General features: G+C 37.3%; 15 protein-coding genes, 3 long non-coding RNA genes and 1 other non-coding gene across 70 annotated transcripts in view; 3 read left to right on the forward strand and 16 right to left on the reverse strand.

Annotated features, from left to right (window-relative positions):
• Window positions 1-6,596: 6,596 nt before the first annotated feature.
• mgat1b (alpha-1,3-mannosyl-glycoprotein 2-beta-N-acetylglucosaminyltransferase b) lies at window positions 6,597-33,914 on the reverse strand. 4 transcript variants are annotated; one of them, XM_087294533.1, is made up of 4 exons: window positions 33,533-33,896; window positions 29,450-29,525; window positions 19,056-19,969; window positions 6,795-10,596 (listed from the first exon to the last, which is right to left on the reverse strand). In XM_087294533.1, the coding sequence occupies exons 2-4, from the start codon at window positions 29,451-29,453 to the stop codon at window positions 9,895-9,897; spliced, it is 1,620 nt and encodes a 539-aa protein (XP_087150659.1). In that variant the 5' UTR covers window positions 29,454-29,525; window positions 33,533-33,896; the 3' UTR covers window positions 6,795-9,894. The 4 variants fall into 4 exon arrangements, with proteins under 4 accessions (NP_001073440.2, XP_087150659.1, XP_087150658.1 ...); XM_087294532.1 differs by lacking the exon at window positions 33,533-33,896 and adding an exon at window positions 29,839-29,886; NM_001079971.2 differs by lacking the exon at window positions 29,450-29,525 and having other exon boundaries at window positions 6,597-10,596; window positions 33,533-33,914.
• A 3,544-nt stretch (window positions 33,915-37,458) lies between these two features.
• On the reverse strand, window positions 37,459-86,941 carry vars2 (valyl-tRNA synthetase 2, mitochondrial). 3 transcript variants are annotated; one of them, XM_087293827.1, is made up of 30 exons: window positions 85,876-86,941; window positions 83,642-85,077; window positions 83,486-83,567; window positions 83,032-83,132; window positions 79,364-79,485; window positions 79,173-79,239; window positions 78,977-79,074; window positions 77,641-77,722; window positions 76,218-76,337; window positions 76,025-76,133; window positions 75,858-75,946; window positions 75,360-75,450; window positions 75,080-75,207; window positions 71,197-71,300; window positions 70,893-70,974; window positions 69,191-69,267; window positions 68,719-68,806; window positions 66,444-66,537; window positions 62,993-63,063; window positions 62,774-62,899; window positions 62,452-62,556; window positions 60,659-60,727; window positions 60,504-60,582; window positions 60,287-60,414; window positions 53,529-53,681; window positions 53,202-53,429; window positions 49,863-49,974; window positions 39,962-40,149; window positions 39,714-39,863; window positions 37,459-37,685 (listed from the first exon to the last, which is right to left on the reverse strand). In XM_087293827.1, exons 2-30 carry the CDS (start codon window positions 83,801-83,803, stop codon window positions 37,617-37,619), a joined length of 3,174 nt encoding a protein of 1,057 aa, XP_087149953.1. In that variant the 5' UTR covers window positions 83,804-85,077; window positions 85,876-86,941; the 3' UTR covers window positions 37,459-37,616.
• An 18-nt stretch (window positions 86,942-86,959) lies between these two features.
• ppp1r11 (protein phosphatase 1, regulatory (inhibitor) subunit 11) lies at window positions 86,960-91,967 on the forward strand. The gene is given in 3 exon segments (NM_001017627.1): window positions 86,960-87,398; window positions 90,907-91,015; window positions 91,234-91,967. Coding segments are annotated over 3 exon segments (369 nt in total). The 5' UTR covers window positions 86,960-87,320; the 3' UTR covers window positions 91,416-91,967.
• Window positions 91,968-95,291: 3,324 nt separating this feature from the next.
• si:ch73-25f10.6 lies at window positions 95,292-101,340 on the reverse strand. The gene is made up of 2 exons (NM_001423403.2): window positions 99,373-101,340; window positions 95,292-96,718 (listed from the first exon to the last, which is right to left on the reverse strand). Exon 1 carries the CDS (start codon window positions 100,342-100,344, stop codon window positions 99,397-99,399), a length of 948 nt encoding a protein of 315 aa, NP_001410332.1. The 5' UTR covers window positions 100,345-101,340; the 3' UTR covers window positions 95,292-96,718; window positions 99,373-99,396.
• A 918-nt stretch (window positions 101,341-102,258) lies between these two features.
• si:ch211-152p11.8 lies at window positions 102,259-107,591 on the reverse strand. The gene is made up of 11 exons (NR_186829.1): window positions 107,214-107,591; window positions 106,905-106,947; window positions 106,659-106,713; window positions 106,401-106,455; window positions 104,019-104,077; window positions 103,787-103,845; window positions 103,540-103,594; window positions 103,316-103,365; window positions 102,849-102,909; window positions 102,623-102,674; window positions 102,259-102,445 (listed from the first exon to the last, which is right to left on the reverse strand). It is a non-coding gene; the product is annotated as a si:ch211-152p11.8 (long non-coding RNA).
• LOC137488569 (small nucleolar RNA SNORD52) lies at window positions 102,745-102,811 on the reverse strand. Its single transcript, XR_015517366.1, has one exon. It is a non-coding gene; the product is annotated as a small nucleolar RNA SNORD52 (small nucleolar RNA).
• Window positions 107,592-117,961: 10,370 nt separating the features above from the next.
• Window positions 117,962-157,488, forward strand: atat1 (alpha tubulin acetyltransferase 1). 21 transcript variants are annotated; one of them, XM_087294255.1, is made up of 14 exons: window positions 117,962-118,498; window positions 122,398-122,458; window positions 122,562-122,653; window positions 122,837-122,894; window positions 122,992-123,105; window positions 131,806-131,907; window positions 134,036-134,081; window positions 137,820-137,865; window positions 139,105-139,179; window positions 143,420-143,639; window positions 149,335-149,429; window positions 149,542-149,625; window positions 153,389-156,453; window positions 156,986-157,488. In XM_087294255.1, exons 1-13 carry the CDS (start codon window positions 118,407-118,409, stop codon window positions 153,663-153,665), a joined length of 1,362 nt encoding a protein of 453 aa, XP_087150381.1. In that variant the 5' UTR covers window positions 117,962-118,406; the 3' UTR covers window positions 153,666-156,453; window positions 156,986-157,488. The 21 variants fall into 21 exon arrangements, with proteins under 21 accessions (XP_087150381.1, XP_087150394.1, XP_087150395.1 ...); XM_087294268.1 differs by having other exon boundaries at window positions 149,562-149,625; XM_087294269.1 differs by having other exon boundaries at window positions 149,562-149,625; window positions 153,389-154,615; window positions 157,002-157,488.
• Window positions 157,489-161,370: 3,882 nt separating this feature from the next.
• Window positions 161,371-180,748, reverse strand: si:ch211-152p11.4. 2 transcript variants are annotated; one of them, XM_087295836.1, is made up of 7 exons: window positions 180,563-180,748; window positions 180,268-180,334; window positions 178,884-179,373; window positions 176,674-176,729; window positions 176,359-176,489; window positions 167,515-167,681; window positions 161,371-161,678 (listed from the first exon to the last, which is right to left on the reverse strand). In XM_087295836.1, exons 3-7 carry the CDS (start codon window positions 179,325-179,327, stop codon window positions 161,508-161,510), a joined length of 969 nt encoding a protein of 322 aa, XP_087151962.1. In that variant the 5' UTR covers window positions 179,328-179,373; window positions 180,268-180,334; window positions 180,563-180,748; the 3' UTR covers window positions 161,371-161,507. The 2 variants fall into 2 exon arrangements, with proteins under 2 accessions (XP_087151962.1, XP_087151961.1); XM_087295835.1 differs by lacking the exon at window positions 180,268-180,334.
• A 6,134-nt stretch (window positions 180,749-186,882) lies between these two features.
• si:dkeyp-46h3.8 lies at window positions 186,883-189,216 on the reverse strand. 2 transcript variants are annotated; one of them, NM_001423372.1, is made up of 9 exons: window positions 189,165-189,216; window positions 188,841-188,918; window positions 188,618-188,662; window positions 188,402-188,528; window positions 188,068-188,183; window positions 187,714-187,758; window positions 187,450-187,588; window positions 187,258-187,367; window positions 186,916-187,180 (listed from the first exon to the last, which is right to left on the reverse strand). In NM_001423372.1, exons 1-9 carry the CDS (start codon window positions 189,190-189,192, stop codon window positions 187,167-187,169), a joined length of 702 nt encoding a protein of 233 aa, NP_001410301.1. In that variant the 5' UTR covers window positions 189,193-189,216; the 3' UTR covers window positions 186,916-187,166. The 2 variants fall into 2 exon arrangements, with proteins under 2 accessions (XP_087149972.1, NP_001410301.1); XM_087293846.1 differs by lacking the exon at window positions 188,068-188,183 and having other exon boundaries at window positions 186,883-187,180.
• Window positions 189,217-200,113: 10,897 nt separating this feature from the next.
• On the reverse strand, window positions 200,114-202,900 carry si:dkeyp-46h3.6. Its single transcript, XM_087295838.1, has 9 exons — window positions 202,849-202,900; window positions 202,557-202,634; window positions 201,748-201,792; window positions 201,530-201,659; window positions 201,239-201,354; window positions 200,922-200,966; window positions 200,657-200,795; window positions 200,436-200,545; window positions 200,114-200,361 (listed from the first exon to the last, which is right to left on the reverse strand). The coding sequence occupies exons 1-9, from the start codon at window positions 202,874-202,876 to the stop codon at window positions 200,348-200,350; spliced, it is 705 nt and encodes a 234-aa protein (XP_087151964.1). The 5' UTR covers window positions 202,877-202,900; the 3' UTR covers window positions 200,114-200,347.
• Window positions 202,901-206,678: 3,778 nt separating this feature from the next.
• LOC137487327 (uncharacterized) lies at window positions 206,679-208,778 on the reverse strand. The gene is made up of 8 exons (XM_087295839.1): window positions 208,727-208,778; window positions 208,240-208,284; window positions 208,036-208,156; window positions 207,740-207,855; window positions 207,424-207,468; window positions 207,188-207,326; window positions 207,002-207,111; window positions 206,679-206,927 (listed from the first exon to the last, which is right to left on the reverse strand). The coding sequence occupies exons 3-8, from the start codon at window positions 208,130-208,132 to the stop codon at window positions 206,907-206,909; spliced, it is 528 nt and encodes a 175-aa protein (XP_087151965.1). The 5' UTR covers window positions 208,133-208,156; window positions 208,240-208,284; window positions 208,727-208,778; the 3' UTR covers window positions 206,679-206,906.
• A 495-nt stretch (window positions 208,779-209,273) lies between these two features.
• On the reverse strand, window positions 209,274-213,190 carry LOC147839601 (uncharacterized). 2 transcript variants are annotated; one of them, XR_015516843.1, is made up of 4 exons: window positions 213,111-213,190; window positions 212,246-212,333; window positions 211,894-212,019; window positions 209,274-211,058 (listed from the first exon to the last, which is right to left on the reverse strand). It is a non-coding gene; the product is annotated as an uncharacterized LOC147839601 (long non-coding RNA). The 2 variants fall into 2 exon arrangements; XR_015516844.1 differs by having other exon boundaries at window positions 212,246-212,559; window positions 213,022-213,190.
• A 2,649-nt stretch (window positions 213,191-215,839) lies between these two features.
• Window positions 215,840-218,274, reverse strand: si:dkeyp-46h3.3. Of its 2 annotated transcripts, none has more exons than NM_001423348.1 (9): window positions 218,223-218,274; window positions 217,701-217,778; window positions 217,432-217,476; window positions 217,214-217,343; window positions 216,938-217,053; window positions 216,623-216,667; window positions 216,392-216,530; window positions 216,169-216,278; window positions 215,840-216,089 (listed from the first exon to the last, which is right to left on the reverse strand). In NM_001423348.1, the coding sequence occupies exons 1-9, from the start codon at window positions 218,248-218,250 to the stop codon at window positions 216,076-216,078; spliced, it is 705 nt and encodes a 234-aa protein (NP_001410277.1). In that variant the 5' UTR covers window positions 218,251-218,274; the 3' UTR covers window positions 215,840-216,075. The 2 variants fall into 2 exon arrangements, with proteins under 2 accessions (NP_001410277.1, NP_001410278.1); NM_001423349.1 differs by lacking the exon at window positions 217,701-217,778 and adding an exon at window positions 217,814-217,854.
• A 6,996-nt stretch (window positions 218,275-225,270) lies between these two features.
• Window positions 225,271-227,284, reverse strand: si:dkeyp-46h3.2. The gene is made up of 9 exons (NM_001114887.2): window positions 227,233-227,284; window positions 226,960-227,037; window positions 226,739-226,783; window positions 226,521-226,650; window positions 226,294-226,409; window positions 225,946-225,990; window positions 225,717-225,855; window positions 225,533-225,642; window positions 225,271-225,425 (listed from the first exon to the last, which is right to left on the reverse strand). Exons 1-9 carry the CDS (start codon window positions 227,258-227,260, stop codon window positions 225,412-225,414), a joined length of 705 nt encoding a protein of 234 aa, NP_001108359.2. The 5' UTR covers window positions 227,261-227,284; the 3' UTR covers window positions 225,271-225,411.
• Window positions 227,285-227,311: 27 nt separating this feature from the next.
• Window positions 227,312-246,194, forward strand: cfap90 (cilia and flagella associated protein 90). 3 transcript variants are annotated; one of them, XM_087295841.1, is made up of 3 exons: window positions 227,312-227,953; window positions 228,356-228,472; window positions 244,059-246,194. In XM_087295841.1, exons 1-3 carry the CDS (start codon window positions 227,837-227,839, stop codon window positions 244,233-244,235), a joined length of 411 nt encoding a protein of 136 aa, XP_087151967.1. In that variant the 5' UTR covers window positions 227,312-227,836; the 3' UTR covers window positions 244,236-246,194. The 3 variants fall into 3 exon arrangements, with proteins under 3 accessions (XP_087151967.1, XP_087151969.1, XP_087151968.1); XM_087295843.1 differs by having other exon boundaries at window positions 227,334-227,953; window positions 244,000-246,194; XM_087295842.1 differs by having other exon boundaries at window positions 227,726-227,953; window positions 243,884-244,382.
• Window positions 246,195-248,247: 2,053 nt separating this feature from the next.
• Window positions 248,248-415,979, reverse strand: adcy2b (adenylate cyclase 2b (brain)). 3 transcript variants are annotated; one of them, XR_015515971.1, is made up of 25 exons: window positions 415,589-415,979; window positions 378,726-378,923; window positions 358,688-358,849; window positions 335,861-336,010; window positions 326,613-326,761; window positions 322,534-322,645; window positions 322,246-322,373; window positions 315,103-315,261; window positions 314,639-314,771; window positions 298,754-298,930; window positions 297,788-297,831; window positions 297,569-297,649; window positions 287,731-287,800; window positions 287,518-287,615; window positions 282,255-282,339; window positions 276,088-276,225; window positions 273,879-273,995; window positions 272,397-272,581; window positions 264,733-264,817; window positions 262,175-262,316; window positions 259,706-259,852; window positions 254,954-255,061; window positions 254,656-254,770; window positions 248,805-248,929; window positions 248,248-248,704 (listed from the first exon to the last, which is right to left on the reverse strand). XR_015515971.1 is itself a non-coding variant. In XM_087294514.1 (25 exons), the coding sequence occupies exons 1-25, from the start codon at window positions 415,937-415,939 to the stop codon at window positions 248,552-248,554; spliced, it is 3,429 nt and encodes a 1,142-aa protein (XP_087150640.1). In that variant the 5' UTR covers window positions 415,940-415,979; the 3' UTR covers window positions 248,248-248,551. The 3 variants fall into 3 exon arrangements, 2 of the variants coding, with proteins under 2 accessions (XP_087150640.1, NP_001093457.1); XM_087294514.1 differs by having other exon boundaries at window positions 262,175-262,333; NM_001099987.1 differs by having other exon boundaries at window positions 248,552-248,704; window positions 262,175-262,333; window positions 297,797-297,831; window positions 415,589-415,939.
• A 15,661-nt stretch (window positions 415,980-431,640) lies between these two features.
• On the reverse strand, window positions 431,641-442,164 carry LOC141379112 (uncharacterized). 6 transcript variants are annotated; one of them, XR_015516840.1, is made up of 5 exons: window positions 442,040-442,163; window positions 441,841-441,901; window positions 440,339-440,760; window positions 440,140-440,250; window positions 431,641-431,846 (listed from the first exon to the last, which is right to left on the reverse strand). It is a non-coding gene; the product is annotated as an uncharacterized LOC141379112 (long non-coding RNA). The 6 variants fall into 6 exon arrangements; XR_015516838.1 differs by lacking the exon at window positions 440,339-440,760 and adding an exon at window positions 434,364-434,436 and having other exon boundaries at window positions 431,705-431,846; window positions 442,040-442,164; XR_015516839.1 differs by lacking the exon at window positions 431,641-431,846 and adding an exon at window positions 434,364-434,436.
• A 2,654-nt stretch (window positions 442,165-444,818) lies between these two features.
• On the reverse strand, window positions 444,819-471,235 carry tent4a (terminal nucleotidyltransferase 4A). Of its 2 annotated transcripts, none has more exons than XM_087295833.1 (13): window positions 470,294-471,235; window positions 467,279-467,402; window positions 467,140-467,186; window positions 464,976-465,096; window positions 464,714-464,821; window positions 458,522-458,650; window positions 456,634-456,847; window positions 454,501-454,627; window positions 454,300-454,406; window positions 453,662-453,843; window positions 450,933-451,073; window positions 450,781-450,834; window positions 444,819-447,187 (listed from the first exon to the last, which is right to left on the reverse strand). In XM_087295833.1, the coding sequence occupies exons 1-13, from the start codon at window positions 470,977-470,979 to the stop codon at window positions 447,041-447,043; spliced, it is 2,187 nt and encodes a 728-aa protein (XP_087151959.1). In that variant the 5' UTR covers window positions 470,980-471,235; the 3' UTR covers window positions 444,819-447,040. The 2 variants fall into 2 exon arrangements, with proteins under 2 accessions (XP_087151959.1, XP_087151958.1); XM_087295832.1 differs by having other exon boundaries at window positions 450,679-450,834.
• Window positions 471,236-473,448: 2,213 nt separating this feature from the next.
• The window catches only part of srd5a1 (steroid-5-alpha-reductase, alpha polypeptide 1 (3-oxo-5 alpha-steroid delta 4-dehydrogenase alpha 1)), a 24,975-nt gene continuing 16,464 nt past the window's right edge, over window positions 473,449-481,959 (reverse strand). For 4 of the 13 annotated variants that reach the window (XM_087294992.1, XM_087294993.1, XM_087294989.1 and 1 more), the window contains one exon: window positions 475,049-477,423. The gene's annotated coding sequence lies outside the window, so the exon portion shown is untranslated. 13 annotated transcript variants of the gene reach the window in all.

Raw genomic sequence — 481,959 nt, forward strand, 5'->3', positions numbered from 1 at the left:
AATTAAGTAAACCTCTTCATATATCACCTTTTTACTGTTAAGAGATTGTTGCAATTTTATTGGCCACACAATAAATGGAAACGCATTGAAGAGATGTAGTACTATAGTCCAACTCTGCATTAAATATGCTTATTGATTGAACATTTGTGAAGAGATGTCATGCTTCCATGTAAAAGTATTTTGTCGTATTTTCAAAATACATAATACAGTGTTATATTTTGACACATTTGTCGGTGCTGTATTTTGTAGTTTATTTTGATACATGTAAAAGTGAGGTTTTTTATTTTAAAATACATTTCAGTGTATTTTTGCCCATCCCTGGGAACACCTCAATAGTTATAGGACCATCGATAGTTATAGGAACTATAAAGTCATTCTGTTAATGCATAGACCCTGTTCTTATAATTACTGGGGCAATTGCCTGGTTCCTGGGATGTCTACAATTGTTAAAGGAATTATGAAAACATCCCTTAAGTGCAAAAACCCTTGTTCTTTTAATTATTGGCTTGGCAACTTAGGAATTAGGAATGATTTTAGTGATAACAGCATTTCAGTTTACTGTACTAAGCTCTATTTCAGGGTAAGGTCTAACCTAAAACAGATTACAGATACATTTAGTTTATACATAAATACAGTGTTGTATCATGTAACTAGTTCTCACTCTCATGAGGTTTTATAACCTGGTGAATATCCCTGATGAAAAAGTCTGTAGTAAATTGTGTGCAGGCATAAATAAGCCTTTATTTTGCTGTGTAAAGATAAAAACATGGATCACTTCCCCCTGACGCTGATTTTCATGCTTGGTCTGAGGCAACAGTTCATACAGATGATGTCTTCTTTTACATCAGGGGTGTCCAAACTCAGTCCTGCAGGGCCGGTGTCCAGAAGAGTTTAGCACCAACCCTAATCAAACACACCTGAACCAGCTAATTAAGCTCTTACTAGATATACTAGAAACTTCCTGGCAGGTGTGTTGAGGCAGTTGGAGATAAACTCTCCAGGACACTGGCCCTCCAGTTTTACGTGGACCGAGAAGAAAAAGTGGTTAGGTTACACATACATTTAAAACTTTTAAAGCTTTATTTGGTGTAATAAGGCGTCCTAACTGTGTTTCCAGTAATCTTGCCAGATAGAATTGCTGTTGTTTGGGACCTGCAGCTTATATTAGAGCCAATTTTCTGTTCCAGAACCACTTTTTCTGAGGTAGAGCTGCTAAAATTCATTGTAGGGTTGTAATGGTACACATATATCATGGTTCTGTGTGTACCGTGGTTTTAGGGTCAGTTTAATACTGTTTGGTAAAACAGGAATAAGCAGCAAATCTCCAGTGCTTCCGTTCTTGCTTATTTTTAACAGGCAGAAGTGTTTGGTCTTATCAGCTGTATAGAGAAGAGATCAGCCTGGCTTATGTGTGCATGAGATCGAAATATAAAACACAGTTCCTTGTTTTTCTATATAAACGAGCTCAAATTGAAATGAAATTTTATATGATGGCAACACAGCAAATCATGTCACATGTACCATTACACCCCTACTAGATTGGAATTTTAAGACTGGAAAGAGGTCTAACGTCAACATACCTGAAGTGCACCAACAAAGTGGACGGAGATCCCTAAAACAATCTGGCGCTGGTGGAAATGCCAAGAATTCATGTGACAATAGCTGTTTCAACCCAAAGAGGTAATTAGATGTATGCACAAAATTAGAATGTTGCATAAAACATTTGCGAATAAAGCAGTTTTTCTGAACTATATGCTAATTTAGTTACCACAAAAGGTGTCCCTATATCTGAGAACATTCCCAGTTTCTGTAGTGAGGGCACACAAAAATGTGAGTACCTCTGTCAATGGTTTAAAGAACTATGAAAACATTCTGTAAGTGCAAAAGTTCCTGTTCTTATAATCACTGGTGCAAATACCCTGGCATGTTTACAATAGTTATAAGAACTATAAAAACCTGCATTATGTGAAAAAGCCGCTGTTATTCTTATAATTATTGACCTGAGAACTCAGGAATTGGGGATGATTTTAGTGGTAACAGCATTTGAAGTTTACTGAACAAGGTTCTACTTCAGGGTAAGATCTAACCTAAAACTAAGAACTACCTAAAAGATCGCAGTTACATTTACTTTAAAAATAAGATGCTAATTAGGTTTACGCACAAAATTAGATTGTTGCATAAAACATTTGCAAAAAAAGACGTTTTTCTTAACTAGAAGCTTATTTAGTTACCACAACAAGGTGTTCCTATATCTAAAAATGTTCCCAGTTTCTGTAGTAAGAACACTCCAAAAAGTGGGTACCTCCATCAAATAGGAACTATGAAAACATTCTGTAAGTGCAAAAGACCCTGTTCATATAATTACTGTTGCAAATACCTGGTTCCCGGCATGTTTACAATAGTTATAGGAACTATGAAAACGTCTCTTAAGTGCAAAAGCCCGTTGTTATAATTTTTGGCCTTGCAACTCAGGAATTGGGAATGACTTTAGTGATAACAGCATCTAAACTTTATTGAACTAGGTTCTACTTCAGGGTAAGATCCAACCTAAAACTAGGAACTATCTAACAGAGGGCAGTTACATTTAATACGTAATTTAATTAATGCTAATTAGGTTTATGCACTAAAATAGAATTTTGCATAACACATTTGCGAATATAGCACAGCTTTTCTGAACTAGAAGCTAATTTAGTTAACTATATCTAAGAATGTTCTCAGTTTCTGTAGTGAGAACACGCCAAAAAGTAGTTACTTCCGTCAATAATTATAGGAACTATGAAAGCATTTTGTACGGGCAAAATACCCTTTTATAATTACTGGTGCAAACACCTGGTTCCTTTCATGTTTAAAGGAACTATGAAAACATCCCTTAAGTGCAAACGCCTGTTGTTATTGGTTTTGCAACTAAGGAATTGGGATTGATTGTAGTTATAACAGCATCTAAAGTTTATTCAACTAGGTTCTACTTCAGGGTAGGATCTAACCCAGGGGTGGGCAAACTCGGTTCTGGAGGGCCAGTGTCCTGCATAGTTTAGCTCCAACTCTAATCAAAAACACTTGAACATGTCAATCAGTGTCTTCAAGATCACTAGAAATCTATAAGCAGGTGTATTTGATTAGAGTTGGAGCTAAACTGTGCAGGACACCGGCCCTCCAGGACTGAGTTTGCCCACCCCTGATCTAACCAAAAACTAGGAACTACCTAAAAGATCAGTTATATTTAGTTTAAAAATCAGATGCAAATTAGATTTATGCTTTTAAAGCTTTATTTGGTGTAATAAGGCGACCTAATTGAGTTTCCATGAATCTTGCCAGATAGAATTGCTGTAGTTTTGGGACCTGCAGCTTATATTGGAGCCAGCTTACAGTTCCAGAACCACATGAGTTAGAGCTGCTAAAATGTATTTTTTAATTGTAGGGCCTTAATGGTTCTGTTCGCACCTTGGTTTTAGGGTCAGTTTAATACTGTTTGTTAAAACAGGAATAAGCAGCAAATCTCCAGTGCTTCCATTCTTGTTTGTTTTCAACAGGCAGAAGTGTTTGGTCTTATCAGCTGTACAGAGAAGAGATCAGCTTGGCTTATGTGTGCATGAGATAGAAATATAGAACACAGTTCCATTGTTTTTCTGTGTAAATGTTGTCGTTATGTTTTACATGATTGCAATATGGTGAACCATGGCGCATGTACTGTCAGAATGGTTCAGAACAAATACATTTACACCTCTACTAGATTGGAATTTCTGAGACTGGTCAGAGGTCTGACATCAAAATACCTGCTGTGCACCAAACAAGTGGACGGAGACCGCTGAAACAATCTCTGACACTGCTGGAAACATGAACAGCATGGAACAGAAACATCTAAACAAACAAAAAATAAATAAACAAGTAAAATCCAAGAACTTAGGTGACTTATGTTCCCACTCAAAGATGTAAATTAAATTTAAGCACAAAATTAGAATATTGCATAAAACCTTTGCAAATAAAGCAGTTTCCTTCCAATGAGTCAGATTATAAAGTCATCACCTCCTGATCAAAAGCCAAATATCCATGAAAAATGGAATTTTCTGTGGTAGGAGACACATTTTTTTATATAAATGACCTCAACAGATGAAGATAAAGTGCAATAAACATAAGGTGGCTTTAGGAAGCATGAGACCACTTATTTGGTGAGCGTTCATTTTGAGAGGTAACAATACTAAACTATTTTTTTTATGACGAACTTTGGGATTTTTAGAATGACCAAAACAACATTTGGGATATTTTACAATGTTGTCAATCCACTCGGTTGTCAATTAAGCTACACTACCTGACAAAAGTCATATTGCCTAGTAAAGTTTTAGGAACAACAAGTAATAACTTGACTTCTAGTTGATCATTTGGTATCAGAAGTGGCTTAAATTTAAGTAGAGGCCTCTACTTAAGAGAGAGAATAAAGTATGATCATGTCTTGATTTTTAATGATTAAATTAGGACAGTAAAGTCTGACTTAGCTTAGACAAAAGTCTTGTCACTTAACAGAAAAAAATTACAGTATAGAATATAAAGTCATGGTGCAGTGGAAAATGAATTAATATTGTATGACTCCCATGAGCTTGGAGGACTGCAGCCATACATCTCTGCAATGACTTAAATCACTTATTAATAAAGTCATCTGCAATGGCAAATAACGCGTTCTTGCAGGACTCCCAGAGTTCATCAAGATTCTTTGGATTCATCTTCAATGTCTCCTCCATCTCACCCAAGAGATGCTTAATAATGTACATGTCTGGTGACTGGGCTGGACAATCCTGCTATCCTGGCGTGCGTTTACCAAACAATGACGTAACTCGCGGCTAAACTATCATAGTAAAGTGCATCATTTGGGAAAACAATGAAGTAGTGACGAGTGTTTTCCAAAACCCCTAGTTTCTCTGTCACAGATCCATCGCTTGAACCACGTTAGTTATAATGTAATGTATAATTATTTCTTTGTGCAAAATATATTGTTTTACACACACACGTTTAAAATAAAATCCAATATTAGATTTGGTAAATTCGCTTTCCATATTAAATGAAATATATGTAAATGGCACATATGGGCCTATGTTTGCTTTACTAATATTATTGAGAAGTTGAACATTATAAATTCTATTCTAAAACATTTCACTTACCAAAGCTAATGCGTATTCTAATATATTAATCATATAAATAAATAAATAAATAATGAGGCTATTTATTATAAAATGAAATGTATATTTATTATTTATTAGAAATGGAAAAATAATGATGATGAGGATTATTATTATTATTAAGTATGATATTGTTTATTTATTGTCTGAAAAGTCTACTTTTACAATTTGACACATGTAAACCACTGCAGAAAGTTCTAACCACCAGGCCCATGTCAAATACAGTACAGATATTTAATAAATATCCCACTTGAAATTAAAATAATTCACGTTTGCTTTTTTGTTTTCACAAGCTTTAGCTTTGGAGACGTAACATTAATTCCGCTTTTAAATAATAGGTCACCTAAAGCTTTGGCCATGAGGCTGTGTTCAAAATGACATCAATGTGCGAAGAGAGCACAATTGTAAACATGAAGATTGTTAAAACTGAACTGATTTTCAGTTTGAAAGCAAATTACACCTAAGAGAGATGACCTTAATGCTTTTTTATTTTGAACAGGGCATGGAGATAAGTGGGAATAGAACACAGCCAGGAAACTGTTTCCAACTAATACTCCAGAGCTGTAATTTCGAGTGCTCAAGTTTGCGACGCAGTTTGCGAATATTCATTGGAGCGACAGATTTGGGAAATGGCAAATCAAGAAACTATGTTTGTAACGACGAAACTTGCAACCTTAGTTGGCTAACGGTGGTTTTGGGAAACGCACCCTTGCTAAAGAATTTGCCCTCTCCTGTGGTTGTAATGTAATGGGCAGCAAATGTATTGATACCTCAGGCTGTTGATGTTGCCATCCACTCTGCAGATCTCTTGCACGCCCCCATACTGAATGTAACCCCAAACCATGACTGTTCCTTCACCAAACTTGACTGATTTCTATGAGAATCTTGGGTCCATGTGGGTTCCAATAGGTCCTCTGCAGTATTGATGATGATTGGGATGCAGTTTAACAGATGATTCATCTACCTTCTGCCACTTTTCCATAAGATCAACTAGAAGTCAACTTAATATTTTGTTGCTCTTTCATATGGGATCAACAAGACTTTTGTCAGGTAGTGTACAAAATAATTTTTTAAAGCACATTCTGTAAATTATTCAGCAAATGTGTTTTCATTGTAGTGTAAGTGCAAATTTTAGTATCAGATAAAAAATGTATTCTGCTCAGTTGTGCGCATTTTCAAAATTTATGCACATCTTTCCATTTCCAAAAATATTTTCATGCTATATTCTAAAATACGCACACAAAAAAATATTGTTTAATTCATCTAATCAGTAACACACATCCACTGGCTTTTCTAAAGTTGCTGGCGGTTGAAAATGAACAGGAAAAGAACATGGTAAAGTCAACATTAGAGCCATGAAACAGGAAGTCAACAGGACACAAAAGGAGTAAAAAGGAAACCTGGAGCGACAAAACAGACATCAAGGTGTCACAATGGCGCCTGCATCACTGCTGATGTGGGGGTTTTAATAAAAGATCTCTGAAAGGAAGTCGCCAGATAAGATTTCAGTTTAACAAACCAACATGACACAAAAGGAAGTGCCCAGATAAGGTTTCAGTTTAACAACGACGTGACATAAAAAGGACACATTTACAAACCTAAAAAAAGACAGGAAAAAGTAGCATATATTGTCAAATATCAAAATAGTCTGTTTTATTCTCAAAGTATTAAAGTTATAAACATGTCAGGCAGTGGTTTCACACTTCTTCATACTGCATTTGCATTAATATCAGATCATCTCTCTTTCTCGAACACTTCAGATACAGTATACTTCATCTCTGGCCCACTGCAATCCATTCATTTCATCCGTAAAAACATTAAAAGCAATTTCTATGACCTCTGGTTTTGCAACAAACCTATACAAAAAGCAAATGACATCTCTCCCGGGCCAGGAAGAGCAGTTCAAATAAAAGGTTCAAGTACAGTACTTCAACAGAATGGCACAGAAGAAATGTCGTCCAGAGTTTTGGTATGTCAGTTACATGAGCCTCGGATCATTTCTGGCACAAGCTTGAACTTCATTGATTCAAGTGCTACATAAAAAAAGTCAAACAAACAAGTCTGCGCTTTCATGGGTGCGTTGATCAAATCAGACACCAATTATACACAATCTTCATTTATAATGATGTCAGGAACTAATAAAACCTGCAAAAAGGGCTTCAGTAGGGCCTTTAACACTCTTTAAAGGCTGAATCTCATGAAACTTAATAATATAGTATTATTATTATTTTGTATATATCATGGTGATAATAAACAATAATTCCAGTTATAACCACTGAGAAAAACAATATTTTACGGTGTCCTTCTTATACGTTTTACGTACTTACTATGGTAAAAACAATAAATTATGAGTAATAATTAGTGGTGTAACGGATCACACATCACAAACCTATAGATGAATTACTGGTTTGTAAACATTCTGGATGGGTGCGCAGTGAGGTTGCAGAAAAAAAAAACAGGAGCGCTAGCATTTGCAGCGAAGGAATGACATCCGATGCGGTACAGAGTTTGTTGTTGTCTCAGAAATGTTATATTGATTACCTATTATATGTATATTATTTACATAATGCTTTCAGTGTATTATAACAGCTCGTCACCCAGTGGTATGCACAGTGATTTGGCAAAATTAAAGTTAAAGTGAGCGGCGTTCGTCTGACAGGTCCATTTGCGATAGCACCCTCCCAATGGATATTGGATAAGACAAAACGGCCAAGCATCCAGCCCAAAATATATAACTATCTTATTGAAACGCCAAGTGATTTTACAAGAGAAGTTGAAGGCCTACAAGTCTTTGGATGCCAACAGTTTTGTTCTGTGTTGTCATGTGTAAGAAATAATGTTCAATAAACCGAGGTTCTGCCAAGCCAAAGACCAGGAAAAAAGGCGGAGCTATACAAGGCCTGGGTAATCATCAACAAGCAAAACTACTGCATTCTGACAGCGAAGGATATGTGAACTTATATCTTTACATTTCATTCTAAGCATTCAGTGTCTGCAGTTAAATTCACCATATGTAAATGTTTTTGCTGAATGTTTTGCTACTGCAACCGGTCTTTTTTTGCAAAAGGGAACCTGTGTGACGTAGGTTGGTAATTCCTCTATTCAGTGTCATAATTTTAGGTTGTTTGTCGCCACCCATTGGTAACAAAATGTAATGTACAACATTCACCAGCGTCAAGTTCCATAAAACTGTGATTTAAACTTTACCATAAACATCAGTGTTTGCATCTGATCTATAAACTGTTCTCCCAGTGCTTCTGGGTTATTTAACTGTTTGTAACTAACTAAAAAAGTGTAAAAACTTGAGGCCTATTCACACCGGGACGCATTCTGCTCACGTATTCAGTTTTCAGCTGCTTATTGCACTGGTGAACAATAATCATTTCTTCATCGCTAGAGCTGGAGCTGCTAGAACCATCCATGCTTGTTCGAATCACCAGTAACTTTAACAACAAGCATGTTAACTTTCTGTCTTATTCTTCGATGTTACAAGCAGGTATCAGAAGTTAAAAGTTGTGTAGCGCCACCTAACGTCAAGAAGTGATTTTGCATACTCTTCTGCTCGACACCAGTGAAAAATTGCTTGGGTTTGAATGCGGAAAAACAGCCCCAAAATGCTAATAATAAACAAAAACAAAAAGCATCTCGGTGTGTACGAGCCTTGAATCTCTCTTGATCAAACGCAGATTTAAATGTGGGTTTGAATTGAGATCATGATCTTTTAATGTTTAATCGTTCAGCTTTTTACTGAATGCATTAATGCAGGCTACACAAGCAGTGACAGAAAACCCCTTTAATTAATAACCTACTGTAAGTAAGCATTAAGGTCCCACCACAACTTTTTCCGTCATCATTATGTTTTACAGGGAAGCCAAAATGCTTTCATACACATGATTTGATTGACACGAGAGATCTTTCTGCAATCGTTATAAATGTTGGATTAACCTACAAGTTTTAAAAGTTATTAATCCGCGGGTCATGTGCGTTCCGAACTGTTGGTTGTGATCAACCGTGATCCGTTACACCCCGAGTAATTACATACAACTATCCTTCAACCCAACCCTTAATCAAACCCTAACCATTAAGTACATGTAGTTAATTAATATTACTCAGTATTTAAGTGTATAGTTACACTGTAAGAAGGACGCTGTAATAGGGCATAAACAAACAAAACAGAAACAAAAATGAATTCAAAATCGAGTAAAATTGCGCATATTAAAATAATATCATTAAAAATAGTCCCAAAAATCAAGCTTGATTTGAAATTCTGCAGCATATGGTCCCCATTTCTCTTACATATTTTTTACATTTTCTGTCTTTAAAACATCTTTTCGTGAGATTCCTCCAGGATTAAATAAAATGTCTTTTGCATTGATGTTGATCCCGCACAACGCTCAGTAAGCTCAAATAATAATAATAATAATAAGAGGAATCTGATTATTCATCTCCATATCAGAATATGTGATTCTGCATAGGAGTTGTTTGCAGCTTAACTACCACTTTCACTGAGGGAAGATTGTTGCATGATTGCTGCGCAAAATACGACGCACTTCCTTTTGTGCAGTTCCCAGAATGCCTGGGTGTTCCTCCTTCACAAAACAGCTGTTATTTCATACTCCCTTTCACACCCTGTCTCTTGTTTTCTTTGGTTTGAGAGGGCGTCTCTCTCCTTCGTTACTTGTAATAATAGTTGTACGTTTTCTCCTTCGGGTCTTTTGTGATCTCCTCAGCTCCAGCTAACGTCATATTTAGTCCAGCCCTCAGGGGGAGCCAGATAAATTCGTCGTCCACGAGAAATAAAGCTGACTACGCCCCTGTATCCAGCACGGGGAACCCCTGACTTCAAGTCATCCATAACTCCTAAATTGCGGGCCAGCACTTTAAAACTGTCTCTGCTGGAATATTGAACTCGAAACGGTCCCGAGCCTTTCAAGCTTCCACCGTGCTGTAGTTCCTCCACCTTCACCAAGGGGGCGCTATAAACGTCTTTTTCAAAGGATACGTCGTACTTCTCCCTGACCAAGTAGGACAAGTCATGTTTCGTGAAAGGCACAAATTCAGTATTGAGTTTGATGTAGCGCAGATACTGGTCAAAAAACTGACCCAAACTGACGCCTTTCCGGCCGAAGGTTATAGTCCTGGAGATCTCAGGGCGAATGCATGAGCGGTTTTTCCGCTGCTCTGGGTGTCGCATCCAGTCATCCCAGAACGCCTTGGGCCACTTGGGCTCCAACTCTGCCCAGACTTCCTTCAAAAGCATCCATCCAAGACCGGGAAAGAAATCTGTCCGGTAAAGGAGTTCAGCCTTGCCTGGGTCAACCAGACCGTCCCGTCCATTATCGTTCCAAGCGGATATGCACCACAGAGTTGGGTCCGATCGCAAGATGGGGTACAGCGCACGGAAATACTCAAAAAAGTCAGGGGCAACCTATAACATAAAATGAAAGCAGTTTTAGGAAATGGTGATGAAGACAGAAATGGCTGGATTAGTCAAGGTCTTGGCAGTCTAGATGTTTTCAGTAAGGTGAACATTTGTTCAGCCAGCTGGCTGTTTTGTAACAATGTACCAACAAAAAAAAGCATGTTTAAGCCTTGGGGAATCTTAATGGTGCTTAGCTGTGATGCTCAGTAGAGCTTAACCAATGGTACCATCACAGCTAATCCCCTGACCAGTTAAATGTGCTAATCTGTGGAAGAAAATCAGTACTAGAGTAACACACTCAAACCTAAGAGCTGTCACTTGTCCAGTTAAATTAGACTCAACTGTTTAAATTGTAACAGTCAGTACATTCCCAAGCACCTCCTGAGAAACTACTGGTTGATTTTCAAACAATCTAGTCATAATTTGTAAAGTCACACACATATTGTTTTTATTTTAATTAGGGCTGGGCGATACAGCAAAAACAATTATCCTGATATCATGTTTCATATCATTCGTTATCTATAATTATTGAAGATTTTTTTAACAATCAATTTAGGAATATTAGGATTTTTTATTTACCACTTTATTTTAACAGTCAAAAACTCAAATATCTCATCTCTTTATATTAACATGAACATAAGTGTTAAAGAGACTCTTAATTGAAGAGTATAATTGCTGAACAATCAAAGCAAACTTTAAGGTGCGAATAATAAAGATACAGTAAACTTCAAACTCTGTAAACAAACCAATTATGATAATCAAATCTGAGCTTACAAGTAAAGGAACCGACCATCATTATTCAAATACATACTGCAACCTTACAAATTGTGATGTTGGATGATTACATTACTCCATATGTTAAAAAAACCCTTTTAGATGGGGAGCTAGTGGCTGAGATGCACAAGAAAACCAAAAAGCCACTCTGGCGGCATTCTTACATCCTTTTTTATTTAGCATCTCCTCACTGCTGCTATATGGCACTCATTTTCACGTGTGTTGTTTTTATGACAGGAAGTGGCAATGATGCTCCCCTGCCGACTTTCTGCAACTAGGCAACCATCAACCGTTTTCTCAGAAGATGACAAACGGATAGACCATTGCTGCAGTTTTGACAAAAGTTTATGGAAAAAAGTAAAAAGCACTGCAGTGATTGGGTATGCTGTGTTTGGGCTTAAACAACGAGGGCTTAAATTAGAGGATCTGGTGAAAAACATAAGTTTATTTCATAACACAATCGTAATGGAATTTAAATAAGTGAAGCATGATTCAGTTGGGTTTACAGTTAGTAAAACTTTACTATGAGACATTTTCCAGATCATGGTGATGTTTTAACTGACTGAAATTACTATAACTTACTAGCAGACTACATTATGTTGAGTCCTAACATCCGCGTTAGAAATCTGAATTTCCCATAACCAGGCCCGGATTAATAATTCAGAGGCCACTGGGCACAATGTCTTGCAGGCCCCCTATAGCTGCACCCCATAGTTGAATTAAAAAAATAAGATTAATATAATATTTCTTAAATAAAATTAATCTATAATGTACTACCCACATTTTTTAAATAAATGATATAAAGGACACATATTTCTAGTCTACAAAGATTTAACTTATTTTTAAAGCATTTAAAGCACACTTTGAAAAAAAAATACTAATACAAGTAGGGGAAATTAATGGATTTTAATATACGTGTTCAAGTTCACTAAAGCAGTACTAAAATTTATTTTAAGGGTATTTTTAATGTATAATTTCTACAAACTTATAATGCACATGATTTGGATAACAACTCTCCAATCCAGTTCTAGGAATCTGAGTCCTTACACACACTTATTAATGATTCCTACTTGTCTTCCGTGAGATGAAGAGTAGGCAAAATCTGTGCGGATGGGCCACTGGGCCTATGCCCATAATGCCCATTGGTCAATCCGGCCCTGCCCATCACTACTGTGTGTCTAACCCATAGACTGTAAAATATATGGACGTAGTATCCGTGACGTCACCCATAGGTTTCTAAAGAGCGCAAAAGAAGCCACAAGTAGGCGCGGCCAACCGTCGCCATTTTGTTTGCACGTCATCACACCCACGGCAGGATACCAAACAGGGGCAAAGAGGCGGAGAGTGAGCGGAGCTACAGACACCTGCAGACAGTTTGCTTGGACCTGATTCAGACACACTTTACTTTGGGAGAACGCTTGATACTTTATCACCTGCGACTCGTTTGTGTTCTGACCACTTGTGCTTGGTTGTATACCATATCAATAAAGTGTTTAGACTTTTAAAAACACTGCTGTAACACATTGAGCCACTAAACATTGTTCTTATGACGTTTTTCAACAGGAGGAAAACGCGAATTACTTCCAAACACTTCAGATATAGTCTGTGTTAGTTAATGTAAGACTATTGATGAACTCCAGCATAACACTGTATGACAACGCTTCAGACGACTGTTCTAGAGCCTACAGCTAATCAATCTGTCAGATTCTGGAGTGCATTACAGCTCTAAATATAAATAAAAACGATAAATGATCTTAAATAAAACAAATACACGTATAGAGATGGTATATAAGTATATAACTTTACTCACATGGGAAACGGAGGCCACGTGAATGGTTTGTGAGCACAATTAAGTGCACTCAGCATGCTAAGCCATCTGATAATTGTAGGAAACAAGTCCAAAAGGCAGTTAACTGTGTAAAGCCACATAAAACAACACAGAAATACGATAAATATGCCGAGTTCAGTGGCTAATCTGCAGGATTCAGCTGAGGTGACGTGACGGCGACCAACGAGACCTAGCTGTCACTCAAGTGGCCACGCCCTTAATTATGCAGAATTAATATAACTTAATATAAAGGAAACGGATGAGTTATAAAAAAATAATTCACCCCCCTCACAGTTGTCATGAAGGGTAATATTAGCTGTATTAACCAAAATCTTTTTTTGTACCAGGCTGTAAACACCTTTTTTCTGCTGTAAAGTTGGCCATTCTAACAGTGGGCTCAATTGAAATTTGCTCTGTTTTGGAGCCAGGAGCGGCCAAGACTAGCGGAATTTCGGATGAATAGCAGTTTTAGTTACTTCCGTATTGGCTTCCTGAGAGAGAGCGGGAGGTTGCCGCTTGGTCTAACCTCACAAGCAGCCTTGTACACATATTGTACTTAGGGCTGCTATCTTGTGGGCTGCTGTATTTGAATTTGAGGATGATTAGATGCTTGTGGTGTTCGTGTGTCCTCTGAATACATGTTTAAAAAAATGTATGACTGAGTTTTTATTATACAATATTTATCCTGTTGATTTTGAATCTTGTACCTAACAAATGTCCTTATTTAGAAAAAAACTGAAACTAATACTGAAACTAATAAAAACTAAACTAAAACGAAGACATTTTTAAATATAGAAACTAATAAAAACTAGGAAATCTGCCTCTAAAACAAAATAAAACTAACTATATTTGAAAACAAGTCAAAACGAAATAGAAACTAAAACCAATGAAAAATCCAAAACTGTTATAAGCTTGCTTCCAAGGAACGCACTCAGCAGCCTAATTTTAATAAAACTATAGTACGCCATATAAAACTTTTTTTAGCGTTTTTGACATTCAGTCAATAAATATCAATACCGTTTTTATCACTCAGCCCTTATTTTAATATTTCAAAATGTATCTGCGGGTTGAAACCTCTAGTTTTATACATCTTCAACCAATCAGTGTCGATTCATAGATCTGTCTTTTACTCTGTGCTGTTTCAGTTAATGCCCCATGAATAGTTTGTATTTTTGTTCCTTTAAAAAAAGTCCCATCTTTTCCTTTTTGTCAGGAAATTAAATCAATAATGATGTGGCGTGAAAATAAAGAATGACTGCATATGACTATTCCTTCATTTACTACTATTTATAGCACAAAATGAACATAAAATAACAAAAAAGCTTTTTTTTTTTGTTTTGTTTTTTTTGTTTTTTCAGTTTTAGCTGCAGAAAGATGCCAATAAGACAGCCTGTAAACATCATTACATAGAATTACAGTTATATCATGCTTGTTATATAGAGGAATCCTACAGTTCACAGCATTAGCGTACAATTGGTTTTTGTCCTTAAAAAACATGTAATTCTAAAATCTCAGGTTCTGACTTTCTGGTCATTATGTCACATACAATGAAATGACATCCTGTCACAGGCATGATTTCGCAACCGCTTCAAGAATAACGCAGTTAACTCTGTGGAAGGAAACTGAATTTATATATAGAAGCACTCAGAAAGTCACTGTTTAATACATTTTAAGTTTAGTTTTGGGGAATACTTTTGCATGCCATTAAAATTCAAGAACAATCACAAGTATTGAACATGTCAAAAGAGTTGTAATATTTTTCTCTTTATTCATCTTTTCTTGTTTAAATATTCATCTAAAATAAATTGTGATAAATGTACAAACTCCTTTGAAATTCAAAACAAAAACAAAAGAGTAAACTGTACTAGATTTTTTTTTGGAGAGATTTCTCCATGTCTTATTTATGGTCACTCTTATTTTTCACTGACTCAGACATGTGAAGGTAACTCGTTTCTCCTTGAATAAGAAGTTTGCTACGGCACCTTTTAAAAGCACCGCCACGACAGCCATCAAAGCCATCACTAAAGAGTAAGCAAAAAAAAAATGTTTGTCTGGATCGCAAAGTTAAACAAGGACCTTGATCCCTTAGAGAACTCGCAACAACTGGAAAGAAACTTTACGGCTGTCCTATTAATGGGCTTTTTGGGTGCATATTATACTTTGTAATCAGTTCACCTGCGAGAATTTCAAAGGAAAGGATTGAGAAATGTGCAAATGAAAATATTCCCTCTGAGCGAGAGGCGAGCTCTTATCAAAATTCTTCTCCATGAATTATAAAAGAGCTAAAAACGTGGCTTCCTTTCTGGAAATTGGGGCTCTCACTATGCAGTCCTAATTAACCTATCCACCTTATGTTTCATGTAAATGCATGCATGGCCAGCTGTAAATGTAATATGTTGCTTCATTCGCTTCCATATATTACGGTTAGTTTTGCTACTTCATATTGCCAACTGGTATTCAGCGTGGATGTAATAAGTACATTTTGGCCGATAAGATCTTTACCCAGTGGACATCAAAACATTACTTAAATTTCAAGGTTAGCGCTTAGCCCTATTATGCTAACAGTAGTAAACAAGCAGATTTTGAAGCGTCCTTTATGAGTTACACATAGTGTTGTTACAATATGTGCTCAACAGAAATGACTGTTCTGATTGGTCAATCAAAACATTCGAAGGTATGTTACCCCAAGATAACAACCGCTAAATAACAAAGGCTCATCTGGGAACTGGAATAAAAACAAGTAGGCTAAATGTGGAATTTCATTGAATTTCATGCTTGTTTTCTATATTTTACGAAGGCATAGCATTTTGTTTTTATTGAGAATAAATACAAATGAAACACATTTTGTAGTTTTGAATTAATAGTACGTTACAGTGTGTATCGGTAAATGTGCCACTCGACTTCTACTGCCTGAAACACATTTGTATATATTGTTTTCAATGTTGAGTTGGGATTTTATTAACCAGACACCATAGTTCAGAAGATATGTTTTGTAAATTATCGCAAACTTTAACTATAATATTTTAATAATAAGATTAATAAGATTTTCATAAAATATTTTTATTTGGATGGGGTTTTAAGACCCATGACTATGTAAGATTGCAAGCGAATTTAAACCAAGGAATTATAACGTTTGTAGTTTAAACATAGAATAATGGTCTATAATTTTAAATACAATAAAGACAATGCAGTGTTACTTTATATATATTTGATTATTCAATTGCTGGTTATTCCATAACACTGGTTATTTTACTTTTATCTTTGTTGTATTGTATTTTATTAATCCATGCTTTTAATTTGTTTATTTTATTTTATGCTCATGTACTCCCCTACAAAATAATCCCAATCAAATCTTTTCAAACAGAGTTAAATTTATCTTGTGAAATTAAATCCGCATCACATTTAGGGCTTGACCTTAGCTTTTTTGATCACAAGTCAACTGTGGCTAGTAGTTTTCCAATGTTACTAGCCACTTGGCATTTTCACTAGCCAGTTTTGTTGTTTGGAAATATGTTTTATATGCATAAACTTGACTTTGGCATGCTAAAATTACTTGATTTACATTTCGTGTTATGTCCTCGTGCCTCCTCTTTTATTTCACTTTTTTTTGTGTGTTGTGTATGAGCTTGCTCAATGAGCATGAGAAAATGGATTGTGGTATACTATTGTTGCATTGCAATTAGTTTTATTTCACATGACTTTTTAGCTCTTAACACTAAGGATTTACCAAATTTCCATCTAGCCATACCAGACTGATTATTTTCTTGCCAGAAATGTGTCAAAGCAAGCAAAGTATAGCTGCATACATACACTTTTTATTCAACAAAAAATTATTTAAAAAAAAAAAAATGATTGTCATGCATCAAAGACTACCGTCCAGGCTAAAGGTCCCAGATCACCGGTTAACTAAATGGAGAGTTAATCTTCTTTTAAAGCAATGTTTTAGTAAAGGATGATAATTTAACCATATTAAAAATAAATGAAAGCAAGAAAGCAGGTAAAAAAAACATACTGTGTCCGATAATGAAAGGATTATCACAGGCATGATCCCAGTTAACGTTAGGCCTTTTAATAATCTGTTCAAAGAATGGTTAAAGTGAAAGCGGCAACCGTTGCTGCTTACAAAACATCTTGAGGTCTTGAAAGCAGCGGGATAATGGTTGCAAGAGCATTGCTTCGTGTAAGGTAACCATGCAGGTAACCATGCTCTCATTCGGTATTTACCTGCTTTCTTTTGCTCATGCGAGCAGTTATTTTAACAGTTAGTCATGCTGCTTCTTGATTCTAAGATCACATTTGTATGCATATTGACAAACAAATATAAAATATAATTCTAAACTTTAGTGACTACCCAGCACTGGCAATATAAAAATTATTTTCAACTAGCCAAAGTGGCTAGTAGGTGTGACTGTCTAACCCGCCACAACTAAAATCCACACACATTTGGCGGGTGTTAATAGCCCCTTTCACACATACAGACCTTTTTGTTGTATGTGTGAACAGGTCCTTTTTGAAAATACCGGTAAATTCGTTCTAGCTATTTTCCGGAAAGAAAAGTTGTAAGATTACCGGCAATTTGCCGGAATGCTGCGCTGTGTGAATGCAAAAGGAAAATTGCCGGAATAAGGGCGTGCACGTCTAGAACGTGCTGACGTGAGACGTCTGTTTTAGCCAATCACAACAGTCAGACGCATTTACGTCCGCGCGGTTTATGAGAATAAAAGCCTTTGAATATTTTTCCAGACACATTTAGCTGCAAGAAGTTAGTCAGATCACATTTATATGTTCTTCTTAATGCCAACTGTGTAAATAATCATCGATGAGATGCTTATGATAAGCCGTTGTTTGTTTACCTTCAAGCTTTGCGTGTGCCTGTGAAACAGCCTGTGAGCGCCTGCACACGCACATATTATGAACATCTCGACATGTGAAAGTGATCCTGCGAAAGTTGTTCACAATATTGATCATCCACAGAGTTTGTAATTTAGTCAAATGTTTACAAATACAAGCGCAGCCGTTTAAAGCTCATTTGTGGTGAATAATGTCAGAATTTACCGGTATTTTGGAATGGATGTGTGAATGCTCTTTTCCGGAAAATTTCCGTCACGTCCTCGCCTGTGTGAACAGCGCTATTGTCAAGCCCCGATCTCACACACACACACACACACATACATATATATATATATATATATATATATATATATATATATATATATATATATATATATATATATATAAACACACACACACACACACATATATACTGCAAAAAAATTTTTCAAAAAAAATCAATATTGTCCTGCCATATCTTGTTGTATTGCTAACTTGTGTTAAATGTGAAATTTAGCACTGTGCATTCATACTCTGTCTGCATCTCATGTGAACATAAAAACTTTTTTTGCATTACATAGGTCTTTTTGCAAAATTGCAAAGGCATATTTTGAATTAATGTTAATTAATTGAATTAATTAATCTTGACTAACCAAGATCTCTGAAGTGGCTGAAACCCTCCGAAAGCAGCTTGGCTAAAGTGATGACCCTTTCAGACATAGCAAGACAATCTTATGGTGAAAATCTGTGATTTCTGGAATAGGCATCTAGTTTCACTCATTTTAGTCTCACAAAAAGGGAGTTTTTTTACCACAAACAAATAGTGGGAGATGATAGGATAGCCACAAACACTGTTTTGTAGTTTCAATAGTTTTTCTGCTTACTGCACTGTTATTATATTCTTAATATTCCCCTAATTTGGACGGACGTCTTGCACATTTGCATAAAACACTTGACTTCCATGTTTAAAAATAAGGTGGCTAATGTTGCTCAAATTTAGATCTCATCTTACATGAAAACATATTCATCTTACCTCCAGGTCATCCTCCACAATAACCACTGTGGAGTAGGCAAAGACATTGAACACTTGGTTCAGGGCCCAACGGTAGTGCCTGGCGATCTTGTAGTAACCCTGGAACTTCCTGTGATCGGGTCTTACTGGAATGTCCGCAAGATCCGGTTGGCTAATGTGGGTTATTTGACTGCCATAGGAGCCAATCACCCTGGCCGTATCAGCGTGACCACAGTCCTGACTGACAATAATTGGGTAAAGTTCAGCAGAAGGACGATACTGTATCAACCTATCTAAACTCCTCTTCACAGTTACTCTATCACAGGCAATGACCAGAATTGGGATAATGATTTGAGGGCTTGGTGTAGTAAGGCCTAGTTGATCTTCCATCATTTGCTTGTTCTTTTGGTCTGTTTCCTGCTCCTTCATGACCAGCTGAGGCGGCGTGACCATTAAAGTCTGCGTTTTTTTCGTAACAGTTTGTGCATATTCTACCACTTTATGACTTAGATGTACTGCAGGAATCTGCCTAGGCTTTTTAGGCTCTACGTCGATCTTTTCATCCTTCGTGTCCTCCGATTCTCTCTTTTCCAGTTCCTTCCGCTGTTCCCATAGTTCTCTGTGGCTTTGAATTTGTTTGAGGAGCTTCTTTTGAGTCTCCAGTTCCGATTCTACTTCTTCAGCCAATCTGATCACTTCACCGGCCAATCCGTTAGCTCCACCCACTTTTGACTTTCCTGCTCCCCACTCTTCTCCGGCCCCTGGTTCGGCTCCACCTCCCTCCCCAAGTCGACCAATGGGAGGCCTCCCCCATAAGAAGAGGAGGAGCAAGGCGTTCCAGGCGACAAACAAAAAAGCTCCGCACAAAATAAGAGATCCTTTCTTGCGAACCATGGCCCAGTGACACCACACGAGGGACCGCAGCGAGGACAACGCTACAGATAGAAGAAAGGAAAATATTAAAGTTAAGGATTTTAAAGTTAAGGAAAATATATTATCACAAAAAAACTGATGTAGAGCACCAACAGGAATAAACCGTTTAATGTACATGCTAGGAAGTAGGACAGCACAATATCGGAAAAATCTGACATTTTGATATTTTGTTTTGCTGCGATATATATTGTGATATGAATATTATTTCACCAGATGATTTTAATAGCTCTATTTGTAAAGATTTCATTCGTGTAGATCGACTAGGATGATCAAGTCTTTTATATGCAGTGTATCTGCATAAATTTTAATAAATTTTAAGCAAAAATGGCTTTACAGTTTTCTAGGGAGCCTAAAAGTATTCAAGTAGAGAAATTAAAACATCAAATGTAAAATACCATGGTCATTGTTGTATAAATAATTAAAAATATTAATATTTATTTAATAATATCCCTTATCTTTTACTCTTTAATAAATGATCTAATCCTATTGACTATTGTGGATACACACGTTGCGATATTGATGTTCAAAAAATATATTGTTCAGCTCTACTAGAAAGTATTTAACCATTTAGATTGGTGGTTCTCAAACTTTCTTGTACAAATGAAGAACCACCTCAGAAAACAAATAGTCTCTCCAAGTACCATCATAATGACCGGTATTGAAATACAGTAGCGTAGTAGGCTTAATTACGCAGATACAGCTCTGAACAATTCAAAAATTGTTCATTATAAAATAGTTTGATTAAATTATAAATAGTTTGATTAACACTGTAAGAAATCAGAGTCAGAATTATTAAACCCCCTGAATTATTAGGCCCCCCGGTTTATTTTTTTCCCCAATTTTTATGGCAAGCTTAAGCAATGTTCACTATTAATAGTAGTATTAATTATAATTAATAATTACTATTTTAATAGTAGTAATTATACTTGCCACAAAACATATAAGTATTATTATTATTATTAACATGGAAAGGACATTATTTGTACTGTTATAAAAGTATTATAATTATTATAATAACATGGGAAGCAAATTACTTTTCTTCTTTTTTAAAAAAATGAAAGCTGCATTTATTTTAGCTGAAATAAAACAAATAAGACTTTCTCCAGAACAAAAGACATACTGTGAAAATGTCCTTGCTCTGTTAAACATCATTAGGGAAATATTTAAAAAAGAAAAAAAATCATATTTATTTAATTAATTTCATTAATATTTCAGATTTTACCATTGTTTTTATCATTATTAATCAAAAAACAAAAGGAAAAAATCACTCACTGCTCTAGACTATAGGACTTTTGTACCTATAATTATTTTTTTTTAAAGTTTGTTTCATATTTTTATTCTATTGTATTTATTTCCCTTTCCTTATTTACAGGGAGGAAAATAAGTGTGTGTGTGTATATATATATATATTAAATATATAAATTAAATATATTCTATATATATATATATATATATATATATATATATATATATATATATATATATATATATATATATATATATATATATATATATATATACAGTTGAAGTCAGAATTATTAGCAGCCCTTTATATTTTTTTTTATTTTTTATATTTATTTAGCACATTTCTAAACATAATAGATTTAATAACTCATTTCTAATAACTGATTACTTTTATCTTTGCTATGATGACAGAACATAATATTTTATTAGATATTTTCCTAGTATTTAGCTTAAAGTGACATTTAAAGGCTTAATTGGGGTAACTGGGCAAGTCATTTTATAACAGTAGTTTCCTCAGTAGAAAATCCAAAAAAAAATATTGCTTAAGGGGGCTAATAATATTAATATAGAAATATTTTTGAAATATTTAAAACTGCTTTTATTCTAGTCAAAATAACACAAATGGCCTTTCTACAGAAGAAAAAAAATATTATAAGAATTACTGCGAAAAAAAATTCCTTGCTCTGTTAAACATCATTTAGGAAATATTTATTAAAAAATATATATATATATAAAAAAATAAACAAATAAAAATCAAAGGAGGGCAAATCATTTTGACTTCAACTGTATATCGTTTTGAATAATCGTGATTACTATGACTAAAATAATCGTAATTATGAATTTTTCCATAATCTAGCAGCTCTAACACAAACTATAATTTGCTATTATACTCCATAGAACTCCACATAAAAGCCAGAAACTTCTTTTGCACAGTCCTATCTAAAGGAATAATTGTGCCAACTGATGATCAACAGCAAAAATGGCAAAAACCACCAACAATCAAGAAAGCCTAATTATATAGTGGCATGCTTTGTGGTCAAAAATTGTTGTTATAATGGAAGTCAATAATGTAAAAACAATCAAAAACATAACGAAAAGGTAGTCAATTTGAACAATGCACAAGGGTTAAATAAACTACCATCTGATATGTTAAACATGCAAAGACACCTTTTTATCTAAAGATTTAACATACAGTTTGAAAATATCTCTTTGAAATATATAATCCCACTGTCGTACACAACAAAAAGTGTAAGTAACGTATAAGTAAGCCTTTCTGTCATTTGAACCGAAGTCAACAGTTTGTCTAAAAAAGTGCTTACTGCAGATATGATAAATCTCCCATTGAATCCAGTCACCCACAGTCTCTTGTGTAGGCTCCAAACACATTCATCACAACGTATCTCGTCTTTACATTCAGACTCAGACTTGTTGTGGTTTGGATAGGAAATACTGAGCCACGTAAGGAAGTTTATCGCAGTATGAGAACCCTTAAATTTTTCATTTACCAACCGTCTCGCCTATATTTCATCTGTACTACAGCTGCCTTCATCTCGAACACAAATTAGAGTATTTCATTCACCCCACTCCACAGGAGGGCTTTAGGAAGTACACACTTCCCAGCATGCTTTGAAAACTATGCAAACCCAGCTCTTGGCAGGCTGAGGGCACTCCAGAGTAATTAAAACTGACAGTTTGATCAGACCGCCGAGCGCCATCATTGCGAGAGAGCACTCTGTAATTACAGTCACAGTCAATGGTGATTTTTTTTTTTTTTAGACAGTCGGAATAACTGAACCAAAAATCGCAGCTAAGATTATATCTAAACCATCCAACTCAGGATCCCAATTATCTGAAGCGTTTCATGACCCCAGATGGCTACTAACAAGGGCTAGCCTATTTTTTTCTAAGTGGGCCAGACTGACAGAATTTGTATAGCAGACAGGAATTTCCTTCTAAATGAGGCCTTACAATCCCAGAGAGTGAAATACTGAAAGATTTGGTCTACTTGATGTCAGGTTTCTCTGTAGTGCCAAGCGTGGTTTTATGTTACTAAGAACAGTGTCACTAAAAAAAAAAGAAGAAAAAAAAAGGGAAAGTCTCATTATGCTGACAGCTATGCAGAACTGAACATCCTTCCAGACGAAAACAGAAACGTGGCATTGCCCAATGGTTCCTGTTTAGATTTACGAGGTCATAATGTTTCTTTGAGTAAGCACTTTTTCATTAGACACAAAGCCAGTGGCTCTCATGAAAGATGGAGAAAATTACGCAGGCCCTATATATCTGTGTAGGAAAAAAAATAATCATCCAGGTGGACTTCAGCACAAGAAACAACAACACTGCTGCTGAGACTGTAGAAACAGACTGTCAGTATTGATTGAAATACAAGTGCAAAGGTCACATGGGGTCTGATAATCTAATGTCATTTCTACTAGTGAATGTTTTTTTTTTTGTTGGCTGAAACATCATAATGGTCAACGGCTGATTCATACTACTATTAAATTATTATTTTTTAAATATTAAATCAAAAACAGTGCAATACTGCAATATAAAGAAAAGAAACTGTAGTTAATATACAAAAAATGCATTTTGGTTAGGGGTGTGATGAGATCTCGTGTTACAAGATCTCATAAGATTAAATAATGACGGGATTTCTTGTCGAAGTTAAAATTTGTCTTGTGAGTTGTGACTTTAGCATGCCATTTACTGCATAGAATTAATTAAAATAGAGGTAAAATAGCATTCATAACAAGTTACAAGTGTAGTAAGCATCTCGTCACACGCCTAATTTTTATCTGTTTAAATATATTTAAAAATATTGATTTGCTGGCCAAAAACATTTATTTATTTTCTATTATTTTTAAATGATTGTTTTGTTTGTTATAAATGTGAAAACATGCTGCTATATTTTTTACATAAAAAAAACATTTTTTTCACATCACATCAATCACATCATGATTCTTTGATGAATAGATAGTTCGATGAACAACACTTCTGTTTTTACACAAAACATTTTTCAACATTGTAATCATCTTTACTTTCACATTTGAAAAACTTATTGCATCATAATTGAATTAAAACAATATAATCTAAAGTGTAGTCTAAATGCAATTATATTATATTATATTATGTTATATTACATATTACATTACATTACATTATATTATATTATATTATATTATTTTATATTATATTATATTATGTTATATTACATTACATTACATTACATTATATTATATTATATTATATTATATTATATTATATTATATTGTATTATATTATATATATTTCTGAATTTTGTTAGTCTGGCCAAGAATTAGTTGAAACTAATATGACCACAATGTACCAACTAATCATATATCAATAGTTTCCATCATTTAAAAATGTTCTACATTAATGCCATCATTAGGTAAATTAAGACTAACATCTTTTTAGCATAATGATTAGATAATAACTGATAGAAACTACTAATATGACATGGGTAGTGCTTGTTTTTGGGCTGCAAAATTTCGATAGCCAACATTGGAATATTGCAACATTGCCAACTTTAGCCTACATTTCGATATCTTTTGTTTTGCCACGATATCTAACTTCACCATATAATTTAAATAGCTCTATTTGAGAAGATTTCATTTATTTAGATCGACTGGAATCTAGATCATTTATTTAGATGGACTTGTGGCTGACGAATCACCCAAGGACAGTGATAATGCCACGCAGCCAAAACACCCAATGTTGATAGAGACACTATCAGTTGCCCTCTGCTCAACACAGGCAGACTGTGACTCATCAGAACAGCATCAAGTCTCGTCACTCAAAAATGATCCTCAGGAAAACATATTTCTGCAGACAGAATCTCAAGATGCACAGCCTCTGTCACCGGACACGTTCTCATTGTCACAATGTTCACCACTCTTGGGTTTTTCAAAAAAGATGGAGGAACTGGTGTATGCTGGAACTAAACTTTCACACTCCATTGCCGCAAGCCCCCAGTTACCAACCAAAAAGCGGCCTGCTCCACAACCACCTATGAGCCCACCTGGAAGAGCCCTCCGATCACACCGCCAGGGCCCAAACAACAACGCCCCATCTTCAGCTGGTGAACACAAGAGCTGTCACTGATGTGTGTCGGGGACCTGCTTAGATAACAGTGTCTTTATCAAATGTTTTCAGAACAAGCAGGAACCCAGTGTGTCTGTAGCTTTCTCTAAGCAGATATGTGTTGTGTTAAGTGACAGAAAATCAAAGACTTCATCAGGCCGTAAAGCAAATCATTCAAATCTGGTGTCTATTAAATGTAGATCTGAGACTACTATAGAAAAAACAGCTAAAACTGTTAAGTTAGCGCTTTTAAACATCAGATCACTCAACAATAAGTCTCTTTTAGTCAATGATTTTATCAACACAAATAGCCTTGATTTTATGCTTTTAACTGAAACTTGGCTAGATGACAGTTGTAGCGCAGCAGTTCTGAATGAAGCAGCTCCTTTAAACTTTGACTTTTTGAGTGTTTGCAGAGTTAATAGGAGAGGTGGAGGCATCGCTGCCCTGTTTAAAGATGTGTATGAATGTAAACAAGTGTCATTTGGTGACTATCTGTCTTTTGAATATCTGAGTATAGCACTAAAAGGGTCTCCACGCATCTTACTGATCATTATCTACAGACCTCCAAAATATTCTCCAGCTTTTATTGAGGATTTTACAGAGCTGTTATCAATAGTAACCTCTGAATTTGATTATTTTAGTATTGCTGGGGATTTTAATATTCACATTGATAATCCAGAAATCAATGCTGTAAAAGAACTGATGACTGTTTTTAACACTTTTGATCTGACTCAGCATGTTCAAGGACCCACACACAATCGTGGACACACTCTTGATCTACTTATAACTAAGAGTTTACACATTTCATCGACTGTTGTTAAGGATGTGGCACTATCTGATCATTTCTGTATCTTTTTTGATATATTGATCACTCCAGCTATTAAAGACAGATCTGTCTCTGTCAGAAAGAGATGCATAAATGAGAACACCAGTGAGCAGTTTATGAAAGCCATATCGCAAGCACCAAGTATATCTGCAGATTCTGTTGATTCTCTCCTTGATTTGTTCAATTCTAAAATTGAGAATGTCATAAATGACATCGCTCCTGTTAAAGTCAAGAAGATGACTGGCAGGCAAAAGGGATCTTGGACAAGGTCACCGAAAGTACAAATGATGAAAAGACAGTGCAGAAAAGCTGAGCGTATGTGGAGAAAGACGAAACTAGTAGTCCATTATAACATCTATAAAGACAGTCTTCATGCCTTTAATATGGAACTTAACACTGCTAGACAGACTTTCTTTTCAAGCCTTATAAACAGCAACTTAAATAATGCTCGTACACTCTTTGCAACGATAGAGAGACTCACAAACCCCCCCAGTCAGATTCCAAGTGAGCTCCTCTCTGAAAGCAAATGTAATGAATTTGCTCATTTCTTCACTGATAAGATCAATAATATCAGAAAGGCAATAAGCTCATCCAATCAGTCAAGTTGTGTCGATATCAAACAAGCTCAACCACAACTTAAGAAATCAGACATTATGTCTGATTTCATGGCAATTAACGGTGAAATCTTAGAAGAGACTGTGCAAGTTATGAAAACATCAACCTGCAGTCTTGACACGCTCCCCACATCATTCTTCAAAACGGTGTTTACCTGTTTAGAAATGGATCTTCTAAAAGTGGTAAATGCTTCACTTCTATCAGGGATTTTTCCAACCTCACTTAAAACTGCAGTTGTTAAACCCCTCTTGAAGAAGAGCACCCTGGATAACACCCTATTGAGCAATTACAGGCCAATCTCAAATCTCCCTTTCATTGGCAAAATCATTGAAAAAGTTGTTTTTAACCAGGTTAACAAGTTCTTAAACTTCAGGGGGTGTTTAGACAATTTTCAATCGGGGTTCAGAGCTCATCACAGTACAGAGAGCGCTCTTATAAAGATAATCAATGATATACGCCTAAATACAGATTCAGGTAAAATAACAGTGCTGGTATTGTTGGATCTCAGTGCTGCATTTGACACTGTCGATCACAGCATACTTTTGGATAGGCTGGAAAACTGGGTTGGGCTGTCTGGCACGGTCCTCAAATGGTTTAGATCTTACCTAGAAGGTAGAGGTTACCATGTCAGTATAGGTGACCATAGGTCGAGGTGGACACCCATGACGTGTGGAGTCCCACAAGGCTCGATTCTGGCACCTCTCCTGTTCAACCTTTACATGCTCCCTCTAAGCCAAATAATGAGAAAGAACCAAATCTCCTACCACAGCTATGCTGATGACACTCAGATCTACCTAGCCTTACAGCCTAATGACTACAGCCCCATTGACACCCTCTGCCAATGCATTGATGAAATGAGCAATTGGATGTGCCAAAACTTTCTTCAGTTAAACAAAGAGAAAACTGAAATTATTGTGTTTGGAAAAAAAGATGAGGTTCTCAAGGTAAATGCGTACCTTGGCACTAAAGGTCAAACGACAAAAAATAAGGTCAAGAATCTTGGTGTGACTCTGGAGTCAGATCTGAGTTTCAACAGTCATGTCAAAGCAGTCAGTAAATCAGCATACTATCATCTCAAAAACATAGCAAGAATCAGATGCTTTGTTTCTAGTGAAGATTTAGAAAAACTTGTTCATGCTTTTATCAGCAGCAGGGTGGATTACTGTAATGGACTCCTCACTGGTCTTCCTAAAAAGACAGTCAGACAGTTGCAGCTCATCCAGAACGCTGCAGCCAGAATTCTAACCAGAACCAGAAAATCAGAGCACATCACACCTGTCCTCAGGTCTTTACATTGGCTGCCAGTTACATTCAGAATAGATTTTAAAGTATTATTACTGGTCTATAAATCACTAAATGGCCTAGGACCTAAATACATTACAGATATGCTCACTGAATACAAACCCAACAGATCACTCAGATCTTTAGGATCATATAAACTAGAAGTTCCAAGAGTTCAGTCAAAGCAGGGTGAATCGGCTTTTAGCCACTACGCTCCTCGCTGCTGGAATCAGCTTCCAGAAATGATCAGATGTGCTCCAACATTAGGCACATTCAAATCAAGACTGAAAACACATCTGTTTAGCTGTGCCTTTACTGAATGAGCACTGTGCTGCGTCCGACAGATTGCACTATCATGTTTTTCTCTTCTTCTTCATTCTTTCATATCACATTTTACCTGTTTTTATGTTTTGTTTTGTTTTTATGCATTTTTATTATTTGTTTTTACTTTTATTTTACTTGTTTCTTTTATTCTTGTTTATGTAAAGCACTTTGAATTGCCATTGTGTATGAAATGTGCTATATAAATAAACTTGCCTTGCCTTGCCTTGGAATGATCAAGACTTTTTCTATGCTGTGCATCAGCATAAATTATTTAAAAAAACTACAAGCTCTAGGGAGCCTAACACACTTTAAAATATGGCTTTTGTTGCTTCTTCAATCTACTTATTTTAAATTAGTTGAAACACAATTTTTAAGTTTTCTGGAAGAGAGTTTTATGTCCAATCCACTTATATTTGTTAAAATGATGAAGCTAACTTAATAGGTTTGTGCTAGGACAACATGAAGGATTTGTGTGGAACCCTCAAATTTTTACAGTGCAGTATTCAAGTACAGAATTTGAACAATCAAATGTAAAATAAGGTTACCATCATTGTATAATAGACACATTGCAATATTGATTCTTAAAATATATATTGTTTAGCCCTAGCTTGCTTTATTATCTACTTTCGGTGAGCTAAAGAAAATAAATTAAAGATTTTTCAAGGTTTTGAAAAATAAAAATGTCAATCTTTCTACATTGAAAAAAATACTGTCCAGCAAGTGAAAAAAACCAACAACTTTGCAATGACAAAGTCCATTCATTGTTTGTGACTGACACTGAGCCGCACACAAAAGTCAATACTGGGTCATAAGACTCGTCATCCTATACAGACACACGTTAACACTTCAAACATCCTTTCAAAACGCAAACACTATTTTAGGTACTAATCCTGTTCATCTAAAGGGTTAACCAATACTATTAAACAGCCTGAGGGTGACAACAACATCAAGCAAACACCTCATAAAGTGCTTTGCACAGGAAAGGTGTCTCCTGTGCCATTAATAACCCTCACTAATCTTCCATCTGCAACCAAGTAACTAATCTCCACTTAACCCTGTTAGTGAAGACCAACTTCTCTTTACTCACTCATCAAACGACAATCAGCAGGACAGACGGAACCATTTAGACCTTGATGGGTTTGAAACTCATCATCAGGCTTTTCCTGAGGAATAAACAAGACAGAGAAACACAACCAGTTCTCAGTTTCGCCTCAACACATGCTTCATCAAAAACAGATGGAATCAAACATGCCCTCTACCAAAGACTTTTTAAAAAGACTCAAAAACGAAAAAAAGAAAGTCCATGCTAAATAATTAATGGGCTAGTGAAACGTTGTATATACAAAAAGAAGCCCAGATAGCATGACAATCCCAGAACACAGTCCAAGAACACATAAGTAAAACAAGACGCCCGAAAGTTGGTAATTTGGTAGTGGATCGTGTGGAGAAGATAAGAGTGATTTTTTTAAGCATTACCTGGTTACAGAGCAGACTATGCTTCCACTTCTGTTCCCCAAACTATTCACAAGAAGCTGGTCAGCAAGAAACATTTGAGCGGATGAGGAGGGAGGAGAGAGTGAGAGAAAGAGAGAGAGAGGAAAGGGGAGGGAAATACTGTACCCTTGTGAAGAGCCAACACTGCCAGTTAACACTTCTAAAGTACCCTTAACAGCCTTCTTCACGCGCATTAACACATGTGACACCCTGAGAGCTTCATTCACTTCCTTCTAAAGACTGAAGTTTGGTTGTTTTAAAGCTCAGAATGTTAAGAAAACAGAATTTAAAGACAATTACAATTCAATTTTTCCACAAAATACATGGCAACCATAATTACTGTTATAGTACTGCTAAAATTAAGATAGTAAAAATAAAACAGTGGGAACTTGACCTTTTAGCCAATAACGCATTTTAAATAAAAATAAAATGATTGGGGTGTTTTCAAGAATTAAATTTGTAACAGTTTGATTCTACACACTGATGGAGTTGGTTATGATTCTGTTTTTCGGTATTACACTAAAAACATGCTTATTGTTGCTTGTTCAAACTACTTATTTCAAATTAACTCAAACAACACAGTTCTTGACATTTTGTTGGGACAGTTTAATTGTTTTATGTTCAATCCACTTAAATTTGTAAAAACGAATGAGCTGACTTAATTCCTTCATGTTGTCCCAACACAAATTGATTCTGTAAACCCACACCACAAAAAGTAAAAACAAATTACTTCAACTTGTTAAATTAAAGGAATTAAGTTTGACAAACTTAATTTATGACAGTTTTCAGTAATAAATTACGTTAGTTCTTTTAGGTGTAACAGGTTTTAGTCATTTATTTATGGCTAGCATATGTTTACTATTAATAGTGAACAATACTTGTACTTGCCACAAAACATAAAAGTATTATTATTTTAATATTAACATGGGAAGGAAATCATTTGTACTTTAATAAAAGTATTATTATTATATTAACATGGGAAGGAAATCATTTGCACTGTAATAAAATTATTATATTATTATTATCATTATTATAGGAAGGAGATGATTTGTACTGTACTGTTGTAATGTACTGTTCTTCCATTCTTGTTCTCTTAAATTAATGACAAAAAACTTATAAAACCAAGAAGAGCTAACTTAATCTATTACTGAAAACCGTCATACATTAAGTTTGTCAAACCTAATTCATTTAATTGTAACAAGAGGAAGTAATTTGTTCACGTTTTCACTTTTTACAGTGCAGTGTTTTTTACAGTGTACAGTCAAAAATGACGTTTGCTGTTTGTTCAAAGTAAGTACATTAAATGAGTTGAAACAACATAATTCTTTGTTTTTTGCGACAACTTAATTGTTTATGTTTAATCCACTTAAATCTGTAAATTTAATACATTAACTTAATTCCTTCATGCTGTCCCAGCACATTTTTATTTGATTACATTGTATTTATATACTAAATTGGGATGTAATATTAATATCTTCTGATTAGCTTTTTTTCAGTTTACATAAAAATATGTTAATATTCTGATATAGTTTAAGTGAAATAAAAAAAAAACAGGTTTCATTTTAAATAAAATCAGACTGAAATATAGTTATTTGGGGTTTGTTGGAGTTCATAACAGTCTACAAAAGTAAACTTTCTGGAAAAGTTTGTTTTGGCAGGTAAACACACCTTCTGTGACCTTTGAATTTCTGTGAAATTGTCTAAAGTTTGATTCCTCTGTTCAGTTCATCAAGGTCTGTATAGTTATGTAGTAAAACAGAAACATAAAGCTGCTTTATGATGAAGATGTCATTGAAAAATTAGATTTTTCGAATATTTATTTTTGAGCTCTTTTTGAATATTTTCTATCACCACTGTTATTTTATCATTTCACTTTTGAGAGACAAAGATGCAACTCTGTAGCTCACTGTCGCCTCACAGCAAGAAGGTTGCTGGTTCAAGTACTGATTGGCCTGTTGGCATTTCTGTGTGGAGTTTGCATGTTCTCCCCATGTTGGCGTGGGTTTCCTCCAGATGCACCGGTTTCCCCCACAGTCTTAAGACATGCGGTATAGGTGAATTGGATGAAATAAATTGGCTGTAGTGTACATGTGTGAATGTGAAAGTGTATGGGTTTTTCCCAGTACTGGATTGCAGCTGGAAGGGCATCTGCTGTGTAAAACATATGCTGAATAAGTTGGCGTTTTTTTCCACTGTGGCAACCCCTGATAAGATGCAGCACATATTTATATAAAAATCTAAATATATGTAAATTAATGTTTGCTTGCTGCTATGGTTTTTCAAACTTCATTTCGCCCCTAAACAAACAACTACAATTAGCAGCCTGCTTTACAGCCTTTAGTATTCAATTTGTTTTAACTCATTGTATTACTTCAGAGTAAAGTTGCTGCAATTAAAAGTGAACAAAACATGGTCACACTTTAGTTTGGGTCACACTTCACAGTACTTACAAATTACTACTAATCTAAATACTAATCTACTAATTAACGGTTTATTAGTAGTTAGTAGAGTAGATGTTTTGGGTTTAGGTTTTGAGTAGGATTAGTAATGCAGACTTAGCTCATACTTTCTAACTTCTAATGAACAGTTAATATCTTAATAACAGGCAGGTAATAAACCAGTAGTTAATACAGTGAATTGTGACCTAAAATAAAGTGTTACCAACTAGTTTAATATAGGGTAAAATGTAATAAAGTATGCAATAGTAATAAATATTTTTTAAAAATAAGTGTTTCATCAGCAGTCAGACAATTGAATTAAAGTGCCAAGTTGCAGAATTAACACTGTTTTTGATAAACCTATTAAAAATAGCTTTGGTAACACTTGAGTTTTATTGAGATGGATTATTGGTGATTGTATGGGTGATAATGCCAGATTGGTAGCTATACATGAACAAATAAAAATTAACACCTGTTACAAAAAGGTTTAGGAACTACAACACAACATTTTAGAAGATTTAAGAGTTTTTAGGACCCCGCTGATATGCTGTTCCTCTTAAAACTTAATTTTTGATTAGTAATGTGCATGGCTAAAAAATTTTTGATGCCCTCAGTTTACATATTTTGGAATAGTTATGTCTCAGACAGATTTTGTCCTATCCTAATATACCATGCATCAATGGCTTATAAATTCAGCTTTCAGATTTTCAAAAGTAGACCTTTATGACTGGTTTTGTAGTCCAGGGTCACACCTTTCTTTGACAACCACACCATAACCACGACTGGTCCTCGTGTTTTGCCTGAATGGTAAAGTACTGTGTTAAGTTTTAGTGTAAGATGACGTGGCATCACGATTTAACTTGAACATGTTTGACCGGTGAATGCGAGTCCCGCAGCTGAAGTCTGTCATCGCGAACACCGACACAACCTTCTCAACACACTTTCCTGAGATGACATGATCTTAAACCCTCACACACACCGTTTAACCGGACTCGCTTCCCCTTTTAATCCACAGAAAGAAATCATACACTGCACTAAACCCGCCTGAAGCTACAACTCGTGCCCGAATCTGGGGGTCATACAGAGAAGAATGTACCCCAGATGCATTGTGGGCTTTAATATTAACAGTTTCGCTTTCAGACAAGGGAAATCAAAGCGACAGTTAATACAATAGTGGCTAACACTTATACAAACACACACACACACCGCAAACCACAACCCCTTTCGCCTCTTCTCACCTTTCATCATCTCTGGACAGGATGGGGTTAAACAGCGAGATGGCCGTGACTGAAGAGATGCAGACCGTCAGAATGAGACCTTCACTTCTCACTCTTCATCATCATCATCATCATCTTCATCATCATCGGTCGCCTGTCAATATTCGGCTCTCTCCATTCCTGCAGCTGTCGCCCATTTCTATCTCTCTTTCTCCCCGTGTATGTGCGTGCGCTCAGTCCCGCTCCGTGTTTCACATCCGGTAAGGTCTGCGGCTGGTTGAGCTGCTGAGGTGAGGACGTGCGTTACGGATGCTTATTCTAACGGCGGAGTGTGCAGGAATGTCCTGACAGAGGTCTTCATTTGACGCCGCCGCTCTCGCTCTGTGTGTATGTGTGTGTGTGTGTGTACAGTCAAAGCGATTCTCCACTTCCGGATTGACTCATTAGGTAGGATCCACCCACTTCGCGCTTCCCTCCCCTTCGCCATTTCCCTAGCAACAAGATGCCTTAGCAACCGTCGCGAGGCGGTGATGATGGGTAACCGAATGATGGATCTGTAATACATTCATAACGAGTGAATCGTATCATATGAACAACAAGGATTTGGTAATGCTAGACCAAACTTTATTTATTTTAATAAATAGCGGACATCTGTTTACAGCATTATGGGCAATGTAGTTTTTCAGCATGGATTCCATTATCAAACATGTTTTTTTTATTTGTTTAAATATGTTTGTGAACAGATCCAGGTTCAACAAAAGCTTATACAATTAATTACAGAAATAGTTCACCTGAAATTGAACACTTCAGACCTGTAGCCAGCCTGGCGAAAGGGGTGGTTCTTTTTTCTCAAAAAGTGGACCTTTTTGCAGTTATTCGCCTCATTTTCTATTTAACTCTGAGGTTTAAATACTGATTTTTTAGCTGGATTAGCTTGTCGTTTGGTCATCCTAACCACATTTCTTTGATGTACAAAAATATTTCCTAAAGATTTAGAATAGAGAAATAAAATGTAAATTTATTACATTGGGACTAAGCCGAAAAGAAAACGATGAAATGAAATGTATTATATCATATATTATTATAAAAAATAGGAATCTGTTTAAATAATAAAAAAGCAAATAACAAACTGGCTATTTGAATAAAAAATAATTAAAACATAATAATGATAATGTAGAGCTTCATGATTTTCTAGCCTCTCTTGTAAAAAAAAAGTATGTTTGAAAATTCATGAATAACAACAATAGTCAAAATAGTATTTAAATGAATTTTAATATGGGTCAAATTTTAATATTGGTGCTTCACACCTTTTTATTGGTCATTTTTTGTTTTAAGAATAAGTCAAAATTTAAAATAAAAGTTACCTGTAAAATATTTAAAACAATAAAGTAGCAAAAGATGACTTCTCTTATGTCAGACTGTGTTTATTTGCACAGCTGGATGTTGGAAAAAATATTGGTTAGCGTTGGCTAAAACTGATTGTCTGAATTCACACCAAAGCAACACCCAACAGAGGATTCCAATTGATCTTAAAACCTTTTTGATAGATTATTTTCACTATTTATGATATGTCAAATATCAAAATAAGACAAATGAGCTTATGTATGGGACAAATTCTAGACCTTTGTCAGTTAGTCGTGGGTCTACTGTATCACCCAAACCCCCTGGCTACAGGCCTGACTTATCTTTTACTTCTTATGTTAAACATAAAAGACTTTTTTTAACGTTGGAAGCTGTAACCACTGACATCCTTAGTATGAAAAACAAATACTATGAAAGTCTATGGTTACCGGATTTTAAAATTCTTAAACATATGAATTGTTTAGATGCAAAAACCTCTAAATACCATTTGATATTTTCTTCAAAAATTAGCATTTTTCTCCAACTCTCCACTGTGTGTACCGTAGGCCCAATAATTTTACTGTTCAAGTGAAGAATAACTTCTTTTCGTTGCCTTAAACCCTTTAACTGCCCCACCAAGAAATTTTTATTTGCATTGCATTTCTTAACTCCTAATTTTGTTAGTTAACACACTCGATGCATTTTTTTCCAACACATCCCATTTAAATGTCAACCTCTAAATGGTTGATATATCGGTTCATTATAAAAGTACCAGAATTAATACATATTTAGTATGAAAAATCGGAAAACATAATGTAAGACCTATTAAAAAAAATCAAAACAAAAAAATTGAATACAAAATCATCTTTAGTATTCAAAAATTGTCAAACTGACGACATCAGAGAAGGATTGCCATTTCAAAGCAAAAGCAAATGCTCAGAATTTATTTAAATACCACCGAAGAATCACCAAAAAAATCAACATTTATTTTCAGATGATTAACTTGAATGGATTAATTGTTCACTTTAAGACTAACAATGTGCCCTAGCAAAATAAACAGTACATTTTGATTTCATGCAAACCTTGTGATGCTTTTGATAAAACAAGTTCTGTTATTATTAATAAATAATATTTGCATCTTTTTAACTACATATGAACGATTGAACTCTTCCCCGTGGACATAGTTTTAGATGTAGCGAGACAACAGGTTCTCTAAATTTGACATAAAAATGACAAAGCTCCTTTTATTTTGTCCCAATTCTCAAAAATCAACAACTGCCAAACCATGCGAGTCTATTCCCTTACAATGTGTCTCATGTTATTGTAATGATGCTCTTGGACCTCGCTGATATTTCACATTTCAGTAAGAGCACAATGAAAAACTAGTTTTCTTGATCATTTACTCCTAAATTGTCCTGACTCCAGTGATAAAACTGTAAACAAGGGAGATTATAGAGGGAATCATGAAATTGAGGACAGCACACAGGGTGTCCTAGATGAGTATGCAAAGTAACTGATGGGGAAGATATGAATGAAGAAGAGCTTCCTACTGAGACTGAATATTCATCCAGAGACTGTCAGCAATGAGGACACCTACAGTATAGATGCAGAAATGACTTGTTTTGACGTGGTTGTGTTTTAAAAAATATCAAGAAGTATTTTTATAAATGTGTACATGTACAAATTTAGGCTGTATAATTGGGTAATAAAAAAGAATTGGGCGTTCGGTGGGGGTTTTATAAAATAATAGAACAAAATAAAAAAAATACAATTAAGACTGTTTTGACAAAATATTTTCTGATAATTGCTTAAGTGAAAACAACATTATTTGTATGTATTTTACAATTAATTGTTATGTAATGTAATAATAATAATTTATTAAATGTTATGAATTATAACATATAACACACAAATATACACTCACTGGCCACTTTATTAGGTACTAGTATCTGAGATGATTCGTGCTTTATGACATGATGTGGTATCCTGCTAAAAGTAGCTAAGATGATAGGTACACTGTGGCTATAAAGGGATGGACATAGTCTGCAACAATGCTCAGGTAGGCTTTGGCATTGACACAATGCTCAATTGGTACTAATGAGCCCAAAGTGTGGCAGAAAAATATCCCCCACCCTATTTTACCACCACCACCAGCCTGAACCGTTAATACAAGGCAGCATGCTTTCAAGTTTTTGACGCCAAATTCTGACCCTACCATCCAAATGTCACGCAGAAATCGAGACTCATCAGACCAGGCAACGTTTTTTTTCCAATCTTCAACTGTCCAATTTTGGTGAACCTGTTCTTTGGTTTCCTGTTCTTGGCTGACAGGAGTGACACCCGGTGTGGTCTTTTGCTGCTGTAGTCTATCCGCCTTAAGGTTGGACGTGTTGTGCGTACAGAGATGCTCTTCTGCATACAGATTGTCTTGACCATGCATTGAGTTGCTGCAATGTGATTGGCTGATTAGAAATTTGCGTAAACGAGCAGTTGGACAGGTGTACCTAATAAAGTGGTCGGTAGGTGTACAATAAAAAAAAAAAAAAAAACAGAAATATGTTTTTATAAAAAATAAAATACATGTAAAAAAAGAGAGAGAATGGCACTAAAATTGGTCAATAATTTATTTACATTTATGTTACATCCAAAAAAAACATAATACATGTGCACCTTCCATTTACTGTATGTTTTGCCATATATCTATGTAGAGACATATTTCTCATTTAAAAAATTATTATTGGAAGACTTTAGTGTTTGGATCTTCTTATTTTGCATCCTTCAAAGCCAAAAGTTGGTCCTCGATGTTCTTCATTTCCTGCTCCATGGCTGTGATCTGGTTATTTTTGAGCACAAACAAATGAATGTATGCAAGATCTGTCATCAGCTCAAATATATTATTCAATTGACAAGAATGAAGCTTTCTCGTGGGATACGCTGAATGAAGAATAAACAGAGCATGCATAAATATTGCAATCCATATAAATGCATGTGGATGATCTCATATGAATTTTAATAACACAAAAGAAATAATAATGTTTTCTTTTGAAAATAGATTTGCAACAGTGAATAAAAACACTGGGCATTGAGGCTTGCAAGTAAAGCATCAGGCACTTTGAGTTACATGGAAATCTGGCAAGTTGTTACATTTGATTTTCAGATTTCCTTCTCATGGATATGTGAAATATATATATATACTATATTACATTTGTTTGTGCATTTTGAAATGAAAATGTTGCCCTAAAATTTTTAATTGAATTTAATTTAATAAGGACGGCAAGAAGGTTGCTGGAAGGTTGCTGGTTCGAGCCTCATCTGGGTCAGTTGGCATTTCTGTGTGGAGTTTGCATGTTCTATCTGTGTTCGCTTGGGTTTCCTCCGGGTGCTCGGTTCCCCCACAGTCCAAAGACATGCAGTACAGGTGAATTGGGTAAGCTAAATTGGCCATAGTGTATGTGTGTAAATGAGAGTGTATGGATGTTTCCCAGTGATGGGTTGCAACTGGAAAAGCATCCGCTGCGTAAAACATATGCTGGATAAGTTGGCAACCCCAGATTAATAAAGGGATTAATAATAATTAAGGGATTAATAAAGCCGAAAGAAAATAAAAAAATGAATGAATCAATCAAATTAAATTGTATAAAGATTGTATAATATGTTTATACAATATAAAACTTGATTAATTGATTAATATAATATAAAATAAATAAAAAATAAGTAATATATTATAAAATAAAAAATATATAAAATAAAAAACTTATTTAAGTTGATTGTACAATATGTATATATAATATCAAATGAATAAATAAAATATAAAAGAAAAATATAAAAACAATTTAATTTAATATTTGATTGTATAATATCAAATAAATAAAATATAAAATAAAATATAAATTTAATGCGTGATTGTATTATATATATATATATATATATATATATATATATATATATATATATATATATATATATATATATATATATATATATATGAATAGAAAAAAATAGCAATTAATAAAAAGACTATATAAATAATTAAAGCAATGAAAAAAAATTAAGAGGTCATTTAAATATTGCTACTTTCTCTGGATTTATGGCTGAGTTTTATCATTCATTTCTGTTTTATTCCAATTGTTATCCGATCTTCAAAAAAAAAAACGTAAAACGTGAAAGTTTTTTTAGAAACATTATTATACATTTGTAGACAACCTAAAACTAATGTTTGACTTCAGAAAAATATTTATCAATTAGAAAATTTGTTATTCTGATGCATTTTAATTTTCTAGATGAAACAAAATGCTCAAAATAACCCTAATTTAAATTTTAAAAGACTTTTAAATAAATGCAATTAAACAAACAATAAACCATAATATATAAATCAAGAGACATTTACAATGAGGAAAACTGAATTTATAAAACTACCCAAAATGAATCATACCCCTAGCAAATTCTGACAGCCCCTTTTTGTTCAAATGTAAATAATAGCTGAGAACTACTTTATTTCCCACAATGATGCCTTATGTCTTATTATGTTTTAGAAGTAACTTTAAGCCAGAATTTGCCAGGGGTATTAATAATTTTGAGCGGTTCATTCTGCTGTGGCGACCCCCTGATTAATAAAGGTTCTTTGCTGAAAAGAAAATGAATAAATGAATTAATAATTTGGGCTTGACTTTATATTTTTAAGTGCCATTTACAATTTAAATAACATGACAGTCAAAATGCAAACAAAAATCAAATATATGTAAAAAAAAAAATTATGGTAAACAAAAATTTGCTTTATTTGTGCAAAAAAAGTTTTAAACATGTTGTGACTGATGATCTGTACCCTTCTAGTGAAGTCTAATTTGTTGCACTCTGCACTCACCTTATTCTCCATCTCTTGTCTGACTTTCTGAGGTACTTTTTCGATGTAGCTGTGCGTCTGTGTGCGAGCGAGGGCTTGTTTTAATTTGAACGCCAGCTTTTCTCTGCGCTGACATAGAATCGCTCTCTGTTTGTCAGCATTAACACCGTTCTGAAGGTTGACAGAGAGAAAGCCATCAGCAGTGTTTATATATAGACGCCTTGTTGGGTTGCTTTAATTTGGAAAGGGTAAGCCTTACTCTGCATTACCTGAGCACTAAGATGTAAGCAGAGGGAATGATCCACCACCCCTACAGCGCTGGCTTTAGCTGGAGGACAGTCGCTGAATCCTGCCTCTGGACAGTGCAGATGAAGAGTCGAGATTCGACCCAGAGTGCAAATCGCAGATCTGAAGCACAGGAGAATCTCCATCTGATCTGGAGCACACACTGCGTACACTAGAAGAGATGGTGGAGAAAACAATCTTTCTATATAGAGTTGAAGTCAGAATTATTAGCCCTCTTGAATTATTAGCCCCCTGTTTGTTTTTTCCCCATTTTTTGTTTAACAGAGAGATTTCTTCAACACATATTGATAACTCATTTGTAATAACTGATTTAATTTATCTTTGCCATGATGACAGTAAATAATATTTGACTAGATATTTTTCAAGAAATTAGTATTTAGCTTAAGGTGACATTTAAAGACATAACTGGGTTAATAAGGCAAGTTATTGTATAACGATGGTTTGTTTTGTAGACAAATGAAAACATTTAAAGCTTAAAGGGGCTAATAATACTGACCTTAAAATGTTTTTATAAAAATTAAAAACTGCTTTCATTCTCGCCGAAATAAAAAAGACTTTCTCCAGAAGAATAAATATTATCAGAAATACTGTGAATAAAGATTTGCTCTGTTAAACATAAGTTGGGATTTTTTTTTTAAAAGAAAAGGAAATTCACAAAAGGGTGAATAATTTTGACTTTAACTGTATGTAAAAACTAAAACGCTTTTTAATATATTTTTTTACCGCGATGGTCTTTATGAGAGACTACCTGTGCAGCGATGCAGTGGATCTTAATCTTTGAGCTGTTGTGCACACAATTATATGTGGATACAAGATTTCTTTATTTTTTTAAATATGCAGTATCCTTTAAATTTAGGTTAAAATAAGGCCGCAGATATTGCCGCAAATTTTAAGAAAAGCCTGGAGGGACTAATTTTTTTGCCCCATGTATATAAATTTCTTTTCTCCAACTTCTCTTTAACAGAAATAATTTTTTTTTCAACACATTTCAAAATGTAATAGTTTTAATAACTCATTTCTAATAACTTATTTATTTTATTTTTGCCATGATGACAGTAAATAATATTTTACTAGAAGTTTTAAAGACACTTCTATACAGCTTAAACTGACATTTAAAGACTTAACTTGGTTAACTAGGCAGGTTATGGTAATTAGGCAAGTTATTGTATAATTTATTTTGTTCTGTAGAAAATTGCTAAATAAAATATTTTTTAAGGGGGCTAATAATATTGACCTTAAATTAAAAAAACAAACTAAAACTGCTTTTAATCCAGTCAAAATAAAACAAATACAACATAACTATTACACTCCCAGCATGTTTAAAGTCCCCAAGAAATCAAAAGTTACCATTTTATTAGCTCACATTGCTAGTTTTGTGGTGAACAACTCATCCGTGCATGTCATTAATGAAAAAAGTGCCCTTCTTTTCTTTTATGAAAATCTGAAAATGCACTTCCTTCATTTAAATTGTCAGATTAGGTACATCTTAGGAAATGGGCATGGTTAACACATTAACCAGCTGCTTTATCTGTTTTGACACTAAACTGAAATGGTGAGCTGTTACACTGTAATGACTCTCCCCCAAACCCCTTTCCCGATCTTTCTGACAGAAATGCCTACTTTACTACATCCAATCAGCTTGCAGTAAAAAAAAAAAAAAACAAGCCACACCCACTACTTTCTCATTCAACATTCTCTAGAAACTGCGTCAAGATACGGAAAATAAAATGGTTGCAGCTTCTGGTACATGTGGACTTTAAGATTTGACTAGCATTAAAAAGCAAGTGGTTAGATAGATTAAAGGCTTAAATTAGAATACAACACATAAAATGACTACAATTTACAATTTTATTATAAACCTAAAAAGTGTCATTTTTCTGTAAAACTATATTCAAAACTTCAGTCTTTTCTTGAATAAAAACATTTTGCAACAAAAAGGCTACACTTGGATACAAATAGGTGCAAGAGTGCTAAAGGACAACATCTACTTCCCCATCTATCATCCATCAGTGTGTTCCACTGCAATCAACCTAAATGACACACACACTCACACACACACACATCACACAGTCACAACAATCCACTGCTCACGGACACAATCTGGCTGTGCCCTGAACACCGAGCTCATGACTGACAGGCTGTGACGTATTAGACCTGCTCCCAGATTCGACACGCAGTGACGACCTGCTGGAAAACAGCCAGGGAAGCCAAGACAACATATGTGAGCATCTTCAGATAACACAAGAGAGTCCACAATCTATTGATAAAAGCCCCCAAATAGCGTCTCAAAATCAGTGAGCCTCATAACTAGGCAACCAAATCCTCCATCAGCTGCAGGTGAACAAAAAAAACAACTGATAACAGCTCTTGAAATGTCTTGGGTCCCTGCGATGATTACAAAGAAAAAGCAGAAAGCCAGTTGAAGAACCCTGTGGTTTTCTCTGTATCATATTATTGTGACAAAACAACAAATCGAATTACAACACCATCTAATCTGCTTCCAATCTGAAAAGAATTTTGGGACAAAATTTAGTAAAGTTGGCACTTTTAAACATAAGAACAGACTGCGGGAGAACATGCAAACTCCAGACAGAAACGCCAACTCACCCAGCCCAGGCTCGAACCAGCGACCTTCTTGCTGTGAGGTGAACGTGCTACCCTGCGCCACCATGTAGCCCTGTTTTAGGCAATATTTTCAGCTCATTTTAAGCCAAATGTGCAACGCAGTGGCGCAGTAGGTAGTGCTGTTGCCTCATAGCAAGAAGGTTGCTAGTTCGAGCCTCGGCTGGGTCAGTTGGCGTTTCTGTGTGGAGTTTGCATGTTCTCCTTGCGTTCGCATGAGTTTCCTCCGGGTGCTCCGGTTTCCCCCACAGTCTAAAGACATGGTGAATTGGGTAAGCTAAAATTTTCCCTAGTGTATGAGTGTGAATGAATGTGTATGGATGTTTCCCAGTGATGGGTTGCGGCTGGAAGGGCACCTGCTGCCTAAAACGTGCTAGATAAGTTGGCGGTTCATTCCGCTGTGGCGACCCCAGATTAATAAAGGGACTAAGCCGAAAATTAATGAATGAATGAGGCCAAATGCTTCAGAAGTCATTGGATGGTGCTTTACGGTGCAGATGGAAAATTACCCAAAGCATCCTGCAAAAGCAACCAAAGAGTTTTTGAAGGGAAAGAAGTGGAATGTTATGCATTGGCCAAGTCAGTCACCTAACCTGAATCTGATTGAGCATGAATTTCAATTGCTAAAGACAAAACTGAAGGGAAAATGCCCCAAGAACAAGCAGGAACCGAAGACAGTTGCTGTAGAGGCCTGACAGTACACCATCAGGAATGAAACGCAGCATCTGGTGATGTCTATGCATTCCAGACTTCATGCTGTAATTGACTGCAAAGGATTTTCAACCGAGTATTAAAAAGTGAAATTATAATTTATGATTATTATTCTGTCCAATTACTTTAGGACCCTTAAAAAGTTGAAGAAACTGTTGTAATTCCTACACCGTTCACCTGATTTGAATGTAAATGCTGTTAAATTAAAGCTGACAGTCTGCAGTTGAAACACATCTTGGTCGTTTCATTTCAAATTCCTTGTGTTAGTGTATAGAGCCAAAAATGTTAGAATGTGTCAATGTCCAAATATTTATGGACCTAACTGTATATTGCGATTTGAATACAATTTTGTCAGATGATTTAATATCTCTTAATATACATTATAAAAAAATTATAATGTTAGATTGATTGGGATTATTCTGCAGTGGGAGTGCATCTCTATAAAGTCTAATATATATATATATATATATATATATATATATATATATATATATATATATATGAAAAAACTTATTTTAAATATATACATAAAAAAAAATATTGTTATAAAAAATAGTATGCATAATCTAATACATTGATTACAGCATTAACATAATATTGCTCTCTACAAACTTTCCATCATTAAATCTCCAACAGAGACTTTCACCATCAGCCAATCCCGGTGTGCATAGTTAGTAATCATGTTGACATCATCCATAGCAACAGAGTGAACTCCACCCTTACTTTTAGCTTAAGACTTCTTTATTACTTAGTAAAAGTTTGCCTCAGCAGCTTGGTGAATAGCTTTTTTCTGCTATTTAGAAGAAATCTAAAATGTTTTTTGAATACCGGCCTGGCTCACTTAAAAATAATTACATTCTATCCAATAGCTATGTTTATTTACATGCATACAAAAAATCCACTAGTAATTGGACTGATGGCTCAATGAAAAATCCAGCATGTAAACAGGCTTATCAATCTGACTGAGCTTGATATGAATTCAATTTTGATTGGATTTGAGGGAGTAGTTTCAATCTTTTTCTAATCTGCTCCTAATCCTAGTACATGTAAATACCTGATCATACTTGAAAATTATAAAACTACTGGAAATGACATAGAACTGGTAAAATGACCCATGAGCTGGTCTTATATGTGACCTAGGAAAACAAAACCAGTTATACTTTGCATGTGTATATTGTTTGCTAATAGCTAAAATGTATATGTGGGTTATAAAGTTATATATATATATTTTTTATGCCAAATATCATTAGAATACCTGAAGTACAGATCATGCTCCATGAAGATATTTTGTACATTTCCTACAGTAAATACAATTGAAGTCAGAATTTTAAGCCCCTGTTTATTAATTTCTCCAATATTTATTTCCACATTTCTAAACTTTTAATAACTTATTTCTAATGACCCCATAATCATGATGACAGTACATACATAATATTTTGCTACATATTTTCAAGACACTTCTATAAAGCTTAAAGTCATATTTAAAGGCTTAACTAGGTTAATTATGTTAACTAGGCAGGTTATGGTAATTAGGCAAGTTATTATATAATGATGGTTTGTTCTGTAGACTATTGAAAAAAAAATATAGCTTAAAAGGACTAATAACTTTGTCCTTACAATGTTTTTAAGAAAAATTTAAACCTGCTTTTATTCTATCCAAAATAAAACAAATATTTGACTAGATAATTTTTCAGGACACTTCTATACAGCTTAAAGTCACATTTAAAGGCGTAACTAGTTTAATTAGGTTAACTAGGCAGGATAGGGTAATTAGGTATGTTGTTATACCATCTGCGATGGTTTGTTCTGTTGACTATTAAAAAAATACAGCTTAAAGGGGCTAATAATTTTGTCTTAAAATGTTTTTTTTTTAAATTGAAAAAGCGCTTTTATTATAGCTGAAATAAAACAAATAAGAGTTTCTCCAGAAAAAAATATATATATTATCAGACATACTATGAACATTTTCTTGCTCTGTTAAACTTGATTTGGGATATATTTAAAAAAGAAAAAAATCAAAGGGGGGCTAATAATTCTGACTTCAACTGTATGTCAAAACCTATGTTTTTTAATAGTAATGTGCATTGCTAAGAACTCGACTTGAACAACTTTTTTTGAAACCTCAAATTCCAAATATTAAACATTTTGTATCTCGGCTAAATATTTTCTTACCATAATAAAACCACATTAATTAATGGGAAGCTTATTTAATCAACTTTTGGATGACGCATTAATCTCAATTCCAATTGGTACTTATGACCGGTTTTGTGCTTAAATGTCACATATAATTTTGTTTAGGAATTTTTACCGATTTTTATATACTGTAACTATAGACAGTGAAGCACAAAGCTTTATATGCCCGTCATCTCCCAAAATAGATAAATATGAATCCCGCCTTTTAAAATTGGAGAACTGGCTAATATTAAGTGTATTCGAAGAGTATTCATTAGGCTTCACTTTTTCTCCATTTTTTATGTTACAATCTTATTGCAAAATGGATTTAATTCATTTATTTCCTCAAAATTAATGAAATAAAAGAATTTAACCCATTTTGGAATAAGGCTGTAACAATATGTGAAAAATAAGAGTTTGTTTTGCTTGTTTTACGGAAATTATCTGCCAGTAGGGTAAGTAAAATAATCTTGTTTTTGCTTTGAAATATAGATATTTGGACTACAAACAGGACAAAAATTCTAAGTAAGAATTTTTTTTGTATAAACCATATAAATTCCATATGAATACAGTAATTAAATACAATTATGTAGCTTCTGGTCAACTAGAATTCAGACTGGACATTGCATATCCTTACGATGTGACTATTGCAGATGCACACATTGTGATATCAATGCTGAAATGATATATTGTGCAGCCTAGTTACTAAATAACTTAAAAACACTCTGGAGCACTTATCCGTAAAGAGCTAAAAGTATTATGCATTGTTGTTAGGGATGCAGTGTTTCTATCTATCTGGTAATTTCTGTATTTTCTTTAATGTGTTGAACTTTCCTACCATTGAAGCTGGATCTGTCTTTGTCAGAAAAAGAAACATATATTAGAACACTAGTGTATGATTTATGAACGCTGCATCTTTGAAACCAAGCATATCTGCAGACTTTTCTCTCCTTGATTCAAGTCAAACGTAAAGCATGCTATTGATGACACAGCTCCAGTTAAAGACAGAAAGAATACTGGCAGACCTAAAGCACCTTGAAGAAAAACAACAGCAGTTGTAAATAAAAAATGAAGAATAGTTAAGTGCGGACGATGGAAATTAGCCCAGTATAACATATATAAATACAGTTTTCTTGCTTTCAATATAGAACCAGACACCAAAGTACATAAGTTCACTTAAATATGCCATGTAAGTTTTGTTATTTTGTAAAGTTGCATTAAATAAATAAAAAAATTAAAAACACAGGTCAAGGTATTGTAGTTTTTTGGGTCACACTTTATTTTAATGTACAATTCTCACAATTAGCAAGCCATTAAATAAAATGTTTAGCTCAATAAACTTCTAATTTGCTGCTTAGTAATAGTTAGTAAAGTAGTATTTGGGTATCATACTATATACTATATGTGCTAATAAACAGTTAATATCTTAATAATAAGTATGTAATATGCTAGAAGTGAATGGTGTGAATTGTTACTTAACCAAAGTGATTTTATAGGAATATGTAAAAAAAAAAAAAAAAAAACATTGTTGAGAAAATATGAAAAGCTGATTAATTTCTTTAGATTTATGTTTTCTCCAATGCACTGTCCAGAATTGTGACAGTCTGTTCAGAGCTAAAAGCCAATTAGTGCCACAATATTACATAATAGAGCTTTAAACATCCCTACTGTACTACTGTATAGAACACTACTGTATATAACAGAAATGCCCAAAGTAGGGCCTGCGGGCCAAAGTTGGCCCATGGTAACCTTTGATTTGGCCCACCATCCCATCTGAAAAGAGAGTGAGAATGATGGGGAGGTGTTTGGGGCGAATGCCTTTGACCGAGATCCTCATTTCCAGTTTAATGTGACCTTTTGTTTCTTTGTTTTATTGTTGAGCTACAAAAAGCTGACTGAAATCAAATGATTCAATTAAATGTTGTAGATAAATCAGAATTTTAAAATGTCAATACTGTCAGATATAGGACAATGCATGCGACATCTGCAAGGAAATCAAGGTAAAGGCAGGAGCATGAACATGTTAATAAGTAAATTATTAAATGATACTGCATTGAGTTCATATGATTTAAAGCATAATCTTCTAGTTATTTTTAAATATTACCCAATAAATTAGCATATTACCCATGACACACTTAATATTTACGATTTGGTATATACATTTGGCCCACAACCCTCAATCAAGTTTGCTGTTTGGCCCTTTATAAAAAAAAGTTTGGACACCCCTGATATAGAGACTAACAACCAAGTCAGACTCCCAGTGAACTTGTCTCTGAAAGCTAATGCAATGGGTTTGCTTTCTTTTTTACAGAGGAGATCAATAATATCAGAAAGGCGATTAGCACATCCTTGCGCTTTGCTGAGGTCAGACAGTCTCAACCACAACTTCAGAAATAAGTCATTACATCTTTCAAGTCAAGTGATGGTAGAAGAAACTCTAAACCATCTTAAAACATTAACCTGTGATCTTTGCCCACATCATTAAGAAGTGGTAAATACCACAATTCGTTCAAAGTCAATAGGATTTATCCAAAGTCCTTGAAATTCACAGTTGTGACAAAGAGCGACCTGGATAATACCATACTGAGCATCTATAGAACTATCTGAAATCTTGCATTCATGGGCAAAATTATTTAAGTTTGTTTTTAATCAAAGAAAAAACTGGGCAGGGCTCTTTGGGACCGTCTTCAGATGTTTTTTTTTTCTTTTCCTTTTAATAAATTTGTTAAGTGTTATGCGAGTACAAGCAGTGCTTTATTTGTAAATAAATAATTTACAGAACAAAACTGGGAAATAAAAGTTACTGTGACCGACGTTCACCAGACACTTTCAGTTTTCCCGGAACATGATGTCCTTAAACGGCAAAAAAGCATCAATTTCTGAACGATTTTTTATTATTTTGTGCCGTATAACGTTATGGGTCAATCATGGATAAAAACGTGTAACCACAAACATAAATCTTATGAAACATCACTATTCTGTATACTAACACCACTGATCTTCAGTTCACCTTCAAGTGAAACGGAGATAATTAAATGACTATGTCTAATCTTCCAGAAGAGCCCACAGTTACCTCTTTTGTCATGTTTTCTGGCTGTCTTACTTGCTTCTGTCTCCCGCTATGCTGATTTAGGTGTGCAGTTCCATCTTCTTGATATCTCTTGATCGGGGCTCATTATTAGATTTACTCATGGTTTAAAAAAATAATAAAAATAAGCTTGACTGCCTCATTGTCATTTTGAAAATACAAATAATGTTTAGGTAGGCCATTATGCCATTATTTTTTTTTCGCTTCTCACTGTGAAAAGATGACTGCCTAAAAATATTGTTAAGGGTCACACACACACACACACACACACACACACACACACACACACACACACACACACACACACACACACACACACACACACACACACACACACACACACACACACACACACACACACACACAAACACAAACACAAACACAAACACAAACATGCAGGTATTCACCATGCACACTGGATCAATTAAATAAATACCGGAACGCAAAACACGAATATCTGACATATTCCGAACAGGATTTGACTCAAAACAAGCACTGAGTACAGGTGACCATGACTTGTGGAGACCTCCAATGCTCAGTATTTGCACTGCTACTGTTCAACCTGTATATGCTCCCACTGAGTCAACTGAGAAAAAACCAAATTGCTTACCACACCTACACTGTAAAAAAAAGTGCTGGGTTTCACACAGTTCCTTCATGTCATCGCAACACAAATCAATTAAGTTAACTCAATCATTTTTACAAATTGATGTGAACTAAAACAGTTACACATGTGAACTAAAACAGTTACCCCAAAAAAAATTACACATTTTTTGCAATGACACTAAAAACTACTTAGTAATGTCCACTAAAGGGATAGTTCACCCAAAAAAAAAAAACATCTCATTATTTACCCACCCTTGAGTGGTTCCAAACTTTAATATATTGATATTCTGGGAATTGTTGGGCAAAAAACAGCCATTGACATCCATATTAGGAACAAAAAATACTGTGCATGTCAATATTTTCCAACATTCTTCAGTGTATTTTCCTTTGTGAAAGGAACAGAAGATAGAAGCCCAAAATGGAGAATGACAGAATTTAAATTTTTTGGTGAACTATCCCTTTAATGACTACAGCCACATTGACTCGCCCTGCCAATGCAGTAATGAAATGAACACTTGGATGTGCCAAAAGTTAATCAAAAGACAATACATTTGAAAACAAAGACCATGTTCTCAAGGTGAGATGCACATCTTAACTCTACAGTTAAAAGAACTAAAATGTTATCTAAGAACCAAACCATTAATGTCAAGTCCACAAAAACTCACAGTCTGGTTTTTCCTTCGTCATCTGGCACTGGGCTCTCAGTAACCTCGTCACTCTGACCACTTCCTGTACCAGAGAGAAGTCTGCTTCCTCCTTGGGAAAATACCAGTGCTCCTGTGGCAAAAAAGGAGATGAAAAAAGGTTGTTTAGTGACTTAATAAGATTTGCATGCAGGGCTGGGTGTCATTTGGTTATTTTTACAATATCAGTGGCAAATCAACACCACGGCACGGCATAAGCAGTGACTGTGCACATACTTTAAAAAGGAGCTAAAAAGAAAATACAACTTTAAATTAAATAACATATTAAAACATTCAAATATACATGAATATAAAATTACAAATGAACGCAAAACACATTTATGCAACCTATTCACAATAAAGCCTAAGCTGAATAGCCCAACTTCAATAATTCATTCATTTTCTTATCGCTTAGTCCCTTTATTAATCCGGGGTCACCACAGTGGAATGAACCGCCAACTTATCCAGCAAGTTTTTATGCAGCGGATGCCCATCCAGCCGCAACCCCCTTCTCTGGGAAACATCCACACACATTTACACACACTCATACACAACGGACAATTTAGCTTACTCGCACCCGGAGGAAACCAACGCGAAGGCAGGGAGAACATGCAAACTCCACACAGAAACGCCAACTGAGCCGAGGTTCAAACCAGCGACCCAGCAACCTTCTTGCTGTAAGGTGACAGCACTACCTACTGCGCCACTGCCTCGCCAAACTTCAATAATTTAACACTAAATAAAAGTAATAGTTCTTACAATAGGTATTCGACAAACCAGCTTTAATTTCATTAATTCTATTGAAATGAGTGAAATCTGTGTTCTGAACCCATCAGCCATATGGGGTGTTAGTACCCACACTGTAAAAAAATGCTGGATTCCACAAAATCCATTTATGTTGGGGCAACATGAAGGAATTAAGTTAACTTATTAGTATTTATAAATTTAAACGGATTGAACATATAAAATTAAGTTGTCCCAAAAAGAAAGTCCCTTAGAAATTGTGTTGTTTCAACTCATTTTAAATAGGTAGTTTGAACAAGCAGCAAACATCAATTTTTTGAGTGCAACCCTATCTGCACATTATCAGGAGTCTGTTGAAATGAATCTGTTGAGATGAGAAAGGAATCTGTTGAAATGTTTAGACCAGTGAGGTCCAACTCTGTGCTGGAGTCTGCCATTAGCAACCAACTTGCCTCACCAAATCTGCTTAGAAATTTCAAATCGGCAATTGTTAGATACATGCCCATAGCCAGAGGAGGTTTAGGTGGATCAAATGACTCCCCCCAACTGACAACGGTCTAGAATTTGTCCCATACATGACCTCATTTGTCCTATTTTGACTGCTCTGCCATAATAAATTGTAAAAAAAAAATAGCCATGAAAATAGCCCATCGAAGAAGGCCTTAAGACCAAGTGTAATCCTGTGTCAGCTGTTGCTTTTGTGTGACTTCCTTTTTTAAAGTGCCAAATTCGGCACTTGTATATTACAAGTGTGTATATTACATGAAAAAAGCTAATTGTCCAGTTATATTTAAAAATAATTATTATTGCCATCTCCATAGATATCCACATGTATTTTACAAACCTTCAATGTTATGTTTTGCTAGTAGTTAAAGGTGCAGTAGGTGATTGTCTTCAGAAACATGTTTTGTTGTGCTGGTGGAAAGTCTCTTCTTATTCCAATAGTAATGATTACAATGCAGGGGGGAATGTTGGAGTGTCTAATTAGGCTAAATGCAAATAGCGCATAAGGAATAAGCTAATTAAGTGATTCCTGCCCATCACCGTTTGATTAACAGAGACAACACAAGAGCGCGAAACACAGCAGTGTGAGGGCGTACTCACACTATTTACAGTTGCCTTGAACCAGGCCAAAGCACGCTTGTCCTCCCTCCCGTCTCCCCTAACGGCCCGCACTCACATTACTTTCGGGCCTGGGCACATTTATGTCATCGATGATGCGCTATTCAAAAAGCGCTCTTGCTCAGCACAGTGCAGATTTCTTCAGTTATATTTTTTGTTTGGGATGCGTGACACGAAGTCAAATATTTCACCGAGCAGATAAGCCACTTTTGACGCTGTTAAACAATCATAAAGTCCTTGTGCTACAGGTGCAGCTGTCATGCAGTGAGGGGTTTGCATCTTTGAACAGAAAGAATGATTACTCAATCAATCCATATGAAACAGTCCCTTAAAAGTCACGTCTCGCTTTCAGTTTCGGGCTTAGGCGCGTTTTGGACTCACACACAAGCATACCGCTCCAAAGCCAAAGTGAACCGTGCTCTGGGCCACCTCTGCCAACCGACCAAGTAAACCGTGCCTGAGCACTCACACTTCTCAAATGATCCGGGAAACAGGCCTGTACACAGTTCGGATAGCATAGTGTGAGTAGGCCCTTTATCTGGGCCTGGAACAATGTTATATTTTATAGTCATTGGCTGATTATATGATTTCAAAATTTAGAATTTGCAAACAATACTTTTCTGAAATTATATTATCAAAGAGAAAGTCTGAATGTTTGGATATAAAACCAACTTTACCTCAATGCCAGTTTTCTAACTGGTGAATGACATGATCTAGTGTTATACAAGGTAAAGGTCTGCATTCCTAAATCTCAGAATAAAGCTTGGGAGCAGTCGGTAACTGATGTAATTTGAACGGGAGGGGGCGGTGAACAATATCGCTCCCGACTCCCGAGCGAGCGAGCACGCGTATGTATGTGTGTGAATGAGAGAGAGTGATACTGTGTTTGGCTTGTTTGTTGCGGTCTATGTGTGTGTGTATGTGTGAATGAGAGAGAGAGCTTGGTGCTGCCTATGTGTGTGTGTGTGTGTGTGTGTGTGTGTGTGTGTGTGTGTGTGTGTGTGTGTGTGAATGGCAAAGAGCGTGATGCTCTCGTGACGCCATCAGATTGTCATCTATTCCTTTATGACTTAAAGAGGCATGACTTTGGACGGCAAGGGAGGGATGTAAATTTTATGCTAATGCTAGCATTTTGCATCACCCACTGCACCTTTAAATAAACAAAAAAATATTCAAATAAAAGAGTGAACCAACCCTTTAAAATTATTCTATAGTGGCTGAATATTTAAATCTGGTGGGTTTGGTGTATCAATACATACATTCTAATTGACATGTAGTGATGTTTCTCTATGGCCAACTAGTATCTGCATTTTAGACATCATATTTTAGTATTGTCATGACTCACTTGGAACCTCAATTGAGTTTAACAGCGCTTATAAAACCCACCAAAAGTGACCCATTCGGTGGACATGGAAAAGTGCCAATTGTGAGTGTTTGTTTGTTAGACAGACTCACCAGCTGTGAGGTCTTTGGGTAGGGATGAACACACAAACTGCAGGATGTCTTGTCAAAGTGACCATACGGCAGGAGTCTCTGCCACAGCTCCTCTGTGAGGAACGGCATAAAGGGCGAGAGGAGAGCCAGAGATACAGACACGCTGTGATACAACACAGATGTGGCCACCTGCCTCTCTCCGACTCTCTCTTCACAGCCTTCAGGCTTCAGCAGTGGCTTGATGCTTTCCTGAGGATGAGAAACATCAGTTTAGAGATGGAAACTCATCAGTCAATGATTGCAAGATCCATCAAATCACGACAGCACTGCAGTGAAGATCATCCTCACCAGGTAGACGTCACACAGACAGTGGAGCCAGAAAGAGTGCAGCGCGGACGTGACCGTGTGTAGCTCATAGCTCTCAAAACCCTGCTCACACTCCTTAACCGTGCTGTAAAGACGGGAACATATCCACTTGTCCATACTGGATAGAGGATATGTCTGAAAGACAAAATGAGAAAAAGGTTAGTTCACTCAAAATGTTTTATTCTGTTAATTATCACCCAATCCCCTGAGACCTTCGCTCATCTTCAGAGTCCAAATTAAGATATTTTAAATGAGTTTAGATCTTTCAGGAGTTTAGATCGACAAGACGGTGAGTATTTAATTAATTTAGCTGAAATAACCCTTTAAAGATTATTGTTATGTGTTTTTCAGTGTTGATATTTGAGAGTAAAGCCTAGTTTACACTACAGGATTTTAAGCCTAATTTGAGCCTGATTTTAAAGATAAGCAGCTCGCCAACAGATCAAGCTGTGATCGGGGAAAACTGCGGAAGCTCGGCGCTCATCGGTCATTATGTGTGAACTACTGAACAGCACATCAAAGAGGCTCGCTGATGTGTCGCTGACACCTCGCAGATGAAAATTCAATATCTAGCATGCTGAATATTCCAGACCAGTCGGCCAACTCGACCCCACAGATGTCGGGATTAGCTGCAGCCAATGAGAGAGCATATCAGCATGAGCTGAATCACCGTTGTGCTTAGAAGCTCAACAGAAATGTCTGTGATTGGCCAGAATGGGCATCAATGCACTCGTTTCACTCTGTATGTTCACAGGGACACCAGAATAAAAGTTTCATTGGCTGTGGTTTGGTAGCTTGACAGAGCTGTTGGGGAACCGGTTGTTGTCAGATCATGTAGTGTGTGACCCCCGCTTGAGGATCATTTACGTAGTGTCGCGTAATGTTGACACCACAGCGATTTAAAGACACAAAATCAAGTCATGTAGTGTGAACAGTATAGCGATCTGCTGATGTTTAAAGTCACGTAGTGTGAACTAGGCTTTACTGTGACTAATGGTCAGTATATAGGCTAGGGCTGTGCGATTAATTGAAATCGAATCAATTTGAAATGTTGCGATTAGCTAATCACTAGCGGCTGCGATTTGAAAGATATACGTATTATTCAATTTCTTCCACCCAGAGCAAACGCGTGACTGCCGTCTGTGTGTGACAGTCGTACTGGCCAATTGAGTGAGGACACATTCGTTCTGCTCAATCAGAATTGCGCAACGGGACAAAGTGGAATACCCACAATAGCACAAACAAACAGGAGAGCGCGGACGAGTGGGATAATGGCGTCTGCTGCTTCAGAAGCATTAACAGACAAATTAATATCAAAGAAAAACTGCACGTCAGTAATATGGGATAATGTGAATAGCTTCAAGTAATTTTACTAGTTTTGTGTTGTAGAATATTTATATGGTTTAATTAATTTGAATTAGATTTTAAATATTTTGTGTAAACATTCATTTACTCATTCATTCATTTTCCTTCAGTTTAGTCTCTATTTCAGAGGTCGCCACTGCAGAATGAACTGGCAACTATTCCAGCATATGTTTTACGCAGCAACCCAGTACTGGAAAACATCCATACACACTCATTCACTATGGCCAATTTAGTTCATCCAATTAACCTATAGCGCTTGTCTTTGGACTATGAGGGAACCAGAGCTCCACAAAGAAATGCCAACCGGGCCAGCTGGGACCAGCAGCTCAAGCTGTGAGGTGACAGTGCAAACTACTGAGCCACCGTGCAGCCCACAGTAAACATATAATAACTAAAATATTAATGCTAATTCAACAATTAATTAATCCCGATTAATTGAAAATTTTAACTCGATTACAATTAATAAACGATTTTTTTATTGATTTATTTTATGTTTTTGCCCTCACAGTTTACTGACAAGTTTTGTACAGTAATTATGCTCACATATTACAAGTGAGAGATTTTTGAATGAAGGGTGCATTACTTGACATTAAAATAATTGAAGGAAACACGCACTATATCTATGATTCTTTATTGAACATCAACACTGAACAACTGAAATTAAACACACATTGCCTAAAACATGGCTCTCCGCGCCATCCACCCTTGTAACCACCACCAAACCGACCAATTCCAAAGCTTGCGATACGAGTTGTTGTGACCTGTGTGCAATGGTGCGTGCGCTTGGCAGAAGTATAATATCTGAATAGTATAATAAGTATAAATCATAATATAATAAAAATAAATTAGACTTAACAGAGTGGGGTCACGTGACTCATTGAATTGAATTGAATTGAATTGAATTGAATAAATTGACCTGGAAAAATCAGATAGATTATAGATTCTGAATGTCTACTATATTAGATTTTGCTTTTTTTTTTGGATAGCTAGCCTACATTTTTTTAAAAGGGACACATTTCTGATAACTATATTCACACTGTATGCTTGCTGAATCAACACCAGGAAAATGTACTGATTCAGAAAAGATGGATGCATCTTCCCATTTCACCTCATATTTCTTCAAATATGCCTTCATTTCCCAAAAAAAACCCTGCATTTTGCCTGCACAAAATACAATGGTCACTTAAATTGCACCAGCACATGAACATATACAAATCACATCCATTTTATCCTTACATTTAAATGAAGCCTGTTCAAAAAGTATCTCAGTAAATCAGAATTCTTATTTAAATGTTTATGCTTCATATCTGATCTGTGTCACATAGGAAGAACAGTACGTACTTGACTAATGCAATGTAAGCGTGGCCTTAGTCCTGGTCATATTTATGACTGAACCTAAAAATAGAAACTACACAAAAGAAATAAACAAATAGATGTGTAAATAACCTGTTTAAGCTTAACCAAACCTGTTTACGTTTCTTTCTTCTGTTGAAAAAATTTGATAGAAGTCAATGGTTACCAGTTTCCAACATTCTTTAAAATATCTCTTTTGTATTTTGCAGTAGAAAGAAACTCCAATAAGTTTGGAACAAGCGGAGAGTGAGTTAATGATGACAGAATGTTCATTTTGGGGTGAATTATCCCTATAATGTGCACTATTATAGTCTGCCAGCAGATTCTGTGATTGACACGAGCACACTGTGAAATGAAGGGAGCTTCAACACGAAGAGAATAATCTCAGTGAAGAACTCTGACTTCACCCTTCAGATTGATTTTCTGCCATTTGCTGCTACAGAAAGAGTCATTCTGCACTGGCCTTGTTCTTCTTCTATTGTAATTTAGTCCCATTAAACTGAATAGCCAATGTGAGACAACACAAGCGCAGGTGCAGGACAAAATACAGGACAAGATAAAGTGTGTGTTTCGTTGCAAATGATGATGAACTGTTAGTGTAGAATGTGGGTCAAAGATAAAATGGGGGTTTCAAGCACCAATACAATAAAAGTGTAATACAGCTTTTCTGTTCTTTTATTATTTCCCACATGCATTAGATGAATGTGTCTAAACATATAATAATGATAATAATAATGACTTTGATTTATGATTCAGTTTTACAAAGACTCACATAAGATAACAACTAAATTGCCATTCAGTATGACAGTATGACATTGCTGTTTCAGTTTATATAAGAGCAATATGACATCAAACATCATTTGATGACATATTTACATGTTCCACACACAATGAGAAATACTGATTAGTGAAAGCCATTTTCCTTCTAACCATTATGCCTGTTTCACATCGCGAGTGCAAGCAGAGGGTAAGCAGAGCATGAGCAGCGTGCACAGGAGAGCAGAAGCAGTGCGCAGGCGTTTGCCTTTCACACCGACCATGTCTGCAGCGGGCAGCTCATCGGCAGCTGCTGCACAGATCAAACTATCTCTGTCTGTTCTATCTAGTAACCTATCTATCTACAAATACACTTTTTTTCCTTTTCATCTGCGCCAAAGCCCGCAGAAACTTCCACCTATGCTTTTTCCTTATCCTGCAAGTCTTTACTTCACAAATAATATATATCATAAAGAACCGTATGCTTCTCACGCTCTGAGGAGTGTCATTTGTGTCTTTTCAGGTGCACTCGGAAGACAATCGCCTGTGATATCATGTCATTAAAATATTTATACATGATATTTATACATGATCAAAGTAGTGTGCAACGTACTAAGCAAAACTAATACTAAAATTGTTTTAAATTTGGTTTTGTAGTTCGAGCCCAAATAAATATTTGTTGCTGTTTTTAATCATTTAAGTTCATTTGATTGACTATATAAAAATCTGTGGATATTATTAATACATTTATTGGGTAAAATTGCTACTTTTACTGTCATTCAATGTGTTTTGGTCATTATCAATGCACTGTCACTTTAATTGAGTGTGAGCAGTGCAGCAAAAATAGACCCAGCGCCGAAACTATCGCGGCACTGCTGCTTTAGCCTCGTGCTGACAAGCTGCTTTTGCGTGCAGTATGGAAGCTCTAATCTGTAAACATGGATGCCAAAAAAACGTGCGCTGCTCATGCTCTGCTCAAGCTTGTGGTGTGAAACAGGCTTTAGATTTTACACATTTGTAAGAAATTTTAAAAAATTAAAATATAACATATATAAAATAAACACTGTTTATTAAGCGTATGAATAAAATATGCATGTAAATATTACAATTTATATTATGTGTATTAAGAAGTACAAATCAGATTCAAGTTTGTTGTTTGATTTTTACAGTAATACATCGGTTATGCTGAACGATGAAACATTTTTTCACTTATTTTGATCATTTATTTTTTTAAACAATAATTTGACATTTTAAAGAAGACACTTGTATATAATATGTTTTTATTAGGGAAAAATACTTTTGTATATTCAATTTGATACAGACACCATCTCATAATAATTATAATAAATAAATAAATTATACTCAATATATGTGTGTGTGTATGTGTATATATTTACAGGGCTTATTTTGTGCCAGAGCACGCCGGATTCAGATTCAGCACCTCTGAAATCTGATCCGGCACCTCATTTTGCCGATCTCCCTCCTCAACCTCCCTTTTCCCCCCATCCGCTGTTCACTTTCGCTTTCTTCCGCGACTCCCCAACCCTCTTCACTGTCGTCCGCAACACCCCCACTCACTTTCGTCTGTGACACCCCTCCGCTATCCACCTTACCAACATAACAATATATATATATATATATATATATATATATATATATATATATATATATATATATATATATATATATATATATAAATATATTTATACAACTGTTTTGTCTGGTTCTTGAATCTGATTGGCTGATAGCCGTGTAATATTCTGCAATATCAGAACTTGTACAGCCTCTTCAATCTTGTGTATTACTCCACCCACATAGAGTGACAGCAGATCAATAAACTCACTACAGTTTGACAAATATTGCAGCTGTTGGACAACAATGTACTTTTGTGGCTTTTTAGGCAAGAATGTTTAGATTGTTGTTTAGATCGCAACTCTGCAGTTTATTTATAAGGATGTGCCTATTTTAAATATTTACAATTTCGGAGATACAGTATGTCAGCAGCTATCAGCTTGTCATTGACCAGAGCAAAGACTGTTGGCGTTGTTCATCCAAAAGATGGTAACAAAGACCAAATAAAAAGCCCTTAGAGGAGAAAAACTACAGCTGATCAAATCATTATAAAACTGGTATGTGACATTTTAAGTCGATCTCTTTCTTTTTTATGTTGTAGTGCTGTATTTATACCCTAGAAATTGTAGTGTATTGAGTGTGAGATAGGACTCACATATCTGGAACGTATGTATTTTGTGTTGGCCACTCTTTGTATAACCCTGAGTTTTCTTTTTGGTTGGCCATCTGTTTCCTGTTTTTGTTACTGCAAACTAGTTCAGTAAACAGAAAGAAAGAAGAAATGCCCGCATGTGTTAGCGTTTTACCCTAACTCAAATACAACAGTAATCTGGCAGTTATTGTGCTGTTTTGGCTTTTTCTGAGATAATTATTGTGATTTCCATACTGCAACAAAGAAATCTCAACAAAGAAAACTCTGTAGACTGATGGCATTTTTATGATCTTAAAATGTCAGCAAAATCACCTGTTTTGTCATCCCTTTTAACATTACACTAGAGAATCATTCTAATACTAGTTCTAAAGTGACGTTGGTGACGTCATCTACAAATGAGAAGAAATGGCGAAAGAAAGTAGTTGCTCATACAAAAGGATTTTTAGACTCTGTATTTGATTTTCTTTTTTATATACATGATTATGCCGTCAAACTGTTGTAAAAACGCAATTTCACAGCCACATCGCGCTGCTACTTGTGTGATTTTGCTCATATATACGTGCATGTACATTCATTTATTTATTTTTAATCCTTTGTTTATTTATTTTTACAGAGCACTTTTATTTAAGACATTAGTCAACTCAGTTCAATAAAAGTCAATTTCCCCCAAACTGTAACAATTTACTATAATTAAAATAATAAATAATAATTTATTAAACAAATCCACTGTTAAAAGTTGGCAAAGGATTAAATAACTGATAATGAAATATTTTTATTACGTTTTTTAAGTCCAAAAATAATAAAAGTCCAAAATAAACAGTTTAAATGCCACAGCTAAATCCTCAACAGCATAAAAAAGGATACTCATTTTGAGATTATTCTTTAACGGTGCTGATTTTCTTTAACAGATAGAGAATGAAGATTACTATATCATGTTGGCATTATGCAGATTAGCCCTATTACTGCACCTCCCAGTGAGCAGGAATCTGAATCTCAACAGGCTTGTTTTATTGCTTTAACAAATACATACTTGCTACCTCACCTCAGCTAATGGTGTTGGTAAACTTGCATCATTCAGTGTGGCGAGGGTGAAGCGAACCGTCTGCCACATCTTATTACAGAAATGTCTGCAGCTCAGCACATGGGACATGGACAGACTGATGTCCTCTCCTGACACAAAACAGCAGCAGACGGAGTGAAGAATTCTGGCTCGTCTGATCCTGAGGTTTGATTACGGGACAGTAATGAAGGCGACTTACCTTGAGCTCTATAAGAGCAAAGCGCAAACCTCAAAGCGTCTGTACCGCACTCGGGGATCCCTTTGGGGAAATCTTTCTTCTGCAGGAAGGACACAGAGAATGAGCTGAGTTTGTTCATTTGGGAATGACTGGAAGAGTGAAAAACTTGTACTGACCTGTGCTTCAATGGCAACAATGCTCTCTCTCGGGTCCAAGTTTCCTTCTTTAACTTTCTCTTGAAGTCTCTACAGGGATCAAATCAGAACATGACTGACAAGAAGACAGAGTTTCCTGTTTTAAATATAAAATTTTTTTTTCTAAATGAGAGGAGTCTGTTCTGGCCTGGGGCCTGATTAAAAGGACATCTGACTGATACTCTCTGCCAGCTGGGAAATTCTTGTTATAATCATTACTGAGTTTGAGTTATTACATTTATTAATAAACTGAGGATTTAGCGTTTGTAACTTAGGAACAAAGTAAAAAAAAATGTACAAGTGTTAAAGACAAAGCAGTGAAAATAAATGTTATCTGAAACCTTATTAATTATAAGTGTTATATTTCAGCATCATTTCAATTAAACTAAATATTTTTTTAAAAATATATAACAAATAGAACAGCATGTAGGATTTTAACAACATCTAAAAACAGAAATTCATGAAATATAATGAACTTTTTTTGCCAAACAAATTGGAGGTTTAGGGCTTTTAGCATTTGTCTTTTAGCTAGAGGGATTTTATGTACACTCACTGCTGGCCACTTTATTAGGTACACCTTACTAGTACCGGGTTGGACCCCTTTTTTGCCTTCAGCACTGCCTTAATCCTTAGTGGCAAAAATTCAACAAGGTACTGGAAATATTCCTTAGACATTTTGGTCAATATTGACATGATAGCATCACGCAGTTGCTGCAGTTTGATTAGCTGCACATCCATGATGTTAATACTCAGATAGGCTGTGTTACTAATGGGCCCAAAGAGAGCCAAGAAAATATCCCCCACACCATAACACCACCACCACCACCCTGAACCATTACAAGAAGGGATGGATCCATGCTTTCATGTTGTTGACACCAAATTCTGACTGACCATCTAAATGTTGCAGTGGAAATAGAGACTCATCAGACCAGGCAACATTTCTTGAATCTTCTATTGTCCAATTTTTTGAGCCTGTGTGAATCGTAGCCTCAGTTTTCTGTTCTTAGCTGACAGGAGTGGCACCCCGTGTGGTGTTCTGCTGCTGTAGTCAACTTGCCTCAAGGTTCGACATGTTGTGCATTCAGAAATGCTCTTCTGCATACCTCAGTTTTAACAAGTGGTTATTTGAGTTACTGTTGCCTTTCTATCAGTCTGGTCATTCTTCTCTGACCTCTGGCATCAACAAGGCATTTGTGCCCACAGAACTGCCACTCAATGGACATGTTCTCTTTTTTTAACCATTAAACCCTAGAGATAGTGGTGCATGAAAATTCCAGTTGATTAGCAGTTTCTGAAATACTCAGACCAGCCCGTCTGGCATCAATAATCATGCCACGTTTAAAGACATTTAAATCACCTTTCTTCGCCATTCTGATGTCCGGTTTGAACTGCAGCAGATTGTCTTGACATGCCTTAATGCATTGAGAAATTTGCGTTAATGAGCAGTTGAATAGGTGTACCTAATAAAGTGGCCAGTGAATGTATATTGCACATATTTTTTGCCTAGTCAAGTGTTTTGTTTATTGTTGTCTTCATGCTTTATGCTTTCTGCAATGCGTTTAGTTAGACATGAGACATGCATTACAAAAATACGGTGAAATATGAGGACATAAAAAAAGGCATAAAATTTCAGAAAAGTAAAACTGTACACAGTTTCCAGTATGGGGTGCGGTAATAATAAAAAAAAAACTTTGTACATTCTAAAAACAATAGAAAACTATTGAATGTCCCCACAATTCACAAAAACCAACCTCTCTATGTGTGTGTGTGTTTACCTCCAAAGACACCCCTGAGATGACATCAAGAGGATCGATGACATTTCCTAAAGATTTACTCATCTTCCGCCCGTATTTATCCCTCACCAGAGAGTGAAAGAGCACCTGTTTGACACAGTGATGAGGGGGAGAGAGGAAAAGAGCAATAAAAGAGTCAGAGCTGCAAATAACACAGGCAAAAAAAAAAGACGGTAACATTTCTCGGTGACATTTTGGATACTTTTGGTATATGACGCACATTGCAATAAAAAATTTCAATTCCTGCCAACCTTCTAATATGGCATTTAGAGTTATGAGCTGGGCAATAAGCCACCAACGCAACCTGTTTAAAGGGCAGCTGTCCTGTCAACTCTGTGCCCAGCATCACCATCCTGGCCACCCAGAAAAAGATGAGGTCGCTGCCTGTTTCCAGGATGGAATTGGGGTAGAATTGTGTCAGGTCTTTAGTCTGAGTAGAAAGAGAGATCAAAGCATGTTCATCTCGACGTATTTGATACACATATATGAGTTCATGGTGTTGAAAAAAAAATGATTGAAGAACCTGCTGAGGCCAGCCGAGCATGGCAAATGGGAAGAGACCAGAAGAGAACCAAGTGTCCAGCACATCTGGGTCTAAAATAAACAGACATCTATATTATTTCTGAGCATGTGATCAGTTTGATCACTGTTGGCAGTCCTGTGTGACTTAAATCATATAATGAATGACTATGGTATTTTACTTTCAGAAATATCTTTCTGATATTTAATGAGGGCGACACGGTGACTCAGTGGTTAGCACTGTCACATCACAGCAACAAGGTTGCTGGTTTGAATTCCTTCGAGTTGAGTCAGTTGGCAATTCTGTATGGAGTTTGCATGTTCTCCCTGTGTTGGTTTGGGTGTCTACCAGGTGGTCCGGTTTTCTCCACAGTCCAAAGACATGTGGTATAGGTGAATTGAATAAACTAAATTGGCTGTAGCGAATGAGTGTGAATAAATGTTGAATAGAACGCTGGAAGGGCATCCACTGCATTAAACATTCGCCAGGTGAGTTGACGGTTCATTCCGCTGTGGCGAATAAAGGGACTAAGCTGAAGAAAAAAGAATAAATTAATATTTAAAGATATTACATGGGATTTCTTAGTGCTGGAAAGTGACTACTGTAAGTATTTTACTTTGCTTTTTAAGTATTTTTACTCAGTTTTGGGATTAAATAAAAAATGAAATAAATTAATTACTAAGTGCAAATTAAAATTGCTTTGAAATTGCTAAGATTGTATTTAACTGCATGTTGGAGAAATAATTTAGCTACTCAATAAGGAATTTGATCTCCTGAATTAAAACTATTTAAATCCCTGTAAACCTCAAGCATTGACAACAGATTTCACTCAAACATGGCTTTTGAGCTTTATTAAAAAGTCAAACTTAAACATTTTAAATAACAAACGTAACATTCTTTAGTTAATAAATATAGTTACTCTGCCAAAAAAAGGAAAATATTATACTACAGGAATCAAAACCTGTAAAGTAATGACATCATATTTAACATATAACATTCATTCATTCATTTTCTTTTCGGCTTAGCCCCTTTATTAATATGAGGTCGCCACAGCGGAATGAACCGCCAACTTATCCAGTACATATTTTACGCAGTGGATGCCCTTCCAGCCGCAACCCATTACTGGGAAACACTCATACACTCTCATTCACACATATACACTACGGACAATTTAGCTTACCCAATTCATCTATAGCGCATGTCTTTGGACTGTGGGGGAAAACTGAGCACCTGGAGGAAACCCACGCAAACGCGGGGAGAACGTGCAAACTCCACACAGAAATGCAAACTAACCCAGCCGAGGTTCGAATCAGCGACCTTCTTGCTATGAGGCGACAGCACTACCTACTGCGCCACGGCGTTGCCCTTTGACTCAAACTATCTAAAAATATAAATTAAATTAAATACAGCATAAATATAAATACTTATATACAAACTCATTTATGATTTTATTTCGTTATTTCTTAAACAGTCAACTGTCTTAATGATTAACTTACTTTAGTTTAAAAATAGAATTAGTCTATTTTTTATGCATTTGTTTTAAATATATTTGCATATCTGTATTGATTTATATAGAAAATTTGAATTTATTAACAGTATTTAAAGGTGTAGTCCAGATTGTATTTTTAAGGTTTGGTTGTGTTTAAGATGCAAAGCAATGTGTGCTCATGCTTCATTTGTAGAAAATCACATTATTTTTCATATACCTTACTTGAATTATATACTGCTACTCTCCTAAAAAGAACACGACTATCATATTTCCTAGTTCCTCTGTAAAGCCCGCCCTCAAGAGATTGATCAGCTAACATAGGAAAAGCATCACACCCCTACAAGCATGTGCTTTTGCGCTGTGTAAACACTGTCAGTCAGAGTAGCTGTTAGCCATATCAGTTTGTGCCTGAATCAGACAGAAAATGAAGAGGACACAGCTAAACCTCATACTTGCTCTCTAAAATAAAACCTGACAAGTGTCTTTCATATATATTCGGAATAAGCATGTGTATGTAATATGAAACCTTTTGTGAGTTCGTAACTTGAGATGTAGAACACATGGAAAGTGACTGCATAGAGAAACACTGCAGCCCTGGTGAAGATTGTGAGTGTTTACAGCGATTTGACAGATAAATATGAATTTGTAGCTAAATTTTAAACTGTGCCAAACAGCATTTTCTGTTGTTTACATTCTTGTTTACGCCCTTGCTACTACATACTGTTAACGCTAGAAACTTACTTACAGACAAATACTTACAGATTGTGGCTCACAATCCACAGCTTCAGCTATTATTGTTTGAGAAGATTTTAGCCGAATCAAGCACTGAACTGGAAGAGATTCTGGAAGTTCTCCTTTGTCAAATGCTAGAGCTATATATTTTTTTTATAATTCTAACAAAATTAAAATTAAACTGTAAGCACATCCTACTTTGTGTCACGTCCTTTGGAAACCCAAAAACAGAAACAGAACAAGCTCTGTGAAAATAGCAGCGTTTGGAGGGCATTTAAGCTTTATTTGCTATAACATTACAGTGCCTCTGGCCACGACCCTTTGCTGCACGGGGTGTATGCGTGTGGTGAATCTGTATAACCTGAAGTGTTTGTGATGTCACTAGTCCAGATGTTTTTTTTTGTAGTCCCCAAACTTCATTCGCGGTATGCTTTGCTAAGCTCTGTAAAAGCCAATGTACCTCTATGAATTGTATTTTGAGCCTATTACATTTAGAGATGTTGTTAATGTCCAAACAGCAACATTACACATCAACTAAAGTTTAAAATATGATATCGTAGTGGACCACCCCTTTAAGGCAAGCATAGTATAAGTAACAGTGAATAAAAATGAATAATAATCCACTACCTAACTTTTTAAATGGAAAAGTAATTTAATTACAGTAAACTAATTACTTTGTGATTAATTACTCCCAACACTGTCTGTACTTTATGTCAGCATTTTAATGTGAGTAACATTTACATCACTACAGCTAAAATAATGTATTATTGAGGTTCAAAATAGTTATTATAGTATTTTTTTATATTTGTATATTGTATTATACAATATACTTATATATTTGTGCATTATATATTGTATTTTTTATATATTTGTATTATAATTATTAATGTAATCTTTACTGTGAATTGTTTGTGAAATAAACCTGCTGTAAAAGGTGTTTACGCTCACTGTATGTTTCAATGTGGACATGTTTTTACATGTGTATAACCAAACGCAGAGAGTAGGTTTATTTATAAAACAAAAATAATTTTTAACTACACAAATTAATGCAATTTTCCTACTGCTACAGCGCATAAAAGATATAAAGCCAGAGCAGTTATTTAACTTCTTCTTAATAAAATCTAAACACAGTTTGCCTAGCTACATTTATCATTGTATGTTTATATTCTTCAGCACACATAATAATAATCATAAAGACAAAAGTGTAGATTAAGTGAACTCAATGATGCTCACCCTGTGTGAGTGTGATGGCCTCAGGATTCACTCCAAACTTTATAGTGGCACGCTGTTGAGCCTCTGCAGCACTTCTGCCCCAAACCCAATGCTCCTGCTCATGACACAGTGAAGAACAGTCATAAAAAACAGGTAGAGGGCAGATCAAATCAGGGCAGATGTCAGATTATATTTTCACAAAGATTTCTATATAAAATTTAAAATGATATCATCATCATAGGTATGCACAAAAGGCCTTCATATCGGTATTGGACAACAAACGCAGATTTTTGAAGTTGTCAGCATTATGCAACAAGAAAATAAACAGCTGATAAAAAAAAATCATGGATTATTTCCACTTTACATGTGCTGCTTGGGGTTTTCATTTGTGCCTTTGGAAGAGTTTATTCTAAAAATAAGACAAAATATCAGCAGTATGGGAGTTTTCATTGAGCAAAAAACAAAAAGTGGATGTCATAAATACAATCTGTAAACGATTTTAAGAAAATGCAGCTGTCCACTGTATTTATTTACCTTTTTTAGTAAAATTCTCAGAAAAATCTATTTCAAGATTTGTATTTGTTGGCCTACACATCGGTTATCCAGATATCAGTTATCGTTATTGACCTAAGATTCAATATATTCAAGTTTTAATTCACTTTTATGTTGTAGAAAATACAATAAATGTCATTATCATATAGTGATGCACAATATATCGGCCACTATATCAATATGGGCCAATAAATGCAGACTTTTTTAATTTTGTCAGTATTGGGTCATGAAACTGATAAATTATGAATTATTTACACTTCTGAAGTGTGATGCTGGGTTTCTTTACAGGTGCCTTTGAAAGGCTTTATGCTAGAAATAAGACAAAATATCGGCAGTATGGGAGTATTTCATTGAGGGAAAAAAAACCCAGGATGTCATTAAATACAATCTGTAAAGGATTAAGAAATTGCAGGTTATTTATTTAGCCTTTTTAGTAAACAGGCTCGGAAAAATTTATTTCAAGATTTGTATTTTTTGGCCTTTATATCGGCCTAAAGATATAAGGAGTTATCGGTTATCGTTATTGACCTAAGATTCAATATAATCAAGTTTTGATTCACTCACTTTTATGTTGGTAGAAAATACAATTAATGTCATCATCATAGTAATGCACAATGTATCAGCCACAAGATTTGTATTTGTCTGCCTAGATATCAGTTATCGGCTACGATATATAAGGAATTATCGGTTATCAATATCGACCAAAGATTCAGTATGATAAAGTTTTAAAGTTCGCTAACACTCATATTATAGAAAATACAATAAATGTCATTATCATATAGTGATGCGCAATATATCGGCCACTATATCAATATGGGCCAATAAATGCAGACGTTTAATTTTGTCAGTATTGGGTCATGAAACAAAAATTATGGGCTGATAAATTATAAACTATTAACACTTCTGATGTGTGATGCTGGGTTTCTTTACAGGTGCCTTTGAAATGCTTTATGCATGAAATACGACAAAATATCGGTAGTATGGGAGTATTTTATTGAGGAAAAAAAAAAACAGGATGTCATAAATACAATCTGAAGAGGATTTTAAGAAATTGCAGGTTATTTATTTAGCCTTTTTAGTAAACAGGCTCAGAAAAATTTATTTCAAGATTTGTATTTGTTGGCCTTTATATCGGCTATCGGCTTCCAGATATAAGGAGTTATCGGTTATCGTTATTGACCTAAGATTCAATATGATCAAGTTTTGATTCGCTCCCTTTTATGTTGGTAGAAAATACAATTGATGTCATCATCATAGTGATGCACAATATATTGGCCACTATATCAGTATTGGGCGATAAATGCAGACTTTTAATGTTGCCAGTAAAGGGTCATAAGATAAAAAAATAAAAATGTAGCTGATAAATTATTGATTATTTACACAATAAATGTGCTCTTTATACTGGTGCCTTTGGAAAAATGTATGCTTCAAGTAATATCGTCAGAGTTTTTCATTGACCATAAAAGAGGACTTCATAAATGTAGTATGGAAATGATTATAAGAAAATGTATATTCACACTGTGTGTTTTTTTACTCTTTTTGTAATCAGGTTTAGAAAAATGTCAAGATTTCTATTTGTCAGCCTATATATCTGTTAGTGCCTTCTAGATATTAGGAGTTATTATCAGTCCTTGCTATTGACTAACATGATAACTTCTATGTGATTAAGTCTCAATTCCCAAAAAAAATATGTTGTGGAAAGTACATTAAATGTCATCTTTGGGTAATAGATTTTATACCCCACCTCTTCTGTGTTCATCGAGTTTTGCAGTGTCACTCTATAGGCTGGTATCTGATGACCCCACCAAAGCTGTCTGGAAACACACCAGTCACTGCAAGGTGAAGATAAACATGTCACAGAAACTTAATAAAGCATGAACCCGAAAGAATATTAACAGAAAAGATGAAGGGACAGGCATGGGCATAACACTTATTATACAGTGCTTCTTTTGCTTTAAATAGATAGCACACCCAAAATTGAAAACCTATTTGAGATTCTTATTCTGCTGAACACAAAATCATTTTTTTTTAACAATTCTGGTAGCTGGTACCCACTGACTTCCATAGTCATTTTATTTTTCTACTATGGAGATTGATAGGTGCAAGCAACCAGCATTCTTTAAAATATCTTCTTTTGTGTTCAACAGAACAAAGAAACTCACAAAACCACATGAGGGAGAATACATGAGTTAATTATTGTAAATTAATAGGCTAACCTGATGTTGGACAACCAGCTCTTCCACATTTTTGAATAAAACTGAGGAATAATCTGCAGATCTCCTTCTTCCACTGCCTAAACAGAGCATTTGCATGACATGTCAACGATGTTTGAGCTAACCAAATCTTTAAAAAGAAATGTCTAATTTCCTAAGCAAATTAGAAGGGTCACAGTATTACTGACTAGTTACAGGAATTTGTTTTCCAGTAAAGCTCTTGATGAGCCACACATTTGATCGCTTGAGGGAATATTGACAGGAAGAGTTAATAACCTACAAGTACGTCAATACAACAAGGACATGTAAACAAATCTAACATTATGCAAACTGAACTGGTTACAGGAAATGTACTTGACTGTGTGATATAAACTTTCATTTATTAGGTTAATAAATTAATTATTTTATGCTCATCAGGCCTGCATTTATTTAATACAACAGTTAATTACACATTAGATTTTGATTAATAATTTGCTGCTCATAAATATTTAAAATTATTATTATTTCAAACTAATTATACATACATACACTCACATATAATAAAAATAATATATAATAATAACAATAATAAATTATATATATATTTGTGTGTGTGTGTGTGTGTGTGTGTGTGTGTGTGTGTGTGTGTGTGTGTATATACTGTTGAAGTCAGAATTATTAGCCCCTTGTTTATTTTTTTCCCCCCAATTTCTGTTTAACGGAGAGAAGATTTTCTCAACACATTTCTAAACATAAAAGTTTTGATAACTCATTTCTAATATCTGATTTATTTTATCTTTGCCAAGACTACAGTAAATAATATTTTACTAGATATTTTTCAAGACACATACATGTGCCATATATGCCAGAACACACAAAGAGGCAGTTTTAAATATTTAATACATGGAAAGAATTACTTGAATATAAAAAGTAATAACTATGCCTGTCTATGCAATACAGTGGAATACTGCTACCACCCAGTTGTATTAGTTTTCTACCATCTGAATTTCGCAGAATGAATCAACACTCATCAGACCAGGCAATGTTTTTCCAAGCCTCTACTGTCCAATTTTGGTGATCCTGTGCGTATTGTAGCCTCAGTTTTTTGTTCTTAGATTTCAGGGCTGGAACCCGATGTGAACTTCTGCTGTCTCAAGGTTCGATGTGTTGTGCATTCAGAGATGCTCTTCTGCATAGTTCGGTTGTATTTAGTGGTTATTTGAGTTACTGTTGCCTTTCTATCAGCTTGAACCAGTCTGGCCATTCTCCTCTGACCTCTGGCATCAACAAAGCATTTGCGTTCACATTACTGTCGCTCACTGGATATTTTCCCCTTTCCTGACCATTCAAGAGATGCTTGAGTGTAAAAAATCACAGTAAATCGCTAGTTTCTGAAATACTCAGACCAGCCAGTCTGGCACCAACAATCATAAAGTCACTTAATTCATCTTTTTCCCCCATTCTGATGCTTGGTTTGAACTGCAGCAAATCGTCTGGACCATATCTACATACCTAAATGCAATGAGTTGCTGCTATGTGATTGGCTGATTAGATATTTGCGTTAACGAGCAGTCGGACAGGTATATGTATATAATTTCTTTTTCATCTTACTGACCCCAAAGCATCATGCATATTTTTAACTTTTAATTAAAAAGATCTTGCGTCGTTTAGTTCATCAGTGCAATTTAATCTGACGCAACTGCACATATAAATCCCACTCGCTCACCTGAACTGCTTTTTTGGCCATTTCCTGACAGCGCACAAACCACTGTTTCTTCAGCAAGGGTTCGATGACATCTCCAGAACGGCTATGTGGGAGGAATACAATCAAGACAGGACACAAGGTCAAATACTTCTGCTGTTTTTTTTTTTTTTGCCAAACCTGACAAAAATATTTTAAATGAACGGCCTGTCAAAATAGTACACAAAAATGTGGTGAAACATAGCCAGATAATTCAGTAGCCAGAAAAACTTTCAGAAATGGGAGGATGAGGTAAGATTTACAGGTTGTGGGCTCATGTGTGGCTTACCTGCAGATTGGTAATGACATTGGATGATCCTTCTTTCCTCTGAAAAGCTTCCTCTCCATCAGAGCAGAGATTACTCGTTCTCTGGCATCAAAACGCTTAACACCCTGAAAAACAGAAACAGACATTAAATACATTTGCATTCATAGAAACAGCACTGTAAATATGGAGATACAGCAAGTCTAGAGCTGTCATGATCATTCACTAAAATTAAAGATGACTTGAATAACCCTTAAAGACATTTTTTTCCAATCACACTGTCCCATTTTTAAACCCAGTTCATTGCAATATGCTTCATATTGTTATGGAATTAGTCAATTAAAAGTGGGTTAAACTACAGTTATGTTGTATGCTTTAATTTAAGTTAAGCATTGACCAATCAGATGCTGTTATACATGGCATTAGATCTGTGTTGTTTATGTTTTAGTTAGTATGCCTACAGGCTCTATTTTGGATGTTCCAGCCAAATTCAACAGTATATTATATTATATTATATTATATTATATTATATTATATTATATTATATTATATTATATTATATTATATTATATTATTACTTTTATGCAACATTTTAAGCCACAGAGACCTAAACATGGACATTAATAATAGATTCTCTCTTTTTTTGCATTTTGAGCATTTAAAAGTCATTGGGAAGACTTTTGTTAACAAAGACATTCAGACCAGGAGAGTATTAAATATACTTTAACTTGTGATCTGGATGCATTGATTTTAGAGCCATTTTGTTCTCTCAATTTTATTTATACCCGTCTGATATTCCTACAGCTCACTGCCTGTAAACCTGCTCCATACTGCTAATGCATATTTAGAGGCCTATAATACAGATCTTTGACCTTTATAAAAGGCAACAGACCTTCGATATGTTCATCTCTGAGTCCTCTGACACCCTGTAAAGTTTGACGACCCTGACATATTCCTACGCCTCACTGACCCCTGTAAAATGTACTGAAAACACACATTCAGATGCCTGCAGCTACTTTGACCTTTAAAAAAGCAATCTAGAAGACTGAAATAAATGTTCCTCTCATAGCCTTTAAGCTGAATGGATTTCACAGTGTAAATATTTCAGATCAATGTTGAGCAATAAAGGACCATTCACAATAAAGATTAATATAACTGTAAAGATTTATAAATCATTCAGATTCTGTGAGAATGAGGAGGTGTATAATAATATGACTATAAGAATAACCACAAAGAGAAAATGTATAGTTGTAATAATTAGTGGTGTAACAGATCACCAATCTCACGGTTCGGATCACACTACGGTTTTTGATTCATGGATGGGACCATTTTTCGGATCAGCAAAAAAGGGAGGAGACAAATGTCATTTGCTTTTCTATTTAAACTAAAGTATTACTGCAAAAATTATTGGTTTTAACAAACAGAACTTAGAACCTGTAATTTTAATGAAAAATAAAAATGAAGAAAGAAGCAGCTAATAAAAGGAAAATATTCAATATGAAAAATGATCTTTGCTACTGTTCCGGTTATTGCTGAATATAGAAATCTACATCTTATACAACATATCATATTTATTTTCAATTAGCGATTCACAAATTCACACATAAAACTTCATGTTTGATTATAGGTGCATCATTTTTGAAAACTTATTTAGAGACATAATTTTGATATTTGTTCACGCCACCCATTGTGAGTCACCAGCATCATGTTCCATTAAACAGTGATTTTAATCTTTACCATAAACATCGGTGTTTAGATCTGAATTATAAACTGTTCTCCCAGTACTTCTGTGTTATTTAATTGTTAGTAACTAACTGAAGGTTTAAATGCAATGCTCTGAAGGATTAATAAACATTTGCAAACCATTATCATTTATCAATCATGGGTTTAAACTGAGATCACGATATTTTATTGTTTAATAGTTCAGCTTTTCACTGAGTGTATTAATGCAGGCTAAACAAGCAGTGACAGAAAACACCTTTTATTAGCAGCCTACGAAAACATTTAGGTAAGTCCCACCACAGCGTTTTCTGCCATCATTATATTTTACAGGGAAGCCAAAATGCTTTTATATACGATTTGAATGACGCGGGAGGTGATCTCTCTGCGATCGTTATAAGTGTTAGATTGACCCACAAATTCACAAAAAGTTATTAATCCGCAGGTCACGTGCGTTTCGAACTGTGCGTTATGATCCGTAGGGATCACAGATCAAGTGTGATCCGTTACACAACTAGTAATAATCAATTTAAGAATTTTAGTTTTCAGCCATTGGACAAAAAAAACATTTTTCAACAACTAATTAATCTGATGAAAGAGAGTGATTAGACAGACAGACAGACGGACAGACAGACAGACAGACATACGGATGGATGGACGGACGGACAGACAGACTTTGGGACAGACTTTTAATAAAAAAAGTTTAAGAAAAATGGCTAATTCCCTTCAAAACCCAGGTGAGCAAAATAAGTATATTTTCTACACCACTAAAGACTTATTTCTCATTATCTAGTTAATAACAAAATATATACTACGTGTCCTCGTGTTGTTTCCAAGTCACTTCTCGCGTGTGTTTAGTTGTGAGACAAAGTTTACGGACCGAGACAAAGTTGTCTGGGATTCTTCCAATAGTAAGGTCAAGCAGTATGTGTAAACAACATCAACTAAACGCTACCCCAGATAGTCATGCAGTGATGCAGTGTGAAAACATCCGTGACGTGACTACTTTGAAAATCATGGACTCTGAACTTGGCATAAGAGGCATTTTAAAATATGATGCACAAATTAGGGTTCATACACATTTTTACTACAAAAATTCCAAGACTTTTAAAGGACTTTCGAGTCAATTTTCATGACATAATGTTTCATGTACTGTCTATATATATGTGGTAAATCATTAAAAAAAACAATGAACGTATACATTTATTACAGCATATCATAAAACATGCAACAATCGCATTAGTTTTAATTTATTTTTCTATCTATGTAAAATAGATGAGTACACAGCACTAATTATGTGAGAGCATATTTTTGACCAAGAAAAGAAGTAAAAACAATTAACCTCCATTGCAGTATACAGATATTTGTTAAACTAATTTTAGATGATAACAGTTTGTTAAACCAGTAATAGTAGGTAAAACTTCTCACACTGCACAAAGCGATCACACTGCACTTTTTGCTCCATAGACTTCCGTTCATAGGCATGCAAATGCGGTAGACCAAAAACGCAAGCATGTGCGACAAGTTTCGCATTTCACTGCATTTAAAAATTTAAGCTTGGTGAATTCTTACCTACGAAATCACATCAGGTAATTGCGTGAGACCAATAAAAGATAATTTAAAATAAGACATTTCAAATTTGTAGCAATCGCTCACTTTTATTAATGTCTAATCATATTGTTTAACCTCACCCCTTTTTGCAGCACCGTACAACAGAATTTCACAAGCTCAAGCTGGAGTGTGACCGCAGCTTAAGTCGCTTTGGACAAAAAACGTCAGCTAAATGACTAATATAAATGTAATTTACAGTGTTGTCTCCATACATTTTCAGTTTTTCCCAGAGATAGTATTAGTACTATTTTGAATCTGCTGCTATGCTGTTGCATAGAAGTTTGTAGCTCCGACCTCTTTGACAGTCACCAAAACGGCACAATTTAGATCAAAACCTAAAAGGTGCAGTTTCAAAGAGTTATAAAAAAATATCTGTAGGGCATTTTGAGCTGAAACTTCACATACACACTCTAGGGACATCGGAAACGTATTTTAGATCTTGTAAAAAGGCCATAATAGGTCCCCTTTAAAAGTGTATTTTAGCCATTACAAAAAAATGCCTCTGTACTCAAATTGTGGGGAATTGAATACTTTTTCAATCACTAAACTAAACTCAAATGTCAATCAATCTCTGTACCTCTAGCCATTGGCCACAAACTGATGTCATGGTTCCGTTTCCTCCAATCACAGTGAGGCGAGGGAGCGAATGCTTCTGAGAGAGTAGGAAGTCAGTGTGGTCATGAGCTGGAGTCAGTTTAACAGCACCTGTAAAGGTAAGGGTGAAAGTCTGGAGATTAATAAATAAGCTGTCAAATTAATAAAACATTGCTTACATTGTGTGGCCAACTTTGATCCAACTCATATATGGTCCCTACAATTTTAATCCAAAGTGAAACGTCCTTAAATTGGGAAGCTACCTGTGCCAAATGTCATATCCACCGTAGTGTCAGTCACAATGGGTAATAACCGCTCAGTGAAAGGATGCCTGCAGCGTTTGCCATGAAGATGCTGACAAGAAGTGAATAAATAGAATGGCAAAAAATGTTGAAGCGATGATGAGAAACTAAAAAATTCACATTAGCAGAGAAAATTAGCATACTATAGACCACGAGTTCTCAAACTTGGTCCTGGAGGGCTGGTGTCCTGCAAATGTTCGCTCCAACTTGCCTCAACATACCTGCAAGGATGTTAGAAAGCCTAGTAAGAGTAAATTTGCTAGCCCAGGTGTCTCTGATAGGGTTTGGAACTAAACTTTGCTGGACACCGGCCCTCTAGGACCAAGTTTGGAAACCCCTGCTATTGACATAATGCAGACTAAAATTAATCAAGTGTGACATGAGGAGCAAACAATGTCCCATTCAAACACAAAATAGACAACAAACACTCTATTTTAAAAACCAAAATAAGCATTTTACTTTATATCGAGGGTCATCAGGATGAACAGCAATGGCCACATCTCCCAGCATTGTCTCTGGACGAGTGGTTGAAACTGCAACTTCTCCCTCTAGAACAAAAATAAATCCCACATTTGAATCGAAGGAGTACAATAATAGCCTATGAGACGGAGCAAACCTCCACGCACCCTGTCCCTCCAAAGGATATGCAAATGTAACCATTGTCCCGAATTCCACTTTCTGCTCATAGCCGGGAACAGACAGAAGAGTCCTGCCGGGAAGCTCCTTTGAGTCCACCTTTACGTGTTAAATGGTGCGTTAGTTTATGAGACATGTGAGGTGTTGCTAGTGTTGATAAAATAAAGTTGTTCAGCGATGCACCTCTATATCTGAGATAGCAGACTCTAATGTACAGCTCCAGTTGATCAGACCTTCAGCACGATAGATGAGTCCAGAATCACACAGCCTGACAAACGCCTCCGTCACAGCACTGCTGAAAGCCTACAAAGAAAACAAAATATTGACATAAAAACTTATTTAACTTAACTCTTTGCACATTTTAATTGTTTTTTAATGACTTCAGAGTCAAGAAAGAAATGTTGAAAAATAAAGTTGATTCTGGTTTATTCGTCACAATAAAAATACTTTCAAAAGATAATTTCACTAAATGTTGACTTGAGGTGCACTTAAAATATTATGGGCTCTATTTTGACGGTCCATGTGCAAAGTGCAAAGCGCAGGGCGCAAACGCTTTCAGAGCGTGTCAGAATCCACTTTTGCTAATTTAAGGACGGGAAAATCCGCTTTGCGCCGTGGCGCATGATCTAAAAGGGTTGAGATTATTTTCTTAATGGGTTATAGGTGTGTTTTGAGAATAAACCATCAGAGTCTCATCTCCCATTCCCTTTAAGAGCCAGTTGCGCCGAACCATAAACACATTTGCTATTTACATGACAACTTTGTAAATGGAAAAACTGAGCATTTCACTAGCAAGAAAACAGTTAAACAGAGCATCTGCAGCGCGAGAATGAGAGATAAGGCATCTCATAATCTACTTTCACTTTTCGCTCTCGTGGATAGGGAAATCTTGTTCGCACAGACATCACTTGGTCTATAAATAATTAATTTTGTTTATTAAGCGCAAAGATTTCTTTTAAAACTATTTCAAAATTCAGTTCTAATTTCCAGCAAACAAATAAATGAACAATAATAACGAAGTGTGGTCAAAAACCTGATTTATTTCCTAAAACACATGCTGTGGCCCATATGGTCTAAAACCTGCAGGTGGGCAAATCTAAGTTTGTTTTTAATAAAACAAATATAAATATGGATATAATAAATAATACTGCAAATAATAATAACATTATACAAAAACAAATTGTTATGAATTAACTGAAAAAGCCTCCCGAGATGAAGAAGGCATGAAGGCAGTGGTTTTTCATATTTATGTAGGCTACAAAATAATGTTTTGTAATATTTATATCCTTTATATTTATATCCTTTATATTTATATCCTATATATATATATATATATATATATATATATATATATATATATATATATATATATATATATATATATCCTTAATATTGTAATTATTTTTTATATGTAAAGATATTTGCGTATTGCTCTACATCTTGTGTGTATTAAGCAGTGTATAAGCGAGGCGCATACTCCGCGCTGGACAATAGACCGGCTTTGTGCTGGTCTATTGAAAAATCTTTCCATTTTTCACTGGCTCTCGCTTCCCAACTAAGCTACCTAAGAGTAGCAAACTCTTGTTCACGGAGTCCTGGGACTTACCGGGTCCATGGTAAAACAGGCTCTGCTCCAGTCAAGAGATGCACCCAGTTTTCTCAGCTGGTGATAAATCTCATCCCCTTTTCTAAAAATAGACAAGTTAATATAAAAACAAAACCAGCTGTGATAGACTTTCTTTCCAATTGTGACACATTTTATTTTGATAAAAAAAATTAGAAGGGAACTGAAAAAAAAAAGTTAATAATGATGATGACATAAATTAATTACAATTCAATAACAGCCACTTCCTAAAATACTTCATAATGCAACATCATTTTAACTAAATAATGAGTCGTTCGGCAACGTGAGACATTCAAAGTCCAGAAAAAAATATTTATCGTCAAAACATTCCATGCCACATACGAAGCTCAAAGAAGTTTTGTGAGCAAAAAAAAAAACTTTTGATTACCAATGTTTGCCACATCAGATCAGGCTGTGCATTTACTACAATGTTAGTACAAAACTTATGTGTTGTGCTGCTGACTCTAAAAGCCAATATGTTGTATAGCCTGTAGTAAATGTGCGCCTTGACCAGACACTGAAATTTTTTGTGCACAAAAATGTTCTTGGAGCTTCATAGGTTTGATGATGTTTATTTCTTTCTTTTCTGGACTTTGAATGTCTCACATCCCTGGCTATGAAGGGTCAAAGTAATTTCACTTAAAAACTTTTTAACTTGTGTTCTGAAGATGAACAAAGGTTTGGGGTATTGGAATGACATAGGAGTAAGAAATTAACAGGATTTTGGGGTGAACTAATCCTTTAACTCCTTCCACGCCATTGATGAGATCACCCATGAATTATGAGAAAACGCTTCCCTGCCATTGTCGAGTACTTATGATAATCTGTGTTTTAGGTATATGATGGTAGGAGAAGCATTAATGCATGTTCTGAGGGAGAAACAGGGCTTCTCTCTCCAAAGATAAAAATAAAAGACACTCAATGAAAGAGAAAATAAGATCGTGTTTGTGTGGGTATGAACTATATACTACATATAGTAAACAATACACTACTTTTAGAAAAATCAATTTTCTCAGTTTTTTTTTTTTTTTTTTTGGTCAAAGATTTGATAAAAAATTTTAATAATGAAATCTACGTGTAGTTGGGATAAAACATGAACACAAGAAGATAGAATAAAATGCTTTTTGTCTGAAAGCGGAGGATTTTTAAAAATATATACTATGCTCATACGCTCCTAGCAGAAAAACATTCTGAAGGTTGTCAATTTTAGGAGAAAATGGAAAGGGAAAGAGCTAAACAGGTATCAACTGGAATATATGTTATTTAGAAATGCAATAACATTTTTGGCCATAGTAAAGAAAGAGAGAAAGATACTCACTCATTTTTCCACATCCAGACCTGTTTGAGAAACTCCTCTCTGCTGAAATCCTGTCTGCTTTTCCCTTGTTCCCTCAACAGTTTCCTTTCCACCACCGACTATCACACACAGAACCATTAGGGTCAGCAAATTTACATAGAAAATGACACCTCAGCAAGCATCCTCTTTTAGCATTTAACATATGGAGAGATGATACCTGTGTTGCAATCCCAGCATGGTCACAGCCTGGAACCCATAGCACCTTATAGCCCTGCATACGTCGCCTGAACAGAACAAATATTGTGTTATCTTTTTGGACTAAGTCTACATTTACAGACATCCTTATGCATGAAATATAGATGCATTTTATCTTATTAAGTATTAATTAAAGTGTATTTTAAATGGTACCAGCGAGCCAAAGCATCTTCTATTGCCACGGTCAGCGCATGTCCGAGATGTAAAGTCCCAGTCACATTGGGTGGAGGAATACACAAGGAAAAGTGTTTATTAACTGCATGGGGTTGTTTACTCTGAGGAAGAATAATAAAAAACAAATTGTTCAACAATTCTGCAATGCATAAAAACTTTAGAATTCCACCAATTGGATGTTGAAAACAATTGTATCATTCATATGTATAGTTAAAAATAATATAGTTGCTCAACTAAATTAGCTAACTAGTGATGCACGGATGTTTTGGCCACCAGTATATATTGCAGGGATGCACGATATATCGGAGGCCATATGGTTATCGGCTGATAAATGCCATTTTTATGGCCGATTGAGTGCCATTGTGTATTTTGCTTCAAATCGCCTCAGGATAAAAATATTACATATGAAAGCCTTTCCTGCTCTGTCTCTTTGTTGTGTTAGAGATAACAGGGAGATTTACTTATTACTCCAGGGCCGAATAATATTAGTTTCGGTGTGAACTCTTTTAGTTTCAGCCGGGGAATGAACGAGAACCTGTGTATCTTGGTCTCATTGCGAAAAAAGTGCTCCTCATTTCTGTCTCTCCCTCTTCGCTTCACACACACACACACACACACACATACACACACACCAAACTGACAGCACACGTGACGCGCTAAACAAAAACTTTACAGTTTTTTTTTAAAACTTTTTTTTTTTAATCTAATATAATTGTTTGTTATTATCAACGCGTTGGTTCCCATGTGTTGTTGATGTAAGATTGTATTCAATTTGATCGGAATATTCATATGGATTATACCAAGCACGAGTGAGAGCTTTTCACCGCGCGTGCACACACACACATAGATCTGACAGCCTTCACACACACTCTTGAGCCTTCACAGATCAACAGGGGAGAGCCTGGGTGCACCGGTCACTGAATCCAGCATACGGGCCACACGTTCTGTCTTTATATTCTGTTCTGTGTTTGTCATAAAGTCATTTGAGCTCAATGATCTGGTTTGTATCAAAATCCGAGGGCAAATCTGTGCCCTCACAGCGGTTTATCATAAACCTTTCATCTATCATTTTCCCCGCGATTGACAGCAAGAACGAACAACAGAAGCGTTGATGCTACGTGTTCAAAAGAATCTAAAACGCCAAATATGATGAATTTATGTCGCATTTTCTAAAATAATGCATTCTGTATCTAGCTTTTCACTTGTACTGTGGCTCTGAACTGTCAAAACACCTCTAAAAGAGGCTTTTTCAGACAAGACATATTTTTACACATGTACATTACTGTAACACGTTTTATTCAAGAACATATGAGCTGGTTTTAGTCCTTAGCTCTTTTATTTTAATTTCATTTAAAATATATTTAACTTGCTTGTTGATTAAATCCCATTTTGTTATTTAACCTTTTTAATTTTATGCAACAGTCAATTTGCATGTTAATTTGCTATGAAGGAAAGGAAATAATGTATTTTTTGCATGCTGATTTGTGTGAAATCGTGAATATAGGTCTATAATCACCTTGCAATTTTAAAAAATCATAGCTTTTTTGCTTTGAGTATAGGCTATTCAGTTCAAAAGAGCGGAGATTCAGCTTTTATGAAGTTTGCTGTATAAAAATAAAACATTTTGAATTATTTATAATTATCGGCCTATATATATCGGCTATCGGCCTCCAAGTCTGAAGAATTATCGGTATCTGCCAAAAAATCTATATCGATGCATCCCTAATATATTGGCTAATATTAGATTTCATTAAAGCTATCTGCATATCGGCAATAACAACATGAAAAAGGCAGATACTGATAGTTTATTATTTGTATAGAGAAATTGGGTTGCATTTCTTCTGAATAATCAAATGCTTTTCTCAGAGCAAAATATTCAATACTAAAAACTATATTTAATCTGGTCAAAATATCTATTATGAACAAAATGTAAGACTTGTATCAGGAAAGCAACTGGTGTGCACCATGACTCAAGCACTGGCCCAAAACCATTGTTTAGTTTGGGCAAAAATGTCTTGGACAATAAAAGAAAGTGACTGCAATTTTAAGTTTATTAAATATATACAGGGCGAGGCAGTGGCGCAGTAGGTAGTGCTGCCGCCTCACATCAAGAAGGTCGCTGGTTCGAACCTCGGCTCAGTTGGTGTTTCTGTGTGGAGTTTGCATGTTCTCCCTGCCTTCGCGTGGGTGTCCTCCGGGTGCTCCGGTTTCCCCCACAATCCAAAGACATGCAGTACAGGTGAATTGGGTAGGCTAAATTGTCCGTACTGTATGAGTGTGTGTGTGAATGTGTGTGTGGATGTTTCCCAGAGATTGGTTGCGCTGTGGTGACCCCGGATTAATAAAGGGACTAAGCCGACAAGAAAATGAATGAATGAATGAATGAATAAAATATATACAGTATGTTCTATTATATGCAAAATAGAAGTTAATGTTTATTAAAAGAAATACTGAACAGCAAAAATCACAGACTGTCATTTGTTAATTTTTGTATCTTAACTTTTACCTCTCTTAAAATGCTGGAATGCTAAATAAATCATGGTCAATAAAACTAATAGTACTGTACTGTGTGCAACTGACCAATATCGGTATTGCAATCGGCTAATTTATTTTGTTAAAATTGGTATTGTATGAGCCAAAAAATGCTATAGGTGCATCCCGAAAACTACCAATGAAAATAATGCAAATTAAAGATCTGCACAGTTTGGCTAAAATTTAGTCTTATCTTTAAAGAAATTCTGCTCAATAAAATTCAAATAAATAAAAATATTAATAACTAATTAAAATATTATAACATTGTTTAACTGTTATTTTAAAGCTGAAAATTATTCTGAACCATTAGAAAATTCAAAATAGCTGTTTTTTATTTTATTTTAATATACTATGGATTACAAATTATTCTTCATATGCAAAGCTGAATTTTCTGCATCATGTACATTCAAAAATGTATTAAACAGAATTGTAAAAAACATTTATTCTTAATATTACAATTATTATTATTTTCACTATTATAATAATAATTACTATTATTACTATTATTATTACTACTAGTAGTATTATTACTATCATTTTTATTATTTCTATTATTTATAAAGCTGAAAGTTTTAAAATATTAAGTTGAGCTTCTTAATATTTTTATGAAAATATTTTTGGTTTCGGGCGGCACGGTGGCTCAGTGGTTAGCACTGTCGCCTCACAGGAAGAAGGTCACTGGTTTGGCATTTCTGTGTGGAGTTGTTCTCCAAATGTTTGCTTGGGTTTCCTCCAGTTCCTCCGATTTTACCCACAGTCCAAAGACATGCACTATTGGTAAAATAGGTAAACAAAAATTGGCCGTAGTTTATGATTGTGTGTGTGAATGTGAGTGTGTATGGGTGTTTCCCAGTACGGAGTTGCTACTGGAAGAGCATTCACTGCGTAAAACATTTGCTGGAATAAAACATATGCTGGCGACCCCTGATAAATAAGGGACTAAGCCAAAGAAAAATGAATAACTCAATAAGATTTCAATGAGGGCTTCTAATAAACAGTAATAAAAAAAGGGTTTTCATCTTTGACCCTTTTGCATAGTTAAGCCTTCAATTTCATAACAAAATGGAAGTAGTACCTTTTTTAGATTTTAAAATAATTAAAGTAGACTCTCTTACATGCTGCTCGGGACTGAAGAATTCCTGTTTCTCCCACCACTGATACCAGCCAAAATCCACATACTCTGGGCTGTAGGATTGTGGGAAGGGCAGAGTGGTGTCTAAAACAGAGGATATATAAAGGGATTATAGCCATCTCTAATAACTGCATTAGTGACATCAAACTCAAACGCCATCCAAAACATTCGGTCAAATTCATTTACTACCTTCTAATTTCTAATCTACCTTCTGTTGAACACAAAAATTATATTTTTAAGAATGTTGGAAATCTGCAGCCATTAACATCCATACTAGGAAAAATAATAGCTGACGGTTTTCAACATTTTTTAAAATATCTTCAATAGTGGAAATAAATATTAAGTGGATGGTGACTAAATGACAGAATGTTTTTTTTTTTTTTTTTTTTTTGCACAAAAAAAAAACACAAAAAGGAAGAGACAAAAAAAAACATCACCTTTCTTCTCTCCAGGTGAGAGTTTAGCTGTGTACTTTATTTTTTCTTTATCTGACCAGCTCAGTCCATCATCATTCACGTCCTGTAAAAAGTTCAGGTTATGTAAGGCTTTAAAGTAAACATAAATGTGTACTATTGCGATGATGATCAACTCACACTACTGAGAATGGCCTTTTCCCGGGCTTGTCTGCGTTTGGCTTTTTCTGCTTGTGTCCGGGAATGACTTAAAGACTGTGTGTTGGATGAGTTTTCAGAGCAGAGTCTGCATCCAAACTTGCTCCAGATCCTGGGTGACGCCACATGCACGGGCTTCCACATGTCCTGAAATCAGAAATCATAATCTGTAAAGAAACATTTCATTTCACATGAAGAATGAATTGTGGCAAACTTGAGAGTAAATCAATTAATGTTTGTTTTTTATTTGTGTATCATATTTAAAACACAAGTAAAAAACAAAACAATATACTTTGATATTTTGTAGATATGGCACCATGTTTTTTAAAGGACCTTGTTGCTCTGTGTGTGTTTTTTTTTAATTGAATGATTTTTTTTTTTTCTAAAAGTAAAACTAAATGTGTTCGGTAATTGCACTAAAGCTGAAACAAAAAAGAATTAGATAAAAACAAAAAAATTACAAAAAGGTTTTGAAAATGTGAAGGTATGAAAATTGTGTTATTCTGGATGATGGCTTGAGCTGTGACAAACAGATAAATGCAGTGGTCAAATTCTTTCAGCTTCAACTTTTTAAAAACAGTCAGATCTATTTCATCTAGAACAAATTTAGAATAAATAATGCATGCTTTTAGTACCACTAGATTGGACTATTGTAACTCATTATACTTTGGGATTAATCAGAAAACCTTATCCTGTCTACAATTAGCTCAAAATGCTGCTGCAAGGCTTTTAACAGGTACCAAGAAACATGACCACATTACACCAGTTTTAAATTCTTTGCACTGGCTGCCTGTGCACTAACGAGTCACTTTAAAAATTCTTCTCTTGGTTTTTAAATCTTTAAATGGCCTGGCACCATCTTATCTGTCAGACACGGTAATTGAGCATCAGCCTAGTCGGTCTCTTCCGACAAACAACCAGAGACTGTTATGCATCCCTAAGTCGAGGATGAAATGCAGGCGTGACCGTGCATCGCAGTAGCTGGTCCTTGGTTGTGGAATGCTCTGCCTCTCTGTAGTAGATCCGTTTCATCCTTGTCTGTTTTTAAATCTAGGTTAAAAACTTATCTCTTTGTTTTGACATTTTATCAATAAAAAATGTTTTAGCCATAGTTTTATATTTTTTCTCTGTTGTGATTTGTACTGTGTAGCACATTGGTCAACCTCTGGTTGTGTTAAATAGTGCTATACAAATAAAACTGACATTGACAAAAGTTTTTTGTTGTAAATTGGCAATAATAAAGAATAAACACTAAAAATCATTCTAGTTATAAACTAACATTTTGTACAGTTTTCTTTTTAAAGATTGTAATTCATTACAGCATCTTTGAACAAATCGGTGTAGACAATAATGCTAACTAAGATGAATAAATGCTTTAGAACAGTGGTCTCAATCTCAATTCCTGGAGGGCCGCAGCTCTGCATACTTTAGCTCCAACCACCTCCAACTCACACCTGCTTAATAGCCTCTAGAGCTGTTTATTAATATGCATTCTTCAGTGATCTTGCGTGCAGAGAACGGAGGATGTGTGAAGGTTCCCAGATGTGTTCTTGGTATCGAGGGCACATCAATGGAGACTTGAGTGTAAAACTCGTTTGAGAAGTCCCAGACGTCATTGAAGCTGAATAAAGGAGGCGGGAAGTACAGCATTTAATATAGATTTATGATTAAAGTTCAGAGATATAACTTATTTGTCTCAGGAGTTTGCCTAAATTCACGGAGATGGTGAAAGTAAACATAAACATGAAAATCTTTATAAAGGCATAAACACATTAAGGGTGTTTAATTGCTGAAATTCATATTAAAGTCTATTTTTTGTATTGTGTAGAGTATATTTAAGTTTGTAAGGTTTTTGTGCATGTTTTTATACATTGAAAATGCGAGAGAGAAAAAATCAGTGGATATATACTGTTATGTTTAAATAATTTCCCGTTAAAAATGAGTGAAGGTCATGTGACTATTGGGAAGAGCGCATGCATCTCACTTCTCAGAGGACGCGTTCTGTGTCCTCACGACCTCCCTAGTTTGTTCTACGGAGGTGACCTGGCAAGACTGGTCTTCACAAGAACACAGGGCCATTCTCTGCCTTTTTGCAATTTAGAAAAAGCCTACTAGTCTTAAACACCTTGATTAGTTGGATCATCTGTGTTTGATTAAGGTTGGAGCAAAACTGTGAAGAGCTGCGGCCCACCAGGAGTCCAGTTTGAGACCTATGCTTTAGTTTAGAACATAAATTTTTCATGCTAACCAGAATAACTAACTTATGTTAACAAAACATAAATAGAAAATACCTGTAAGGTTGTAAATAAATCAAAGAGTATTAATATCATTTTATCAGTATATATAATCACATGCTCAACTGTAGTTTTCAATCAGTTGAATGGTTGGAATGTGCCAGTTGCAGGAATATTGTGCTGACAAAGAGTTGAGTATATGATCAATGAGATTCTACTAAACAAACTGTTTAAACCAATGATTAAAGACAATGCTTCATCATCTGTTTGTATGCCTGTAAAAAAAAGGCCTCCAAGGACTGCCATTTGAGCAACCAGAATTGATCATCTTGTGTTTTTCTTCTTTATTGTTCCCTTTCTGCAAGAACATTACATCTTTGAAAATGAATCTTCCTGGGTCTTTTAGGGGACATTACCTATAATGTGTTTTCTACACAGTATTTCAATGCATTGACATTAATGTAGGTTGAAGCACTAAAGAGAAATGAAATAAATATTTTGAATAAAAAGCAATAAAAATGGCAAAACTACCAATTCAAAAAATAACAATTGCATATTAATAATATAAATTAGTACGATGCCGGTGCAATGTGACATGAATATGACCACCATCATTCAATAGTCTGAAATAATGATATGCAGGGTCAAACGTGTGGAAGTGATTTAGGAAATCGATGAAAGCTCGTGTTTGTGAAAATAATGTAAATAAATACGTCCTGCAACACAATTGCTGGCATAGTTTATAGTACAATACATTTTACAATTGAATGCTGCATACAGAAAATGATAAACAGAAAGTAATGTACCTCCACTCAGTGTGTGCTGTCACAGGGCGCAGACATATTGCGAACACGGCACTGAATTGTCCCTGTGATATTTGAGGTCTAAAATTCCACACGACTTAAACTATTTTGATTAATACACAGCTAAATGTCAAATCCAAAAGCTGTAAGCAACGAAAGCCACATTACAGTCGATATTTCTTCCTTATCACCATACAAGTTCTCGAAGCGTCCTCTGTTTCCGACCGGAGCGTTTTTAGGTGAACACTTAGAGACTGCGTCTCAAATGCTCATACGCTGTCCGCGTAGACAACAGAAATTAGCTAGTGGCGCTTCGCTTTCCAAAACCACAACTACGACTTCTCACAATCATATCTAGCTAGTCAGCTGACTAGTTTTTGAAGCACAGCCAACCTCTCGAACTGGTCCGTCCGCAAACACGTCCTTCCTTAGGAGTGATTAGACTGCTGCAAATTCATCTCATGCATTCATCAGAGATTCATAAAGCGACCACCTCGACATTTTGACACCACCAGCCGACGGCCGAAGTTGTTATTTCCTAAAATCCCAAAACCGAAACCAGGCATTTGTCTATTAAAGGCTATCGAGCGCCGCTGAAAGGTTTTTTCGGGCTTCATCAGTGCGATGGCGGAGGTTCCAGGTACATCGAGTGAGACGATAACGGAGACCGTTCAGACGGGCACACCGCCTCCACCCCAGCAGGTACTGTGTGCCCTAGTTACGGTAGACACCATCACTAAGCAGACGCATAGCAAGTCATTCAGGCCACAGGACTCAGACTAGCAGTCCTAAGCTCTTGTGGTTGATATAATTTACGTTGGTTGTTTAAAATGGACTGTCTAGATACCAGCCATAAGGCCTGTTTTGTAATCAGCGTATTCAGCAGGGTTTATGTGTGCTGACTGGTTTGGAAGTGTGTTGTGATTACAGGTTGACCCACAACATGACAAAAATACAACCGGGTAAATGTATCCTTATTGACATTTACTGTATATGCCATGGTAGTTTTGGTTGCACGATTTTTATGGTTTTGCTTTAAAATGAATTAAAATAGTGGAAAGATTAAATAATGAATAATATTTTTCCACATTTTTATTTAGTTTAATGATATATGAAAACATGACATAAACGGTATACATATTAAAACCTAAATAAAAAAATACAAATATTACTTGATCTAAAATGAAAATTAATATAAAATATAGAGCTGGGAGATATGGCAAAAAGGTATTTTTATTTTTCATATTAATCGATATCGATAATTATTATGATAAATGTTAAATCTTTATATCTATCAATATTAAAGGACTTTCAGCATGCCAATCCCTTTGTGCAGCTGATTTAACATATTTTGTGAAATGTTTTTGCTGTCTGACAATATAAATAAAAATAATAATAAAGAAAAGAACAAACTAACTACTTTTCAACATTTACTGTTCAAGTTTCAGCAACCAAAGACATTACCTACAAGTTACTGTATATTATTGTTCAACATCAGGAAAAAGTAATACCCGTTTGGAACAAGTAAAAGGTGATTTAAGGGTGATAGAATTTACAGTTTTGGATGACCTGTCTTTTTAATGGTGAGGATGGTGAATTTAGAGTGAAATATCCTTTAATTTATGTTATTTAGGGATGCTAACGATTACTTGATGATCTATTGATTGTCAATAACCCTTTAGTCGATAGACCTTATTGATGACTGATTAAGCATGGACAACATTTAATTTCTTTTTTTTGTACTCCTCCATGTGCAGCTAACACTGTAAGGCTGTAAAGTTGTACTATGTGTGGCATCCGGATGTGCAGGCTGCAAAATGCTTGCGCAGTGTTATACATAGTGTATAAACATTATCAAACACTTATCGAACTGTCATTATCGTTTTATCAAAAAAAAAAAAAAAAAAAAAAAAAAAATATATATATATATATATATATATATATATATATATATATATATATATATATATATATATATATATTGTGATAATTATCGTTATCAAATTATTGCCCAGCTCTAATATAATATATAATTTATAGTATAATTATATATTTATAAATGTATATAGTTTTATATATAAATCCCAGATTTTTAAATAAAATTTGACCATTTAAACACATGAAAATAGTTACTGGTAAGGCTGCACACAATATCATTTCAGCATCGATATTGCAATGTGCAAGTCCGCAGGAGTCACATCACAGGGATTTGCAATGTAATGGGGATTATAGTTGACCAGATTTTACAGTTAACTTCATAGCAGAGTAATTTCATATTTTGACCTTAGTGGAAGTTTATTATTTGCATGTATTTTTAAGAACTGACTAAATCTGAAGCAATCTTAAGCTACTTGGGCACAACAAATGGAACATTTGTAGCTTAAAGTTTAGTTGTACATCATTTACCCAATTTAAAAAAAACAGTGTTATTAATATTAATATTCGGTTATTATTATTATTACACAATGATTATTTAATTTCTGCTTCTAAATATTGTTTCACTTCCCAGAAAATCATAAATCATTATTTATTTGCTACTTTTCTCTGCTGTATTTAATATTGCTTGTTTTTTTTTTTATATTTTAAGCAGAGTCATCCCAGTCAATCTAAAATGATCAATTGTTTACAAGCTATTCAAGTCATCTTCTGAAACCGCATTTATATTGCAATATATATCACAGTCAATAAAAAAAAGCCAGTTTTTTCCATGCTGCCCTAGTTACTGTTTCTTTTTACATGGGATTATAAGGATTTTGTTGTGGTTATTTATAACTATTACTATATTTGTATTTATTTCTTCCTTATTTAATTATTTAGTTAAAATAAATTTCAGAAATAAAATATCATGAAATAAACTGCTACAATATGGTTATGGTTTTACTGTAATTTAAGCTAGGGCTGGGCAATTAATCAAGAAGTAATCGACTTTTAAAGCCTATAATCGTTAAAATTTTTTTAGGTAAATTTTTACAGTTACGTACCATGATCTGTTAGGTTGATTTATACTTCTGCGTCGAACGCACAGGTATGTCTTGGCGCAGCCTTCGAGCAGTTGCATACCTGCGCACCACTTGAAAAATTTAACTACACACATCGCACCTTTGCATTACATTGTTGATGATTGGAAGCTGCGCCAGAGATGCCTTCAGACGGCATATTCTCTATTACAGTAAAATTATTATTTACAATAAAATATTTGTTTACAGAAGATTCAGGAAATGCACAGTTTAAAATATTATTTACAGGATATACAAGTTATTTTATTGAGAAGAGATCCTGCTTATTTTCTACTTTTAATATAAAAAGAACACTGAGAATAAATTATTTTGTTTCCAAAAGTTATTTATTTTCACTGTTTTATAAGACAAAACTGACTGTTGGTTTTAGGCAATGTGTGTTTTAATTTCAGTTGTTCATCGTTGATGTTCAGTAAATAGTAGACTGTATTTCCTTCAATTATTTTAAAATCAAAAAATGCATCCTTCTTTAAAAAATCTATCACTTGTAATATGTGAGAATATTTACTGTACATAACCTGTTTGTGAACTATGAGGGCAAAATAAATAAATAAACCAATAAAATGATCATTCATTATTTGTAACTGAGAAAAAATTATCAAATTATTGAGGTTTTGATTTTAGGCCAAATCGCCCAGCCATAGTTTATGTAGAAAATAGTATTTTCATGTTATGTGTCTAACACAAATGTGCACCTTTTTAACCACCAAGCTTGTCGACACTATTATAACGACACAGATCACTCTGCCTATTCATGCCAGAGTCCCACTAAAAAAGTGATTGACAGGTGGTAATTAGTGTAACTTATCTTTATTTATTCATGATTTGGTTATGGGTAAAACAATAAATATGTGGGTCAGGTAATTGAAACAGTAGGCTACAAAAAATTAATTCTTACATAATTAATTCACCGCTGACTACGATGATGATGCCATCGTCCATCGCAGTGTTTTACATTAGTCATTGTACAATGCCAAATTGATCGATATCGCTCAACTCTAATACGGGTTAATATGAATGCAGGTAAATTTGTTTTACAGTGACACAGTAGTTATGTAGTTGTTTTTAGGCCGAACTCTTGTTTGCTATGAAAAAAAGTAGCTATTATATCTATTTATATCTTAAAAAATATCTATTATAATTTACTATTGTCATCATAACGTTTCTCCATGTAATGGTCTGTTTGGTTTTAGGAGGGCAGAAGCCTGACCATCAAGCTCAGGAAAAGGAAGACGGAGAAGAAAGTAGAGTGGTCCAGTGACACGGTGGACAATGAGCATCTCGGCCGGCGGTCCTCAAAGTGTGAGTCTCAGTTTAACACTCAACGTCTGATATTAAAAATAAATAAATCAGTTTCATATTTGGAAACATAACACGGGACAGGCTGATCTGGGCCAGCTTTAAAATAGCTGCCCTTGAAAATCAGATTAAAACAACCCTGCACCTTTTCAAAGCGAATGTCTCATTTCTTGAAATAGAACATGCTCAGTGCTTATTTGGCAACTCTTTGATATGTTCAGGTTGCTGCATTTATGAGAAGCCTCGACAGTTTGGCGAATCTTCCTCGGAAAGCGAGGGTGATGACGAGGAGGGTTGCGGGAGCGCGCATTGCATTCTGGGACATGGGAGAAGAGGCCATGGACAAAGAGAGGGCGGAGGGACCACAGTGCCACCTAGTTCTGGGGGAACAAACCCTCACTAGATGTAAACGCCAGTGGGAGAGCTGTTTTGGAGGGAAGGGAAAAGGGCGGCGTGGGCACTACATTCATAATCCCTCATCCTCACTCACACTCCATTACATCACATCATCACTGGGTGTCAAAAGCTTCTTTTTTTGATGAATGAAAGCTTGAAGAGCAATGCAATGTGATTTGTTTTCTTCACAGTCATTAACGGGATGACTTGGAGAAGACTTTGCGATCTGAATGCTGCCGGAAAATTCACGTTTGTTGTACATAGGCATTGGCTTTTATTTCTTTTTGTAAAAATCTATATTTATTTCTTTATGTTAACAACACGATCTTACCGGTTCTGTGTCCACAACCGTTTTAATGAATCGAAAAACCTTCAAATCTAAGGTTACACCGACTTTAGTCGAATTTAAAAGGAATAAAAAAGGAATTTTATATCAAATAAAAAATTGCCTTGCGGTGTCACAATTCTAGCAGCAGTATTTCTTCATATCACTTGAGGAAATTGAAGCGTTATATGTGTTGTGTGCTATAGTGAATTTCAATAAATGAATAAATACAAATTTCAGGAACTCAACCTTTTGAATATTTTTATGATCAAAACATCTCCATTAGTTTTGAGTGAGTTAGTGAGTCTCCCTTCAGACAATCAGACTAGTCCGCACGAACATACAAAGAAATTGATGTGTTTTTTCTTAGTAGACTGAGAAACATCTGTTATGCTCGAGTTCAGAGCATTAGCTGGATCATTAATCCAAATTAAACAGCAGAGGGTCGCTTAAGGGATAGATTACCTAAAAATGAACATTTGCTGTCAATTCACTCACCCTCAGGTCATCCTGACTTTTAATTTTGTTGACAATATGGAATATTAGCTTAAACTGTGGTCCTTGGTGATTCATATAATGCAAGTCTGACATTTTGAGAGTAAATAAAAGCACTCGAAATAAATATGTGTGACTCTAAAACATGAAACAAAATCTGTTGAAGAAAAAGTCCTCTTGGACTACCGGAGCATGAGTAAATTAACAGCATATTGTCATTTAAACAACAGGATTGATCTATAACGTGTATAATTGGTTTATCATCCCTTCGTTCTTATGCCTTACATGAAATGAGCGATGGAGAATATCAGTCATCATGCGATGTAAGGTACATCATCTCATCCTGGGCTCCATGGCTGCATTTATTTAGCAGAAATTGGCATAAAATCCAGCTAATTATTGGGAACGAAGCATGCCGTCTGGCTTTACGGTGTAAACTGATTATGTTTGGTATAAAGGGTGCATGGCTGAATCCTGGCCAGTGGCCAAGACCAAATGCACATCATCTTTCCACTGATGTCAGATACAGTTGATTCCCATCAGGACCGTCACTGCAGTCATCTGTATCCCAGCATTCACATCAGTCTGTCCTCCCTTTACTCTGAATGCACCTGTATGTACATAGCAAAGGTCATAGAGTGGATTTAACACGAATAAACAGATGTTAAATTATGTTGTTTATATCTATTAAATGCTTAATGACAAAGTGTTTGCTTGTCTTTTTTCTTAGCCCTGTTTTGGTAATTAAAAATATACATTTATGTAAAAATTGTTCATGCATTATTGGTAATAATTATTGAGCGGCCATGTGGAAAATGACAATCATTTCAAAGAGAACTGATTTTGAAATGATTTTGAAAATAATTTTCATTAACCTCAACACATTTATGATCATTTTAGCTCAATAAAAGTGTCTAAATTACAAGTCAAGTGGTTTTAAGTAGGGCTGGGCGTTTTGGCCTAAAATCAAAATCTCGATTAATTAAACATTTTAACTCGATTACGATTTAATGAATCATTGTTTTATTGATTTATTTTAGTTTTTGCTCTCATAGTTCACTGTTTTGTACAGTAAATATGCTCACATATTACAAGTGAGAGATGTTTAAAAGAAGGGTGCATTAATTGATTTTAAAATAATTAAAGGAAACACTATAATAATGATTATTTATTGAACACCAGTGTTAAACAACTGAAATTAAAACACACATTGCCTAAAACCAACAGTCACTTTTGTCTAATAAAAAAGTGAAAATAACTAACTTGCCCTTTTGGAAACAAAATAATTTATTTTCAGTGTTTTCATATTAAAAGTAGAAATAAGCAGTATCTCTCCTACATAACTCTTGTATATCCTGTTAATAATATTTTAAACATTTCTTGAATCTTCTGTAAACAAATTTTATTGTAAACAATAATTTTATTGTAATAAAAAATACGCCATATCAAAGCATCTCTGGCGCAGTTTCCAATCATTGTCGATGTAGTGCAAACGTGCAATGTTTAGTTACATTTTTTGAGAGGTCCGCAGGTATGTGATCGCATGAAGGCTGCGCCGGATCGTAATGTGGGTTCCACGCAGAAGTATAAAAGAGCCTTAACAGAGTGGGGTCACGTGACTTCATACTTGGTAAGGAAAGTAATTAAAAAAATTCACCTGGAAAAATAAGATAGATTATAGGCTCTGATTGTCGATTCCGATTAATTATCGATTAATCGCCCAGCCCTTGTTTTAAGTATACATTAATCATTTGTTTTTTAAAAAATATTTTAAAGATATGACCAATAGCAATTTGAAAAAATATAGCCAAAAATTTTTAGTTTTGCTTAATGAGTCATTTTGGACCCATTCGTTTGTATATAGCACCTTTTGGTGTTAAATAATCTATGATGTTATATCAGTGACGGAAAAATTTTTTTTGTAAAATACACAGTCGTTTCCTGTATCTTACATTTACAAACTGTGTAGAATTAATGCTACTAAAAGTTTATCTCAAAGGTTCCAATAACTTCAAACTTGCATCAAAATTTGGATGACCATTTTCGCAGCCATGACTTGTTTGGCTATTATTTCTTATACTTGACAGGAAATGTTGAGGATAAACATGAATGTCATAATTCTTGAAATAGAAATCCTGGTTCAGTTTGACTAACTATAAGCACATTTTGTTCCTCAGACAGGCTCCTAACTCTCTCTTCTGATTTATTTGTTTCTTTAGGCAATCTATAGTGCTGTACATGTTTGTTTTTATAATCGGTTGGATTAGTACATCCAAAAACATGACAACTATTGATCAATTTCAGCAGCGATAATCAACTAAATATATCAGTTTCATTAAAAGTGGCATTGATTACATTCTGTACCTCCAATATGGCTAATGGGCTACATGCACACAGACTTTAAATTTCAGTCGGCCAGCCCCAGGGATTCTGGTTAATTGTCACCCCATACAAAATTGCCGCGTTTAAGTGGTTTCTTTAAAAAAAAACTGTGATCTTCAGTGCCTGGCTAAGACAAGATATAAAGTGGGTATCAGACCAAACTAGAAGCACTGCATTAAAGTATATTTGTAATTTTTCTAAATAATAGAAATGAATTTAACTACAGTATTTTCAAAGGAATTTCTGCACTAGCCTAATGATGATAATGGTGTCTGCGTTTAAATGGTCTTTTGACTCTTTTAACGCTTTAACAACCAAATGGATGCCTAAATCTATTTAACTTATTATTTTTGAATTACAACATCAGTGCTGTAAAAGGAGCCTTATGAAATTGAAAATAGTCACATACATCTTTCAGCAGATGTTCATCATTGGTTGACAAACACCAGCTTTGCATATTCCCCATTAATTCCACAATGTGAATGCTCGATTCATCTTTTTGAATAACCACAGTTGCCATCTCTATTATAGCACAACTTTTAGTTGGAACTGATATAGAGAATTTGGTGGACAAAACCATCGAGAAAAAAAAAAAAAATTCTCATAACCGATACAATCCATGTCCACATTTGTCCATGTCAGTTTATATAAGAAAGTCATCACACAGACAGACTCCAGACATGAAATGTGGAGAAAGGAATTTATTTTAAACTGTAAAGACTATTAAAGACTCAGTGTTTAGCACTTAAGAACTGTAGATGTAGGTCTCTCCATCTGTGTCCCACAATCTTTAATACATCAATCTCTGAGCTGCAATCGACATCACCCTACAGCAGATTTCATTTCTCTTCACAGCCTTCAGGGCTTCAGCAGTGGTCCACACATTGGTGGACTCAAGACTTACAAAAATGAAAAACATTTTAAAGACCCTTTAAATGGTTACATGTTTTCTTGCATTGCTCAAATTTGAAGTAAACGACGATTCTAGAGCTACTTTAAGTTTAATGCTTAAATAACAAACGTGAACAACGTTCGAGCCAGTACCCTAAAATAAACAAAGTCATTCACAATGTAAGAGTTTTCCGCAGTTCTATCTTAACATGCATAGATAAAAAGCTATTTGTTGAACACATTCGGGAAGAGAAAGCTATTCTTGCAAGCGCTAAACACATTTGTGCAACAAAGCATTGGATATAATGCAGCTGTGCAAAATTACTAAACTTCGTTACCCATAATTCCCTGTGAACTGGCCAAATAACCAGACATTATGAGGCACAAAAGATATAATCGATTGAAATAAAGAATGGCAATACATTTGAAATCAATCATAAACATGCTGTTATGAAGCTTACATTAACATTTGTCAAACAGAGTGGTTTTAATGCCATGTTTACCGGGTTAAAAGATTGGAAAATATAATCAATAAAGTAGTGTGCAGATTTGCTGCTTTTGAAAAGTGGTTTAAGTACAAGTAGCATCCAGATCCTTTACAACTGCTCTATAAAAGTTCATTGAGATAGTTTAGAAGTGAACAAGTGGGTTGAATGAAGGATGGAAGATATAATGGACTCAATCCATTAAACGGACGAGCACACATTAGATATGAACAATTCAGAGACGCTGTTTGAGGCAACACCCAGCTATGATTAAAGTGACACATGCAGATGTGCAGTACATACAGCGTGGACATTAAATCAACTTATCGTTTTATTTGGTTAAGCCTTTAAAATCATGTGGCATTCCATTCAAAGTCTCTGTAATATCCCTGACAATCAATCAGTCATTCAATGCTGGTTCTTCAGTTTAGTAGGTGACTTTTTCCTCCATTCTTTGCAGTGTCACTGTTGCTTTTCAATATTTATATTTCTACTTATCCATGTGTTGTGCTGGTATGATATGCAAATCTTTTTTTGGGGGGGGGGGGGTGGGGGGGGGGGTTATTAGATCTATATTTTAAGGTCAGGAAAAAAAAGTTCATCAATGGAGAGAAGAAGATGTGCTGGTGCGTTTAGGGTGCTTTTCTCTTGCTGATAAGAATCTTGTTGGTCGGTGTTGATGAAAGAGGAAATCTTCAATGAAATATCTTGGGTTTTCAGTTTGTCAGCAACCTGTGATGGAAACAGATCAATCATATAAGATCATGCCATATTTATGCATTATGCAACAATAAAAAACCTCATATTTGAACAGTTCATCTACACATGACAATTCTGCCATAATTTACTCACCCTGATATTATGCACAATAACTAAAGGTAACTACTACACAGAGGCACACATTGCAGTTCGTCATCTGCTATTTTGAACCCACAACTGATTATTACATCATAGCCATGGACCAATCCGCTTGTTAAGTCATGATGTATCGGTGACGTATAAAATACTGTTTCCGGGTCCAAGCCGCTACTCATTTGAATTAAGTAAATATTAGTTTATGAGCACTTTTTAGTCATATCACAAAAAGTTTTATAGAAAATGGTTGTACATATCAGTCTCTGGACTTGCTGCATCATAGACACCAATATTTTAACAATTAAAAAAAATCCTCACTTTCTGTCTATGATAATAGGCATGGATATAATATATATATTGCGATTGTGATTTTTGAAAGAAGCTGAAGTGAACCTTTCCAAAAACATTTCTTTTTTTTGAAAGGTGGTTTTAAGACAAGCTTTGTTGTGGTCTAACTTTGTTCAGACAAACAAAACAAGAGTTAGGTTATCGAATTTGCTTTGTATATTAAAAAACCATAAAAGGTTATTATTGTTGTTTTTGTTATATCTGTGGTATGATCTTTGCCACTGTGTTAAATTTATGATGAAATTTATAATTATGGTGGCTTGAGAAAGCCCACATACTGTTATACTACATAAACATATTACTCTTCCGTCTTCTTCTTCTTAGACTTTATTAAGAATAAATCTCCTCCTAGACCATTCACTACAACCACCAAACCTCCAAACTATACTGAATTAAGTCGCTGTATCTTTTCCAGCTGATCAGATTTTCGGTTTTCTGTAAACTGACGCAGAAAATTCTGAAAAGTCCCATCGACCTAACACTGGACCAAAGTTTGTAACCTCATAACTTTGCACCAGACTGTCATACAGACTTAAGGTTGGGCTCATTTAACTCAGACTACCAGACTGCTAATCACTGATGACCTTTCAACTTACTAGCCACAACCTAGCAACCACTTATGGCACCCTACTGTCATATAGACTTCCATTGTAAAAAAAAAAAAAAACTGCCATTGAAGTTTTATTGGACATACTAATGATGATGACATACCAATTCATACTAACAATATACAAATCTAGAAACATAACAAACATACCAATCATACTAGCAGCATGCTAATTCATACTAAATCAATGCTAACAACATGCTAATTCATAATAGAACCATGCTAATTTATGTTAGCAACTGCCTAGCAACAACTTAGAACATCTTAGCAACACCTTAGCAACCGCCTAGTAACACCCATGCAACCACCTAGCAAGATATATGCCAATCCATACTAGAAACATGCTAACCTATATGTAGATATCTATGCCAACTGTTTCAAACTTTTTAAAAATTATTTAAACTTTGAAACTACTTCAAACTCGGCTTTCTCAACCCCCTATAAAATTTGTCTACGAAATTTACTTTTCTAGATTTAAAAAATATTTTTATATTTATTGTTATTAAAAAAAAAACATTTCTGCTATGAACAAAACAACTTTTATTGTTTGTCACAAACACATACCTGTTTTTTTTTATCACATAACATTAGCAACATAATAGTAGCACTTCCATAAACAGGCACTCTGGCAAGTACAACAATCTCTGAAAATGCATCCCAGAGAAACAGAGATTATCATATAATCTTGGAAATGGAAATCATGTGTGGTTTAAAAATCACAAGCTGGTTTCACAGCTCTCCGATAATGTCACACTTGTTTTTCTATGGCTGAAGATTTAAGCCACAAGCCCTGCAGCAAAATTTAAGAGTCTTATAAGAAAACAAGAGACCGAGGAACAGCTTAACAAAAATCAAATGGTAATTTATAACTGATTGTTTAGTGGAAAATATGGTGAGGTGGGTCATGCCAAGCAATTTTTTTTTCATTCCACATTGCTATGTGGTTACTTACTACAGTGAAAGTAAAAAATGTGACTTGTTTCCATAATGACTTGTGGAACAATTTGTACAGTTTTGGAAAACTTCAACCTGTACCACCTAATTATTTGCCATTGATGGCGTAGATAGTGATACAGGTTAGTGGCGTACATTTTAATGTGTATTTATGGATGTAGCATGTGCTGAAAGTGTTGCAAATGCAAATTTTGGAAAACATGTTTCAAAGAGTTCGTTTTTGAGAATGATACAGGAATCACCTCCATGTAAACGACAAAAATCCTATTTTTTGAAAATGGTGGCATCATCTGTATTTAATCTAGGCAAAAGTACTTGACGAACGAAACAACGATGGACTACAGATCTGTGTGTGTGCCCGGTGCATAATGTTTCTTTACAGTAACATCAGCTACTGTTTTTGTCATCTGTGTTTTCATATAAACAAATCTTACGGACAATGTTGACTATTCAAAAATCTTTTCCATTTTTTAAACATTGTTGTCAATTAAAATGTGTAACTAGAGTTAGAAGTTTGTTTAAATCAACCCCAGGTATGACTAGAAATAAACCTTGACTTCAGTGTATTTCTTGCATAAATAATATTATAAAAACCATTTAGTTTCCAGAAAGAACTACTTACCCAAAATACACTTCTCCAAAGACTTCAACTCCTTTTTTTAACTCCTTTGTTGCTTTCATCAGCAGTCTGCTGTGGTTCATTCTGCTCCCATATGTCGGCCTGTTCTTCCTCACCCTCTGTGACCTCTTCGTCACCTTTCCCATCATCCCCTTCTGCCAGAGCTTCACTCTGACGAACACTGACAGAGATGACCATTGCTTGAATTATGCCATAAATCAAAGCAAATGGCAGCAGGTACTCCTGTACCACCCACAGCAGTCCAGCCATTCCAACAGCTGACACTATAAACATGGCCATGCCATGGAGCCACAGCTTCAGTGCCCCCTGCACCCCCAGCACGTCCAAAATGACCTTGGTTGGAGGGGATACAGTACTCAGGAAGCCTACTACGAATAAGTCAAAAAGATGTCGGAGGAAATTAAAACAAATGTCGTAATGTTCAGGCATGATGTTCCCCGTCCACGAGCGAGAGAAAAAGCGGAATGCTGACTTTTGGGACAGCGGCATTGGAGACGGCGGAGGTGTCCCGTAGTCTGATTCTCCATCAACCTCATCACTGTCCCATGTGCCTTCATTCCACCCAGCACATTTCTGCTGACGAAGTTTGGTGGATGATGATGATGATGACCACCGGGGCCAAAAAAAGTATCTGGATGGAAGCATTCGCCTCCACCAGCTTGGGGAGCTTTTGACCACAACCTTCTCAGTCTCAAGATCAGGCCTCAAAGCCCGAAGCTCCTCTACTTCCAAAGGCTTGAAATGCTCCTCAGTTTCCCAGAATTCCTCAGTAATTGTCTTTTGGTCCTTTTTGGCATTCTCACCCCTCCAAACCCAGGAAGTCAGTCCCCATAAGCCACTTTTAGTCTCATGTTTAATGGTGGCGGGTGTCTCTGGTTTGGTCGTACTGCCCCAAGACGAGTAAAGATTTGCTGGACTGACCCACCCCCAAACTCGCCCTACAACTGCTGTCATGTTGAAGCCTAAATATTGTTAAGGAATTCAATTTTCAGCTGGTGAATTTCACAAATAACTGACAAGAAGCAAGAAGAGTTTTAAGTTTATAAGTAAAATACTGAAATAGTAGTTTCTTTTAAAATGTATAAGTGTTTGTCCAACTACGAATAAAGTCCATTTACAATTTACAAAGGGAGTTAATTAAAACCCTAGGACATCTATAAAGTGTCAGTAAGTTACAAAGTTATTGATAAACAACTGTAATTAACCCAGTTATAGCAGTAAAGCACTAATATCGACTGGTAGCACAAATTAATATGGCTATTAAAGGTTTTAAATATATAAGGTTTTTAGTGTTCCCTAAAGTTTTATACTGACACAGGCGTTAGCAATGACACCTCAACAGACCTGTATTACAGCGTGTTTGTATTAGCACAAATGAAGTGTAAACTACACAAAGGCCACACCCGTGCCAAACTCAAAGCCAGGTAACGTTAGAGAATGTAATAAGAACATAAATTAGAAACATGCTAAAAATCACCGTGGTAGCATTGCTTGGTCTCAAGCAGCATTTTCCTCAGGCGAAACGGCGTCTGTTAGCATGTCTGAGCAAGCTTCACATCCAGGATCGTCTCCACAACTTGAAATGCTAAACTGTATTGATGTCAAACGGCGAATCGCTTTTGACAAGATAAATCAAACATACCTACGACGAGAAATCTTTAGTTTTGTTGGTTCTAAATGCAGGCAGGTACATCTTCCAGAGATTACAGCCCATCTGCTATAGGTGAAAAACAGTTGTATACACTTATCGAAGCCAGCTTCACATACCCGTTCATTAACACCCGGTATAGACGTGATCAAACTTTAACAGCTTAGCAAATAAACAGCTCGACGACAGCCAAATAACACAAACCAACGAAATTCATAAGGTTCTTTTAAACACGAAACGCAAACTGCCGTCGTGTCGTCTTAACTCGTGCGGGAGCCAGTTTAACTTACTTGACTAGGAATAAGCAGACTGACTCGTTTCAAAGAATCGACTCTTTCAAACGGCGTATTTTAATGAATTGGTTTAGTTTACCAATTCAATAGGGATTCCTTTACGTTGAAATCACAGGCCACTTACAGGCAGTCATTGCTTGAACATCCGAATAAAATCTTACGCTTGCGGCCAGTGCTGGGATTTTTTACGTTTTTAGTGAGGATTTAGTAGACGTTTTTATATAATTTTTTTTCAACTACAGGGATAAATGATACTTTTTAAGAAAGGCAACTAAACTCATATTTAAGCATTTTGTCATTTCAATTTATATCAATTATAACTTTAATTCATACTTTAAACCTTTTTTTTAATGTATGGCGGAGACTTTTGTTGAACCAAACAAAGCCCGTAACCCCCTTCAACTGGTTCACTCAAACGATCCGACTCGTTAGAACAATTCATTCACTAATCGGGCGTTGCTACGCAGTACTTACGTGCACAACCCGGTAACATTAAGTCATCGCAACAAAACGACCTTCACCATAAGATTTGTGACGTTACATCTGGACAAATAAAGTCCTTTTTTATGGATGTACGCACTTAATAGACTGCTAGTCGCAGACATGAATATGTAACGGCGTCTTTAGTTTACGCTACGTGAAGTCATGTAAAATAAGAGATGTAAACCTGAAAGCACGTTTCTATAATAAAAGTCCTTCGCGAACCAACAAATGGGTGGAATTACATGTTGAATCAATCAAATTCACATAGACGTGAATACAAAAATGCTAATACAAAGTGATTATATTATAAATAAATACATACATTTTATGAATAACCCAGTTCATACATTGCATAAATAATTTCTGCCTAGGAATGTTATATTGACTAAAAGTTAAAACCATACGCAATATTTTTATTTCATGCAAAAAACAAACATGGACAACTTTTCACTTTAGTTCTGATGTTTATTAAAAGCAATACTCTGTTGAAAAAGCAGTTTATAAAACTGAAAATGAGAAAATTAACTCAAACAGTCTATTGAATGCCACTAAACAAGCATTTAAATTGATGTATATCATTTTAATTCACCATTGTGCAGCAAACCAGTCACAGCTCCTCTTCGGTCACATCCTTGAAAGAAAACAAAATTGTATTAGACAACAAGACATGAAATAAAAGTTCATGCATTGTCTGTCAGTGTTTCAGTGCGCCGCGAGAAAGTTACTTCATTGACTTTCAGTGGAACCGAACAAACGCAGTCATCATTAACACAAGAAAAAGAGCTAGGTTTACTGAACCAGTATTTACACGGCTCCGCATTCATGTGTATGCAGCACCCCTTCACTGGCATCTCGTCAACCTAAAAACAAAATAAAATCCAATAATCAAAAGTTCTTAGTAACAAATACATGCTCATAATAAAAAAGCTGTGCTCAGAGAAATGTGTAGATCTTCATGTTGTTATCAGAGACTCTAGTCTATGGAATCATCACTGCACAATAGAGAATCAGCTCAGTTAGGTCAAAACGCCAACCTTTAAGCAGATTCATGAATCCAAGACATCCATGTTGGCTTCGAACCCTGTAGTTGAAAACCTTGAAAAGAAAGAAACTCTAGTTTTATGAATACTCATTACCTGCAACTGACCATTAATGGACAAATGCTTTTGAAAATGAATAAAAATATTTTTGTTCATTTACATGTGACTTGGGGCCTGAAAATTCACATACGTTTCTATTCAAGAGATCAATTTATTGGAAATAATGGTTACGATGAGTGTAAGCTTGAAAAAAAAAATTCACGTGCAACATTTAAACCAACTACCAGTCTGAAATGCTCAATTTCAGCTTTTTTCACTGAATTGTGAATGAGGATCTTTTTGACAGTGTTGACTTTTACAAGTGAAACTTTTCAGAAGCGCAAACTACAAAAAATATATAAAAAAAATTGCTGTGTAAATTTATCCTAATTTGTGAAGCTTTCATTGACGATCCTTCTTACCCATTGGATGTCAACTTAGAATCAGCCAGCAGGCTTTTGTTCCATTCAACCTATAAAAGTTATTACATTTTAGAAACATTCAAGCCACTTCAAATTAGTCTTAAGCAGTACTGCATGTGTTCAGTGCACTGTGAAGAGCTTCATGGAGAAATCAGAGACTCTAGTCTAAAGATTCATCATAACATGGCATTTCTTTAAAAGATTTTGCTTAAACTCATTCTCACCTATTGGCTGTGTATTGTTGGCATCAGCTATCTAGCAGCTTCAGTTTGATCCAAACTGTGAAAGTTATTTAAGCATTCAGGATCATTCAAGTAACAACAAACCACTCATTATTTTGTATTGCATGTGTACAGTGCACTGTGAACAGCTTCATAAGTAAATCAGAGACTCTAGTCTAAAGATTCATCATAACATGGCATAAATGAAAAAATGCTATCTTTGAAAGATTTATCGAAAACCCATTCTTACCCATTGGTCGCCTATTGTTGGCATCAGCTACCTGGCAGCCTCTGTTTTTCTCATCCAAACTGTGAAAGTTAAGCATTCAGGGTCATTTAAGCCACAGCAAACCACTCATTTTTTTTGTAGAGCATGTGTTCAGTGCACTGTGAAGAGCTTCATGGGTAAATCAGAGACTCTAGTCAAATGGTTCATCATGACATGCAATAATGTACAAAAGGCTTTCATTTTATGTAATTACCTCTTTTTTTTGCTGAAAGATGGCATCTGCTACAAGGCAACTGATTTCACTCATCTAACCTGTGAAGGTATTTTAACATTTAGGAATATTTAAGCCAAAAATAAATCCACCATAAGCAGTACCGCATGCGTTCAGTGCACTGTGAAGAGCTTCATGGGAAAATCAGAGACTCTAGTCAAATGATTCATCATTATATGCAATAATTGGCTAAAGCAGGGTTTCTCAACCACCTTCCTGGAGGACCACCAGCCCTGCACATTTTACATGTTTCCTTAACCAAACACAACGTATTCAGATCATCAGCTTATTAGCAGTGACTGAAAAACCGGTGATGGATGTGACAGACAAAGAGGTCATTCAAACAATGCAGTGTTAGTGGTCCTCCAGGAACATAGATGAGAAACTCTGGGACAACGTGCTTTCTTTGAATTGATTTTTTTTTTCCATTGGAAAAGCAATTCTTACCATTTTATTGTCAACTGTTGACATCGACTACCAGCCTCAGTTTCTTTGATCCAACCTGGGGCCTGTTTCAGTAAGGAGGTTCAAACAACTCAGAGTTTAAACTTGAACTCTGAGTTGATTAACCGAGAGATTAAAAACTCAGAGTTTTCGGTTTCAGAATAGCTGATCTGAGTTGGGTCAATCAACTTCGAGTAGACCAACTCAGAGTTAAGCACATACACCATGACTTTAAAAAGGCATTATCAATGGAGCGCAGACATTACGAGTGACTATGGCAATATCTTATAAAAGAGATCACCATTTCTTTCTCCAGCTGAACTTGATTTGCTCATGCAAAGTTATAGCAAATATGAGCGTATATATTTGAAAAGAAGCAACCATCAGTGAAGAAAAGACAGTTAGCGTGGGAAAACAGCTGCTCAAGTTAATGCCTAATTTCACTTTTTAAGTATTTAAATATTTAAGTATAATAAAATAAGTAATGTAATTTGTGACGTTTATTTTTTTTTCAAAACTTTTTTACACATTTATTAGTTTTAAATGATTTAACAGTGCACTTGTGTGTCTGCCTTTTTTATTGATCAAGTGATAGAGGTTAATATAACATTTAGAAGGTAAGCAGTACTAAAAATAATTTTTAGAAAGAATAATAATCCCATTAATCTAGTTACAGTGCATGTCGAAGGTGAATTTAATTTAATTATTTATTAAAAAAGGACAAGCCATTCTCGTACAGTTCTTCTGTGTGTGACTAAAATGTAGGCAATAGCTATGTTTCCATCCAAATATATTACATAAATGTATGTGCAAAACTGGAATATTGCATAAAAGATGCGAATAAAATTCCATCCAACGAGTCAAAGAGAAAAAAATCGTCACTTCCTGATTAAACTGGCACCAAATATCAAACAGAATTTACTGTGGTAGAAGAAGCTGCGTCAATTAATTCTTTATTTAGCCTAATTAATGTACTTGCGCCTCAATGTCAGAAGACAATGCTGAAACACAATGAACACGTGGGGGCGTCTGAAGCCATGAGACGCGGAGACTCTTGACACGCACCAGACGTTCGGAGGTAATTAATAATATACACAAATACTGAAACAGTTAAGGCATTTTAGAATGACTAACACAATAAGACATGTTACAGTGTGCTCAGCCTGCTGGTTTGTTCATTTACACACATTTTCATTATCATATGATCATGATCTTTTTTTTAATGTACATACTGTAATTTGTTCAGTAAAAGTGTTTCCATCGTAGTTTATGCGCACATTTTCTATCGAATAAAAGTTTATCCTACTCAGTTATGCACGTTTTTTATGCATATTTTAAAAAGTTATGTGCATCTTGACGTTTCTATCAATCATTTTTATGCACATATCCAAAATGAGCATTAAAATAGGTGGGTAGAAACGTAAGGCTAAGACGAGAAATACCGCTTCATCTTTAAAAAAGGGGAGGAGACAGACAGAAACTCTGAGTTTAGAGAATAAAACCTGCTTTTGACCAGGTTAGATTCACAGAGTAAGTTACCACAGTAACTGACTCTGAGTTAAAGTTACCTTTCTTTCAGAAACAGGCTTGACTTACCCTGCTTTCTCGAGTTTAACAAACCTGCCATTTTGAAACGGAAAACCCAGAGTTTCTCTCATTTCAGGGTTAAAATACTCTGAGTTTTCAGTTAACCTCCTTTCTGAAACAGGCCCCTGAGAAGGTATTTTAACATTTAGGAATATTCAAGCCAAGAACAAGATCCATCATAAACAGTACTGCATGTGTTCAGTGCACTGTGAAGAACTTCATTCTTAAATCAGAGACTCTAGTCAAATGATTCATCATTACAGGCAGTAATTGGCTAAAGGACAATGTGCTTTCTTTGAATTTTTTTTTTTCTATTGGAAAGGTAATTCTTACCAACTGATCGTCAACTGTTGGCATCATCTACTGGCCTCAATTTCTTCCATCCAACCTGTAAAGGTAACTTATTTAGGAATATTCAAGCCAAAAACTGAATCCATTGTAAGCAATGCAGCATGAGTTCAGTGCACTGTGAAGAACTTCATAGTTAAATCAGAGACTCTAGTCAAATGATTCATCATTACATGCAATAATTGGCTAAAAGATAATTTGCCGTCTTGGAATGAAACTTTTGGTTGAAAAATTAATTCTTACCAATTGGTCGTCAACTGTTGGCATCGTCTACCAGCCTCAATTTCTCTCATCCAACCTGTGAAAAATTACAATTAGGAACATTCGAGCCAAAACAAATCCATCATAAGCAGTACTGCATGTGTTCAGTGCACTGTGAAGAGCTTCATGGAGAAATCAGAGACTCTAGTCAAATGATTCATCTTTACATGCAATAAGGGCAAAATGCTGTCTTCGAAAAAAGGTTTTCATTGGAAAAGTAATACTTACATAATGGTTGTCAACAGTTGGCGTCAACGGCCTGCCATCCAACCTGTAAAGGTTATTTGAACATTTAGGTACATTCAAGCCACAACAAAAATCAAAAATGACTAGAACTGCATGCATTCAGTGCACTGTGAAGAGCTTCATGATTAAATCAGAGACTCTAAAGATTCATCATAACAGGCAGTAAAACAACATTTAAATCATATATTTTTATTAAAAAATCTCCAGTCATTTAGCATGTTTATATATATTTTAACATCAATCTAAAATCCTCTTTAAAAAAAAAAAAAAAAAAAGTGTTCTTGTACTTACAAGAAATCTGCGTTTGCCCTTTCGCACCGTTTCTTGGACTTTGGTTCTCTACACAACAATATTTATAAGCAGCAAGCATTTTCAAAAGCTTACTAAAAAATTATCAAGTCATATTCGATAAAAATGCTTAACTAAATAAAATTACGACCACGAGGGAGAGGCCGTGAGCAGCCAACGTCAGTTATTTTACAGATACTGCTTTCAGGTAAACGCACAGACTATCGACATTTTCAAAGTAAACGTGTATATATAATATAAAACCAAAAAGATATTTTAACTAATACGAAAGAAGCAAATTTGTCACTGTCTCCTAGCCCACAAACATCCGCATAATGAAGGATCATGGCAGCGTGCACGCAGGAACATTTAAAAGGGTCCTAATGCTGCAGAAGGGCAGGGTAGCGGAATATCTGCCTGAATGTAAATACAAGATTACATGAATGTAAGTCATTTTTATGATTTTTATTCTTAGTTTATGTCTTTTTATTTGAACCTTATGCAATTTATTTTAAAATCAATATCAACACACACAACGTATACTCAAATAATTATTAATTATGATCAAAAACAACAATAATTTATATGATAAAAATCCCCAAAACTGCCAACCTATTCTGGTTGGCAACTGCATTTCTTTTATTGTCAAAAACAAAATAAATAAATGTAATGTTAAGTTGCGAAAAGCTAACCGTTAACGTATATAGCGGCGAAAAAATCAGGTCTAACAGTTATTTTAAACACCTAGTAATATAATAGCTTCAGAAATGGTTTGTACTTGTTAAATATTTATAAATCAGTTACTGTTGAATTTTTCAACCTAGTTTTCAAACATAGGCACGTGGTGGCGCAGTGGGTGGAGCTGTCGTCTCACAGCAAGAAGGTTGCTGGTTTGAGCCTCAGCTGGGTCAGTTGCCAAATCTGTGTGGAGTTTGCATGTTCTCCCCATGTTCGTGAGGGTTTCCTCCTGGTGCTCCGGTTTCCCCCACAGTCGGGTAATTTGTCTGTGGTGTATGTGTGTGAATGAGAGTGGGGCCAGTGATGGGTAAAACATATGCTGGATAAATTAGCGGTTCATTCCACTGTGGCGACCCCTGATTAATAAAGGGACTAAGCTGAAAAGTTTAGAAATGTTCAAGAACAGGATTATTAGTTGTGTATGTCTGTATGTGGTGTGGAAATATGGAACATCTGGAACAGACTCTCAAACAATGTCAGGATATTAATCAATAAAAAAGTTGTATAAATATATATTATTAAAGGAATATTTAATAGAGGTCATTGAAAAAAAGGATAAAATGAGAAAGGTATGATGAAATTTCAATTAATGCCTGTTTACAATACTATGTATTTTTTTGGGTCTCTGTTACAAAATGTAAATGGAATCAAACATAATATGTCAAAGATGTCAGAAGGAAAAAATATGTCTCATGCAAAGCTCATATGTCTCATGTGAAAAGAACAGATAAGCAAAAGAAGAAATATGTTTACGTGATAGAAGAATGATGTGTAATAATGGGGTGGGAAAATAATAAGTTTGTGCTTCATCCCGCTCCATTTTTGACCATGCATGGTAAAATGTTTTTTTTTTTGTCAAATAATTTTTAATGTACGATATTTCTGTTGGAAAATAAATAAATCAAATCAAAATTATAATTTTATCGCTAATATATTTTTGAAAACTCGATTGTATCCAAATAAAACATTTTAGAAAATTACCAAGCATTTTTATATTGTATATACACACAATTATATATATATATATATATATATATATATATATATATATATATATATATATATATATACACACACATATAAGCACACACACACACACACACACACACACAGTTGAAGTCAACATTATTAGCCCCCCTTATTAGCCCTCGATCTTGTTTATTTTTTTCTCTGTTTAATGGAGAGAAGATTTTTCCAACATATTTCAATAGTTTTAATACCTCATTTTTAATAACTGATTTATTTTATTTTTGCCATGATAACCGTAAATAATAATTTACTAGATGTTTTTCAAGACACTTCTATACAGTTTAGAGTGACATTTAAATGCTTAATTAGGTTAATTAGGGTAACTAGGCAGGTTAGGTTAATTAGTTAGGTTAATAAGTTATTGTGTAACGATGGTTTGTTCTATAGACTACCGAAAGAAATATAGCTTAAAGGGGCTAATAATTGACCTTAAAATGGTTTTAAAAATTCAAAACCGCTGAAGAAAAAATATTATCTTACTGTGAAAACTCCGTTGCTCTGTTAATCATCATTTGGAAAATATTGACAAAAGAAAAAAAATTCAAAGGGGGGCTAATAATTCTGACTTCAACTATATATATATATATATATATATATATATATATATATATATATATATATATATATATATATATATATATATATATATATAAACCTCTATATCTCGTGACACTCTTAAAATATATAATTAATAGTCAGTGTAACGTTAATCACTTTTGCTTAAATATGTTTGGTTGTGTGACCGGTCCTCGCTTTACTCTGCGTTGTGTTGTGATTAGGCGAAAGGAACCAGTCATATGGGAATTAACAGGCTTTTATTCTGTATGAATAAAGCAAACAAATGGCAAAGCTGAGTATATGTGCCTTCCTTAGGAGCTCACCAACCTCTCCTCAATCGCGTTTGCCGCGAACTGACATAAATAAAGTTGAAGTGTGTTTAACATACACCAAAAAAAGAAACATTATACATAAATTCAAAAACATAACAGAAGCATAAACACATATGTAAACACATACCTGTATGAATAAAGCAAACAAATGGCAAAGCTGAGTATATGTGCCTTCCTTAGGAGCTCACCAACCTATTAGTGAAAGGGATAATTCTCACTACAAAGCTTGCACATTCATGCTTATAAACTTTACCCACAATACATGCCTCATATACATTCAACCCCTCATACATGTTTAAACATCAATGTAATGCAATTTAGAACACCATTACATGTGTTATTATGATAAACAACACTTATATGTTATATTTTAACCGGAGCTTCAGTAAAACTCACCTCTCCTCAATCGCGTTTGCCGCGAACTGAGTGAGAGCAGGCGGAACCGGAAAACGACACTTAAAGGGGCCACGCGCAATTTTCCAAAATACACCAACACATTGAAAACAAACACAACTATGATTTCATTAACTCTGAAATATAAGATATATAAAGAACAACTTTGAAAATACACAATTAAATAAAAATAATTGATGAGTAACAAGGAGAATTTTGAGTGAAATTAATAAAAATAATATAACACCTGTTACATTCACCTCCCCTAATTTCATCAAAATTTCTGCACATCTATGAAGAGGAGTTTTCAAGAAATCCCATTACATGAACATCATAATTACAGCACTGAAAGCTATCTGTCCTGACAGATACAGAGGAATTTGAGGTTGATCAGGCCTCAAAACCTCTTAGTAAAGTATGTTGCCAAATACACCATACCACATGTAATCATTTGTGTGAAATCCTCACTCACATAAAGTGTCTTATATGCAATTTAACAGCATCGATTATCTGCCAAAATGACCAAAAAAAAAGTAGACTTGTCAAAATATAGTGTCATCAAAACAAACTTAAAACTGACTGAGACTTTTTTAGAAAACTGTTCGACAAGTTTGGCATTTTGAATGGCTTTTGGGCCATGGTCTCTATAAGACGGTTGACTCTCTTTACGACTCTACCAGCTCGTGTTGTAATTTTGCCTTGTTCGTGATCTGACGACAACACATCTACAATCACTGAATCACCAACGTCTGGATTGGACATAACAGAATTAGCAGATGGACTGTCACTGTTAAAATCACATGGACCTGAAGCCTCATCAGAAAGGATTTGGATTTGACTCCCTGAATTGGAATCACCATGGTAAGTGTCACTACTATCAACATCTTGTTGTATTGGTTCGTCAACAGACAGTGAATTTGGTGAATGTTCTCTGTTTAATGCCCCTGAATATGTTTTGTTTGTAGAAGTCTCATCCTCCAGACAATCAGTGGAATTGGATAATAGGCTCTCACACTCTGAGTCATCTGAGCACTCCTCAGTTGCTGATTCGTCTGATGTCTCCTCTGGAAGTGTTACAGGTAAGAAACTAATATCCAAGAGCATGTTCCGATGAACCACTTTGGTTAGTCCTTTATCATCCTCCACCTTGTATATGTGTGTTTTAGGGTCACTATCCACGATGGTATATACGGTAGGTTCCCATTTATCTGCTAACTTCCGTTTGCCTCTTTCGCTTTTGTTGGCAATCAGCACTCTGTCTCCACAGTGTAGATGTACCCCTTTTATCCTGCGGTTATACATCTCAGCCTGTTTATTTTGTTCTTGTGTGGCATGTTTTTGGGCAATTTCAGCTGCTTCTGAAAGGTGAGACATCAATGCAGCAGCATAGTTGCTATAATCAACAGTTACAGGATCATTCAAAACTTGTTTAAACATTACATCCACAGGCAACCGTGGTATGCGCCCAAACATAAGCTGAAAAGGGGCATAACCAGTTGTTTCATGTACTGTTGAATTATAGGCGAACGTCAGAGTCTGTATCTGTTGTGGCCACTTGTCCTTAGATCTCAAGGGCAATGAACGTATCATGGTCCCCAATGTTCGGTTAAACCGTTCTGTGATGCCATTGCCCATAGGATGATAGGCAGTCGTGCGAGACTTGGAGACACCAGAAAGCGCCAGAAGTTCAGCGATAAGCTCGCTCTCGAAATTTGTGCCTTGATCTGTATGGATTCGCTCAGGGAAACCATAGACACAGAACACATGATCCCATAACTTCCGAGCGACTTGCTTAGCTGTTTGGTTAATGCAAGGAAAAGCATGTGCGAGCTTAGTGAAATGATCTGTCAAGACCAACACATCCACTGAACGTTGCTTATTATCCTCTGCACTCCAAAAGTCAAGACAAACCAACTCCATTGGCGCAGAAGTTTTTATGCTTTCCAGTGGGGCTCTAGCAGCTGGCTCAGGTGTTTTAGCCAGAATACACCTCCTGCAACACTTGACATACTCCTTAATCTCATGGTCCATCTTGGGCCAGAAAAATCGCTGTCTTGCTAAATGAATTGTTCTAGCCTGTCCTTGGTGACCAGCAAGATCATGGAGACCACTCAAAGCTTTTTCCTTCATACATTGAGGGAGAACATACTGGTGGCGTTTCTGTCTGCTTACTGGGTCCTTTGTCACTCTATACAAGATCCCGTCCTGGATTCTCAGACGATCCCACTGCTTTATGAGTGTTAGAGCTCTGATATCCAACTGGTCTCTTTCTCGTCGAGAAGGGCGTCTTTTCCGAATTACTAAAGGGAGAACTTTCGAAATAGTACTGTCAAGCTCTTGACTCCTTTGCAACTCATCATGAGAAAATCCAAGTAAAGAGATTTGGTTAGCAGCTGCAACCTGACAGACAGATTGTGCCAACTGGACTGCACGAGTAAATGTAGCAGTTTCCCACTCATCATGGACTTGGCAAAGTAACTTGATGACTACTGAGTCACATGGTTGCTCATATCTGGATAGACATTCCACACGATCATTACACTTGTGGCACTCAACCTTTAATCGAAATGCATCTTGTATACCATCTTCCTTAACGGCATCAGCTTCAGTCAGGAGATGGTTGTAGCTTTCATTCATGAGTCTGTGACTAACTGTTCTCGCAAACGGGTCTCTACTTAAAGTGTCAGCCACCACATTCTTTGTTCCTGCGATATGCTTAATGTCAAAAGAGTAAGGGGCTAGTTTTGAGACCCACCTTTGTTCACAGGCATCAAGTTTTGGCTTTGACATTATGTAAGTAAGCGGATTGTTGTCAGTCCAAACTGTAAAGGTGTGCCCTTTGAGCCAATGGCTGAACTTTTCGCACACGCTCCACTTCAAAGCCAGAAACTCAAGCCTGTGAGCAGGATACTTTTTCTGTGACACACTCAAGGTCTTGCTGGCGAAAGCAATAGGTCTGGCTATTTCTTCCCCTGCTGGAACTTGGGAAAGCACGGCGCCAAGCCCATCCAAAGATGCATCGATAGAGAGAATGAGTGGTTTTGAGAAATCAGGATGTGCTAGAACAGCACATTTCAACAACTTCTCCTTAAGCATGCTGAAAGCAACATCGCACTCATCTACCCAGTCACTGGGATTCAGCTTCCGAAATGTGCCAACATGCTTCCCAGATCTCCCTTTACCTCGTCTCTTTTGACCTGCAGTTAGAGCAAAGAGGGGCTTAGCAATCGCAGAACAATTAGGAATGAAATGTTGATAGTAAAAAATCATTCCTAAAAACGACTTAATTCTTTTTGGTGATGGAGTGCAACCATCCTCCTCCATGAGCTGTGACTTGGACATTTTAGATATAACATCTACCTTAGCAGAATCCACAGAAATGCCGCTTCCAGAAATAATATGGCCTAAAAATTTTACTGAATCACGCAAGAACTGGCACTTCTTGGGACTCAACTTTAGGCGATGCATCCTAAGCCGGTGGAAAACTATTTCCAGCCTGTTCAAAGCTTCTTCCTCAGTAGATGCAAATACAAGTAAATCATCCAAGTAGCAGAGTAAGCTGCTAAAGTTCATGTCTCCAAAAATGCTAAGCATCATCCGCATGAATGAAGCTGGGCTGTTGCACAAACCCTGGGGCATGCGGTTGTACTCATGTAGCCCCATAGGAGTAACGAAAGCGGTGTACTTCTTGTCCTGTTCCCTCATAGGCAAATTATAAAATCCTGAGGTTAGGTCCATCGTACTGAAGTAATTATTACCTCCTAAAGCAGCCAAGCAGTCCGACTGATGGGGGAGTGGGTGAGCATCTTTGAGCGTTCTTGCATTAAGCCACCGAAAGTCTGTACAAATGCGAAGACTTCCATCTTTTTTCCATACAAGCACTAACGGTGATGCATATTCGCTGACAGATTTTCTAATAATCCCTTGCTCCTCCATTTCAGTTAGCGCTTGCCGCAGTTTTTGGTAATGGGCAGGAGGAATCCGACGATATGGTAATCGGAAAGGCCTCTCATCTGTAAGTCGTATACAGTGTTCAAATTCCTTGGCTTCGCCACAATCTAACGGATGTTTAGAAAAGACATCATTGTACTTGATCAATAACTGAACAAGTTTCTCCTTAGATGCATCCGTGACTTTGCAGAGATCGATGTCAATTTCATCCAATCCAACATCATTTAGTTTTGAATTTGAAGTACAACTTGTATTCGGTTGTGTCTCTGAATTAACCATCTGTATCTTTCCAGTGCCCTGCAAGATGGGGAAATCCTCGACAGCCAGACAAGGTGAAACATCTGCCAGTATACGATTTTTTCTCAGTGTGACAGGTAGGTCAGATAAGTTGGTTATTTTCATAGGAACCCACCTATCACCCCACATAGATGTTATCACCCGTGCAACCATGATGTTTCTTGGCATAGTCTTGGAAGTTGTTGGTTCAACCAAAATAGTGCTCCCTAGGGACAATGGAGTCTTACTAGGCAGTCGACCCCACACTAAATGTTCTTGTCTAGCAGCAAGAGTAACAGCACGCTGGAGTTTTACTGTTCCAATCTTGTGAGGGATCTCATCATGTCGCCAGCGTGTGATATTTGACATCACATCCAAAAAGTGTTCCCCTTCCTGTGATAGCTGTGTGGGACTCTGTGATATGAAATCCCAGTACTCATCAGTGTTCTTCATTTTGCTCACGATGTGTTTTATCAAGTTAGTACCAAGAATCAAATCATCGTGCTGACCTGGGACCACAAGAATTGGAACTCGACAGCAAATGCCATAAACTTTCATGTTAACTTCGTACAAACATTTTGGTTGCGCCGTCCTACCTCCAACACCCACAAGAACAATATTCTCCGGGAGTGCTCTCTTATCCAAAACAGCGTTTTCAGACAGCAACTTTTGTTCGGCTGCTTCACTTAGTGTACAGGACATAGAGCCGGTGTCAAGCATTCCGTTCAAGTGGAAGTGATCATTCAAAATCACAGAGGTATAGAATAAATCGTCAAAAGGCCTTATTTTCTGTATATTTTGTGTGTATATAACATGAGTACCATCAGAAACTGCATTACATGCATTCTCATACTGTCGTTCCAGATCCATCATGAGGGTTTCATCATCACCCACACATCCCCTCACCGAATGTGGGTCTAATGGTTTAACGGACCAGTTCCTTGTGAGGAGTAGTTTACGTCTGGACTGTGTCGACTACTCCAGTTTGGGCACTCTCTCTTTCTGTGTCCATATTCAAAGCAAGACAGGCACAAACCTTCTCTTCTGCAATGCGCTACTGTAGAATGATTAGTAGCTCTGCACACTTTGCAAAACATCCGTCTCGCATTCGCATGTCTATAATCTTCAGGTACAGATGGAGTCTGTGCATTTTGTTTCAGCACACGATCAAGCAGATTGATAAGAGACTGTGTGCAACTGTCGCTTGACTGAACTGATGGTGGTAACGGTGACACATTTTGACCTGCTGATACATCTGGTTCATTCCCAGACAATTCACCATCCAAAGTCGGTGCTTGAGCATAAGTGGCAACAGGCTTCATAAAGGCAGAACGATTAGACTGTGCCTTCATCTGCGCTCTTTTCTCAGCTTGAAATTCATCAAGGCGTTCTTGTATTTCAGCTGCAGTCCATTTATCAGCAGTCTTAAATTTTAAGATGGCAGAAAGAGAATGATCAGGGCAGTATTTAACAAACATCATCGTCACTTCACGGTTGGGATCTTCAATACTTCGTCCCTGTCTCCTCAAACACTCATCTGCTATATCAACAGCTTTATTAAGCCGAATCCAATACTCCATAGCAGTTTCTCCTGGAACAGGTAAGGTACCATAAAAATCAGCTAGCGGCATCGAAGAATATGTCAAGTCACTGAAATGTTGCTTTAGTATGTCTGTGACAACTCTTGGGTCTTTTTGTGGCTGCAATAATGGGTTGCTACGAAGAGTAATCTTTATTATATCTTTGGCTCTGCCTGTTAAGTTCGACATAATTTCATCAGCTTGTTCAGGTAGAGGGATGCCTTTCTTTCTCAGATAAACGTTCATGAGTTCTTCCCACTCATGTACTGTCAATTTGTCAGATCCATCCCCTCTGAAGCAGGGGGGTGCCTTAACATCAGGCTTCATAACCAGCTTCATACCAGTTAAATTGAGAGACGGTGACTCAGTGAGAACCTGGCTTGTTCTTATGCTCTGTGGTTGATTATCAATAGTTTCGTTCTTTTCGCTACCTTTTTTCAGCTGATCAGATATTGACTGACCTATTTGTTGAGCCAGCTGTGTGATCAAATTACTCAGGTCAGTGTTACTGCACTTATTATCATGTGACTCAGCATTTACACACTGTTCAGTATTGTGCACCCTATCAGAAGTACGGGTAGAGCAAAAATTGGGACTACCAAAATTAACAGCTCTTCTTAGTGGGGTATGTCCAAGTTCACCAAAGATACGCCCCCTAGCAAAACCCAATTCAAACCCATTACTAGCTGAAAGATCTGTCTTCTCACCCTCTTGTGACATCTTAATTAATAATGATCACCAAAAATAAACAGTTGATAAAACAAAAAAAATAGTCAGATCATTAACGTAAAATTAATTCACAAGTAATTGTTTTTTTTTTTCTTTCTTTTTTTTTTTTTTTTTTTTTGTCCTTTATATTTTTTCTACTGTCTTTGGTAAGATTAATTTCAAACTTTCAGCCTTCTTTTTTTTCTGTATGCACGGGTTAATGTCCAACCTCTTCCCTTTTGACACAGATACCAGCAGAAATCAGATGTCCAACGATGCAGTATACCCCGGCGACCAAACTGGCGTTGATCAAGCAGAATCCATGATGACACATCAGTTGAAAGTCACGGCACCAATGTGACCGGTCCTCGCTTTACTCTGCGTTGTGTTGTGATTAGGCGAAAGGAACCAGTCATATGGGAATTAACAGGCTTTTATTCTGTATGAATAAAGCAAACAAATGGCAAAGCTGAGTATATGTGCCTTCCTTAGGAGCTCACCAACCTCTCCTCAATCGCGTTTGCCGCGAACTGACATAAATAAAGTTGAAGTGTGTTTAACATACACCAAAAAAAGAAACATTATACATAAATTCAAAAACATAACAGAAGCATAAACACATATGTAAACACATACCTGTATGAATAAAGCAAACAAATGGCAAAGCTGAGTATATGTGCCTTCCTTAGGAGCTCACCAACCTATTAGTGAAAGGGATAATTCTCACTACAAAGCTTGCACATTCATGCTTATAAACTTTACCCACAATACATGCCTCATATACATTCAACCCCTCATACATGTTTAAACATCAATGTAATGCAATTTAGAACACCATTACATGTGTTATTATGATAAACAACACTTATATGTTATATTTTAACCGGAGCTTCAGTAAAACTCACCTCTCCTCAATCGCGTTTGCCGCGAACTGAGTGAGAGCAGGCGGAACCGGAAAACGACACTTAAAGGGGCCACGCGCAATTTTCCAAAATACACCAACACATTGAAAACAAACACAACTATGATTTCATTAACTCTGAAATATAAGATATATAAAGAACAACTTTGAAAATACACAATTAAATAAAAATAATTGATGAGTAACAAGGAGAATTTTGAGTGAAATTAATAAAAATAATATAACACCTGTTACAGTTGCTATGCAGCAGGACCACGCGTCGTTGCCAAGAGGAAACGGAAATAAATCAAAAGCAGCAAATTTTTCCTACTCCTATTATTATACTTATTATTATCCTCATCATCTCGATTTCAGAGCTATAATATTAACCCTTAAACATTTGTATCTACTATTGTGAGACTTTAGCGGTATTTTGGCGTTTTGAATCCAGCAGGCGTGTGTTTTAACAGCACTACGGCGCATCACTAGCCCTCGTCCCGCACCAGGGAGTGACACACAAACACAATGGAAGGACAGAGGCAGCATTGATAAGACCGCTACTACATCTGTGCCTTTAACCAACCTGCTAATGAAGCGGCACTAATGTGAATCTGCTATATTTGAAGTGCAGGCCGGTGATGCATTGAGAATCGATATCCGCTGTGATAAATGCATCCGAATCTGCAGCAGGGGCATTAGGAGTTTATTATCTTTAGATTTCAGATCTGCAATGGATTTCCCTTACGACCTGAATGCGCTTTTCCCCGAGAGGATTTCAGTGTTGGATAGTAACTTGAGTGCAGGTCGGAAAGCGCATGGGAGGTAATGTATGCTCTAATGTCAGCCACTATGAGAAATGGGTGGAATCTGGTTCGCTACATGCACTGCTTTTGTCTTGTAAATGTGGTTGACAGCACTGTTGTGCTTTGTACATACATTGCTGCCAGTAGGGGGGTTAGGAAGATGTTTTATTAGGATAAATGTAGTATTTTGTTTAAATCATCTTTGTAATCTCTTTGTTGTGGGCTAATAATAAGCATATTGCTTTATAATAGAGCTTGACGTCAGATAATGCCAATGCCAATGCATCCCTAAATAAGAAAATGTTTAAATAAGAAATGTGATATTAGTCTGTTATAATCTGCCATTGGTGTAATCTGAACATTGCTGATTCAGCAAGACAGCCATGGACTATAAGAAATATTCAACGCTATAAGCAACCACACCATGACAGATAGACAGTTAAATATATAATTAAATTATGTATTGGATTCGTAATGATTGAGGTAAAGTTGGTTTAATATTCACACAGTCAGATTTTTTCTTTAATAAGATAATTTCAGAAAAGTAAGCAAAATCTAAATAGTGTAATCATATTAGCAGCCACTGACTATCAAAGTACAACATTGTTTACAGTAATAGTTTTATATTTGCACATTTGTTCATGTTTAACCAATGACAAAAGTACAACATTGTTCAGTCAAATAAATAGTTCTAATGTTGTTTTCAAGTCATACTTGCATGCAATCATGCACCGAGTATTCAAAGTATCCTGGTAAACAATGCAGGGAGCGTGTCACAAGATGTCACTGAACGAATGGGAGAATATAAAACCAACTTTACCTCAATCTACATATTCACAGTTTACCAGACATGCTTTCATACACGGTAAAGTTGATTTTATATTCGTACATTCGTTCAGTGACAACTTGTGACAAGCTTTATATATTGTTTTCATGGTACTTTGAATATTTTGGTGTGAAATTGCATGTAAATATGACTTTAAAACAACATAGCACTTTTTAATTTACATTATGACTTCCCTAAATAGAATTTACATAGAACACTTTTCTAAAACTATATTTTTAAGGAGAAAGTGAGAATGTGGAGATTTAAAACCAACTTTATCTCAACTTCGTAATGCACTAAATTGATCCTTATTACACTTAACTTTTTATGCTGAAAGTACATTTGAATCTAAATTAAACAAACATGTTGATAAAGAAATATTAGAGGTTTATTAAAAAGGCGTGTTTGTTGCAGTTTTGATAAAAAAAAAAAGATAATTTCTGATGGGTTATTGAGGTCATGAATTCAATAACCTCTGAGCAATCCAAGAAAGCTAATAACATTTTAAGTAAAACTTTTTAATTATAGAAATAGTAAACGCTGGAATTTGTGGTATTTTGTCAGCTTAGCAAACAATGCATTATAAGCTGCATTTAACAATTTTAAATGTGTGTGTGTGTGTGTGTGTGTGTGTGTGTGTGTGTGTGTGTGTGTGTGTGTGTGTGTGTGTGTATGTGTGTATGTGTGTATGTGTGTATGTGTGTATGTGTATATGTGTGTATGTATGTATGTATGTATGTATGTATGTATGTGTGTGTGTGTGTGTGTGTGTGTGTGTGTATATATATATATATATATATATATATATATATATATATTTATTTTTAATTAACCAAATATTAATTTCCAACTCTAAAATAAAAATCGTAATTGAATCGCAGCAAGACATTTTCCTGTAAATTCATTAGCAAAAAACACTTTTAGCAGTTTTTAAAGGGAAAGTTCATACAAAAAATAAAATATATATAATTACTCACCCTCATGTCGTTCATCTTTGTTTATCTCCGGAAAACAAATTAAAAGAGCTCTCTGACTCTACATAAACAACAAGTTTAAAGTTACGAGACGTTTAAAGTCGAGAAATGTACTAAACATATCCTCAAAACAGTCCATGTTTCTTAAGTGATTCAATTGTAATGTTATAGCTGCAAGAATATGTTTTTTTGTACATACTTTTGTCTTTTTATTTTGTTCAATGGCTGTTCACTAATTAGGGGTATACACAGGCTAAACAAAATTAATACATGTGGCCCTTGAACATACGTTAAGACAGGGCTGGGCCAATAAACAATATTATATCGAATCGCAATGAAATTAATGTTACTCTGAACTTTTTTGCTCTATATTGTTCTTAGAACCAATCACAAAGCAGAAATTTACAACAATGGGAATCTAGAAGTGTGTTTATATTGTGTGCTCTGTGATGCTCTGAATTTTCGGCCACCAAATATTTATCAGCCGTTTAATGAACCCTCTAAGTTTTGTATTTTCAGTCATTGTTAGGGTACTCTTTTTAAATCTGGAAGCATTAACAACTGATATTAAAATATATATTATAGATGTTATCGTTCAATGTGGAAAATAAATATCGAGATTGCATTTTAGCCACATCACCCACCCCTACATTAAGGTCTTTTTATTAATATAAATTGTATTTTTTAACACCTACCCTCACTCTAACCCTAAACCCAACCGGTCACAGCACTGTAAAAATATTATCGTTATACGGTTTCATAAAAAAAATGCTGCTATATTGATGTGTGTATCACACTTCTGGTCATTCATTCATTTTCATCCGCTATTCCATGGCCGGGTCACGGGAGCAGCAGTCTTAGGAGAAAACCCCAGACTTCTCACTCCCCAGACACTTTCTCCAGTGTGTTCTGGGTCTTCCCCAAGGCCTCCTCCTGGTGGAATATGCCTGGAACACCTCCCTAGGTAGGCGTCCAGAAGGCATCTGAAACAGATGCCAGAGCCACCTCAGCTGACTTTTCTCAATGTGGAGGAGCAGCGATTCCACTCCAAGCTCCTCCAGGGTAACAGAGCTCCTCACCCTATCTATCAGGGTGCGCCCTACCACTCGGCGAAGGAAACTCATTTCGGCCACATGTATCCAAGATCTTGTCCTTTCGGTCATGATCCAACATGGTGAGAGTAGGAACGTAGATTGACCGGTAAATTGACAGCTTTGCCTTTCGCCTCAGCTCTTTCTGTACCACAATGGACCAGTACATCAACCACATTTCTGCTGCAACAATCCGTACGTTTAATCCTTCCCTCACTCGTGAACAAAAACCCCAATATACTTGAGGTCCTCCATCTGGGTCAGGGTCTTTCCTCCAACCTGGAGATGGCAAGCCACCTTTTTTCTGGTTGAGCACCATGGCCTCGGACTTGGAGGTCCTGATTCTCATCCCAGACAGCAAACAGCCCCAGTGCATGCTGAAGCTCCATGCTTGATGAACAACATCAGAACAACATTGTCTGCGAATAACAGAGAAAAAAAACATACCAATTATTTAACTTAATAGGAACTTGAATAAGATTTATTTTTAATAATATTTAATAATTTTATTTTGCTTGAATTAATTTTTTTAGCACCAGCAGCCATTGACTTGCATTTTATGAATAACCAAAGATAATGTTTTCAGCTTAAGAAAGGCGTAATCTACATCTTAGATTGCTAGAAGGTAGTAAGTTAACAGAAAACTTAAATCATTCAGAGAAATGTCTCTTTTAAAAATACACTGGAATGAGCATGTCCCTTCTCTTAGAACATATCAGCAAATCATGATTCATTAATATGATAGAACAAAGATCTATTGGCTTATTAGGAAAGTAGGACAAGCCATTTAATATGTTCCAAGCCCAATTCATTATGCAATATGTCAACACAGCAGAGAAATAAAAGAAAAGTTACCTTTTTTTCCATTCGATGACGTCAATATTTGCTAATGGAAAATTGCTCAAATATATTGCAAATCTTAATATAGTGTACACTGTGACCTACATAAATGTTATCTTAAGCACGCATTGTCATTTTAATCCTTCTGCCTGTGAAATTCCTAACATATCTGCTTTTTGTTCTCCAGACCAGATCCTCTTCCACAGGTCACCACAGTTATAGACGAGCTAGGCAAAGCTTCCTCGAAGGTAATAATGGCTGTCTTTTGTCTCTTCTTGAGCTTGCAGATGTCAGTCAGTGTCAGTTCAGTTTATCATCATGTTGTGTGTGTGTGTGTGTTTATCTTCTCAGGCCCAGCAGCTGCCTGCGCCTATTACCAGTGCTGCAAAGCTCCAGGCCAACAGACATCATCTCTACCTCCTGAAAGATGGAGAACAGAACGGGTAAAATAGCTTTCTCTTTCTCCCCCACCCCATGCTTCAGATTTAATCTATTTATAAGTCAATACAACTGACCTCTCTCCTTCCTGTTTTTCCGTTTCCATTACACATAAACACATCCACTTCTGCTAATAACAATCTTCGACTCCCTGTTCCTGTTTTTTGGTTTGTTGTTGTTTTTACCAGCGGGAGGGGTGTTATAGTTGGATTTCTGAAGGTTGGCTACAAGAAGCTCTTTTTACTTGTAAGTGTTCCCTCATTATCGACTTGGTAATTACATCTCACTTGATGCCTGACTCCACACTTTTTAAAGCTGCTCTGTATGTTGTAATTGCTGATAGGACCAACGGGGGGCGCATTTGGAGACCGAGCCATTGTGTGTGCTGGATTTCTATGTGACAGAGACCCTACAAAGACATGGCTATGGCTCAGAGCTCTTCGACTTCATGCTAAAAGTGAGTCGTACGCATGATTTGTTGAATTACATGTGATTTTTACACAATGTAGGTTTTAAAGATTGCCCACATTGCTCTATTAGAACCATACACCAACCTGATTTCACCAGTTAAAGTAGGACATGCTCCTGGATTAACCTCTGTGTTGATCCTGGAACAACATTCCAATCAGCCAATCAGAATTAAGGAATATACTTATAGTTTATGTTCAGTTTAGGCTTACGGTTAGGTTTATGCACTTCTACATGATTGTTTACCAACTATTAATCCTTTCTGATTATGCAAATAATTTACAGTTATGGTTGGGTGTAGGGGTAGGGAATGTGTATGGATTTTGGATAGTATGGATGGACATTTCACATCAAAAATGATGTATAGGATCAACATAAATGGTAATCCAGGATCGCATATTACTTTGCAAAATCATGGCTAAAACCAGACTAGCATCAACATGCAGCATAAATTGCTATTGACCTTATTCTGCAATGCAGAAATGCGCTAGCTTTTGCGATTGTTTTAGTATTTCCGATTCAGTTGCCTATGGGAGAAATGACTATGAATAATAAAGAGTGGAAGTGTGTTCATGACTTAAGAAAAAGAGCTTAGAATCACCAAGAGGTGAGACTATAGAACGTATCATTGCATCTACAGCACCCAGCAACAGCCCTACGATTTCACCATTTTGGAGTGAAAGCAATCGGCCGTCCATTGGATCAAAGACTATATAATACACAAGACATGTCACTCGTATAGTTTTAAATGGGAAAAAGTGTAACGTTAAACATGGCGAATGAAAATCCGCTTACTAGAACAGGAGCCAATCATTAATTGTTATAGACTGACGGAGAAGCTCGTACTAGGCGTCTGCTTTTGGACAGTTTGGTGGTCAACAAACACACTGGAATCTCAGCAAATACTTGCTTCACAGACATAAGAAATATATCCACATAAAGATTGAAATCTGTGTTTTTAAATGGACCAAGTGCACTTGAAAACAACAGTTTTTTAGATTTGTAATCTGCATGAAACGAACATTAGGTACAGTCCATCCTGTCAAACATGCATCACATGACAGTGATTACTCAAACGCCCACAGACTTATACACAGAGTCGCTTTCATTTCTGGAGGAGATTCGCCATCAAGACCAAGTTATGGATTACTTCAAAAGAGCAGTGTGATCCGACAATCATTATCTAGAGGATAGTGGAGGATAATATGTAGAATGGCCATAAATGAAGTCGGTATCGTGATCTCGTTCCTTTTGAGTGCTCATGCACATTAGCTTGGGCAACCTAAAAATATGACCTTATCGTTTGATTTGGAGGTTTAGATATGAAACTAATGAGACAAATGTTGTTTTTATTTTTATTTGTGGTTCCAAATATGTAATGTAATCATAAGCTTGGCGAACAGTTTTGGAGAATTTGATGTTTCTCCATTAAGACAGAATGCCCGAGCAGACTGCCCGAGAGGCATTTCAAAGATGGACACCGAGTGAAATGTCTTGCCTCAAAGGGACTTTATTTAATCCTATTGCTGTCGTGATGGCAAGAAGCTGCTTTGTTTTTTATTTATTTATTTAAAAAGCGCATAAAAGCTGAAATACAACCTGAAAGACAACAATACAACACTAACAATCACAAGACTGGTGACTGGTGACTTACTGTTTAATATATTACCCATACCCATATATGTTATAATAACATATGGTATTTTTTCTAATGTTGTCTGTTAAAGAAAGACTAATAAAGCTCTTCTGTTAAATATTTTAAAATATAACAGTATTATAAATATGTCTCCTGATCTCCATTTAAATTAAACACATGTGGGTAATTAATAAGTTGAGCATCTCTTTGAGCAACTCTAAAAGAGTTTTTTTTTGTTGAATGGAAAAGATAGATGTTGCAAAATGTAGCCAACATGTTCATTCCATGCCTAGAAGTCTTGCTGCTGTCATTAAAAATCATCGAGGCCATGCAAATAGTAGATAAAGTAGTTTTTGATTTGGGGTATACTCAGTATACTCATTTTTGCATCACCCTAATTTGAGTAAAACAAAAACAACAAAAAATAGCAAACAAAAGTATTTTGTTAACCTTATAAGTTAAACAGATGTTATTAGGCTTAGTCTTGTCAACATTTTGGCACTTGTTTTTGTTTTCATTGAGATATTGTTTAAAATGATTGTTTAAATAAAAAAAAATCATATTTAAGTCCAATATTTTTTTATTATTTCTGTCTAAGGTTAGTAATTCGTGCTGTTGTCCAATTGGAATTTTTATTCTAAAATGGCCGCCACATGACACTCGCAGCATCTACTGGCTGTTTTCCAAATAGCAACAGAGTGTCGCCTCTTGGTGATTCTATGCTCTTTGCTATAGATAAAAAGTAGAATAATATAATTAGAAAAGAGCAGTTTCCAACATGAAGCAGCACAACAATCTCTTTTTAACATGCTCAATGGAAGTGAAAAAGACCGGAAGTTTTGAACCAAAAATATTCCAATGTCTGCGCCCGCTCGTACGTCAGAAATAAGGTCAATAAAAGAACAATGAAATTGGTTAATGGGATTCATCCATTATGTCTGAAGGGCCGCCTTAATGCCTATGTGAAATGTTATCTTCATTTCCAGAGTCTAAATAGCCAGTCAAATCATTGTGCTGAAAAAACATTTTGTCCATCAAGCTTTTATGTCCATTAGGGTTTACTGATCTATTGGACCTAGTGATACACACACACAGATACACACACACAGCTGTTTCTAAGGGTTACTACTATATTTAAGCTGGCTAAAGCCCTGATCACACTGTGCGATTTCAGGCACAATGATTTGGTCGTCTGAAGGCCAGCCCACACTGTGTGGTTTTATTTTATTTTTATTTTATTTTTAATTATCCTAAACAATTGTGTCGTGTCAGACTGCATGAACATGGCTCCCATGTCACACTGTAAGATCTCAGCTGTCATAATGTCAAAAAAATTGACAATGAAGACACACTAAACATGAAAGAAAACTCCCCCAGAGTTTGACTTCATCCATTCGTGACACTTTCACTATCCCGCGTTCTGAAATGATTCCTCACAGCAAGCATAAACAATCGTTAGCAGCAATTTTGCACACAGTGTGTCTCAGTAATAAAACCAGGAAGAAAAAAAAAACCCATCTGATTCTGCGCTCCTATCGGTTGTTGGATTGACGCTCATCCCAGCTGCTGTCACACTGCGGGATGGTGTCTGAAATCTCCTGACACTGCCAGAACTTCATCGAAGGAAAAATCTGATCGCAACGTGCATTAAGCGGCTGTCTGTGAACATGTCAAATTAACGGTCAAAGATTACAGATTTTAGCCTAGGATTTTTTAAGGAATCTTTTAGGATTTCCCAAACTTGTCTCAGATGACACAATCATGGCTGAAATGTCACAATGTGAGCAGTATTGCAGTAATCCTAGGCTAAAATCTGTAATCATTGATCATTAGACTGACATAGAAACCGACAGCTGCTTAATGGCCGTTGTGATTCGTTTTTTCCTTCGATGAAGTTCTGGCAGTGTCAGAAGTTTTCCCTGCAGTCTGACTTCAGCTACAATGAGCATCAAACCAAGAACAAATGGGAGCACAGAATTTGACGACGCAATCAGTGCGACACATTTTTCTGGCTTTATTATTGAGGCATGCTGTGAGCAAAATTGCAGCTACAATATGTTTGCCGTGAGGTAAAAAATGCGGTATAGTGAAAGTGTCACATCTTCAAACTTTGGGTGAGTTTTCTTTTGTGTCTGTGTCTGTTTTTGGTGCATCTTGATTGTCGTTCAGTCAGTACATTTACATAGACACCAATACAATTAAGACAATACTCTGATTAACAGTCCAGCATGTAAACAGCCGTTTGGAGTATGCATATTTTAGCCACATTATTAAAGTGCAGACATGTAAACACCCTAATCAAACTATTACCATCATGTAGTACTTTTCACTACATTTTGCAGCAAAATATTCCATACACACACGGCTGTTTGACACTATTCTCTGTACCTACCGAGTCAGTACAGGACCACGGACACACACAGTTTTTTTCTTTTCATTTGGCTTGCAGTATCAAATTTCATTAAAGCAACTCTTCCACCAGTCCTTACTTAATACTTCATGAATTAAATGTTTCTGAATGAACTGCCAAACTACAGTTAAAGTCAAATTTAAAATGAGAAACACTGGAGGAAACGTTGACTTGCATGGTGATCATGTTCATGCAGTCTGACATGTTACAGTCGCACAATTTGAGCCGGGCTTAACATATTGGAGTGGTCGAAGTCAGTCTCCAAACCAGCTTGAATTTATTATTATTTTTTGTTATGTTGAACAAAATGTTTTGAAGAATGTTAGAAACCGGTAACCATCGACATCCATAGTAGGATGAACAAATACTGTGAAAATCAATGGTTACTGGTTTCCAACACTCTTTAATATGTCTTCTTTTGTGTTCAATGCAACATTACAAAATAAAATGAGTCACGGTGACTTAGGTGAACCATCCCTTTAATACTCATGTATGAAGTGCTGAAGGTGGCACGTCAGGATTTTGCCAAGTACAATCTAATTCTGGATTAACATTTATGTTGTTCCCGAAACATCATTTTTGTTTAAAAATGTATTCCATACCTATTCCTTACCCCTAATCCCAACCATAACTGTAAATTATTCACATAATCAGCGGGGGATTATAGTTGGACTTGGATAACAATCATGTAGAGCAGCATAAACCTAACCATAAGCCTAACTGAACTTAAAGGGTATCCCTATATTCTGATCTACTGTGTTACGTGTTTAAAATGTTTAAGTGGGATGCTGTAACATTTAGGTGAGACAGGTCTAATGTGTGCGACAGTTCAAGTATGAGGCAGGAATCAATTCACAAAGCTTTTTTACTTAATAGTTGAAACAATATGTAACAATAATACATGGAAAAAAGGGAATAAACATGTGTAATTATTATCTTTAAACAAAAACAATGAGTGAAAGCCAAATCAAAGAAATTAAAACAAAACAATCCTTAAATCTAAAGTCTAAACTAGGCGACAAAAATAAATAATACAACCAAAAACCGAGATCTTCAGTGTACACGACTCCCGAACTAAACTAATTAAACTATGAAACTCAAAATTACACAGGTGGCAAAACACTCAAACTAATGTAACAAAACATCCATCTAAACTCAAACAAACTGGATAAGACGGTCAAAGGCTCAGTTCAGAATCACTCAACAACCATCACATTATGTTACTTAAAGCCAACAAAGTTCCTAAGGTAAACTCGAGTTACCACAGTAAACTGAGATAATAAATCATTAAACAGCCGAAGCATAGCACAAACAAATTGCGTGGAGCACAAATGGTACGCCGAGGCAGAGTGCACACCACACACTGGTCTGTTGTGCCTTTCAATCCTTGCGGCTCGTCCGGGGATTGGTGGAACCGACACCGTCATAGTGATGATGGTAAATGACAGATGGTAAACCAATAAGAAACCTAAGGGTTGAGTAAGTGGAGAGGAGGGTGAAAAAAGTACAAAACACAAAGAAAGAAAACTAGCAACATAACAGCTCACTCATAACATAACTCAAACAGAACAGCTGATTGTGAATGTTAACCCAGGAACATGTCCTACGTGGTTAAATCAGGTTAGGGGAAGTGGGTGACGTCGAAAAACTGACTAATCTCTTGCTGGTTTATATGGTTAACTTGACGTTATAATGTAAAGTAACTACACCCATACCAGAAAAGTGGATTTCCAAGCTGCTTAATCTCTAGATTTCAACAGTTTTTGATATGTAATAAATAATATAACATGATCAAATTTACATTATGTATGTTGCAAAAAAAAACAAACAAAAACAAGTTATATTATAAGTTAAAGAATAGACTGGTTGTTATTTGAGGCATCATAAACGGCATTTTCAGTCATTTATTCTGAAGCTGTTGCTTTCTGTGATGAACATACAGTCAAGCATGAAATTATTCATACCTATTTACAGTTGAAGTCAGAATTATTAGCCACTCTGTTTATTTTTTCCCCCAATTTCTGTTTATCAGAGAAGATTTTTTTCAACACATTTCTAAACTTAATAGTTTTAATAACTAATCTCTAATAACTGATTTATTTTATGTTTGCTGTGATGACAGTAAATAAAGTTTGACTAGATATTTTTCAAGACACTTCTATATTCAGCTTAAAGTGACATTTAAAGGCTTAACTAGGTTAATTAGGTTAACTAGGCAGGTTAGGGTAATTAGGCAAGTTATTGTATGACAATGGTTTGTTCTGTAGACTATAGAAAAAAATTAGCTTTAAGGGGCTAATAATTTTGACCCTAAAATGTAAAAAAAAAAAAAAAAAAAAAAACATTATTCTAGCTAAAATAAAACAAATAAGACCTGTTTTCAGAAGAAAAAATATTATCAGACATACTGTGAAAATTTCCTTGCTCTGTTAAACATCATTTAGGAAACATAAAAAAACAATAATTCTTCAACTGTTTATAGTCAAGCCAGAAGTTATTCATACTGCAGGTTATGAATAATTTTGGGCCTGACTGTACATGGAGAACTAAAAGCAGTGGGTGTGGTTATTGTACGTAAAGTCAGTTTGTTCCAAAATAGGGACAGGCTTACAACATTTCAAGAGAACATTTCCAGATGTACAAAATGTGTACCTGTTTACATTCCATTCCTCTGCGTCATCAAAATGCACCGACAAGTTCTAAACATTCTCTGGATTTATGATTTACATTTATGATTAAAATTAAATATAGTCTTGTTAACTACTGAGGACATTTTTCTCGCAGTTTAAATTATATTTAGAGATTTTTTTTAATGAAATCACAATTGCTCACTGGCCACTTTATTAGGTACACCTGTACAACTGCTCGTTAACGTAACTTTCTAATCAGCCAACCGTGTGGCAGCAACTCAATGTATCTAGGCATGTAGACATGGTCCAGACGAACTGCTGCATTGGAAACCGAGCATCAGATTGGGGAAGAATGGTGACTTAAGTGACTTTGAACGTGGCATGATTGTTTGTGCCGGACGGGCTGGTCTGAGTATTTTAGAAACTACTGATCTACTAAGATTTTCACGCATAATCATCTCTAGGGTTTGGAATGGTCCATAAAAGAGAAAATATCCAGTGAGTGGTAGTTCTGCGGGTGCAAAGGCCTTGTTGATGTCAGAGGTCAGAGGAGAATGACCAGTCTGGTTCAAGCTCATAGAAAGGCAACAGTAACTCAAATAACCACTTGTTACAACTGAGGTTTGCAGAAGAGCATCTCTGACCGCACAACACATCAAACCTTGAGGCGGATGGGCTACATCAACAAAAGACCACATCGGGTGCCAATCCTGTCAGCAAAGAACAGGAAATTGAGGCTACAATTCACACAGGCTCACTAAAATAGACGGTAGATGATTGGGAAAAACATTGCCTGGTCTGATAAATCTTGATTTCTTGGCACACTTTGGGTCCATTATTAGTAGTTGACCAGTGTCAATGACATAGCCTACCTGAGTGTTACTGACCATGTCCATCCCTTTATGACCACAGTTTACCCATCTTCTGATGGCTACTTCCAGCAGGATAACGTGCCATGTCATAAAGCGCAAATCATCTTTGATTGATTTCTTGAACATGACAATGAGTTCACTGTACTCAAATGGCCTCTACACTCACCAGATCTTAATTCAATAGAGCACCTTTGGGATGTTATGGAGATTGGTATCATGGAGATTCAGCTGACAAATCTGCAGTAACTTTGTGATGCTATCATGTTAATATGGACCAAAATATCAGGAATATTTTCAGTACCTTGTTGAATCTATGCCATGAAGGATTAAGGCAGTTCTGAATGGAAAAGCGGGGCCAACCCAGTACCTGTAACGTGTACCTAATAAAGATCCAGGCAGTGCATGTTTGCTGACTTTAAATTCAAAAGAAATCTTGTATATATTTATGGGATAAATAAATTTGCAAGAAATAAACAATTTACAAGTATTAACAAGTTCGTACCTTGTAAACTCTGTAAATGCACAGAAACTGAGAATTTCCAAGTGCTCCTTTAATTATTTCCATAGCTCTGTGTTTGTCTGTTGTTTACAGTAGGTAATAATAGGCCTTAAAATGATTTAAATAAGGCTTGTCCACAAACATATTTTGAAAACTCCCTATCAAGGTCAATTTAGTGGTCAGTGAACAGAAACACTCTTGAATTTTTAGTGTTTCAAAGTTTCTGAGTGCTGCACAGCAAGTATGTACATGCAGACATGCAAATAAGTGTATTTAAAACTAAAACATCTTTCCTTAACCTAACTATTTTTGTGTGTGTGTTTTGTAGACAAAGTAATCATACACAGAATAAACCTTTATTTTACTATTGTTATTTTACTATTTTTTTCCAGACATTAAAGAACAGCATAAACTTTCCTCCAAATATCTAGTTTTAAGATAAAGACAAAAGAAGGTCAAACATGTTTGAGCTTGAGAGTAAGAAAAGTTTGATCACTTAGATAAAGTATATACATTTTAAAAGTTTTATTTGAGATATTTTTTGTGTAAAAAAAAAACCTGTTTGTATTGTACTTACAAAGAGTTCGGTATGTTTTTGTGACTCATGTTTTCCTCTTCTGATCATATTCTCTGATTGAACAGCACAAACAGGTGGAGCCTGCGCAGATGGCGTATGATAGACCATCGCCTAAATTCCTGTCATTTCTTGAAAAACGTTATGATCTCAGAAACAGCGTGCCTCAGGTAAGACCCACCTCTTTAAGTAAAGGTGTGAGTGACATAAAAAAAAAATCATAGCTAACTTGAGCATATCTGATGTAACATTTTTAAACAGCAAGTTTGACATTTAAATGTGTCACAGCCGGTTAGGAGGACACTTCTCAGAATTCCATTGTTTATTTAAAGCAACACTCCACTTTTGTTAGCAAATAGGCTCATTTTACAACTTCTCTCAGTGTTATACAGTTGAGTTTTACCATTTTTTAAAATTAACTCAGCCGATCTCCAGTTCTGGCACTTTTAGCTTAGCTTAACATAAATCATTGAATCGAATTAGACCATTAGCATCTCGCTCAAATAAACAACTCAGAAAGGTGTTTTGATTTATTTCCTATTTAAAGCTCGACTTTCCTGTTGTTACATTGTGTACTGACTGACTAAAATGTAAATGTTGCTATCTTCTATGGTGATATGTCTAGGTAAAAAACTTTCATTGAGTAATAACAAAGACTATAGCTGGGTCTCATTTCAAAGGCTGCATTCTCCCGAAGGATCCACCGGTTGCGTCCTTCATTACCCGCACTTCGAAAGCATCCTTCGGAGGATGCAGCTTCTGAAATAAGACACAGCTCATAGAATACTAGAATACACGACATGTCACTCGTATACTTTTGAATGGGGAAAAGTGTAACTTTCAATATGGCGATTGAAGCCCCGCCCTCTTGTACAGAAACCAATTAGTGATCGTTAAATGGCGAATTAAGCCCGCTTTCTAGTAAAGGAACCAATCAGCGGTCGCTATAGAATGACAATTCTCCTGGGGAGGGGCTCGGACCAGACGTGAGTTTCTGCAGATTTTGTGCGATACATTTAGAAATGAAACTAAAGACAAAATTGTATTGGTTATTTATTATATGAAATTTAATCGTAGTCTTGGCAAGTAGTTTTGGAGAATTTGATGTTTCCCTATTCAAATTGAATGCCCAAGCATACTGCCCGAGAAATGACTTGCCTTAAAGGGACTTTAGTAATAATCTGTGAACTTTGCTGTTGTACCCAAGCGGCAACATCCCGCTCTTCCTCGTGAAGCTAATACAGAAGTAACTGAAACTGCAATTCATCGAAATTCTACTAGGCTTGGCTCCATAATAGAGCACATTTCTGTTGAACCCAATGTTAAATTTACAGCAGAAAAAAGATGTTTACAGCCTGGTACAAAAAACGATTTTTCGTGTATATAGCTAATATTACATTTCATGACAAATGTGAGTGGATAAATTTTTTTATAACTCATCCAATTCGTCTATATTAAGTTATATTAAGTTTGCATAATTAAGGGCGTGGCCACTTGAGTGACAGCTAGGTCTCGCTGGTTGCTGTCACTTCACCTCAGCTGATTCCGGCTGATAAGCCGATGAACTCGGCATAGACATCATATTTTTGTTTTGTTTTATGTGGCTTTACACAATTTTCAATTGCCTTTTGGGGTTATTTTCTACAATCATCAGATAATATGGCATGCTGTGTGCACTTAATTGTGTTCACAAATCATTGTATATCATCTTACAATGTATATTTTACTTGTATATCATCTCTATAAATGTATTTGTTTTGTTTAAGATCATTCATAATTTCTTTAGAGCTGTAATGCACTCCAGAATCTGACAAATTAATTAGCTGTAGGCTCTAGAACAGTCATCTGAAACGTTGTCATACAGTGTTATGCCTGGATTTCATAAATAGCCTTGCATTTACTAACACAGACTATATTTTAAGTGTTTAGAAGTAATTTGTGTTTCCTCCTGTAGAAAAATGACAGCAGATAAGCTAAACTAAAAACATAAGCTAAGCTAAAAGTTCTCCCAACAGGCCCTAAGAGCAGCTGAATGGATAAAAAAAGGTAAAAGTCAACAGTTTAAATCTAGGGGAGTTTAAAAAAGTGGTGTGTTTCTTTAAACCCAGTTATAACAGTCACTGAAAACAGCTTGTTCAAATGCTGTAGTAGTATGTTATGTATTGGTCTTGCATATAATTTTAATCAATAGATTTTCCTTTTCATAAAAAAGAAGTGTTAAAGTAACCGTTCTTTAATTATGTAATTCTATGTCTAACATGGGTTCATTTTATCTCCTGTCGAACTTGTTCTTCTTAGGTCAATAACTTTGTGGTGTTTGCTGGGTTCTTCCAGAGTAGATCAGGTAACACCTGCCTGTCTCACTGCTCTTTTGTGGTTATGTGGGTTTAGAATGTTGTCCTGGATCTCTGCCAGTATCCAATGTCTTCCGTACAGGACAACAACCTCCCTTTCTTCTCATTTACAGTTCATGCAAGGCAGCACTTTAATGAAATTCTTTCTTTTTTTGTTGTTCTTCTCTTCCTCATATTTCTGCAGTTAACATAACTCGAACAACTTAGTGGTTTTTCAGACTTTGTCACTTATAGATAATACAGTTTTTTATTTATTTTTCTTGAATAAACTAACTGAAGTTATTGCAGGTAATAATAATAATAATAATAATAATAATAATAATTTTTAAAGGCACCCAACTCAATATAAAAGTAAACTCAACAATAGTTTAGATACAATTAAGTATTAAAAGCCACCTTAAATAAGTAAGTTTTGAGTCTTTGAGTCTTGGTATTAAATTTACTAAAAGCAAAGTTGAAATTAAAATTATTTAATCTAAATAAATGCTGAAAATACAAAGTTAAAAGACAATTTAAATGATTAAATAAATCATGTAGTATCTTATGATATAAAGACTAAACTAAAAACACTGATTACAATTTTAATAGAACTTTTCTTTACTTTAGACTTTTGTTTAGATAAGCTTATACACACATATACCCTTTTAACAGTTGAGTACATCCTTACATGTCTTTACAGGTTTTTTAAATCGGTTTGGTACAATTTTTATAACTAAAGTGTGAATATTTCAAATCTCCTTGTACAAAACTTTAAACTGATCACATCTGTTACACTATTAGTCATCCTTTCCAATGTGATGTCATGATTTCAATGTAGTTGCACATATTTTCATTCCACATAATCATTGTTTCAGAACACAAGATCATTGTGATTTATATTCAGAACATTTACTTCAATCACCAAAACCCTAAGATCTTTTTTCCAACTACTTATAACATTCAGTCTATTCAGTAGCAAACAATACAAAATACTGATTTTAAATTGCTCTTGGTGCTAAATTAACAGCTCTTACAGCAATCTGCTTGATCAGACAAGTAGAAAATATACATATTAAATGATTTATTGATGATTACACATTAAGATCAGTTAAATTACATGATAGTAAAATGTATATAACTAGTGAAAAGAGATTTAAATTAAACGTTTGATGGTACCAGCTTAATGAAAGGCAGTTACTGTGAATGAATCATTTATATAGATGAAACACTTATTGTATATAGTAAAATGATCTTTTGTGATTGTCTAACAAAATTAAAAACGTGCTGAAATGTTTGAAAAAAGTGTACTTTTGATCAACTGTTGTGATATAAGTACTAAGAGTTTTGAAATTGTACCGATTGCTTGTGAAAGTTGTGCCAAACCAATTACAAAAAAAATGAATATAGATAGCCAATCTAGCCAGTTAATTTATTTGAACCAATTTGCAGCCTTGCATGCACTGTTATTTACTGTTAACTGTGATAATTTGACCTGGTTTTGATTTTGAATCAAATTATTTTCTTATATTTTAACAAAAGCCTATGTTTGTTGTTCTGGTGTGTCATTTTTAAAGCTGTCTTTTGGTTTTTCTAATGTTTATTTGTAGTAGTTCTTTATTTAAATCAAGTCTGTTTCCTGATTTAAACCACACTCTGTTATTTTGTTTTCTCTAAGACAGGATATTCATGCCTGGGCAAAACCTATTCAGTATCTTTATTTGTGTATATGCATGACGCATCAAGCCCAGATCTGTGGTGTTTAGTTGATGGTTTCCCTAGATGAGGTTTAACCAACACAGACTCGTTGGAAACATGTGCTTCAGCCTACATATTTGTGAAACCCCAAAAACATACTTAAACATAAGTTTGACTGGAGTTTCTAAGTAAAATAAAAGCTATGGAGCAGTATGCTGCCTACAATTGTTATTCCTTTTCACAGTAGTGATATTTTTGGTGAACAAAGATAATTATGCTGTTCTTTGCAAAGTACATATTAAATACCACAATACAGCAGTGTTAATGATTTATAATCAATTATGTTTGCCTCACTTATCTATCTCCATATGTACAACATTTCTGACATGGTCAGTTTGCATGGTAAATCACTTAAACAGTGTTATAATTGTGATGCAGAGTCTGGGGAAGAATCATTTTACAAAAGAGATAAAAACAATGTAAAATTAAGGTAAAACTACGTCACAGTGCACTTTTCTTTTATGTTTGTTTATGAAATTCCTTTTAGTTGCATTTAGGGAAAGGGCATAGGCCGGTGTTTTGCTAGGCTTTTGTTTAAAAGTCCTGTGAAGTGCTTTGTAATTAGTTTTTTATTTTTCGAAGCTTGACGTGATCTCAATAGAAGAATTAAGAGAGGGTGGGACAAATAAACTCCTCCCCTTTAAAAAAATAGCCAATAGAGTTTCATTTTTAGCAATTCTCTGCCAGATGAGATCAAGTGCATCAAATGAGAAGCACCTTGAAGGGGACGGGGCCTGTCAAATAGTAGAAATCATTTGATTGGTCAAGATTTAATGAAAAACTAAAATATGAGGTGAAAAATTAATCCATATAGGCGGAAGTGAAAGACTGCAAGCTTTGGATGTACAAAACATACCCTATTTGAAGTATTTCAGATTTTTAGACCTTTATTTTTAGACAAAAATGTTGACAGCTCCCTCTAGTGGATTTGTCATCTGAAACGTGCAACAAAACGTACCTGGAGCAAGAAAAGTAACATATTTCGACTAGAACCTAAAGTTCGTTGACAAACTTTGATGTTGACTTGAGAAAGCCAGTGAGACTATGCTATGACTGGGAATAGCAGTTAGCAGGAAGCACAGCAGTTACTACGTGGTTGCTAGGCAGTCGCTAAAATGTTTATGGCATTGCTAAATGGTTGTCAAGCAGTCGCTTAATAATGACGCTTGTGTACATATTTGATCAAATGCTAATACTCAGTGAGCATTTCTTGCATATGTTATTGCACTTAGATAATCATTAATAGCATGTAGCTAATCATTATTAGCACTTTATTGTTACCATGCATAGTACACAGGAAGTCCCATTGGCTAGCAATAGTCAAACAAGCCAATACCCAGGTCCCTACAATGTTCTGATGTAGAGATATTGCTTTTTTTAAAAATAGTTGCTAAGTTAGCCTATTAGCCCTATTGCTATGGGGACAATTGACAGCTTAGTGATGATGCATCAAAGCTTCTTGTCAATATGAGTGATGTAAATCAACCCCGATGTTTCTGTGACAGTCTCCATGACAGTCAAAAACTGGACTTGGACATTATGTAAAAATGGCTTGCCATATTTTATTGAAAATATAATGCTTAATTATTAAGTGTGAAAGGGATACATGCAAAAATGGCTCGCCACGTTAGTAAAAAATAGGTAGCTTAAGTCATGGAGTTTATGGCTTGCCATATTTTCAGAATAATAATGCTTAAAAATTAATTTACTTTCTCAAGCCAACATAAATATGAAGAAATGTAGGCAACGCCCTTCAGAGGTTTTGTTATCTGAAACATGCAACAAATTGTAGCCATAGCTTTGTAAGTGACGCATTTAAGATTTCCAAAAAATATAGACTGCACCCACTAGTGGATCTGTCATCTAAAACATGCAACAAAACGTTCCCCAAGCAATGTATTTTAAACTTTGCAAATGTGTAGGCTGAGGCTTAACATACAATTGACTCAAACCATTCACTGTTTAAGCACTTTTGTCTCATGAAATTCTCCCAGGAACACCTCCCTCCCCTCTGACGGATCAGGGGATGTATGGATTTTTGTAAGGATATTGAATATTAGCTATTCCTCTTATTCCCAATGTCACCTGGCTTACACCTTACGTATCACTCCTTTATCATATCCCAGTGGTTTAGGAAGAATCTCCAGTCCCTTTGCACTCAGTCGGAGCCCATTAACCTCTGCCCACATTAATCAATCCCAACAACTCACTCACCAACTCACACCCTTACAAGATCCCTTGCTGTTCCCCTTTAAAATCCAATTATAGATCAGTGCTGTATGTTTCCCCAAAGTGCAGTGGAATGATAATCGATATGTGCATTTGCTCTTTGGATATTTATGGATGCGAAGAATTGTGAAATATGTAGTGTATGCTGTTTGAAGGTGCACTAAGAAATGTTTGAACCATATAGTGGAACCAAATCCCAAATTCCAAACCACATTTTTCTTACCTAATCAGGATTAAGGGGCATGTCTAGTAATGATAGTGGAGGTTGGAACCACACCATATAGTGGAACCAAAGCACAAACCACACTTTTTTATCCAATCAGCAACAAGGGGCGTGTCTATTAATGATAGTGGACGTTGGAACCGCACCATAGGGGAACCAAAGCCCAACCCTTTTTTACGCATTCAGTTGTAAGGGGAGTGTCTAGTAATGATAGTGAAGGTTGGAAGTACACAATATAGTGGAACCAAATTCTAAACCACACTTTTTAGCCCAATCAGCATTAAGGGGCATGTCTAGTAAGGATAGTGGAGGTTAGAACCCCATCATATAGTGGAACCAAATCCTTAACCACACTTTTTTACCCAATCAGAAGTAAGGGGCGTGTCTAGTAATTATAGTGAAGGTTGGAAGTACACAATATAGTGGAACCAAATCCTAAACCACACTTTTTTGCCCTATCAGCATTAAGGGGCGTGTCTAGTAATGATATTGGAGGTTAGAACCCCATCATATAGTGGAACCAAATTCCAAACCACACTTTTTTTACCCTATCAGCATTAAGGGGCGTGTCTGTTAATGATAGTGGGAGTTGGAACCGCACCATATAGTGGAACCAAATCCCAAACCACACTTTTTTACCCAAACAGCAGTAAGTATTGAGTAATGATAGTGAATGTTCTGAAAAAGTGGTGGGGTTTTGTTGGGTGACGGGCCATCTTTGTTTGGCATCAGTTTTGCTAAATTTGCTTAGTGCACCTTTAAATATGCTGACTTATTCTCAATCATACCTGTTTTCTCTTTCTTTAATACATTATTCTTTCCAACAGCGGTCCAACTGAGAAAAGTTCCCCCAAGAAAGCCAGAGGGAGAGATCAAACCTTATTCGCTAATGGAAAGAGAAGGTGGGTTACTCATGAGCTCCATGTCATGTATTTAACCAGTTGGCACAATAAACCCTCTAGCTGACATTTACACCAACTTGCTGAGTACTGACATCATCCAGTCGCTGTAATAAATAGTTTCATCTGGAAACAGGCCTCCCATTATTCATTAAAGGCCTTGATTTGGACCTTCAGTTATTTGTAGAGCCTTTAGGAAAGAGCTTTTTTTTGTCTGTTTTTCACAGACATTTTGCAGGAGAAAATAGTGTTGCAATTATTATATGAAAGATGAAAATGTCATTTAGACTTAGGGTTCTGTTTAAATCTCGTGTTAAGATGCATTTCTGGTAATCCTATTACAAGTAGCCATTGCTAAATACAAGTGTAAACAATAGTTTTGTCTTCAAGTGGTTAAAAACACATTAGAATAGATGTGTTTCATTGTATAGATGCTTATATGGTCAAATACATTCACAAAAGTTACAATAGAACTCCTGCCCTCCTCTTTTAAACATTACAGGATATATTTTACACATTATGCAATATATTTGAAGTGCACTAGCCAGACGGTGTTTAATCTTGGCCCTCTGAAATCATAAGTTTGCACTAAACAAGATGGAAAAAAAGAAATGTAAAAGCTCAGTGTTCTCTTATCAGTCCTGATTATAACACAAACGCACTGCTTTCTGCTTAGTTTTGCAGCTATCAGATTATAAATGAAAGCTGCTGTCTCTTTTTGATTTCATATGTAAATTGTGCAAGCGTATTTTATAATGTTGGACTAAAAATAGGCATTTATAGAAAAGTTGTTAAAAGTGGAAAAAATATACACATTAATAAACCAGTCTAAACACTATCTTCAAAAACAACCGGCTTTAAAGGTGACATTGAATACATTGATTCAATATGTTGAATAGTTTTTTGTTGTTTACATAGTAGATATGTGACTAAGTAAAATATTCTCCAGAAATACTTGAATATGTTAATTTATAACCCTTGAAATGACCCCTAGAAGAAAAAACATTATCAGACATACTGTAAAAAATTTCCTTGCTCAGTTAAACATCATTTGGAAATATTTAAAAAAAGAAAAATTTCAAAGGGGGGCTAATAATTCTGACTTCAACTGTATGTCTGTTGCCTCATTACAAACATATGTGGCAAATTTCACAATATACAAGTTAAACTAATAAAAGATACAGTTAAAAAGACCTTATGCCTCTTCGGTAAATGGGGAAAAAATTATAATCCCTCTTTTTTTAATTATGCTTCTGACAATTAGCTGTAATGAGACGATCCATACCTGGTTGCAATACCTTTGAGCTCTGTTATGCCAGTCCCGTTTTTAAAATTTAAGTTCTACTTCCAAAAGTAAGCATAATACAAGCTCAGATAAACTTAAAAATTGTAATCTCATTAGAAATCAAACACAAACTGCATATTAATGTGTGGATCATCAGAGTCTGTGCATGTTCCAATAGGCCTGTATTCACAGGGATTTTACATTCACTGGATTTACACAATAACGAAGAAACAACTGATGCCAGTATGCCATGAACTCTAATTCTTCTAGACCTTGTTATATCCAGATTTTCATTCTAAAATAAAAATTAAAACCTTTAACCATTGTTGTGCTAGTTACTGAAAAATAGTAACTAGTTACAGTTACTAGTTACTTTACTCAAAAATTCTAGTATTCACAAATTCATTTGAGTTACTTTTCCAAAGAACATTATTAATGCTCCCATTAATGCCCTTATAACTTCACTTCAGTTCTGCAAGGAGAATACACTGTTAATCAGTTTTACAGTTTTAATTAATTTGCATTCTCACAACTAAAACAAGACAAACTTAAGTAAAATGTAATTTTGAAACACTAATTTATTTTAGTCAGACCAGCTGCACAAAAATGAAAATATCACAAGGTGATAAACAGCTGAATAATATATTCAGAAACAAAAAAGCAAAAACTCAAGTTACTTCAGCATCATACAAGTTTGTATTTAACTCTTAAACATGTCCTTTCACAGCTTAAGTACGAAAATTAGCAACAATATACAACAAACACAAAATCTTTATCAAATAAATAAATGAAAGTAATCTGAATTATCAATCAGAATCAATTTGGTGAAACTCAGCACCAAAAATGGCTATTATAGACAACCATAAATTATATGCATTCTAAAACAAAAAACAAAAAAAACATAACTGCTCAAAAATGAAATCTATGAGTAATTTTCAAACTAACCACATATTAAATATGGTATGTCAGCAACTTATGGACAGTAAGCTGTGTATATTCAATATATAAGTGTAAAATCTGCTGTTGTAAAACAGCTATCAAAAAAAAAAAAAAATCACAGCATTTTTCTGAGCAATACAACACTATACATTTAAATAACATGTTCTGAAATAAAACAGAACCTTGTCACTGTGTTTACTAAACTAATCAATTGTGTTATACAGATAACAAATGTGTGCTTTATTTGAAACAGCAAACATAGTTGTATTGGTAATAGTAATTAATCATATTTACGTTAATAGTCTCGGTCTACCATGCGCGCATTCGATCTCTCTCATGCGCACACTTGGAATCTCTTGCATCCCGGTCTCTCTGCTTTCGATTTACCTTTGTCTAGTCTGGCGCCTCGTTCACAATGCGTCATGTTTACAGTGGTTGGTTTGCATCCACCAATCCCACTATGCATCACCCTTGTAAACAGGAAGATAAGGGGTAGACTGCAGCCAAAATTATTTAATTTGAAAATAACGGACAAACGCATTATATTGTAATGATAACAGAGTTAATATATTTAAAAAGTAATGCGTTATAGTATAAGTTACTGTCAAAAGTAATGCCGTCACAGTAACTCATTACTAGTAATGCATTACACTTGCTTTAAACTCTTGTGTAGTGGTGGGGATGTTTTCATCCACTCTGAGGTGATTTTAAGTCTTAATTTGGACACATCTTTCTCTGTTTCAGCAAATGGAATGATTGGTGACAAGTCGTATTTTGAAACATATTTTGGGAAAATGCTTTGAATTTTCAGAAATTCAACAATACACTCTGGGCAAATTTACTGCCCTTTCGTTATGTTGGTGGCTGTTTTTGCTCCATTGGCTTCTATTATAACAACTTTTTTTTTTAATGCAAATCTATGACAGCATATAATCATGCATTATTGATTGTTAGTGGTTTTGCCTGTTGGAAACAGGTCAAATTTACTATTTTTACTGTTGATTATCAGTGGCACTGTGTGAATTACAAACTTTACCTCTTGTCAATTAGGAAAAACAGCAATAATCAAGAATGCATGATGGTGTAATGGCTTAGCAAACAAAAAGTCATTATAACGGAAATCAATGGGGCAAAAACAGCCACCAACATACTGAAAGGGTAGTCATTAGCGATGTTTCCATCCAAAAATGCGAATGAACCTTATGCGCAAAACTAAATTATCGCATAAGAAGTGTGAATAAAGCAGCGTTTCCATCCAACGAGTCGAAGCGAACAAAATCACTTCCTGATTAACTGGCACCAAATATTACCAGTAAAAACGGAATTTGCTGCGATAAGAGAAGCTGTGTCAATATTTTCTTCATCTAATAAATGACTTGTGCCTCAAACGCGCGGTGGCATTTCAATGTGTCAGGCGCGGAGCACACAGATGCTTTTGATTCTGGAGGTCATTAATAATATAATAACACTAATACTTAAATGGTAAGGCTTTTTACAATGACCAAAACAACAGTTCAGATGTGTTACAGTGTGCTCAGCCTGCTGGGTTGTCCATTTACACACATTTTCATCATCACATGATCTCTTATCACAAAATCCCATGACCTTTTTGATGCGCATACTGAAATTTGTGCGGTAAAAGTGTTTCCATTGAAGTTTATGCGCATCTTTTCTTATCGACCAAAAAGTTTGTCCTACTCGGTTATATGCAGATTTTTAATGCGCATTTTCAAAATTTATGAACATTATGGTGTTTTCATCAGCCGTTTTTTAATGCGCATATGCAAAATGCGCATAAAAATAGGTGAATGGAAACATAGCTAATTTGAACAGTACAAGAGTTACAAAAATAATTCAGTTTTCCACTGTTTATGTTTGTGTTTTGTTTTTGAAATCAAGCTCAGAAAATAAATTATATTGAAGTTTGTATTTATTGACCGAAATATCAGGTTTCCAAATGTAACGTTATCGTTATCAGATAAAAATGCTCATATCTGCACATCTTTTTTTCCTCCTCAGTGGTTCGGGAGGAGCAGAGGGTTCTCCCCTGGCCATTTGTTCGCCCCGGGGGTCCCCCCCACTCTCCCCCTCTACTTCCGTCATCTCCTCAATCCCGTTCTCTCAGTGTGGGATCCTCCCCCAGCCGGGCCCCGCTTCGCCCCGCCGCGGCCACGGTCCTCCAGCAGGGTCAGACCCCCTCATCCCCGCTCAACGACAGCTGCAGGGCAAAACGCACCAGGTACAGATCTCCACAGCACCTTTTACAACACACTCCAGTCTAAATCCAGAACATCTCTCTAAATATTTACATTACGTCCTCTTCGGTTTTTCCATCTGGGGCTTTTTTTGGGGGGCCAATGAAAGCCTGGGCTCTGTGGGAATGAAAGCAAAGAGACACTGAGGTCGTTCTCGTTCACTATGAGCCACTTCCTGTGTTAGATGAGTGCATGCTGGAATTGGCGGCAGGAATGTGAATTCAGCTCATTAGTACATCATTAGTGTATCAGTGTGTGCCAGATGCGTATTCTTCTAACACGTACGCAGCCTTGTCCACTTTCTTTTGCAGAATCGCTAAACACTTCTCTTCTTCTCCTTCTCCCTTTCTTCTCCTCTTCCGTTCATCTCTTGATTATGACATGCTTGTTGTTGTACACATGACCTCCTCCAATTATGGCATGCTCATGTTTGTGCCTTCTTCATTTGATGAGCTTGAACTTTGCTTTTTCTTACAACTACACACTTTTCTTCTTTATCTCATTCTTTAACGCTAGTTCTCTAAATAGATCTAGGCTTAGCTTCCATTGACATTCAGTGCTTAGTGCCATTATCTTCAACCTCGTAGCTAGTTTCAATTTTAGGCATAGTTCACCCAACAATGACAATTCCATCATTTGATCACCTTTGACTTTGCTCTGAAGCAGATATTTTGAAGCATGTTGGAAACCTAGTAGGAAGAACATGACATGGAGTTTAGTGGTTACAGGTTCCCAACATTCTTCAAAATATCTTCTTTTGATCTGTGTGAAATCCATGTTTGTGTTCCACAAATGAAATGACAACCTTCAGGGAACGTATGACAGAGCTGTCATTGCTGGATGAACTACTGGTTTAGCTTTTTTTTGCTCTGTTGTGACTGTATGAAAGGTACGGATTCCTGCTAAAGGATTTGATAATACATATTTGTAATTCAATTGGCATCTCTTTTTGGTCTTTTTCTCTACGCTTTCCACAAAAGTGTGTTTTAGAATTTAGGATTTTTACTGAGTTTACAACAGTGTTAACCCTCTGCTGTCAAATGTCCCCTGTGCTGAGCAGCAAGTAATAAAAACATTTGAAAAAAAAAAATATAGTCATTCTTATTTAATGACTTGTTAGTTAATTAATGTCTTATATAGCAGATTATTTTAATAGAACTTAACGCTGGTAACAGACTTTTAGTTTAGTTTTAGATCACACCTCAGGGCTGTTCCATACCTGTCAAACTTCCTGTTTTTGCAAGGATTGTCCTGTATTTTACCATTTTATCCCAATATCATCCCGTTTAAGTATTGTCCTGTATTTATCTCTTATTATTAATCTTTCTATGAAAAGTGAAAGTAGCATCTAAGAGCCGATCTAAAATGTTTAAGAGGATTAAACAGAAGCGCTGTTTAAGAGAATTATACTTTCGCTTTATTTTGGCTTTAAAGCACATTAAAATTAATATCCCAACAGCTGCATTCACTTCATTTCCATTAAAGCTATGCGTCGACTGTCATCCTTCATTTGCAGCTTCTGAATCAGTCCAGTCATGTAACGGTGCTGACTGACGGATGCGCTTCATAGTGATGCCAGATCAGCTTCTGCAGACATGATTTGAAGAGATGCAAAAGTAGACACTTTTGGATTTTGGTGTGTTTTTAAACAGACAAATACACTTAATAATATGTAAACATTTCTGTCCTGCATGTTTTATTTTAAACACAAAATAATTTTTTCTTAAAAGAGAAAATGTTTTCTTTATAGATCTGTAGATTCTTAAAGGGACACCTCTCTGTTATCAAACAAAACTGTATTAAATAAGAGAGCCTCTACTCTTCATTACATAACTATAGTATATTTATAGTATTAAAAGTATTTAACAGTATTTAAACACTGTGAATAAAAATTGGACGATTGTATTACAATTTAATTTCTGTATAGGCTGCTGATTATTGAATAGCTTTGAGTTTTGTTTTGTGTTTTTGGTTAGGGGGCGGGTATCCTTTATTTTTACACCTCAATGTTGACAGGTATGGGCTGTTGATAAGTGGTTGACCAATATAAGCATAAACAGCGAACATACAGCAGTGGCCAAAAGTGATGTCCAGGTGGGATCTTGTGCTTTATTTGTTTTTGTTTTTTATGGCACTGCAAGTTCAATTATTCCATTAAAAAAACAAAAACACTGAAATATATGTATTGTACATACAGTCAAAATACAGTCAAATGTATTATTTGTTTGTATTATTTTTTTATAATTACTGTATTGTATAGTTTAGTATGGTATATTTTAAAGTGAAATCATGTTTAGGATTTTCACTCCAGTCTTTAGTGTCACACTATTCTTCAGATATCTTTCTCAAATGCTGAAGGATTTACTAGACTTTTTGTTAAGGATTCATTTGATGAACAGAATATTCAAAGTTTTATTCATATTATAAATGTTTTTATGAAAGTATTCATTAAAGTATTTATTTAAGTATTCATAATTATGTATATCTCTCTGGCCCCAAATATTTGAACAATGTATTAAATACTAAGATGTTAAAATACATAAAAGTCATTTAAAGGCATCCAGTGAGAAAACTCTGAAAATTAAATGGACTGTGTAAATATTTCCTATTTTTGGTATAAAAGCTCACTTCCAAAATAGTTTGATATTTTTATTTTATTGGAAAATAATATATTTATTTTCAGTTTATCTACCCAAGCAAAATTTATCATAAAAATATTTGATTATAAAATATAAATAATAAAAAAACAATAGATGTTAAACATGAAGACGGTAGTTTTTTTTTTTTTTGTAGAACATGTAGCTGATACTGTAACAAGTCTAAAGTCTTGTTGAAGCCTCTGTGAATGACATGTGAGTTGTCACATGCCTGTGATTGATGTTAAAACCAGTTACAACCTACAAAATAGCTCAGGATTATGGTAAAAGGCGTAGTATGTTATAGAATATATGGAAAAAGACGCATCGCTGAGAAACCTGTTAAGCATGTAAGCTTGTTTCCACCAATGAAATTTAAGAAAGCACAATCACTGGTTTTTATTTCACTACTCTGACTTTCTTTCTTATTGTTCTGAGTGGATATCACACAATTTGGAGATCACAGCTTGCAGTTTTGGTTTTTTAACCCTTGTGCACTGTTCAAATTTACTAGCCTTTGATTATCTCCGCAATGAAAACATCCACTCAATTAAACTGCAGTAAAAATGCATCAGAAAAATATTTTTTACATTTTTTTTTTTTTTTTTGCATAAATCTGTTAATCAACCTCAATCCTGATAAAAACTACTAAATGTTTTCAAAAATTACAGGATTTTAACTCTTTAATTGCCAAATTCATAAATGATGTCACTAATTTGGTGAAAAAAAAAAAACACAAAATTATGTTTTTTTCAGTATAAAAAGTAATTGTGGACTGGACGTTTTGTTTACCTTCTATTACAGTCTTGGATGTGAACGATTATTTACAACATCGTCTCTGATGCATTGTTAGATTTTCATTTTTTCTCCCTAATTTACAATCGGTTATTTACACTATGTAGTTCTGAGAGCTGAGATGCATATTTAGATTTCTCAGACACTTCAAGGTAAATGCGCAAAGGATACACTAACATACATACACTTTAATTTGCTGTTATACTCCATACTACTAAGCTTTTTTTTTTTGTACAGGCTTATCTAAAGGGTTTATGGTGCCAACTGATGATCAACAGGGAAAAACACCAGCTATCAAAAATACATGATTATATGGTGCCATGGTTTTGCAATAAAAAACTGTGGTTTTAAAGGAAGTTAATTGGGCAAAAACAGCCACCAACAGTAAATTAGGGTGAAAAAAGTGAAAATAAATCACAAACAATGCATCAAAGGCAATGTTGTTTTACATCTCCAAGACTTTATTAAAAGGTTAAAAAAATCCAGTCCACAATTACTTTTTATATTAAAAATACGTCATTTTTTGTGTGTTTTCACCAAATCAGTGACATTGTTTATGAATTTGGCAATTAAAGAGTTAAAATACTGTAATTTTCTTAACAATTTAGTAGTTTTGATCAGGACTTATGATTTATGCAAAACAAATGTAAAAAATATCTGATTCATTTTTACAGCAGTTTATTTCAGTGGATGTTTTTATCTCTAACATAACAAAAGGGTAGTAAATTTGCTCAGAGTGTATCAATGAGTTTTTAATGAATTTTTTATTTTATTTCAAAGCATTTTCTCAAAATCGGTGTCAAAATAAAATGTGTCACCAAAATAATTCTGCTAGCTGAAACACTGAGAAAGATATGGCCAAATAAGACACAAAATCACCCCAGAGTGGATGAAAACATCCCCAACATGGCTTAAATTGTCTGAATTTGAGGAAGTAAACCTACAATTGTGAAAAATAAAGTTATAATTTCAGTAGATTTTTTTGTGGGAAACAAAACATCAAAACAAATCTTTTGACTATATTTTCCACAATTGAATATGTACATTTCACTAATATGACAATATAAAGTCAGAATTGCATAGAATAAAATGAGAATCGTGAACTCAACGGTAACTCAAAGTGTTTGTATTTTGATATCTCATCAAGTTTATATCTAACAATTCTAGATTATTTCTTGCAGTTTTTTAATATATTTTTTAGAATTGTTAATATCTTACAATTTAAAGTTTATGCCTTCTAATTATTACCTGTTTCTCAGAATTGTAAGAAAAAAGAATATTGCGCTAGAGTGGGATATATGCACAGAGACTTTTAATTGTCAGCCAACCAGCCTCAGCACTTCCTGTGAATGTCTTTCCATTATAAAATGGCCACATTTAAGATACGATTTCTTTAAAAATCACTGTCTATGAAGTGGGTCTCAGACCGGACAAGAAGCACTTCCATGTCTTTAAAATTAAAAATGAATAAATTAGTCGGCGCCAGTGGTGTAGTGGTTAGTCAATGACACATGCACTCCAGTGCTCGCGGCGACCCGGGTTTGATTCTGCCTCGCGGTCCTATGCCAATCCTTCCCCTCTCTCTGCTCCCCATGCTTTCCTGTCAATTCTCTCTACTGTCCTATAAATAAAGGTGAAAACCTCGAAAATAAATAAATAAATAAATTAATTACTGCAGTATTTTCAATGGAGTTTTTGCGCTTGCCTGCTGATCCTGACACTGCTAGCATCTCATTTTAGGCTTTAACAACTAAATGAATGCTTAAGTCTATTTAACTGAATGCATTGCAATGACATTACAACCTTGTGAAATACTGAAAAACACTAACTGTGACACTAGCATTGTCAGATAAACTCAAAATTGTGTGATTGTGTGACAAATCTAAATAACAAATCGATTCCCAAAATCTCAAAATCTGAGCAATACGCTTCCATCTCTGATGTCTGAAACAAAACCTGGTGTAAAATTACAACATTACACCACACACCTTTCAAGATTAAAAACCCAGCATCACATTACACAACCATTACCCTTATCCACTTCCACCGGAATGATTTTACACAGTGTCAATTTCTAAGTTTGAGTTCTGCATTTATGTTTGATTACGTTTTTAATTTGTCCCTTTTTTTCTGTCACATTTGTTTGTTTTTTTATTCTCCCATATTTTTCACTCCCTGTAATGTCCTCATTGCCCCTCCGTCCTGTCCCTCTCTGGCTGTTGTTTGTCCGTGTCCTCATATCCTGTAGTCATCAGGGTCTAGTTGCCAGGAGCAACCTCTACAGTCGACATTTCACCAGCCGAGACCTTGGGCAGTTATTGGCGGAACGGCAGAAGCTTCCAGGTAATGCGCCGCTTCAACAGCAATTAACGATTTTAGCGTGGTGCAATATGACGTTTTTTTTTTTTTACAATGGCCGGCATAAAACCGTAAACCATTAGTAAACCATTAGCAGTTGTCGTATGTGTTCCTCAGGGCTGAAAGTGTGTGACACAGAGGCAAAGGCAGAGGCAGAGGAACACAAACGCATTTCTGAAAGGTCGGCCTTTTCTCACGTAGGCTTTGTGAGAGTCCGTTTCTCCTGCTTGTATTGTTTACGTGTGTGTTGGAAGCGAATGCTGGGGAAAACACCAGGGATTCGCAGCGAGGTAATGACTAGGCCTCCACAGAATCTACGCCCCCAGAATTCCTCTAAAAGCCCTGCAGATTCGGATGAATTTGTTTGTTTATGTGTGCGTTAATGAGGGCTGTGGAGCCAAGCGTGGCTGCAGTTATTGTTATTGCTTCTACTCGGGGTTGGGATTAGAAGCGAGTCTTAACCCAGAGTGAGTATTTAGGTTTGGAGTGAGTTTGTTGACATTTTTGTAGGACCTACATTTATGTTTTTTTTTTTTTTTTCAGTTGAATGTGCCAGAAAAAAAATCTGGATGTTCAGATACTGCAATGGTAACAAAAAGGAAAGTTTATGTGATGTAAAATTAAATATGTAATGTTTAATGATTTAAGATGAGTCTTTTGTGTCTCCAGAATGTGTCTGTAAAGTTTCAGCTCAAAACACCCATCAAATCATTTATTGTACCTTTCAGAATATTGGAATTTTCTGCTTTGAACACAATGTAGCTGTTTTTGTTGCCTGTGCCTTTAATGCTAGTTCTCCCCGCCCACCGTTCCCACGTGCGTGTCAAAGTGTGCCTCAATCTTTGCCTTGGCTGCTTTAGATAAACAGCACAGTGACAGACATGAAGGAAGCAGATCTCACTTAACTTTTTTCCTAATAAGTATTTATTGTATTTGTTGTGGAGTTAATTCAAGCCTTTCTGCTATGATGAGTCACACACAATGTTGTTACAAAGTTCACGCACACACACAAGAACACACAAACACACAGCGCACACGTTTAACTGTGCACCGTTTTTGCACGGCAAATGTGATCACATACACGTTAATATTCACTGTTGTATGGATATCCATTATGTTAATGTACAAAATAAACCTGATTTAAGACCACAAACCGCGTCTTTTATAATTGTACTGACGTGTCTGTGGTGATAGAGACGATAAAATCACTGTAATTACAAACATGCACCGTTTTAAAAATGTTTTAAACTTGTAAAACTCATTCCTGATCACGTGTTGATGACTGTTGATCACAGCGAGTAGAAAAGATCTTTTAATCTCAGTTGCTTTATGCACGTCCTGTCTTGTTGATGTAATGATACACGTTAATATGGAGACTTGTTAATACGCAGTTGTCAAATAATTCGGTGGACGGGAAAAAACGCACTCCTACGTCAAGTTGCAGTGGGCCTCAAAATGCAAGGAATAAGATCCTATTATAATGTCATGAAATTTCAAAAAAGAGAATTATTGCCTTTATATTACCCCAATATGACTGTGGACACACTATACTGTATCTACACACAGCTCTGTCCAAACAGCTTACAAAAAAAGGATTTCCATTATAGGTGCCCTTTAAAATACGTTTTAAATGATGTACTTATTTATTGTAAAATAAATCATCTTTTTGTCATAATTTAATAATTAATAATTTAATAATAATTTAAGTGCTCTTAAAAATATTTTAGTTATTATTTGGTTGTTGTTGTTATTATTATTGTCAGTTGAGTGTTTTTTTTTTATGTTATAAAAAAAACCTGGAAGTTCAGATACTGCAATGTTAAATGAAAAGAAAGTTCATATAGTTTAAAGTAATGTTTAATTTTTAAATTAATTTAATTGTTTACTTTAAAAATACATTTTAATCTATGCATTTATTTATCATACAATATTAATTTTTTTTTTGAAAATTTAAAAAATGTGCTCTTAGAAGTCTTTTAGTTAGCATAAATGTAATAAAATTAGAATTTAAAGTTAATGAATGATTTTTAATGATCTAATGGAATTTAAGCATCTAAAAATCAAATCAAAAACAAACTTCATTGAGGCTAGTGGGCTGAAGGTAAATATTGTTGACATCACTAATTTCCTAATTTATTTAATAATATTTAGAAATGACTAGAAAACATTGCTTTATATTAACTAATACAATATTTTTTGACATCTTATAATGGACTTATTACAATAAAAAACTATTTATAACAGAATTGCACCAGTTTTTGCCTCAATTTGCCGCCAATATCTTCTGCAAAGTCCTCTATCCGTCAAGTGACAGTATTTACATTTTTAAAAATCTAATTTATTTAATACATTTAATTGAAACATTTAATTTTTTCAGTTTGCTTTTTGTAGTCTATTAATAAAACAAACAAAATCAACTGAGAAATGATGATCTCTGTGTTAAAGGCGTTTGGCCCAACCCTCTTTATCATTCTCACTCTCCTCTCAGATGGGATGGTGGATGGTGGGCCAAATCAAAGGTTACAATGGGCCAACCTTGGCCTGCAGGCCCTACTTTCGGCATCTCTTATTAAAACCATAACATTTGAATACAGCGTTTTTCCCTTTTACTGGGATTTAAAGATGACATCACTAAATGTATTTTAAGATTAACACTGATTTATATAGAATTGCCTGTCATATTTAGAACCATAAACATGTTATGAAATATTAAAATGCTCTAATTAAGTCTAATAGTCATCAAAACATAGCTTGTCTAAAACAAAGCTAAATTTAGACTGCCTTAGAAAGTCTAATAGACATCTAAGGAAAGCCCAAAAACTAGAAACTAAACAAAGTATTCAAATAACACACAAAATCTGTCTAATCTGATGGCTATTCTTATACGGCTTTTCGATTTTTCTCTGACAGTCCAAATTTTGGCTTGTAGCCAGTCAAACTTGTAGATGAATTATAGACGTCTATTAGATGTCTATTAAACACAAACTTGCTTGGTGGGTAAATACTCTTCATAAACTACTAATTAATTGTAATTTCAATTGTTAAACTTTATATTTAATCCATTTCTCACCAGAAGTTTTTAATAATTATTTAATAAATATAAAAAATTGGTCACACTTTAATGTTCAATTCACGCTATAAATTAAGCATTAACTAAGACTTTTAGCTCAAGAAACGACTAATTAGCTGCTTATTATTAGTAAGGTACAGCATGAGTTGGGTTCAGGTATTGGGTAGGATTAGGTGTGTAAATTAGGATCATACTTCATAAGTGCTAATAAACAGTTAATATTTTAATAATAGACAGGTAATAAGCCAGTAGTAAATGGTGTGAAATGTTATCTAAACTAAATTGTTACCAGAACATTTAGGCCACTTGTTATTGTGTACATCTCAGCTTCAGTTGTGACACTTTTATTCACAAATACTCTTCTGTGGCCTCATGGGATTGTAAAGAATTCATTGAATGTGCACTGAAGTAGTACAGTAGGTCAATTGAGTACTTTTTAATTACCCTAATTTGAATGTATCAGCATTTTCACATTGAATTTAGTAGGGAAGTATTGTTTTTTTTTAAAAATGCTGAACATAGAAATTTGGTTTATTTGTATTTTTTTTAATATTCTGCTTCCAGCTAAATATCTAATACTGAATGAGCAATACTCTCAGGTCAGATTAATATATCTGATGTGCTGTATTTACCATATTTGTCTTTGATGCTGACTGTAGTAAAATGCAGTATATTCTGTGTGGGCCTAGTCATGACTCAATAATATGTGCATGTACCTATTTCAGTGAATTTGCTCTGATGCAACTTTGATTTTACACCACTTCTTTTCTTCTCAGCCTTGTCCTTGTTCTTTATTCTCCTGGAAGCTTCATCTTTACTGCAAAGTTTTCTCCTTCTTTCTCTCCATCATTAAATGTTTTTCTGTCTCCTCCAGACCTCATTTTCAAAGCCAGATTGTGTCTCCTCCGACGCTTGCCAGTTCCCAGAAAGATGATCTTCAGAATCAGACCTCCATAGAAGAAGATCCAAACATTGAGCCGAAGACTACTAAAGTGTCGCAGAAAACAGCAGACGACTGGAGGAAAAGTGAAGCGTCTGAGCTCTCGAGGGCTGGAGGAAGAAGCGGATGGTCTTGGACGGTTGGAGAGAGTCACTATACGGCTCAATGGGTCCGACAGAAACAAGAGTATCGCAGTACACGACCCTGGTGATGGAAATCATATATACAGTGGGAGAAATAAGTATTGAACATGTCACCCTTTTTCTCAGAAAACATATTTCTAAAGGGGCTGTTGATCTGAAATTGTCACCGGATGTTGGTTACAACCAAATAAATTCATATATGCAAAGAAAACAAAGCTAATTACCTTACAAATTAAGTTATGTGTTATAAAATAAAAGGAAAAAGCATTGAACACATGAAGAAAGGGAGGTTTAGAAAGGCAGGGAAAGCCTCACAGTAGCTATTTAGCAACACTCTGCCTTTCGTCATTGTAAGTAATATCCGCTGCTTCAGTCCAGCATCTACATTACCAGGATGATCAAGATGAAACCAGAGTTGACATTTCAGCAAGACAATGATCCAAGAAACAACCAAGGAAACTCTCAAATGCTTTCAGAGAAAGAAAATCAAGCTGTAGAATGGTTCAGCCAATCACCAGACTTAAATCCAATAGAAAATACAAAATAAAGACCAGATTTGATGGATGAGACTCACAGAACCATCAAGATTTTTACACTGTTGAAGTCTGTGAAAACAAATCACACCTGAGCAATGCATGTGACTTCGTTCTAAAAATAAAAGGCTTCAGTAAGCTGCCATCACCCAAAAAGCATAAAGTATTATAAAGATTTAAGTAGTTCAGATCTTTTTCCTTGTGTCTTTCCAATGTTATTACACAGTACTCTTTTTTTTTTTTGGTTTGTTTTTATGTTTGTATTGTTTGGGTTTTTACCTAAATCTGGTTCAACAGCTTCTTTAGAAATATTATTCCCAGGAAAAAGCATGACGTCTCCAATACTTACTTCCCCCACTGTAGCTGCGTCTAAAAGCATATACTACATTGAACTTGAATTTACTTCATGACTGTTCGGAAAATAGTACGAATGCAACTACTACAGCGTACTACATCCGCTTATTACCAAGACCTACCTCCTTCAAGTACGTTGCTTCACTCCCATGTATAAAATCTTTCCCATTGCCTCATGTTATAAGTGTTCATTGGATGCACACTTTAGAATATCGGCAGAAGTACTTTTCACCTGCTGTTCTTCGAATACTATTGGTGCTTCTCAGTCAGCTCCCTTGTTGTATGTTGTGAATCAGTAGGTCGTATAACGGATTGTAGCATTTCAGCGAGCTTGGTTTACTAGACATTGGTACACTGATCTTAACATGTGAACGTCCTCGTATGGCATTGAAACTAAAGTTTATGAATAACAATGTAATGTAATTTTTTATGAAGATTTTAAAAGCACATTATGTATAAATAATGTAATTGTTTCATTTGCCAGTATCACTTTAACAGTTAATCATTTAGAAATGTTTGCTAGATTGTTCTTTACCTGTCTAAGGATATTAAAGGTGCAGTAGGTGATCTTCCACAATGCTAACAGCTTAGCATAAATCTCTGAATCACAGTCCCTCCCCTGCCGTCTAGAGCCACGCCTCCTTAAACACGAGCACAGCAAAAGAACCCTCTCTCATGTGTTAAAAGCGACTAGTGCTTGTCTGGCGGCGTGCAAGCCAAACTGACATGCTGTTTCAGAGCGAATATTTAAAGATGCATGGTAAACAATATAGGGAGAGACTAGGCGGAATAGCGGTATTTACTTGTGTTTTGCTGTTAAACTAATTAAAATCTACATTATTGGTGCTGTAAAAGGTCCCTTATGAAACTAAAAAATAGTCTTATTAATCTTTCACCGGAAGATTTTAGTAGCTGAACAACACTTCTTTGAAGATATATCCCATTTGTAACAACATCTAACATTACATCAGCTTTGCGTGAAGCTAAAACAATTTTAAAACAGAACATTACCTGTCTAAGAGAAATGCTTCAGACAATGTGTTATCCTTTCTCCAGCATGCAAAGGTAACTCCAATATTGATTCAGACTTTTAAGAAGTTTTGATTCAGCAGCTTTTTACCGATCGCACACTTGCTCTCTCTCTCTCTTTCTCTCTCTCTCTCTCTCTCTCTCGAACGCGCGGAGGTCAGCGGAGCTGTGTGCAAAAGGCTGTGCAGTTGTTCAAATCTACATTTGCTGACAGACAGTTTGACCTACCTTTAGTATTTATGAGAGATGTCAGCCTGACTGTATTTAATTGGATGAACATTTTTTAGTTTTATGCCTTACCCAAACTATAAAAATACATAGAAACACATTGAGATCATTTACTTTAATCAGTACTATTGGAATGTGAAGAGACTTTCAACCAGCACAACAACAAATGCTTCTGAAGACAATCACCTACTGCACCTTTAATTTGTGATTGAATATTGATAGATAATGGTTTGATGCCAACCCTACGAGGGTTGATGATGCCAATCATACTGTATGATAAACCATTCTCAGATGGGATGACGGGCCAATTTAAAGGTTACCATGGGCCAAATTTGGGCCTTTGTTTGAGCACCTTTGCCCTCATCCTTTTGAAGCTGTCACTCCAGAGGTTAAACCCTTTTAGGAGGTCAGGGCATAGGGAAGAGCACTTACGGATGGAACGCAGTGTCAGGGCACTGGATGAATTTTGCGTTTAAAATGGCCGACTCCCTGATGAGTGCCCTGACAACTAAACAAGGAAGCTGATTCAGACACACTCCATGAATTCACATACTGCTCGGCTCGTATACGTTTTTTCGCATACTATAGAGTCAAGAAAAATATGATTTTGGATCACCAATATTTCCCAAAGCATCTTAATGTGCTGTTTATCCTCAGGGCATCCAAGATGTACATTGCTTTCTTTAGTAAAACATTAAAGAAGATTAAAACTGTGGCCTTTGGTGATTTTAAAATGCAAGTCAACTGATGCTTTCACTTTTAGTCAAAAGCTCACATTCAGGAAACATGAAAGGACTCCAACTGCTCCTGAAGATATCTTTTTTATATAAAGTGACGTGGTCCGTCTGTTTGATCATTCACTTTGTAGTAAAATGTATTTTCTTTCAATGGGTGCTTTAGCAGAAAAACTGAACTGCCACCATTGTTGTTGCAGCATCATGACAGATTAAATGCAATAATATTGTAATCAATGCTTGTGTTTCTTACCCAGCCTGATGATTTTGCTTCAAAAGACATGGAATTAATTTCGTGTGGCCTACATATGTGTTTCTGACTGTCAAAATGAAGCTCGTCGACTTGCTTTTTATGAATCACTGAAGCACAGGTCTCAAACTGGATTCCTGGAGGGCCGCAGCTCTGCACAGTTTTGCTGCAACACCAATCAAACACAGCTAATCCAAATGATGAAGGTGTTCAAGACTTGTGTGAGTTAAGCAGGTGAGAGTTGGAGCTTAACTATGCAGAGCTGCGGCCCTCCAGGAATTGAGTTTGAGACCACTCCACTGAAGTCTATTGGTGCGGCTATAAATAAACATCGGAAAAGAAATCATATTTATATTAACTGAAGAAAGCCACCTATCTTGAATGACCAGAGGATGATTAAATTGACATCCAGTTTACATTTATGAGCGCTCTGAAATGAACATTGCAAAAGGATCTAGAATTAGAAGTAAAACAATGAAAAATGATTTTAAGAATTTTTATTAAACAACAAAAATAAACAAAAACTTTGATTTATAACTTTTTTTGATTTAAGTCATTTATAACTGTCAGATTTGTGCTTTTAAGACTTTTTATTTTGTGCTATTTTTTTAATGTGTTATTTATTAATATCTCCGCTATTTAATGGCTTGTGCTTTTCTAATCAGTTTTGTAATCTAATCATTTAGAATGTTTTTCAAAAACAGCTCTATGCAAAAAAGTACAGACATTTTCACTGAAAATTTAATTAAATGCTTGAAAATTTGTTCTAGTTGATTCATTTCTATCACCGCCTTCGAACAACATACTTCTAAAGTCAAAATGATGCTCATTCTCGTACACTGATCACATAATTACATCATTCCCTTGTGGAAATCATTTATACCGTACACAAAACAAACAGAACAAACCCTTGGAAACATCAAACCAAGGACATTAGTGCATGCGACTCTTAACAACATGTACCGTCTGGAGCGTCTAAACATCATCAAAATACATGAAAGCACATCACATGTCTTCACTGTAAAGCTGAAAATCCAACATGTAAGATGCACGCTTTTAATGTGCGTTCATCAGGAGTATACATTTCACAGATGTTCCCTCTTAGATTCTTCAGCTGCTTTTTCAATCATTTGTCGGTTAATTGAAGGCTTGGAAACTCACGTGTTGGGGTTTGCTCAAGCAAGTTCTATATCTTGGATAGTTCACAAAAAATTACAATTGTTATTTACATTTAAGTGATTCCAAACCTTTATAAGTTTCTTTATTTTGTTGAACAAAAAAAAAAAAGAAGATATTTTGAAGAAAGCTGAAAACCATTGACATCCACAGTAGGAAAACAAAGTACAAAGGTTTTCAGATTTCTTTACAATTTCTTCTTTAGTGTTCAACAGAAGAAAGTCGAACCTATTTGGAAAAAGGAAAGTGAGAAATTTGACAGTTTGGGGTAAAACATTCTCTTTTTTTGTAAGATGAGATATTTCATGACCTTAGAATTATAAGGTTTTATCTGACATTTTTGTCAAATTGAGTTGACATATTCTTATTAAATGACAACTTATTTACATTATGGGATTTTTTTTTACAAGTTGTTTACATTTTAAGACTTTATAAAAAAAAAACAAATGTTACACACAAGGTTTGCTATGGAATGCAAGAACTATGAAGCTCAATATCTCAAAATCATTCAGAATTATTCAGATAGAACCTTCGAATTCTTAGGTGACGATTTGACAGGCATTTATCTTCAACATATACTGTATCAGGTCAGAAATTAATATTATATTAAAAATAAAAATCTCTCAGCTGCAAGTTTGTTTCTTCTGTTGAACACAAAAGATATTTAAACTGGCATTCCTGCTGTTGACTTTTATAGTATATATATATATATATATATATATATATATATATATATATATATATATATATATATATATATATATATATTTTTTTTTTTTTTTTTTTTTTTTTCTCCTATGGAAGTCAATGGCTACTGATTTTCAACATTCTTAAAATATCTTCTTTTGTGTTCAACAGATAAAAGAAACTCATATTGTTTTGGAACCATTTATGTCTTTGGGGTAACTGAGAGGTATAGTTCATCCAAAAATGAAAATTCTCTTCTTCTTTATTCCTGCGTCATGGATTTCATAGTTAGTCAAGATAAGTTTAGGTTTAGAAAAAAAAATCATATTCACTGAAATCCATGCAGAGGAAGATGACAGTTAAGGGGTTACAACTACTTGAGTGTAAGTAAATGGTGAGGAAATTTTCATTTTTGGTCACCTAATGTTTACCTAATTAATATTATCAGTGCCAAACTTATGGCTAGACATGGGGCAATAACTAGTTTCAGGGTTTACAGCAGTTTGGAAAAGTCAAGGTATTAAAACTGCAAACAAAAAATGATAAACCATTCCTAAAATAAATGTAAAGTGTTTTTTTCATGCATTTTAAAGAGATCTGTTCTTGAAACTAATGAAGACAATGGTTTATTTAAATGATTTAGCCTGACATGTTTCCTAAAGTGAAATATACTGTATATTGGGTTTAATGGGGAAAATAGTTGTTGTTTTTACTAAGACATTTAAAAAGAACTTGTTTTAGAGCAGTGATTACAATACATCGATATTGTGAAACCGTGATATATTTATCAAAGGTTATCATACCATCAGGAACTTATACCGGCCCATGCCTAGTTTTTAAAAGAATACAGGGAAGGACTGCAATATAATGACCAAATAAAAACGTTTATTATTGTAATGTTACAGTGCGTTTACACTGCTGCCAGTGAGAGCCTCATTCACTTTGGCTGCTCTGCCGCTGCCACTGATGATCAAACATGTTTTATAAAGGCCTACATTACAATCTGGGAAATCCACCATAGTCTAGCAATAATAAAGCTCTGCTTTGGTAGACTATTCAAATCTGACAGGTTGCAATCGAAACACGTCATAGCTCATTACCAATAAGTTGGCCTGATTTCAACTCTCCAAAACGGTCCAGATGTACTGTGCCACTTTCGACAGAGCTCATCTCAGACTCCCACTGAAAATAAATGCCTAAATGACTTTGGTGCACTCCTCTGCGGCGATCAATTTACTTTTTAGTTAATATACAGTTGAAGTCAGAATTATTACACCCCCTTTATTTTTTTTATATTTCCCAAATGATGTTTAACAGAGCAAGAAAATTATCACAGTATGTCTGATAATATTTTTCGTCTGGAGAGAGTCTTATTTGTTTTGTATTGGCAAGAAGAAAAGCTGTTTTTAAATATTTAAAAAACATTTTAAGGTCAAAATTATTACCCCCTTTAAGCTATATTTTTTTTGAATAGTCTACAGAACAAACCATCATTATACAATAACTTGCCTAATTACCCTAACCTGCCTAGTTAACCTAATGAACCTAGTTAAGCCTTTAAATGTCACTTTAAGCTGTATAGAAGTGTCTTGAAAAATATCTAGTCAAACTTTATTTACTGTCATCATGGTAAAAATAAAATTAATCAGTTATTAGAAATGAGTTAGTAAAAGTATTTTGTTTAGAAATAGTCTGGCGGAAAAATTTGCTTTGGTTCAATTCTAGCAAAAAGAAAGTGGGCCACTTCTTAGCTGTCGATTTGGGCGTGATTAGGGCTAATGGATATTTGTTGACGGGTTGTAAATGTACGTTAACATGAAGACCCAAGCTAGTAAACTTCTCCTAATGCATGTTGAAATTTGACTAACACTAAAATATATACACAAAAATATCACTACACACAATGTATTTAATAGGTTATTATTATTTTTTTTAAAGAAAATTCTACAATGTTTTTTGATCATCAATGGCAGCTACATGGCAGCCAGAGCTTATAATACCCTCTAGCAGTGGTGTAAATGCACAGACAATCAGAATACAATATTTTGTGTCTGTTAAAAAAGACACTATAATCTAGCTAACCCGACAAAAATGACTTCATGGTGTTGATCAAAATAGCAAAAATGTCAACTAAAAAACGTTAGGTGAAAGATATTAATCGAATGCAATGCTAACAGATCTGTAATCATGACTCATTTTAGATAAAATCTAAATCTTTTTGGAAATATCTTTACTTACCATTTTTTTTCTACAAGACTTCATTGTTGACCCTGGTCTTTAGTGACATTCTTCAGATTTATAAAATCAAGAAAAATGACAGTGCTATGCTAATTTGTATCTCAACCCAATCCAGAACTGGTGATATGTAAAGATTGCAAGTCTGTTTTAAAAAAGTGCATATTGCTAATTCTGATTATTACATTAATTTTGCATTCGTGGCATCTTAACTTATGGTTTAAATAGAACTATTTATGTGGAACTTCAAAAAATAAGTACTTATTTTTAGTACCAAGAACAAGTCATTAGCATGTCTTTATAAGTGCACAATTTTCTGACCTTGATGTCCTGTCACTGAACAGCCCATTCTTGCCAGACGTGTTTTCCCTCTTGTTGCCTGTCAACATGCCATTTAATTCTTTATACAGTATCTGCCAGAGGTGTTTTTTTTTTCTTTCTGTGCAGCAACTGAGTAAAGCCCAAACTGAAGAAGTAAAAACCGTAGCACCTCCATTTTGCATGACCTTTAAGACACTGTGCATTCAAGTTTACGACAATCGCATCATCCCTGTTTATCTGTTTCCCTTTTTATTCCATTAAAACGTTCTTCAGTAGTTAAGATGATTTTTTTTCATCAAATGTTCTCAACGGGACAGTGCTCATTCAGTTTATAGCCACTTTTGGACACTGCCCAAACTTGATTTAATATGAATCCCTCAGTAATGTTTCGTAGATTTCTGACTGGAGAAAACGGGGGTAAGAGTCCATTTCCAGAAGGCCGTAGATGCGTTTTTGGGCATGTGTGAGGGAGGTGTGTGACGGGGCTTTCAGCAGAGTTTGGGTCAGTTCTCTTGTCTTCCAGTCCAGGTTCACCTGAAGATGATGGAAAGAAATGTATTGATCAACCAACACAGAAGATAAAGGAGTCGTTAAGTCAAAAAAAAATACACTGACGGATGTCTAATTTTAATTTGAAAGATTAATTACAATCGGGGCTTGCCGTTAACTTTTTTTTTTTTTTATCACCAGTCACTGTGGCTAGTATATTTCTAACATTACTAGCCACTCGCCATTTTCACTAGCCACAATTTTGTCGTTGAGATAATATATTTTATATGCATAAATTGTACTTTGACATGCTAAAATTACTTGATTAGATTTTGTGTGATGTCCACATGCCTCCTTATTTATTTCACTTTTCGTGTGTGTGTATGAGCTTGCTCAAAGTGAATGAGCAAATGTGCCGCATTGCAATTAGTTTTTACTAGCATTTTTGTCAGGAGAGCTGTAAGAGAATTGGAGAACGGCTGACTTTTTTTTTATCTGTTTATTACCATTCAGACACATGGCCTATATCCGTGCTGTTGTGTTTGCCTATAGCAGGGCTAATGGTTAGAATAGATATGGCAAGAGGCCTGCTGCACTGCTATCCACTGTGTCTGCATTCAGTCATTCATTATAGGGGGTTGCTTGGCGATTTCCAAAAAAACTATTTAATCAAATCAAATCATATCACTTTTATTGTCACATCATCAGCAGCATGTGTGCTATGATGAGTGAAAAGCTTAGGTGTTGGCTCCAGACAGTACAAAATACAGACAGTGCAAATACAACGACAGTGGAAAATACAACAGCATACACCCAAAAAAAAAACAGGACTATGTAAAATTGACAGCGATATGTACTATGAATTGGTGTCCACATAGTTGTAGGCAGTATTGTTTCAAGTATGGATTGGTTAAGTGCAGTGCATGCTACATATTGATGATGTGCAGTGTGGAGTATGGAAGAGTCTGTGTGAGGTGTGCTAAGTGTTTATCAGCCTGATAGTCTGAGGGAAGAAATTTTCCTTCAGCCGGCTGGTGGGGGACCGGATGCTGCGGAACCTTCTGCCTGAGGGTAGCAGAGAGAAAAGTCAATGGCTTGGGTGGCAGGAGTCGCTGATAATTCTCTTGGCTTTCCTCATGCACCGCCTGGTGTAGATGTCCTGGAGGGAGGGAAGCTCACCTCCTACTACGCGTCCAGCAGTTCGCACAATCCTATGTAGGCCTTTGCGATGTCCATACCAGGTGGTGATCCAGCCAGACAGGATGCTCTCCACAGTGCAGGTGTAGAACAAGCGGAGGATGTGGGGGTTCATTCCAAACCTCCTGAGACGCCCCAGCAAGAAGAGGCGGTGTTGTGCCTTCCTCAGCACTGCGTCTGTGTGAGCAGTCCATGTCAAATCCTCAGCGATGTGTACGTCAATAAACTTGCTGACTCTCTTCACTGGTGTCTCGTTGATGGTGGTGATGGGGGTGTGTTCTCTCTTCTCTCTCCTGAAATCCACCACCAGCTCCTTGGTTTTGCTGATGTTGAGTGAGAGGTGGTTTTCCTCACACCACTGCAACTGGACGCCAGTCATTCAAGCATGTGGTTTTAGCTGATTTTGGTATGGGCACATTAGAAGCTGTCTTAAAGAATGTGGGAACCACAGACCGAGAGAGTGAGAGGTTAAAGATGTCCGTGAAAACTGTGTGCGCATGCTTTAAGTACACGTCCAGGGATGTCATCTGGGCCCGTAGCTTTCCGGATGTTCACACGACGGAAAGATCTCCTTACATCCACTACAGAAACAGACAGTGTGCTGGCGGTTTCGGCCACGGAAGCGCGCAGTGTGTGCACGCTGTCCTGGGCTTTAAAGCAGGTGTAGAACGAGTCAAGCTCGTCCGGGAGAGACGCAGCAATGTTTACAATGGCGGGTTTGTTACTTTTAAAGTCTGTGATGTAATTAAGTCCCTGTCACATGCTCCTTGGGCGGGGGAGGTATTTGTATGCGTCCCTAAACGGGGAACAGCAATGGTCGAAAATCTGGTCCCCACGCTTGTTTGTGGTGATGTGTTGATAGTATTTTGGAGCGATTTTCCTGAGATTGCCGTTGTTAAAGTCCCCTGTAACAATAAACGCTGCCTCCGGGTGTGCGTTTTCTTACTTGCTTATGCTCCTGTACAGTTGGCTTGAGGGGGGATGTAGATAGCTGCAATTATAACAGCTGTGAACTCCCTCGGCAGCCAGTGTGGCCGACACCAAAGCAAAAGATATTCCAGATCAGGAGAACAGAATGATCTAACTGGGTGTATGTTCCTCTCATCACACCATGAGTTGTTAATAAAGAAACAAACACCTCCTCCTTTGTTTTTCCCTGTTAGTTCTTTCGTTCTATCCGCACGGTGCACGGAGAACCCCGAAAGTTACCTCCGCAGATAACCAGGTTTCTGTATGGCAGATAATGCAGCAGTTTCTTGTTTCCAGTTGGAAGGAAATGCGCGCCCGTAGCTGGCAAAGTTTGTTGTCCAGTGACTGAACGTTAGCCAGCAGAATGGTATGGAATGGAGGTCGAAAACCACAGCGTCTCAGTCTGACGAGGACGCCGGCTCTCTTTCCTCTTTTCCGGCTGCGTTTCCTTTGTTGCTTCGATTGTTTGACCCAGACAAAGGGCTCTGTTGCTGTGGTTGTAAACAGTGCGTCGTTAAAGAACTCAAAGTCCGGTCTTCAATGTGCAACGAGGGGGACAATTTCCCGAAGTGTGTGTCTGTCTTAGGTAATGAGAGTGTGTACATCCAGCACGAAAAACGACAAAAATACAAGCAAAACATACTAAAAACAAAGTTTGCTAGGAGCTCGCAACACGGTGGGCATGCTGGGCAACATCTTGATGAATTATTTTATTAAACTATTAAAATGACCATATTTTATCACAACCTACTGAAAAACAAAACAGTTGTTAATAATTAACATTAAGTAATGTTAACATTGTTAACATTAAGTAACAATGTTAATAATAAACATCAGAAAACAACATGCTAATAAAGGTCATCAGCCTTTAGATTTTTTTGCAACCCCTGTGATGATTACGTTATATTAAAAACACAGCAAAAGCATCAGATGAAGCACATTGATTTTATGGAATCAGGTTAAACTTTCTGACACCTTTATGGCATTCAGGTCAATTTAAAATGACAGTTTTTCTCAGTGGCTTTGTTGCATTTCTCACAACACTATTTACATTTGCACAACAGTTCATACATTTCTCAAAACAATTAGTCATTTGTGCACATCATAGTGGCAGTTCCACATTCCTTCTACCAAATTGCTAATGCTTTCATCAATTGCTTTCATACAACTCTCTGCTGTTTTATAACATTATGATTTGGTTATGTCATGTCAGTCAAAATTAACTAAACCTGTAAATGCTGAATAATCATTCCATATAAACTAATAGTCCTCATTTCATTACTTGAGTCATTAAATACAACAATATTGAACTAGTTTTCAAAATCTGTCAACAAATTTTATAAAAATGTTTAATTTATTTTTTCCTGAAAATGAAATTGAAAAATTTCATCAATGATTAACAGACCTGTGTATGTTGTCGGTTCAGTTCCACTAAGTACTGCAATATTGTTTACAGTTGTGCACAGCTCTACCCAAAGGTAGTTTATTTTTGTTGTAAATAAGGGTGTATTTATTCTTTTGCACAATGCTGTGAATAAATTAGAATTGCAAAGAGAAAATGCAGTGAAAATGTGAAACATATTCAGTGGCTTGTACTCAGTAAATCACCTCACTAAATGCAGTGATGACTAACTTTACTGTAGTTTTCAAATGGCTGTGTAAATAGTGTAAAGTGCTGTCTTGAGCATTTTCAGGAAGTGTCACCACAATTAGACACTTCTGTATTGAAAAATATACTGAGTTAACTGTCATAATTTTAATCATAAACAATGGTGTCAGGACTTTTCATCTTGATGACACTGACACTTTAATTGACATGAATACTTGCTTTTGAGGACTGAGCGATCCATGGAGCAAGAGACACTTTTGCAGGTTATCAACTAGGTTTTGCAGTTTGTACTAATTGTTTTGAGAAATGCAGTAACTGTTGTGCAAATGTAAATAGTGTTGAGAAATGCACAAAAGTGACTGAGAAAAACTGTAATACAGGCCACTACTGAACATGGAGGACGGTCTCCGAGTGGCATTCTCCAAAATTAAACTTGGGCCCATTGGTATACAGTTGAAGTCAAAATTATTATCCCCCCTTTGATTTTTTTTCTTCTTTTTTAAATATTTCCCAAATTATGTTTAACTGAACAAGGAAATTTTCACAGTATGTCTGATAATATTTTTTCTTTTCTGGAGAAAATCTTATTTGTTTTATTTTGGCTAGAATAAAAGCAGTTATTCATTTTTGAACACCATTTTAAGGACAAAATTATTAGCCCCTTAAAGCTAATTTATTTTTTCGATAGTCTACAGAACAAACCATCGCTATACAATAACTTGCCTAATTACCCTATCCTGCCTAGTTAACCTAATTAATGAGTTATTGAAAATATGTTTAGAAATGTGTTGAAAAAATCTGCTCTCTGTTAAACAGCAATTGGGGGAAAAAATAAACAGAGGGTCTAATAGTTCTGGGGGGCTAATAATTCTGACTTCAACTGTATGTTTGCCACTGTGTGCAATGTTTATATAGTTATAACCACCTCAAAGTGTATTTGAGGTCGCGAGTCACTGGCATTGTTATTTTGGGGGTTGCAGACTGAAAAGTTTGAGAATACTTGTTTTGAATAATGTGTCTAAACAAGCAAACTCTGGTTGTATAGATGCACTTTTTAATTAACATAACCCTTCTTTTCAAAAGTTTTAAAAACTATAATATGAATATATGCACAACTGTCCAGGTCAGGGTCCTCACCATATTTAAATGGAGAACTTTTTTTGGCAAACTGAAACCAAAACTATATCAGTAAATCGAGTTCAAAATAAACAATTTGTTAATTTGTTCATGGATATAAGAAAATTAAGACCTGTTTAAAATGATTTAAGACCTACGAAACAATATTTCTGTAAATATAAGACTTTTTAAGGCCTAAAATTAAGTTTTTGCAGACATTTTAAGACACAGTGGTCATCCTGTTTATAACAGACACTGGGATTGTCAAGCTCCAAATTGTTTTATTCATTAATTTTCCTTCGGCTTAGTTCCTTTTTTCATCAGGGATCACCACAGCAGAATGAACCGCCAAATTATCCAACATATGTTTTACACAGCAGATGTCCTTAGAGCTGTAACCCAGTACTGGGAAACATCCATACACACTCATTCACACACTATGGGCAAATTAGTTTATTCAATTCATCTATAGCCTTTAGATTGTGGGGGTAACCGGAAACCCACACCAACACGGGGAGAACATGCAAAGTCCACACAGAAATGCCAACTGACCCAGCTGAGACTCAAACCAGTGACCTTCTTGCTGTGAGGTGATGGTGCCAACCACTGAGCCACCGTGTCACCTCAAAATGTATTATTTTTCATTAATAATTTAGGTTTTATAAGAAGTTGGACATTTCAACATGTTTGCAGTCATGTATAGACTTGTGTGAGGAAAAAGCAAAGTTAAAATTATAAGTTGCAAATTATAGCAATTTAAAAACGCAGATGGTCCATCTGTGACAGTCAGCTTAACTCAATACACTGCATGTAAAGAATGGCTTAAGAATGTACCATACTGCTACATTTTTGTAAGTTTAGGGTTCAGCAGGCCCAGTCTACATTTATTTTGATTGTATGGGAAAGACCAGCTTGGACATTTTGCGTCTTAATATTTGTTTATGCATGAATCCGGCAAACAAACAACCAACCAGCTCTGAATAAACCTACCTCTCTGGGAGAAGACTGCATGATGTAGGTCTCCAAAATCATTTTTGCGCGCCTCTGCAGAGTGAATTTGTTGGATGAATTCTTGTATTGCTCACAGGCCACGTGAAACTGCAGATTTTCCTCACTGAACTCAGACCGCAGGAACGCCTCAAAAACCGAGAATCCCACTGAAACAGATGAGATCAGAAACAACCTTACAGATCTGCTGAAGCACATTTAAATGCAGAATTACTCAATGTGAATTTCAATTGAAACAAGATGGGACATATCAAGGAGATCCTCTTCTTTAGAAAAAAGGCCAATAGCATTTTGTTTATATATCAAAGCTCTGCCTGAGACTTTTAACTGAAGCACATCAGATTCTAGACCAGGGATGAGCAAACTTGATCCTCGAGGGCCGGTGTCCCTGCAGAGTTTTGTTCCAACACTAGTCAAACACACCTGAACATGCTAATCAGTGTCTTTAAGATCACAAGAAATCTATAAGCAGGTGTGTTTGATTAGGGTTGGAGCTAAACTGTGCAGGACACCAGCTGCCCAGGACCGAGTTTGCCCACCCCTGTTCTAGACAGATAAAGTCTATAATAGCAATGCTGGATCTGAATTGATGACATGACAAAAAGGGAAATAATTAGACAGTCATCATTTAAAATGCAGCAAATGGTAAAACATTTATTTGTCTGGACCTCTTGTTATAAAACTGCTGTATTTTTTTAGTCAAATTTCAAAACTTATTTGGTAAGACTTTCTCAAGCATAGTTCAATAAGTGAAGTTTATTTATAAACTAATTTTGAGAGAATCACATGATTATGATTGCTTGCGGCTGGACCTGCATTATTCAATTTATGATTCAACAATCAGATGATTCCTAAGCCAATATAAATACCCTAAGTTCCATATCACAGCCATCTTCGTTTTAAAGAACTTCCCCCTTCCACCCCTACTCCTCCTCCTTTTCTAGATGGGTGGCACAGTGGCCCAGTGGTTAGCACTGTTGCCTCACAGCAACAACGTCACTGGTTCTAGTCCTTACCAAGCCAGTCAATGTTTCTGTGCAGAGTTTACACATTCTCCCCGTGCTCGCATGGTTTTTCCCGGTTTCCTCCCGTCGTTCAAAAGACAGACAAGCTCCTAGTAAGTAGTTATCTCTAAGAGCAATCACTATCTGTTCATTAGCTACTACAGCAAGGGAATTCTCGAGATCTACCGGAGCTCAAACTCCCCTCTCGCCTTGCAAATGGGAGGGAACCCTGGGCTTAAGTATCTTATGAGCTCAGGGCTCTCCTCCGGGACAGCATGCCAAACAAGCTTTATAATCAATCATCAGCTAAGTGTGAACTCTTGAAATTAGAGCTCTTATCAATGAAAAAGAAAATCGTTAATAAATACCACATATCGAATTTTAAAGTCATTTAAAAATTTTTATTCCGTTTATGGCGTTTGCCTCATTCATACAAGCAGGATTCAGCACGTAAATTCCTAAGTTACTCCCAAAATACATGCAAGTAAGTGGCTGTTGAACATAGAAAAGTGTAAAACAATGAAGATGAATCTCTCTTATGCTATTTGTATATTATTAAGAGTTGTTCATCATTTTGCCATGTTACACCATAGGACATATTCACAGTACAGTTCAGTAAACTCCTTATTTTTCTCAAACAGACCATTTTCCTATTTTGTCAACTACCCATCTGTCTCTTTGGCTGCTTTAAAGAGCCCCTATTATGCATTATAAAAGGTCATATTTTGGTTTTGGGGGTCTCCAACAACAGTTTCATTGTAATTTATTTTATGCCTTATTTACTGATGTACCGTATCGGCATCAATGCGCTCAGGCAAAAGATCCAAACCCAACAGGATTCATTTATTCGACTCTGAGTCGACTATTTCATAAACAAATCAAGTTTTAAACACGGTGCAGTTTTAGATTTAAACCTCAGCTGGATGTTTTCATTCACTTAGAGCTGTGTTACACACTGCATGGAAGGTCATTTTCAAAAACCCATAATAGGGGCTTTACAAAATATAGTTTTCAGTGTCATTTAAATGGGTCCGATACGTTTTGTGGGCCATGCCAACTCACATATGATCTGCTCTGTTTGCTACATTTTTCCGGAGGGGAGGGGTGGGGAAAGGGTGTGATAACACAATACCAGACTTCATTCACCCTAATAGAAATCACACTGTTTGAATCTTATATCCCCTATATCATGCAATATGTGCCATTCACCATATACAACATTATAATTGTAATTAGCAGACTTAATATTGAATGTCCTAGAATAGATGTCTGTAAGCTAACTGCAATGAATTTCCCTGCTTTGGGTTTGTCATATAGAGTGTTCAATTTGAGGGTTTCTCCCCTCACTGTTGTGACTAAAGGCTGGGACACACCAAGCAGATGGTTGGCTGTTGGACAGAATTGGACCAGATGCAGCTGACGCAAGGTGACGAAAATGTTTTTGAAGCTGCTATTTCTTTGATGACAGCTTGGTGTGTGCCCAATTTTAATAAAAATGGAGGACTTCTGATCAACACTGTTTTAGCTATTATTTATTATCTTATTTTTATATTTTAAATGACTACATTTACAAGTGTTTAGGTGAATCCTAGGTGAGTGAACTCTTGGTTGCATGTGAATGAGTGACTTTCATCTGCAGGAGAGCCATATTAAACGGGAACCTTCAGATACTAGAAAGCATTTGATTGGTCAGAAAAATATAAAGAGAAGCTGTCATGCATGTCATAAAAAAATCACTGCATGTTTTAAAGGCTTATATCTTCTAAATGAAAATGTTGTCAGTGTTTTGGATCACACTAGCTTATGCAAAACCAATGCATATTTTTATGCATGTTTTTGGCTTTTAATAGTATAGATGTCCATTAAAATGGATGGGAGATTGAAATGTGAGTCCCACAAGGTTCTATTCTGGCACCTCTCCTATTGAACCTTTATATGCTCCTACTAAGCCAAATAATGAGAAAGAACCTAATCTTTTACCACAGTTATGCTGATGATCACCTATGACTACAGACCCATTGACACCCTCTCACCCTCTACCAAGGCATTAATGAAACAGTTGGATGCGCCGAAACTTTCTTAAAGCAAAGACAAAACTGAAGTTATTGCATTTTTGAAACACAGACAACAGTCTCAAGATTAATGCGTACCTTGGCTCTATCGGTCAAACAACAACAACAAAAAATAAATAAAGTAAAGAATCTTGGACTCAGATCTCAGTTTCAGTAGTCATGTCAAAGCAGTTACTACATCAGCATATTATCTCAAAACATGCCAAAAAATAAATGCTTTTTTTTCTAGAGTTAGAAAATTGCTCATGCTTTTATCACCAGCAGGGTGGATTACTGTAATGGACTCCCCACTGGCTTTCCCAAAAAGTTGCAGCTCATCCAGAATGCTGCTTCAAGGATTTTGACCAGAACCAGAAAATCAGAGCACATCTGTCCTCAGGTCTTTACACTGGCTTCCAGTTACATTCAGAATAGATTTTAAAGTATTATTACTTATAATCAATACTACTTATAATTAATAAATCACGAAATGGCCTAAGACATCACTGAATACAAACCTAACAGATCATTCAGATGATTAGGATTGAGTAAATTAGAAACTCCAAGAGTTCAGTCAAAGCAGGGTGAATTTTCTTTTAGCTACTTTCTTTATTTGACTCTTTTGGTTCCACTTTTTATTAAGTGACTTTAACTAATATGTACCTATGAAACTAATAATTCATTACAATGTACTTATTGTGCAAATACATATTTTGCATTGTACTTATGCTTGATTAAATACCTGCATGTAATTGCATCTTTAATTAATTTCTGTATTTACATTTTAATTACACTGTTGACCATCCCTTAAACCTTAATTAAGCGGTGCTCAAACTTTTCAGCCCGTGACCCCTCAAAATAACAATGCCAGGCAACCCCCATTATTATATAAAGTGGTTATAATCACACAAATGTTGCACGCAACGGCTCACACACACCAATAGGCCTATATAAACACAAGCATATTGACAACACAAAAAGATGCAACAGTTTAACAACCATATTATTTATTATTATTATTATTGTTATTGCATGTGAGTGCCATAAAGGTGTCAGAAAGTTTAGGCTGAAACCGCAAAATTAATCTGCTGAAACTGACGCGGTGTAAATAATCTAACATAAAAACCACAGGGGCCTCAATCCAACGGGGAAAAGAAAAAAAATTGAAAAGGCTCATGGTTATTTATTTGTATGTTGATTTTTTAATGTAACTATTTTTATCTTCTGTAGGTTATGGTTTAACAATGGTTATTTTAAAAAATCGATTTCAATTTATTAGATTTTTGGAAATCACCATGCGACCCCCTCTCATTGTTCCGCGACCCCCACTTTGAGAACCACTGCATAACCCACCATTAAACCTACCCATACACCATATCCCACCTCCATTGCACCAGAAGTGCTCTGCAATAAATTATGAGCACATTAAGTAGACTGTATATTTTGATGCAAGTACATAATAGTTAAGGCCACTTATTATAAAGTGGGACCTTCCTTTTAAACCTGTTTTACTACATTTAAATTCTTATGCTTATTGTATGCTTATTTTAATCTTGTTTATGAAAAGCATTTTGAATCACCATTGTGTATAAAATTTGCTATATAAATAAACCTGGTCTGCTTTGATGATTAAAAAAAGAAGCTGTGTGTGTTTAGCGGCTCAGATGACACGTTCACAAACTAACAGCAGGTGGAGGGACAAGTACCTTGGAAGGCAACTTTTGTGTTTCTCACAGCCACATATCTTCCTTGACTTAAGGTTTCCTTAAAATCCTTTAACTATGGGTTGCAAAACTCTTGAGACAGAAAATAGAAGCAGGACAAGGGCAGGGCACTGGAGTTACAAAATTTAAAACGGTCTAGACAGCAGAACACACCCACCATACAATAAAAAAACATCTGATCATTTTATCTTACAACCAGAAAGGTTAAAGGGTTGAGCTAATCATATTTTAAACAAATTACACAAATCATGTGTAATACTAGCAAGATTATAGATTATAAGATTATAAATTATTAAGTTATTTTAGTAACATCAAGATACTATAATATTATACATATTTTATAAATATATTTTCACAGTAATTTTATATATATACATTTCACAGAAATTTTCACAGTATGTCTGATAATATTTTTTCTTCTGGAGAAAGTCTTATTTGTTTTATTTTGGCTAGAATAAATACAGTTTTTCATTAAAAAAATGTATGGTAAAAATTATTAGCCACTTTAAGCTGTATATTTTTTCGATACAGAACAAACCATCATTATACAATAATTTGCCTAATTACCCTAACTGCCTACCTAATTAACCTAGTTAAGCCTTTAAATGTCACTTTAAGCAGTATAGAAGAGTCTTGAAAATATCTAGTCAAATATTATTTACTGTCATCACGACAAAGATAAAATAAATCAGTTATTAGAAATTAGTTATAAAGTTCAATATTTTGTGGAATTTAATTTATTTATATCTAGCTGTATTTAAACATAAAAACAATTAAATGTATTTCATCTAAAATATGTTTAAATGAACAGATTTATGATGATTCTAAGCAACTTGAAAAACCATTTGAGTTAAATCAACATAAAAATGTTCAGTCTAATAACAACTACAAAGCTAATACATTGCTTTCTGAGAAACATGCTATTTATGACTATTTAATTTTTTTATTCATTAAATAACTCCTATTTATGGAGATAATTAGTTTCCAAATTAGCAAGTGTCGTGACACAGAAAGAACTGAATTTCTCAATCTATTTTATACCTTGTCTCAAACGTTCAGTAGCTGCAAACTGTGCTACATGCGAATATTATTCGATTTTACAATGCATGTCAACACTAATAAATTGCTTCCAAGGGGCAGAACAAAAATCATATTAGGGTTAATAACAGTCTTCTGTTTTTAATCGCTGTTTGAGAGACGGACACGATGAGATGCTGTTAATCATTAAGTCCTATTAATTACTGAAAGGAAATTACTGGAAGCATGACGTCTGGAGTCAAGACAAGTGTAACCCTATCCAGCATTTGTCCACCGTTTACACAAGCTTTACTACTAATAAAAGTTTCTTAGATGTAATTTGTTCTTAGAACAGGAAGTGTGTTGTGCTTTTTCTTCTAACATTAGAGGTCAGATATAACAATTATTCTAGGGCAACTATTATTATAACTAATAAATGCCCAAAACACACATTCTGAATCTGAACACTGGTGCTACAAACATGAGTCATAAACCTCAAGATGTGTGTTGTTAAAAGAACAATAATAAAAACAGGCCAAAATATTCTATAGCCACAAGGGACTTGACTCATGTCTGAAAATGACCTTGAAAATGTAAAAATTCTAAGTGCTTTAATTTGAATCTGTGCAATAGTACGTCATCACTCTCAGCCTCTGGGGGAAATGTTCATTACTGCTTTATCTTGCTTCTTCATTTCAAGTTGTTTGGGAATTCTCCGGAAACCTGTGCCTGAAGCTACACAAGTGGTTCCTCAATGTTAGAAGGAAATAGTTTCAAGGGTGTTTCATTGATGTAATACAGAACCACAGATTTACCACCAAGATGACCCACACTACCGTTTAGAAGTTACACTTGTTCAATCAAATATTGTTAAATTTAAAAAAATATATTAGCTTTTATTCATACACTGTAAAGGATTTTTGTAACTTTAAGGTTACTGTAGATTCTACAGAAATTGTTAACAGTGTGTGCGTATCTATCCATCCATCCATCCATCCATCCATATATATATATATATATATATATATATATATATATATATATATAGGCCTGTGCTATATTGGGGAAAAAAGGGACATTACGTTATTTCGTTTTTCTGCAATTTTGTGTTGCGATATGATTATAATTTTACAAGATAACTTTAGTAACTCTCTTTGGAAAGAATTTCCCAATCACTTTGATTAGGAGTTTGGCTTTGTCAGGGATATTGTACGTTAATGAATGTGCACAAAATACACAAAATGCATAAAAATACATAAAATCAACAAACTACAGCAAAAATGAAAACAATAAACAATGATAAAAATAAAATAAACACTGCTTAATGGTTTTTGGTGGAGTGTAACAGTATTGAGGTAGATAAATTAATAATAAAAAATAATAAAATGTAAAATAAAACTGCATGTACACTCTCAGAAATAAAGGTACACAAGCTGTCACTGGGGTGGTACCTTTTCAAAAGGTACACATTTCTACTTGAATGGTCCATATTGGTACCTCAAAAGTATATATTAGTACCTACAAATTTTAAGAGGAACACTTTTGTACTTTTTAGGTTCTACTATGTATCCTTTATGTATTAATATGAACCTTTTAGGTACAAATTTGTACCTTTTAAAAGGTACTACACCTGTGACAGCTTGCGTACCTTTATTTCTAAAAGTATAGTCTAATCACGGGTCAAATACAGAGCTCACTGCATAATTTTAGCCAAAAATATTGACAGGCCGACAGGTTTTAAGAAATCGCAGACAAATGCCTGAAATCATAGGCAAATCAGTGCTCATTCATTCAATTATTAATGACGCAAACTGAGAGAATCGCAGATGAGACGCCGACGCCCGTGAGATATTTGGAGTAAAAAATAACATTGGTGATTACCTACAGCTAAAGAGAGCTGTTGCTGCACTAGTATGAGTATCTGCAAGCCAGCAGAGGTTAGGAGAGAAGTTAAAAGGGCTTCTTTTCAAGTCTATTTAGACCCAAGAAATGGAGGATAAACTAGTGGAAATTTGGCAGGAGCACCCGCGTCTATTTGACGCATCATCTAAACCATACCCCAACCGGAGGAAAAAGAAAAAAAGTTGAGGAGAAATTGCTAATTCCCCTTAAAACCTAGGTGAGTAAAATAATTACATTTTCTACCCCACTAAAGGCTTCTTTCTCACTATGTAGTTAATAACAAAAGATATACTACGTGACCACGCGTTGTTTCTATTTTACTTCTCGTGTGTCTTTGGTTGTGGGACATAGTTTGCAGATCAAGACAAAATTGTCGGCGAATCTCCTATTGTAAAGTCATGCAGTGTGAAATCCCCTGTCGCCGATTAATCTTACAGTATAAACAAAGCAGCGGCGAAACGCTACCCCAGATAGTCATGCAGTGTGAGAACATCTGTGACGTGACTACTTTGAAAATCATGGAGTCTGAACTCGGCATAACACATCAAAATAAATATCTTTCACACTATAATATTAGGGTAAAACTTTGCAATCAAATCATGCGCTCTGAACTGTAGATCCTGGTTAATTCTAATCCCAACATGACTATAAAGATCCTGAATGTGACATTGTGATATTGACACTGAAACAATATATTGTGCAGCATATCAAGATGCTCTCGGACCAATGAGAGTACAGTTGTACCCACATATGATTTGCATAATCACATTCTGGAATTTTGCCATTTTAACCTGAACCAAAACAAGAGGGTAATGCAACACTGTCAAACGAATCACACTTTTGTTTGACCCTAAACGTACAAAGTTATTTTACCCTAATCTGAACAGTGGTGTATCTCTCATTAACCACATGATGTATTAGTCCTCTCTGCATGTAACATTTTCATTAGGACAACATTTCAAGCATGAACGGCCAGTCGGCCACAAATATCTTGATTTCCAAGAACAGCGTTCCAGGTCAAAGTTGGTAGCGCAACAGCGGTTCATTAGCATGTGACGCTATGGTGTCTCGCAAGCGTCCTTTGACCAGCTGCCTGGCGACTCAAGCAGTTTATAAAGGAGTGCTCACCTCTGCTGGCCAGCAAAGTTTCAAGGCACTTGGCCCAGCTCTCCACTTCTTTCCTGCTGAGTCGACCTCTGCCATGGCCAACCTGACTCCACTGCCGGAGGAAAGGCTTTCGAGAACGCTTCTCTTTCGTGCTGAGAGAAACAAGAGTGTGAGAGGATACGTGACAAAAAAGCACATTGAAAAATTGTGGAATTAATAACACTGGGCCAAAACAGGGGACTAGGAGGAGTTTTGCAAGAGGGGGACAAAAGATAGGCCCAAAGCAAAAGAGTGCAAAAATGTGATTTGATTATTTGCGGAGGTGATGTCTTTTACCTGGTTACATTCTCTCGGTGCTCTTTCAAATTCGTATGCGAGGAATGTGGTGAATTCTTGTGTGGAAAAAAAAACAATTAAAGGTCAATGATACGCACAACATCATCATGATGATAACCGGCTTGATTGAAAATGTTCCATGACTTAAACAAATGTCATATCAGTGTTACGTCATGGAAATCTTTCTGACAAAGCCAGATACTATATCAAATGCCAAAATATTCCAGAAAGTGAAAGTTTTAATTGTATCACTTGCACTGTCACAATAGATAAAAAACCACACACATTTTACATCATTAGTGTGATTCCCTTTATATAAAACCAGAACATCCAGTTCCTCTTTCACTGCTTGGTTCTCCTTTTACTGTTTGGACAAAGCAACATTATATCTCAAGGGGTAGAACTGAGTAAAAGCAAGCTTTACTAATTGTGTAATACAAAAGCATTCGTGGCTTTTCACATCATCACACTTGGCTTGCAGATTTGAAAAAAGCAAGACTGTATCCTGGAGCTGAAAGCTCTGCAGCTCCTGATGTATACGAATGACATGTTGTACTGTACAAAGCATAAACAAGGCTCGACAATAAAAAAGGCTTAATGGCCCAGGGCCAGTGTGAGAAAGCTTCAGAGCAATTGAAGGAAATGTCTTTCAGCATATTATATTATGTGATCTATTTATTAGATTTCAGTTTTTTTTTTTTTATTATTCACTGGTTGTAAAAGAAGAACACCATCAAGCTGGCTGACATTTAAGGGTTATGTGATAGTTTTGGCATCAGTTCGAGTGGGTGGACAAAGATAAATGAGGAAGGTTTTGCACACACAAGTGTTTTCTAGACATTATTTGTCATGAAATATACATTATAGTGGTTCAATTCCTGGAATATTTGTACATTAAAAAATAAATTATTTGTTGCAAATGTCTTGGAAATCAGCTAAATAAATTGTATTAAATAAATGAATTTAATTCAAATTTACTAGTTGCATTTAAAAGTTTGGGGTCAGTAATATTTTGTTCAAACATTTAGTTCAGCAAGGACACATAAAAATGACAGTAATATATATATATATATATATATATATATATATATATATATATATATATATATATATATATATATATATATTTTTTTTTTATATATATATATATATATATATATATATATATACAGAGTTGAAGTCAGAATTATAAACCACTCTGAATTATTAGCCCCGTTTTTTTCCCCAATTTCTGTTTAACGAAGAGCTTATTTTTTCAACACATTTCTAAACATAATAATTTTAATAACTCATAACAACTTCTAACAACTGTTTTATTTTATTTTTGCAATGATGACAGTAATTAATATTTGACTAGATATTTTTAAGACACTTCTATAAAACTTAAAGTGACATTTAAAGGCTTAACAACTAGGTTAATTAGATTAAATAGGCAGGTTAGGTAATTAGGCAAGTTACTGTATGACGATGGTTTGTTCTGTAGACTATTGGAAAAAATATAGCTTAAAGGGGCTAATAATATTAACCTTAAAATGGTTATAAAAAAATTTTTAAACTACTTTTATTACTACCGAAGTAAAACAAATAAAAGTTTCTCCAAAAGAAAAAATATTGTCAGACATACTGTGAAAATTTACTTGCTCTGTTAAACATCATTTGGGAAAAAAAATTCAAAGAAAAAAATAATTCAAAGGGGGGCTAATAATTCTGATTTCAACTGTATGCTGTTAATTTCCAGAGAAATTGTTATTTTCAACTTCTATTTGTCAAACACTTAAATATGGACAAACCCAACCATTGTGTTATAAAGGGAAGTTTTGAAATTAGAAGTTTCAAAATGGACTTAGTGAAAAAAATGTTTCTTGAGAACCAAATCAGCATGTTAGTATGATTTCTGAAAGTGTGTATGGCACTAAAGATTCAAGAGACGATGCTAAAATTGATCATACTAATAACTTACTTTTTTTTTAAATACTTAAATTTAAAAGTTACTTTAGTAGCAATAAAATTGCACAATATTGGTGTTTTACTGCATTTCTGACCAAACAAACGTAGCCTTTGTCAGTATTAAAACATCAAACTGCAGTAGAAGAAAACATTTTATAGTCACCTTATCATCATGTGAACTGAACTATTTAAATGGTCATATCAAAGATTGAATGATTATTACAATTCAATGAACTTCATTAACTAAAAGCATTAGAACTCACCTGTCCAAACAAACTTTTAATGTGTAATTTAGCAGCTGCCAGCTTGGAGTGAGCTTGCAGCCGGTGATGAGGAGTTTCTTCGGATTTCTCTTTGGATGGGAAAGAGCCAGGAAGAGTGCAACACTTCTCCACACTCTCACTGCTGCCTTTGGCATTGGAAGTGAGCTGGCTGTCACTGTAGGCTTTAAAACTCTCATTAAGATTCGTAACTCTCAGTAGATCAGAGTCCTTATCCAAGCCAACCAGATTTTCCACACTAAAACTGTGTTCTCGGATCAGCCCACCCTTTCCTGCACTCTTTGACTTTGCATCTGGGGTGCAAGGGTAGGATGCTGAAGCCCCGTCCATCTCATCCTCTGAGCTGCCTGGGCGATCATCTCTATCCACCTGCTCCCATCCATCCAGCTCTACTAATGTACCCACTGAACTGGACTTACGAAGCATTTTGATGGGTTCCAAAACACAGATTGATAAGGAAAATGACAGAGGCCTGCAGAAAGGACAACAGAACAGACAAAAATAAATAAAAATATTTACAGCATCAGGCATCACTATGGCGCAGTGGGTAACACGATCGCCTCACAGCAAGAAGGTCGCTGGTTCGAGCCCCAACTGGGTCAGTTGGCATTTCTGTGTGGGGTGTGCATGTTCTCCCTGTGTTTGCGAGGGTTTCCTCCGGGTGCTCCGGTTGCCCCCACAGTCCAAAGACATGCACTATAGGTGAATTGAATAAGCTAAATTGGCCGTAGTGTTTCCCAGAGTTGGGTTGCAGCTGGAAGGACATCAGCTGCGTAAAACATATGCTGGATAAGTTGGCGGTTCATGCCGCTGTGGCGACCCCAGGTTAATAAAGGGACTAAGCCAAAAAGAAATTAAATGAATGAATATTCAGCATCTTTTGCTGTCTATGTGTCAATACCAAACAAACTACATCTAGCTCAGACAGACTGACAAATTCAAATAAAATGAACTTAAGGTCTGTTCTATGAAAGAACTTTAACATCTATGGAAGCTTTTCATTGAACAAAAATGGAAAAGAGTAAATAAGTTTAAAGGGAAAGGGAGGAGGGGTCTTTAAATTATGTATAAATGTATAAATAATACATTCTTCACTAAAGTAAAGGTTAAGAACTGTTAATTGAAAGGTAAAACTACAGATAGATAAGATTAATAAATAAATGAAAAAGTACTTCATACTGTGGACTACTATACTATGTTTCCTGCTGACTTCTCATGTAAAAGAATTATTATCTCTTTGCCATATCATTGTCTAATTTAGCGTAAAATCTCGTAAGACGTTTCCTCAGATTGCTTCAGAGATACTGTTTGTTTTTGAAACCTACTTAGTCTGTTAACCTTGTTAAAAAGTTAAAATGTAACTTACGTTTTTTGCTTTACTTTTGTTAGAAACGTGTCAACTGAAGACTCTGAAGTCAAGAATGAAGGAAACACTTGAGAGAAAGAGGAAAAACAGGCACGACGCGTCAAAACACAAATCTCAATTTATAATCAACAAACGTCTCTACATAGTGAGCGCGCGAAATCGTTGATTTTAAAAAGAGATCTCTAGATTGACGCGTCGCGATTCTATTGCAGATTGTAAACAACAACAGTAACAACACAAAAAAACGTGAAACATGAGCACTGCAAAACAGCTGACATATGTCATATAAGCATACCTTATGGAAGATCGTTTTTCTCGCCTGTGACAGACCCCAACAGGTTTAGTATATCCGAGTGATTCGGAGTCGGTTTGTCTGTTTACACAGAGCGGTTCGATCCAAAGCGAGTGGGCTGAACGGAGCGAGACTTCGTGCGACCGTCTAAAATCACGTCTTGCTTGTCCCTCTTTTCATTTTACTCCTGAATGACAAAAGCAACGCCTATTTTCTTTCTGTCACACCCATAGTTCAGTCTGGACTTGCCCTTCCTACATAGAAAGACGAGTAGCATATAATAATGACACTGAAAGCGCTGTTGAGTTTAACACGAGAACTGTTACTGTACTTGACGTCAAAATACCACAGTTACTACAAACATTGTAATGACGCTGTGGAAACTGGTTAGTCATCACGTGTCAGATATTAAACAAAATTGCAGGAGGATTACTGTTTGAGGATGATAAAAGATTGACACCTTATTGTTTTACAGCAGTAACAATAGCTGTAGTAGGCTACGTAATTATAATTTGGAGTAAACCTCTGTTACTATGGTACAGTTTTACAAGGCGCATTCAGAACATCCGTTTACTGTCTCCATTGATATTAATAGTACATTTTTGCCCATTTCTTTTGTAAATGACAAAATTAATACTATAATACGTTTTACGTGAATTCCTGCTCTCCGCTTGAGATAAATTATGATTAACAGGTGTTTGTGGCGATTGCTCTCGAAGAGCGCCCTCTACAGACCATGCATGCATAGGACAATGGATACTCAGTTGATTGATGAGATTTATCCTTTTAATCTTTTTAAACGAATTAAGTAGGCCTAAATGAAATAATATATTCGCTAAACCGGCATTTATGAAATCCAAGAGCCATTTTATTTGTGACTTTATAAGAAGTTGGATTCCTGGACGTCTGCAAATCCATGTTTGTCCGGTAGATGGAGCGGTTACACAACACATGTTTTTATAGCAAGTTCTTTTAGCGCAGGGAAAATGTGAATGTGAAATTAATCATATTAAAGAAGCAGTTATTAGATTGAATATTAGTACTAGTATAGATTGTAGTTTTTAGTCACATTTTTAAAATGATTAGGCAACCATCTAAAAATGTTATTTTTATAATAGCAACATTTTTTTACTATCATAAAAGTTAACTTATCATAGAATGTGTATACACTCACCGGGCACTATATTAGGTACACCTTACTAGTAACGGGTTCGACCCCCTTTTGCCTTTAAAACTGTCTAAATCCCTTGTGACATAGATTCAACGAGATACTGTAAATATTCCTCTGAGATTTTGGTCTATATTGACATGTTAGCATCATGCAGTTGCTGCAGATTTGCCGGCTGCACATCCATGATGTGAATCTCCCGTTCCACCACATCCCAAAGGTGCTCTATTATATTGGAATCTGGTGACTGTGGAGACCATCTGAGCACAGTGAACTCATTGTCATGTTTAAGACACCAGTCTGAGATGATTCGTGCTTTATGACATGACGCGTTATCCTACTGGAAGTATAGCCATCAGAAGATAGATACACTGTGTTATATGGACAGACAATGTCAGCAACAATACTTAGGTAGGCTGTGGCATTGATAATGCTCAAACGGAACTAATGGGCCCAAAGTGTGCAAAGAAAACATCCCTCACACCATTACACCACCACCATCAGCCTGAACCATTAATACAAGGCAGGATGTATCCATGCTTTCATGCTGTTGACGGCAAATTCTGAGCCCACCATCCAAATGTTCCAGCAAAATCGAGACTCAGCAGACCAGGCAACACTTTTCCAGTTTTCTATTGTCAAATTTTGGATGAGCCTGTGTAAATTGTAGCCTCAGTTTCCTATTCTTAGCTGACAAGAGTGGTACCTGGTGTGGTTTTCTGCTGCTGTAGCCCATCTACCTCAAGGTTTGATGTGTTGTGCATTCAGAGATCCTCTTCTGTATACCTCGGTTATAACGAGTGGTTATTTGCGCTATTGTTGCCTTTCTAAGAGCTTGAACTAGTCTGACCATTCTCCTCTGACCTCTGACATTAACAAGGCATTTGCGCCTACAGAACTGTGACTCACTGGATATTTTCTTTTTTTTTCAAACCATTCTCTGTAAATCCTAGAGATGGTTGTGAGTGAAAATCCCAGTAAATCAGCAGTTTCTAAAATACCCAGACCAGCCAGTCTGAGTCTGGCACCAACAAACATGCCACGTTCAGTCACTTAATCACCATTCGTCCCCATTCTGATGCTCGATTTGAACTTGAAGCATAAATGCATTGAGTTGCTGCCATGTGATTAGCTGATTAACAATTTGCACTTACGAGCAGTTGGACAAGTGTACCTAATAAAGTGGCCGGTGAGTGTATAAAGGCAACATAATTGGCTTCTATCTGCAGTTAAAATTGATTTTTAATTAGTTGAAAAATTGATGTAAATTAAAAAGTTATATTCAGTACTATACATGTTCAGTTTGGTTCTGTACAACTGCACATTAATGCTCCATGATGAACCTTTAAGAACCAAATAAACTTCCCATTCTGCCAAATATTTTATATAGTACAAATGGGGTTGTTTAACATCAAAATATTCAATATATTTAGAAAAAAAATGGTTCTTTGTGTATGCCCTCTGCATGTCTTTCCATGAATCATTACATAAAGCCCCTCAATACCCTACAGAGTCAGACCCCCCTCTCAGTACTACAACCATAAAACACACACACACACGCACGCACGCACGCACGCACACACATATATATATATATATATATATATATATATATATATATATATATATATATATATATATATATATATTATCTTAAAATCTTTAATAAATATTTCAAGTGACTTATTTTTCAAACAAACAAGTCTTTTCCATAAATGCACTGTGCTTTAGGCGTGAAACAAATCACAAAGTCTCTCAAGAACTTGCATCAAAGTTCAACAAGTAAAGTTGCATGCATGAGCTTGTCACAAGAAATGTGATCTTGAATATTAATCCTACCAACAGAACTCAAATTAAAATATAGTATATTATTTCTAGTTTGAACAGAAAGTCAAAACGATTCTGAACATCACATTATTGTACTTTCTGATAATATATGCACACATAAAGTGCTCGACATCATATTAAGAGCTTTGTTTCTTAGATTTGCAGTTTTAGATCGAACATCTTTTGTCAAGATAACTTCATTAAACAGTTGCAACGATTAAAAAGTAAATGACTTGTATCGTAGGGCCTTTGCCAATTATACACACTAGAATTTCTAGAAACAATGACTTTGATTACATTTGTAAATGAAATATTTTTATAATATTTTGATGCAATTTTTAATGGTTAACTGTTATAACATATGTTTCTGTATATGTAAAAATGATAAATAAATATTTAGAATTAGGCTGTTTTATAGTTTAGTACATAGGTCTCAAACTCGGTTCCTGGAGGGCCGCAGCTCTGCAGTTTTGACAAGCACAACTGATTCAACAAATCAAGGTGTTCAAGACTACTAGAGACTATTGAGCAGGTGTGAGTTGGAGATGGTTGGAGCTAAACTGTGCAGAGCTGAGGCTCTCCAGGGATTGAGTTTGAGACCATTGGTTAAGTCACTTTATTGAGAAAAAAGAAATACAGTGCATTCTGAATGGGATGTATTACCCTCCAAACGGCACTTTGGAGTGAAAATAATCACAGTGCACAAAAAGAAGTGTCATTCCAAGTTAAAGTTTAGAACCAACCACTTCAAAGAGTCTTTAGAAATAAATGGTTTTGGTACAACTGATGGACACTTCAGGCATCAGAGATCCTTTGCACAAGGAAGTTGTTTGGCGTCTAACAGCACACAGGTTCCATTTGTAAGGGCTTATCCATATTCCCTAATCCCTTCAAAGCTGTCAATCTGAAGAGTAAACCCTTTGAAGGGAATTGGGCATAAGGATGAATCCTTCTGAATGGAACGCGAGGACAGTGAGACATTGAGCTATTGAATTTTTGTGGATGAAGGAAATTCCAGCCACTGTTCAACTGTCTGTTAATGCAAATACCTAATCAGACAACCACTTGACAGCTCTGTGCATTTGATCATATAGAAGTGATTAAACGGATCTTTTTAAACAAAGCAACAGACAGAAAGAAAGGTGATTTATATGACTTTTGTATGTAACATGGCTGTTGGTACAGGCTTTTCAGTGGAATTCTGAAATGAGAATGGTCAGGAAAAAAAAAATCAACAAGAGACACTTTGTGATCAAAAGTGCTTTGTTGATGCCAGAGAACGACCAAACTGATTCAGGCTGATGGAAAAGTGACAGTGAACAAAAACAGATAAAGTCTGCAGAAGAGCAGAAAGTAAAACATTGAAGCAGGGGTCCGTTCTTCACACCTTGCTTAAATGATCTAAGATGATTTGGCAGATCCTGGATCTATTCATCTTGATAAATGATCTCTGGCTAGTTTGGTTCTTCAAACAATTTCACGAGTCAGATTTAAATGTCTGATGAACTGATCTGAGATTGCAGCTTGTGTTGTGAAGGACTGTACCATCGATCATCGAAATCATGACCAGCATTGCAACAATTGGCTGACGGCACAGCAGCGTAATGGCATCATCTGATTAATATTCAATTATCCATGTGAGCTAAATTACATAAAATAAACGGTTTGTTAAATATGATACTCAATAACTTTCCACCTTTGTTGTGGGCTGCATGCTTGGCCTTTTCATGTGTCAAGAGCAATTTATTTAGTTTTACAGTTAGAGCGGATTTTCCTTATAGTAGGCATAGAAGTATTATAGTAGCCGTTTTAATAATCGGTTTAATGAATAATTGGATATTTAATAAAGCATTTTGATTTTGGTAATGGTGTCTGCAACTTTTATGAAGCATCAAATCACTGGCATATTAACTGTCAAAACATGTTTATGACTGCATAAATGAATTATTGCTTTTAAAAAAAAAATCACATATTGTGCATTTCTATTATCATACACAAATTGTACTAAAGCGATTTAAAAAGTTCATATCAATAGTTGGGCGAGGCAGTGGCGCAGTAGGTAGTGCTGTCGCTTCACAGCAAGATGGTCACTGGGTTGCTGGTTCGAACCTCAGCTCAGTTGGCGTTTCTGTGTCGAGTTTGCATGTTCTCCCTGCCTGCGCATGGGTTTCCTCCGGGTGCTCCGGTTTCCCCCACAGCCCAAAGACATGTGATACAGGTGAATTGAGTAGGCTAAATGGTCTGTAGTGTATGAGTGTGTGTGTGAATGTGTGTGTGTGAATGTTTCCCAGAGATGGGTTGTGGCTGGAAGGCCATCCGCTGCATAAAAACTTACTGGATAAGTTGGCGGTTCATTCTGTTGTGGCGATCCCGGATTAATAAAGGGACTAAGCCGACAAGAAAATGAATTAAATAAAAAGAATATCAATAGTTTTTCTCTTTGTACTTGCATTTCAGGGGTGCAGATTGCATAAGTTTTATTTACATATTTTAACTTTAAATAAATAAATAAAGGTAAAATATATATATATATATATTTTCCCAAGTGTATATATCTACTATTGTGAAAAAAATATCAGAATTTGGCACATACTTGTATTATCTTTGCTTGAATTGACCTGATCTAATCCTGTTTATATGACATGAGCCTGCTCCCGACCAGGTTTGATCTACCAGAACTGTTGCTTTGACAACAACTTTCAGATCAGTTTTGAAGAACGGAACGATCCTGGATCGTGTCAAATCTCCAGCTAACTGAGTAATCCCCGTACCAAGAACGGACCCCAGGTGTGAAGCAGAACCAGGCTGGTGTCATTGTCAGCTAACGAGAAAAATAATCTGAGCCGGCAGTTGTTTTACCAAAACTGGACAACCGAAAATTGATGTCTCAATTACTGCGGTGACATTTAGAAGGGTCAGATCTTAGTGAACATGACAGCACATCCATACTGCTTTTGTATAGAGGTTCAGATTGCTTCTGATCATCGATATTTACATTAGATGTCGTCTACTCTGATGTTGTCTATTGAAAGGAATGCGTCAACAGAGCCACCATTTTAGTACAGAATAGCGCTCTTTTGAAATAAATGTGGGACCAAGGTTATCCATCCTCATACATACAGCTTCTGGTGGTGTAAGGGATATTTTCTTTGCATATCCTATCAATGTTTTAACTTAAGTTCCACAGTGTACACACTAAATAGTTCTTCAGCCATACTTCAGGGGTGGATGAGCACTACATAGCCATTATATAGAGAGCCTGTAAAGGGGTTAAAGTGTTAACAGTAATATAAGCATGTGTATATCTACAGATATAGTAACTTTCGGAACAATTCTTTAATAACCAGTCCAACACCTTTCATTTTTTTTAAAGAGTTTATATTGAAAGTAACCTTCCAACAGAGCAACGATGATAGTACTTTAAAAAAGTTGACACCAGCACAAATGAAATTTAGATTACTAAAGTAGTATTGTACAATTATGCCAGCAAGGAAAAACTTTTCCATAAGATACTAAATAACAGTTATGTTAACTTCTTAAACCATTGTTAAGGGAATGCTTTAAATTTAAAATGGAGCCATGTGAAGATGCTGACAATCCAAATCCACAAGATTAGCTCCAATAAGCTGCAAAAATAAATAAATAAATAAATAGAGGATTAATAACTTAACTCCTCAATTCATTAATGTGTAAAATAACTTACACTGAGGCACGCAGGAGTATGCGGTGTACAGGTACTTGTATGTGCCATAACATGGATCTGAGAAGACCCCATTGGAGGCTGAAATGGAGCAGCTGTTCTTCCCTTCACATCTACACAAACAGAAAAACAAGTTAAGTGAAACCCATAGAATTAAAATTGGATTTAATTGTAATTAAACACTTTTATACTGACGCATTAGCAACCAGTGTCTGTGAATTTAGGGCATAGCAGTTGGTTTTGGCAGTTTGAGAAGCAGGTCGTCCAGCAGCACATGTGCTGCTATCAGTTCGCCCGTAGTTAGCAGTATGGATGTGTATGAGAGATCCATCCTCTAAAAGGTAGGTTTCACAATAAGTTAATTTACCATTGGCCAAACTCTGCAACTGTTGGAGATTAAAAGTTAAAAAAAAAAAAAAAAAAAAAAAAAAAAAAAAAAAAAAAAAAAACCCTACACACCACATTTGAAGTTAGCAATGGCATTTTCACAGACTGCACTTGAACCTGTAGAAGAGTCAAGAAACAACATTCAAAACACTGAAGCAGGCAAATGTACATCAGCATTTAAAGGAGACCTGGCTTTCACCTGAAATCATGATATTGCAAATAACTCAAGACTACACTTCAATTTATAGCAACTGTCCAAAGAGAGAGATCAGAGTTTGCAATACTCCTTTTAAGTGATTGTGGATAGTTTAACATTGTTAAGTGTACTTCCAAGATGAAGGTCTTGCAGAGAAACACCACTGACCTAATTCAGCTGAAGTTATATGCATGAACAGATCTTTGAGTAGCAAACAGGAGGATACTCACGGATTTCAGGTGGGAGGCAGTAGTAGGTGACTAAAAGGTATGGGCGCATATTAGGGCAGGGATCAGTGAAGGTATCAGTTGTAGCAAAAACTTCACAACTTTGCAGCCCATTGCAGCTACATGTGATGACAGGAAGCATGTGCGCACACACACACACACACACACACACACACACACACACACACACACACACAAAAAAAAAAAAGAGGATGTTAATCCCACCTTGAGAAACCATTTAAAATTTGTGAAGGATCCTTATTAGCTGCCATGGTATGAGGACCGCGAGTATAAACAGTCAAAATGAACAAGTTAAATAGTTTCCACAAATCAATACCTTTGTGAAACAGGAGCCAGTGCGTTGAAGTAGCAGTTGGGGTTAGGGGGAAAGGCTGGACGCCCTTTACAGTCAAATTTACTAGTACGTCCATAGTTCGCAGCAGTTATCTGAAGCACACCATATGCTACATGGAGAAAAAGCATCACACTTTTTATTAATGAATCGATGTGATCTTACACAAACTGAAAAAAGGGTTGTGGGAAAACTACTCACCGCATTTCAAGACCGCACTGTCACCATTACAAATCACTATGCTTTCTAGAAGGTAGAGAAAGGTCACAGGTTTGCACAGAAATTAAGTTGCAGAGGGAAAATGAACTTCTTTTACCATCTCATCTCTAGTGTGCAAGTGCTTGATTTTACTTGTCATTCAACTACATTTAATGACTTGTTGCTGGTTTCATCAAAGGAGATGTGGGAAGAAAAAAAAACTTACTAGTTAATGGCGACACTTCAATATCCACAGGGGGTAGATTTAATGCAATAGCTGCAGATAGGCTACAGTTCATGAGCACTGTGAAAGAAAGCAATAAATTAAAGCAATAAAACATTCACTGTTAATCTCACTCACATTCATAGTGCAAAAACCCAGAAGTGTCAAGGTAAATTTTAATGCCGTTTAAATAGGTTCTTTACCAGCAAGGACCAGTTTAAGCCACTGATCTATACTGTACATAATTGTATTGATCATTGGCTCAAACCAGCAAAAAGCAACTTTGCATGCTACCTCAGCTTTTAAAAAATAATTATGAAAGCTTACAGTTGAGTAAGGCCCTGAGAGAAAACATAGTACTGGTGTCGCCGTCAATGGTACAGGGAACTGTTAATGAGTCAGATTTATAGGAGGGTGGTGTGAGTGATAATGAGCCACAGCTGTGCACCACACCATCTCAAGCCAAACATTAACATTTTTGGTGTAGTTTTGGTTGTGTTAGTCCTCTTGGAGTTTTGTGTTTATTATTTTGTTAAATTTTATATGCTACTTTTGCCAGTTTTCCCTCATACTTCCATAATGTGTTTAAATCATAAAACTCTGCTCATAAAAATTGATATGAAACGTTTACAAGCTTTCAAATGCAAGTTTAGTTCAGAATAAAAGCAATAGACCTATTTTGCATATTTTAATGAAGCTTTGATTTTGCTGGTTCAAAAACGTGATTGTCTTCTCTATTCAAGCAGCCTGTGTTTGGAGTAGGCTAATATGTAGGCCTATTGATCACTGCCAATGACAGAAGGCTATGCTTTTACTGTACAGTCCTTTATTTTGTAATTAGTAATATTTGTGTAATAATGGCTTAAAAATAAGTTATATTCCAAAGCAGAGGCAATATAGTCACTTTATGATCAGAAAATTAAAGCTTGTTACGTTTTTTTTTTTTAGGAAGGTGGTTTAAGCATTAACAGGTATACAAAACCTCTGCATGGCCAGACAAATAGTTACTTTAAGAAAACAAAATGGAAATGAAGTTAACAGATACATAACATTCTCACTGTTCTCTTTTAACCTTAAGATGCCATTTTAATACAACACCCTCAAATTTGTTGGAATAAGAGAAAGAGAGAAAGAGGGAATAAGAGAAAGAGAGGGAGAAAGAAGAAAAAGCTGAAGAAGGCTTGTGGACAGGACAACATCATTAATGAAATGCTGAAACTCAGCAGCCCTGACAAAATTCAGGCTTTTGCCAAACTGTTCAACCTGATCCTATCCCCTGGTGGCATCCCTGAGACATGGTCTGAAGGACTGATCACACCTATATATAAAAACAGAGATAAATTTAACCCCAATAATTACCATGGCATTTTTGTTGGCAATAACTTAGCAAAACTCTTTTGCAATATTATTAACAACCGAATAGTGACATTCATCACAAAACAGAACATCTGAAACAAATCACAAATTGGCTTCTAACCAAAACAACGGACATCTGACAATATTTACTCCCTTCATTCTTTAATAAATAAAAACATAAAAGACAAACAAAGAAAGATTTTCTCTTGTTTTGTTGATTTTAAAAAAGCTTTCGGTTCTATTTGGGATGACGGACTATTATATATACAAATTGTTGCAAATTGGCATCGGTGGAGAAGTATATAGCATTATAGAAGCCATGTATAAGAAAATTAAAAGTTGGAAATATGACAACTGAGTTTGTCCAGCAGAGTTGAGGGGTGCGACAGGGCTGCAGCCTGAGCCCAACCCTGTTTAACATCTACATTAATGATCAGGCAGACATTCTAGACGGCTCCGACTGAATCCCCGGCCTCACTCTGCTTGACTCTGAAGTAAAGTGCCTGCTGTATGCAGATGACCTGGTGCTGCTGTCTCCCACAGCAGAGGGTCTCCAACACAGCCTGACTCTGCTGGAAGAATACTTTGAGGAATGGGCACTGATGGTCAACCTGGACAAGACCAAAGTCATGGTGTTCTAGAAGAAGGCCAGATCTCAGGGACACAAATATCAGTTCACATACAGAGGAGAAGATCTAGACCTTTGTAGCAGTTACTCTTACCTGGGCATCTAGATCCCTGCCTCTGGGGGCTGCAGTCCCGCTGTCAAGACTCTGAGCGAGAGGGCTTGCAGAGCATATAAAGTCACGCTTTGGCCAATTACAGATACCTACTAAAAGATGGATTAAATTATATCACGCTATTATTAAACCAATCTTACTATATGGGAGTGAAATTTGTGGACCAGTATTAAAATTAAAAAATTGGAATAAAAGCTAAATTGAACGAACACAATTAGAATTTGCTAAAAATAAATTATCCACAGAAACACATCTAACATTGCCTGCAGGGCTGAACTGGGTTTATACCCGCTAAACCTGGAGATTCAGAAACGAGCTGTTCAGTTCTGGCTGCACCTGCATCAGTCTGTCCAATATAAAACCCTTCTGGCTTATGAAAAACCTACTGTGTCTCATCCTCTAAACAGGCTGGTATCTGAACTTCTGAAAAAAAACACAAACGGAACCCGTCCCCAAACAAAACCTTCACAAACAAATTGACAAAAAATTTAAATATAATTATGATGAAAAACTAAAAAAGTGAATTCAACCTCCAAATTAAACTTCAATGTTATTCGGCCGTAAACAGAACCACACAGCTGGCAAATTATTTATCATTAAAACAAAAAAAACACATTCTTTCTTAAAATCGCCTCTGTGATCATGACCTAGAAATAGAAAAGGGCAGACATAAAAAATCCTGGACTCCTAAAGAACAGAGATTATGTAAACAATGTGAAACAAACCAAATAGAGGATGAACACACTTCCTTCTGTTCTGCCCCAAATAATGGCAATGCCAATAAAGCAACTAACTTGAACTTGTAAGAAAGAGAGAGAGAGAAAGAGAGAGAGAGAATAAGAAGAGAGAGAGAGAGAGAGAGAGAGAGAATATAATAGATAACATCTAGACTAGCTATACACTCTACACACCATAAGAAATGGCTTATGTGAATTCATGCATTTTATTTCAATAATTTAAACTTTATTATTATTATTATTATTATTATTATTATTATTATTATCATCATTTTTTTATTTGATTTTTTTTAATATATTGCATATTTGAAGTAATTTGGCAATACTGTACTAAATGTCATGCCAATAAAACTTGAACTTGAATAAGAGAGAGAGAGAGAATAAGAGAGAGAGACTTTGACTTTAACAACCTCTTTATTTACAACCACTTTTTTAACACATCAATGAAAAATCACAAAAAGTAAAAAAAAAAAAAAAAAAGGAAAATGTATATATATATATATATATATATATATATATATATATATATATATATATATATATATATATATATATATAAGAGCTGGTTAACTCACAATCATTCACCAATCAAACAAGTATTTCCAAACAACCATTTTGACCAACTTCACAGAGGGATTGATTAATACACCATTTAGATCTAAAAGTGTCCAAATCATCAATCTTATAATACGCATATTCTATTTTAATACAGGATTTAATAAGTTCCCTAAAAAAAAAAAAACATCAGTCAAACCCAGACCAGTCAGTTTCCTTTTCCGTGACAACCAAATAGCCAATTTTGCTTTTCCAAAAATAAAACTTAATAAAACATGGATTTGCATCTTGTTCCTGTTGTATTTAGGCCCATAAACTAAAAGACTAGGCGTAAAAATCTCTCCCAACATTTGACAGTTTCCATTTAGTTGATTAAAGAACATTTCTAATCTAGAGTAATTTAAAAATAAGGGAAACACTGTTACTTCCACATTGCAAAAAGGACACCCCTCCCTCACCTGTGGATCAATGTGTGCTCTGTGTCTGTTTGTGGCTATTATACCATGCACTATCCTCCACTGAAGGTCTCCAGACCTTTTTTCAATGGGTTTGTACAGGGTCCTCCAGCAACCTTTGGGGGAAGAATCTGCTCCAAAAAGAGTCTGCCACTTTGATTCCTTCACGCTTTCAAGCATGTGGAAATGCAGTACTTTTACACTAAGAGTATAGAGAGTTTTTTTCCCCTGCATCTTCAAAACGACTTGGCTGAGGTGTTGTAAGAGAAGTCCTCCTTCTGTCTCCTGTCATTCTCCTGTATCCACTGAAAGAATTAACTCTGGAAATACAGAAGCGTCCTCCTCCAAAGTCATTCTAATGTCCACTGAAAATTTTTCCCATATTTCAATCAACAGTCTCTCAGCCACCCAAACTGATCTCATGCCCAATCTTAAGGCTAAGGCCTTAGCATTTATCCATTGTCCTTCAGAAACCAAATGTCCAATTTTAGTGATTTTTGCTGACCACAAAGCTTATCTGAAAGAATCAGATTTAAAAATATCCAGGTCCATAGCAGAATTAAAAAAGGAGTGGTTCTTCTCTTAACCAGAGGCCCCAAATATTTCTGAGTTCTCTTGAAACCTTAAATCATAACTATGTTCTCAGCAGTAATCTGTAAAAAGCTGTTAGACCAGTTAAATTCAGCTTGTTAGTGTCCATTAAAAATAAGTGACGATCCAGATCCACGTTACCAGCTTTCTTTAAAAGTGCACAGGTAACTCCTGCCCAACACACGTCCTTCCCATAAAGCAACCTCGGAGCTGTCTGAAGTCTAAAGGCTTCAACTCTGGATCCAATATCCACAAGTCCTTGTCTGCCTTCCTGGATAGGCAAGTATAAAACTGATACCCTCAGCCTGACCAGAAAAATTCTATGAGTTGCTTTTGGATCCTTGACACCAGGTCCTTGGGGGGCTCTAAAATCATAATTTTATGCCAAAGAGATGAGGCCACTAAGGCCGTACTCACACTATGTACAGTTGCCTCGAACCGGGCCAAAGCACGCTAGTCCCCCCTCCTGTCTCCACTGACGGCCCGCACTTACATTACAATCGGGCCTGGGCACGCATACGTCATCGATGATGCGCTGTTCAGTAAGCGCTTTCGCTCAGCACAGTGAAGATTTCTCTAGTCGTTTAAGTTGTTTGATATGCAGTGACATGCAGTCAAGTATTTCGCCAAACAGTTCTTAGGGATGTGGTGACACGCAGTCAGATATTTCGCCGAACAGATCCGCCAATTTAGGCGCTCATAAACAATCATAAAGTCATCATGCTGCAGGAATGAGGTGCGCAGCTGTCGTGCAGTGAGGGGTTTGCGTTTCAGTTTCGGGCTTTGCGTTTCAGTTTCGGGCTTTGGCGCGTTTTGCACTCACACTACAAGCATACCACACCAAAGCCCAAGTGAACCGCGCTAAGGCCCACCTCTTCCAACCGGGCCAGGGCCGGCCAAGTGAACCGTGCATGAGCCCAATTCAGAGCACTCACACTTCTTAAACGATCCGGGAAACGGGCCTGGGCATGGTTCGGATAATATAGTGTGAGTAGGCCCAAAGTTGTTGCATATCAATACTCTCCCCCTATAGAAAAGCTGGGGTAGCAACCATCTCTCGCACACACTTTCTACACAAGCCCCTTCCAATTTAGTTGTATAAAATCATAAGTGCCTAAAAAAACGCCTAGATATTTAAAACCCATTCTGCCCCACTGCAAATTACCGGGAAGCAATTGGAACATTAGTAGCTTGACCACACCATAGAGCATTACTTTTACTCCAGTTCATTCTAGCAGATGATGCTTTGCCATATTGTTCAATTATCTCTCTTAAAAATTTAACATCACTATGGTCTTTAATTATAACTGTTACATCATCAGCATATGCAGAAATCTTTACAGGCTCTTGGAAGTCTAGTTCAGGAACACTTAACTCAGTTGACCATCTTCTTAATTGACACAACAGTGGCTCAATTACTATACTATAGAGTTGTCCTGAAAGAGGACAACCTTGTCTAATACCCCTGTGAGTTTTAATAGGAACACTAAGACCCCCAGGAATTTTAACCAGACATGTAGGCTTATTATAAAGAACTTTAACCATGGAAATAAAATTGTCACCAAAACCAAAAGCTTTTAGTTTCAAAAAGATAGTTGTCATCAACTGTCAAAAGCCTTTTCCTGGTCTACTGACAAAAATACAAAATTAATTTTATTTTTAAAAGCAAAATCATAAACATCCCCTACTAAGTGTAAATTATCTAAAATCAATCTTCCTTTTACACAGTATGATTGATCAATGTGAATGATTTCATGCAATACATTATTCAACCTGTTTGATAAACTTTTTTGATATCATTTTGGATTCAGAACACAAAACTGCTACTGGCCTCCAGTTTTTTAAAAGAGTTAAATCTCCTTTTTTTCTGTAGCAAAGTTAAAACAGCACGTTGACAACTGACATGAAGTATGCTCTTTTTTATACATTTTTTAAGCACTTCATAATAATCAATTCCTATTAAAGTCCAAAATGTTTTAAAAAATTCAGAAGATAACCCATTTATCCCAGGTGCTGTTCCTGAAGGAAGGTCCATAACAGCAGCAGTAACTTCTTCAAACTTAAAATCAACCTCCAAAAGTTCTTTTTGCATTGAAGTTAAAGAAGGAATGTCCTGTAGCAATTCATTTCTGCTTTGTTCGTCAGTGGTTTCAGCAGCAAATAAATTAGAATAATAACGTACAGCAAGTCTACGCATCAAAACTGGATCTGAAGTTTTTGACCATCATCATCTTTTAAAACAAACATCAATTTTTCTTGTCCTTTTTTTCTCCAAGTTAAAAAAGTACGATTTTGGGCCATCCATGTCTTTTATAGTTGAGAAACGGCTTCTTACAAGTGCCGCTTTAACTTTTTCATTTAAAATAGAACCCAACTGGTTCTTTTTTCAGTCGACAATTCTTGTAGGTTACCAGCATCATTAACAGTCGTCTTCTTTTCAATTTCCTCTATTTCCTATTTTCTCTATTTACTCTATTGTTTTTTTAAAACCAAAAAGGAGTGAGCAGCATATTGCTGACATAAATCCCTTATTTGAACTTTACCAATTTCCCACCCTTGAATAATATTTTCATATAACCCCTTCTCATTCTTTCAAGCCTCCCAAAAAGAATTAAATGTTTCACAAAAGTGTTTATCTTGCAATATTTTGTTGTTAAAGTGTATAGTATAGTAGCTCTTGTGAGTCCTGTTTAACAGTGTACACTCAACTGTGATTAGTTTGTGATCTGATAGAAATTAAGGAATAATATTTGCACCAACCACTCTATTTTATACATTGTTTGATACATAAAACCGATCTAAACGTGCACCAAAAATCCTCCCATCATTTATTTTTACCCAAGTGTACTGTTTTGTTGAAGCATTTTGTTCCCTCCACACATCTGAAAAATTTTGATTCTTTAAAATTTCAGCCAGACGTGAACCTGATTGCATATGGGGTTCTTCACCATTCCTATCATATTTAATGTCTAAAGTGCAATTCCAATCATCTCCTATTATAATAAAGTCTCCATCACGGTGTTGACTTAAAAAAACACTCTAAATTAGAAAAAAGCTTCAATCTATCTGCTCCATTATATTGAGCAAAGATCACTAATTTTGGCTCTTACAGCTACCAATCTACCTAGCTCTATCTCAGTTATCATTAAAATGTAACCTTTTAGAGCAGAGGAGAATAATATAGCCACACCAGCGCTAAGGTTCGTGCCATGACTAAGCACTTTCTTTCCTTTCCAACACAAACCCCATTCAGCTTCATTATTAGAATTGCTATGGGTCTCTTGCAAAAAAACATTTAGTTGCTTTATCCTTATGGATTCTAACAATAGGTTCCTCTTCTTTTCATCCCTCAAACCACTTCTGTTTAAACAACCCACCCTCAAGATTTCCATATAGAAAAGAGAGAGAGAGAGAGAGAGAGAGAGAAAGAGAGAGAGAGAGAGAGTGAAACAAAGAGGGAAAAAAGTAGTTTAAACCTCATAATAATTTAGATTTTTTCCTTGTTTTTCCTATCTTTCTAGTTGACCGTATATTAGTCAAGTGTTTCCTCAGACGTAAGCGCTTCTGTTGAGACAACTCGTCATAATTATGTTTCTTCCTGACAGACATAACTGAAGAGCAGTGGTGGAAAGAGTACTAAAAAATCATACTCAAGTAAAAGTACCATTACTTGCCTAAAAATGTAGTGTGAGTAGAGTAAAAGTATCTGTTGTAAATATACTCAAAGAATGAGTAAAAAGTAGCCCTTTTAAAAGTACTCATGAGTAGTGAGTATTATGCTGTTAAAAGTTGATGCGTTTACATGTAATTTGTGAATGTGTGTGTAAACGAAACATTCTGTAGTGCATGTATTGCCCAGCAGGCACACGATGTCATAGGACGTTAATATTAAGTTAGATTTAGGTTGTGATGTCAGGTGGCTAAAATTCAATGTCTTGTCAATGTCTAAGGATAACGTTATTTTGATGTCAAATAACAACATTAAATGACGTTGATATTTGGTTGATTTTAGGTTGTGTTAGAAAGTGACCAAAATCTAATGTTGAGCCAACATCTTAAACCAACATCCTGACGTCAAATACTGATACTAATTTTGGACGTCTTCTTGGACACTTTAAATGCTTCCAAACAGTTTGCTGCATTTATAAATCTAAATGAGGCGATTTACCTTCTATGTGTGATTTGATTGAACAGGAATTACAGGACTGATTTGTCTAATCCCCAGACAAGAAAAAAATAGTAACTGCACGTTGAAAGAAAGTGGTGGAGTAAAAGTACAGATACAGCACTAAAAATGTACTCAAGCAAGAGTAAAAGAACACGTTTTTAAAACTACTCACTAAATTACAATTCCTGAGAAAAAGTAATTAATTACAGTAACTTGAGTATTCGTGATTAGTTACTTTATACCACTGTTGAAGAGACAAATTTGTCTAAATCAGGAAAATAATCACTCAGCACAGATTTTTCCCTTTGTTTAATCAAGAAAGGAATTAATTTGATCTAGGGTATATAGATCCTTATCAGCCTTCTTCACAACCTCAGACCATTGTTCATAATCTTAAATCACAACCCCTCCATTTCGTCATCAAAACTTTCCTTTGAACCACATTCCTGTCCTGTAGAACCCTCATACACAACTTCAGTATCACTTTGAGCTTTAAATTCATCACACTTAGCATTACTCACATCTGCATCACTATCAGTACTACAGCCAGGTTTCTCCACATTAACAGTAATATTAACATCCAGCTCACTCACACCTTGCTGTCCTGTCATTTCATCTCTGCGCTGAAATCTCAATGTGTCCATGTTACTCATCTCAGCTTGGGACAAAGTGCCTTACGCATTTTTATGGGGGCAAAGAAAATGTTTATGCCATAAATCTCCGCATTTAAAGCACCTCATACTGTCTGTGCTTGCATATCATGAAGGCGCTCTCTTTATGAATGATGCGAAAGGACACTTCCAATGTGCGCTCTGGGGGGTTTAAAAACCATGTACACCTGCCAATTAAAAGACAAAACATGTTTCCTTGCAGCATTTTTGCATCGGAGCAGATTCGCTTTAACAGGGCTAGCAAAAACGTTTACCAAAACATTGAAGTTCTTTTAGAATGACCACATTACTTACAAAAGGTGGAACATTTGAGATGGTAACGTTAGTTGCTAGAGCGGATAGAGGGGTTATCGGAACAAACCTCTTTTACCCATATTCCTCTGTCAACTCGTTTATTAGTAATTCAGATTTTTAAAACACAACCACGACCAAGTTTATCCATGAAGCAGAGACTATATTTTAAAGACTCTATTATCTGGAGGATATCCTCCATTCTCACTCCAGGGTCTGCCACACACCAGCACCCATTCCTAAATGACAGAGCTGATGCTACTTGTACTTGAACAGACACACCATACCAGCATCTGTTAAGTCTTCCAAACCGGGAAAACTTTACACTGTCTATTCTATAAATTAAATAAATATTCGGAGGAGAAAGAGGAAAAAAAAAAAAAAAAAAAAACCTCAAACAAACATTCAACTACACCTCACTCCCATCATACACCAAAGAGAGGAAGATAAAGAGAAGTGAAGAGGATAAAGAAAAAAAGAGGAAGTGGAGGATAGAAGAGAAAAAGGAGAAGAAGGAGAATTAGGAGCATAAAGTTAGAATAAGAGGCAGAGAGAATTAGAGAAAACACGAGACAGGGAGAATAAGGAGGAGAAAATAAGTGGAGGAGAGAATGAGGACAAGAGAATAGGAGGAGACTGAAAGCAGAAAACAAGAATAAGAGGGAGAAGTGGAGGAGAGAATGAAAGGAGAACGAGAAGGGGAGAATAAGCAGAATAGGAGAAGAAAACAAGAATAAGAGAAGGGGAGAATTAGAAGAATAAGAGAAGTAGAGAATAAGCAGAATAGGAGTAGACTGAAAGGAGGAGAAAATAAGACAAGGGGAGAATTAGAGAAGAGAATGAGAAGGAGAATAAGGAGAGAACAAGAGCACAAGGAGAGATTGAGAAGCAAATGAGTGAACGAGAGGACTACAATGGATTGGGAGGACCACATGAGATGAGCGAAAGGAGAGAATGAATAAAGGGAAAATGAGGAGAGAAGAGTAGGGAATGAGAGAAGCAGGAACAAAAAGAGCAGAGAATGAGCGAACGAGACGATAGAAGAGATTGAGCGAATGTGAACGTGGAGGAGAGAATGGGTAGGAAACGAGGAGCGAATGAGGGGAGTAGAGATTGAGGAGAGAATTAAGCTGCGGTCACACTGGGCTTTTCCTCCCATAGACTTCCATTAATATGCATGCGAATGCGTCAGACTGGCAACACGAGGTCATGCATCAAGTTTCGCAGGTTGCTGCAGTGCAGAGTTCAAGTCAGGTGAACTCGAACCTGCGAGAGGGGGAAGAAAAAAAAAAAAGAAAAAAAAAAAAAAAAAGGCATACTTGACTGAACAAAGGATCAAAACCATGACACTTAAAACAGTAAATCCCTCGCTTTTTGCACAAACTCTTGTGACTGCAGCTAAAACAGGAGAGAACAAGAGCAGAGAATAAGCAAATAAGGAACACATGAGGGAAGCACGAGGAAGAGAATGGGAGGAAAGAATGAGCGAACAGGAAACCTGAAAATAAGAGGAGAGAATTAGAGGGGAGAAGAGGAGGAGGAAAAAAAAAAATAAATAAACCCTTTATACACCTGCAAGGATGGGTTAAAATCTGCAGGACACCTGATCTCTAGGATCTAGTTTGAGAAACCCTGACATTATATAAAAAAAAAAAAAAAAAAAAAAAGGGGCATTGTGGCAGCAAGACTGCAAGAACCAGACCAACACATAATTTCTTTTAAAAGGGTTTATTGAACAACCTCAGAACACAAGGATGATCATCGTACAAGACACCTGCACAAAATGCTGAATAGAGCTTAGCAAACTAGTATTTTACAGTTATGCCATCTCATGGTAAACATTTTGCTTAAGATGTCAAATAACTGAGCTTAACAATTAAGCTTTTGTTACATAAATGCTTAGACACTTATATGCAGACATGTGGAGGTGCTAAAAATCTTCAAGATCAGCTCCAATAAACTGCAAGAAAAATAAAGACCATTTAGATCAGTGAGAAACGCATACACCATTCATTAATCAGTACAATAACTTACACCGAGGCACACAGGAGTATGCGGTGTACAGGTACTTGTATGTGCCATAACACGGATCTGAGAAGACACCATTGGAGGCTGAAATGGAGCAGCTGTTCTTCCCTTCACACCTACACAGAGAGGGGAAAAGGGGAGAGGGAAAGAATAAAAAAAATAAAACACTAAAACCCACAGAATTAAAACTGGTCTTAAATCTAGTTAAACAACACTTTTATACTGACACATTAGCAACAAGTGTCTGTGAATTTGAGGCATAGCAGTTGGTTTTGGCAGTTTGGGAAGCAGGTCGTCCAGCAGCACATGTGCTGCTATCAGTTCGCCCGTAGTTAGCAGCATGGATGTGAATGAGAGATCCATCCTCTGAAAAGTAGGTTTCACAAGAAGTTGATTTACCATTGGCCAAACTCTGCAATAGTGTTTGCAGAGTAAAAGCAAAAAAAAAAAAAAAAAAAAAAAAAAAAAAAAGTAAATAAACCAACTACACACCACATTTGAAGTTAGCAATGGCATTTTCACAGACTGCACTTGAACCTGTAGAAAAGATAGAAGTCAAGAAACATTCAAAACACTGAAGCAGGCAAATGTGCATCATTTCAAAGAGACCTGCTTTCACCTGAAATCTTGTTAGAGCAAATAACTAAGCAATTGTTCAAAGAGAGATCAGAGGTTGCAATACTCCTTTAAGGTGTTCATGGACAGTTTAAAATTCTGAAGTCTACTTCCAAGAAAAGCACTTTTGTCTTAATTAAGCTAAAGTTATAAGCATGAACAGATCTTCGAGTAGCAAACAGGAGGATACTCACGGATTTCAGGTGGGAGGCAGTAGTAGGTGACGGAAAGATATGAGCGCATGTCAGGGCAGGGATCAGTGAAGATATCAGTTGTAGCAAAAAGCTCACAACTTCGCAGCCCATTGCAGCTACATGTGATAGCAGGAAAAAGGTGCACAAAGAGGAGTGTTAAAAACAACGCCTTGAGAAATCCAACAAATTTTAAATGGCTTATTTTTACCCACCAAGGTAAAAGAACCAAGGACTACAAGGAGTAATAATTTTCCAGAACGTAAAAATTAAGCGGTTTGCACAAATCAATACCTTTGTGAAACAGGAGCCAGCGCGTTGAAAATGCAGTTTGTGTTTTGGGGAAGGACTGGACGCCTTCCAGAACAGTCACGTCTATTAGTACGTCCATAGTTTGCGTCGGTTATCTGAAGCACACCATATGCTACATGGAGAAAGAGAACCACATTTAATAAATCAACGTTTTGTTAGATATGTACACATTAAAACAAAGGTTGTGGAAAACGGCTCACCGCATTTCAAGACAGCACGGTCACCATTACAAATCACCATGGTCTCTGGAGAGAGAGGAAAAAAAAATAAAATAAAATTTCAGGTTTAAGCTGCAGTCACACTGCTCTTTTCTACCATAGACTTCAATTCACACACACAAATGCATCAGAATGGAAAGATTCAGTTTAAAAAGGTTTGTACACTCGAACCAGCAAAATATCAAATGATTGCATAAAACCAATTAAGGATCAAAAGACTTCTATGGACAGAAATTTAAAACATGGACCAATCTATAGCTCACATACAAATAAAAATTTGTATTAATAAAACAAACAAAAAAAAAGTTAAACAAAAAGGGGATTAAAAAAAAAAAAAAAAAAAAGTCTAATTAACTTGTTTAATTCTGCCCCTTTTTGCAGCATTGTACAACAGAATTTCACATGTTCAAATTCTTGTGAGTGCAGCAATAGACAGAAGGAATTTAAGATGCACAGGGACAAGATCATTACCACATACAGTAATGGTCACTAATCGCATTCCTGGAGGGTTTAGCTCAAATTTGGCCCAACACCTGTCTGGGTGTTTCAAATATACCTTGCAAGACCTTTATTAACTTGCTCTGGCATGTTTGATTAGAGTTGGAGCTAAAATCTGCAGGACATCAGACCTCCGGGAACAAGTTTGGTGATCCCTTATCTATAGTCTCAAGTGTGCAATCACTTTTAAGTCTTAGCTCTACACTCAACTGAGAGCTATTAGGTCTCATACCACAGAAATAAGTAATACTCACTTGTTGCACTAAAGCAAATGACAATAAAAGTACACTTACTAGTTCGTGGCGACACCTCAGCATCTAGAGGAGCTAGATTTAATGTAACACCTGCAGACAGGCTACAGCCCATAAGCACTGAAAGGGAGCAGAAAAATAAGCAAACAAACTTACATTGGCACAAAAACCCAGAAGTAGTAAGGTGAACTTTGATGCTGTAAAATTTAGTTTTTAATCAGCAAAACTCAGTCACTGATCTATGCAGTAATCTTACATAATTGAACAGATCATGGCTCATACCAGCAAAAAGCTATCTTATATGTTACATCTGATTCAGAAAATAAAAACTTACAGCAGAGAAAGGCCCTGAGAGAAAACATTGTTCTGATGGTGCCGTCAATGATACAAAGAGCTGTTACTGATTCATATTTATAGGCGGGTGGTGAGAGTGATAATGAGTCACAGCTGTGCACCACACCATCTTGAGTTAAGCTGCGGTCAGGTTAAGCTACGGTCACACTTGAGTTTGTGTGTGCGAAATTCTGTCCTACGGCGCTGCGAAAAGGGGCGGGATTTAAACAAGCTTATTAGGCAGGAAAAAAGCAAGCGATTGCTCCGTTTAAAAATTCTGTCCAGAGAGGTCGTGTTTTGATCCTCGATTGGTCTCACGCAGTCAAGTGATGCGATTTCGCAGGTCAGAGTTCACCAAGCTTGAACTTTGCACTGCAGCAACCTGCAAAACTTGAGGCATAACCCTGCGTTTCCGGTCTGACGCATTCGCGTGCGAATGAATGGAAGTCTATGGGAGGAAATGCCCAGTGTGACCGCAGCTTTAAGCTTTATCTCTGGACAGAAATTTAAAACAACCAATCGCTCGCTTTCATTCATTCATTTTCATGTCGACTTATAGTCCCTTTATTAATCCGTGGTCGCCACAGCGGAATGAACCGCCTACTTATCCAGCATGTTTTTATGGAGCGGATGCCCTTCCAGCCGCAACCCATCTCTGGAAAAAATCCACACACACACACACACACACACACACACACATACACTACGGACAATTTAGCCTACTCAAGTCTTTGGACTGTGGGGGAAACCAGAGTACCCGGAGAAAACCCACGCGAACGCAGGGAGAACATGCAAACTCCACCCAGAAACACCAACTGAGCTGAGGTTCGAACCAGCGACATACGCACATTCATACGCACATGAGTGCGTCAGACCAGAAACGCGGGGTCATGCGAACTCTGGCCTGCGAAATCGCATCACTTGACAGCGCGAGACCAATCGAGGATCAAAACATGACCTCTCTGGACAGAAATTTAAAACATGGAGCAATCTCTTGCTTTTTTTAATGTCTAATAAGCTTGTTTAATCCCGCCCCTTTTCACAGCGCCGCATGACAGAATATCACATGCTCAAACTCTAATGTGGCCGCAGTTTTAAACAATTGACTTTTTTTGGTCTAGTTGTGATCGTGTCAAGCTGCGGACACACTAGAGTTTGAGCTTGCGAAATTCTGTTGTACGGCACAGCGAAAAGAGGCAGAATTAAACAAGATGATTAGACATTTTAAAAAGCAAGCAACTGATCCATATTTTAAATTCCTCTTCAGATAGGTCATGTTTTTATCCTCAATTGGTCTCATGCAGTCAAATGTTGCGATTTCGCTTGTCAGAGTTGACCAAGTTTGAAATTTCCCCCGCAGCGACCTGTAAAATTTGTTGCACAAGCTTGCGTTTCCAGTCTGAGGCATTCATATGAATCGAAGTCTATGAGAAGAAAAGTGCAGTGTGACCGCAGCTTTACCATTCTGTGAGTGGCAGCACTTTGCTTTGTTAAAGTTTAAGATGTTACTTTTAGCAGTTTCCCCTCACTCTTCCCACATTGTGTGTAACTCATAAACTCTGCTCATGAGAATTAACAATATGAAGCCTTTAAAAACTTTCAAATGTAAGTTTTGCTCAGAATAAAAACAATAGACCTATTGCTTTTCCATATTTTAATGAAGCTTTGATTTCACCCATCCAAAACACATTTCTAATGAACAGCTTCATTATTCAAACATCCTGTTTGGATTAGGCTAGTATGTAATACAAGCCCATTTATCACTATGTCAATGACAGTAGGCTATGTGTTCACTGCATGGTTTATTATTTTGTAATATGTATAAAAGGATTTAAAAATAATTCATATTTCAAAGCAGAGGCAATATAGTCACTTTATGGTCAGGAAATTGAAACCTCTCAATTCTTCTTTTTTTTTTTTTTTTAAAGGTGGTTTAAGCATTTTTAATAAAAACACAAAGCCCTTGTATGGCAAGACAGATTACTTTCAGAAAAAAAAAAAATCTGTTTTTTAGTGGAATGCAACAAAGGTCAAATCGTGTTATCATAACATTTTTACTGTACTCATTCAAACTTGTTAATCCATTGCAACACCTTTGAATTTGTTGGAATAAAAGATTAACATTAACAGATTTCATTAAACAATTCATAAATAAAACTAGCACAACATAGTACAAGCTGTGATTTCTATGTGAGTTTTAAAGAAGCAGGACATTGAATTAGGCAGCAAAGAAGAGCATTAGATTTAGTGAATCATTATTCAGACCAGACAAACTTTCTTCTGCTTCAGAATCAGATTTATTGCCAAGTGTGACTGACACACACACACACACACACACACACACACACACACACACACACACACACACAGAATTTGTTTAGGCTACAGAAGCTTCCAGCATAAATAAAGTGACAACACAAAATAAATATGAAAAAAAGATAGACATTAAACAGGTGCAGTTAATCAAAAAGATCTGGATGTTGAATTGTATGTACAGATTTGTTATAAATATACAGGTGCTGTGTAAAATTGCAAATGGAGAAAGTATTGCATTGTATATTGATAAGGTGCTGTGTAGGCTACAAGTGCCTTAGAGAAAGTATTCCACGTTATTGCACAGTTGGGGAATTTTTATCTTTTCATGGAGGTAGATGGCCTGAGGAAAGAAATTTTTCCTATGTCTGGTTGTTTTTGTGGTTGGTGTTCTGTAGCATCAACCAGACGGTAAGAGTTTGAACAGGAAGTGTGCTGGGTGTGAGGAATCCAGAGTGATTTTGAAAGACCCTTTTACTCACTCTGGAAGCGTATGGTTCTTGTACTGCCAGTAATTCATTCCACAGGCCGGACTATTTGCCATAGTTTACAGAGATGGGTTGTGGCAGCTGAACCAAACCAGACTGTGATTGAAGTACAGAGGATGGATTGAATGACAGCTGAGTAGAATTGTACAAGCAGCTTCTGTGGCAGGTTCAACTTCCTGAGAGATGGTGGTGTCCAGAAACCTGAATATCTCTCCCAAAGCCACAGTGCTGTTTATGATGGCGATTGGGGGTGCAATGCAGTTTCTCCCAAAGTCCACTATCATCTCCTCTGTGAGCATGTTCAGTTCCAGGTTGTATCTGCACCAAAAAGCCAGCCGCTCCACGTCCTGTCTGCATGCAAACTCATCACCATTCCAGATGAGGCCGAAAATGGTAGTGTCATTCACAAACTTTGAGAGCTTGATGGAGGGGTCTTCTGCGGTGCAGTTGTTGGTGTACAGGGAAAAGCACAGTGGGGAGTGAATACATCCCTGGGGGCACCAGTGCTGATGGTGCAGCTGTGATTTTACCCATTTTAACTAGCTGTTGTATGTCGGTCAAAAAGCTGTTGATCCATTGACAGAGCTAGGACAGAGAGCTGGGTCAGTTTGTACTAGAGCAGTGATGAAGAGATGCTGTTTAAGGCAGAATTTAAGTCCACGAACAGAATTGTGCAAATTGTAACACCAGTTTGTTGTTTAAGCTGAAAGAAAAATGGCAGTGTAACATCAGCTCATGATCTAGGTCTGACATTAGATCACATAAGCTCTTCTGTAGAAGAGCCATACCATAGTGTTCTTAAATCTCTATGCTGATGGACAGTGACCTGCAGATTTTAGCTCCAGCAAAAAAAAAAAAAAAAAAAAAAAAAAAAAAAAAAAAGCTTGCTATGATTTCTATAAACATCCTTGCATGTCTGTTATAAGTTAGCCAAAATGTGCAGGACACCTGACATCCAGGATCTAGTTTGAGAAACCCTGACATAGAAAAGGAGGCGAAAGGGAGCATGACTCCAAGAATCAGACCAACATAATTTCTCCTAAAAGGGTTTATTGAACACAACTTCCCAGAGCATAAGGATAATAATCGTACAAGACACCTGCACAAAAGGCTGAATACAGCTTAGTAAACTAATGATATACAGTTATGCCATCTCAAGGTAAACATTTTGCTTAAGATAAAATCAAATAACTGAGGTTAACAATTAAGCCATTGTTACGGAAATGCTTAGACACTTATATGAAGCCATGTAGAGGTGCTAAAAATCAGCTCCAATAAGCTGCAAGAAAAATAATAATAATTTACACCAATAAGAAACACCTACACCATTCATTAATCTGTACAATAACTTACACTGAGGTATGCAGGAGTATGCGGTGTACAGGTACTTGTATGTGCCATAACACGGATCTGAGAAGACACCATTGGAGGCTGAAATGGAGCAGCTGTTCTTCCCTTCACACCTACACAGAGACAAAAAGTGAAACTCAAAGAATTAAAAAATTGGACTTAAATCTAAAACCACACTCATATACTGACTCATTAGCAACAAGTGTCTGTGAATTTGAGGCATAGCAGTTGGTTTTGGCAGTTTGGGAAGCAGGTCGTCCAGCAGCACATGTGCTACTATCAGTTCGCCCGTAGTTAGCAGCATGAATGTGAATGAGAGATCCATCCTCTGAAAAGTAGGTTTCACAATAAGTTAAATTGACTATTGGCCAAACTCTGAAATAGTGTTTGCAGATTAAAAAAAATTAAATAAACCAACTACACACCACATTTGAAGTTAGCAATTGCATTTTCACAGACTGCACTTGAACCTGTAGAAAAGATAGAAGACAAGAAACATTCAAAACACTGAAGCAGGCAAATGTGCATCATTTCAAAGAGACCTGCTTTCACCTGAAATCTTGTTACAACAAAGAACCAAGTAAATGTTCAAAGAGAGATCAGAGGTTGCAATACTCCTTTAAGGTGTTCATGGATAGTTTAAAATTCTGAAGTGTACTACCAAGAAAGCACCACTGTCTTAATTCAGCTGAAGTTAAATGCATGAACAGATCTTAAAGTAGCAAACAGGAGTATACTCACGGATTTCAGGTGGGAGGCAGTAGTAGGTGACGGAAAGATATGAGCGCATATTAGGGCAAACGTCAGTGAAGATATCAGTTGTAGCAAAAAGCTTACAACTTTGCAGCCCATTGCAGCTACATGTGATAGAAGGAAAAAGGTGCACAAAGAGGGGCGTTAAACACTGCCTTGAGAATCCTTCACAAGTTTTAAATGCCGTTTCTTTACCCGCCAAAGGTAAAAAAAAAAAAAACAGAGAATAAGGAGAATTAATTTTCCAGAATGTAAAAAATTAAGCAGTTTGCACAAATCAATACCTTTGTGAAACAGGAGCCAGTGCGTTGAAAGTGCAGTGGGGAAGGACTGGACGCCTTCCAGAGCAGTCACGTCTATTAGTACGTCCATAGATTGCATCGGTTATCTGAAGCACACCATATGCTACATGGAGAAACACCACAATTTAAATCCATGTTTTGTTAGATACATGCGCATTAAAACCAAAGTTGTGGAACACAGCTCACCGCATTTTAAGACAGCACGGTCACCATTACAAATCACTTTGGTCTCTGGATTTAAAAAAAAAAAAAAAAAAAAAAACACAAAACACGTTACGTTACAGGTTAAAGCTGCAAACATATAGAAAAAAAAAAAAAGTTATTAACTGGTTTAATTCTGCCCCTTTTTGCAGCGTTGTACAACAGAATTTCACATGTTCAAACACTAGTGTGACTGTGGCAATACACAGAAGGAAATTAAGTTTCACAGGGACAAGATCATTACCATCTACAGCAGGGGTCACTAATCTTATTTCTGGAGGGTTTAGCTCAAATTTACCTCAACACACCTGTCTGGGTGTTTCAAGTATATCTTGCAAGACCTTTATTAGCTTGTTCAGGCATGTTTGATTAGAGTTGGAGCTAAAATCTGCAGGACACCGGACACCTCGAGATCATGACTCAAACCGTAATTCGTAAATCTCATAATCTGATTCAGAAAATAAAAACTTACAGCAGAGAAAGGCCCTGAGAGAAAACATTGTTCTGATGGTGCCGTCAATGATACAAAGAGCTGTTACTGATTCATATTTATAGGCGGGTGGAGAGTGATAATGAGTCACAGCTGTGCACCACACCATCTCGAGTTAAGCTACGGTCACACTAGCCCAGCCGGCATTTCAACGGTGATTCAACGTTGAATCAACGTCAGGCCTATGGTTGGATCAACGTTGAATTACCTTTCGATTTTGCAAATTGGATCAACGTTTATATAGTGACGTTGTTTCACCGTCGGACCACCACCGGTGATTCACCGTTGAATTCACAACGTTGTTTCACTCTTACCTTCTTCGTGGGTGAATTGTGGTCGTTTTGTAGACGTTGAATGAAGGTTGAATTACCTTTCGATTTTGCAAATTGGATCAACGTGATACCGTGACGTTGTTTCACCGTCATACATTTCAACGTAAGTTATATAGAAATTACATATAACACAAAGTCCATAAATATAGCAAACAAATTTTTACTAATAAAAATACACGACAAAAATACACAAATTTGCCTGTGTATCAATTTATTTAATACACACCTCATTATTTCATTTATTATAAATATACAGCAACATACAGCATACATCGTTCATTAAAACCATGCAGGTTACTACATGCTGTACACTCAATTACAGAAAAAGGCATACAATTAAATAGTCACTTTTAAGTATAAAGTTAGTTAATGTTTACTAACATGAACAAAGAACAAATACTTGTACAGCATTTATTAATCATTTAATTAATTGAAATGTCCCAATGCTAATAAAATCAAAATGTATGCTTGTTAACATTAATGCACAGAGCTGACATGAACTGTACTTTCTTTATAAGAAAGATGCTTTATTGTTCTTTGTTCATGTTAGTAAATACATTAACACTTACTAATACAACCTTATTGTAGTGTTACCATCTTCAGAAATACAGATACTAACTAAATTAAACTAACTAAATTACGCTTCAACCATCAGTCTCCAAAATACAATTCCGTTTACAAAGTTTACAAAATACCCATTTTTAAAGTGGCTGCAGTAAAAAAAAAGTAAAAAAACATCACTCACAACTAAGAATCACAAGTGAAATACATTACATCTGTTTGAGGTTTTATAGGTTGAGAGAAACGCTTGAGGTAAAAGCTGGCACTGGGGACAAAGAATTAAGTGTAAAACACTAAAACATCTATATCTGTCTAGCACTTAAATACATATTTATTTCTCAAACACCAGGTGAGTATCCTACAAAATCAATAATGAGGTTTGCCATTTCAATTCATTGTGAATGAATGGCTTCACTTTCACAATAGTGAAAACTCCTGCTATAATCTATAAACCTGACATTGCTCCTTCACTTTGCAGGTCTGCATGCTAAATATTTAGTTTTTTTTCTTTTGCATACAGTACATCTATTGTGTTTAGCATTACTGCAGCAAAACTGAGCACCTGTCACAGTGGAACATGTAGACAAATATTTCAGTAAATCATCAAGAAAATGTGTAGAATATATGATTTGATTCTCTCTCACAAACACAACAGTAATAGCAGTTTGTTATTCCGTTATTATTAGTATCATAAAAATTGCATGTTCACATGTGGTCTTATAATGATGGCTCACATTTGTGAATGTAGGACTATTCACCTAGTAGATAAATTTCACTATTACATGTCACATTAAGTGTTCATATAGGTTCTGTTATTAATTACTTTTGTCATCCCAGAGACATGTTTATCTTCAGAACACAAACTAAAATATTTTAGATTAAATGCTCCTCATCCTCTACAGACTGCAATGGTCCCAAGATGGTCATTGTCAAGATAAGGCACAAAACACATTGTCAAAACGTTCCATGTGACTTCAGTGATTTCAACTGTGAACATACCAAGCTCCAACAACACTTTAGTGAAGCAAAACAAAACAGTAAATACAAATGTGTTTGCGTATATCTCTCCCGCATCAGATCAGCGTGTGCGTTTACTACGAGCAGTAAGCACACACCATGACCTGTTGTGGCAAAGGCAAACAAGTTATTTTTACAGTACTTACTGTGATTTAACCTTTATGACAAATGTACTGGACCTGTTACACATATCACTATCTTTTATGAACACAAATTTCACTGTAACGGATGCTGTTGTTTTGCTCCAGTAATACCTCCAGAGAACACCGTACTAGTCAGACATCCATACAAAAGCAGAGAGTTTGGTCTTGTGTAGCAGAACTGCAATAGATGTCTGTCCAGGCTGACACTTGTTTAGGCCATCGGTTTGTCCTTGAAGCCCTCAACTGGAGCTTCCAGAAAACCTGCAATAAATGAAATACTAGGTTACAAATAAGTTGGTATCTGCTATTATACAAAGTGAAATTCAAATATTTATTTTTTATTGAGTCCAAATTTGTCCTATAATATCATCACACTCAATAATTTTGACTCATCCATCTGAATATTCCTAACTAAGAGAAGTGAAGAATTAGGTGTGATGTCGTCAGGAAGCGCTTCGCCACCACCGGTACCAGCATTTTCCAGAATTCAAATTTCAGATTCTCGAAAAAAAAACTTTTTTTTTTTTTTTTTTTTTTTAACAAAGGCTGCAGAAAAGAATCATGTAGGACAGAGAATTAAAGGGATAGTTCAAAATTTGTATTCTGTCGTCATTTACCGACCACGTTGAACACAAAAGAAGATATTTTGAAGAAAGCTGGAAATCTATAACCATTGACTTCTATAGTATTGTTTTCTACTATGGAGGTCAATGTTTACAGGTTTTTAGTTTTTTTTTTCAGAATAGCCTCTTTTGTGTTCAACAGAATAAACTCATCATGGTTTTAAACCACTTGGGGAGTACAATGTGAGTAAATTTTCATTCTTGGGAGAACTATCCCTTTCAGTTGGAAAACACCAATATTCTCAAATAGACCCTTTTCGCAAGACAGATGATGCATTTCATTTCTCATCTTAATCCTCAAGTTTTTAATATTTAGATTTATTTAATAGCTTGTTTATTTATTTGTTTTAATGACATTTAATAAAACAACTTCTCAATGACATCACATGTACTGGACCTGCTACACATGTATCACTATTTTTATGAATACAAATTTTACTGTAACAGGTGCTGTTGTTTTGCTCCAGTAATACCTTTAGAGAACACAGTAGTAGTCAGACATCCATACAAAAGCCTTGGCGTTGAGTAGCAGATCTGCAGTCTGTCCAGACTGACACAGGTTTAGGCCATCTGCGTGTTCTTGATGCCCTCAACTGGACCTTCCAGAAAACCCAGAAAGTTAAAACCCATTACACCACTTATCTGCTACTATACAAAGTGTAATTTAAGCATTAATTTCTCACTAAATACATATTTGTTCCCAAATACTGTCACATAGTATAACATCACAACATATCACAATAATAATATCAATATAACAATATAATATCACAACATAGCCTAACAATCAATAAACAAACAGATTAGAAAGAGAATATCACCAACCAAAGCACCAAGAACATTTAACAGATGGACAAAGCCTTTTCCATTCAATGCTGTGCAAGTTAGTGCGTCTCTGGAGTAAGTTACATCTCTAAAAGCAAAAACAACAACAACAGTGAAACGACAGCAGTTCACTTTGTAATAATAACACTAATTATACAGCGTATATAAAAAAGATATTGTTTTATAACGTTGCTCAGTAACTTTAAACTGCGTTTGGAGTTTATCGCTTTGAATTTGCCATAAAAACGCTCATTTAGACTAACGTTAAACATGTGACATTACCTCCCCTGCTAAAAAATCCAGCTTAAACCAGCCTAGGCTGGTTGGCTGGTTTTAGCTGGTCGACCAGGCTGGTTTTAGAGGGGTTTTGGCCATTTCCAGGCTGGTTTCCAGCCATTTCCAGCCTGGTCTTAGCTGGTCAGGCTGGAAAATGACCAGCTAAATCCAACTAAAACCAGCTTGACCAGCCTGGTTTACGCTGGACATAGCTGGTTTTGGCTGGGCTCCCAGCCTGGTAAGGGTGGTCAAGCTGGTTTTAGCTGGTCATCTTCCAGCCTAACCAGCTAAGACCAGGCTGGAAATGGCTGGAAACCAGCCTGGAAGTGGTCAAAACCCCTCTAAAACCAGCCTGATTGACCAGCTAAAACCAGCTAACCAGCCTAGGCTGGTATAAGCTGGATTTTTCAGCAGGGTCGAGGTTAGCTGCTGCGTCACAGAAGCGCAAACAAGACTAAAACCAAACTGGAAAGTTTTAAAAGCTTCAAAATTCGAAATACTACACCTCAAAAGTCACGTCTAAGATAAACTGTGTGTAAAACAAAATCGGGGGTAAATAAAAGATTAAAGAATCAAAAAACACGCTTACCTCTGAATTCTGCTACACTGCAGGTCAGGTGTTCGTAATTAAGTGAAGCGCTGCGCGTGGCCGCGTGCGCCGAGTCCTCCGATGATACCATGGTAACCAAACATGTTGAATATTGGGTGAAGCCATGACGTTAATTCAACATACAGATCATGATAAAAAAATGTCAACGTTGATTTGTATAAGGATTTCTGTAACTTTTTTCAACCATTTATCATTCAACATAGTTTCAACATTAAAGCAACAACTGACGTATTTTCAACCACATTTCAACGTTGAAGCCTTGTCATATGCAGGCTGTTTTTCAACCGTTTAACATTAAACGTTCTATCAACATTATTTTAACGTTTAAAACACATCTGACCTTATTTCAACCATATTTCAACGTTGAAGGTCGGTCGTGTGCCGGCTGGGAGAGTTTGTGTGTGCAAAATTTGGTCGTGCGGCGCTGCGAAAAGTGGTGGAATTTAAACAACATGATTAGACAATAAAAAGCGAGCTCCATATGCTCCATATTTTAAATTTCTGTCCAGAGAGGTCGTGTTTTGATCCTCGATTGGTCTCGCGCAGTCAAGTGATGCGATTTCACAGGTCAGAGTTCAACAAGCTTGAACTTTGCACCGCAGCAACCTGCGACACAACGCATGACCCTGCGTTTCCGTTCTGATGCATTCACGTGCGTATGAATGAAAGTTTATGGAAGGAAAAGCCCAGTGTTACCGCAGCTTTAAGACATAGAAATTTAAATCATGGAGCAATTGCTCGTTTTTATTCATTAATTTTCTTGTCGACTTAGTCTCTTTATTAATCCGTGGTCACCACAGCACAACTATCCAGCATGTTTTTACCCAGCGGATGCTCTTCCAGCCGCAACCCATCTCTGGGAAACATCCACACACACACACACATACACTACGGACAATTTAGCCTATCCAATTCACCTGTACCGCATGTCTTTGGACTGTGGGGGAAACCAGAGTACCTGGAGGAAACCCATGCGAACGCATACTGCACCACTGCGTCACCCATCGCTTGCCTTTTTAATGTCTTGAATTGTCTAATTATGTTTAATCCCGCCTCTTTTTGCACGCACAAACTCTAGTGTGACCACAGCTGGGCTTTTCCTCCCATAGACTTCCATTCATACGCACACGAGTGCGTCTGATCGGAAACGCGGGGTCATGTGTCAAGTTTCGCGGGTTACTGCAGTGCAAAGTTCAAGCTTAGTGAACTCTGACCTGAAAAAACGCATGACTTGACTGCGTGAGACCAGGCGAGGATCAATACATGGCCTCTCTGGACAGAAATTTAAAACATGGAACAATCTCTTGCTTTTTTTTAATGTCTATTAAGCTTGTTTAATCCCGCCCCTTTTCGCAGCGCCGCATGACAGAATATCGCATGCTCAAACTCTAATGTGGCCGCAGTTTTAAACAATGGACTTTTTTGGTCTAGTTGTGATCGTGTCAAGCTGCGGACACACTAGAGTTTGAGCTTGCGAAATTCTGTTGTACGGCACAGCGAAAAGAGGCAGAATTAAACAAGATGATTAGACATTTTAAAAAGCAAGCGACGAATCCATATTTTAAATTCCTGTTCAGATAGGTCATGTTTTTAACCTCAATTGGTCTCATGCAGTCAAATGTTGCAATTTCACTTGTCAGAGTTGACCAAGTTTGAAATTTCCCACGCAGCAACCTGTGAAATTTGTTGCACAAGCTTGCATTTCCAGTCTGAGGCATTCATATGAATCGAAGTCTATGAGAAGAAAAGTGCAGTGTGACCGCAGCTTTACCATTCTGTGAGTGGCAGCACTTTGCTTTGTTAAAGTTTAATATGTTACTTTTAGCAGTTTCCCCTCATACTTCCTACATTGTGTGTAACTCAAACTTTGCTCATGAGAATTACCAATATGAAGCCTTTAAAACCTTTCAAATGTACTCCCTGTGGAGTTTCTCCCAAAGTCCACTATCGTCTCCACTGTGAGGATGTTCAGTTCCAGGTTGTATCTGCACCATAAATCCAGCTGCTCCACGTCCTGTCTGCATGCAGACTCATCACCGTTCCAGATGAGGCCAATAATAGTAGTGTCTTTTACAAACTTTAGGAGCTTGGTGTAGGGGTCTTTTGCGGTAAAATTGTTGGTGTACAGGGAGAAGAGCAGCAGGGAGTGAATACATACCTAGGGGTACCACTGCTGATGGTGCAGCTGTCAGATGTGATTTTGCCCTTTCTGACTAGCTGTTGCATGTCGGTCAAAAAGCTGGTGATTCATTGACAGCTAGGACAGAGAGCTGGGTCAGTTTGTACTGAAGCAGTGATGGGGCAATGGTGTTTAAGGCAGAACTTAAGTCCACAAACAGAATTGCGTAAATTGTAACACCAGTTTGTTGTTTAAGCTTAAAGAAAAATGGTAGTGTTGCATCAGCTCATGATCTAGGTCTGACATTAAAATCACATACGCTCTTCTGTAAAAGAGCCATACCATAGTGTTCTTAATCTCTGTGCTGAAGGACAGAGACCTGCAGATTTTAGCTCCAGCCAAAATCAGACACACCTGGGGTAACAAAAAAAAAAAAAAAAAAAAAAAGAAAAGCCTACTACGCTTTCTATAAACATCCTTGCATGAGTGTTATAGGAAGTTAGCTAAAAATCTGCAGGATCTACTTTAAGAACCCCTGAAAAAATGAGGCAAAAGGGAGCATGACTCCAAGAACCAGAGCAACACATGATTTCTTTTAAAAGGGTTTATTGAACACAACTTCCCAGAGCATAAGGATGATAATCGTACAAGACACCTGCACAAAAGGCTGAATACAGCTTAGTAAACTAATGATATACAGTTATGCAATCTCATGGTAAACATTTTGCTTAAGATGTCAAAAATTAGGTTAACAATTAAGCCATTGTTACAGAAATGCTTAGACACTTATATGCAGCTATTTAGAGGTGCTAAAAATCTTCAAGATCAGCTCCAATAAACTGCAAGAAAAAAAAAAAAAATGAACCATTTAGACCAATAAGAAACATACACCATTCATTAATCTGTACAATAACTTACACTGAGGTACGCAGGAGTATGCGGTGTACAGGTACTTGTATGTGCCATAACACGGATCTGAGAAGACACCGTTGGAGGCTGAAATGGAGCAGCTGTTCTTCCCTTCACACCTACACAGAGAGGGGAAAAGGGGAGAGGAAAAAAAAAAAAAAAAAAAAAAAACTCTAAAACTTACAGAATAAAACTGGACTTAAATCTAGTTAAATAACGCTTTTATACTGACGCATTAGCAACAAGTGTCTGTGAATTTGAGGCATAGCAGTTGGTTTTGGCAGTTTGGGAAGCAGGTCGTCCAGCAGCACATGTGCTGCTATCAGTTCGCCCGTAGTTAGCAGCATGAATGTGTATGAGAGATCCATCCTCTGAAAAAGTAGGTTTCACAATAAAAGTTACCATTTACCAAACTCTGCAATAGTGTTTGCGCATTCAAAAAAAAAAAAAAAAAATTACACACCACATTTGAAGTTAGCAATGGCATTTTCACAGACTGCACTTGAACCTGTAGAAAAGATTAAAGTCAAGAAACATTCAAAACACTGAAGCAGGCAAATGTGCATCACCATTTAAAATAGACCTGCTTTCACCTGAAATCTTGTTAGAGCAAATAACTAGGCAATAGTTCAAATAGAGATCAGAGGTTGCAATACTCCTTTGAGTTCATGGATAGTTTAAAATTCTGAAGTGTACTACCAAGAAAGCACCATTGAATTAATTCATCTGAAGTAAATGCATGAACAGATCTTGGAGTAGCAAACAGGAGGATACTCACGGATTTCAGGTGGGAGGCAGTAGTAGGTGACGGAAAGATAAGAGCGCATGTCAGGGCAGGGATCAGTGAAGATATCAGTTGTAGCAAAAAGCTCACAACTTCGCAGCCCATTGCAGCTACATGTGATAGCAGGAAAAAGGTGCACAAAGAGGAGTGTTAAAAACAACGCCTTGAGAATCCTACACAAGTCTTAAATGGTTTCTCTTTACCCACCAAGATAAAGAACCAAGGAGTAGAAGCAGTCAGAATGTAGAAATTTAGCGGTTTGCATAATACCTTTGTGAAACAGGAGCCAGCGCGTTGAAAATGCAGTTTGTGTTTTGGGGAAGGACTGGACGACTTCCAGAGCAGTCACGTCTATTAGTACGTCCATAGTTTGCAGCGGTTATCTGAAGCACACCATATGCTACATGGAGAAAAAAAAACACATTTAATAAATTCATGTGATGTTAGATACGTACACATTAAAACAAAGGTTGTGGAAAACTGCTCACCGCATTTCAATACCGCACGGTCACCATTACAAATCTCTATCCTTTCTGGAAGCAAAAGGTTACAGGTTTACACAGAAGAAAATTCTGAATTGCAGACGGGAGAAGTTCATTGACTATCTATAGTCTCTAGTGTGCAATCACTTGACTTCGCTTACCATTTCAGCTAAGAGCTATAATACCCTACTTTATACAGTCATTGATAATACCACAGAACTAAGTGATAATCACTTGAAGCTCTAAATCAAATGACTATAAAAATGTACACTTACTAGTTCGTGGTGACAAGTCAACATCTAGAGGGGCTAGATTTAATGTAACACCTGCAGACAGGCTACAGCCCATAAGCACTGAAAGGGAGCAGAAAATAAGAAAACAAACTTACATTGGCACAAAAACCCAGAAGTGGCAAAGTGAATTTTGATGCTGTAAAAATAGCAAAGATCAGTATAAGCCACTGATTAAAACAGTAGGCCTACGTAATTAGCCATCTTAGAAATACAAGGTTCTAGATGAGTCAAAATAGAGTAAGACATTCTTATTTAATGACAACTTATTTACATTATGGGATTTTTTTTGTAGAAGTTGTTTGCTTTAAGAATTTATTTAAAAAATAAATGTTACACACATACTGTTAGCTATGGAATGCAAAATCTTTTAAGCTCAATCTTAAAATCATTCAGAAAGCTAATAGAACCTTATAATTCCAAGGTGACAAATTGTCTGTGGCTCAAACCAACAAAAATTAACCTTACATGCTACATCTGACAAGACAAAATAATAAATAAACTTACAGCTGAGAAAGACCCTGAGAGAAACCATAGTTCTGATATCACCATCAACAGTACAAGGTGCTGTTACTGATTCATATTTATAGGCGGGTGGTGTGAGTGATAATGAGCAACAGCTGTGCACCACACCGTCAGTCAAACCTGGGACATTTTTTTAGTTTTAGAATAAAGGCTAAGGTTAAACCAATAAATTAAAGCAACAGCCACTTTCTACCCGAAAAAAAATGTATATTTGTAATGCCACGGTTAACCACTATAGCTTTTTTATTTTATTTTAGACTAGTGTTTGTCGTGTGTTAGGCTGCGGTCACACTAGTGTTTGTGCGTGTGAAATTCTGTCGTATAATGCTGCAAAAAGGTGCAGGATTAAACAAGATAATTGAATATGAAAAAGCGAGCAATTGGTCCATGTTTTTTTTAATTTCTGTCCAGAGAGGCAGAGAGTTTTGATCTTCGATTAGTTTTATGCAATCATTATACAGGTTAGAGTACACCAAGCTTGATTTTTTTCAACAAAATGAACTGCGAAAACATTTGCATGTGTAGGAATGGAAGTCTATGGGGAAAAAAAGTCCAGTGTGACCGCAACTTCACTCTTCTGTGAATGGCTACCACTTTGTTTTGTGTTAATCATCTTAATATGCTACTTTTGGGCAGCACAGCGGTGCAGTGGGTAGCACAATCGCCTCACAGCAAGAAGGTCGCTGGTTTAAGCCCTGGCTAAGTGAGTTGCCATTTCTGTGTAGTTCTCCCCATGTTCGCGTGGGTTTCCTTCATGTGCTCCAGTTTTCACCATTTTCCCGTCTTCCTTCCCATTATGTGTGAGCTTAAATCATGAACTGCCCATAAAGATTAAAAACAAAAAAAGTCTTGAACAGCTTTTTTTTTAATGTAAGTTTTATTCATTCATTCATTTTCTTGTCGGCTTAGTCCCTTTATTAATCTGAGGTCGCCACAGCGGAATGAACCGCCAACTTATCCAGCACGTTTCCAAGCATCCACACACACACTCATACACTACAGGCAATTTAGCCTACCCAATTCACCTGTACCGCATGTCTTTGGACTGTAAGGGGAAAATGGAGCACACAGAGGAAACCCACGCGAACTCAGGGAGAACATGCAAACTCCACACAGAAACGCCAACTGAGCCGAGGTTCAAACCAGCGACTTTTTTGCTGTGAGGCGACAGCACTACCTACTGCGCTTGCATCGCCATGTAAATTTTAGACGTGAATAAAAATAATAGATCCATCATTTTTGCATATTTTAATGTGGCTTTCATTTTGCCTGCACCCAAAAAATGTTGCCAATAAATAGCTTCACTACTCAAGTAAGCTAATAATGTAGGTAGTTTAGGCCTTTTCATCACTACTTCATTAACAGTAGGCTGTTAATCATTGGGTCATTTATTTTGTAATTAGTTATGTGTATTAAAGGATGAAACACCAAAAAGGGCAACAAAAAGTTTTTTTGTTGTATTAGTTTTAACAGACATACAAAAGACCATGTACAACAAGACAGATATAGTATTTTTCAGGGGGGGGGGGGACCCTAAAGTTTCTTTAGTGAAATGCAACAAAGCTCAAATCATGTTAACATAACTTTCACTGTACTTATTTAACTTAAAAATATCAATCCAATACAGCTTGAGGTGTTGGAGTAGATCACCACAAACCGATTTCATTAACCAGGTTATAAACTACACATTCTTGTAAAATCTGATTTCTACGTGGGTCTTAAATTATAGCAGCAGGACATTAAACGAGGCAGCAAAGAAGAGCATTAGATTTCAGTGAATCATGATTCAGACCAGACTAACTTGAGTTTTATTCAGCTTGAGCAAATTGTAACACCATCAAGTGTTTTTATTTTAATTTATATAAATGGGGTTTGTATGGTAGCAAGACTAAAAACCTTATTAACACTTCATTTCTTTTTTATTTATTTATTTTTTTATTTATTTTTTTATTATTATTTTAGGAGTTTGAACATAACCTCCCAGTGGAGCACAATGATGATAGTACAAGACACACAGTAGCTGAATACAGATTAGCAAACTAGTATTCTATGGTAATGCCATGTCATGGTAAACAATTTCCATAAGATGCTAAATAACAGATGTTAACATTAAATAAATAATTGTAACAATATAGAAATGCTTAAACGCTTAATGCAGTCATGCAGAGATGCTGAAAATCCAGATCCACAAAATCAGCTTCTACAAAATGTAAGAAAAAAAATATTTGAGTGATATCTTAACCCCTAGTCCATTAATTAATGTGTACAACAACTTATACTGAGGCACACAGGAGTATGCGGTGTACAGAAACTTGTATGTGTTGACACTCAGACCTGAGAAAACACCATTGGAGGCTGAAATGGAGCAGCTGTTCTTCCCATTACATATACAGAAACAGAAGAAGTTAAATGAAACCCATAGAATTAAAACTGGACTTAATTCTAGTTAAACCATGCTTTTATACTGACCCATAAGCTAGCGTTGACTTTGAAATCAAGGGATAGCAGTCAGTTTTGGCAACTTGAGAAGGAGGTCATCCAGCAGAACATGTGCTGCTATCAGTTCGCCCGTAGTTAGCAGTGTTAATGTTTAGGAGAGATCCATCCTCTAAAAATTAAGTTTACCATTGGTTAACTTTGCAATTAGTGGAGACTAAAATCCAAAAATATAAAGCAACTACACACTACATTTCAGGTTAGCATTGGCATTTTCACAAACTGCACTTGAACCTTTAGGAAAAGTCAAGAAAGTACATTCAGAACACTGAAGCAGGCACATGTGCATCACCCTTTATTAAAACAAATTAAGTGGAGCCTGGTTTTCACCCAACATCTTGATATTGCAAATAACTCAAGACTGCACCTAAATTTAGCTGCATTTATTAGGTATTCGTGAGCTATCAACTTATCAAAAACCTGTTGTTAGAAACCTAAGCTTTTATTTCGGTAGTGATCTGAAATTTAACAAAGTAAGTTCAGTTGTTAAATCCAGTTTTTACCATCTAAGACGGGTGTCAAACTCAATTCCTGGAGGGCCGAAGCCCTGCACAGTTTAGTTCCAACCCTGCTCCAACACACTTACCAGTAGGTTTTTAACAAGCCTGAAGGACTCAATTAGTTTGATCAGGTTTGTTTAATTAGGGTTGGAACTAAACTCTGCAGAGCTGCAGCCCTTTTGGAACCGAGTTTGACACCTGTGATCTAAGACTTTTGTCAAAAGTGAAGTCATTTCTCTCAATGACCTTGAGAAGGTGATCCATGCTTTTATTTTGGGAAGACTTGACTATTGCAATTCTCCAAATGTGGGTATTAGTCAAAATGCCCTAAATAGACTGCAATTAGCACAAAAATGCAGCTGCGAGACTTCTGACAGGGACTCGCATGTATGAGCACATATCCCCAGTTCTTTCCTTTCTGGGCTGGCTGCTTGTTAGGTCACGGATTGATTTGAAACTATTAATTTGGTTTTTATATCCTTAAATGATCTGGCACCACCTTAATTATCAGACCTCCTACATGTGGTCAACCTTGGTAGCTCATTGAGGTTTTCTGATTAATTTAGTCTTTTTTTACCAAGGTCCTGGGCCCGGTTTTTCAAAAGTAATCCACTAGGATTTTTGATAAGGGATTGGATCAAATTTTGAAAATGGGTTTTTCCAAAAGAAAAAAACGAATAACCTAATCGTATTAGATTACGTAATCTAATCTTGGTTTTGATCCGGATCAAACCTTTACTTTGAGTTTTTCAGACCTTTTTGTAGGATTTGGATCACTTTGATCCAAAAAACCTGGATTAAACTGATCCCATCAGAAGGGTGGATTTAAAGTGGATTTCATGCCCAAAATGTAATGAAAACTTAAAAAATGTATTAAATTTTTTATAAATTAATCAAAGTGATCCAAATCCTACAAAAAAGGTCTGAAAAACCCAAAGTAAAGGTTTGATCCGGATCAAAACCAAGATTAGATTACGTGATCTAATCCGATTAGGTTATCCGTTTTTTTTCTTTTAAAAAACCCATTTTCAAGATTTGATCCAATCCCTTATCCAAAATCCTAGTGGATTACTTTTGAAAAACCGGGCCCTGGTGATAGAGAATGGGGATCGGGGTTTTGCTGTTATCAACCCAAAACTCTGGAACAGGCTTCCGCCCCACATCAGACATGCTCCAACTCAATCTGTTTTTAAAAAGCGTTTCAAACTCCATCTTTGTTCTTTAGCATTTGAGCCTTTTTAATGATGAAGGGTTTGCCTTATGCTTTAATTGTCATGTATGTGATGTAGGTTTTATTTAGTATTAATTGTGTTCAGCATTTTGGGCAACATTGTGTTGTAAAAAATGTGCTATATAAACTAAACTAACTAACTAACTAACTAACTAACTAACTAACTAACTAACTAACTAACTAACTAACTAACTGTCAAAACTCCTTTAAGGTGTTCATGGATAGTTTAAAATGATTAAGTGTACCTCCAGGAGGAGGTCTAGCACAGTATTCAATTAAAGTTAAATGCATAAAAACTTAAGGCAGCAAACAGGAGGATACTCACGGATCAAAGGTGGAAATCAGTAGAAAGTAACTGAAAGATATGAGCTCATGCCAGGGCAGAGATTAGTGAAAATTGCAGTTTTAGCAAAAAGCTTACAATTTAGCAGCCCATTGCAGCTACATTTGATGGCAGGAATAATTGTTTAAACACTGCCTTGAGAAGTTATTTAAAATTTGTGATAGGTCCTCATTACGTGCCATGGTGTGAGGAACAAGAGTATAATTGGTGAAATTAACAAATTCTAAAGCAGTTTGGACAAATCAATACCTTTGTGAAACAGGAGCCAGTGCATTAAAGTTGCAGTTGGTGTTTTGGGGAAGATTGGACGCCTTCCAGAGCAGTCGCCTCTATTAGTACGTATATAGTTTGCAGCGGTCATCTGAAGCACACCATATGCTACATGGAGAAACACCAGACTTTTATAAATTAATCCATGTGATCTTATACATTTACACATTGAAACTAGAAATGTAAAAAGTGCTCACATCACTTCAAGACCGTACGTTCACCATTACAAATCACTACAGTTTCTGAAAGTTAGAGAAGGTTACACATTTACACAGAAGTTACAGGAGAACCACTTCATTCACCATCTAGTCTCAAGCACTTGAATTTACTCATTCAGCTGAGTGCTATAAAGTCTAAGAACACGTTATCACTTTTTGCGGCAAATGGCAACAACAACAAACTTACTAGTTAACAGCAACACATCAGCATTTGGAGGGACTAATGCAACACCTTCAGTTAGGCTACAGCCCATAAGCACTGAAAGAAAGAGCAGAAAATAAACGCTAACATGAGGTGAATTTTGATCCTGTTAAAATTAGATTTTAACCAGCAAAGACCAGTCACCGATCTGTACAGTAGGCCACATAATTGTACAGATCATGTGTCAAACCAGCAAAACACAAACTTGCATGGTGCATCCGCATTAAAAAATTATGAAATCTTACATCTGAGAGAAAACATAACTGTGCATCAATGTTACAAAGAGCTGTTACTGAATTATATTTATAGGCGAGTGGTGTGAGTGACAATGAGCCACAGCTGTGCTCCACACTGTCTTAAGTGTAGTTTTTTTTATATCATATAGTTTTGGTCGCGTGTTACTCTTCTCTGAGTGGCCGCAATTTATTTTGGGTTTATCGTTTTATTAGCGTTTACGTTGATACTTTCACCTCTCCCTTACCATTATGTGTGTTTAAATCATAAACTTTGCCCATGAAAATTAACAATGAAGTCTTGAACAGCAAATGTAAGTTTTAGTTGTGTAAACAATAGACAATACACAAAAGATGTTGCCAATAAATAGCTTCATTATTCAAGTAGGCTAACATGTAGGCCTGTTGATCATTACACCAATGACAGTACGCTATGATTTTAGTCCAGTCATTTAATTTTGTAAACAGTTGTTTATTAAAAGGTTATAACAGATTCTAATTCTAAAGCAGAGACAATGTGGTCACTTTCTGGCCAGAATAAAAAAATGAATAAAATAATTTCAGCCTGTTGTTTTATTCCTTTTAATTGAATTTGGTAATCCTGCCGAATGACTTAAATGTTACTAGTACGATGTCAAATCATCCTTCTGCAATCTTATACCAAAAAGAGAAATAAGTGCACCATTAATAGCTAAAAATGTGGGAGAGCTTTTATTATGTGATTGTATTGTAATATGGTGCAATTAAGCATATTTAAAAGTAATTCAAAAATACTTAAATGACAATTTATGGTTACAACTGAATATTTATTTATTTCTTTTCACAAGATAGCGTTATTAAAAAGGATACCTGAAATGTGCAGTGAAAGAGGTAGAGCAAAAGTTTCTCTTGACCATGTGACTAAAAGCACAAATGCTGAAACAACCTGACCAATCAACATGTGAGCAATTTATAAACCCCTCAAAAGTACACATATTAACCAGTCCCTTATCTAATCCGCATCTGTCTTTGGAATCGGTATGGATATTATTGGTAAAAGAAATGTTTTTCCCACACAAAAGTGCAGATGAAAATGATTCCTACATCTTTAAGTTTCTTCAATAGAATGCAACATTGCAAATCATGTTAACATAACGATCAGAACTGTACTCATTTAGCTTTAATGTCAAATACAGTAGTTTTTAGGTGTTAGAACGATACACATGCTCATTAACCAACCCATAAAACTACACATTCTTGTGAAATCTGATTTATGTGGGCCTTAAAGCGGCAGGACGTTGAATGAGGCAGCAGAGAAGAGCAGTCGAGTTAATAAATCAATTCAGATCAGACAAACGCTAGTTGTTTAGCTTTTGCAAATTGTAAGGCCAGTTTGTGGTTTAAGCTGACAGGAGTGGCAGTGTTGCATCAGCTCATGATTTAGGTCTGACATTGTATTAAATGAGTTCTGTAGATCAATCAAGTGGTCTTTTTAAACTATGCTACAGATAAACAGGGTGTTAAAGGCAGCAGGACTCCCAAGAACCAGACAAACACCTCATTTCTTTTAAAACGTTTATTGAACACAACCTCCCAACAGAGCATAAGGATAACAGTACAAGACACCTGCACAAAAGGCTGAATACAGATTAGCAAACTGGTATTTTACCATTTTATGGTAAAATCCAGATCCACAAGATTAGCTCCAATAAACTGCAGGGGAAAAAATAAAAATAAAATTATACATACATATACATAAATTAGACAGAGTGATGGACAAACTTTGTCCATTGATTAATTTGTACAATAACTTAACTTACACTGAGGCACGCAGGAGTATGCAGTGTACAGGTACTTGTATGTGCCATAACACGGATCTGAGAAGACACCATTGGAGGCTGAAATGGCACAGACGTTCTTCCCTTCACATCTAGAGAAATTAAAAAAAATTAAGTGAACCCATTGGATTAACGGGACTAAATTGAGTGTAAAAACTATACTGACGCATTGGCAACCAGTGTCTGCGAATTTGAGGCATAGCAGTTGGTTTTGGCAGTTTGAGAAGCAGGTCGTCCAGCAGCACATGTGCTGCTGTCAGTCCGCCCGTAGTTAGCAGCATGGATGTGTACGAGAGATCCATCCTCTGAAAGGTAGGTTTCACAAGTTTAATAATTTACCATTGGCCAAACTCTGCAATAGTTTAGATTAAAAAGCATAAAAAGGAACTACATACCACATTTGAAGTTAACAATGGCATTTTCACAGACTACACTTGAACCTGTACATTTAAAAAAAAACATTTTTTTTTTTTAAGTTCAAAACATTGAAGCACACGAGCATCACCATTTAAAGGAGACCTGGCTTTCACCTGAAATTTGAGCAAATAACTCAAGACAACACTTCAATTTAAAGCAATCATCTAATGAGAAAATATTTGCAATACTTCAGTGCCCATTGATGATTCTAAAACAATGAAGTGCAGATCAAAGATGAAGGTCTTGCAGAGAAGCACCACTGACTTGATTCAGCTGAAGTTAAATGCATGAACAGATCTTTGAGTAGCAAACAAGGGGATACTCACGGATTTCAGGTGGGAGGCAGTAGTAGGTGACGGAAAGATAAGAGCGCATGTCAGGGCAGGGATCAGTGAAGATATCAGTTGTAGCAAAAAGCTCACAACTTCGCAGCCCATTGCAGCTATATGTGATAGCAGGAAAAAGGTGGTCAAAAGGGGATGTTAAAACACTGCATTGAGAAACCATTTAGAACTCAAAATGAACAAATTAAGTGGTTTGCACAAATCAATACCTTTGTGAAACAGGAGCCAGTGCGTTGAAAATGCAGTTTGTGTTTTGGGGAAGGACTGGACGCCTTCCAGAGCAGTCACGTCTATTAGTACGTCCATAGTTTGCATCGGTTATCTGAAGCACACCATATGCTACATGGAGAAAAAGAACCACATTTAACAGTTGCATGTTATGCTACATATGTACTCATTAAAACAAAAGTTGTGGAAAACTGCTCACCACATTTCAAGACCGCACGGTCACCATTACAGATCACTATGGTTTCTGTAAGGATGAGAAAGATTACTCAGATGGAAGTTGGAGGGAGAGAGAGATCATGGACTATCTAAAGTCTCAAGTGTGCAATCGTTTGACTTAACTCAATTAGCTGAGAGCTGTAAAGTCTTATAACACAGAACCATGTTAGGCACCAAATCAATTGACAGTAACAATACACTTACTAGTTCGTGGTGACACATCAGTATCTAGAGGAGCTAGATTTAATGTAACACCTGCAGATAGGCTACAGCCCAAAAGCACTGAAAGAGCAGAAAACACCCACATTGGAAAAAAGAAAAAAAAAAAACAGAACTAATCAATTCTGATGCTGTTTAAACGAGTTTAACCAACAAAGACCAATCACTGATCTGTAGGTCTATGTAATTGTAGGTGGCTTAAACTAGCAAAAACTCAACATTACAAGCTGCTTCTGAGTCAAACAAATAAAAACTTACAGCTGAGAAAGACCCTGAGAGAAACCATAGTAATTGTGTTGCCGTCAATGGTACAGAGAGCGGTTACTGATTCATATTTATAGGCGGGTGGTTAATGAGCCACAGCTGTGCACCACACCGTCAGTCAAACATCGGGTCATTTTTTTAGTTTTAGAATCAGGCTAAGGTTAAACCAACAAATTAAAGCAACAGCCACTTTCTGCCCGAAAAAATTATATATATAATTGTATTGCCACGGTTACCCATTATAGCTTTTTTATTGAGGTAAACATTTAGACGCAATAAAACTAATTTTTAATATGAAAATAAACACAAATTTAAAAAAGCACACAAATGTAAAATATAAGTAAAAAATTTTAAATATGCTCATTTTAAAATAACTAAAATAGGAAAACAATTCAGATGCTTTTATTTGTCGTGTCGATTTATAATAGTTTGTTTATCACTTCAACACTGCAGCAAAGGGCATATCATCACCATTCTCCCATAAGCTCTTTGACGGGAGTGAGTTTTCTAGAAGTTCCTTAGCAACCGCAGACGCCGAGCTGTCACCGTGTGCAGCTATTTACTTCAGCTCTACGGCTATAAAATTGCGACCGCTGTAATGGAGGTTTTATCCGAAGCCAAATCGAAACCACTTTCAACTCTGTCTGTATTCAGCTTTATTCCACCCAGAAGGACTGAACCAAAGGAAATGCGATATTTCAACTGTAGCATAAAGGTAGGTGGCATATTGCTCACGGCAGCTTTTATAAAGTGCAAAACAAGGAATGTCATCGCATTAACGTTAGACAATATTTTGATTTTGCTAACAAATAATTCTAAAATATAAATAGGCCTACAATACATTTGTCTTATAGTCTGACACATAGTTTAACTAATGGTTAAACTATGTTGTGTAGCCCTGGTTGGCTTGGTTTAACTGCTTTTTGCAGTAGGCTAAAAGTAAAATCGCGGTTCTTTTATTATAATTAACTAATGCAACAGTGTTATGAACAGTTAAATAGGGAACATTGAATTAGCATATACAGTATGATTATGATATGAGCTGATAATGTACGTTCAGGTATTTTCAAAATACACATTTTAAATCTAAATTTGTCTGTTTTCCCTCATATTTTAGGCCCCAGAGAGGTCTCTGTATGATTGCTTGCACCAGAGCATTGAGGGCTTTGACAACAAACTCCACCGGGATGACAGAAAGCATGCTAAAGCCAGAGGCCTGGACATCTTCAGTGAGGTGGGTGTTTTTTTTTTTTTTTTTTTGTTATTAAAACTTCCAGTCATCTATCCAGGTCAGTAATCAACTACCAACCTGACAAAAAACATCACTGGCCACTTTATTAGGTAATAATAATAATAAATTTTATTTAAAGGTGCCTTTCTGGCAACTCAAGGACACCGTACAACAAACAAGAGCAATAAAACAACAGTGATTAAATTATATATATATATATATATATATATATATATATATATATATATATATATATATATATATATATATATGAGCAGTATCACACGAGTAGCAATGCGATATGGCTGTATATTGGCACTGGTGGGAGGCCTGCGTTAGCACGAGGTTGCAGGCCGAGTGCCTTAGTGCCTCCGTCAGTGCCGATATACAGCCATATCGCACTGCTTCTCGTGTGATATTGTGTTTATGCAACAGTTTGATGGCATAATTGTGTAAATAAAAACAAAATCAAACACGGAGGGTTTCAAAAACCCTTTTGTATGTGGAAATACTTTCTTCCACATTGGATTCAAATCATAAGCTGACAGTTAAACAGTTGAGCGTGCATCTTTTAAACTTTAGATCTGTAGTGTCTGCTTTTTGCTGGCTGTACGTGGGCGGAGTAATACACAAAGGGTAAAGAGGCTGTAGGAGTTTTGATATTGCAGAATATTGCACGGCTTTCAGGCATATATATATATATATTGTAGCATGAAATTAGCTCATTTTATGAATATTAATAATCAACAACAACGGTTTATTCTTAATTATTAATATTCCGGCTTAAGCTTCAGTCAGTTTGGTCAAACAAACATATGATTGTAAATGATCATGCTCGCGCGACCGAGCGGATTCCCAGATTATGAATATTAATTATCAACAATAACGAATTATTATTAATCATTAATATTCCGGATCAATTTATTGTTAACTTGACCAAACGAACACAAGCAGAGCCGCCGCTCTTCCGAGCGGACACTGTAATTTATTCATTTAGAAAAAGGGAATTTAATTGCTACTTCTTGTGAAGTAGATTAATCATTCAAAAGTTTTAAACAACTTATAATAGCAAGGCAGGGGAATCTGTATTTCAGTGACATTTTCTCGTGAGGCAAACAATACAATTCATTTGATTATAATGGAATTTATTGACTAGTCAGACGTAACGAACAAACAAACGCACAAACATACATTAAACACAAAACAAAGGTAAACCACGTGGAGATATCGGGTCTATAGAACGTGTAACAGCAAAGAGAAATAGTAAAGCTAGAAAATATAGATTTCAGATTAAAGAGTGACAAAACTTTCAGTTCCACACGCACCATTACGGACCACCAAGGTTATAAAAAACACCTTTTTGATAAAAGGGGCACAACTTAATCGCATAACTAAAATCACCTGGTTTTTCATGTCTGGAGGTCTCTTTTATGCGTCTCTCTTCCGTCGTGATGAAAACTACTCTTGATGTCCTTTGATGCGTGGAGTTTGTAATGCAGTTCGGACGAACACGATCGCAAACTTTAAACTGAATTTACTTTGCCGGAAAATAAAGAAAACGTGGCGGGAAAAAGTCCATGCGGCTTAGGAAGCCACGTGTGGCCCGAAGGCCACCGTCAATGATGTTCTTCTTTTGGGACGTTCTCTTTCTGCTCAGATGTTTGGGGGGAAGTGTGCTTATACCTGCAGGTCACGTGACAACCCGTACAGCATTCTGACCAATGAGTTCAGGGGAAAGTTTGCGCGCGAACCTTCCTTTGTCTCTGGGCTGCTCGTATGCAAATTTGAGCGCCCGCCTAAAGCATGCGGACAGGCATTTAATACAGGGCTTTAAAGAATAAAGCAATGCGAGTTATGGTCTCGATCTATGCATCATGTGTTATAAAATGTCCAGGGCATTCTATTGACACCAAACACTCTACAAGTACATCACATAGTTCCTATATCCTTACATCATTGATGCTTTTAAAAAGGCCTGCAAGCGTGACTGTGTATAGTCTATATCAGGTATTGTACACATTACAAAAGTTAAATGAAATTAAACAAGAGATTTGGGTTATAAATGTCTTTGTTTAATTTTGAGGAATGTCTTGTCTGTGAGCAGAATGTTGGCTAGAGGTTTTTTTCCTTTTCTTATCTTATCTGTCACGTTCTTTTGAAGTAGGCAGAGAGTGGTTCTGTGAAGTCTCCCAGACTTGTTAACATGTCACCAGGGATTACCAAGCCAGACTTTTCGTCACCAAGTGATTTTTTGTCCTGGCGATTCACCCAGATTGTTTTCTGGAATGTTAAATGCAATGTTTATCTCCAGAATGCAGGTTACAATATGTTACAGTCCCCCTCTTCCCAGACAACGTGGTTCGGAGAAAACCCGGTTGGTTGGGATCTAACTTTAACTTGTTGGTTGGGCAGGAAGTGAGGGCCCCTCGATGTCCGTTCCTGAGTCAGCTGGACGGAGTTTCATTTCGATCAACGTGGGTGCAGCTCCTTGGCGTTCCTTTCCTTTCCCAGCTTTCCGCTGAAAGGCTTGTGGGAGTATGGCGGTGCACTTGTTCACTGGTGCTTGCATCTTATTGAATGGCGAGGCCCTTGTTAATGTGTGCTTCCCTGTTGTCGGGAGGCACGGAGTGGTAGTTGTTCCGCAGGGAGGAGTATAGTTGTGAGGTTGCAGTGGTCTTCTGGTGAGACTGAGGTACAGGATCGTGGCTGTATCCTGTGTAGGAAAGGAAGAGAGAGAGAGAGAGAGAGAGAGAGAGAGAACAGGGGAGAGAGTAGGTGGTGTCTGTGATGACTGTGCTTGGCTGGGCATTCCACTGTGACACCGGTTGCAGGGTCTCTACGCCCTTTCCTGGCTTGTGGCCCAGTGTTTGTTACTCTGGTTGTGATACGTAGGTTTGAGTGTTGGCTGCTATGCAGCTGAGCGTATACAACCAGGAGTCTTTGCCCTTCCTGTGTGATGTTGGTAGTGCAGGGTGGGTGCCTCTGTCCAAGTTGTTTACATCATCAGAAGATATGCCATGGTCTGGGCTGTGTCGTCGGTGCTGAGAGACACTCTACCCATTTGGTGTACTGGCATATGAGTTCAAGGGGAAGAGAAAGCGAAGGAGAGGAAAACACAAAAAAAAAATTGTTGCTCCTTGTGAGCCCATGGAAGTGTCCCGCCCGATCCATCTGGGTGTCTGATCATGAGAGGATGGTTTCTCTGTTGCTGTGGTGCTCGGTGAATCAGCGCCCTGGGCATGTTTTGCTGTGTGCAGGGTCAGTACATTAGCATTACCCCCCTCTGGCTCTGAGGCAGCACGAACTGTGGTGTCGTGGGGTCTTCAGGGACAACTCAAAAAGGATTCACACACACCTGTTTTTTAAGATGTAGGAGGTGTTGAGTGACATCTGTGTTGAAGCTGAGGTCAGACAGAAGGATCGGGTGGTAGGTGGGGTGAGTGGTGGAAACAAAACAAAACAACAAGAGACAAAGTAAAGGTAAAAATAAACCTGGTCTGACGTGAGGTGTCAGACGCCTATGTGGTCGCAATGTCGTTTGTCGACATTTGTCGGGCTGGTGAGATTGAATGTGGCAGCTTAGGCTAGGCAGGGTTGTTGGCTGCCGGTTACAGCTGCCAGATCTCGGGGTTTTGGTTGGGTGGTGACCATGGTCCACCGTGTGATGCACCTTCTTGGTAAGGGCATCGGTCCAGTCATTCAGGTCCTTGTCAGTGCCTGAAAGTTTGAATTGTTCTTATCTTCTTCTGTAGACGACCATGATGTGGTTGTCAGTGTTGTGGTCGCCTACTTGGGAAGAAGAAAAAGTGTTGACGTTTCACGGGCTTGTGGTGGGCAGTTCTGAAGCCATTTGTTTCCCCCCTGGGAGGTGGAACGTGAAACAGAGTCTAGCAAGTTGGAGTCTGCAGCTAAGTGCACTCTGATGTCATGGGCTGCTGTGCTTTGAAGGGTTACAATGGTGGCTGCCATTTCTGCATACTGCGGTGGTTGTGGGAGCATCCATCATCACAGGTTGTGGGCATACCTTGGCACGCATTCTCATCCCAGTACTTGGAAGTACTTAAATGACAGGTTGGCAGAGGTGGCTGGGGTTCCTCCTCTACAGCGTTGTAAATTGTCTGTCAGTTGTACAGTCTTGGTAAACAGCTATGCTGTTACCCAGCGTGGATTTGTGGCTTAAGGTGTAACAAGTGTCAATACAGTGGCCCTAGGGGGCCATCGGCCGCATGGCCGTACTGGCGTTAGTCTTTATGCCATCCCGGATGTGCTGACTGTTCAGTAACGTGACAGGTTGGTGGCAGGTGTCTATGATGGTTTTAGTGCTCCAAAGAAGTTGGAGAATAGCTGTTGAAATGGCACCCACCGTGCAGAGCGATGTTGTTACACAGTCTTAGTATTTGCCTTCTGGCGCAAGGAGTGTCTTACTTGCATATGCCCAGACGTTGTCTCACTTCAATCGTGGACAGCTGTTGACCTTCCGTCAAACAGAAGGACAGCCCTTTTTGACAGGGTGGTCACGGGTCGCGAAGTCTTTGAACAGTTCTTAATGACGTGTCTGGAGTAGTTGCACCCCCTTAGGGAGCCGCTCAGTTCAGAGACCTTGCTAGGCGGTAGTCTTTGCGCTAGCCACAGTCAACTGTTGTAGGCCATGGTCTATCTCCTTTGAGTGGCCAGACACGGTGGTACTTTCATTAAAGATGTCATCAACGTAGATGAGGTTGCCTCTAACATGAGCATCGGGATATGCTTTGTTCAGGAGGGTGTTGCTTTCGGCTGGTGAGTTGGCCTAGCCGACGGGGCACCTCATGATCGTTTAGTGTCTGTTGTTCAAGGTGAAAGCTAGCTTATGCTGGTCATTTGGATGCACAGGTATTGTCCCGAAGGCGGGGACCACATCAAGCGTTGAGAAGATGGTTGGTCCTTGAATTCTGCGCACTTCCTGTTCCAGTGGTGTTATTGGCCCTCGTGATGATGGCATTTGCTGATCTAGCTTTCTATGATTGGGCACCCTTTGACCCTGGGCTTGAGGACGGGCCAGATGGGTGCCGAGCAGGTTTTGTTGCATAGCCCGATGTCCTTTTCCCAGCATGGAGTTGGTTATTTCCATCTGAAGGTCAGTGGGACTTGCAGTCTAGAGAGTCTTTAGCGAGGACATTGTTGTAGTCATACAGGATGTGCTGACGTTTGTCGGTTGACATCATCCTGCGTGGCCTCCGCATGTCCGTCCTGTTGAGGAAAGTGCCCTGTCTTCATCCATGTTAGTGATGGGGTGACAGGTGGCTGGGCACACAGCAAGGAGTTAGTCCTCCGTGAGCTCACTTCTGCCTACCGGTTCTTTGTTTACTGGTAAGACAGACGTGAGTGTGGCGAGCTGGAATGGAACAGTATAGTCTGTGTTTTCTAAGCTCCCCTCTGGTGTCGTTGCATGTAGGGTGAGGCCACTAATTGGCCCAAGAGTTCCAACTCGTAGCTGACTAATCGTCCCAGTAGGTAGTCTTTGGGGATTTTTATGTCAGTTGCCCTGCAGCTATTACACAAGACACATACTGTTCATGAGGACATTTCAATTTAGGGTATGGCTTCCAGGTTGAGGCCCAGTTTTATGCCTCTTCTGTTGTTGGTTGGAAGAAAACCCAATGTATGGTTTAGAGTTCGGCCTTTCGTATGGAGAGCCATATAGAGCACCTGTTTGTATAGGCTGGCACCACAGAGTCTTGTTTGCTGATGACAGAGCAGGCCTCTGGCCTGAGTGGGGCTTCTTGAGGGTGACAGCCATCGTGGTTGGCTGTGAGAAGTGTGGGTGCCTATCACCGGTCGTTAAAGGTGTCTATATATATGCCTGAAGATGTATCAGGCTATTAGCTCTGATGTGACCATCGTGCGGCGGGGCCGTGAGAGTTAGGACAGGATGGGTCAACCATCCGCCGTTCCGATTCAAGTTCAATGTGCAAATGCTGTTGGCAGTTGTCATGTGTGAGAGTTCAGCATTTGGACAGTAGTGTGTATGCTTGTTAGTTGAACACAGGTCTGGGGGTGTGTTCAGCGGAGTGTCGCACAGTGCGAGGCTGATGGCTGCTGGGTTGTCTACTCACAGTGCAAGTACAGTGTCATTCACAGTCCGGTTATTCAACATTAAGCCCTTTGAGGCCTGGGGCAGCAAGCGTTGGGGTTGCTAGCTGGGTTGAAGGCTGCAGAGTAGCGACCTTGACCCCGTCTATGTTGTTGAGTTTGGGTTCTCGCGGGTTCCAGCAGTTTCCCGCGACCTCTGTGACCTGACTGTCTGTTGGGGTTGACCTGACGGCTGTGAGCGAGTTCTCGCACTAGGGCCCAGATTTTAAAGGGGTTCAAAGTTCGAAAGAGGTTCAAACATATCCAGCAGATCTTTACCATTCAGCAGCGGGTATGTGCCCATTGGCGACGGGTACACGGGGTGCACTGCAGTCATGGGGACAGTAGTTACTTGAATGGGAGCGATGTATGGGAGTTGAACCTCAGTTTTGCTGTAGGATTTGCACCATCAGCCTGCCTGGTTGGCATTTAAGTGTTCGTTTTAGTCTCTGAGTTCTTGCTTTGAGTTACTCAAACAGGAGAGGTGACAGCCATTGTGAGGTCTGCTTCCATGCTGACGCGCGTTTTTCATCTTTCTTTCATCTCCACGGTTACAGCCAAGTAGCGCGTTGTTGCCACGCCATTTTGGTCAGGTTCCCCAAGAGTTGAAGTGCAGGGGCCTGAGCAGTTGTTTGTACGCAGGTGTGGCTGGTTGGTGGGCTGTGGCTCAGGAGGTAAACAGACAACCAGACCAGTGTTTTCTGGTGCCTGAGGTTGCAAGCATGGTGGCACTGGCTGCTTCTTGGGGGGGGGAAGCGTGATGCTGCAGTTAGGTACACAGTCTTTAGCTTGTGTTGGACTCGCAGTACTCTGCGGGGATGGAGCAGAAAGCAGGTGTTCAGGGGGGGTAAATGGTCTTGGACCCCCCTCTAGTCATAAGGAGTCTGGCTTGACTTCCTGTAGGGCCCCTTCAAGCTTTTTAGCAGTTCTGCTGCTCATGACGCCACTGTGCCATTGTTTGGTGTCAGGTTTTCACCTTTGGCTTTCTCTGGCGTGTAACTAGCTGGATGCTGGTTGCTTGAGCTCCTAGCTACTGCAGGTTGTTCATTCCTTGGTTGCTGTTAGGCTCCTTTTGGGCTGCTTTTGGTGAGTGGTTTGTCCCAGAGTGTCTCTGAGCATCCTGTCTGGTGTTGGGACACGCGCCTTCCTGGCGGTAATGTCCTCTGCTGGCGGAGAAAGGCTTTAACTCACTGTTGGAAGTCTTGCGGCTGGGAAACAGTAGTGTGCCTTTTAAAGTCAGCTCCGGATGAGACTCTGAGACAGGGTAGCTCGTAGGTGTTTGATAGTCTTTCAAAGCAGTCATTGTTTTGAACAGATTTTATGAGCTAAACTATGCCGCTGTTGGGTGGTCAGGGCGTGGGGGCAGGGCATTGCCCGTGTGCGGACTCACCACAGAAAGCAGGCTTTTGAGAGAGAGAGGATCTGGAAGGTGAACTCCTCCTCCGTCCGTGGCTCATTTCCTGTCTCGAAGTAGGGTTGGTGTAGTCGACTGCAGTATGCTTGTGAGGTCTCATGGCTGTTTTGAGACCCATGGCGACAATCAGTCCTTACTCTGACACGGGGTCAGGTAAAACACTCTAGTAAGAGCTCTTGCATCGGCTCGTAATCTGCTTTGATGGCACGGCGCTGTTGATTCAGGAAACTTCTTGCCTCACGGCTCGAAGTAATTCTTAGCAGATACAGTTTGTCACAGAGAGTGGCACTTGGCCTCTGTGTAAAAGTCTAAAAGTCAATGTCTTAAAATTAGGAGTGCGTGTCGTCGCCTTCAGCAAGGTTTGGGGTGAAAGTTGGCATTTCCCTGGCCAGCTGGTTCAAAGTCTTTGGCTGACAGATGGTGTCTGTCGTGGGGGACCCCTTTGGAGGGAGTCCTGGCCCTGTGTTGCTGATGGGCGTTGCTGGCTGGCGGGGCAGTACGAGTTGGATTCACCCCCCTCTGCTGGTCTATCCAGTCTTGGCTTGTGGGGCTGACTGTGGCACTTCCCCTTTCAGGTAGTCACATGGGTTGTAGGAATGTGACCGTTCTGGGTGAACTCCGTCAAGTTCATGCATAAAGTCTTTTGGTTGGGTTCCGTGTTGGAATTTTGCTCGGGCCCTCAGCCGTTGACTTTAGAGGCTTTGACCCGAGCTTCACTGTCTTTAGTTCTGCTCTTTACAATAGTGTTTCAGCTTGTAGCTTTACACTCAGTTCATCTTTGGCTTTCTCCTCTCGTCGCTCCTTGTGTGCGTTGTCCGCTTGTAGCTCCATCGGGGCGCGTGTAGTCCGTCCATTTGCTCCAGAAGTTCGGCGTCCTTTTCCCTCGTCGTCTTGCAGGCGTCCTGGGCTCGATGCTCCAGCTGGTTGAGACCCTTTCCTATGGGTCTGGCCGGTGCAAGGGTGAGGTGTGTCAGGGCCCTGGAGAGTTGAGTCTGGGCTTGGCTGTCACGGCTCCGGGCTAGGTCGTTCGCCCTCAGCGGATTAATGCAGACGTCCAGCTGTTCTCTGCTTGGCCGCTGCAGCTCCATGGCGTCGTTGGGCAGGAGGTTGTGGGTTAAGCATTTAACCAGGCCTCCAGTTGGTCCCAGTGAGCAGCGGGCTGGGCGCACTTGGCATGCTGGTCTGTTGGGTGAGACAGAGATCACAAGGGAGAGAGAGAGAGAGACCCACATGGCCAAATCGAGTGGATGTTAGCATTGTGCTATATTATTAGGCTGACAGGGTTGTCAGCTAGGGGGTATGTGCCGGCTAGACGTTGGTCCTTCTAAGGATCCTCTGGTGGCCGGACAATTCGGATGTCGAATTTGGATGGCTAGATAACAGTTGATATCTACGTACTGGCCTCAAAGCTTTTAGTCATGCGCCAGGCTGTGCAAATTATCAATCAATTATTTAAATCACCCTGGTGGTTCTCAATAGCGTGGTCTCTGAGCAGGTCAAAGTAAATAAAAATAATTAAGTAAATAAAAATAACAGTAACCCCAAAAAAAACAAAAATGAATAATACTAACGATAAGTTAGACAAAAAGGCACCTCGCTCGGATGAACGAGTGTACAGGGAAAGAAAAATGGAAGAAAATACTAATATGGATATCAGTAAATATGAATAAAAATAAAACTGAAAGACAGACAAGGATGAGAAACGAGGGAGAGAGAGAGAGAGAGAGAGAGGATAGCAAAACCTATGGGCATGTCTAAAATGTTCGTTTTATAGTCCTGTAGTGGGCTAGGTTTAGACTAGGTTTTACATGCTATTTACACTTGGTGGTGAGTGAAAGGCATTCAGATGAAGGTCGCAAGAGCGTGCTATCTGACTAGACTTTCCCCAACTCCTACTGCAGTCGCTATCAGATCACTTGCCTATAATGTAACTCGGTTGTGAACTCACACAGCGTAGGCTTTTAGCACAATACGTAGCACTCAAGAAAGTCACTGACCGCCTGGCATGATTCAAAATTGGGTTTTGCCTGATGATTCCGGTGCCGCTCTAGGCCTGTAGAATGAGGTGGCCAATCTCACTCAGGCGGGCACGTGTGTAGAATCATGACAGGGTAATTAACCAAGATTGATCGTATGCCAGTTGACACGGACGGTGCTTCTTGGAGTACGATTGCTGATGCCACAGTGATCCACACAAGCCGGAGTGACAAAACGCCAAGGTATCTAACGCATCCTTCAGCAGGGGTCAGTTATGTCAGACAGATGAACCCAATCTTTTGATCTGCAACCTGAATAACCTGTACGCTTAACCACACAAGCAGAGGACTCGGGTCCGGATACGGGCAGTACTATGGATCTACTATTCTGGGCGAGCCAGTTGGAGTAGGAATCTTAGTATGCTGTAGTATCTGATGGATAGAGAAGGTTATCACCCTGTGATGGAGGGAGGCTAAAGGAAAATTAAAACGGCATAGAAGAATTTAAAAGAATAATCATAATAATCCCCTAAAGGTAAAAGCAGTACAGGACGGCTTAGAAAAAGTAGAAAGAGTGCCTTAGTATTCAGGGGCATCTACAAACATTAATGGGTTAGCCCAAAATGTTTTGATCAGATGTGGGATCTATAGATCGATAGCTCGGAATTTAGCTTTAGACTAATACTTGCCCTAATATAGTTATACTTTCCCTATAACCTAGGAGGTGAGGGAATAAATAAGGCATGAGGAAAAGATGGAGTAAAAAAAAAAATCAAAAGGGGAGAAAAATTATGCCTATTATGATAATAATAGAGAGATTAAAGGCTATTCCCCAAATAGCAAAACCAACAAAATTAAAATTAAACATGACCTAAGTGTAGAATAGATTATTGGGAACTTGATTAAAAATCAAGTAATAACAAAATAAACTGGACCACGGTATTAAAATGAAAAAGACAGAAGGCAGAAAATTAATAAAAAAATTGAAAGTAACAAAATAATTCATAATACCAAAAGAAATAAAACAGACCAATAATCTATACTCAGGTAACTAAACTATTGTTTGGATAAAATGATAACAGGGAAAATAAAAGGCTTAATCGAAATTAAAACAAAATAACTCCAAACTGTTTGACCATTTCAGACCACTTGAGACACAATGGTGGGCGGAACTGATGTGAGGAGAGCAGAAGGAGACAGGGGGAGATGTTTCCGAGTTGCACTTCACATTCGGTTAGCCTTGTGCTAAAGTTTGTTAGTTACAAAATGTGAAGGGTTGGTTTGCTTAAGCATTAACGTTAGCTGGCGTTAGCCGCTAGCAAGTTGTTACGAGTTACGATTCGCATCCGGTTAGCCTTGTGCTAACAGTTTGGTAATATTAAGACGCGAAGGGTTAGTTTACTTTAAGGCTAGTCGTTAGAAGCTAGCAAGTGGTTTTGCCCTGTGAAGTAAACCGCGTCACCAACTCTGCCTCCTGAAAGGCGGATCTTATGCTTTGGGGTGGTGACTACGTCATTCACGCATGCGTGCGCGCGCACGAGTTACGTGGACGAGGAGTCAATGAGCGCTCGAAGAGCCGATTTATGAATGGGAGGAGTTCTCATTCATAACTTGGTATGCGGCTGACTTCACGAAGGCAAAGCGCGAACCACTAAGATTCGCACAAGCGGTCATTATATATCATGTTGCCGTAACATTGATAATAATATTCGACCATTACAATTAGACAAACAAACATAAAATGCGAGACGTCTCTCGAGGCGGTGCACGTTTGTACACAGATTTGGTCCGGACGAACATAACTGAAATATGGGAATTCACATCCATATCAGATTTTGGTACCATTTAAAAACACGCTTATGATTCTGAGAATTCCTTTCGTCAGAAAGCGGTTAACAGGCAAGCTTGCAGCTCCCGAAATACATTAATGTAGAACCGTCCAGCAGTTCTGAAATTAATTTCGCACGGCGGCGAAGCAAAGAGGTTAAACGTTAGGCAGCTAATCTAACAGTTTGAAACCACGGGAGAAATAGTCTAGAGGTTTTCTAGCTATAAAGGCCTTTTAAACGGACAGGTTTGGGGTTTCCAAACTGTCTTACAAGCGCTGAGGGAGGTGTATTTTCCTCCGACAGGCACACTAATATATTTAAATGATTTGCAGAACGTGCGTCTCAGCAAAATCGATTTAAAATATATATGAACTGCAGTTTAAATTGTTACACTCTACACGGGCAGCTCTCTGCTGTGTTTAGTGAACAGAATGGCTGGAGCAGACTTTTCGTCCTCCCAGTTTTGAAGAAAGGAAATGCTTCTCGCGGTCCTTTTTTTCTATGGCGTGCTTCATAAATCACATTGAATTGGAAAGTTTGTTCCACAGAAAATGTTTGGAAAACTGCCCGCATTCTCCACCAATATATGTAGCATGAAATTAGCTTATTTTATGAATATTAATAATCAACAACAACGGTTTATTCTTAATTATTAATATTCCGGCTTAAGCTTCAGTCAGTTTGGTCAAACAAACATATGATTGTAAATGATCATGCTCGCGCGACCGAGCGGATTCCCAGATTATGAATATTAATTATCAACAATAACGAATTATTATTAATCATTAATATTCCGGATCAATTTATTGTTAACTTGACCAAACGAACACAAGCAGAGCCGCCGCTCTTCCGAGCGGACACTGTAATTTATTCATTTAGAAAAAGGGAATTTAATTGCTACTTCTTGTGAAGTAGATTAATCATTCAAAAGTTTTAAACAACTTATAATAGCAAGGCAGGGGAATCTGTATTTCAGTGACATTTTCTCGTGAGGCAAACAATACAATTCATTTGATTATAATGGAATTTATTGACTAGTCAGACGTAACGAACAAACAAACGCACAAACATACATTAAACACAAAACAAAGGTAAACCACGTGGAGATATCGGGTCTATAGAACGTGTAACAGCAAAGAGAAATAGTAAAGCTAGAAAATATAGATTTCAGATTAAAGAGTGACAAAACTTTCAGTTCCACACGCACCATTACGGACCACCAAGGTTATAAAAAACACCTTTTTGATAAAAGGGGCACAACTTAATCGCATAACTAAAATCACCTGGTTTTTCATGTCTGGAGGTCTCTTTTATGCGTCTCTCTTCCGTCGTGATGAAAACTACTCTTGATGTCCTTTGATGCGTGGAGTTTGTAATGCAGTTCGGACGAACACGATCGCAAACTTTAAACTGAATTTACTTTGCCGGAAAATAAAGAAAACGTGGCGGGAAAAAGTCCATGCGGCTTAGGAAGCCACGTGTGGCCCGAAGGCCACCGTCAATGATGTTCTTCTTTTGGGACGTTCTCTTTCTGCTCAGATGTTTGGGGGGAAGTGTGCTTATACCTGCAGGTCACGTGACAACCCGTACAGCATTCTGACCAATGAGTTCAGGGGAAAGTTTGCGCGCGAACCTTCCTTTGTCTCTGGGCTGCTCGTATGCAAATTTGAGCGCCCGCCTAAAGCATGCGGACAGGCATTTAATACAGGGCTTTAAAGAATAAAGCAATGCGAGTTATGGTCTCGATCTATGCATCATGTGTTATAAAATGTCCAGGGCATTCTATTGACACCAAACACTCTACAAGTACATCACATAGTTCCTATATCCTTACATCATTGATGCTTTTAAAAAGGCCTGCAAGCGTGACTGTGTATAGTCTATATCAGGTATTGTACACATTACAAAAGTTAAATGAAATTAAACAAGAGATTTGGGTTATAAATGTCTTTGTTTAATTTTGAGGAATGTCTTGTCTGTGAGCAGAATGTTGGCTAGAGGTTTTTTTCCTTTTCTTATCTTATCTGTCACGTTCTTTTGAAGTAGGCAGAGAGTGGTTCTGTGAAGTCTCCCAGACTTGTTAACATGTCACCAGGGATTACCAAGCCAGACTTTTCGTCACCAAGTGATTTTATTGTCCTGGCGATTCACCCAGATTGTTTTCTGGAATGTTAAATGCAATGTTTATCTCCAGAATGCAGGTTACAATATGTTACATATATATATATATATATATATATATATATATATATATATATATATATATATATATATATATATATATATATATATATATATAATTATAATTTATTTAGTGACCCTGCAAGAATTGTAACCTCAATTACTTGCTTTTAGTTGACAGTAGTATCAACTGTTTGCTTTTCTGCTACTGTAGCTCATCTGCTTCAAAGTTTTGGCGAGTTGTGTGTTCAGAGATGCTCTTCTGCAGTCCTTAAAAGTAATGAGTGGTTAAGAAACTGTTGTCTTTCAGCTTGAACCAGTCTGGTCATTCTTCTCTGACCTCTGCCATCAACAAGGTGTTTTCACTCTCTAGGTGTTTTCTCTTTTTTGGACCAATCAATGTAGATCTTAAAAATGTGTAAAAATCTCTTTAGACGAGCATTTTCTGAAATTCTCATACAGATCTGTCTTGCACCAACATCCATTGCCTATTTAAAAGCACTTAACCTTTTTCTCCATTTTGATGCTTGGTTCAATCTTCAGAAGATCTCGACAGTGTCTGCATATCTAATTATATTGAGTTGCTGCCGTGTGATTGGCTGATTAGATGTTATTTGCATTAACAAGCAGTTGAACAGGCTGACCCTATAAAGTGGCCATTGACTATATTCTAAGAACATTTTGTAATGTATTAAAATGTCTCATTTCTTTTAAATGTTACTTTTGAATTTTCTCAGAATTTTCTGACATAAGTGGTTATATATATATATATATATATATATATATATATATATATATATATATATATATATATATATATATATATATATATATATATATATATATATATATATAAACTTGTACAAACACCAACTCATAAAAAATAGTGGGATATTTTTGGATGTTTGACTAAAAATGTACGTTTTTTTCTGTAACTTTGTAAGTAATTTATTCAAAACTTAATATAAAATGTCATTTGGAGCTTTTTTTAATTGCATTAAATAACAACAACAAGACTTTCATCAACAAGAATCAGTCCAAGGCACTCGAATAAAGTGAAAATTAAAAAGCCTTTATTCACATGGCTAAATTTCTAAAAAAAAAAAAGGGTTCTTAGAAATTTAGCCATGTGAATAAAGGCTTTTAAATGGGTTTTTAGAAATTTAGCCATGTGAATAAAGGCTTTTTAATGGGTTTTTAGAAATTTAGCCATGTGAATAAAGGCTTTTTAATTTTTCACTTTATTCGAGTGCCTTGGACTGATTCCTGTTGCTGTTTTAATAAAGCACCGACCATACATTTGAGCTTACCCCAGAGCACTTTCTGTTTGTTTTTTCTGGATTAACAAGACTGTCATGCTTGCAAATTTGTTTATACTATGTTTTAGACTACACAATACCAGTGTTTAACTTCAGATGAGCTCAGAAATCAATATTTCGTTAAATAACCTTGATTTTTCAAACAGCAAATGCAAACATTAGTTATTTTGACCAACTGTGTTTCTATTTTCTGAGAAAACGTGGAAAGAAATCTTTCAGACCTTATAGATCACAACATATTTTAACAACTAAACCTAATAAATCCAAACAAACTGATAATTTCTAAGTGGTCCCTCAGGCTTATATTTAAAGAGCAGCAGGGATTCTGAACATTTGATGACATAATCTTTGTTTTTGCTAACAGAAGGTTTGCAAAATAATAATAATAATAATAATGATAATAATAACAACACTTTGGACAAATTCGCTAGAGAACAACAAAAACAACAACATACTTTTCCATTCTCACTTATTTGCTTCTTGCAGTAGTAACATTTTTCAGCTTTCAGACACAGCCATTATTAAAGACAACTCTGAATGAATATGCTATTAACATTACCTGAAGAATGTTTGCTCAACCTTTTCAGAACTGCGTTGATCAAAAGTAGCAATGTTTGCAAGTTCCTCCATTAACAAGAGAGTTCAGTAGAACTTGCCACCATAGATTTTGGTAAACACAACTCACGTTGTTGTTTTTAATCAGTTCTTACCATAGGAACCCACTGTAGACCTGACAGGTTTCATCGGAACCTCTCGTTTTAGGAATCCTCCAGACCAGCACCCGTTCTGTGCTCATCCGTGTACGGCAGATTTTCACCACTTCATTATGATTCGAGCAGGAGCTTTGCTCGAGTTGCTCACATTCGTTCTGATTTCTACAATAAGAATGGGATCACCTGGAGCGTGGAGGAAGGCTATGGATCTGTGACACCCGTCTAAATGGGTCTCTTACATACAGTCACATCTGTCAGCACACATTATGTCTGGACTGGGCATGTTCTGTATTTCTACCTGAGGAGCTGACTGGCACTATCACTTGATAAATGTTTTTGTTGTTGTAGGGTGAATAAAAAAAAAATACATGATACAAAAAAGTCATGAGCTAATCTAATTTCTAACCAAAAAAGAACAAACAGTGATTCTAAACCTGAAGATTCTTTATGCAAAAAAGAAAACTGCTTGGTTTTTAGTACTTTCTGGATCAAAATCTAGTTTTATAGAGAGCACACACACCTTACAGTACTTCAGATCTTATTAAAGGATAGTGACATGCCATCATCTTCTGTCTTACACTAATTTATGGACAAAATATAGTTTAGTAACAATAGATGCTAGATTCATGTACTCATTTTTATAGGGTAAAATGTACCTTTTTCTGTAGCTATTTAACAACATCTAAAAAAATTGAATAATCCTAAAAAGAATGGGTCAGTGAGTTTATGTCCACACACATTTACACTATATGTTACCCTGGACCACGACACCACTTAGATGGGTTATTTATTTGGAAATTGAGATCTTCTGAAAGTCGAATAAATAAGCTTTCTATTGCTATATGACTTGTTAGGATATGATAATATTGGCTGAAATGAAATTGTTAGAAATTTGTATTAAAAATTGGTGCATTGTTTGAACAAATCGGTGAACAAAACAGATTTATTAAACAGCTTTATTTATTAAAATAATATTTTAGACACAGAACATCTTTAGAATGAAAAGATAAAACATTTAAGTTCTCTTTTTGTAAAATTTATTTCATATTATCCCTAACGTATAAATTTGGGCTACTAATTTTTGAACAATTATTGTGTTTATTTTGTTAGATAAGCTCCAGATTTGGCTTCAGTACTGACTAAACTAATGTATATGCACAAGTATAATATTGTAAAGCTTCCTATATAAAACACTCATTTAAATGAGAGATTTGTGGGGGGTGTACTCATATATGCTGAGCACTGAATGTGACCCTAGACCACAAAATGACTCAGATGGTTATTTGTTTGGAAATCAAGATAATCTGAAAGTCGAATAAATAAGCTTTCTATTGCTATATGACTTGTTAGGATATGATAATATTGGCTGAAATGAAACTAGTCTCAAATTTGTGTTGATATATCAAAATTAAATTGGGATGTATTCATTGATGAAAATGTACAAAATATCTTATTAATAAAAATGTAAACATGTTGATTCATGCACAATATGTTTTGGCTATTCCCACAAATATACCCATGCAAAATCAAAATGTTTTTTTTGGTCAAGTGTTATATTAGAAATAAAAAAAATATTTCAAAAATGTACATTACACTTAAAGCTTAAAGGTGCAGGACATAAGTTTGACACCCAGTGGTGGAACAAGGTAATTCACTTCTAGTTCAAAACGTATGTAAGCACATATTGCCAGATTGATGTCATCTACAGGAGTGTGCCTGACTATCAAGCCCAAAGGCTGATTTAAGTCGTGTTTTAAATAATAGTAACTACACACAATACAAGGAATAATTTCCAAATTAAAATGAGTTTTTGTTCTAACCAACATCTGAATTTATATTTTAGAAACAGCTTCTACTTCTTGCAACTGAACAGCAGGATAAACTGACAATGATCCCCTCAGGTGCACCTCATGTGCTTTATTCAGTGTTAAATGCTAATAACGTTAGTTTGAACACCATTTTACATGACATGTATTCAGGGCCGGAGTGGGACTCATTTTCAGCCCTGGAGTTTCAAGCCAGACCGGCCCACCTCAGTTCACGACTGATTCCAATTCAGTTACTAATGGCACTATCACGTCTTTTTCAAGAAAACTGCTGCTTTAGAAATTCAAATGTTCAACAGCCCTAACAGTATTTTATGTCTTAACAATAAAATCGAAAAAAAAAAAAAAAAAAAAAAAGATTTTTCATGGTAGGTTCGATCACAGGTCTATACCATTGAAATGCAATGTGCTTACCACTGGACCACATTGGCGCTATTACAGTGAGAGTAAAAAATAACTAATGACTTGCGACCCTTAAGACACAGCACTACTTTCTTTTGATGGCTCAATCTTTTTCTCCTATTTTTAGATTTCTGATCAAGTTATGTCAGATTTATTAATGTAGTGAATCATTTGATTTTCATTGAGCAGGTGTTTTATTCATTTTTTTCGAATTCTTATATTCACTAAGGTGCCGCTGTTTGGGGCGATAGTTGCATTACATCATCATCATTAACGTTAGTTAACCTGCAGGCTGCATTTTTCTCACGGGGCTGCGAGAAAATAAATAAAAAGAGCGGCACTACGGTAAAATAATGATTAAAAAGAGTAAAGCTATGGTCAAAAAAATAAATAGAAGAAAAAAGTGTGACTGCTGAGAGTGCAAGCAGCTAGGGACACCGGCCCTCGCGGCCAAAAAACAGACCGGCCCACCGGGAATTCTCCCGGTCCTCCCGATTAGCCAATCCGGGCCTGCATGTATTGCCATACTAGGGAAAGCAGCAGCAGATAGTTCATCTCAGATCTTGAAAGTAAAATAAACTGTTTGAAATTGAACTTTATAACTGTGACTCAGTGCAAACCAACATATGTCAGTGATTCAGCATGTACATTTAATAATGTTAAAGAGGTTTAATATGTATTAATTGGATTATAATCCTTACAATTTCATTGGAGTGCAGTGAGTGCACTATTCTGTGCTTCTGAATGGCCGTGTTTAAATTTCTGTTATGTTTTGACTGCAAATCTCATCACTTATCATAGGGCTGGATGATATTACAAAACACATTATTATAATATGTTTCATATTATTCGGTATCCATAATTATTGAATATTTTTCAACAATACATTTAGGAATATTAGGACTTTTTATTTAACCACTTAATTTTAATTTACCAACATTACTAAGGCTAATAGATTTAATAGTCAACAACAAAAATATTTAAACAAAATAGTTCATCTCTTTATTAAGAGACTCTTAACTCTTAACCTTGATAAACAAAATATTACAAATTGTGTGCAATGGTAAAGGTAGATCAACATCTGTAAGGTGTCAATAATAATGATACATTAAACCTCAAACTCTGTAAACCAAACTAATTATGATAATCAGATCTTAGCTTTGTGTAAAATAACTAACTGGCATTATTTAAATACATACTGCAACATTACTACATAATTGTAAAGTTGAATGACTATATTACGCACTATGCTAAAAAGTCTTTCACATCCTTACATGCTTTTTTATTTACAATCTCTTCACTGCTGCTTTACGGCACTCATTTTCACATGTGTTATTATGACCTGAAGTGGCAGGTGCTAGCTCATGGTTTCCTTCACCATTTTCAATGAGCTTTGCCCTCATGCTTGCCTGGCGTCTCTCGTAACTAGGCGACCATCAAACATTTTCTCAGAGGATGACTAACTGAGAAACCATTGCTGCTGCTCCGATGCAAGTTTATGGAGAAAAGTAAAAAGCACTGCAGTGTTTGGGTGCACAGTACTTGTCTCAGGTAATTAGTCTGCCGTTACTGAAATGTGAATATTCCATACAAAGTGTGAAGCAGATTGGTTAGTTCTACTTACATGAATCGCAGTGCACTTGGGGCATTCAGAAAAGCTCATAAGTTTTTCAACTAGGTGCGGCTAAAACCAGCTTGACCAGCCTGGTTTAAGCTGGACATAGCTGATGTTAGCTGGTCATCTCCCAGCCTGACCAGCTAAGACTAGACTGGAAATGGCTGGAAACCAGCCTGGAAATCGCCAAAACCCCTCTAAAACCAGCCTGGTCGACCAGCTAAAACCAGCCAACTAGCCTAGGCTGGTTTAAGCTGTTTTTTAAGTACGGTTAGAACAGTCAAAAATGTACATACAGCACCTTTAAAAACTAATTATATCCTGAACAGTTTGATTTCAATGCGAATGTTAGCGTTTCTTCTAAATCCCATAACAAATACAGACATACGAGTTGATGTTTGTATATAAATTTTAATGGATAACAAAATGATAGCATCAAAACATGGCCCCCTTTTCTAAGTGTCTTTATTTTACAAAAATCGTCATCAGCTGCTTTAAATTATGGATTGAGCGACACACAATGACACGTCTGGGTTACACAGAGCCTCTGAGCCGACCATTACTTTTAAAGCAATGCAGAGATAATCTACTTTATGTGCTGCGAACAGAACGCTGCAGAGCTCCACTACAACAGGCCAAAGTTATATTGAACTGTACATGTATTTATTCAATATCGTGTACGATGTGTGGGACTTGGGTTCAAGGCATTACATTCCCTTGTGATAAAGACTGCGTCATCTCGGTGTGGACGAAGAAGGTTCGCAGATCCCCCTTTCCCTTCACGTTGATGATCCCTCGACAGGAACACATGTAGCCCAATGTCTGTAAGATCCAATTTGTCTCCTCCGTGACCTGAGAGAGGAAGCATGCAAGACGTGATCCGATGAAAAAAACATTAATAATTCACCAGGCGTGCAACTGAGACTCTAAGTAGGTCAGAACAGCGATCTACCTGGATTTTCCCAAGCACCCCTGTGCTCTCCATCCTGCTGGCTACGTTTACAGTGTTCCCCCAGATATCGTATTGTGGTTTCTGTGCTCCGATTACCCCTGCAATTACTGGACCGTGGTTTATTCCTGTGTGCGAGAGGAAGGACGGAAATGTTTCAAATGTTTTGAATGTGTGGTAAAGGCTACCGTAACAGCCAACAATGACAGGTTGTGAAATGAGCCTTTTTAACTGGAACTATGTTTTGGTTATTAAACAGTCGACACTTCCAAAATAACGATGTCCATATGTTTTACTTTTGATATGGCTCACTGTGAAAAGTAAATAGTTGTACATGGAACATAATGAAAGACATTAAATGGAAATAGTGTACAAACATTAATAAGTTCACTGGCCTGTTAACCTTCAGCAGAAGTCAAAATCACACACAATCAATCTCTGTCTAAAAACAAGACATGTAGCACTCAGGATTTTTTTTTAATAAAAAAGGGCTTAAAAAGAGAAATTAAAGCTAAATAAACAGTAAAACAAGATTTTTCTGATTGGTCCATTGTTTTGTAATTGATGTTAATGAGTGGCACTGCCTGCAAACGTTGAAATTATTGATGAGTGGGAAGTTCTGATCATTTTAGATGATCGATTTATTTATTTATTTTTTGATTTTCTTTTTTTTCAGAATTTCATTCTGTTTGTGATAAATGTCATTAAAATGTTAAAACGAGTTGCATCTCAAACACAAGAAGCACAACAGCTGATCACACTACAAACAAGTCTTAACAGCATCAGTATAGATCTTTTTCTCAGAACGCGAAATTACCCATTATGCTTTGCGTGATGCGCAAGGAGAATGCTAGGAACTTCCGGACAGCAGCTGATGCGTTCAAACAATCACATTTGAACAGCTAAGAAACTATAAAAAATGCAATCAAATGGAGGGAAAACAGTGTGGCATTTTCTGCAGATTATGAAGCCTCGTCATCGCTAAAGTCAACATTTTCTTTCTTTCAAATATGTAACCAACCTAAACAAATGTAATTCACTATAATGTTTGACACACACACACGTAGCCTGTACTGTCCCACTGACACACTGATTTAAAAACTGTGACGAAGTGAAAATAAAGTGACATTTAAAAATAACACAAACACACAAACCGTGGTAAATACAACACACTAAATGAAACATAAACAGCTTGTGATTAGAATGAACAGCAAATCAGCCAGCAGATCATCAATAACAGACCTATTGGTCATTTTAGTAAATTGCATGACCTACATACCTGTTAAGTGTGTGTGTGTGTGTGTGTGTGTGTGTGTGTGTGTGTTGAAGAACTGCTGAGCTAACAGCTGACAGGCCTGGGAAACACACACACACACACACACACACACACACACACACACACACACACACACTGTATGTATTCCTGACGGCAGACACGTGAACTAGTAGAACGTTTTTGTCTCGCGTTTCAACCACATCTGACAGATAATAACAGCTTTAACATATTAACATACACCTTTTAAAGTTGTGTGTAACAAAAACACTCCGTAATCCATTAAAAACGCTATTAAAACACATTTTCGGAGCGCAAATTACCTATTGTAAACGCTGTAAACGGAAGTTCTAAACATTCTACCGAAAGACGCTAGTCGCTATGGCGCCCTCCATGCACCAGCCAAGAAAAAGGTCTATATTGACACTGAGAACTTCTCAGTGTCAGTATATTGTGTGCAAGGGGTATATGCACAGGTAGGGTTTTTCCCCTAACAATACACTTCCGGTAAAAGGTTGTTATGACTTTCTTCAATTCAATAATATTCCTCTTGCAGCATCAATGTTGTGATGTAATTAAAATATAATCAGTTAAATAGACTTAAGTATTCATTTAATTGTCTGAGTGTAAAACAAGCTAAAAAAAAAGTTGAAATGCTAGCAGTATCAGTTGCAGTAGGCTAGCACAGAAACTCTATTGAAAATACTGGGGTAAAATAAATGTTCATATTTTAAAGCAATGGCGTGGAACAATGGAGTTTAATGCAGTGATTCTTGTACATTCGAAGACCCACTTTATATCTATATATACATTATCCACTATATATCAATCAGGCAGTAAGGATCATTCATTTTTAGAGAAAACAGACTCTAAACGCTGCAATTTTAAACGACACAACAGTTCACCAGAAGCGTTTGATATAGGTAACTGAAAAATTTAAGTCCTTCTGTATATTCCCCATTCACGAGCACTGTGGACTGAGGTAACCCCGCATGATTTCCTGTTTGAAACATCTGAGGTATACATTCACAAGTAACCAAGTGCAACAAAGACAGCATTCTTATAAATGCGAGCAATATACTGACACTGAAGAGAAGAAACTTTAATAATGTTGTAAATCCATTTTGTTTGTTTTTTCACTGGCCTCTGTTAACATTGTATTAATATATTTTGTAGTACGCTGTAAAAAAATGCAGGGTTCTACGCAAATCCTTCATGTTGTGCCAAAACAGATTGATTAAGTTAACTTAATAATTTATGCAAATTTATGTGGTCTGAACATAAACACTTAAGTTGACCCAAAAACACAAAATATTCGTTTTTTCAACTCATTTTAAATAAGTAGTTTGAACAAACAGCAAAATTTATTTTTGAGTACTAAGAACTAAGATCAGACTAAAAAAATAAATAAGTAAATTAATAATAACAACAATGGCTGATCAAGTGTGGCAAGGTAGCTCCATGGTTAGTACTGTCACCTGACAGCAAGAAATTTGCTAGTCTGAGTTTTGGCTGAGCCAGTTGGCATTTCTGTGTGGAGTTTGGATGTTCTCACTCTGTTCGCGTGGGTTTCACCCCAACGTCCACAGACATGCAGCATAGGTGAACTGAATTAACTAAATTATCTGCAGTATATGAATGTGTGTGTGAATAAGAGAGCGTATGAGTGTTTCCCAGTACTGGGTTGCAGCTAGAAGGGCATTCGCTGCATAAAACATATGCTTAGTTGGCGATTCGTTCTGTTGTGGTGACCCCTGATAAACAAGGGACTTAACTGAAAGAAAATTAGGGAATTAATGAAAGGCTGATTGAATGGCTGATTCTACAGCAAACACTAAACCCAAGGGCGCAACTACACATTTGCTGAGGGGTCTGCAAGACTAGTGTTGATGCCCCACTGTTTTTTATTTCGACCCCTAACAGAGCTGACTTTCTGCAAGCCATTGACTTTGTCTCTAACTATTAAATTATATCTGTATGAAGTAATTTACTCGCTCATCCAGCTGTTTCTGAAATCATATTTGATTGCACGCTGCATGACAACATGTTCGTCTATTTTAACAGAAAATCCAGCTTGAGCTTAGAGGGGGGTAAAGACATTCCCCCCATTTTTAATAAAACTGAAAGAAGTATGTTAATATCTTCTTTAACCGTCAGACAGCTGTTCAACTCCAGTCTGTAAAACTCACTTTGAAATCTATTTCCCAACATAGCATGTAATGTTTTTGATTTGACTGAAAATTGCTAGATCGATATGAATTATTATTGGGTTTTTTTTATATGAAATTGGAACAAATACAGTTGAAGTCAGAATTATTAGCCCCCTTTTAATTGTTTTTCTTTTTTTTAATATTTACCAAAATGTTTAACAGAGCAAGGAAATGTTTACAGTATGTCTGATAATATTTTTTCTTCTGGAGAAAGTCTTATTTGTTTTATTTTGGCTAGAAAAAAATCAGTTTTAATTTTTAAAATAACATTTTAAGGTAAAAAATATTAGCCCCTTTAAGCTATATATTTTTTCACTAATTTACGGAACAAACCATCGTTATACAACAACTTGCCTAATTACCCTAACATGCCTAGTTACCTAATGAACCTAGTTAAGCCTTTAAATGTCACTTTATGCTGTATAGAAGTGTCTTGAAAAATATCTAATAAAATGTTATTTACTGTCATCATGGCAAAGATAAAATAAATCAGTTATCAGAAATGAGTTATTAAAACTATTATATTTAGAAATGTGTTGAAAAAAAATAGTCCCTCTGTTAAACAGAAACTGGGGAAAAAATAAACAGGGGGGCTAATAATTCTGACTTCAACTGTACACTCTATGTGCAATTCACTTCCAAAAAACTTTAAAAAAAAAATGATTCATTGAGATAATTCATGGAAAATATGCCATGCTTTAATGGAAGACTTCTGCCACCTGGTGGAAAATAAATATTTAAAAATTAAATGGATGTGATGTGAAATTATCATTAGATGTTTGCAGAAGATAACTCTCACTGGCTCATTTGTCTTTTACAAGCACAGAACTACCATGCTACGGAGACCCAGAAAGGACGGTGGGGGGAAAATAGGTGAAAGAAAAAAAAAACTGGGTGTGAAAAAACGAACAGCTTTGATGAATAGAAAGTGAATGCAGACATTTTTATATTAATTTCAACGTGCTTTAAATATTAAAAATATGGGAAGGTACTTAAACGGGATGATAGCTGGATAAAATGGCAAAATACGGGAGAATCCCAGTGTGAGGGTTGAGAAGTACAGCATGAAGTAAACAGGAAGTGTTTGTGGAACAACAGTTTTGCAAGGGAACGCAAAAGACCTTTGTGAGGGAATGCACAAACTTTAATATATATATATATATATATATATATATATTTCTACCACTTTTTTTCCACCCAATTTTTTTTCTTCCAACCATTTTTCTCCTACCCTCAAGTCCTCCCTCCGTGCTATTCTAACTAGGGCTGCACGATATATGCAATGTATGTATCCGCAATAGTCACATCACAGTATTAGGTAGTTTATTAAAGAATGAAAGACAAAGATTTTATTAATTCACTCATTTTCTTTGCGGCTTGGTCTCATTAATAATCAGGGATCGCCACAGCGGAATGAACCACCATAAAGATTTGATTAAACATACTTTTTAAAAAAATAATTAAACAATGATGACCTTGTTATGTTTGATTGTTCAATTTCTGTACATGAATATTGTTAGACTCTTTCATCTTTGCTTGGTTGTATTTATTTATGCTTGTAATGTATTATTATTTATGCCAATGCATTACGTAGAAAAAGAGTTGATCATCCCGATATATCAAAGTAAACGAAATTGTTTCAAAAAGAGCTATTCAGTTCATCTGGTGAAATTACATACATATCGCACTATATATATATATATATATATATATATATATATATATATATATATATATATATATATATATATATATATATATATATATATATATATATATATATAAATATATATATATATATATATATATATATCAATCAATGTCAGATTTTTCCTATATCTTGCTGCCCTAATTCTAACATTTAAAAATCCCTTTTTAAAAGACAAGCACAGTTTCAGTGAAATCAATGTCTCTTATTTTCTTTTACAAATCAAAAGCTTTTGATTATTCAGAAAATTTCATCATAGAATATTTTTACAAAAAAATTGTCTCCGATATACTGAAAAACACATTATTTTGCTCCTAACTGAACCAGACTGTTCAAACAGTCAGCTCTCAATTTCATTGGCTGCAAAATCAGAAGAGGCCAATCAATTTGTGCCATGTAGTAAACTGATTTAATACATTTTAAAAACAGTTTGCTTGTTTCTTTTTACATTTTACAGTGTTCCTCAAGATATGCTGTGCTTTCTGTGCTCTGATTTATCCAACAGTTACTGGCCATGATTTTTATGTTGTTGTTGTGGTGGTGAGAAACATCCCGAATATGTGATGAAGTCTGTACCACAGGCTGTTATGTATGAGCTCCAGCCAATTAACAAAGGCAAACAAAATGTTGCTGGGTGTGAACGTGCTGATGGGTCCTGCTTACCCACTCGCATCCTGAAGTCATTAAAGGAATGTTTGTTGATGACGTCAAGCTTCCCCACCAGAGCGAATGCAAACTCCACCATGGTCCCGATGTGCATGTACTGCCGGTCGTGATACTTCAGAATAAGAACAGGAAACTATCATTGTGCTGAATCTCAGTATTGGTTGGACTCCCGAGACTCTCAAGAGTAAAAACGTTTCAAGCATAGTTCAAGGAAAACAAGACATTTGCAATCAGTCCAGTGCAATGTTTACCAAAATAATATGTTAGGAACAAACTGGAGAGCTCAAATTTGTACCTGCGCGTACTCTAGTCCAGGGGTGACGTTCAGCCCTGTTGCAGCCATGTATGTGCTGCCAATAGTTTTGATCTTCTCCACACCACTGAATTTAGGCTTTGACAGCAGCTGTTGAGAACAGAATCATTTAGGAAGATTTTAAAGAGAAGAACAAGATACATGAATCATCACAACTTTTAGTGATTTAAAGGTTTTAAGGAAACCTCTAATTCATTGACATTTGTAGCCTACATTCTTTAAAATATATTCTTTTTGAGTTTAATAGAAGAAAGAAACTCAAATAGTTGTAGAACACTGGAAGGATTAGGGAAGTATGCTATTTTAAAAAGGGAACTATCACTTTAGGAATGTTTATAGACGCTTTTCACAAGGTGATGATGCAATAACTGGTCATCAGCTTCTTAAATCCTCTAAAGTATATAATATTTATACTTTCAATAACTTATGCTTAGCACCAGACAGAATATGTGGACATTTTTTAAGTAATCCTCAGATTTATGTGGAAGGATTTTGGATGTTCATTTTCCATTGGCTTAGTCCCTTTATTCATCAAGGGTTGCCACAGCGGAATGAAGCGCCAACTTATCCAGCATATGTTTTACACAGCAGATGCCCTTCCAGCTGCAACCCAGTACTAAGAAACACCCATACACACTCATTCACAAACATACACTATGGCCAATTAAGTTTTTTCAATTCACCTTTAGCGCACGTCTTTGGACTATGGGGAAACCAGAGCAAACATGGAGAGAACATGCAATCTCCACACATAAATGCCAGCTGACCCAGCTGGGACTCGAACAAGTGACCTTCTTGCTGTGAGGCGACAATGCTAACCACTGAGCCAACATGTCAGCTGATTTTGGAGTTTAACTAAAAACTTAATATATGAAGTAAAAAAAAAAAAGACCTTTTAAACTTTTTTGTTTGCAAATTCAACTAGATCCGCTTATTTGGTAAACAAAGCAAGTGTCTTATATATATATATATATATATATATATATATATATATATATATATATATATATATATATATATATATATATATATATATATATATATATATATATATATATATATATATATATATATATATTTATATATATGTATATATATATATATATATATATATATATATATATGTATATATATATATATATATATGTATATATATATATATATATGTATATATATATATATATATATATATATGTATATATATATATATATATATATATATATATATATATATATATATATATATATATATATATATATATATATATATATATATATATATATATATATATATATATATAGTGCGATATGTATGTAATTTCACCAGATGAACTGAATAGCTCTTTTTGAAACAATTTCATTTACTTTGATATATCGGGATGATCAACAAAGACAGAAAATATTACTTTACAAATGATATTGTAAATAAATCATATGAACAATTTCATATTAGTCAATATTAATACTGAAATTAATAAAAAAAATTGAAAAAGTTTATTTACAGACATTTAAATAGGTAAATAAGTAAATAAAAAAATGAATAATATGTATATATAATGTATTTCAATCCTTATCAAGCACATCTCAAACACCTAATTAATGTCTTTTGACAAACTAAAAACTACCAAGTAAGTATGTTGGAGCTGGTTGTTCATATTCTTGGTTGTGACGGACTATCAATGGTGTAAAGTAATGAATTGGAAACATTCAAATGACTGCAATTGACTAGTTTTTCCTCAAGAATTGTGCAGAAAGTGGTATTTTTTTTTTTAACTTTTACTAGAGTACATGTTCATTGCTTTATTGATAAATAACAGTGCTGTAGTCAAACTTATTTTTCACTTTTCTACGGTGATTGGCTAAGATAATCAGTCTTGTGATTCACATTCAATCAAATCATCTAAAAATGGAGCAAACATGTAGAGTGTGGAAGCATTTAGCATGTCACTGATAACAAGGTACAGGATGGATACGTATGATGACTGAAATCCTAAATGATCCTAAAAATCCTAAACAAACAATAACTAAATGCACTACAGAATGTTACGCTTTCAAAGACATGCACGCATTTGATGTATTCTATCAGTTCTGCATGAGCTTGGCTTGTTAGTCAGAGTTTAAAGCGCATAACCTAACTGTAAACATAGCACCACAGTTTGATTTTTGTCTCTTAGGTTACACAGATTTCACACAGATTTTTGAAAACGAACCCATTTTCTCCATTGGAGTATAACAGCGTAAACATAAACCGCTAGAAGTTTGCCACTTATTTTGATTTCATCAAGCATGTAATTGCATTAACCTGCTTTCTGATGGTTTATTGAAGTGTGGATGTGTGAAATGTGATAGGTATGTGTTCTTACTGTAGATTTAAGTGCACTCAGACAGAGCAAATTTTTGCAGGGAGAGAAGAGCACGTACACAGCAAACTCAGAGGCTTTCTCCACCCAAAGAATTATAAGAATGTGTTCTCATCTCATGCAGCAGACGCACGGCACTACAATCAAAATGCTGCATTTTGAGAGGATAATTTATGAGCCTCAATTCTCCTGCTGACATTATAGCTGTTAGTACTGCTGAAAACCTAAATTCGACTTTTTTTCTTAAAAAAATAAGTACAATTGAAATGTAGTTCATCCAAAAATGAAAAATGCCTCATAAATGTACTCTCCCTCATGTGGTTTTAAATATTTACAAGCTTCTTTCTTTTGTTAAACACAAATGAAGAATGCTGGTTGCTGGCACCTATTGACTTCCAGGGTAGTAACAAAAAATTCAATGGAAGTCAATGTGTGCCAGCATCTAGCAGTCTTCAAAACATTCTTCTTTGGTGTTCAACAGAATAAAGAAACTCAAATTTTGAATTTTGAGTTCAAAAAAGGTTTTGAACAAGTAAGGGTGAGCAAATGATCCCACAATCGTCATTGTTTGGTTGACTATCTCTTTAATGTTACAGGAAAATCAATAGTATTTTCTGCTATCCCCACAAGAGGTTGCAAGAGAGCAATAAGAAAAATAGAAAAATCAAACTTTGCATCTTTTGGGGCGAAGTAGTGGCGCAGTAGGTAGTGCTGTCACCTCACAGCAAGAAGGTCGCTGGTTCGATCCTCTGCTCAGTTGGCATTTCTGTGAGGAGTTTGCATGTTCTCTCTGCGTTTGCGTGGGTTTCCTCCGGGTGCTCTGGTTTCCCCCACAGTCCAAAGACATGCTGCACATGAATAGGGTAGGCTAAATTGTCCGTAGTGTATGAGTGTATGAGGGTGACAGGCCCAAACGACAGGCCGGCCGGAAGGTGTAAAAAAAAGTTGTTATCATATGGACAAGTCTAAATGGAGGACTTGTTCCAAAGAGTCAACCCCGCAACCATCAGGGACTAAGGCCAAAGAAGAAGAAGATCAAGCATCGCATCTTTTATTGAAATAAATTACCACTGTGCCGCAGATGCGACAATGACACACCACTGACTAGAATGACTTTAGGTCAGAAATGGGTCATTTCATCACCTCTTCGTACACTAAAAATTTCAATGCATTTAAATGTGCCTTTTTAAAATAAATTTGATAAATATTCAAAATGAGATTTTTTTCAAACAGCCCTAGCTGACATGTGCAATAACCTTCTCTGATTAACAAAGATAAATAACAAATAATATATTTAGAGTTAGACATGAAGAAAAAAACAATGTCACAACTGAGAAATACACTGAATTAATTAAACACCTAAACTGAGTTAATTAAACACTTATAGACACTGTTACGAATCATTTGACTTTAAAAGACCTATTGACATCTAGAGTTTTATGGATTAAATAAATTCACATGCAGTTCACAGCTTTTAAAATGAATCAAGAACATCAAAATACAACTGCAGTCACATTGGTTTAATTCATTGCTCATTATTTGATCCTTTATTAAAACCCATTCAATAATTAATGTTAATGAGCTTTCAATCTAACACTTTTTTTTGCTATTAAGGCATTACATAATTGCTCTTATCTCAAAAAGCCAGACTTTTGACTAGTCTGATCCACTTTTCAGCTCATTCTAGCCAAGAACCACCCACTGGAACTGGAAGAGACCGCCTAAGCATGTAAAGCAGCCACTGTTCATTTTGTTTTTATCTGGCATTTATAGGTGGATTTAGTGGAAGCTGATGATCCTGACTATTTTCTGATGCAGAATCAGTGCAGTGTGCATCAAGCGTTACTTTTTAGCACTGTAGTGTTATTTTTAGATCTTTTCTGGAAGATGCTGTTTAAAACTATCCAAAGTAAAGTAGGCGTGCATTGCATAAGACTGATTGTTTATTTGGCAGTTTACCAGTAATGTTTATAAGGCAGGGCTTAGGAAAGATTAGTTATCAAAGGTGGCATTTATATCTTCACACATTCTTAAAGCAACAGTTCACCCAAAAATGTAAATGTACTCACTATATGCTCACTCTCATGCATCTTTTGTTTAACACAAAAGTTAATATGAAGAATGTTAGTAGCTAAAAAGATGACAGTGCCTATTGACTTCCATTATATTTATTCCTCCCATGAAAGGCAATGGATACCACCAACTGCCTGCTTTCCAACATTCTTCAAAATGTCTCAGAGAAGAAAGCAATACATATAGGTTTGGAACAAGAGGTGTTAAGGTAAACGTAATTTCTCATTTCAGGGTGAACTATCCTATTAAATGTGGTATGTATGAAAGGAAAATCAAAATATTGATGTGTCTGTGATCGTACCTCATCAAAATCTGCTATAATCTCATTGAGGAGCCTGAGACACTCCAACCCCTCTTTATTAACATCAGATTCTGTGTAGAACTCCTTGAAGTCTGGGATAGACGCAAACATCACACACACTGTATCGTATGACTGATGGTAGAGGTCCTGTTAAAAGAGGGGGAAAAACAGCACACAACAATGCATTTCACATAATTCTAGACGTTTTTCATTGCATTGTATTTATTTTTATTTTCTGCAGGGATCAAAATTAGGACAACATTCAATTTCCAAAATCCAAACAGAAGTAAAATAACTTGTAAGAGATAATGTAAGAGATACATATAATCTAAAACATCATTTAACAAAATATGCTAAGAGGTAAGAATGATTCAGTATCACTAGATTTTAAGTGACAACTCATGCTATTAACAAACCATTAACTTAGGCTACTAGCTCAATAAACTGCAAATTAGCTGCTTAATAATAGTTAGTAAAGTGGAAATTGGGTTTAGGTTTTGGGTAAGATTTGGGATGTAGAATAAAATCTTACTTTATAACTACTAAAAACCTTCCTATTGCAATAATAGGCAGATAATAAGCTAGTAGTTAGCATGAATTGTGACTTAAAGTGTTACCAATTATTAATATGCTGATTTCTGCTCAAGAAATGAAACGCTTTAAGACATTTTAACGGATTTGTGTATGTTGAGCATCAGTTAAGACAACGTTAACATCTGTCAGGTTTAATTGTGTGGAAAACTGGATAATTCTGAGCTTTTGTCAGCTAATTTCATCTTTCGGGTTTAAAATCATTATTAGGGGTGGGATTAAAATCGATGACATAGCGCTGATCAGTCCAGTGATGATGGGTCAGTTTCTCATTATAATTCATAGCTGAGTTTTCTTATCCCATGAGAAGAATCTGCGTCTTAATTATTCATGAGAGCACGTGCTTTCCAAAGGCATATTTACATGATCTACGGGGTTTGTTGCATGTTTTTCCCGGCGATGCTGTCAGGGTTACTGATACAGCAAAGCTGTTGGTTTGCAGCAAGCATTTTTGTCATGAGAGCTGTATGAAAATTGAAGAATGGCGGTTGTGTCCGCCATATGTTAAAAATCTTCCAGATTACCAGCAGGATAAATGGTTAGAATAGATAGAGCAAGAGACCTGCTGCACAACTATCCACTGTGTCTGCATTCAGACCCGGCGATTGAGGTGGAGAGAAGTCCTCCTCATTTATACTGTTTATATAAACAGGGTTATCTTTATAATATATATATATATATATATATATATATATATATATATATATATATATATATATATATAAATATATATATATACACACACACAATATATAATATATAACAAATTCAATTACTTGCTTTTTATTTCTTTGGATTTTACTTTATAAACTATAAAATCATGAGTCTTACAGTTTGTCTCATTTTGTGAGCCAACTGACAGTTGTTTGCTCCCCTCTTTTTCATCTGCTCTGCTCGCAGAGCTCCACACCCATAAAAGCATTTTTTGAAAAAATTCTGAGGTAGACCTAAATTAATATAAGGGGTTTTTATGACCCTTTACATTAATCAAAAGTTATGATAAAGACATTTATAATGTCACAAAACATTACTATTTTATATAAAAGCTAATTTTTTATTCATCAGAAAACTGCAAATATTCTATTCAGTTGTTTTTAACATAATAATTATCTTTTTTTAACCAGCAAATCAGCATTTTTTTAAATAATTATTTTTTCAGGGTTTTCACCTTTAATGGACAGGACAGTAGAGAGTATTGACAGGAAAGTGTCAATACACACACACACACACACACACACACACACACATATATATACATACATACATACATACATACATACATACATACATACAGTTGAAATCAAAATTATTAAACCCCCTTTGATTTTTTTTTCTTTTTTTAAATATTTTCCAAATGATGTTTAACAGAGCAAGAAAATTTTCACAGTATTACTAATAATATTTTTTTCTTCTGGAGAGAGTCTTTTTTTGTTTAAATAATTAATAATAAAAAAAACATTTTAAGGTCAATATTAGTAGTCCCTTTAAGCTTTATTTCTTTCGATATTCAACAGAACAAACCATTGTTATACAATAGTTAGGCCTTTAAATGTCACTTTAAGCTGCATAGAAGTGTCTTTAAAATATCTAGTCAAATATTATTTACTGTCATCATGGCAAAGAGAAAATAAATCAGTTATTAGAAATGAGTTATTAAAACTATTATGTTTAGAAATGTGTTGAGAAAATCTTCTCTCCATTAAACAAAATTTGGGGAAAGAAACACACACAGGTGGGCTAATAATTCAGAAGGTTTAATATTTCTGACTTCAACTGTATATATATATATATATATATATATATATATATATATATATATATATATATATTTACAGAAGCAGTTTTACTAGTGTTCTTAGACATTTGGACACCACTTACCTCATTCTTCCAGTTCCGGCCCAAGAAATGTTCGGCCACATGGGCAGGTAGAACGTTCTCCAAAAGCACCCGATTCAGGTTCTCCATGGTCTCGATCTCCTCACACTCTTTCTTAAACTTGTTCCTCCAGAGGAAGTCTAACCTACAGTAATATTCATTCTGTTACAAGAGGACACAGAGGTAAAGAGATGGTACACATCTGATCATTTGATGTGGCTTTCAAGATGACAAAGAAAGCAGAATCAAATGCACACAAGGACAGCTCATCTTATTTATTTATGATTTTTTCTTGCATAAAGGGGCCGCTATCATGAAAAATTGCACCAATTTTCTCTGAGTTGCAGCTTTGTGTTTCAGCAGGCATTCATCATGAAAAAAAGATTTCTCGAATCAGTGTAAATGGCACCTTGAAGGGCATTAAGTATGCGCTGATAGTCATTCTTTGCTTATTTTTTGTCTAGTTCATTTCAGTGGAGAAAAATCAGTCCTCGGCTTACCGATCACCTGATCAACCCAACTGCATTACTTATAAATGAATCCGCCTAACTGCACATTTCAAATACAGAGTTCATCAGACAGACCTATTATCTAGAGACAAACAGCCTCTCGTAACAGAATTAAAAGCACGCACTAGAAAAAAAAAATCAAGTCTGACCAACGGATGACCTGCAGAGATAGTGAAAAGGTTTCAAAGCAGACTCAATAGCATAACATTCTTTCTATATTGTCCTTTCAAAAAGAGCTATTTATTAAATGCTTTTAACAGGGAATGCTTTATGGTAATATACAGTTAGAAGCTGATGAGTGCTGATAAGAACCAAAGCTACGAAATGAAAGTAAATGAACGCTGTGGCAGAATTTAAAGGGATAGTTCATGCAAAACGTTAATTTGTTATTGATTTAATGATAAAATCACCTTTCTGTTTCTAAATTAAATGTAAAAAATTAAGTAAATTGTATAAACTCACATAAACAACATTACTTTTGCATTACCTAGAATTGATTTACTAGGGCAGCACAATATATTGTTTTGTTATCATTCCCAATAGTCACACCGTGAGTATACACAATGTTCAATCTGGATTATAATTTAGCATTTTGCAATTATTTTTTAAGGTCTGTTACTTTGTGAGAGGTTTAAATACATTCAGGCGTAAGAAATAGTACCGTTTGTAACTTTGATGAATTAATAATGATTATTTTGATTGAGTCATTTGTCAAAATAGGACTATGAAAACTATTATTTTATATTTTAATATTATTTAATTACTATATACCTTAATACAGAGTGACTTCTCTGAAAACAGTAAAACACTGTTTATTTAATTGGTATCTTTTCCTTTATTAAATTTATTTATGCTTGTAAATTGTTTCTTATAGGCACTTCCCTGCACAATCACCTCAATCAGTCTTAAATTATAAATTCTTTACAAACAGGTATTCAACAAATCTTGTGAAATTGTATTTCTATAACAATATATATCACAGAATAAAAAAATTACAATGTTGGATTTTTCCAATATCGTGCATCTGTAGATTTGACTTAATTTCATATATTTACTGTACATAAAAAAACTTGCTAGGGAAAAAATAAGTTAATTGTACTTACTTTTGTAGGTACTATCAAACTCCCATTGTTTTAACATTCAAGCATCTTTTATCATTTTTAAAATCAATCCCTTAAACCGATTAGTTAAAGAAAAATTATGTTACTTTACATAAAAGTTAAGCTCATTCTATCAGTAACTACACAATAACAATGCTACAATATTTCTAATGCAAATCAGTGAGACAAGCATAAACAATATTTGTTTTGCCTGGTAACTTTTGCTGCCAGAAACGTATGTATTAATGATAAACCCCCTCCTGTAAAAGGACAGCATTCTGTTATTAGAGAGACTTTGGATCTTCTAACATGTGTCCTTCACTACACAACAAATACTTTTGTTTGCATTTAGAGACTATATTTGGATAGACAAAATGTCTCTGTGCGTTATATTTTGAGATTAGAAATGGTATATTGTATGTCTTCAGGGGTATTCATTTATCTTCTTTTTCTACCGACTGTTTGTCCTGCCATACAGTTTTGCGTTCAGTACAATGACTATTATTATGTATATTTTTGTTTGTGTTGTTTTGTTGTATGTTAGGATTTCTTGCAGTTATTTTGTTGGCAAAAAAATAAAAAACATTGATGCTGTTTAATGGTGTAGACTGTTGGATTATGGATAAATTCTAAGGTGTAAAAAGAAAATCTATATCATTGTGAGAGGCTTATAATGTTAGAAATATGAAGTTTTTATTTGTGTCCAAAGCCTTATTATAATTCTTCCAAAAAATGTGTTATGTAAGCTGTTAAAATCGGAATTTCAGTGTTGAAATGAAAAGTTTGTACTGTATTTCATGTATGTTTTTTACCTTCAAGGTCTCCAAGTGAAAGTGAGTCTTACATTATTTTATCATATGTGAGTCTTATTATAAATGGTTCTTTGAGTTCTTTAGATAACATTCTCAAGATCAAAATGCAAACACATCCCCATTCAGACTGAAAGACTCACCTGCCTCGCCAGCACAAGCAAAGTGACGAAGAAAATGAACAATGAGATGGAGCCCATGGTTTTCAGATCTTTCAGAACACCCGGCCTGAGGCAGATAGACAAGAAAAATACAGTTAAAAAGTCAAGAAGACACAAAAGCGGAAATAATTATGTGTGTAGAGTAAGTTATGGAAGACACAGACTTTTTAGCAAAGCTATTGGTCCTAACCTTATTCAGATTCATGATAATATTATCAACTCAAGTTCATTAGACCAGGCCAGGACTGCATATTTGGAAAACTGCAAAAATGTGCCCAGTCATACATCCGGCTGTCAGGGTTCTGCCACTTTGGTCTTGAAAATTCTTGTTTTGGTGGCAGAGCTCTGACACTTCTCATGTCTGGTCCTGTTTCTGTCTCTGTGTGAGCGCGCGCCGTCGTGGGTGTACGTAGAGTGTGCGCGCTCCTGCTTGACGCGGCCGCCTCTTGTACTCGTGTTTGTGTTTTCGTCTGTCAGCAGCATGGTGTTTCATTCCCAGCGTCTCAGTCTTGTTGGTTTCGGTTTTGGTCGGTGCTGGGATGAAGCATGCATGCTGCATATGTGAGCGCATGGTGAGTGTTTTCATTCATCGTGTGCTCGTGTCTTGCGTCTTTTGTCAAAGCACATGGCTCGGTGTTTACATTGGTCACGTGCTTTTGTCGTGTGCTTCAGTGTTGTGTTATGTGAGCGCATGGCTTGTATTGTCTCTCTGTGTCATGCGCTCTCCCGTCTATTGTCTAGTCCCACCCTCCTTGTTAACCCATATTTAGTTAATTGTGTTCACCTGTGTTTCAATTTACTTTTTTGCTTTATAATCCCCCTCATGTTTTCAGTCCTTTGTCAGTTCGTCGTCAATATTACTCTGTCTTGTTGTCTCCAGTCCTGTTTTGTCCTGCCAGCCCTGTCAAGTTTGTTTTTGCCTTTTTAGAAATGTTTTCCCCTTCGGGGTAGTTTTGTTTTGCCTTTTATTTTTATTTGTAGTTTATAATAAATATTCCTTCATTTTTCTGCAATTGGGTCTGCACTCCTTTTTTTCCCTCACCGACCGTGACAGTACGAACTGACCAATATGAGGACCCAGCAGAAAGATGACTCCTTCCTCAGCCACATGCCACAGCTTCTCCGTCTGCATGCGCTGCGGCAACATGGCTCTGAGCTAAAGGAGTTTGCGGAGAGGTTCCGTATGGCAGCAGAGGGGCTTGGGTTCAATGACTGGGCTCTTTTGAATCTCCTGAACTTCGCTCTTGATAAACCCCTCTATCCTCTGCAGATACAGAGATTGGTGGGCTACTCGTACAAACAGTTTGTGGACCATATGGTTAATCAAGTTGCCCATGAATGTCGTCAGGAGAGAATCTGCTCTGTTCTTCCACCAACAGACCAACCTGAACCCAGCTCACTGCTGCCTCCCACAGAGAAGAGGAAACTGAGGAGGAGGAACAGGTCTTCCTCTATCATTACCCCTCTATTGGTGACGGAACCTGCTGCAGCCCACCCAGCTACAACCCTGGCTGCAGCATCACCCAGTGAAGCACCCGCAACAGACACTGCATCAGTCCTGCAGGCAACGGAGTATACTGCAGTGTCTGAAGAGGTGGCCAGCTTCCCGCCACCCAGACCAAGGAAGCGTCGGAGGAGAAAGGGCTCCTCCACCACAACGGCTCCAGCCCCTGAGCGCCCTCCAGTGTCGGCTCCAGCCCCTGAGCGCCCTCCAGTGTCGGCTCCAGCCCCTGAGCGCCCTCCAGTGTCGGCTCCAGCCCCTGAGCGCCCTCCAGTGTCGGCTCCAGCCCCTGAGCGCCCTCCAGTGTCGGCTCCAGCCCCTGAGCGCCCTCCAGTGTCGGCTCCAGCCCCTGAGCGCCCCTCAGTGCCGGTCCCAGTCCGGCTCCTTGCCCTGCCGGCACCACCCAGACGTCTTGCCCTGCCGGCCCCACCCAGACGTCTTGCCCTGCCGGCCCCACCCAGACGTCTTGCCCAGCCGGCACCAGCCCGGCTCCTTGCCCTGCCGGCGCCACCCAGACGTCTTGCCCAGCCGGCCCCAGCCCGGCTCCTTGCCCTGCCGGCGCCACCCAGACGTCTAGCCCTGCCGGCACCAGCCCGGCTCCTTGCCCTGCCGGCACCAGCCCGGCTCCTTGCCCTGCCGGCACCAGCCCGGCTCCTTGCCCTGCCGGCGCCACCCAGACGTCTTGCCCAGCCGGCCCCAGCCCGGCTCCTTGCCCTGCCGGCGCCACCCAGACGTCTCGCCCTGCCGGCGCCACCCAGACGTCTCGCCCTGCCGGCGCCACCCAGACGTCTCGCCCTGCCGGCGCCACCCAGACGTCTCGCCCTACCGGCGCCACCCAGACGTCTCGCCCAGCAGGCCCCAGCCCGGCTCCTTGCCCTGCCGGCGCCACCCAGACGTCTCGCCCTGCCGGCGCCACCCAGACGTCTCGCCCTGCCGGCGCCACCCAGACGTCTTGCCCTGCCGGCGCCACCCAGACGTCTCGCCCTGCCGGCGCCACCCAGACGTCTCGCCCAGCCGGCCCCAGCTCGGCTCCCTGCCCTGCCGGCGCCACCCAGACGTCTCGCCCTGCCGGTCCCAGCCCGGCGCCTTGCCCTGCCGGCTCCCCTCTGGTCTCCAGCCCTGCCGGCTCCCCTCTGGTCTCCAGCCCTGCCGGCTCCCCTCTGGTCTCCAGCCCTGCCGGCTCCCCACAGGCCTCCAGCCCAGCCGGCTCCCCACCAACCTCCTGCCTTGTCTCCCCTGATAGACTCTCCCTGGGTCGTCCCTCCTGCTCCTCCCTGGTGTTCCCTCCCTGCACCCTGGACGGACCCTCCGGCTCCACCCTGGCTCCCTGCCGGGGCCCCCGACCCACTGAATCCACCCTGGACTGTCCCTCCTGATCCTCCCTGGTCTTGCCCTCCCATCCCTCCCTTGTTTGTCTTGTTGGGTCTGGCTTGGTTCCCCTCCCTCCCTCCCTTCATGTCGTCTTGCCTGTTCACCTCCCTGTCTTGTGTCTGTTGATGTTGCCTGTTTTGTTGTCTTGTAGTGTTTCTTGTCTGTCTTGTACCTTGTTGGATGTTCCCTTTAGGGACGCCAGGTGGCCTCCCTTTTGGGGGGGGCTAGTGTCAGGGTTCTGCCACTTTGGTCTTGAAAATTCTTGTTTTGGTGGCAGAGCTCTGACACTTCTCATGTCTGGTCCTGTTTCTGTCTCTGTGTGAGCGCGCGCCGTCGTGGGTGTACGTAGAGTGTGCGCGCTCCTGCTTGACGCGGCCGCGCGCGCGCTCTGCGTCCCTCAGACGCGTGCGCTCTTGTACTCGTGTTTGTGTTTTCGTCTGTCAGCAGCATGGTGTTTCATTCCCAGTGTCTCAGTCTTGTTGGTTTCGGTTTTGGTCGGCGCTGGGATGAAGCATGCATGCTGCATATGTGAGCGCATGGTGAGTGTTTTCATTCATCGTGTGCTCGTGTCTTGCGTCTTTTGTCAAAGCACATGGCTCGGTGTTTACATTGGTCACGTGCTTTTGTCGTGTGCTTCAGTGTTGTGTTATGTGAGCGCATGGCTTGTATTGTCTCTCTGTGTCATGCGCTCTCCCGTCTATTGTCTAGTCCCACCCTCCTTGTTAACCCATATTTAGTTAATTGTGTTCACCTGTGTTTCAATTTACTTTTTTGCTTTATAATCCCCCTCATGTTTTCAGTCCTTTGTCAGTTCGTCGTCAATATTACTCTGTCTTGTTGTCTCCAGTCCTGTTTTGTCCTGCCAGCCCTGTCAAGTTTGTTTTTGCCTTTTTATTAATGTTTTCCCCTTCGGGGTAGTTTTGTTTTGCCTTTTATTTTTATTTGTAGTTTATAATAAATATTCCTTCATTTTTCTGCAATTGGGTCTGCACTCCTTTTTTTCCCTCACCGACCGTGACACCGGCTGCATTTTGTGTGTAAAATGAATGATATTAAGCGCTACGATGCAACTTTTGTTCCTTTTTTTACACTAACACTAACTGCTTACAGTATGTCTGTACAGACGACTTTTCAGTGAGATCAGTTTGCTCAGTAGCTCACCTTGTACAGCATCAAACTTGGGAAAGACTTCTCAAGAACATGTGCAGGAAGGACATGTAAATGGAATGTATGATGAGCAGATATTTGCAGTAATGTATTTGAAGTTGGCAGAAAAGTACACAGCACCCTCTGGTGAATTTACGAGAAATGGCACGTATAAGAAAACGTGGCCCAGTAACGTATTTGAAATTATCAAAAATGTACATGGCAGCCTTTAGTAAATTTGTAAAAACAAAAACTTCAAGCCAAAAACTAACTATCAACTGTTGTATATATATATATATATAATATGCTTATTATCCATCACTCCACTGTTTGGCCCTATCTTGCGACTGAAGACTGAATAATAGAAATAAGTAGGTTAGTGCAGGCTGTTTGTTAATCCATTTTCCATTTAGCAAGCTTCATGTTTAATAAAGTGCTAGCAAACTATTACAGCTCAGATCAAAGTCTTGTATTTAAATCTTTGTTGTGTGGAAAGTATCCATGTAATAAGCGGGATAATGTACGACCAGCTGGTTGTTTTCACAGAATAAAACCATTCAGTCTTATACAACAACCACCCGCCCTGCAGATAAGCTTTTTTCTGTGAGAATTACCGGCGGAATTATCTTTTACATATCTCTTCATTGAATGTTTTCAGCTATTTCACAGCTTACAACTGTCAGAAATAAACCAGGCTTTGAAGTATGTGAGAAACTAATCGTACACACAGGAGCTGCTTGAGAACAAAGACCTAGAAAAAAATGTCATAAAAATGCAAGATCTGAACAATGTCTATAAGTGTGGTAACAGTAGTATAAGCATATTAATTGACTCCCTTCTGTTCATTTACCTTAGGTGTGCATTATTATTATTATTATTAGTATTATTATTATTATCATCATCATTATTATTATTATTTATTTATTTATTTATTTTTATTCAATGACCTAGTGTTAGTTACTCCAAACTAAAAATTAGTTTTACTAAGGGTGTAAAACTTAGTAAATACTTTACGATTGTTTTACAATTAAAAAAATAGTAAGGAATATATAACTATTTAAAAAAATAAAAGAAAAAATATGTAGTGTAAAATTATCTATAAGATAGTATCAAATGACTTCTGTAAAATATATTTTAACAACTATATTTTGTTCATAAACATATACACTACCTGACAAAAGTCATGTTGTCTAATCAAAATTTTAGGAACAACAAATAACAACTTGGGGCGATGCAGTGGCGCAGTAGGTAGTGCTGTCACCTCACAGCAAGAAGGTCGCTGGTTCGAGCCTTGGCTGGGTCAATTGGCATTTCTGTGTTCTGTGTTATGAGTGTGAGTAATTGTGTATGGATGCTTTCCAGAGATGGGTTGCAGCTGGAAGGGCATCCGCTGCGTAAAAAATATGCTAGATAAGTTAGCAGTTCATTCCGCTGTGGCGACCCCAGATTGATAAAGGCACTAAGCCGAAAAGAAAATGAATGAATGAATGAATGAAATAACAACTTGACTTCTAGTTGATCTTTTGGTATCAGAAGTGGCTTATATGAAAGGCAAAGGCCTCTAGGCCTTTATTTTTAACTATTTAATTAGGACAGTAAGGTTTGACTTTGCTTAGACAAACGTTGTGTCACTTAACAAAAATAATGTACAGTATAAAATATAAAGTCACGGTGCAGTGGAAAATAATGAATATTGTGTATGACTCCTATGAGCTTGGAGGACTGCATCCATACATCTCTGCAACGACTCAAATAACTTATTAATAAAGTCATCTGGAATGGCAAAAAAAGCGTTCTTGCAGGACTCCCAGAGTTCATCAAGATTCTTTGGATTCATCTTCAGTGCCTCCTCCTCATCTTACCCCAAACATGCTCAATAATGTTCATGTCTGGTGATTGGGCTGGTCAATCCTGAAACATCTTGAACTTCTTTGCTTTCAGGAACTTTGATGTGGAGGTTAAAGTATGAGAAGGAGCGCAGAAGAAGTGCTATCCAGCTGTAGAATTTGCCCTCTCCTATGGTTTGTAATATAATGGGCAGCACACATGTCTTGATAATTCAGGCTGTTGATGTTCCAGATCTCTCGCACACTCACATACTAAATGTAACCCCTTCATAAAACTTAACTGATTTTCTGTGAGAATCTTGAGTCCATGCGGGTTCCAGTAGGTCTTCTGCAGTATTTGTGATGATTAAGATGCAGTTCAACAGATGATTCGTTGGAAAAATCTACCTTCTGCCATTTTTCCAAATGATTTGCTAGAGGTGTCACGGTTGATGATGCATGCGCTCTTTCTGTCATGTCACGTGGGATTGTTTTTTATTCTTTCATGTACTGCTGTTGTTTGTTGTGATCACATGACTTACTAACTAGGATCATCTGGTCTGTTTTCAGCCAGCTGTTGGCACTTAGCTTCTGCTATATAAGAAGCGTCATTACGTGCTTCATTGTCAGTTCGTTACTTTTGTTTATGGTTTCTCTGTGTGTCTTGTCAGGACCCTCATTTATCTTGGTTGCTCTATTAACCCGATTCTGTGACTGCCCTTTCTCCCGACACTGGATGTTTATATTGTTACTCGCTAAACTTTCCAGACTTTCCATTAAAATTTTACTTGCAATTGAATCCATCTACCTAGTGTGTTTTCCTGAACGTGACAAGAAGATTTACTAGATTTGTTGCTCTTACAACTGGGATCGACAACAAGACTTTGTTAGGTAGTGTATATGTACACATTTTGACAAACTATTGCAGCATTAATCAATGCTCACTTTAAATGAAAATGTCAAAGTAAGATTTTTTTGTTTAAATAAAAATAAATATGTAAGTGGCAACAACATTTTTGGCTGTTATCAGCAAAATAAATAAATAAATAAAAGGAATGTAATTACAATCCATTCAATCCAACAGGGTTAACAATCAATTACAGATTATATGTTGATTTATCTAAATATTCAGTTTCATTTGTAATTTAGTAGAATTTCTAATTTTGTAACTATCAAAAAGGATTTAAACACTATTATACAATGGCAACATTTAAAAGTTACATTTCCCCCTGACATTTACTGTACTCATTAAAGTGAAGTTGCTGACCATACACACGGTAGCTATAGCTGTAAAATAATATATTATGAATGCTTTATAAAACATGTGTGTATTATCTAAGTCCACAGTGCCATTTCAGTATTCAGATGTTGAAAGCATAATAGGAGTTATTTGGAAAAAGATGGCTGTAAACAAAAAATGATACAGAAAAAAGAGTGACAAACATGAGGAAATACAATAGGTTATTTTTTTTAAAAAGTTTCTTTTCGTTCACCATCATCCGAAAAGTTTAATCCACACAAAGCCTGCAATTTCAGCAGCAGCTCCTGTCACTCACACTCCCTGGAGACATTAAGAGACAATTCCACAATTCCCAAAAATATCTATATGGCACAATTCTTGATGCTATCACTCACTGTGTGTGTGCAGCGTCTCCAAAAAATATCTGCACACTTAATCCAAAACCACCACACACAAAAATGTCTGAATGTCACTGCGGCAGATGATAAAATATTAAACCAAGTGACATTTAAGATTTTTTGTGACGATTATTTGAGGCCAGTGTTAATGGGAGTTTAAGTACCGGTCTGGTTGCTGGGTTTTGTAGAGAGCCATGCTGTAGTCGTCCAGGATGGAGGCATGAGTCTGGAGAATGATGATATTGTAAGCCACTACAGCGCCGAGCATAATTATCATCTTCAGCTCATAGTTTATCCTCAGGAACACGGAGCACGAGATCAATCCCAAAATGCAGCTGTAGATAAAATACTGTCAGAAAGACACAAGCCAGTCAGTTCATGTAAAACACTAAGAGTTACATAATTAAAAAAAAGTTTTTATCAAGTCAAATTTAAGACTTTTTAATATCTTTTTATGGCCATTATAAATGAAATTCAATACTTGTTAATGGCTGAACACTAAGGATTTCTGATATCGACCAGACAGATATATATATATGTATGTATATATATATATATATATATATATATATATATATATATATATATTTATACAACAGTTCTGTCTGGTTCTTGAATCTGATTGGCTGATAGCTGTGCAATATTCTGCAATACCAGAACTCCTACAGCCACTTCACCCTTTGTGTATTACTCCGCCCACATACAACCAGCAAAAAGCAGACACTACAGATCTAAAGTATAAAAGATGCACGCTTAACTGTTAAACTGTCAGCTTATGATTTGAATCCGGAAGAAAGTAGTTCCTCATACAAAAGGGTTTTTGAGACTCTCCATGTTTGATTTAGTTTTTATATACACAATTATGCCGTCAAACTGTTGTATAAATGCAATATCACACTCGTAGCAGTGCAATATGGCTGTATATCGGCACTGGTGGGGGCACCAACGCACGCCTCCCACCGTTGCCGATATACAGCCATATCGCACTGTGTGATATACTCGTGTGATATTGCTCATATATATATATATATATATATATATATATATATATATATATATATATATATATATATATATATATATATATATGGCTTGCCGCAAAAATGAAATGAAGTTATATATTTATCTATTTATTTTTGACACATTTGGAGTTTAACTTCAGGCTCTGATTCTATTCATAAATAGCATCTGATGTCCCTTGAAATATGACAAAACAGATGTTCCAAGTAAAGTAATATTGTGTGAAAATGCTTGAGGACACATTTGTGTGGTATCTCGATGTCTGCAGAGATCTAATTTCACATAAGCTCTATACAGTGTTGGAGAAAACTATTTTTCCAGCTGTGAAATATAATTACAGAGTGGCCATACATAATCATGCACAGTATAAAGTCGCTTATTATATAATGATGCAAGTGAAACAAATTGGTTTATCTCATGATGCTCATGATTCATCTCACGTCCGTTCTTTGAAGATACAGACAACTTTTCTTATTTTGAAACCCACGCCTTAACAGAGAATTTACTGTTTGTTGTCAAGTGGGTCTGTAAATCAGTGGTTATTCGGGTTAAACTTTTTTCCTGAAAAACAAAATAGCAAGATTTGTGGCAAAAACAGGCACGAGATAAAGTTTGTTGCAACTTACAGGCAAGTAGAACTTGTTGTTTGAGGAGTTTGTGATCTGACCATATGGCCCATCCATACTGCTGTTAGAAATATTAAGTGAAGTTGATGCAACCATCCTGTCTTCACCTAAAAAAAACTTAAAACCAGACAGATGGAGAAAAAAAAATTAAGAATATCACAGCAGAAAGACACCATCACTCTAAGCTGAACACATCTGTTGTGATTTGTAACAAATATGCTTCAACACAAGTTTATAACACCTTTTTTTTACACAAGTGCCAAATTAAGTGAAAACCAATAGGCTGCAAGCAGATGGGAAAAGCAGAAAAGATGACCTGTTGACAATTTTAGCAGAAAAGAAGCTTTTGTGAATATTATTTCTGTCCAGAAGCTGAAGGATTTAATTGAAAAGATACTCAGATGCTAGAAGCATGTTGATTTGTAGCGTATGGGACTTGTAAATACTTCAATTGCATTTCATTTAATATAGAACCACAGTGAATACTTAAAACATAATTAAATACTTGAATGTTACTGCTAGCCATCAAAATATCAATGTTTTATCAAGCCCAGCTGATCTGCTTAACATTTAATATTGTGTGGATTCAAATAACATCAACTTGAAAACCCCAAGAATCCAGTTGCATTGCTTGTGTGTTCCTCTCCCACATGAACAGCCAGTCACTTCATTTCAGGGATAACATAATTTGATCCATACTGGATGAGAGCGCTGGTACACCGATACTAGCCACAATGATGAAATCATACACACAGATGCCACTAATTCTACTCCGCTTGTGCTGTGAATCACCACAGAATCCATAAAGCCCTCCAACTGGGCCAAAAACTCTGTTGCCTGATTTATCAACCAACTGTCTAAATGAATGTGTCATGTCATATTTTTGTAAATACTGAATATATATATATATATATATATATATATATATATATATATATATATATATATATATATATATATATATATATATATAATATGTGCCATAGGAATGAAAATCATCAACAGTTAATTAAAAAGGTATAAACTGTAAAAAAGTATGTGACAAAAAGTCATGACGACAAATGCTTAGAAACATTTTTTTGTTGTGCTGGTTGAAAGTCTCTTAATATTCCAATAGTAATGATTACAGTAAATCATCGAAATGTATTTTTATATTCTCCGTAAGGCATAAGACTAAAAAATGTTCATCCAATAAAAAATTGCCGGCCCAATAATTCACATAATTCAAACAGTAGCTTAAACAGTCTGTCAACAAATGTAGATTTGTACAAGTGCGCACCTCTATTCATGCAGATCTGCCGTTTAGTGTTGTGCGTTAATGTGCATATGAGACAGTCACTGCGGTAAAAACAAATGCTGAATCAAAACTTTTGTAGTTGGTATCATGTTTCAGTTTGATATGTTATATAAAACTGAATGTGAACAGTGCCTATGTCACATTTCCCAAGCATTTTCACAAGGTTCAGTCTTTGGATCGGTTATGTTTTATGTACAGACAAATGCTTTGGATAATTAAACTGTAATTATACTATCGTACAGTCAGATGTGTCATAATATTAAGGGTAAATGTTACCTATGTCACATCTATATTAAGGAATTCCTCAGGGTTCAGTTCTTGGTCCCTTTCAGTTTTTCAAATACACAAAAGCTTCACATGGTTAGAGGCTAAGTGTACTAAAACATGGGTTAATGCTTATGTCACATGATTCCTCAGGGTTCAGTCATTGGTCCCATTCTTTTTTTCTGTATACACAATGCTTAGCATGAAAAAGTGTAAATGTATTATGGCACAGGATGATACATCAAATAATTTGTAGCCTAATTTAACAGTATGCCTATTTCACATCAATAAATGTTCTGTACTTGGTGTCCCGCTGTGTTCCACACACACTAAATTGCAACCTAAAACAGAGCTTTAATTGAACAGTGATATTTTTTGTAGCATTATTTGGGTAAAAAAACCTCTGCCATGTGTATTATACTGAAGACTTTCCTGAATTTATGAGCCACAAAGCTAGCAGGCTCTTAACAATCTTGACTTAACCATAACTAAAACCAGCAGTAAATATTACTGCAACTGAGCATAATCTTAATGAGTAATAATGAAGTACTGAATAGGTGATGTAGTGAACGTCATTTCTATATCAAGCATTTTAAAAGCATTCCAATCTAACTAATAGACCAGGTATCAGACAGTAGTGGTGCTCACCATGTTGAATACGGCCATGACTAGGATAAGTGCAGTTGTTGCCATAGTGAGCGCGAGTCGTATCCAGGGCTTGTTGGTGATGACTTTAGAGGAGCTGGGGAGCCTGGGCATTGTGCAGGAAGCAGCTTTGCCCCATTGCTACGGCAACAAGAGAAAAGTGAAAATAAAACAAGACTTAACTCCCACCAACGTCATTAGCATATCCGCCTCTATTTCAAACGCTCAAGGTTATGATTGTGCCCCACAAGTCAGAGACACATTAATAAACATTCCTTCACAGTGAGTGAATATATAACAATAAAAAGGGCATCTATATCAGCTTTGAGTTGAAGCCAACATTAAATGTCATTCTCTATTCATTTTACTTCTATTATTTTCATAAAAATGCAACTGACTGAAATGAGGACTACTTCTCTCACGAAACACAGTTGATATGGATCTTATCCCCCACAGAGACAGACTCCCCTTGGACCCAAAAGCAATTTTACTAGCTCTCTGAGATAACTTTTCCCATCCTTTGTGTATTCAAAATAGTCTTTGTTTAGTAAGTTTATAGCAAGAGATGGACAATATTTTGATTAAATGTCTTTAAAATATTATTTAATTTTGATATTTATATAATATGGGTATAAAAATAATCAGATCTTATTTGTTATTAAAAAGTTTAAGATACTATTTTGTATTTTAAAATATTACATCAAATATTTAATAATATTTAATAATTTAATTAAAAATATATAATTTTATTTTCAAACAGTACAAGAACTTTGATTCCCAAGCCTAAGTGGATTACCAGATATTTAGTAACATTTGTCAAGATACAAACAAAATCATGTGACTGACAACACTCAACTGGAAAAACAAATAGACAAATTAAATAAATACAAACAAACAAACAAACAAACAAACAAACAAACAAACAAACAAAACACAACTAAGGTAATACGCTGCTTCTGAAGCCCAAAATGCCTTAAGGTTAAGTACTAAAATATATTATTAGAAATTGCTTATTGAATGTTATTATTAGTGTTAATACCTAGGGGTAATATAGCACAAGGCAGTAACGGCTCTAAAAAATTTTACATTTTCTTACTAGTCAATGGGTGTTGATAGCATGGTAGCTAATGTTAGCTATTTTTTTGCTCTTTTTTTCTATTAACAAAATCCAATTTAGACTTTACACAGTCTAATATACATACTACTGTATATTTCCTAAGTTTAACATGAACAGACCATTTTAACAAACAAACAAATAATGGTAAATATTCATAAGAGAATATAATTTATAACAAAATCATTTTTTAAAATGTATTTGTATCCATCTTTGTTTATAGCTTAGCCTGTGGTGTAAAAAAGCTATTTATGTGTGCCTTGGCTACCTTTCTGAAAGGCTTAATACTACCTCACTGGACTATGTGTGGCTAGGCTATTTTTCTGAAAGGCTTAATACTACCTCACTGGACTATGTGTGGCTTGGCTACCTTTCTAAAAGGCTTAATACTACCTCACTGGACTATGTGTGGCTTGGCTACCTTTCTGAAAGGCTTAATACTACCTCACTGGACTATGTGTGGCTTGGCTATCTTTCTTGAAGGCTTAATAGTACCTCGGACCTCCTATTCACACATACATACTTTTTCAGAAAATTACCGGCAATTTTCCGGAAAGGGATCATGTGTGATCAGGCCATTTTTGAAAATACCGGTAAATTAGTTTCACCAATGTTTTGGAAAGAGAAGTTGTAACATTGCTAGTAATTTACCAGTATCACTGTGTAAAAAGGGGCATATGTGTGTCTTGGCTACTTTGTCAACCAGCTTAACTCTAGAGAAAAAGACTATGTGGGCCTGGGCTACCTTGCCAAATGGCTTAAATCTAGAGTGTTTGACTATGTGTGCCTGGGCTACCTTGCCGAATGGCTTAATTGCAGTGTGTTTGACTACGTGTGCCTGGGATACCTAGCAGAATGGCTTATATCTAGTGTGTTTGACTATGTGTGCCTGGGCTACCTTACTGAATGACTAAATTTTAGTGTGTTTGATTATGTGTGCCTGGGCTACCTTGCCGAATGGCTTAGTACTAGTGACTGTTATGAGTATGTGTGTATTGAAAACCTTGCTCACTGGCTTGGCACTAAAATCACATACTAAATTTCATTTTTACAAAAACATTGCATTACAGGCTGCTAGAAAAATAGTCCAGCAACCATTAAGGCAAGTGAGAAATTATATCACCACAATCTTGTAACACAGTGTTAACATGAATGCTCAGTTAAAGTGAAATATCAATATGCAAATAGACTTGAAAGAGGAAACAAACAAGTGACAAGGAGCCTCAACACTCATAGTGACTTGTTTAAAAGCTCAAAGGAAATGAGATGGGTGAAAATGTATCCTGAATCCTGCCTCATCCAGTCAATCCTGTCATCATTTCCCCTTCGCTTGTTCTAAACAGCTTTGAGCTTCTTTCTTCTGTTGAACACTAAAGCCGATATTTTGAAGAAAGTTGAAAACCGGTAAACATTGACTTCAACTTGTATATTAAATCATTTATTTTTGCAACTATTGATGTCAGTGATTAAAGGGTTTCCACAATGCTTTCTTCAAAATATCCCATTTTGTGTTCAGAATTAAGAAATTTATAAAAGTTTGCAACCACTTGAGGCTGAGTAAACAATGTGTACATTTTTTTTTAACACAAAGTAAACAGCACAAATTTTTTGTGTCATGACAGAATTCTCAGTTTGTTTGTTTTTTCTTCAGGTGAATCTAAAATCTAACGCAGAAAGGGCAAACCCCTGCCTCCACATGATTTTATCTGAAAGACTTCATGGCCTTGAAGAAATTGAGATCTGTTTGTAAAACTCACCTTGTACATCTGATTGAAGTACTCAAATAATGTCTATAACCCTCCATGACTCAGTGTATTCTACATTGTCAGCAGGTGTATTAGTGGAACTGCAACATAACAGCACTTTACCAAACACTTAACCTAGACCGTGTGCAAGAACACTTTAATACTAAAGAAATAGAGGTAGAGGCACAACACACAAAAAAAGAAAAAACTTGACAAAACCCACTCACCAGTCAATCATGTGTTCATTGCATCATCTATTCAAAAAACAGCTTTTGCTATTTAAACATAGCACTTCTATTGGATAACCTTGGTCTCTCTTTTGTATTTGTAAACATGTGGGCTGAACACGAGATGTTTGAACTCTCACATCAGGTAAATAGCGGAAAAAACTGAGAAAGACTCTTAAATAAATCCCATAGTACTCTAGACACTAACAGTATCTGTGAAAACTAAAGAAAGCCTTTCATAAAAGAAACTCAAAATACAAAATTGGCCTTCATACCCAACACCCCCAAACCCACAGGGACTTGAGTTTGCTGCTGTACAGTAGAAAAATTAGATCAAAAATAACCCAGTAAAAATGATCTTCACTCTAGCTGCTTTCCTTTTGACACTAAAATAAAAAAAAAAAATGTGTTTTTGGGTTAGCATGACGTGAAACAGCTTGGCTAATTAACAAACTGGGGACAAATCATGTCACACTGGTGGGTTAATGGCATTCAAACCCCTCAAGCCTTCTAAAAATATACCTTTGATGCCTCAATACATAGAAAAACAGGTTACTTTGATTACAGCAACATGACAATATGAGAGCCTCATGTAATGCTTCTCCAAAGGTATTTTTTTAAGTATTGACTCTAGTTTGTTTTGGTTTTTAAGACCAATAATATTATTAGCATTGTAACATGTTTCCAGCATGACCCAATTTCTAATGATAAGAATCTCAGTATTTACAAAGTGATTATCATTACTATAATCCAGTAAGAAATACTGAATTAAAATGATTTGTAATTTAATATATAAGAAATATAAAAAATAAGAAAAACATTTTTAAAAATAATGCTATGTACACTGCTACTCAAAAGTCTTTAAGAATTAATTTTATTGTTGTAGTAATGAATCTTTTAAGGTTAACAAGACTGCATTTATTTAAACAAAAATACAACAGAACTTTTATTATTGTGATTACAATTTAAAATGAATGTATTTTTTGTTTGTAACATATTTTTTTGAAAGCTAATACTGAAACATGTTGCTTCTGAAAGCATTTTAATGTGCTGAATTGTTGGTTAATAAACATTTTTAGTATTAAAAATAAAAAGAAGGCCTATAACAAAAGTCACATGTATCAAGATGACTGTACATGCTTAAGAAACAACAAAATGAGAAAGAACGTAGTCAATAACAATATACTTGTGTAGGTGTGAAATATGGCCTCATTTGAAAAGTTCCATGTTTTAGTACATATAATGTTTATTTTTTAATTTTTTTTTTACAGAATTATTCTGGTGATATCAATGACACTAAAATAAGTATTTGACTCAAGTAGTATAGAGTAATTAAATTCCTTATTTGTGACAGTGGACCACAAAAGCAGACAAACAAACAAACAAACAAACAAACAAACAAATACACAAACAAACAAACAAACCAACAAAATGAAACCATGTAAAAGCTGAATATACAAGCTTTCCATCAGTGTATGGTTTGATAGAATAGGACAATATTTGTTTGAGATACAATAATTTTTTAAAATCTGGATAATAATAAATATGTAATATAATAATATAATATATACAATTATAATAATATAATAATATGTAATAAGTATTTAAATTCTTAGCCATGCATACATCCAGCAGGCACAGGACGTCAACATGACATCAGACGTATCATTCTGTTTGGAAATGAAAATTGGCTTGACATCAGAACCCAACGCCAGGTCGACGTCTATGTTCAATGTCGGAAAGATGTTGTATTTTGGTTGCTTTCCAACGCAACCTAAAAACAACAAAATATTAACGTCTAATGATGTTACAGCTTGACGTTGTATGGACGTTACAAATGACATCTATCAGACGTTGGTTGGATTTTGTTTGCCATACCAGACGGATAAATGTCAGTACTTGACAGCAGTATGACGTTGGTTTAAGATGTTGGCTCGACTTTGGATTTTGGTCATTTTCCAACACAACCTAAAATAAACCAAATATCAACACCACTTCATGTTGTTATTGGATGTCAAAATAACATTGTTCTTAGACGCTGGTGACCTAAATGTAACCTAATATTAATGTCTTATGACAATGTGTATTTGCTGGGTATCAATATTAATCAAAAATTGAGTTTTGATATATTTACAATTGGACGTTTACAAAATATCTTCACTGAACATGATTTTTATGTATTATGCAAATAATTTCTTGCATACAAGTAAAACTAACAATTTTGACCCCAACAATACTTTTGGCTATAGCCAAAAATATACATATACAATATAAAAAATAATAAAATAACCTTTCATAAAAAGTAATTAGAAAAGTACTTTAGATACAATTTTAATGAGGCAATTAGTATTAATAACACTTTTAAAAGTAACTTACCCAACACTGCATGTGTGTGTAGCTGTTATGTTAATTCTCTGCTTTGTTTTTGTAAATAAAGTAAATGGGCTCCAGTATAATATTCCCTTACTTGCATGTGACAAACCACTAATGGTCCTAAAAATAGACTTAATTTTCTTTAGGAAAACAACTCCTCATTACTTTCTTTTGATTTGTGATGGGATATGACCAGAGCAAGCTCTTGACAGATTTCCCAGGAGTGAATGTACAGGCCTTTGAATATTGAATAAGCCATTTTTGCTGTAAGCTTTCATAATATACGAAGAAAGAAAAAGCAGAGGAAAGAAAATGGAGAGATATACAGGTGACATTTACTTAAGCCATTTATGTTCCACAGGTCCAAAGTAGCTCGTAATTTGATTATAGACAACCCTGTCTAAGAGCAGAAAAATAATGGTTTCCCTTAGGCTAAAACAAGGAAATTTCAATCTTGTTTTGATATGGTGTTTTTTTCCACTCCGTATGGCATTTTCTCTAACAGGATGAGGGTCTCAAATATAGGAGAACCTTGACTTATTAAATGACATTTCAGTACACACTTATTTCCCTGATGGAAAATGAAAAAAAGAAAAAAAAAACATTTAACATGTCTACAACTGAATAGAACCAAAAAGAAAAGACAATCTGCTTCAATCAGTCTCGGAAAAGCTACTAATTTACATTTCTAAAAGTGCGAGCTGCACTTACCAGTATATGACCGGCAAAACAAATGCAGAGGATCAAGGCGAGCAGCAGGAAGGCCATTCCAAACGATACTTCAAGAACGGTGGTTCTGACAGAGACAAAAACATCAGCCATACTCCAAAAACATAGACATGTCATCTATACTACACACACACACAAACACGCACACACGCACACGCACACACACACACACACAAGATACAAACTACTTCTCAGCAAGTGTGAATAACTTAATTTCTAAATAAAATGTTTATTTTTTGTTGTTGTTGTAGTGTTTGTCTGTGAAACACTTTTGGTAAAATAAGCCCAAAACTCAAGCAATGGGTTAAAGCTGGTTTAAAATGATACATGACAAATTTTAACCCAGTGATTTGTCCATATTTTATCAAAATAAACTTGCATTTTTATACTGTTGATGCTGAAATAAAGTTGGTTGGTACATTGCTTATAAGTATGTCCACCCGGAATCTGCATGCACAGAATTCCGCAGATTTGTAGCCCATCATTAATTCTGTTTCTTTACTTGAGTAAATATGTGTAAATCTATATTTATTCAGTTTTCAAATTAATTACAGTAATATTATTGACTAAAAAGAAAATGTTCATCTGATTTTTTTAAAATGCAGTTTGTACAGTAATATTTTCTGTCTTTAGTAGATATATTATATGAGAGAATTGCTTTGTTTACCAAAAAAGTGAATCTAAGTGGATTTGCATTTCAAACATTAAATAAAAGTTAAAAAGATATAATTTTTTTATTTCATATATTAAGGTTTTAGTTATGATACTCCCAAAATCATTCCGCAGAAATACACAGATTTTTAGCAAAATTTTCCACAGCCTACTTATAAGTTGCCATGGTGTGTTTTTTGCCATCTATTAGACGTTTTAGGTGGTCAATTAGAATAATTTCTAACAAGTCAATATTAAATGTTGAGATTTTTTTAAATTGTGAATGTTGTTTAAAGTTCAGATGTAGTCATTTCATTGAACTATATTATTTTATTAAATAACAAATATATTTCACATGGTTATATTCACATTTAGTGCACAGTATAGTTATATATATATATATATATATATATATATATATATATATATATAATATTTATAACAGCTCTAGGGTGCGTTTCCCTAGCAACGACGTAACTTGTGGCTGAACTATCATAGTGCGATGCATCGTTTGTGAAAAGAACTATGTAGTGACAAGTGTTTCCCAAAACCCCTAGTTTCTCTGTCACAGATCAATTGCTTGAACCACGTTAGTTATAACGTAATACACCCATAATGACACTCTAAACTGGGTGGAGTAACTACTTTAAAGAAAAACACATAATTTCTTTGTACAAATTATACTGTTTTACACATACACGCGTTTAAAATAAAATCCAATATTAGATTTGGTAAAAACATGCAGTCACTTTCCATATTAACTGAAATATATGTAAATGGCACATATAAGGCCTATGTTTGCTTTACTAATATTATTGAGAAGTTATTATTCTATTTTAAAACATATCACTTACAAAAGCAAACACGCATTCTAATATAATATAAATCATATAAATAAATAATGAGGCTATTATAAAATGAAATGTAATATTTATTATTTTTTAGAAATTAAAATACTTTAAATACTTTAATAATAATATCAATACTATTAATGATGATGATGATGATGATGATGTCATCATCATGATGATGATAATAATAATAATTATTATTATTATTAAGTTGAATATTATTTTTACTAATTAATTAAGTAAAGTTTGTTAAGTAATTAGTTTACTAATTAATTAATAAACTTTACTTTTACAATTTGAAACATGTAAACCAAGGCCGAAAGTTCTAACCACCAGGCCAATGTCATATACAGTACAGATCCTTAATAAATAACCCACTATAAATTAAAAGAATTAACATATGCTTTTTGTTTTCACAAGCTTTGGAGACGTAACAAATTCCGCTTTTAAATAATAGGTCGCCTAAAGATTTCGCTATGAGGCTGTGTTTAAAATGACATCAATGTTTTCAAAGTGCACTGTGAAGGGAGCACAATTGTAAACATGAAGATCGCTAAAACTGAACTGTAAAAAAAGGTACACCGAAGAGAGATAACCTTAATGATTTTTTATTTTTAATGAGTCCAACTTTGAATATTAGAATGTTCTAAATGAATAGGGCATAGGGGATAAACGGGAATAGAACACAGCCAGGAACTATTTTTCTAATTAAAGCTCCAGAGCTGTAGTTTCGAGTGCTCAAGTTTGTGACGCAGCTTGCAAATGTTCGTTGGTGCAACAGATTTGGGAAATGGCAAATCAACAAACTATTTTTGAAACGACGAAACTTGCGACCTTAGTTGGCTAACGATGGTTTTGGGAAACGCACCCCTGCTTGGTTCTGATAGTCAAGTCATGGGATATATTATTAGCACTGTTCCAGCCTCTTCACCCTTGTGTATTACTCTGAATGCCAAGCAGAGGACCAAAGTCACAACAGTTTGACGAACATTGCAGCTGTTGGACAGCATAATGCACTTTTAAGACTATTTTAGGCGAGAATGCAACTATGCAGTAAAGATAGTGATATTGATATGTTTGCATAATTTCGAATGGGACTTTGGCCATCACCCTGTCATATTGAGGAAAAAAGCTAATAAATTTACAGTTGACGTCTACATTCTTCTGACGTTACATTTGTTCTATAATAAGTACTTAGGGGAAGAATTTTTAATATAGCTGAACAAATCATTAAAGAACAGGTTAGTGACATTCTAGGTTGACCTCTCTCTTTTATACTTTTTATGGCTGTATTTATTCTATAGTAATCTAGTTGTAGTTAAAATTACTTAGCCGAAAAGAAACTGTATGAAAAAATGAATGAATAATCTAGTAGTGTTTTAATTTTTTGTGAATAACCAGTTGCAACAGAGAAATACTGGGAGATCTCTGTAGACTGATGGCATTTCCTGCCGTTCAGCCTTACTGTGCATTTACACCAAAAGCAGCGAGAGATTCAAAGTAGCCAGAAGTCATTCATTTTTAATGGAAGCTGATAGTGATAAGAGGCACGAAGCAGAGCAACGCGTCTTAGCTGATGTGGGCGTAGTTGACATCAAGTCAACTGTATGGTAATGAGCTATGATGCAGTTCAGCGGCAAGCAATCGGAATGTAGAAGTCCACCGATTGAGAGGAGTCCAAAGAAAATAGTCCTGTGAACTTTGGTTCCGTCACAGTTGTTCCCAAGGATTTCCATTTTTTCACGATGTTTTCTTACAGGGACATAATTTAAAAAAGTTACTGGTGAGTTATCGATGTGCATTAATGTTATATATGTTTTTTTGTTAGCGAGAATCTCATGCTAATTACAGCATAACAACAATACAAAACAGTATTGCTGCTTCAGAGTACTTTTATACATATGGAAATATTATCGATATAGTCGAGCAAAGACACAACACATGCAACGACTTGATCATTCATAGTTAAATTAATTTGATAAAAGAGACACAACCTATTTTTTTTTATGTGGGAATGTCATCGACTTGCTCCAACAGCTCTTTTAAATGTGAGATTAATGTTGCAAATTTTGAAGCTTTAGTCGGTGGGACAGCAATGTCGCCAGGGTGGCCAGAGTGAACGTTGCTGCTCTCACAGCCTTCGCTGTGAAGGCACAGTTCTAATCTTAAAATGTGAGCAAAATCATCTATTTTGTCATCACTTAGACATTTCAATACTTATGCTAGGGAGTCATTTAAATGCTAGTTCTAGAGTGACGTTAGTGAAGAAGCAATCTGACGATCAGCTGCAGATGTGAATGAATAGCGGAAGAAAGTAGTTCCTCATACAAAAGGCTTTTTGAGACTTTGTGTTTAATCCTCTTTTTTTAAATACACAATTATGACAACTGTTGTATAAACGCAATATCACACTGTTAGCACTGCAATATTGCTGTGTATCGGCATTACTGGCACACTAAGGCACTCAGCTTGTGGCCTGAGCCAACACATGCCTCCCATTAGAGGTCTGCATTCTCGCGGCTGTACCACAGGAGCCGCGGGACCCGACCAGATTTCTTGCAGCGCGGGAATAAATTTCCGAATAAATCGCGGGAGCGTTCGGTAACTGGTGTAATTTTGGACGGGAGCGGGCGGTCTAACAATATCGCTCCTGACTCCGGAACGAGCGAGCAAGCATGCCTATGTATGTGTGTGAATGAGAGAGCATGATGCTGTGTTTAGCTTGCTTGTTGCTGTCTATGTGTGTGTGTGTGTGTGTGTGTGTGTGTGTGTGTGTGTATGTGTGTGTGTGTGCGCGAATAAGAGAGAGAGCTTTGTGCTTTCTGTGTGTGTGTGTGTATGTGTGTGAATGAGAGAGAGCGTGATGCTGTCTGTGTGTGTGTCAATTGCTTGGTGCTTATGTGTGTGTGTGTGTGTTTATACAGACAGCTTGTTATAGGCTGTCTGGACTTTGTACAGCTGGGTGGTTTTTGGTTTTGTTCTCCCCCGCCTGTTAGCGGGAAAACAGGGCGGGTCGGGCAGCAGGACAACAAATGCTAAATTTAAGCGGGAGCGGTCGGGTTCAGATTAAAACCTGGCGGGAGCGGGATTCAAAATGTAGTCTCGTGCAGATCTCTACCTCCCAGCAGTGCTGATACAGTATTCATCCATATCGCACTGCTACTCATTTAATCATGCTCATATATATAACAATAATTTTAGGTAACATACACATCCATAACACAAACCTTGTAGGAAAAAATCTAATGCTGAAGTTTAGAGGTTTAAATAAACCTAGGCAGCCATCACTAATTCAATGGCTTTCTCAATACAGGAAAATAAACGTTTAGCTTCAGTCTATTCGGTGCCATATCTCAACATAAATGTGTCATAAAATCAATGTCAGCAAGTGAGAATACAGCTAGAGAAAAGTGCTGTGGCCTCAGCTCTTGTGAATGTGTTCTCGGTCAACATGAGCTGTAAATTAGGCTGACGTCTTGAATAGATTTTTCTGTCTGTCTTCATACAAAAGGAGACATCATTTCAAAACCAGATTGGCCTCTGATTTTTAAAAAAAATCTATAACTGTCTGTCTTTTGCAGGCAGCCATTGATGTTCCCATCATCCTGTTCTTTACGGCTGCACTCATTTTCTCTGCATTGTGTAGATGTTGTAATATTATTATGCGTCACTGGGTCTAAGTGCTGCCAGAGACGACGGCTGTGTGCATAATTGTGCAAGACAAAGGCAAAGATGGTACTTACTTTGGCAAGACTAAAACCTGCACTATGAAGATGCAGAAGAAAATGAGACAAGCACAGGTGACGTAGTACTTGAAGGCCGGCAGAGTCGTGGCTCTGTACTGTTAGAAGAAAGAGAAGGAAGAAAAATTAATATATCTTCACTTTTCTTTAGTGACCGAGTCTTTACAGCTGAGACTGCTGCTGTTCAATGACACATCTCAAGGTGAAACATACCTCTTTTTCAAGTGCCTTGTTATGAAAGAACAGAGATATCCTTTGAATATCCTCTGATTTCAGCCACTGTCTGGAAGAAAGAAAGCATTTTTGAGATATCGATGACAGGTAAATGGTCACTGACATGATAAATCACATTAATAATAGCTTGTGTGGTGGCAGTGATGGAGGGGATGATTTAATAAATATGCGTTATGCACTTTGGATGTGCAATATTTTCTAGTAATTCTGCTATGATTATGCATATCTTATGGTTAAAGACCGCTCAGATGATTTATGTCAAGACATTTGTCATGTTTTTGTCCTAAAAATGCTCTTGTGTGTTGGATTTGTTTCATTTGCATCCTGCATGCTTATTCCAAAATGTCATTTTAATAAGTGATATACAGAGGTTCAGGGGTGTCCAAACTCAGTCCTTGAGGAAAGTCCTGCAAAGCTTTGATCCAACCCCAATCAGACACACTTGGGCTAGCTAATCAAGCTCTTATGCTGTGGTCACACTAGAGTTTGAGCATGTGAATTTCTGTTGTACGGCACATTGAAAAGGGGCAGGATTAAACAGGATGATTAGACATGAACAAAAGCGAGTGATTGGACCATATTTGAAACTTCTGTAAAGAGAGGTCATGATTTGATCTTCTATTGGTCTCACACAGTCACCTGTTCATCAAGCTTGAACTTTCCAATGCAATAAACTGCGAAAATTTTTGCATGAGCTTGCGTTTTCAGTTTGTTAAATTTGGATGCATATAAATGGAAGTCTATAAGGGTGAAAAGTGTAGGCCGCAGCTTTACTAGGCTTTTTAGAAACATCCTTGCTGGTGCGTTGAGGCAAGTTAGACCGAAAATTTGCAGCACACCAACCCTCCAGGACTGAGTTTGGACACCCCTGCACTAGGTAAACCATTGTGGCATGATAAAGCAAGGATTTTGTTCAGCCAGTGTGTTGATTTCTGTCTTCTATTTAACTGAAAACATTTTAAATGTTAAAATGAAAAGATAAATACAGAAGAAAAATAGATGTGTTTAATAGATGTCTAATAGAAAGCTTTTGACAGTTTGGCTAAAACAAGGCTAAACTTGGGCTGTCAGTGAAAATCTACTAGACATCCAAGAATAACCCAAAACTAGACTAGTCGTCAAACATTCTTAGACGTATTGGATTTTCAGCAGCAAGACATATCAAAAGACTCAAAAGTTCACCCAAAACCCAAAATAATCTCATCACAAACTTGTTCCAAACCTGTTTGTCTTTTTTTTTTTTTTTTAAGAAAAAATTGAATACCTGCAACAACTGACATCCATAGTATGAAAAAGCACTGCAGTGTTTGGGTGTTCTGTGTTTGAGGTAATTAGTCTACCAAAATGTACATATTTCAAAGTATGAAGCTGATCAGTCAGATCTTGTCATGTGACCAGCTTGAACAAGTTGCTGGTCAAGTTAAAAGCAGTGGAAAGTTCTTTAAAGACTGGATATAGACTGCATTTCACAGAAGTATTTTTGTTTTTACGCTCAATGAAATCAAAGTAATGTCTGCATTTCCACTTGAAGAAGCAGCCACTATCGACAGCAGCCATTTCAGCTCACGTTCACCAGTAATTTAAAAGTGCATGGTTATTAACTGATGCATGGAGAAGAAAAAGAAGTGTAAAGAGTTGTCTGTGTATTAGAGGAAAAAAAAACATGGACAATGTCAGTGCTATAAGTCTATCTCCAGAGATCTCAATGTTCCAGTGTCCATTGTATGCTGTAAAGAAGTTTACAGCCCATGGCACTGTGGCTAAACTCCCAGGACGTGGACAGAAAAGAAAAATTAATGAACAATCACAATGAAGGATTGTTCGAATGGTGGATAAAGAACCCCAATTAACTTCCAAACAAATTCAAGTTGATCTTCAAACCCAATGTCAGCTCACACTATTCATCACCATCTAAACAAAAAGGCATGGAGACCCAGTAGGACACCACTGCTGAGCATAAAAAAGAAAGGCTGGAGTTACCCAAAACTTATGGGCAAGACCACAGTTCTTCTGAGAGAACGTACTGTGGACAGATAAGACGAGTTGAGAGTTTTTAAAAGAAAAGAATAAGTTTACAGAAAAAGAAATGAAGCCTTCAAAGAAAAGTACAAAGTCCCAACAGTCAAACAGAGGAGGTTCAAAGATGTTTGGGGATTGCTTCTGGCAAAGTGCTTGAGAGTTCTGAAATGGCCAGTAATATGTCCAGATCTGAATCCCATTGAACACTCAAAACAGCAGTTGGGAGAAGACACCCCATCAAATCTGAAGGACCTGGAGCAGTTTATAAAAGAAAAGTGGTAAAAACTCCTATTGAGAGGTGTAAGAAATGGTTGGTTTCAGTAATTTATTCCAAAAGGGTGCTACCAAATACTAAGTAAAGGGATACTTTTGACCAGTGTATTTATTGGGTTCCGTGCAAACAAAAAATAAACACATTGTTCACAAAATATTTGTTAGAATCACCAGCGGTCTAGCTACTGCAGATTGCTGGAGAACGTTCGAGGTTACAGAAGTAACCCTTCGTTCCCCGAGGAGGGGAACGGAAGTGCCATGAATGGGAGGATTCGGATCAGAAGCCGCTTATCTGGAGAGTATTGAACGGGCCAATGAATGAAATTAATTGGCAGCGTAAGCTTGCGCAGGTGTGCGACATCTGCAATTATCTCAGCATATAAGCACACCTGAAGCCAGCAGACGCCATCCTTTTAAGCTGAAGAGACTTTCAAACAGCTAAGGGACAGTCATTATGGCGACGGAATATGGCACTTCCGTTCCCCTCCTCGGGGAACGAAGGGTTACTTCTGTAACCTCGAATGTTCCCCTTCGGTTGGGGAACTTCAGTGCCATGAATGGGAGAATATGGAAAGCGCCATAATGACTGCACCTTACCAACACCCCCGATGAGGAAATAGTCAAGCAAGCGTGACGCACCCACATCATGGGGGGCGCGGTCCTCCAACGTGTCCCTGGCCCTAATTTATCCTACTTCAACAGAAGTTTTACGGATTTAGATATATTTTTTGGGAAGTCGTGAGCATCTAGATAATTCTAGGAAATACGACAGTACGTTGGGAAGCGTGCAATCCCGATAGGGAGGACGCTGCGGAGGCCATCCGTTACCCAAGGGGGGGATAGATGGCAGAATTTACCTATGGACTAGCCCTAAAAAGGGGGAGTACGCATAGCAAAAGAGTGGTTAGCGGAGAGGGAAGACACGGGTCCACCCAGGGGGGGGACTTAACCGTGGCGGAATAAGCATATGGGATCGCCTAGTGGGGATCACGCATAGCAGGCACCTATACCCAAAACGCGGGCTGACCAGCGGGCAGACCTACAACGTAGTGGGCCAGCAAGTGACTCCTCCGCTGAGTCAGTGCTGGGGGCCACGGAGGAATCTGCAGGGCTCACCTGACGGGGAACTTTACTGACAGATAAAAAAGCCGCACGTACCTCCGTGTTAGGGAGAATGGCGCCGCAAGCGTGTTTCAACACCCTACCGAGTTGTCTCCTCAATCACCAAAAAGGGTTACCTAATACCCTTGAGGAAACCGGCTCCACTCGCAGATTGTAAAACCTTGCAAATGTGTTGGGTGTCGCCCAGCCCGCAGCCTTAGAGAGGCGCCGCGTGCACGCGCCCAAGAGGATGCAACGCTCCGAGTGGAGTGTGCACGAACTCCCGGGGGACACGGCTGACCTCGACTCGAATAAGCGAGTGAAATGGCATCCACAATCCAGTGGGATAATCTTTGTTTTGATACGGCACTTCCCTGCTGCCGACCGCCATAACAGACAAAGAGCTGCTCAGATGATCTAAAATTCTGAGTACGGTCCACATAAATGCGCAGAGCGCGAACTGGACAAATTAAAGAAAGGGCTGGGTCTGCCTCCTCCGGGGGCAGCGCTTGCAGGTTCACTACCTGATCTCTAAAGGGGGTGGTAGGAACCTTGGGCACATAACCGGGGCGGGGTCTCAGGATGACGTGAGAGTAATCCGGCCCGAATTCCAGGCACGAGTCACTGACCGAAAATGCCTCCAGGTCCCCGACCCTCTTGATGGAGGCCAACGCAACCAGCAGAGCTGTCTTCAGGGACAGAAATCTTAGAGATACTGATTCGAGTGGCTCAAAGGGATCGGATCGCAGACTCGTGAGAACGAGGGCGAGATCCCAAGAGGGCATGAGAGGGGGGCGAGATGGATTAATTCGCCTAGCACCCCTAAGGAACTGGATGACCAGGTTATGCTTTCCCACGGTGCCGCCAGCTACCGCGCTATGATAAGCGGAGATGGCGGCCACGTAAACCTTGAGAGTGGAGGGCGACAGCCTGCTGTCCAACTTCTCTTGAAGGAAAGAGAGCACAACACTAATCTGGCAATTTCGGGGGTCTTCTCTGCGAGAGACGCACCATTCAGTGAATAGACTCCACTTCAGGGCGTAGGCGCGCCTCGTGGAGGGGGCTCTAGCCTGAGTGATGGTATTAACCACCGCAGTCGGTAGGTTACCTAAGTCTTCCTCGCGTCTAGGGACCACACGTGGAGGTTCCAAAGATCGGGGCGAGGGTGCCAGATGGTGCCCTGTCCCTGAGAGAGTAGGTCCTCTCTCAAAGGGATCCGCCAGGGGAGGGCCGTCGCGAGGAGTGAGAGCTCTGATATCCAGGTCCGGTTGGGCCAAAGGGGCGCAACTAGCAGAACCTGTTCCTCGTCCTCCCTGACCTTGCACAGAAACTGCGCGAGCAGGCTCACTGGGGGAAACGCATACTTGCGCATGCCCCGAGGCCAGCTGTGGGCCAGTGCATCCGTGCCGAGAGAGCCCTCGGTCAGGGAAAAAAACAACTGGCAGTGAGCGTTCTCGGGGGAAGCAAACAGATCGATCTGGGCCTCCCCGAATCGCGCCCATATCAGCTGAACAGACTCGGGGTGGAGTCTCCATTCTCCAGGGCGTAACAGCTGTCGTGAGAGCGCATCGGCTGCACGATTGAGCGTGCCTGGGACGTGAATGGCGCGCAGCGATTTCAGCCGCGGGTGACTCCAGAGGAGCAGACGGCGGGCGAGCTGAGACATGCGGCGAGAGCGCATACCCCCCATGCGGTTGATATACGCCGCCGCCGCCATACTGTCCGTCCTGACCAGCACGTGTTGCCGCTCCAGCACCGGTAAAAAGCGGTGGAGAGCGAGGAACACTGCCAACAGCTCTAGGCGATTGATATGCCAATGCAGCTGGGCACCCTTCCAGAGGCCCGCAGCCGCATGCCCGCGACACACGGCCCCCCAACCCGTGTTGGAAGCGTCTGTTGAAACAACAACATGGCTGGACGCCTGTCCTAGAGGCACACCGGCCTGTAGGAACGAGGGGTCGTTCCAAGGGCTGAGGGCGCGGCGACACAGCGCAGTAACCGAGACCCGGTGTGTGCCCGCGTGCCATGCGCGTCTGGGGACCCGATCGTGAAGCCAGTGCTGAAGTGGTCTCATATGGAGCAACCCGAGCGGCGTGACGGCGGCTGCGGATGCCATATGCCCCAGGAGCCTCTGAAAGAACTTTAGTGGGACCACTAGTTTGCTGTCGAGCTCCCTCAGACAGTTCAGCAACAGGCGAGCGCGTTCCTCGGAGAGGTGCGCTACCATGGTGATCGAGTCCAGCTCCATCCCGAGAAAAGAAATCCTCTGCACGGGGGCGAGTTTGCTCTTTTCTCGGTTGACCTGAAGCCCCAGTAGGCGGAGATGCCGAAGCACCTTGTCCCTGTGCATAATCAATTGCTCCCGCGAGTGGGCTAAAATCAGCCAGTCGTCGAGATAATTGAGTATGCGAATGCCCGCGAGCCGAAGGGGCGCTAGGGCACCCTCCGCGAGTTTGGTGAAGACCCGCGGAGACAGAGAGAGCCCGAAGGGGAGGACCTTGTACTGCCACGCTCGACCCTCGAACGCAAACCGCAGAAATTGGCGGTGGCGTGGAAGAATGGAGACATGGAAATACGCGTCCTTCAGGTCTATGGCTGCAAACCAATCCCGAGGACGAACGCATTGGAGAATGCGCCTCTGCGTGAGCATTCTGAACGGCAGCTTGTGCAGACAGCGGTTCAAAACGCGCAGATCTAGGATTGGCCGTGACCCACCGCTCTTTTTGGGTACGATGAAGTATGGGCTGTAAAACCCACTCTCCATCTCGGCTGGAGGAACCGGCTCGATTGCACCCTTCGCCAGGAGGGCAGCAATCTCCTCTCGCAAGACAGGGGCGGACAGGGGGTTGACCCTGGAGAAATACACGCCCGTAACTTGGGGGGCCGTTTCGCGAACTGAATCGCGTAACCGAGTCTGATTGTGCGTATGAGCCACCGCGAGGGGCTGGCCCGCGCTAACCAGGCAGGCAGAGCCCTCGCTAATGGAGTCATCGCTACAATCGCTGACGTACCAGCGGTGGGGCAGCGCGGAGTGGGTGTGCTGATCCGGGAAGCACGAGGGTCCCGCGAAAGAGCTGGAGGAGAGCGATTCGCTCTGGCTCCGCACCCTGACTCCGGAGAGGGGGCTGGATGGCTGAGGAAAGGGAGACCGTCCCCCCAGCGCTCGTGAGCCACTGGCGAAGCACGTAGAGTCTGCGAGCCGGAAGGCAGCGCGTCCCGGACTGGCAGAACTCGTGCAGTCACATCCGGGGAAGGGAAAAAGTGCTCTTTTACTGATGTTTTGGTGGCACTGAAAAGTACCGTTGTTATCGGGGCCCCGCCCTCCAGCGGGGAAAGAGCAAGTTTCCTCTTCTCCGGATGGCCTGTCTCAGGGACGCTTCGCGGTCCGTTTACCGGACTTAACGGCGCCCTGGGCAGGAGGGGCTGCTTGCTTTCGAGGTGAACGCCGCGCCCGCTTGGCCGGAGGCGCAGGCGGGGGCGGGGCAGCACTCGTTGGCGGGCGCCCTCGGCGAGGAACAGCGGAGGTGGATGGCTCGGCGGGCGGAGCGGGCTTACGGCCACGCCGATAGATGACATTGCCCATCGCATCCGACTGCTCTTTCACCGCCTTGAATTCCTGGGTGAATTCACCGACGGTGTCGCCGAACAGGCCAGCCTGGGATATGGGCGAGTCAAGAAAGCGAACTTTGTCAACGTCGCGCATATCGGCCAGGTTTAGCCAGAGGTGGCGTTCCTGAACCACAAGTGTGGACATCGTCCTCCCCAGCGCACACGCGGCAGACTTAGTAGTCCGAAGAGCATAGTCGGTCGCGGTGCGCAGCTCATGTAATAAGCTTGGGTTGGACCCGCCCTCGTGCAGCTCGGCCAGCGCCTGCGCTTGGTAGCGCTGGTAGGTGGCCATCGCGTGCAAAGCAGAAGCAGCCTGGCCCGCAGCCTTATAAGCTCTGGCTCCGAGGGAGGCAGACAACCTACAGGCTTTGGACGGGAGGCGGGGCAAACCCCGCCACGTAGAGGCGCCGCGCGGACAAAGATTGACCGCGATAGCGCGCTCCACTGACGGGATCGCCTCATACCCCCTGGCAGCTCCGCCGTCAAGGGCGGTGAGGGCAGAGGCACTCGCAGCACGGGCAGAGAAAGGTGCCCTCCAGGACTGCGTGAGCCTACTGTGCACTTCCGGGAAGAAGGGGACGAGAGGCTTCGAAGGCTTCGCCTTCTGGTCCTCTACGTAGCACCCATCTAGTCGGTCCGGCCGCGGAGCTGGGGGATAAACCATCTCCAACCCCACGGCCGAAGCAGCCCGGGAAAGCACGGCTAACATGTCCGCTTCAGGATCCGATTTGACAGCGCTCACCTGCCCGGAGGGGGCGAGCGGGTCCGGATCTTCGTCGGACAGTGAAAGCCCACCCTCCGATGCCGCGGAGGACATCTGATCTCCGGTGTCAGCGAGTGTGAGAGCTACCATCTGGTTAGACGGATCACTCTCACCACCCGAAGCTTGGATGGAGCGCCGTGAGGAGCGAGAGGTCCGCGAGCCCGTGGGCGGCGGATTAGCTCCCGCTGAAACCCTCAGATCTGCCCGAGCGCCCGCTGCTTTTTTAGAGCAGGAGGCAACTGGGGTGGCTCGCTCTCTTGCGAAAGTTAGCCGCGATCTTAGCTGTGCAACGGTCATGGCATCGCAATGACGACATGAACCGCCCGCGAGCACCGCATTAACATGCTGGACCCCCAAACATGCAATGCAGTGATCGTGTCCATCATCCGGAGACAGGAAACCCCCGCATCCAGAAACGCACAGTCGGAGCGCCATCCTGAAAAGGACGTGCTGCACGACTGTGTTGCTCTTTTAGGAAAGTTGCAACTATACGCACCGCTCTGGAGGACCGGACCCAAAGAACCGCAGGCAAGGGAGTAACCCAGCTCGACCGTCTGCCACCGCGAAGACCCACTCTGGACCGGGAGACACACTCGTTCGCTCTGAAGTGCTGATCAGCAAGAGGAACCCTCATCGACTCACTCAGAAAGGATCTGAAGCGAAAAGGATGGCGTCTGCTGGCTTCAGGTGTGCTTATATGCTGAGATAATTGCAGATGTCGCACACCTGCGCAAGCTTACGCTGCCAATTAATTTCATTCATTGGCCCGTTCAATACTCTCCAGATAAGCGGCTTCTGATCCGAATCCTCCCATTCATGGCACTGAAGTTCCCCAACCGAAGGGGAACTACAAATCTGACACATTAACGAACTACAACTCCAAGCATGCACCACGCACATCGGTTCCTGATCCAGACTGATTACAAACTCGCACAGGTGAAGCTGCTTAAGCACTCATTACATGGACTATTCATGCAGCGCGCACACACACACACTCACACACACGCATTGCTGAGTCTTGTTGTTACCTGTACACATTAAGCCTGATTTATACTTCTGCGTCAAGTGACCGGCGTAACCCACGGCGCATGCAACGCACGTGGCTGTGCATTTATATTTCTGCGCGCTGTCTCTGTTGGTCTGGATTAACACTTCCGAAACGCTAGTTGGCAGTGAGGTGTAAATGTTCCTTTGTGTTGTTTCTTCGCTGCTTTTTTGCTTTTCCTGAACACTTCCGGGATGTACAAGTTGCTGAAACTCGCTCATTTTGAGGCAGCAACCGGCGGACATGCAGCAACTTTAACTATGAGGTAAACACAAAACAAAACTTTCCATCTGAAGCTCCTTCACGGGACTCCACACTTGTAAACAATCGCTACATTGGGTTTGCACCATTCGCGCGGCTCTCGGTCCCGCCCAGACTCGTCAGCGCTACCAAGCCGACCAATCACAGAGTTTGCGCTACGCGTCGTTGCGATGTGTAGTTACAATTTTTGAGTGGTGCACGTCAGTGACGGCGACGGCCAGGGCGAAGGGCTATGCGTCAGCGCCGTAGCATACGCCGGTGTTTGACGCAGAAGTATAAATCAGCCTTTACAAAGCATTTCTCCTTGCCTTACTCTGCAATGTTAGATTATTTGTGTTTATTGTTTTCTGGTGCAAGCCACCTGGACCGACCTCTTTGTTTTTGACATCTCTTTTAGGATTGCCCACATAATACTGTTTGCACCTGTGCTTGACCATTGCTCGCCTGACCACTCTCTGTGTGAATAAAGACTCTGCAATTGGTTCCTCACCTCTGTTGTCACATCCGTATTGTTACAATATTGCCAACTGTAACAATTTTATGAGTGAAGGGTTGCATTTTCTGACAGAACTGCAAGGGTGCCAATATTTTCACGACTGTTAACTTAATGTATTTATATTATACATTTATTTCCAGATTAGTTATGTAGGGTCAGGTGTGATCCTTGTCATCATTTGGCTATTTTCTAGAGCTATTTTTTCCAGGAATCCATGAATATATGAATAAGATGCATTATGGATACTTACTTCTGTGAGTTGATGCCATCAATAGTGCGAATGATTCTTTCATTTAACTCCTCTTCAAATCTCTTCTTCTGAGATTTTGTTCTGAAAGGGGGTGGAAAAGAAAAAAGAAAAAGGGACTTTAAAGAACCTTAGAAATGTAGATAAGGTCAGAGTGAACATGAAAGATTATTCCCTCTTGATTTTTTTGTCACATAAAGAAACAGACATAAAAAAACAGACCTTTCAGACCTTTGCTGACAGTTGTACTGCCCTAATGGGACATCCTGTAAGAAAAAAATGAGATGAATACAATTTAAAGAGTGCTTTCATATTGTAACATAAGCAATATGATGGCTGGAATCATCATTTAAAGCAAGGCAAGATTCTGCAGGTGATTAGGTAAAAATTCTAACTTTTTTGGTATTAAAATTTCTATCATCCTGTAATCTATGCAAATGAGACATTACTTCATTAAATATGACTTATTTGTACATAATACAAGCGCACAAACATGAACACTGGATAAAGAAAGATTTAAAAGTCATAGTTAATTTTATGTCGCATTTGAATCAAAGGTTTTTAGAAGCTTTTTCAGATTTTTATAATATCCAAAAACACTTTAGAATAATTGTGCATGAGTAAAAGTTGATTAACGTATTTACTGACATTAATTAAATATAAATAATCATGTAAAGCATTTTTAAATATTAGTTCAACATTTACTAATGCCTATTAAAATCCGAAGTTGTGCTTGTTAACATTAGATAATGCACAAAGAGCTAACATGAGCTAATGTTATTTTACTTAAATAATGTTAACTAATGGCAACAGGAAGGAATAAATACTGTCATTAATGAATTGCTAATTGTTTGTTCATGTTAGTAAATACATTAACTAACATTAACTAATGAACCATTATTTTAAAGCGTTCCCAAACATCTTTCAATCAATTTATAGTTAAAAATAATAATAGCCAGAAAATAAACAAAATCAATAATACAAATAAATAAAAAATATAGATTTTGTCTTATTTTATTTTGCCATATTATGTACAAACCCATGTATTAAGTGTTTTATTAAGTAGAACACCTTATGACAAGCCAAAATCTTAAAACTCACAAGTGCATGAAAAACTGTTTTGCCTGCAGTGTCTGGTCTTAAATTAGATTCTCTGTATTCTTTGCATGTTTGTTCAGGGCGACTCACCCGTGTGTTGATCATTCCATTCTCATTGGTCATGCTGTCTCGATGGTGGAGGTTAGCAAAAGGTTTAGCAGCTCCCCAGGACTCCAGGTACTGCGTCATGCGGACAGACGCTCTCATCTTCGCTCCGTACATAGTGGGCCGAATAGCAGAGAGAAGCAGAGGACTGCGCTTTTCTGCCTAGAAACACCATAGAATGATGCACATGTTAAATTGATGTGCTATAGGCTAGAGGTGTTAGCACAGAAATACAAAAATCAGACAAGATTATGTACTTAAGTGGTGGGTCACAGGTGTTGCCAATAACCCATTTTTAGATTCAAATATACCATGATATGAAACAGATGTTCAGGATGTTGCTTTTTACTTTTAGATGCTAAAACATTTTGGTTTTATGTTGAGGTGATACTGATAATAATAATCATTTTTGTTGCTTGTTCAAACAACTTATTTAAAATAAGCTAAAACAACACAATTCTTGAGATTCCTTTGGAAAAGTGTAAATGTTTTATGCTCAATCTACTTAAATTTGTAAAAACCATTAAGTTAAATTAATTTATTTATGTTTTCCCAACACAAACAGATTGTGTGGAAGCCAGCAGTTTTTACAATGAAGCAATTGCATGCACTGCTTATTTAAAATGAGCTAAATCAACACAATTCTTGAGATTTTTTTTGGAACAACTTAATTGTTTTATGTTCAATCAACTTAAAATTGTAAAAACAATGAAGTTAACTTAATCGATTTGTGTTTTAACAAATTGCTGGGATTGTGTGGAGCCCTGCATTATTATTATTATTATTTTTTTTTACAATTTACACTCATAAAATGACGATTTCTGTTTGTTTAAACTACTTATTTAAAATTAGCTGAAACAACACAATTCTTGAGTTGTTGGAGGGTGGGGGAACTTAATTATTTTATGTTCAATCCACTTAAATTTGTAAAAACTAATAAATTAACTTAATTCTGTCATGTTGTCTCAACACAAGTACGATTGTGTGGAACCCTGCCTAATTTACAGTGTACATACATGTTAACAATGTGTTAAGTAACAAACATGGCACTGTAATTGAATGAACTATTTCACTAAAAAGAATCTAATATGATTGTTCATTAAGTGAATTCATGAACTACTCATATTTATTATAATTACATTAGTTAGTATAGTTAAACATAACTAAAAACATATAGCTAAAACCAATTTGTTGCTTAAAATAAATAAAGTTTGTTAAAAATCAAACAAAAAGTGATTTTGGCGTAATTAATCAAAACCCTTTATATTGGTCCCTATTGTACACTAAGTTGACAGTGCAACTACATGCAAATGACTTTTAATTTGAGTATTAGTAGACTATCTGCTTAATATTTGCTAATATATATATATATATATATATATATATATATATATATATATATATATATATATATATATATATATATATAAACAAATTCTAATGTAATAGCCATGTTAATATAGGCTTTTTAAATATATTATTTCACTGAGTATTTTAGACTTAAAATTTTGCTGTTTAAATAAACTATGTTATAAATATTAATATATAATAAATATTGTTTTTTAATATAAATTTGGCCTCTGACCAGAAAAGCAACTTAATTAAACATCAAACCAAGAAAGGATCACTTCTTAACCAAGCCCTAACATAAACATTAATTCAGTTTGTGGTCTTCCAATATTTTATTAATGCATTTTACAGCACAGATATTTTTAATACTTCTAAATTACAACTAAATGCCACTACAGTAGTCAGCTGCATATACTAGACTAAGTTAGTCATGTTGTTTTTCTTAAAGACTGGCCATAACATTAATAGTCAGCTACGAAACGCTTTGAATCTGAAAAGCATGACTGATTGTGAGGACTTTTGCTTATGCGACAGCTGCTTCTGTTCATTTTGCAGCAGAAAGATGGATTTTACCACTTATAATGTATGGGAAAGCAGTTTAAGTAAATTTTAGCATACACATTAAACTGAAACTTTGGAAAATCACTACCCAAAGTGTGTGGTTAGCAGAAACTGTTTATATCAAGCCTTAAGCAAGTTTTTTCCTCCTTTTTTGCATGAATGAATATGTATTTTAGGAAAGAAGTCCTTGATTTTTGAGGGTACTTGACACTACAAGTTAGAACCCCCTGCTACAGTTTAGAAGATAATAGAGACTCCCACAGATCTGTATGATCTACTTTACACCAACTTGACTCTGTGGCAGAATGATGCAAAAAAATGCAAATTGGCCTTAACCGAACAACAGGGTGAAAAAAAGAGAAAAGAATAACTAAACAAACAAGCAAAAGCCCTCCAAACTCAGATTCAGTCATCATAATGGGAGCGTGGAGGGAGTGGGTGTGCGGTGGGTTCTTGTGATAAGAGGGCCGAGAGGCTCAAACCAAACAGAAATAAATGTATGAGTCTCTTATGAGAAAAAAAAGTGCTGCCTTTGTTACCTCGGGCAAAGCAAATGCATTGTTGAAAAGTAAATAACGCACCGGATAAATAAAAGAATAGGCGTTGTTATTTGAATATATGGTGCCAGGCATTATCTGTGGGCTGAAAAACCCACACACGCATCTCAATGGACAGACATTCTGGACTCTTCTGGGTCTTGATGCTCGTTTTTTTTGAACTCGTGTTTTGATAAACAGTCTTCCCAGGGTCGTCACGTATGACCAAAAGTCACATTCATGTAGCTTGCATGGTCTGAATAATATAATTATGCTAATTAGTGCTCAAGGTGATTTGAATGCTATGCTAAATACTGTAAGTAGATGGTGATTGTTTGTTTGGTTTTAATTTAAGTTACACATTAAGGCTATATTCACACTGCATTTTATTTTGCTTGGCTGTTCACTTAACTGAATTATTTATTAATATAGGGCCAATATCAGATTCAACTGTCACATCTGATCAGTCGCAAGCTGACCCGCTTGTGCAAAGATAAAATAAAATGACATGCAGTACACTATTAAACACTATTAAAAAAATAAATAAAAACTCTGTCATGATTTACTCACCTTTTACTTGTTTAAGCAAAAAAGCAGATATTTTGAATAATGTTGGAAAGCTGTAACCATTGACTTCTATAGTATTGTTTTTCCCCATGGAAGTCAACGGTTAAAGGTTTTCAGCTTTCTTAAAAATCTCTTCTTTTGCATTCAACAAAAGAATGACACTTGTAAAGGTTTGAAACCACCTAAGGGAGATTTTCAAATACTGGAAACAGCCATTTTTTGGTGAACTATCTCTTTAACATGGAGGTCACTGCAATTACTATGCCACTGGATAAAGCGGACAAAGCCGAAGATGAAGAGATGTGGATCATTTTACCTCATGTTTTGCTTGTATAGAACTGCCAGAGTGATATTTTTTACACCTTTTTTATAATTATTTTAAGGTTTTCACCTTTATTGGGTAGGACAGTAGAGAGTATTGACATGAATGAACCTCGAGGCAGAAATCAAACCAAACCACACCACTGGCACCAACGCCAGATATACTTAACAGGACAAATTCAGAACGGTACAATTCAGTACAGTTCATCCTGAACAGGCTTGCATTTCCACTGTCAACAGTACCCTTACTTGGTAGGCGTGGTGAAGTAAGCCTTTTAAGCACTCGAGGTTAATGTTTCAAACAAAGGCATGTGGCAAGTGCACATAAATAGAGAAAGGAAGTAGCATGAGTTGCATTTTCCACATGTTTAGAAACAACATGAGAATGGCCCCATATAAAACAATGGAGAACACACAGCAGATGCTGTTCTTGCTTCTTGGCGTCTGGCTGTTTTTCACAAGAAGACAACAAGCTTTGTTATTACCGAGCAATGTTTTGGCTGCATATTTAAAAATGTTGACGTTCCCTTGCCTTGTTGCACGTGCAAGTGATGATTTTCTTTAAACCTTCACCATTCAGCAGAGAGTCTAGCTCCCTAACATTTTGGAACAATACTGTTGTGCTGTATGTAAGTAGGTACCCTCATGAAAGAGGTATGGTGCGTTATTTTGGCAGCTCTGACAGTGAAAATGGGAATAAATTTCCTGAACCAAACTGTGCTGCTCAGTGGAATCAGCCCATTACTATGAAAGCAATGCCATTGCAGATTAAAGAAAATTCTGCAAGTGATCTAGTGAAAATGTGGGAATTGAACTAAAAAGGAACAGGCATTAAAAACCTGTGTAAATACCAGCAAGTTGTGTACTTGAAACTTTACTAAATCAAATAACATGACTCATTTAAATAAAAAAAATACTAAAACGTTGGCATCTGAAATGGAAACTCCTACAAATGTATATGCAATAAAGTCAACCTTATAATGACTGTATCCAAAGCATGTTTACATGTTGATTGTCTGCATCCTAATTTGTGGTCATTTATGTTGGTGCTGCAATAGGCATTACTAAAATCAGCTGCAGTATCTGTGCTCTTTAATTCATTCAAGAGTTCACACTTAGCTCAGGATTTATACAAAGCTTGTTTGGCATGCTGTCCCGGGAGAGAGCATTGAGCTCAAGGGATCCTCGAGCCCAGGGCTCCCCCCCTTTTGCAGGGCGAGTGGAGATTGAGCTCAGGTCTATCTCAAACTCCCCTGCTGCTGAGGCCAAGGCGAACTTCCTGAGAGTAAGACATTATAAAAAAGGTTTAAGCTTATTTTATCTATAATATAGAGCACATTTGGATGGTGGGAGGAAACCGGGGAACCCGGGGGAAACCCACGCAGACACGGGGAGAACATGCAAACTCGACACAGAAATATCAGATGGCTCAGCGAGGACCCAACACCAATGGTATTCTTGCTGTGAGGCAACAGTGCTAGTCACTGGGCCACCGTGCCACCCATTCTGGATAAAGGAGGAAGAAGGGGAGGAGGGGGGTTTCTTCCAGACGAAGATAGTTGTAGAAAGGAAATGAGGATATAAATAGTGATTTGGGATCCTTTGATTGGAGGATCATAATCAGCTAATGCGGACCAGCTGGGTCAATCATGAGCACATGCTTCTCTCGAAATTAGTTTAAAATTAAACTTCACTTCACTGACATAAGATCACTTGCGAAACTTTCTACTCCCACTGGCACTTTCAGTGGTCGCACTCTCGTGCGAATGTTCTCTTTTTAATCAATTTTGTTCTAAATGTCACATTTCATGCTCAGAATGACACCGTTGCCTGTTGTTTATAATATTTTACCTTAAAAAGGCTTCAATATAACTCCACACCTCATTTACTATACACAGATTCATGAACATGCAAATTATTCACTACCTGCTCTACTTTCAGTCACTCAACTGAAGTAGCAAACGCCACACAGTGACAAGAGGCAATTTTAGATTAATTCAGTCTTATATGCTTGAACCAGAAACTAATTCTGAAGAAGAAACGCATGAGCAAATTACACAGGCTCTTCTACAAGCTGATTTATCAAAATTGTAACGCCTTTAATGTATTTCTCTCTATAGAATATCAAACGAGAACTGATATTATTAGCCTTTGGCTTGGCTGCTTTATTAAACAGCCAATAGTGTGTTGCTAATGTTACACGACCTATATTCCTGTCTGCCTTCCTAAACAGGCAAAATGTTCAGCAATGATGTTGACTGATATAATTGCACACATACAAAATATGGAGGATGGTTTGCCGTTAACAAACATTAGGATAAAAGAAACAAAAAGAATGAGATTGAATATATTTATTTGTGAATATGTATATGTAAAACAGATGACGCGTACACAGCACTAATTATGTGAGAGCATGTTTTTGGCCAAGAAAAGAAGTAAAAACAATTAACCTCCATTGCAGTATACAGATATTTGTCAAACTAATTTTAGATGATAACAGTTTGTTAAACTAGTAATAGTAGGTGTTCTGCCCTCACTCCGGTGTTTCTCTTCCCAAAGTTAGACAGACAGATATACTCTTTCCAACACGTGAGATTGTGGGAGAATGCTGCTTTGTTCCATGTCACATTGAGTATGTTGAAACAGAATGAAACTATATAAAAAGATGTACATAGAATGAGCTATAGTTCCCCTTCGGGGGGAACTTCAGCACTATAAGTGGATTTGATTGTAAAATCCACGCATTGGGAGGTTCGGTTCAGAAGCTACTCGTCTGAAAGAGTATTGAACGGGCCAATTAAGAATGAATTGGCAGCGCAAGCCTGCGCAGGTGAGCGGCATAAGCAATCAACTGAGTATATAAGCTCACCTGGCGCCAGCAGACGCTATCCTTTTCGCTTCAGAGACTTTCTGATCGAGTCGATGAGGGTTCCTCCTGCTGTGACCAGCGATTCTGAGCGAACGAGAGCATTCTCCCGGTCCAGAGTGTGTACACGCAGTGGCAGACGGTCGAGCTGGGTTTCTCCCTTGCCTGGCGTTCTTTGGGTCCGGTCCTCCAGAGCGGTGCGTATAAAGTTGCAAACTTCACAGAAAGAGCAACACAGTCGTGCAGCACGTCCTTATCAGGACGGCGCTCCGACTGTGCGTTTCTGGATGCGGTGGTTTCCTGTCCTCGGATGATGGGCGCGGGCACTGCGTTACATGTCTGGGGGTCCAGCATGTTAATGCGCTGCTCGCGGGCAGTTCATGTCGTCATTGCGATGCCATGACTGTTGCGCAAGATCGCGGTTAGCCTTTGCAAAAGGGCGAACCACCCCAGTTGTCCCCTGCTCTGCAGCGGGCACTCGGGCAGATCTGAGGGTTTCAGGGAGAGATAATCCGTCGCCCACGGGCCCGCGGACCTCCCGCTCCTCTAAGCGCTCCATCCAAGCTTCGGGCGGGGGAAGCGATCCGTCTAACAGATGGTAGCCCTTACGCCCGATGACACCGGAGACCAGATGTCCACCGCGGCATCGGAGGGTGGGCTTTCATTGTCCGATGATGATCCAGACCCGCTCGCCCCCTTCGGGCTGGTGAGCGCTGTCACTACGGATCCTGAAACGGACATGTTAGCCGTGCTTTCCCGGGCTGCTTCGGCCGTGGGTTGGAGATGGTTTATCCCCCAGCTCCGCGGCCGGACCGACTAGAGGGGCGTTCCCTTCTTCCCGGAGGTGCACAGTAGGCTCACGCGGTCTTGTAAAGCACTTTTTTTCTGCTCGTGCTGCGTGTTCCTCCACCCTAACCACTCTTGACGGTGAAACAGCCAGGGGGTATGTGGCGATTCCTCAGGTTGAGTGCGCGATGGCGGTAAATCCGCGCGGCGCCTCTTCTTGGCGGGGTCCGCCTCGTCTCCCATCCAAAGCCTGTAAGTTATCTACCTCCCTCGGAGCTAGAGCTTACATAGCTGCGGGCCAGGCTGCTTCCGCCTTGCATGCGATAGCCACCTACCAGCGCTACCAAGCGCAGGCGCTGGCCGAGCTGCACGAGGGTGGGTCCAACCCAGGCTTACGAGCTTCGCACCGCCGCCGACTTAGCTCTTCGGACTACTGAGTCCGCTGCGTGTGCGTTGGGGAGGACGATGTCCACATTAGTGGTCCAGGAGCGCCACCCCTGGCTGATATGCGCAAAGTCGACAAAGTCCGCTTTCTTGACTTTCCCATATCCCCAGCCAGGTTCGGCGACACTGTCTGTGAATTCACCCAGGAATTCAAGGCGGTGAGAGAGCAGTTGGTGGGTGATGTCTTATCGGCGGTCCGTAGCCCGCTCCGCCCGCCGTGCCATTCATACCTGCTCCTCGCCGAAGGCGCCCGCCTACGAGAGCTGCTCCGCCCCCGCACACGCCTCCGGCGAAGCGAGCGCGTCGGGCACCTCGGAAGCAGGCAGCCCCCCTGCCCAGAACGCCGCTAAGTCCGGCAACGGACCGCGAAGCGCCCCTGGGACAGGCCATCTGGAGAAGAGGGAACTTGCTCTTTCCCCGCTGGAGGGCGGGGCCCCATTTCCAACGGCACTTTTTACTGCCATGAAAACATTATGAAAGGGCACTTTTCACTTCCCCAGATGTGACAGCCCGAAATCTGCCAGTCTGGGACGCTATGCTTTCTAGCTTGCAGATTCGGTGCGTTTCGCCAGTGGCTCACGAGCGCTGGGAGGACGGTCTCCTTTCTCCCACCCCTCGAGCCTCCCCTCCGGAGCTCGGGTTTGGAGTGAGAGCAAATATCTCACCTCCAGCTTTTCCGTGGGACCTGCGAGCTTCCCGGATCAGCACACCAACTCCGCGCTGCCCCACTGCTGGTACGTCAGCGATTGTAGCGATGAGTCCATTAGCGAGAGCTCTGCCTGCCTGGTTAGCGCGGGCCAGCTCTTCGCGGTGGCTCATACGCACAATCAGACTCGGCTATGCGATTCAGTTCGCGAAACGGCCCCCCAAGTCACGGGTGTGTATTCACCAGGGTCAGCCCCCTGTCCGCCCCTGTCTTGCGAGAGGAGATTGCTGTCCTCCTGGCGAAGGATGCAATCGAGCCGCTCCCTCCAGTCGAGATGGAGAGCGGGTTTTACAGCCCACACTTCATCGTGCCCAAAAAGAGCGGTGGGTCACGGCCAATCCTAGATCTGCGCGTTTTGAACCGCTGCCTGCACAAGCTGCCGTTCAGAATGCTCACGCAGAAGCGCATCCTCCGGTGCGTTCGTCCTCTGGGTTGGTCTGCAGCATTAGACCTGATGGACGCGTATTTCCATGTCTCCACTCTTCCTCGCCACCGACAGTTTCTGCGGTTTGCGTTTGAAGGTCGAGCTTGGCAATACAAAGCCCTCCCCTTCGGGCTCTCTCTGTCTCCGCGGGTCCTCACCAAGCCCGCGGAGGGTGCCTCAGCGCCCCTTCGGCTCGCGGGCATCTGCATACTCGATTCTTTACGACTGGCTGATTTTGCCCTCTCTCGGAGCAGTTGATTATGCACAGAGACAAAGTGCTCTGGCACTTCCACCTGTGGGGGTTTCAGGTCAACCGAGAAAAGAGCAAACTCGCCCCCGTGCAGAGGATCTCTTCTCTCGGGCTGGAGTTGGACTCGGTCACCATGGCAGCGCGCCTCTCCGGAGAGCACGCTCAGCTGATGCTGTACTGTCTGAGAGAGCTCGACAGTAAAACAGTGGTCCCACTGAAACTATTTCAGAGGCTCCTGGGGCATATGGCATCCGCAGCCGCTTCATGCCGCTCGGATTATTCTATATGAGACCACTTCAGCACTGGCTGATCACGATCGAGTCCCCAGACGCGCATGGCACGCGCGCGCACACCGAGTCTCTGTTACTGCGCTGTGTCGCCGCGCCCTCAGCCCTTGGAGCGACCCCTCGTTCCTACAGGCCTGGGTGTCTCTAGAACAGGCGTCCAGTCTTGTTGTCGTTTCAGCAGACGCTTCCAACACGGGCTGGGGGGCTGTGCGTTGCGGGCATGCGGCTGCGGACCTGTGGAAAGGTACCCAGTTGCATTGGCATATCGCCTGGAGCTGTTGGCAGTGTTCCTCGCTCTCCACCGTTTTTTTCCGGTGCTGGAGCGGCAACACGTGCTGGTCAGGACGGACAGTACGGCGGCGGTGGCGTATATCAGCCGTATAGGGGGTATGCGCTCTCGCCGCATGTCTCAGCTCGCCCGCCGTCTGCTCCTCTGGAGTCATCCGCGGCTGAAATCGCTGCACGCCATTCATATTCAGGCAAGATCAACCGTGCAGCCGATGCGCTCTCACGGCAGCCTTGCGTCCTGGAGAATGGAGACTCCACCCCGAGTCTGTTCAGCTGATATGGGCGCGATTCGGGGAAGCCCAGATCAATCTGTTGCTTCCCCCGAGATCGCTCATTGCCAGTTGTTCTTTCCCTGACCGAGTGCTCTCGGCACGGATGCACTGGCTTACAGCTGGCCTCGGGGCACGCGCAAATACGCGTTTCCCCCAGTGAGCCTGCTCGTGCAGTTACTGTGCAAGGTCAGGGAGGACGAGGAACAGGTTGCTGGTTGCGCCCCTCTGGCTCAACCGGACCTGGATGTCAGAGCTCTCCCTCGCGATAGCCCTCCCCTGGCAGTCCCTTCGAGAGAGCACCTACTCTCTCAGGGACAGGGCACCACCTGGCACCCTCGCCGATCTTTGAAGAGATTTTTAGACGCGAGGAAGACTTAGGTAACCTCCGATTGCGGTGGCTAATACCGTCACTCGGGCTAGAGCCCCCTCCCCGTGCGCGCCTATGCCCTGACGTGGAGTCTATTCACTGAATGGTGTGTCTCTCGCTGAGAAGACCCCCGTAATTTGCCAGATCAGCGTTGTGCTTTCTTTACGCCGAGAGAAGTTGGAGAGCAGGCTGTCGCCCTCCACACTCAAGGTTACGTGGCTGCCATCCCCGCTCTCATAACGCGGTGGCTGGCAGCACCGTGGGAACGCATAACCTCATCATCCGGTTCCTCAGGGGCGTTAAGCGAATTAATCCACCCCGCCCCCTCTCATGCCCTCTTAGGATCTCGCCCTCGCTACACAAGCCGCGTCAGATCCCTTCGATCCTCGACTCAGTATCTTTCTGTCCCTGAAGACAGCTCTGCTGGTCGCGTTGATATCGATTAGAGGGTCGGGGACCCGGAGGCATTTTTCGGTCAGTGACTCGTGCCTGTAATTGGGCTGGCTTCTCTCCCGTCCTGAGACCCCGCCCGCGATATGTGCCCAAGGTTCCTACCACTCCGTTTTAATACGAGGTAGTGAGCCTGCAAGCGCTGCCCTCGGAGGAGGCAGACCCAGCCCTTCTTTATTGTCCAGTTCGCGTTTTGCGTATTATCCGGACCGCACTCAGAGTTTAGATCATCTGAGCAGCTCTTCGTCTGTTATAGCGGTCGGCAGCAGGGAAGCGAAATAAGTTCCCACTAGATTGTGGATGCCTTCTTTCACTATCAGAGCCGAGATGAGTCGCGTCCCCCGAGAGCGCGTGCGCACTCCACTCGGAGCTTCGCATCCTCTCGAGCGCGCGCACGCGGCGCCCCTCTAACAGACATCTGTAGAGCTGCGGGCTGGGTGACACCCAACACATTTGCAAGGTTTTACAATCTGCGAGTGGAGCCGGTTTCCTCAAGGGTATTAGGTAACCCTTGGTGATTGAGGAAACAATTCGGTAGGGTGTTGAAACACGCTTGCTGCGCCATTTTCCCTAACACGGAGATACGTGCGCCTTTTTATCTGTCAGTAAAGTTCCCCGTCAGGTGAGCCCTGCAGATTCCTCCGTGGCCCCCAGCACTGACTCAGCGGAGGAGTCACTTGCTGGCCCACTACGTTGTAGGTCTGCCCGCTGGTCAGCCCGCGTTTTGGGTAAAGGTGCCTGCTATGCGTGATCCCCACTAGGCGATCCCATATGCTTATTCCGCCACGGTTAAGTCCCCCCCCTGGGCGGACCCGTGTCTTCCCTCCCCGCTAACCACTCTTTTGCTATGCGTACTCCCCCTTTTTAAGGCTAGTCCATATGTACATTCTGCCATCTATCCCCCCTTGGGTAACGGATGGCCTCCGCAGCGTCCTCCCTATCGGGATTGCACGCTTCCCAACGTACTGTTGTATTTTCCTAAATTATCTAGATGCTCACGACTTCCCAAAAAATATATATATATCCGTAAAACTTCTGTTGAAGTAGGATAAATTAGGGCCAGGGACACGTTGGAGGACCGCGCCCCCCATGATGTGGGTGCGTCACGCTTGCTTGACTATCTCCTCATCGGGGGTGTTGGTAAGGTGCAGTCATTATGGCGCTTTCAATGGGCTCCCAATGCGTGGATTTTACAATCAAATCCACTTATAGTGCTGAAGTTCCCCCCGAAGGGGAACGTTCGAGGTTACTAAAGTAACCCTTCGTTCCCCGAGGAGGGGAACGGAAGCACTATACTCCGTCGCCATAATGACTGTCCCTTAGCTGTTGAAAGTCTCTTCAGCTTAAAAAGGATAGCGTCTGCTGGCGCCAGGTGAGCTTATATACTCAGTTGATTGCTTATGCCGCTCACCTGCGCAGGCTTGCGCTGCCAATTCATTCTTAATTGGCCCGTTCAATACTCTTTCAGACGAGTAGCTTCTGAACCGAACCTCCCAATGCGTGGATTTTACAATCAAATCCACTTATAGTGCTTCCGTTCCCCTCCTCGGGGAACGAAGGGTTACTTTAGTAACCTCGAACGTTAACTATGTACATAACATTAATATCTGAGATAAAATATATACACAGATAATAAACTTACAGACAATGCTTCTACAGATGATCAGAGGATGAGTGGATTGTAAAGCAGGTCGCACACCAGAAGCGCCGCTCGGCGCCGCGACACGGCGCGTACATGACAGTTTAAAGTATCACACACCAGACGTGCACATTCGAATGATATTTAACATGAAACTAATCAGATGGCGCTCTGTGGCGCGGCTGAAAAATGAACTGCGTCCTGAGCCGTCGCTGGGTGCCGCCGACAGCCGCCGACTTGCGGCGTCGGTGTGTGTATCCTGATAGAAACCTATGTTTAGAATTCTAAAATACATGGCGCTGCGTGGCGCTGTGCGGCGTGCCGCCGAGCGGCGCTCCTGGTGTGCAACCTGCTTAAGTGTCTTCTGGTGGGGTGTTCTTTTTAAATGAGGCAATTAACTGATTCTAACTGTCAGAATGTTTCTATGGCAACAACAATTTAAAAGAAGCTAAATTATATATTATAATATATTATACTATATTATATATTTAGTAGAGGATCCAGCACAGTAGGTAAAACTAACGTACTTCTATTATAAAGCCGCGATCACACTGCACTTTTCGCTCCAGACTTCCATTCATAGGCATGCCAATGCGGCAGACTAAAACCTCAAGACCTATAGAAGATAATTTAAAATAAGAAATTTAAAATATAGAGCAATCGCTCACTTTTATTAATGTCTAATCATATTGTTTAACCCCGCCCTTTTTCACAGCGCTGTACAACAGAATTTCGCAAGCTCAAGCTGTAGCGGTATTTGGCTAATAAAGTGGGTCAGCGCCAGGGGTTAAAAAAAAACTACAGTTTCTTAAATAACTCAATTAAATGAAAAAATTAAGCTTCAACAGATGCATGGTTTAATAAAGTAAACCAAATCAAATATTCATCACCTGTTGATGCTATTGGGCCCAGAAAACTGCAACAAACAAATCCCGATCACAGCAGTGATCAAACACTCAAACAAAAAGGAAAAAACCCCAAAACAAATAGGCAACTCGAGCACCAAAAATAAAAATAAACACGCGCCTCACTCCACAAACAAAACCTCCGCCAAAATAATAAACTCTTTCATTCATATATGTCGCTGCTTCAACGTCCGCATCAAAACATACTCGTACACGCGCACTTTCTATATTGAGCTAAAAAAAAAAAAACGGACTCAAAGCAATAGCTAAGCAGCGCGCTTTCTACAAACACACAAGGAATGGATGAGAGAGAGCGAGAACCCCATCCGAGGCACTCTAAATAACATTGCATCAGCTGACAGCTGTAACCCAATCATACGTCACTGATATAATAATAAAGAAAATTCTAATGACGACCGTCACAAAGCTCTAGTGTGATCGCAGCTTAAGTCGCTTTGGACAAAATTGTCTGCTAAATGACTAAATGTTAATGTAATTTCCATGACTTTTCCAAAATCTTGTGAGTTTATCTGTATTTTAAAAACTTTTTCAGGCTTGGAAAATGCCATGTCAAAATTCTATGACTTTTCCAGGTTTTGCATGACTGTATAAACCCTTGAACACATAAAAATGAAATGAAATAAACATTTTGTGTTAAATAATTACATTTTTTTCAGTTGCTAACAAGCGTTGATCCAAAAATTCATTCATTCATTTAGTCTCTTTATAATCTAGGGTCGCCACAGCGGAATGATCCAACAACTTATCTGGCATATGTATTACGCAGTGGATGCCCTTCCAGCTGCAACCCATCACTGGGTAACATCCATACACACTCAATCCCACACATGCACTATGGCCAATTCAGCTTACCCAAATCACCTATAGCGCATGTCTTTGGACTATGGGGGAAACCGGAGCACCCGGAGGACACTCACGCCAACACAGGGAGAACATGCAAATTCCACACAGAAATGCCAACTGACCCAGCCGAGGCTCAAACCAGCAACCTTCTTGCTGTGAGGCGATCGTGCTACACACTGCACCACTATGATGTCTTTGTCTAACCAGTTGTCACATTTTCAAAACTTAATTAGCAAAGCATCGGCTCTTTGTGACCAAATCATTCACACATTTCATGTCATTTTTACCCAATCTGCAGTCAGTGCACACATTTTCACCAGCTTACATTTTCTTAACAGACAAGCTATACCTCCCATGGATCGTTTTTGTAGTATTTATGAATGTTAACACAAAACATCCCACAATAGCAAAAACTACTTTCCAAAATTAAGCTACAGTATTAAAACCTCTGCTTCTGCAATCATATCAGTTCAAAAAACAATAGCAGTATCAAAAATATATATCTGCTGATAATAAACAATCTACTGAATAACTGACACACAGCTGATTTATGTTGGGTAAATTGGGCCAAGCACAGCTGATTCTAGTCTGGTTTAGACTCAGCAGCAGGGGTTATTTTTTTCTCTTACATTTACACTTATACAGTAAAAGGAGGACTTTGTGGTGTAAACCTGAAGATCAAAGATCGAGATTAGAAACAGTAATTTTATGCTTTTTTTAGATCCCCCACTTTTTATCTGGGCTTTTTGCTGTTTTTTCTTTTGTTCAGAATGCTCTTGTGCGTTTTATAGATATTTTGTTCACTGTAAGCAATACTGTCAACCTTTTTCTGTTTTATCATACCATGTTTCTACTGTACCTCTTTTAGTAAACAGTAAAGGAAAAAAATAACTTGTTTGCTTGTTACTGGAATGCTTTTAAGTGTGGACATTACTGTACATGTGGACATAACATTTCCCAACCAAAAAATGTAGTGTCAAAATGGTGGATTTCATGTTTTGCATGCAGATACCTGTAAAACTGAAACATAAAAGTCTCTGCAGTTTTTGTAATGTCAACAATAGCCTTGACCTGAACACCTTGTGTCCTTTGACTGCATGTTCCTTGTGAAGTGAAAACAAGTACTATTCATTGACAGAATCATTTCATTCTGAGTCAGATTTCTAGATAGATGTGTTCTGTTTTGAAAAGAAGTTAGTATGTTTAACAAAATGTGTTATTGAGAAGTAAATTATTCATTTGGTTAATTGTGTTTTGTACTGTAGGTGTAAGTCTGTGGTAACCCAGCAGACACACAACATCATAAGACATTAATATTAGGTTAGATTGAGGTCATGACATCAGGTGACCAAAATTCAATGTCTAGCCTGCGTCTAAGGACAATGTTATTCTGACGTCTAATAACAACATAAAACGTTATGTTGATATTTGGTTAATTTTAGGTTGTGTTGGACAGTGACCAAACTCCAACATCTGATAAATGATAGACGTAAAAAATAGCTAAAAAAAAAAAAAAAAAAATGAAAACAATTAAATTTTTGTAGCATAAATTCGGTATTTATACAAGAAACAATATAGATTATTATATTTTTACATTTAGAATGGTGGTCCATCGCATGATTTGAGGGTCCGTGCCATCAAAAAGATTAAAATCCCTAAACTGTACATATTAGTACCTTTTGTACATTATATTAATCTATAAGACAGTTTCACACATTACTGACAGGATTTTCACCACATGAACATTGTTCTAATGTCTTGCTTATCTCCATTTTTGCAATATTACATTTTTTTCAGACTTCTAAAAATTTAAATAAAAAATATTTAAATTTCATGCTTGAAAAATACACCCAACATCATAAAGTTCAGTGCAAAATTGATGCACTCGGAACACTATAGCAACCACAAAGCACCAGTTTTTCCTTCATAAAATGTAAATGTGCAGTTATTTATACATAAGCTGAAGCTGGACTGCGTCATGCTTTACCTTCGGGTTGATGACTAGATATGTGACGATGCCGTGCTCTTTCAGGTATGAATCTCTGCTTTGTCCGTTGCCCTGCTCGACCTTATATGCTCCATTCAAATGTTCCAGCGTCACAGAAGAGATGTGAACCCGTCTGCAGAGGAGCACACAACTATTACATACTGGCGAATGAAAAAAAACACTACACAAACACAGGTGCATTATATGAGTAATTCACAAATGTTCCAAAGCTCGCAGAAACAATAGAGTTAAGATATAAAAAATTAAAACAGCTCTTTGCGCTGCTGTTATTTTTTTGGGTGATTCAACGAAATACTCATTAGCAGCATAAAAGCGAATTCGCTGAGCGCTCGAAAGAGCATTTCTATTAACGTCAAGAACCCTTCATGAGCATAATAGCACTTGAAGCAAATATATGAAAATCATGAAATGGGAGAAAAACAAAAGTCATTTGACGATTTTACCCAGGAACACCGCCCGCCTCCATGTGATTGGCCAGGGTGACATCATGTGACCAAACATCATACTGCCATTTCTGAAGGCCGATGACACCACAGAGAACATTTCCAGAATGCACTCCAACACGCATGTTAATGTCAACACCGGTGGCTTCTCTCACCTTCCTAAAATAACAGGTACAATATTAACAGCTCGGGCACACAGGTTAGTGTTTAGTACATCTTGAACTAGTTTAAAACACGATTTTTTACACATCTGCCACATTAGTGTCTGTGTATGATATACTGTACGTTTGTGTGCTTATCATAAAATTAATCCAAACAACAAAACCAAACCAAAACTATTCAACCTAATAATAGAAAGCAAAAGAAAAAAAAAGGTTAATTTCGAGCCCTGTTAGACCTTAATCGGTAGTGGAAATTTCCGGTTATAAGAAAATGTTAAATGTAATAGAGCCCTATTACATTTTTCCTTCATAAGCCCATTTTAGTCAGATAATTCCTGCTTTCAGATCCACTAAAATGGCAGGTGACAGTCAAATCAAGCAGATCTGTGCTGTCTGAAGAAACAGTGGACACTCATCTTTCTGAAAATGAAAAAAATACTTAAAAATAGATTGAAATTCCATATAAAAACTAAATTGTTCTTTTATTTTTATTTGTTTAACTACTACATTATTAAATTTATTTATTTTTTATATGAAGCTTTTTGGTGTTGAGTATAATAAAGGAAAACCCCAGACGTATAGCTCTATCACTGCTTAAAGTAAAAAAAAAAATAAAAAAAAAGATAATACTTTTATGATGTTAGTTTTAATACATTAAAAAAAAATCAGAGAAATCCTCTGGCTTTTTTCTTTTTTTGCTGTATCGAAAACATACCGAACCGTGACACCACTGTGTCGTATCAAACCAAACCGTGATTTTTGTGAACCGTTACACCCCCTAATATGTATATATATATATATATATATATATATATATATATATATATATATATATATATATATATATATATATATATATATTACTTTATAGAAAAAACTAAACTTCGACTTAATCCTTTTTTTGCAGCATAGACTATGGATTATTTATATAAAAAACTAAGGTAATTAAAAAAAAATAAACAAACATAGAAAAAAATAAAACAAAATCAACTTTTATCTAGGCTGCACTGTTGATTAATAATGTTACAGAACAACAAAATGCTTATACTGAATTATTAATGAAAAACAAAAAACAAAACAAAATTTTATACAGCAGACTCATTCATTCGTTTTCCTTTGCCTTAGTCCCTTATTTGCAGCATAGATTATGGATTATAGTTATAAAAAAACAAAGATAACAAAAAAAAAAAAAACTTTTATACTGGGTTTATTATTGTGACCGATTCTTACAGACAGGTTTTTTTAAGGCCACAATTAATCATTTGTTTACTAGATAAGCTAATTTAAAGCACTCTAAGCATTTAATCAGTATATATTTGTTTTTAATTAAATCAAAACAAAATATATAAAAAATAAATAAATAAAAACAAAACAAATCAAAAGACAACTTTTATCTAGACTGGACTGTTGATTATTAATGTTTTAGAACAACAACAAAAAAAGTTTACAGTTGAATTATTGCCCCCTTTAAATATTTCCCAAATTATGTTTAAAAGAGCTAGGAAATGTTTGCAGTATGTCTGATAATATGTTTTCTGCTGGAGAAAGTCTTATTTGTTTTATTTTGGTTAGAATAAAAGTTCTAAAATAAAATAAAAAGAAAAAAACATTATAAGATCAATATTATTAGCCCCTTTAAGCTATATATATATATATATATATATATATATATATATATATATATATATATATATATATATATATATATATATATATATATATATATATATATATATATATTTTTTTTTTTTTTTATTTATTTTATTTATTTATTTATTTTTAATAGTCTACACTCATCATTATACAATAACTTGCCTAATTACCCTAACCTGCCTGGTTAGCCTAATTAACCTAGTAAAGCCTTTAAATGTCATTTTAATAATTCAGGGGAGGGGGGCTAATAATTTTAACTGTAATATTTAACTGTATATTGAATTATTAATTAATACAAAAAACAAAAAAACAAAAATATATATACAGCATAACAAAAACAAAATTTTATACTAATTTTATACTCATAGACTCATTTATTCATTTTCCCCTTTGGCTTATAGTTCCTTATTTTCAGCATATACTATGGAGTATATTTATAAAAAAACAAGGATAACAAAGAAATAAGTAAATTGTTAAGTTTGGCTTATTATTGTGACTGATTCTTACAGACAGGTATTTTAAGGCAACGATTTATCATTTTTTACTAAATTTGTTTACTAGCACTCAAAACATTTCATCATAATATATTTGTTTTTAATTTTGGTATTTTTGAATAAAAATGAATAAAACATAACAAAACGAAATGAAACAAAATAAACACTTTTTAATATTATAGAACAAAGCAAATCTTGTACTGAATTATTAATGAAAACAAAACAAAACAAAGCAAGGCAACAAGTAATCATTTGTTTACTAGATAATATTAATACAATAATATTAAGCACTCTAAGCATTTAATCATAATACATCTATTTTTTTTAAATCTGGGCATTCTTGAATGAATATTTGACTAATATTGTATGTAAATAAAGCAGGTTTTTCTTCCACTGCCATCAAATGTATTTTTTAACAACACATAACACACTTCAGTCTGTCTCTCCATCCTTTGAATTGACCAAAACGGCACCATATTTCACAAAAAAAAAAAAAAAAAACTCGGCTTAACACCAGAATTATTTATAGCCGAGTAAATATCAGAAGGTGCCAGGACTGCAGCAGTATGTGTTGGTTTATGAGGGAGTGTGTCTGGTGCCTGTGTATATTTTCATTCAGTACACAGAACATCTCATCTTGTGTTTCAGATAAACCAGCTTAAATATTACAAGCTCCCTGCTGTGAAGACCAGCATGCATTTCTGTGGTATTTTGGTTGTCCGTGGATCAGTAAAATCGTCGTTCTCTGCATCAAATATAATTTTTACATTTTTTTTGATTTTCAGACTACTGATTTTTTTTTAAGAAACAAAAACAGAATAAACAAATCAATATAAAATAAAACACAACTTTTATCTTGGCTGGACTATAGTTTATTAGTGACTACGTTTACATGGACATCAGTAATCAAATTATTATCCTTAATCTGAATAAGACAATAAAATGATTAAGGTGTTTACTGTACATGAGTTTTTCATTTCATGATCCTTTTTTACATGTTATAGCACATAAATGGATTAACGTTATTGCGTCACCACGCTATCCACATTTCCTCCAGAGTTTCACATAATTTCAGGTGCTTAATTTTTAATTTGTCGACTTTAACTGCAGTTTGGCACTTTCACTTTCATTTAGGAACATTTCATGCATGCCCGCCATGACAAACGAGACTTTGGATGTGAGTTAAAGAGTGTTGTTTTATGGGAATACTGCACACCGTATAGGGAAAAAACCTCTGCTTTTCACTGTGTATGCGTCTGTGGTCCTTCACTGACTCGGTAGGTACAGAGAATAGTGTCTGTCGCAAAATGCAGCAAAAATCTTACACGATGGTTAAAGTTTGATTTTGGTGTTAACATGTCTGACTACACTTTAATAATGGGACTAAAATCAGCATACTCCACATGCATTAATTTGATTTATGTTTAGTTCAATTATGAACTTAATCAGATAGAATTAATCATAATTTGCTTTTTACACAGTAGACTATTAATATGAGTACTGTCTTAATCGTATTAAAGTCGGATTATTGGTGTCCATGCAAACCTACTCAGTGTCATAAAACAACAAAACAAAGCTAATGTTGAATTATTAATGAAAAACAAAAAAACAAAAAGGTTACTAGTTCGCCATTAAAACAAACAAAAAACAATTTTATTTTAGACAAAAATTACAAAAGAAACAAGCAAGCAAGCAAACAAACAAACACACAAACAAAAATGCAACAAAAACAGCCACCGGTGCTACCTCAGAACAAAACAAAATAAAAAAACGAATTATTACTTATTACTTATTTTACACGTGCTGGGATGTTGATAAAAAAAATCACTCATTATTGTCATGAAACTAACAAAAAAAAACACACACAATAGTGATTGGTGCTTACTGGAACCAAACTGAAATAAACAAATAATAATAATACAATGCAAAAACATGTATGCAAGCTGGAATATTAATGATTAACGTTACAAAACAAAATAAAACTTTTAAGCTGGCTAGTCTATGGATTACTATTTTAAACAAAAACAATTAAAAAACTACCGAAAACAGCTGTGCTCTCTCAAAATAAAACTACTTAAAAACATTTATGCAGGCTGGACTATGGATTCCTAATTCTATTAAACAAAAATCAATGATAATGAATAAACAGATAAACAAACAAATAAATAATTGCACTCTTGGAGCTGTGTGTGTGTGTGTGTGTGTGTGTGTGTGTGTGTGTGTGTGTGTGTGTGTGTGTGTGTGTGTGTGTGTGTGCGTGTATGTGTGTGCGTGTATGTGTGCGTTTCGGTGCATCTGTCACACACCATTCTTATTTCAAGAAGCCCCTTAACCTGAACAGTGTCATGCTGGAAAATACACTAGAGGGTCCTCAATTACCCCCTCAAATGGATTTGTGTATGTGTGTGTGTGTGAATGAAAAAGATTGCAGTAGCGTTACGGAGATCGAATATGTGGCAGAAAAGCGAAAGAATGAAGAATGGGTAAAGAATCGTGAAAGCCACTGGAAAAAAAAGAGGCTGTACTTTAAAACAGAGAAAGAGAAGGAAAGAGAGAATGTGTGGGTTTCAACAATATCACACATCTGAGCCTCTCGAGTATGCGGGTTATTTCAGCCTCAGAGAGTAGTGCTTGAAAAGACAGACACCATGGGGAGAAAACGACACCCAAAATGCTCTCTGCTAGATGATGAAAGGCATAATGTGTAGTGGTTTTAGAGCTTTGTAGCCGATTTAATTACATGGGTCTTTTTGCTCTAATGATGAAATTGATTACCACAAAAATAAATCCGGATAGACACTGGTTTATAAGACACCCTGCAGGAGGTCTGCAGGCTGGAAGCTGTAATATACTAAAGTTTTGATTAAATTTTGACTGAACTTTAAATTTTCTCATACTCAGGCAATCAAAGATTTAAGTTACTTTATTCTTCAGAAAAAAAACGAAACAAAAACTTTAGATATTTATAGCTAAAAATAAAGTTCTTGGTCTTTGGTAATTCATAAAATACATGGGCTAATGGCACATGCTTTAAGGTCTTTAAGCAAAAGCGTAAACATATATGCATATTTAGTTTTATTTTGTTTCGTTTATTAACCCTTTATAGGACACTAGACATATTGGGCCCTATCATACACCCAGCACAATAAGGCGCAAGTTGTGTTTGCCATGATTTGTTGCTATTTTCAGACTTTAACTTTTCCGTTTTGCACCACGTTGTTTAAATAGCATATCTATTTGCGTCGCTTTGTGGACTCATGGGTGTGCTGGTCTAAAAAGAAGGTGCGTTAAGGGGCATTGTTGGCACGTTGCTTTTTTGAGCAAAATAGACAGCGCAATTGACCAGCTGAAAGCTGATGTACAGTCCAGTGCAGAGCACATTGGTTTTGTGCCTTAAACACTTACACATTGCTTAATACACACAGGATTTACAGCAATACGCAAATATCTTTACAAATGAAAAATAATGAATGGATTAAAATATTACAAAAATTAATTCTTTCTACATAAACATAAAAACCCCTTCCTCCATACCTCATTTCGGGGCGCTTTTTTTAGTTTATTCATGACAATGTGCATTCGTATAACGTTATTAGTAGCTAATTGTTTGTTATATGCATTTTTATAATTGTTTTAATAAAAACAAGCTTAGATTTGTCCACCTGTCAGGTTTTGGACTATATGGGGGATAAGAATAGGTGCACTATGCTCAAAACATACCCATAACTCATTAATAGAATAAGCAAAACTCTGTTAGACCAAGCGCCTCAGCGTAAACCGTTTTTTTCCATCCTTAAAATAGCAAAAGTGGATTCGGACACACCCTTAATGCTTTTGCGCCATTCGCTTTAGACTTTGCATCTAGATTGTTAAAATAGAGCCCATTAAGTTTTATTAAAAGACTTTTGTACTTTTAGTGTCAATGAAGCTAAAATAATGATTCTTTGCCATAAAAAGGTTATGGTTTTAACCATTTAAATCAGTTATAAACAGTGTTGAGGAGACACATTACAAGTAATGCAAGTTATATAATATTGTTACTTTACTAATTAACGAGTAAAGTAATCATTGCTTAAAACGAAAGTAGTAAAATTGCAGTTACTTTTTAAAAATGTAATGCGGGTTAATGTAGTTTAATTAATTATCTTTAAAAAATAAATTGCTACATTAAAACGAAGGTATTCAAAAAGGAAAAAAAAAAAACCTGCAAGTTGTAAAAGAGATCAAGCCTCAGCCAGGTAGAAAAAAGTAACACAAAAGTAACTTAAAAGTAATGTAACGCATTACTTATCATAAAAAGTAACTAAGTAACGCAACTAGTTTGCTTTTTAGTAAGTAACTCAATACTGTAATGGATTACTTTCAAAAGTAGCTTTCCAAAAGACTTGTTGTTAAAGCAAACACATGTTTCTCTGTCAAAATCTCAATGTAGTTTACTGTTTAAAACTTTAAAGTTAATCATGTTGCAAATGACACTCAGTGTCGTACTCACATCTTACTCTCAAATTGTTTCACTTCATAAAACCTTAATTTATCTACAGGAGCAACTAGTATTAGTTATGTTTTGGCCCTTAATTTGGATTTTCTGAACCATCAATGGCCATAATTTCTGCTAAAATCCTTTAATGGTTAACTAAAGAAAAAGATTCACATCTTAGATGGCCTGAGGGTGGGCAAATAAACAGCAAATTGTTGTTTATGGGTAAACTAACCAGAAAAAAAGGTCAATTACACCATTCAGCGTCTGTGATAGAGCAGTTAGAATCATGAATTTCAGACATCTGTGTAATAATGTGTTAATGTAATAGTGTTTAAAAATAAGTGTGCTCTTTTACTCGATGGCCTCACACATGTCCAGCCCCATCTTCACACAGTTCTTGGCATGGTCCAACAGAGGGTCCGGCAGCCCCGATACGCAGTAATAGCAGTCGCCTAGAATTTTGATCCGCATGCAGTCATTATCCTGCACCAAACAAACCATCAAAACCTCAAATTAAATCGCAGTTAGTAAACATTACATTGTGTACAGAAAAAAAAAAATACAAATCTCAGTGTCTTATTATTGTAAATATAATGTTCTAGAAAGTGGGATCTTAGTGTCTTCTATGCTCTTTAGGAAGTACCTTGGCTATCTGGTCAAATTTGCCGAAAAGCTCATTGAGCATGTAGACCAGTTCTCCAGGTGAACAGTCACTGGCCAGACGTGTGAATCCAACAATGTCTGCGTACAGAATGCTGTGGAAAACATTCAAATGTTCAAGACAACTCAAAATAAAGAGCATAAAATATGCATGATTCATTTGTACGGCAAATAAAATACTTTTTTTTGATGTTTTGACCAATTGTATGGCAAGCTAATAATGCTTTTTATGGGATAAACCAGACATTTATTCACCTATTTAGTTCAATTCTGAAAGTATCAGCGTATTAGAGCAGATTAGTGTAACTAAGGGGCTGTTTACGCATGGTTTTCCTGATTTGACAGCTATCTGACCATGAAAAAGACAGGTGTAAATGCCCTCTGAAATGCATATTAGTCATTTGATTTTGAGTATATACGGATACTGAAACCTGATCCGATACTTCGATAATAAATAAAAAATGAACGAAGAAAAGCGAAGAAACAGATCCAGGATGTTCCTTATTTCTTATTTAATTAACCTTATATTAACATTTAACAACTCTGATTACAAACAGAGCACTACTGTGAAGTAGCTTAAACAATCAAGTAATAAATAACATTCATTCTTCACTTTTTGGACTTTAGTGCAACAGTAAGTATAAAAAAAAATCTAAAATAAAAACAAATAGCACCTCAACTTTAAATACCTGGCAGGCAATCCCAAGTTTACATATCTCACAGTTTGCTATGGCAATGCTGCCATCATCAACTTTATAATGCCTCCAGATCGCAGACATACTCGCGCTTTCTGCTTCAAGCTGCTTCCGGCATTTAACTAATAGCGTCTCTGCAACAAAGTGATGTCATGCAGCACTCATTGCTGTTTCTGTGTGAAGTCAAGAAAGAGGTCTAACTCTTTATTGGAGTCCTGATTGGGAGGGCAACGTCTGATTCCGATCGAGTCTGAAACCGTGTGATCGGGCCCGATTTCTGATCACGTGATTGGATCAGGACATCCCTAATGCATACCAGAAAGATCCATATCCAATCACTCAAACCACTTCAGGTTTGAAACAAAACTGGACAAGTCTACATGCATCTGGTTGTAAAACCATATGTAAATTTTTCTCCTCCTAGTGGCCAGTGTTTCTCAACCACTTTTCTGGAGGACCACCAACACTCATTTTTTGGATCTCTCCTTTGTCTATCACATCCATTACAGGTCGTTCAGTCTGTGCTAATGAGATGATAATGTGAATCAGGTGTTTAAGAAATCAGGTGGTTAAGGATGGTAAATGTGCAGAGCTGGTGGTCCTCGAGGAACATGGTTGAGAAGTACTGTAATAGGCTATATGACAGTCTCTTATAACAATATGTATAATATCCAACACGCAGTGTCACAAATGACAATTTCAGATGTGTGTTTTGTTTGATTTTTAACCAAAAAAATCTAATTCAAATGTTAAAATAATACCAAATGGCAGCATTAACAACAGAGACACTTCAGGCTGAGTATGCACTTATGTTTGTGAATGGAGAGGGAAAATAATAGAAAAATATATAATTTGTGTTCCATTTAAGAAGGCACAGTGTTTTGTTTTTGGGAAGGCAGGTTATACACAAAATTATTTAGCCTATTATGACAGTAATCACAGAGCCTTGTGCACAGCCTCCTGTAGCCTACATATAAAACAATTTGTATGCCAAATAAGATATATAGCTTATAAACAAAATGTGTTGTATTGTATCTGATGCTTTAGTCTATGTAACATAGTTAAATTTGTATTTAACCCAGGATTTCAAGATTAGAATTATATCCATTTAGCTGAGGCACATCTATTCTACAGTACGTTGTCAAATGTAAATAGACAAATCAGACACCCGATCTAAGAAAATAGTTGAAGTTACAGGTATTCAAGGTGATTCAATGATTTACTCATTACCCAGGAAACAATTTTGTGTTTGATAGACGTCTAACAAACTTCTAAACGTAGACAGCTTGGCTAAAACAAGACTAAACTTGGGCTGTCAGTGAAAATCTAATAGACATCTAAGAAGCCCACAACTAGACTAGTCATCAAATAGACTGATTAGACCAGGGGTCACCAAACTTGTTCCTGTAGGGCCGGTGTCCTGCAGATTTTAGCTCCAACCCTAATCAAACACACCTGAACAAGCTAATCAAGGTCTTACTAGGTATACTTGAAACATTCAGGCAGGTGTGTTGAGGCAAGTTGAAGCTAAACCCTGCAGGGACACCGGCCCTCCAGGAACGAGATTGGTGACCCCTGGATTAGACAGACTTTATATATGTAGTCATTTATTTCTGTTTATTGATGAGTAGTCTAGTTTTGGCCTATTCTTAAAAGTCTATTAGATTTTTACGGACAGCCCAAATTTAGCCTTGTTTTAGCCAAGATGACTATGTTTAGACGTCTATTAGACATCTTTTAAAAACAAAAAATGCTTGCTGGGTACATTCATTTTTTTTCCTTCAGCTTAGTCCCTTATTTATCAGGGGTCGCCACAGCGGAATGAACTGCCAACTATTCCAGCATGTATTTACGCAGTGCATGCCCTTCCAGCTGCAACCCAGTACTGGGAAACACCCATATATTTTGGCACACACACATACACTACGGCTAATTTTATTTACTCGCTTCACCTACTGTATACTGCACACTCCATACAGAAAAGTCAACTGACCCAGTCGAGACTCGAACCAGCGACCTTCTTGCAGTGAGGCGACTGTGCTGACCACTGAGCCAACGTGTTGCTCACTCATTACATTATAATGGAATTTAATTCAATGACTTAGGGCGACACGGTAGCTCAGTGGTTAGCACTGTCGCTTCACAGCAAGAAAGTTGCTGGTTCAAGTCGGTTAGTTGGCATTTATGTGTGGATGTTTGCATGTTCTCCCCGTGTTTGCGTGGGTTTCCCCCACAGTCCACAAACATGCGCTATAGGTGAACTGGATTAACTAAATTGGCCGCAGTGTATGAGTGTGTGAATGAGAGTGTGTATGGATGCTTCCCAGTACTAGGTTGCAGCTGGAAGGACATCCGCTTTGTAAAACATATGCTGGATAAGTTGGCGGTTCATTAAGCTGTGGTGACCCCTGATGAATAAAGGGACTAAGCCAAAAGAAAATAAATGAATTCAATGACTCACTTGAAAAAAAATCACCTGTTTTACTCCTGAAAGAATCAGTTTTTGAGCAAATTACGTCAATTAAACTTAGATTCATAAAGTAATTTACTTGTCATCACCTACCATGTGGAAAATCAGCCCTACACAGTAAAAAAAAAAAAGCTACCATACATCAGCACTCTTGAAACACGCTGTCGATCAAATCCAAGGACTAAAACTACTGCATAAATAGAAGTATTTTCAATGCAATTGTCATTATACCACATACAGTATGCGGGCCAACTTATCTCTCATTGAAGTAGAAACACATTCTTTCAATTCTGCCAAAATCCTTCAGTAACATCAATGACACAAGTGTGTTTTTCAGCCTGCCCTGTAAGATCCAGTGTGAAATCCAGTGTGATTCTCAGAAACAGAACATTATGCAGATGCCAAGAAAATATCCTTCGCTTTTTCCTTCAGTCGGTTACACTGAGAATGAGCAGAGCATCCTCAAAAATGAAGAAAAAAAGGATATTGAAGTGAAAGGAGAACCTCTTTGAAGCAGAAAGCGGTACTGCTTCTAAATCAGCAAAGAACTCCTTGTCCTTCGATGCATTGAGGAAAATTATATTTATGTTACGATGAAGAGCCACTTCAACAGTATGCCCTATTTAGCAGAAGACTGTGTTTGTTTTTACTTTTTAATAGAAGCGTACAAAAAGTGTCTAGGCTTTTTAGATTGAGGGTTACTTCCATCTAGGTTGATGAATAGCTTGTTTTTTTTCCGGTGCAGACTGAAGGAGGGCAGGATGGTTTGACAGGATCTATTGAGGGTATGACAGCTCCGCGGAGAGCAGGTGCAGTGCATGGGATATATTTTCTAGGCTGACAAAAATAAATCAGCTGAGAGCAAAGAAATGACGCTATGTGTGTCACAAGCCCTACCTTACATTAGTGTGCCTCTGTACATAGAGGTTGTGGAAGTTGTTGGTGTTTTCCGCCTGGCTGAAGTTGGGTCCCTTCAGTCTCTGGATGATCTCCGCCTTCATGACCCGTGCGATGTGGGCGGGAAGCAGGGATAGTAAAAGACGCTCCTATTGGTTGAACAGAGAAGGATAGAAATATTCATGTTATGTTTGTTTTTAATATCATTTCAAATACATTTGATATGATGTTATATAATTAACTCTACAGAGAGATTCAGATCAAGAGAAACATTGAGTTCCTAATACTGTATATTTCAACTTAAAATATCAAAAATCATAAAAAACTATGAAATCAGCTAATGATTTATTGGTTTATAACTTTTGACCATTATGTGCCACTGTTTATCAAATGTATGTGGTGTGGTCAGTGTGAGGTGACAATTAGGGCTCTATTTTAATGGTCTAGGTGCAAAGTCTAAAGCGCATGGCGCACAAGTATGAAGAGCTTGTCCGAATCCACATTTGCTATTTTAAGGACAGAAAAATGACCCTTTGTGCCCTGGTGCATGGTCTAACTGTTGGTCCTGGTGCATGGTCTAAATGTTTATTCTCTTAATCAGTTCTAGGTGTGTTTTGAGCATAATGTGCATTAAACCAATCATAGCCTCATCTCCCATTCCCTTTAAGGGTCAGTTGTGTCACACCATGGCGCATTTGCTATTTACATGGCAGATTTTGTAAGTGAAAAAACTGAATGCTTTAAGCGAGAAAACAATTAAACAAACCATCTGTAGCACAAGGATAAAGAACAAGCCTTCCCCATTCTGCCTCTTTCCTTTCTCTTGACTTTTAGGCTTTACTTCACTTTTGCACGCAATTGAGCTAGTTGATCAGTTACAGGTAGCCAGCTACTGATTAGAGTTGTAAGAGCGAGAATTATCTCAGCAAAACAATTCTCTAGCATATCATCCAGATTTTCATATAATTACACATTAATGAGAAAAGCAGTTTAAAAGCATTAAGCAACACATTTGTTTTAACACCAATTTAAATGAAATATGCCATTTAATTAGCAAGTTACCATGTTTTAGAATTAGAAAAGACCATATGACATTGTGACACTATTAAAAATAAGCAACTGTAGGAATTGATTTTACTTAAGACTTAAATGTGCCAAAAAACTCTGGAATCTGAAGAAAAGGGCCAGGATATACTTTGACACATTCTTGTCCTCTTTCTTGAACTTTCCTTCCCTTCTAGTACTGATAAAAACTCAGGTGTTACTGGTAACAATGTTTTATTCACTATCTTTGATAAATTTTGATTAAAGAGCCCCTATTCTGGGTTTTTGGAAATGAATTTCCATGTAGTGTATAACACAGCTCTAAGTGAAGAGAAATATCCAGCTAAGGTTTAAATCTGAAAGTGCACAGTGTTTAAAACTATTGATCCATCTATAAAAGACTGTACTCATAGTGCTTCAAATGAACCATCTTGATAACGAAGCTTTAGCCGTTTCGGCGTGACGTCGATACGAAACTTAAGCCCGGCCCAATTGTTGCACGCGCAAACCCTCAGCATTACAGCCCCAGCCTTAATTGTGCTGTATTCCCATCGTTTTTCTGACGAGTGCTACAGCAATCTGCACGCTTACAACGGGTGATTCATCAGCCGTCTGTTAACGGAAGGATTAGAAAAGACTATTGATGTATGTGATTTCGTCAGAGCTTGACAGGAACTTTACAGTACACAGTTCATGGATCAGTTTCTTCCTCCATTTCACAAGTGTAAGTAAGTGTGATTAAAATGGTTGCCTCCTTGCTTTCTTTTGCTTGCAAAGTATGTATTTAATTGTGTTTTGTTACTTGTAACCACTTGTAGTGTATTTGGTTAACTCTTTATATTCTCATATCGCCTCTAATGCCACGTTGAAAACACGGCGCATTCTGCTTTGTTAACAGATTTAGATGTGTTCGTGAGCTCGCGTTGCACTGCTGTTTGTCGTTGCTATGGCCACCATCAGCTGTTCCTACACATGTGCAGCGGTCAAGTTTCAAAATAGTTCAGATTTTCCCACAGTGTGAATTAATACTGAATGTGTGTCAGTGTTTTTATTTATGGTTAGGAATAGAGCAATATGCTGGTGTTAAACTGCATTGCTATAATGCACTTCTGCATTGGGCTCACACACATACCTGCCAACATTTGTACCTGAAAATCCCGGAGAGAAGGGTTTATGTTCAGGGGGAACCAGAAGTTATTCACTGTTGAAATTAAAGGAGTTTTCCTGGATAAATAACAAAACTGGACGGTGGTGGGAGATGGGTCTGAAATGCAAGAGATTAGTCTGAAAAACGGCAGATTCCTGGGAAAAACAGGGGTTTTGGCAGGTATGCTCACACATCCACTCTGACTACTTCAACATTGGTGATAAGTTGTAGTGGGCATTTCACTCTGTCTCTCACTGAAAGCTGTCGACCAGTTGCAACAGACTGTCATCGGTGCAATCAGCGCAGATTAGCATTGTGCGAAGGGGGGCTTTGGGAATGAATGAATCGCTGAACTAATCATATGGAAGTCACTGGGAAAATTATGTAAAACTATATGCATATTATAAGACAATAAAAGTGTTTTTGACCTTGAAAGCATATCAGCCTGTTGTTGAAGACCCCCAAAACCAAAATATGACCCTTTTAATGTATAATAGGTGCTCTTTAAATCTCAACAGATTAGTAAATCTTTAAGTCACTTGTTAACTTTGACAAAATAATAGGGATGTAACGGTATCAGAATTTCACGGTACGGTAATACCTCGGTATGAATGTCACGGTACGGTATTTATTGAATCATTTACAGGAAAACACTAAACTTATGAAAATACTCCAAAAAAGTGCCAAAAGTGTCAATGACATACAAATTAGCCATCTATCTGTAAGCTTTGAAACAGGAACTTCAATTTTATTAACAAAAAAATATTAAACCATGTAAAAAAATAAAGTTTCAATTTAGTATTGTTGAAAACTCATCACATTCAACATTTAATCACTCACTCACTTAGATAGAGATGGGAAAATTATCATATAAATATAATCTGGTAAAAGCTGGTATCTCTGGGTATTTACAATGTCCCCTGCAACAGAAAAAACCCTCTCATTTGGGACTGAGGTTTCTGGGACAAGAGAGATATGACTTGGCCCAGGTTGACAGCAGTGGGTAACGTTGTGCATTGTCTTTCCCCCACTTGAGAGGACAAACCATGAGTGAGATAGAGATCTCATGTCTGCATCAATCTGAACAGTGTGCTGTGTTTCTGCAGTCCCCATGACTGATTATTAGTCGTATTCCCCAACTTGCAGGCATGTGCACACATAGAGCTCAACCTGTGCAGTGCACATACCCTTTTTAGTCTTGGATAGAAAGTTCCCTTCCAAAATGATCAAAAGTGCCCCCGCGACGCGACATACCCTCCGTCCCCGCTTTACAGTACGCGCGCGACAACACAGCTGATAAGAACTCGCGCGACAACACCGCTATTCAGTACGCGCGCGACAACACAGCTGATAAGAACTCGCGCGACAACACCGCTATTCAGTACGCGCGCGACAATACAGCTCATAAGAACTCGCGCGACAACACCGCTATTCAAGAACTCGCGCGACAACACCGCTATTCAGTACGCGTGCAACAACACAGCTGATAAGAACTCGCGCGACAACACCGCTATTCAGTACGCGCGCGACAACACAGCTGATAAGAACTCGCGCGACAACACAGCTGATAAGAACTCGCGCGACAACACCACTATTCAGTACGCGTGCGGCGACAACACCCGCTTTAGGGTTTTCCAGCTCTTTTTGATCCCCGCTTCTAGCAGCACACTCCATTTCCGCATTACTGGATCTGTAGCGACAACAGACCGCAAGGGATTATGGCCAAGCCTGGGCTGATGGGAATTGTAGTTTCCGGTACCTCCCGTTCGCTTCATTCGCCTGAGCAAATTTTCTCAGAAGAACTATAGTTTTACAGAGTCATGCGACTACGGTAATATAAAAAAAAATTTATATTGCGGTATGACAGTATTTACAATACCGTTACATCCCTACAAAATAACCATTCAATGCTAGGATATTTAAAGAGAAGGGGTCATAAGTCTGTATCCAAACTGGCCCGAAGTGAAGAGCTCTTAATCTCAACACTATGTATAATTTGGACTTCCATCTATACTCTTAGATTTGCCTTTAGGTAATTGATGTTGTGCATTTATGCCTGAATTGGCTTTTATTAATTCCTTAATTGGCATGATACACTTTCATCTGGAAAATAAAGGTTAACCTCTTTCATTAAATCTGGAGTCTTCCAAATTCATTGTATCCAGTAGATTAAATGGAGTCTGTGCTACCATTATGTTGTGACATGATTTTATTGATTTTTAAGGCATATTTGACTGCTCGGAGCAGTGTGGCACAGCAGCATGAAGAACTTGTAATCATTTAATCACTGATATAAGCAAGTTGTATAGAAATGACTAAATTAAGAACACTTTTAGTAGGAGTGAGCAGGAGGCAACCAGACTACTTGAGTGTCATTAACCCTGCATCCTCTGATTAACTACAAAGTGTCGAGATAATGTCCGTGGAAAGAAACGCAATCCCGGGGCATGGAACTCTAAGCGGCGTTTGGTTCCTAATAAATGTACAATTTTTGTATTTGTAAGAACCCAAAAAAATATCAAAATCTAAATTATATCAGAACTGATAATGTTATCAGCTAAAAACAGAAATGGTACAAGTGGATTAACCAAAATTGGGGTCAGATTGAACTCAGAGGTGAAAACAAATATTAATATATTTTAATAAATAAAACAATTGTTTTCAAAAGCGCTAAAAAGGCTTACACACATTAAACCTTCGAAGATTCATCGGATTCTGCCGTTAGGCTGATAGAATGGAAACGTGTAGTACTTCAAACAGTCTGCTCTGTTTCTGCCACAGGTATTCTGAGTATACACGCAGAATACAGGAGAAGTATATGGCTTTTCAAACAAGCCCCTTGGGCACTTTCATCACAAAATGTGAAATGAGAAAAAGAAAATTTGAGAAAAATGATGATGGATGAACAGTCTCAATCACAGAAGTGTAACAGATGTCTCCTGCCACTAATGAAAAAAAAAAAATTGTTATTCTACTAAAACACATGTAGATTTTGTTCACTCACTAGGTGTTCTGATTAAAACCACTGAAATGCATCGTTAATCACGTTTTATGCCTTTAAATGACCAACATTTTTATATTATCGAAATAAGCTATCCAGCTAGATGAATCTTATCTTATAAAGTATAATATCAGCTATATAGTAAGTTTTGCAGCTCTTTAGGTACTGTATTCTGATTGGCCATTTAAAAAAAAACATATTGGTCAGCCACTAATTAAGTCCATTCTTGACCCTGGGTTAAACAATGCATCCCACTTGAGGGAAGGTTAGAACAGGGTTACGTCGAATGAATGACCCGGCGAACAGTACGAACAATATGAAATATGAACAACATTTGAGATTCGAAAAGCCCATAAATTTCTCCTTTTATTATGCTGCCACTCTTCTACAGTTCCTTTGTTTTCCCTTAAGAGAGCACCTGGTTTAGTGAAGGTCAAATAAAAGGAAACAAAATAATAGAGTGTGCCATGTGCTGATTGTGACTGAAAAAAAGAAACTGTTTATACACATTTACTGTTGTATTCAGAAGACATAAGTGCTTTTAAATAAAGGTCCATTAATGTATTATCATCAAAATTGAGACAAATCAGTGTAGGCTGTCCGCACTAATGGGTTCAAGTGTAATATGCATATGTTGTGGTCTGAAAAAGCGACTGCTAAAGGAAATGATGTCATTTATCCATCTTGTGGTTCTTCCTCTGCTTTAACATTTGGTATGTTTGGTTTGTTAAAGCTCTGGTATACACTAACTGACAAAAGTCTTGTCACCTATCCACATTTTAGAAAACAACAAATAATAACTTGACTTCTAGTTGATAATTTGGTATCAGAAGTAGCTTAAAATATAAAACATGTCATTCAGTGAAATGCTAAAATACCTGTTTATTTTTAGAATGTGGTGAATAATCATGATTAACTTTATAGGATAGGCTCAATGCTTGACACACTGCTGTTGGGTGGTTGATATTCTGCAATAAAACCTGAATTCAAAGTTGCATTGTTTAGGGCACTGTTTTTGTCGGTATATGCCCACAAGCAAAGACTTGCAGAAACAATGGTTAACAGAATAAAAATATATTCATTAGATTTAATAGCATTCTTAGAAAGGAGATGAGAGATTTTGAGGATTGCTTGTTTTTTCAGCAGTTTTCCCAACACAAATTAATAAAATAAGTTTAATGATACAGACAAAAAAGAGCTATCTGCAAATAAATAAATAAAAAATGTCATTGGTATTAATATATTTAAAGATACAGGGCACTAACATACACCCGGTGCAAAAAGGTGCTTGCATGGTGTGATTTGTTGCTATTGTCAGACCAGTGCAACCCTAATTTTCACATTTTGCTCCACGCTGTTTATAGCACATCCATTTGCACCACTTTGAGGACTCATGTGTGCTCCAGTCAGAAAAGGAGGTGTGTTAAGGCACATTGGTATTTTGAAAACCTGAAATAGACTACGTCACTGACCAACTAAAAACTGGTATAAGTCCAGTGGAGAATGCGTTAGTTATGCATCTTTGTAGGTCCAAATACTTACACATTGCTTAATCCACACAGGATGTAAAGCAATACACAAATATCTTTATATAAAAAAAAAAATACATTACAGGATTAAAATTATTATTTTCTACAAAAATATAAAAACCATTACCTCCATGCCTCATATCTGGGGACTTTTTTAGTTTATTCATGACAATCTGCATTTGTATAACATTATTATTAGTAGCAGTATTATTTAATTATATGCATATTTATTTATTTTTTAATAAAAACAAGTTTAGAGTTGTCCACCTGTCAGGTTTTTGGAGTTTGCATCACCATATGACATGCCCGTAGCCATGGGGGGGGGGGTTCGGGTGGTTCGAATGAAAGGTCCAGAATTTGTCCTTTTAATTATTTTATGTAATTTAATATTATATAATATATATAATTATTCTAATACATTTATATTTAATATATATTTTAATAAAATCCATTCATTCATTTAAAAAATCATTTTAAATAACTCTGGCCAGTAATTCGAATCCCATAGAGCCTCAAAGCCACAATAATGTGACGCGAGTCACGACATAACCCACTGAGTGGTAACATTTAAATCTTTGATGCAACATCCATGGATTTTGAGTATTGAATTTTTGAGGATTTTTTGGGTCGAAAAGAGCAAGAAAGCAGAAAAGGCAGGCAACAGCATCATTATTGCAAAATATTGAACATATATGTTCAAAAAGACTGCCAAACAGGGTAAGGCTAAAGTTACTTATTTCCTTACAGATGAAAATCTGCCCCTATCCATAAGGTTCTACGCTAACTGGCCGCATAAGCCGGGACGTCCTGTATATTGACTTGTCCAGTACATAACCTCCCTTTCCCTATTTTTGACATTATTTTTTTAAATAACTGTCCGATGAAGGTTTTAATGGCAAGCGGAGTCCTCAGCTGTCAGATGTCACTTCACAGCAAAAGTCGCTAATCTCGTCACTTCTGTGTTTTTGAGGCTGTTTGCTTACTTCATTTTTTTATTCTGATCGGATATATATCGGGGGGTTAATAAGTTCTTGTTTTAATTTTTTAGGGAAAATTTTTAATACATCAAAAAGTGTGATTATGATGACATCTGACTAGCTAATTCAGCAAAAAAAAATGAAAAATAAATAAAAGTCACTAAAATGCAGTATTTAAATATCATAGATAAATAGAAACTAAGGTGTATAAGTGCAAAAAGGGCTTAGTGCCTTTATTAATAATATAGGGTCGCCACAGCAAAATGAACCGCCAACATATCCAGCATATGTTTTATGCAGCGGAAGCCCTTCCAGTCAGGAAAACATCAATATACTCTCATTGGCATTCAGTTTTTCCACTTAGAAAGTCTGCCATGTAAAACGGCAAAAGTGGATTCAGACATGCTCTTACTGCTTTTGCACCATCCACTTTTACTATGCGCCTAGATTGTTAAAATAGACCCCAAAATAAGTTATCCAAATTGAACTCTACTCAGTTATTTTCACTTTCACTCAAAAACCTCATATCTTGTGACACTAAAAATGCTAATTCAGCTTTACCATCAATTAAAAGTATGCAAAATTATGTTAAACTAGTCCTATTTTACAGAACTTTTAATAAAACAAATAACAGACCTTGCTACAAATGGTAAACAAGTATATATTTTTTGAAAGGAAGTGTGCATTTTGGTTTTTGGGTTTATAAACCCCGTGCTGTGTGGAACTCTCCTAATCACAAACTAAATTTCAACAGCAATGCTTTATTCGCCCTTGGAAAGTACAATAAGGCATATCTGTAATTAGGCTGATGGTCTGTGCTGAACTAATGTTCTGATTGGAATGACCAGTGTGTGATCAGCACCGCAGGAGGTCAATGAAGGAAATGCTTCAGCATGTTTTACAATACGGCAGATAGACCCGACCGCAGATGAACCGACTGATGCTTTTCATTCTCACAACACATACAAGATCCAATCAAGCTGTGCAGAGAGTGAGAGGAACATTGTATTTGCCTTGCGCTCTGCAATTGTTCTGCCAGGAAAGCCAAAAAAACAACCCTGATAACATTCGTGGAATAATGGAGTTGAGAGCAGGGTGATGTTTCTAAGAGATGTGATAATTCCTGATGGAGCAGAAGTGCAGTCAACCGATCTGCCTTTATCTCAGCGCTCAAATTTCACTCAGCATCTCTATGAACACACATGTTATCATTATTTCACGTAAAACAGCAATAAGCACAACTACCCAAGGCAAGAGGCAGACTTCCGCCCCACCCGTATGTAACAGGAAACAGAGCACTGGTGGTGGGGGGGACAAAGCTATTTTGGGACAATGCAACTCTTAAACCCCCTCCGCCTCTGGATATTAGCTGCCCATTGTGCTGATATAATGATCTCTTTAAAACAGCTGCAGGAATGACTCATGCTTAAACCTATCTGATACCTCCCCAAACTAGGCCTACATTTACTTCTCCCTATAGGACTGGACAGCATGCAGTTTAGCTGAAAACAATGCAAGTCAGGCAATCTGTGCACTACTGTCGGCTGTACCTGCTGATGCTTCTCAAATTCCAGTTTGATGGGAGACTTGATGCAGTTGCAGGTGTCGTGGTACGTCTGTTTAAGAGCCAGATCCATCAGGTGTTTGTGATAGGCCCCTGCCACATTTCCACAGATGAAGATGATGATGTTGGCAAGGATCTATGAAGACAGAAAAAACATTTTATTTTTAGTTATAGGTATAGCCTCACTTTCTATATGTAACAAACACATTAAATATATACAGTTGAAGTTAAAATTATTAGATTGTTAGACAAAGAATGTTTAACAGCAAGGATTTTTTCACAGTATTTCCTATATTATTTTTTCTTCTTGTTTGTATCTAAATATTTTTTCTATAGCTATATTCTTCATATTTAAAGTTAAAAATATTGTTTGTATTGTTGTATTATTTTTTATAGCCATAACTTATATTTCTATATCTAAAATGATCTACGTTTTTACTTCTTATTATACTCAATAATTTAGATTCTTTTTGATAATATTTTCATTTTTTAAGGTCATGGATGGATGACAAAAAAATATTTGAATGTGACAAGGTTTTTATGATGGGTAAAAGACTGAAAAGTGTGTATTAAAACAATATGATGTATATCAAAATCCATATATCATAAATTAAGTCATAAAATAAGAATATAATTACTCTACAAATCCTCACATGAAGTGAAATCTGATCGTAATGGGTCAAAAATGCTAAAATTGAAAACTGAATGAAAAAAAGATCACAGATATAAGGATGTGGATGTGTTAAATGTATCAAAAATCATTTTACACTACAATAAATATTTATGAAGCTAAATTAAGTGTAATTTTCTTTTCAGAAAATTTAAACAATTTCTAGTATATTGTAAAAAGAACATTTATTTCAAAGGTTAGTTGAAATATAGGCCCAATTCTTCCCCTTAGCCCTTTTCCCCTACCCCTTGTTTTGAGCATTCAGGGGTAAAATAAATAGATTTGGGATTGTGCCTTAGACTAAACAAAGGTGTTTAAAGACCCCTGATCAGACCCCTTATCTGAAATCATCAATTCAGTTATAAGTTATAAGAAAATGTTAACTCCAAGAAATTGTTTAGAATATTTCTATCCAATAAAGGACGACAAACAGTTTGTATACTGAATTAATATGGAGACAACATCACCACACTGTATAAAACAAGCAATGAATGCAGTAAATTGGCTCACAGCTACAGGAAGAGATTACTGCTAGGCCACAGACACTTGAGGAAAATATGCACAGCAACCCTAATGGTTTCAAATGGCGGAGGTAAGCGCATTAGCGAAAGATATCATCAGCATAAGGATCTAGAGAGGGATGTGCCTCTACATTGATCTGAAAGATATTGATCTTTGGGAAAAGTAAAATCGGTTCAGCCTACAAAAAAGCTTTCAGCAGCTCTCTAGCATTATGTCAGACTGAAACAATATCAGTGGCGTGCTGAAAATGCTGCCGTTATCTTTCGCAAATGGAGAGCAGGATGTGTTAGATAATTAAGTTTAATTGCAGTAACTGAAATTACATACACAATAAGGCATTTGAAATTACCAAGCACACAACAGTGAAGATTTTGCCTCGTGAATATTCATTTGATGCATGCCTGGAATGCACAAGTATTGTTAGAGTATTTTCATAAATAAATTAAACGAAAATCATACAATACATAAACTGCTATGCGCTTGTTAAGTGTGACGTCACGCGAAGCAGCTTCCGGGTCCAAGCGCTCTATCAAACTGTATGGGGAGACTCAACAAATGGTAATAATAAACGTTTACAAAGTGCTGTAATACTTTAAAAATCACAACCGCAATATATATATATATATATATATATATATATATATTAGCGCTGTCAAAATTAGTATGTTAACACATGCGATTAATGAAAAAAATTAATGTGTTAAAAAAAATTAACGCAATTAACGGAGTTGCAGGGTTTTTTTTACTTCCTGTTGTGGTGGACGTGTGTTTAACATGCAAGAAATGTGGATAAGACCAAGGAAGCACATTTTGAAGGCAAGTTTCAGTATAAAACAATTAGTCGCATCACCAGGCTCTCCAGAGTTTCATGCAATTTCGGGTGTTTCATTTTTAACTTTCGACTTCTGTTGTAAGTTGATACCGCATGGCGAACAGAAAGAAAATCCTCCGCATTTCGTGACTCAGTTTTCCTTTAAGGTAATAAAATCACTGCATAGGCTACATGGTGGAATTTTAATAAGAGTATAATCTTAATCATGTTAAAATCAGAGTATTGGTGTCTTATGTGAATGTACTCAGAAACTCTCTGGTGAAGTCGCGAGCTGTCAAAGACAGGGCATTACTCTGCCTTTCAGCATGAGCCCTTCAAGTTTAGCGTGTTTCCTCATTAAACGCAACGAAAGCGTATGCTTCGCGTTGTTTTGTCAGAATCCTTGTAAAATACAGTAATACTTTAGGACGCTTAGTTTAAGCAAATTTAATGAACGTGATCATGCGTGTTGAATCTGAGGGGAGTTGCTCCAGTATGGAAGGCCGTTGGGGCCAAAACGTCTGCAGCGCGTTGTGTGTGTGTCTGTGTCAGGCCCAATGAGGGGTGTCAGGGGTGGAGTGAGTGACGTATCTGAGTAGGGGCGTGTGCGCGCGAGACTTACCTGAAGGACGGTGGGGGTGAGTTGCGCACGACATAGGCTACCTGAAGAGCTAGGAGGGATGTGGGGGAGAGGGGTGTGCAATGTATTTAACGACCGGTTTGTGAGAAATTATCATTCATTTGCGGGCATTTGGGAGTCTATGTGCACTTGCGGGATACTCCTAGTCTTAGCAACTGGATGAATGTAAAGGGGGATTAAGCAAAATTGTTTCTACTCTATAACTAATGTTCTCAACTCACAGCAATAAAACTTTACAATGAGTGCAACAGTTTGTATTCTATAGTTTATTATTATAATTTTTCATTTTCCATATCTGCAATTCCTGTATTTTGACATTTTTTTGCAGTCCACTTAGAATCCAACATGAAAATCAATGTTTTCTTTATTGGCATTGATTGTTTTGAAATTTAAATGTCATTAACATGCCTGTGTTTTAATTTCTTTAATAAATATGGCTGTTAAGCCAGGATCTTGATGGTTTATTGTGGGTATGTTGTTTACATGAAGAAATCTGTGTTACAAGTTAAACAAAAATTCTATTAAACAATTATATTTTGAATTTTAATTCTAATAAACAATTATATTTTGAATTTAAATAGTTTTTGTCTTGCATTTCATTAATTTTACATTTGAATAACCAAAATTACAAGTATTAGTATTTTAAATGCGATTAATCGCGATTAATTTTTTTAAAAAGGTGCGATTAATTAGTTAAATTTTTTTTAATCGATTGACAGCACTAATATATATATATATATATATATATATATATATATATATATATATATATATATATATATGTTCTCCCCACGAACAGGTGGGTTTCCACAGTCCAAAGACATACGGTACAGGTGAATTGGGTAGGCTAAATTGTCCGCAGTGTATAAATGTGAATGAAAATGTATATGGATGTTTCCCAGTGATGGGTTGCATCCACTGTGTAAAACATATGCTGGATAAGTTGGTGGTTCATTCCACTGTGGCGACCCCAGATTAATAGAGGGACTAAGCTGAAAAGAAAATGCAAGAATGAATGAATGTTTGGTTTAAATGTTGTGGATAAAAAAAAAAAATGTTTTGTTACCATCAACCTCTGAAAAATCATCTTGTGCCAATTTGTATTATTTATTTGTACTTGCATAACAATTGTATTAGCATAATTACAGTGAACTAGGTCAACATCATTATATCAGTAACCCAGAAATGCTGTCATTAAAGCTTCATTTTCATTTCAGCCAGGAACATTTCTTTCATTTGCCCCATTTTTTCAGCCTGAGCCTCTTTCAGGCTCTTCAGATTTGTTATTTCTCCATTTCTACCGCAGCATGCGTGTCTCAGATTACACAAGGCATCAGACGAAGTAAAGCACTGAAATGGTTTGTTAAGGTTCACCCCAGACTGCGCAAAGGCGTCTGTTGGTTTAATTAGTCTACGGCCTCCTGCTAATATCACTCACTGACATTATTAGCAGATTAAACATCATCCACCGCAGGCAATTACACAACACTCTTCATCAATTAGAAAAACACTCGCCGAAGAGCTCCTTAACAACCTCCCAGCACCTGAAGGTACATTGTTTGGTTTCCAGAAATTGATCAAGACTAATCGAACGTTAGCATGATGTACTACTTGACGTACGAGTCTCTCTAGCTCTGTGTGTACTAAAGGCATCAGTCAATGACTTCAGGAAATTGCTTTTAAACAGGTTCCCGATAATCTAAAACAATTATTTTAATGATTGATTGTGTGTTTTAAATATGTATGCTTTTTCATTTGTTCTTGACCTTTGCTTAGACTGAGCAAATGCTGGGGTTTATAATATCATAAATGGAGAGCTGCTGGGCTCAGAGAGTTTATGTAAATGAAATGTGAAATTTGATCATGGAAAAACAGAAAATCTGGAGTGCATCTGTGGTGATTAACATGTTTCATAGCCCATATAGAGTTTTAAGAATAACTCAGTGGTGTTTTTAGGAAGTGGTGTATTATTCAGATTCATAAATATGGAAATAAGTGTTTCTTTTCAATTATATTGATTTTTCTTTTCTTTTTTTATTATTCATTTGTCCAATAAATTTTGCTATTTTGGGGTTTCCGCCTGTTTTCTTTTTTTTTGACTATCTAAATTAAAAAGCTTCCCAAAATCCAAAAAAAAGTTTGATATCATTTTAAGGAAAACACTTTCAATTTTCATAAAACGCAGTTGAAGGTGATCAAAATAACAATATAATAAACCCCTCAAAAAAAAGATGCTTTTTCTGTAAACTCCAACTTGAAAGTGTATCTTTTAGGTTCTGTGTGGTCTTGGTTGCTGTAATTAATTTTGGTGGTTCCTGCACATGTCAGTAATCATAGGAAAAAAGAAAAAGGTCCCTATCACAATCTATGCAAAAGTTATATTATTCCAACTGACGAGTAAACGAAACCATTTCTGAAAGTATTGGGCCAGTATGGACCTTTAAAATTTTAAGAATGCAGAAGTAAATGGCGTCACAGACCCGGTACTGGGTCCTAAAGATTAAGAGATGAAAGGGACAGTCTACCAAAAAAGAAAACTTCCATCATTTACTCATCCTCCATTTGTTTAAAACCTCTCTGAGTTTCTTTATTCTGTTGAAAACAAAATAATATATTTTGAAGAATGCAGGAAACCAGTAAACATTGACTTGCATAGTGTTTTTTCTACAGTATATGGAAGTCATTGATCTTCAAAATGTCTTTTTTGTGTTAAACTGAAAACAAAGAAACTTGTAAAGGTTTGGAACCACTTGAGGCTGAGAACATAGCGAAGAATTTTTAATTTTGTGGCAAACTATCCCTTCAATACTTTTATTAAGATTATTATTATTATTATTTTTTTTTTAATTTGGAGCTTTTATGATTGGGCCAAAGACAAGATGTGCCAATTTGAAGTCCTCGCCAATGTCAATTAACAAATAAAAATATTTTATTTATATTAAAATGCAATTTAATTTATACTTTAATGCTTAAAACGAACTGTGTCAAACTATAGTTTAGGTATTCAGCATAACTGCTATAAACAGTATTTACATAAAACATGATACTAAAAACAATATATTTATTCTGATATATATTATATCAGGTATAATGTTATCAAATAAAAAAACTAATTATTATTTTTGGGCTGCAATGCAATTTTCTATCATTATTTACTTGTTCCAAACCATTTTTTGAAAAAACATTTTTTTTTCCAAAAAGATGATAATGTGAAGTATGATGGAGACCAGGGCCTGTTTCAAAAAGGAGGTTAAGTGAAAACTGAGTATTTTAACCCTGGAATGAGAGAAACTCATTTTTCCTTTTCAAAATGGCAGGTTTGTTAAACTTGAGAAAGCAGGGTAAGTCAAGCCTGTTTCTGAAAGAGAGGTAACTTTAACTCAGAGTCAATTACTTTGGTAACTTACTCTGTAAACCTAACCTGGTCAGGAGCAGATTTTATACTCTAAACTCTGAGTTTCAGTCAGTCTCCTCCCCTTATTTAAAGACGAATCGGTATTTTCGCCTTAGCTTTACGTTTCCACACACCTATTTTAATGCTCATTTTGGATATGCGCATAAAAATGATTGATGGAAACGTCATGATGCACATAACTTTTGAAACAGGCCCCAGAAGTCACTGACATCCACAAATACAACCCAGGCTCATTCTGATTATATACCACTACATTTCTGAAGAGAGAGCAAAATACTTCCAAGGAACTACATTTTTTAATGCAGTTTTCACAAACCCCCCGGAGGCCGCTGTGTATGCTATTATTAAAAAAATTATCTCGTGACTGCCATTCCCACCTGCTGCTCTCATGTAAATCCACCAGAGGCCACTGTTGACTGACTGACTAACCAATTCCCCCCACCTTTCCCCTTCCCTAAACCCAACCAAAAGTGTTTTAAATGCACTAATGAACCCACCCACCCACTTCCATTAACCCCGCAATCCAGAAAAAGGAAAGCCCTTGTGACTGCCAAAATCATTCTTCACTGGACAACCCTGTTGTCACGGTCAACTCATCTCTCCATCTCAAGTTCTCCAACATACGTGGCGGTCTACTGGGCAAACTGGTAACAGCGTAAAAACTTTTCACATGGAGGTAAACGGTCAGCTGGTAAGCGCGAAAAGGAACAGTGTCTCAACGTCCTGTTTTGTTCATTTTAAAGACGAAATGCAGCCAAACATTCCTCTGGCTACATATATGCGATCTCCAGAAATGTATATAGGGCAATGTTTTCAGAATAAGCCAATATGTTACAACAATACCATGGCAGTCAATGGTTACCAGGTTTAATGTTTGTGTGAACTATTCCTTTTAAATATATATATATATATATATATATATATATATATATATATATATATATATATATATATATATATATATATATATATATATATATATATATATATATATATATATATTGCTAAATAAGCTATTTACTTAATGACATTTCAGTGGACATGTTTTTCTATGTCATGGTAAAAATATATAATGCAAAAAATATATATAATAATAAATAAAAAGAACAACTTTTTTATTTTAAACAGCATACTGTGATAAAAATAAATGTAATTTTAGCAGCGATGTACTGCATGCATCCTAAAAACACAAAATTAAACCATGTTTTCACACCAATTTGACAAAATTGCAGCTTGTTTGGAAATGGCACAATAACATATTCTGCTCACAAGTGATATTAACCACAGAAAGCACACGTTTTCCCTCTCTCCATCTCTCTCTGTTCAAGCATATGCTATTTAAAGGCCAGTCTACCTGCCATGAGACACACCTGAACCTCGCTGGGAAGGTTTTATAGGACAGCTCCTCCGAGAGTAGCCTTAAGTTATTCCTCTCCCTGTAATCACCAAAGCACTAGGAAGAGGCCAGTCTTACAAGAGCCGGTCTATTGGGAACCATAGCTTAATTACAAAACACAGGCATCTGACATCATCTCCACAACCATGACCCAGACAGATGTAACCCTCTAACTCTCTTTTTTCTTTCTTTCAGCCTCCGATTAACTCGAGACCTTTGTTTGAGGGGCACATCAGTAGTAAAGCAGCCTTTAAAGGCTCTAACAAACAAAGTACGACCTGAAGCTCTTGCAACATAAAGAGGTCATAACGTGTCTAATGAAAGCACGGAACGCTTGATTAACTGCTAGTGTTGAATGTGAAGGGTCGTTAAGGTTGGTTTTAATGAAGCTCTCCTTCTGTTTGGAGGACTGACTGTTGTGAAAGGGTTTAGTCGATTTTACGGCAAGAAACTACAGGCAATTTTTTTTTACGTTAGCAAATTATACTACTTTGATTGGTTTAATAACAGGCAATAATGATTCATTATAAGGACTATTGACCTTATTCTTTCATGTAAGAGTGAGTGCAATGTCAGTTTATTATAGTATATTAAATATGGTATAACAATATTGCTAGATTAAGATTTCCAGTGTTCTGTTGATTTGTCAGGGCAGCACGGTTGGTCAGTGATTAGCACTGTTGCCTCACAGCAAGAAGATTGCTGGTTCAAGTCTCAGCTGGGTTAGATGGCATTTCTGTGCTGAGTTTGCATGTTGTCCCTATGGTTGCTTGGGTTTCCTCCGGGTGCTCCGGTTTTCCCCTCAAGTCCAAAGACATGTGGTACAGGTGAATTGGGTAAACAAAATAGGCTATAATGTGTGTGTGTGTGTGTGTTGTGTGTGTGTGTGTGTGTATGTGTGAATATGAATACATGCGTCCCACTACTGGATTGCAGCCAGAAGGGTGGCCGCTGCTTAAAACATATGCTAGAATAGTTGGTGGTTCATTCCACTGTGGCGACCCCTGATCAAGAAAACTGAATGAGTGAATCAATGAATGTTGATTTGTCCTACCCTTTCAGTTTTTCCTACCTCTCATTTAAAAAGTAGCACATTTCTACAAGTGGTGCTCGCTGCAGAGCCATTTGAGGAGAGCTGAGCTCCAGCGAGGGGGAGCTTAAGCTTGAGCTCCACCTTTTTTCACTTCTTCTACGAGTGATGTCACTGGGGGTAGGGTTAGGGATGGGGTTGGTGTACGCATTAAAACAGCTTACAGGAGGAGGAGCGACAGCTCATGCTCCCCCTCGCTGGAGCTCAGCTCTCCTCAAATGGCTCTGCAGCGAGCACCCTCTCCATTTCTATGACAAAATATGCTACCTATCAGATTGTAAACTATACCTGCATAATTGTTGGGGTCAAGTGGTGTGATATGAGGCTGTAATATCACCCTAACCCACCCCAATCCCTAACCCCAACCTTAGAACCATTCAAATACACTGTTGGTAGCTTTAGCCCCTTGCACACATACACACCTTTCACACAAGGTGTGTTTGTGTGAACAGGCCCTTTTTGAGAATACTTCGTTCTGGCTATTTTCCGGATAGAGAAGATGAAACATTACCGGTAATTTGCCGGAATGCTGCGCTGTGTGAATGCAAAAGGAAGATTGCCGGAAAGAGGGCGTGCATGTCTAGAACGTGCTGATGTGAGACGTCTGCTTTAGCCAATCAGAACAGTCAGACGCATTTACGTCCGCGTGGTTTATGAAAAAAGCCTTTGAACATTTTTCCAGACACATTTAACTGCTAGAAGTTAGTCAGATAACGTTTATATGTTCATCTTAATGCCAACTGTGTAAATAATTATCGATATGATGCTTATGATAAGCCGTTGTTTGTTTACCTTCAAGCTTTGCTGGTGCCCATGAAACAGCCCATGAGCGCCAGCACACACCCATATCATGTACATCTCAACATGCGAAAGTGTTTCTCTATATGTTTTCATCGAAGTTGTTCACAATACTGATCCATCCACAGAGTTTGTGATGTAGTCAAATGTTTACAAATACAAGGGTAGCTGTTTAGAGCTCATTTCTGGGTAATGATGTCAGAATTTACCGGTATTTTGGAATGGATGTGTGAATGCTCTTTTCCGGAAAAATTCCGTAACTTCCTCGCCTGTGTGAACAGCGCTTTTTTGAATATACCGGTAAAGTCTTTCCAAAAATTTTCCATATATTTACCGATATCACTGTGTGAAAGGGGCTGTGTGTCAGGACAGCGAACTTCACTTCCATTGATTTGTGAATTTTATTTTTAAACTAATTTCGAGAGGATCACGTGCTTATGCTGGTCCCGCATTATCCAATTTATAATTCACCAATCAGACGATTCCTAAACCACTATAAATACCCTAGGTTCTATATAACAGCCATCTTCATTTTGAAGAATCCCCCCTTCCACCCCTACTCCTCCTCTTCCTATCCTAGATGGGTGACACGATGGCCCAGTGGTTAGCACTGTAGCCTCACAGCAAGAACGTCACTGGTTCTAGTCCTTACCAAGCTAGCTGACGTTTCTGTGCGGAGTTTACACATTCTCCACATCCTCACATGGGTTTCCTCCCGGGTTCCCTGGTTTCCTCCCACTGCAAAAAGGTAAAAATAAACCAAACCACGGTTGCTGATTGGTTTTTGATGTGGTATTTGAGGGTGTATAAATACACAGTCTTTGTTTTTATTTACTTCATGTAGTTCTGAGAGCTGAGATGCATATTTTGATTTGCTCAGACACATCAAGGTAAGAGTGTAAAGGTCACTCTCACACTCTCACACACTCACAGACACACATGCACACAGTTTAATTTGCTGTTAGTTTGTACTCCATATAAACTCCAGAAACGTTCGAGGTTACTAAAGTAACCCTTCGTTCCCCGAGGAGGGGAACGGAAGCACTATAAGTGGATTTGATTTGTAAAATCCACGCATTGGGAGGTTCGGTTCAGAAGCTACTCGTCTGAAAGAGTATTGAACGGGCCAATTAAGAATGAATTGGCAGCGCAAGCCTGCGCAGGTGAGAGGCATAAGCAATCAACTGAGTATATAAGCTCACCTGGCGCCAGCAGACGCTATCCTTTTTAAGCTGAAGAGACTTTCAACAGCTAAGGGACAGTCATTATGGCGACGGAGTATAGTGCTTCCGTTCCCCTCCTCGGGGAACGAAGGGTTACTTTAGTAACCTCGAACGTTCCCCTTCGGGGGGAACTTCAGCACTATAAGTGGATTTGATTTGTAAAATCCACGCATTGGGAGCCCATTGAAAGCGCCATAATGACTGCACCTTACCAACACCCCCGATGAGGAGATAGTCAAGCAAGCGTGACGCACCCGCATCATGGGGGGCGCGGTCCTCCAACGTGTCCCTGGCCCTAATTTATCCTACTTCAACAGAAGTTTTACGGATTTAGATATATTTTTTGGGAAGTCGTGAGCATCTAGATAATTCTAGGAAAATACGACAGTACGTTGGGAAGCGTGCAATCCCGATAGGGAGGACGCTGCGGAGGCCATCCGTTACCCAAGGGGGGATAGATGGCAGAATTTACATATGGACTAGCCCTAAAAAGGGGGAGTACGCATAGCAAAAGAGTGGTTAGCGGGGAGGGAAGACACGGGTCCGCCCAGGGGGGGGACTTAACCGTGGCGGAATAAGCATATGTGATCGCCTAGTGGGGACCACGCATAGCAGGCACCTTTACCCAAAACGCGGGCTGACCAGCGGGCAGACCTACAACGTAGTGGGCCAGCAAGTGACTCCTCCGCTGAGTCAGTGCTGGGGGCCACGGAGGAATCTGCAGGGCTCACCTGACGGGGAACTTTACTGACAGATAAAAAGGCGCACGTATCTCCGTGTTAGGGAAAATGGCGCAGCAAGCGTGTTTCAACACCCTACCGAATTGTTTCCTCAATCACCAAGGGTTACCTAATACCCTTGAGGAAACCGGCTCCACTCGCAGATTGTAAAACCTTGCAAATGTGTTGGGTGTCACCCAGCCCGCAGCTCTACAGAAGTCTGTTAGAGGGGCGCCGCGTGCGCGCGCTCGAGAGGATGCGAAACTCCGAGTGGAGTGCGCACGCGCTCTCGGGGGACGCGGCTTATCTCGGCTCTGATAGTGAAAGAAAGGCATCCACAATCTAGTGGGAACTTATTTCGGTACGGCACTTCCCTGCTGCCGACCGTTATAACAGACGAAGAGCTGCTCAGATGATCTAAACTCTGAGTGCGGTCCGGATAATACGCAAAACGCGAACTGGACAATAAAGAAGGGCTGGGTCTGCCTCCTCCGAGGGCAGCGCTTGCAGGCTCACTACCTCGTATTAAAACGGAGTGGTAGGAACCTTGGGCACATATCGCGGGCGGGGTCTCAGGACGTGAGAGAAGCCACCAATTACAGGCACGAGTCACTGACCGAAAAATGCCTCCGGGTCCCCGACCCTCTAATCGATATCAACGCGACCAGCAGAGCTGTCTTCAGGGACAGAAAGATACTGAGTCGAGGATCGAAGGGATCTGCGCGGCTTGTGTAGCGAGGGCGAGATCCTAAGAGGGCATGAGAGGGGGCGGGATGGATTAATTCGCTTAACGCCCCTGAGGAACCGGATGATGAGGTTATGCGTTCCCACGGTGCTGCCAGCCACCGCGTTATGAGAGCGGAGATGGCAGCCACGTAACCTTGAGTGTGGAGGGCGACAGCCTGCTCTCCAGCTTCTCTCGGCGTAAAGAAAGCACAACGCTGATCTGGCAAATTACGGGGGTCTTCTCAGCGAGAGACACACCATTCAGTGAATAGACTCCACGTCAGGGCATAGGCGCGCTCGGGGAGGGGGCTCTAGCCCGAGTGACGGTATTAGCCACCGCAATCGGAGGTTACCTAAGTCTTCCTCGCGTCTAAAATCTCTTCAAAGATCGGCGAGGGTGCCAGGTGGTGCCCTGTCCCTGAGAGAGTAGGTGCTCTCTCGAAGGGACTGCCAGGGGAGGGCTATCGCGAGGGAGAGCTCTGACATCCAGGTCCGGTTGAGCCAGAGGGGCGCAACCAGCAACCTGTTCCTCGTCCTCCCTGACCTTGCACAGTAACTGCGCGAGCAGGCTCACTGGGGGAAACGCGTATTTGCGCGTGCCCCGAGGCCAGCTGTAAGCCAGTGCATCCGTGCCGAGAGCACTCGGTCAGGGAAAGAACAACTAGCAATGAGCGATCTCGGGGGAAGCAACAGATCGATCTGGGCTTCCCCGAATCGCGCCCATATCAGCTGAACAGACTCGGGGTGGAGTCTCCATTCTCCAGGACGCAAGGCTGCCGTGAGAGCGCATCGGCTGCACGGTTGAGCTTGCCTTAATATGAATGGTGTGCAGCGATTTCAGCCGCGGATGACTCCAGAGGAGCAGACGGCGGGCGAGCTGAGACATGCGGCGAGAGCGCATACCCCCTATACGGCTGATATACGCCACCGCCGCCGTACTGTCCGTCCTGACCAGCACGTGTTGCCGCTCCAGCACCGGAAAAAAACGGTGGAGAGCGAGGAACACTGCCAACAGCTCCAGGCGATATGCCAATGCAACTGGGTACCTTTCCACAGGTCCGCAGCCGCATGCCCGCAACGCACAGCCCCCCAGCCCGTGTTGGAAGTGTCTGCTGAAACGACAACAAGACTGGACGCCTGTTCTAGAGACACCCAGGCCTGTAGGAACGAGGGGTCGCTCCAAGGGCTGAGGGCGCGGCCACACAGCGCAGTAACAGAGACTCGGTGTGCGCGCGCGTGCCATGCGCGTCTGGGGACTCGATCGTGAAGCCAGTGCTGAAGTGGTCTCATATAGAATAATCCGAGCGGCATGAAGCGGCTGCGGATGCCATATGCCCCAGGAGCCTCTGAAATAGTTTCAGTGGGACCACTATTTTACTGTCGAGCTCTCTCAGACAGTACAGCATCAGCTGAGCGCGCTCTCCGGAGAGGCGCGCTGCCATGGTGACCGAGTCCAGCTCCAGCCCGAGAGAAGAGATCCTCTGCACGGGGGCGAGTTTGCTCTTTTCTCGGTTGACCTGAAACCCCCACAGGTGGAAGTGCCAGAGCACTTTGTCTCTGTGCATAATCAACTGCTCCGAGAGAGGGCAAAAATCAGCCAGTCGTAAAGAAATTGAGTATGCAGATGCCCGCGAGCCGAAGGGGCGCTGAGGCACCCTCCGCGGGCTTGGTGAGGACCCGCGGAGACAGAGAGAGCCCGAAGGGGAGGGCTTTGTATTGCCAAGCTCGACCTTCAAACGCAAACCGCAGAAACTGTCGGTGGCGAGGAAGAGTGGAGACATGGAAATACGCGTCCATCAGGTCTAATGCTGCAGACCAACCCAGAGGACGAACGCACCGGAGGATGCGCTTCTGCGTGAGCATTCTGAACGGCAGCTTGTGCAGGCAGCGGTTCAAAACGCGCAGATCTAGGATTGGCCGTGACCCACCGCTCTTTTTGGGCACGATGAAGCGTGGGCTGTAAAACCCACTCTCCATCTCGGCTGGAGGGAGCGGCTCGATTGCATCCTTCGCCAGGAGGACAGCAATCTCCTCTCGCAAGACAGGGGCGGACAGGGGGCTGACCCTGGTGAATACACACCCGTGACTTGGGGGGCCGTTTCGCGAACTGAATCGCATAGCCGAGTCTGATTGTGCGTATGAGCCACCGCGAAGAGCTGGCCCGCGCTAACCAGGCAGGCAGAGCTCTCGCTAATGGACTCATCGCTACAATCGCTGACGTACCAGCAGTGGGGCAGCGCGGAGTGGGTGTGCTGATCCGGGAAGCTCGCGGGTCCCACGGAAAAGCTGGAGGTGAGATATTTGCTCTCACTCCAAACCCGAGCTCCGGAGGGGAGGCTCGAGGGGTGGGAGAAAGGAGACCGTCCTCCCAGCGCTCGTGAGCCACTGGCGAAACGCACCGAATCTGCAAGCTAGAAAGCATAGCGTCCCAGACTGGCAGATTTCGGGCTGTCACATCTGGGGAAGTGAAAAGTGCCCTTTCATAATGTTTTCATGGCAGTAAAAAGTGCCGTTGGAAATGGGGCCCCGCCCTCCAGCGGGGAAAGAGCAAGTTCCCTCTTCTCCAGATGGCCTGTCCCAGGGGCGCTTCGCGGTCCGTTGCCGGACTTAGCGGCGTTCTGGGCAGGGGGGCTGCCTGCTTCCGAGGTGCCCGACGCGCTCGCTTCGCCTGAGGCGTGTGCGGGGGCGGAGCAGCTCTCGTAGGCGGGCGCCTTCGGCGAGGAGCAGGTATGAATGGCACGGCGGGCGGAGCGGGCTACGGACCGCCGATAAGACATCACCCACCAACTGCTCTCTCACCGCCTTGAATTCCTGGGTGAATTCACAGACAGTGTCGCCGAACCTGGCTGGGGATATGGGGAAGTCAAGAAAGCGGACTTTGTCGACTTTGCGCATATCAGCCAGGGGTGGCGCTCCTGGACCACTAATGTGGACATCGTCCTCCCCAACGCACACGCAGCGGACTCAGTAGTCCGAAGAGCTAAGTCGGCGGCGGTGCGAAGCTCGTAAGCCTGGGTTGGACCCACCCTCGTGCAGCTCGGCCAGCGCCTGCGCTTGGTAGCGCTGGTAGGTGGCTATCGCATGCAAGGCGGAAGCAGCCTGGCCCGCAGCTATGTAAGCTCTAGCTCCGAGGGAGGTAGATAACTTACAGGCTTTGGATGGGAGACGAGGCGGACCCCGCCAAGAAGAGGCGCCGCGCGGATTTACCGCCATCGCGCACTCAACCTGAGGAATCGCCACATACCCCCTGGCTGTTTCACCGTCAAGAGTGGTTAGGGTGGAGGAACACGCAGCACGAGCAGAAAAAAAGTGCTTTACAAGACCGCGTGAGCCTACTGTGCACCTCCGGGAAGAAGGGAACGCCCCTCTAGTCGGTCCGGCCGCGGAGCTGGGGGATAAACCATCTCCAACCCACGGCCGAAGCAGCCCGGGAAAGCACGGCTAACATGTCCGTTTCAGGATCCGTAGTGACAGCGCTCACCAGCCCGAAGGGGGCGAGCGGGTCTGGATCATCATCGGACAATGAAAGCCCACCCTCCGATGCCGCGGTGGACATCTGGTCTCCGGTGTCATCGGGCGTAAGGGCTACCATCTGTTAGACGGATCGCTTCCCCCGCCCGAAGCTTGGATGGAGCGCTTAGAGGAGCGGGAGGTCCGCGGGCCCGTGGGCGACGGATTATCTCTCGCTGAAACCCTCAGATCTGCCCGAGTGCCCGCTGCAGAGCAGGGGACAACTGGGGTGGTTCACCCTTTTGCAAAGGCTAACCGCGATCTTGCGCAACAGTCATGGCATCGCAATGACGACATGAACTGCCCGCGAGCAGCGCATTAACATGCTGGACCCCCAGACATGTAACGCAGTGCCCGCGCCCATCATCCGAGGACAGGAAACCACCGCATCCAGAAACGCACAGTCGGAGCGCCGTCCTGATAAGGACGTGCTGCACGACTGTGTTGCTCTTTCTGTGAAGTTTGCAACTTTATACGCACCGCTCTGGAGGACCGGACCCAAAGAACGCCAGGCAAGGGAGAAACCCAGCTCGACCGTCTGCCACTGCGTGTACACACTCTGGACCGGGAGAATGCTCTCGTTCGCTCAGAATCGCTGGTCACAGCAGGAGGAACCCTCATCGACTCGATCAGAAAGTCTCTGAAGCGAAAAGGATAGCGTCTGCTGGCGCCAGGTGAGCTTATATACTCAGTTGATTGCTTATGCCTCTCACCTGCGCAGGCTTGCGCTGCCAATTCATTCTTAATTGGCCCGTTCAATACTCTTTCAGACGAGTAGCTTCTGAACCGAACCTCCCAATGCGTGGATTTTACAAATCAAATCCACTTATAGTGCTGAAGTTCCCCCCGAAGGGGAACTAAGCTTTCTTTGCACAGGGCTATCTAAAGGGCCAATAGTGCCAACTGATGATCAACAGTCAAAATGACAAATTTGACCTCTTCCCAATACACAGTCTTTGTTTTTGTTTACTCCAAGTAGTTCTGAGCTGAGATGCATATTTTGATTTTTTCAGACACATCAAGGTAAGTGCATAAAGGTCACTCTCACACACTCAGACACACATACACTTTAATTTGCTGTAATACTTCATATACAATCCAGAAACTAAGCATTTTTTGCACAGGCCTATCTAAAGGGTTAATGGTGCCAACTGATGATCAACAGTAAAAAATAACATTTTACCTCTTCCCAACAGGGAAAACCACCAACAATCAAAAATACATGATTATGGTGTCATAGTTTTACAATAAAAAAATGTGCTTATAATGGAAGTCAATGTGGCAAAAACAGCCACCAAGAGTAAATTAGGGTAAACAAAAGAAAATGAATCAAAAACAATGCATCAAAGGCATTGTTGTTTCACATGTCCAAGACTTTGATAAAAGGTTCACGTCCACAAAAAATCCAGTCCACAATTACTTTTTATATTGAATATACGTCATTTTGGATGTGTTTTCACCAAATCAGTGACATCATTTATGAATTCGGTATTTAAAGAGTTAAATTCCTGTAATTTTCAAGGCAATTTAGTAGTTTTGATCAGGACTGAGGTTGATAAAATATTTATCTGATGCATTTTTTTACAGCAGTTTAATTTAGTAGATGTTTTTATCCCGGACATAACAAAAGGGTTCTAAATTTGCCCAGAGTTTATAGTTAAATAAAAAAATAAAAAATAAAACATTTTAAAGCATTTTCTCAAAATATCTGTCAAAATAAGATGTGCCACCAAAATCATTCAGCTGGCTGAAACACAGAAAATGTTATGGCCAGATTAAGACTCAAAATCACCGCTGAGTGGATGAAAACATCCCCAATGATTATACATAAGGGTTAAACGGGTCATAACAGTCTTGTGAAAAAGGTCCATAGTTAAAATTGCTTACTTCTCTAGATTTGAACATTCTTTGGAAAAACTGGAATAATGCAAGTACATAAGTCATCTGCAATACTCTCGCTTTACTGTAATAAGAATGGTAAATATATGTATGGATAAATGTGTGTTTGGGTATGTACCTATGTACTGTATGTAGTAGGGTTGTAACAATATACCGGTATGACGGTTTACCACGATTTGAACGTGCACGATTATCATACCATGAACAATTGCATATCAACGGTTTTAACCCTTAAAGACCGAGACAGCCGCCCGCGGCTAAAAATAAGTATTGCTATTAAATGTTTAATAACTTTTGATCCGCTGATCCGATTCATACAATTCAAAGATTGGCATAAAGAAGAGAATCTCAGCTTTCCAGTGCTGTATCACATAACATTTGCGGACTTTCAGAGGCTCCGGAATCAGTGCGGTTACGTCATCAACATTTGACAACGCTGATTTGACAAAGAAACGCTCGTCACTGTGTCTCCGGACAAATCAGACATGATACATTGATGCATTGTCCCTCCTCCATGCCCAGATTGGTTCAAACTCGCTATATCACAACCAATAAGCATAGGTTTCGCTTTTGTTTGTGGACCAAGCTTTTTGAACAACACTGAATGAGAGATAGGCATACATTTATGCGCGGCTAAATAAAACGCAAAAAAAAAAAAGTTTTTCATGAAATAATTCTCATACTAAGTACTTTTGCATGCACAGCAGCACAGAAACATGACAAAACAGTGACACAGCAAAGACGAACTGCTGCTCTTGCTGTTTTCAAAAGACGCAAATGAAGATGCAGCTGTTTGTCTGCATTGCAGACAACCATATCCAAATCCATATCGATAGACAACCATATCCATGCTGGCACATAAAACCTAAGGATGTTCCATATTGAATCTAGTTTTGTTATGTAACTATTTATAGTATAGTAAATATTTATATCTATTTTTTACTGAGGATTTGCACCATGTTTATTTGGACTTTGACACATTATTTATTATTTTCTTATTTTTATTTGTTAATTGTAAGTGGTGTTGTTTATAGTAACTAAAAATATATTATTTGGAAAAAGTCAAATTTGCTTCACTGTTCTATTATTTTGTAACATTTGTAACATACCGTATACCGCGAAACCGTCAAACCGTGGTATTGTTTTAGACGATTATCATACCGTGAAAAATTCATACCGTTACAACCCTAGTATGTAGTTTAGTGTATGTTATTACTGATGAGCTCACCAAGCAAAAAATATAGAAATAATAATAATAATAATAATAATAATAATAATGTATTATTCATGCAATAAATTTCAAATAGTCATGCACCTGTCAATTGCAGGATTTTGGGCTTTTTTATTTGATGCAAAAAAAAAAATCTATAAAATTTGTGCAAAATAGTCTTTTAAGTGTTTCTGTTGTTGGATTTGACTTACAATACAGCATTAAATATAATAAAAAATATCAAAACAAATAATATCTCCACCACATTGTTTTTTGGATCTCAGAAGCTTATTTTATAAGAATTTCACCCTTTTTTATGGCTGTTTGCAGTATTTTCTATTATGATTTGTACTATTATTATAGTGGTGCAAAGAGTTTCCCAAAATCGACGCTGTAAAAAAAAACTTTTCTTATAAAATGCAAATGGATTTGAACCTGACTTCATTCACTGTTCACATTTTTATTTTGCTAGAAGTGTATGCAGATAAGTGCATATTTAATTAAATAATGCCTTTTTCACAAATTAAAACATATAATCTTAGGAAACGTCAGAGAAAATATATTGCTAATTATTAGTTGTTGTTATTTTTATCAAATTTGCCTGACATATGCTGCTTTAAAAAGAACTCTTTTTAAGGTTTTTAGAAACATCTAAACAACAAGCTTATAATTACATCCACATCCTTCCACTCATGCTTCATGAATGTAAAGCTGCTTCTTGAACACAACCTGACAGCCAGTATTTTTGTGTTCCTGTGCACCATGTGACTTGAGTGTTGCCTTGGTTACATGTGCTGTGTTTAGGTCTGGCCTGAAAAACATATCTGCTTGAGATCTGCTTAGAAAAATAATAATAAAAGGGTTCTGGAAAATCGATAGAAAGGTGGGCATGAATTATTATTTAAGAGTTATACAAGACTGGTTAGTAAGGCAGTCGGAAAAAAGCAGACGAGAAAAGTGCACTCTGTACCTTTCAGCATAGACAAAAAGATATTTATAAAGCTAAGTTTAAAGAGAGACTTAGTGAAACTACAGTATATACAGTGGGGGAAATAAGTATTGGACACGTCATGTTTTTTTCCTGGAAATATTATATCTCAAAGAGCTGATGACATTGAATTGAGCCAGAATTTGTAAAAACCAAAACAATACAAACATAAAAATAAAATAAAAAAATCTGAAAATTTTGTTTAAATTAGCACTGAACTACTGAAATCTATTTAATACTTTATATAAAAGGTTTATTAGTAACTTAAAGATGCCTCTCATGTGGAGAATGAAGTTGCATGATTTGTTCAGGTGTGATTTTTTCCAAAGACTTCAACAGAGTGTAAATATTTTGTTGATTTTGTGGGTCTCGTCTATCTAATCTGATCGTTATTTTATATTTTCGATTCAAGTGAGGTGATTGGCTGGGCCATTCTACATGTGGTAGGTGGACCCTTTAGGTGCGTGCGTTGCGTGCTAATCACGTCAAGGCTTTATATGAGCAGGTGCACGCTCCATCTCCGGTTGGCATTCTGTTGTTTGGACTTGTTGATGGGAGTCTCTCCACTAGCCCTCCATTGAGTAAAGCATGTTGGAAACAGTGAGTAAAATGGAACGGATTATTAAGTTTACATGAGTGTATTTTTCTTTTAAGGATAGTGGTGGCGGTCGGAAATTAACCTGATTGTGCGCGGCTGATTTATGTGCGTAATGTAGAGTTTATTTCAAAGGTAAGTTTTGTGTGTAAGAGTAAACGTAAAGAAAAAAGGGAAAAGAGTTTTAAGGAATGTTGTTGTTTTGCAGAGTCTGCTAGCTGCTGCTTTGCTGTAATTTGAGTGGCATCTGGCCTTATTCTGAACCCGTATTCCTACGCATGCGTGTGTTGGACATCGGACGCAAGCACTTCGGACTCCATATCCTCTATGGCCAATTCATGTGCGCTGCTTCATTCATGCGCGCTGCCTCTGTATGATTCGTACAGGTCCTCAAACCATCTACGAGTGTTGCCGTCGGAAACCATCTTAGTCTAGTGTGTTGGTTATTTGCTTTGAGTGATGTGATTTTGTAATCAGTTGTCTTAGGGGTTGAGGGCTTACCCCTGAGCGCCCCTTTTACATACAGCTTGAATTTCTTTCTCTGAAACCATTTCGGAGTTTCCTTGGCTGTTATTTAGATCATTGTCTTGCTGAAACTGAAGCAGCTGATGATAGTTTACAATGATGAAAGGCAGAGGTTTGCTGAATAACCACTGAGAGATTTCAGCTGCTGTCTGGGCTTTCACTGCCTTTCCACATCTCCCTTTCTTCATGTTTTCAATACTTTTCTCTGTGTCATTTAATTTTATTACACATAACTTCATTTGTAAATGTAAATTGTAAATTAGTTTTGTTGTCTGGTGGGCCCCTAATAGTATCTCTGAGGGCCCTGGCTACGATATACAGTATATTACGATATGAATATAATTTTACCAGATAATTTAATTAGCTCTATTTGGAAAGATTTCTTTAATTTATAATGACTGAGATGACTTAAGTATTTTTCTATGATGTAAAATTATAATAAATTACAAGCAAAATAAATAAACTGTTTTATGGTTTTCTGGGCAGTCAAACGCTATTCAAGTACAGAAATCAAATGTAAAATAGCAAGGTCATCATTGTATAAATAATATTCAAACTACTATTTAATAATATCTTTATCTTTTAAATCTTTAATAAATAATCTAATCTTACGATGTGGCTATTGCAGATCCAAACATTGAGATATTGATGCAAAAAATATATACTGTTCAGCCATAGTAGTATTTTTTTTTTTTACCTATCTCTGTGGTTGGCACATCTAGACTGACTGTATTCAGAGTACATGACATGACCCAACTGTGAATTCATGCACCATTACACCCTAATGCATAACATACCAGTCAACAGTCTTGTTTTTCCTGGGATTCTCTAACACTATTTCAAGGCAACTTTTGACTTTTTTGGCTAGATCATACAATTTTGTACAATCTCATTCATTCAATTTAGTATCATTTGTTCATCCCCCACTGACAATTAGATTTAGGGGTGGGCTTTGATGCCACGCCACCTTTTAAAAAACCGTACATTTTCGTATGACCGAAACTGACAAAACGTAAAATAGTTAGGTTTCCTCATGAGGTATAATTTAATAATAATAATAATAATAATAATAATAATTCTACCCCGCAGTCATCCCATTTAAAAAAAAATACCAGTATTTGTCCTTTATTTTAAATCTAAGAATTAAAGGAAACAGTCAAATTAATACTGTTATTTTAATCAATTTCAAACCTAATTCAATAATGACTTGGAAATTTAGGAAATTATAGGTTCCTCCCTAATTTTTATCTCTACTGTATAAACACACATGGGAGGGCGGGGCAAGTTGTCACACATTTTGCTCTATTGCGTATTGCTGTTATGTTTAAAGGTCAGTTTCTACATCGACGCATGCCGTATAGTCTTGACTTAAGAATATTTTCACTGCTAATGTCCAAAGAAAATGTTCAATTAATCAACATGCTGACCTTTTTGGACAACATGGAGATGAGAAAAGCTTCTATAGAAGCACATGTTGCAGGAAAGCTGTCAGCATCAGAACTGGCTGTTTCTTGAATGGATTGATAAGAAAGTAATGTTTGTTTTTGTGAAATAACAACATAAAACCCATATCTAAATGCAGAATGTAAAAAAAAAAATTCAAATAAAAATGATCACATTACAATAAAAAAACCTTGTGGAATTATACTGCACAGACAAACTTTGCCAGAGTTTTTTTTTTTTTTTGGCAAAGGAAATATGACATTTTAAAGCGGAAAGCCATATATGATGAGCCAAGCAAGCTGACAGTGGAGGATTCTGGGAAATGTGCTTTGCCATGGCAGCAAAGCCACACAGGTCACGGTGAAACACCATCCGTACAAACAGTACAGGAAACAGAGTAGAAACATCCTTCCACATTCCCTCACTCCGTTCAACTCCCATTCTCTAACACACTCAGACAACTTTTATAGGCCAATTTCTCTGGTCTCTTTGTGTCATTCTGGTGATCAAAGACCATCGCCATTTATTCTTAGATACTAGCTGTTCCTTTCCCAGCCCACACAGTTTCAGTGAACAAAATCAGCTGTAACGTCGCGCACACACACACACACACACACACACACACAGACTTACCTGCCAGACGAGGGCCTCCATGTGGTCGCTAGTGTTGGAGAGGCAGATGCTGAGCACTAGCGTGTGGGAGGATGAAGTGAGGACACTAGCGATGACGGCATCCCTCATGGAGAACGGCAGCATGGTGTAGACCACAAACACAATAAACAGGAAAAACGACACCTGCAAACAGAGTTAACAGCGCATTAGGCTCCCATTTGACAGCTACAGTTCAGACACACAGGAGAGAGATCAGCTAAGAGAAGTGCAACTGGATTTAGCGTAACGTGCTAATGGAAACCAGACATATGATGCACAGCAGGAATACAAGTGTAATATAGAGGGTGATAAAACACTTAAGGCTTGTTCACACTGATGATAATTACAACAAGACAATTAAGAGACAGAGCAGTTTGTGCAAGTGTGCTCTTATAATAAAAAGGATGATGTTGTTTGTTGCAATGGATGCTAATATAGTTATTGGTATAGTTGTCTGTAGAACACATTTTACAGCTATTCTAGGTGAAAATGGGCCTTTGTAGAAGATTCATAAAAGGAAATTGTAAACTGAGGGATATTATATGCTAAATGTGGTTTGAAATGATCTTAAACTAACACTACTACTGAACCAAACTACATATCCCATCACACCCTGTAGTCACACACCAGTTTCAGGTCACCTCTTGATTACACACAGCTGAAGCTATTATGACTGATTACAAAGATGATATACACACCACACACATCTTTACTGAAACTTGTTATCAGTAGCAAGCATTACTAGTGTTCTTCTATATTGTCCTGCAGTGTTTTGACCCCTTGTTTGTTTTACTGTTTATGTCTGTTTTGCTGCCTCGACCCCATTCACATTTTACTTTGACTACTCTTTTGGATTACCTTTATGCTGCTGTTTACTCCTGTATTACCCTTGTCTGCGAGACTACTCTTTAATAAAGCTGAATTTGGACCCCTGTTGGCTTTGAAATAATTAATTGCAAACATAAGCTATGTTTCCATTCTAGCTTATAGAAGAAGCACACTTCTGGAATAAATCACATCCTGGTAAAATGATCCAAATGATCAATAGATTTATTTAATGTGATATCACATATTTATAGAAATGCACACCTGGTAAGCAGAACTAGGCTTTACTACATTGATTATTATTATTATTATTATTATTATTATTATTATTATACATTTTTATTTATTTATTCATTTATTTATTTAATCATATTTGCACTAAGTACTAAAGTAAAAATACAATTTACATTTATGTTCATGTTCATGCATGTTCTTAACCTAATTATGCTTATCTTTACAATTTGTGTGAACATATTGTTTGCATTAGCCTGTAAGGTCTTAAGTTACCCAAGCATAGGCTGACCTACATAGTATTTTGCAGTCCTGTTTTGCAAATACATATTATACAAATATTACTTATTATAATAAACATAAACTACATAAACTACGTAGTAACTACAATATAATCCATTAATCTACCTTTGAGCTTAATCATAATCTGTGTACTGTATTTTCCTTTTTATAACAAATGCTTTCTTTAAAAAATACACTTTAATTCTGTTAAGTATCTCTCAAATACACAATCTCATGCAGGCAGAACAAGGCAGAGTCATAAATGGTGATATGATGGTGGAGCGGCCCATCATTGTATTAAGTAAATTTTTATTTTATTCAACATGTTTACTACAACAGCTCTGCACAAGAAGTTTTGCCAGAGAAAAACAGCCAAGCCTCTTTTTTCTTGAGGTTTTATTTTTTTTTCGTCAATTGGTGAAGTTTTGTTCCTCGCCACTGTCACCACTGGCTTGCTTGGTTTGGGACTTGTGGAGCTGCCATTCGTTGAATTTGCTTTTTTTTTTTTGTTTGTTTGGGCTTTCAGCAATGACATTCACAATGAATTACACTAAACTGATCCGTGAACTGTGAAAAATGGACTGAAGCACTTTCATTTTACTAGAACTTCATCTATGTTAAGCTGCTTTGACACAATCTACATTGTAAAATAGAAACAGAAAGAAAGATAAATTAAATTTAAGTTTTTTTGTTTTTTTTAATGAACAAGTAAAAAGTGTTGCCATAAAATGTAATCTTGCTTTCAGAAGCAGACACCTGATATTTAGAAACTTCCATTATTTCAAAGGCAGACTTTGGCTCAGGCATTTCAGAACAACTTAAAAATGAGAAATGGAGTGTGCACTGAGATTGGTCAGTCCTGTTATTCAATCACAGGATGTTCTTTGGCGAATTCATTTATTTTATACATGTTTTCCCTTTCAAGTTTATTTGAAAATCTTCTTTTTTGTGGCTCATTCTGAAAATGTATCGCTATATACATTTCTGGAGAGTGCCAAATATGTCCGAAGAGCTATGTTTTAATGCAGTTTTTGTTTTCGCGAATCCACCAGAGTCCCCTGTGTACGCTTTTTGAGATCTCAAATTTCTCTCACTGGTGCCATTTGCACCTGCTGTTCTCATGTAAATCCACCAGAGGCCACTGTCAACTGACTGACTGACTGACCGACTGAACGATCAACTAACCCACCCTCCTTATTCCCTAAACCCAACAAAAAGAGTTTTCAAAAGCACCGATTGACCTGCATACCCACTTCCCTAAACCCAAACTACACTTTTAAAAAGCAATCCAGAAAAAGAAAAGCCCTCGCCTGATTTTTACCACATTTTCAGATTTTACCAAATTCTCACCCTGTTATTTAATTGTCTATTTTATTTTTGGCTTCTGTTTTTGTCTTACTGCCTTATGGAAACGTTCTTCACCAGACTCGTACCCTATCATCGTGGTCAGCTCCTCTCTGCGTCTCAAGTCCGACAACGTACGTGAGCGGGAGCCATTCACATGGAGGTAAGCGTTCAGCTGGTAAGTGCGAAAAGTAACGGCATCATAGCATTACGCGTTCGTTTTAAAGACTAAATGCAGCTGAGTTCGTTACCAAGAGTTCGTTATCATGGCTTCACCATGCAGGGACTGTCAGGCTCTCAATCAGGGATGACATTTTGACATGTTTGGGAGCAAAGAGCTTTATTACAGAAAAGTTTTAAGATTCGTTGTGTGGGAAGATTGAGCTCAATCTGACAATGATAGTCTGGTAAATGGAACTCTTTACCAATTAACCACTTACTTTATATTTATGAAATAAAAAAAAACAATAACAAATAGTACAGAAAAAAACTGCTTATATTTGTGAAATGTATTTCCTGGTGTATGGTGTGTACTTTGGCTTGGCAGTCAAATACAGTACACATATTAAATCTTTTTATATAACCTGTTTTTTTCAACCTGTCATAGCAGCCCGTTTACAAAGCCAATCTTGCTGCACAAAATGTGCTGCTCAAACTGTTCATACTGAAAAGATCAGGAACACTGTTAAAAATAAACTCCAGGCACTTTTTCCAAACACTGGGATACTTCAGAATGATAGTACAGCCACATACAGCCAGAAGCAGCACAATCTTGGCAATCTTTTGCACATTTTAGTCTTATCGTTCGTTTATGTGATGTTTAGGAAAATATTCATCCTGTTTTCATCTTACTACATCACCCAACAGGGCTCAATGACGTGGGCGCTCATGTGTTGATGCATTCATCATCTAAAAATTGCACAAATTCAGTTTTGTAAATGTACTTCTTGAACTAGAGAAAATGATTTAGGTCCTCAAGGTATGTGTACATCAAGCTCTTTTATCTCATAAGATGAAGGAATTTCTTTGAAATCTGACTTGTGGCTTTTAGAAAAGGTGAAACATACTCTATGAATCCAAAGATATGTAGGAGAAAATGTGCTACATACTACACTACATTTAAATTTATTATATACTACATTTGTTTTCTCTCATAATGTTAGACAAGTTCTTCTGCCCCAAAAAAATATAATTTATGACCCTCTCTATCCTGTTGCTATTGGATATGTCTGCTACTACAGTAGTCAACATTTGAAGTGAAACAAAATATTTTAATTTGTGCTGAAATTATTGAACAACACGTATTTTTGTCTTTGGACAATCGCCAAGGTCAAAGTTCAAAATAGCTGAATATTCCGCATTGTAGATATTCCACTCATGTAATATATCTATCCTGCCTAGTTAACCTAATTAACCTAGTTAGGCCTTTGAATGTCATTTTAAGCTATATAAGTGTCTTGAAAAATATCTAGTAAAATATTATTTACTGTCATCAAGGCAAAGATAAAATAAATCAGTTATTAGTGTTGAAATGTGTAGAAATGTGTTTAAAAAATATGCTCTCCATTAAACAGAAATCGGGGGAAAAAATAAACAGCGGGGCTAATAATTCTGACTTTAAGTGTGTTTATATTTGGACAAACGTGAGGTACAGTAGCAGGGGCGCCACTTAGGAGAGGAAAGTTAGGACAATTCTAAGGGCCCAGGTATTTTGGGGCCCCCCAGAGACATTATCAGGGGTCCACGACAACACCCTCACCCCCCTACCTTAGGCTAAAGCATAAGGAGTGCTATCCTGCTGAAGAATTTGGTCTCTCCTGTGCTTTGTAATGTAATGGACAGAACAAATGTCTCAAGCTGCTGATGTTACCATCCATCTACAGATCTCTCCCACCCATACTGAATATAACCCCCAAACCATGATTTTTTTCTTGACCAAACTTGACTGATTGCAGTGAGAATCTTGGGTCTATGCGGGTTCCAATAGGTCTTCTGCAGTATTGATGATGATTGGAATTCAGATCAACAGATGATTCATCTACCTTCTTCCACATTTCCAAAAGATCAACTAGAAGTCAAGTTATTATTTGTTGCTCTTACAACTGGGATCGATGACATACTTTTGTCAGGTAGTATATATATATATATAATTATGAAATTATTTGTAATTATGGACACACCCAATTTACAAATACATTTGTAATTATGTTTATCTATCTGTACACTTCTGATTATTATTATAAATATGTACATATATTCAGCTATGGGCGAGGCAGTGGCGCAGTAGGTAGTGCTGTCGCCTCACAGCAAGAAGGTCGCTGGGTCCCTCGGCTCAGTTGGCATTTCTGTGTGGAGTTTGCATGTTCTCCCTGCCTTCGCGTGGGTTTCCTCCGGGTGCTCCGGTTTCCCCCACAGTCCAAAGACATGCGGTACAGGTGAATTGGGTAGGCTAAATTATCCATAGTGTATGAGTGTGTGTGAATGTGTGTGTGGATGTTTCCCAGAGATAGGTTGTGTAAAAAAAATTGCTGGATAAGTTGGTGGTTCATTCCGCTGTGGCGACCCCAGACTAATAAAGGGACTAAGCCTAATAATGAATGAATGAATATTCAGCTATCGTAAATCTCTGTTCATAGCTAATACAACCTGTATATAATGTTCATGGTACATCCATCTGTAAATATCACCATAGTTCTTCTATAACAGCAGTTTATAACTTATACCTGTATTCTGCACTTGCTGCTATTAGACTCCTGGTTAGATCTAAACTGCACTTTGTTGCCTTGTACTTGTACATGTGTAATGACAATAAAGTTGAACCTAATCTAATCTAATCTAATCTAATATACATGCATATACACACACACACACACACACACACATACACACACACACACACACACACACACACACACACACACACACACACACACACACACACACACACACACACACACACACACACACACACACACACACACACACACACACATATATATATATATATACAGTATATATGCATGAATTACACATGCTCACTGTGCAGCAAAGTACACTCAAATAATGCATTGTTATTCTAAATGTAACTATTTTACACACTGTCAGCAAAGTGACTAATTTGTACAAATGTATACAACTGAATTCATATTAAAACGCATTATTTTTAAACAAAGGCATGAGCCCAAACTCAACTAACTCCCTAACCCTACACTACATTGAGGAATGAGTAAAATTTGACTAAGAAGAAATTAAACGAAATCATACATGTGAATACAAATTTGCCACTAAATCAAAAAGTTACAAATTGAACAATGAGTTGTATATTTAACTAAGGACAACAAAGATTATTAAACATTAAAAGGAATGTATGGGATTTTGATGGCCTGCTTTAGACCATTTGTTGACTGTACAACACAGTGACAAGTACATGTCAACTTGCAGCTATCAGTAGCGATGCATAAGATATCGATGGTCTGTTAGCTCATGTTAACTGATGTAGTTCACAGATGGAATCTTGCTGTAAAGTGTCACTAAATATCCGGTTTTTCATGCCATGTCCCCTTTGAATGATGTCTAGTCATTGAGTAAGTGCCCAACTGCATGTTTCGTCAGAATTGCAACGCTAGAACGATGTTATATGCTCATAAATATTCCAAAGCTTATGTTTTAAGTGCTGTTTTCGTGAGTGGAAACTCAATATAGCCTTGTAGGAACGGCAGATAGAGCACTGGATGGTAGCAAAGCCTAATGGATTTCTGGCTTGGTCACCCGTACAGAAAACACACACACGCACACGCACACACATATACACACACTGCCAAAAAAAAAACAAAAAAAAAAACAGATTGCAGAACAGAGAATTTTCCAGACAAAACATGTCTTGAGCCTTATCGATCGACATTTCCACTCTGTCCAGCACAGAGGAGGATCAGACGAACTGCCAGAAATGGTTACATTTGGCTCGTGAAGGAGAGCAAATCCCCCAGCAGACCGAACGCTCCGCTGGGCTCTTGGATGGTGGTGGTGGTGGGGGGGGTCTTGCACTTTTACCTCTGATTGCTCGGATAGTCTGTGCTTTTGCTCAAGTTCTAAAGCTCAGCCTGAAGAGTTGGCATGTTTAAATGTTCAATCTTTCCAATGAACTGATTGCTTGCCAATTCTGCCAGCCTAAAGTTCTGGTCCATTTATTTGTTAGATTAAGACTGGCAGTTCAATTTAATGGTCTTACACAAAATCAGCCCACGTTTTTAAGTGCTGAATTACAAACAATACCAGTACACATCCACAATCTGGGAGTTAGATAGATGGCATCAAGCATGTTGAAATTGCAAGCATGTTACTAGCATATTTAAATACATTGCTAGCATGATTTACCTAGAATGTTCTATCATGTTGTTAGTAGATTTATTGCATGTTTAACCTCATTGCTACAATATTATACAATATTGTTAGCGTTAGCTCATGGCTATCATATTTTAGCACACTGTTTAGCAGGTTTAAGAACAGTTATAACATGGCTAGCATCTTTGAGCATGTTAAGAACATGCTACTAGCATATTTGAGCCTGACAAGCCATGAATGATTCAACAAAATTGAACATGTTTCTGCATTATTTATTGCATGGTTAGCATGTTTCAGTTTAATATTAGTACACTGGCCAACATGCTTAAGCATGCTAGTAAAATGTTGCTATCATATTTTAGCATAGCGTATAATACATGAAGCAACAACATTTAGCATGCAGTTAGCAAGCTGTAGCACAGTTCTAGCATGTAGCCATAATAACTGTTAACACAAATTAGAAAATTGATAATGTTCTATCATGTTATCTTTATTAAAGTTTTAGTAACAGTATGTCCTATTACAGAATCTTTATAGCATGTTTAGCTCATTGCTAACCATGTTTTAGAATGTTGAAAGCATTACAGCATTGTTAGCATATTTTAGAACAATGCTAGCTTGACTGAGGCATGTCTTAAGATGTTAATAGCATGCATTTTTTATGTTATAATTTTTGAAACACATTGATTGGCAGTTTCTAGCATATTTTGACAAATGGTGATCATTTAATTGTGCATTTTATTATTACGAACTAGCATGTTGATGCCATTCAATTACAATATGCTTGCATGGAATGTTATGTTGTGAACATGTTTGTAGAAATTTTGTTGCACAAATTAGATTCCAAATAGTCACAAATGATATATTTGTAATTACAGTAACTCTGACAAAATATAAGAAAGTTTTATTTTCTATATAATTCTTTAAAAATGATTGGAGATTACAGTAGTAATTTTGGATCAAACAAATGCTACTTTAAATTATAATGCAATTATTCACATTTTTAACTGAATAATAACTGTGGTGTAAATCAGATTTTATATCTTAGGTCTTTTCCTATTATGATGGAAGGTCTTTTCCCTGTTGCCAGTTTTAGTAATCATTTCTTGCTGGGCTGAAAATAAATACAGTCACAGCTGGTTTGAGCTCTGAGAAAGTCTCAGATCTCATTTGGAGCAGTTTGCTGGTATTAATCAGTTCTGAATTATCATACACACGCTGTACCTGCCAATGAGATTTGCATTTGACTGTATGTCTCAGATTTCTCATTAGATGAGGAAAAAAGTTCATTTGCAAGAACAAAATCCAAATATCATTATTCCTATCTGATGATATATTAAAATATTAACAAGTCTAATTATAATTTAGCTCATTATTAATGTGTTCCTGTAGAGAGTCTGATTATTTGAGCTGATAAAGGATTTTATTATCTTCCGGCCTTTCTAATTTTTCAAATACACTCTCAGCGGAACTATTCCTGGATGAGGGTTATTAACTAAAATTAATATTAAAACCATTAAAAAAGCCTGTTACTTAAAACAATACAAAACAAGTATATTATTTTATTTCATCTAGTTGCAACATTTACCTTTTCCCAGTATTTAACTAAATGTACAGTAACAACTCTAATTAACTTCCACTACAATTCAAAAAAAGTATGTCTTTGGTTAAATTGTGTTCCTTAAACTACTCTAAGCACATTTAGCATTTTTCTAAAGCAATTAAGATTTAATTAAATTTACCTTATGCAATACACAAACTGTTCTTATTTACTGTAATGATTAAATCACTTCATTAAAAAAAATTAAAATATCTGATCACTTCTTTGAAAAAAAAATGCTTAATTTCTGTTGATACTGCTCCTTCAACAGACATTTAATTGACAATAAACTTGTGATGTGCATGTCAACTTACACTAACCCTATCCCTAAACCAAACCCTAACCCCAACCCCAACCTAACAGTCTACTTATAATCTAATGAGAATTAATTGGCATGTAGATGCAATGTAACTTAAATTTAACAAACAGACCATCAAAGAAAGTGTGACCAAAAAGAAAAATCTTCATACACATACGCGTCTTCATATGCATAGACAATCTTTTTTTATTATACACTTTATATTTTACAATTAGAGGTTAACTATGTATATATAACCTTTAGTCCACACCTTAACCTTTTGTAAAGCTACTTTGGAATGAACATTATTGGGAAAATCACTATACAAATACATTTGAATTGAATTGACCTAAACCTAAACTGTAAAACCCAACAGTCAACTTTATCTAATGAAATGAGTGTAGTTAGCTCAAAATTTACTAAAAGTTAATTCACAGTACTCGTTAGGATTAGTTTTTGAACTCAAATGGTTTGTTGTAAGCAGTTTCCTCAAACGGTTTCTTAACTTTTTGGGTTTTACAGTGTACAGCATGGACAAAAGTTCAACCAAGTGGTTACAATGCCAGTTAAAAGGTTAAAGTAAAATAAAAACTATACAGATTTGAATGTTGACAAAACACAGTTATATGAAATGAAATTACTGAAAAACTGAAAAATAAAGTCAATAAAATATTTATAAACCATATCATCTCAATGAGACTGCAATAATGTTACGTATATGCTAAATGGATCTGGTAAGTTATGATTATATGACTTTATGATTATATTATTATATTATTCTTATATGACAATTACATGAAAGATGTAATTGTAACATATGCAAAGCACATTGCTCAGGAGTTGCTATGGCAACAGATAGTAGTAAATACATCAGATACAATTAACAGGTTTGCTTTTTCATAACGAATAAGATTATGTGGTCTATTGGGATCTTAATGTCTGGGTAACCAGTTGGAAATGGAGTAATCTGATCATCCGAAAGCCTTTCATTAGGATCATAATGATGGAAAATATAGGAAGACCTGCATCACATGCTAAATAATCACATCTCCAAGATTCAGAAAGAACTGAAATAATATGTGTGAATCATGGATAATTAACATACAACGTTTCAATTATTAATCAACTGATGTGACAGAGAATGACATATTATTAGCTTCATTCAAAATGTAGAACAGAGGTTTAGTGATTGTGGTGGTCGAGCTGACAAGGTCATTTTTGGTCACATGACTTATTACTGATAAGAACAGCATAAAGATACAGTATTATCCACAATATTTGACCAATTTAACTGATTGATTTAAGTTAAGATTAAATGCAAAATGAATTTGAAAGTTGGCTTTATTAATAAATATTAATTTTACGCTTATTGTAAATATTTTGATCGCGGCCAAACTACCATTAATCCCTATTAAATTTTAATTGGCGTAATTAAAATAGTTCAATAACCTAACATTTTATAGCAAGATATTAATCATGATTAATCAAAGGTATGCTTATCTTAGTCTTATCATATTTTCTTAACTTTATTTACTTTGTTCGGTATTTGTTTTGTTTTGGTTTGCTTTTTTGTTTAAACAGCTTTTTTGTTTTGATTTATTTGTTTTGCCTTGTTCTTGCATTTTTCCTTTTGCTATATTTGGTTGTTTTGCTATTATATATGTATTTCTCTTTTCTGTTCAGTATTTATTTTGTTTGTTTTGTTTTACTTAATTTTTTCTTTAAATTCCATTTTGTTTTGCTTAAGTTTTTAGTTTGTTTTTAGTTTTAAACCAGTCATTTTTCTTGCCATGACATCACTACACTTGCGACGAAGATCTAAATCATACATCAAGTTATTTTTTAGTCATATTATTTTCTGTATATTACTGTCTGTTATTTAGAGAGAACAACCAAAACGTAATAATAGACTTTGAATCAACACATTTACCACATTGAATCAATTTCTGATGCTTTGTTTTGTGTTGCTTTTGCTTTTTCTTCCATTTTGTTTTGCTTTGCTATTAGTTTTTAAAATTATATTGTATTGATAAGGTTTTATTAGTTTGCTTTTTTTTTTAACCAAATCAGTTCACTTAAATTGTAAAATGTGATCTATCATTCACATTTATAGATTTTCGACCCCAATTACGATGTGTCAGTTAGTACCAGACTTATTGGAACCCACATGGACCCAAAACTCTCACTGAATTCAGTCAAGTTTAGTAAAGGAAAAATCATGGTTTGGGGTTACATTCAGTATGGGAGCGCGTTTGAGATCTGCAGAGTGAAAGGCAACATCAACAGCTTGAGGTATCAAGACATTTGTGCTGCCCATTATACTACAAACCAAAGAAGAGGGCAAATTCTTCAGCAGGACTTCAGCATACTTAAAGGTGCTCCAGAATCGGCCAGCCCAATCACCAGACATAAAAATTATTAAGCATGTCTGGGGTAAGATGAAGGAGGCTTTGAAGATGAATCCAAAGAAGTTTGATGAACTCTGAGAGTCCTGCAAGAACGCTTTCTTTGCCATTATGACTTTATTAATAGGGTATTTAGGTCAGTGCAGAGATGTATGGATGCAGTCTTCCAAGCTCATGGGAGTCATCCACAATATTCATTATTTTTCCACCGCACCATGACTTTATATTCTATAATGTACATTATTTCTGTTCAGTGACAAGACTTTTGTCTAAGCAAAGTCAGACCTTACTGTCCTAATTAAATAATTAAAAATCAAGACATTTCATACTTTATTATTTTTTTTTAAAGCGTAATCTAGAGGCCTTTGCCTTTAATAAGCCACTTCTGATACCTAATGATCCACTAGAATTCAATTATTAGTTGTTGTTCCTAAAACTTAGAAAGGTGACAAGACTTTTGTCATATATATGAAAATAGCTGCTTTTCAAATTCTCACTAAATGTATACTGTGCCATCTTACAGCAATCACCACTGATTTACAGATTTCACTCTCCTAGCTTCATTGCAGTAACAAAATGTGTCACTTTCCTCCCTAAATTGTTTTTAAAGTGACTCTAAAATCTATTTTCCACCTGTCTGCCTCCTTCGCTCTCTGATTACTTCATTAGCTCCCCATCATTCTTCTATGTCTATCATACAAGGCATTCAAGCGGCACTTCTGGCAACTGCGAATTGTGGGAAACGGGGGTCCTGTGTGTTTTCAGGGGTCTTTTCTCTTGCTTTGCCCTCAGGCTGATTGGCGTAAGGTGAGTACGGTGCCTTTTGTTCATCTGCTGCCTCTGAGCTCAATTATCTTCTCTCTTCTGTACAACATACAAAAGCTGCTGCCTTTTCATGGGCGTCTCTAATGGAGAACTGCTGCTGTGGGTTAATGGTGCCCGCATTACAGACCTCTGTAAGCAACAGTGAGGGCTTTCATCTGTAGTAGCACCTCGACCCATGCTGGGGGAAAATGCCACCGTTTTTCCTTACAAGTGTCGGAAAGCGACAGCGAGCATATAGCTTATTAGAGCTCAGTCAATGTGGCGGTGTAGTTAGTGATGTTGCCCCTCAAACAACATAACCAGAAAACAGCACAGCGTGCAGCTCAAAACCTACAGTTGAAAACAGGAAATTAAGTAGAGCATAGCCTAATACAGCTCTTTAAGTCGTCAACTACTGTAGACATAGCTACCGTCCCATTCATTTACGCTAATAAGTGCACACATGCTACTTTAAGACACTTCCAGAAAGTCTTTGCTAATTAGTACTGTGCTGCAGCACTTTGAGTCCTAATTAGGCGCTGGCTTATTCAGATTGCCTGAACCTGACTAGTTCTTTTGCAGCATCACATACTGTATGTGAAGTCTTATTAGCAGAATTTCCCCCATCACACTTCTGGATCTCTCTTAGAGCTGAACCTTTAGTCACACTATGTTGGTTTGACTGCAGAAAGCTTGGGGAGTCATTTATATGACAGCGGTCTGACAAAAAATGCCCCGCTGCTCACCACTATATATTAAGTTTTACTGTACTAGTATCCCACTGCTAGTTTCACAACTTAAAGATCCCGTAAAGTGCTTTGAAATTCAATGTGTGACATAATTTCAGATGAATAATAAAGACAAGGTGGAACATACTGTAGAGAAGATCCTCCGGCCAAGAGCGTTTTGTTTTTATCACAGCTCTGCCAGAGGTTGAGCTCAAGCATGTCAAATGAGAAGCGGCTTGAAGGGGGCGGGGCATGTCATATACTAGAGAGCATTTGATTGGATAGAAGATCTGATGAGAAACTGAAGAATGAGGTTTTAATGTCATTAAAATCATTAATCCATTTAGGCAGAAGCTTTAAATGTTTATATCCTTTAAATGTGAATTATGTCGCGGTTTTGAAGCACATTTATAGATATTCTTAAGACTAACGTACTGATACTAACATGTTTATTTTGATTTCACTGGGATTTTAAGGTTTTAACTTAACAGTTGCTCCAGTTGGAATTGCTATAATCTACACCAGCCCAACATGACAATCCATCTGGACTAGATAAGGATTGAAGGTTTAATTGGTTAATGGTTAATTGGTTTAATTTATGGTTAGCATGGCCCAATGGGCCTGCTGGGGTAGATGTCGTAATTGCACCATCTCCAAAAGGAAAGCAAAAAACTTATCTTTATTTTCAGATGTCCATTAAAATCTAGCTTTGTAAGCAGGTAAGCACCTAAATGGTACGCAGGTGCATATGCAAGATTAGATATAGTGCTACAGAAGTGCTTTTGCGTAGCACCACTGTTGGCATTTTTCATAGGCTCACACATGCATACAGCTGAACAATTAATCTGTGCATGTCAAGAAAAAAAAAAGTTTGCCCTTCTAATTTTTAATTAAAATCTGAAAATGCACTTCATTTCTTTTTCCAGTTAAACTGTCAGATTACGTATATCTTAGGAATTGGTCATGGCTAACATATTTACCTATACTGCTATAACTGTCAGTTTTGACAACAAACAGAAATGGTCATAACAAAACATAACAAAAGTTAGGTTGTAATAACCCTCTTCAAACTTTTTTCCAGATTTTTCTGAATGGTATGCCCACTTTTTTCACCAATTCAGCTTGCAGTAGAAAAACAAGCCACGCACACAGTTGTGTCACTCAATATTCCGTTTCTCTAGGAATTGCATCACAATATGAAAAAATAACTGTCGCAGCTTCTAGATCATGGGAACTTTAATAATTTTAGGGCAAGAAGTTTGTTCTCATCTTAAGGTAATTTCTACTGATAGCTTTATATAGTATATGAAGTGTTTTGGTTTTTACTTATTTTTTTGTTTTGTATTTTTTTTAATAATGCAATCATAAAATGTTACTCACATCAAATGACTTCTTCATACTAATATTTTTCAATATGTAGTGACAAATGTCTTTACTTAAAACCACAAGAGCAATGAAAAACAAAACATGTAAAATAAAAGCAAAGTCCCATAAAAAAGTAAAGGAAAACAACTGACCAACCAATGCAAAAATAATACAAAAAAACCAAAGCGAAAAAAAACAAAAAAAAAAACAAAAAAAAAAAACAAATGAAAGGCACAAAAATAAGTTTAAGAAAAGCGAAAAAAACAAAACGTTATGAAGTGAAACAAAAATACAAACCATCAAACCAAACAAAAGCAAAACTAAAGCATCGCACAAAATCAAGCAAAACAAGACTAACAATGCAAAACCAAACATAACACAAAAAACAAAGCAACAAACAAACAAAAAACGAAAATCACAAAAAGCAAAGTTAAAAAAGAGCAAAAAAGAACATTGTCAAGCAAAGCAAATAAAAGCAAAACAAAAACACAAAACAAAAGCAGAGCACAAAATCTCACAAAAGCAAAGCAAAAAAGAAGAACAACCAATGCAAAAACAAAAATAATACAAAAGACCAAAGCAAAACAAACAAAAAACGAATGAAAAGCACAAAAAGTAAAGTTAAAGAAAAGCAAAAATAACAATTTATCAGCAAAACAAAAATACAAAAGACTGAAGCAAATAAAAATAATACAAAAACACAAAACAAAAGCAGAGCACAAAATGCGACAAAAGCAAAGCAAAACAAAAGGCCAACTATTGCAAAAACAAAAATAATACAAAAGACCAAAGCAAAACCAACAAAAAACTAATGAAAATTGCAAAAAGCAAAGTTAAAGAAAAGCAAAAAAACGAAAACATTATGAAGCAAAGCAAAAATACAAACCATCAAAGCAAATAAAAGCAAAAACAAAAAGATGAAACAAAGCATAGCACAAAATCCCACAAAAGCAAAGCAAAACAAAAGACCAGACGATGCAAAAACAAAAATAATACATAAGACCAAAGCAAAACAAACAAAAAAATAACGAAAAGCGCAAAAATTAAATAAAAAACGTAAAAAAGCAAAGCAAAAATACAAAAGATCCAAGCAAAAACGCAAAACAAAAAGACAAACAAAAGCAAAGTAAAATACAAAAGTCATATACAAAGTCATATGATATTAATACATTACAAATTTGGCCCACTAATTAATATGTTACCAATAACCTCACTTCTAACAGTGACATCTCTTTCCAGATCAGTGGGCTTATTTACGACTCATAGCTTAAAATGGATGTCATGTAAGTGCCACCCAGCTCTTACTGGAGTAGTTCCTGATGAAATGCTGCCGTCTTTTGATCCGGAGCCAGTTTGTGTCGTATATGCATATCACATCGTTTCCAGATCACCAAGCCCATGCGAGTTATTAAGTTATTAAGTCATGTCGAGCAAACAGCCCGGATGACTCACCGCAAGCTACATTTACTCCCGCACCAAACAGCCAATCTCTACTCCTACAGCCGCAGTAATATCATAACTCAAGAGCTGTTTACAAAAGCTCAACAAAACCACTGCTGTTTTTGGCCATCTTGCTAAATGGCGATTGGCTGAATGCAAATCATTGAGCAAAAAGCAGAAATAAAGTACGCGAACAAGGCTGCTTCATACCTGATTTGCTTCATAGATGCAGAGGTGGACAGAAATAGTGCCAACTGTCATAATTACTCTAAGACATGCATTTACGTTGAGACTGTGTCACAGTCATTAGCCAGACTCATGTGTTAAGCGGAGTTCAATGAACTAATGAATGATTCAGTGCGCGGAACAGCTCGCATGCTAAAATTCATGAATTACTGTGCAAATGACTGGGGGAAAATGACACCGGCGTAGTGAATATCTGCATGATTGTGGAGCGCTTTTCATCCAAGCAATTTACCTGAACATCTACATATATTTTGCACTGATGCAACTTGTGGTTTATGCATGACGAATGCTACATTCTGAGCGCTTCAGTGTGATAAGAAGGGAAATTACAGAGTGATAGTGATAGAGGTTGAAGGCAGACACTGAAAAAAACAAGTGTACTAATACAGAGAGCTTTTTTGGGGTAAACGAGTATATGAAATGCCAATTATAAAGCAGGATTTAAGTTAAAGGCTGATGAAACATGAAAAATGTTATATTCTTTAAGGAATAATTCACCCAAAAAATGTACTCATCCTTTACTTGTTCAAACCTGTTTGAGTTTCCTTCTTCTGCTTAAGGGTGCTTTCACATCTGTAGTTCGCTTCATTTGGTCCGGACCAAGAGCAATAAATGATACATTGTTGCATTTTCTGCCGTCTTTGGGTTGTTTTCACACCACACTGCTGGCTTTGGTCCGAACCAGTTGAAAAGAACTAAAATGCAGTCAAGTGACAAAATCCACATCTCTCACTGGCCAGATGTTGTTGAACTGACATAGTTCCTAAACTGCTTATGGATTGGTCAGAATTCACGACAAACTATACATTTCAAGAATGAAGCGTGGCCGCAGCTGGAAAACAATATTTTAATGCATCGCACGTCACTTCAGGAGGAGGCGTGAATTAATTTAGCGAAACTGCGACATGGTCATCTTGCGGAAATATTACCAAAGATCCATCAGGTAATGTTTTTCCCTCTCTCTGTTGGTAAAGCGCTGTCAACAAAAATTTTTCCTCCATATTTTTTACCTCCATAATGCACTGCGCATCAGCCTACCCGCTCCAGGGTTCGTTTGAAACCGTCCCGAGACCACCTCTTCAAGCAGGTACGCTTTTTTGGTCCGCTTTTGGTGCGCACTCGAGTATGATTGCTGCATTTACACCTGCCCAAACGAACCGCACCAAGGGGTAAAACGAACTCTAGTGAGATTCAACCAAACTAAATAAGGCAGGTGTAAAAGCACCCTAACACAAAGGAGAATACAGTATCCTGAAGTATGTTGGGAAAAACAGCCATTGATTTCATAGCATTTATTGTTTCTACCATAGATTTTATCCAACATTCTTTAAAATATCTTCCCAGCAGACACAAAGCAATAAGACGTTAATATTACGTTAGATTTAGGTTGCCAGCTACTGAAGACAATTTAATTTTGATATCCAATAACAACGTGAAATGATGTTGATATTTTGTTGATTTTAGGTTGGGTTAGAAAGTGACCAAAATCCAATGTGGAGCCAACACCTTAATCCAACGTCACATTGATGTCAATTTCTGACATTTATTCGTCAGGTATGGTAACCAAAATCCAACGTCTGATAGACGTCCTAGTGGAAATTTCTACACAATGTCAAGCTGTAACATGAACACACTTTGATATTTTGTTGTTAGGTTGTGTTGGAAAGTGACCAAAATCCAACATTGCGCCAACATCTTAAACCAGCGTCATATTGACGTCAAATACTGACATTTATCCGTGTGGTATGACAACCAAAATCCAACGTCTGATAGAGGTCATATTGGTGACATCTACACACATCAAGCTGTAACATCGTTGGACGTTGATATGTAGTTGTTTTTTGGTTGCATTGGAAAGTAACCTAAATGTCTGTCAGACGTTGGACACTGACATTGGCCTGACGTTGGGTTCTGACGTCAAACAAATTTTCATTTACAAACAAAATGCAGTGTCCCATGACATTGGGGTACAATTTCAATTGGACGTCAACTCTTTTGTCACGATCACTAGCGATCCAGCCAGTGCAGATCACTGGTAAACACCCAGTATTGCATAGAACTACAAATCCGCCATTAAATGGACAACAAGATCCGGTCATGCACCACTTACACACCTGGCCTAGATCCCCATGATTGCAGACAGACACAGCTGAAGCTATTCATGAACCAAGTGCTATTTTTACAGAACACATACCCACACTTCAAGGCTAAGTCTTGCTATCTGTTTCTGTGACATTACAACGTGTTTTCCTTGCCTTGTCTTGCTGGTTTTGACCCTCCCTTTGATTTGTTTTTTTATTGTTTATCTCTGTCTGCTGCCTGCCTTCTGACCACTCGCCTGCTATTTTTGACTATGAATCTGGATTTGCCTGTATACGTCTGTTTGGCCCTGTGTTGACCGTTGCTTGCCTGGCGTTTTGCTAAATAAACCTGCATTTGGATCCACACTCCCTTGTCCAGTGTCACTTCACATCACAAACAAACAATATCATATTAGCTTTTATATTAGTTTATTTAAATCATCCAATCATAGCTGTTATCCTTCATAAATCTGACAAATTAGCTTGTTTAGACCGATCTGCATTCATTCAAAATGAACTTTTTTAACACCTTAAAATCTTTAATCAAAATAATTAATATTTGCTGATATAAGCGATCATTACTTTAAACAAATAGCTAATAATAAAATTGCATTTTTCTTTACTACATATAGTATGTAAGAAAGCATGAGCCAAAGCCTGGATTGAGTCTAGAAGTACCTGGATTCTGAAGTGAGCATTCAATAGACATTTTGCTATCCCATGAGGCCATGGGAGAAGATTTATGAATATGAATAAAGAATCTGGTAGTTCATGTGATAATGACAATATGGTGGATATATATCTGGATTTCCTTCACACTACTCAAATTCAATATAAATGGAAATAAATACTTTTTAATGGTAGTAAAGTAAATTCAAATTCAAATGTAGAACCTATACAGACATGTACTTTTGGTTAATGAAAGGGCTCCTAATTTAACCCTTTTACAAGATGTAAGATAAGCCTTTGGTGTCTCCAGAATGTGTCTGTAAAGTTTCAGCTCAAAATAATATTCAGCTTATTTATAATACAATGCAGATATTGACTATTTGAGCTCTGAGGACAGTGTAGCCATTTTTGTAGCTTGTGCCTTTAAATGTAAATGAGCTGGTTCTCCCCTCCCACTGTTCCCACATGCGTGTCTGCTTCTTATGTGTTACACCAGATAAACAGCAGTCAGTGACAGAGACAGACATGTATGAAGCAGAAATCCAGCTCATTAGTCAAAAATACCAATTAAGTTTATTTGATGAATTTCTGGTGGAGTTTATTCAAGCCTTTCTAAAATGATAAGGCACACAAAAAAGCCATTACAACATTTGCAGTACACACATACATGACTTTACTGACACTATGCTGCTATGGTGATTCTAGTGGTTAGGAATTACATGGTAATTTTACAGTCTTTGTTTTATTTCAAAGACACTGTTTAAAAAAATGTGTAAAACTAATTATTAAAGTGATCACAAAGAGTTTGAACAGATCTTTTAATCCCAGTTTCTTTGCAAATCCTATTTTGTGGACATGTTTATATGCATTACTACGGAGACATGTTAAAACGCATGTCAATCAATTTGAGGGGGGGGAGGGGGAAACCCCATTCCTATGTCACGTTATGATCGGCCTCAAAATCACTAGTATTTGGATTCTATTTATTGTCAGGAAATTTAATAAAGAGACTTGTTTTGTTTATTGCACTCTAATATGACAGTGAATACATTATACTCACACACAGTTCTGTCAAAATAGCTTCCAAAAGTTGATTTTGAATCATATGTGCCCTTGAAAAGTAGTGGTTTGATTGCCTGATCAAAATCCATCATTCTTAGCTTGAAAATATGACGTGTATGTTTGCACTCTGTCACTGACAACATATAAATAGGACATTTCTACTGGCAAAATCAGACACTGGCATTCTCAGTGTGACAATAAGGCAAATTATAGATTGATAGCCATAGAGGTCGAAGGCGGACAATGAAAAAAAATAAAATAACTGGAGAGCTATGAAAGTGCTGTCACTCAAGTCTCACCTGGTCCCACGGACAGATGATCCCACCGAAAAACATGAAGAGGTAACCCATGGCAACCAGACAGCCCCAGATGAGCAGGGAGAAGAGGCGAAGGAGCTTTTTGAAGACAGACTCGATGCAGACAAGAATGAAGATGGCCAAAAAAATGGCCAGTGTTGTAGGCACAGTCATGATGAAGGCCATGTGTTCCTCCATGTCCTGTTGGAACATAAAGACAGGTTCATGGTTCAGTCATTTATGCATTGACAATCTGCTATAGAAGTGGACGGACTATTGCGATGAAAAAGACGGATAAAAGAGACACATTTAGAGCAGGGTTTTCATTTGATATGGAAAAAAAGAACTGAAAGGATTTTCTGTGTGATTCAATGGCAAAACAAACTCTGACCTTCACCTCAGACTTTCTGGACCAAAGTTCAGTCTATAATGTCTGCTCAAACTTTTCCATTAACATAATGTGGTCTAAATGTATGTTGATGTGATAATAGTGTTTCACTGCTGAATTATTAATTAATATGGACAATTAACATTTGAAAAAAAACCTTCGCACTTAAACTCTTATCGCAAATATCATTATATAAAATTGGGTTTGTGCTCTCAAAACGTTATCAAATCAATTAACGCACTTCAAAGTCAACATGAAACAACCCATTTTACATCTATAATGTTGCATATTTTTCAGTGTGTAATGCGAACATAAGGCAGGATTTATGTTTACGGCTCATAAAATGTGAGAATTTCATACAAGCTTTTTAAAACGTTATATATAGAATTGTTTTAAAGACACAATATCATAAGAGCACTCATCTATTATATCAACATGCAAAACTGTTACCCAATCACCAAACCAAAGTCAAGTGTTTCATAGAGAGGGTCAAAACAGAGAAGAAAACACCCTGTTAGTTATAAATCTTTTTTTTTTTTTTTATCATGACAACACTATGAACTTGCATTATCATACTAATATGATGATTTAAGGCTTGTTTTTGCTTTTTTTGCCAATAATATTTTTGTAGAAACTGTGACTTCTTTTAGGTCTCTTCGTGAAAAACTGAAAAAAAGGTACAACAGTTATTTGAAATACACTTTAACTTCATAAATGTCTGTGCCGAAGGCTTCAATGTCTGCTGTAGGCAACATTTACTGTAACATTTTAATTGAAATAAAACATTTATTTCTGCTTATTTCAAATAAGACAGTAGGATATACAGTTTAAAAAAAGCTTATATGAATTAAAATAAAAAACATATGGGTTCTAAAATGACATGAAAAACCGTAAATGAGCCTAATAGTATTGTATGTCTAAAATCACAGTATTTGAAAAGCTGTATCCAGATGACCTACTTAACCTACTTTTGGCAATATTCTAAAGTGTGCACTTATGAGGCCATGGGACATAATTTTTGAGTGGGATCTAAGACTGATAAGCCATGTAACAAAAAAAAAAAAATATGGTGATTATTCATTAACTTGTTAATGAAGTATGCACCCTTTTTCCAAGACTGTTATGACGAGTATAAAGGTCATCATAATCCTAAATCCATTAAAGTATTTAATATTTAGCTTTTTTTTTAATGCATGTACATGTATATGTATTTATTTACATATGTATTATAACATATTTGCATCAATTTACCAAAAATGAATTAGCACTTGTGCGAGGTGTTTCTAAAGCAGCCTGTATGGGGGCAGGACGGTAAATTTGACATTGTTCTATCTTCTGGTTGCCGTTATCAGTCTCACACAATTTTTTCATTTTTCTGAAAGTCTTAATTACATCTTTGTAGTGTTTTTTTTTATTATTTCAGCAAATGGGATTGTAAAAAAAATATTTGTTGTACTCATTCACTGCACTCTAAGTTACTATGATGACCTCTGCTGCTGAGAAACTCGCAAATGTGAAAAGAGTCCATAATCAAATGTAGTACCTACTCAAACAGAATGTGATTTTGGATTATTTTTGGATAGAGTCATGGTCAATTAAGGATGATTTGCTTGGTTGAAATTCATGATTCAAAAGCTAAAAACAGAATTATCAGGTCCGAAGCCAGCCCGGTGAAAGTGGTGGATCTTTTTTCAGTTATTTACCTTTATTTTCTATTTACAGTAATTATGAGGTTTAATTGGGTTGCAATTTAGTGACATTTTAAGCACTATTTTTTGCAGAACTAACTTGCTGAGTGGTCATCATAACCACAATTTTCTAAAAGATTTACAGTACATCAATTATCATTTACGTCAAATACATCACATACATCAATTACATCAAATATCATTTACAACCACCTAACCCTGCCCTGGCTACAGGTCTGTATAATGTCAAATATGTATGATTGCATCAAACACTTAGTATATTTAAACATTGTATTCAATCTCTTATACATTTGATTTAATGTAGTTAATTAGTACTCTCACTGCCCAATCTCTCCTGCTATTAATGCATTTATATGAAAAATAAACCATGTAAATGTTTTGAATAATCTTACTGATAAATGTGGTGATTTGAATGATGCTTGTGGATTCACTTTGATGAGTGCCGCTCCAGCAAGTAAGCACTTCAGATGATTAAGTGTGTCAAAATGACTACTTTCAAACTTTAAAGGATTTATACATCCAAACATGTAAATTTCAAAATGTTCATACCTTAATGGGTATTTTTGGGGTCTTTTTAGGGAACAATTCACCCAAAAATTAAAATTACTCCATAATTTACTCCATAAACCCTCATTCCATCCATGTATAACTTTTGCATTTTTCACATTTTTTCCAGCTCTCTAATACTGTATAAAAATGTTGAGAAGCTTTCAAAAACATGTACATCTGTTGGCTAACTAACCTATATACCATCAGGGGGTTAACAAATTTCCTATAAATGTTTTTGTATCAGCACTATTTCAATTCTTTTAATTATAACTCCAACCACTGATTTCTGGTGGTGGCCGAATGCATGTTATGCTTGACTGACGTATACAATCATATGGTGCATAAAGTTAGACACATTCATAGATGAAGCTCTGGAAATAGACATGCCTCATGGGAACAACTTACCAGACTGTTAAGCACAGAAGATGATGACGAATAAGAAAACTTGTTGGTTTTACTGTACGACATTTAACAGTATAAAACTCTTACAATGTTGCATACATGTGTCTAACCATCTAATGTCACACGTTGAATGTATCAGTCAAACATAACTTGATTGGAGTTTATAATTTAAAGATTAGAAATATCTCTTTTACAAAAACACACTGATCTGCTTCATAAGATATGCTTAAACTCCTGGCGGTGTATGGGTTAGTCTGACGATGGAATTTGGAAGCTACAAAATAAAAGCCTCTATCCAATTACATACAAGACCCAGGATATAATTTTAAAGGTGCTGCATGTGTGTATAAGTTTTTGACTTTTCTAAAGCATAAAAATACCATAATATGTCTGCAGATGTTTAAGTAGCATGCTAAATTAACATTCTTGTTTAGCTAAAAAACAATGCTAAAGTCAGATATTCTACTTAAAAAAGTGTGTTTTATGCAGGAACGTCTGTCTTTGTTTTGGTCTAACTCACCCAATGCCAGTTTAGCCAATTATATTTAACACCCCTGGTTACCTGGGTGGAAAACAGCGTACTTCATTTATTCAGTCAGGAAGGCTAAAGTGTGCATCCGTGACTGAATACAACCATCTGTGAACAGTAGCAGACTGCAAAATGAGACAAGGATTCAGAGTTACAAGAGGTGGTTAATAATTAAGAAATATAAATATTACGAAAGTAAATATTAGGTGAGCAGGTTACATTGTAACACTATGTACTAATAACACGCTACTTGACAAGATATGAAGTGATAACAAATTGGCTGTTTGCACCAGACGAAGCATGACATCCATTTAAACACAGCTATACAAAAACACAGAATAGTGCACTCACTGCACTACAATGAAATGTTAAGGTTTATAATCTAATTAATACAATAAACCTCTTTAAACATGCTAAATTACTGATATGTGTTGGCTTGCATTGAGTAACAGCTCTAAAGTTCAATTACGAATGGGTTATTTTATTTTCAAGATCTGATGCGTACTATCTGCAGCTGCTTTCAGTAGTATGGCAATAAATGTCATGTAAAATGGCGTTCAAACTCACATTATTAGCATTTAACACAAAATAAAGCACATGATGTGTACCTGAGGTGATCATTGTCAGTTTATCATGTTGTTCAGCAGAAAGAAATAGAAGCTGTTTCTAAAATATTAATTTCAGGTGTTGGTTAGGAACTCCTTGTAATATGGAAAATATTCCTTCTGTCGCGTGACGATGCTTTTATTTAGAACACGACTTAATCAGTCCTGATGTTGTCAATCTGGCAACCTGCGTTTGAGTGCGTTTTAAACCAGGAGTGCAATACATAGTTCAACCACTGGGTGTCAAACTTACATACGTTACCTATAAACTACTCAAACTGGGTTCATCTGACAAAAAAAGTATATAAACCGAATATTGTTTGAATGTAAATAAGTTAGGCGGTAAGTGTCATTTTTGGGTGAACTATACCTTTAAGCTTTAGAGAAATCTCTAATAAACTAAAATTGAATTGGTCTGAAACAACATGAGGACAAAATGTGCATTTTTTGTGAATTACATCTTATAAATACAGTAAGCTGACTCTGGGATAAAACTAGCTGGATACGCCTTCAAAAATCAAAGACTAAACAAACCAGCATTTGTATTATCCTCAGAACACCCTTTTTATACGCCCACATTCACAATGCAGCATTCACTTAATCCAAATTGTGACATTAAACATTAAACCAAACTGTGACATCAAGCGAACCCTGGTGCACACTAACAGGTGAATGTCTCCTGTGAATGTCATCTTAATTTTATGAAGACTATGACAAGAAATCATAGCCAATATGAAATATTTGCATATCACAGTGACCTTCGACGAAGTCACATTCTACCTGGTCACGCTTCAGCAATTCTGTTTGGCTGCGAGTGTGCGAGGAACTCGGTCTAGACTTACAGTCACAGCTCAAAGTAACACACTCACAGACTGTTCATCTACTGCAGACAGAGACAGAAATAGACAGCGCTGCAGCAGGAGGGTACAGTCAGAGGGGAGAATTTTAATAACTACATTATAGCTACATTATCTATGCAGATTTATTGGAGATGACTCATGACATATGCCATGGAGCTTTTATTGCGATTTGAATTGAGCAAAAACGACTTCATCCTTGGGCCATTATTAAAGCTTCTCTACAAAAGAAAAAGAAAAAAAAAAACTGAGATTACAACCATGTATTTCTACTCTGTAATTATTTATTGGAGGTGCGTACGGCTCATAGTGGAGCTGTAGATGCGGGTAATGTGGTGTTGCATCATGGATTCTGATGACTGTGTGTGTGTGTGTGTTTTGTGAATGATGAGAGAACACTGAGCTGGCAAACTCACAGTAATATAATGCCTGTACCACAGTATGAGTCACCAGCCATTAGAGGAGACACCCCAGGGAGAACTACGAATTCAAGGGAACTCTGGCACGCAGACTGAATCTCAATGAACTCTGGGGGAACACACCCTTTTCGTCTCCATTAGCCACAGACAGACAGACAAGAGCACTCACCTATTTCACATATATATTTATTAGAAAATATAAGTGATGCTTGATCATTTCGAAGATATATAGAAAGTGTGAATGTTTCTGTCAATAGCATTGCAAAGGTAACATTTATTTGTACTCTAAATCCCATTAATTCACATTTTAGGTAATTATTTTCGATCAAATAATTTTTTTTTGTAAAATACCTAAAATAAGATGTGTGGTGTGCACCAGAATACTGTCATGTTTAGGTGCCCTATCATACAGCCGGCGCGATGTGGCGCAAGGCGCGACGCAATTGTTGTTTGCTAGTATCAGCTTGCCGCAAGAGGCATTTTGAGCCACGCTGTTTAAAAAGCAAATGCATTTGCGCTTATATATTCGCCCATAGGTGTTCTAGTATAAAAAGGGAGGCCTTTTGAGGCGCATTGTTGGCGCGTTGCTATTTTTTGAGACTAATAGTCTGTTCTTTAGACCAGAACAAAGCCGATCTATTGTCCAGCACAGAGCGTGTTAGTTGTGTGCCTTGCTTACACACTGCTTAATACACTCCTGATATAGAGCAATACGCAAAAATCTTTAAATGTGAAAAAGAATATATATATACATACATATATATATATATATATATATATATATATATATATAGAGAGAGAGAGAGAGGATATAATAAGGGTATATGTAGGATATAAATATAAAGAATTAAAATACTACAAAACATATTATTTTCTAGCCTACATATAATATAAAAACCACGCCCTTAATGTGTTTGCGCCCTGCGCTTTGCACTTTGCGCAAGGATCTTCAAAATAGAGCCCAGAGTGTTCAGCAAAGTTTTGTTTTTTGCTTTTTGACAGGTCAACTTAAGCACAATATGTAAACAATTTTTCATCAAAATATCCCCAAAACACTAGAACAGTGTTAAATATTTTGCTCACTTGTACTTAATTTGTCAGAATGTTTCAAAGAACTTTTAAATTTTAACTAGTGACATGAACCATGTCTTGTGTGCCAAGCTATTGACGTCTTACACCCTCGATTTCCGGGTTTGGTTTAATAAAAAACCAGGAAACACTGAAGTTGCTTTAACATGTTTTGTGTTTTAATAGACTGCACAGAGCAGCATCATAACAGTCTTTAAATGTATTTAGTATGATAAAAAGTGACCATGACCAGAAGAACCTGATGTGGTCAACTGTGGCATGATAAAAACTGTTGCTTTCGTGCCACATCCTGATCCTGTTTCTTCAGCAATTGTTTCAGCATTCTCATTTTACCTTGACAGCTTTCAGCATTACACTGCTTCATCCTACCATGATAATATGTTTTGAATACTTTTAGGATTTAATGAAGACCATAACTCCTATGATTCCACACTCAGCCAAGACATCACAAAAATAAACCTTTGTTACATGTTGTGCCTTTACTGACAGTTGCGTTTTAAAGGGCAACCACTTGTGTGTGAGTAAATAGTGAGAAAAGTTTCATTTAGGCCACGGCTGCTCTTTTTTTAGGTCAACTATGCCTTTAAAAGATAAGTTATTGATCAATGCTGTTGATAATAAATACTGTGCAGCTCTATTGCTGTGCTCACTTTGTGCAAATTTTAAAGCAGCAACTCTTCAGAGTCTCGTGCAATTGTTTATTTAGACTCATATACAGTGGAGAAATTAAGTATTAAACACGTCATGTTTATCCTGGGAATAATATTTCTAAAGGAGCTGTTGACATGAAAGCAAACCAGATTTTGGTAAAAACCCAAACAATACAAACTTAAAAAAAAAAAAAATAGCTATGTGTATCAACAATGGAATGACACACAAAGAACTGAACTGAGCAGCGTACGCGTGCGTCTGAGCTCCAGCAGTCAGCGGTTGCTTTGAGCACAAAACCCCAGAGAGCAGTGCATATCAGACAGTTTATCAAGGATGTACTGCTGAATCGCGTCTCAATATAGTTAATAGTCTCACTAACAAGTCTAATGTGATATTTAATTAATCTTGCTTCTATTTAACAACACTTTAATCTTTATGAATCTATCAGGTAACGTGTCACTGTGTCAATACACTGCTTCAATCTTTCACTTTCACGCTTGTACTAGCGAAAACCTCAGATACTGTTGGTTGGTTCCTCTTGGTTGTGCACCTTTTTTATTAACCAAGTTTGTTGATGCCATTATAAGGACATAGATCACTCTGCAGGGTTTCCTCTAGGATCTTTTCCAGCTGTGGCGGCAGGTCTTTTAGACAAATCTACCAAACCCCTATGGCTTCATTTCAATGACAAATTGAGAAATGTCATGAGCGCAGTATTACAAATCGAGATAGCATTTACGCGCAATACGAGTGTGCTTGTGCGCCAATTTACTCTGCTTGTGCACAAAACCTCTTACACGCCCCCTCAAATATACGCTGCTCAAGCACAGATCCTCGTGCGCTCTCAATTAAACGCTGCTGAAATGCGATTTAGTGCGTTTATGTAGTGAGTATGTCTCTAACATTTATTAGATTTGCTAGGAATATTTATAGACCTACAGAGCGGCATTATGAATCATGAAGTAAAGTGAAACGGCTATAAGTATAGTTATGGAAACTGTGTTAATCTTAACTCAAAGCTAAGTGTTAGCTGGCCTTATGCATCACGCACCTGTCAGTCAGTCAGCACGTAACCTCAAAAAGTTAAAAAAACTACTGCAGTTACAAAAAAGTTTGCACTATAATAATTCACTTCCCTTTTAATACGTTTTGGTGCGATTATAATCCGCTATAAAAACAACAACAACAATGACTGAATGTTTTGAATGGGAAGCAGTAATGTAGCCGTGGAGGGATGCATTTTGGTGTGGCGCCCCGCCATGGAAGAATGAATGTAGTGGAAACCATGCTCTGCCTATTCATGCCAGAGTCCCGCAGAAAAAAGTGATTGACAGATGGTAATTTGTGTGTAGCTTTTCTTTATTTAGTTATGATTTGGTTATGGGTAAAAACAAAGATTATGCAGGTCAGGTAGTTGAAACGGTAAGCTACAAATAATTAATTCATTATGAATTAATTAATTATTCATAGATAATTATTTCACCACCACCTACGACAACGATGGCATCGTCCATTGCGATGTTTTACATTAGACATTGTGTGATGCCAAATTAATTGACATCGCCCAACCCTGTAAAAAATGCAGGGTTCCACACAATTCTTTCATGGTGTTCCAACACAAACTGATTAAGTTAACTTAACACTTTTAACAAATTTATGTGGATTGAACATAAAAAAATTAAGTTGTCCCAATGAAATCTAAATAATTGTGCTGTTTCAGCTCATTTTAAAGTAGATTGAACAAGTAAAAAAAAATTTTTTTTTGAGTGAACCCTACCCTGTGTCATTTCATTTTCATGCACATAACTTAATTTTTAAAACAATAAGCTTTATTTTCTTTGCATATATGGATTTCTTTGGTTGTTTCCAACATTTGATAAAAATTTCAAGTCAACAGCACCTTTAGAAAAAGTTTTCAGAGGAAAATGGTAACATGTTCAATACTTATTTCCCCTACTGTAAAAGGATTACTTGTCTAAAAATCTTAATTTTCATCTATAGAAAGTAAGTCACATACATCTAGGCTACGAGATGAGAAAACAATAACACTACTTTTATCCTCGGGTTACCATCGCTTCAACAATAAGTCTGTGAGGAGCATGCTGATGAAAAAAGAAAACTTAAGATGAGTATCACTTGTGATTTTTTTGTGCATCATTTCCAATCAAGCTGTAATTTTGTCAAATCCTGAAAAAAAGTTGAAATATTCCTCATTACAACAAAAGAGTCTCCCTTTCATGCCAAAATCGCATCTATCTCTAGTATTGCATCTTTGTTATAACTGATATAATCTACGAATCAAGAGTTTACATCAGGGCTTGTTTAAATCCCTAACCCTCACATATGCATTACTAACGCTTGCTTTGGCAAACAGGACTAACAATGTGCACTCATCTGAAATTTCCCCCTCCTCTTTCCTGGGCAACTATAATTAAATGTCTACATCAAAGTGCTGATTCACTGCCTACATGATTAGCCTTAAAATCCCCATTTTAGGCCCGATCCCACCAGCCCCTTCTCCTTCCTGTTCTCCAACTCTCATCACTCTTTCATCCCTCACAGTATGAATCAGACTTGGCTCCTATCAGTCTCTTTTCTTCACGCTATCAAGGGCCAGAGCTCGTATGGCCCGCTGATTGTGCATTTAAGCCCATTTGAGTCCATTTAACTCCATTTTGCAGGGGCCACAAAAGCAGACGTTTATATGGGGGTGCTTTGTTACAATGCAAGCCCTTCCAAAGCCACTTCCTGAACATTTGTCTGAGCGTTGCAGTATTATGCGAGTTAGGCCTGGTTTGTGTGTGTTTTCTGTGGTTTCGCAGTCCTGCTGACTTGCTGATGGCACAAAAATGTTAAAAATGCCACTCACAGTCAGCAGAATGCAAACTTAACACCGTACCCACATACTCTTGTTTTTTTAACTCTCAAAACAGTTTCAGAGTTTTGTTATCTTACAATTGCAAAAAAGAAAAATAGATTTTTGTAATACATTGCAATGTGATATCAGCTGTAATTTTGAATGATCCAGTGTGTGTGTGTTTTACACTTTATTATTCCTCAAAAGGATTAACACTAGGGCTGCACCATATTGGGAAAACTTCACAGTAAAGGATTTCATTTTTTTCCCCACAGTATTTTACTGCATTTCTCAACAGTTTCTTATTGTATGAGCTACATACAGTGTGGTAAATGTTGTTTTTACAGTATTACAATTTATTCTCAACATTATCATACTGTATACATAGTTTACAGTATGTTACTGTAGATTTTTTAATAAACTCTGGGAAATAATCAGTTACTGTGAATCTAATTACAGTTCTGCAAATTACCGTAAAAAATCTTCACAAACTCTTTTGCAGGTAAACCTAGTCAAATACATGCTTACATAAAACATTTAAAGGAATACTGGGTGACCTTTCTACCTTGGTTTTCAACAAAGGCTGCACAAGAGTTCATTTCATAGCACATATTCTGTCCTGTCATCTCTGATGACCTGGAAGTGCTTCAACATCGGTGAGTAATAAATCTTCATATTATCATGCATAAAGGCATTTTATAAGCCTAACTTTAATGTTAGTTTGTAATTAAATTTTAAAGTTAGCTTACAATAATGAAATTTACAGTGTTTAATTTATTCTCAACGTTTTAGTGATGCTGTGCACAGTGATAATAGATTTATTATAGGAAATGTCACTAGTGAGGTGCTGAGCTAATCATGGACAAATGACCCAGGTGAATTATTTTCTATTTTTTATAGCATAGTTCTGACTCGTCTGTAGTGTGATCAACATTTGCATTAGGTGTAGATGTGTTTGGAAAGCACAATGTATCAATTTACGTTGTGTTTATAGTATTATACTGCATTTCTTAACAGTTTCTTACTGTATAAGCTATATACAGTGTGTTACTGTATAAATTGTTGTTTTCGCAGTATAAAAATTGTATTCTCAAATTTTCCAAACTGTGTACATGGTTTACAGTATGTTACTGTAGATTTTTCAATGAATTCTGGTAAATAATCAGTTACTGTGAATCTAAATACAGTACTGCAAATGACCATGAAAAACTCCACACACACTTTTTTCAAATATACCTAGTCAAATACAGTCTTACATAAAACATTTGAAAGAACACTGGGTGACCATTCTACCCTGGTTTTTAGCAAAGGCTGCACAGGAGCTCATTTAATAGCATATATTCTGTCCTGTCATTTCATCTCTGACGATCTGGAACTGCTTTAACATTGGTGAGTAACAAATCTTCATATTTTCATGTATACAGGCATTTTAAGCCAAACTTTAATGTTAGTTTGTAAATTTAAAGTAAGTTAGTTTGAAATTTTTGTGATTCTGTGCACAGCACACTATCAGGAATAAAGGTACACGAGCTGTCACTGGGGTGGTACCTTTTCAAAAGGTACAAGTTTGTACCTAAAAGGTCCTTATTAATACCTCAAGGGTATATATTAGTACCTGAATAGTACAAAATTGTTCCTCTTACAGTTTGTAGGTACTAATATATACTTTTGAGGTACCAATATGGACCCTTTAAGTGCAAGTGTGTACCATTTGAAAAGGTACCACCCCAGTGACAGCTCGCGTACCTTTATTTCTGAGAGTGTGTAATAATATTTAATTTGAGGAAATGTCACTGGAGAGGGAGCTGAGGTGAATCTCAGGAGAATTATTTTCTATTTTTTATGGCATAGTTCTGACTCGTTTGTAGTGTGATCAACGTTTGTACTACGTGTAGATGTGTTTGAACGCAGCTCGTAAAAATGTAATGCTATTTTGACAAATTAAACAAAATTACTCAATAAAAGTTTTGTTCATCTTGCTGAATGTGACTCAAATGTCGGTATTAATACCTGAACTTGCCATCACTACATATTGAAATACAGTAATATGGATTGACCGTGAAATATTACCGCAAATATTCATGAAGTAGGCTAGACTACTCTTCACTTCTCTGCCCAACTTTACCACAATTCATCATGTCGCTGTGTCTCTCGGATACTTTCAACATAAACAACTAGTTTGTGATTACTTTGTTTTATGCAAACCAAATTTCAGTAACTTATCGGAAGCATTAATTTGGAAAAATCACCCACAGCTTTCATGTTCTGTAACAATCTTATCTTTAAGTAAGAAGCGGATTTATACGAGTTAAAAGCTTAATTATTCAAAGTTAACTTAGATTTTTTAGATTATAAAGTAGCATTATTAAATAAAATAACATCTGATAAATGTAAATTACTAGACAGTTATATTAAAAGTAATGTTAAAATACTGTAGTTCTGCATAGTAAAAATGTACAGTAAAATACTGTTTTCAGTTTTTCAGTATGTGTACCACTATTTTAATTATTGATACAGTTAAAATAAAGTAAAATCATGTATTACATTTTACAGTAATTTTACTGTTTTATGGAATACAGCAACTACTTGATAATTGTTGCCAGTAAGTTACTGTTTTTTTACAGCGTTGACATTGCAATATTTTTTCTCTCATTTCATTACTTTAAACTGATTGGGATGATTTTGTAGGAGAGTAAAATATAAATACATTTTCATGTAATTTTTAAAATACATATAGCAAACAAAACACAGTCATAAACATTTTATAAATGATAAATAAACACATACTTTATAGTTTTCTGGGGAGAACCTAGCAGTATTTGGATACAGAAAAGCAATAATCAAATGCAAAATAACAGTCTTGATCATACAAATAATTCAATTAGATGATTCTTTATTAAACTTCTTTAGGCACTACTAAAATGCTTTAAACTCTTAAAATACTCAAATAGTCACAGGCCTTAAAAACACATGCAGAAGACAAATTTCACTCTATACGGTTTAATTCTACAGCGTCTCCACAAATCTCATGTGTTTTGAACTGTAGTTTCTGGTCAACTAATTTCAACTCAACACTGCGATGTGATTTATTGATGCTCAAACGATATATTGTGCACCCTTAACTGACACCTCAAACAAGTTTCTTATTTACCCTCAGCAATTACATAAAAGAAAGATGTCAACTCTGATGTACTCATCATATATGTCTAGTAAAATATAAGACAATTTGGACGTTTGAAACAAGACAAGGTTAAAAGTAAAAAAAAATATGCTATTTATTTTACTTTATTTCTTGATGCGTTAAAGCAATTAAATCTTTTCAAACGTATCATATCCTTGATGTGTTAAATAAAACATTTACAAATGTATTAAATACATGACGCATTGACTTCAAACTTTGAAATGCACCAGGATCTTGAGATATTAAATTGAAACTTTCAAAATTGTAATAAAAAGTTTTTCAAAAACCGCATTCAAAAGTTAAATTAGTTGAGTACAAAGAGAGCAACGGTGTGAAGTAACAATTACAAATACTGAAGTCACTGCAATTGCTTAGTTTTTTCTCAAACTACTTTACTAATGAATGTAACTGGCAACATTTAGTACTCGCTACACTTGAAATATCTGCACATTGGTATAAGAATCATTAAATCTCGCAAATAAAAAAAAAGCATGGCTTTGGTGATGTGGAATTGGTTGGAACAGCTTTGATCATCTTGTTTTAAAATCCTGGATATCAAACATGTTTGATATGATCAGCGAGGCTCCGATTTGTTTACTAGAAGATCGCAAGGTGCAAGATTCTGTCTTTAAATGGCTCACATTGCCACATAATCTGTGCCGAGAATCGGCATTGATTGAAGGTCTTAAGAGGATTTCATCTCTGATTCTCGGGAGGTGAAAATCAGGCATAAATCTAAACATGGGCTCATTCTGAAAATGCAGCCCTATATATGTTTCTGGAGATTGCGAATTATGTAGCCAGAAGTACGTATGGCAGCATTTAATTTTTAAAATGAATGCTGTGTGGCGGTATGATGCTGTTCCTTTTCAGGCTGACCGCTTTCCTCCATATGGATGGGTTTCTCGCTGTTACCAGTTTGTCCAGTTAGCTCGCCATGTCAGTGGACTTGAGATGCAGAGAGGAGTTGACCACGACGACAGGGTTCGAGTTTGGCGAAGAACGGTTGCAGAAAGCGAAAGCTAAAAAATAAAATAAACAAGTAAATAACGGTGAGAATGTGGTAAAAATCTGAAAACATGGTAAAATTCAGGGGGCTTTTCTTTTTCTGGATTGCTTTTTAAAACACTGCGGTTGGGTTTAGGGAAGTTGGGTGGGGTGAACGTATCGGTCAGCTGGTCAGTCAGTTTACGTGAGAACAGCGAGTGCGAATTGCACTTGTAGAAAAGCATACAGTAGCCTCTGGTGGATTCGCGTAAACAAAAACTGTAAAAACATAGCTCCTGGGTCGTATTTTGCTCTCTTCCAGAAATATATATAGTGGAATATAATCAGAATGAGCCTGGGTTGGCATTATTTGTTAATAAAAGCCACGCAATGTGGTGTTGTATTTTTTATGCAATTGCATAAGTGTGGTTTATGCATCCTATTACATTTGGCTTTATTAAGTTTCCTGTTTGTTCTCTAAAAAAATTCAATCATAAAATAAAAAAATTACTGTTTCATGTGATAACCTCATAATCGGGCCCTTCAGCTCCACAGCATGGTGACTGTGATATATATGGCAGCACTTTAAAATCTATTTGTTTTGTTAAAAAAAGGGTGCATTAAACCACAGTGCAAACACAAATGGCATGCTCGTCTTACACTACATTTCTAATTAACTCAACCAGGCCAAGGCCAGCACGCTTTACAGATGCTGTGCAGTATGTCAATGACTGAATTCCATCTAAGGCACTGTAAGTGAATCTTAATGATCGCATAAGCTGGTAAGATCAGCTCAGTGTGACGCTGCTGCCTTCATAACTCATCTAATTGATCAGCCAGCAGGTTCGCTTCATCCCACTCTATATTATCATATTTCTCCAGTATTGGCGTCAGCTTTTATAACATGTCGCCTCACCCTGATCCCTCCAGAAGCCTCTCTTTAAAAAAAACCCAATAATACCTTCAACAGAATTTCTCAAGTGCATCTGAGTGGGAGGTTTTACTTTACTGACTGTTTGAATAGAAACTGGACTGTTGATCAGGAATGTGTGCACGATGGGCTTGTTTGTGTTTGCTGTTGTAATTGAGACACTGGGATGATGTGGGACTGTGGCCAAAATGGCCTGTTCCAAGATTTGGCTCTCGTTGTAATTTGAAGAGGTTCGAATGAGGAGGAGTGCAGCCATTAGGCATTAAATCTGGCTAGTAACAGTCTTATTATCAGGATTAGAGAAAAAAAGATGTCAATTTTTGCTTCACCATTATTGATAATGGTGTCAAGTGTGTTACACAGCACATTCATCATCGCCTGACGGAAAGGGCTGTTATTCATTTTAGTTGCCAATTTTCCCATTAGAAGATGCTTTTTAGCTAAATGACCGATAGAGTCGAACAAGGCCATGCTTACACTTGGGGTTAAGAAGGGCTTTTGTCAATCCCAACACAAGTTGAGGATCCTAAAATAAACAGCAAACAGGATCTACAATGAATTAGGTTTGTGCATTACGTTCTGAGGTATTTGAAAATGCATTTGATTCAATTGCTTTCACGTAAAATCTTATGAGGTAGAATGATTTTTAAACAGCCACACCAATGTTCGGCTATTGAGTGAACGTGATTTTTCTAAAACATTTCACCAAAACAATGTACTCATACTTCACTGCACTGCACCAAAATGGGCAAAATTGTATTTGCCACTCATATCTTGTTCATATGTTTGTCTCCATGTTCGCTTGTAGGATCCGCAACATCGATTCATGCATCAATAGTACTTGCATGTCGCGCTGAGTGCTACAAGTGTAAGTGATGAAGTATAAGAAAAAATAAGATGGAAGGGTTGATGAAATCCGAACAGAAGTGGTGACAAGAGATGCATTTGAACGCATGTAGTAACCAGATGCAATCAGGTCCTAATTTCAGCCAGAAAAATAAATAAATAAAACAGTAATGATTATGTTGTGAGTGACTCTTGTCAGACATCAAACATGAATGAAAGCATGTAGCTTGTTGAGAATTAATTTGTATTACTCTTCAAAATGATCAGAAATCATAGTAAAGCTCAATATTATATTATTTTATTATAATATATCATAATATAATAATATTATAATGATTATATTATAATATAATAAAAACTCGATACTTAATAAATAAGTATCATATATTATCCTTAACAAAAGAAAATCATATTTAAAGTCCATGTGAAATCAAAACGTTTATTTGGCTAGTGCACAGTTATTCTTTAGGTGAACAATTATTCTGTGCAAGTTAGTGAAAAAAAAAAAGTTTGTTTTGGTAATCTTCAATCAAAGTTTGTTTGACACAAGAGTATTTGTTCTGCATTTTGAGTAACAGCCCAGTTAGCATTAGTTCGCTATGAGGGAATGATGAGGTCCTGCCCCCGGTTTAACATTCCATTTCATTTATAAGCACATTAATTTCTGGTTTATGCAGACATTAACATGTATAAATAAACAAACAATTTATATAAACAAAGTAAATATAAAAAATAATCAATGCCTTTGCATCTTCCCAGCTGCTATACGAAATAAAACGGTGACACTTTTCAATAAGTTTGTATTAGTTCAGGTATTTATTAACATCAACAAGACATTAATTATAGTTTTTATTCATGGGAGTTAACATAACTTAATGAAAATACAGTTATTCAATCATTCATTCATTTTCCTTTGGCTTAGTCCCTTATTTACCAGGGGTCGTCACCGCGAAATGAACAGCTAACTATTTTAGCATATGTTTTATGCAGTGAATACTCTTCTAGTTGCAATCCAGTACTGGAAAACACCCATACGCTATTACATTTACACACACTTAGTCAATTTTCTTTACCGAATTCACCTATACTGAATGTCTTTGGACTGTGGGGGAAACTGGACCACCCGGAGGAAACCCAAGTGAACTCGGGCAGAACGTGCAAACTCCACACAGAAATTTGGCAGGGACTCGAACCAGCGACTCTAACTTGCTGTGTGGCGACAACGCTAACCACTGAGCCACCACGCCAACCACAGTTATTAATTGGTAGCTTGTTAACTCACAGTGCATTTGCTCTTCAGTGTTTGACCTCTCAGCAGTGAATATTTAACCCCACTAAACTGAACTTCAACACTGAAAACTGGACTGACACTGTTTCAGTTTACTAAAATCTTTTATGTGAAGCTGCTTTGACACAATGTTCATTGTGAAAGTGCTATACAAATAAAGATGAATTGAAAAACAGATGAATCTACTAATATATATGTATTTTAATAATGCATTAGTAAATGTTGAACTATAATTAATTAGTGCTGTTTTTAAGCATTAAGTGTTGTTTTTACTTAAAATATACTATAAAAGGGTAATAAACTAGCATGTTTGCAAAATAATTCTCTAAATATTAACATATTTGGTCATTTTACAGGATTTATTGGAAGGTTAATACTATTTGTCACCACACATTTTTCTTCGTTTTATAATTATAATCAATAACATTTTATAAAACAGAATATTTTCACTTGCGAATAGATTTGTATTTTAGTTTGTTCTGATATTCATTCATTAATTTTCTTCTGGGCTTAGTCCCTTTTTTAATCTGGGGTCACCACAGCGGAATGAACCACCAACTCATCCAGCAGATGTTTTACGCAGCGAATGCCCTTCCAGCTGCAATCCGTCTCTGGGAAAAATCCATACACACTCATACACTACGAACAATTTAGCCCACCCAATTCACCTGTACCGCATGTCTTTGGACTGTAGGGGAAACCGGAACACCCAGAGGAAACCCATGTGAACACGTGGAGAACATGCAAACTCCACACTAGAGATCTGCGTGGGACTGAATTTTGAATCCCGCTCCTGCCAGGTTTTAATCCGCAGTCAGCATTTGTTGTCCCACTGTCCACCCTGCCCCGTTTTCTTACATTAAAACACTAAAGTTTCAGCATATGGAGAATGTGTGCAATGGCCATGTTCTACGGTTTCCTGTTTACTACTTTTAAAGGAAATTTTATTAAATTTTAAAACTATTTTAATTAACCAACGCTCAACGGCTTGCACCTGATTAATGTGGCTTTCCAATCGAGTGCACTTTTGTTCTTGTTTTCAGCCGTGTTATCGCACAACAACACCACCGACACTCAGTCTTTAATCTCTCACGACAGTGCAGCTGCACCGCAATCTTTACACAGATTTGCTATGAAAAAACAAGATAAGCATTCAGAGAGGAGAAGGCAGAACTTCCTGCCCTAAACTGAAACAAAAAGGCACTGCGGACAGAGAAAGAACGATAAAGCAAAGTTTGTGTTTCGTGACATTCTTTCGGCCCCATTAAGCCAGTCTGTGTAAAACAGACTGCTGTTTCCAAGATAAGAGCCTCAGTGTTTCAAAACAACATACCCGCGGTCAAACCACAGGAGCGTGATGGGAGACGTGTACCACACACACACACACATACATAGGCTCCGTGTAAATGAAGGATATGGGTCCCTGTGCACTGACCAGTAAATGTTATCGGCTGAGAGATAGGGATCTTCGGATGGTCATGACAGTTGACTGGTTGCCCGATGGTTGACTAATTAATACTGAGGTCATCAAATGAGACTTGTTCTGTTTTTATGGCAATGCTTTAATTAGTATGTTGACGATGTGCTCAGCTTTAGTTGTTAGTTCATGCTTTTGATCTCAGTCCTAATGAAAATTATAAGACTGACTAAGCTCCCTATGGTCTAAAAATAGGTGATTATGATCCAGCTTGTGATTTCTCTTCGGGGTTGTGCTTTATTTTTTCTAACCTGAACTCTTACATTCTAAATTAAATTACAAAATAAACTTTAGGTAAATATGGAACTTATTTAATTACATCAGCCACCATATGGTAAATGATGAATGTTTAGCCCATAGGGAAAATTATATTTGCTGTAACTTAGTTCAGATGAAAAACCTCTAAATGCCATCTGAAATGTTCTTCTAAAATGAACATTTTTCTCAGCATCCTATTCAATTAAATTCACCTTTATTTGTATAACGCTTTTACAATGTAGATTGTGTAAAAGCAGCTTTACATAGAAGATCATAGTAAATTGAAACAGTGTAGTTCAGTTTTCAGAGTTTAAGTTAAGTTCAGTTTAGCTCAGTTCAGTTCTCAGTTAATAATCACTACTGAGAGTCCAAATACTGAAGAGCAAATCCATCGATGCGCAGCTCTACAGATCCCGGAAAAAAATAAAATAAAAACTAGTTTTTCGAAAAAACTAGAACTAATTGAGAATGTATTGTGTACATACAAAACTAACTGAAACTAGTTAAAATTATAGCAAAAACATTCATTTTTGTTTTTGTAAATGTATTTAATACATAATCTTACTGCATGCCTCTTCAAAAGTAAATCTATTTACTTCGCACTGCCAAGTGTTTGACTTGTATGGCACCTCTGAGTCTGTAATTCTGCTGCCATTGGCCAGATCGAGCTGGTCCTCTTCCAGTCATCCTTGCTGTTGCTCCCATGACAAACACGAGTGGACCTGACAGCAGCACACAGTGACAGCATTAAATACAGTGACCTAAAATTACTACTTTAACGCATGTGTGCCCAATAATGGGTTTGATTTCTGCATTAGTGATCGCGAATTAATCTTTTTAATCAGATCTTCTAAGTGAACCGGTTGAACTAGTTCACCAAATCGAACTGAATAATTTGAAAGAATTTGCATCTCCAGGAAGCATACTTATCCACAAATGACTTACTTTTTAACATGTCTAATATCCCCCTCTGGCTCAAAATAAACCAATATACTGTTATTCAGTTATTAGAACAGTACACTGAGATCAGATTTGAGAAGCGGTGAATCGATAACACTGTGCATGCGTGATTCAGCAAATGATGAACCGAACAGTACATGATAGCCTGCTGTAACTGAACTAAACTTGAACAACTGCAGCACACACTCACCTACTCATGAAGTGTGCAGTTTTGGTTTGTTTTATGTTTCCAGATATTTGAATGTTTTATCAATTTTAAACGTTTTATCTGATGATTAAATTTTACTGTTATCCTAAACTGTTTTTATATCCGCATCTTTTTGTGTAAAACACTTTGAGAATTACGTTTTAAAGGCTTGATATAAAAATAACTTATTATTATTATTACAACATGATATATGCCTTCAGTGATTTCCAGAAAATGAATACCAAAAAAAACAACAAAAAAAAACGCGACTGGAATATCTACAGCAGTCACCGTCGTCAATCTCATATGAAGTAAGAGCTCGCGATGACATACAGTTGAAGTCAGAATTATTAGCCCTACTGTTTATTTTTTTCCCCAATTTCTGTTTAACAGAGAGAACATTTTTTTGAACACATTTCTAAACAGGATAGTTTTAATAACTCATCTCTAATAACTGATTTATTTTATCTTTGCCATGATGACAGTAAATAATATTTTACTACATATTTTTCAAGACACTTCTAAACCGCTTAAAGTGACATTTAAAGGCTTAACTAGGTTAATTAGATTAACTAGGGAGGTTAGGGTAATAAGTTATTGTATAACGATGGTTTATTCTGCAGACTTTAAAAAAATATTGCTTAAAGGCGCTAATTTTTTTTACCTCAAAATGGTTGAAAAAAAACCCCAAACAACTGCAATTAACAACTTTCACCAGAAGAAAAAATATTATCAGACATACTGTGAACATTTCCTTGCTCTGTTAAACATCATTTGGAAAATATTCAAAAAAGAAAAAAAAAAAATCAAAGGGGGCTAATAATTCTGACTACAGCTGTATGATAACATGTGAAGATGTTAGTGCTGTCCCATTTCTCAGGGGTAAAAATTGAAGCCCTTTCCCTTCACACTGTGTTTCAAGGGCCAAGGGGAAGAGGTAAAAAAATAGAATTGGGATTGGGCCCTATACACACCAAAAAAATTTGGCTGCTTCTTCAAATTACTGATTTAAAATGAGCTGAATCAACACAATTCTTGAGTTATTTGGGGGATAACTTTTTTGTTTTATGTTCAATCTACTTAAACAATTGAGTTAAGTTAATCAATTTATGTTGGGACAATTAAGGAATTGTATGGAACCCTGCAGTTTTATTTTCATTTTACATTTTTGTATTTATGAGGAAAAAAGCTTCATTATGGATGCGACGTCTCTCCCTCATGGATGTGATGGATGTGAAATTGGTACTTGTGTGACTTTGGTAAATCAAATATATTTGTTTGAGAACATTGACAGATATTTTCGAGTATTTTTACAGTCTACACAAAAACTTAGAAAGGGTTTCACTATTTTTGTAAAAAAGCCTTTTTTTCATGGCAAGGTAGACATTTGCATAAAATTGCTCTATTATATTAATTGTTATTTAATTGTTGATGAACTGTACCCTGTTGCAGAAAAAATGTGCTCAAAATGAGCTCTATAAATGATTTTGCTTGAATTTGTGAACATGAATAGAGTCTTGTAACTTTTGTTTTAAACTTTCACATTCATACAGCATTTTTTATTTAAGAGAGGAATCAAAATACTATATAAAAATGTTGTTAGCATCCAAAGGCAGAGGCGCTATCTGCAGTTTAAAAAAAAACCAAAACAGTTATGTCTACACTTTTGGCTACACAGAGGTCTGTGCAAATGACAAGGGCAATTCGGTGAATATGGAAAAGGGTTTTGAACATCTCCGATAAAGAAATGTGGATGGAACCCATTTTTATGTCGAGAGATGTGTTTGCGTATGTACTGCAGCTTGAGAGAGCCTATTTGGAAAGAAGAGCCAGCAGTGTGTTAACAAAATCTGACTCCCAAAAATCGCACTCTCCTTTGCATGCATGCACTTCACACAGATGAACGCTGAACTAACAATGTTATATCATAAGCATTTCATTGAAAATATAGTCCACAGTTAGCACTATGGAGGAATATACAGTAGAAGCTTTGTCTGATTTATAAACAGCAGCTAAATGTGTCTGGACAAAAGATTCTAAGGTTTTTATTTCTGTAAGCAGTGCAGAGTAAATGCATTCATGGACATCAGGTTGTTCTGAATGGCCCTTAGTAGACGTCTCTTACTTCAGCATGTTCTACACTTGTACATGCGCATATTAGCAATTTTCCTTCTGGGTTAACAACACACAGCAGAATTCCAGCAAATGACTGGTATGTTGCAACTTCTCATTCCAGTAAATGTCAGGAATGGGACTGGAAGGACACAAATGCAGGTTCAAATTAAAGATTTTAATGAACAGCAAAGACTGTAGTCAGGGCCACAAAATAACAGCCAAAAAATAACACAAAAATCCAAAAAGATCAAATAAATAGTCTTTAGGACCTCCTCCGTTACCAGGTTTGAAAAGAGAAAAATAAAAATTTCCGAGGGTCAAAAAACAGAGTCTCTCGGCCAGTGGCGCGCTGCACACAAGGAGAAAAAACAACAAAAAGGCCGGGGTTAAGACAGCAAAAATATAATGAGAAAAGAATGTCCTTACAAACTCCTCCGGTAGAGGGCGCACTATGGCCCGGCTGTTTTAGATGTGACCGACGAGAGCGAGCGAGGGAGAGGGGAAGTCGGACGGCAGGTGATGTCGGAGAACTCAGTGCGGAGGGGATGACGGTGCCTGAGAACAGAGGGATATGAGCCAAAATGGAACACACACAAGAAGGACAGAGCGCTAGAAGTAAGATGACGGCCAGGCGAGACACAACTGGAAGGGATAACACCAACCAACACGACAGGACTGGAGAGACAACTCGGAAGACTGTTTACACGGACTGACACACAACGATCTGACACAGGATGACACACGAGAGGGAACTAAATAGGGGAAGGAGCATAACTGAATCCAGGTGAGATTAATTAAATCATGATAATAGTAAAATAAGGTAACAAGGGGGAGGGAGGAATATTACGTTGAGCACAAGGTGACAGACCAAAACAAAACATCCACGCGTGCTAATGACATGACAACATAAACAAAGGCGGCGTGATCAAACCAGGGGTGTGACAGTACCCCCCCCCCCCTACGGGCGCCACCAGGCGCTGCAGGGAGAGGCTTACCTCGTCGCCGATGGAAATCCTCGACCAGCGCCTGATCAAGTATGTCCCGGGCTGGGACCCAACTCCTCTCCTCTGGACCATAGCCCTCCCAGTCCACTAGATACTGGAAACCCCTGCCCCTGGGTCTAACATCAAGCAACCTTCGTACTGTGTAGGCTGGTAAGCCGTCCACTAGTTGGGGGGGAGGGGGGGAAGGGGCAGAAGGGACAAGGGGGGAATACATCACAGGTTTAACCCTAGATACATGAAAAATAGGGTGTACCCGACCAAGCTTGGGGGGAAGCTTGAGCCTTACCACCACCGGACTCAAGACTTTAGTGATTTGATATGGACCAATGAACCTGGGGGCCAGCTTGCGTGAAGGCACCCTGAGAGGCAGGTCCCTGGTGGAGAGCCATACTCTTTGACCACAAATGTAATGAGGGGCAGGAGTCCGGTGTTGGTCGGCCGCTGCTTTGGTTCGTCTGCCAACTCGGACCAAGGCCTCCCTAGCTTTCCTCCAGGTGCGTCGACACCGCCGAACGAAAGCTAGGGCAGACGGAACGGCAGCTTCAGGTTCCTGTGAGGGAAACAAAGGGGGTTGGAATCCAATTGAACACTCAAATGGGGACAAACCTGTAGCTGACGACGGAAGAGAGTTGTGAGCGTACTCGACCCACGACAGTTGTTGGCACCAGGAGCTAGGATTGTGGGACGCCAGGCAGCGGAGAGTTCGTTCCAAATCCTGGTTGGCTCGTTCAGACTGCCCGTTGGTCTGAGGATGGAATCCTGATGACAGACTCGTAGAAGCCCCGATCTGTCGACAGAACTCCTTCCAAAAGCGGGAGACAAACTGGGGACCCCTGTCAGAAACCACATTAACCGGAAGACCATGAATCCGGAATACGTGATCAATCACCACTTGCGCAGTCTCCTTGGCTGAAGGAAGTTTGGGGAGGGGAATGAAATGGACTGATTTAGAGAAACGGTCCACCACCGTGAGAATGACGGTGTTTCCTTTAGATTCTGGGAGACCAGTGACAAAATCAAGGGCCACGTGTGACCATGGGCGGGACGGGATGGGTAGGGGGCGAAGCAGACCAACGGGAGGTGCATTAGAAGTCTTGTTCTGGGCACAAACAGAACAAGCCGCCACAAACTGCCTGACGTCCTTGGCCATGGATGGCCACCAGAATCGTTGGTGAATCAAAGCCAGCGATCTCCGCACTCCTGGGTGACAGGCTAGCCTGGACGAGTGTCCCCACTGGATGACCTCTGAGCGAAGTCTGGTTGGAACAAACAGACGGCCCGCTGGGACCCTCCCTGGAACTGAGATCTTTTGTATGGCCTTCTCCACCCGTCTCTCAATGTCCCAGGAGATAGACGCCACCACCATTTCTTTTGGTAAAATGGCATCAACCGATTTCTCCTTTCCTGGGACCTCAAAGAGACGGGAGAGGGCATCGGGCTTGACATTCTTGGTTCCAGGTCTGAATGATAGGGTAAATTTAAAGCGGTCAAAGAAGAGGGCCCAGCGAGCCTGTCGAGGGGTCAGCCTCCTGGCCGAACGGATATATTCGAGATTCTTGTGATCCGTCCAGACCAGGAAAGGTTGGGCTGCCCCTTCTAGCCAGTGACGCCACTCCCCCAGAGCCAGCCTGACTGCCAATAATTCTCGGTTCCCTACGTCATAATTCCGTTCCGAAGGGTTTAGGCGGTGGGAAAAGAAGGCACACGGATGTACTTTCCCGTCCAGGCAAGACCTCTGAGATAGAACTGCGCCTACCCCGACATCAGATGCATCCACCTCAACAATAAATTGTTGTTCAGGATCTGGAATGGACAAGACAGGAGCAGAGACAAAACGGGACTTCAATTCATCAAAGGCCTCCTGTGCATCACTATTCCACTTGAACCATACCTTGGGAGAGGTGAGTGCTGTTAAAGGTGCAGCAATCTGGCCAAAGTTCCTGATGAATCGCCGGTAAAAGTTTGCAAAGCCCAGGAACCGCTGCAGAGCTTTGCAAGAGTCAGGGGTTGGCCACTCGGCAACAGCCCTTATCTTACAGGGATCTGCCTGGATCTCTCCCGCTGAGATGATGAACCCCAGAAACGGAATTGACTGGGCATGGAAAACGCACTTCTCCGCCTTGACATAAAGTTGGTTCTCCAACAACCGTTGTAGCACCTGGCGTACGTGTTGAATATGTATCTGCAGGCACGGGGAAAAGATCAAAATATCATCGAGATACACAAAGACAAAACGATTAACCATGTCTCTCAACACATCATTAACCAGGGCCTGAAAGACAGCCGGGGCGTTGGTCAGACCGAACGGTAAGACCCGGTATTCAAAGTGTCCCGTAGGGGTGTTAAAGGCTGTCTTCCACTCATCCCCCTCACGTATGCGGACAAGATGGTAGGCATTCCTGAGGTCAAGTTTGGTGAAAACCTTGGCTCCCTGCAACAGCTCAAAAGCAGACGACATGAGAGGTAGGGGGTACCTGTTTTTAACGGTAATGTCGTTGAGCCCTCGATAATCAATGCATGGACGCAGGGAGCCATCCTTCTTCTTAACAAAGAAGAATCCAGCACCTGCAGGAGACGAGGAGGGTCGGATGAGACCGGTTTTAAGGGATTCATTAATGTACCTGTCCATAGCCTCTCTCTCTGGACCAGAAAGGGAAAACAAGTGTCCCTTAGGCGGAGAAGTGCCTGGGAGGAGCTCGATGGCACAATCGTATGGTCTGTGAGGCGGCAAGGAAGTGGCCCGGGACTTGTTAAACACCTGGCGCAGGCCGTGGTACTCCACCGGGACCCCAGTCAGATCAGCAGCCTCTGCCTGTAACACAGAGGACACAGAAACAGGAAAAGGGGCACTGCCCAGACAAGAAGACAAACAATACTGGCTCCAAGATAAAATGGCATTACCAGACCAATCAACATGAGGACCATGCTTTACTAACCACGGGTGCCCCAACACTATGGAGGCACTCGGGGAATCCAGAAGCAACAGAGTGGTCACCTCGTGATGATTGCCTGAAACAGTCAGGTTAATAGGAGGGGTAGAATGGGAAACAGTGGTTATAAGGGAGCCGTTGAGGGAGCGAGCAGGGATAGGATCAGGAAGAGGGATAGCAGGAATTCCCCACAAAGCAGCTAGGGAGGAGTCCATAAAATTTCCTTCAGCCCCCGAGTCAACCAGGGCTGAACAAGAATTAGAGGAATCACTGAAGTGTACAGAAACAGGAAGAAGAGTGCGGGAGGAAGAGTGTAGGAAAGGGGTAGTGCTCACCAGTATCCCCCTCTTCACTGGTGAGGCTTGACGTTTGAGTGGGCAGGCTACAGCAAAATGTCCAGGCTTCCCACAGTAAAGGCAGAGTCCCTGGACGAAGCGTTGCTGTCTCTGTAGTGGGGTAAGACGAAGACGCCCTACTTGCATGGGCTCCGGATCCATTGGAGCAAAACCAGATGCTTCTGCAGCCAAGACTGGACGGGAATCCTCCACTCTCCATGGGGGGCGAACCGTTAGACGCTGACGACGACGATGGAGACGTCCCTCAATCCGCAGGGCCATGTTAACTAGGTCATCAAGGTCCTGGGGAAGATCCTGTGTGGCCAGCTCGTCCTGAATGTCATCCTGTAACCCGGCGCGGAACATAGACCTGCACGCGCCCTCGTTCAAGTCACAGGAGGCCGCTAGAGTCTTGAAGGCGATGGCATATTCAGTAACGGATTGTCCTGCCTGGCGTAGGCGTGCCAGCTGGTCCGCTGCTTCCTGGCCCCGGACTGATCGGTCAAATAATCTCACCATTTCTTGGCGAAAGTCTTCAAACGAAGCACAGCAAGGGGCTCTAGTCTCTCACACTGACGTTCCCCAGTCGCGAGCTTTACCGGTGAGGAGGGTCAATACAAACGCCACTTTAGATTCCTCAGATGCATAAGTGCGTGGTTGTAAGGTGAAAACCACTGCACACTGAGACAAGAAGGCTCTACAGGAATTAGGGTCTCCGTTGTAGGGTGGAGGGTTGTTGCAACGGGGCTCCGGATCATGATGACGGAGAGGACCCCCCTGGGCTGCCTCATGCTGTAGGTCCTGGACGAGTGCAGTTAGCTCTGCCACTTGATTGGCCAGGAATTCCACCTCCCTGGTGGTGTTGGTTAATCTAGCCTCATGCTGGCCTAAGAGTGCACCTTGCTGGGTGACTGCAGTTCTGACCGTGTCTGAACCCGCTGCGTCCATTCTCTGGTCAGATCGTACTGTCAGGAATGGGACTGGAAGGACACAAATGCAGGTTCAAATTAAAGATTTTAATGAACAGCAAAGACTGTAGTCAGGGCCACAAAATAACAGCCAAAAAATAACACAAAAATCCAAAAAGATCAAATAAATAGTCTTTAGGACCTCCTCCGTTACCGGGTTTGAAAAGAGAAAAATAAAAATTTCCGAGGGTCAAAAAACAGAGTCTCTCGGCCAGTGGCGCGCTGCACACAAGGAGAAAAAACAACAAAAAGGCCGGGGTTAAGACAGCAAAAATATAATGAGAAAAGAATGTCCTTACAAACTCCTCCGGTAGAGGGCGCACTATGGCCCGGCTGTTTTAGATGTGACCGACGAGAGCGAGCGAGGGAGAGGGGAAGTCGGACGGCAGGTGATGTCGGAGAACTCAGTGCGGAGGGGATGACGGTGCCTGAGAACAGAGGGATATGAGCCAAAATGGAACACACACAAGAAGGACAGAGCGCTAGAAGTAAGATGACGGCCAGGCGAGACACAACTGGAAGGGATAACACCAACCAACACGACAGGACTGGAGAGACAACTCGGAAGACTGTTTACACGGACTGACACACAACGATCTGACACAGGATGACACACGAGAGGGAACTAAATAGGGGAAGGAGCATAACTGAATCCAGGTGAGATTAATTAAATCATGATAATAGTAAAATAAGGTAACAAGGGGGAGGGAGGAATATTACGTTGAGCACAAGGTGACAGACCAAAACAAAACATCCACGCGTGCTAATGACATGACAACATAAACAAAGGCGGCGTGATCAAACCAGGGGTGTGACAGTAAATTGATAGATATTTGCCTGGTAGTTAAAAATGGGCTTGTTCAGACAAGATCTCTTTACGGTAAAATACTGTTATTTTTCTAGAAAAATCTATAAGTGTGAAAGTGGCTACTTTGTAAACATTCCAAGTAAATTTAAACATTAGTAGCTTAAAAAGATAGTTTTATTTTACATTGGATTATTCAATTTGTGTACTGCAACACAGTTAAAAACTAAAGTACAGTTTATGTTATGGCCCGTTTCCACTGAGTGGTACAGTACGGTACAGTTCGGTTTTATGGCCGTTTCCACTGTCAAAAGGCGTACCATACCTTACCGTACCATACCACTTTTTCGGCACCCTTTCGAAAGGGTACCAAACACGGGGAAAGGGTACCAAAAGGTGGAGCTAGACCCGCAGCTGAACGCTATTGGTTTACAGAGATACGTCATTCGCTTACACAACAAGCCAGAATGAAAACAAAAGAGCAGCCATGTTTAAAATACACAGCCGAGAGATTACAGTGGAATTATATATACATATAATAACGTGCCATGGTCGAACTGGGCTCAAACAAACCTTGTCGTCGTCTTGATGCACAGCCACAAAGCACACAGAAGTACACATAGCTCCATTTTGTTTATAAAACGAACGCTACAGGGCGGTATGATGCCATACCTTTTCGCTACCATACCATACTGCTTTCCTCAGTGTGGACGGCTTTCCCGCTGTTACCAGTTTGTCTAATTAGCTAACTATGTACGTCGGCAGAGTTGAGATGCAGAGAGTAGTTGACTACAATGATTGGGTTCGAGTCCGGCGAAGTTCCAGAAAGTTGGTAAGACACAAACAGAAGCCAAAAAACTAAATAAACAAGTAAATAACAGGGTGAGAATGTGGTAAAATCTTTAATTGTGATAAAAATCAGGCGAGGGCTTTTCTTTTTTGGCATTGCTTTTTAAAACTGTCGGTTGGGTTTAGGGAAGTGGGTGTGCAAGTCAAATCGATTGAGATCTGAAAAAGCGTACACAGCGGCCTCTGGTGGATTCGTGAAAATAAATACGGCAAAAAAACAGCTCCTGAGACATATTTGGCGCTCATCAGAATTGTATATGGGGTAGGTTTTCAGAAAGAGCCTGGGTTGATTATTGCATACTTCTGCTTTGTCTTTCAATTGCTGCATTTGGCTGCAAATCCATTACAATGGAGAACTTATGAAAATAATATGCCTATATTGTAATTTATGTTCATTTTATATTCTGTGAGCTTTATCTGTATGCATTTAATACACAATATACACTTTATTGTAGTGTACTACAATACGCACTGTACGATCTTGTACTGTACAATATACAATAAATCGCATACATAGTATTTAGCAAGCTCCAAGAGTTCCAGTCTCTATACTTGGATTCCCCTCACCCAAATGTTAGTACTATTTATTATGAAATGCTCTTAACATGCTGTTTAATCTTAATGTAAATGAAAAAATTATATTAAAGTTAATATTATAAAGTTATTATTTATTTAAACAGTCTAAGCTAGTAACACTTAAATTTAGGTCAAAATTCATGATGTTAATTACTGGCTTATTACCTGCTTACTGTTGCTATATTAACTGTTCATTAGTAGATAATGCACAATTTTATTCTGCATCCCTAATCCTACTCAAATCCTAAACCTCACATCTATCTTACTATTAATTAACTGCTAATTAGTCATTTATTTAGCTATTAGTGTTAGTAAAGGGTTTGTTAATACTGTGAATTGTGATCTAAACTAAAGTGTGACAAAATAAATTACATTTTTCATTCCCTGCCGCGTTCTAGAAAATGTATGATTATGTTTTGCTGCTCTCGCTGTATTTTTACAACTGTTGCTAAATTAACAGTGTCATATGCAGCTCTTGTAGCACTTCATGTCCTCAGTCAGGGAGCGAATCAAGACGCACAAAGCAGATAGGGCTTGAATGAAGCGTGTTTGGATCCAGAAATAAATATTAGAGGATACAGCGCCAAAAGATCATTACCATAAACAACCCTGAGCACTTGTGGTGTGTAAAGCTCCATTGGTTTAATATTCTGCTCACTCACTTCAAACTGTGGAAACAATAAAATGCTGCAACTGTTGTCAATATATATTTCAGTCCAGTTGGAACCAAGCCAGAGTCTGGAACTGGATCATGGTCTGCTATTTAGGAAACCCCTATTGAGGCTGTGCAATAATCATGTGGTGGTTTAGCAATGATCACAAAATCTGACCAGCATATATATACATTTCTGAGCATGAAAGAATGACAGCCTGAGCTCACGAGAAAACGTAAGTATTTTACGCTTTGTCAGTTTAGTGGCTAACTCAAGTTCAGTCATTTGAATATGTATGATTTTAAAAAGAAGACGTGGCACCCAACACCACCCCAAAACCCAACCATCATTGGGTGATGAGCAAATCGTACTAAATTGTACGAATTTGATCACACGAATTCATACAAATTAGCCACTAAATCAAAAAGTTACAAATTGCCATGAGATTGCGTTGAGAAAGATGTTTCCTAGCAGGCACACATTATAAGATGTTAATATTACATGTAGGTTAGATTTAAGGCTGATTTCTACTTCTGCGTCAAGTGCACGCATATGCTCTGGTGCAGACTTTGTGGGGTCGCAAAGCCCTCGCCATGGCTGACATCGACGCGGACACGCACCTTTCAAAAACTTTAACTACACATTGCAACGAGCCATAGCGCAAGCTCTGTAATTGGTCGACTTTGTACTGTGTGTGGGCGGTGCTGAGAGCTACAAGCTCAATAGAGCGAGTGTTTACAAGTGCCAAGTCTTGTCAAGGAGCTTCAGATGGAAACTTTGTGTTTACCTTAAGATTAAATTTGTTGCACGTCAGCCAGTTCGCGCCTTTGAATGAGCGAGTTTTAGCTACTTGTAGCGTTCAAAAAAAAAAAAAAAAACTAAATACCCTCAAAGAAACTCGACACCAAGTTTCTTTGAGTTTCTGCTACAGTTTCAGAAGTGTTATCTCAGAGCAACACTAACAGCATGAAGAAGTATAAATGTGGGTCACGCCGATCAATCGATGCAGAAGTATAAATCAGCCTTTAGGTTGTGACATCAGGTGGCCAAAATTCAATGTCTAGCCAATGTTTAAGGACAACATTATTTTGATGTCCAATAACAACTTCATTTTAGGTTGTGTTGGAGAGTGACTAAAATCCAACATTGAGCCAACATCTTAAACTAACACCATATTGAAGTCAAATACTGACATTTATCATCGGGTAAGTCAACCAAAATCCAGCGTCTGATAATGTTATAATGGTAACGTTCACACAACGTCAAGCTGAAAAATCATTAGATGTTGATATTTGGTTGATTTTAGGTTGAATGTTGAACATTGATGTTGACCCGACAATGGTTTCTGACATCAACTCGATTTTCATTTCCAAACAAAATGCAAAGTCCCCACAACGCTGGGGTACAACATCAATTGGACGTCAAGTTGATATCCTGTGCCTGCTGGTTGGGACACAAGTAAAGTCTGGTTTATACTTCTGCGTCGTGTGATTGCCGTGACCCATGGAACCAGTGCATGTGCAACAACTTTAATCATAAGTTAAACACAATTCAAACGTCTCCATCTGAAGCTCCTTTACATGACTTGTAAACACTCACTCCATCAGACTCGCAGCTCTCAGCACTGCCCATGCTTGTCACCACTACCAAGCCAACTAATCACAGAGTTTGCGATTAGCAACGTTGCAACGTGTAGTTACATTTTTTTAAGAGGTAAGCGTCAGCGATGGCTATGCGATTGTGCGCAGGCTGCATGGAGCATATATGTTTGCTTGACGCAGAAGTATAAATCAGTCTTAAAAGCCTCACAAAGGAAATATTTGCAATTTCATTGTAGATCTATAATGATAATGTTATTATCCACACAGAACAAATTTGAGGATGTTTCATTGATGCAGCAGAACATTTTTAAATAACTAGATTTTTAAAATAATTATTACTGATACAGTATGCGTATCTGTCCACATCACCCATCCCTAATCTGAATATTTTTTATAGGATCTATAGGAGAATTTACTCTCACTGTGTTGTTCAATAAATCCAACTGATTTCCCAAAGTCCATAAGTAATCATAATATAAAATAATTACAATATTAATTGTAGCCAAATATTTTTTTTTCACAGCCATAATGAAAAATTGTTACCACAGAAGATAGCTTTTTTGCCAAATAATTTGATCCACTGATCAAGTTTAGTCTTCCCATATTTATTTAACATATCTTTTATTTTACTTATTTAATTATATCTGAAGTTTTTTAAAAGGCAAACAATGAGCATGTCACTGCTTCTGCCAACTACAGTATGTTCTGTGTACATATTGTCTATTAAAATACATCCAATATGGTCAGTTTAAACACAAACCATAGAAACCTACAGAAAACTCCCACCGTTTAAGCCCATCATTCAAACAATTCATTATGTAAATGTGTGTAAATATAGATTAATAAAATGTTTAGATTAATTTCAGTAATGTTGTTTAACAATATGTAAATCTTTACATTATTTATGCCCAATGGTTTGTAATAAAATATTTTCTCTCATTGAGTAACTATATAATAGACCTACTATAGCTTTGGTTACCAAATAGATGGTTTGCATTGGATTTGAATATGCATTGTACACCTTAAATAAAAGGTTAAAAGTTATTCGGTTATGTATTAGTTAATATAACCTCCAAATCATTCCACATAAATCTGCGTTTTTATTTTATTATTATTATTTGTTGTTATTTTACGATCTAATCTATATTTTATTTAGATTCTTTCTGACTGGCCCATAAGATTTGCACATCTCTAATAGAGACTGATGCGTAAATACTTTGGGTTTTAGTTCCAAATCGTAGTTACAGGTTTCTGACATCTAGTTGACTCCAATGAAATGGTCAAGTTTACCACATTAGATTGTGCCAAAAAAATTACTTTATTGCCTTGCGGCAACAGGGTTTACAGAGCAGTCCAAGCGCAGCGACTGCAATAATCTACAAACCCATTACACATAAACACAGACAACTGAGCATCTGGTGAGAGAGAAAGAGAGTCAGAGAGAGAACGAGTGAAACAGCAGGTGAAAATGAGGGTTGCAGAAGTGCAGCTCTCAGAAGCGGCTCTTTCACCAGAGAGATTCACACAATCTGCCACTGAGAGAAAAAGACCCACACACACACACACACACACACACACACACACACACACACACACACACACACACACACACACACACACACACACACACACACACACACACACACACAGCATCTCTCATTGACCAAAACCCCATTTCTGCAGCGCTGCCACAACCACAACTGTGGGACGAGAGAGGAAAATGACTAGCCTCTTAAAATAGGAACAAAACAAAAACATTTTAAAGGGATAGTTCACCCTAAAATGAATCATTTACTCACCCTCATGGAATTCTAAACCTCAGACTGTCATTATTCTGGAGAAGTTCACCCTAAAATGAATCATTTACTCACCATTGAGAATCGCAAACCTCTGACTGTCATTCTTCTGAAGAAGTTCTGAAGGTATACCATTACAATGAATGAATTCTGAAGCTTTTGATCTTAAAGACGGACAAAAGTTTCCACAGAAGTCATATGACATCCTGGTACGAGAAAGTCCTTATTTACTAATAATATTTCCGACTTGTGACCTATTTACCATGGTGAACTGAAAGAATCATTAATAAGAATCAAACTCATTTTGTGAATTGATTCAAACTATTAACTGAAAACTAATTCAAAAGAACTGAAATCTCTCAAATATTGACTTATATTACATCTTTTACAAAATGACTAGAAATGATTTTACAATGTTTTCGTTTTCAGAAGCATAAGTCTTTAAAAAAGCATCTCTTGCTTTGTGTTTTACAGGGAAACAAAATCTGGCTTAAAGCAACATGAAGGGGAGTAAATGACAAAGATATCCAAACAAACAGTGACTTTCAACTGCAAATATCCTCATAATTGTGCATTATAAACATAGTGAAGTAAAGAATTTCTAATCAACTGAATTTTTTGAATTGATTCCTTTGTCATTTTGTAGAAACAAGACAAATGCTTAGTAAATACTGAGATGGACCTTTTTCTGTTTATTGGTTGGTGGTTGGACTAAGAATGATAAAACATGAATAATTGTCTATCCCTCCCTAATATGATTTTTGCTGAAACGCTAGTTAAAAAAAGACGCTTATCTGCACGAGTGAGGTTGTCCTCTGTAAATAATTTCAATGTCCTCTGACCTTCACCACAAGATGTGCTTGTTTAGTTTATTAATGAACCATGACATATAGTTGAAAAAAATTCTGTTAAATTTTAATTCTTTGTTTAAACATTTCCCAAGTAATGTTAAATGAATATAAGTTTTTGTTTCAACATGTTGTTAAACATAATAATATTATCAACTAATTTCTTTTGTCTTTGCCATAATGACAGTACATAATTTTCATTTTCATTTTCATGCTTATTCCCCTTATTAATCCGAGGTCGCCACAGCGGAATGAACCGCCAACTTATCCAGCATGTTTTTACGCAGTGGATGCTCTTCCAGCCGCAACTCATCTCTGGGAAAAGTACATCATATTTTACTTTTTTTTTCTCTCAAGATACTAGTATTTTGCTTAAAGTGCACTTTAAAGGCTTTATTAGATTAATTAGGCCAACTATGGACAAGTCAATAGATAGTTTTTTTTCTGTAGCCAATTGAGAAAAAAAAATATGAATTTATAAAGAAAGCTAATAATGTTGATCTAAAATTACTAATTGATAGGTTTTTATTTTAAAAAATGATATACAGTGCTCAGCATAATTGAGTACAGCCCATTTTAAAAATTTATATTTTGATCCATTTCTCAGTGAATACAGGCAACGTATTTTTGGTGCATTTAAACAAAACAGATTTATTAAACAGATTTTTTTTTCAAATAATATTTAATACAATTAAATTCAAGCAAAATATAAAAAAAAACAACCCAAAAAATTTCAACACGTTAACATTTTTTTTACTTCTCTTGATTCTTTTAATTTCTACTTAATGTTTTTCTATAACATATACATTTGGGTGTACTATAGTTTTTGGAGCGTTATCGTAAGTTATTTTGTTAGATAATCTCCAGAATCGGCTTCAGTACTGGCTAATCTAATGTAAATGCACAAATATAATATTGTATAGCTTCCAATTAAAAATATGAATTTAAAAAGAGAGATTTGTGAGGGGTGTACTTAAATATGCTGAGCACTGTATATAATATAAATATAATATAATATAATATAATATAATATAATATAATATAATATAATATAATATAATATAATATAATATAATAATATAGATTGTACAATATACAGTTAAAATCAGATTTATAAGCCCCCTTGTTTTTTTTGTTTTTTTTAATATTTCCTAAATGATGTTTAACTGAGCAAGGAGATTTTCACAGTAGGTCTGATATTTTTTATCTTCGGGAGAAAGACTTGTTTTATTTTGGCTTTAAAAACATTTTAAAGTCAAAATTATTAGCCCCTTTAAGCTATTTTTTTCGATAGTCACAGAACAAACCATCATTATACAATAACTTGCCTAATTACCCTAACCTGCCTAGTTAACTAAATTAACCTAGTTGTTAAGCCTTTGAATGTCACTTTAAGCTGTATCGAAGTGTCTTGAAAATATCTAATCAAATATTATTTACTGTCATCATGGCAAAGATAAAATAAATTAGTTATTAGAGATGAGTTTTTAAAACTATCATGTTTAGAATTGTGTTGAAAAAAATCTCTCTGTTAAACAGAAATTAGTGAAAAAAATAAACAGGGGCTGCTAATAATTCTGACTTCATCTGTATGACCAAATCTACAGAACATGAGGTAAAGCTGTGATTTTAAATTCAACTGTTGAGTCACAACTTAATACCCCTACAGCAGAACCAACCAAGATCTCCTAACTTAAACAGACAGTTCATCCAAAACAGAAATGTACTCATCAATCACGTCACAAACCTTTATGAGTTTCTTCCTTCTGTTGAACACAAAAGAAGATATTTTAAAAAGTGCCATTTGACTTCCATAGTAGAAAAAAACCAATAGTATACTAAAAAAAGATTCTTAATTTACAGTATATGGGCTGAATTTAAACAAACAAATAAAATATAGTAATACTCAACTTAATTTGTTTGTTTAAATTTAGCTTGTGCAAATTGTCTGTAACCACTTACCTTAAAACAAATGAGTAAATCCAAAAATCTTTTTTTTTTTTCACAGTACAGAAGTCAATGATTAGTTTGTCTGCTTCCTTTAAAATATCTAATCTTCTGTTCAACAGAAAAAAGAAACTCACAAAGCTTTAAAACCACTTGATGGAATAAATAGTAAATAAATCAATTTCTAATTTGGGGTGGTGAACTATCCCTTTAACAAGCACCATGCTCCAACAAACACAGAAAAGTACCAAAAGTGTAGACGGACTCACCAGCCCAGAGGCGAAAAACACGGCGAGCAGTGCCAGGCACGCTCCCATCACGATGAGCAACAGGAACACGATGAGTGGATGCTGCTGGCTCATTCGGTAGTAGGACTCGTAGACCCAATCTGGAGACTTCAGCCCGCAGGACGACACCCCCATGTCCTCGGGACCCTCCAGCAGGTAAGCGGTCTGTTGGAACATAGGGTCTTGCTGGACCCCTGAGACCTCCTCGTCGTCCTCGTCCTGCTGCTTGTGTCGCTCCGGCTCGTCCTCTTCTGTGAGGGTGCTCAGCTGCGGCGGGTGGGACAGATGCGTCCCGCGCCAGGGCAGGAGAGAGAGCGCTGCCGCACGCAGCATTCTCCAGCCAACATGATGAACTGAGCAGCGGAGATCGACTGAGGCACACACACACCAGTGAGAGAGAGAGAGAGAGAGAGAGGAGGAGGAGGAGAGAGAGAGAGAAAGAGAGAGAGCGATACACAGAGAGAGAGAGAGAACACGAGTACACAAGCAGCTCTCTGAAGTGACTTTCTGGAGAGAGGAAGAAAAAGTCTTCAAAAGAATGTGGAAGGAAGAGAAGAGGAAAAGGGAGGAGAGAGGAAAGGGAGTGGCAGAGGCTCAATGGAGATCCAGCAAGGCACAGTAATGTCTGCTGTACAGCGTGTGGCAGGTTCAGTGAGATGAGTTCATGAAGAGATGACTGATTATAGACACCCAGAGGAACATGCGCTTGCTCTGATGTTGCTCCTTTAAAGGCTCGGGAGACTTTTTTCTGGTTATGCTATAGTGAAATATTAACTCTGGCTCTTCAGATATTCTTCGGGAAAGTCTTAGGGTAGATAATACTTACAGTAAGTGTACTATTATCGATCATAGAATTATTATATTACACACACAAAAAAAAAGAAAAGGGTATATGATCAAATTTACAAAATACATACATCTTCATTACTGAAAAATGTTATTTATTGTAATAATATAATGATACATATATTCTTTTAATAGACAAAAGTAATTTACAAACAACACATTATGGTAAGGATCTAGCTAGAGTCCATAATCATTTCCTCCCTTGTTTCAAAGATTTATGAGTTTATTTCCTCTGTTGAACACAATATATTCTGAAGAAAACTGGAAACCTGTAACCATGGACGTATAATATGCGTTTTTCCTGTTATGGATATCTTCTTTTGGGCTCAACTGAATAAAATAACTTGCTTGAGGAAGAGTAAATAGTGAGTAAACTTTTGTTTTTGAGTGAACTACCACTGTATATTGATCTTAATTCATGTCAGATCATTTAAATGTTCATATTCATATTAGCTAAATTAAATATTAAACTAATGCTAACAAATGTAATAATGTATTATAAAATATTGAGACTAACATTAAATAATAATACTAATACATATTTTAGAATTTTTTTCCCATGATAAGTATGCAATTAACAATCCAAAACGTATTGTAAATTGTTACCAAAATATAATATAATTAATATAATATAATATAATATAATATAATATAATATAATATAATATAATATAATATAATATAATATAATATAATATAATATAATATAATATAACATAATACAATATAATATAATATAATGGCGCTGTAGGTAGTGCTGTCGCCTCACAGCAAGAAGGTCGCTGGGTAGCTGGTTCGAACCTTGTCTTAGTTTGCGTTTCTGTATGGAGTTTGCATGTTCTCCCTGCCTTTGCGTGGGTTTCCTCCGGGTGCTCCGGTTTCCCCCACAGTCCAAAGACATGCGGTACAGGAGTATTGGGTAAGCTAAAATTGTCCGTAGTGTATGAGTGTGTGTGTGAATTTGTGTGTGAATGTTTCCCAGAGATGGGTTGCGGCTGGAAGGGCATTCACTGCGTAAAAAACGTTCTGAATAAGTTGGCGGTTCATTCATCTGTGGCGATCCCGAATTAACAAAGGGACTAAACCGACAAGAAAATCAATGAATGAATGAATAATATAACATAAAAAATCTACAGTTTCAACTGTGGAAAATTAATTACAATTTTTAAACACTTTAATATAATATAATCATTTAAGTAATTTAAAACTCTTTAGATAGCTAAATATATAATAAACAATATATATTTTGAAAGAGACCTTTAGATAATATTAATTTCTGAAAAATAAATTTAATACTACACAATGCACAATCCATGTTAATAATGCAGATAATTTGATCTAGGGAAATTGGATAAATAAAAGATTTAGTTGATAAACATATTGGGATCTGATTTTAGACTTGTGACAATCTTGGCAAATCTGAGCTCAGTTTAAAATGTTCAAAGTTCTAATCAGAAGGTCATGAAAGTTTCTGACTAAATATTACAGTTCACTGTACAATTACACTCACCAGCCACTTTATTAGTTCTGGGTTCAACCCCCTTTTTCCTTTAGAACTAATTTAATCCTTTGTGGCAAAGATTCATCAATGTACTGGAAATATTCCTCAGATATTTTGGTCCGTATTGTCATGACAGCATCACGCAGTTGCTGCAGAATTGTTGACTGAACATCCATAATGCAAACTGATCTGGTGACTGTGGAGGCTATTTGAGTACAGTGAACTCATTGTCATGTTCAAGAAACCAGTTTGAGATGATTCACGCTTTATGACTTGCTGAGTTTTTCTGCTGGAAGTAGACACCAGTGGTCATAAATGGATGGACATGGTCAGCAACAATACTCGGGTAACGTTGTCACGATGCTCAACTGGTACTAATGGGCCCAAAGTGTGCCAAGAAAATATCCCCCATTACACCCCCACCAACAGCCTGAACTGTTGATACATGGCAGGACGGATCTATGCTTTCATGTTGTTGATGCCAAATTCGGACCCAACCACAACTGAATTTCGTAGCAGAAATTGAGACTCATCAGACCAGGCAACTTTTTTCCAATCTTCTATTGTCCAACTTTGGTGAGCCTGTGCGAATTGTAGCCTTAGGGTGCTTTCACACCTACACTTTTGTTTTGGAACGTATCTCGTTTGCCCAATTAGCGCGGTTCGTTTGGCATATGTGAACAGGACAATCGCACTCTGTTACGCACCAAAGTAATCGCTCCGAGATCGCTTGAATGAGGTGGTCTCGGCTCGTTTAAAACGAACCCTGGAGCGGTTCGATTGCAGTGAGAAAGCGATCCGATCCAAACGCGGTTATATCACAGTGTTTTATGGATATATAATAGGCTTACGGCTATATGAAGAGAGAATTATAAGTAGGGTGGGAAGTTTCGCGAGTCTCCAGATGCCCGCAAACGAGTGATGATCTCTCGGTAATCTTGCGTCTCCCTCCCAGTCCTCAAATAGGCATCGTCGCGCACCCTTCTCACCCCTCCCCACCGCGTCTCTCCTCAGACACGTCGCGCGTGCGCACCTTGTGAATCACCACCAAACCACCACCTCCCCTGACAGCTTAGCGGGACGCTGCAAAATAAACCCTGACACTGACCAATGTAAGGAGAGTTTACTCGCACGTAACTTGTTTTAGCTCTTTTGGTCCGTTTAGAAACTTTGCAGTGTAAAAGCGAACCGCTCCAAAAGCAAAGAGCAACAATGTAACAATTGTAATCTCTGTTTCGGAACAACTGAATCAATTCACAGGTGTGAATGCACCCTTAGTTTCCTGTTCTTAGCTGACAAGAGTGGCACCCGGTGTGGTCTTCTGCTGCTGTAGCCCATTCGCCTAAAGGTTGAATGTGTTGTGGTTCAGAAATGCTCTTCTTCATACCTCGGTTATAACGAGTGGTTATCTGAGTTACTGCTGCCTTTCTATCACCCTCAAATCAGTCTAGCCATTCTCCTCTGACCTCCGGATATTTTCTCTTTTTCAGACCATTCTCTGTAAACCCTAGAGATGGTTGTGCGTGAAAATCCCAGTAGATCAGCAGTTTCTGAAATACTCAGACCTGCCTGGCTGACACCAATAACCACGCCACATTCAAAGTCACTTAAATCACCTTTTTCCCCATTCTGATGCTCAGTTGGAACTGCAGCAGATCACCTTGACTATGTCTACATGCCTAAATGCATTGAGTTGCTGTTATGGGATTGGCTGATTAGAAATTTGCGTCAATGTGCAGCTAGACAGGGGTACCTAATAAAGTGGCCGGTGAGTGTATGTTTTGAATTCAAAGACATGAGATCTGTTTTTTTACTGTAAAAACAGGCTTCCAGTGAGATCTTTTTCCAAGAAGTGAGGTCTTAGAAGCAGCACCTTGATCCAAAATCTTGATTTGTAACCTCACTGCAGTCTAGAAAAAACAAAGTAATCTCTTTCACTGTCATTTCCTTTCCTATGGAGAGACAGACAAAAACACAAGCAAAAAAAAAAAAAAAAAAAACATTACTGACTGAAAAACCAAAGACAACAGACTGATAGAGAAGAAAGGAAACGAAACAGGAAACACGATAAAATGCTTCCTTATATGAAATGTCACCAAAGGGACAATCCAAAAATCCCTATTGTTTGTCACACGGCCTATCATTTCCTTCTGATTTTCAAAATAGCTAATGATTAGGAACGCGGCGTGCATGATGAGGATTTGACAGGTATATTGTTCAGAGACCAACAGAAGCTTCATGCTGTACTTGTTAAATAACTGTCACCAGCTGTTCCTCTTTTACCTGCAAGTCTCTCAGAAGGCTCTCTTTAAGCGCTAAGTAATCGCGCTGTATTCCAGGAGGTCTTTTGAAGCTGCAGGAGGTGACTGTGATTACACTCTTGAGGGGTAATTAGACAATAAATTGTCTGCTTGAGTTGAGACGGCAGCGGCGCCGGTCAACAGCTCTGTGAACGGTTCTTCTCGCTATCTTTAAGTCACTGCTGCACACTGTAAATGAGAGCGTTCAAATAACATGACTAAAATGTCTTCCACCTCATTAATAAACAAAATGTCATTATAGCTGCCCACCAGCGCTGCCGCAAAAGACACTTGAGGTGAGAGTCCACTTGTGAGCAAAATCATGGCAATCAGTGATTAATGGAGACAGCCGAAGCGAACAACTGAGAATTGAATTACTTAATCAAATAATGCAGGGTTGAATTTCATTTTCTTTACTGAAATATTGAACATAAGGACAAAATATAAGTGAGAATTAAGAATTGCGCTTGAGTTCCTGAAGCCCTAATCTGTAGAGAAAACAATTCATTGCCAACACAAAAAAAGTTGGATGTCAGAAATCACCAAACCTACAAGAATAAAACAAGTGTACATGTATTTGCCTCCAGAGATTGTACAGTATGACTCGATCAGATTAAACACCTATAATAGGGATGATGCCAACACTATGAGGACTTGAAGAGATGATGCCCACCCCCTGAGAAATTCAACGCAAACGCAAAAACTTGAATCTCAAATGCACTACATTGAACATGCACTGTAAACAGACATCAGCATTTTGGTAGCTTAACTATGTTTACATACTGTCCAATCTTGATACAACTCCTTAACTTTTCTAATCTGGACTGTAATATAGTAATAATGTGCATCTTTTTGTAAAGCTTCCTTTTAAAAATAATTATTGTAAAAAGTAATAATCAAATAAACTTGAATTTAACTGAATTTGAAAAACGTAAGAGTATGTATTTTAATTCTAGAATTGAATGCTGATATAATGATGTTAAAGGGCACCTAGGTTACCCCTTTTTTCAGATTTAATATAAGTGTTTTGCGAATGTGTCTGTAAAGTTTCAGCTCAAAACACCCATCAGATTTTTTTATTATACCTTTTACAAGATTCTACTCTTATACATTTTTATAAAAATGGGGGGTGGTTTTGTCGTACTGCGCCTTTAAGGCTAGTCTTCTCCGCCCACTGTTTCTACGTGCCTTTCTGCTTGCCTTAATCTCCTCTCTCAGTTGCGTCAGACAACAGAAAGACTTAAAGGAAGATCTCACGTAGCGTTTGTGAGAAATACTACAGTAAGAACTTTACCAATGAGTATTTATTGTGCAGTTGCATCGATGAGTCACACACAATGTCGTTAAAAAGTTCACTCGCGCACACAAACAGATACGCAGCGCGAACACATACACAGCGCAGACACAAAGATACACAGCGCAGGCACAGACACACACATACACACACACACACAACCACAGAGACACACACACAAACACAGACATAAAGACAGACAGACAGAGAGAGAGAGCGCGTTTAGCTTTGCACTCTTTTTGCATGCTGTATGGATATCTGTTATGATAATGTATAAAATAAACCTGATTTAACGTCCACAAAGCAGGATTGAAGCGTCTTCCTTTTTAATTATTCTGACACGCGGCTGTGCTGATGAAGTAATGCTGAAGTAAATCGCTGTACTTCATTACACACGTGCACTGTTTTAAAACATTTTAAACATGTGAAACTTACTCTTGATCACATTTGATGATGATTGATGATCCTAGCGAACTCAGACCTTTTATTCCCGATTGCTTTGCGCACATCTGGTCTTGTTAATATGATTATACACGTGACTACTGGGACATGTTAATACGCGCAGCTGTCAATCAATTCGGTGGGCGGGGAGACCGCACTCCTACGTCAAGTTGCGGTCGGTCTGAAAACCGCTTCAATTGGTCCACCGTTTTTATGTTGTTAAATTGAAAAACAAAAAAGGACTGGGTGTGTTAATTTCACCCCAATATGATGGTCAATACACTATATCTACACATATGTCTGTCCAAACAGCTTAAACATTATATTTTTTTCACCATAGGTGCCCTTTAATCAAACTAATGTCAAATGATGACATAATGATCTTAATCGAACTAGCGTCGAATAATGACGTAATGATGTTGATCGAACTAGTGTTGAATGATGACATAATGATGTTAATCGAACCAGCGTTGAATTATGATGTTAGGCGAACTAGCTTCAAATAGTGATGTAATGATGTTAATCGAAGTAGCGTCGAATGGTGATGTAATAATGTTAATTGAACTAGTGTTGAATAGTAAAGTAATTATGTTGATTGAACTAGTGTTGAATAGTAACGTAATGATGTTGATCTAACGAACGTCGAATGATGACAATGATGTTAATCGAACTAGCCTTGAATGATGATGTAATGATGTTAAGCAAACTAGCGTCAAATGGTGACAATGATGTTAATCGAACTAGCGTCAAATGGTTATGTAATGATGTAAATCTAACTAGTGTTTAATGATGTAATGATGTTTATCGAAAAAGCGTTAAATGGTGAGGTAATGATGTTGATTAAACGTGTAGAATGATGACGTAATGATTTTGATCAAACTAGTGTTAAATGATGACATGTTAATCAAACTAGCGTCAAATAGTGACAATAATGTTAATTGAACTAGCATTAAATGATGATGTAACGATGTTAATCAAACTAGAATTGAATGGTGATGTAATGATGTGAATCGAACTAGCGTTGAATGGGGACATAATAATGTTAATTGAACTAGCGTTGAATGGTGAAGTTATGATATTAATCGAAGTAGTGTTGAATGGTGACGAATAAATGTTAATCAAACTAGCGTTGAATGATGATGTAATGATGTTAATTGAACTAGCGTTAAATGGTGACGTACTGATATTAATTGAACTAGCGTTGAATGTTGAAAATTATTTTAATCGAACTATGTACTAACATGTAAAACGGGAACATGAAAGGAACATTAAAAAAGCAACTCATGTAAACACCTTAATCATGTTATTTTCTTCTAAAGATTAAGGCAAATCATTTGATTACTGATGTCCATGTAAACGTAGTGATCACCTGCTCCTCACTTTTTAAAGTCCTCAGGGTTGTTTGCGCTAAAACGCCCATTTCTAAAACACATTTTCAGATACCCTCCTCCACCCTAGACACACTTGTGAATCTGTTGTGGGGTAACATGTTAAGTTTATAGCAGCAGTGTGTTATATTCTTAGACAGCAGGTCTGTGAATATACTGGTAGTAGCAAGTCTCATTACTTGCTCTGCACCAATAACCAAAGCAGCAGCAGCTTAGCAGATCTATGCCGCCAAGACCAAACACATCAGCATTGCCATACATATTCATTACAGCACTAAATCTCTCTGAGAGGTGTCTTGACAAAAAAACTAAAAATAAGAAAAATAACTTTTTTTCATTCTTACCAACCAAAAACCTTCCAAACATAGTGTGTCTTGCAAAATAATCTTGGCTCCAGTATTAGTAATCTGTCTTATTTGCTTGCACTGTTCTCCAAAACATCTGCTCGTTTTTGTCAGCCAAAGCACCAAGCCAGCAAGAACCTGATGCATGAGATTAAATATTAAGAAAACGTGTGCTGTTTTTAGGTTACACCTTTTCTTTTTTTTAAAAAAAAAAAAAGCCTGTTTCAGCATCTTGGAAGTCTAACTCTGAGGCTTTTTTTTGCTCAGATGAAACACATGGTGAGCACTGCATAGTTGAAAATAAACACCAAGACCCTTGTTATATAGCCAACTATATAACATATATATATATAGCAACTCAGACCTAATGGTTGTGCGAAACTGTCGCTCAAACTGCTCAATTCGGACCAGTGAAATGGGCCGATGATCTCATTAGATCTGCACAGCTGAAGTGCAACACAAAATGCACATACACATACGCTTGCTGAATTTAATGAACAAAGCCAACCAGTGGAACCTAAAGCATGACCTTCGTTTGGGCGAAGCAAATCCCATCACATTCAAGTGCTTGAGGCATCATCAGTAATCCCTAGGCTCCAATAATGGAGGTGACACCTCTTCATTGCTTGAAGCATGATTGTTGTCATGTTGTGAGGTATTATCATTAACAGAGTTCGACTGGAGAGCTTACAAGTCAATTCGATGTCCTAGTGAGCACTGACAGGTCTGAACCCTGGCTATCTAGGGCAGAATACCGTAAAGGTTCCATGTAATCAAAAAAAAATTCTATTCTCAAGTTTAGAATCAGTCTTTTAAATGTTTTATTTTTAAATAAATACTTTTTACTAAAGCTGCATTTATTTAAACAAAACTGCATAAAGATAATATTGTAAATATTAATGTAAATATTTAAAAATTAATTTTTAAATTGTATAAATATTTTTGTTTAATAAGTGTTTATTATTTGAAATAATGTTATGTCTTTAAATTTTTTTGGCTTTAAATTTCCTTTACACTTTAAGTTGTAATTTATGTAATTTAGATAAAATATATCATATTTTCAGTGTTTAAGGGCACCTATTTTAACGCTTTTTCAAAATTTAAGATAAGTTTTTTATGTTTCAAGAATGTGTCTGTAAAGTTTCAGCTCAAAACACCCATTCTATTATTTATTATAGCTTTCAAAATATTTTTAATTTTCAGCTCTGACCACAGTGTAGCTATTTTTGTTGCCTGTGCCTTTAATGCATGAGCTAGTTACCCCCCCCCCCCCCCCCACCATTCCCACATGCCTGTCAGAGTGTGTCCATCTCCTGTTGCATCAGATAAACAGCACAGTGACAGACATGAGAGAAGCAGATCTCAACTAATGTTTGTGAGAAATAGTACAGTAAGAACCAATGATTATTTGATGCATTTGTTGTGGAGTTAATTCAAGCCTTTTTGCAATGATGAGTCACACACAATGCCGTTACAAAGTTTACGCACACACACATGGCAAATGTGACAGGATACACATTAATATTTACCGCTGTATGGACATCCGTTATTTTAATGGACAATATAAACCTGATTTAACATCCACAAATCGGGATTCAAGCATTTTCTTTTATAATTGTTCTGACACGCGGCTGTGGTAAAAAAAAAACTACAGCGATATTACCGTCTTTCTCATAAACATGTTTTAAACTTGTAAAACTCATTCTTGATCACATTTGATGATGATTGATCATCACAGAAAACTCAACAGATCTTTCAATCCCAGTTGCTTTGCGCACGTCTTGTCTTGTACGCGTTTCTACGGAGACATGTTAATATGTGGCTGTGAATCAATTTGAGGGCAGGGAAACCACACTCCTAAGTCACAATGCGGTGGATTTGGATCCTATTTTAAAGTTAGGAAATTAAAAAAAAAGAGACATTTTGTCTTCATTTTAGTCCAATATGACTGTACACAGACTATCCCTACACACAGTTCTGTCCAAACAGCTTCCAAACGATGATTTTCATTACAAGTACCCTTTAATGTCTGAAATATATTTAACGATTATTGTCATTCTCTGCAAACTAACACTCTAAACGATCATACCCCTGTTTATAAAAGAAATTCAAGCAAACCAAAGTCAAAACAAGTATATATTAATGGCAAATCCAGGCAACCAATAAGTATTATTGTACATTTTTTAGAACTATATACAGCCTTATGCAAACATTTGGTTACCCCTCTCTGGCAGCATAGTTATGTGCTCTATAGTGAAATGCCATTCAGTTTCTAGAGAAAGCTAGATAATGTTATGTTTTTCAGACAGAAGTATGTAGTGTCGCAGTATTGCAATAATATCCAGCTGCAGGCCCGCAGAACCACACACGTTTTAGGTACACACAATCTAGGACACACAATCTAGGCAAACCATATATGGTAACTAACTCTTTAGCATTATCGCCACCTATTGAATTTCACAAATATGGTTTCCCATTTCAGTCATTATTATTTTTATATCGTAACGATCATTTTAACATCCCTGCAGTTTCTGAACTCAAATTATGTAAATAAAAATGATTGGTTAAAGACACTTTATTCATGTGTCCATATACACAAAGAAAACATAATAGACCGTCTAATTTTTGGATTAAGTGTAATAAACTTATTCAAGCTCTTAATATTATCATACTTGGTTAAAATCACTTTGTTGTAAAATATAAAAAGCAAACAATAATATATCACTTTAAAATAAATTATCCTACTATAGTTAATCATTTAAACTATATATATATATATATATATATATATATATATATATATATATATATATATATATATATATATATATATATACAGTTATAAACTGATTATCTTAACTGATTATAATTATAAGTTTATATATAAACTACTATCTTTTATTAAACTGTCACAGCTGTTATATATATGTATATATATATATATATATATATATATATATATATATATATATATATATATATATATATATATATATATATATATATATATATATTTATGATTATTTTATTATTAATAGTTAATTTGTTCCTATTTGTTACCTATTACTGTAGTATTAAATTACTACAGTATTAAATGTGGGGAATCATTAATTAATAGTTTATTATAAAATTAAGCTAATAAACACTATTAAATAGCATTAGCAAAATATTAATATAGTGTTATACATTTGTTACATGTAAAAAGATTTTTATTATATATAATGTATTATTGCCTATATTAACTTGCTATTATTTCCTTCATCATAAATTAATCCATTATATAAATTAAACCTGTCCAAATGAGATCATTCAGCAAGGCCAGCAAACGAGTATCTGCCATATTATTGTCAGATAATAATGTCACATCCGTCTGTGACCACCTGAGGGCGCTGTAGCGCTCTAGGACTTGTAGGCGCTACAGTGCCCCAGGGAAAAAACTACATTCTCATACATCCCACGCGCATACACCGGAACACTTACACTGACCCGTCATCTCATCTGTTTTGTGTTACCGTTAATTATCTGGACTATATATTCTACCATTCCACCTATGTTTGATCGCGTCGTTGTCTACCTTGTCTGTCTTGATCCCAGTCGTGCAGTAAGTCTGATATTCTTAGTTGTTTGTTCTTGATCGTGTTTTTGTATTTTTGCTTAGTCTAGTTTTTCGAGTTTTGTTTCCTGAGCCTTGTCTCTGTTTTGGTTTCTGATTTTGTGGTTTATTTGTACTTTGAACGCCTTGTTTTATGTTTTTTGCACTGTAAATAAATCTGCACTTGAATCCGCTTTCTTTTTGTTCCTGTTTTGCTTTTGTTTTTATCACGCCTAACGTGACAGAACGACGCGATCACAAATGGATTCAGCAGATAGCCTTATAGTGCGTATAAAACAAGGTAATCGCTCAATTGAGCGATATATCAAGGAGTTTTTGGAGCTAGCCCCGAAGAGCTCTCATAGTGACTTATTGCTTATGATGTTTTTCCGGGGAGGACTTTTGGATCCAGTCCGTTCCCAAATGCCACCGTATGAGGAGGACTGGAACTTGTATCGGTTCATTGAGGCAGCCTTATTGATCTCTGGCTCCCCTCTCTCTGTTGCCCTGAAAGAGGAGAACCCTCAGGAGGGAGGCCTGAGTGAAGGGCAACAGAGAGGGATATTTTCGGGGCCAGCTGATTTGTCTAAGGGAAGGAGGAGAGAGGCTGGACTGGAGTTGCGGGCTTATCCGCGTCGGGCTGTTCGGAGACCACCCTTTTCGGAGCCTCTGGAGAGCCTGCTAGAACAGTGTGGAACGCCAGTGTCGGCTCCAGCCCCAGAATGCCCGCCAGTGTCGGCTCCAGCTCCAGAGCAAGATCCCTCTCCTGATCACAACACTCTCCCTTCTCAAACCACCAGACGAAGGAGGCACAGGAAGAGGACTGCCCATGTCCCAGAGCGCCCGCCAGTGTCGGCTCCAGCCCCAGAGCGCCCGCCAGTGTCGGCTCCAGCCCCAGAGCGCCCGCCAGTGTCGGCTCCAGCCCCAGAGCGCCCGCCAGTGTCGGCTCCAGCCCCAGAGCGCCCGCCAGTGTCGGCTCCAGCCCCAGAGCGCCCGCCAGTGTCGGCTCCAGCCCCAGAGCGCCCGCCAGTGTCGGCTCCAGCCCCAGAGCGCCCGCCAGTGTCGGCTCCAGCCCCAGAGCGCCCGCCAGTGTCGGCTCCAGCCCCAGAGCGCCCGCCAGTGTCGGCTCCAGCCCCAGAGCGCCCGCCAGTGTCGGCTCCAGCCCCAGAGCGCCCGCCAGTGTCGGCTCCAGCCCCAGAGCGCCCGCCAGTGTCGGCTCCAGCCCCAGAGCGCCCGCCAGTGTCGGCTCCAGCCCCAGAGCGCCCGCCAGTGTCGGCTCCAGCCCCAGAGCGCCCGCCAGTGTCGGCTCCAGCCCCAGAGCGCCCGCCAGTGTCGGCTCCAGCCCCAGAGCGCCCGCCAGTGTCGGCTCCAGCCCCAGAGCGCCCGCCAGTGTCGGCTCCAGCCCCAGAGCGCCCGCCAGTGTCGGCTCCAGCCCCAGAGCGCCCGCCAGTGTCGGCTCCAGCCCCAGAGCGCCCGCCAGTGTCGGCTCCAGCCCCAGAGCGCAGTCCAATGCCAGTTCCAGTCTGGCTTCTGGCCTTGCCGGCGCCACCCAGGCTCCTCGCCCTGCCGGCGCCACCCAGGCTCCTCGCCCTGCCGGCGCCACCCAGGCTCCTCGCCCTGCCGGCGCCACCCAGGCTCCTCGCCAGTGTCGGCTCCAGCCCCAGAGCGCAGTTCAATGCCGGTTCCAGTCCGGCTCCTGGCTTTACCGGCGCCACTCAAGCTCCTCGCCCTGCCGGCGCCACCCAGGCTCCTCGCCCTGCCGGCACCACCCAGACGTCTTGCCCTGCCGGCCCCAACCCGGCTCCTCGCCCTGCCGGTCCCAGCCCGGCTCCTGGCATTACCAACGCCATCCAGACGTCTTGCCCTGCCGGCACCTCCCAGACGTCTTGCCTTGCCGGTCCCAGTCCGGCTCCATGCCCTGCCGGCTCCAGTCCAGCTGCCTCAAGTCCCGCCGGCTCCAGTCCAGCTGCCTCCTGTCCCGCCGGCTCCAGTCCAGCTGCCTCCTGTCCCGCCGGCTCCAGTCCAGCTGCCTCCTGTCCCGCCGGCTCCAGTCCAGCTGCCTCCTGTCCCGCCGGCTCCAGTCCAGCTGCCTCCTGTCCCGCCGGCTCCAGTCCAGCTGCCTCCAGTCCCGCCGGCTCCAGTCCAGCTGCCTCCAGTCCCGCCGGCTCCAGTCCAGCTGCCTCCAGTCCCGCCGGCTCCAGTCCAGCTGCCTCCAGTCCCGCCGGCTCCTGCCCAGCTGCTTCCAGTCCCGCCGGCTCCTGCCCAGCTGCCTCCAGTCCCGCCGGCTCCTGCCCAGCTGCCTCCAGTCCCGCCGGCTCCTGCCCAGCTGCCTCCAGTCCCGCCGGCTCCTGCCCAGCTGCCTCCAGTCCCGCCGGCTCCTGCCCAGCTGCCTCCAGTCCCGCCGGCTCCTGCCCAGCTGCCTCCAGTCCCGCCGGCTCCTGCCCAGCTGCCTCCAGTCCCGCCGGCTCCTGCCCAGCTGCCTCCAGTCCCGCCGGCTCCTGCCCAGCTGCCTCCAGTCCCGCCGGCTCCTGCCCAGCTGCCTCCAGTTCCGCCTGCTCCAGTCCAGTTGCCTCTCCAGCCGGCTCTCCTAAAACCCCCTGCCTTGTGTCTCCTGCGGGATCATCCATGGGTCATCCCTCCCGACCCTCCCTGGTGGTCCTTCCCACTACTTGGGACAGATTCACCGGCCGCACCCTGGCTTCCTGCTGGGGTGCCTGACCCACTGCCTGACCCTGATCTGGCCCTCCCATCCCTCCCTTTGTTCCTGCTCCGCTCCGCCCCCCCTCTTGGAACCAGTCTGGGAGCGTCTGGAAGCCGCTCTTTAGAGGGGGGGTAATGTCACATCCGTCTGTGACCACCTGAGGGCGCTGTAGCGCTCTAGGACTTGTAGGCGCTACAGTGCCCCAGGGAAAAAACTACATTCTCATACATCCCACGCGCATACACCGGAACACTTACACTGACCCGTCATCTCATCTGTTTTGTGTTACCGTTAATTATCTGGACTATATATTCTACCATTCCACCTATGTTTGATCGCGTCGTTGTCTACCTTGTCTGTCTTGATCCCAGTCGTGCAGTAAGTCTGATATTCTTAGTTGTTTGTTCTTGATCGTGTTTTTGTATTTTTGCTTAGTCTAGTTTTTCGAGTTTTGTTTCCTGAGCCTTGTCTCTGTTTTGGTTTCTGATTTTGTGGTTTATTTGTACTTTGAACGCCTTGTTTTATGTTTTTTGCACTGTAAATAAATCTGCACTTGAATCCGCTATCTTTTTGTTCCTGTTTTGCTTTTGTTTTTATCACGCCTAACGTGACAAATAATGACTGATCAGCTATGATGACTGATAGAAAACTGTTCACTCTATTATACTGAATGGCGATCGGAAACACTGCTCCCCATTCGGCCATCTCAATCGCAATATTTGTGACATAAAGTAAAGTAAACAGTATTGTTTATTGTGTACAATATTTATTAATCATACATATCAAAATATGACGATGTTCAAAAAAAAATTAATAACATTAACTTTGTGTGTGTCTAAAACGTGTGTGGTTCTGCGGGCCTGCAGCTGGTGTGAAATTAAATCGAAACTTAAAAAACAGGCTGTGCAAAAGTTTAGGCACCTTCTCTTTCGTGTGAATTTCAAAACCTTTAGTCACTTAATGCTGATTGATTACTACACAAAATTGATTTAGGTGAACCTTATCAATCCCAGCACAGGTGCAAACAATCATGCAAAATAATATTTAAGATAGCTGATTGCTAGTTGGGCTTTTCCCTATTGTGAACCTGAAAGTAGCAACATGGGAACCTTAAAAGAACTTCCTAAAGATCTAAAAACTAGGACAATTCATGAACATAAATTAGGAGAACAATGCAAAAAGCTATCACAAAGGTTTAAAGTCTCTATCCCCCAAGTCAGAAATATAATTTAAAAATGAAAGGCCGCAGGAGCAGTTCTTGTGCAGGAAAGATGTAGCACAAAGACCAAAAAAATATCTGAAAGGCAAAGGCGAAGAATACTTAAAGTGGTCACAAACCACAGACCACCACCAAAGACCTCCAGGAACCCCTGCTGCTAATAATGTCATTGTACATCATTCCACAGACCAGCACACTCTTCACAGAGAACAGCTCAATGGAAGGTGATGCAAAAGAAAACTTTTCTGCATTCTGCCAACGAGAAGAGTTGTTTAAGGTATGCAAAAGCTCACCTGGACAAGCCTGAATCATTTTGGAAAAATATACTGTAGATAGATGCCACAACCACAAGTGCTTTGCATGGTGGAAAAAGACCACAGTATTCCAGGAGAAGAACCTGTTCCCTACTGTAAAATATGGTGGGGGCTCCATCATTCTGTGGGGATGTGTGGCCAGCACAGGTACTAGAAACCTTGTCAGAGTTGAAGGTAGCATGGATTCCACCCAGTATCAGCAGATTCTGAAGAACAATGTTCAGGAATCAGTCAAGAGGCTGAAGATATGATAGGGTTGGATGTTTCAGCAGGACAGTGACTCAAAACACAGTTCCAGATCTACGAAGAAATTCAAGATCAGACAAGATACAATGTTCTAGAATGGCCATCCCAATCCCCAGACTTGAACATCATCAAAAATCTATGGATTGATTTGAAAAGAGCAGTTTATGTTTGGGCACCCATCAAACCTGACTGAACTGGAAAATTTGTGCAAGGAAGACTGGCCCAAAATGCCTTCAACAAGAATTCAGGGACTTATCCTTGACTATAACAAGCGTCTACAGGCTGTTATTTCAGCAAAAGGTGGCTGTACAAAAGATTGATGTCATTATTCTGTTAGGGTGTCCAAATTTTTGCACCTGTCTGTTTTTGTTAAGACTAACATTGCATTGCGTCTGTTGATTAAATATATGTTATGTCTGAGCTGAAATGTTGCTTTTCGGCAGGGTATAAAATATATCCTAATGAAATTACTGATTTGAAAGGCCAGTAGGCTATAGCTTGCAATTATGAAAAATTATCAGGGGTGGCCAAACCTTTGAATAAGAGAAAATGTACTTTTAGAAAAGTCCACATTTAACATGTATAGTCTTTTTCTTTTGCAAAAAAGAGAATGTAATCCAATCAGATGCTGTCTAAAATTAGCAAATTATGGAATAGTTTAGAAAAATTAATATCAGATACTTTAAAAATCCTTTAACGTCACATGTAAAAACCCGCTGTTTTAACAAGAAATACATCAACAGATGAAAGAAAACCACACTTTCCACACTGTTCCACGTGGTTAAAAAATAAATCTATTTTCTCAAATGTTTCTGTCTGCTGACTTCTTTGAGTAGGGTACAGAAAATCTTTCAGATCTGAATCAAATTATCTTTATTTTTGTTCCAAGGATGAACAAAAGTCTTATGGGTTTGGAACGCCATGAGGGTGAGTAAATGATGACAGAATTTTCATTCCGGGGTGCGCTAACCCTTTAATACTTCAGTCCCTGCTCGAGTCTTCCATCTCAATAATAATCTGTCTGAAGAGCCTCTTATCTGCAAGGACAGACTGCAGGCAAGTCAAGATGCTCAAACCAGAATCAGCCTGTAATCTCGCATTCCATATCATTACAGATCATTACTAGTCATCACATAGAGCAACCTTTCAATAATAATAATTAAAAAATTGCTGTAGAAGCTGACAATGACTGGAAACAACCAGACCCTTTGATTGGTGGAACATTTGGGGAAGTAAAACAGGTGTTTTCAAACTTAAAAAATAAATAAAAAAGAGAGCCAAAATTAGTCTTTAAAAAAAATAGGCCCATTTTACAATTCACATAGACAGGAATTTAACATACTTTTTTTCTACAGGACATTGTGTTCTGTGTCCTGATTGGCTGTAGACCATTTTCAATCAATCTCCTCTGTGCCGTGCCTTACAGCAGGGGTGTGGGACAACACTATCCACTTGTTAGGTGTGATGTTATGCAAATCGAAATAATAAACGTTTACAAAGCATTGTATTACTTTCGAAAATCACGATCACAATTTATATACTTATCCAAACCTTATATTGGATGGCCAGAAAGTGATACATTTTTTATAAATTGTTAAAATGTTGGTATTTGAGATGCAACAAGCCCAGATACTTTTGTGTACACTATGATTGCATATAAAATTCAATTTAATGTGTGATATGACAAGAAAGGGGTCATAAACTAATATTTTTTTCAATTCAAATGAGTAGTGGCTTAGACCCGGAAATCTATACATCACAACAAGCTGGTTACAGAACACGAAGGTGTGCTACAGATGACTGCATTGTTTCATCGCTTACCGGGATACATACTAAAGCAGGAAAGCGTCCCCAAATGTGTTTACCTGGTGCAATGAACTAAAGCCTAGGAGGACACTTAAACATATTATTATTCTTAAAAAGATTGTGATGTTGTTTGAAGCTTAATATGCTTTTAATTGTTTAAATTAAACTTAACTGAACTGTATAAAGTGGTGTATACACCATATCTTTAAAATCACGGTAACAGCTAGAGGTTTATAGTCCACAGGATATTGTTGCAATGTTTACAGTGCTGATCGTATACTTCCAGGTTTCTTCCCATCGCAGCCTCTCTTTCATTTTTTTTTAAATGGTGGTTATGTTAAATAAGCATACTGCACCACAATGAGAGTAGTTCCTAGCCCTATTAACCTAAAATCTCATTTTTTGACATTATTACTACACAAAGTAACTACAGAAAAGTCAAGCTTTAAATAGAAAAATTATTTAAACTTTTTTTTTTTTGAGTGAGATGCTAATGCTCTAATCCGATTCAATGATTTATGATAAGCTAAGCTAAAAGAGCTCCCATCAGACCCAGAGATCAGGTGATTAGTATAAAAAAATAGCAAAACTATTTAACTCTAGAAAACTTAACATGAGTCTATTTCCAAAAGTGGAGTGTTCCTTTAATCAGGACAACAAGACAACACTCAGAAGGAGGAAGCAGAATTAAGTTAATGAGGCGGCTGGCTGGAATTTTAATTGCAGACCATTTTGTCGGAATATAATTTAGTTTGTCATACACACCTTTGGTAATTTGGAAAATGTACCCAGTGTGTTTATTTCTTTCTTCCTGCAACCATGAAGCGATGCATTACATCTGCTGGGTGGGGATGACAGAATGAGAGCAGGGAACAAAGAAAAGACTCTTCAGTGATATGCTAATATATTAGCTTTCTAGACTATGTGCATATACTTCAGCATGTACATATTAGATCAGTTTTGCAAATGACATATTCTCAGTAACATCATGGGTTGTTTCTCACTTGAAATGTTAATGCCCATTACAGCTCTGCATGAGCTGATGCACTAAGTAATTAAAATCTGACCAACCTAAAGCTTTTGTAGCTTTCTTTAAAATAGGCCGGCATGCACGGACGAGCACGTCTACTGCAGAATTTAGCTAAGAGAAGCAAATTGCATTCCCTGGGTCACTCACTTACCCCCCTAATGCCATTAAGTTTGCTCCAGTTGATGTTTCCTCCAGATTTCACATCATGTTTTGATGTAACGTTTCTTGTAATTAGGTAATTTGATGTAATTTAACATGGGTTATGCGTCTGTGTTTATGTTACAAAATGAACTGCGCTCTACAAGAAAGCCAAAAGCAAGCAGTTTATTAAAGAGCCCCTACTGATTAAACTGCACAACACAAAGTTATTGGACAACGAAACATGTCGTCAGCAATTACAATTTTACTTCAGAAACTGATCTGTAACATACTCACTTAAAACTGTTAGGTTAATAATAACCCATTTATTTAATTTAACCAAATCCATTGAGCTGTTAAGGTTAACTCAACTTAGTTTGGGTTACAAAAATTACAAATTTGTAGGGTTATTTTGCCAAAAATGGCTTGACCACTAATATCTCAAATATGTGTATAATTTCCTCCAAAAAAATAAAAAACTGTAGAAATGAACACAGAGGTAGAGAAAGCGATTTAATCCATATATAGATCGGCTATGAAACACGCGTTTGTATCATAAAATTAAGAATACTTGTGAAACAGATTTTAAAAATACGACACGGAGAGGTAATTTGATAAAACATAACAATTTTATTGCGTTAGAGCTAAAATAAGCTTTATAACGCAAAAACAACATTACGCAAGCATAATAATACAGTTGTTCTGTAAGGTAAATCAGTTGAAATTTTTAAGCCAAATGCTTTTTAAACAAATAACCCAACAAAGGCTAGAAATAACCCGACAAAGCAGCAAAAATTTAACCCAACTGATTGAGTTAATAATAAATAACGCATTAAAGGTTCAAAATAACCCAACTATTGGGTTAAATAAATAACCCAACGTTATAGTGTCCAGATGAAGTAAGAATTATTAGCCACCCTGTTTATTTTTCCCCATATGCTGTTTAACGGAGAGAAGTTTTTTCAACACATTTATAAACATGATAGTTTTAATAACTCATTTCTAATAACTGAATTATTTTATTTTTGCCATGATGACAGTAAATAATATTTGACTAGATATTTTTCAAGACACTTCTATACAGCTTAAAGTGACATTTAAAGGCTTAACTAAGTTAACTAGGCAGGTTACGGTAATTAGGCAAGTTATTGTATAATGATGGTTTGTTTTGTAGACTATCTAAAAATAAAAAAAATGCTAATAATATTAACCTTAAAAAACCTTAAAAACCTTTAAAAAAAATTAAAAAAGGCTTTTATTCTAGATGAAATAAAACAAATAATACTTTTTCCAGAAGAAAAAATATTATCAGACATACTGTGAAAATTCCCTTGCTCTGTTAAACATCATTTGGGAAATAATTAAAAACAAAACAAAAATTCAAAAATAACTGTTTATGCAAAATGCCAGCATTTGGTTTTCATTGGCTACCTGTGAATAACACCTACCCACCCTCAACTACTTTAGTTGGTTTGTGTTGTTAACATTGTGAAAAAGGGGAAGCATTTACTGTCGCGACAAAACACTTATTCTAGTGTGATTTATGCTCTTTTATTAAAAAAAAACAGCTAAAAAAAAATCACTGAACCTGTTAAATGAATCTCTTGTATGTAATGTCTTTACTGTTCTGTTTGTGATGAGGGAATTCACAGGAGTGCAGAATCCAGTGAGTCAACAAAACAGTTTTTTTTTTTCTGGCTATGAGTAATCTAAATGTATCTGATTGACCATTGTGTTCATAAGCTCTACAGAGCTTTGATTGGTTATAGTTATTTTGTTGAATGCTGAAGTAAAATAATTATTCTGGGCTCACAACAAAAGTAAAGAAAACACAAATAGCATAAATCTCGAATGTTTTCCAAAATGTTTCTTAACTTTTCTTGCAGAGAACATGCATAATTTGTTTAATTGACCCTTTGCTAAGCCACACCCAAAAACCGCCACACACGAATCATGGCTTAGCAATCGTAGCTACGTGCAGTGGGTCCGATTGAGGTAAACAAGCTAAAGCGGTGTACGTATTGTGCAAATCTGATACCCGGTATCCTAAAAGTTTGGATCAAGCTCTGTGAGGGGCGCTAAAAGAGCAGGGTTAAGTTGATTTTGTTTTCGATATTCCTGATAGATTCAGTGATAGACCGACGACAATAACTCACACATCTCTTACCCTAAAAAGATCTAAACTGTGTTTCCTACAAAAATACAAAGCAGGTTATGTTTCCCAGTGGTCCTTTTCTTTTTTTTTTTTACTCGATATTATGAGCACTGCTCCGTTTAAGCCCTCGCAATAGTAGTCATGCTAATAGCAATCATATTTCCATCAGTTTCAAGCTACGATCATTTAAAAATTACATATCAACAGAACAAAACTGAGACATGATCACAATCTGAGCACTTGCGATCAATATACTTCACCAGCAGCTGTTTTTCAGTCATTTATAACCCTCATGTATATTTCAGAGCTACAATTCACCGATGTTTTCGTCTGTCTTTTGAAGATTTAGTCATTGGTGACGACGTTATAGCGGGTTAGTGTCTGCTTTTATAGCTGGTGTTGGATTAATATTTGCTGTTAGGGGAAAATCTGTTCACTTCTTCTATTTATACTTTGATTTGTATTTCAATTTATTTTTCTTTTCTATTTAACTGCAAATTAGAATAGAAACTGTATAAAAAGCACACATACATACTGAGAGTTATAGGTACTGTACATTGTTATGGGTCAATGATGCTAATATTTGGCACAAATCCATCAAATTCCCCTTTCTGGCTGTTTTTCTATGAATGAATTATGTAGTAACACTGTCCATGCGTGTTTCCTCGTCCGTTAGTAACGCTGTATTTCATTGCACAACAATAGTCTATCAATGGTTTAATTTGTTATTATTAGATTATTTTTAAATTTCACCTTTCCTGCTGTGCATGAACTAAGCTGTTTAATGGTCAGCGTATGAGGTGGCTAGGCGAACCTAACTTCAATTTTGATTCAATTATTTTTCAATCGATGGCGTATTAAGTCGTAAGTATACCCTTGTAATGCATACTGCAGTCCTTTTTTTGTCTGGCTTTCTAAGATATCTCACCTGTTCGCCAAAAATGAATTATTATATCCCTGGAAGTGTCTGACATCAGCGCATACATATTGTAATAGACGTGCCAGGCACAAAAGCTTGACAGGCAATAACAACAGTAACTAAGGAGGGCGGGGCTTAGTGAAGTGTCAATTGCCTAATTAAGATGGTCATTTGTGAATTTGCTTTTATTTATGTGTTTTCATTAACTTTTTATGTAATCTACTCATGCAAAAACTTAATTTGCATTTTGTGTGAATCCAGCATTACACTGCATTTATTCATTCATTTTCCTTCTGCTTAGTCCCTTTATTTGCCACAGCAGAATGAACCACCAACTTATAAAGCAAATGTTTTACACAGCGGTTGCTCTTCCAGCTGCCGCCCAGTACTGGGAAACATCCATACACACTCATACACTACGGCCAATTTAGTTTATCCTATTCATCTATACTGCATGACTTTGGACTGTGGGGGAAACCAGAGCACCCAAAGGACACTTAAAAGAACATACAAACTCCACACAGAAATGTCAACTGACCCAGTCGGGACTTGAACCAGCGATCTTCTTGCTGTGAGGTGACTGTACTAACCACAGAGCCACCGTGCGCTCATTACACTGCAATAGTAGTTCTGTCCATGTTTCATCACTGGACTTGATCTTTAATTGATATGTTAAAATTCATGGGATCATTAATGTCCTACACTGTGCAGAATCACTGACAGGAACTGAAATTGCAAATGTTTCATGTATCAAGCTGCGCTCACACAAGAGATTGAGCTTGCGAAATTCTGTAGTATGGTGCTGCGAAAAGGGGCAGTATTAAACAAGATGATTAGACATTTAAAAAAGCAAGTGATTGGTCCATATTTTAAATTTCTGTCCAGAAAGGTCACGTTTTGATCCTCGATTGGTGTCACGCAGTCAAGTAATGCGATTTCGCAGGTCAGAGTTCAACCAAGCTTGAACTTTGCAATGCAGCGAACAACGAAACTTGTCGCAAGAGCTTGCGTTTCCGCTCTTACACATTTGCGTGCGTATGAATGGAAGTCCATGGGGAGAATTTATTTGGTAAAAGTGTTTCCATCGCGGTTTATGCACATTTTTTTTATTGAATGAAAAGTTTATCCTACTCAGGTATGCGCATGTCTTTAAACGCATTTTCAAAATTTATGCGCATCTTGGTGTTTCCATCAACCGCTTTTTATGCGCATATACAAAATGCGCAGAAAACTGGTGGATAGTGTCACATTAAAATACAGTAACATTCTGCATGACTAACAGTAAATTACAGTTTATATTACAGTTAATTACTGTGTAATTTGTTAAATGTTTGTTAAATTTTAATAATTTGTAAATTTACTGTGAGATATATAATATAATATAATATAATATAATATATAAAAAATTTATCCCTTTCTGCATGGACCCATTTTCACACACATGCACACACAAATCTAAAGTTAAAATGCCTGCCTACCATTGTAACAAGCTATAAGCAATTCTTATCAGGGAGCAAGTGCGAAGACTTCCCGACATTTCTGGCGAGAAACTCTTTTGTCTTAAGCTCGTGGCACTGAAGCAGTGCCATAATGAGGAAGAATTAATTGGTTTCTCTCAAGGCGAATCTCCTGACTCTTTTCACCCCATGTGTCAGTGATAGCGAGTAACAACAGCCAAGGCATATCTGGTTGGATGCTGGTTTTGTTGAACGTGTAATTGGGGTGTCATCAGTTAATTAGGAGCTGCTTTAGATTTTACCCCCTGCAGCCAACAGTATGCCACAATTATACGTCACGACAATCACGTCTAGCCTTGAAAAGACTTATCTCTGCGCACCTGCAACCATAGATAAGAGCTTTTCAATAAATCTTTGAAGATGTGGCCTACTTGCCAAATACGTCTCTTTCTCATCATCGCCCGGTTCATTAACCGAAGTCCACTGTCAGGAGGAGAAAGAATTACAAGTGACAGGAGCATATTGAGCCCAACCAGAACTCATCTCACTCAGAAAAAAAAGAAAAGAAAGAAGAAGAGCTGCTCTCTTTTCAGAAGAAACAAGCTCAGCCATAAAAGATAATCAATGCTGTTACACTTTGTGTGACACCGTTCAAAAATAGATTTGATGGCAGAACGATGAGAAAGGACATTTTAATGAAGTTATATAAATTGTTTCCCAGCCTCGGGCTTCAGCATATACTCTGTAAAATAGAGCAGTTTAACAATCTGCCTGGCAATGGCATGGGGAAACCTTCATCTTGAGCTTCTGAAGATTTGCACAGATGAATGACAACACCTCACCTCATATCTTTTGTGCGCACATGCCGTTCTCTTCGTAAACAACATGGAAATCTGACGGTTTCAATTGACACCTCTTTTTTTTTTTTTGTGACTGAGATGTGGTTTTGAGCTCTGTTGAAGAGAAGAAACAATGCCAGGACTAGAAATCTCATATTCAAAACTGGAAAACAGGTTGTTTACAGCTTATAAGGCGACGTACCAGATGTTTCAGGAAGAATGATGGCAGGAATATTTTCTGTGCAGAAAGGAGGCCAGATCTATCTGCATATACAGCATTATTTCAGTTTTTTTTCCCCTCCAAATATCGCTCTCAAAATAGAAACGCATATTTTATGCCTCAGCAACCTCAGTTTCGCAGGGGTTCATTACTGCTGGAGCTGCTAGGAGGTGTTTTGGAGAAGACTTTCATTCCTTTTCTTCCCTATCAGCCGATTCCTCAGTCCTGTGCTTGACTCCATTATCTCTCTGAAGCTTCTTCAAACATCATCTCTCAGAGGAAGCTGCGATTGCTATCAACTTCAATTTTTTTTTCTTTTAATCTCTTTCTGTTCCTTTTTTTATCTCAATCCCTCAGGTATTCTTTTTTTTCCACTGTTACTTAATAAAAATGATGGGATTCTCCTAAAAAGTCAACCATGGTATTCTTAGTTACTGTCAAAACACAACAAATAAGAAAACAACTATATATTTATTATTAAAGCTCTCTCTTTCTCAGAACACAACCCACGGTTTGGGACACATAACCCACAGATTATTAACTTTTCCAATTATTAAAAATAAATTCAATAAATTTAAAAATTGGGATCTCAATTCAAGCCCCCACGTAATATAAATTATAAATGATGATGATTTGCATATGCATATTAATCCTTTGATGCGTTGCATTCTGCATTTGGACAAGAAAGAGATTCATTTTTTACCTATTTTAGTTAGTTCAAATCAAATAACACGGAAGTACTGCAATTTAGAGTTTAGATGTAAACTTATGTTATGGGAAAAGCCTATAATCACCATCTAATCACCTTCATCCATGCTGAAAAAACAGCTTACACCAGCCTAAGCAGGTTGACTGGTTTTAGCTGGTCGACCAGTCTGGTTTTAGAGAGGTTTTGGCCATTTCCAGCCTGGTTTTAGTTGGTCAGGATGGAAAATGACCAGCTAAAACCAGCATGACCAGCTGGTCTAGAGCTGGAGCTAAGACCAGCCTGGTGTTAGAGGGGTTTTGGCCATTCCAGGCTGGTCTTAGCTCCAGCTCTAGACCAGCTGGTCATGCTGGTTTTAGCTTATCATTTTCCATCCTGACCAACTAAAACCAGGCTGGAAATGGCCAAAACCTCTCTAAAACCAGACTGGTCGACCAGCTAAAACCAGTCTAGGCTACTGGTTTAAGCTGTTTTTTTCAGCAGGGTTAAGCCTTTAACTTGATGTTCAAAAATGAAAGCTGAAGCAATTTATTTAACTAATAGGTGGCCATCAAAACATGCCACCAAATATTTTATCAAGAGATATAGAGTTCCGAACTGTGAGATTTGTGATCTGTTACACCGCTAATACACACAAAGCTTAAACAGTAACGTTATGCTAATATGCAATATTTAATGCAGATAACAAAATGTCTCGTCATGCTATGATTGACATTTAAGTTATCATCACATGATAGTCTAACATTTCAGATTTTTAAAAAATATTTAATACTCTTACCTGCTGTCTTACCTTACCTGTCTGTTCCAATGTTTTGATGAAATACCTCACATGACCAGAGCTAAAGTTAAACAAGTGAAAATGAATCATATATTGGTCGCGTTTGTAACGTTATTCAGTTTAGCTTGTCAAGAATTTGACATTTAAAACAACAGATACTACTACATTATTGAGTGACATCTTTAGACACCCCATTTACCTGTCAGCTTTTTTTTCAACAAGCGAAAACTGTATACACTTTCAAAAAACAGGCCCAGCAGAAAGAAACCGCGCGCCTCTCCAGCAGTTTTGTCACCAAATGATTTAAGTCATTTGTCGCCACCTATTGGCGTATCTATGTGAAGACTTAAAAAATCTCAAAGTGATTTGCATTCGAAACAACATAATTAAAAAAAAAAAACTACTCGAAAAATATAGTAAGTAACGTAATCCAGATAGTAATATCCAGTACATAATTTAGTTTGTTGTTTCAGTATATTAACATTAAAACCTAAATAGAACATTTCATGTAAAGAAGAGGAAAAAAAAGTGTAATTGGAAGAATCTGTAATAACAAATCGATAGCAAACTAATCAGATGAGCATTTTAAAATCAAATGTATACTTGAAATGAAATAAGCAACAATCTAATTACTGTAATCATTTAATACCATCAGTGATTTGCTGCAACATTGGAAATTAGCAAACAAATAGCTGAATCCTTAAAAATACGTCATTTTAAATTAGGCTGCAAGTGTTTTTTTTCAAAACATCTCACATTTTTTTTATACCTGGGTCACTACCTAAACATAATCATTTAAAACATAGAAACATTTTGTATTACTTGAAATAAAATTAAATAATATTTTAGAGCATAACTCAGCTCATTGCTAAGGCAACGTTTTTCAGCTTCCTTCATCTGTTCATCATAAAATCCAAACAGATTACAAAAGAGTTGATAGAACTAAAACATCACTGAAGACTAGTGAAATTTATGAACATCTATCTAATTTTATTTTAACACAACCATGGTTACCCAGTTTAATTTTTCAATCAAGCACAAACTTGCACCTTTATGGTAGTCAAAATATATAAAAACAATAAAAAACAACATCCCTGACTGACTTATGGTGTTTGTGAGGTGCAAGCCCACCATCTAGTGGTAAAAAACTACAATCATGTACTGTTCCCAGTACACTAAAATGCATGGTTCCACACAATTCATTCACGTTGTCCCAACACAAATCGATTAAGTTAACATAAGCCCAAATCTAATTGACATAAAACAATTAAGTTGTTAAAAAAAATAAAATAAATTTCTCAGGAATTCATGTTTATTTAAATTGCTCAATTTATAAAAGTAGTTTGTAAATCTAGATCAGCCGTGCCCAACTTTCTTATGAAGGGCCAACATCCTAGCTTGATTGAGAGCTGTGGGCTGAAGGTAAATCTAGCAAACTGTATAACATTAAAGTTGCCATGAACAATTTCCTAACTTATTTAAAAACAACCCTGCTGAAAAATCCAGCTTAAACCAGCCTAGGCTGGTTGGCTGGTTTTAGCTGGTCAACCAGGCTGGTTTTAGAGGGGTTTTGGCCATTTCCATGCTGGTTTCCAGCCATTTCCAGCCTGGTCTTAGCTGGTCGGGCTGGAAAATGACCAGCTAAATCCAGCTAAAACCAGCTTGACCAGCCTGGTTTAAGCTGGACAAAGCTGGTTTTGGCTGGGCTCCCAGCCTGGCTAGGCTGGTCAAGCTGGTTTTAGCTGGTCATCTCCCAGCTAAGACCAGGCTGGAAATGGCTGGAAACCAGCCTGGAAATGGCCAAAACCCCTCTAAAACCAGCCTGGTCAACCAGCTAAAACCAGCCAACCAGCCTAGGCTGGTTTAAGCTGGATTTTTCAGAAGGGAATTAAAAATAAATATAAAGATTACTTCAACCATATTTAGTAATCCATTCTAATTTTCGAAAATGTATATTATTTGAACAAACCTTGCCTTGATTTACACACTAACATCTTCTGCTTTGTCCTCTACTCATTAAGTGACACTATGTACATTCAATAAAATCTGTTTAATTTACAACATTTAATTGAAACATCTATTCTTTTTTTTGTAGCTCAACAATAAAACAGACAAAAAGTTACAACAAAATAGAAATGAGAATCTCGGTTAAAGGCATTCCCCAATCCCTCCCCTCCCAATCTTTTTTCCTCTAGCGGGCCAAACCAAAGGATACAAACGGGCAACTTTGGTCCACGGGCCCTAGTTTGGGCATCTCTGATCTACTGACTGCCCAGCTTAATCCTGAATTAGTAGTAGTAATAAAAAAATAATAATAATGGTGAGAAGAAGTAGTAGAATAATTGACGAGATCCAAGTCCTATGAAGATATGATGCCAACCCTAGAGGACTTCTAGAGGTCTCCATAACCCTGGACCAGGTCGTATCCTGAGCAGCTGCTGTGGTGGTCATGGAGGATTGGAGAGCATGAGACTTAATCCTGACTTAGTGACAGATGAGTCTCCCCGCATTGATCCTGTGGGCCAGCCTGAACACTCGCCAGTGACCAACTAACACCTTCAGTTTCTCCACGATGGACATCCAGCTTTCTCCAGCATCTAGACTGCAGCTCTGCATGAGAAGTTTGTCCAGGGTGGAAATGGTCATGCACAACTAAGCCTGGTTTCTCCTAAGATTTTTTCCATCACTTTCGTCAATTGGTTTGTTCCTCACCACTGGCATGCTTGGTTTGGAACGTGTACAGAGTATTTGGAATTTCAGCAGTGAAAATTAAACTACACCAAACTAAAGTAAATTGAAATTGAAATCGTGTCAGTCCAGTTTTCAGAGTTAAAGTTATACAATTATACTCAAACTCAAAATGTTAAGCTGCTTTGACACAATCTACATTGTAAAAAGCACTGTAAAAAACACGAATTGAATTAGTAATAATAATACTAATAATAAACCAATTTATACAAACCACAATAAACTATGCATGGTTTTAAGATGTTTATTTAAAAAATAAAATAGAAAAAAAAATACATAAAAATATTGAAGGAAAACAAAAACAATTCCTCCGTCTGACCTCTTGGATGCTGGGTGGCCACAATGAAGTCTTTAAGTATAATTGTCAAGTTCAGAGTGCTTTTGGCCACTGTGACATAACAGACGTCAGCAAAAAAAAAAAAAGGGGGGGTACATTTAAAATCCATCATTGATATTCAATGAGGAGTCTCACACTGTATCTATCAGTACATCACCACAAAGGTCAAACCATCACAGAGTGAAACACCTTTCCACACACACCTCCGCAGGAAAAGCAGAGCCATTTCCATTCAGACAAATCGAAGGAGGGGAAGAGTTGCCTCAACGTCTGACCCATTCGCAAAAGATGCTGGTTCTATCTAAAAGCAGAAACTGCTATTAGAGTTACATTTGCTCTATTGCATTGATAGGCAGGCGAGTCAAAGAGTTACAAGGACAATTCGTATATAGTCTTAGACTTCGTAAAGCACGTCACGCAAGTTTGTGGCCATCAAAGTCCTCCAATAAGGAGCGCAAGTCATGGTTGTAGTGTTGGAACAGTAGTAAATGTAGTCCGGTTGATCTCAAATAGGGAATATTAACTCCAGACAAGACGTCCGGTTGCTTTTCCCTCCATTAAAACGGACTGAACTTGCAAACAGGAACTGTTCACATGTACCTCTACGCGTCGCTCTCAGATCGGGATGGTCTTGACAAGATTTACAAGCAAAACGGCTGTCATGAGGGACGCAGGAAGAGAGATCCTCAACTTCACTTGCATAGTAACAATATAACCTGTATGCCTGTGACGTTCTGAGCAACAGCAATACAGTTTTAGTGTGCCATATACAAAAACAAAATATACAATACATACAGTACAGCAATAGGTCATTACCAAAAAGGCATATATTAGCGCAAGTACCTGGCAATAAATGCACGTCAAGATTCCAGAAAGGAATCAAAATAAATTCCCTTTCTCCGCCATGTCTGATTCGGGTGCCCGTTCAAAAGTCGAAAGGTCCGATTAGGGCACCTTGCATAAAGCTGCACTGATCTGGAGTTCGCTCGCACGTTCATTAGAGCCTCCCTAAAATTGTGTCTCACCCTTACCTACTGCGATTTAAAACGGACACATACACATATAAACGAATGCGCATTTAGACTTTTCTGATGTCACGAGTCCAACGCCACACAACAACAACAACCTTAAAGACAGACGACTGAACGAGACAAATAAAAGCAATGGCTCCTGATGTGGGAACACAAAGTGGGAAATGGCGACACCTGTAGGCAGAGTGTCTTTTTGTTTGCGAGATCTACACTGGCCGCTTTTAACTCGCGCTTCAATCAGGTGCAATTTATGCTGCGAAAAAGGGGGAAGAGGGAATATAAACTCTCACTAAACAGTTTTAAAACAGACTTTTCCCTTAAGGAGCCTGTCTGACAGGATCTGTAAACGATGAGCAAAATTAAAAACGTTACAAAAATAAAAACATTTGTACAAAAACAAACAAAAAAAAAGAAAGTCAGACAAAGAAATCAAATTTAAATACGTTTCCAGAGAGAACAAAAGAAAACTATTGCACAAAAAAAACAAAGTAAAGTTTGCGTGAGGTGTACAGTCAATACGGTGGAAGTCTCTGGAAGCATCTCGAGTGCAGGATTTGAAGCCAGCGTCTCACACACACACACACATACATACATACATACATGCATACATACCATACATACATACCATACACATACACATACATCCTCACCCAACACCACAAACAAAACAAACAAACAAACTTGTAATCCACTGAATCAAGTTCGTCCAGCATGTGAAGGGTGTCCCGTTTTGACTGAAAATCTGAAAACACACTCACAAAAAAAAAAAAAAAAAAAAAAAGGAACGTTTCACCTGCCAACCTGGAAGTTGTAGAGTAGATGCCCGAAAAAACAGTTCCTGTTCTCGAAGCTTCCTCAGGAAGATTGCACAGGTCAAAAAAAGTGTCAACATTTACATGCACAGATTCAGTGGCAGACTGAACTACTTAGCACCACCAATCACCACAACTACTGAAGGAGGAGCTGGGTTCAAACGCTGGTCTGTCTGCGCTCTCGGCATCAGTAGGAGGGCTCAATGAGTTCTCATCGGGTTAGGATGGGACCAGATGGGTGGGAAAGGAAGCGAGTGGAGGGGAAAGTGTCTTTATCTGCTGACGCTGGCCGGCAAACTGTCCCTCTTCCTGCGGCGCCACGTGTTGCGGTTGTACTGAATGTGGCCTCGGTTGGAAAGGACAGGACTGTGCACCACGGCGGGATTGTGGAAGCCCTTTAGAGGGAACTTGGGACCTGCCTGAAGAAGAGAAGACAAAACAGGACAGCTTAGGACGATGCTAGGATCCTGAGAAAGAGGCATTGCCATTTAGTATTATAAAGGTGCAGTAGGTGATTGACTTAAGAAAAATGTTTGTAAGCCGATAACTCCCATAATTCTGATAAGTAGCTCAAACTGCGTCAACAAATGTAGATTTGTACTTTTGAGCAGCCGTTGAGAGAGAGACAGAGACAGAGAGACAGAGAGAGAGAGAGAGAGAGAGAGAGAGAGAGAGAGAGAGAGAGAGAGAGAGAGAGAGAGGGAGAGAGAGGATACCATTTTTGCACGCTGGAGGAAGAATGACACCATGGCTGAAGTATTTCTTTTAGACAGGTAATGTTATGTTTTAAAACTATTTTAGTCACAGAAAACTCTTCAAAGAGCACTGAATCACCAAGAGGCGACACTCTAGTTTTGGAAAACAGCCACTAGATGGTGTGATGGTCATTTTGGACTGAAAATTCCAATAGGACAACAGCATATTTTAAGTCTGTAAAATAAACTACTAAAAGTGCTAATGATTGTGATAATGTTGTTGTTGTAGTGTTGTATTGTCATCTTTCATGTTGTATCTCAGCTTTATTGCGCTTTATAAATAAATAAAAAACAAAGTAACTGCTTGCCATGGCGACAGCAATCAGATCCAATGGACGGCCGATCGCTTTCACTCCGAAATGGCAGAATCCAGGGCTGTTGCTGGGCGCTGCTGTTGCAATGGAACATTCTATTAAGTGTCGCCTCCTGGTCATTCTAAGCTCTTTGAGCTAATGTAGATTGTGTTGTTGAAATGAATGGGTTATATGCACGGAAGTGTTGTTCAGCCACTGAAATCTTCCAGCAAAAGATTTATGTGACTATTTTTTTCATAAGAGACCTTTTACAACATTAATAATGTAGATTTTTATTTAGTTTAATGGCAAAACATAAGTAAATAGCACTGTTCCTGAGGTGAAGTTGGTTTTATTTTCACATTGGTTAATTTAACATTGACAACCTGACCTATATTGTTTACCATGCTACTTTGAATATCCAGTCTAAAATAGCATGCAAGTATGGCTTAGTAATGTGTAATTCCTGCATCCAGCCAGCCAAGCACGAAGCATACAGTAGTCGCTTTAGAACAAAGCATGTGAGAGAGTGAGACCAGCGATCCTTGCATGACATTAAATATTGCACATTAAGTTTTGCTTGCTACACAAATAAAAACGTGCTAGATATGATACGGTATTTTGTTCGAAATTGTAGTATTATAAAGTAAGTTTTATAACTGGCAAATTATATGGCTTATGGGGTTATCTACTGTCATCTTTAAGGTGCGAGTTCATGATAATAAGAATCATGGCTTTGGACGGCAGGAGTGGGACAGTGTTTTAGATATTATGCTAACCGTTAGGCATTTTGGCAGATCACCTACTGCACCTTTAAATATGTAAAAAGTTTAAGTAAACGCACAACCATTTAAAAGTCAGTAGACTGTCTTTGTAAGGCTTTACAACAATGTTTACACTGTAAACAAGCTAAGAACAATGCTTCTAGATCATTCAATAATCTATGACAGTTTTTTTTTTACTTGTATTAATCAAATGTTACCTGGTAATATAATAGGCCTGTCCTGACCTCACATCAACTGAATTACATTAGGATTCATATGAAAAGGTAAATACTGATTGCTCATTAAACCATTAAGTAAGGTATACTAATAGAATCCTATTGTAAAGATTTTTTAAACGGGATGCATTTAAATGGTGAATATAGTGATAGTAAGGAAATGTGAAAGATTTCTTCAATTGTTTTTAATAAATGCACCATGGAAATTTGTTTTTCCAACAAATCAAAATCACTCAACTGTTCAATGTCAAAATGGACTAACTATTGAGAATTATATGGATTATTAAATTAACATTAGAGTGATTGTTTTTTGCATAAATTGCATTACACTAAAGATATACATTTTTTGCAGTTTATCATTTTTCAAGCAGTATTGGTAAGCCTAATAGTTGGTGGATAAAGCATCAAGCGTGAGTGATTTAAATGTTAAATTAATGCAAAGATGCAAATAGATTAGGCACATTTGACACACGAATCCCTTGAGTTAAAATAAAAAAATAAAAATCTGAATTACCAACCAATCAGAACCTTGGTCTAGATTGGGCATAATTATGATGTAGCACCTATTGTTGGCATCCCGAGGGGAAATCTTCCTGCTGACATGAGACAAGAGCTCATTAAACTGGGCCCAGCTCAGTTGACAGTACCGCTTGAAAAGCTTCCATCACCCAGGTATGGTTTCTGGAGTTGCTTATTAACTCAAAGAGCTGGGTGTACTGCAGGAAAGGAAAGAGTGGACTGAATGAATCCAGGGCACGACAATAAGGACAACCAGACGGCCTGGAGTGAGCGTGCAAGATGCTCGGGACAGTAGACAGGATCATAACTGGCCAGATCGATTATTATCGGCATTGTTATGTCAATTCTCACACGTGTTTCGTTGTGAGACATAATTTTTGGACTGAGACAAAGTTGTCTCCAATTCTTCCTATTTTAAAGTCATGCAGTTTGAAACCCCCTGTTTAAGATCCATCTTGCGGTGTAAACACTGGAACGACTGAACGCTTACCCCAGATAGTCATCCACTGTGAAAACACCCGTGACATGACTACTTTGAAATTCATGCAGTCTGAACTCGGCATTAGTGCGGTTCGCTTGGCATATGTGAATCCCGCAATTGCGCTCAGATTCGAGATCGCCTAAATGAGGTGGTCTCGACTTGAATGAAAAACTTTAGAGCAGATCGACTGTAGTGAGATCAGGCCATTAAAAAATCCTTTGTGTTAAACCCTGGAATCTCCACTGTTTTGCAGCATTTCTAAAGCAGTTACTTGCTAAATAAAATCCATGTTAGTCATTCAGCATCAGATTTGATGTGTACATTAAGTAAACTTATAATATTCACGCATCTATTTACATGCAAACAGTGGGATTTATTCGCACAAACCACGAGGTCCGAATGTTTAAATCATACTATGAGTCAAAAAAAAAAAAAAATCTAAATTTAACCTTGATGATTAATGGGAAGGAAAAAAACTGACTACAAGTAACTCTTTAAACACCAAATGTGCTAAAAAAAAACTAAAAAAAAACACTTAATTTAACTTTAGCTTACTCACTATGGTACTTTCTATAAATCAGTTTTAAATTAGATGTTTTTTTCTACAATATAGTTGATAGAGATATATTTTTGATACAGAGCTAGAGCACATTATTAAAAGGAGACCTTATTACTACAGTAGTGCCAGTATTAACAACAATCTGCCAGCAGCAGTTCACTTATTGGCCACTAATGTCTCTAAAATCCAGCACTCACATAAAATGCACATTTTTACTATGAAGTCTTGATGAAGCAGGGGAGGTTGGGTTCACTATCATGACACTCACAGCATGAAGAGGAGAGCAGACACAGGACAGCCTACCTTGGGATGGTGAAGGGGACTGGGTAGAGGGCTGGGGGGAGCTGGGGGGACTGCAGGGGGGGGCATGTGGAGGTATGAGGGAGGCCCATCTGCCATACACACCTGTCTGCCAGGTAGAGTGTGGAGAGAAAGATTGCCTGGGATTGACACTCTCGCCTGGACAAAACACAGAGAGATGGGAAGTTAGATCCAGGTGGAAAAAATAAATTATTAAATCGTCAAAATGAGATACAAAGCCAGCAGTCCTCCCTCACCTGGGTGACTGGAGGCATGCCAAGTGCTGCCGCGATGCTGGCTTTGCCCATCTGAAGCGCTGGTGGCAAGGGCCCCGGAGCAAGAATCTGGAGAGGGAAAGGGGCTACAGGTGGAGCGACATACGGTGTGGAGTCAGAGTCCTGAAGAAGCAGAAGTCAGATATGTGAGACATATCTAAAGCAAATAACCCTTACAGCCTTTTTGAGTATCTTTTTTGATTCATCAGCTTTTCATGGTTCATATGTATGACATTTGATACATAGAAATACAGGTGAATCAAAAATAGGTCAATCACAGGGTTTCTGCAGGTTTTACAAAGTCAAATTTAAAGGCATTTTTCAGACTATTCTTAAAGAGATTTATTTTAAAGACTTAATGTTTACATATCTTATTGTACATAATTTAATAACCTTCTACAGAGCTAAAGCTACAGTTTTTCTAAAAGCCCAGTTAGCCCAGCAAAACATTAGTATTTTTAAACTAGCATGGGTATTTTCAAAACCACACTTTTTTTCTACGGTGAAGGTGAAATCTATAGTGAAATCTTCAAGGTGAAGATTTTCCAAATCTCCAGGTACAGCATTTTGTGTGGAGGATAAAACCAAAGTTTTAGCCTCATGTTGTCAGCGTGTGTGTGTGTGCGTGTCTCCTTTCTGATTTGCCAACACAGCTGGGTTCACTTCAAAAAACAGAAGACATAAATGCGGCAAATTCTGCACATTCCAGGCAAACAAGTTGCGTATTTTGCATTATTCAACCGCGGGACACCTTTATATTCATGTCTGCATTGATTTGAATGCAAATTATTTGTGAATATATTTACTAAGGTATATATTATAAACATACCTTATTTGATGCAAGATGTACGGTGAACAAGAGAGCTTTAAGCGCTGCAATTTAACACCAGCAAATAAAGAATCGATCTTCACTCATTTAAAAGCACATGTTGCAAATTCTCACAACATCGACAACCGAAGAAACGGGCAGCAATTGGTCACAACATAAACAACCTAAAAAACGAGCTGCAATTGGTCACAACACTTGCAAGTTTATTTAATTTAACATCCTGATTACACGACATAACATATGATAACATAAGATAGTTTCTTTATTTGCTGTGGGTTTTTGAAATTGCATGTACTTTCTTAAATTGCAGCACATGAAGCTCTCTCGGCCACCGCAAAGATTTCCTCACTGCAAACCGCAGCTTGATGACGTAGGTGATCGTCAACTACGTAATAGACTTTGTACCAAGGTAATGCTTATTGCTACTATAACAGTAGGGTTTAGGGTAGGGGGAGGTGCAGACGATCACCAACTTGTTACGCCCACAGTACTGTGACTGTTGGGTTTAGGGTAAGGGTAGGCAATCATCAACTACGTAGGCGACCTTGTACCGGCCACTAAGGTAGCACCCATGCTACTGTGATGGTTAGGTTTAGGGTAAGGGGAGATGTAGGCGATCAAACTACGTATGCGACCTTGTACTGGCCACTAAGATAGTGCCCATGCTACTGTGACGGTTGGGTTTAGGGTAGGAAGAAGGTGTAGGCGATTGTCAAGTACTAAGTGGGCCTTGTCAACAACATCAAGCTGCGGGCTGCAGCGAGGACAGTCTCATTTGAGGTGAACTCAGTGTAAGTGTCCATATCGCCACATTTTGGTTCAGTGTGTCCATTACATGCATCACAGCGTGTTTTTAAGTGGACAGATTTTTTTTAAAGATCCCATGAGATGCTTTGAAACATGCTTTTTAATGGATGTTTGATGTAATCTCAACCAAAACATCATGAGAGAGTGGGACAGAGCAGCTCCTTTCTATTAAAAGAAAAAAAAGAGGCCAACAGGGCTTTGTTTTTAATCAACCCTTTGCCAGTGAGAGGTTGAGCTCAAGTGCATTAAATGAAAAGCATCTTGAAGGGGGTGGGGCATGCCAGATACCAGAAAGCATTTGATTGGTCATAATGTGATGAAAAACTGTAGTGTGAGGTGACATGTATTTGGGCGGAAGTGACAAAACTACAAACTTGACGTTGATCAGTTTTACATCTTCTAAATGGGAATTGTTACTGTTTTGGAGTGGATATCTTATAAATGTCCAAAAAACAAATAATACTGATACTAACATAGAAAAAAAGTTTATTTTAATTTCCGTTTTATAAAAATACCCGTGTGGCCTTAAATGCACAACAGTCTGTCTAGGTCAGTGTCCTCACCATACAATAACAAATGTTATTGAAGGAAGATAATTAAACCATGTTAGTAAATAGAGTTCAAAATGAAAAGTTTTATTGAGATGGATTGTTAGTGACCTGGTGTTGGCCTGATTGGATAGCTTTACATGGACATAAAAAAAATGAAGACCCCATTTAAAATGAAAACCTACAATGCAATATTTCAGAAAATATTTTATATTTAAAATTCAAGGCATTAAGACTTTGTAAGACCTTGTAGGCACCCTGAATCAACCTAATCCAAGCTGCTTTAGTCTAGTAAGAGTCTTTCATTTAAACAATAATAATATTACTAATTAAATATACAAATGAAACAAAGTAAATGCAAAATAACTAAAATTGGATGAGGTCATTTTTGCAACGGTGTTAAAATATGCTGCATATTTAGGTTTTTCAGCAAACGTTGCCAATTTAGAAAAAAAAAAAATCTAGTTCAAATATGATCCTTCAGGCTCATACATCTAAAATATACAAAAACAAAGGTCTATGCTCACAATATCGCTGCCTGACAGTGAAGATGCAGATGAAGCAGAGGAGTGCTGTTGAGGACTGGACAGAGACATCGGAGAGTCTGCGCTGTGAGGAGAAACAGAATCCCTCTGCTGCTGCTCCTCCACACCTACACCTAGCAGTGAGCCCGTCTCCACCTGATCCACATGCTCCTTATGAGAAGAACCTGCATGCCAAAGGCAATTTCATCAGTCATAACACCAACAGAAGTCATACGAAACATTAACTTAATGAATAATTTAAATTAAAATACACACAACGATTATTATTTACGATAGGAAACATAACCAGAGCCTAAAAATTCGGCAACATTTGCCATTAGCCAGTGACTCAAGAAACAACTGGTTAGGATTACCATTACAAAAGATAACATACTTTGGTCACACTTTATTTTAACTGTAAAATTCACGCTATTTACAAACCCTTAACTAAAAACTTTAGCTCAAACTATTAATTAATTGCTTATCAATATTAATTAAGGTTGGGTTAAGGTATTGGGTAGGATTAGGGAAGTAAAATTAGATCATATTTTATGACATAGTGATTACAAAGTGTTTACAGGCCCTGTCAACATTAGGGTTCACTGTAAAGCATTGAAGTATTGCTTTTTCTGAAGATGTACCTGGGTTCCTCTCAATGCGTGAGTTGTGTCTGCCACCCCACTTCTTTATGATCCACTCCCTGTAGTCAATGACCTCCTGGGTGACCTTAATTATGCGGCCCAAAGTGCTGAGTGGACAAAAGAAATGACATGCATTTAGAAAAAAACTGAAGAAATTTTAGAGAAGAGCTTAATATACCTGCAAGCACAAAAGCGTTGTACCTGTCACTGTCTTTGTTAGGATAAGAACGTGCGAGAGGTGAAACGGCGTGACTCAGTATTATGTACGCATAGTCAAACGCCTCCTTCACCTGCATGGCACCATAAGAGCTTCTGCCCACATCATTACCTGAACAAAATGAAAAACAATCAATAAATCATACTATTTATTGGTAACAAAGAAAAAGAAAAACAGAAGAGGAAATTGTAATACCGAAAAGTAAATAACAGTAAGTTCGAAAGAAGATGAAATTTAAGCAATTTTATAAGCATCACATCAACAATACCTTCGTCCAAAACAATTAAACACCTACAAATTAATGTTTATGAAAACAATGACAAATCACAAAAACACTAGGGCTGGGTGATTAAATGAAATCAACATTCAGAACCAATAACTGATCAAATTTTTCCAAAACACTTGCAAAGAAACTCGACATTGAGGAACATAACCTTCTACCAGCTAGCATTTCGGAAGTGTTATTGCGGAGCAAAACTAACACTAGAGCAAAGGCTGATTTATACTTCTGCGGCCACTTTGCAGCCACATCCGTCTCTGCTCAGGTAGTATTCTTGAGCCTTACTTTGCATTACATTGACAATTGGAAGCTGTGCCAGAGATGCCTTGAGATGGCATATTTTCCATTATATTAAATGTATTTTTTAATCAAAAATAAATAAATAAATAAAAAGTGTTTACAGAAGATGCAAGAAATGCACCGTTTAAAATAACATTTACAGAATATCCAAGAATTTTTTTATTTAGAAAAGATAATGCTTATTTTGGGGCGACACAGCAGGTAGTGCTGTAGGTAGTCGCCTCACAGCAAGAAGGTCGCTGGGTCACAGGTTTGAGCCTCGACGGGGTCAGTTTTCATTTCTGTGTGAAGTTTGCATGTTCTCCCTGTGTTTGTATGGGTTTCCTCCAGGTGCTTCGGTCTCCCCCACAGTCAAAAGACATGCGGTACAGGTGAATTGGTTAAGCTAAATTGTCAGTAGTGTGCGAGTGTTTGTGGATGTTTCCCAGAAATGGGTTGTGGCTGGAAGGGCAAATCGCTGCGTAAAAACCTGCTGGATAAGTTGGCGGTTCATTCCGCTGTGGCATCCCCAGATCAGTGAAGGGACTAAGCCAGCAAGAAAATGAATAAATAATGCTTATTTTCTACTTTTAATATGAAAAACACTGAAAATAATGTTTTAGACAAAGTTAATTTCAGTTGTTCAACACTGACGTTTAATAAATAATTATATATAGTAATATGAGAGTATATTTACTGTGCGAAACTAGTCTAAAATGTGAGCAAAAAAAAAAAAAAAAAAAATGAAAACATCTATAAAATAAATTTTTATTAATCGTAATCTAGTTAAAATGTTCAGTTAATAAAGATTTTGCCCTACCCTAATATACACCAATCGCGAGTCACAGGTTTCACTTTCCTATGGGTACTGTACATTAACAAGGTAACAGCATTAAATACTGGCCTGGCGTACATAATACAGCCTATATATGTAAATGCAGACTGTTTTAAAAATGTTGTTGTGTAAATGTCAAACTTTCAATACACAAAGAAAAACTTTTATTTTTGATTACAGCACAGCCATTTAAATGGAGTTATTTCATGTGGTCACGCCACTTTCTGTGGCTTTGAATCCATAGACGCACATCTTGAATCTGCGTATAGACAAGCTGGATGAATGTGCATGTGCCAACATCTTTGGAAAAAGACTTTTTAAAGACTTTTAATTTCAGCCAGCCAGGGCTTATGATGTACTGTCTTAATAAAATTGCCACGTTTAAGGTCTTATTTCTTTAAAAACCTTATCAGATTATATAAACTATATTAATTCTAAAAAAATTATAATAATAAACTACCAGCTATTACCAAGACAGTAGTAGATTCATCACTTTGAAAAGCTGTTTTGGTTGACAAGAACTTGCATGTGCTTATAGAAGATTAGCCAAGTATTCATATGCTTAGAATACTGCTAGCACCAAACTAACACTATTACAAATCTCAGTGTGCTTCCAAAAAAAAAAACTTTAATAATTTAATGACATTTTAGGTTTTAGAATTTCAATTTAGAAGTCATCACGTTTGAGAAATTTATCTGGTTTTCTACTTCCTACAAAAGTACCTGGAAGAAGAGGGTCCTCAATACACAGCATGGAGGGCCGGTAGCCATTGCTCATGGCTTTCATGATGTCTTCTTTAGCCATGTAAGCGCCACCATTCTTTATCCTGATGCCCGTCTTCAGGTAATTAAAGTGTCTTCCGTACAGCTCAAAGAACTCGATGAGCAGAATACCAAGGTTCATGTTAGGATTCCTAGTATCAATTCTTGGGTGTAACTGTGGGTGCAAGAAAAAGATTAATAATAAAAAAGCAGGCAAGACAGAACAGAGACTCTTTATTTGTTTTGTAGTCATTTATGAGCGCCGCTGATGCAGCCAAATAAGGGTAGTAAAATATGCTTGACATGTAATGACAGATCTTTAAATGAGATGAGAAGTTATTTTTAAAACTATCTGGTTCTTCTCTACACGTCTTAATGTTTTACATTACAAGTTACATTAATTAATGGCAACACTTCAAAAGATTGACGAGTTAACTTTTTGATATTCAACCTAGCCAATTAATAGCACTGCAATTTTACAGTAACAAACTAAAGTGTATTTACTATGTATTATTTTTTTTAAATAATTTTAAGAGGGGAAAAATTACCTATTAAACTTGAATATGGAAAAAAAATAAACAAAAGAATAAGGACTTTTCTCTGAATTATACTATTTCTACCAAAAAACTCAATTGTGAGGCTGTCTTGCAGTTTGTTTGTTTGAGAAATCTAAACTAGAATTACATGAAAAATAATAAACTGAGAAACAAAAAAAAAGTTAGTTTATATCTCACAATAAAAAAAGAAAATCTCTCAGAATTTTTAGCTACAATCTCAAAGTTTGAGACAAACCTGATTGTTTCTTTCGTCAAAATAAATTGTGAAATTGACTGACTTGCCTAAAATTGCATAGAATTTTCTCTTACATATTTAGTTAGAAGGAAAATAATTTAAATCTAAAATCTTTCACAAATAATTACAAAGAAATTACAAGAAACATGTATTAAATATGGAGAAAGTCTTGTATTTCCTTTTTTGCAATCTCGTAAAATAATATTAAAGTCAAGCTTTTCTTAAATATTTCGGCACTAAAAACAGTGCAAGAATTATACATTGCAATCAGGGGGCTCAACTTTTTTGGTAATGTTATTTTTTGAAATACATGCTTCAGTGAATCCAGTGGGTTTTTGTTTTATTAAATCTAATTTATTAATAAATAAATGAATTATAATGAATTATAAATACATACAAATGTGTTTTTTTTGGATAGGCTATTTAGTGTATTCTTACCTGACTAGCTATTCGGTTTACATTAGGTCAAACTATACAAACTCTTTAATTTTACTTTACTTTTAGTCTTTATGTGGAAACAAACAACTACTTTATGAGAAAACAGCCTTGTGAACTCTTACGCTGTTTATTGGTGCTCTAAATTTGCCGGTTTCAGTTGAATGACTTTCTTGCATAGACTGATTGGTGCAATTATGCATTCACAAAGATATGAACCATTATAGTAGTGGACAAACGGATATCTATTATTTTTATTAGTAACTTTATTATTTAAAATACAAATCAGAGTAAACATTTTCTCAGTTTCAAAGGGCTGACCCCTCCATACATCTTGTTTGGACGCCCTTCATGGGGATCAAGCCTTAATTAGTGGGGTCAATCCCCCCTGTAATTCGTACCCTGACTAAAAACTTTTGCCATAAAGTCTTTGAGTAAGAAGTATTTTTAAAGCCTTTCTGGCAAGTCTCTAAACCTATACTTTGTAATATAAATATACTTAGTTGTTACAATTATCTGGTGAAAATTGGTACATTTTTTTTTTTTTATAAAATCGCAATAACTATTCCATAAAAATAACAGTAAACCAAAGGAAAGATCTTAATAAGCAGCTAATGTTTACCTGTAAGAAACTGATGACCATCAGGATGAGACTATAGGAGCTGATTCCTCCTGTAAAAACTTCGTTAAGGTCACGCTGCAGCAGGAACTGTTTCAGCACAAAGATTAAATAAGGCAGCACGGTATACTTCTGTGTGCATGAAAGAGAGAGAGATATAGATAGAGAAGATATGTTAGACTTTAGTACATCAAAAAGACCCAGTTTACACCAAACATTAACTGGCATCTCTAATGCAAGTCCAGTTTGACCACTTTTGGTTAGATTTCAGTCACAGTTATTTTTTTTATTTTCTTTTTTTTAATGAAAGGGTATTTTACGAAAACACTATCATTACAACTGACGTCAGGAATATCAGGAATGTCCTGTGCATAACGTTCCTTTAAAAGCCTAAAACATGGGAATTGCATACGCAGCTGTCTTTCACTGGAGAGAACATCCAGCTGTGCAGAAGCAGCAGAAATATTTACATGAGGTAAAGTGTTATGATAACTGGGGACAAGCCAACAAATCTTAAATTCCTCCCCCATGTAAAAACCACAGCCACTGTTGCGTTTCATTGCTACTGGGAAGATTCTGCATTCTCAGGATGGAAAGCTGGATCTCTAATAATCCACTTGAACTCATTTAAAAAATGTCAATTTGTAGCTTTTCCCACAAAAATTTAGCATACATTTTAAAATAATCTGAATAAATGGAGCATTTCAAATTCAATTGTACCATTATATTTTGTACTATTGACCAAATTTTTCATATATAAGCGGCTGCAGCAATTTGAATTTTGTTTGTTTTGAAACTTTTAGTCTTATTCACTTTTATTCAATTCTATTTTGTATAGTAATCATCACAAATGTTTGCAGAGCAGGTAGTTTGAACGTTTTCTTCGGTGTATTATTCCTATTATTTTCTCCTATAGGCAACTGAATCAGAAGTTCTAAACAGAGCACACATTTACATTGCAGAATCAGGTCAAAAGTTTCATTGTAAATTAATTATTTACATTTTTATCTTATATCAGAAACTCCTTTTACTACACTATAATAAATTTTACTATCTTATAATATAATATACGATTTCACTGTACATCACAATAGTGAACTGAGGGCAGGGTTTTATTCTAAGTTACATTGACCAAAAAAGGTTTTCAAAGTCATTACAGTTTTGTGATGAATTCTTGGATCTTGCTGACGAACTGAAAAACCATAAAGATCCTGGCATATGAAACTGAAAAACAGACCAGTGTCTCACAACAAGTCCCATAGCAAGAACACTTTTTTTTTTTTTATTCAAACTTACGACCACACAAGTGTTAAATCTGAATAAATGTGTAAGTAGTCAAAAGTCAATAATCTCTAAATGTTTTGAACACATAACTCCAGTATGGATCATCATTCAATTGCGTCTGAATTGGTGAAAGCATTGCAAGTCACACGGTATGCATTTGAAAGCATATTTAAAGGGTTGTTTACCCAAAAATGTTAATTTTGCCATTTTTTTACCCTTGACTTGTTCCAGACAATTACTTGTTATTCTGCAGAGCACAAGGTAATGTTGGAAACATAAAAGCATCAAATTCAAAAGTATGGATGTCAATGTTTCAGTTATACAAATATTGTGTTAGACAGAACAAATAAATAAAAAAAGACAAATCAAGTTAAGAGTAGGGTTGGATGATATGACAAATCTCATCTCACGATAAGTCATCTGGTATCCTGATAACAATGTACATCATGATATAGTTGCAGTTCTGTAAATTCAGTAAAAAAATACTTTATTTATATTATTATTGACCACATGTAAAAGACTACTTCAACTTTCTATTACTCAGAAATGTACAGTCATATAGGATCATATTTCTTCCTTTATTTAGAACTTCAGGGTGTCTGAGTTCTCCACAAACATGCATTGTGTGACATTCAACATCAGTAGCCTAAAACTAACCTCTTACGATGGTCGAAATGGTTTTAAATCAAGCGTAAAAATGTAAAATAAATGTTAAGAAAATATAAAACAAACGATTACAGGTCTAAAATAAAAAGTATCGTCAAAAAAAAAAAAGTAAACATTGGACTTCAAAGATTGCGTCCAACATCAGTAGGGGAAAAACTAACTTTTTACGATGGTCTAAATGTTTGATTAAAAATGTTGAAATAATGGTTAAGAAAATATAGAACATTCTTAAAAACTAATGATTACAGGTCTAATAAAAGGTATCACTGAAGAAAGTGCAAAAAAATAAACCCTATACTAAAACACTGGAAGATGGTGTCCAACATAAGTAAGGTAAAACTAACCGGTCTCATGACGGTCAAAATGTTTGATTAAAAATGTAGAGATATACAACCAATGTTAAGAAAATGTAAAACATTAAAAAAAAAAAAATTATAAAATAAAAGGTAGTAAATCAAATCTTGGTTTGTTTTTGACAATGTCTGTACTTCAGACTGCACACTGAACTAAAGAAACGAGGGCTCTGATGGCGGCACAGATGAGAGATGAAGGTGATCTAGTGTTAGAGGACTACAGCAGGTATGCACATGGAAATGAGCTTGGCAGAAGAGCTGAACGCCAGCAGGTCATCTCCTTATTCAAACATCTGCAGTTAAAGCCTGCTGACAGATGTGAAGTCATGCTTCAGCCTCCTCCTCCCTTTAGTCAAACACTGACACCATAAGCCTGACATCAAATTAGCAAACATTGAGCAAACCTAGGATTGCCAGAACATGTAAATACAAGTGACGTCCAAAACCTCCTTCCTCAAAATCAAGACCATCACAAATTTGTTGTCTTTGAAATATAAGCTAAAGACAAGAGTGTTTCCAAAGAAGTCTAAATAAAATTACTTTGCAGAACACGCTTTTTGTGCTGAGGCGCCTTTTTTGAAAGATTCACTAATGGCTGCAAGAGGTTTTGCATGCTGCTTATGCGTCCTTTGCAGCTTGCATTTAACCACCTGCTGCGCCTCACATTTTTGCTGTTGCACGCTGTGTGCTTGCAGCTGAAAAAAATAAAAAGTAAACTGATGAAACGGGCGTTACATCGGTCACCAATAAAATGAAGGCAGAGGCAGGGTTTCAACAAAACCTTCAAGTAGGTAAAACTAAACTTAAGAATAGCATGTTAGGTATTGGTCAATGGTGGTCTTAACTGCTATTGTGTATATACAGGACTCGAAACTGCAACCATTTTGGTCGCTGAAATTTTATCTATGCGACCTAAAAATATATTTGGAAGCATTTTGCGAGTGCAAAAATTGTTGACGTGCGACCAGTTTTCATGGCAAAATGTTCACCTTGTGCACGGATTTAAGACATTCACGCAGATTTCATTTTTGCCTGAAATGCGAAACGCATCGCTCAGAAAAAAAAAAAAAGTTTAAAACGGGCATCATGTCAACTTGCTGCAGTAAACAAAGCCTGCAATGCTTGCCCCGCCTTCAAGCTCTTCTGATTGGCCCACTGTGCTAAAACTGAATAAGTATGGATTGGTTATTATCAGCTGTAAATCCCTTAATGCATTCTGATGACAGGGAGCGACAACTGCTAAAACGTGAAGCGCTGAAGATAAGAGAATTGAAACGACACTGATAGATTTTGTTTTAGTAACTTCCTAAAGTTACAAATAATGGCACATCTGATAAGTGATCATGTGGTGAATTTTAATCCACGGTCGACATTTTTCGATAGGGTTGGGTATCGTTTGGGTTTTCAGTGCTAAATCGATAATTTTAAAACAGTACCGGTGCCTAGACCGACAAAATTATATATATATATATATATATATATATATATATATATATATATATATATATATATATATATATATATATATATATATATAATATAAAAAATCATTATAATTGAGCAATATAAATTAAACTTATTATAAATATATATTTGTAATAAGTTTAAAGTAAAGATTAGTTCATATTTTATATATTTGAATTGCATTAATATTTTTCTTTTGATCCTTTGTTTGTTAGCATAAATGCAAGATTTGCATTATGCTATTAACATTACATTAGCTTACTACTAACCTGTGTAAAAGCTATTATCAAAATCAGGGAACACCTTTTTTCTGGGTTTGGGGCTTGTGACTACTATTACATGGACATCAGTGATCTAATGGTTTGCTATAATCTGAATAAGACAATAATATGATTCAGGTGTTTACATGAGCTGCTTTTTGAATGTTACATTCATGATTCCCAATTACACATTATAGCACATAGATCCATTAATGTCATTGCTTCACCAGCCTATAAATGTTTCCTCTGCAGTTTTTGCCTGTGGTTCTTTAAAATAATCAAAAATCAATGTTTACGTAGTAGACTTGTGATCAGATCTTAATCATATTAAAATTAGACAATTGGTGTTTATGTAAACGTACTCAGATAATGTGCCAGATGATGTCATAAGCTGTTAAAGACAGCGCATTCCTCACCTTTAAGTTGATTCTATGAGCCCTCAAATTTCAATGTCATGAGTTTGATGTGTTTCTCCCTTACACGCAACTTTTGTAAAACATCTGCTGCATGTTGGTGTAACAGAATCCTTGGTTGTAAAATATAGCCATACTTTAGAATGCTTAGTTTAAGCAAATTAGATGAACGCGATCATGTGTGTTAAGTGAGCCGCTCACCGCATGCACCGTACTGCACACTTTGCCTTCTATAAACTACAAGAACAAACACCTGACATCGCTGACATCCGTATCCCTCAAAGCAGTTTAGAATGAAATATTTAGAGATAGTGCGACAACGCTTACTTGTGTGCCTTTAAAGAACCCCTTTATGCTTCTTAAGGGCGTCACACAGCAAATGCGCCACTTAGAGCCGCGGCACGTCACGTCCATGAGTTAATAGTATCACACACCAGACGTGCACATTCGCATGTTATTTAAAATGAAACTATTCAGATGACGCTCTGTACCATGGCAGAAATATGAACAGTCATGAGTCGTGGCTGGGCGCTGCGAACAACCGCTGACTGGCGAATTGTAAAATGCATGGCGCTGCGCTTCCAGTGCCGAGACCTGCTTTTTTGTTGCAGCACCGAAATTAGGCACCGAAATTCATATGCTGATTTGATCCGGTGCATACCGGTTCCAAAGGTATCAGTGCCATAATGGCGCCAGGTTTCGGTACCCAACCCTACTTTTCGAATAGAAATTATTATAGCATTCACCATGAAATCTTGAGTGATGGAGTTGGTAACATTGTTTGCGGCTAAATCTACAAAAATTATGCATGAGAGGCTCTGTTTAATCATTCATTTAATTGTCAGGATGCTGTCAGTCATGCAAGTGGCAGCTATGTGTAAAATGTAACCGCATACATCCTCGCAAAAGGGTCACAAAAAGACCGGTATTGCTATTAAGATGACGTCTGCAAATAATAAAGTTATGTCAATAACATCTGTGCAATACCAGACATCACCCATGAGAACACACAGTTATTATCATTAACTAAGGTTCATTCATGTCAAGTAGTGCGTGTAGGGTCGGTGGGCGCATGCACTTTTTTTTTGGGTTAGTTGTCCTTAGTGTTGATTTTTAAATGCAAAAAAATATGTTAATATAAAACTTGTAGTAATGTTGCACATAATTGGTGGGTGCGACTAAATTTTGGCTGGTGCAACTAAATTTTAAAAGTTAGGAGCACCGGTGCTACCAAGCAAAAATGTTAATTTGAGCCCTGATATATATGAGATTTTTAAGCTATTCACATAAAATGTCAACAAGTCAATCATTAGTCAATGTCAGAAAGTGTCATTTTTACTGTGAATACCCATTACAGTTTGAAATTAGCATTCATTTTTGTTAACCGTAGACAAAACACATATGCCATCATTTGTGAAAATTAAATGATCTTAAATGATTCAATATGACATGAAAGTGCCGAGTTGATGCATTAACTATGCTATGAAAATTTTATATATACAAAAAAAGCTGGTAGCATTAATCTCTAAAATATTTTCCTAATAAATTTGATGATTAACAGTTTCAAAACATTTCATCTTGGTTCAACAGAAAAAAAAAGAAAATTAAATAGGTTTAAAACCAATATATTGCCTAAACTAAATGCAATTAACACGGCTTCCAATTAAAAAAAAAAGCAACAAGCAGTATTCAGATGCACTCCCCCATTTACTTTTTTAAAAACCTTAACAGACACATGTACAAAGTACTTTTTACCTTCACATATTCTTTGATGAAGCTAGCAGCTTTGATGCCCGTCTCCACATTGAAACTGATGTCCACCTTCACCTCAGTCTCCTGATCTGTCAGTTTGATGATTGGTACCTGCAAAATTCAAACATTTAATTGATAAGAAAATCCCCAAAGAGCTAAAAATAATACAAACGTACCCAGAAAAATTTCAGAAAAAAAAACACCTCCACACAAATAAGTTACAATGTGTTAATCTGATAAATGAACAGTATAAGAAAGAACATACCGTAGCTTTGTCGAGGACTTTGATGGAATAGGGCTCAGCCACACTGTGTTTTCTGAGAGCCTGCTCCAACTGCTGCAGGGGAGGTTTCTCCCATTTCCCAAACACCACCAGGTCAATGTCACTACAGTGTAAAGAATCAGCCAGACGCCTTTTATATAGCTCAACATAAAAACCTATTGCAACTGCGGTTTAGATCATTTGCTAAAACAACATTGTGCAAGCATAAAGGTACAGTGGAATTAGAGAATTGCATATAGTTGCAAAATCGAGCAGAGAAATGAGCAAAATCTGTAGCCTTCACACAAATCTTACTAATGTTTTCTCAGACATGAGAAAACCTTTTAGGCTTTAGCGACTGATTTAATCAGGGCACATGAAGCATTATACAAATTATAGTGGAGTTTTAAAATGGTTTTCAAATACATAAATAAATATACACATCTTATATATAGTAATGCACAAATGGTCATGTTGCAGTGCAAAATATGATCTATATATTATGTTTTACTGCTTTTATTCTAGTCTGCAAAAACAGGTACCAAAAATACTCAATTTTGCCAGTTACATCCACAGCACTATAACCAATGTGATATTGTAAAAAAAATAAGTGAAAAAAAATCATTTTAAGCAAATTCCTGATGGTCAGGCTGACTTTATGAATATAAGCTATTCAAATAACCCCATTTATTTACAAGATACTGTAAATAACTTTTTCCCCCACACATGCACAAATGCTCACTGAGTATTGATGGAATACTTGAGCTACCAGAAGTCTATAACTACTAGAATTACCATAACGGCCATTCTGATCATTGTCGAACAAGTCATAATGTCACAACTTATCCACATTGAAAGCATCTACTGAGATATTAAAATTAAGTTTTGAATGTCTGTCATCACATTAAAATAAGTCATCACCCTAAAAATATAATCTTTTTGGTAATACAGCCTAAAAATGTAAAGTTGGGGTTATTGATAGGGTTGTCACGATACTGGAATTCGATACCAATCAGTAGCGAAATTTTAAAAACGTCATATTCCCACAAACATTTGAGTGCTGTGGAGCACATGCTTAAACAGCACTGATTTAACATTGTGTTCAAGTGCTCAACAGAAATGACTATGATTGGTCCTGTGGGTCATTGATTCACTCAACTCACCGCTGTTTACTGCTTGTAACTACAGATACAGGGACACTGGAGCATTTTAAAGCAGCAGATCAGCAGATCGCTCATATTTCAGTGTAAAGGCAAACCAGCTGATGAACAGGACTTTGAAATGCTACAGTCTCCCTGTATCTGTGGTTACACAGTAAACAGCAGTGAATTCGGTGAACCAATGTCCTTCACAGCCAATCAGTCAGTTCTGTTGACCACGTGAACACAATGGCAAATCAGCGAACATGCTCCACAGCGCTCAAATATTCACGGGAAATGGACGTTTTCAAAATTTCAGTACCAATTGATATTGAATTCCAGTATTGTGAAAACCCTACTACTAAATAACCCATGAATATCTGTATCTAACTTTCATTTTCACTTTCACGTGCAGGGAGAAGGCTTTTTAATTGCAGCACTGAATATGTCATTTGATATAAATTATATATCTGAATTTATGTTTTTGCCAACAAAGTTATGTATTTGTTACCAGGAAGTTGCTAGGCATCAAAGGCACACATCTTTACGGTCATGAATAAAGTAACAGACACTAAAATAAACGCGATAATTTTGACAAAAATGGTAATTAATGGTAGAATAACTCCTAGCTCTTGCGTTTAGTGATTTTCATAACAACGTTAGAAAGAATAATACATATATGTAGGAAAAGTCAGGGTATTGTAGATGTTTTTTTTTTAAGTTATTAAATTGCAAAAATTAAAACCATCTTAAAAGTTCTAGTGTAAAAAAAATAAAAAATGTAATTCAGTTCTTCTACTTCTTCATAAGCACAATCATAGCATGCTAGCTTTTTTTTTTTTTTTTTTGAAGAACATGTACAGATCCCCTTCTGCTAGTTATTTTGTCATGAAATGTTAGGACTGTACAGCTGAAACAAATCATAAGAAAAACTTTATTTGTATTTGAGAACAACTAAAAGTTCTGTTCAACTCTCTGTTGTCTCCATTGAGTAAGATCAAACACAAAAGCTTCACATGTTCATTTACCTGGTTGGGAGAAAGAGTCCAGTGCTAAAGCTGCCAAAAATCTGAACCTAAGTAGACAAAAGTGAAAGACACATTTGACTAATTTACAATGCTAAGAGCCCAATTATTCATGTACCTCAGCTCTTAAAAAATTGCTTACATCAGCGGTTGGCCACAACTCCTTGATGACAGACTCTATCCTGTCCACGACCTCCTGTCTCATGGTGGCCTCTTCAGGACGAGGAGACATGAAATTGTAAAAGTCCATGATTTCTTCATGTAACCTTGGGTGAAAAAAAGAAAATTGAGAGGCAGTTGGTATTATTTCAGAACCACATTAATCACAAAGAACCTAAGAAATTGTTAGAATCTTGTGTTTCAAAGACTAAAAATAAATATCCTATTAAAACCTGTACAAACTTCAGCTATACAGCTAAGAAATTAATTAGAAAAATATTATCCACTAGCCTTAATGTGTTATTTTTTTTTAGCAAACCTGCATTCAGACCTTGCTCAATTTGTACACAATCCTTAATACCCAATAGATAAAAACACATTTCATTTTTCAGGATTGACAAGGTTAAACATTTAAGAGCTAAAAACACAGAAATGCTATCTAGACCGGCCATTGACAGTCATGCTGTTATTTGTTTCCAGATTCTTTCGTGGAAAAATTCCAGAGGTCTGCAAGCATCCACCACAAATATAACAAGTCCATGCAACAGATTTCTTACAAGCCTATAATCGCACGGTTACTAAGAGCTCAAACATGCATTACTTCAAGTGTCTGAGGTTACATTCATTAATCATAAAACACTAGCAACACAAATAACCGTTAAAACTAAGACATAAACAAAATGCAACTAAAAAGTTAGAAGCACTCGTGTCAGACTTGCAAGCAAACAAGTCATTTGTTGTATTTGTAAATAACACAACTGGAAATGTGTGGTTGAGAAGAATAAATTGTTTTCTAAAAAAATTCAAATGTAAGATTTTAGCGATCAACTGCATCATCAGATGGTCGCAGATATCCTGCTGTAGCATACAGCAGGGGTGCTCAATCCTGTTCCTGGAGATCTACCTTCCTGTACAGTTTAGCTCCTACCCTGATCAAACCCATCGGAACCAATTAATTAGGATCTGAAATCCACTTGATAATTACAGACAGGTGTGTTTGATAAAGGTTGCAACTGAAATCTGCAGGAAGGTTGATCTCCAGGAACAGGATTGGTCACCCCTGGCATACAGAGTGAACAGGAGGCCACATTCACTTTTTAATTCCTCTTGGTTTTGTATTAAATTTCTTTATTTTTAATTTGATAAAAAGAACTATAAACCATAAATCAAAACAACCAGCTACAAGGTAAATGACAAGCACCCATCTAAAACTTTGATTTGAAGCAGAAAAAGTATTTGAAAAATCTGACAAAAAGAACAAGACTGGGCAATTTATGGCTTTACTATAGGAAAGAATTGCATTGCACACTGAAAATGACAGACTATTTATACTATAGCCCATACAACTTTTAATTATAGGTGCTGGTTAAAGCAATAGAAATAAAATTTAAATAACATTATTGCAAAATAAAAATTCGTACACTAAAGATATCCTTTGGCAGGCATTGCTTAAGACTGATCACTAGAGTTATTTACTTTACAACATTATGGGTAGATTTTGTGAATGCATTTTATGATGAAACAAGAAAATGTAATAAAAAAATGAACAGATGGGTTCAGCAAAGGCTTAAAACTATTGATTAAACAGTTTGATTTTAAAAGTTTGTCATTAATTGCTTTTGGTTGTCAAGTGAGTATTAATAAAACTTTTATTCCTGAAAGCTGACTGTTGCTGTATGATGTCTAGTAAATAGAGACTTATCCACAAAACCAAGGGCAAAGTCATTTATCCACCACACTCTATACTGAAATAATGTTGCAACACTGATTAACCTATGAGCTCAGAGCAGCTTTTTCTTTTGAAAGGTTTAAAGAGTCAACTTATTGGCGGTTGCACTGTGTAACATTTCTTTCCATCATAAGTTTAATTTCAGAAATAGCAAAGTACTATCAACATAATGTTACACATTCATAACACTTTTTAGTATGGGTCAATTGATTTGTATGCCAAACAAATACATTGTGGTTTTAACTGCACATGTTAAACTTAGCTTCATATACTGTATACATATCTATCCATCTATCTATCTATCTACATTAAACTTCATGGTGAATCTTTCAATGTCATTCTATTGAAAAACTTGACATAACTGAACACACTGTGTCAGCAAAAGCTTCAAGAAGCTTTGTATATGTTACTTTTGATAACACCTGACCAGTAAATTCAAACCATGAGTGTATCAATATTTTGAGTGAGAAAGACCTTTAGAGAGGAGTCTCTAAATATTAAAATATATTAGCCTATATTTCATGTGTTATACTTTAATCTTTTGGTTGGGTTACTCAAGCATAGCTTTCACATAAAACCGTGATAATATATAAAATGTTTTGTGCATCGTGCACGCTTACACATACAACTTTGTGTTTGCTATGTCTATATTAAAAGCAAATAAAATAAATAATCTAGCCTTTTAGTAACGGTGCCCATAAACATTATTGTAATTGGCAAGACATGAACGGTTTGTTCAGTTCAGTGTTTAATGAAAAGATTAACTTGTAACCATTTTTGCAAGCATGCAACCGTACTTTTTCAGTACACGTACGGCACTTTTTTAAAAATAATAAAGCAACCTAAAAAATATTTTCATACACCACTCTCAGTTCAGTGAATCAATGAGTCGACTCAAAAAAACAAATCACTTCAAGTGACTCTCTCGAGTCTGAATCGCTCAGATCGGATTAACCGATTCACCAAAAAAGATCCGAGTCAATGAGCGGTTCGAAGAGTTGGACATCACCGCTAAACGTAAACTGTTAATCCCTCACGCACACACACATACCACAAGTAACCCAACCCAAACACCGCAGCGGCCCCGACCCGAACCCAGAACATACCGGCTAACATGCTAAAGCTAAAGTCCCAGCCCAGGACGTCAAAAAGGCCCAGTGACACTTTACGACACACCAAAAAAAGAGAAAAATCAGTGTATCATTTTAACGCCTCATCCAGAGCCAAGCGAGCGAACGCCGCCGCGGTTATAAATCAAACTCATCTCACCCGTCAACCCCTGGGCTATATTTCCTCGTCTTCCACGGCGTGCCGGAGCTCTCATAATTGCCGTTAGTCCAGTTGGAAAGCAAGTAGTTTATCCCGTAGGTGCTGGCCTTATTGTCGCTTTTCCTTCGGCCTGGGTGATGGTGGTGGTGATGGTGGTTGTGAATCGCCGTCGGATAGGACGGGTGGCGCTTCATGCAACTCTGCTGCTCTTGATGGAAATGCCGTAGATGAGGATGAGGAGGGTGATGATGGTGGTTGACATTATTCAGTACGCTCTCGTTTAAAGTAAAAAACGGCTGGCCCTTATTCATATTCCCAGCGATCACATTAGGGCTTGTAGTCCTTATTCTAGTGCAGCTGGACGCTGAATCCACCACCGAGCCGCCGGTCTTTTGGGACATTTCTCCGTCTACCGCGTTCCCATTTAATGCGAGAACCGCGGAGCCGCTGCCCGGGATCGCAGTGCCGTTGTTTTTGATGTTAGTGCTGTTGTTTGCATTGGACGCCACAGTCTTATAAACGTCAAACGCCGGAGAATTGACACAGAAGTTGTGGTGGTGGTGATGGTGGTTCTGGTGCTGACCTGTGTTAGTCCGGTTTACCTGAGACGTTTCCCACACACGCATCCATAAAGCGTTCGCAGGACCTTTCTGTTCCGGCTGAATCCAAGCGACCCTCGGATCCATTCAACTCGTCTTTTTAACCCTGTCAAACAAACGAACGCCTTTTCCCCCTCCTTCGCTCCGCGGATAAGTTTGAGTCCGGGCCGCGAGGACGTGCCTGTAAATGGGGCTACGCGAAACGACAGGGAAAATGTCGACGTGCCGAACACCACAACAGACCAACGGGAATCAATTAGTGGCCCTTTTTCCCCGCTAGCTATAAACTGTTAGCTAAACTATACAGTGTTTCCAATATGGCGTGCGTATTCCCTTGAACCCCGAAAATCCAGTACGCATGTGTAGGATTTAAACCATCGGGGCAGCACACACCCCCAGACTACACACCGAGCAGGCGCAATCGGAGCCTGTTCAGCAACCCCACCCTTTTAAACGGCACCACAGCGACGAGGACACTTTTGAATTTGCTAGCAGTTGCTGCAGCTCTCGCTAAAACACCGCGAGACAGTGGACGAGATATTAAACCATCAGCTTTGTGCAGCTTCCATGCTTATCGATGTGCTCAGTAACAGTAGTTAGTAGTAGTCGTGCACTTATTTTTGATCTCATAAGGTTGCATTTTATGTGCATTAAAATATATTTATTGAACACATATAAACTTTTTTATTTGGGCATTTACTTAAATGCAGTTCTTTGAAGCATTTATAATTAAGGAAATATTGAAATCTGCTTTTATGTTTGTGCTTTTTGTTTGTACTTCAAGGTTACCTACTGTAAGTCTATCAGTAAAAAACGTTTGCAATAATTCATTAATAAAATATATCCAGTGCTGAGTCCACCCCGTTTTGAAAATGAATATTTTGATCCATTTCTCAGTGAATATAGGCAATGTATTTTGGTGCATTTAAACAAAACAGATTTATTAAACATGTATATTTATTAAAATAATATTTAGTCGCCAAACATATTAAGTAATTGAAAGATAATACAATTGAACTCAAGAAAAATAATGCAAAAATAAATTACAACCTACAAAATCTTAACAAAATTTTTAGCTTTTCTTGATTTTTCCTCATTTTAATTAGTATTTAATATTTTTCTATAACATATAAATGTGGCTGTACTAATTGTGGACCATTTTTGTAAGTTATTTTGGTAGATAATTTTTGGCTTCAGTACTGACAAATCTAATGTATATGCACAAATATACTATTGTAGAGCTTCATCTTAAAATATGAATTTAAAAGATAGAAATGTGAGTGGTGTACTTACATATGCTGAGCACTGTATATGGGAAAAAATAAGACTCAATATTTATAAGTTAAATGGGTCTGAGAAAAATGTGTTGCTACTGTATGTGATTGTCATTCTATAAAGGCGCACACACACACACACACACACACACACACACACACACACACACAGTTGAAGTCAGAATTATTAGCCCCCTGAATTATTTATTTTTTTTAACAGAAAGAAGATTTTTTTTTAAACACAATTCTAAACATAATAGTTTTAATAACTCATTTCTAGTAACTGATTTATTTTATCTTTCTCATGATGACAGTAAATAAGATTTTACTAGATATTTTTCAGGACACTTCTATACAGCTTAAAGTGACATTTGAAGGCTTAACTAAGTTAATTAAGTTAACCAGGCAGGTTAGGGTAATTAGGCAAGTTGTTGTATAACGATGGTTTGTTCTGTAGATTGTCGGAAAAAAATAGCTTAAAGGGGCTAATAATTTTGTCCCTAAAATGGTGTTTAAAAATTAAAAACTGCTTTTATTTAAGCCGAAATAAAACAAATAAGACTTTCTCAAGAAGAAAAAATATTGTCAGACATGCTGTGATAATTTTCTTGCTCAGTTAAACATTTGGAAAATATATTAAAAAAAAAATAATAATCAAAGGGGGGCTAATAATTCTGACTCTCTCTCTCTCTCTCTCTCTCTCTCTCTCTCTCTCTCTCTCTATATATATATATATTATTTTTTTTTTTGTTGTGCTAATTTTGAAGCTAAAAAAACATTTAATTTAAATTTGGAAAAAACATTATTGGAAAAAAGTTGACAGAATCAAACAAATGACTTTTGACTTAAATACATAACCGTGAATTGTGAATCCAAAGAAATAGACATAAAACACACAAAATAAAACATTAAACAAAATTTTTTATATTAAAAAAGGATACAAAAAACATAAAACAAATCTGTTTTTTCAAGCTACAGAAGTTCCCCAGATGCACAATGTATTGCCAATTATCAAACAAAAACCACTCATAATTATTAAAGAATCTGAATAATGTAAAATGTTTCCATTACCAAACTGTCAGCTTGGAATTATATATATATATATATATATATATATATATATATTTTTTTTTTTTTTTTGTGCAAGTACTTGCATTACTTTGTGCAATACTTTGCATTAATAAAACCTGATCACCATATCATAAGTGCTATATGGAATGCAAAATCTAGTATCTCAATACCACTGAGAATAAAGATAGAACCATATAATTACAGAGTGGTGAATTATACAACCTACTACTTTAATTTAACACAAATTGTGCTGATCATCATAAAATATATGAGATATATATGAGATATAAGATATACAGGCACACAAAATCACGCAGCTAAAAAATAAAATAAATTGAGCAATCATTTCAAGGAAGTAACACTTCCATGCATTATGTTTCAAATCATGACACACAACCAAAAAAATATATCTCTTGCCAAGTGCTGAATTGCCATCATGCTTTCAAAGAAAAACCAGGCTTTCTCCGTTGCTCCTAATAAATTATAAGGTACCATTCTGAAGAAAAAAGCTCCTCCTACGGTTATTACGCAACCAGAGCTTTGCCTTCAGCTCACGTGCAGCATGTGTAAGGTGGGGGAAGCCCCTCACAGTCAGAACATCTCGTGCGCTCGCTGTTGCTTTGCATTGCTGTCACAGTAGATGCAGAAATGCATGCAGGAATTGTTAATCCATCCAGTCGATTGTAATACTGCTGCTGTTGTTACACTTTTTTGAAAAGGAGTCTTCTGCTGACTCCTATAGTGCATTATTCAAGAGATTGTTCGCACAAAAATGTAAAATCGGCTGTTATTTTCCACACTCTCAGGCCATCAGAGATACATGACAAGAAAATATTTACAAAAACCATACTGCTTTAGGATTCAAAAAATTTACAGTTGAAGGCAAAATAATCAGCTCTCCAGTGAAATTTTAATTCCGTTTCAAATAGTTCCCATGTGTTGTTTAACGGAGAGAATGTGTTTTTAACACATTTTTAAAAATAATAGCAGTTCATACTGTTTAATACTTGAATTAATAGTATGAAAAATTAATATTACCATTGATAATAATTAATACTTCATAATACTTTATACTAGTATAGTAGTTTTCAGCTTAAAGTGCAATTTAAACGTTAAGCTAGATTAGGTTAAAGCAAGGTTGATTAGAAATCTCACTGGACTGAAGTAATTTGTCCTGTAGCCAATCAAAAAAAACCCCAAAACAAACAAAAGAAAACTTAAAGGTTCACTACGATATCATATTTTATATATTAGTTGATGTGTAATGTAGCTGTGTGAACATTAAAAAAACATCTCTGAATGTAAGACGCTCAAAATTCAATGCAAAGAGAGACATTGGCTTTTATAGAGTTAGCTTAAAACCAACAGCAAACAAAGTTTGGGGACTACAAAAAAATACATGTGGGTTAATGAGATCATAAACCCAACAGGTAACGCGCATACAACCCACACAGCGTAGGGGCGTAGCCAGAGGTGCTGTAATATAGCAGAGAAAGCTAAAATGTTGTCCAAGAGCTGCTATTTCCACAGAGCTTCTGCCATTTCTGTATTTGGGCTTTCAAAAAGATGTTTTAGTATAAAAAATATATAGCTACCATTTGACAAAGGACAGCTTCCAGGATCTCTCCCAGTTCAGTGCCGGATTCAGCTAAAAAACTCCTCAAAGAAGGAGCAGCTTCAACCATAATGGAAGAAGCTGTGGATTGTGAGCCACAACCTGTAAGTATTTTTATTTGTTCAATTCTATTTATTACATGCACAGATTTTAGCGTTAACGCACTGTGCTACGTCCGACAGATTGCACTATTATGTTTTTCTTTTTCTTTTTCATTCTTTTATAACCTATTTTAACACATTTTAAATTGTTTTTATCAGTTTTTAATCATTTTTATTGTCTGCATTTTATGTCTTAAACTTGTCTTTTTTATTCCTGTTTATGTAAAGCACTTTGAATTGCCACTGTGTATGAAATGTGCTATATAAATAAACTTGCCTTGCCTTGCCTTAACGGTGTGTTGTATCAAGAACGTAAACACGGATGTAAACAACGGGAAAAGAGGTTTCGCACCATTAACAATTAAGCTACAAATTCATATTTATCCATTAATATTTATCCAGCCACAATCTTTACCAGCGCTGCAGTGTCTCTCTATGCGGCCGCTTTCTGTGCTTTCTACATCTCAAAAAACAAACTCACAATAGATGTGTGAACGTTTCAAACTATTTACACATGCTTATAGCCCAAATATATATGAAAGACACTTGACAGATTTTATTTTAGAAATCAGGCTTGAGGTTCAGCCGTATCCTCTTCGTTTTATGTCTAATTCAGGCTCAAGCTGATACAGCTAACAGCTATACTGACTGACAGTATTTACACAGCAAAGGGAAAGCACATGCTAGTAGAGGCATGACTGGATGTGTAACTTCCAGGTGACGTGGAGCCGATCCGCAAATCAAAGCACATTATAAAAAGTAACCAATCAGAGCCTTTTGAGAGCGGGCTTTTAGAGGAACTAGGAAATATGACAGTCGTTTTCATGGTAGCTCAGTAGAAGTATATAATCAAAGTAAGATTTATAAAAATTAACGTGATTGAAGCATGAGGACACATTGCTTTGCACACCATAAACACAACCAAGCCTTAAAAATACACTCTGGACCACCCCTTAAAAGGTGCAACAGGTGATTGTCTTCAGAAACATTTTTTGTTGTGCTATTTGAAAGTCTCTTTCATAAATTTCAGTCAGTGGAAATGTGTGTTTTAATTAAACAAGTTATACCAGATGTACTAATCTGTAACCAATAAGATTTATTTAAATTATAACAAAGCCGTGAACCTTTTGCTAAAACATGAACTTGACATTACTTGATTTATTTGAATAAATATAGACTCAAAATGAAAGATTCTCAATTAACTTTTACTTCGTTAATTTAGGACTGTTAGATTAAACATTAAGTAAATTTTACATGATATGGACAAGTTAAATGTATTTGATATAAGAATGTCAAATTTACTTGAAATGTTTATGTGCAAATTGTTACAAAGATTTTTTTAAGTAAGTTTTTAAGAGAAATTTTTCGAGTGTAGAATGACTCATGATTAGTCCCACATGGAATCTGCATGCACAGAATTCCGCAGAGTTTAGCCCATCATTGATTCTGTTTATTTAGTTAATTGTGTGTAAATTTACATGTATTCCGTTTTTCAATTCATATGATTTATTTACAATACAGTTTGTACAGTTATATTTTCTGTCTTTTAGTAGATATATTATATTAGAGACTTGCTTTTTTTTACCAAATAAAGTAGATCTAGATGGATTTGCATTGTAAACATTAAGTAGATGTTATATAGGTATTACTTTTTATTTTATATATTAAGATTTTAGTTATGATACACCTAATATCATTCCGTATAAATCCGAAGATTTTTAACAAAATTCTGGGTAGAAATAGCAAAAAATGTCCACAGATTTCTTCTGGCTCATGATGTAGTGTTACGTTGTCTATGGTTGTCTATCATGTGCACGTTCATGACTTTGGATGGCAGTTTGCATTTAGGGATTTGCATTTTAATGCTAAAAGACTAAAGTTAGCATTTTCCAGATCTCTCTACCTATAAGGGGCCACTAATATTGACCTTAGCAGTTTTAAAAATAATAATAATATAATTCAAGTCAAACTAGAATAAATAAGACTTGCTCCAGAGGAAAAATATATCAGGAAATACTATGAAAATTGTACTTGTTCTCTCTTAAACATCACTTGGGAAATATTTGAGGTCTAATCGCTTTGTTTTCAACTGTAAGTCTACCACAGGTATTCATTTTAATTTGCCTGTATATATTTTTGACTCTAAAAGTGATTACATGTGTTTTATGAATCACAAATACCAAAAAAAAAAAAACTTTCTACTATGTGACTTCCATCTTGGATGGCCTGGGGGTAAGTGATTTAACAGCATATTTTCATTTTTATGCAAACTATCACCTTAAACCCATGTTGAAGGGGTTGCGCAGTGTTGCAAAAAGGTTATGTGTGCCTACAATACGGTTTGCAGGGGGGTTTCATCATTGCTTTGGCTGGGGATATTTCTCCACAGAAGGGTCCGACAGATTGCTCACGGCTCGACCCGACACCTCTAGCTGCTCCAGATTGACCACGAACATCTGAGGGGAATAAACTAGAAGGATTTTTTGAACTTCAATGTCAATAAATAAAAGCTGAAGCACATCTGATGCATCTGCTATATTAAACTGAAGGATGCAGCCCTTGAATTATATAAAACTAGACAGTATTACACAATAGAAAAGGGGATGTTTATAAGCAATACATATAACCTTCCACATTCCAGAGTAAATGAACACAAGCACCTTCACTGCCGACAGTGCTGACATACAAGACATAATTCCTGCCATATTTCATGTATTGCGCCTGGAGATGTTATGAGAGGACACCTGCAGCACGTCAAAACATGTCAGGGATGGTAAATGATGATGTTACGAGCTAAACTTCATATAGAAAAACAGTTAGCTCTAATGGCATTGAAGTATTCATGGGTTTGTGGTGAAGTACTTCAATGTTGTACATTCATTCAGACCTAAAATTACAGTCATTTTGACATTCAGCACATTACTTTATTTAAACACACACACACACACACACAAACGCACGCACGCAGACAGACACAAACACATGTACACACAAGCGCGCACGCACACACACACACCATGTTAAATATATTCAGACATTTTAAAACGTAAATAGTATATATAATATAATAATAGGCAAAGAATAATTGTGATTATTAGCAACCACTTAGCAACACCTTAGCTACCACACAGAACGCTATCAACTGCATCAACCTGTATGTAGTTATGACTGTTTCAAACTTCTTAAAAACGACTTCAATTATTTAAGCTTTAAAACTACTTCAATCTTACAGAGGAGGCTTTCGCAGGACACCATAAAGTTTGTCAACCAACTTTAGTTGTGATAAATTTTTGTTCAGCACTAATAATGGACTCTAGGTATCCTTATAAGGTATGGCATGCCATTCATTTTTTTTGGTATACTTCTGGTGATGGTAATGATTCATTTTGACAGTTTCATGTACTGACCCTACTGTATATCAGCCCTGCCATCTGTTGCCTGAAATTTCTTGGTAAAGATCAGCACTGTTTGACAGAATGTGCGTTTAGCTAAGCGTTTGTTGAGACAGATTTTACTGGAGGCTCTCTGGTAATGACAAATGATGGCACACAATAATACACCCCGTAAAACAATGTATACACTGCGAAAAATTCAATATTCATTGAAGTTTCTTACATAATACATCTTACATAATACATCGTAATGATGTAAACACAAAACAAAATATTACACATTATAACCAGTGACTACTGGTTTCCAACATTCAGAATCTCGTCTCCTGTTTAAGCAGAAGGTTAAGGACCAGGGCCAGAGCAAGTTGAACTGCCGCTCTAGGTAAAGGAAGGTCACGCCACTCTCAACCTTAAAATAAAAAAAAAAAAAAAAAAAAGGTTCCGCTGAAAAAAAAAAAGGTTCTCTGTTCCGCTGCCCTAGACACGAATATAACTGAGGGCGCGAATGGTGAGGATAGTGTCGTTGACGCCGCCCTCTCTGTTCCGCTGCCCTAGACACGAATATAACTGAGGGCGCGAATGGTGAGGATAGTGTCGTTGACGCCGCCCTCTCTGTTCCGCTGCCCTAGACACGAATATAACTGAGGGCGCGAATGGTGAGGATAGTGTCGTTGACGCCGCCCTCTCTATTCTACCGCACTAGACGCGGAAATAACTGAGGGTGTGGGTGGTGAGGATAGTGTCGTGGACGCCGCCCTCTCTATTTTACCGCACTAGACGCGGATATATGACTGAGGGTGCGGGTGGTGAGGATAGTGTCGTGAACGCCGCCCTCTCTATTCTGCCGTCCTAGACGCAGATATAACTGAGGCCGCGGGTAGTGAGGGTAGAGTCACGGACGCCGCCCTCTCTATTCTGACGCCCTAGGCGGTTGCCTAGGTCGCCTCTATGGACGCGCCGGCCCTGTTAAGGACAGTATACAAACAAGTAGAGAGTGAGTAAATTATCACAGAATTTTTCTTTTTGGGCAAACTGAAGGAAAATCTAATTTTAGATCACAGAAATTTCATATTTCCATATTCTCTTTCTCTCTATCGATCCATAGTAGAGTGTATATACATACTAGGGGTGTAACGGATCACAGTTGATCTGTGTTTTGTACGGATCACAACCCACAGTTCGGAACACACTTGGCGACTGCATGTACTTATGTAGTGGGAGGTACGTATGGCTGCATTTTAATTTTTTAAGCGAACGCTACTGGGCGGTATGACGCTGTTCCTTTTGGCGCTTACCGGCTGAGCGCTTACCTCCGTGTGTAGGGCTTTCCCGCCGCAACCAGTTTGTCCAATTAGCTCGTCGTCTACGTCGGTGGACTTGAGACATAGAGAGGAGCTGACCACGATGACGATGACAATCCAGGTTAGAGTCCAGGAAAAAGCAGTTCCGGAAATCAGGTAAGACAAAAACAGAATCCAAAAATTAAAGTGAACAAGTTCATAACAGGGTGAGAATGTGGTAAAATCAGATGAGGGCTTTTCTTTTTCTGCACAGCTTTTATAAATTGTTGCTGGATTTAGGGAAGTAAGTGGGTGAGCGGCGAAAAGGAAAAGCAGGAGAAAAAGAGGAAAGGAGGATGGTGGGTCAGCTGATTGGCCGGTCGCCCAGTCAATCATTCAGCCAGTCGGACAGACGGTCATTTGACAGCGGCCTCTGGTGGGTTCAAGTGAGAACAGTGCAAGCGATAAAGGCACTCGCGAAAGACATTTGAGATTCGAAAAAGGGCACACATCGGCCTCTCGCATATTCGCGAAAACAAAAACTGCAAAAATACCTACCTCCCGGGACGTATTTCATGGTCTCCAGAAACGTCCACGGGACTACGTTTTCAGAATGAACCTGGGTTGGTTATTCGGGATGTTGTGGGTATAAAGAGTTATATTTTACCATCAAAATGTAGTATATGTTAAATCATTATCAACTTTTGATATAAAACCGCTGTGTAATTTAATTGATTGTCAAAAATGAAATAATTTAAGTGCTATTTTTTTATTAGTGAAAGTGCCCGCTCACTTTTGTACGGAAGCATAGAGCTGCCACCCAGGTAAAAAAAAATCTGAGCTTTATCACGTTTGTACAATATACTTTTCACGTTCTTACAATATAATATCACGTTTGTACAATATAGTTTCACGTTCTTACAATATAATATCACGTTTGTACAATATAATATCACGTTTGTACAATATAGTTTCACGTTCTTACAATATAATATTACGTTTGTACAATATAATATCACGTTTGTACAATATAGTTTCACGTTCTTACAATATAATATCACGTTTGTACAATATAATATCACGTTTGTACAATATAGTTTCACGTTCTTACAATATAATATCCCGTTTGTACAATATAATATCACGTTTGTACAATATACTTTTCACATTCTTACAATATAATATCACGTTTGTACAATATAATTTTCACGTTCTTACAATATAATATCACGTTCTTACAATATAATATCACGTTTGTACAATATACTTTTCACGTTCTTACAATATAATATCACGTTTGTACAATATAATTTTCACGTTCTTACAATATAATATCACGTTCTTACAATATAATATCACGTTTGTACAATATACTTTTCACGTTCTTACAATATGATATCACGTTTGTACAATATACTTTTCACGTTCTTACAATATAATATCACGTTTGTACAATATACTTTTCACGTTCTTGCAATATGATATCACGTTCTTACAATATAATATCACGTTCTTACAATATGATATCACGTTTGTACAATATAATTATCACGTTCTTACAATATAATATCACGTTTGTACAATATAATTATCACGTTCTTACAATATAATATCACGTTTGTACAATATAATTATCACGTTCTTACAATATAATATCACGTTTGTACAATATAATTTTCACATTCTTACAATATAATATCACGTTCTTACAATATAATATCACGTTTGTACAATACACTTTTCACGTTCTTACAATATAATATCACGTTCTTACAATATAATATCACGTTTGTACAATATACTTTTCACGTTCTTACAATTTGATATCACGTTTGTACAATATAATATCACGTTTGTACAATATGATATAACGTTTGTACAATATAATTATCACATTCTTACAATATGATATAACGTTTGTACAATATAATTATCACGTTCTTACAATATAATATCATGTTTGTACAATATAATTATCACGTTATTTGCCGCCATACGTGCGCACAGATGATGAGGTGCGCGCGCGGGACTTTTTTTCTCGCGCTGGATCAGTTGAGCGCGCGCGTGAAGATCCCCTGTGCACTCGCGTTTGTAATCTGCTCACGGTACACTTCTAAACGCGCGCAAACATCACTGCTGCGTTCGATTAATATTGGCATTGATTTGCCGACATACCACGTCGACTCCTACGACAAACTGAAGCCCTTTGGAATCTGTATAAATGGAGCCATTGATGGGTTTTCGAGAGCTATGATTTGGCTTCATGCCTTTTCAACAAACAGTGATCCCAAAATCATTGCTGGTTATTTCATAGCAGAAGTTGAAAAGAGGCTT

The sequence above is a fragment of the Danio rerio genome, chromosome 19 (assembly GCF_052040795.2).
Source record: "Danio rerio strain M-AB ecotype USA chromosome 19, GRCz13ab, whole genome shotgun sequence".
NCBI classification, from domain to species: Eukaryota; Metazoa; Chordata; class Actinopteri; order Cypriniformes; family Danionidae; genus Danio; species Danio rerio.

Bases quoted from the DNA above. Each gene is read 5' to 3' on its own strand.
- mgat1b (NM_001079971.2), bottom strand. The intron at 10,597-19,055 runs GTAAGATGAATA...TTTATGTTATAG, and splicing joins TTGTGGAGGATGACCTGGAG to GTTGCCCCTGACTTTTTTGA.
- vars2 (XM_087293827.1), bottom strand. From the start codon at position 83,803: ATGTGGAAGCCCGTGCATGTGGCGTCACCCAGGATCTGGAGCAAGTTT. The intron at 79,486-83,031 runs GTAAGAGAGTCT...ATTCTTCCTCAG, and splicing joins TCTTCAGTCCCGAGCAGCAT to AGTAAACAACCCCATGCAGT. The intron at 60,415-60,503 runs GTAAGTCGCCTT...GTTTTGTGTCAG, and splicing joins TTGCTCTTATAGAGCTCAAG to GAGAGGACATCAGTCTGTCC.
- si:ch73-25f10.6 (NM_001423403.2), bottom strand. From the start codon at position 100,344: ATGACAGCAGTTGTAGGGCGAGTTTGGGGGTGGGTCAGTCCAGCAAAT.
- atat1 (XM_087294255.1), top strand. From the start codon at position 118,407: ATGGATTTCCCTTACGACCTGAATGCGCTTTTCCCCGAGAGGATTTCA. The intron at 122,895-122,991 runs GTAAGTGTTCCC...AATTGCTGATAG, and splicing joins ACAAGAAGCTCTTTTTACTT to GACCAACGGGGGGCGCATTT. The intron at 137,866-139,104 runs GTAAGGATATTG...TCTTTCCAACAG, and splicing joins CAGGGGATGTATGGATTTTT to CGGTCCAACTGAGAAAAGTT.
- si:ch211-152p11.4 (XM_087295835.1), bottom strand. From the start codon at position 179,327: ATGCTTCGTAAGTCCAGTTCAGTGGGTACATTAGTAGAGCTGGATGGA. The intron at 167,682-176,358 runs GTGAGCACTCCT...CATCTGTTTCAG, and splicing joins AACTTTGCTGGCCAGCAGAG to TGGGATTCTCGGTTTTTGAG. The intron at 161,679-167,514 runs GTAGGTTTATTC...CATCATCTTCAG, and splicing joins TGCAGTCTTCTCCCAGAGAG to GTGAACCTGGACTGGAAGAC.
- si:dkeyp-46h3.8 (NM_001423372.1), bottom strand. From the start codon at position 189,192: ATGTTTTCTCTCAGGGCCTTACTCAACT. The intron at 188,663-188,840 runs GTAAGTTTTTTT...TCTACCTTCTAG, and splicing joins TGAAGTGTCGCCATTAACTA to AAAGCATAGTGATTTGTAAT. The intron at 187,759-188,067 runs GTGAGTATCCTC...ACTCTTCTACAG, and splicing joins CTGCCTCCCACCTGAAATCC to GTTCAAGTGCAGTCTGTGAA.
- si:dkeyp-46h3.6 (XM_087295838.1), bottom strand. From the start codon at position 202,876: ATGTTTTCTCTCAGGGCCTTTCTCTGCT. The intron at 201,355-201,529 runs GTATTGATTTGT...TATCACATGTAG, and splicing joins CTGGCTCCTGTTTCACAAAG to CTGCAATGGGCTGCGAAGTT. The intron at 200,967-201,238 runs GTGAGTATCCTC...TCTTTTCTACAG, and splicing joins CTGCCTCCCACCTGAAATCC to GTTCAAGTGCAGTCTGTGAA.
- LOC137487327 (XM_087295839.1), bottom strand. From the start codon at position 208,132: ATGCAATCTATGGACGTACTAATAGACGTGACTGCTCTGGAAGGCGTC. The intron at 207,112-207,187 runs GTCAGTATATGA...GTCTCTGTGTAG, and splicing joins CAGACACTTGTTGCTAATGA to GTGTGAAGGGAAGAACAGCT. The intron at 206,928-207,001 runs GTAAGTTATTGT...TTTTTCTTGCAG, and splicing joins ATACTCCTGCATACCTCAGT to CTTATTGGAGCTGATTTTTA.
- si:dkeyp-46h3.3 (NM_001423348.1), bottom strand. From the start codon at position 218,250: ATGGTTTCTCTCAGGGTCTTTCTCAGCT. The intron at 217,344-217,431 runs GTGAGCAGTTTT...TTCTCCATGTAG, and splicing joins CCGTGCGGTATTGAAATGCG to CATATGGTGTGCTTCAGATA. The intron at 216,668-216,937 runs GTGAGTATCCTC...TCTTTTCTACAG, and splicing joins CTGCCTCCCACCTGAAATCC to GTTCAAGTGCAGTCTGTGAA.
- si:dkeyp-46h3.2 (NM_001114887.2), bottom strand. From the start codon at position 227,260: ATGGTTTCTCTCAGGGTCTTTCTCAGCT. The intron at 226,784-226,959 runs GTAAGTGTATTG...TCATCCTTACAG, and splicing joins TGATGTGTCACCACGAACTA to AAACCATAGTGATCTGTAAT. The intron at 226,410-226,520 runs GTATTGATTTGT...TATCACATATAG, and splicing joins CTGGCTCCTGTTTCACAAAG to CTGCAATGGGCTGCGAAGTT.
- cfap90 (XM_087295841.1), top strand. From the start codon at position 227,837: ATGGAGGTTTTATCCGAAGCCAAATCGAAACCACTTTCAACTCTGTCT. The intron at 227,954-228,355 runs GTAGGTGGCATA...CTCATATTTTAG, and splicing joins ATTTCAACTGTAGCATAAAG to GCCCCAGAGAGGTCTCTGTA. The intron at 228,473-244,058 runs GTGGGTGTTTTT...CTCTCGTTTTAG, and splicing joins GCCTGGACATCTTCAGTGAG to GAATCCTCCAGACCAGCACC.
- adcy2b (XM_087294514.1), bottom strand. From the start codon at position 415,939: ATGCTGCGTGCGGCAGCGCTCTCTCTCCTGCCCTGGCGCGGGACGCAT. The intron at 264,818-272,396 runs GTACTTAAACTC...TATCTGCCTCAG, and splicing joins AAAACCCAGCAACCAGACCG to GCCGGGTGTTCTGAAAGATC. The intron at 259,853-262,174 runs GTAAGTGGTGTC...CTCTTTTAACAG, and splicing joins GCCGGAACTGGAAGAATGAG to GACCTCTACCATCAGTCATA.
- tent4a (XM_087295832.1), bottom strand. From the start codon at position 470,979: ATGGATCCGAGGGTCGCTTGGATTCAGCCGGAACAGAAAGGTCCTGCG. The intron at 465,097-467,139 runs GTAAATGAACAT...TTTACACTGTAG, and splicing joins GGACTCTTTCTCCCAACCAG to TGACATTGACCTGGTGGTGT. The intron at 454,628-456,633 runs GTACTTTTGTAG...CATTTTGTTCAG, and splicing joins TGAGGACCCTCTTCTTCCAG to GTAATGATGTGGGCAGAAGC.